The sequence below is a fragment of the Ambystoma mexicanum genome, chromosome 2q (assembly GCF_040938575.1).
Source record: "Ambystoma mexicanum isolate Mex_15411 chromosome 2q, UKY_AmexF1_1, whole genome shotgun sequence".
In the NCBI taxonomy this organism is placed as follows: Eukaryota; Metazoa; Chordata; class Amphibia; order Caudata; family Ambystomatidae; genus Ambystoma; species Ambystoma mexicanum.
In genome coordinates, this window is record NC_090924.1 from 1,146,079,225 (window position 1) to 1,146,655,940 (window position 576,716).

At 46.4% G+C, this 576,716-nt stretch overlaps 2 protein-coding genes and 1 long non-coding RNA gene across 5 annotated transcripts in view; 2 read left to right on the top strand and 1 right to left on the bottom strand.

Moving 5' to 3' along the window:
• Positions 1 to 202: 202 nt before the first annotated feature.
• Positions 203 to 222,239, top strand: LOC138570007 (uncharacterized). Its single transcript, XR_011303376.1, has 3 exons — positions 203 to 282; positions 9,038 to 9,113; positions 218,705 to 222,239. It is a non-coding gene; the product is annotated as an uncharacterized lncRNA (long non-coding RNA).
• A 17,102-nt stretch (positions 222,240 to 239,341) lies between these two features.
• On the bottom strand, positions 239,342 to 241,033 carry LOC138568840 (putative leucine-rich repeat-containing protein DDB_G0290503). The gene has a single exon (XM_069646612.1). It carries the CDS (start codon positions 241,031 to 241,033, stop codon positions 239,342 to 239,344), a length of 1,692 nt encoding a protein of 563 aa, XP_069502713.1.
• A 63,909-nt stretch (positions 241,034 to 304,942) lies between these two features.
• The window catches only part of COL28A1 (collagen type XXVIII alpha 1 chain), a 1,696,952-nt gene continuing 1,425,178 nt past the window's right edge, over positions 304,943 to 576,716 (top strand). For 2 of the 3 annotated variants that reach the window (XM_069648530.1, XM_069648529.1), the window contains exons 1-9: positions 304,943 to 305,194; positions 305,777 to 305,931; positions 346,344 to 346,912; positions 352,297 to 352,317; positions 364,925 to 364,981; positions 481,544 to 481,597; positions 485,325 to 485,366; positions 567,951 to 567,977; positions 570,590 to 570,634. In XM_069648530.1, the coding sequence (XP_069504631.1) occupies positions 305,805 to 305,931; positions 346,344 to 346,912; positions 352,297 to 352,317; positions 364,925 to 364,981; positions 481,544 to 481,597; positions 485,325 to 485,366; positions 567,951 to 567,977; positions 570,590 to 570,634 (942 nt within the window). In that variant the 5' untranslated portion in view covers positions 304,943 to 305,194; positions 305,777 to 305,804. The remainder of the gene's footprint in view (positions 305,195 to 305,776; positions 305,932 to 346,343; positions 346,913 to 352,296; positions 352,318 to 364,924; positions 364,982 to 481,543; positions 481,598 to 485,324; positions 485,367 to 567,950; positions 567,978 to 570,589; positions 570,635 to 576,716) is intronic. The other variant, XM_069648528.1, reaches the window with a different exon arrangement.

Consider the following 576,716-nt stretch of genomic DNA (forward strand, 5'->3'; position numbering starts at 1 on the left):
ATGTTAGCAATTTTGAAGGACTTGCAAGTAACATATTCCAAATACCATACAAAGCCTGCACAGAGTGAAGTGAAATGCGCACATGCACTGGGTTCAAATATGAAAGGAGAATGCTCTGACAAACGATGCACAATGAATGTGTGCAGTATCAGCACTGCTATCAACACACAAAGTAATTCATTTTGTTTTTTTGAATCGCAGTGAAGACTACTCTCCTAAGAATCAACAGCATCTACACTGCAGACGACATATCCGAAGAAACCTGCTCATTTTGCAAAAAAAGTAAGTGCAGTACTACCTTTATATTGTAACTACTCCTCAAAGAGGCTGCATGGGCTATTTGTTTAATTTGGGCACCAAAGCAAACATTGATTTCTGAACCATTCTACCTACAAATATCCATTTATTGAACAAAGAATAACAGGCAGAATGGCTCACAAATCCCTGTGTGTTTGGAACTCAAATAACGTACGTAATCCTTAGAAGTTTAGATTTAGAAAAGTAGTTTGCGTTGCAAGTTTATGGCATTTTGTTTATTAATAATGCTTCTCATCACCACTAGCCCACTTTGTACTCTCATCTGAAGAACATTGTACTAGTATACAAACAGTAAAATAGCCTTCCCAAATCATTGCAAGAGTTAAATGCACATTCACACACCATAACAAAGAGCTTCCCCATCAGACTCGTGCACGCATGCACACAGCACACATACATTATACAACAGACCAAAGTATGCCTTCTTTTTTTGAACAGACGCTAAAGAATGCCTACCAAAAAGCAACTCCGTATAAAGGAACGCAGAAGTGGAGCAAATAAAAAGAAAAGTGCCCAATCTAAGCATCCATCTGTTGTACAGTTTGTAGAGAATGTTGGAAGAAACCAGCTAATGCAGTCGGTTAGCAAAACAAAAGAAGCTTCCACTACCGAAACTTTACATCCTCCATCAAAATGTGTCACAAAGCACACAAATGTTGGCAAGAAATCTGCTACCAGTGCAGCTAACAATGTTCCTACTAATCCTGATAGTATAACAAGAACCCATAGTAAAAAAAAAAGTATTTTATCAAAAATGTTTCGGCACAGAGTCCTTCAGAATCTACTAAGAAGAGGACCTTGGTCATCCTCACCCCTTAAAACCTACCGTAGAAAGTTAATCCTACAAGCTCTCGTGGACAGTGCAATCCTTCTGAAAAGGAAGTTGTTTATATTAGTGTTAAATAGGATGAAAGCACTAACAAAACTAAGTACCAAACTACAAAAGAAACTCAGCAATAAACGGAATATGAACAAAAATATTTAATTTAATGTTTGTGGTGATGAATAGAGTCACACAACAACCACAGAATCATATTTTAATGAAGAAGCATACATACAAAATCAAACCAACATAATTGCCATCCATAGCAGTGGACGAGGGTATGAGAAAATCAATACTACCATCATGGAACAAGAAACACTGCTTACAAAAGTATCCTCTGTAAACTCGGAATTACCTCTCAGTTCAGCAGAACTACACCCTCCAGTATACAAATGGCCGTGCACATCAATGTGTGCCATTCCAAACAAAGCTTTCAAATCTTTACGTCAGTTCCTCAATCAGTATGTAAAAGGTAAAGACAAAAGTAAAATGAAAGTGTTGCAAAATATGGATAGTTGTCCAGTGCGCAAATACACAGGACTACAAGGACATTCATTAGCCTGCATTTCTGGGCCTATTTGCAAAAGCACCTTCCATGATATCAAAAGGATATCAATACATCATTCAAGTGTAAGAAATCTAGCGTATAAAATATACTATGCAAAAACTCCAGCTTCAGAATTAAGCTATTTAAATAACACTCTTCTGCATGGTATACCCAACACTTACAAGAAGAAATTGACCGTTTTCAGAGAAAGTATTTTGGAAGTGAAAGCCACTTACAAAATGCAATAGTTTTAGAACATAGTAGTAACAATTCTGCACATAGCAACCTTCTATTACACACATACATAAAAGAAATAGTTACATTTAAAAGGTCATCGGCTGAAGTACCAAACTATGTGTGTGTTGCCGCAGAACGTTTTACAAAAGGAACACAAAAAATGTAGACACAGCATATAAAATAGAAGACAATGACGACTCTAAATGTTTTGAATTAGCTCTCTACCTTTAAGCAGAAAACAAATATGAACTAACTGAATGCCTAATATGTTGCAGTTACTGTACTACAAAATTAGACAACCACACTGCTTCACGTGCTATTACAAATAATTTGGAATTGTTCCCACTACCAAAAAATCCTGCAACAACTCAATTTGTATGAGAGCATAATCATTCAAACAGTTCACCCATTTCAAGCAATTGTACGCCTTCATCCAAAAACAGCAAAATTCCTCTGAATTGGTGAAAGGCATTCATGGCAAAGTAGTTTATTTGCCATTAGATCTAACGGAAACTGTACACACTCTAGGAGTGCAACGTTCAATAGAGCATTCTTTAATAGTCTTGGTAAATGGTGTACCAAAAAAAAATTCGGCAACAACTTGTGGACTTGCATAAAGTTAGACAAGCATTGCAATATCTAAAAGACAGTAACGAGTACTACAAGGAAATAAATATTGATGAAAGCTTGAGGGAAACAACTGAAATAATTCAAGAGCCATCAGAAACTGGACAATTCGAACTTCTGGATCCTGCTACAGTATCCACTCGTTTGGACCATTACACAATTCATCCATTGCATTCCAATGAAAGCATAGATGATGCATTAGAAATTTACCAAATTCGACAAACCAAAGGTCACCAATGAGTATATGGGAATAAAGTATAGAAGCACATGCTTTTCCACTGCTATTTCCTACTGGCAAAGGTGGAAGATACGATGATAGACCCACTCAGATTGGGGCATCAGAATACCGCTCTTTACGAATGTATTCGCAAGATCACAGATTTAGACAAAATGTTGAATACATATTCCACCTACTCTATGAAAGTGAATTGGCATACTATGTTACGGAGTTGCACACATTTTGAAATCTGGAACCCACTTTCAAAATATGTCCGCTACGCAGTTAATACAAAAAGTACAGGAAAAAGATGAGGTTTTACAATCAAGTATAACAAATTTGTTTACAAACGTGCGTGGTACAAAGGAATACTGGTTCCGACGGCACAGAGACGTGCGTTGTATGATCAGAAACCTTGGACCACCGACTTGATTTGTTACGCTAAGTTGTGCAGAATATGCATGTGAAGATTTACATGAGTTCCTACGCATAGCAAACAGCAACAAAAACAACATAGATATATTAACACCTGGGGAACTTTGCTCTCTAGAGCCAGTTAATGTGTCAAGATATTTCCATCATCGTTTCAACACTTCTTTTGGAAAAAAGAATATCGAGCGAGAGGAGCACCACATATTCACATGCTGTTATGGATCAAAGGTGCACCGAAATTTGGTCACGACAGTGATAGCACTGTTTTGCAGTTTATCCAAAAATATGTCACTTGTGGAAATCCCTTCACAACAGACACATAGTGAGCTCCAGGGGCAGATTTTACAATTTCAAAGACACGAATGTGGCAAATATTGTCGCCGCAAATACAAAAACAAAGGTAAATACTATACCAAATGCAGCTTTGGTTTCCCTAGACCAGTTACAGAAACAGGTGAAGTAAACAACTTCATGTCATCAAAATATATCAATGATTACAATGCAATCATTGCCCTCTTATGGAATGCAAACATAGATGTGCAGTACATTGCAGACAATTCAACTGCTGTTGCACGATTGTCATGATGCCTACCCCCGGAGCACCAGGCCAGGCCCAGCACCCCCGGGAGCAGGCATCACGCCCCCGGGTAAAAGCCCAGCGGCCCTTTATAGGGGCTCTTTGGGCTCTGTCCTGGCGCCATTGGCGCCAGGCTCATGTTGGACATCAGTCCTGGCGCCATAGGCGCCAGGCTCATAAGGGGAAGTGTTTGGTGCACTTACCTGAAGCAGACCATGCTGCACACTCACCTGATGCAGACCATGCTGCATGAAGAACCAAGCCAAATGAGGCTTAGGAGGGACTATTTTTCTGAAGGAACTATTTTGTTACTTGGGTGGGGCTGTGGAAGAATACTCACCTGGAACTTCTTCCAAAGCTATTTAAGCCACGCCCGGACAGCCACACGTGCTTCGCGTTGTTCTGCATCCCAGCAGCTAAACGCTCACCGTGTCTGCTCCTGCACCTGGACTCCAGCCACGCCCGCCTCAAACCTGTAACACCTGTAAGGAAATAAGAGAAGAGAAAGGTGAAAATCCAAGAACTTATTCAACCTTCTTACCTGCATCCGGAATCTTCACGCCAGCATTCCTGAAGGAAGACTTCCATTTAAAAGCACTGCGTTGCTCGCTGCAGCGCCATGCTTCACTCACCTGTTACCGAGACGCCGCCCGGCTCCATCGTGGCTCTCATCACCGGTCGCTACATCTCTGCACCCAGGGGAGAGAAGAATAGACAAAAGGTGAGCAAGGGAACACAAGAGGAAAGCCGAATTTTCAGCCATATTACTTACCAGCTTTTCTTGGTGAACAATTCCACATCTCGGGTCGGGGCGGCATCTTTGGCAGGTACCGCACCCCGGCCCCTATGGGGAAAGGACAAAAGACATTACTGGGGAATTATAAAGACATTTAGAGGGGTCGCCCTCATCACTAACTCACCTGATTTTACCACCAGCAATTTAACCCCTCAACACATCGCCTTGTTCTGCACCTGAAATAAAGGACAGAAAAAACAACATAAAAGGAGGCTCACACTTGAACTTTTGCATCTTCATACTTAGGGCGTATCGCTCAGAAAAGTCAAGTGGATGTGCCAGCGCCATTCTGAAAACCAGTGAAGTAACTGGACGAACGCGCGCCCCTGCACCAGAAGCAGGATGGAGAGTTCATCCTTCCAAACCATAAGGTGAGCTTAAAACCGGGGGTTTTGGAGGAAGTCGGAGAAGAACGAAGGGGTAAAAGGGGGGAGCAAACACACTATTCAGCAGACAGTTAATCCCCTTTCTCATCTGCAGAAGGATATTCCTACGGGCCAGACAAGCAAGATTTGGAGGTCGTGTTCGATTGGTGGTCCGAATCCTGCGCATCACGCTTGAAGAGGCCACAGCAACCCAGACCAGACCAGCGCCTCCGTGGCAGCCAGGTGAGCGTTACAACGATATGTTACAGCCTACTTAACAAAAGCAGAAAAAAACAGAGCTTCAAGACCTCTGGGATGACCTAGCATCAGACAAAACATTATCACAGAAATTGTACAGCTTAGGCTTAAAAATGCTCTCTCATAGAGAATGTAGTGCCTACGAAGCAGCAGATCGTTTAACCGGTACTGCTTTGTATGGTAACTCAGACAACATAGTATGGCTAAGTCTAGGTCCTGCAAAATCTAGAAAAAGAGTGCTGAAATCATATGAGGACATGGGAACATTTCTGGCAATTGTTTCTAACAGCCAAGACATTCTAAAAAACAATTTACTGGACACATACTATCCTAACAGGAGTAGCACTTTGGAAAGCATGTGTCTATTCCACATAGCTCAAAACTTTGCATACAAAAATAATGTAAAACCTGATGAAAGCAAACGTACATATAGAGTGACCGATTGTGAAGGGAGCTTAGTGAAACTTACCAAACAAAGCTTAATTGATCATGTAAAATTGTCATTAAAAACTCCTCAACAGAAAGAACTATATTACATGTCTCTGTTACAACTTTTCAAACCATGGAGAAAAGAGGAAGACATACTAGAAAACTATGACTGCTATGAAGATGCTTTCAAAGCAATTGAAAGCGCTACCACCAATGTGAACTTTACGCAGTACAAAATAATGTTACACAATGAGCAGCAACAGGAAGAAGAACTTCATGCCCAACTAGATAAGGACTCTTCCGACAGTAGTCAACCTTCTGTAACAGGAAGTCAAGAACAACTAGGACAACCACTAATAGCAAATGAGGCAGAAGTAGCTATGGCAGAAGTAGAAAACACCATGTATCAGTATCAAGAAGATACAGAAGACTTAAATGTACAACAAGCAAAACTTAACAAAGATCAGCGCACCATTTTTGAAGACGTAACAAAACAAATTGTACATGGTGTACAACATGAAAATAAAGAATGTACCTGCCAAAATTACAAACCTATACTGCTGTACGTGAGTGGTGAAACTGGATCAGGGGAAACATTCTTAATCAAAATCATCGGCAAGTTCCTTCAACAATTGACAAACAACAAACTGTCAGCTGTTGAAACGGCCCCCACAGGTTTAGCTGCCTATAACATAGGCAATGTCACTTTACAAGGATTACTACTGCTTGCAGTAGAGCATCAAAATAAATTAAGACTATTACAAACTATCTGCAGAAGCTGCAATGGAATTACGCAGAGTATTAAAACAAATGAAAATGCTACTAATAGATGAAGTAAGCATGGTCTCCAACCTAATGTTGGCTTTGATTCACCTCAGATTGCAAGAAGTACTTAAAAGTAACAACGAAGAACTCTTTGCAGCGAAACACATTATCTTCTACAATTAACACCAGTGAAAGGTGAACCTATTTTTAAAACCTTAGTCCACAAACTCTGCCTGAGAACTGTTGGTAGCATAGGTAATGTCAACCGTTGGCAACATTTCCAATACAGAGAATTAACTGAGAACATGCGGCAATCTGCAGATCTCACTTATGCCAACATCTTAAAAAGTATTAGAGTTGGTGTACTATCGCAAGAAGCACAAGTTGTACTGTAAAACCGGCACATTCATGCACTTTATGGCGATAATGCTTGTGCAACTGACGTTATTGAACAAATAGGGCACAAAAATGTCAATTGTATGGCCTTAATGCCAACTCTTGCAAGCTGTTTCAAATCCAATGAAGCAATGTTAAAGAAATGCAACCAATAATGGAAATTAGCGCCACAGACAAACTAGACGTACATAGTTTGACAGTACCCATGTGTGAACAAGCCACAACAAGACTAAATAGTTTAGAAAATGCAATCTCCAACTTAGCTGGGTTGGAAAAAATATTGAAATTATCCTTAAATTGTAGAGTAATGCTTAAACGTAACCTTGACGTTGAGCAAGGGCTAGTTAATGGAGCACTAGGTACAGTTGTTGGCTTTCAATCATACCCACGTGACAGCAACATTCAGTTTGTCAATATTCGCTTTGATAAAGTTTCAGAAGTGAAAAGGATAGGGCGCTCAATTCCTTCTCTTCAAAGACATGTATGTATGTATGTAGAGAACAATTTTCTTTAACTCTTGCATATGCAGTTACCATTCTTAAATCCCAAGGTCTTACCCTAGACAAAGCATTGATAGATATAGGAAACACAGGGTTTAAGGAAGGCATGAGCTATGTAGCATTATCACGGGTACGTACACTTGACGGTCTATTGCTAATGAACTTTGATGCAAGTAAAGTGAAAGCTGATATTCCTTGCTTTCTAGAATACAATAGACTGCGTTCACTGTACACCCCTCATCTGAAACAATATCCTGTTCCTGATAAAGTAAAACGTGGTAAAAGAAAACTAAATGAAACAAATGCAACAGAATCCAACAGCAAATTCCTAAAAGAAAAGAAGCTAAAGTTTCAGCAATTACCACAAACAAAGAAGAACCTATTAGGGAATGTAAACCAGGGCCGTCGGCAAAGAAGGAACAGAAATTCCGAAAAATGCACTCAGATACAGAACTAGCTGGTCCATTCAAATTTGCAAATGAACGTGGGATAAATTGCTATGCAAATGTAGCAATGGATATTCTATTTCAATTGCCACCAATTGTTAACAATATTTACTTGCACAGTACAGACCAATTGTGTTTGCAAATGTTAGTGCTTCATAGAAATGCAACAAGCAATCCTGACAACACATACAGTGTTCATGGAATACGGCAAGAATTGGACGACTATGCTGGAATGGTGAGATTCACTCTGAACTCACAAGAAGATCCACAAGAATTTCTAATGTACTTACTATTAGTATTTGAAAACAAAAGCATACCTGTAAATGAAATCTTCCAGATTTCGTACATGTGGAAACATACATGCACTCTCTGTAGCAATGTGATACAAGAAGAAATCCCAAATGAGCGATGTGTGTATGTTTAAATACCAAATTGTGAAAGCATTCCATTTTAGCAACTTGTACAGAATGCAAACCATGGCAGATTATGTACTATTTGCATTTCAGACAATTGTTCCACCTTAATGATACTATCACAAAGTGCCTACATAATACTTATGCTTCTACGTTATAATGCAGATGGTACCAAAAACGCCTGCAAACTGACTGGATTCACACACAGTCAAGTGTCACTTGGAAGAAAACCTTTACAACAATAGGTATAATCTACCATGCAGGAACTACAACCAATGCAGGTCACTACTCTGCATACATTAAAAAGAAATGTTGATGGTTCGAATGTAAGGATAGCACCATTACTCTAAAGCAAAGATTGCCACCTAATCTTACAAATGTGTATTTAATCTTCTTAAAGCCAAAATTTTACAAATAATCTTTACTTCAAGATTGCTAAAAAATTATGCGAAAACGACAAATAGTTAGAATACGCCAATAGGTATCTAACAGCCGAAGAGGATATAACAAAGGCACAAATAAATGGATATCACAGACTTGTAGGAACAAATGCACAGTTAGAATACGCCTACAGGTATGTAACTGTTGTTAAAAATCGGCAGGAAGGCACCAAACATAACATTAATCAGAAAGATGAAGGAAACACTTGAAGGAAACAAGGAAGTAGTTAGTACCATAGGAAAAGAAGGGTTTATTTTAATCCGACAAGGATTTTTTTTTCCCCAGACCCAAGGATTAGAAAAGTAAACACAGAAACTGAGCACGATGCACAGTACACTGGTTTGTAAACTAAATATGAGGGTAAAAAAAAAAAGGTAAACTGTCTATTATGCAATGTAGTAAGTTTTCATAAAATGCAAAGACTAAAATACCCTTTTTCTTTTATCACAGAAATTAAAAAAGGGATACTTCCGCCAAGTACGGAAAGCATTTAAAAAATATAAGTGGATTCTGAACAAAGTAAGGAGTAAGTATATTGGCAGTCATTTTCTACACATGCAAATGTACACGTCTAATATATGCTATTAGTATGCTGCAGTGGCTATAGTCTGGCCCTTGCATCTTCAGTGTCTAACGTATGACCTACGCCTTACGACCAAAGTACAAAGAGTATACTTCCTAGCCACAACCATTGCTGCATATCCAAACCATGTTCCTTGTTAATTAGCTACTTATAAATGTACTGTTGGGACCATCGTCTGCAGCCATGCAACCAAGACATTAGTGCGTGCACACAACTAACGCATTATACCACTCCCATATTCACTTATAACTCCACTGCTCATGACTTCAGTCTTGGGTGCATGGCCTTTGGTCATGCAACCAAAAGTGCAGTGTCTCCCCACAACCACCTCCAGTGATGTGTGGTAGTGGGTTTTTTTCTAGAAGTGTGGTATCCTTCACTGCTTTTGGCCAGAGGCTTCACTCCTAGCTGTATGTCCATAGATATTACATGGGATGGGTGTGTGGTGCCTTGCACGTCCAGTACGGACAACTTTGTTGTTGAGTGCATGGCCTCTGGCCATGCACCCAAGACTGCACACACTCCCCACAACTTAGCAATCGATACACAATACTATGGGTGTATCCATGGGTGTGACATGCTGCGGTGGTTGTGGCCATGTGGCCAGGGCCTATAGTCTTGGCAGTAAGGCCTTCGGCCGACGGCCATACATCCAAGACTCTAGGCCCTGGCCACAACCACAGTAGCATGTCGCACCCATGGCGGTGTACTAATTAATATAATAATACCCATAGGAAAAAATATTGCAATTATGGCATGTTGTCAATTTCAATGTTCGCTACCACTACGCGTCTCCTTACAACAGTAAAAAGTTTCATGTGCACTGCATGGACTGAAATCCTACCGTTATTACACCCCTCATTTTCTGTGCGTACAAGATGGCCATAGAAAATACATGGTGAAGACCGACCCCCAGAACAAATGCTTTGATCACCCATGTCTTACTGGCTGAACCTGTCCCAACGCTCTGTGACACAGCAAAAAAGTTTTATGAATATAGCATGTGTACGCTGGTTGGTGCTCCGCTGTCGGCGGCCCCAAGATGTTGGGCGGAGCCAAACAATCTGACGAAGAACACGTCTGGAGGCAGCCAATCGGCAGAGACGTTGCATGTCCGCGGTCATGACACAAGCCCATTAGCCAATCGTTATCTAGTCTGCGGAGCGGACATAGATATCACACATTTTTTGAGACATACTTTTTGGTCATTTTAAAAACAAATACTGCACGGATTGTCACCAAATTTACAAAAGCACCCTTTCTGGACCAAGCCGCTATACCTGCCGCAAATTTCATGAAAACCCGTCCAGCGGTTTTATCTGTAGCCGTGCGCAAAGTTTTTCCCCATTCAGTCTATGGGAAAAAAAGACGTTTTGGGACCCCCCCTATAACTTCCCGCCCCCCCGGACCAAACATCAACGAACTTTGGGCCGTGGCCGTGTAATTAATATATATATATATATATTAATACTATATATAGTATATAAAAAGGCCTTTGAGGAACTAAATGCCGGAAGGGGGGAGAATTACCGTATTCCTCTCACCTCTCTTCCTGGACAACTGCAGAACTTTGACTGGAAGGAAATTCCCGTTGAGGGGACTGCAGACTTGGACATTATATATACACACACACACCCCCAACTTTCCCATACTTCGGACTTCAGTCTCTCTAAGGCCTTTGAACCGACAGCATGTTGGGAACATACCCATGGTGAACGGCGCTCTACAAATAATGAAATTAACTTTTCATAGATGTTGTCCTGTAATGTTGGCGCCCTACAGTGTGCACAAATATCGCAGTCCAATCTCGAATCACAGCCTCTTATATTAATAGGTTAATGCAGAGAAGAAAAAAATGTACTAACTCCCATTTTGTACTATTTTGTACTGTCAAAGTAAGATGGACACAAGTGATCACAGTTCAAGGGTGTTTGTTAAACTGTAAAATGGGTGAGATAAGCGCATAATCTAAATCTAATATGGGAGAAAGCTATGACCATCAAATAATAATAATAGAGTACTAGTGGAGTCTAGTCAAATTAAAGGGCCTATACTAAAAAAAACGATTGCCAATCCTTACCGCTATACTACAAAAGAGTGTGGGATAATGTTCACAAAGAAAGAATTGTCACAAAATGATAAGTTGGTATGGCATGGTTGGGGTCTCCCTTCCCTAAGTTTGAAACATGGGACACAGCGGGACTCTCGAGCATGGCGCACTTCAGGGCTTCTCCGGCCCAAACTCAGTTCCTTTTCCAGTATCTGGGCCTTCTGTACCCAAGTCCCTTTGATACGAAGTCTCTTCCTTCTTTACGGTGGGCAATTTCTCTTCGCCCCCTGGATCCCCCTCAACCGGGCTCTGATCCCTTTCACAACGTCAGCCTCCCTCCATCAGGCTCAGACCAACATCACACTGCGGACATCCCTCAGTCGGGTTCATGTTTGTCATCACAATGCAGTTCACTTAGCTTTTAAATATTCAGGAATCTCAATATCTTTTTAAACAATTCTGCAGATGTGTCATGGTTACGGGCCAAAGGCATGCCTGCAGGCCCTCTTTCTGTGTAGTTCATAAGGATAGGTGGGGAAGACAGTCAGGAGTGGCCCGGGTTAAGGCTTTGAGAACCCAGAGCATGTCATCAGGGAAACCCTATCATCCAATCACAGCCAAGAGAACTTCTGCTTCCCCCCAACATAGACAAATGTTCCCAGCACAAAGCAAGCAGCGCAGTCTAGTCTCTGGGCGTGGTTGCCTATATAAGCCGCGCCCAGAGACCAACACGCGTTTTGTGTAAATTCTGTATCACACGCTTACCCGGACTTCTCCGCTTACCTGAATTCCCGTGTGGACATCTCCACTTACCTGAATTCCCGTGTGGACATCTCCACTTACCTGAATTCCCGTGTGGACATCTCCGCTTACCTGAATACCCGTGTGGACTTCTTGGCCGTCGGCTTGAGGTGGAATGAAGAACTGATAGCAAGTAGGTCTCCGGTGTCGCTCGCCTTCGTTCCACAGCTCTCAAAGCATACCAATACCTGAAAAGGAAAGCATGAACAGGTGATTTAATAACCAGCTTGCATCGGAGCTTGCTTTGCTTTCTTCAAAGCGTAAGACATCGCTCTGAGACCTCTTACAAATACTCACCTCCGGTGTGCGGTCTTCCTCTGGAACTGCTCCTTCTTCCGTCCAGCACCTCCCGGAGCGGACCTGGGAAGAGAAAGTGAAGACAAGGTTAGAGTCGGAAAACATCGCTCAGCACGCTCGCCGCATTTAGGCTGAAAATCACGCAGCGCAAGTAACCCGGTGTTACCCAGTGAGGCAACTGGGGAATCAAACTTACCTGGTACCAGAACTTACCTCCTAGACCAACTCCGAATCCAGTGAGTTAACTGGGTTCCTGAACTTACCATTGGCACAAGGAAACTTACCAGTTGGGCAACTGGTCCTGAACTTTACTTGAACTAATACATACCTGAACATTAGCCGTTACTAGCGGCCATCTCGAGCTACGCCCTCCGGGCCCCAGACATAGTGCCCCTGCAAGAGCAGGATGGAGAGCTCACCAAATTGAACTGAAAGGTGAGTCATACCCTAGGTGAGAGGGAAAACAACACTGCTGGTTTAGAGGGTACTGGGAAGAGGGGTGGGGTTAGGGCAACTCTCCCCTCCTCTAAAATGTTACCTTTCTTGGCAGATTGTCCTTCCAGCAGTAGTGGGCAAGCAGGAAATAAGAGAAGAGCCAGTGGACACCATCGCTCCCGCAGAGGCTCAGGTAAGCGTGATGGGGGTTATTGTCTCCCCTTTACTTAGGTCCCTCTCATCCGGGCTCAGACCTCCTTTACCTGCTTTCCAAAACACTTGTCACTTTACACAGAGACTTCAGAAGGGCGGGCACATCTCGCTGGGTCACTCCATGTTTCTATGACAAGTGTAGGTTTCACTTTATCATAATTTATGCAGTGTTCCCCACAATACTACAGTTCACTTCACGTGTCATTCTTTTGACTGTACAAGGGGTTTAGGCTTGACGCTTGTATGACCACTTTGACATTTCACACCGGCCTACCCTAGTGCCTCTTGGTTCTTATAGCTTTCTCAATTCACCATATCCTCCTTGTTCAGGAACGGGGCCTTTGTTGGAGTCTTTCGAAGGAGCGCCCATTTGGCACCGGACCACTCTAATGTTGATACCTCATTTGTTCACAAAATACTTTTGTTTATTATCTTCTTTTCTTTGCCACTGCAACCTGGAGTATTAACAAAGTCTGGTCCCCGATCAGTTTCTTCTGACTTACCGACTGTGCTGAACTTGCTGGCCTTTCTCCCACTGGAGTCAGGGACGGTACCACAGCTGCAAGCTCTTTTCCTCGCCCTGGCTATCAGTGCGGGGAGGGCTCTGTGTACCATTGACATCTGTCACACCAATCACCAGCTGCGTTGCCCGGTCTTATGGTTCTTAAATTGAAGGCTTTGCGGGTCTGCATTGAAAAGGGCAGGGGCAATTCCCTCTGAGTCGTCCTTTTGGTTTCCACTGCCCTTCTCATTCGTTTGAACTGCTGTCCCGGATATTGCTGCTTCCTTGTTCAAAGTGTGCTCTCGTACTCTTTTATCCCTGTGGGCAAGGGAAAGGGCCATCGGAAAGGGGGTAGAGATTCTAAGTTTTGCGGTAGGATGGGGAAAAGGTGTCATAAGAAAGGGGGTACCGCATCTCATCCTTCGGTATCCCACTTCCACTCCCCAAAGACCCCCATCCAGGTGATACTCCCGCACTGGTTGACCCCCCCCCCCGAACTGGATCCAATAGTGATGGTCGTGTCCTGGCACCTGGATGGCAGATCCCCGAGGACTAGCAAGTGAGACACCTTCAGGTTTCTCACACACTGTTCCAACTCAACTGCTCGTTTTGCCTTGCAAATACCCTGTTAGATTTTTGTGTTACTCTAGTATAAGATCTTTCCCCAGCTAACGGTAGCTGCAGTTTACCAAAATAACATAATCCTTTTTTTAAAAAAAGAGAGAGAAATGCAAAGAGAAATCGTAGGATCATCCAAAAATAAGGGGGCTTGTTTAGAGTCCTTCTCTGGGTCTTCTTTCTTTTCTGGGCTGGCTGCCAAAGGTGAAGGCAACAGTGTTGGGTAAAAGGGGCTATCCAAATTGAAGAAGAGGCCCATTGGGCACTTTCAGTGTTTTGGGGGCTTTCCCCTTCTTGGTGAAACAGAGGGGACCCATACTGTAGATGACCGTATAGGATGCCTTGGCCTTTATCACGCAGTTGCTAGCAGGTGCCAGTTGGCCTACTGCCGGTGTCTTTTATGATGGTGATGGATGCAGCGGTTTATTTCTCTGTGCGATGTTCCTTTATATATGTGAAAGTAAAATACCAGAGATCGGACAGTGTCCTAAACAATTCTGGCAGCATCTCTGAGAGGAAACACACTTCCTTATTAGTGGTGAGCTACTGGTTTAGCTCTGGCTTACAATGTGTTCTCTTGAGGCAAACCCATACACACTGTAGACTTAATTCAATGAATAACAGACTCACACTTTTAAGGCTACAGTCATTTGACTTTAATACGATAGTTTTTTTGCTGCTTTTCCCTAGTACGATGGAAACTTGGAAATCACTTTCACTCACATGCAAGTGCTTCTTCTACTGCTCTGCAATAGTTCGGTATTCAAAAGGAACTTGTGAATTATTTTCATTGACACACAAGTGTTGCTTCTACGGATTAGCATTTCTTTGGTATTCAAAGCTGTCCTCTGCACTACTTTTGCTTCTACGCAAGCGTTGCTCACTCGCTTAATGCCTGCTTTTAACACACAAGTGGAGACAGAGTGCTTCGCGGTCACTGACAGATTTTGAACTCACCGGGTAAACTGTGCACCTCTGTTCCCCTTGCCACTCACAGGACTTCTGCTGCTGTGGCTCCTCATGACCCGGAAAACTACTTTGTTTAGTCTGCCTTTGCTCACGCCACTTACAATTGGACCTCCTCTTGCTCTTGACGCCCTCTGGTGCACTCCAGCCTCTAGAGACAGCCTCAAGGCTCTCAGGTGCATAGCCTCCTGGATGCTTCCCGCTGCGCAGCCTCTGTAGAACAGGTCACACGGGGGGAAGCTTTCCTCCTGGATGCTTCTCACTGCGCAACCTCTGCATTTCAGATTTCAGGTGGCACAGACCCTCTCAGGACCGGTAGCTTATATCTGCCAAGCAGTGGTCCTGGCGACCATTCTCTCCTCCAGCTTCTGCATGGGCTGCAAGCACGAACCACGCTTCTTTTGCTTCTTACTTCCTCTGCTTTTCACCAACAGTGCCAACTCTATGGCCTGTAAACGATATTCAATCAACACTACAGCCAAGTCAATGCCTAGTCTGGGATGCTGAGGAAAACCCTTATTAATGTATTTTTATGTCTAGTTCAGTACTCTGGATGACCACCCTTGTATAACACCCCCCTTTTACAATCCCCCTGACCGAAGAAGTAGGTTTGTTTTGCAAATTAAAAGGTTTATTTGAGAATTTAAACATATATATACATATATATATATATATATATATATCACACGTTATAATAAATTAATATCTGATAGTACACTTAGACATATGCTGTTGATCAACAATGGGTAATCTGGCACTAGCACACTTCTTTACAATCAATGAGGAGTTAGTATAGGATGGATAAAGTAGCAAAAATACTTTTATGATTTCAAGGGAAAAGCAATGAGGAATAAAATGCAGTACAGAAATACTTGATATGATTTTAGCAAAAGATAAGATAATCACTTTTTCTCTGGCAATTCACCCCCCCTCCCCTATGCAATGTAAGAAATGGAAGAAGATGGAAAGAGGAGCACACAGTTCTCAGGAATTCAATCAAATGCAATACGAAATTCAGTCCCCCCCCCCCAGCAAGCTTAGAGGAAACAGGTAGGAGTTTGAAACACAGGCCCAAAATGCTTTTTAAATGTGGTGGCAATGGATGGAAAAATGTGCCAACTGATTTTAATTCCCTCTAGAGATTCAGGGTGAGTGGGAGATGCGTGTTGGTATTAGTTCAGGCTCACTTTAGCAATGCTCTGAGTTATTACCAGGTTGCAAACGGATTTTAACAAAGGAAAGAATGGAGCTGCTATTTTGACAAGTGGAGAAATTGAGCCAAAATCGCAAATCGCGGTAAATTTCGCGAGTGCGTAAATCGTGATTGCGGAAAAAGTATAAGGAGGAATACTTCAGAGGAAAGTTAAATCTCGTGCCTAGCCCAAACGGTTCCAGAGATACGGACGATTAAATAAGGGTAGATTTTCGGATTTAAAGTAAAACTCAATATGACAGGTGACCGCTTGCAGCTGCAGAATTGACAGGTGACGGTTGTGCAGCTTTAAAAATGACAGATGACACGATTTCTAGGAGGCAGTTCTACTTAGGTTAAAATAGTTTTGATTAGATTATTTTAACGAAGAGATTGGTTCTGCACAGTTCTGCTAGGTACTCACAATATAAATTTGAACTAGGCTTCGTCACGGATCTGGTCAACACGTCCGGCTGCGGTTCTGTCTGCTCGGCGGGTCAATCAGGCACCGGTTCTGCTCACAGCGATCTGGGTCAGCTCTGCTCTGCTGGTCTAGCCTCTCTGGATTCTGGATGTAACGCTGCTTTCTGGGTACTGCTACAGGTTCTTGCAAATATTCTCGGCAAAACTTCAAACAGCTCGCCCGGCTGTTGAATAGTTTGGTTAGTTTTGAGGCCTGCTGAAGAGGATTCAGCTGGTGGATTCAGGCCACAAATCTATTTCTGACCCAAATACATATTTATCTATGCACCATTTTTCTAATATTATAGGTCCAGTTAACATATTTTCTGTAGCACCAAACCATCCGATCCCTGTCTTTGTACGATGTCGTGTCCACTGATTACAGAATTCTCCCCTTTTCATCCAGATAACGACCTCTAAACCTTTCCAGATTTTACACAAATGTGCACCAGGGATATGGGTTACAGATGATAAAGTGTCAGATTTTTAACATGCATACATTTGGAGTGAGACCCTATTTTCCGCTAGCAACCCCCCAGAATACACCACAGGGTCCTAACGCCTCTCAAAATGTTCACAGAAAAATCACAAAAATAATATTATGTAACGCTCACCTGATTCCCACGGAGGCGCAGGTCTGGCTTCGAGTGCTGATGCTTCTTCAATGGTGAAGCGCAGGACTCTGAAGATGGACAGGAAGGGCCCTCTACTCTGGCTTCTCCGGCTTGCAGGAATATTCCCCTGTGCGTGAAAAGGAAGTATTACCTACTGACTGAGTTATGCTCAAGCCTCCCACTCTCTTCCAACCCTCCACGATACCCTTCCACGATTCCCCATGAAGTCTCACCTTAGGGTCAGGAAGGATGAGCTCTCCATCCTGCTTCTGATGCAGGGGCGCGTTGAAACCCAGTTTCTTCACTGGATTGAGGATTGATGGGAGTTCAGGTAAGCTTGACTATTCAGGTAAGGCTCTGTAAAAGTTCAGTTGCAAGTTCAAAAGTCAAAGCTTAATAATAATGTTCATTGTCTTTTTGCAGCAAGCGCTAATGCTTGTCTTTTTTCCCCTTAGGGGCCAGGGTTCGGAATGCCGGAGATATGGCGCCGACCCGAAGTGAAACGTGCAGTTCCAGTTCCAGTAAATGGCAGGTTAGTTCTGGATGAGCGCTCGGGAACTGTCTTTGCATATACTCATTCAATGTCTTTGTCTTTTTTCCCCATAGGGGCCGGGGTCCGGAAAATGCCTGGAAGCGGCAAGACCCGAAATGAAATGTGGTAAGTCTTATTCCCTTCCTTCTCTCACCTCTTATTCTTGTCTTTTTCTCTAGGCTCTGGGAAGTGGCTGTGTATCCGGATGATCGCTGCTGAAGATGGAGGAACCCAGGAAAGGTGAGTGAAATGCAGCGCTGCAGCGATCGTAACAAAATGCTTTTAAAAATGTCTTCCCTTTCAGGATTGTCGGTGATGTCTCCGTGGTGCCGATTTAGCTGGTAAGGTCTCTTGTCTCCCTTTGCAGGTGACCCAGGATGCTGGCTGGCGTGGCTGAAGTCCAGATGCAGGAGCTGACACGGTGAGTGTCCAGCTGCGAGGAGCAGAACAACGCGAAGCGTGAGTTGCTGATCGGGTGTGGTTTAAATAGCTTTGGAAGAAGTTCCAAAAGTGTATCCTTCCTCCGAACAGGTATGTATCCTTCCCCGACCACACCCGGGTGGAAAGTAATCCCACAGGTAAAGTAGTTCCATTCAGGCCTCAAGAGGGCCTGGATGTGGCAGCATGGTCTGCATCAGGTAAGTGCACATTAAAACACTTGAACACATGTCTAGCTTTATGAGCCTGGCGCCAGGACAGGGGTCCAACATGAGCCTGGCGCCAAAGGCACCAGGACTGCGTCCAAAGGGCCCCAGCTTGGGCCCGCTGGCACTCCCCTGGGGGAAATGATGCCTGCCTCTGGGGTTGCTGGGTCGGACCTGGCTCCTTGGAGGAAGGCATCATGACATATTACTTATATAATTCTGACAAGTCCGCACTATGAGTTATCTATCTTTCTAAAATTATGCCCTGGTCAAAAAGGGGCGTGGCTTCCCCCATCACAAGGTGGAATAACTGGTTTATCCACTTCCCCCAAGCCAGCTTGTTCACAGAGGCACAGCTGCCCCCCAGTTTCTCCCAAGAGGAGGCTATTTTACGACGCCCCCCATATAACATTTGCCTGAGTCCAGGACAGGCCTTTGTTCAACTCCCTGTAGTCCCCAGCTGCTCCACCCCCTAATCTAATCAGAGAGGTGACTACTCCTTTTGGCAAGGGGAAGAGTGGCTGAGCAGGTTTCAACTCCTGTCGGGGGTAGTTGTCAGGCAGAATCCAGTTTCATTAAGCCAGGTTTCAGCTAAATGTCACTTTTTGTTCCCAGTTTAAATCACTTACAATTTTTACATAAACATTAAATAATTACTTCCTTCAAGTCATTTCAGAATATAGTTTTACATTGCATCCACCTCTTAGCAAGTCTTTCCTTGGTCTGGTTTTGTTTCATTTGTTCAGTTTTACACAAAAGTCTGGTGGTTTTAAAACGCTGGCTTTCTGATAGTGGTGAGTACTGGTAATGCAACCATTTTTGGGATTAAGAAAATGAATTCCCCACAGTTCTGAGTTGCTTTTTTTGGCAATCAGCATTGCCATTCCCAATGGTTTCAGGCTACTGTGTGTGTAGCCCAATGGTGGTTTTAGGCAGTGCCCTCCTGTGCTCACAACATAGGCAAAAATGGGTGGCAGCCTATTCTTCATGTTTTTCCTGTGCACTCTCTGGGGAGTTCTGGCCATCATGATGTTTTCCATGCCAGTACTTCACAGTTTTATGGTAGGGCTTGTATGCATGGGTAAAAACATCCCACAGGCCTGCACCTGCTGGGACCTTTTAAGCCTCTCTGTCTCCCTCAGGTGTGGGTCATCTGCATTAATGAACTGACCACTCCTACAACACTGTACCTCTTCATCCCCAGAAAGCGTCTGCCTTTCCCATGCCACATGAGAGGGGTCCCAGGCCAGGTTTTCTGGGGGAATCATTGCTGATTCATCACAGTACAAACAAATTGGTGTGGGCCGAGTAGTGGGGAAAATGTAAATACCTGCTCAGCATTTTCTTCTTCCATTGTTCTGTGGTTCCACCTCGAGCTTTTCATTCTTTGCCTTAAGGGGGAAGGTGTGTAGTTGCTGAGGATTAAGCCGTGGTGTGTGTAGTGGCTAGGGATTGAGCAGTGATGCAATGCTGATGTCACTGATGGAATGATACCGTGCATCTTGTGAGTGAGGGTTCCAGGTGTGACAGTTACTGGAAGAAGCTGAGCTGTGAGCAGCCGGGGTGCTGATTACCAGTATCCTTTGGTATCCCTTGGTAGTAACTTGCTATCTCTTGCTAACCTGTACCTTTGTCATGTCCTAATCCGTACTTGAGATTAAACTACCACAAGCAACATCACAACAGAGAGGCCACCTTCTTGATTCATGACTACATTCCTTGCAACAAGGACTAGACGTAACAAAACCCTTGGACCATCCCTGAGAATTGGAGTATTTCTTGAGCCATTTGTGACAATACTCTAACAAGGATAATTATCACATTTATGCAGCCTCCTCGTTCAGTTTTTTTGACTCTAGTGAAATCTTGAAGACAAGAATAAAGCTCTCAGTCTTGTCAGGGGTACAATATTTACAGCACCAAAGAATGGAAAAGTGCAGTAGCCAGTGCTAAATAAATACAAAGAATCTGGTGCCCAGTTAGTGTTGATGCATGTCTCTTAAACTACCACTCATTTAATATTTTCTTTTTAACTATTCCTAACCCCCTTCCCCAGGCCCACTTACCTGATTGTTGCAGCGGCTGCTCCCGCTGCAGCAGCTACACTGCCTCCCTCTTTTCCGGCCATCGTGGTAATGGAAGAGGGGCTCCATATGGAGCCCCCGCTTCTACAACCATGGTGGCCATTTTAGCAAAGGATTTTCATTCATTGAACGTGACACGTGCTGAGTCAATTAATGAAAATCCATTTTTCTTTTAGCACCCTGGGTTACCGCTTTGGTAACCTACGGTGCTAATGGCATTATTTACCCGTTCCACGGGCAACGCTCGGGGCCGTTGCCTGTGGAACGGGTGCATAACTCCACATTCAATGGCTGACCCTTCTAACCTTCAACTGACCTGCTCAGAACACTCATCACTGCTAACATTCCTCTCACCAGGACACACCGAGAACATCACATAAATTGTTGCTTCAGCAGCATCTTTTAGATGCTACTCGTTGTGAGAAACCAGAAGGTGTTTCACACGCTAGTCCCTGCAGGTCTCTCTCAGGTGGCCAGGGCATGGCCATCACCTTTGGATCCAGACCCTGGGGGTGGACCAGTGCAGGAGGATCACCTGTGTGAGGGGTTTTGGGGAGTGAGAGTGGGACACCAGATGGCAAGATGCAGTATCCCCTTCTTTGTAACACCTTTACCCCATCCTACCAGGTAGGATACTTTGAAACCCAACACCCACCCCTTTTACAACACTAACACTTTCTCACAGACAGCCTGCTATGAGAGAAAACACCTGAACAGTATATTGTATTTGTATTGTATTTATTGTGTTTATATAGCACTTTACTCCAAAACACTGTACATTTTAACAACTGGATACATATAACATTATAACAGTGGAAGCAATTTACAATTATGAATCAGGCCATCAAAACAGTAAGTAGAGCAATTAAACTGAAAGGGAAGAGGGAGAGTAGTGCAGTAGGACTGAGAGGGAAGAGGGAGGGGTGAGGAGGAGACGGAGGAGGGAACCAGAAGGGGGTATAAGGGCGAGAATGGGGTGGGGGGAAAGGGAGAGAGATGATCATGGGGAAAAGACAAGAAAGGAGGGGGAGTAAGCAGGGGGAGGGCTTCATGGCGGGAGGGCTTCATGGCGGGGAATGGAGAAGGAGAGATTTAAGCGAGGTGCGGAAGGAGGAGAAGTTAAGTATAGAGCGGATTGAGAGGGGTAAGGAGTTCCAGTGCAGGGGGGCTATGAGCTGGAAGGAGCGGAAACGGGAGGGGGCACAAGGGGATGGAGGAACAGTGAGAAGGAAGGGGTCAGCTGAATGAAGAGAGTGGGAGGGAGTGTAGAAAGAGAGGGGGAGGAGAGATAAGGTGGAGCAAGACCATGGAGAGATTTAAAGACCAAGCAGAGGAAATGAAATTTAAGTTGAGAGTGAAAGGAAAGCCAGCCAAGGGAAGAAACGGAAGCAGCAAGTAAACCTGTCGTGTCCCAATGCAATGGTCAGGCAATTACTGACCATCACACACCTGACTTCCATTACACTTCGCCACACGGATAAAAGGCAGAGCATGGGAGAACACTCCGAGCGAGGGAAAGCACATGAGGAAACAGTAGTTCCAAGATGACAGTTTAACTAGAGAAGAAAAACGGCAAAACAGAAGGGTATCGCAAGGAGGGAAGTTCCCTTGACCTTTCTGACAAGGAACTGTTACTTTCATGAAACCTCAAGAATAGAAAGTGTAAAACCAGGAAACCAGGCTAAAGAATCCTGCATTGTGTTGGAGGTACCTGGGGCCTCCCGTGTCAATAATCAAGGCGGGAACAAGCGCCAGCTGCTGTGGTACTGTGCTTGGCTCCAAGAACAAAGCATTGTCAGTGAAATCAACACAGGCGATGAGTTGGGGAGACCGATACAAGACCAGTCTGTGTTGAAGCCAAGGTTGCAAGCAGCGAATTGTATGGTGAGTGCTGGAACAAACATTGTTAAACGCCTGTGATAAAGGGCGCAAGTAAAGTTGAACTACTGATAAGTAATTGAACTTTAAAAGCAAGGTACACTACCCCTGACAGTGGTCTGGCATCGCATGGGTGCTCAGTTGAAAGTCTCTGTAAGGTATCCAGCACGGAATTGGCAAAGTGAACGTGGGAAGCGAGCATATCAAGAAAAGAGCAAGTAATTGTGAATCGAAGTGGTGCTGCAACGGGTTGAGCAAAATCACACCCACAGGTGAAAGTCTTAGATTTCTGAAGTAAGGAGAACTTGTAAGTAGAGAAAGTTGGTCCGAGCCTGACAAAGGGAGATCAGTTGAAAGCTTTGTGTTAAAGAGGGTCTGAGCCCGGCAGAGGGGAACCCGGGGTGAATCGAAAATTATCCAAGAATTTGTACATGAGAATCCTGAGGAGAAAGGACATTTTGAATGTTTGTTTGTTGCATCAGGCCCTCTGAAGTAAGGGACTTTTACACAGAAGACCCTGATACTGAGATTTGAACTACATCCTCGTGCTAGAGAAGCCAGAGACTGGGCTAAGATCGAGTGTGCTGCCTTGTCGTGGGGAAGGGAAGCCAACGGCTTGAATATTCTAACATATAATTTCTTGAACAGTTTTCTTTTGCATAACATTGTTTCCCACACTATTTGTATTTAGAATTAAGGATTGGCAATAGGTTTATTAGTATAGTACCTTTTTATTTTGACAGACTCGACTAGGACTGCAGTATTATTATTTGATGTTCGTAGCTTTCTCCTATCTTTAGATTTAGGATTTAATATGCGTTATTCAAACCCAATTTAATTTCTATAAACACCCTTGAACTGTGATCGCGTGTGTCTGTTTTACTGTTTGCAGAAACAAGGGGGGTCCTGGGAGTCCCTCTGCCGGCCAATAAGTTCCGGTTTTGAGAGTCTTAACCAGATTCTTTTGCTCACTATCTCTTTCACAGAGAAATATCCATAACAGATCAGTCTTTGTTCTGCCCTGGGGCAGTCCAGCACCGAAATGATAGGCAATTCTCCTCTGAACAAGAATACCAACAGAAACCCCAGACACGTGTTTTGCCTGTACTATTTGATAGCATGCCTTCCTTACAGCAGACATTGCAGAACACTGGCGGGCCTGCATTTGTAAAAGGAACGGGGCTTAAGGGCTGGTTTATGGTTTCCCATCTCGATAACAAGGGTCCACAAGTGGAGAGCAACAAAAGGGATTGGCCTCGGAACCAGCCAAAGCATATTTACACTGACAGGGAAAAGGGGGTGATCAAGGAGGGAAGGTCAGACCATGTGGGATGTTCGGGTGAGGTCAAGGGAGGAGAAGGTGGACTGAGAGACTAGGCGAAGAAAGGACAGTGCAGCAGAGTGTGGACAATAACTACAGGGAATGTGAGTTATTTGTTGATAAGAAAAAGTGGTACTTGGGTGTGAGTGAAGGGAGTGACTGAGGTTAAGTACAAACGTAGGGGGAGTATGTAAGAAGGGTGATTCAGAGAATAAAAGGAGGGTGACTGACAGAAGGAGGATTGGAATGGAGTGGAAAGAGGAGCAGTGGGGGAAAGTATTGACAATTAGGAGGAGAGCCTAGTGGAAAGCAGTGAGCAGGAGAGTGTAGTGGAGAGTAGTAGAGAGAAGGGGAGTAGAGTCTAGTGGAGAGTAGCGGAAGTAGAGGAGAGGGAAGGGAGAATAGTAGAGAGGGTTAGTTGAGAAAAGTAGAGAGTGGGAGAGTTACAGTAGGTGGAAGAACACTGGAGGGACAGAGAGGAAAAGAAAGGGAGACAAAGATGAAAGTGAAAGAACGCAAAGGGAAGGGAGTAGAGAAGGAAGAAGAGAAAGAAAAGACAGAACATCAGGGGGAGAAGCACAAGAGCTGGAAGGAAGATCAAGCGCAACCTTGGTGATCAAGACACACCTTCTTAAAATAATTATACTTGTTGGACCCCATGTTAGGATTCACCTAGAAGACCGTGGAGGAAGTAAGAGAGATAAGGAGGTTGACTTTAGGATTTCCCCAATAGCCAGCCAGATGTATGGCATAAGGATGTGTTTTTGCCTGATAAATTGACCTGGGACTACACTTCCAAGCATGCGTCAGAATGTCCAAAATCTAATCAGCAGATGGTAAATGTGAAAGCTTTCTAAAATGTAAGACTGTAACAATATTAAGAGCCATGATTGCAGAGAACAATTGTGAAGAGAAATCAAACTGCACCCCTTCAACACAACGGAATGTCACAAGCAAAGCAAACCTTGAAAGTTCACAGAACACTGAGGGCGGAAATTAATTAATCTGTGAGAACATTAGGAACACACTGTACCTTTCAAGGCTGGAGCAGACAGTGCATGGGTAGGTGGATCAGCAAGCCCCACTTGGCCCGGTAGGATATCTCAGGGGCAACGTGCTTGTCTTAGGAGAAAGACAACACCGAGCAGCATGTGGTCAATACTGAGATCTGCACTTAGAGGCTGGCCTCTGCCATAAAGCATGGTATAAAAACCCCATTTTATATCCCAGAATGCCAAACACAACAGAGTCACGTCCACACGCATTTGCAGAGCAAAAATGGCACTGATGGACCAGGCCCCGTTTAAAGACTACGAGTTGATTGTTAAACAATCTGTATTGCAATTAAGATTTAACCAATACCAAAGTGGAAATAATAAGTTATTTTGCTTCAAATGAACATCATAGAAGGCAAAACAAATCAGGAAATGCAAAACAAGCCATTCCATGGGAGGACCGATCATGGGATGGATTAGAAAACCAGCCACCGGCCCAGCACAATAAAGGGGGCTGGACAACGTCAATGAAAGGCAAAGACCTTTGAGAAAGCAGTGTGACGATTCACTAGATGTCATCACTTCTCCCCAGAGGGGAGCCCCTTCTCATGAAGCTAGGAAGGTGCGGCTGCTACCCTAGGGGTGGTTTAATGTGGCAGCACCTCATGGGGGAATAAGGACGACTACCTAGGTGTTAGGTGGCACAACACCCGAAATTGCTTGAAACCTCTATTAGCCTTTCACCCCTCCTCTGACTGATACATCCATGTACTATTGTGAAATCATGTCAGTTTCCCTAACTGAGATGATCAGCACCAACGCAAGTACTGAGAAGAGATGGCCCCAAGGAGCCACGAAGAGTCACCCATGGAATGGGATGAAACATTCTAGTTCTCTGTGGGTGCTCACCTGAGAAACAAACATAGCCGAAGGACTCGGTTAAGGGGAGAATAGTCATCCGCTGGAGACGGGAAACAGACAGCGAGAATCTGTTGCCCTGTAATATGGAGCTGGTTGGGAACGTGTCAGAAGTCTGAGAAGCGGTGGTACGACCTTGGAAAGGTGAACCATGCGGTCCTGCAACAGGGCCTATACCATCGTCCTGGAGGACAGGAACGAGACACGTGGAACAAGAGTTGCAGAGATATGGAACACCCATCCGACGCTCCCAAAGGAAGCAAGACCCCAGGAAGAACCGTCAGAATGTCCCGAAGCTAGTGAAGGCAACTGGTGTAATGTGGGAACCGTTAGGGGTATAAAGTTGGAAAAGGAATGCAAGTTGATTGAAAATAATTATATAAGTAATCTTCCTTGTGCCAGAACTTGGCAGGAGAGTGAACCAAGTGGGCCTAGCATAAAAGGGATAAAGGCAAGGGTTTGGAACCCAAGCAAAGGTCGTGATAAAGGCGCCAGGGGAATTTAGTCATTCCCCCTGGCTTTGTAATTGAGATGTGCCAAAGCAGAACAAGAGAAGGGAGGCATTCTCCTGGCCCTGAACTATTGTTTCAAAATATACCAGGGGAAGGCAGCCATTACCCCTGGTTTTATTGGAAGTTGCGCAGAACCACACAGGAAAAGGGAGCCATTCTCCTGGAGAGAACATTGTGTAAAGACTGTTGTGAAGCCTGCAAACTAGGGCAAGGGAGTCATCCCCCTGGGTATTTTTGTTTTTGAAGAAACATTTTGTTAAACACCATTGAAGAATCAATAGAAATGAGCCACCCTCCTTAAAAAAGGAACTTTATGTTTGTTTCCTTTTAGCTCTATAGTGTGAGGGATAGAAGTAGATTTTGACAAAGGATCGTGGATTTTATGTTGACGGACATTCTAACAGACCCGTTGAGTATAAGGTTTGAGGCAGGGAAATCCCTCTTAGAAGTTAGGGATAGCGAATACTGTAACGAAGGCATGGGATCAAACAGAGAAGACAGACACAAGTGATCACAGTTCAAGGGTGTTTATTGAACTTCAATGGGTTGGTTAAACACCTATCTAAACCTAAATCTAAGGATGGGAGCAAGCTACGACCATGAAATAATAATAATGCAGCCCTAGAAAAGTCTCTGTCAAAATAAAAGGGCCTATACTAATAAACCTATTGCCAATCATTACTTCTAAATACAAATGGTGTGGGACAACAATGCAGGCAAAATGAAAAGTGTTCAAGAAATAATATGTCAGGATAGTGGAGCAGTTGACTTCCCAACCCCATGTTTTCAGCACGGGGCAAGGTGGCACGTTTGAGATTCACAAAGAGTCTGGCTTCTCGGCCACGAGGTAACAGTTCAAAGCATAGGTATCAGAGCCTTCTGGCAACGTCTCTCTCCCAATGACAGTCTCTTATTGCAGAGGGCCTGTTAGGCTTTCCCAGGATGTGACCTAGTAATACAGAAGGTGAATCCGTCTGGAACTAGTAGCTGACAAATTCTTCCCACAAATGTACCCTTCTATTTGATATAAAAAACAAGCACAAGGATCTATTAGTTGAAAGATGGAACACGGGTACCCCCGACGCACTGGCTGCAAGGAAAAAAAAAAAACCACTTCGTACATGGAACAGCTGGATACAATACCAACTATAGTAAAGGCAGACTGAACCAACCTCCAATAGCTGGAAGAAGAACCAGGAAAGACAGTGCAGGTGTCATAGCCAGAGGCCCCAGAACACAAAAACCAAAAAACCACATCATCTAGTGATGGGGCAATGGGTCACTTGACTCACTTATGTCCCTTTAGGACACATAAACACAGTGGCCCTGGCTGGACTCAGTCCTGGCGCCTTTGGCACCAGACTCATATAGAGATGTGAGCAGGAACACTTTATTTCAGTGCAGGAGTGCTTTTATTTTACAAGAACTTTCCAGGTGCTGAAAGCCTTTATTCCAGAGAACATCCCCATGTGCTGACTCATCAGACGTGGCTCCCTAAGCCTGGTCTTCAGTTGCTGACTCATCGGGTGTGGCAGGCAGGCTGAACCTGGTGGGCGTGGCTTCAGAACTCAGCTATATAAGCTGCTCCATCCTTAAGGCCGGTGCTTCGCGGTACTGTACACTCTAGTGAAACACTCACCTGACTTCCACGGAGGCGCTGGCCTGGTTCGCGCTGCTGTGACCTCTTCTAAGGTGATGCGCAGGGTTCGGAAGACTGACTGGACCGGGCCCCCAAATCTGGCTTGTCTGGCTCGCATAAGTATCCTTCTGTAGGCGAAAATAGGGGATTAACTGTCTGTGGGGCAATGCAATCGGCCTCTCACTTTCCCCTCTCACCCTCCTTGAAACCCTTCTGTGTTTCCTCGTAGCGTCTCACCTTATGGTCTGGAAGGACGAGCTCTCCATCCTGCTTCTGATGCAGGGGCGCGTTGGTATCCAGTTACTTCACTGGATTGTCGGATTGGTGAGAAACAAACTTGCTTGGCTTCCAGGTAAGTTTTTTGATAAGAGGTTCCCCTTGTGTCCATGCATTATTGTACTAATGCTAGTGTCTTTTTCCCCATAGGTGCCGGGGTACGGAATGCCGGGGAACAGGCACCGACCCGAGATGAGAGGTGAAATCCTTTCAGAAATCAGTTAAGTCTTTAATGAGCGTTTTTTGGTAATGTCTTTTCATTCGCTCATTAACGCTGATGTCTCTTTTTTCCCCTTAGGGGCCGGGGTCCGGAAATGCCAGGATGCGGCGCGGACCCGAAATGAAGAGGGAATGAATCAACAGGTAAGTCTTAACATGGAGGTTTAGCTTTCCTTATTCCCTTCTCTCTCTCACCTTTTGTTCTGGTCTTTTTCTCCCTAGGCGCTGGGGCGTGACTGCGAATCCGGATGATCGCTGCTGAACATGGAGGCGCCCTATAAAGGTGAGTGGAATGCGGTGCTGCAGCGATCGACGCGATGAGCTTTTAAATAAAAGTCTTCCTTTTCAGGATTGTCGGCGAGATGTCTCCGGGATGCGGATTTAGCAGGTAAGGACTTTTCCTTCTTCTGTTCTCTTCTTCTCTTCCTTTGCAGGTGATCCAGGATGCTGGCAGGCGTGGCAGAAGTCAGGATGCAGGAGCAGACACGGTGAGCGTCCAGCTGATAGATGCAGAACAACGCAAAGCACGTGTGGCTGTTCGGGTGGGGTTTAATTAGCCTTGAAAGAAGTTCCAGGTATGTATCCTTCCCCGACCATGGCCGGATGGTAAATTAGTCCCACAGGTAAAGTAGTTCCTTTCAGGCCTCAAGGAGGCCGGGGTTCTGCAGCATGGTCTGCATCAGGTAAGTGCACCCAAGCACTCCCATAATGGGCCTGGCGCCTATGGCGCCAGAACTGATGTCTTTTATGAGCCTGGCGCCATAGGCGCCAGGACACTGTCCAAAAGGGCCCCTATATGGGGTTGCTGGGTCCTTCCTTGGGGACTGGATCTCCGCTTTCGGGGACGCAGGGCTTGAACCGGCTCCCCGGGAGCGGGCATCATGACAGCACTCCCCCTCCCCCCCCCCCCCCGAAGGCCCCTCCCAAGGTTGTTCCCTCCGGGGGTTTTGGTTTGTCTGGGAAGAGTCGGTGGAATTTCCTGACTAATCGAGGTGCATGCACATGGTCGCTGGGTTCCCACGACCTCTCCTGAGGTCCGTATCCCTTCCAATCAATTAGGTAGAACAGTTTTGACCTAAACATTTTTGAGTCTAAAATGTTCTTCACTTCGAATTCGGGCTCCCCATCTATGAGAATAGGTTCTGGAGGTTTGAGTAGTCGGGTTCCGGGTACCACTGGTTTCAGAAGTGACACATGAAAAACAGGATGAATTTGCATACTAGCTGGTAAATCAAGTTTAACAGCCACTGGGTTAATTATTGCCGTAATAGAATAAGGTGCCAGATATTTTGGGTTAAAAGTTCGAGGCCCTTTGAGTGGTAAATGTCTGGTAGCTAACCACACTTGATCCCCAATCTGATACGGAGGTGCTTCACTCCGATTGTCAGGATTAGTCAGGCGAGTACAAAGGCAGTGAATATGGCAAGGGAAATGTGCACACAGGAACAACGACTCATATATGCTAGAACCCAGGAGTGCAAATAGAGTGTGACATCAAAACCAATATATGAAAAGGGATGTGGGGTAAGCACCTGACCGCAAGGAAAGTCGGCAAGCGCCTTACCCCCAATTGCTGTTACAGGTACTGACAGCGCTAAACCCACGTGGAGGGCAAGCAATGACAGGATCTGTGAACTAACACTCTTGATGGTATTAAATAAGGGAACTAAAGAACTGTACTCACGAGGACGAGATAAACCTCTTGAATGTCAGCTAGCCCACGAATCCTGTTGATGAAACTGGGACCCAGAAAGGCTAGAACAGCAATGGGAGGAAAACTAAATACCTAAGTTGGAATAGTGATTACAAATTAGTGAGGAAAACATAAGCATTCACACAGGAGCTAGCTACAACCGCACACCACACCTAATAATCAAATGGGAAATAAATGCAGAAGTGCAATGGAAAACATGGAATGGATCCCAATAGAAAGTAAGGATCAGGAGCAGGGAAAAACGAAATAACCAATGCAAACTTCTCCCTACCCCTCCAAGGAAAAGACAGGAAGCTAATCTAAGAGGAAGGCTAAAGCATATGGGTTTACAGCAGCAAAGGACAGAGTCAAAGAAATATAGAACACAGACAAACTGGGCTGCATCTAAAAGGGGAAAGCACTGAGAAATGCTGCCTGCAAACAGAGGAAGGCAAAAAGGGAATCAAGGGAGCAGAAATCAATTAGCGCATGAATCCGAGATTCAGGGCGGAGGAACAAGAAAACAGGAACTAGGAACTAGGTACAAAGGCAAGGAACAAGGGACTAGTCACAACAGGAACACTGCAAACGATGACCAGCGCTGGACTGAAGTAAGACTGAGGCTTTTAAAGCTGCTTAACGAGCACACGCCTCAGGTGTGCTGATTGCTGCACCTGCAGCCACAGCTGTTGCCTATCCTCCACCCAACCTTGTCCTGCAAGGGTGGAGGTGGAGCAGTGGGCCAGGCATTCTGGGAAGCATAGTCATTTGGTTAAAGAAGCATGCTGGCTGCCAAAAACCTGGAATGGATCCGGAAGGGAAGTAGCTTGGAAAATAGGGATTTAGTGCTCCCAATTCATCACAGCACTGTAGCATAAGGTTCGGAGGAAAGGTCCAGTAGGGAATAAACCCCAAATCATGCCCCCAAGTGGTGGGAACGGGAGCGAAGGGAGCGAGTCGTGACACCGATGTAGATCAGAATTCTCCTTGTATTTTCTCTTGGCTTGTTGTAAATGCGTAGTTGCCTCTTTGAAGGCTTGGGTAATTGTAGAATGCAGATGTTCTACTGCAGGCATTCCGAGGTTCTGAGGTGAGTCAAGGTTTGAGGTTCGAGGGTGATGCCCAAACAAAGTATAAAAAGGACTGTGGCCAGTTCCAGAGTGTACCGAATTATTATATGCGTATTCGGCTATCCAAAGAATGTCTTTCCAGTTGCTTTCAGATTGCTGTAACATACACCGTAAGTACTGCTCAAGGGTCTGATTTGTCCTCTCGGTCTGACCATCGGTCTGAGGGTGGTGACTGGTCGATAATCTTACGTCGATCTGCGCCATTTGACAACATTTGCGCCAGAAGTGGGAAATGAATTGGCTTCCCCGGTCAAAGATTAGTATAGATGGGAATCCATGTAGCCGAACAATATTTTCGAGGAATTCTTTGGCTAGGACAGAAGCTGAAGGTAAACCTTTCAAAGGAATAAAGTGGGCCATTTTGGAAAACAAATCCACAATTACCAGAATAGTATTGTACCCCGAACAAGGAGGCAGGTCCGTAATAAAATCCATTGATAGGGTGTGCCAGGGTGCTGGCGGTATGTCTAGAGGTTGAAGGAGACCGGCTGGTCTTTTCTTTTGACTTTTATTTTGGGCGCAAACACCACAGGACATCACAAAAGATTTAACATCTTTTCGCCAAGAGGGCCACCAAAATTGTCGTTTCACCTTTTCCTCTGTCTTGGCAATACCGGGGTGTCCCTCTATTAATGTATCATGAAAACCGGAAATAACTAGTTCGTGTAATTCCTTATGTGGCAGGAATAAGCGTCCTTGGAAATAAGGTAAACCGTTATCTATGGTAAAGTCTGATCCCTTTTGTATCCAATCCTGTAAGGTTGTAGGGTCCAGGAGTTGTTTCACTCTGGCTTGAATGTCTTCAAGCGTCTGTAACGAAGTCATGCCTAGAATCCTCTGTTCGGGAATTATTGGTACTGGTTCTGAGTTTGTATCAGATCCTCCCATTCCAATTCGGGATAAGGCGTCTGCTTTGGCATTCTTGCAGCCAGGTCGATAGGTAATCACGAAATCAAATTCAGCGAAAAACAAAGCCCATCGGAGCTGCCGTGATGACTGAGCCTTGGCGGTTTTCAAATACTGTAAATTCTGGTGATCAGTGATCACTGTGATGGTATGTCGAGCGCCAAGCAGATAATGCCGCCAGGCTTTAACAGCGGACTTAATGGCTAACAGTTCTTTGTCCGTGATTGCATAATTAACCTCGGGTGCCGAGAATTTTCTGGACCAAAAAGCTACGGGATGCAGTTGGTTGGTTTCGGGATCTCTTTGGGACAGGACAGCTCCCATGGCTAAGCTGGATGCGTCAGTCTCGACGACATAAGGGAGATCTGGACGCAGGTGTTTCAATATAGGTGCGGAGGTAAACTTAGCTTTTAAATCCTTAAAGGCCTGCTCGGCTTCTTCAGACCATTCAAAACGTTTATTTTTCCTCAAGAGTGCAGTAATGGGTTGTACCACGCGTGAAAATTCCGGGATAAACCTGCGATAGAAATTGGCAAAGCCGAGCATGCTTTGAACCCCTTTTACAGAGCAAGGTGATTGCCATTTGAGGATGGCATCCACTTTTCTTGAGTCCATTCGGACTCCTTTGGGTGTCAGGATGAAACCTAGAAACTCGACTTCTGGGGTATGGAAAACACATTTCTCCAATTTAGCAAATAGTTTGTGTTGACTCAGTTTTTCAAGTACTGCCCTGACGTGTTTTCTGTGATCAGATTCCGAAGAGGAGTACACCAGAATGTCATCAATATACGACAACACAAACATTGATGAGTTCCCGAAGGACATCATTCATGAAGTATTGGAAAGCAGCCGGCGCGATACACAATCCGAAAGGCATCACCTGGTACTCGAATAATCCGTATTTAGTACGGAAGGCAGTTTTCCATTCGTCGCCTTCTTTAACTCGTACCAGATGATAAGCCCCCCCCCGGAGATCTAACTTGGTGTATATGCAAGCGTCCTTCACCTGGTCAAGGAGTTCAGGGATCAGATGCAGAGGATAACGGTTTTTAACCGTTATCTGGTTCAATGCACGGTAATCGATACAAGTTCTAAGGTCGCCTTCTTTTTTGGGCACGAAGAACAAAGCCGAGGATGCCGGGGACTTTGACGGGCGAATAAAACCATTAGCTAGGTATTGATCCAAATATTGTCTCAAATGCAGGTTCTCAGGTTCGGTAAGGGCATAAATCCTGCTACAAGGGGGTTGTGCACCGGGCACCAGATCGATTTGGCAATCGTACGATCTGTGAGGAGGTAACGTGTTGGCCTGTTCCTTTTGGAAGATGTCCTGAAAGTCTTGGTATTCCGGAGGTAGTTGCATGGAGGCAGAGGTTACAGATGCTAGATTAATCTTCAGGTTTTCTGGGTAGCAGGTTTGTGTACAATCCGGAAAGGTTATTCTCTTAGCTCGCCAATCAATTTGAGGATTATGTGTCTCTAACCAAGGGATTCCAAGAATAACCTGAAACTGTGGAGCCTTGACTACATCAAACACAACACCCTCCCAATGGCCATCGGGACCAATAAGAGTCACCTCAGTAGTGGAATGTGTTACAGGTCCAGAGGCAATCTCAGTTCCATCGACTGTCATGATGACATCTTTGCTGGTTTTAGGACAGAGAGGGAGGGTAATCCTAGAGACCAATTCACGATCCACATAGTTTCCAATAGCCCCACTATCGATGTATGCCTTTATTGCATGCAACCGCTTAGGCTGTTCTGGATCTACGAGAACCATTGGCACAATGAAATGCGAGGTCTGAGAGTTAGTTTTCAAGCTCGGCAAGCGGACCCCTACACTTGTCGGGCAGAGTCGTTTCCCGAAACAGAGTCTTCATGGTTTTTATCAGCAGCTCCTACCGCCTTTCGGGGCGGTTTTGCCGGGCAATCCCGTAGAAAGTGTCCAGAATTCCCACAATAAAGACATAATTTTAACTGCCGCCTCCTTTCACGTTCCTTTTGAGTTAACCCCTCCAATTTGCATAGGCTCAGAGACATCAACTCCCTTGGGATTAGCATGAGTCTTGACCAACACCCGGGTCTCAAACCTGGACCGATCTGCTTTTCTGTTTTGAATTCTGTGATCCAATTGGACCACTAAGTCTATATACTCTGTGCATTCTTGGGGCGGATTTACAACTTGGGCCAAGATATCTTTAAGTTCTCCGCGTAGGCCTCGATAAAACAACGTGACTCTTTTATCCTCTGGCCATCCCGTTTCCACAATTAGTCTATTAAAGGTTGCAATATAGGATAGGAGGTCCTGATTGCCCTGTCGCAGGGATAGAAGTTCGTCATCCAGAGCCTGCCCCTGAGAGTGTCGAGCAAATAACCTTTCCATGCTTGCTTGAAACCTTTGAAAATCACAGAGAATCGGGTCATCTTGAGTAACCAGTGGAACTGACCAATCGGCAGCGCAGCCGCTGAGATATGACAATACAAAGGCTACCTTGGTCTGATCATTAGGGAAGGCCCCAGGTCTGCATAGGAAGTGCAAACGACACTGATTCATGAATACGGCGAATCGTTTGGGGTCCCCAGCAAAGCGTTCGGGTGGGGCCAGCGGCATGTTTCCAGGTAGATTAATCTGCACAGGGTTACTGGAAACCACAGGAGCGGGGTTCCCTCCGGAACCGGGTAGAGGAGTTTGCCCAGCTTGACCTTGCAAAAGCTGTCTGGCCAAGTCATCAGTTCTTTCCTTTGATATTATTAATTCCCTCCTGAGGGCATTAGTCTCTTGACGAGCGGCATGTACTTCGGCCCGTAATTCCCCCAGTAATTGGGCCAACTGATCAGTCTCAGAACTTTCCATAGCGCCTGGGTGGAAATTTGTAGGAAGGCTTTGCATTCTGTAACACTCACCTGACTCCCACGGAGGCGCTGGCCTGGTTCGCGCTGCTGTGACCTCTTCTAAGGTGATGCGCAGGGTTCGGAAGACGGACTGGACCGGGCCCCAAATCTGGCTTGTCTGGCTCGCAGAAGTATCCTTCTGTAGGCAAAAATAGGGGATTAACTGTCTGCGGGGTAATGCAATCGGCCTCCCACTTTCCCCTCTCACCCTCCTCGAAACACTTCTGTGATTCCTCGTAGCGTCTCACCTTATGGTCTGGAAGGACGAGCTCTCCATCCTGCTTCTGATGCAGGGGCGCGTTGGTATCCAGTTGCTTCACTGGATTTTCGGATTGGTGAGAAACAAACTTGCTTGGCTTCCAGGTAAGTTTTTTGATAAGAGGTTCCCCTTGTGTCCATGCATTATTGTACTAATGCTAGTGTCTTTTTCCCCACAGGGGCCGGGGTACGGAATGCCGGGGAACAGGCACCAACCCGAGATGAGAGGTGAAATCCTTTTAGAAATCAGGTAAATCTTTAATGAGTGTTTTTTGGTAATGTCTTTTCATTCGCTCATTAACGCTGATGTCTCTTTTTCCCCTTAGGGGCCGGGGTCCGGAAATGCCAGGATGCGGCGCGGACCCGAAATGAAGAGGGAATGAATCAACAGGTAAGTCTTAACATGGAGGTTTAGCTTTCCTTATTCCCTTCTCTCTCTCACCTTTTGTTCTGGTCTTTTTCTCCCTAGGCGCTGGGGCGTGACTGCGAATCTGGATGATCGCTGCTGAACATGGAGGCGCCCTATAAAGGTGAGTGGAATGCGGCGCTGCAGCGATCGACGCGATGAGCTTTTAAATAAAAGTCTTCCATTTCAGGATTGTCGGCGAGATGTCTCCGGGATGCGGATTTAGCAGGTAATGACTTTTCCTTCTTCTGTTCTCTTCTTCTCTTCCTTTGCAGGGGATCCAGGATGCTGGCAGGCGTGGCAGAAGTCAGGATGCAGGAGCAGACACGGTGAGCGTCCAGCTGCTAGATGCAGAACAACGCGAAGCACGTGTAGCTGTTCGGGTGGGGTTTAAATAGCCTTGGAAGAAGTTCCAGGTATGTATCCTTCCTCCAGTCAGGTATGTATCCTTCCCCGACCACGCCCGGATGGTAAATTAGTCCCACAGGTAAAGTAGTTCCTTTCAGGCCTCAAGGAGGCCGGGATCCTGCAGCATGGTCTGCATCAGGTAAGTGCACCCAAGCACTCCCATAATGAGCCTGGCACCTGTGGCGCCAGGACTGATGTCTTTTATGAGCCTGGCGCCATAGGCGCCAGGACACTGTCCATAAGGCCCCTATATGGGGTTGCTGGGTCCTTCCTTGGGGACTGGATGTCCGCTTTCGGGGACGCAGGGCTTGAACCGGCTCTCCGGGAGCGGGCATCATGACATCTAGTGCAACGTGACGCTCACCGCCGCTTGGACCAGTTTACTTACTTTTGAAACCAGGGTGCTTCATCGCTTCATCTGCAGACTCATCTCCTGACATCCAGTGATCTTGATCCCGACGCCACAGCACTGCGCTCCGCATCCACAAACTCGGACCCTGTGATGAAGAAGAAAGACAAGGTTAGAACATCCGTACTAGGGCCGCGCCACATTCAAACCCGCGTGCCCCCTAGTTAACAATTTACCAGCTACTGTACCGCTGCAGCTTCGTTCCTCGTTCCCTCCAGCTTCCGCCTCGAGCTCCGCAGCTTCTGCCGGGCCAGCAACATCACCTGCAAGGGAAGAAAGCAAAAGAGCAAACATCAAAAGTGGAACGGACAGCAATACAAGACAACAAACTTTACAATTCAACAAAAACAGACAAGGAAAGACAATGGCAAACAGGAACACTTACCTGAAGTAGAGTGGCATAGTCGCAGCTGGACAGGACTACCATGTGCAAGGGACCAGTGAAGGAACTCGGTCCAGATCATACAAGCACCCCTGCCATAAGCAGCAGGACGGAGTGCTCGCCAAAGCTAATCAACAGGTGAGCTTTCCAGGGGCAGCGCATCCCACGGGTACCACGGTTTAGGAGAAGGGGTCTGGGAGAGGATCAGGCTCACAAGCTGGCATACTCACGCCCCCTATTCTCCACGCAGAAGCAGTCCCGAGCAGCATCACCTATTTTCACCAGTAACCACATAAGCGCAGAAGGCGAAGTCGGACCCGAGCGACCTCACCCCGGGAGGGCTGCAACCGTGCCCCAACGCCTCCGCAGAGACCAGGTGAGCGTAACAGCAGGGGAAGATGGCATGCATGTTCCTGAGAACTCTGCAACAAGTTGAAAGCTGCAATACGAAGATAGGGTATGTAATGAATCCAAGGAAGACAAGTCAGTTTCTGAGCAGAAAAGAATATAACAGATATGGGCTTACTAGTAGGAATGAGTCTCGTAGTTCAAGAGAGCAGTCCAATGCAGAAGCGCTGTCCCGACGCCACAAGGACACCTAATAGTGTCCTGCAATAGTTCCACAAAGTCTAGCCCGATGGCACGTGGACGCCTAATAGAGTCCTGCAATAGTCCCACAAGGCGTACCCCGACGGCACGAGGACACCTAATCAGTGGCGGTTTAATTGTCTCTAGTCCAGATGGCAACATTCATTAGGCAAACATAACACTTTGTTGTAACTGGTGTTCATCCTAGCGTTGTTGTAGACCAAAGACACTCTGTGGATGGGACGTCGGTAAGAAGGCAAGTGGGAGCTGAGGAATTATATGAACAGCAACACCCTTGTGGACAATTATCAACAAGGGTGCGGGCGATGTCCAAGACAAAAGTGCTTTACACATGCAGTCTGCTCGGGAGGCTGAGACAAGAAGCGTGCAGGCGGTAACCAGGGACAAAATCACATTGCAGAAGCAGCCTGTTAGGCAGATTGGGTCGTTTAGGGTGCTGGCAGTAAACATGGACACAATCACGTGGCTGATGCAATCCATTAAGCAGACCGGGTCGTTTAGGGTGCGGGCAGTGAACAGAAGTAAAGACGAGCTCCAGGAGAAGTTTGCTCAAACAATTCAGGTCAAAGGGACAAGAACACACAGGAGAGAGCAAGAACAAGACTGTTACATAAACCAAGGTCAGGAAAACCATGAAACAGAACACTGGACCAAAGAGCGTGACAGTTGTAACTTCAATTAGAAGCACCAAAACAGAAATGAGGCGTTCTTTTTACATGTAACACATCCCGGGATACACATCACGTGAGGGTTTGTCCAACGCTCCTTCCTACGCTGTAGCGTGTGAGGCTGGACTTCCACCGTCTCCATGGTAACTGCCAGTGTGATTGAAACGGTGCATGGCGTGTTCACCAGAACCCATCCGTTTTCTCCATTTTCCTGTGGCAAGTGGCAAACGTGGAGAACGTTCATGTGCGCCCTGAGGGCAGGGGTGTGTTGATTCCTGACAAAGCCTGACCTAACAAACACCAAGGTTCCTTTCTCATCAGGATTTTGACATTCACAGGTTCACAATTGGTCTCCCTTGTTCGGGTTCAGACCACAGGTCTCCCTCGTTTGGGCTCAGACCCCTTTAACACAATGTTCACAATTGGTCTTCCTCATTCGGGCTCGGACCATGGATCTCCCTTGTTTGGGCTCGGAACCATTTAACACAATGTTCACAATTTGGTCTCCCTCGTTCGGGCTCAGACACAAGATCTTCCTCGTTCTCCCTCAGCCTCATTTGTACCAAAAACCTAAGACTTTCGATTGTGCGATGGGTATGGCTTAAACAGTTGCAGGACCATTTCGATTCATTTCAATTCACTCCATTTCTTATTATTATCTTTCACTTTCGTTTCTATCACTTCTTGGCTGAATACCTCACAGAGACCTTCGATTGAGCATGCTTGCGGTGCTGGACCACTCTGTCACTTTCTTTGTTAAGTTCAAACATCCATTAACAATTAGGCTTTTCTCGCGTCTTTCATCACACGCGTTACCAATCTTCGTACTTGCGCTCTTTACACAATGTTGCTGCTTGCAACCTTGACTTTAACACTGACCGGTCTTGAATCGGTCTCCCCAACTCACCAGCTGTGTTGATCTTTCTGGCGCTGCTTTGATCTTTGAGCCAAGGACAGTACCACAGCGGCTGCTGCTCCTCTCCAACTCGGTTAGCCGTGCAGGAGGGCCCTGGGTATCTCTGACACACAGGATGCTTCAGTCTATTTTCCTAGCCTTATGCTCTTTAATCTGAAGTATTCTACAAAGCCACGTTTTTCTGCTGTAAAGGTCAAAGGTATCTTCCTCCTTGTGCACCCTTCTTGGTTTGCCGTCTTTCTTCTCTCGTTCAGCTGCCATCTCGAAAAGGCAGTTCCTTTGTGTGCTTTGCCTCGCTCAGAGTGTGCTCTTGTGCTTCGCCTTTTGTCCGTGTGGGGAAGCTTAATGGAAGTCAGGTGTGAATGGTCACCAGTAATTGCCTGACATTGCCTGACGATAGTAGTGGAACATGTCAAGTACACTACTCGGGTATGAGTCTGTTTTACCCAAGAGCGGGCTGTCCATGTTGCCATACAGTTTCATATGGATAGAATGAAGGATCCTATCTTGAGAGATAGAATAGGAGCCCTGCTTATGGCTATAGAGAGGGAGCCAGAGAAATCTGTGTGTCTCCCTGCCCTATGCCAAAGCAGCCCTTTGTATGGCTTCAGTGAGGATGACCTATTGTCCCCTCACCTGACCCCACATCAGCAAGGTGAGCTGGAGATTTTGCTGAGGCAAACTCCCTCCTTGTTGTCACTGCAACCCTTTATAGCAGGTTGGTGTAAACCATACTGTATTCTGGGAGTTGGTGAACCCTCCAGGTTTGGGTGTTGTAGTCGTTCAGAACCAACCAAAAGTTCTGACAGTGGGTGTGAGATCCACCCTGTGTTGCAACAAGGGGTGTTTAAGCACTCTAGCTGTCTAGAGTCCAGTTCTGAAGATCTGGAGGGAGAGCCAGTTGTGGATTCTGTATGGACACTAGAGCTCTGTATTCTGTCCCCAAGACAGATACACACTCTTCACTAAGAGGAAACAACTTAGTGGTTCAGCTCTGTACTGAGAGGTACAATAGCAGTTTTGATCTCTCTGCAAGGTATGGAAACAAATCCCTGTCAGTTTATGCACAGGGGAGACAGCAGTGACGGCCTTTTCAGATCCTTACTTCAGTGTATAGACTTCTGGATTGGTGGCTGCAACTGACACCTGTCAAATGAGCTTAGCCACTGTTCCGAATGGGAAAATGGATTTCAGTAAAGCATGTCTGAGTGACATGGCAGATTCAATCCCCACTTGGAAGGAACTGGGTATGACTCAAGAGACTGGGTGTTAGGACCTTCATCGGGCCAACCTGTTTCAGGGAAATATCCAAGTGTCAAACTGAATAGGAGCCATTGGCCTTCCTCAAGCATGAGGTTGGTGTATGTGGATACAAGATGCAACCTCTTGTCAGTGAAGTACTTCATGTACAGAACTGGGCAACCCCCACTACCCAAGCCAGGAGTTTCCTGGGCCTCATTGGGAAACACAGGAGCAAAGTGGCAGCCTACAGCAATATAGCTGTCCCTCTGACTACGCTCCCTACATCAAATGGACCTAAGGAGTTCTTATGGATCCTGGAGTGTGAGAAGGCCTTCACTGGCCTGAAAGAATCCTTAGGGCAGGCCCCTTGGTTAAGTGAACCCGATAGGAAGGAGACCTTTCTTAGTGCAGACAGATGCCTGCGACACTGGGATAGTTGGTAAACTTTCACAGTTTGATGACAAAGGTGTGGAACAATCTATATGTCTAATCAGCTACCAGTTTAGGAGTGGAGAACTCAGTTGACCCCAGGTGGAGAAGAGCTGCTTTTCCATTGTATGGTGCCTTAGGAAGTTGCGGTCCTACCTCCATGGGACTCACTTCACTGTGTATGCTCACCCTAAGTCTTAAAGTGGTTGATGGATATTAAGGGAGATAATCCAAAGTGGCTCAGGTGGTCCATGAGTCTGCAGGACCTGAACTTCACTATTGAGCATAGGCCAGATCCCAAATGTAGTAATTTTGATGGGTTGTCCAACAGGGATAACCAACTGGAACAGAGGACCCATCCAGAGGTGGATTAGTTCCCCCCTGTCCCTTAGTCTGAGTGGGGCGTGTGTTAGGAAAGATTCCTCTTTTTTATTTTGATTGTGTTTTGATTCCTACAAAGAAAAGCAAATAAGAACCTTTTCACAAATTTGAAGTACACATGAAAAGGTAAAAAAAAACAGTAAAAAGAAAACTATGTACAAGAAAAATTACATAGTAAAATTCATCAAATTAATTACATGGTAAAAAGTCCATTTTAGTCTATTTTAGTTGCAATACATCTTTGCCAAATGTTAACATTTTTAACCTTTTCAGTATTATAGAAAGGAAACCACATAATTCCAAAATCAAACCCTGCAATTGACCACCCATCAAACTGCACCAAAAGGCTTCATTACCTATAGCAATGTCTAGATTTTTCCGCCGATCTTCCTTCAGGTGCGTACAACCCATCACCAGCTGTTTCGTGGTGTCTCTCATTTTTACCATTTCACAAAGCCTACAACGCATGTTCCTCTCCGGCTTCTTTCCAGTATCGGTAGCTTGTTTAGTCGAAAGCGTTGATATAAAATCTGCTTTTTTGGACATGGAAAGATTCCTTGTAAAGGGTGTATTTTGCCACCTCATGAATGGTTTTTGCCCAATCGTGTTGGAATAGTTTTTCACCCCATTGAAGGATCTACGACAAGCTCTTCTTTAGAAAAGCCTTCCTCACTCAACAGACACTTCATGTGGTCCTTTAATTTGGTGATTGATAAGCCTGAGGTACGCGTTTGGTCTTCATCCCATTTTTCATATAGTGAGTGCAGGGGCGGATTTATCAACTTAGCATATTCAGTCATCCTCCTCCATTTGGCTCTGGTGGCCAAAGAAACAAGCCTAAACTTGTGTTTTACCACCGAGTTTGGTACTGAATTTGCTAGCCTTAATGTATTTTTCCAAAGCATACCCTGATTCATATTCACTTTGTCACCAAAATCATTTGAACTGATATCTATTCCATAGAGTATAGTGGGTTCCACTTCCATCATATATAATTGGATCAAAGGTTTCAGGGAGAAGAAGCACAACTGTGCATATCCCTGTTTAATTTTTTCTAATAACGGGCTATATTTTGTGTTAATATGCTGTATCGCACATTGTTTCGATGTGGTATTTAAGACCTCATAGCCCAAGTAGGTCAAGAAGTTTACCCGCTCAAGTACATCATCCCAACCCTCCAGGTCAGAGTTATCGGGCTTCTCTTTGTTAGAGAACATTAGCACTCTCGATTGCTGGCCACTTACTTCTAGGTTGTTTTCTACCTAGTATGAATAGAACATTGTGAGTTTCCATTGCAGTCAAATTGGGGGAAGATCAAAAAGAAATATATCATCCGCAAACGCTATCCAATCAAGGGACCCTGAGCCCAACCTAACTGGATTTGTGACACGCCCTCCCATATATTTCCTATATCAGCGGTGTAAAGGTTGTACAGGGTAGGGGCCACCACGCAACCCTGCCTCAACCCAACAAATGTCATAATTGGAGCGGTCATGGCCCCCTATCTGTCCAATCGCACTCTCACCGCTGAATCAGTATGCAGCAGTGCCAGCAGCTGTACCAAATTGGCAAGAGCACCTAGCGCCAAAAGCTTAGTCCAATGCCGTCCTCTACTAACTGTATCAAATGCGTTTAACATACGATAGATGCCATGTAGACAGTGCCTACCATTTCTTTTTTAACTGATTCCCACGTATACGTCATAGCAAAGGTGTTTAGAGGAGTACCCATCCCCGCGCTGTAACCAATTTGAATTCAGACAGCAATTTCCATTTCCATTGTAATCTGAGATTTTAGTTATTTTAACAGCAGGGTTCCAAAAACTTTACTAGATAAAATCCAAGAGTGCAATTGGTCTGAAGTTTCTAGGATTTAATGTATCACCCTTCTTAAAGATGGGCATAATAAGGGATTGTTTCCATCTGTCTGAGACCTTATGAGTGAGGCAAACATGTTTAAATAAGTTCCATAGTGGGGAGCCCAAATCTCCAAATTGTTTTCTATAATTATCGGCTGAATGTTATCCGGGCATGGAGCTCTTGAGGGTTTTTCTTTACTAATTGCCCATAGGACATCCTCGAAGTCCCAGGGGCATACTTTGTCTATTTGGAAACAGCTTCCCTCTAGGTCATATACAACTTCATAACCGGGTAAAGAATACTTTTCCTGGAGATGTTATTCCCAGGCCTGCGCCTTAATCTTACAATCCCCTGATGCGTGGAATTTTGTTTTCGTGGCACCCCCATCAATGACCAAAAATTAACTGCATCATCTCCAATCAATGACCCCACCATCTCCTGGTTTCTCTCAATAAGCATTTCACGTCTCAGTCGCTTCAATGACCGTTTGTGATCTATTATGGTTTTTCTCTTTTCTTCAAGAAACCCTATTTGGGTGGTAGCCATTCTACGGCATGCTCTAATTGCAGATCTCTTACTGGCTTTTGCCTTCTGGACTCTTATATCATAACTATTGGGATGGAAGGTACTCCCCTGTACTTGGCCCTTAGCAGAGAGTAACTTCATGCAGATTTACAGCTTGCTGTTCTAATTACTAGCATTTAGTTTTACCCCTGCTTCTGACATGAATTCCAGTTCTTTTTCCCATATAGTCATGAAAGATCTGCCTGCCTTCATATTCCATTTTATGGCAATCCTCCCCCACCCTCCGGCTACAGTAGTGTAGGCTAAAGAAGGTTCAAGATAGTAAGTGCCCAAAGAAATATGTATAGTGAGATTATTGGGGAAGTGATCACTCCCTAGGGACTCTCCCCTAGTTAAAGAGTCACATATTTTGCCCAAGTCTGCAGATAGGGACATATGATCGATCCAGGAGTTTTTCTCTCCTCTATTCCAGGTAAAGCACCCCTCAATGTTTTCTTCAGCAGGGGTGCAGGGGCGCAGATCCCCCGCCTGCTAAGAAATTGTTCCAAGTCGAGCTAGATTGTACAGTCTTAGATCTGATTTTCCCCCCTAGGGCAGTTCTTTGTTCCATGTAAGTTCTTACGCAGGCTGCATGTAAATCTCCTGCCACGATTATATGTGAATTCTCATGTCTGCCCGACCAATCTGTAAGCAGAGCGTCCAGGAGATCATGTAGGGCCTTGAAGTTTTTTCTGTTGGTTTACAGTAGGTTGAAAATCCTACCAGGTCAAATTTATAAATGCCCATGGTTTCTTGTAATACTATCATGTTTGCCAGTCTAAGAGCAGTCATGGTATTTCCTGTAAGTTTATGAAAACCACACATATTCTATGACATTACTCTTATGTTTGGTCTCTCAAAGTTGCTGCGATTGGACTTCACTCTCTTGAACATTTCAATGGCTCCCTCTAGCGAAGCCCATTCGTCCCAGCTACTATATACCTCCCCTTTTCCTCCTACCACTTCCTGTGATCGTTGTGATGTCTTTTTCATTGGTTGGATAGGATTTAGGAAAGTCTCAATTTCTTCTTTATATGGTAATTCCTCCATGTGAAAGCCCAAGGTCTTTAAAGCCTCTTGGTTATTGCAAACCATTTGGGCAATCAAGTTTGAGGCAAAATAGCAGACCGACCTCTCAGCACCATTTTTCAGGAAGTCCACTCTTAAGATGTGATCTGAACGTAATGCTCTGAGCTGAGGGAAGGCCTGGAAACCCTTAATTATTTGCCCCCGGTTCATGTGTGGAGTTTCACTTTCAGTTGGTTCAGTTTTCCAACCCAGTTCCGTTCCTTGCAAGATATTTTTGTCCATTTTATTTGGGTTTGTACCATTTCCAATTCTTGGGCAGTTTTGGTTTCTCCTTTCATGCTTATGATAGCTGGCAATTGGTCACGGGCACTATTATTTTCTCTCTCCATATTCAAGAAAGATGGCGATTGGTGATTGCAATCTTCCAGGGCCCCTTGCTCCAATTGAGAATTTTCTTCTAGGCATATCACCTCCATGGAAAGCTTGTTGACCACATTTCCCAGAGGTTGAGCCTCTGCCATAAGGGCTTCTGGGTTCCCAAGAAAAGTAGTACTTTATTATTGCTTTTTCTTGGGTTTGCCTTTTGTTGAATTTCCCTTGGCACATACCTTGTTTTTCGGTGCTTTTTTGGGAGGCACCTTAGTTTCATGTTCCCCCAAGGTAAGAGCATCCAGAAACTGTCTTCAGTTATTCCGCTTGTTAACGTTTAGTGGCGGTAGATTTTTCTTTTTCTTTTCTTTTGAGCTTTAGATTTCCTCTTTTGTCTACTGACTTGCACCCAACCTTCTTGGGCCAGATTTTGGTTTGATGTGTCTGTTGGCAAATGAGTTGTAGTTTCCCCTTTCCCCGTTTCCTATATGTGTTGGCTGCGTTTAGCTGGTCACATAGGTCGACAAGTTGCGAAGGTGAATCAGGCGGGTCGGGAGCTTATACAGAGACCCGCACATCTGTGTCACGTTCATACCATCCATTACTAGTCTCTACCCATAAACTTGCCTGGGTGTGAGTTAATCCTGGCTCAAGGAGTTTTTCCTGGGTTTCTCCCCACCTCTGTGTCTCCAGTTTCCCCTTTTTACAAGGGGATACCTTGTTCGGTGTCAAGTCCGGCGGATGTGGCAGCAGCTTTTTCAAGCCCTGCTCCAAGATGTTAAGTTTGTGCACAATACCCTGGACATTATCATATAATCGCAATAGTGATTCCAGCATCGGATGCAGAGCTGATATGGAAGCTGGACCCAGTGTGTCAATTTGCTGCATAATGTTGGAATCCCTTCTCGGGGTGATATTTGTGGGTGTAAAATAGTTATTTATTGTTTGTCTCTGTACCTCGGGTAGCGTACATGCTATATTATGAGATTGCACTGAGCTATTTAGAGGACTCAATTGAAGCTCTAGGTCATTCAGAGGCCATACAGGTATGTGTACCGATGCATTCCTCTCTTTATTTGTTGCGCGATAGGGACGTTCCAAAATCCCCTCCATGTCATATTACCCAGAGGGTCCAGGGTTTCATCCCTCTACCCTCCACATTCTTTGTGGGCTTTTAACACTGCCTTTCCCTTTTCGGTCGCCACACACATGACTTAGAGAAGAGCGGTCTACACTGGTAAAGAGCAAACAAAAGTCAAAGTATAACATGTCAAAGTGTAACAGACCTGTTTTGCCGCAGATTGTTCCAAAGGTCCTGGGCTCCGCCCCTTCTCACCAATCTCCAAGTCTCAGTGAGGATCAAACGTATGCTTTTTTTCTGCAGTACACAATGATACCACAAGCTTCAACAGAGCTTCTTGCGATGGCCAAAGGGAGCCTCTTACGTCAAACAAGGGAACAGAAGGAACAAAAGTAGCTACCGCCGGCGCCCGCTTCTTGCCGCAGACTGCCACATACTGTCCTTTTCTGGTAATTTGCGCCGGCGCTTCGCGCCACCAGTGATTTAAGTATGCATGTCTTCTTTTAATTAAAAACGCAGGAGAGTGCTTCAGACTCGTACACGCTGCAATAAGAAAAGCGACTCCTCCACTCTCCACAAAGACTGCCACAGACTGTCGTTTGCCGTTCCTTCGCGCCGGCGCTTCATGCAACCGACGGTTTAAGTATACACACCTTCTTTTACTTAAAGGCACAGGAGAGTGCTTCAGACTCGCACACGCTGCAATAAGAAAAGCTGCTATTCCACTCTCCACAAAGACTGCCAATGACTCTCCTTTGCAGGTCCTTCGTGCCGGTTTAATTATACACATCTTCTTTTACTTAAAGGCACAGGAGAGTGTTTCAGATTCGCACACGCTGCAATAAGAAAAGCAGCCCCTCCACTCTCTACACGTCTTCTTTTACTTAAAGGCACAGGAGAGTGCTTCAGACTCTCACATGCTGCAGTAAGAAAATCAGCTCCTCCACTCTCCACAAAGACTGCCACAGACTGTCCTTTGCCGGTCCTTCATGCTGGCGCTTCGCGCAACCAGCGTTTTAAGTATACACGCCTTTGAACCTGTGTACCCAAAACTAGGCCCTTTAAGACGAGGTAGAAATACTTTGAGATGGATGGAGATGCAGAATATACTCAAACATCAATAATCAGACTGAGTCAGGAAGTTGGCAAAGTATGTCTGTTTTAATATTAATTGTCTAAAACAGGGAGTATAACGAACATCAACAAACATCTGCACGATCTTCTCACTCTGCGAGTTTCATAAAAAATGCAGGTTATATAACAAAAACTCGTCATTGATGTCATTCTACGTGGCAAACTACAAAAACCTATTTGGGAAAGTGATAGGCTTAAAGAGAACATCTAGGTATACGTTCCATACTTGTTCGGGAAAGTGATTTGGTTTCTAACATCAGGTGGGCAACTAAGCCCTCCTCTAGTGCAAGTCACTACGAACGTCATCAAATACACAAAATCCCATTGGTTACATAAACTATAGGGCTTCTAATACGTGGCCCTCTACAATTGATTGGCACCCTTGTACCCCTCTGTAATATTCCACACATGCTAGCAGCACGCAGGCTGGCACCCAGGTGCTGGTGGGCTGGTCATGACCATAGCTTCCCACCTAATTAGCCTGCCATCTTTCATCACTCTTGCTGTCTGCCCGTCAATTAGCCTTTGAACATGGCATTGGAAATGTTCTCTGTGCCTGAGAATAAAAGGTAGTATAGGCATGCTCTGTCGCTTGGTTTCGATACAGCTAAACTCAGTATCTATTTTCATTCGACCATGTTACTGGAAACCATGTTTTAGAGCTTTTCTGTATTTGAAATACTATTAAATGATGAACCTCTGGCATCTTCAATGTTCTTGCTCCTCACCTCAGCCCAGAGTTTGTTCTTTTCACACGTTTTGTAGCTACTGCATGAACGTCCAAGCTCACAGTGGCCTTGGCTGCCTGGCGCTGGGCCAGCCAAACCTTTCTTGAATCCACATCCGTCAATAAGTCGTTTTCCAACTGGGCCACACAGAAAAAGCCTTTCTATTCAAGGGTCCAAACTCTGCCAAAGTGTGATGTAGAAAAGCCATAGTCTAATTGCTATGAATATACGTTGGCGCATCGCCGCAATCTATTCAGTATGTAGCCAGCCTTAAGAATACTTTGTCTGCTTGCGTTACTGTGTCTGTACACTTGGCAAATGAGTTTGCATTTTCTTCATCATTTCTGTAGCATGATCATCTTCATTTTGAGCCCGAAATGCTGCTCACCTTAAACACCTCCTCCTTAAATCTTGTAGAATGTTTATGGTCTTCAGCATATTTTCTGGATGCGTCAGCTCTGCTGCGCATGACCTCATTAGGCTTCCTTCTTGTTTATTTTCATACTTCCTCTGGGATTTCATTCAAATTACCATCATATTCTCGTGAGTGTATATATGGCTTTCTCAATGGGTACCTTACTTCCAGGATTATTTTCGGTATAGGTATTTTCACTGGTAGTGCACGTGTCTCTCACTCTGGCTCCCAGCATATAGGCATAATGGGGGCAGAGCTTTGAGTGGGGGTACTTGGCTCCACCTCTACACTCCCCCCTCTGGGCAATTCATCAACCACTCACCCATCATCCTTCACATCTAGACATCCTTGTCTGAAGAAATGCTTTTTCGGGACCCATATCCTTTTCACTCCTTTCAGGCATCCTGCTACCTTCACATGCTCATCTTTATTCCAGGACATAAGCATGCATTGTCCATTGGGACTGCAGTAGATCCATTTCCCCACATACTTCTTGTGATTATTTGGGTACAGGAACTTCGTTCGCTCAGGTGCATGAATGCTGGCTTTCACGTAGTCTCATCTCTTCATCTGTCATTTCTTTAGTTTTTGATCCCGATTCGACATCAATCATGATTTAATTCCTACTGCCTTCTTTGCAGTCTTCTTACATTGTGAGATTATTATCCTGATCACACAAAATCCAAGCAAAACCATCACTATCAGGGCTCCAAGGAACTTGAACATGTCTGCCATCCATTGTGGAACCCATGAGAAGATTGATCCAAACCAACTGTCATCAGCAATGTCTTCCACTTCATCTATCATCCCGGGTGTGTAATTTCATCAGCGGCGTTATGGCTCTGTCAAGGTACCATTCTCGTCATCATGAGAAGGTGTGAATGTGCAACATGATTCTCCATTTTTGGCACAAACACGTCCATCCATAGCTGTAATCATGTCCAGGACATATCTATTCTGAACAGTCATCAGTCGTATGGTTCTCAGCTCTTCCTTGATAGCATTACATCCCTTTATGGTAGTGTTAATTGTCTGTAACAATTCCCTCCTGGTTATCTGTAACCACTTGGTATTTGCTGCTGTCTGGATCCTGGGCATGAAGATTATCGTGAATATCAATGAGGTCTGACTGAATAATCTGTGTTCATATGAATGGAATCAAAAGCTTCTATTGACTTAGCTGAAAAATATTCTCTCTTCATTCGATTTATCAATTCGGCAGATCTCCTCTTCCTCAGGTGAGCATCTGCTTTTGGAAATTCACCAATGTTCAAGTCACTTTTAGGAAACACCAATGCTGGAACATGGACGGTCACTATAGAACACCGTCCTCCCCAATCTCTGGGTAGTGAGCCATTATCACTGCTGTTCCAATGCTCATTCCTGGTACATCAAAGACTCAACCACAATTTTAATTCTCTCCAACTTTTCTTGTGCCATTGTTTCTAAAACACAGCTTTGTATTGTCCAGAGGCACTATCTGTAAAGGGCCTCCTTTGTCTTCGACCCATTTCAGTAGTTTTGCAAGTCTTGGCCATAAAGGTTTGCATCCGTTTTCCACAATGTCAATGGATGATTTGCGGTGTCCCATTACCACCCAGGCTCTGCAGATAACCACACCTTCCGCCCAGTGTCTGGAGAAAGTACTGATCCCCAGATCTGCATCTGGCCTCTTTTCTTGAAACTTTTAATTTCTTCTGCAGTCTTTCCTGGGCTCTCAATTCTTCTGTTTACTTCCTATCTGATTCCAGCTCCTTTCACTCTAGGTTGTTCATATCTTACCACATGATTGCTGGTGTGTGCTCTTGCTCTTGTCTTTGTGTCTTGGACTTATTCATCTTCATCTGGAGCTGTCAATTCTGTTGCCCATACCAGAGATGCTGTTCGGCCCCTGAACTGACCTTTTGCTCGGCATAGTGCTATGTGAGATAGGCAGTGTGCTGTCTGAACATCTACTTCAACAGTTATGAATATCAAAGACTTTCCCATACTATAAGGCAGGAGTGCACACACATAGCATTCCTCCTCTGAGGTTCTTTTTCCTACCTCTTTCATGTGCTGATACCACATGTGATTCCCCAAATGTGCTGTGCTATCTAAGTAGTCATTGAAATCATGATCATCCTCCATTGCACTTCTCTTAGGTCTCTTTCTCGCCTCATGAGCTCTTATAATCATCTCATGAAGTATATCAGCATAGCTCCTTCTTACTGGAGGAATCATAGGGACATTTGTTAGTGATATTGATGTTTCTTCATGAGCTACTGGTGTAGGAACAATCACATAGGGCCTTGGCTGTCGTACAACTTCTATATCTGTAACTTCCTTCTGCGTAGGAAGATATATAGGAACTACTGCTCTCTTTGGACCAATGTAATAAACAGTATATATCGTGAGAAACAGAAGAATAATGATCAATATAATACATGTATATATTATGTACCAATACATCCAACTCCAGCGACAGTGGCTTCTTGCACGTCGCTGTAACATCTCGTTGTTTGCCACATTATTATTATTGCTATCAATATTTCCCATCTTTCCTGTGATTACTTTTAAGGAAGGAAAAACTAATTTTAATCCGGCAATCTCATGAAATATTCAGGCAGTTGTTGAATCTGTTCCATCAGTTCCATGAGTAGCTGGCTGATTGCAGGACGATTGATAGGATTCCGAATGAACACAAAAGTGTTATCCTTACGCCAAACTAGATGAGAATGAGCTTCAAGCAAGTAGTAAAAGATCAAGGCCTGTCAATTGTGAATGTCATAACTTGATAGAATCATTCATTCAAAGAGATGTTCAGGCAGTAGACAAATCTGCTTGATGATCTCATGTATAAGGCAATTAATTACAGGTCGATTCCTGGAATCCCTCAAAAATAAATGAGTACTGGTCTGTCGTCCAACAAGATAAGGATGCTCTCGAAGCAGAAAATAAAGGATCATGCCAAGCAGGTTGTGGGCATCTTTAGATGATAGGACCATCTGTACTTTCCGTACAGAACTCAGGTAGCTGGAGGATCTGATCAATAATGGCTGCGAGCAGTCTCCTCACAATAGGACCATCTTTAGGATCTTTCAGAAACAGGTGAATGTCACAAGTTCTCCCAACCAGCATAGGATATGCATGAAGAAAGAAGAGGAAAACAGGAAATATGGTCTGATGGTTGCCTCGAAAGAGAAATTCTGTACGAAAGGAGTCAGGGAAACTGTTCCCTTTTCCATTTGTCAAAAAGGAATTCGAGATTTGGCATTTTTCTTCAGGATTTTAATGCCTCACAGTCCAAGGTTAGCAAACTCCTGTGGCTCAAGAACAATAACATTTTCACTCCTTGCTTAGCAGCTACAAAGAGTAACTCGGCAGAACCACAGTTCAATGTACTCTTATCTGTCTACTTGACAGTCTCTGCGTCCTTCTTCCTCATCATCGATCTAATCTGGACTTTTTGAACATCTTCTCCGTGGCTTACTTCCGAATGGGGTGGGGGTGCGGCGGTCTCTCCAGCCTAGACTTTTACGTCCCCTAGGTGCCTCCATGCACGTCTCCCTAGTACCTTCACTCCCGATGGAGAAACGTCCTCTACTATGAAAGGGTCTTTTAATGTGGGCTAGTTTTTGTCACCTGGGAATAGTCTAGTTATAGGTAATTATTGAACTCTTGTTGCTGTATGGTCTTCATTTGTGTTTTGAGACCGGTACCCCGTCCGTTTGATTTGATCTGAAATGGCAGAGATACTTGCAGTCAGACATGTTAAATACACACGTAGCTCATTTCCTAACAATTGTGCTGTTGCCTGAGCATCACTTCTAGTCCTCAATGGAGGAGTGAGAGGCTTTCTCATTTGCCGCCCCATAACTAGTTCATGAGGTGTGACGTGGTGGTCAGACCCTGGTTGGTTCCTCAATGCATATAATGCAAGGGGCAGGCAATGCAGCCATCCCTTTTTCAATGTTAACTTTAGTTTGGCTATCCGCTCTTTGAGCAGACCGTTGAGCCTCTCACATAATCTGTTTGCTTGCGGGTGATAAGCCAAAGAAAACGTATGCTTAGTGCTCAATAATAAACGTATTTGCTCAAAAACCTAATTTCACAAAATGTGGGCCATTATCTGATCTCAAAACCACACATATTCCCTATCTAGGAAATACACCTCGGACTAGGGGTGTGTGTATGGACCGGCCTTGATCCACCTAGAGAAGGGGAACGCCACCACTATCATATACCTATATCCATTACAGACCTGCAGCATAGCAACATAGTCGATATGTAAATGCTGAAAAGGACCATTTGGTCGTGGAATAACTCCTCTGACTGTTTGGAGCGTGTGCCCAGCAGTAAACATTTGACATACAATGCAGTTTTTCTACATAAAAAGCAACGTGTTCTAATATGTTCAGTACGGACCAGTCCACTGCACTGGTTGCTGCGTAGCTTTCTCTAATGACATGCGCTGGGTAGTGTAGCTGTTCCAATGCCACCGTTAATAGGGCTACAGGTATCACCAGTTTTCCAGTGCTTTCCTGTCAGCACAGTGTCTCGGAAGGGGATAAAGAACACCTCCTACGTGTCCATAGATCTTTCTCATCCTGTGGGGCTCCACCTTGAACTTCCATCAGTAGTGTTTTCGACAAATGGTTAAAGCTTTCATTGACAATCATCATCACCACCAATCTTTCTTTCACATCAGGCGTATCAAAGCTCATTATATCAGGTGAATATGCAACTCTTTTGCCTTCTTCATCTGCTATTTGTTTTCCACTTGAAATAAAATCTGCTCTCTTAGTGTGCACTGCGCACTTAACCACTGCGATGGCTACTGGGAATTGTAGTGCTTCAATAAGTCTGTCCAATAAGGCGGCGTGCTGCATTAGAGTGCCATCAGCTCTGAGGTAGCCCCTCCTTTTCCAACGTGCTAGCCCTGTGTGTACAGTTGACGTCATATAGGCAGGGTCCCTGTACACTGTTACTTCCTGGTCTGTGTGTTTCTCGAGCGCGACAATCAGCACTGCTTATTCTGCAGCCTGCGCTGAAATGTGAGACGGTAGTTGTACACTTGTCATGACTTCAAATTCCCATTAGCCCTGTGTTTTACCACAGCAGCACCTGAATATCTTTGACCATCAGTTTGATCTATCTTCGAGGAACATTCAATAAAGAGAATTTCCCCCAGTGCTAGAGCATTTTCCTTCACCCTCAGGATCCCATCATAAAAATCCTCATAATTCGAGCAGTCATGTACCTGCTCGTCCTCTGCCAGTGGTTCAGCTACAAATGTGGCAGGGTTCACTATTTTACATCTGACTATTTTGATTGCTGGATTCGATATAACCACCTCATAAGCAGAAGCTCTTTGAGATGTCAGTGTACCTTCAGGTTTCTCCAAAACAGCAAATAAAGCATGTTCAACAAATAACGTCATGAAACACCCCATTACTGTACTGGTAGGTTTCTCAATAGCGAACACGGCGGCTGCCAACGATTGTTTGCAACGGAAGTGACCCCTCCTAATTGGATCCAAAATCCCACTGTAATATGCTAGAGGTTTGTACCCCAACGAAGTTCTCTGCATGAGCACTGCTGTCATGACTGTTCCATTTGTGTGCGAAAATAAAAATAATTCCGCAAGAATAATTGGGAATCCCTAAAACTGGACCTGTGCAAATTGCCTTTTTTAACTCATTAAACCCTTCCTCCATTTCCTCAGTCCATACAATCTTTTCCTGATTCTGCTGTGCCTTTTTCAGGGCTTGCAGCAATGATCTCGTATGTGAACTATAATCAAAGACCCATGCTCTGACATCATTGCACAGTCCTAAAAACATTTGCATTTGCTTTATCGTGTGTGATTTTGCTGTTTTCAAAACTGCCTCATCCCGTTCAGGTGTAACTTTCTTTCCTTCATGCGAGATTAACTGTCCTATGTATAACACCTCTTCTTGGCAATACTGCAATTTCTCTTTGTCCACTTTATAACCCTTCTCTGCTAGTATAATCATTTGCTGAACTGAGTCACGTCTGCACTCTTCTTCTGATGTGCTGCAGCCCAAAATATATATGTATTGCAGCACAACACTTGGCAAATCAATATTGCTTAAGTCCATCTGCAGGACTCTATTGAAATCGATGGAGGCTCACAATACCCTTGGGGCAACCTTGTGCTTTTCAACATAGTCTGACGAAACGTAAATGGCGTCAGATCCTGAGGATCTTTATACAACGGGATTGAAAAAACCAAATATTTCAAGTCAATCACCGCAAAACATCGTGCCTCAACAGGGATACTACATAGGATCATCGTCGGGTTTGGAACTAGAGTAAACTTGGTCAGCCGCCTGTAGAAATCGGGAGGGGAATTCCGTGAAACGAGGGACCTGTCCCACCTGTTTTCACTGGCTTGCAAGTTTTTTACTAATGGCCGCTATCTACATGGAGTTTCACTTTCCTCTAGCTAAATGGCAGAGGACAGTCGATATTTCGAGACCCTTAAAAGCCTACTTGGTGAATGGGTCTTTAACCATCCGTTTTCTGCTCCCACGTGAACCTGTGTACCTAACACTAGGCCCTTTAAGATTAGGTAGCGATACTTTGAGATGGATCGGATTGCAGAATATACTCAAACATCAATAATCAGACTGACTCAGGAAGTTGGCAAAGTACGTCTGTTTTAATATCAATTGTCTAAAACAGGGAGTATAACGAACATCAACGAACATCCGCTCGATCTTCTCACTTAGCGAGTTTCATAAAAAATGCAGGTTATATAACAAAAACTCGTCATCATTGAGGTCAATCTATGTAGCAAACTACAAAAAAACTATTTGGGAAAGGGATAGGCTTAAAGGGAACATCTAGGTATACGTTCCATACTTGTTCGGAAAAGTCATTGGATTTCTAACATCAGATGGTCAACTAAGCCCTCCTCAAGTCAAGTTACTACGAACGTCATCAAATACATGGCGTCCCATTGGTTACATAAACTATAGGGCTTTCTCTTACATGGCCCTCTACAATTGGTTGGCACCCTTGTACCCCTCTGTAATATTTCATGCACATGCTAGCAGCACGCAGGCTGGCACACAGGTGATGTTGGGCTGGTCATGACCATAGCTTCCCAACTAATTAGCCTGCCATTTACCTTCACTCTTGCTGTCTGCCAGTCAATTAGCTTTGAACACGCCCTCGAAAATGTTCTATGTGCCTGAGAATAAAAGTGAGCATAGGCCTACTCTGTCTCTTGGTTTCGAAACAGCTCAACTCAGTATCTATTTTCATCCGACCATGTGACAGGAGACCACGTTTCAGAGCTTTTCTGTATTTGAAATACTATTGAATGATGAACCTTTGACGTCTTCAATGTTCTTGCTCCTCATCCTCTGACAGGAGTTTGTTCTTTTCACATGTTTTGTAGCTACTGCATGAGCACCCAAGCTCACGGTGGCCTTGACTTCCTGGTGCTGGACCAGCCAAGCCTTTCTTGAATTCACCTCCATCAGTAAGTGGTTTTCCAACTGTGCCACACTGAAAAAGCCTTTCTATTCAAGGGTCCAGACCCTGCTGAAGAGCGTTGTGGAACATCCATAGTCTATACATTCCTATGCATATACGTTAGCTCATCGCCGCAATCTATTCACTATGTAGCCGGCCTTCAGAATACTTTGTCTGCCTGCGTTACTGCTTTTGCACACTTGTAAAATGAGTTTGCATTTTCTTCATTGTTTCTGTAGCAGGGGCATCTTCATTTCAGGCCCAAAATGTTGCTCATCGTTAACACCTCCTCCTTAAATCTAATAGAATGTTTATGGTCTTCAGCATCTTTTCTGGATGCGTCAGCTCTGCTTCGCATGACATCATTAGTCTTCCTTCTCGTTTATTTTCACACTTGCTCTGGGAGTTTATTCAAATGACCTCAATGGGTACCTTACTTCCAGGATTCTTTTCGGTATAGGTATTTCCACTGGTACTGCACGTGGCTCCCAGCACATAGGCATCATGGGGGAGGAGCTTTGAGTAGGGGCACTTGCCTCCACCTCTACACCTTCTTTTACTTAAAGGCACAGGCGAGTGCTTCAGACTCACACACACTACACTAAGAAATTCAGCTCCTCCACTCCCCACAAAGACTGCCACAGACTGTCCTTTGCAGGTCCTTCGCGCCTGTTTTTCACGCCACTGGTGGTTTAAGTATACACGCCTTCTTTAACTTAAACGCACCGGAGAGTGCTTCAGACTCGTACATGCTGCAATAAGAAAAGCAGCTAGCTCCTCCACGCTCCACAAAGACTACCACAGACTGTCCTTTGCCGGTCTTTACTGCACCTTTCCTTCCATCTTTCATGGAACCCCCAAATATTTTGCTTTCATTTTTTAATCTGACCTGTTCTTTTCACAGTGCCTTAAGCTTCACTGCACTGGCTTTTGCTCATATGTTATGGAGAAACTGACATGTCCTTCAGGCTGTCGGTACTTGGAAACTTTGTTTCTCTTAGTCGTGTTACTTTGCTACTACTTTTGGTTACTTTTATATCACTTGTGGTAACTTGTTATCATTGTATAAAGCAGCTTACACTGCAGTACAATGGGTTACATTTTTGTTTTGCACTAGACTAACACTCGGAGGATGTTTGGTTACTCTAGGTGTGCTAAAAGGATAAGCTGGTGGCAGCAGTGACTTCCCCCACTTTTCGTTTTAGCCTTACCACGAATACCGCATTTGGCTACTAACTGTGGCGTGTATCCAAACATGGCTGTGCCGATTGTTTGTCGACTGTCCGTTTGCCATCTTGTTCTGTAGCCTTCTTCCTGGCATGAGAGGCCTGGAAAATCCTTATAAGGACTTCCAGTGCCCGGGAAAGAAGGAGCTTTTGGCAGGATACTCGAGGGCTGTGTGTGTTTGCTGGCAAGATGTGATCTGGGACTGTCTGGTCCCAATACACAAGCTGGTTTCAGTGTGTCTAAGTGGTATGCATGAATGCTCCCACCAGTGGTCCTGATGGGACCACTGCTGGGCTATGTTTTTGGGCTAGTTCTGCTATTGGCTAGTGAGGGCAGCTGCTCTTATCTTGCTTTTAGGATACGAAGAGGACCACTGCACACATTTATCAGAGATACTGGAGAAATCTGAAGGAGCCAAGAATCCTATCCAGCTGCAAGACCCTGCGAAGAAACCGGAGACTGCTCCGGTGCCCTGCAATGAAGAGCCTTTGAAAGTGCCCCGTCCCGTCATGTGGCTGACCAGCTCTGAATTTGGGCTACCGTGCTGTCGGTGTGCGTTCCGAGTTTTCACCTGGAACTTGGGGGATCCTCAGCTGGCCCTAAGAGACTGACCTCTACAAGATTTCGCCATCCTAGCACCAAGGGGGCCCGAGATAGGAGGGAAAGTCTGACCATGGCTGTTGAGTCCCTTTGCGTCACTGTGCTACAGTGACACTGTGTTAAATCGCTTACCTGACCCCAGCCCAGTCCTTGGACGGGTCCTGCATCGAGTTCTGCTGCATTCTTCCATTGAGAGTCCTTGCAACAGTGAAATACACCAACCAGAGATCAGCAAGAACCTGCACCCCTGCAAAACGAGGACTGTGACGTTTGGTGGGAAAAGCAACCTCAGATTCTCTTCCTTTGTCCTGCCAAGTCTGGGGAAGAATCGGAGTACGAGCTTTTTACCTACCCTTATTCTCCCATTATGTTAATGTTAATGTTAAAGGACATTTGTACTGCACACTATCACCACCAGAGCGGTCCCCTGGCGCAGTGGCGGCTCTGAAAGAGGAAGTGAGGGTGAGTTAATGGGAGGAAGCAGGAAAAGTGCAAGAGAGCAGTGATGTGCTGTTGGCGGCAACAGCCCGTTGGGTCCATTGGCTGGGCCTGGGGTGTTTACAGCCGGCAGTTGTTGTGTACTGTTGTGGAAGTCTATGTGTGTTTCTTGTTTTGTTGTTGCAATGTAGTGAAGTTTGTGCGGTTTGCTGTGCTGTAGGTTTGGGGTTGTGTTTGGTCTGGAGTTTGAGAGGTGTGTGCAGAGGTGGAAATTGTTAGTGGAATTGGTTAGTTGGCATCTCTATCCTGAATTGATGTGCTGGGCTTGCGTAGTCTCTCCTGATGCTCATCTGTCCTGATCTGGGCCCAACTTGCACTAAGGTCCCTTTCACATCTGGCCCCCACCTCATCCCTACCTGCATTTATTCTTGCTTCATAGATTCTGTGGAACATTTACCTGAATTATTGGGCAAAAGACCCCAGACAATTTAGGGCTGGACAATTTTGTTATGGATCATTCTCAGTGGACCTTGAGTGCATAATACTAATCTAAACTTTCCTTTTCAATGAGTTTCTGATATGTATTAAGCACTATAACAAGTTCATTTATATATGTATCTATTTTATGATTGTTGTGTGATAACCCTACTTGCAAGTGGTCATTTTTCTATAGCGTGTTTTGGCCTTAAATAAATAACTGTTTTTTTTTGCATCCTGTCTAAGTGCAATTTGTGATACCCATCGTGTGAACTCATTGTGGGCTCTTTACAAGCTCACCACCTCCGAATATCTTAGCCTATTCCGCTTGTCACTGCTACCCGAATTGGTTTGGCTATAGCTCCCCCAGATTTGTCCCTGTCACAATATAGGTTGGCCTTCTATACATCAGTCCTAACATCGATGAAGGAGATCCAACGCTTCCTTGGATTGGATAATTTTACCACAAATTCATGAAGCATTTCTCCAAGATCATTCTTCCCATCACCACCTTATTGAAGAAGGATTTGCCTTTTCTTTGGAGTACAGAGGCCGAAGACACATTCTTGTGATTGAAAGCTATGTTTTGTTCAGTTCCCATATTAAGATAACCCGACCAGGCATTGCCTTTCATTATATAGGCTGACGCTTTGGCTGCAGCCATTGAGGCGGTGCTCAAACAAACGATCAATGTGCTGGAACACTCGTTGGCGTACATATCAAAGACTTTGAGCCCAAGCGAAGCACACTACTTTGTGATAGAAAAGAAGTTGCTAGCTATAAGTTAGTATGCACTGAATGGTGCCATCTATTGTAAGGAGCAGCACATCCCTTCACGGTTTGTACCGACCCTCACAATCTTAAAGTGCTGCAACAAATGGACTGCCCCAATGGATTCATCGTGGTGCAGTGTTCAAAAGCCGCAGAAGCTGCATAGGTGAGCCCCACTGTTCAAACAAAGGCATGCTGCGACCAGCGTTCACCTATTGTGAGCAGCCCACACTCCGCCTGTGTGGAAAGCGAGGCTGCACAAGATGGCTGCCAGAACGAAACTGGAACGCTTACTCCAGTAACCATAGCAACCAAGTCGCATTGCCCCTGATTGGGTGGGCACACCCTCATATTGGCCAATAGGGAGCCAGAAGGCGAGGAAGCCGGCCCCTGATCCAAGGCCCATATCTGGCCCCTGTCTGAACCTATACGGGCATGATTGGCTCGAATGGGCCCCAACCTTGTTGCTGTCCCACAAGCAATGCTGCAACCTCCTGCACACATCTTGCTCCTGCATGAAATTGGACCACAGCACCCCAGGACCCTTTTCTGCACAAACGTGAGGGATGGCTGAACTGTCTTATCCTTGTACCGTGACTGTGCCATTTCTATTCTGCCTTCTCCCGTGACCTCCTCTTTACGTCACTGCACTCTGTGTTCTACAATCAGTAAATTAATTTCACATTGTGTTTCTCCTTTCCTCTCGCATCCCTGTGTGAACTGCATTGTATTCCTTTTCTAAAAATGTAATCTAGGTGGGTGTGCTTTTACATCTTGTATTCTTGTATTCTTGTTTTGCACTACATTGTATTCCTTTTTGAAAAATCGAATCTAGGTGGGCGTGCTTTTACATCTTGCATTCTTGTTGTGCAATGCATTGTGATACTTTAAAAAAAAGAATCTTGCACCCCACCTATTCCTTTTCATTTGTATTTCTGCACTCTTTAACTACTAGGCCGCCTGTGCGTAAGGGTCAGGACTGTGCATTGCAGCCCCCCTTTCTTTTTCCTTCTCTCATCCATCCTCTGCCACTGAAATGGCACTCACCATCTCTCCTATCTTTTCTAACTGCTACACTATCACGTATCCTCCCTCTCTCACGAAATCTGGATGGAAAAAGCACACAAAAGACATCCTGGGTGCCAATCCTGGCCTTCCCATCATAGACACCTGTACCAGTGCATTCTCCAGAGAGATCTTCACTGGTATCCTCTTCTCTGTCCCCTCTCCAGACCTATTGACTTCTCATCTCATCTCTACTCTCTTCCCTTTCACTTCCACTCCCATTAATGGTGGCACCAAGTGGGAAGTCCTCTTGGCGGGCTTCTTCTCATCATGCTGCATCATTAATGTCTACCACACTGGCACTATCCTGGTTTAGGGTCCTCAGGCTGACCTACTTTTTGACCGGATTCTGCCATCCCTCATTATCTTTCTTCCTTCTCCTGCCTCTCCCTCTAGTTCCCCCTCTGCCCCCCCCTCTGACTGAAGTACAGCGCCCCTGTTCTCCACCTCAAGAAACCATCAAAGGCAGAGACCGTCTCCACCTGGTGACTCTTAACGCCCTCTCAGCCAACAAACACTTTGCTGACATCTGCCTCCTTCTTGATGACACTGACCTTGACATTCTCACTCTTACTGAGGCATGGTTCAATGCCTGCTCAGTCACCACTTTTGACGCCCTACTACCTGACAGCTTTAAGATCATTTCCAAGCCACAACCTCTCCATGCTGGCGGTGGGGTTGCCTTAATCTTCTCTGAGTGTGTTCCCTCTACCATCTTACCCACTCAGCTCTACTCCTCCTTCGAGAGCCTGGTATGCAAGTTGGTTATCTCGCCCTCCTCCACCCTGACCATTGCTACCAGTTACCGCATTCCAGGTGCTACATCCCTGTTCCTCTCTGAACGGGCAGATTTCTGTGTAGATCCCAAATATGGTACTGTAAACAAAGTAGGACCATCAGTCACACATTCTATATCAACAACAGTTCATTCACTTCAAGCGGACCTAGGTTCATCTAAGACTGAGAACAGCCATAGAGAAATTGAGCAATTTACATTGTGGTTTGCTTGTCTTAAATACAGTTCTGATTTGCTTAGGTTGTCAATTTACAGACAGTTTATGATATTTTTCTGTGAAAAACATACATCTCATCAGCGTCATGTTTGCCTAAATTAATCGTTCACAAAGTTCAAACTGTTCCCAGTGCAAGGAGACATTCTTGTGTACCTAATCCATGTTTTGGCTTGACCAAAGGTCGGTGTGCATCTGTGGCTCAGCAGTTTGCTTAGACTCCCCCTTCCTGGAATGTACAGAGCATGCCATGCTTTTGTTAATAATTGGTCTATATATTTGCAGGCTTGAGCAATTAGCTTTGGGAGACAGAAAGGCATATAGTATCTCTTATCTTACTCGTGCAGGGCTGTTCGAGGTTTGGGGCCTGTACAAATACTGAGCTAATAATTCCTTGCAGAAACATGTTTTTCCAAAGAGCTCAGCAGCTTTCAGGCTTTGATCATATTAAGCTGAAAATGGAAAACATAAAATGGGGTTGAACGCACAAGATCGAGTCGGAAGGTGAGCAACAATGTGAGAGCTTAGACTAACAAAAAATGGATGCCGTTTCACAAACCCTACTTTTAGCCTAAGCTAACACATTTAGGTCAAACATCATCATAATCCTCTACATCAATGGCAATAAATAGTTTGATCTCCATATCCTGCATAATCAGTGCATTAATCACATTAACAGGAGGACAATGTTCAGGTTGTAATTCTTTCAGAGCCCTAGAACAGCAGCTACACAGCATAGAACCTAAAACTGGTAGAAACTGTATGCAGTAGCAACAAAATAAAATAACCTCAACAAATATTGCAAGCGCAGAGAATATTTTTCAGCCCCAAGCTGTAAACAGATTCCAATCCCAGGTCTCAATGTCCCAACTACCCTCACCAATGTGAATTTCGGATCTTAGTGTGTGTAACCTTTTGATAGCCTGAAACACAGTAGGGGAGGAGTCAGCTATGTACGCGCAGCAAGCTGACCTGACCATTTTGCAGACTCCTGCTCTCTCAGCTAGCATGGTGTCTAGCACCATTCTATATTGAAGCACGACCAGTCCAATAGCCCTTGGTTGTAACGTCATATTGTATAATATGTCAGTGGTCTCATTAATTGTTTTCTCCAATATTTGGGCCAACCTTCTAATATCTTGGGAGTTTATTGCTGGTCCCCAGAAGGCCACTATTGTTTTTGAAAAATCCTCTAATATTTGGCCCAGTGTGTCATCATCGATACCCCTCCCAGAGCGGTGTTTTAATATTTGCACAGTTGATATTAGGTAAAGCCCTGGAAACAGTATTCCTAAGTAACAGGTTCCTCTCCAATCTTTGGGTAATCATGGATATGCTTGTTTCTCACAAACAAAGTAAATGGATCCTCCAATGAACAAGGGCCTGGTCTCATTCACCAAAACTGCAGTGTGCATACAGTTGTCATATGCACCCATATACCTAGAACTTTCTTTACTTAAACAAAATGGTACTGTGTCAGGATTATTGTTGATGGTGTAAGCTTGGGGGGTTGCTTTCCTATTTCCTTCTGGTGACATTCGAAATTATATCATTGATTGGTATGTCCTAGAATTTCTGTTTGTATGTTTGGTAGAAGCAGTGTTGGTAGTGCTCTTATTAGCAAAGACAGAGGATCCCAGTGGCAGTAACACCTGTTGATCAAACACATTGATATTTGTCCCATCAAAGTTAACAGTGGTGCTATCATTCCATTTACCAAAAAACAGAGCCCTAAAGGAAGCATAGCAAGCAGTTGATAAAGGGAGAGGATATATGTACCAACCTAAACCTTTCTCACTGTGTTGTGGGAGGGGAGAACATACCCAACAATTTGTCCTGTTTAGGATCGCATGAGTATCATTCATTATTTTTATGAGGGTGTTATTGAGATAACTCTCTCTGTGCTCAAGCTCAAATGGGCAAAGTGTATGGGAGTATACATGAAAAGAAGACAGGGTAGTCGAGCTGACCGTGGGCAACAGTGAGCTAAGGGGGTGAGAGCTTTCCAAAAACCATCACACTGGTATCAATATGATTACAATACACACTACAATAGTTATAATTACACATTTGTCCCTAGTTGACCATAATCCTTTAGACCTAGTCTCTCTAGTGGCAATACTTTCCATGTCCTCGTTCCTGTGTGCGCCAAACAGAGACATTGGGCCTCATTATGACCCAGGCAGCCACGGAATGAACGGTGCCGGTAAGGGACCGGCACCGTTCATCCCGGGCTGCCCTATTAGGAGGTCTGCAGCGGGTCCTGCTAAGGAACGCCTGGTCAGGCCAGGCGTCCTTATCGGGACCCGCTAGCAGACCAGGATGCTAACAACAGGCCCGTCATTAACGGGCCCGTTGTTAGCATCCTCCCCATTCCCATTGAGCCCTAGGGGGCTGAAATGGGAATGGGGATGTACCGGGTCCCGCAAAAGGGATTTACCGGGCCCTGCAAGGTCAGAATGACCTGGTAAGTCCCCATTTGCGGGACCCAGTCCTGGTACCCGGTATGGGGTTAGCCATGCCGCTTTTCACGGCATGGCTACCTCCATACTCGTAATGAGGCCCATAGTCCTTCAGTGTCCCCTAAGAAGCCTCACTGAAACAGGCTCTATAAGTTCATACGTGGGTGGCACCTGACCATGTGACCAATCTTGCTTGTAGTCTTCCTTTCCCTGCCCCTCTTCTACCTCCGGCATCTTTGGGGATATGGAGGGAATATAGTTGGTTTCTTGTGGGTGCAGTATTTTACCACACGTTCCTACTTGAAAAAAGGTCCTTCCCTAGCTATTTTCGTGGTCAAAGGTTATATTTGGACACTCTGGGCACAGAGTGATCTGTGAACAGGGTGTCAGTATCTGGTGAAGGAGGTGAACAATCTGGCTGCTCGAACTCAGGATCAGTGTATTTGCCGTCACTGAAAGTCATGTACTTTGGGAGGTACTCGTGTTCAGAATCTCCTACCCTCTCCTTTACCAATTTTTCATATGGCAAAGGCAAGGGCACTTGTTTTATGTGTGCTGCATGGATCCAGTGCTTCTTCCTGTCCACTCGAACAGCCGTCTGAGTGGCCAGTAGCACCAGATAAGGTCCTTTCCAGCGAGCTGCAAGGGCAAGGCTGGATTTTCACTCAAAGTCTTTTACAAATATGTAATTCCCCCGGTTAAATGCTGTGACCAGGACCCCCGTATTTATTGGGTAGTGCTGCATTAACCTGTTGCTGAATCAAACACACATTTTGAGTCAACTGGTCACAATAATCAACCAATAATGGATATTCAATGGCAGACAGTTTCTTGGGTCTGGGTGCATTCCATACATTAGCAGGTGTCCCCATCACCATCTAATAGGGAGAAAGACCTGTTTTTTACCTGAGCTGAGTTTCTCATGGACAATAGAGCTAGAGCTAGGGCATTGGGCCTTTTCAGTATACTGTGGGCACTGATTTTCACTAGCTTGTTCTTAAGTATGTGAGTATGTCTGGAGGAATGGAGTTTCCTTTTGATCTGTAACCCATCACACACCTGTTGTATTATGGCGGCAATAAAATGAGGTCCGTTGTCGGACCATATTACTCTAGGTAACCCAAATCTAGGGAAGTACTCTTTGATCATGGCTTTTGCGGTTGACATAGCAGTATTATCCTTCAAGGGGAAGGGCTCAACCCATTTGCTAAATGCACATATTACTACTAACACATATTTGTAATTTTGGCATCGCTCCATTTCAATGAAATTAAAATGTATTACTTTGAATGGCATGGAAGGTGGTCCAAAACTACCCTCGGGTGCTAGTGTTCCCTTCCCAATGTTATGCTGCAGACAGATCATACAGTTCTGAACTAGTTGTTCCGCAATTTTGGGGATATTGTCATTTCTGCATACTTGGTCTAAATGTTTACAAATGCCCTTCGCACTAATGTGAGCCGGCCCATGTGCCATAGTAACTACAGCTGCTACATAAGCATTGGGTAACATCCATCTTTGTTTGTCATGATCAACCCAGCATCCTTTATCATCCAACCCCTCTGGTCCAGAATCCCATTGTTCAATTTCTTCTGATGTGGCTTCAGCCTGAATTTCTTTCACACTGCTAATGACCTCTTCCATCATCCTACTCTCAGCGACCCACCTGGCAGGTCCCAATACATGCATTCCCGATTGTGGATCTGTGGCAGTTTGCTTAGCTATTTCTTCAAATGCATTCCTTCTCCCAATATCATCAGTGATTCTCTGGTGTGCTGCGCATTTCATTATGGCCAGTTATTTAGGAAGAGCCAATGCTGACAATAGTTTCACTATTAAGGGACCGTGTTGAATCTTAGTGCCATGGGATGTTAAAAATCCCCTCTCGGTCCATAGTCTCCCGAATGTTATGAGCTACTCCAAAGGCGTACTGACGGTCGGTATAAATATTTACTATGTGCCCCCAGGATATCTCACAAGCTCTAGTCAAAGCGATTATTTCTGCAGCCTCGGCAGAATTATGAGGAATTCTCCTGCTTTCAACAATAGTGTCAAAGGTGATGATTTCATAGGCAGCGGTAGAAGTGCCGTCTGGAAGTTTAAAACAAGAACTGTCACAAAACATGTCTGCATCTGTTGACGGCAAGGGTGTGTCACTCAAATCAATCCTCCCTTTTGTGTCTTGATGAGTGACATAGAGACAATCATGATTGGAGTCATTAGTACTGTTCTCGTTTAGAGGAGGTAAAAGTTTGGCCGGATTCTAAGAACTACATATCTTAATTTTGATGTGGGGTGCAAATAGAATGAGCTCATATCTCGTGAGCCGAACAGATGTGAGATGCTGGGTTTGTGTTCCATTCAGGAGTACATCTACCTAGTGATGTACCATCATGGTTAAAGAATGACCCAAAACCATGCCTTCACTTTGTTTTACTGAGGCAGCGGCAGCAGCTGCAGCTTTGAGACATTTCGGCAAAGTGCATGCAACAGGGTCTAACGTGGAGGAAAAATAGCTACATGGCCTGTTCTTTGCTCCATGTTCCTGTGTCAAAACAGCCAAAGCACAACCATCTTTTCTCATGCACAAATAACAAATTCTTTAGCATAATTTGGTGTGCACAATACTGGCACGGAATATAAAGCAGTTTTAAGCAGATCAAAAGCGTCCTGACAAACTGTATCCCAAGGTACAGGTAGAGCTACATCTTTTCTTGCAAGTGCTAACAAAGGCTTAATTAAAAGGGACAAATTAGGAATCCATTGCCTACAATGGGAAGCCATCCCGATAAAAGCCCTAACCTCTTTCTGAGTATTTGGTACCGCCATGTCAGAGATAGTTTGTATCCTTTCAGGTACAAGGTGCCTACCCTCCTTCGACAGGAGGTAACCTGAATAGGCGATGACCTGTTGACAATACTCGCATTTATTTGAGGTGCCTTATGTCCGTTGTCAGATGAAGTTTCAGTTTTAAAATGGTAGCCTCCTTATAAGCACTCTCTGAATCTGCAGCGACAAGTAGGTCATCCATGTATTGTATCAGCGTACAAGAGGAAGGTAGTTCAAAGGTATCTAATTGTTCCTTGAGGACCCTACTGTAAATGCTAGGAGTTACATTTTACCCCTTTGGTATTCAGGTGAAAGTAAAAAAACTTCCCCCAAGAGTAAAGGCAAACAAATATCTGCTATCCAGGTGTATGGGTATGCTTAAAAATGCATTTTTCGGGGACGTGGCTTGGAGCCGCTGTGAGAAGCATGGCTCCATAGAAGCTCCTGGTAAACTCCAGACTACGAGCAGAATAACGCTGGCTCCTCGGTCCGGTTTTGCACAGAATTGAACATTTGGCATGCCTAAGCAACGGGACACAAATTGCCTGGAAAATCCAGTGACAAATCACTGTGACTTCGGTGGAAATCACAGCGGGGACTACCCACTCGGTGCGGAATCAGCATAGAAAATGGCGCCCACAGCTACCCCTTGCTGGATCACTGACACCGTAATGGAGGAGGAGCCCTCTGGGCAAAGCATCACCCATGGCCTGGCTTAGCCTTCCGGGGAGCAGCCGCGATGACCTAGCTGCACCCGCTCCGTTTCCCTTCTGAAGCCTATCTGGCTCCTGTCTCGACGAGCCGGGGCTGGCTAGCGTCCCTCCGGCCGCCTCTGCTAGGGGTGCAGCCGCGGCCCCTCGGTAGGCAGGCCCGCATCACACTTCATCATAGCAGGAACCCTGTTGCCGCAGCGGTGTAGGCGCTTGTGGTGCAATATAACTACTGTGGACTGGCCTGATCGACGAGGGACCACTCGCAACAACTTGACTGCAGGTGTCATCTCTTCTGCGAAACACCATTTGCTGCCTGCCTCAGCGCCCCAGAACTAACTCGCGCTCCCTCCCGCCTTCTCTGCCGGGGATGCGGCAGCTGCCCTTTGTTGCGCAGTCTTGCTGTGTACGCTGACAATGCCCCCCTCCGGAATCCTACCAGGTGCAGGATTCAGCACGACTCACCATTGGTTGGGGCCCTCCGCACGTTGCTACTGCACGGGGCCTCTCCCCTCCCGTGGGGCGTCCTCCATCTTTTCTCCCTTGGGACCAGTGGGTACCATCCTGCATCTGGCTGGCGGGAGGAGGAGCGAGCAGCGGCGCCCGGTGTTGGGTTTGGAGCCCCTGGATCCCCTGAGGTGCAGAACTGGAAGCAGAACATTCTCCATCTGAGGGCCCCTGCAGTGTGGAGAGAAGTCAGCTCTGCAGGGCCACTGGGGAGCACTGCAGCACCACCCACATGCCCACTTGATGTAGGTGAGCTCCATGGGCTAGCAGGGAAGGGAAAGGTCCCGCGGCGCTCCTCCGAAACACCAGTCACACTGCACTGCATCAATCCCGGGGGGGCGTCCGGGCAGATTGGGGGACATCGTAAGAGCGCCTGCCCCAGAGTCCACGCCCTCCAGAAGGAAAGCCAGATCCTCCAATTGCTGCCGTACAACATTGCACCGACCGGCATGACCTGGTGAGCTTGGTAGAGAAATGGTGTGAAGCTCCTTACCAAAACGACAGAGGGTGTACTCCTTTACCTTTGGAAGCGGTCTCGGATGACTTTCATCCCACACGATCATATTCGCTCATCAGGAGTATCTCCTTGGCTCCCATCTGCGTCCTGGTAAGGGAGAAGGAGTGGAAGAAGCACAGGCGGACGTATTATAACCCTATTCATCATCATCCAGCAGGCCGCAATGGGGAAAAGTGGCAAAACCTCCAAACAGGCGGACATCGCAGTGCTCATGAGTGGCACCACCCTGGAAAAGTCGAATAAGGGAGACATGCTGAGTGAGCCATCCCAGGGAATCGGTCTGAACCAGTTCGCCACAGACACAGAACAACCCGCCACAAACCCGGACCTAAAAGACCTGCTCGCGGCCCTGACCAAGGAGATCCAAAAGGACACTGAGGAAGTCTCGAAAAAGATCAACCTACCGGACAAAAGAGTGACAGAGGTAGAATCTCGCACGGCGAAGTTGGAGAATGAGTGGTGTGACTAGAAATTCGAATAGGAGCGAGGGCAGGACAGGGTAGCCGCCCTGGAACCAAGGTGCGAGCTGCTGGATGCGAAACAGGAAGACGCAGAAAATAGAGCCAGGCGCAATAACATTCGCCTCAGGGGCATTCCAAGAACTGTCCTGGACTCAGACCTTGAGGGATATTGTCAGATATATTTAGATTTATTATAACCCTCCCAGCCAGTCCCCCGCTTGAGTTAGACCGCGTCCACAGAACGGTCCTGAGACAATCTACGTCATATCCGCCGGACGTCCTAGCAAGGATCCACTTTTACAAAGTGAAGGAGGAGATCATGAAAGAAGCTAGATCGATGCAAAAATTCACCTTCAGAGGCTCTCATATCATGGTCTACCAAGATCTAGTGGACTCAAGGGACTAACGCAATGGCTGCGGGAAAAATGTGTCCCGTATCGCTGGGGGTTTCCACCATCAGTAAAATTTACTTGGGAGGAAGCTCAGCAGCAGATCCACTCGTTGAGAGAAGCTGAAAAGTTTGTGGGTGCCCATGGAGGAAGTGGAGCTTCTGAGGATGCCTCTCAAGGTCCCTCCAAGAAGCAGGCTGGAACATCATGGACTGGGGTCGGCAGGAAACACAGGATCCTTGGTCCCCATCGAAATACGCCTAAACCAGATTGAGCGTTTCATTCGCATTACGCGCATCCGAGGCTGGAGAATTCACCATGGGAGACTTTGGTGGTCGCCTATCCACTCTGCCAATGCTGACATTCCAGGTGATCTAGTGATTGTATAAGTCCTGGGGGGGCGGGCAAGGCATGGGGAGCAGGGGAATTAGAGGTCCAAATGAGTGTGGCCAGCCTACTCGGGATGCACTTATAGCCAGCTGCCCCCCTCCCACTGAATTAGGGTTGCCGCGGCTCCTCTTTGTGTTGGGTTGGGCCCGGTTGGCCTCAGTTGCCCTGTTAGGTGGGATGTGTTCAATCCTACCGGTTTGAAGGTTGGGGTGTGTGGGGGGAGGGGTAGGGGTAGGGAAGCGGTTAGATTGGTGAGGGTTGGTTTTGGTTTACCTCTCCTCCCGCAGTTAGCTAAGAAGCGCAACACATTGACATTGATTGCCATCCTAGAAACACATTGTCAGAATAATTACAAGGTAGCAGCATACATGATCTCCAGCAGGGCAGTACCCATAGCTGAACCTACTTATGAACCTAATGGGGACGGATGAGGAAAGGGAAATTAAAATACTCACATGGAACGTCCAAGGCTTCAACTACCCAAGGAAGCGTAGGTTTGTGGAGCATAAGCTTGGGCTATTGGAGGGAGATGTGGTCTGTCTCCAGGAGACTCATCTATTGCATGCCAATGAAAAGCGCATTAAATTTAGGAGATCTAAAAAGGTGTTTTTTGTGACATTGGGGGAGAAAAAACGAGGTGTAGCAATTTTACTAAGTGAGAGGGTCCCACTAACAAACATCACAGTTAAAAGAGACCCCGGTGGGAGATTCCTCCTGGTGAAGGGACATCTCATTGAGCGTCCCATTACCATGATCTCTGTTTACTGCCCCAACACTGCCCAGGACAAGTTTATTTCCGACCTGATCCCAACGATCTTGGCTTTCGAGGAGGGTGACCTTATTATAGGCGGGGCCTTTAACTTGGTTCCGGATCCCCTGGTTGACAAAACTCTTCCCCCTACCAGAGCAGATTACATACAGGCCCTTTCCTTTGCTAGCCTTCTTAGAGAAACGGAGACTGTAGATGCATGGAGACTGCACAATAGTGGAACGAGGGACCACTCATTATTCTCACGCACATAGGGGCTTCTCGCGAATAGACCTTCTACTCGTCTCGGGTGCCATCTTCCCATGCCTGGACAAAATAGACGTACACACTTGGACGATCTTAGACCATGCCCCAGTAACTGCAGATCTTAGTATAAAAGGTTCCACTCATCCCACTCAGAGATTCTGGAAGCTGTATGACACCATCCTTCTGGATAAGAGCATAAAAAGGGAAACAGGTGATACACTCACTCACTAACTACTTCACTGAAAATACAACCCCGACACAGCCTTAGATATTATCTGAGACGCCATGAAAGCAGTGATTAGGGGTTCTCTCATTAGTGTAGGGGCAGAGCAGAAGCGAATCTCGAATATAGCCGCAGCCAAATTAGAGGGCGAGTTAGTGTTGCTGGAAAAGGAGTTGCCGTCCCATAGATCGCGGAAAACTGAGCGAGTGTGGAAGAACGCTTAGACTGCACTTGAAATGCACTGGGCTGATTGCACTGCCAAGTCGTTAGCCTACACTAAACAATGTTATTACAGTAAAGGAAATAAAGCGAACAGAGTGCTTGCATAAACTGAGAAGAGTTCACAGTAGGAATAACATCCTGAGTCATTAGGGGCCAATGGTAGAACTCTCTATACCGAGAAGGACAAAATGGAAGAGCTGGTGAATCACCATAGAGCAATAATGTCCAGCCCGCCAGTTCTGTGCGAGAACCTGACCACCTACTTATCCGCCCATAATCCCCGAATTGCTACCTACCTGTTAGCCCTAGAAAATCCGATTACACTGGAGGAAGTCACGGAAGCCATCACGTCTCTAAAAAACACTGCAACAGGCCCTGACAGGCTGAGTGCAAAATTCTGTAAAACCTACGCCTATATCCTTGCCCCTCAATTAACCACCCTGTTTAACTCCTTTCTGTCCACGGGCTCAGTTACTTAGTGGAGACTAAGTGGGAGTGGGAGACTCAAGAAATATCCTGGTTCGGGCGCATCACCGCAGTAAAAATGAATCTGGTTCCCAAATTATTATACAAATGCATGGTGCTCCCGGTAAATATCCCAGCAGGTGAACTAACCACTTTGCAGAGAAATATACAAAAATTCATCTGGGGAGGGGAGAAAACCCAGAATGGCAAAAAGGATTATGCTCTGTGGGAGGGTTTTAGGAGGACTGGGGGTCCCAGATATGATTAGATATGCACATGCTGCCCAACTTTCCCATGCATACACATGGTCCCAGTCCGCTGACCAACCCTTATGGAAGCAGCGGGAAGAAGCCTGGTGCCCGGTCCCGGTCAATGGCGGAGTCACTAATGATTCTTGTCCACAAACTGGGAAAAGATTCAAATCAGGCTTCCTCTTACAGACCTATAACCCTCATGAATAATGACGGGAAAATATTTTCGGAAATATTAGCGATAAGGCTGAACGCACATCTCCCAGAAATAATAGCCCGCGATCAAACAGGGTTCATCCCGGAAAGGGGAACGCATGACAACATCAGACGGACTATAGATCTTATAGAGAGTGCATCCAGGACGGGGGAGGGGATGGCAGTATTATCATTAGATGCACACAAAGCGTTTGATCTGGTGGACTCGGGGTATATCAGTAAGGTATTAGCGCGCTTTGGGTTTGGCGCGAACTTTCTTGAGATGGGTAATGGCTAATTATCATAACCTTACTACGCAGCTCCGGGTTAACGATACTACATCTGAGACGATCAAAATTACTAGAAGCACCAGGCAACGTTGCCCCCTGTCACCGCTGGTTTTTGCCTTATTATGGAGCCATTCGCGAACAGGATCCGGCAGAACCCTAGAATCAAAGGACTCACGGTGGGGACACATGAGTATAAGATTGCGTTATATGCAAATGATGTGCTTTTAACAGCGACTGCGCTGAACTCATCCCTGGGGCCCCTATGGGAGGAGATTGAGGAATTTGGCCGGGTCTCCGGGTTCACGGTAAATCTAGGCAAGTCCACAGCATTGGCAATTAATCTCACCAAAAAGCAAAAGTCAGCACTCATTCCCACATTGCCGATTCCGTGGGCTGAATCCACGATTGATTACCTTGGAGTGCAGATCCCCAGGGATATCTCCCGCCTGTATTTGTGTAACTTCCCCCAACTATTGGAAGAATTCCGGCGAGACCTGAAGCAGTGGGAGACTCAAGAAATATCCTGGTTTGGGCGCATCACTGCAGTAAAAATGAATCTGGTTCCCAAATTATTATACTAATGCATGGTGCTCCCGGTAAATGTCCCAGCAGGTGAACTAACCACTTTGCAGAGAAATATACAAAAATTCATCTGGGGAGGGGAGAAAACCCAGAATGGCAAAAAGGATTCTGCTCTGTGGGAGGGTTTTAGGAGGACTGGGGGTCCCAGATATGATTAGATACGCACATGCTGACCAACTCCCATGCATACACATGGTCCCAGTCCGCTGACCAACCCTTATGGAAGCAGCTGGAAGAAGCCTGGTGCCCGGTCCCCCCCTCAGAGCTCCCTCACCTACCACCATTAAGAACCCGCCCAAATCAGGGACCCCTCTCGGCAACAAATGTGACCGTTCACAGTTGGAAGACGGCAGCGTGACAATTGTGGGGTAGGAGTACCAGGCGGCCACTCACCCCTGTCTGGAATAACCCTGATTTCTCCCTGGGTAATCCCCTGCAGGGCTTTGTAGCATGGAAGGAGGGAGGGCTGGGAAAGCTGCCAGACATGTTAGAGAGTGGTTCCTCCATCTCATTCGAACGGTGTAAACAAAAGTTTGGGGTAGGGGAGAAGAGATTCCACTATGCCCAGCTTCGAACACTGGGATTCCCATAGAATGGTCAGTGGGAGCGGGGCCAGAGAGCTAACTGCACTTGAGAGTTCTCTACTGTCTACCGCCCCTAGGGGCAGGGTCTCAACACTCTATCATTTGTTGGATAGGACAGACCCTGTAAAAATGGAAATGTACATGTTAGACTGGGAGAGAGACCTGGGCCGAGAGATAGAGATGGAGGAATGGGGTAAGATCTGGACCAGGCTGCACAAGAGCATACAATGCATTTCAAACAGGGAAGGAGGCTATACATTCTGTTATAGATATTACGTAACCCCAGCTCAGCTAAACAAAGCCAATCCCGAAATTCCCCTAAGCTGCTGGAGAGGGTGTGCAGCTAATGGCTCCCTGTTCCACCTGGTGTGGTCCTGCCCGAAAGCCGAGGCATACTGGAGGGATGTGACTAGCCACAAAAAAAGGCAATCACCGGTCTGACAATACCGTAGGATCCCGTAATTTTGCTCCTGGGGGACACAGCGGGAGGAGAATTCCCATTAAGGGGGCAGGTATCACAGCTCTGCACTCATCTCCTACTAGCTGCCAAAATTTGCAATGGTAAGGCTTTGGAAAAACATTGGATGGCCCTTCTGTCCCTCTATGGTGGACAAAGTGTTGGGAAATTGTGGTGGCTGAAAAGGTAACGGCTGTTCCGTCAGGAAACCTGAACCTTTTCTTGAACACATAGACGCCATTCATGGACTACGCCGAAAAATTCCCATGCCTCACCAGAAGGCCCCCATTAACGCGTTGGCTCCAATGAGGACTGAAACAACAGCACGGGGGCTCAGGGAACATTGAATCATGGCAGGGGGGCCCTGTGGAAATGGGTGTATTACTAGTGACTGGGTCAGCCTGCAGCCGCCTGGATATTCTGTGTGCTATCTCTGTCAGATTGTGTTGTTGTGTAATACTATGCCAATGTCGATGTGTTTTCCATGAATACATTTAATAACATTTTTGATTGAAAAACAAAATGCATTTTTCAAGTAAATCACTGATGGGGATCATGGTTAGAATGGTAGTGATGTCAAGAACAATGGGAAACTGGGGTGAAACAACCTTATTAATAGCTCTCAAATCAATAACGAATCGGTAAGGTAATGCGTTGTCACCTTTCCTGTAAACAGGCAAAATTGGGCTATTGCATGTGCGACCAGAAATGTCTTCTATCACACCTTGATGTACAAGGTCAGAGACAATACTTTTAAGTGCTTGTTCACCATCAACTGAAACTTTATATTGGTGAATGCGAGGCAAAGTGACACTGGTTTTTAAAATTATGCGCACTGGCTCGACCTCTAAAATTCCAATATCATGGTCATTAAGTGCCCACAGATATGTAGGTACTTGGTGCAGCTCACTGGGTAAAGGCAAAGCCATGAATTGTGAGGTGGAATTCCGCTGGGGAGAAATGGTTAAGTAAAATCCATCCAGAGATCAGTAAATGACTGTGTGTAATTTTTTCAGTAAGTTTAGCCCCAGCAGATTTTCACTGCAGTTGGTTGTTAACAAAAAGGGACACAGGTCAGTGAAAAGTCCTAGAGAAATGGGCACCGTTTGGGAGACTGGGCTTACCACCTGAGTACCAAAGAACCCTATGGATACATTTTGTTGCCCTGACAGGGGGATATCTGGAACCTTTAAGTGGTCAATAGAGCATTTTTGAGCTTCTGTGTCCACCGGAAAAGTGTACGCCCTATCCCCAACTTTAATTTTTTATGTAGGGTCCTTTCTTGTCTACGGGGGTAGGGGTGGGTTCCAGATCCTGCTTCAGGTTGTCATAGTGAAATAAAATACAGTCTGATGTATAATCCTCAGAAAAATAAGTGTGGGTAGTGTTGTTGAAAATGTTTGCAGCCCTAGTGTTCTGTTGCCCATCTTGATTACCCGCATTATTGTCATACTGCTGGTTCTGGGAGAACTGATTTCTGTTTGGCCCCTGCATGTCAGTGCTACATGCTCTTGGACTTCTACCAGACATCCCATTTGCTTTCTGCTGGAGGATCGGACACTGTGCCGTCCAATGGCCCTCTTGCTTACAATAGGCACAGTGGTACACATTCACAGTTCCCGTGTGTGGGGTGAACTGTCCTCTAGGTTGGGTATTCCCTCGCCTTGGTCCCCTTGCAATTTGTAGCAAGAGCACCGTATATTTTAAATCAACCTTTTTCTTTTCAGTCTTCTCCTGCTCGCTGTTTACTTTATTCTCATAATACTGTGCTATATGTAGGATTTCGGATTTTGATTTAGTATGCCAGGCACTTTCAGAGGCAGTGATCTGAGACTGAATGTCAGACAATAGTCCACGTACAAATTTACCAACAGTCTCTTCCCTGGTTCAGTACTCAAATCCTGGCAACTGAAATCGGAAAAAACTTGCTTGAACCTATATAAAGTATTCTGTGGCCTCCTCTGTCTTCCCTTGCAAGCAGGTGGTCAACTTATCCCAAATAATCCTTTTCTCCGGCACCAAGGACTTAAGTTTGTTCACAATTTGGTTAGGTAATGTCAGTATGCATTGTGGAGGTTTCTCTCCTACCTTCCTTGTCCTGTCTGCAAGCACAAAGTCAGCCCATGTATAGCCAAATGCAGTTGCATCTTCTACAGTTCTGACCTGTTACCATGAATCTGACGGTAATATGACAGGGAATAACAAGTCTATGGGCCTCATTACAAGTCCAGCGGTAGCTGTGCCGGTAAAACCAGCAGGCTGCTGCCGGACTTGTGGATTTTTCCAGCACCTGGCTTCACGGAAACACCGGGGGATTATGACCCCGGTGTTCCTGGAAGTCAGGTGCTGGAAAATCGTTAATCCACATTCCCATTTGAGTCCCATGGGACTCAATGAGAATGGGGATGACGGAAGCACCGGCACTGTTAATAAAGGTGTTGTTGCTTCCGCGAAAGTCTGCAAGCGGCTGCCGTTTTGCCCGCCAGGTCACACCTGGCAGGCGGGACAACAGCCGCCCGCAGACTCGGTGTGTGCCGGTCCGGTAAGAATAGTGCCGGTAGGCTTACCGGCTCTGTTGTTACCGGACCGGCACACTCGTAATGAGGCCCTATGTCCCCTACAGTGAAAACCGAGGAGTTTAAAATGGACTCGATTCCTTTATAGAACCCTGTGGGATTCTTTCTGATGCCAGGGATGGATTGTTTAAGGGTATTAACTTCCTGCCTTGAGAAGGGGACATGTACAAATTGAGAGATATAATGTGCAGCGATAATCCTTGCAGGTCCCTCGCCCCGTTCCTCTTTCTGAGGTACAAGAGTAGGAGGCACTTCCCTCATTGGTAATTGTGCAGTGGGATTCTCAAACCTATTAATTAAGGTCGAGGGACAGTGAAGTAGGCGGGTGTCATCAGCAAACGTGTGTTTCTATATTTTCATATCATCAGCTGGACAGCATGATTTTTTTCTTAAGGCATTCATCATGCAAACATTCAGCCATAACTTGCAACACTTTCCTTTTGAATGGATGGGGAATATTGGATGAAAGTGTTGTGGATCTCAGATAGAGGCATCTGAAATCCATCTATGAGCATCTTTAGTGATGATGTGTATTTCCTTAGTGGTGAGGGTACTCTTTTGAACATATAGTGCATCTATGTGCGGGACGAGATCTGTCTAGGTACAATTCATCCAATTTATTCCTCAGAGAGAATAAGCTGAACACGTGCTGACATGTATTTTCCAATGAAGTGAGGGTGCAAATCGAATAGTCACTGGGTACCGTGGTATCAGTGAGTTTCCTCCATAGCTGGGCAAGTATGTCCCCCATGTGTCCTAATAAATGTCTCTGCTCATCTTCAGAGAAGTTGGGCAAAGAGCTGAGAAGAGCTGCTTCATCCCCTTTTAACATATAGTCTTCCACTTTTATTTCTAAGTCTCCCTTTTCTCTCCTTGTTAGTGCGCTACGAAGCCCTGGCCTCTGGGTGCTGAGGGAGCGTGTATATTGATTAAGAGGAGTATTGGAAGTGGCAGGAGAAGCCAGGTTTGAGCTTTTAGGCAACTCCAATGCAGAAGGGGGTGCAGACCAAGACTCAGGGCATTTGCCGGGAGCTGGTAGCTGTGGCTGCATCGGCACAGGCAGTGGTGGAACATAGGGAGCGGGTGGTGGTGCTGAAGGAGGTGCTCGCCTCTCACTCAGCAGTTTATCCATTAGCTCATCAGATGCGTGCAAATATTTTGATGGGTATATTTTTGGTACTTCTAATTGGAAGTTCCTATCCATAGCCCTTAGAGCCTCATCCTGTTTTTGCTGGTCATGTGCTAAAGCCTTTTTCTGCTTGGGTAATGTGTCTGCACATTTCCCCCTACTTTTGAGGTGCTGGGTGACTTCTTTGCGCCAGTTCTGAACCACATCAAAAGCAGCAGGTCTAGGTTTTTTGTATTGTATTCTAGTCAGTTCCAAAGACCCATCCCTCAGCCACTGAAGTTCAGCCACATGTCTGGTGTGGCGGTGCCTTATACTATTAAACACTATCACTCCTAACCCGTACTTCATGTACATATCATACACTGGGGAACCTTCAAGTGGGGAAGTCTGACCATATTCTAAACAATAGGGCTGTTTTCTATTGCAGCAAAGTGCTGCCCAACGTGTCTGCATCTTACTAAAACCAGGCATTTTATTTTACTCCAAAAACGGTTTTACCTGGCAAAATATTTTGCAAAATATCTTTATATCCAAACAGTTTGAAACAAACTTACCTGATTCAAAATGAACAATAATCCCCCATCAAGCGGACCCTGTCGGGGCTGGTGGTCTTCTAATAAAGCGAAAACTCAGTCGCAGATTACGGTTCGGGACTCTCACTGTGATGACCTCTGGGCGAAGAGACCGATGTGGATCCATGAGTAGCAGTCTGTGAGAAACTCTGTCTCCAATTAGCAGGGGCTCCCGGTACTCCTTGGTCCCAGCGTTAGTTTACTCCGTTCTCGAAAAGCAATAAATCAGCATTAGGAGAGCAGCACGTTCCGGGCACCAATTGTAGATCCCAAATCTGGTACTGTAAACAAAGTAAGACCGTCAGTCACAAGTTATATATTAACAACAGTTTATACGCTTCAAGCGGACCCAGGTTCATCTAGGACTGAGAACAGCCATAGAGAAATTGAGCAATTTACATTGTGGTTTGCTTGTCTTATATACAGTTCTGGTTTGCTTAGTTTGTCAATTTCCAGACAGTTTATGGCTTCCTGCAATGTATACATTTTCTTGTGACAAACATACTTCTCATCAGTGTCATGTTTGCACAAATTAATCGTTCACAAAGTTCAAACAGTTCCCAGTGAAAGGAGACATTATTGCGTACCTAATCTATGTTTTGGCTCGACCAAAGGTTGCTGTGCATCTGTGGGTCGGCACTTTGTTTAGACTCCCTCTTCCTGGAATTTACAGAGCATGTCATGCTTTCGTTAATAATTTGTATATATATTTGCAGGGTTGTGCAATTAGCTTTGGGAAACGGGAAGGCATATATTATCTCTTATCTTACTCATGCCGGGCTGTTCAATGTTTGGTGCCTGCACAAATACTGAGCTAAATATTCCTTGCCAAAACATGTTTTTCTGAAGAGCTCAGCAGCTTTCAGGCTATGATCCATATTAAGCTGAAAATGGAAAACACAAAATGGGGTCGAATGCACAAGATGGAGTCAGAAGGTGAGCAACAATGTGAGAGCTTAGACTAACAAAACATGGATGCCGTTTCACATCTGTTCCTCCTTACTTTCAACCTCCTCCAACCTGCTCCTCCTGGGAGACTTTAACATCCAATTGGACACCCCTGTCACAGCATCCACTCTTTTCATTGGACTCTGCGCCTCTATCCCTCTCCATTTTCCTGGTCCAACCCACTCTGCTGGACTCACTCTGGATGCCCTCATCCACTCTGACCTCCTTCTCACATCTCCCCTGGTCATCCCTCTCTCTTGGTCAGACTACTCTCTTCTAGCCTCCCACCTGGGTCCCTATGCTCTTGTGACCACACCTCCAAGAGCCCTGCCAACCTCATTCATGAACATCTGCCCGATGAAGCAAGTGTCAGCTGCTGCCTTCGCTTTCCCCTTTGTCCCACCTTGCCCTCCCAGCTCAGGCTCTACCACTGACACTGCTCTCAGCAACTTCCACCTGGTAAGTCTCTGCACCTTGTATGACTCTGAACTTGCAGCCCTGAAATGAAAGTGCACAGCTGTGGAATGCAAGTGGCAAACCTCAGGCTCACCCTCTGAAAAACTGGCCTGCCGCCCACTTCACAGGCAATACAGACTCTCTATCTGTGCCAAGAAAAGGGCCCACATTCAGGTATGGGTATCTGGTGCATCCAACAACATGGCTGAACTTTTAGAAATCTGCAGGGAACTAGCCAACCTTTTTTCAGTATCCTCCTCACCTATTACTTCCCAGGCCCTCTGCAAAGCACTCACCACTCACTTCACCCCCAAAACTCAGAACATCCTCAACAGCCTTGTCACTCACTCTCCTAACCCATCCCTCACCCCCTTGTTCCCCTTGGCCACTCATGCTCCTCCTCCCTGCTTCTCTTCCTTTGCCCTTGTCTCACCGGAAGAAGTCAGCAGAGTTGGTCGCTCCATGAAGGTCTCTTTCAAACAGGTTTCCCCTTGCTCATCCAGAACCATCAAGGACAACATTGGCTCTCTTGCCCCTGCACTCGATGATCTCTGTAACCACTCCTTTGCTACTGGTTCTTTCCCCTCCTCCCTCAAGCACTCCCTTGTGCAGCCCCTTCTTAAGAAACTGTCAGCATACCCCACCTGTTCAGCCAACTAACACCCTATCTCCATCACCCCCTTCCTAGGGAAACTGCTGGAGAAGTTGGTCCTGTCCCAACTGAACTCCCACACTGAACTTGTTGGTGGTCTCCATGACCATCAATCTGGATTCTGAGCATCCAGAGGCACAGAACCTGCTCTTCTGAACACCCGTGAAGAACAAGTCGCATCCCTGGATTCCAACTGCCATGCTGTCCTCATCCTTCTTGATCTCTCCTCTGCATTTGACACACTCCATCACCATACGAAGGCTCCATGACAGCGGGCATTGGACTGGCTGACCTCCTTTCTAACTGACTGCTCCTCCAAAGTCATCCTGGGCACCTTCTGCTTTCCTACTTCATTCTCCACCTGTGGTGTCCCCCAAGGCACTATCCTCTCGTCTTGGCTCTTTAACATCTACCATACTCAGCTAGCACTCCTCATATCTTCCTTCTCCCCCAACTTCCAGTGTTATGCTGATGACACACAACTCTTCTTCAAACATCCTGCTTGCCCTTTTGCACCTTTCATCATTCCTGACTGCCTTTCTGCCATCCAGGCCTGGGGCACTTCCAGTGATCTCAGCCTCAATGCCAGCAAAATGGAGATCCTTCCTATTGGGACCCCTCCTCCCGACTTCTTCCTTTCTCTCTGGCCTTCTTCCATGGGCTCTTACCCCTGCTCCCTCTTCTAAAGCCAGAGACCTTGGAGCCATCTTCGACTCCTCCCTCACACTCATGATATTGCCAAGAAGTCCCACTTTCAGCTCTTCCTTCTCAAAGGAATTCTACTTTTTCTCACCTTCCCCCAGAAACTCAATGTTATCCGAGCCCTGGTTCTCTCTAGGTTTGACTACTGCAATAGCCCCCTCCTGAATCTACCTCTTTCCACTCTGCGACCCCTGCAGCTAATCGAGAATAGGGTAGCAAGACTTATCATTGGCCTCAAGCCCAGGGACTGCATCTCTCCTGCCCTAAAATGTATTCACTGGCTCCCGGTTGCTTCGCGGATTAAGTTCAAATCGCCCTGTATCAGCCACAAAGCTGTCTGTACCCGGGGACCACACTATCTGCAACTCTCTCTTTCTAAATATTCCCCCTCTAGAGCTCTGCGCTCCTGTCACCAACTCTTTGTGTGTAAAGCATTTCACTAAACAGAGGGCACAAGGTCGATCGCTTTCCTCAGCTGGCTCCCTTCTTTGGAACCACCTCTCCCTCCCTCTTTGTCTTGAGCAGGACATTCATACATTCTGCAAGCTCCTCAAGACTTTCCTCTTTACCTCCTCCTTCCCTCCCTCTCTCCTCTGCTAATCTAACATTTGCTTGTTTGGTTTTCATGTGTATCCTCAGGGTCCTGACCTCCCACACTGAATCGCTCCCAGCTTCTGTCTATCCACAGCACTTGCCTTGGCTCGTCCTCCACCCTGGAGGTTCACACTTACCTTACATTGCACTTCAACTGTTGCTCACCCATGAGCACCCCAGCACATATCCCATTCCCCCTCCCTTCTGTATTGGGCGTTCTATAGACTCACAAGGCATAGTAGGTTCACCCCCTTACGGTATTTAAAATTTTTTAATGTATTTTAAGTGTTTTTCATCCCCTTGTCTCCTTCCTGTTGCCTGTGGATGCTTTGAAATAGTATTTACTTCCTGTATAAGCACCTAACAAGCAAACAATCATTAAAATAAATAATAAAATAAATAAATAAACGTGAATCAAGCCTGTTGGGCATATTTCTTTGTTTTTGCACAGTACGACTTCTCCATTAAATACATTGTAGGAAGTTAGAGCATCATATGGCATATGGATGGCACACCATGGACTCTGTCTCAATGACGAAAAAACCGAGCTGATCATCCTTGGCACTCACGCCAAACTCAATAATCTCAATCCCGCATTTAAATCCTTCACCATAGATGGCAATCTCATCCCCGTGTCAAATAACACCAAAACCCTTGGGGTTTACATCAATGCCACCTTATCCTTCTCCAAACAAACTAATGCAGTAGCATCATCAGCCGCTTACACCTGCAAGCTGATCACTGCATGTAGGCCGTTCATCTCCTCACCCAATTGCATTACTCTTGCTAGAGCATTAGTCCTATCCAAGATAGACTATTGTAATGCCCTTTACTTAGGCACTAGCTACAAAAATATCAACAAACTGCAAGTAATACAAAATAATGCCATCAGAGCTGCCCTCAACATCCCCAAAAAAATGCACATCTCGGAGACCAGATGCAAACTACGTTGGCTTCCAGTCAAGCACAGAATATCCCTTACAACTCTGGCCCTTACACATAAAGCCAGGGCCAACCTTGCACCAGCCTACCTCACCAACCAACTTACACCTCACACTTCTTCAAGACCACTTAGAGCAGCACAAGCTAACACTATGTCCATACCAAGATTTAAACTTCATAACTCGGGTGGTGCTAGCTTCCCTGTACAAGCCTCCAAATTATGGAACACAATACCTGCGCTTTTGCGAGCAGAACCTTCATTTAACCTATTTAAACATAACACGAAGTGTTGGCTTCACAACATGGACTCTATGACAGCCTAACTGCCTGATCCCAGCATGATCGACTGTCACTGGTACACTTTTGTAATTAATGTACTTATACTAGACTATGTATATATGCATTTGCATGACTAAGTTTGTACCCACCTGTAACTGCAATGTAACGGAACCCTTATTGACTGCTTTCAATTGCAACTGTAACCAGATCTAACTTATGCGCCCGTATGCCCCTGGGCCTGGCCGCGCTTTATAAATAAAATAAATACAAATACATAGCTTACTGCCATTCAAAGTATCCGGGTGAAAAAGTTGAAACCTTTCTGACCTCAGAACAGGTCATTCCAGAAGATCTATTTGTGTACGTGGTCTCTCCTTTTCTTCAGGCTGTTAAGGAAGGATTCCTCCCAAAGCTGGTAGAAGAAGCAGACACTGGAACATCAAGTAGGGGCTTATTTTCTTTGGAAACCAGTTATTGGTTCCCATTCGGTCTCAGATTAAGGTAATGGCATGGTGTCATGATAGCAAGGTTTTTGGTCAAAAGGGGTTTGCAGAGACTAAATCACACCATGGAAAAGTATCTCTGATCCTTTACCAACTTCAAACAAGACAACTGGGTGGATCTCCTTCCAACTGCCGAATGTGCATACAACAATACTGTCCACAATGCCATAAAGATAATCCCTTTTATTTGTTCATATGGGATGCATCCATATGCATTGCCCGACACAGCCTTTCCATCTACTCCTTTGCCATTTATTGATTCCCTGATAACAGACATTGCTCAGGCTCATAAGACTTCCCAGGAAAGCTTTAAGAGCGGCAAATCAAGATACAAGAAGCAATCTGATAAACACCCGAGGGAAGTACTTGAATGGAATGTGGGTTCCCTGGACTGGTTGTCAACTAAGTTTCTACCTCGATGGGTGCGCCCCTCCAAGTTATCACCAAGGTACATAGGCCCATTCAAGTTAGCAGCAAGATCAATCCAGTGGCATTTAAGCTGCGACTTCACTCTCCTCTTTGCAGAATACATCCCGTATTCCATTCATCCCTGTTACGCACTTATGTACCAGATCCATATGTCTGAGGAAAGCTGCCCTACAAGCTTCAATCCCCAGAAGAACCTGAGCAGTACGAGGTTTCTAGGATTTGCGATTCCAGATACTTCCGGGGCAAACTACAATATCTGGTGAAATGGAAGGGGTACCCGGAATCAGAGAATTCAGGGGAGCCATCTTCATACATCAAAGACCCCATGTTGATTTGACGATTTGACCGTCTTCACCCAGGCAAACCCGGAATGACCTGAAATAAGAGAGGGTATACTGTCACGATCGGCTCTCCCTGGAAGCTACGGCATACATGGATCCTGCGTCATTAGCGTTGGTTACATTTGCACCGAAGAACTAGTGTCAGTCTAGTCGTTTCCAACATGGCGCCCACTACATAGAATATATTCAGCTCGGAGCCGATCTTTCCCACGTTGCAACCTTACTGCTTTGCTCCGGGGTAAGACGCTAGTGCCCTTTTTTCTTTGCTTCTTTATCTTGCTTCTGGATCCTCCTTTCCGCTGTAATCCCTCTGCTGCTCCCAGTTGCCCTGACCGCTCCTTCCCTTTTGGATCGCTGCCTTCCGTCCTTGTTTCACTCTGCTCCGATTACGGTTGACTCCAGTGGATTCTTTTGGCTCCACTTCACCAAGTCTGCTATTTGAAGCCTCCTGGCTTATCGTCTCCACCCAGCTTCATACCTGCATTTCTTTTGCTGCACAATGCCTTATCTATCTTTGGCTATACCTGAGGGGGGGGACCTCTTGCTCTCTCTGTTTTTTTCAGACAAGCATAGTGGCTACCTCTCAGGATGGACCCTTTCTCTGCGAAGGCCAGAAGTCTACGCTAAGGAAGACGGGAGGGGCCAACTCACAAAGGCGCTCCTCTACATCACTTGCAATCATCTCAGGTGAGGAGGAGGTATTAGAGTTTGAGATCCTCTCTCAAAGTTAGAACAGAGCCCATTAACATTCATAGCATTCGGCCCTGAAAAATTTTCTGCCAAACATCTCTCTATCAAACTAGGGGTCTCTGTCAAAATGTGTCCACTTTGAGAGAAAGTGTGGGTTTGCTAAGCAACCTTGTAAGCATTACAATTTTTAAAGTTTTTGTGAGTAATAACTAATACAAATTGTATAAAATAAAGGTGATTACCAGACGCACAATTTGTGTCTGAAATAAAGCAAAACTTTTCATGTGTATGTACATTGAATAAGAATTAAATTAGAGCAGATCCTCATAGCAATCCCAAATGGGTATTGCTTTAAATTCTGCTAAAGTCCTCTTCGAGGATCATTTGTTCATATGATGACAATTTCAACGTAAGATCCGTCCATTCTTGAAACAAAGCCGGTTTCATGTCTTTCCAATGGCTCACAATTATCCTTCTGGCATTCGCTAATGCCAACTGTCTCCATTTCTCCCACTGATGTTGTAGCATAACTGGGAAGTTAGGAAATGCTAATAACCCCAAGCCTATGGAATCGTCTCATGGTATCTCCAAGACAGAGAAGACTATCCCTAACCCTTTCCTTTAAAAGCCAGCTGTCAAAGGACATTGATGTAACATGTGGAGGAGTGTGCCCTCCTGGAAGCAGCCTCAACAGCATTGGGCCAGTACAGCAATGTTGCCTTTATGCAAACAAGCTGGGTATCAGTAAGCCGTGTATAATATTTTGTAGGAGATCAGTCTAGTGTTAGAGTCTCTCAGACCCTTTGATCATTCCCTCCAGAAACTCTTTTCATTCTTCATCATGGATCACAGTATTTAGATCAGCTTGCCATTTTTCTTGAAGAGATAGCATATTATCACTTCCCCTGCGAAAAGAAATATGCCATTACAACAGCTTTTTTTGCTCCTGCGAAATTAGCTAAATGTAGCATTTATGGTGGGCAAGGGATAGAGATATTAGTGTTTTGTCCTACTTGGGATTGTAAACGTTTATGGAGTTTGTAGTAGGTCCGAATCAGGAGATGGACAACTCATTGGAGTTTGGCTCCATAATCACTTTTTTGTATTTCCAAAACCCTATACCAAACCTCACCACTCGGATCCCTATACTATGAAAAGGAAAGGTATAAGGGTACATGTCAGAATGTCATTAACACAAAGGCTGTCTACTCGCTAAAAGAAAACCTACTGTTGCCTTATCCTAACCCTACCACTTATAAAGAAAAAATAACCTAATCAAAACCCAAAAGCCACTTGTGGCCTCTTGCCCAAGTGGTATGTCTCTGGCTGGTTTCTGTTCTGCCCTCAGGTTTCTGAGGAGTAAAGAAGACTTCTTGCCCTGAGTGGACTTCAGGTTTGTTATCAGCCAAGGTCTCTGGGCTTCTTTCCTCAATCCGTGGTTACAATGAAATAGATAAAAATATTTGTTTGGGCTTCCGGCCTGGTTGTGATAAAAATGATTTATGTCTCTAGGCCTGCTATTCAATGTCTCTGTTCTTTGAGGAAATGTTCTTACAAATGTTCTTGACTAGCTGGGCCTTGTCCGGTCTTGTGCAGAACCCTTTTGGCTTCCACTCCTCCCTCGGGTCTCGGTTGGTCAACCCCTCCTGGGTTTGATCTCTGGGTGCCCCCTTCTGGTTGATCTGGATACTCGCAGTGTCCTGGGCTCTCTGGTTTCACACTCCCTTGTGGTTATTGATTCCCTCAGCCCTATTTGGGCCTTTTTGGCTCTCTGTCTCCCTGTCTCTCTTGACTTGTCACCCCATCTTGGGATGTCTGGGGCCTCGCCCCGATTCAGATTGTCTATTGCTTCAGCCCATCGTGGGATGTTCACATTTTTACCCCTGCGTGGGGTATGTGAGGCCTCGCTCTGGTTCCTTCTACGCATTGCTTCACTCACTGTAGGCTTGCTAGTATTCTCACCCTGGGTTGGGGTATTCGTGCTCTCACCCCAGCATGGAGTATTTAAAATCTCACCCAGTCATGGGGTATTTGTGGGCCTGTGTGCTCTCCACCCTTTCCCTGAATGTACCGTGTACCAGTAGTCTTGCGTTTGCGTTCCTCGGGAAGGGCTATAGCATGGCTTTGGTTCATTTGCTCTCTCCTGCATTGCTGCCTGCTTTCCAGTCCTTCATGTCAGTATGTTGTGGGACTTCGGAAGTGGCTCCTGCCAGTGCCGGTTGACCGCAGTGTGTACAGTCGCCTTACTTCTGTAGTCGGCGACGCCAAGCTACTCCAGCTCCATGTCTGACCGTAAGAAGCAGCACTCGCAAGCTGTTTGGCTCCTCTGCGCTGCCTGCTGTCTAAGTGTATCTTCTTGACACTGCCTAGAAGGGGACTGTTCCCTCCTCTGCATCGTGGCGCTGTAGGCGGGCATGCCTCTCTCCTGCTCACTCTCTTGCTCCCACCGTTGCTCTCTCTTTGAGCGTTCTCATTGGTCCTTTATTTCTGGGAAAGAAGTTGAACTTCTTTTACAGAAATATATTTAGGAGTCTAGAGACCCTTCTGGAAAGCATTATACTAAGTATCTTAGACCTAGTCATGAAACGATAGAGACAACAGATTTTAGAAAATCCAGGAACAAAAGGGATCTGCAGAAGCTAATGGAAAATAGGGACACTTTGATCTGTTGACGAAAGGAGCAGAACACTTGCTATCAAAATGTAAGCAGTATATCTGGGAGTATGGTGAGAAAGCAAGTAAACTGCTTGCTCAGAGTCTAAATTGACTGAAGACTCAGCACTTGTTACAGCTTTGATGGATAACTTTAGTAAAACCTGCACAAGTAATTCAGACATTTCAGAGAAATCTAGGGAATTTTATGAGTCCCACTGCAAGGAAGTCAGATGATCAAATAGATCTCTTCCTAGCTGGGGTGGAATTGGAGAGATTGTCAGAGAGCGAAGGCTGCAGATTAGAAAACCTGATTACTGAACAGGAGATAAGAGAATTCAGTCCTACTTCATTGCCATTCCTATACTTGTCTGATGCAGCTCCCATATAGCCATTAAAAACTTTGGCTATCTGTAAACATATATCCCTGTTAAGGATGCTGTGTCCACTAAGGGGGACTGCCTTACGGCCAGCAAGAAATATGGGGAGTTTGGCCCAGATTTGGAGTTTCGAGTATATGGATTGTAGAGTGGCCTCGTAGTTGTCTATATACAGGGAGGTGCTATCACGAGAGACTAGGATTCCTAAATATCTGATGTAATCAGGAGCCCATGCGAGACCATGCGTGTTTGTGGGGCGAGTGGTGGCACTAGTCAATGGGAACATTTCGGACTTGGCCGTGTTGATCTTGTAACCTGAATGTAAAGTGAAGTCGCTTATCACGGCCAGTATGGGGGGAAGGTTCTTCTCTGGTTCACGAACGTATAACAGTGCATCGTCTGCGTATAATGAGATGGCTTGGTATGCCCCTGACATATATATGCCTCTCAGCACTTGTTCGGCCCTGACTGCGGCCGCTACCGGTTCAATAGTTAGAGCGAAAAGTATGGGAGAAAAGGGGCACCCCTGTCTGGTCCCTCTGTGTAAAGTGAATTGGTCAGACAGAGTTCGATTGGTTAGTACCCTGGCTTTGGGTGACGAGTACAACAGCCTGACGCATCCCGTCAAATAGGGGCCGAATCTGAATTTGTGGAGGACCTCAAACATATATAGACATGAAACTGAGTCGAACGCTTTTTCTGCATCTAATGATATGGCTACGGCTTGCGCCCCTGGTTTGATCTGTGCCAGTATGCAGAATAATCTGCGCAAGTTTAGGGCCGTGGATCTAGTGGGTATAAATCCACACTGGTCAGGGTGAATCAGGGTGGTCATTTTGGGGAGCAATCTGGTGGCGAGTACTTTTGCATACATTTTGGCATCCGTATTAATCAAGGACAGGGGGCGATATGAAGAGCATTCGTGTGCTGGGCGTCTAGGTTTCAGAAGCACTGTAATAACCGCATCCGTCATTGATTCTGGGAGTGAGCCTGCATCAATGGCCTCCTCCCATACAAGAGTTAGTATTGGGGCGAGGATTGTGGAGAAAGATTTGTATAATTCAGCATTCAGACCGTCCGGTCCTGGGGTTTTACCTGACAACAGCGATTTGATTGCCTCAGCTATTTCATCGCTTGTTATGGGTTGCTCGAGGGTCCAGTTGTTGTCATCCGCAACCGCTACCGCGGATGGCGGCTCCTTCCACGTTGGAGGCTCTCCGGCAGGTAGAGCCATTTAGTCCTTTCTTTGTATCTAGTACCTACCACCACCAATCACAGCACTGCCGGCAGTTTATCTGTCATCCAAGCCCGACAGTCGCTGCGTTTCAACCGTTGCTGGCGCTCTCTCCAGCGGCTCGTGTTTTTGCGCTCTCCAGCGTTGCCCTCTGCTAGCCTCGACTTGCAGCGGGTCTCCTTTGCTTGCTCACTCCTCATTTTTGGTATAGGAGTTCTTTTCCTCTTACCTATTTCGCTGTTTGATTACAGCGGCAGTTTTTTGCTTTTTGCAGCATTTTGTACTTGCCGATCCTTCGGCTCTTCTTCGTTTTTTCTCTTTCTAGACTCGCCGCTCCGGCGGCGGGCGTGCTATTTTTATCCTTTCGCTTTGCCGCTCTTTTCTCTCGCGGCTCTCCAGTTTTCCTTTTTTCTCTGTACTTCAGTTTTCTTTTCTCTTTCTCTCACCGCTCCCAACTTATCCGTGGCCTGGTTCCTTCCACCATTCTTTGGAGCATTGGATATCCCTCCTGAGTTCTAACCAGTGGATCACGCATCAGCTTCCAGTTCGATTCGTCCCACTCCTCTTTACCAGAACTTCCTAAGGGTTTTTTCCCACTTGTGGGTTTTTCCCTTTCTTGTCCGGCCTGTTCCCGGTCAAGGGGTCCCAGGACGGCTGTCCAGTCAGCGGTCACTGTGGCTTCTCACCGAGACAGGCAAGTGCTACCTAAAAAACAACGGGATTACCTGAGCCGGCGAAACCTACAGAACACCGGTGACTCTGAGGACTCAGGTGAGGAGAGTGTGGAGGGAAGAAAAGAGAAAGGGGAGACACAGCTTTCACAGCCACGTAAATCACAGATTGAAACGCCCTCTAGGACCAAGATGTCTGCCGAAGAACAAGTCCAAGAATTATGGAAGGCTTTTCAGGCCATGTCACTGGAATTACAGGGGGTAAAGTCGGAGAATGCCCTTCTAAAGCAAATGGTAGCGGTCCGGGAACCCTCACATCCTCCGGAATTGCCTCCTATGACTCTTTCGTCAGGAAGATTTGATGGCTCACCTAAAAGGGTGAAGGAATTCCTGGAAGCCTGCAATGTATATTTTACCTTCAGACCACACACCTTCTCTACAGATCAAGCCAGAGTAGGTTTCATGATCTCCAATATGACAGGGAATGCTTTAGCCTGGGCTACTCCGCTAGTTACGAGCAGCAATGCTATTCTACAGGATTGCTCAGGTTTCCAGAACCTATTGAAACAGACTTTCGAGCGACCTGAACTATCTTTTACTGCAGGTGAGGACCTGCTGGATGCACGACAGGGTGCACTGGATGTGCTGTCATATATTTCCTCTTTTAAGACACTGGCGGCAGGAGCAGGATGGTCCGAACAAGCACAATACGCTGTATTCCGAAGAGGGTTGAGAGAGGAGATCAAAGATGAGTTAGCCAGATCTCCACGCTCTCCCACATTTCCAGACTTACTTGCTGCCGCGCTCCACATTGAATACCGTCTCCAAGAGAGAAGGACAGAACGCAGGAAACAAAGAGGACCAGGAAATCTCATGAACCCTCCTTCACACTCTCCTTCTGGACGATTCACCTCTACTCCAAGCGAAGAACCGATGCAGATCGGAGCTACCAGAGCACCTCTATCGTCAGCGGAGAGAAGGCGAAGAAGAGAAAATGGGTTGTGCGCCTATTGTGGTTCCGATCAACATGTACTGAAGGACTGCTCTGAAGTACCGGAGAAGAAGGTGGGAAACGATTACCCTCGGCGCCAATAGGGACGGGCAGCCGGGGGTATTCAGATCTTTTTCAGCGTCCCTATGTCACACTTTCGGTATCAGCGTCAGAATCCCAAGAGGATTCCAGACTGATGGTACTATCTGTTACCTTGAATTTGAATGGAAGACTGGTAGAAACATTAGCCTTATTGGATTGTGGAGCGGCCGGAAACTTCGTGGACACTCTGTGGGCAGACAAGATGGGGCTCACACGGATAGTACGGAAGGTGGGTCAGAAGGTAGAAGGAGTGGACGGTACACCTTTGTCATCCGGATTAATCACTCATACCACTGAACAACTCTCCATGGTCATCAACCAACACACAGAAAACCTGCAGTTCGACATCATTAGAGCCGCACATTTCCCCATAATCTTAGGCATTCCCTGGCTGCGCAGGCATAATCCGTATATCGACTGGACGGAAAATCGACTAAGCTTTTGCTCTACTTACTGTTCGGTACACTGTTTTCCTCCCGATACCAGGGCGGATCAACAGTCTATCAGAGTTCTCTCCAAGGATCATATAGGTATTCACGCGCTTCCTAGTTTCTGTGCAAGATATTTCGGGGTATTTCAAGAGAACCTTCACGCTCAGCTACCTCCCCATAGACCAGAAGACTGTGCAATCGATCTCGAACCTAATGCACTGGTACCATTTGGGCGCATGTTCTCTCTCTCTCAGGCCGAGAAGAAGGCATTAAGAGTCTATCTAGATACCAACTTGGAGAACGGTCTTATTAGACCTTCGAAGTCGCCTGCTGGCGCCTCCCTGTTCTTCATTAAGAAAAAAGACTCGACTGATCTTCGACCCTGTATCGATTACCGGGGCCTCAATAAGGTTACAATCCGTGACCGGTATCCCATGCCACTCATAACCGACATTATTGAGGCAGTACAAGGGGCTCGAATATTTACAAAATTGGATCTCCGAAATGCGTATCATTTGCTTCGCATCACCGAGGGGGACGAATGGAAGACGGCTTTTCGAACTCCATTCGGTTTGTTTGAGTACAGAGTAATGCCGTTCGGCCTAGTGAATGCACCGGCTATATTCCAAAGGTTCATGGACAGGCTATTCTCTGATCTGCTGTCAGTCTCAGTCATCATCTACCTCGATGACATTCTGGTTTTCTCCCCTACCCAGGAGGAACACGTTCAACATGTCACACAAGTACTGTCTCGCCTTCAGAAAAATCAGTTGCTAGTCAAGAGCGGGAAGTGTAAATTTGCAGTATCCTCAGTTCACTATCTCGGATTCATTCTTTCAGAGGAAGGGGTGGCCATGGACCAAACCAAGGTGGATGCGATTCTGGATTGGCCAGCTCCTACTTCAGTCCGAGAAGTCCAGAGATTCCTAGGACTAGCCAACTACTACCGCAGATTCATTTCAGACTTTTCAGAGGTAGTATACCCGATTACGCGCTTACTCAAGAAGGAGGCTATTCCTTTTTTTTGGTCTGAGGAAGCAGAGAAAAGCTTCAACTTTCTCAAAAGATTGTTCTGTACTGCTCCCATTCTCCAGCATCCGGATCAATCAAAACCTTTTGTTCTGGAAACGGACGCGTCTGCGGTAGCTGTAGGAGCGGTGCTTCTCCAGTTTATCCAAGGAGCGGAACACCCCGTAGCCTACATGTCAAAGACCCTTTCTCCCAGCCAGCTCAACTATTCGGTACTGGAGAAAGAACTTCTGGCCATGAAACTAGCCTGCGAAGAGTGGCGCCATCTCCTGCTAGGAGCCAGACATCCTTTTCTGATTAGGACCGATCACAAGAACCTCAAGGTATTACAAGAATTGGAATGTTCAAATTCCAGACAGGCCAGGTGGGCACATCACTTCGCACAGTTTGAATTCCAAGTCTCGTATATCCCGGGATCCCAGAACAGTCTGGCGGATGCCTTATCCCGCAAAGACTCTACCAAGGAACACTTGGAAGTAAAGAGGGAATCCATGTTCAAACGCAACCAAATTCTGGCCTTGGTTGGTTCTTTCCTCAAAGAAGTGAAGACTGCCCTCACTCAGGAAAGACTTCAAATACCCCTACGTAACACCTCTCCTTTTCAACAAAGAGGTGACTGGTTATTCTACAAACAGAAATTTTACATCCCCACGGGTCCTCTTCGTTCGAGAATTCTAAAGTGGAGTCACGACTCTCGCTCGGCCGGCCATAGAGGACCTGAGAGTACTTTGGAACTTCTCTCTAGAACATTTCTTTGGCCAAATGCTAGAAAGGAGACATACGAGTATGTCAACACTTGTCCAATTTGTGCCAGAGCCAAGTACCGCCTAGGAAAACCATTGGGTCTGCTCACTCAGGTCAAACTTCCAACGCGCCCTTGGGGTCTTATATCGACCGATTTCATAGTTGATTTGCCTGTTTCGGAATCCTGTACCTGCATCATGGTCACAGTAGACGCTTTTTCAAAGTTGGCTCATTTTTCTCCCCTTCCTGGTCTGCCCACTGCTGCTAAGATGGCGGAGGTTTTCTCTCGAGATATATTCAAGCTACATGGTCTTCCCGATAAGATAATCTCGGATCGGGGAAGTCAGTATATCTCAAAGTTTTGGACCGCCTTCTGCCACCGTTTGGGCATTGAAAGAGCTCTGTCTTCAGGTTTTCACCCAGAGACCAATGGTCAGACGGAACGCCTTAATGCAACACTGGAACAATACTTAAGGTGTTATATTTCTCAACATCAGGACAACTGGGTATCGCTGCTTCCCACAGCGGAATTCTCATACAACAATACTAGACATTCCTCGACAGAACTCTCTCCTTTCTACTGCACTTACGGGGTTCACCCTCGTGCAGTATTTCCGGAGGTTCCCAGTTATACTAACTCCCCTACAGTGGAAGAGGTATTAGGAAATATCAAGGAGGCCCAAACCTCTGCTATGCGGAGTTTAGAGATTAGCAGAAGACGGACGAAATCCAGTGCCGATCAACATCGGAAAGAATGTCCTGTTTGGAAGCCAGGGGATCAGGTGTGGTTATCCACCAAGTTTCTACCTAGATGGACAAGGCCTTCTAAACTGTCTCCTCGTTTTCTGGGACCTTTCACTATTCTCTCTAAAGTGAATCCTGTAGCTTTCCGCCTTCGGCTTCCTTCCTCTCTTCACCGCATTCACCCGGTCTTTCATTCCTCTCTTCTCAAACCTTACCATCCCGATCTTCACCAGAGAACTATCCCCAGATCTATACTAGCAAAGTCCTCGGAGCCTGAGGAATATGAGGTATCTAAGATCCGTGATTCCAGGTATTATCGTGGACGTCTTGAGTACCTTCTGTCCTGGAAGGGATACCCGGAGTCGGAGGACTCATGGGAACCGGCTTCTCAGGTTCATGCACCAAGGTTATTGGCTACTTTTCACCGCCGCTATCCGGGGAAGCCTGGGGCGGTTAGGTGGGGAGGGGGTCATACTGTCATCCGCAACCGCTACCGCGGATGGCGGCTCCTTCCACGTTGGAGGCTCTCCGGCAGGTAGAGCCATTTAGTCCTTTCTTTGTATCTAGTACCTACCACCACCAATCACAGCACTGCCGGCAGTTTATCTGTCATCCAAGCCCGACAGTCGCTGCGTTTCAACCGTTGCTGGCGCTCTCTCCAGCGGCTCGTGTTTTTGCGCTCTCCAGCGTTGCCCTCTGCTAGCCTCGACTTGCAGCGGGTCTCCTTTGCTTGCTCACTCCTCATTTTTGGTATAGGAGTTCTTTTCCTCTTACCTATTTCGCTGTTTGATTACAGCGGCAGTTTTTTGCTTTTTGCAGCATTTTGTACTTGCCGATCCTTCGGCTCTTCTTCGTTTTTTCTCTTTCTAGACTCGCCGCTCCGGCGGCGGGCGTGCTATTTTTATCCTTTCGCTTTGCCGCTCTTTTCTCTCGCGGCTCTCCAGTTTTCCTTTTTTCTCTGTACTTCAGTTTTCTTTTCTCTTTCTCTCACCGCTCCCAACTTATCCGTGGCCTGGTTCCTTCCACCATTCTTTGGAGCATTGGATATCCCTCCTGAGTTCTAACCAGTGGATCACGCATCAGCTTCCAGTTCGATTCGTCCCACTCCTCTTTACCAGAACTTCCTAAGGGTTTTTTCCCACTTGTGGGTTTTTCCCTTTCTTGTCCGGCCTGTTCCCGGTCAAGGGGTCCCAGGACGGCTGTCCAGTCAGCGGTCACTGTGGCTTCTCACCGAGACAGGCAAGTGCTACCTAAAAAACAACGGGATTACCTGAGCCGGCGAAACCTACAGAACACCGGTGACTCTGAGGACTCAGGTGAGGAGAGTGTGGAGGGAAGAAAAGAGAAAGGGGAGACACAGCTTTCACAGCCACGTAAATCACAGTTGTCCTCCAAGGTCAATTTAGGGAGGTCAATCTTACTCAGGTATGTCCGTATATTATTTTGTGTACAACTGTCATGATTGGCATATAGATCAGTATAGTAATGTGAAAATTCAAGGTTTATTTCGTTTTCTCCATTAGCGACAGTTCCACCCTCCGTTAGGATGCTCATGATAGGAGTATGGTTGCGTTCGTTACAGCGTATGCGGGCAAGATGGTGAGCTGCCAATTACCCAACTCGGTGTTCTGACAGCTTTAAGGAGGCCGGTCGTTTTGGAGATCAGGTTTCCCCGTACCCATACCTTAAACGTCTCCCATATAGTCGCCCAACTGTCTACGGAGCCCTTGTTCAGTGTCATGATGCCTACCCCCGGAGCACAAGGCCAGGCCCAGCACCCCCGGGAGCAGGCATCATGCCCCCGGGTATAAGCCCAGCGGCCCCTCATAGGGGCTCTTTGCACTCTGTCCTGGCGCTGTTGGCGCCAGGCTCATGTTGGACATCAGTCCTGGCGCCATAGGCGCCAGGCTCATAAAGGAAGGTGTTTTGTGCACTTACCTGATGCAGACCATGCTGCAAGATTCAGGCCTTCCTGAGACCTGAAAGGGACTCATAAAGGAAGGTGTTTTGTGCACTTACCTGATGCAGACCATGCTGCAGGATTCAGGCCTCCCTGAGACCTGAAAGGGACTATTTTTTCTTTGGGACTATTTTTCCACTCGGGCGTGGCCAGGGAAGGATACTTACCTGGAACTACTTTGGGGGCTATTTAAGCCACGCCCAGACAGTAGCTCACGCTTCGCGTTGTTCTGCATCCAAGCAGCTGAACGCTCACCGTGTCTGCTCCTGCATCTGGTCTCCAGCCACGACCGCCTCGATCCTGGAAAACCTGTAAGGAAAGAAGAGAAGAGAAAGGTGAAAACCAAGAATTTTATCAAACTTCTTACCTGCATCCGGAACCTTCACGCCAGCGTTCCTGAGAAAAGACTTTCATTTAAAAGCACCGCGTTGCTCGCTGCAGCACCGTGCTTCACTCACCTATCCTCGGGAGTACTTCTGGCTCCACCGCGACTGTCTGCACTGGTCACCACATCTCTGCGCCTAGGGGAGAGAAGAAGAGACAAAAGGTGAGCAGAAGGAACATATGAGGAAAGCCTAATTTTCCGCCATAACACTTACCGGTCTTATGTTGGTGGATCATTCCTCATTTCGGGTCGGCGCCGCTTCGTTGGCAGGTACCGCACCCCGGCCCCTATGGGGAAAGGACAAAAGACATTACTGGAGGAATATAAAGACATTAAGAGGGATCACCCCCATCGCTAACTCACCTGAGTTTGCCATCGGCAATTCAATCCCTCAATGCATCGCCTTCATTCTGCACCTGAAATAAAGGACAGATCACAGGTTAGGAAGGCAACAGAAAAGGAGGCTCAACACTTGAACTTTTGTAATCCTCATACTTACGGTGTTCCGCTCGGAAAAGTCAAGTGGATTTTGCCAGCGCCATTCTGAAAACCAGTGAAGTAACTGGACAAACACGCACCCCTGCACCAGAAGCAGGATGGAGAGTTCATCCTTTCAAACCATAAGGTGAGCTTCAACCGGGGATTTCGGAGGAAGTTAGAGAAGAACGAAGGGGGAAGGGGGGAGCAAGCACACTATTCTGCAGATTGTTAATCCCCTTTCTCATCTGCAGAAGGATATTCCTACGGGCCAGACAAGCAAGATTTGAGGGTCCAGTTCACTCGGTGTTCCGAGTTCTATGCATCACGCTCGAAGAGGCCACAGCCACCCAGACTAGACCAGCACCTCCGTTGGAGTCAGGTGAGCGTTACAGAACGCGAAGCCTTCCTACAAATTCCCACCCAGGCGCTATGGAAACTTCTGAGACTGATCAGTTGGCCCAACTACTGGGGGAATTACGGGCCGAAGTACACGCCGCTCGTCAAGAGACTAATGCTCTCAGGAGGGAAGTGATTGTATCAAAGGAAAGAACTGATGACCTGGCTAGACAGTTTTTGCAAGGTCAAGCTGGACACACTCCTCTACCTGGTTCCGGGGGGAACCCCGCTCCTGTGGTTCCCAGTAACCCTGTGCAGATTAATCTACCTGGAAACATGCCGCTGGCCCCACCCGAACGCTTTGCTGGGGACCCCAAACGATTTGCCGTATTCATGAATCAGTGTCGTTTGCACTTCCCATGCAGACCTGGGGCCTTCCCTAATGACCAGACCAAGGTAGCCTTTGTATTGTATAGCCGGTCAAGTGGCACAGCGAGTAGAGCGCTCGCTTTGACATCAGTGCAGAGCCTGTGAACGCAGGTTCGAATCCCGGCAGCGCCAAACTCAGCGTTTCATCCTTCCGAGGTCGATAAATGAGCACCACACACCGTGGGTAATAATAAGCAGCGCTCAGATACCTGAGGGTTCGTAGCGCTATATAAATGCCAAATTATTATTATTATTATTATTATTGTCATATCTCAGCGGCTGTGCTGCCGATTGGCCAGTTCCACTGGTTACTCAAGATGACCCGATTCTTCGTGATTTTCAAGGATTTCAAGCAAGCATGGAAAGGTTATTTGCTCGACACTCTCAGGGGCAGGCTCTGGATGACGAACTCCTATCCCTGCGACAGGGCAATCAGGACCTCCTATCCTACGTTGCAACCTTTTAATAGACTAATTGTGGAAACTGGGTGGCCAGAGGATAAAAGAATCACGTTATTTTATCGAGGTCTACGCGGAGAACTTAAAGATGTCCTGGCCCAAGTTGTAAATCCGCCCCAAGAATGCACAGAATATATAGACTTAGTGGTCCAATTGGATCACAGACTTCAAAACAGAAAAGCAGATCGGTCCAAGTTTGAGACCTGGGTGTTGGTAGAGACCCACGCTAACCCCAAGGGTGCTGATGTCTCTGAGCCTATGCAAATCGGAAGGGTTAAAGGACCTTTAACTCAAAAAGAATGTGAAAGAAGACGGCAGATGCAATTATGTCTTTATTGTGGATCCTCTGGACACTTTCTACGAGATAGCCCGGCAAAACCACCCAAGAAGGTGGTAGGACCCGCTGATAAAAACCATGAAGACTCTGTTTCGGGAAACGACCACGCCCGACAAGCGTAGGGGTCCGCTTGCGGAGCTTGAGAACTAACTCTCAGACCTCGCATTTCATTGTGCCAATGGTCCTCGTAGATCCGGAACAGCCTAAGCGGTTGCATGCAATAAAGGCATACATCGATAGTGGGGCTATAGGAAATTATGTGGATCGTGAATTGGTCTCTAGGATTAACCTCCCTCTGCGTCCTAAAACCAGCAAAGATGTCATCACCACAGTCGATGGAACCGAAATTGCCTCTGGACCGGTAACACATTCCACTGCTGAGGTGACACCTATAGGTCCGGACGGCCATCGGGAGGCTGTTGTGTTTGATGTAATCAAGGCTCCACAGTTTCAGGTTTTTCTCGGAATCCCTTGGTTAGAGACACATAATCCTCAAATTGATTGGCGAGCGAAGAGAATAACCTTCCCGGATTGTGCACAAACCTGCTACCCAGAAAATCTGAAGATTAGTCTAGCGTCTGTAACCTCTGTCTCCATGCAACTACCTCTGGAATACCAAGACTTTCAGGACGTATTCCAAAAGGAACAGGCCAACACGTTACCGCCCCACAGATCGTACGATTGCCAAATCGATCTGGTACCCGGTGCACAACCCCCTTGTAGCAGGATTTATGCCCTTACTGAACCTGAGAATGTGCATTTGAGACAATATTTAGATCAATACCTAGCCAATGGTTTCATTCGCCCGTCAAAGTCTCCGGCATCCTCGGCTTTGTTCTTCGTGCCCAAAAAAGAAGGCGACCTTAGAACTTGTATCGACTACCGCGCATTGAACCAGATAACTGTTAAAAACCGTTACCCTCTGCCTCTGATCCCTGAACTCCTTGACCAGGTGAAGGACGCTTGCGTATACACCAAGTTAGATCTCCGGGGGGCTTATCATCTGGTGCGAGTAAAAGAAGGCGACGAATGGAAAACGGCCTTCCGTACAAAATATGGATTATTCGAATACCAGGTGATGCCTTTCGGGTTGTGCAACGCGCCTGCTGCCTTCCAATTCTTCATGAACAATGTCCTTCGGGAACTCATCGATGTTTGTGTTGTCGTATATATCGATGACATTCTTGTGTACTCCTCTTCGGAATCTGATCACAGAAAGCATGTCAGGGCCGTCCTTGAGAAATTGCGCCAGCACGAAGTGTTTGCAAAGTTGGAAAAGTGCGTTTTGCATACCACGAGGTTGAGTTTCTTGGATTCATCCTGACACCTAACGGGGTCCGAATGGACTCACGAAAAGTGGATGCCATCCTCAAATGGCCATCACCTAGTTCGGTGAAAGGTGTCCAAAGCATGCTTGGTTTTGCCAATTTTTATCGCAGATTTGTCCCGGAATTTTCACGTGTGGTACAACCCATCACTGCACTCTTGCGGAAAAATAAACGCTTCGAATGGGCCGATGAAGCCGAACAGGCCTTTCAGGAATTGAAAGCTAAATTCACGTCCGCACCTATTTTGAAGCACCCACGTCCCGATCTCCCATATATAGGTGAAACCGACGCGTCCAGCTTAGCCATGGGAGCTGTCCTGTCTCAGAGAGACCCTGAAACCAACCAACTGCACCCCGTAGCATTTTGGTCCAGAAAGTTCTCGCCGCCTGAGGTAAATTATACAATCACCGACAAGGAATTATTAGCCATTAAGTCCGCCTTTAAGGCTTGGCAGCATTATCTTCTTGGCGCCAGGCATACCATCACCGTGATCACTGATCACCGAAACTTACAATATTTAAAAACTGCCAAGGCTCAATCGTCACGTCAGTCCGATGGGCTTTGTTCTTTGCTGAGTTCGATTTTTGTAATCACTTACCGCCCCGGCTGTAAGAATGGCAAAGCGGATGCGCTATCTCGAATAGGAATGGGAGAAATAGACACAAACTCAGAACCTGTGCCGATAATTCATGAACAAAGAATTTTGGGGATAACCTCTTTACAAACCCTTGAAGACATTCAAGCACGGGTAAAACAACTCCTGGACTTTACAGCCTTGCAAGATTGGATCCAAAGGGGGTCTTACTTTTCGGTCAACAATGGCCTACCTTACTTCCAAGAACGCTTATTTCTGCCAGAAAAGGAATTGCAAGAACTGGTTATTTTCCATCATCATGATACCCTGATGGAAGGACATCCTGGCATTGCCAAAACTGAGGAAAAAATTAGACGACAATTCTGGTGGCCTTCCTGGCGAAAGGATATTAAATCTTTCGTGATGTCCTGTGGAGTTTGTGCCCAAAACAAAGGCCAAAAGACAAAACCCGCCGGTCTTCTTCAGCCTTTAGACATTCCACCAGCACCTTGGCACACCTTGTCACTAGATTTTATCACGGACCTGCCCCCTTGTAATGGATACAATACTATTCTGGTTGTGGTGGATTTATTTTCCAAGATGGCCCATTTTATTCCGTTGAAAGGATTACCTTCAGCTTCTGTCCTAGCCAAGGAATTCCTCGAAAATATCATCCGTTTGCATGGATTCCCGTCCATACTAGTCTCCGACCGGGGAAGTCAGTTTATTTCTCATTTTTGGAGAAAGTGTTGTCAACTGGCACAAATCGACGTAAGACTCTCAACCAGCCACCACCCACAGACCGATGGTCAGACGGAGAGAACGAACCAGACCCTTGAACAATACCTACGATGTATGTTGCACCAATCGGAGGATAATTGGAAGGAACTCGAGGTGAAGAACATTTTGGATACTAAGATCTCAAAATCAAAACTTTTCTATCTAATTGATTGGAAAGGGTACTGGCCTCAGGAAAGGTCTTGGGAACCCAGCGACCACGTACATGCACCTCGGCTGGTAAAAAGGTTCCATCAGAATTTCCCAAACAAACCGAAACCTTCAGAGGTAACGACCTTGGGAGGGGCCTTGGGGGGAGTGCTGTCATGATGCCAACCCCCGGAGCACCAGGCCAGACCCAGCACCCCTGGGAGCAGGCATCATGCCCCTGGGTAAAAGCCCAGCGGCCCCTTATAGGGGCTCTTTGGACTCTGTCCTGTCGCCATTGGCGCCAGGCTCATGTTGGACATCAGTCCTGGCGCCATAGGCGCCAGGCTCATAAAGGAAGGTGTTTTGTGCACTTACCTGATGCAGACCATGCTGCAAGATTCAGGCCTCCCTGAGACCTGAAAGGGACTATTTTTTCATTGGGACTATTTTTCCACTCGGGCGTGGCCAGGGATGGATACTTACCTGGAACTACTTTGGGGGCTATTTAAGCCACGCCCAGACAGTAGCTCACGCTTCGCGTTGTTCTGCATCCAAGCAGCTGAACGCTCACCGTGTCTGCTCCTGCATCTGGTCTCCAGCCACGCCCGCCTCGATCCTGGAAAACCTGTAAGGAAAGAAGAGAAGAGAAAGGTGAAAACCAAGAATTTTATCAAACTTCTTACCTGCATCCGGAACATTCACGCCTGCGTTCCTGAGAAAAGACTTTCATTTAAAAGCACCGTGTTGCTCGCTGCAGCGCCGCGCTTCGCTCACCTATCCTCGGGAGTTCTTCTGGCTCCACCGCGACTGTCTGCACCGGTCGCCACATCTCTGCGTCTAGGGGAGAGAAGAAGAGACAAAAGGTGAGCAGAAGGAACATATGAGGAAAGCCTAATTTTCCGCCATAACACTTACCGGTCTTCTGTTGGTGGATCATTCCTCATTTCGGGTCGGCGCCGCTTCGTTGGCAGGTACCGCACCCCGGCCCCTATGGCGAAAGGACAAAAGACTTTACTGGAGGAATATAAAGACATTAAGAGGGATCGCCCCCATCGCTAACTCACCTGAGTTTACCATCGGTAATTCAATCCCTCAACGCATCGCCTTCATTCTGCACCTGAAATAAAGGACAGATCACAGGTTAGGAAGGCAACAGAAAAGGAGGCTCAACACTTGAACTTTTGTAATCCTCATACTTACGGTGTTCCGCTCGGAAAAGTCAAGTGGATTTTGCCAGCGCCATTCTGAAAACCAGTGAAGTAACTGGACAAACACGCACCCCTGCACCAGAAGAAGGATGGAGAGTTCATCCTTTCAAACCATAAGGTGAGCTTCAACCGGGGATTTCGGAGGAAGTTGGAGAAGAACGAAGGGGGGAAGGGGGGAGCAAGCACACTATTCTGCAGACTGTTAATCCCCTTTCTCATCTGCAGAAGGATATTCCTACGGGCCAGACAAGCAAGATTTGAGGGTCCTGTTCAGTCGGTGTTCCGAGTTCTGCGCATCACGCTCGAAGAGGCCAAAGCCACCCAGACTAGACCAGTGCCTCCGTGGGAGTCAGGTGAGCGTTACATTCAGCTGGAAGAATTATTCCATGTCGGTGTGAAGGGCTTCAACGACACTCGGGTCTTTTAATATGTTGGGGGACATCTTCCATCGCTGTACTGGGCGATTTATGCCGGGGAACAGTATGTCTAGGGTGACTGGGGAATGGTCCGAGAGCGTGCGAGGGAGGATCTCGCAACGTTCGATACAGTTAACCAGGGGGGACGAGATGAGCCAGTAATCTATTCTGGATTCGTTGTCATGGCCTGAGGAGTAAAACGTGTATTTTCTGTTGGTAGGCTGGGTCACCCTCCAAGCATCAGAAAGGGTAAGTTCCTCTTGGGCATGCCGAATAATGTTTGCCGCTTTGGTGAGATGCCTAGGCCTGCTGGAAGACCTATCCAGTGTGGTGTCGAGAATAGTGTTGAGGTCTCCTCCCCAAAGGACGCAGACATTTGTCGTCAAACCTATCACTGCGAGAAGCTGTATATAGAATTCTGGGTCGTCCAGGTTCGGACCATATGTATTGACCAATATGAGTTTTACGCCAGCCAACGTGCCCCAGACCAACCTTCACCTCTTCGATAGACGCTTGCCACGCCTCATCAACTTCCTTTCCTCTCCTGCTGTGCCCCCTCCTCTGTCCTCAACTAACTTGCCTCTTCCCTCCCTCCCCACCCCCTCTCGTGCTCCTTCTTCACCTCCGCAGGGCGTACCTCTGATCTGTACCCCCCCCGGAAGTCCTTCAAATATGGCAAACTTCTCCACATTGCCACTCTTAACTCTCGCTCTGCCGCCAAACATTCCTCTGATATCGTACTCGGTCTCACTGAGACATGGTTCACGGTCAGCTCTGTCACCAGCTTTGACACTCTCCTACCCGACGGTTACAAGATCCTCTCTGTGCCCAGGCCCAACCGTGCGGGGGGAGGTGTGGCCCTTATCTTCCCTGAGTGGATTCCTGCCACTGTTACTCCCACGCAGACCTACTCCTCTTTTGAATGTTTTGTCTGCCGACTCTCTCTCTCTCCTAGCCATTCCCTTACCGTGGCCACTATCTATCGCCCACCTGGTCAAATTTCCTCCTTCCTCTCCCAGTGGGCGGACCTCTCCTCCTCACTCCTGTCCTCAACCACTCAACTCCTCTTTCTTGGAGACTTCAACATCCACCTGGATGCCTCCTGTCCCCCTCTGGACTCTTTCGCAACCTCTGCGACTCTCTCTCACTCTCTATTCTCCCGTCTGGGCCGACTCATTCTGCAGGGCACACTCTTGATGCCCTGATCTCCTCTGACCTTCCCCTCTCTGTCCCTCTCTCCACTCCTCTCTCCTGGAGTGATCACTTTCTCCTCTCCTCCCACCTCACCCTCCCTACCCCACAGGCAAAGCCACCCCCATCACTGCCACCTTCCTTCTCGGTCATCCGACCCATGAAGCGCGTGTCAGTTGAGGCTTTCGCTGCCACCTTCTTGCCCCCTCCTCCCCCTTCGGCTGACTCCCACCCTGACACAGCCCTCTCCACTCTCCACTCTACTATATCTGATACTCTTGATATCCTTGCCCCTGTCATGAGAATCCGCCTGAAGCCCAAAGCCAAATGTAACTCCTGGTATGACTCAGATCTCGTCACCCTTAAACGCAACTGCAGGGTGGCAGAGAGGAAATGGCGTGCTTCATGTTCATCCTCTGACAAACTGGCCTGTCGCCTGCTCCAAAGGCAATACCGGCTCTCCGTTCTCACCAAGAAGAGAGCCCTTATCCAAGCCCGCATCTCTGCGGCATCTAACAATTCGGCCGAACTCTTTAAAATCTGCAAGGAGCTGGCCAACCCTGCTGCAGTCTCTACCTCTCCTGTCCCCTCCCAGGCCCTCTGCACGGCACTGGCCTCTCACTTCATTTCAAAAACTCAGGACATCCTGTCCTCACTCTCCTCCTATAACCTCCCCCCCTCTATTCCCTGCCCTTCCTCTGGCTCTTCTGCAGCCCCCCCTCCTCTCTCCTTCTCTTCCTTTCCCCTTTTTTCTGCTGACAAGGTTTCAAGACAAGTCCGATCTATGAAAGTCTCGTCAAAACAGGTCCACCCCTGTTCCTCCAAAACTATCAAGGACCACATTGACTCCTTGGCTCCTGCCCTTGCTGACTTCTGCAATCACTCCTTCGCCTCTGGAGTCTTCCCATCCCCTCTCAAGCACTCCCTTGTGCACCCCCTTCTTAAGAAACCCTCTTCCGACTCTTCCTGCCTAGCTAACTATCGCCCTATCTCTATCACTCCCTTCCTGGGCAAGCTCCTGGAGAAACTGGCCATCTCCCAGCTTATTCTCCATGCTGAATGTGTTGGTAGTCTTCATGACCATCAGTCTGGCTTCAGAGCTGCCAGAAGCACGGAAACTGCTCTCCTGAACATCCGTGAGGACCTGCTCTCGAACCTTGACTCTAACATTCCATGTGTTCTCATTTTGCTTGATCTCTCTTCTGCCTTTGATACTGTCAACCATACCATCCTGCTCAACCGTCTCCGTGATAACCTCGGTATCACTGGTCAGGCTCTGGCGTGGCTAACCTCTTTCCTCTCAAATCGACCCTCCCAGGTCCAACTGGGGTCTTTCCTCTCTGACATCTTCTTCTCTACCTGTGGTATCCCCCAGGGATCTAACCTCTCTCCCTGGCTGTTCAACCAGTATCTGGCACTTCTCGCCCACCACATCGCCACTCTCTGCCCTACTTTCAGTGCTATGCGGATGATACCGAGCTAATTTTCAGGCTACCCTCGGCCTCCTCTTCTCCTTCCCTCATCTCTGACTGTCTTTCTGCTATCCAGGAATGGTGTGCCGCCAACGACCTCTGCCTTAATGCCAGTAAGACTGAGATTCTACTCATCGGCACTCCCACTCCCTCCTTCCCTGCTGCTCTCTGGCCGGCCTCTCTGGGCCCTCTTCCTGCTCCTACCTGCAAGGCAAAAAACCTCCACACTCTCCTTCTCTCCTCACATATCCGACGTATCTAAGAAGTCACACTACCAGCTACACCTCCTCAGAGGTATCCTTCCTTTCCTCTCCTTCCCCCAGAAGCTCACTGTCTCTAGAGCCCTGGTTCTCTCTAAGCTGGACTACTGTAACAGCCTCTATCTAAATCTGCCCGCCTCTACTCTCCGCCCTTTGCAACTCATCCAGAACAGGACTGCAAGACTTGTCCTTGGCCTCAAGCCCAGGGACCGTATCTCTCCAGGACTGAAATCACTACACTGGCTCCCAGTGACTGCGAGGATCAAGTTCAAAACCCTCTGCATTGTCCACAAGGCCGTCTGGGGCCTTGGGCCAAAATACCTTCAACTCTCTCTTCCTAAATATCTTCCTTCTCGAGCTCTTCGCTCATCCGCCTCCAACTCCCTCAGGGTCAGCCGCTTCTCCAAACAACGAGTTGGGGGCAGATCTCTTTCCACTGCAGGGGCCTCCCTCTGGAACAGCCTTCCTGCTTGAGGAGAACCACCTCTGGTTCCGGAAGCACCTCAAAACCTTCCTCTTTGCCTCCACTTTCTCTCCCCCTCTCCCCTGCTAATACTACTGAAACTGCACTGAATCTGCAACTGGGCCATTCACCGTTCTCGGCCCAGCCACTCTCCCCTGCACTGCCACCACGGCAACCCCTGCACTACGGGACTGTGTCTGTATCCATACAGCCCCCCTTCCCAGCACTTGTCTGCACTTACCTCGCACTTGCCACCAGCTGGCCCTTGTTATTTATCCTGTATGATGTATGCTAATAACCCTGTACTGCACTTTCCCCTCTCCCTTTCCCCCATGCACTTTTCCCTTCCCCTCTACCCTTGCACTTGCGTGATCTGAATGACACCTGGCCTAGTAAGATCGTTGTCTGTCTCCCCTTGTTCCCCCCCTGCCTCGTCGCGCCTTGAAACACTTGTGTATAGGCGCTTTACAAATGCCTTATCATATCATATCATATACCACAACATATCTGCCCTGTGGGTCTATCTTGCATTTTTCAGTGGAGAACCCCAGTGACGGGTGTATCAGTGTGATGACCCCCCTGTTCTGAGAGGAATATTCCATGTAATGTCTGTTGTTACCCCATTGCCGAAGGATACTCTTGTGTGTGGATTTCAATGCATGGGTCTCTTGGAGCATCGCAATGTGTGGGTGGTGCCTATTGATGTATGCCCCCACCTTACTGGCTTTCGCTCTATTATTTAACCCCTGAACGTTCCAAGTATTAGTTTCAGTTGTAGCCCTCTGGGTGTTCTAGTGTTTTGCGCCATTTTCGTGCATCGTGATGACATTCGAGAAAGTGGGTATGCTTGCAAAGAAGGCCTGCGAGTGAGTCAGTGAGTGCAATTTTAACAGTGAACAACCAGCAACAAAAAAAATGAAACTTTGCCTTGTGCCCAACCGGGGCATCCTGAGGTCTTAACATTGTTCTCCAAAATAGAGAAACGTCCCGAATTACCTGAACCCACCCCCCCCACATCATCGTGCCCAACTTGATGATGATCCCCTTTTTTACTAACGTGTGGGTGAACCCAGAGAAGGGGTCGAGTGCAGCAACTCATCGGGCGACATTCAAGGATAGGGAGCAGAGGTGCATCTCTGCCTGTCCTTGCTTCAAACTTTTCGGGTGGCCCAAGGAGACCACCTACAGATAAGGCTAATTCCTAAGAGTGACGGTTCAGGCTACACTGGCTGCTGCAGGTCATTCTGGTCGAGTTCCTGCCTCCCTGGTGGGATGGGTATCGGGCTTCCATGTAAGACAAGGCTGCTGCAGGGGATTCAAAGAAATGCGCTCTCCCGCCGTGCTGTATACGAAGTTTAGCCGGATACAAAAGGGCGTAGGGGACCTGTCGCAGTCGCAGCTGGCGTTTAATGGTTTTGTAGGATTGTCTTTGAGTTTGGACCCCTGCAGAGAAATCCAGGTAGATATGGATGTGATCATTGCCGATTCTCAGGGGTCCTTTCTCCCTTGCTAGCCTGAGGACGGCGTCCCTGTCCCTGTAGTTCAGTAGTTTGGCTATAACCGTACTGGGAGGAGCCCCGGGCCTGGTCGGTGGAGCGAGGGAACGACGAGCCCTCTCAACTAGGAACTGAGGTGAAAAGGCCTCTTCCCCGAGGAGGGATTCAGAAGATCTTCGATTCGGAGCTCCATTGGACCCTTGCAGAAAGACTCCGAAAGGTCGACTATGCGGATGTTGTTTCGCCTGGAGCGAGATTCCAAATCATTGCATTTGCCACAGAGTTTATCCATTTCCCCTCTCAGGAGAGATATGTCCTGGGTGTTTTGCCAGGTCGAATCCTCATTCGCACCAATCCTGCCTTCCGCCTCTGTGATTCTGGCACTTTTTCTGTCCAAACGGGTCTTTAGTGAACCAATTGTGGAGACAATGTCATCGAGTTTGACATTTATAGCCAAGACCCGCTCTGTACAGTGGTGAGTAGGCGGTCGAATTTTGAATCTTCCGATGGCAAGGGAGAGGAAGGAGGTTGTATGGCCGGGCTTTCGGGAGGAGACTGTCAGCTGGTAAATGAATCCATGGGGCCAGTTCTTTTGTTCTTGCCCACGTTCTTGCTAGGCATTATGGAGACAGTAGAGTAGCCTCTGCCAGTTAGGATGGTGAGGTCATGCCCCAATGCGCCACAGCAGGAGACTCGAGTAGTTCAGGGTGTGCGTGAGGGTCTCGGCGTGTCTGCCCCACCACACGTCATGATACGCCAGGGTTGTGCTGATGGTGTTGGGACAACTGGGTTGTGTCCCCAGCGTTTAGGCGTAGTGCGAGCAGTGCCCGGGCCCCGCCACGCATCCAGCGGTCTGCCGCACTCAGTGGTGTACTCCTCCCTCCGTCCTCCTTTGCGCGGCTACGGGTCCGTCCCGCTCGGTTCACTGAGGCACCAGGACCAGGACTGATGAACTGTGGTCCGCTGAGGGCGCGCAGGCACGGCGTAGTGTCTCCCGATTCTCCAGACCCTCCCGGGCTCAGCGTTGGCACCGGCAGCTCCTTGCCGCGGGGTATGCAGGTCCGGGTCTGGGAGACAGTGGGGAAGCACATCCAGCGCGGCGTCCCGCGCGCGATACAGGTCCAAGGCCGGATACTACGGGGCACCCGCTCCACGGCGCTCCACGCCTGCAGTCCTCCAGCTCCGCCCAACCCACCGCGAGGCCCGTGCGGGTCTGGGAGCAGCGGCTCCCTCATAGGATTCCGTGGAGCCGTGTGGCGGCCCGGGTACGTAGGCTTGGGCCTGCCCCCGTCCGAGGGCTTAGGATGTCCGATTTCGGTCGAAATTTCTCCTGCAGGAACCGGAGTGTAGCGGGAAGCAGCCCAGCTATTTTTGAGGCTCGATGCACCCTGGAACCGGGGGAAAATTTCACACAGGATTCATGCCGGAGAGGAGCTCCTCACCTAAGCGGCCATCTTGTTGCGCAACAGCCGGAAATGACTGAGCATAAAATAGTGTTTAATATGAGATGCTGGAATTTTAAATACGTGGTGTCACAGATCGCTTCAAGAAGGTATCAACTCTTGAAGATGGTTATTTTTGTTAAAATGTTCGAACATGGAGGGGTTATGGGGTTTGCCTTAAACTTTTATTCAAGTGAAAAAATGAAAAGAAAACCCTATCTTGCCCTACCTCTAAGAGGAGTTCCCTACCTCAAATAAAATAATTAATGCCACAGTCACAATGTCAAAAGCAAAAGTGCCAATGTCAGAATCTTACCTCTGTCCCTCACACCCTAAGTTTAAATCAAAGGAGTGATTCCCTTCACCTGGACAAAAGACAGTTCTGGGATTTTCAGTTCCACAAGTGCTGGGGGATTTCTCCCTTCCCCAGCATTCTTCAGGCTTGTCACACAATTGGTGGGGAAATATCTATGTTCCCCAATTGGCCTTCTTCAGGTTTCTTTTCTGTCTCTGGGTCTCCGACCCTGATTGTCAGACCTGGGTCTCTTCCACCAGGCACTGTAGCAAAGAAGAGGAGTTTGGAACATCTCCAAACTGTAGTGGGTCCCTGACCCTGGTTGGCAGACCTGGTTGACTCTGCATACCATCCTTTTGTCAACAGTAATTCTTTCAACGGATTTTTTGCTAAAAATAATTGATCGGAAAAACTCATCGAAAATGTATATGGGGCGGAGATGGATACAGGTATAAAAGCAGTGGGGAGGGGGTTTGGAAGGGACCCCCCAAATAAAAAAAAATCATTTCAATTAGTTTTTTCAATGGATTGTCAGCAAAAAATCTATCGAAAAAACAAATGTCTGTAAAATGACATAGAACCGTTTGCTCCTACTATGGACTGCGACAAAGAAGAGTGGCTTGGATTCTCTTCCAAGCTGTGGTGGGTCCCTGACCCTCGTTGGCAGACCTGGCTTCCTCCTAACAGGCACTGCAACGAAGAAGAGTGGCTTGGACGCTCCTCCAATCTTTGTTGGATCCCTGACCCTGATTGGCAGATCTGGTTTCCTTCTCTGTCAGGTCACTTAGTGCCGAACACAGACTTGGTGTACACGCCTGCCAGGCTCTGTGTTCCTCTGTGTTATTCTCACAGTTCTCTTTATGGCCTCTTGATGTTACATGCAGACTTTGTTTACTTCCCTGACAAATACTGTCTTCATATGCATCTCTTCCACAGCTTTCTTCTTGGTATGTCCTTTTCTTGTAAGGGTCCCAGACCCTATTCCTCTTGTCATCATATGTTGGTAAAGTTTCATTCACTAATCTTCCCAGGGTTTCCTGCACCCTCTCGGGAGCCCAATCATAGGCTCAGCCACCCTGGCTGCAGCCCTCCAGTCATTTGTGGGCTTCCCAGTGTCCTTCACTGCTTGGCCGGTGCTCTGGGGCTCTGCATGGCTTGCTGCAGCAGCTCTGCGGCTTCAGTCCCACTTCGGCGTCTTCCTTCTCTCCAGACTGTGTGTTCTTGCAGTGATGCACTGCTGGAGCTTTCCCGCAGCCAGCCTCCCGGTTTTCTAAGCGGGTCTGGTGGAGACTGCCTCTTCAGTGTCTTTGCCTCTGGGTCTGCTCCTGCTGCCTCTGTCTGTGAGCCTCGGTCCCTCTCGTGGTTCTTCTTCAGGTAAGTTCCTTGGAGTTATCCCCACAGATCCATGCCTCTTCCTCATCTCAGTCCTTTCTTGTTTTGGATCTTGATGTTCATCCCTATTCTTCCTCTTCAGTCCTTTCTACTTCTTGTCTACTACAGAAGTATATACAATAGGAGGGTAGAGGTGAAGTGAGTGGGGGTGAAGGAGAGGTGGGAGTGTTATAAAAATACTGCATTCTCCCAGAATAGTAATCACTGGCCCATAGGGTGTTTCCCCTCCCATGAGATCCACCCAACTAGTACCACCCCCAGGGGGACTATCGGGTAGTTGCCTCACCTCCATAGCTTCATGGGAACGGGCTCCCCTATGGAAGCAGTGATGATATCCTGTGATTCCTCACAGATCTCACTTAGCGCCACCCCACTCCCTCGTCTCCCGTGGCCTTTCCCCTCTCTAGCTTAGGCGTCCCTAAATCCCAGGGTGGTAACTGGAGGTCAGTACCCTACTATCTATGATCCAGCTGTCTAATATTGAGGGCATAATGGCAATCACCTTGTCTCTTTTGCTCCTGCTGGGAAATTCTAGGTAATTCCTAACCTGGAGTCTCACAAGAGAAACAGATCTTATGAAGTTGTGCCTTTCAATCACTGTCCTTCCCCCTTGACTATTTCTGTCCCCCTCTCCTTCTCTCTCTCTGGTGTTCTTCCATCTGCTGCTATTCTTCCTCGCTCTTTACTACTCTGCCCCCTACTACTCTCCACTCTCATCTCGACTACTCTCCCCTCTTCCACTCTGTGCTTTTCTACTCTCTCCTCTACACGCTACTATTATTATTATTATTTAATTTGTATAACGCACCGCATGCCCATTGGCCTCAGGCCGTACATGAAACAAGAAGGCAAGAGACTGACAAAACATGACACTTACAATTTTAAAAAACAGTTTTCAGAGCCGGAGGCGGAAAATGTAGAAACATGGCTCTTCAGCCTTGGATGAGATGAAAGAGGTGGTGCTTCACCATCGTTTTGAAAAGACCAATCGGGCCTGCAGCTCTGATAGAGGCTCGTAATGCATTCCAGGCAAGGGAAGCCTGGACATCAAAGATTTTACCACAACATCTGACAAGCTTATGCCTGCATTGAACCATTTTAAGGTTGTCCTGGAAACGCAGGAGGCGGCCTGGTATTTTTACTTTTGTCCAGTCTTTCAGGTATTGTGGGGCTGTATCTGTACAGCACTTATAGGAAAATGTCAGAATCTTGTGGGTGATCCTATGTCTAATGGGAAGCCAATGTAGTTCCCTTCTGGCATCAGATATATATTTTTGTTTTGCAAGGCCACAAATATCACGTGCTGTGCCATTTTGAGAGACCTGGAGGGAGGGCAGATTGGTTGGCATAGTGCCAGCCAGCAAGCTGTTGCAGTAATCTAGCCTTGAGTTCACTAAGGTAGTGGCTAGAACAGAACAGTTACTGGCTGAGATGAAAGGCTGAATGTGGCATAGGCACTTTGTTGTAAATGCACAAGAGGAAAGGGTGTGTGTAAATAGTCTTTTCATAGTAAGTTGTGCGTCAAGGAACACACCTCGGGTCTTTGCGCTCTTGGCTACACTGCTGGGATTGCTGGCAATGCTGACACTACTGTAGACCAGACTCAGTTTCTTGAGCCGTTGGGCAGAGGCCATAATCAGGAGCTCTGTTTTTCCTTTGTTAAGTGCCAGAGAGTTTGTGGCCATCCAGGACTGTATAGCGTTGTACACTGTGCAAATAGCGACGGAGTCCTGTGTGCAGTCCCTAGTGAGCTCAAGGGTGACCTGGGTGTCATCAGCATAGTTGGTATAATGGACACCCAGGTGGTCCAAGAGGCTAAGGTAAGGCCTTATGTATAAATTAAAGAGCTTGGGAGCAATACACAAGGTCTTGGGAACACCTCATGTTTGGGCAGTAGGAGTGGAACCTGCAGAACCAACCGCTACTCTGTAGGTGCATGGCCAAAGAAAGGAAGCAATCCATTGAGCCGCTGAGTCTGATTAGCGAGCCTGATCCCTTAATCTAGACACTAAAAGGGAGTGATCGACCAAATCGAAGGCTGCAGAGAGATCTAACAGTCTAAGCAGGGTAGGGTGTCCTTGATTGACTATGCTGGCCAAGGTTGATTTGAGATCCAGCCTTGCAGTTTCTGTCCCGTGCTTAGCTCTGAAGCCTGACTGTTGTACCCCCAGGATAGCGTGATCTTCACTGAAGCCCTGGATCTGTAAATGGGCTATCTTGTCCATGATTTTAAGAAGAAAGGGTACATTCATGATGGGTCAGTGGTTTTTGGCAACTGCTGGATCCAAGTTATTTTTCTTGAGCAATGGCGTGATCTAGGCCTCTTTCAAGGATGCTGGAGTAGATTGATAAGTCTTGTCATCCAGAGAACCAATGACTCAAGGGTGCCTTCTAAGATGATAGCTCAAACAGGATGTTGGTTTCATCACATGGATGATTTGATAGATTTCATTCTCGGAGCAAGAAGTAAAGCTAAAGGTGTTGTAATTGGTTTGAGCACATTTGACGTCTGAGAAGGGTGGAGGGATAGCTCTGAGCCCGCCCATGTTCCCCTGTAGATTTCGTCTGTATGTGGCTAAAAATGTTGGAGGAGAATTAATTATGGACTGTCTGGCGCAATACAGAATCTTTAACAAGATTGTGATTGGTGTTTGGTTTATCCTCAAATTCATTGAGGATTTTGAACAGTTCATTGAAACTTGTACGAGCAGTCACAATTCTATTGTTCAGGTAGGCTGATTTGGCTTCTACAATAGTGGGCTTAATGTCTTTTACTGAGCCAAGGGGGGCTGAGGGGACACACCATATCATTGTTCAAAGTTTGTAAATAACTAATGCCGTTCCGTTTCAATTATTTGGTCCTGTTGCCAGACTTGACCCCATTCGCACTATAGGGTGATTCGATATATTTGCCAACATTCTTTCTGGGTTGAGTATCCCAGACATCTGGAAGGACCTGTGTGGAAATCCATTCAATTGATGCTTGGCTGGGTAATGTATTGGTTATCATACGTATATATATAAATTATAATATATCAAGTAGTTCATAGGTTTTCACAAAAAGTGGTCTTTATTCTTGAGACAATTAGACGATAGGTGTGAGTGATCAGACGACAATCAAAATGTTTTTTACACACGAGAGCAACTCCACCGCCTTTCTGGCCTTTGTGGTTTGCATGATAAATGGAATAATCAGAGGGAAGGGAGAGCGTGGTATCGATGAGGATTGACTCATTGAGCCAGGTTTCAATGAGTGCCATCAGATCGGGGTGGATTCCGAGAGGTAATCAGCAATTTCCACGCTATGTTTCAGAACAGACTGGGTATTTAGGAGAGAAAAAGACATCAGGGAGTCTGAAAGGGAATTATTGCCTGCCTCATTTGAGCCCATAACTGTGTGAGGTGCAGCCAAATGTGCGTTAACAAAGGGGGACTGCGCAGTGTTTACTGGTGTCTGTGTGACACCAATAGGAACCCCAGGGTCACCATTGTGCAATACGATTCCCCTAGATGCAGGGGTTGTGGGTGAGTCCTCTAAATAAACCAACTGAACAGAACTTATTTTGCAATGATCAGGCGGTAGTGCCTCCCGAGCAGAGGGAGCCAACACCAACCTATCGTGGGTAAGTGAGTACTTCTCCTGAGAAAGGATATCCTCAGTACTATATAGCGCAGGGGTGATGCTAGAAGACTCATATACACCCGTGTCAGCATGAGGAAGATGAGGTGTTTGGAAAGCAGCCATTGTGGTACAAGGCAGGGGTGGCGCAAAAGCTACCTTAGGGCTAAGATAGTGCTGCAGAATACTCTCCGTTTTGGTATGAAATGAGGAGAGGTTGTGAGCTGGAATACACAACGATCTGTTACAGAGCTCTTGTATAAGCTCAGTGATTACGGACATCCTGAGAAGAGGGAGTAAGTGCACAGACTTACCGTGTGGAGTATCCGGAGTCCAGCACACAACGCACACTTTGTGCCAACCGGCGACAACCGGCCTTTCCAAATGCCCCCGCGCTAACAAACCGCCAAAGCCTTTCTACTCTCCACTCCACCCCACCTTCTTCCACAACTACCCTCCTTTCACTGTCTCATTCACCTTTTCTTCTCAGTCTCATTTACTCCCCCACACTCTTTGGCAAACCAGAAGGAGTCGGACGCACTGAGGACATTTCAAAGAGTTCTTCATTAAACGAAAAGGCCTAGCAATCTCTATCGCTAAGGGAATTGTCCTTGCCCAAGAAACTAAAATAAGGGTGCTAATAAATCATTCAGAAAACAAAAATATGTCCTCATCCAAAACCTAATTCTATCTGGCCCTGTAAGTGATTTCAATCCGGCACTTCACCTAAGTCAACGGTTAGCGTGTAATGCACAACTGAAATCCTTATTTAATTTGTGTCTAAAAGTTCTTTAATTCTGAACGATGTACCACTCATATCACAACCCTCTCTTGGAACCCCCCTGGTCACACTGAACCAGGAATCAGGCTGGTTTGCAAAGTTAAAATATTTATTTATGTATTCACAATATAATCACACTATGTTTAATGGGTATACAATGATCACCAATGGGTTGATGTCACACTAAGCAATCTCTTTAATCAGAAGGAGTACTAGTGAGCAAAACAATTCAGCACAGAGATAATACTTTGGTGTGTGTTCAGATCAGATAACAGTATGATTACTATTTCCCCCTGCACACCCCTCAACCCCTAACAGGCAATGTAAAGAGATAGGAGGAGAGAGAGCAGGTATTCAGGAATGACAAAATTCAAACCATATATCAATGCCAATTTACCCCAGCAAAAACAAGAGGAAAACGGAATTGATTGGCAAGCTGTCAAAATGGTTTCAAAGTTATCTTGAGAATGGAATGGGTAAAAACACTAAATCTGGTTTAAATTGCTGAAATTGTTTAGATTCTTATGGGAGCCGCTTTAGATAATTGCAGACAAACACTAGCAATGATTTGATACTAATAAGCAATGTGAAAACTTAAAACTGAGGTCGGGTGCAATCAAAAGCTGTTTTACACGTGACAGAAATTTCCTAAAACAAAATTTGCGGCAAACTTTTCCGTGCGTAGTAATCACGGTTGCGGAAGAACTATATGGAGGTTTTAGGTTCTGTGGGAAGCTGTGGATGTTAGCTACAAGCAGAAGTTGAAATTCCGTTTCTAGCATAACATTTGAAGATGTTATGGACGTTTTAGTAGAGGTTGATTTTTCGAGATAGGCGCAAGAATGGGAAAACAAGATGCACTTTTAAAAGACAAATGGGATTTCTTATACTAGATTATGACTATAAAAAAAGAGAATGCCACTGTCATGATGCCTGCTCCCGAGGAGCCAGGTCAGGCACAGCGTCCCCGGAAGCAGACTTCATACTCACCAAGCAGGACCCAGCAAACCCCTAAAGGGGCTCTTTAGAGCTTGTCCTGGCGCCTTTGGCGCCAGGCTCATAAAAGGCATCTGTCCTGGCGCCATAGGCGCCAGGCTCATCATGGCAGAACATATGGTAATGCTTGGGTGAACTCACCTGAGGCAGACCATGCTGCATACTCACCCGAGGCAGACCATGCTGTCTGAAGCTCCAAGCCAACTAAGGCTGGGGAGGAACTATTTTCTTTCAGGAACTCTTTTCTTACTCGGGTGGGGCCAGTGGAAGAACACTCACCTGAACCTCTTCCAAGGCTATTTAAACCATGCCCGGATGGCCACACGTGCTTCGCGTTATTCTGCATCTGCAGCAGGACGCTCACCGAGTCAGCTCCTGCATCCTGGCTCCTGCCACGCCCGCCAGCACCTGGAACACCTGCAAGGAGAGAAAGGCAAGCATTAGGACATTACCTACCTTCATCCAGCATCCGGATTCTTCACTCCGTCGATCCTGCAAAAGAAAGTCAACGGTTAGAAACGCATCTCATCGCTCGCTGCAGCGCCGCTTCCACTTACCTTCAAGTGGCGCTGTCTGGCTCTTCAGCGGTCATAGGCGACATCGGCCGCATCCCAGCACCTATGGAAAAGAAAGGCAATAGTTAGAAGCGCTCCGCTTCTCACTCTGCCGCGCCGCTTCCACTTACCTTCACGTGGCGCCGGCAACCTCTTCAGCGCCCATAGGCGACATCGGTCGCATTCAAGACCTACGGAGAAAAAGGACAAAACAAGGTGAGCAACGAACTAATTGCAAAAGGACAGATTACTCACCTTAAGTCTTACCTGAATTTTGTTGGGACCTCAGTTCCCTTTTCGGGTCGGAGCGGCTTTTCTGGCTTTTCCGTACCCCGACCCCTATGGGGAAATAAGACACACTCATTAAGGTGTCGGAGCAAACCGCTACGGCACACATTCATTAAAAGTACTCACCTGAGCTTACTTCGTCGAATCCATTCCTCCACACGGATTACTCACCTAGTCCCTGAAAATTAAACAAAGGCCAAGGGACAAATAAGACTTGATCTTTTGAACTATATACTTACGGCAGCATTTTGGTAAAGGCAAGCAGACATCGAATCCTCGCCAAATCCGAGATCCAGTGAAGTAACTGGAAATCTACGCGCCCCTGCGTCAGAAGCAGGATGGAGAGCTCGTCCAAACAAAAATTAAGGTGAGAGTCTGCGGAAGGCACAGCTAGGGTTCGAGGAGGGCGAGAAGGGGGAAAAAGGGGGGAATCTCACACACAAGCTAGCAGATAGTTAACTCCCTTTTCCCATCTACAGAAGGATTATTCTACGGGCCAGACAGACGAGGTTTGGGGGTCCAGTCCAGTCCACCTTCCAAGCACTACGCTTTACCGTGGAAGAAGTTGTAGCAGTCCAGAACGGGTCGGCGCCTCCGTGGGAATCAGGTGAGCGTTACAGCCACACATGAATCTCCACAGTCCTGGCCAGAGACCCTTCATGTAGTGGATACTCCCTTTCTTTCTGGGATTCAATTTATTTATTCATAATACTAATGATTTATGATTTTAAAAAACAAATGAGAGAAACTTAGTGCAAGAAACGCTCTGACAATTCAAAAATACTCATAACACTACCAGTTCTGAATACAAGAGAGGATAGGTTTAAGACAGGGATTACTATGGACAGTACATATGCTAGTGGGACTGTTCTATCTATAGATACTCACTATATGGGTTTCAAACAGAACCGTCAGGGATTCTGGTCAGGGATTCTGGTTCTGAGACAGACTGGTGGACACATTGGATTGGACTGGGTCTGCAATGGTTCTGGTCACAGCTCGGCACAGGACTGGATCAGATATGCAATGGTTCTCTGGTCACAGCACAGCACAACTTAGGTTTCTGGGGTGGGTTCTGGAATCTTAAAGCCTAGCTGAAAATGGTTCAGCTATGCAATGAGCCTTTCTGCTTGCCAAGTTTCTGGAGTCTGGAGCAAGGAAGATGGATGGTTCTCTCGCAGGGTGCTCCGCCAGCAATTGGTTAGTGGGTGAATCTGTGTGTCTCTTTTCAGTCTGAGCTGTCTCTATTTATGCTCATGATAAAGGGTGTGTGTGCTGGTTTATCCTAAGCGCGCCCCTAGGCAGGCGATTGCTGGAGTCTCTTGTCACCATGATGATGTGGGTTTATGAGTCAGAGAATCCTCCCCTGGTCCCTTTGAACATAAAATCTACTTTTGGTACAATAAATATTTACATGTGTGCAATCTTTATAACATCAACATATATAGATTACATATTGTGTGTAGCAGATACTCCTCCAAGCCTTGTCGCTGTAGGATCTTGTGTCTGCTTTTGACTGAATTTTGCCATTTTTGTCTGGAACACAATATCCAGTTTATCAGAAAATGTGTAAAATGTGCGCATTGAATATGGGCATAAGAGTATGAAGTTTCATGCTTTTGGCATAAATACATTTGGTGTACAACCATATTTTCTGCTGTTACTTCCCAGAACATCCCAGGGTTCTGGTGCTTCTTAAAACGTGTCACCAAAATTTAGATTCACAAATCTGTTGTTGACATATTTTTCACAATTTTACACAGTAATTTATCAGTCTTTTTTTAAAATGGGCTTTTGGCCTTTGTTAAGCAGCAAATGGTGGTTGGTCTCCGCCTCCTTCTTCTCCTGGCAGCTCAGAAGCAGTCTCTTCCCAGTTCCTTCTGGGAGAGGCCATTTATGACTCTTCACACTTTGCATGTCCTTTCAGCCAGAGGATGTCCATTGTCCCCTTCCCCTGCAGCCCCAAATTCTCCTCCCCTAATCTAATCATCACAGAGGTGTGATTTCCTGGTGGAGTGAAGCAGAAGGGAGATGCCTGGGCTCCATGGGGGAAGCTGTTGGACTGGTTTGATTGCTTTTAGGCAGTCTTAAATTCAATGGCATTCTGTTACATTTTTTTCTTGGTTTAAAACAAACTTGTAATTTCAAAACAAGCAGCTAGAACACTTATTACAGCTTCTAAACCATGGGATTGAACAGTTACAACCTAGGTTACTCTCAATAACAGGTCACTTAGTTTTCAGACATTAGATTTCAGTTGTACAAGTTTAAATTCTATCATGCCATCTACTGACAGCTGTCATACAGGCAGCCATGGGTACTGCGCCCAGATTTTGACAGATTTCACAGGTAGGCACATTTTTGCTGTGAATGTTTTGATGACAAATTTAGCTTTTCTGGACATTGTATGTTCATAATGATTTCTTGAACTAAGTGAATTGTAGCACCCAGCAAGAATATTGGATGTTTGAGGGTGTTTTGTACTGGCATTCTGCAGTTTCAGCAACCAAGAAAAAGATTTACAAGCAAGATTTTGGGTTCCTTTCAGCAAAGTTCTGCTTTTTCCCTATGTGCTCCATTTTTACTTGTTGTGCAGCCCAGTGACATATTTCAGGAGTGCTCTCTCTGTTCCACCACTGACAACATGCATGGTAGATTTGGCAGCCATCCTTTCGTGTTGTAAAGCACGATTTCCATAGGTATTGGCGTGCACAAGGGTTTTGCGGCGATTTTGATAATTCGGGCACCACCAGAACACAGCGTTGCCGCAGGGCAGAGCATAAGTGGGTTAATACATCCCACAAAGCCCCCCCTCATGACTTGAATTTGACCGCCCGTCAAGGGGAAGTCGGGAGATTGGGATGTCATTCTTTCTTTTTGGTCCAAGTGGAAAATTCGTCTGCTTCTCCCATCAGTGCTGGATCGACAGGTTCTCCTCGCCGGTTCCGGATGGGAGTACGGAGCGATACTCCGGGCCCCTTGGATCTTTCCTCCCCGTCCCCGAGTGGTCCTCCTTGGTGCTTAGAATACTTGGTGCCAGTGCTATGATGACAGAACAGAGCACGGTTACGGACATTTCCCCACCACTATTCACGTAGTGGGGCAGATGCATACATTTGACATACAATTGACAATCTTTCCCGCCTGTAATTACTACTGATTTTAACAGGTGGAATGGTTTTACAGTTGGAATTTTCTAGAGATCCGGAATGTCTCCCTCTGGGTTTCCAGATGGCTCCTCTAGTTTCTGCAGAGTATGCCTAGGATGGCAACACTTCAGTTGATTGATGTGGACCCAATTATCTTCCCCTTCTGCCAAACTGCCCTTGGGGATACAGATTTTGTAGGCGACTGGTGAGATTCTGTCTACAATTTCAAAAGGACCCCGCTAGCTAGGAAGAAATTTGCACTGTTTGGCCTGGTTCCTTTGGAAATTGTACAAGTAGACCCGGTCTCCTACTTGGTATTCTTTTTTAGTCGTCTTAAGGTCATAGTGGGTCTTCATACTGTCTGCAGATCTTTCTAGATTCTGCTGAGCATAGGTAAAAGCATGTTGAAGGTGTTTTCTCAGATTCTCAACATACTCATGAGTTGTGGAGGCATTTATCAAGGTCTGCTCTTGGCTTCTGTAGAGCAGATGCTGGGGAAGCACCATCCTTTGTCCAGTCATCAGCTCAAATGGCAACATTTTAGTTGCAGAAGAAGGGGTAGATCTGATGGCCATCAGGACGACAAGAGGTAATAGAATGTCCCAACTTGGCCCAGAATCTGCCACAAACTTTTTTAACATGCTCTCTATTGTCTTGTTGTATCTCTCAACTCCACCACTAGAGGCTGCCGGTAGGCAATGTGTAGTTTCCTTTTGACCCCAAGTATCTCCCACATCTTTTGTCATCACTTCGCTAATGAAGTGGCTACATCGGTCTGACTCAATCCTTTGGGGTAGTCCAAAACGCGAGAAGATGTGGTTGATCATCAGGGCAGCTGCTGTTTCTGCCTTGCAATTTGGGGCCAGGAGACATTCCACCCATTTAGTGAACAAGCATGTCACGGTCAACATGTACTTGTTCCCCCTAGAGGAGCGAATCACGGGCCCGATAAAATTGACTTGTAAATCTGACCAAGGCAGTGTCATCCCCCTCTTTCGGAGGGGAGCCCGGTGTGTGAGTGATGTTGGCTGAAATTGTGCACACACAAGATACCCCTTCAAGTATTGGTCGAGGTCCTGCCCCATGAGTGGCCAGTATGCAACCTCTCTCAAGATTTCTAGTATCGTATGAAACCCCTGATGACTGGCTGTGGCCGCATCATGGGCGTGACTTAGCATCAGGCTTCGGAATGAGGTAGGGACCATCACTGGTCATGGCTAGCTATGGATCTCCTCACCAACAAACCATCTTGGATTCGGAACATTTTTGGACATTTCATCAACACTCTGAGGTCCTCTTTCCCTATGCAATCGGTATCAGTCACAGGAAAGTTCTCAGGGTCCTCAATGTGTTGATAAAACGTACCAATTATTGGATCCCCTTTTTGAGCCGTAATCAAATCGGCATCTGTGGTCTCCTTACTCCATTGTGCAGTTGAGAGTTCATTGTGAGCAATTGTCTGGGACCTAGTGATAGCAGTGACCTGGATTTCCCCCAACAGGGACTCAATCTCAAGTAGATCCCCTTGGATGGCTCCAGTTTTGACCAGCTGATCAGCTAGGTCATTTCCAGTGTTGTCTGGTCCATCTACTTTAGATTGACCCTTGATCATTTTCCAGTAGATGGTCATCCCATTCAAGGTGACCAGATCATCAATATTTTGGATTAGTTTCCCATGTTTCAATGGTTTGTTATTAGCACATAGCATGCCTCTGGTTTTCCAGTTAACCAGGTGCTCCACAAACCCGTTCTGTACATAATCCAAATCTGTGATTATGACCAGTTTGTGGAGTTGGTGTTGGACAGAAGTGAGGATGGCTTGATGCACAGCCATCAACTCTGCTCCTTGACTACTTCGGGGATCGATTTTGTACCCAGCGGAGGGTTCTAGGGTATCATTCACCCATGCATTCCCTACGCCGGCCACAAGTTCTTTTTCCCCGTTGTTGTCAACATGGTAGGAGCACCCATCCACATAAACAGTGGGCATTCTCTCACACTTGTCTTCTTCATAGATTTTGTGTGGGGAATTAAGGTATGCCTCCATGTTGTCCTGATTTTAAGACTTTTGTCCTTGAGACAGTTTTCTCTGGCACAATCATGCAAGTCAGCCAGACCTTGCGCGAGGCGACTCTTGGTCATATCGGACCTCCACAGGAAAGCCTTGCATTTCCAGCCCGGATTCTGTCACTCCGGAGATATTGCAGAGGCTGGTGTGGAGTCTCCACTATGATGTGTTCCCCCTGGAAAAACGGGCGGTAATTCTTCAATGCCCACACCATTGCCAGGAGTGCCTTCTCACAATCGTTGAATTTTTCCTCCACAAAGGATAAAGTCTTACTCGCATAGGAGATTACTTTATTGACCTTGTCATGCTTTTGATATAATACTGCAGTCAAGCATGTATTTGAGAACCTTGTCTCCAAGAAAAACTCCTTGCTTTTTACCAGGGTAAGCTATGCAAGGCGCTTGTGAGAGGCTTCTTTTGAGTTGCCTTAGTGCCTCAGCTTGTTCTGGACCCCACTCCCACTTGACCCCCACCTTCAAAAGATGGATCAGGGGTCTTGTGATCCCTGCGTAATCCTCAATGAACTTTCTGCTGTAATTGGTTAGTCCAAGGAGGCTCCTTAGTTCCTGCAGAGTTGTGGGGTCTTTTATTTTCTGAAGTGATTCCACTTTCTTTTCCTGGGGACAGAGACCCTGAAGAGTTATCTCATGCCCCAAGAAAATGACACGGGTTCTGCACCACTGTGCCTTTTTGAAAGGAGAGTTTTGCTCCGGCAGCCCTCAACTGTGACAGAACATAACGGATCTCCACTATATGTTCCTCCACAGTTGAGCTTTTGACTAGAACATCATCTACATAGGCCAGGTTACCCAGATCGGGCATGGCCTTGTGTAGAAAGATGTTAAATTCATTGCCGGAGTTGATGTATCCGAAGGGAGTCCGGGTCTGTCCAGTACCCATTAGTCAGGTCAATGGCAGTGAATACCTTTGACCCCTGTGTGATGCTGGAAATGCATCGGAGGGACAGGGCCTCCGTATCCTTGTCCTTTACTGCTTTTTATCGTGTGTTCTGTTGTATTTTCCGTGCAGGAGTTCATGTGGGACTCCTGGTGGTGCAGCTCTCTCTCTTTTGGTTTGGTGAACTGACCCGTGGGATACCCTTATGGCACCCATGGGTGGGGGTACAACCCTGTGCCCCTAGTGTATGTTTTTGGGCACCTGTGGGTGGCCCGCAGAGCAGGGTATGGGCTGGTGGCAGCTCCATGCTGAATTTGCCAGGTGCGCGGAGTATCCTCCATTTTGGGGATACCCCGGCCCTGCCATTGGGATCAGTTGATTCCTGATGGAAAACAAGATGGCCCCTGTGGCCTCTTGCTTTCTATTACCTATTACCTTGTTTTCCCAAAGTCCTGCGAAGCCCTGACTGTTCCTTCCCACTGACTGGCTGTTGGATGGAAGTGCCATATGTGGTGTTGTTGTGAAGGCCCGGACAGACTAGCTGGAGCCTTCCCGGTGATGTATGTTGTGGGTACCTCCTTTGGGTGGGACCTGGGTGAATAGAGACGAATATGCATTCTGTGTTGTGGATGTTTTGTATCTGGTGGTTGACACAATGACTGAGACAGCCCTGCCCGAAACCGGTATGAATGCAGCTTGGATTGTTGAATGGCTCGGTACTTGTCCCAATATACATAACTTGTTGTGAGTGTCTGGAGAGAAGTGAATGGCCTGACTACCTCGTGTGCCTGATTGGCTGCCTGCATGAATGCCCTTAGTCGTGATTGGATGCTTGAGTGTGACCCAGCGGAATGAATGGGAGATCAACAGTATATCTGGGGACCTCTCACTGCTAGGAATCGTGTTCAGAAGCTGAAGTCCACTACGACGAGTAACTGGAGTAACTGAAGCTTGACCTTGAGGTCCCGCTGGACGAGAAGAAGTGCTGTTGCTCTCCTTCACAATCTGAAAGCTGCTGTGTCCCCAAGGACTGACCCATAGAAGACCTGGTAAGGCGCCCTCTTCCCGAGCTACGAGGGACCATCGTGCACAGCTGATCTTTGCCAAAGCTCCCTGGTAGACAGACCTTCGACAAGCTGCTGACCTGATACGGGGACTGCTGCGGAACTCCAAGGAGAAGCGCCCGGACTGTTGTCCGCCACTGTCGACGAATGCCGTCGCCAACCGGAGGTGCCGTGCTCCCGTTTGCCTAAGAACTTCAATTGATCATCGGACGCTCTCGTCTGCATTGTCTCCCGCTGGAGAAAGGCCTGACCATCGACGTGCCGAGGAGCCTCCACCGGTGGGTTTCCCGCCACCTAAAGACCACAGAGACGCCGACGACTTGACGCCCTTGCTGGGCCACAGTTCTTCATCATCTCTTTGCGGTCCAGAACTATCGTCACCGAGGTGCCCCGCACGCCTCTTCCTGGCAGGACACCAACGCTCTGTCGTCGACAAGCACCGCTAGGAACGAAGCTGCCACTTCAATGCCGTAGTTCAACCTGTTCACCGTCGGACGTTCGACGACCCATGACTCCTGTCTTAAAGGGAGGGCACTCAAGAAGGGCCGTCGATTCCCCGACACCCAACGCCGAGTTCCTCGACACCTTTCGATGATCGTGGCTCCTGCCTTAAAGGGAGTCACTCAAGAAGGATCGGTCGACGCATCGTCTGAGAACTCTACTCCACTAGGTACATTGGGGGGGGGGGTAAAACCTTAATAGGAGGAAGTAAGACTATTGGACAATATCTGGACTGGGCTTGTGCTATATATCTTTATTTACAGGTTGCCCAGGTGGGGGGATCTCCACACAGAACTGTGCCTAGGGGTAGGGCTCAGTATTCTGCCTATTGTTTCAACCATCTTGTGTTCCTTCCTATCTCTATTGCTGGTTTCCTCGTTATTGATCTGTGTGACATTTTAACCGTACAGTTGATGCACTTTAATGAGATTCGATAACATTGGTGGTACCACTTTAGAATTGTATATATTTATCATTATTGACTTCCGAGTACAAAGTGCGTTATTGTGATCGTGTACATACCTTTGAATATTCATTATATAAAGACTGTGTTTTCAGTAATACAGTGTGTGGACATTCCTTTGTGGTGGTTCGGGGACTACACTGTACTTACGAACCAGCCTGCATCACCTCCTGAGAAGCTGGGCCTTGATTGCTCGACCACGTACCAATAATAGAGAATATTGGCTGGGGTCCTCTGTGCCTCTCCTCTACCATATAGAGAGCGGAAGTACAGACACCCCCTACCTGTCTTTACACTGGTGGCAGCGGTGGGATGCTTATGGTTTTAAGACTCAGTGTTTAACCGTGCCACTTACAAAATATATGCAATTTATTAGATTATGGTTTGGGTGTGTACAAAATAACTGCATTACAAGCAATGGAGTCTATTGCGAATGGTAAATTGACTCAGATGAACTTGGAGGCTCTCCAGAGTGCTTGTGAAGCCAGGGAGTTAGACTTTGTGGATAAGTCTAGGGCTGAGCTGATAGCTGCCCTGGTGGGCTACCAGACCAATGGTGAAACTCTTGATGAGGTGGGGAATGCAAGCAATGAGGACTCTGCCCCTGGGGTTTCTACTGAATTTGTTTCTGGGAATGCCGCCATTCCTGCTGCCTCTGTTCCGAACCCCAGCGATACCTTGGAGCTTGAGTTATTAAGGATGAAATTGGCCTTTGAATATCGCAAGTTGGAAATAGATGCTGATCTTAGGAAGGACTAGTTGGCTCAACAAGTGTAACTCAAGAATAGGGATCTTGAACTCAAAGACAAGGACACTGAATGTCAGATAATCCAGCTAGAGAAAGCTCGAGTGGAGACTTCAGCAAAACCCAGTGAGAGTATCAGGTCCCCAGCAACTAAATTTATGAAGGATTTGGTTGGTGTGTTTGTGGAGGGTTCTGATATCCTCCAATGGATTGAAGCGTTTGAAATGGCTTGTGCAATTCATGACGTGGACAAAAGAGATTGGGCTAAGTGTTTGCTAAGCAGAGTGCCTCAAACTGGATATGACTGAATTCTGAAGCTGAGTGTGGAAGAAAGGGCGTCAGTATGAGTGTATGAAATCTGCTTTGATTGCCAGGTTTGGCAAGACACCTACCCAATACCTTAAAAGGTTCAGGGATTTTAAGAAAAGAGAGAATGTGTCTTGGGTTGACTGGGTGAGTGCTGCGCACATGAATATGATGGGGTGGATTGATGGTTACAAGGTGAAAACCTTTGTTGAATTGTCCCACCTGTTTTTTTTTAGCATTTTTCTGAAGCCTGTTCACCGGAGCTGCGTCAGTATGATGCTGACCAGAACATTTTGGATCCCTTTAAGCTGGCTAGGTTGGCTGACAAGTGGGTCTCCCACCGGGTGTCCCCTAAGGACTCCAGTGGGAAGGACAAGGACAAAGAAAAGGGGGCCTCTCAGAAAGCTGAGGAGTCTCAAAAGCAGTCACAGTCGAATAAACCTAAACCCTCCTCTCCTAAGACCCAAAAACCTAGTGGGGATAAGTCATCTGTGGGTGGGAATAAGAGTTTCCCGGTGGTTCTAGTACCGTACCCCGCACTCCCGGCACTTGGTGGGACTGTGGGGCTCTGGATCACAAAAGGGGTGACTTCAAGTGTAAAGGTAAGGCACTCGGAGTACAGGCTGTCAGCCTGACCTATCCTTACCCCATGTCTGAGGTGGAGGCCACTGTCCTCCCCTCCTCTACAGGAATCACATTTGGTGCTCCCGTAGAGATTTCCTGAGTGTCCCTTGGGGCCTGGGACCAGTACGCGGAAGTACTGGCGACTATCCCACAGAACACCCGTCGGTTTTTGGGAAGTGTCCTCTTGAATGGCCAGCCTTTTACTGGTTTGAGAGACACTGGGGCAAGCATGACAGTGGTGGACAGGACCCTGCTCAAGCCAGAGGACTATGTAGATGCTCCTCTGGGAACCACCAGGTTAGCTGGTAGGCCTCCCAAATGATCGCCTGTAGCCCGAGTCACACTCGAAATTGGAGACAAGACAGCAAAGCTGTAACGCTCACCTGATTCCCACGGAGGCGCAGGTCTGGCTTCGAGTGCTGATGCTTCTTCAATGGTGAAGCGCAGGACTCTCAAGATGGACAGGAAGGGCCCTCTACTCTGGCTTCTCCGGCTCGCAGGGATATTCCCCTGTGCGTGAAAAGGGAGTATTACCTACTGACTGAGTTATGCTCAAGCCTCCCACTTTCTTCCAACCCTCCACGATACCCTTCCACGATTCCCCGTGAAGTCTCACCATAGGGTCTGAAAGGACAAGCTCTCCATCCTGCTTCTGACGCAGGGGCGCGTTGAACCCAGTTACTTCACTGGATTGAGGTTGGATGGGAGTTCAGGTAAGCTTGATTATACTGGTAAGGCGCTGTAAAAGTTCTGTTGCAAGTTCATAAGTTCAAGCTTTAAATAATAATGTTCATTGTCTTTTTTCAGGTGATGAATGAAGATTCCTTTGGAGACTTCTTGCAACAAAGCGCTGATGTTGATGTCTTTTCCCCATAGGGGCCGGGGTTCGGAATGCCAAAAATATGGCGCCGACCCGAAGTGAAACGTGCAGTTTCAGTAAAGATCTGGTAAGTCCTAGATGAGCGCTCAGGTGATGTTTTTGCATTCGCTCATCTGATGTCTTTGTCTTTTTTCCCCATAGGGGCCGGGGTCCTGCTTGGAAGCAGCAAGACCCGAAATGAAATGGGAATGACCCAACAGGTAAGTCTTAGAAGGAAACTGGGCTTTTCCTATTCCCTTCCTTCTCTCACCTCCAATTCTTGTCTTTCTCTCTAGGCTCTGGGAAGTGGCTGTGTATCCGGATGATCGCTGCTGAAGATGGAGGAACCCAGGAAAGGTGAGTGAAATGCAGCGCTGCAGCGATCGTAACAAAATGCTTTTAAAAATGATGTCTTCCCTTTCAGGATCGTCAGTGATGTCTCCGTGGTGCAGATTAGCTGGTAGGTCTCTTGTCTCCCTTTGCAGGTGACCCAGGATGCTGACAGGCGTGGCTGAAGTCCAGATGCAGGAGCTGACACGGTGAGCGTCCAGCTGCAAGGAGCAGAACAACGCGAAGCGTGAGTTGCTGATCGGGTGTGGTTTAAATAGCTTTGGAAGGAGTTCCAAGTGTGTATCCTTCCTCCAATCAGGTATGTATCCTTCCCCGACCACACCCGAGTGGAAAGTAGTCCCACAGGTAAAGTAGTTCCTATTCAGGCCTCAAGAGGGCCTGGATGTGGCAGCATGGTCTGCATCAGGTAAGTGCACATTAAAACACTTGAACACATGTCTAGCTTTATGAGCCTGGCGCCTAAGGCGCCAGGACAGAGGTCCAACATGAGCCTGGCGCCTAAGGCGCCAGGACTGCGTCCAAAGGGCCCTAGCTTGGGCCCGCTGGAACTCCCCTGGGGGAAATGATGCCTGCCTCTGGGGTTGCTGGGTTGGACCTGGCTCCTTGGAGGTAGGCATCATGACAAAAGCTTCCTGTCCTGGTTCAGGACAATGTCCCTGCTAACATTCTGTTAGGTAACGATCTAGTAGAGTTGGGATTGATCGCGGATGGTCTTCCCCTGACTGCTGCTGCGGTCACTAGGTCACAGGTGACGCCGGGTCTGGCTGTGAGTCAGGTACCCGAGCCGAAGGCGTGGCCTAAGGCAAGACGAAGGAAGAGTAAGAAGGCCACCTCTGTGGAGGGAGCTCCTTCTCTTCCTGCTGTTCCTACAGCACCCATTGGCATCCATGCTCCGGACGGGCTGGGTCCAGTGGTAAACCCCGTCTCAACTCCTGTGGGAGAAGAGCCAGAAGACTCTCCTGTGGGAGAGGTTCTCAACCCCGAGGATCATCCCGATCTTCAATGCTTGTTAGCTGAAGGGGGACCCTCCCGGGCAGACTTCTGTAAAGGACAGAGAGAGTGTCACTCTCTCGAGGGTCTGAGGAAACAGGCCCTGTCCCAGGCACAAGGAGAAGTGCCTCGGACATTCTGGATTTATTGGGAGGGGGAGCTCCTTGTTAGTGAGCCCACTAAGCCTGAACCTGGTGCCCTCAAGAGGTTGGTGGTACCCCAGGTTTACAGGCCCTTCCTACTGCAGTTGGCGCACGAGGTGCCCTTGGCTGGTCATCTTGGTACCAAGAAGACTAAGCAGAGGCTCTCTGCCCATTTCTACTGGCCTCGGATGGGAGTAGAAGTGGAGTCCCACTGCAGGACCTGCCCAACTTGTCAGTTGTCTGGCAAGACTGGAGGCAGTGTCATTGCCCCACTGCAGCCATTGCCAGTGGTTGGCACACCGTTTGAGAGGGTGGGCATCGACATTGTCGGTCCTCTTGACCCTCCCACGTCAGGTGGACATCGGTTCATCCTGGTTTTGGTAGATAATGCCAACAGGTACCTTGATGCTATACCCCTTCGGACTGTTACTGCCAAGGTGGTTGCCAGAGCTCTCCTGGGCATTTTCACCCGTGTTGGATTCCCCAAGGAGGTTGTCTCTGACAGAGGATCCAACTTCATGTCTAGTTACATGAAAACCATGTGGAAAGAGTGCAGGGTAACCTACAAGTTCTCCACCTCTTACCACCTCCAGACCAATGGTCTGGTTGAGATATTTAATAAAACTCTCAGGGGCATGCTAGGTGCTTTGGAAGAGCCCCTAACGAGGAAATGGGATCTCCTCCTGCCATGCCTGCTGTTTGCTTACAGAGAGGTACCTCAAGAGGGTGTTGGTTTCAGCCCCTTTGAGTTACTCTTTGGACATCCCGTGAGGGGGCCCCTTGCCTTGATCAGAGAAGGTTTGGAAGCCACCCCTCACGGTCCCGCCAAGCAAGTGGGGGACTATGTGTTAGGCCTCAGGCGGAGGATGACACAGATGATGGGTCAAGCAACAGCGAATCTCAAGGCCAGCCAGGAATTGAACAAATACTGGCATGACCTTAAAGCATCGCAAGTGGATTGGACTCCGGGACAGGAGGTCCTTGTGATGGAGCCTACCAAGCCTCGGCCATTGGCAGATAAATGGACTGGACCCTTCAGGATAATCTCCAAGATGGGCGAGGTCAATTATCTGGTTGACATGGGAATCCCAAGGGTAGCCCCTCAGGTATTCCATGTTAATAGGCTCAAGCCTTTCCACAGGCGAGCCGAAGTCTCATGTCTCTTGCGGGCGTCAGAGCAAGAAGAGGATGAGAGTGAGCCCCTTCCTGATTTGCTGCATAGCAATCCTCAAGATGGCTCAGTTGAGGGAGTGCATCTCTCTCCAGGTTTGACAACCGACCAGCAGAGGGCCTGCAGGACTTTGCTGCAGCAGTATGCCTCTCTGTTTTCGCTGACGCCAGGCCTTACACCGTGGTGTAAGCACGAGATTGACACTGGTGACAGCGTGCCTGTCAAGAGCAGGAGCTACCGAATGTCAGATACGGTTACGAACCACATCCAGGCTGAGGTCGCCAAGATGTTGGATCTGGGTGTTATTGAACCCTCAACCAGTCCCTGGTCCAGTCCCGTGGTCCTTGTCTCCAAGGCAAGTTCCCAGGCTGGTACCAAGGATTGGAGGTTCTGTGTGGACTACCGAGGAGTCAATCCCGTCACCAAAACTGATGCACACCCATTGTCCAGGGCTGATGAGCTCGTGGACACCATAGGTGCTGCCAAATTTGTGAGCACCTTTGACCTCACCTCAGGCTATTGGCAAATAGCTCTGACGGACCATGCCAAGGAAAAGACGGCGTTCTCAACACCAGAGGGACTCTACCAGTTTAGGCTCATGCCTTTTGGGTTTAAGAATGCCCCTGCCACCTTCCAGAGATTGGTCAATCATGCTCTCAGTGGGCTGGAAGCCTTTTGTGTGGCTTATTTAGACGACATTGCCGTCTACAGTTCCACTTGGGAAGAGCACTTGACACATCTGGGTAGAGTGTTGCAGGCCTTAAAAAGGGCTAACCTCACTATCAAGGCCACCAAGTGCCAGATAGCTCAGGGGAAAGTCACGTATCTTGGTCATGAGGTAGGAGGGGGTCAAATCCAACCTCTCCCCAGTAAGGTAACGGATGTACAGGACTGGGAGACTCCCACTACTCAAACCCAGGTGAGAGCCTTTTTGGGCCTCACTGGGTATTATCGCAATTTCATGGTGTACTATGGAACCATAGCTGCACCACTGACAGCTCTGACTTCCCCCAAACAGCCTAGGAAGGTTAATTGGACTGATGACTGTCAGAGGGCCTTTGATGGCTTGAAAGAAAGTCTGTGTAGGGCACCCGTGTTGTGTGCGCCTGACTACAGTCGACCCTTTATCGTCCAGACGGATGCCTGCAACAGCGGAATTGGAGCTGTCTTGTCCCAGTTAGATGACAAAGGGAGAGAACATCCTATCATATTCATCAGTAGGCAACTCAAGGGTAGAGAATTTAGGTGGGTTACTGTTGAAAGGGAATGTTTTAGTATAGTTTGGAGCCTTAGGCGTTTTAGGCCCTACCTTACGGGGTCTACCTTCAAGGTCCAAACAGATCATAAGCCCCTGAAGTGGCTTATGCAGATGAAGGGTGAGAACCCGAAACTGCTCAGGTGGTCCATTAGCCTGCAAGGGCTAGACTTCACCATAGAGCACAGACCAGGGAAGAGTCACGATAATGCAGATGGCCTTTCCAGAAGGTATGTTGACCGTCTGGATGAGGGTGTCTATCCTGTGGGAGATTAGGCACCTTCCACCTCAGTCTGGGGGGGGCCTCCGTATCCTTGTCCTTTACTGCTTTTTATCGTGTGTTCTGTCATATTTTTTGCGCAGGAGTTCATGTGGGACTCCTGGCGGTGCAGCTCTCTCTCTTTTGGTTTGGTGAACGGACCCGTGGGATACCCTTATGGCACCCATGGGTGGGGGTACAACCCTGTGCCCCTAGTGTATTTGGGCACCTGTGGGTGGCCCACAGAGCAGGGTATGGGCTGGTGGCAGCTCCATGCTGAATTTGTCAGGTGCACGGAGTATCCTCCATTTTGGGGATACCCCGGCCCTGCCATTGGGATCAGTTGATTCCTGATGGAAAACAAGATGGCCCCTGTGGCCTCTTGCTTTCTATTACCTTGTTTTCCCAAAGTCCTGGGAAGCCCTGACTCTGTCCCTTCCCTCTGACTGGCTGTTGGATGGAAATGCCATATATGGTGTTGTTGTGAAGGCCCGGACAGACTAGCTAGAGCCTTCCCGGTGATGTATGTTGTGGGTACCTCCTGTGGGTGGGACCTGGGTGAATAGAGTGTGTGACGAATATGCATTCTGTGTTGTGGATGTCTAGTATCTAGTGGTTGACACAATGACTGAGACAGCCCTGCCCGAAACCGGTATAAATGCAGCTTGGAGTGTTGAATGGCTCGGTACTTGTCCCAATACACATAACTTGTTGTGAGTGTCTGGAGAGAAGTGAATGGCCTGACTACCTCGTGTGCCTGATTGGCTGCCTGCCTGCATGAATCCCTTAGTCGTGATTGGATGCTTGAGTGTGTCCCAGCGGAATGAATGGGAGATCAACAGTATATCTGGGGACCTCTCACTGCTAGGAATTGTGTTCAGAAGCTGAGGTCCACTACGACGAGTAACTGGAGTAACTGAAGCTTGACCTTGAGGAGGTCCCGCTGGACGAGAAGAAGTGCTGTTGCTCTCCTTCACAATCTGAAAGTTGCTGTGTCCCCAAGGACTGACCCAGAGAGGACCTGGTAAGGCGCCATCTTCCCAAGCTACGAGGGACCATCGTGCACAGCTGATCTTTGCTAAAGCTCCCTGGTAGACAGACCTTCGACAGGCTGCTGTCCCGATACGGGGACTGCTGCGGAACTCCAAGGAGAAGCGCCCGGACTGTTGTCCACCACTGTCGACGAACGCCATCGCCGACCGGAGCCGCCGTGCTCCCGTTTGCCTAAGAACTTCAATTGATCATCGGACGCTCTCGTCTGCATTGTCTCCCGCTGGAGAAAGGCCTGACCATCGACGTGCCGAGGAGCCTCCACCGGTGGGTTTCCCGCCACCTAAAGACCACAGAGACGCCGACGACTCGACGCCCTTGCTGGGCCACAGTTCTTCATCATCGCTTTGTGTGTGGACATTCCTTTGTGGTGGTTCGGGGACTACACTGTACTTAAGAACCAGCCTGCATCACCTCCTGAGAAGCTAGGCCTTGATTGCTCGACCACGTACCAATAATAGAGAATCTTGGCTGGGATCCTCTGTGCCTCTCCTATACCATATAGAGAGCGGAAGTACAGACACCCCCTACCAGTCTTTACACCCTGGATCTGGGCCAGCCCTTGGTCAATGTAGGGAAGAGGCCATCGGGAAGGGTGGACCCGTTTGTGAGCTCCCTCAGGTCAGCACAGAGTCTCCACTGGCCGTTTGGTTTCAAAATCCCCAGCACCGGATTATTGAAGGTGCTGTGGACTGGACAAATTATCCCACGAGACTGAAGGTTCTTAATTATTTCAGTAAGGGACTCCATTGATGCGAGAGGCAAGCAATATTGCTTCACAAACACTGGAGGCATGCCAGGGTCCGTGGGAATTGTTGTTGTGTCGATGTCGTTGCGACCACAGTCCTATGATTCCACCGCTAAGAAAACTTGTTTCAATTTTTGCTTTTTCGCCAGTGTCTCGCAGGCATCAGCTAGGTTGACTCTCTCTTCAACCATCTGCCTGAAGCCTGGAAAGACTTCCGGTTTGGCTATCTCAGCGGCCTCCTCCAGCTGGGTGGAGAAGTCCCTGGTCAAAGTGCTGATTTGGACCGATGGCTTCAGGTGGGGAAGGCAGTCCTCGTCGACTTGAAAGATCACCTCATCCCTCCTGAAGTCACAGGTCACATCTTCCTTACCATAAGGGCAGGAAGAGTACACCAGGAAATTCCCCCCAGACCGGGTGAAGATCCTGTCTGGTGTTTTGTCATCGTCGCTATGACTGTCAAAACAGTCCTTGGGGATTGGTCCTAACAGTTCATTACCTAAATCTATGGAAAAGTGTCAGTCATCAACCGTCATCCCAATAATGGTACCTGCGGCCAGAGTGATACTTTTTATGTCGCTGTTATCCACTTCTATTGGAATGGTGTCATGTTCTATGTTGACTAGTGGTGTTGGGTTTACCCCCAACCCTTGCTGTTGGAAATGAGCATTCAGATGAATATAGGCATCAGGGATTTTCAGTTTCTGTCCTCTTTTAATTTTTACTTCCAGTGAGAATTGTCGGGTAAATTTTGGGGTGGTGACTTCCTCTCCAATCTGAATTTCAACTGCATAAGGCAGCAGTAGAGCTGCCCTAAATGTTTTCTCTGGGTCATCAAAGTTCATGGGATTACCCACTAATCGGGACCAGGTTTTGAAGTTTATTAGGTCCAAACTAATGGCAAAGCGATTGAGAATGTCACTGCCTAAATAAAATGCGGCTGGGACATCTCGCACGACCCAACAATTATGGACTATGCTTTTGTTGCCTATGGAAATTATGAGTATACACGTGCTAGGCAGGATGATGTTTGGAATTGGGTGTTTCCAGGTCCATTTCTCATTTGTCTAACAACTTAAATGTGGGAATGGCTGGATCTTTTGGGAGTTTGCGGAACATGGCCTCGCTGATGAAGTTCTTACCGTTGGTCACACATACTCGGGCGAGAACAGAGTCCTTCCCTTCATTTAACTGAATAGGGATGAACAACTGCTCTCCAATTTTCTGAACATCAGCCAGGCTTTGAGCTGATTTCTCATCTTTGACTATAGGAATGGGATTTTCTGATTGTGAATTGGTATAGAATTTCAGAGTGTTTCCTTCCAGTGTGGAATGCCCCCTTAGACTGGAAGGAAGGTTGATTTTCAGAAATAGAGGACTCCCCATCACCAGTTTGTTGTCCTACTGCAATTACTGTCACATATGGGATTTCATTATTCTGGAAGTGAAATTTTATTTGGTCAGGTTTTTGTTCAACCATGTGGCATGTGCCGTTTAAACTAACATGGTTGACACTCTGTTTCAATTTTATTGGTCGGTTAGTCTGGGTCCAGAGGACCTTGTTTACACAATGTATGAGGGTAGACAACCTACGCAGGATGTCATTCCCTAGTAAACAAGGTGTGTCCTCTGGAGTCACAACTATGACCGGGTGCTTCATCTTGTGTCGCCCAATTTTAATGTCCAAATTCGCAGTCCCCTCAACAGGAATTTCCTTCCCGTCAAAGTTCTGAAGTTGTCCAGGTAGAGGGGTGAGGGGAATTTGGTATTTCTCCCCCCTTCCCAAATTGAGTTGATCAAAGGCCCTTTTTGACAGAAGGGTAGATTGGGATCCAGTGTCCACCAGTGCCAACATTGTACATTGCCCCTGTATTTGGACCAGGGCATAGAATCTTCCCTCCTTTTCCTCAAGGGGGCAGAGGTAATGCACATTTTTTGGCCAACTGGTGAGTCAGTTTCTTTGCTTTGTACACTGATAGAGAGGTGATTTGGGCAGGATTCTGTTTGGGATATTGGGAATCTGCAAGAATAAGGTGATAGCTAGATATGTGGGACGTTTTGGGTTCTCCTGGTTCTGATTCTGGGCAGCCCCCGCCTTTTTGGAGGCAGTCACCAGGATGGGTTTGAACCAGGGCATTTTCGTGCTGGTCATTCTGGGTACTGATGATGGCCGGTTCTAACTCGGTCCCCACATCTACCCAGTCTGGATTTGGATCCTTTGGGATCCATTTTTCTTTGGGAAGAGTTCCCCCATCCCTGAAGGAGAAGATCCTTTTCCCAGAATCCTCTGAGGACCCCTCTCCTTCAAACTAGAAGGTTTGTACCTCCTCCTCAAAATGGGTCTTTTTAGGGTCTTTATTTCTCCTACCCACCCTCTGCTCCTTGGGTTACAGACTTTCGGGGGTAGGAGATTTTGGTTCTGGTTCCTGGGTTTCCAGGGGCTTTTCACAAGTGGTGAAGGAACCTTCCTCCAAGGCTTTACACCCTTCTTCACCTTGTGCCTCCTCCCTGGGAACGGTGGGTTGTCGGGGTTCTTCCCCCGTCGTTGTTCTGGAGCATCAGATCCTGGATTTGAGGCGCTCTGAGCAGCCATGCTCATCTGGGGGTTCTGTTGAGCCCACAGCATGCGACCCAGATCCTGTGCCATGTTCTAGACTTGGCGCTCTAGTTGGGACACCCGCTCAGGCTGGTACGGGGTCCTCATGTCTCCCCTGGGTTGGTCCCGGGAAGGGTAGCTATCCCTTATCCCAAACTACTTTGGTTTAGGAACGTTTGGGTACCCCTCCACCCTTGGCCTCCCCTCTCCTGGATTGGGCTGCCTGGGCTCAGGAAAGTGGGAAAGAAGGATGGATTGTTTTGGGGGTTAAAGTTTGGCGGGTACCTAGGAAAGACATTTTGTCCGGTGTTTGGGGGATTAATGCCCTCCTGGGGTAGTGAGGAGGGAAGTTCCCTGGGTTTCCTGCTGTCTGGTTGGATTCCCCCGCCTCCTTGGGCTGGAGGAGTCCACACATAATCCAGGATGGGTCTATTTCCCTTGTAGCCTGGGCTGATGTACCTCATAGATGTGCGTTGCTTGTTTAATGACCCAGTCTAGTGATCTTTTGTCATGAAAGTCCCTCGCTAGCTCGGTCATAATATACTTAGGGAGAGCATGAAAGAAGCTGTTTACAAATTATTTGCTGTCAGTGCACACCCTTCTAGTGGTCTGCGCAAAGGCACGCTTTAATTCCTGAACAAATTCTTGCGGGCCTGGTCTTCCCCACATTGTAAGTTGTAGGCTGCCTTGCGAACCTCTTGAGGGTTCCTGTGAATGGAAAAATGTTTCAGGATGGCCACCCTATAGGTGAACCATCTGGAATGGTTTTGATCCTCCAGCCCCGCAAAGAAGATGGAGTACTCAGGAGAAAATGTCCACTTTACAAACTGAATACAGCTTTGGCTGTCCTTCAGATGGAAAGTTTCCATCATCTGTTCGGATAGCTCATGGTGCTCCCAAACCTAATATTTTGCATTCTTGTGGTAGGGCGTAATGACGCTCCTAATGGCTTTTATTTGTTTCAGGGGATCTTTGAGCAAGGCTCTTTTGACTTTGTTGGCTTTTTTAGTTCGGGTCACTCTGGTCCACTCATCCTCTGACTCAGAGGCACTGCTACCAGAGGTGGCTGTCTGGTCTTCTACGCTCTCCCGGATTCTGCGAGCTTGGGAATGGCTGGCAGAATGTGGGGGCCTAGTTTCATGGGTCCTGTGGTGCTCAGAAGTGTCTTCTGACTCTTCCTTGCTCCCAGGATTGGCTGAGTACCCCCTGTCCCCTCTGTCCTAGTTGGGAAGAGGTTTTTATTAATATACTCTTAGTGGGTCTACCCTCATGGAATTCTCCACCCAATTTTACCATCTGATCTCTGGATAATTGATATTTCTGAGGATCCATTTCTCTGATTCTCCCCTAATTGGAGTCTCCCTGATCAGAGGATGGCCCTAGCACTTGGGAACCTAGACAATGATGCCCCCCATCCATTTCTGGGAGGTGCTGACCTATTGGCCCCATATTTCCCCTTGGGTTTAAGTCTACCATCCCCATGGTCCTTGGCTCGTGTGCTCAGGGGTTTCCCTCTCCCAGCGGACCTTATCTCTCTCAGCCCCTACACCCTGTTGATATGCAAGAACCTGACCCTTTTGTTCTTCTATCAAGGCCTTACTGGTCTCTATTAGTTGTTCCTGCATAGCTACCTGTCTATGGAGCCTGGCATTTTTCTCACAGAGAGCCCCATTGTCTCTCTGTGCTTCCTACCTGATTTGAGAATATTGGGCCAATTTTTGCTGCAGGAGGGTCACCTCCTGAGTCCTGTCCTTATTGGCCTGGTCATTCTTTGCTAGAGCATCTTCCACCCTCCTGGCGTGCTCTAACAGTTTTTCGTTGTCCCTTTTCAGCTCATCCAGTCCCTGAAGGGCCAGGTGATTTTCTTCCATCTTGGTTTTTAAATAACTGACTGTCATGATGCCCGCTCCCGGGGAGCCGGTTCAAGCCCGGCGTCCCCGAAAGCGAACATCCAGTCCCCAAGGAAGGACCCAGCAACCCCATATAGGGGCCCTTTGGACAGTGTTGTGGCGCCTATGGCGCCAGGCTCATAAAAGACATCAGTCCTGGCACCATAGGCGCCAGGCTCATTATGGGAATGCTTGGGTGCACTTACCTGATGCAGACCATGCTGCAGGATCCCGGCCTCCTTGAGGCCTGAAAGGAACTACTTTACCTGTGGGACTAATTTACCATCCGGGCTTGGTCGGGGAAGGATACATACCTGATTGGAGGAAGGATACATACCTGGAACTTCTTCCAAGGCTATTTAAACCCCACCCGAACAGCCACACGTGCTTCGCGTTGTTCTGCATCTAGCAGCTGGACGCTCACCGTGTCTGCTCCTGCATCCTGACTTCTGCCACGCCTGCCAGCATCCTGGATCACCTGCAAAGGAAGTGAAGAAGAGAACAGAAGAAGGAAAAGTCCTTACCTGCTAAAATCCGCATCCCGGAGACATCTCGCCGACAATCCTGAAAAGGAAGACTTTAATTTAAAAGCTCATTGCGTCGATCGCTGCAGCGCCGCATTCCACTCACCTTTACAGGGCGCCTCCATGTTCAGCAGCGATCATCCGGATTCGCAGTCACGCCCCAGCGCCTAGGGAGAAAAAGACCAGAACAAAAGGTGAGAGAGAGAAGGGAATAAGGAAAGCTAAATCTCCATGTTAAGACTTACCTGTTGATTCATTCCCTCTTCATTTCGGGTCCGCGCCGCATACTGGCATTTCCGGACCCCGGCCCCTAAGGGGAAAAAAAGACATCAGCGTTAATGAGCGAATGAAAAGACATTACCAAAAAAACGCTCATTAAAGACTTACCTGATTTCTACAAGGATTTCACCTCTCATCTCGGGTCGGTGCCTGTTCCCCCGGCATTCCGTACCCCGGCCGCTATGGGGAAAAAGACACTAGCAATAGTACATTAATGCATGGACACAAGGGGAACCTCTTATAAAAAAAACTTACCTGGAAGCCAAGCAAGTTTGGTTCTCACCAATCCGAAAATCCAGTGAAGTAACTGGATACCAACGCGTCCCTTCATCAGAAGCAGGATGGAGAGCTTGTCCTTCCAAACCCTAAGGTGAGACGCTACGAGAAATCACAGAAGGGTTTTAAGGAGGGTGAGAGGGGAAAGTGGGAGGCTGATTGCATTAACCCGCAGACAGTTAATCCCCTATTTTCACCTACAGAAGGATACTTCTGCGAGCCAGACAAGCCAGATTTGGGGGCCCGGTCCAGTCCGTCTTCCGAACCCTGCGCATCACCTTAGAAGAGGTCACAGCAGCGCAAACCAGGCCAGCGCCTCCGTGAGAGTCAGGTGAGCGTAACACTGACTTCCTGGCCTAAGGTTTACATTTCCTGAATTAGAGTACCCCTCTGTGCAGCCAGGTCATCTCTTTGTTTTTTGAGTGCACCAGCTTTCTAGCGCTCTTCATCAAATTCAGTTTGGGATTCAAGGTCCTTGATAATTTATTATTTTCCTCTTTTAATTTGTCTATGCGGTTCTCTAAAGTGACCATCTGTTCTGCGCATGCTCTGTTAAAGGTTAATTGCTGTTCTAGCTTTTGTTGGCTCTGTAGTAGAGAGTACACTCTTTCCTGACGCTCTTTTTGCAGTGTCAGTACTTTGGTATCCTGATCTACCTTCTCTTGCTGCAGGATATCCAGATCTCCTTTTACTTTTATCAGGTACTGTCTTGTTTCATTCTCTAATTCTTGGCTCTTTTGTAGTCTTTGCTCTGCAGAGTCCAAATCAGTTTGGATTTTTTCTAGTGATTTTACTTGCCTTTTTGCCAGATCTAGGTTTTCGGCACATTTTTCCTGTATTTCTCCAATGTGGAGGTACAGGTATGCCGCTATTCTGGCAATTTTACATTGCTCTTCTTTTGCCCTTGGGGCCATGTACAATTCACTAAGTGCCATGTGTAATGGACCCTGATCATGCCATATATCTAATTCTGTGGCAGTGGCTTGTTGCTTGATTTCCTGCAGCCAGACATTCTCATCCTGCTCTGTCCATTCACCCCTGCCAAATAATTTGTGCAGTAGGTTTTCTTTTGCCATATTAATTCTCCTGGGGTCGCCATTCCGGAAATATTAATTTCCTTCTGACTTACAGGAGTAATTTTATTTTTGCAAAACAGGCCAAACTCCTTAGAGTGTTTCTATTGAAGGGTGTTTTTACAGTGTAGCACAATATGGTAGCCCAACAGGGGTTATGTACCCCGTCAGTTAGCACGCTGTATTAGACTGTCACAAGTGGTATGTCTAATTCAGAAATCTCGTGACAAGCCCCCAAACTGTAAGTGATTTCAATCCGGCACTTCACCTAAGTCAACGCCTAGCGTGTAATGCACAACTGAAATCCTTATTTATTTTGTGTCTAAAAGTTATTTTATTCTGAAAGATATACCACTCATATCACGCCCCTCTCTTGGAACCCCCGGGTCACACTGAACCAGGAATCAGGCTGGTTTGCAAAGTTAAAATATTTATTTCTGTATTCACAATATAATCACACTATGTTTAATGGGTATACAATGATCACCAATGGGGTGATGTCACACTAAGCAATCTCTTTAATCTGAAGGAGCATTAGTGAGCAAAACAATTCAGCACAGAAATAAAACTTTGGTGTGTTTTCAGATCAGATAACAGTATGGTTACTATTTCCCCCTGGACACCCCACAACCCCTAACAGGCAATGTAAAGAGATAGGAGGAGAGAGAGCAGGTATTCAGGAATGGCAAAATTCAAACCATATATCAATGCCAATTTCCCCCCAGCAAAAACAAGAGGAAAACGGAATTGATTGGCAAGCTGTCAAAATGGTTTCAAAGTTATCTTAGAATGGAATGGTTAAAAATATTAAACCTGGTTTAAATTGCTGCAATTGTTTAAATTCCTATGGGAGCCACTTTAGATAGTTGCAGACAAACACTAGCATTGATTTGATACTAATAAGCAATGTGAAAACTTAAAACTGAGGTTGGGTGCAATCAAGAGCTGTTTTACACGTGACAGAAATTTCCTAAAACAAAATTTGCGGCAAACTTTTCTGCATGCAGTAATCACGATTGCGGAAGAACTATATGGATTTGGAATGCGAGTTTGAAGAAGTTATGGACGTTTTAGTGGAGGTCGTTTTTTCGAGATAGGCGCAAGAATGGGAAAACAAGATGCACTTTTAAAAGACAAATGGGATTTCTTATACTAGATTATGACTATAGAAAAAGAGAATGCCACACAAGAATCTCCACAGTCCTGGCCAGAGACCCTTGATGTGGTTGATACTGCCTTTCTTTCTGGGATTCAATTTATTTATTCACAATACTAATGATTTATGATTTTAGAAAACAAATAAGAGAAACTTAGCGCAAGAAACGCTCTGACAATTCAAAAATACTCAAAACACTACCGGTTCTGAATACAAGAGAGGATGGGTTTAAGACAGGGATTGCTATGGACAGTACATATGCTAGGGACACAGTTCTATCTATAGATACTCACTATATGGGTTTCAAACGGAACCGTCAGGGATTCTGGTCAGGGATTCTGGTTCTGGGACAGACTGCTGGGCACACCTGATTGGACTGGGTCTGCAATGGTTCTGGTCACAGCTCGGCACAGGACTGGATCGGGTCTGAAATGGTTCTCTGGTCACAGCACAGCACAGCATAATGGGATTAGATCTTTTGGTTCTGATGAGAATTCTTCTATCAGGAAAGCATTTACATCACAGCCCCGCTGTTTCTTTGTTCCCCTTAGGTGTCTGGGGTGGGTTCTGGAATCTTAAAGCCTAGCTGAAAATGGTTCAGCTTTGCGATGAGCCTTTCTGCTTGCCAAGTTTCTGGAGTCTGGAGCAAGGAAGATGGATGGTTCTCTCACAGGGTACTCTGCCAGCAATCGGTTAATGGGTGAATCTGGGTGTCTCTTTTCAGTCTGAGCTGTCTCTATTTATGCTTATGATAAAGCGGGTGTGTGCTGGTTTATCCTAAGCACGCCCCCTAGGCAGGCGATTGGCTGGAGTCTCTTCTCTCCCTTGATTGGAGAAGAAAACTGGGTGTCACCATGATGATGTGGGTTAATGAGTCAGAGAATCCTCCCCTGGTCCCTTTGAACATAAAATCTACTTTTGGTACAATACATATTTACATGTGTGCAATCTTTATAACAAAAACATATATAGATTACATATTTTGTGTAGCAGATATTCCTCCAAACTTCGTCGCTGTAGGATCTTGTGTTTGCTTTTGACGGAATTTTGCTCTTTTTGTCCGGAACACAATATCCAGTTCATCAGAAAATTTGTACAAATGTGCGCATTGAATATGGGCATAAGAGTATGAAGTTTCGTGCTTTTGGCATAAATACATTTGGTGTAAAACCATATTTTCCGCTGTTACTTCCCAGAACATCCCACAGAGTTCTGCTGCCTCTTAAAACATGCCACCAAAATTTAATTTCACAAATCTGTTGTTGACATCTTTTTCACAATTTTACACAGTAATTTATCATTCTTTTTTTAAAAAATGTGCTTTTGGCCTTTGTTAAGCAGCAAAAGGTGGTTTGTCTCCGCCTCCTTCTCCTGGCAGCTCAGAAGCAGTCTCCTCCAAGTTCCTTCTGGAGAGGCTATTTATGACTCTTCACACTTCGCATGTCCTTTCAGCCAGAGGATGTCCATTGTCCCCTTATCCTGCAGCCCCAAATTCTCCTCCCCTAATCTGATCATCACAGAGGTGTGATTTCCTGGTGGAGTGAAGCAGAGGGAGATGCTTGGCCTCCGTGGGGGAAGCTGTTGGACTGGTTGAATTGCTTTTAGGCAGTCTTAAATTCAATGTCATTCTGTTACATTTTTTTCTTTGGTTTAAAACAAACTTGTAATTTCAAAACATGCAGCTAGAACACTTATTCCAGCTTATAAACCATGGGATTTAACAGTTACAACCTAGGTTACTCTCAATAACAGGTCACTTAGTTTTCAGACATTAGATTTCAGTTGTACAAGTTTAAATTCTCTCATGCAATCTACTGACAGCTGTCATACATGCGGCCAGGGGTACTGCGCCCAGATTTTGACAGATTTCACAGGCAGGCACATTTCTTCTGTGAATGTTTTGATGACAAATTTAGCTTTTCTGGACATTGTATGTTCATAATGATTTCTTGAACTAAGAGAATTGTAGCACCCAGCAAAGATATTGGATGTTTGAGGGTGTTACCGGCATTCTGTAGTTTCAGCAACCAAGAAAAAGATTTTAAGCAAGATTTTGGGTTTCTTTCAGCAAAGCTCTGTTTTTTCCCTATGTGCTCCATTTTTACTTGTTGGGCAGCCCAGTGTCATGTTTCAGGAGTGTGCTCTCTGTTCCACCACTGACAACATGCATGGTAGGTTTGGCAGCCATCCTTTCGTGTTGTAAAACGCGATTTCCATAGGTATTGGCGCACACAAGGGTTTTGCAGCCATTTTGATCATTCTGGCACCACCAGAACACAGCGATGCCGCAGGGCAGAGCATAAGTGGGTTAATACATCCCACAGCCCTACCACTATAGAAAACAAACCTAATGACTAGAGCACTGTGCTTCTGGTTAAAACATCCTTTAGCCGAACTCAGTTGGCTTCCTCTCAGGGTAATGTTCATAGTTCACATGAAAAAATGGTTTTATTTAAATCAATAAAGAAAGTTTCTTTTTTCTCATTGTACACTCCTTAAGAGTTTTCCATAACTTCTGGTATAGATTTAAAGTCTTAACATCTTTACACATATGGATCCTTCTCGTATCCTTTCCCCAATTACTGATATGCTTTCTCCTTTAATGGTTTGTATCCTCATCTTTAGATAATATTAAATATTTTTCTGTGTCTCTTGTAGGGCCCTCCAGGCCTTCGTGATTCCCTCTGCTTGACAACACTTGTGGCTCTCACCAATGTTCACACTTTGGGATTCTCAGGCTCCCATAACCCACATCCACCGTGACTTCACTTGTTTTCAATTGCTTCCTGTGGTGAATCCTGTGGAGTCATCACTGATTCCGTGACAAAGATCTCCTTATATGTGGCACAGGGATGTTAGTCGCTACCTGATCCTGACCCTGGGGGTGGTCTATTGAGGGAGGATCACATGGGAGGAGACAGCTGTCAGGGAAAGATGGTGACCCCATCAGGAGAGATGCAGTATTTTTCCCTTTCTCGAGAAGAAGAGCTTATAATTCCTAAGTTCTCGATGGCTTGTCATCACCATGTAAATCCCTCTAATTGTGAAACTCAGAAAATCCTTCCTTTAAATCATTCTGGACAACATTCCTTCATCCCTCAAATACACACACCACATACATAACATCTCTAAGAGAAACTCCTAACCAACATCATGTTAGAAATCCCACGATTTCTAAGGACCTCAACTACCATAAAGCCTCAAGTACTGAGACGAGGTAGAGGAGGAAGGAGTTAATGCAAAGTCAAAATTACTCAAAGTTGAATGGGCGGACTCGTTTTTGTAAAGCATGAGTACGTGGGACATTTAAAAATGCTGTGCACATTCAAGAAAGAGAGATAGCCAGCGAACGTGGTAGCAGAGTCTGAGAAAGAGGCAGAATGACAACGGACCGTGCCAGAGATGATTAGAGGCACATCCAGACAGTAGCTTGCAACTGCAAGAGATACATACCTGCTTGGCGCGAAGGTAAGAGAAATGCAGCGGGCACCTGTGGACCTCTGTAGGACTGTCGGGGCTCCGGCAGTAGCAGCAGGGTTGCCAGGAATACAGTTGTCCCGAAAAGCAGTGTTCCTCTGCCCGGATCACAGAGAGACGCCGGCGAACATGCACAGGATTTTAGGAGACGCTGATGGAAGATCCTTAGTGTGAAGGAGGCCTTCACAGCGAATAAACTTCCTTGCAGAGATGTGCCACGGGTCAGTATGCTATGAACAACCGGCGAGTCTCCCCACAGCCATTGGGGTCCCCCGGGCGTAAATGAAAATTTAAAGTAAATGAAACAAGAGTGTTTGAATACCCGACCATATAAAGCACCAAAGCAACATTTAAATAAGCCCCCTTATATGAAATGTCAACGTGGGGAAAATTGGAACAAGATGTCAATGTGGAAAAGTTGGAACAAGCATTACCCCCAAGCCAATAACTAGAAATACAGTGAAGTTATATAACTGTGTTGTGTTAAAAAAAAAGTCTTGGTGAAAGGAATACATCAGGCAGTGGATATTTGGGGAGGAGAGATACCTGGCAGAGGAGTGTACCAGAGGATCTGCAAAACACCATAAAAGGATTCCTGGCAGGAGAGTATACCAGGCAATCCAACTGAGCACTTACAGCTATAAGACATTGAATTGGAAGGGTATCCCCCTTTGAATCCAAGGATCTCTCCTTGGAAAAGACTGTTCCTGTTTTATTTATTTATTTATTTTGATTATGAGCAAGTTTTGCCGAACATAGATCGGAACATTTCCATGTCCCCCTTTTGTTGTCTCTTTCTAGTGTGAGGGTCAGATTAGACTATTTTGGACACAAGGACAGTTTATAAGTTTAACGACTTCACACAAATCGATCTTTAGTTTTAGTTTCCTAGGTAGGGGAACTTTCCTTAGGTCAGGGATAGAGCGGCTTTTATTTATTTATTTTGTCATTTATATAGTGCACATAACCCAGAGGCATCTGTGCGCTTTTTCTTAAGAAGTTAGTTACAATGGTTACTTGCGGCAGTTACCGGTTACAGTCGTCATTACATGTTTAGGAATAGCTTGCAGAATATGGTGGCAACTTAAGTAAGTTACAAATTGTTAGCAGAGGTAATGGTTTACAGACATAGCATGAGTAGATTGCATAGAGTGGAGACAGGATTACACACATATCGGTTTTTAGCTGCCTGCGATAAACCCTGCCTTTATTTAGTTGTGATCTTGGGCAAAGAGCCAGGTTTTGAGGCCTTTGCGGAAGGACCATAGTGATGGGTCGGTTCACGGCCAGGGGCATTGAGTTCAAATGTTTGTCTCCAATCACCGGGAAGCTGGATGCACCCGCTTTTTGTAGTTTGAACCTGGGGATATTGTGGTGACCAGTATAGGTTGAGCGGGTGGGTCTGATGGACTGGGTTTTCCAAATTTGATTTGCAATGTATTTTGGGGCGCTCTTGGATAGGCATTTGTGCGTGAGTGAGAGGGTTTTGAATTTGATCCGATCTCGGACCGGGAGCCAGTGGATGTTGCGTCTGCCTGAGGAGATGTGTTCATGTTTGGGGATGTTGAGGGCTGCTCTGATAGCAGCGTTTTGTAATATTTGTAATTTGTTGCATTTGTAAAATGTCTAATTTGTGACCATTCACACTCCCTCTTTCCTGGACCACCCTGCTACCTTCATCAGCATTGGGATGGTTCCCAGGATTTGGCGTTTCATCAGGGCGTCTTCCCCCTAGTTTCACTCTCTGGTGTCTCAGCATCTCTGTCTCTCAACCTGCCCTCCTTGGCAGTCTTCGTGTGGAACCAGCTGAGCCCAATAGCAGGAGAAGGGGAGGATAAAAAGGGGCACAGGAAACAGGAAGGTGTGTGTTTTTTGGGTGAGGTCATGGGAGGAGAAGGAGGCCCAAAAGACAAAGCAGAGAAAGGATAGTGCATACGAGCATAGAGAAGGTTGCTAAAGGAGTGGGAAAGAATAGGTAGTGGTTGGTGGGAGAATGTGGTACTTCAGTGTAAGTATGCATGCGAGGTGAGTGAGTAGGGGTAATAGAGGGAGAGTAGAGGGTAACAGAGTGATTGTAAGGTGAGTGAGAGTGACAAAGGAGGGAGACTGAGGGAGAAGGTGTGTGTGGAGTGGAGTGTAGAAGTAGTGTGGAAAGGGGGAAGTTGTTTTAGCATGGAGAGGAGAGAGTAGTATGGAGAGGGGAGACTCTTAGTGGTGTGGAGAGGAGCGAAGAGTAGCAGAGGAGATTAGTGTTAGAGAAAAGAGGGTAGTAGGAGTAGAAAGAGAACATCAGAGGGACAGGAGGGATGAGTGAGAGGGGGAGGAGCAAAAGGAAGTATGAGGAGGAAGGATGGAACATCAGGTAAAGGAATCAAAGGGCATGAAAGGAAAGGTCCAAGTAGGACCACAGTGTCTGGAATGCACCTATCCCTGTACCAGTTGTATTGTGGGACCTAGGTTTGTAAACACTTAGATTGTTCCTCGTGGGGGACAGATAGAAAGAGCTTTTGCCATTAGGCCATCACAAATAGCCAGGCAGAACTTTAGAAAGCAGGGGTTATTGATCGCAGGAGATCATCCTGTAGTTGAAGGATACCTGGGCTAGAGTGGGAACTTCCCACACTAGAGGAAATAGGGAAGGATGGCCCTTAGTGAGCCCCTATTTATCTAATTAAAACCACTGTCTTCAAGAGTTGGTTTATTATTGAGACAATTTGTGACATTGCCTCCTTCATGGCAGATACACCTGTTTTCCATATCTCATTCCTGAAACAGGTTTTGAAAGCTACACAAGAAAGTTGCCACCTCTGCCACTTATTGTAGATGGAGAGTAAGAATTTGAGGTACATGCATTCAAACCAAAGATATTTATTAACTTAAATATCAGGATGGTAGAAGGCCTAACTTGCTCTATGCTAAGGTGGGATTTCCCTACCTGAACAAAACTAAGGAAAGTCTGAGTCCAAGAGTTCAACTTAAAAGTGTGTCTGTGTCCAAAACCTATGCTTGCCCTCACAACTAAAGCTAAACAGTGTGTAGGGATGTCAATAATCAAAGAAATGGTGATCAACACACACAACATTATGAGCTTCTTCCAGCTCTTAGATTCCTTTTCAGCTCCCCTTCCCCAAGTTCAAGAAAGTCCCACAAAAGTCTCAGAATTGCCTTTCTCACGTTCCATGTAATACAAGCAACACAGTTCAAAAGAAAAGGGCCTTGAGGCTTCATTATCAAGAAAATATGTGCAGTTCCTCAAGTCTAAGGGTTCCCTTGCCCAGTCTTTAGCTCAGCCACTTGTACTTGTTTCAGCCTTTCAAAACGTTTAACACAACTAAAGGTCAGCCTGACCCTCTTCCTGGATTGCCTCACCAGTTCATTTGCAGTGTTTCTCTTTGGTTTATTTCACAATGTCTTTTATTCTCACAGTTCAGGGCTCACTAGTCTGGGCGCAGTTGTCAGACAGGTTGCGCAACCAGGCTCCCTAGGCTCCTGAACCCACATTGGTTCCTCTAGACCTGTCCCTGGGTACAGAGTAACGTTCACTTAGTTTCTCTTTGTTGACCTCTTGGCTTCATGTGCAGTATTTATAGTCTTATGGCTTCTCCTGCTTAGTCTATTGGCTCTGCCATAACATGTCACACATCTCATGCACGTCTTTTACCTTGCTGCACTTTATTTACTCATAAAGTTCACTTTGTGGTGGTCTTCTTCATGTCCCACTTTTCTATGGCACTCTTTCGCACTTGCACTCTTTTCCACAATTGTGTTTTCATGTGGGCACTTTCTCTTTGGCTGTCCTCTGTTATTTACTTTGGCCATAATGTTTTACTCAATTCCATATTCAATAAGTCTAATTGCATGGTTTCAGTCAGTTCGGTATTCAATAAACATTCAATATGCTTAACTTCAAGTTTCCTATCAGTTCGGTATTCAATATGCATCCAAAATGCTTAATTTCAAGTTTACCTTTAGTTTGTTATTCAATATCCTGTCAATATGTTTGGTTTCAAATTTACGTTCCGTTTGGTATTGAATATGCATTCAATATGCTTAATTTCAAGTTTCTATTCAATTCGGCATTCAATATGCATCAAATGTACTTAATTTCAAGTTTCCCTTCAGTTCGGTAACTCATTACCTATTTGCAGCCCGCTAGAAATGCCCCAGCTGTACAGTGCATCTCCCCGGCACTCACCGATCCTCAACTTTGTTCCTCTGCCGCTTTGGCTGCTTCTTTCCTGCTTCGTAGGTTGGGGGGCCAGCTCTGGCACGTCCCGCTCGCACATCAGGGCCAGTCTTGCCCACGCTGGTTGCTCTGCTGCCTCTGTGTGGACGCAGGCGGCATCCTGCTTTCTCCTGCACTTTCACATCTCTGGCAGCTGCTTCCTCGACACAGAGGCTGCCACTCCTGTGAAAGCCCAATGGCCTAACGCAGCTTGGGCTTTACAGGCTTTCTGGGCTGCTGGCCAGCATCCTGGCTCCTCCACAGGTCCCACGATGGCCGCCTCCTTCGAAAACAGGCCCCCTGCTGGTCTCCTCCCCATAGGCCTCCCTGTTTCTCTCTCTGGTGTTCTCTGCCTCTCTCTTTATACACCTGCAACCCCTTAACAGGTTGCAGGTGTGGACTCTTCATTAAGTTTGCCTGACCATGACTGAGGGGACATGCCTGTCTCGCGCTATACTCTGCAGGCATCTTCCTTGTCCCATTACCAAAGGGGTAGTGTTAATTACTCTCCGTCTGATCTTCCTCGTCCCAGTACTTTCAAAGGTTGAATCTGGGAAAATGAGAGAAGAGGTCTTGCAGTAGCCCATAAAGGTCGGGGGAGGGTAAGGCTGGTCATCATTAAGAAAAACGTGATACCATGTCTTTTATGTGGGTATCCCACTCTGATCTCTGAGGACCCTCTACCCAGCCGATCCTTCCTCACTTCTCCACCCCTAGGGTCAGGATCCCAAAGTGATGGCCTTTCCCTGGTAACCTGAGAAGAGGATTCTGGGGGTTTAGGAGTGAGGATACCCTCAGGTTTCTCACAGTATATAAGTATGACAGGTTTTTCCTCACGAGGGGTGAGTTTTTTCCCCTGTTGGTCCATTTCCCATGACACTATGAGGGACCCAGTGGATTTGTAGGTGATTACCAGCAGAGTTTGGTAGCCATTCATTCTCTCTTGGGTTTGTTTGTACTTATGTTTGGCATATAAATTGGGGGAATCACTTAATGAAAGATGCCCACTTCTATAACAGAATTGTTTATTGTTACAGGGAAACCATGACAAATCTGCATATTCCACCATCCCTTGTTTGTCTCCCTGACATCCTGTGGCTCCCCGGAGATGCTCTGCCTATTGACATTCGGGGTAAACGCCAGGAGGCTCAGGCGATGGCCGTAAATAGGTCCGCTGAATTCTTCTAATTACTAGCTCTTGGTAGAGAACACTTTAAATCTGTCCAGCTGCTCCCGAATCCCTATCAGGTAATCAGGTTCTGTATTAGGAAAGGCGTCTGCATTCAGCCCCATTTGGAAAATACCATTTTAAGGACTTTTTCATCATCTACTGCCGGCTGGAATCCCAATCAGCTTTTCTCTTGTCAGACTTGCTCACTTGCCCTTCTGCTTTTCCAGAATTCTGGCATCTTCCTATATGCACCTATTCCGCATCCTTTGAAACAGAAATTTTTGATTGGACAGAGTCTGTGACAGGTTCCTTTCACAAGCGCACACCCCAACCCGGCCCCCCTCCTTGCTTTCAATGGCCCATTTAATTCTCATTGTCACAACGGAATTTTCAGCTGTTGGATATCCCCCTCAGCGACGAAGAATCAAATTTTGTCTAGAATAATCATTTGTTCTTCTAATTCATAGTATGAACTTGTGTTATTGTTGAGAAGTGTATATTCAGTTTCAAAACACTATTCTCAATAGGCTTACATTTATATGATTCTCCCTTTTCTGCTGAATTCAGGTCTCTTCAATTCTTTCAAATCGCGCAAATGGTTCTGAAGTTACTAAAATGCTTTCTCTACTTGTCCTTATGAATGCCCATTTTGTAAATGTCCTTTTACTATATATATTAACTAATTTGTATTTTAGTTGTATTTGGCCTGACTGTATCGACAATGACCATCTGCTGAGGATGAAATTCTGTGGAACAAAAGGATAGTTTATTGGGCGGTTCAAAGGAACATACATATTCTTCATAAGGCCTTAATGTTCTGTCAAGGTGGAAGGTTGGGGTCTGTGTAACCCTTTTCTCCCTTTTGAAGTTGTATCTAATGGTCAGCCAGACACATATCAATGTATTCCCTATGTGTGTCCTTCCAAATAAGCTTAACATATAAAGCCATTAAAACCCTGATCCTGGAATTTATTTTTACTTGTTTTTTATATTTTGAAAATAGGCTTAGTCTCTGAAGTAAACAAAGATGGGCACATTAACCCGACTAAGCATTGTGACAAATCCAACGAGTTAATCCCCTTTCTCTAAGCGGGAGCCACCCTGTTTGGGACTAGGGAGGTGAGCTTCTATGCTTAACACTCCTAAGGACAGGGCAAGTGGGACCCCACAGGGGCAACCTCCCCTTAGGGGACAGGATAGCCTCAGAAAGGGATATAAGTTATCATCCCTCCTCCAACCCTAATTGGCCACGTAGGAGCTGAAATATATAATAATCTAGAACATCCTGTTATAATGGCTGGTTTGGTTTCTGTCCTCAGTTACCCACAATCTTCACCTAAAAGGACAGAACAGTGTCTGGTCCAGCTCCCTAGAGAGGCATAAGATAAAGAGCCAATCAGAACTGACAAAAGAAAGGGAAGCCAGCAGAGCCTGAGAGAGCTTGGAGCCTCCTTGTGGGAGGGGTGACAAGGCAGAGCGAGAATACGCCAGGTGTAGTGTTCCCACAGGTGTTTGGTGCTGCAGAAAGGTTGCAGCGCCTGCTGAGCAAGGAGCTGGAAGGGCGGTGGGTAAAGAAGGCAAGATGAGCTCTAGCATGGGGAACAAGAGACTAAGTCAAGGCATGGCGTGGGGCAGAAATCAAAACCCCTATCTGGGAAAAGAACAGAGGCAGAAAAGACTCAAAGAATCCCAGTCTAGTAGGGAGCAAGACCTTTAAAAAAAGAGTTGGAAAGGAAAGAGACTGAAAAGACACCCAGTGTATGTTTGGGACTGTGCACCAAGATTAGGAGCCTTATGGTAAAGAGAAACCAGGGTGGGGATCAGAAACCAACCACCATTCCTCTTTCTTGGCAATGGCCCAAAGTATGTCTTTGGTGGATTTGTGTTGTGCCTTTGTAGTGGCAGAGCTCAGGTTAGAATATGATCCTGGAGCACCCTTTTATGTTTTTTCTCTGTAGAATAGGGCACAGAATCTTAGGCTTAGGGTTAGTTTAGGGCTTCTTTTCATTAAAGAATAAAGAACCATTTAGATAATATATCGCTGTGTCCGTCTCCTGATTTTGATCAATTGGTATCAAAAGTTGGATGCAAGCAACATGAAACAAGGTTGTAGCATATGTTAGTGATACGCCTGACCCCGAAGGCTAAGCCCTCTGAAATGGCTGACCCCAGTGTATTGTGTTTGACCTATTTAGCCTAAGTGGAGTAGAGATCCCCCACCAAGAAAGGAGACTGATCTCTACTGACCTAGCCCTCTCCCTGCCTCAAGGCAGCTATGTTAGGTCAGCCATTAAGTCTGTATTGGTGTTGAAACACTCCTGTAGCCGCTAGTGTTATTGACCAAGACTATAGGGGAGAAGCTAAGGTTCTATTACACAATACTGCCCCCAGAACTATAAAATGAAAGCCGGAGATCCCATCACCTAGGGAATCATTTATCGAGCTCTGACATCTTACGTACAAGAGGTTGACGATCTTTCTATTACAGAGATGGGTAACCTGGGCCTTGGACAGGCAGATAAGAATCTAGTTCCGGTTCCCTAGACAGACCGGGATGATACCACCGATCTACCAGATCTGGCCTTTGCACAGAGGAAATCTGGAAGAAGCATTTGAAAGGGCTATATCTGAAGAAAATGGTCTTGAGCAAAACCGACCCTCCACCAAAAATGGTGTATTATACCAAGGATATGTGGGAAATGATGAAACCCAGAGGAATCAAATGGTCATCCCTCTGAGTCACCGAAAGATAGTCACAAACCTGGCCCATTCCCATTTAACAGCAGATCATCGAGGAATAGGTAAGGCACAGGACCAGGTTCTTGGAACGGTTTACAGGCTTGGTGTCTATGCCAATTTCAAAGCCTATGAGCCTCTTTATAACAAAATGCTAGAAAAAATTCTGGTAATTGTGGCTCTGGCATTTTTTCCAGACCAGCACACTTCAAGTTTGATGGTGCGGGCCACGGATTTCCCGGCAGCTCTAATCTGCCAGGATTTCAGGCCCCTACCAGCAAATAAATGCCTGAATCACCGGTACTGTTACTAACGGTGCCAGTGATTCAGGCATTCCCATCCCATGGAGTCCCATCGGACTCCATGGGAATGGGAATTTACCAGCTCTCCGCCGCCCGTTATATCCCGGTAATACCCCTATATCGGGCAGCAGAGACGGTAAGGCAGGTTTGCCAGTATCCTGCCAGAATTATCGTCCGGATACCAGCAAACCTATAATGTGGGCCTATGTATCCACTTGTGAAATTTGTCAGAAGACCTCCACTGCCCTGGTACCCCGGACCTCCCTTGTCCTAGTGGAACGCTTTAATCAAACCTTAAAGCGCATATTGAGGAGACTAGTTGCGACAGATGAGAAGAACTGCCCTATTCACAGTAAGGACCCCTCAATCCTCATTGCGATATTCACCCAGTAAGTTATATGGCAGTGAACCCCAGGATGCCCTCGATACGCTTAGGGAAACTTGGGAACAGAGAGAGAAGGCCCGGTTACCCATATCTCAAGCCATTGCTAAGCTATGATCCAACATGAAAGCAGTGAGAGATATTGTTAACACCCACATGTTGTGGTGAACCAGAAGAAGGAGTCGGACTCGGATTTAGCATGTTCAAAAGGTTTTATTTAAATAAAGATAAAAATGCCCACCCAACCCTATTGCTATAAGGGTATTTGCCTACCTAACAAACTAAACTATAGAGTGCTTCTCAAATGCCCAAATTAATATAGTCCTCCATTCAAAACCTACTTGCTATCTGGCCCTACCACAAGGTAACAAAATTTGACCAGAGCAATAACCTCTCCAGCCAGGCTCTGCTTCTCCAAACTACTTGGGTCTTCTCCCAAATAAAGGTTTTCTAAATGATCAAAATTCACAATACATTTTTCCAGCCTCTTTACAGGTTTCTCATGGCAAGTTGTAAGCCTGCCGACATATCCAATTCTTTCTGTTCTTTGAAGGGAAAAAAGATTTTCTTAGTGCGATTCCATCATTTTTTATCTTTTATTTGATAATATTCTTTTTTAGGGTTTGGGCAATGGAATGCACCAGGTTCTCTTTGGTCCAAGTCTTTTCCCCTATTGTTTGTATTTCTAAGGCACCCCAAAGCCCTCTTGCCCTTTTATGTGTTTACTTCGGCAGGGTCTTGATTGGGCATCTACCGGTTTCCAGCATTCAGGTTTTCTCGGGCTCCCATAATCCTTCTGGCTTCTCTAGCCTTGTATGTTAATGCCACTTAGTTTTCTGTGGCTCCCCAATGCACTCTGGCTCTCTGATATGTTTAATGTAGCGGGGCCACAGTTCAGTGCCTGCGCATATTCAGTGTTTGGGTTTTTCGGGGACCTGTAATGCTTTTGGCCTCTACAACACTCGGGGACACAGTCGCTCGCCCCTCACTGCAGTGTTACCTCCTCAAGAGTGTCCGCTTCCCATTTCCTCCCCGCCTCAGCAGTCGGCACCCTTCTCATGTGGAGGACGGTGATCCGATCTCTGCGGGGTGGTCTGGTTTTGACATCGGTTAACAGGGCCCATGCCCAGTGTAGTCACGTCACCAGTCATCGGCCTCATTGCAGCTTAGGACGCCAGTCTTCCAGCATCTTGCTAGCAATCCACTCGCTCTCCACTCTACCGCTGGCTCTGCTGTCTTGCATGGCTATGCCTTTCCATGATGTCCTTCGGTCAGAGTCTCACCTCTGCGTAGGATTCTCTCCCTTCCATTCAAGATTCTTTGTCTTTTTATGTTTGTTACCCACAAAGAGTGGGGTGTGTTGTTCTTCTTTGACTGTTGGGTTCAGGGGGAATCCAGCATAACGTGAAGCCAAAGAGATTGAAGTAATGCCGTGGCTATTTGAATACAAAACAGAAGTCACATCAGTCCTTTTGATTCCCATGTATGCAGACAATGTATTCTTAGTATGGAGTTCCACATAGGAATGGGAGACCTAGAAGGGAGTCACTTCCAGTGAGGTCCCACTTTCCCAGACCCCTAAAGAGCGTCTCGTTTAGTGGGCTCACCTCCCTAGCCTCAAAGGGGGTGTTCTCCTCTGGAACGAACACCAAAAAGAAAACTGTGACCATTGGGCAGTTGCTAGATCATTTTTGCTAGGCGACCTGGTGTTAGCATTACTACCCACTTCAGAGAATAAGATGACCGCAAGGTGGTATGGACCCTATAAAAACCTGGAAGGCAAAGGTCCTTTAACTATCTGATCCCGCAGCCCAATCAAAGACAAAACATTCAGATCTACCATATAAACTTATTAAAATCTTGGCGAACCGATGGCTATGCTCCTGGTGGAGGATGGGAAAAGGGCCTGTCTAATTCCTGAAACTCAGTATAAACTCAGTAGGAAGCAACCGATGGACCTCCAGGATTTACTGCTGTAATTCCCTGAGGTCTTTTCAGAAGAACTAGGGAGGGTTAAACATTTCTTCGATCCAATCAGAGCAACTCCTGGGCAATCGGCCAAACTAAAGCCCATCGAATTCCCGAGGTTTGAAGGAAAAGTATAGCATAAAAAATAGAGAACATTTTAAAACTACATGTAGTATAGCCATTAGAAAGCCCCTGGTCCTGCCCTATTGTTCTCCAAGAATCGTCTGGTTTTGTGACAAGATTCTGCATAGACTTTCAAAGACTAAACCCCATCTCAGTCTTCGATAATTACCCTATATCAAGAATCGAAGAGTTGATAGAATGCTTGGTGAACGCCAAGTTCATCACCACCTTGGACTTGACGAAAAGGCTATTGGCAGGTCCCTTTAACTCCAGCTGATGAAGAAAAAAATGCCTTTAGCACATCTCAGGTTCACAGTTCTTCCATTCGTACCTTATGGAGCCCCTGCCCCATTCCAAAGACTCCTAGATGAAATCGTACAGCCCTATTCATCCTTTGATGGGGGCCTATTTAGATGATATAGTGATCCATAGTGCCAGTTGGGAAGAACATCTACGCCATCTGTATGAGGTCACTAGGGCCTTGGGGAGGGCAGGACTCAGGACCAACCTAACAAAATGTCGCCTGGTACAGTAAAATACATTGGATTCTTTGTTGGTAATGGACTAATAGAATCCGAAAGTGAGGAAATGAAAGCAGTGGCCTTAGCTACCACCAAAAAAGCAAACGGGCCCTTAGAGCCTTCCTGTGGTTTTCTGGCTGTTATCAGAAGTTTTTCCCGAACTTTTCCACCATTGCTACTAATCAGACAAACTTTAAAAATGCACAGTCCAGCAAATTTGTCTGGACTCAGGAAAACCAAAATAGCTTGGATGCCCTGAAAAAGGGCCTTTGTGATGAAGCCATCTTTAAGATACCATATTTTAGTAAGGAGGTCATACTTCAAACCGATGCATCCAAAGTAGGCATAGGGGCTGTCCTATCCCAGTAGCATGAAGACCAAGAATACCCAGTTTTGTGTTCCAGTTGAAAATTATTTCCACAACACCAAAATATGGAACTGTAGAATCGGAGGCCAGGCTATCAAGAGGGTAATTATCAATTTGAAATACTATCTAACTGGAAGGAAATTCAGGGTTATTACAGACCACTCACCTGTAACATGGATGTATCTGCAAACAGACATCAGTGCTAGGGTAATAAGGTGCTTTTTAGAACTAAAACCCCAGCAACGACTAAAAGAACGATCCCATAAGTCAACTGGAGGAAGGCTTAAAGCCAAAAGAGGGGTATGTAACGATTCCAATGCGGTCGTCCCCTCTGTCCAAGGGGGAGCCAACCCCCTTTAGGACTAGGGAGGTGAGCCTGCTACTCTTACCACCCTGTAAGCGACAGGGCAAGTGGGAACCCAATCGGGGTAACTCCCACTTAGGGGACAAGAAATCCACAAAAAGGGACATATGTTATCCTTCCTTCCCCCAACATTAATTCCAAACAATCAAATGTTTATTTCATTGCAGAAAATAGCAATCATCAAACAATCCTGAAATGAACTATTCATAAAAAAAACAGACAATATACCTACATTTAAAACTGTTTGATAAGAATCCAAAGAGAACAAAATATTAGTTAATATATGCAAACAATTAAACATTCATAAAAATATGATTATCGTGGTCATAATATTGATATGGACATCACAGGGGTGATACCTATGACATACAATCACCCAGCAATACCTTCAAACTATGCTCATACTTAAAAATGAACAGAGACAGCAAAGAACATAGTTTTACAGTGTCAGTTATTTCATAAAGGACTTTCTTATTTTTAGGGCAATGCGCATATAGGATAGTAAAGCCCATCCAATACGTGGAGTCTCCACCATTAACAAAAAACATAATATGGGTCTACATTGACAGAGGCCACATTTTCTTTAAATTGTTTTCAAAGTCTTCCTCCTAACGCAAGTGTAAGCTGGACAAAGCAATACAAAGTTCAGTAGGTCTTCCCTTGGCGCCTGCCAGATGGGGCAACCGTCTGACCATTGTTTCCTGACCAGGCAGCAGTTATAGCTCTTAGCAGGAGGCAGTTTAGTTTTGCTCTGGTAATGTGGTAATGGGAGACTGGGCCCTGCTATGATAGCTCCAGGTTAAATTGACCTGCACCGTGTTGGCTGATGGCATTATGTAGGCTTGTGTGGATGCCTTCTTTAATTCGTTGGTTTCTCTCCCAGCTGAAGAAAATACATGAAGCGAGATTTTAGATTGGCAAAATTAATGTCCTCCAGCGAGGTAGGATTACTGAAGTGGCTGTGTGAATTTTTTCTGTGCGGAAAGTTACTTATGTGCCGAATCCACGGGACCTTGAGGTAATGTGATTATGTGAAAAATAAAATGTGGAGAAATGGTTTCAGGGATGCGTCACCCTCTAACATATCTAAATTCAGTTCAAAGTGCGTTGCGAAATTGGATGTTGAACGAGGTAGCCCTAAAAGGTTCTTTAAAGAGTTGTTTTCAGGGATCTGTAGTTTGATCCGCCATAGCCCATACATTCAAGCCATATCTTGCAACTGCCACCAATTTGGTTCTATACACCTCAAGTGCCATCCCAACAGGTTGGGCTCTACATGCCTTCATGAAACAATGCACTCCACCTATGAACTGTGTGACACGGCCTGTCAGGGGGGAGGGAAGGAGCCCACCCCCACCGCACCCCGCCCACCCCTGACAGCCCGTGGTGCCCTCACAAGTGCAGGAAGGCCCCCTCACCTCCTTACCTGGATTGCTGGCGACATGGATGCGGCAAGGAAGCTTGGAGCCAGATCTGTGGCGCTGCAGTAGCAGCATTTTACAGGACACTGGGCGGGGAGACAGCATACGCGTCTCCAGCCGGATAAGGCCTTGCCACAGAATGTGGCAGCCTGTATGTCACCGGCTGCCAGGAAGGGGCCAAGGGGTCAGCCCCAAATAAACCACTGCAGCAGTGAAAGAACTTAGGAGGGAGACAGGGAGAGCCGCTCCGGCAGAAGGAGCCTGCTGCCTGGAGCCCACACTCATGAAAATCACCATTAATGCATGAGCGAATGGATGCACTGAAACACCCACTAAACCACCAGGTATTCGGTTATGCAAAAAAAGGCCCGTAGAGAGGCCAAAGTCATAGGGCACTGCAGTCCCTAGGGGCTATTGCACTGTCAAGGCCAGAAAACCCCTAATACTGTGTACGAAAGGGGTGGGGCTTGCAGGCCATTTTAAGCCTCCCCAGCCACTCTCCCTGGAGTAATGTAAGTGGTTTGGATATGGTAAGTAGCCAGTCCAGGAAGAGGGTTGGGTATTTAAGAAGATATGTGAAAATGGTTGAGTGTGGGTGAGTTGTGTGAGGACAGGAGGTAGTGGAGGACACCCGAGAGACCAGAGTAGGCGAGAGCAAAAGGAGTGCATAGGTTATTATAAAGAGGGGGGTCTGTGAAATGATAGTGTGTGAGAGGAGCGAGTGTGAGTAGTAGAGGTAGAGTAGGAGTAGCATAGTGGTAATAGTGGTAGAGGTAGTAGTAGTTGGGAGTAGAGACAGTCGGTAGCAGGAGTAGTGGAGTAGCGAGTGAGAGAAACAGGGAGTAGAGTGGAATTGGTAGTAAAGGGCGATAGTGTACACTAGTGAGCAGAAACATACTGTGACGGGTCAGAAGAAGGACGCAGACTCTGATCACTCATTTCACTGAATATTTTATTTAAAGAAAAATATAAGTCTATCTGTCCCTATGCTATGAGGCATCCCTACCTAACAAACTAACTAAGGTGCCCGTCAGTCGTCAGTGAAAGTCTAAAGTAATCAGTTCACTGTCCAAACCAACCTTATTTGACCTTACCTGTAACCTAATAACAAAAGCCAGGCGAATCACTCCCTTCTCCAGGTATGTACACTTCTTGTAAACTTCAGTTAAATAGAGTATTTACAAATAGTCTTTGATGACTGCTTCTATCACTCATAGAGTTTATTCAGAACTTTCTTGGGCTTTCCTTTCTTTTCTCTTGTATTATACTTATCGCCTTCTTGCTTCTTTTCCTTGTAACTTCCTTTATTAATAGGGTTTTCGCTCCCTTCCCCTGGTAAGGTTGTTAGGGATTTACAAATCTATCCTTTGATGCTTTCCCTGGTTTTTGATATCTCTTCTTGACTTAGTCTCTCTTGATTAAGCTGAGCATGAGCATTCCCTTTTCTGGGTACTAGTGTGATGCTTTTCTTTCTCTCACTGGGACGAGTCTGAGCATTATAGTTATGATTCTCATTCACTCTTCTAACCATCCATTTGATATATTCTTCTTTACTGGGAAGAGTATGAGTATTCCAATAATGATTCTTATTGGCTTCACTGGTTCTTAAAAATTATAGCATCTTTATTTAAACAGTGACAAGTGCATTCCTAAAAGGCTACTCATTTGCTTCATTATCTTTTAGTATTATAGTTCCTTTTTCTGTACTGGGATAAGTATGAGCATTCCCATAAGGCTTCTCTGTACCCCTCACGGGTATCCTGTATTCCTGTTACAGGCAACCTGTATGGAAAACGAAAACGTCACCAGTGTTTCCGTTCTCCTCTGTGCTTCTCTTTGCTTCATCAGGTTGGCCTTGGAGATTTCTTCACATCGCTTCCTCCATGCCTCCGGCCTTCCAGGTTCGCCGATCTCTCAGTTACAGTTTGTTCTGTTCTGCTTGAGTGGTAGCCGTGTCATTTAAAGGACAACAGGTTCCCCACAGGTTTCCTGCAGTCACGCCACCACTTTCCTTCTCGTTTGTTTTCTCTCTTCTGGGATGCCGCACGTCCAGCTTCAGTTCTCTTCTTCGTGTCAGTGGGAGACACGGAAATGCCTCAGTCAGGTGCCTGTTCACTTGCTCATTCAGGATATCGAGCGACCAGCCTCTGCTCTGTGCTGGTAGTTGAGCAATTTTGTAACTCACAGGTTTCCCTCCAAGTGCTCTAGGCTCCTCCCCTTCCATACACTACGTAGCGGTGTGATTTCCCCGGTGTAGGCTTTTCTCTCTGTCTGTATGGCTTCTCTTCTTCTCCGCAGGTCTTCTTCTTCGTCTCAGTCAATGGGAATTCCTTAGTTAAAGGAATAGTCACAGTTTCCAGTTGACAATAACATATATTGATATTTTCCTCACATAACTATTTATAAGATACATCTGAAGCCTCACGGGGGGGCTCCCCCTCGGGGAGAAGGGGCTGTTAGGGAGATTTATCATGTTTATGCTTCATCCCCTCTCCTAGTGAGACCTCCATCACTCTCTGCTGAACTTCTGGACCTTTTTCTTTCAATCCTGAATAAGTGGATCCTTTTTCCACGTATTCATTCTTGTGGACTCTGTCTTTTGGAACTCTATTCTTTGTATTCTACCTGTACAATGGAGTCTGTCTGACCCATAGCTCTTAAAGGCATCTGTATTTTTTCTACTGCAGCACAAACCTCCTTATGGGCAGTGTTGCTGGGGACCCTTAGGGTCCTCCTTTAAGATCATTTTTCTATATCCTCGAGTAACTACCGTTCTCAAGGATAGAGAGATACTCAGTACCTCTCCAACAACTCTATAGTCTGAGAGATTGGCACACACCACCATCAGTGGAGTGCCAAAGGGATACCTAGTGTCCCCCTTCTCTCTGCTCCTGTGACAATGTAGTCACATAGACAATCTCCTAGCTATAGCTGGTGGCAGTGGATGTGTTCTACCAACTATTGTGTAGTTTTCATACCGCAGGCTAAGTCCATAGCCTCGGTAGTGCACAATAGGGGCACCCAAGTACCAACTTGCGGCCTCCCTTCTTTTTTCGCCAATTCAAGTGTGCTTGTTCTTTGTTAGCCCTTCTTCTACCACTGTGGGAGGGGGAGGTCAGTGTGTGTGCTTTGCCTTTGGCCGGAATCCTTACGTAACCCCGCCTAGGCTCAGTGTCTGGGCAGACAGGAAGTGGGGGAGGAGTCTTCCACCCCCCTGTCCTTTGTCTGCCAGAGTGCCTGAAGAGAACCAGCTCTCACAGGGGGTCTGGATGTCCTGATTGGACAGCCAAATGCCCCTTTCTGTAAAATGCTGAGAGAGATTGCAGAGGAGTGTGTGCTGGAACTGCATAAAAAGTGAGGCTGCTGGAGTGAAAAGCAAGTTGACCACTGAAAGCTGAAGCAACCAATAAAGAAGTCGACCAGAGACACCTGCAGACCCTTTGCAACACTGTGAAGCAACCACTGCTGTCCTGACCCTGTTTTCTGTGCGACTGAGTAGCTCCAAAGAGGATAACTCCTTCTGTTTGGCTGGTGAGAACAACCAGTCTCAAGATGAACTTTGAAGTGAGCCATCTCCCGAGGCCTAAGGAGTAGAGCTGCAGAACCCCAATACTACGAGACTGCTGCCCATTTTGAGTGCATCATTTTGGAAAGGCTGAATCCGTCCAACTCTTTGCCGAGCCTGTAAGGATACTCCAGAGATCCGATCCAACTCGCCCAGACCCCCTCATCAGAGTGTGGGACTGCAAGAAGCAAAGATGATTGACCTAGCGATCCGAGTCCTTTGTTGGTACTTCAGAAAAGGTGCCAAAACCGCAGAGTGAAACAAGAAGTTGCTGAAAGTCGTGCCACAGGTCCACCCTCAAGACTGCTGCAGAGAGAGCCCGTCCAACGTCCTGCCTTCACTCATCAAACCAAGGAATCCGGAGGTCCAGAGCTGCAACACTGCAGACCATCCAGCATTAACATTTTCTTCTAACCTAAGGTACTGCGAGCAAAAAAGGTATTGCGTATCTGATTCCAAGAAGTTTCTCCAGAGCGTTGGAGTGCACCTAAAGGTGTCCAGGGTCACCCTTCTTACCTCCAACTCAAGCCACTGCATGTGTCCCTTCATTGAGTCCTTAACAGGACTCCCTTGTAAGTTGTTAAGTAGCTACTTCTATAACACTAGAGACTGAAAGAAACACTCAGGAACTTTTCCTATTCTACTGCTTTCAAGACTGTGTGCTCTCTCTGAACTGCCGTTAGCTAGGGATGCGTTTTTGGACTTAAAAGACTTGCTGTGCGAAGAAACCCTCTCTAGAACCTTGAATCAGGCTGATGTTACACTAACTAACCATTTTCCCCCCTTTAAGTGACTTTACTATATGTGTTTGCAGAGTAAATGCATTACCGTATGAACTGTTAAAAACCGCAGGTGCGCATAATAACCGATAATACGATAACATTATCTTTTCTCTTTCTAACGTTGCTACAAATGTAACCGCGAACAAACACTAAAGTGAAGTGCATTCTCAAGTGTTCCGAAGTGTTCTAGTGTAAACGTCTAAAGTATTTAAAGTGATTCTGGTGTGTGTATATATAATAAATATATAATTTTATATAAATTATACATGTAAGAGTTTCTTTGGTGTTTATGTCTAACTAAGGTTCAGTGTACTTACCTACAGCTCATATCTTCATCTTAAGATAAGCCTGACTGCTCTGCAACTCTACCAAGGTCCTGAGTTAGTACAGACTGACACTAAGAGTTGGAGATCTACAAACCACTGGGAAAGCTTACTAAAGTCTTACTACCAGTAGGACTTTAGGAAAACTCCCCTAATAGGGGCATCTTCCCTCGATGCGTCACCATACATTGATTGACAGTAGTGGTAGGAAGTAAGGGATAGTGTTAGTAATGGAGTAAGAACAGTAGTAGAGGAAGTAGAGGAAGTGTAGTAGGAGTGACAGGGAGTGGGAGAATAGAAGTATCTAGTGCTAAGAGTAGAGAGCGACAGAGTGAATAACTAGAAGAACATTGAGAAGGAAGGAAGTAGAGTGATAGGAAGGAGGGAAGAGTCGATCATAGTGGGGGTAGACATAGAGGGTTAGCCTGAGGTAAGATCGATAGTAAGAATCGCAGTAAGAAGAGAAGTAAGATCAAAGGATGGAGGGGAAAAGGTGGGGTGAAAGATCAGAATGATATTGACGTGGTGGGAGGAGAACATTGTGGTATCCAGTATAGTGAAGGGGTAGGTAAGAACATGGAGTGTGACACTGAGCGGATGAAGGCACCATCCATAACTCCCTAGAACACTAAGTGGGGTAGGTCAGGGAAAGTTAGAAACCCCCTAGAGAGTGAGACAGCCATTGAATCAGGCAAACCCACTATTATCCCAAGTCAGAAAGAAACAAGACAGGTGTTACTGTTGACTAGTACTAACATCCCAGTAAGCAAGCCTGGGCTAGGGAGGTGGGCAAGACCGGGGAAGTCGAGATAGACAGGGACGTCCCTAGCACCAATTCCCCAAGGACCCGGTTAGGCTTGAGAATTACCCAAAGGTCCCTAGCCTAAGTTAATTGTAAAGATCCAATAAACACCCTTGGACTTGACATTCGAGTCAGCGTACTTCTTTCTAGCGGGCCGCCCCATTGCAACTGTTGCATTTTTGCCTCTTGTTTAGCCAGGTGAGGTCTTCCACTAAGTCTAGTACTAAACTGCATATCCAGATAGTCATACTCAGAGATCCACAGAATTGCATCAATGTCTGTGTTCAAAGTGGGGCGCTTGATTATTCTTCTTTTCCCTTGGCAAATCATTACTGCTGATTCTGCTGCATTCACTTTCAGGTTTAAGGAGCTCATGAAGTTGGTGTATGCTGTGACAAGAGTTTGATGAGCACTTTTTTTTTTTTTACCAGTATTAATGTGTTATCAGCATATACCTATGCAGGCATGAAACTATTACTCTTCTCTGGTGCGTCTACACCACAGTCCAGCAAGGTGATCAGACCATTGATGTATGATTAGAGCAGGCGTGGGGCAAGAACACAGCCTTGTCACACTCCTAGGTCAACTGGAAAATTGTCAGTACAATGAAAATGTGTCCCAGTGTTGACACACGCAGCGTGTTCAGATGGATCTGGACCACTATGTTCAAGAGGCTTTCTGGGCAATTCATGGAGAAGAGCACCCGCCATAGGTTGGTCCTGTTGACTTTGCCAAAGGCAGTGCTGAGATGCATGAATGCCAGGTAATTCGGCTCTTGCCTAATGTACACTGAGTTGGATATTAATAGATAAAGATTAACAGTCTGTTCGTTAGTACCTAGGTCCTGCTGGAAGCCCAGCTGAATGTCTGTCAATATGTTATTTTCTTTAACCCATTTCTCTAGTTTAGCTAGGATCACTCTTCCGAAATGTTTAAAATGTGGGTCCAGGAGGGGGATTGGCCTGTAGGCCAAGGGATTATGTCTCCTCCCTTTTTTAAAAACCGGGTAGATAATCACCTTTTTCTAGGAATCGGGAAATACCCGACCCGTATCATAGCACCGTAAGGCGGGGTAAGCCCGAAAAGACCCCATGGCAGGATGAGAACCGAGAAGCCCCAAGGTGGGGAGAATACCTAGAGACCCAAAGGCGTGGAGAATACCGAGAAACCCCAAGGCGGGGTGAGCCCAAAGAGAACCCAAAGTGTGATGAGAACCAAGAAGCCTCAAGGCGTGGAGAAATCAAAAAAAACCCCAGGCAGGGTGAGAACAGAGAGACTCGGAGGTGGGGAGTGCAAGGGGAAACCCTAGAATTGGGTAAGATACGAAAAACCCACAGAGTGGGTAGCAAGATGGAGTAAAGTGCCAGACTAGGGATATGATCAGGAGGACCCTGAGTGGCAATTGAGGACAAGAAGAACCCCAGTGTGGGGAACACAAGACTGAGACAAACCATGGTGTGGGGGAGAAAAATAAACCCTGTCTGAGGAAAGACCCAAGGCAAGAGAGACGGAAAGAATCACACCCTAGAAGGGAGAAAGACATTTGATAAAACCTGAGTGAAAGGAAAGAGACTGGAAAGACAATCAATGTACTATTGGGATTGTGCACCAAGGCGAGGAGCCTATGATAAAGACAAACCAGCTTGGGGGTCAGAAACCAGCCACTATCCCTTTATTCAGGAAATGGCTCAAAGTATGTATTTGTTGGATTTTTGTTTTGCCTTTGTATTGGTAGGGACAGAACTCAGGTTTGAATCGGATTCTGGACAGAGGACTTCATTTATCTAAGACATCCTGACAAGCATTCGATGATCAAGAAAAATCTGACATACACCTTATATGATGTTATATCAAAAAATAGATATACTGTAACGCTCACCTGATTCCCGTAGAGGCGCCGGTCTTGACTGGGCGTATACCGTATCTGCAAAGGTGATGTGTAACACACGGCTGGCTCTTTGGGCTGGACCTCTGTGCACTGTATGTCTGACTTGAAGGGTAAGATGTCTTAGGTAAGTGAACGCCGTGCTCTCCATCTGCCTCGGGGCAGGGTGCTGTAACCAGTTTCTTCACTGGATAAGGGGAGCAGGCCTCTTGACTTCAGAGGACTGCTGTCCGTCGTTTACTGCACGAACGGTAAGTTTCGAGTAATTCTAATGTCTTTAAAGTCTTTAGTAATGAGGGTTCCGGCGATGGCGGATGACGGCTGAAGTGAGTTGAAGATGGAGCCCGTGTGATGAATAGAAGCGCCTGGAAGCACGTGAGTAAGCGCTTGTTGCCTGCTTCACAATGCGCTCTAACTGTCTTTTTATTTTGCAGGTAAAAGTTCGAAGCGGCTGCAGGGTGCCGGAATACCCACTGGGTTAGATGTGGAAAGGAGTAATGGCACGTGAGTATTAAAGTTCCCCAATGTCTTTAAACGCACCTTGTTTTGTCTTTCAGATGCGGGATGCAGCGCCGAAGGCCTCCGGAGCGCACGAAGAGTAGGTAAGCCTTTGTCTTTCAGATGCCGGAATGCAGCGCGAGGCGTTGGTGACAGCCGATGGACCAGGTAAGTGAAGAGCTGTCACTGAAGACCGTAATGCTAACCTGTTCTTTCTTGTCTTTATAGGTGTTGCTGAAGACTGGATTCAGGATGGTAAGCCTTTTTCCTTAGGCCCAGGATCAGATGCAGAAGACACGATGAGCGTTCTGCTGCAGAGGATGCAGAATAACGCAAAGCAAGATTCATCCATCGGGTGTGGTTTAAATAGCCTCCTGTAGTGCTTAGGTGTCTCCTTCCACAGCCACGCCTAGGTAAGAAAAGAGTTCCTGCTTTCCAGAAGAGTTCCAGTGTTCTGAATCTAGGGAGTGGCTCCTGCCCCACCCAACAGGAAAAGTAGTTCCAAACAGAAGAGGATCAGAGGCTCAACTGGCAGGCATGTAAGCAGCATGGTCTGCTGCAGGTAAGTCCACCCAAGCATTATGAGCCCGGCGTTTCCAGCGCTGGGACTGGGCATATTTATGAGCCTGGTGCCACTGGCGCCAGGACTGGGTCCAAAAGGTCCCAATTGGAACTGGTTGGCACTCGGAACCTGGGTTATGGATCTGCTTCCAAGGGAGTTGGGAAAACCCTGACCTTTTGGAAGCAGAGATCATGACAGTACCCCCCCCTCAAGGCCCCTCCCAAACCGGACTTCTCCGGGGGTTTTGGCTTGTCAGGAAATGTTCGGTGAAATCTTTTGATTAGGCGAGGAGCGTGGACATATTCAGCAGGTTCCCAGGATCTCTCTTGGGGGCCGTAGCCTTTCCAGTCAATTAGGTAAAATAGTTTAGATTTGGAGATCTTGGAGTCCAGAATGCTTTTGACTTCAAACTCGAGTTCTCCATCAACTAGGATAGGTTTTGGAGATTTAGTTAGTCGGGTTTGAGGTTGCACGGGTTTTAATAGAGAGACGTGGAAGACCGGATGTATCTTCATGTGCGGGGGCAAGTCCAACTTGACCGCTACTGGGTTTACTATGGTAGTGATGGAATAGGGACCAAGGTATCTTGGGTTGAATGTGCGTGGCCCTTTTAGAGGTAGATATTTGGTGGATAACCAGACTTGATCCCCTACTTGATATTGAGGGGCTTCCTTCCGATGTTGATCTGCTCCTTTCTTGTATTGTTCTTTAGCCCTTTGAAGGTGAGAAACAGCTTCCTTAAAGGCTTGGGTGATTGTAGAATGCAGGTAGTCTACTGCTGGTGTTTCAAGATCTTGGAGGGGATCCAACTCCGAGGTTCGAGGGTGACTGCCGTACAAAAGAAAAAACAGGGTTTTCCCAGTTCCCGAATGGACAGAGTTATTGTAGGCATATTCGGCTATCCAAAGGATGTCTTTCCAAGTTTTTTCAGTTTGTTGCAGCATGCAGCGTAAATACTGTTCCAGAGTTTGATTGGTCCTCTCGGTTTGTCCGTCGGTCTGAGGGTGGTGACTGGTCGATAGTGTCACATCAATTTGAGCCGACCGACAGCAACTTCGCCAAAAATGAGAAATAAATTGACTACCTCGATCCGAAATTAGAACCGAAGGAAAACCGTGCAGTCGGACGATGTTTTCGAGAAATTCTCGGGCCAGAGTTGCTGCTGTTGGCAAGCCTTTGAGCGGAATGAAATGCGCCATCTTGGAGAATAAGTCCACGATTACTAGAATCGTATTGTATCCGGAGCATGGAGGTAGATCGGTGATGAAGTCCATAGAAAGCGTATGCCAAGGGCGAGGTGGGATGTCAATAGGGCGTAAGAGGCCTGCTGGTCTTTCCTTTTGACTCTTGTTTTGGGCGCATACTCCACAGGACATTATAAAGTCTCTGATATCTTTTTTCCAAGACGGCCACCAGAAGTAGCGCTTGATCTTTTCTGAGGTCTTGGCCATACCGGGATGTCCTTCCATTAAAGAATCGTGATAACAAGAGATTACTTTTTTCTGTAAATCTGTGCTGGGTAGGTATAATCGTTCTTGGAAATACAATAAGTTGTCTTTTACTGCAAAGTCCTTTCCCTGCAGATGCCAATTCTGTATGTCTGCTGGAGTTACAAGTTGCCTGGCCTTATCCTTAACTTCCTCTATGGATTCTGTGGCGATTACACCCAGAATTCTTTGTTCGGGAATGATTGGTACAGGTTTAGGGTTGATCAAGTGTTCTTCCACTCCCATCCGAGAAAGGGCATCAGCTTTACCGTTCTTTGTACCAGGTCGATAGGTAATTATGAAGTCAAACTCGGCAAAGAATAATGCCCAACGGAGTTGTCTAGAGGATTGGGCTTTTGCGGTTTTCAAATATTGCAGGTTTCGGTGATCCGTAATCACAGTAACGGTGTGTCGGGCCCCCAGCAGATAATGCCGCCAAGCCTTAAAGGCAGACTTGATAGCCAGAAGTTCCTTGTCAGTAATCGTGTAATTGATTTCAGGAGGCGAGAATTTGCGGGACCAAAATGCCACGGGATGCAACTGATTGGTTACCGGGTCCTTTTGTGATAGAACTGCCCCCATGGCAAGGCTTGAAGCATCAGTTTCCACGATGTAGGGGAGTTCGGGGCGAGGGTGTTTTAAGATTGGTGCAGAGATAAATTTAGTCTTCAAATCCTGGAAAGCTTGTTCCGCCTCGGTAGACCATTCAAAACGTTTGTTTTTCTTTAACAAGGCAGTGATGGGCTGGACTATTCGAGAGAATTCGGGGATAAACCTGCGGTAAAAGTTAGCGAAGCCTAACATGCTTTGCACACCTTTTACGGAGGATGGTGATGGCCATTTGAGAACTGCATCGACCTCCTTTGAATCCATACGCACTCCGCCAGGTGATAATATGAATCCCAAGAATTCAACTTCAGTCACGTTGAAAACACATTTTTCCAACTTAGCGAAAAGTTTGTGTTGACGCAATCTTTCGAGGACCATTTTCACGTGTTTCCGATGTTCAGATTCCGATGAAGAATAAACGAGGATGTCGTCAATGTAAACAACATTACACACATCTATGAGCTCTCTGAGGACATCGTTCATAAAATATTGAAAGGCGGCCGGGGCATTGCAAAGTCCGAAGGGCATGACCTGATATTCAAATAGTCCATACTTGGTGCGGAAGGCCGTCTTCCATTCATCGCCCTCTTTTACTTGTACCAAGTGGTAAGCTCCTCTAAGATCCAGCTTTGTATATATGCATGCTTTTCTGACTTGGTCCAGGAGTTCAGGGATCAAAGGTAACGGTTATCTATTCTTAACGGTGATCTGGTTCAGGGAGCGATAATCTATACAAGTTCTAAGGTCTCCTTCCTTTTTTGGAACGAAGAACAAAGCTGAAGAAGCAGGGGACTTGGAAGGACGAATAAACCCATTTGCCAGGTATTGATCCAGGTATTGTCGAAGGTGAAGGTTCTCAGGCTCGGTGAGGGCATAAATTCTACTACAAGGAGGAGTAGATCCAGGTATCAGGTCTATCTGGCAGTCATAAGACCTATGAGGAGGTAGAGAGTTAGCCTGATCCTTCCGGAAAACATCTTGGTATTCTAGGTATTCGGGAGGTAACTGGGGAGTCTCTGAAGAAATTGCTGCCAGTGCAACACCAGGTGGAGGGTGACAAGTAGAGACACATTCTGGAAACTGGACCGTTCTTGCTCGCCAATCGATCAGAGGATTGTGTTTCTCTAACCAAGGTATTCCTAGAATAATCTGAAACTGAGGGGCCTTGATCACATCGAACACGATCTTCTCATGGTGTCCATCTTGACTTACTAGCGTCACCTCTTGAGTGGTATGCGTTACTGGCCCGGAGGCTATCTCCGTACCATCCACCGTAGTAATGACGTCCTTTACAGCCTTGGGACAAAGAGTTAGATTCATCCTCAAAACCATTTCATGATCCACATAATTGGCGATGGCACCGCTGTCGACGTAAGCTTCAATTGCATGTAATCGATCCGGATTATCAGGGCTAATGAGGACCATAGGTATCACGCAATGCGAGGTCACGGAACTGGTTTTCACGCTCGGCAAGAGGACCTCTATTGTTGTCGGGCGAGGTCGTTTCCCTGCTCAGAGTTTGTAACTTTGGTAACTGCAGCTCCTACTGCCTTCTTGGCAGGTTTCACCGGACAGTCTCAAAGAAAGTGCCCTGAGTTTCCGCAATAGAGGCATAATTGCAACTGTTTTCTCCTTTCCCGCTCCTTTTGTGTTAGAGGACCTTTCAGACCCCCTATTTGCATGGGTTCCCCGGAGTCTACTCCTTTGGAAGGAGTTGGCGGTTTGGAAAATACTCGAGCATCAAACTTGGAACGATCGGCCTTCCTGTTCTGCAGTCTGTGATCTATTTGAACGACTAAGTCTATATAGTCCGAACAATCTTGTGGGGGATTCACTACTTGGGCTAACACATCTTTGAGCTCTCCACGTAGACCTCTATAAAACAGCGTAATCCTTTTGTCCTCAGGCCATTGAGTTTCCACTATCAGTCTGTTGAAAGACGCAATATAAGCCAAAAGGTCTTGATTACCTTGTCGCAACAAAAGAAGCTCATTGTCCAAGGCCTGCCCCTGTGAATGTCTTGCGAACAGTTTTTCCATACTGAGATGAAAAGCTTGAAAATCATGGAGGACCGGATCATCTTGATTTACTAGAGGGATCGACCAGTCTGCCGCATTGCCACTAAGGTACGAAAGCACGAAAGCTACTTTAGCTTGATCAGTTGGAAAGGCTGCTGGCCGGCATAAGAAATGCAACCGGCACTGATTGATAAATACTGCAAACCTCTTTGGGTCACCAGAAAATCGTTCGGGCGGAGCCAGAGGTACATTCCCAGGTAGGTTGATCTGCACTGGATTCATAGAGGATGTAGAAGGAAGATTTCCCCCAGATGCGGGTAACGGGGTCTGTCCGGCTTGTGACTGTAGCAATTGTCTAGCGAGATCATCTGTTCGCTCCTTGGAAATAATCAGTTCCCTTCTTAGAGCGTTTGTTTCCTGACGGGCTGCATGCACTTCTGCCCTTAGTTCCCCAAGTAACTGGGCTAGCTGGTCGGTATCCGAGGTTTCCATAGCGCCTGGACGGGAGTTTTGTAGTAGGCTTTGCGTTCTGTAACGCTCACCTGATTCCCGTAGAGGCGCCGGTCTTGACTGGGCGTATACCGTATCTGCAAAGGTGATGTGTAACACACGGCTGGCTCTTTGGGCTGGACCTCTGTGCACTGTATGTCTGACTTGAAGGGTAAGATGTCTTAGGTAAGTGAACGCCGTGCTCTCCATCTGCCTCGGGGCAGGGTGCTGTAACCAGTTTCTTCACTGGATAAGGGGAGCAGGCCTCTTGATTTCAGAGGACTGCTGTCCGTCGTTTACTGCACGAACGGTAAGTTTCGAGTAATTCTAATGTCTTTAAAGTCTTTAGTAATGAGGGTTCTGGCGATGGCGGATGACGGCTGAAGTGAGTTGAAGATGGAGCCCGTGTGATGAATAGAAGCGCCTGGAAGCACGTAAGTAAGCACTTGTTGCCTGCTTCACGATGCGCTCTAACTGTCTTTTTATTTTGCAGGTACAAGTTCGGAGCGGCTGCAGGGAGCCGGAATACCCACTGGGTTAGATGTGGAAAGGAGTAATGGCACGTGAGTATTAAAGTTCCCCAATGTCTTTAAACGCACCTTGTTTTGTCTTTCAGATGCGGGATGCAGCGCCGAAGGCCTCCGGAGCGTGCAAAGAGTTGGTAAGCTTTTGTCTTTCAGATGCCGGAATGCAGTGTGAAGACCTCCGGAGCACACGAAGAGTAGGTAAGCCTTTGTCTTTCAGATGCCGGAATGCAGCGCGAGGCGTTGGTGACAGCCGATGGACCAGGTAAGTGAAGAGCTGTCACTGAAGAACGTAATGCTAACCTGTTCTTTCTTGTCTTTATAGGTGTTGCTGAAGACTGGATTCAGGATGGTAAGCCTTTTTCCTTAAGCCCAGGATCAGATGCAGAAGACACGATGAGCGTTCTGCTGCAGAGGATGCAGAATAACGCAAAGCAAGATTCATCCATCGGGTGTGGTTTAAATAGCCTCCTGTAGTGCTTAGGTGTCTCCTTCCACAGCCACGCCTAGGTAAGAAAAGAGTTCCTGCTTTCCAGAAGAGTTCCAGTGTTCTGAATCTAGGGAGTGGCTCCTGCCCCACCCAACAGGAAAAGTAGTTCCAAACAGAAGAGGATCAGAGGCTCAACTGGCAGGCAAGTAAGCAGCATGGTCTGCTGCAGGTAAGTCCACCCAAGCATTATGAGCCCGGCGCTTCCAGCGCTGGGACTGGGCATATTTATGAGCCTGGTGCCACTGGCGCCAGGACTGGGTCCAAAAGGTCCCAATTGGGACTGGTTGGCACTCGGAACCTGGGTTATGGATCTGCTTCCAAGGGAGTTGGGAAAACCCTGACCTTTTGGAAGCAGAGATCATGACATATACATTGATGTCAACGAAATGAAAATAACGAATAACTTTTAGAACGAATAATACATTTAAAAAAACAATAATTGGTTAATAGTATATATGGGGTGGGGCAAGGGATTAAAACAGGTGGGAGTTTGGGGGGTGTAATTAAGCTACAGAAACAGGCTTGGGAGGAGGGTGGGCACATATAAAAAGAGAAAAAATAGTTTTTTTACATATTTATAATTAGTTAAAAAATGTTTGTTATTATTTCATTCGTTATAATCACATGGAATCAGAAAATATACGTAATATGCTTTATTATATGGTCTCCTGACACTGTTGCAAAACACTTCCCTTTGACTTAATAACACCAGACCTCGTTGATCTCAACAAATCACCACTCTGTGAGGTTAGTATATGTGTGGAACACATATCATAACACTAATTTACACACAATTACATACTTGTTAAAATCATGGAAGGGTATTCCCCCCTATAATGTCGAGCTGTAGAATCTGGTCCATAGTGATCTATATGCCCCTTTTATTTCGACCATCTAATGCTCTTGCGTGTATCACAAGCTTTGTGTGGTCTGTGATTGTACGGTGTATCCCTTCTTGATGTCAGCAACACATCTATCACTATTAAAAAAACAATGTGAATACTTTATTTTCCACATATTGTCTCAAATGTCACTAACATTTTTCATATAGTTTCACAGCATCCCTGCTTTACTGCATCTTCCATTCATGTTGTCTGGACTTCTAATCTGTTGTATCTGTGTATGTAATTTTCCTAATGTTCAGTATTTCATTGTTACTTCCCATATTAAATAGATAGTTCTGTTTCCTCATGTCATATCTGTAAGAAACCTGAGGGTATCCTCACATCTACTTCCCTTAGATCCTCTCCACAGGTGGCCAGGGAAAGACCATCGTTATGGATCCCGACCCTGTGGGGACGGAGAAGCGAGGCAGGACATCATGGGTGGAAGGTTCTTGTGGAAAGGGAATGATATATCCTCAGGTAACACACAGTATTTCCCTTTGCCAGACCATGAGAAACCGCTAGCCCGAGAAGCCTTTGTGGGATATTGTTATCCCATTTCTTTGGGTCAGAATAACATCAGGAGCAAAGACAAGGCCCGAAGATCCAGAAGGAGGGGGGGAAAGAGTAGGGTACCCTTGGGAAAGACATGGTATCCCCCTTTTCCTAGTGACAACCGGCCCAACACTGTCCCAACCTTTATGGGCTATTATAAGTCAGTTCCCCTAATTTCTCCACAGTTGACCCATGACAGTCCTGGGATGAAGAAGAGACAACTAAGAGCAATGAACACTATGCTCTTTTACCACTCTAGTACTGGGAAGAGGAAGATGCCTTGTAAGAGTAGTAAAGGTCAGGCATGTGTCTAAATGGAGCCCAACCCAGTGGCAGAGGGGATAGACATGAGCAGGACCAGGAAGTTGGTACAGGCTGCTGGGGATCGGACCGCATGGCGTGGGATTGGGCATTCCCTAGAGCAGACTAGGAAAGTTGAAGGGAGCCATGCAGGAAGGCTGCCCCGTTTCTTTCCATGCAACTTGCTTGTTCCCCTCTAGTGGAGGATCACCCCAGAAGTGTCTGAAAGGCAGGAACTGGAGCCCTGACAAGAAGGCTGTGTGATCAGTGCTGCAGCACAATTATTCAAAGCGACCAAGGAGTTTGTAATGCTTGAAAAACCCGGTGCACATCTGTGAACAGAAGCGTTTCCTGAAATACATTGTATTGGAGTGGTCGTGTGTACCCTGAAACACATTTTCGAAGGTCCCCGATCAGTGAGTTGCTTAATTAAAGGGAAATGAACAACTATATCTGTTAACAATACAACAAAAGGAAATACTTTGTATCGGAGTGGTCGTGTGTGGCAAAGAACACGTTTTTTGAAAGTCTCTGAACACCAAACTATTCAATTAAAGTATAAAGAACAGTTACATTTGCTCAATACGAAATAAAAGGGAATATCTTTCATCGGAGTGGTTGTGTGGCAAGAAATACGTTTTCAAAGGTCTCCACACATTGAACTATGCACTTAAAAGATAAAGGATCAATTAATTAACACCAAATTGAATTAAGGTTTTTCTGGTAAACAGATCTAAAACTTTACCACTAACCAGAATTAAACAGATGAAATCTAAAGGAGGAAAGAAAGTGTAAATCAATGTAAACCGTCATACATTGAAGTGCCAAAATTAGTATAATTATGAACCAATCATTGTATGCTGCAATATAAAAGGCTGCGAAAAGAACAGACGAACAAGGCATACTGAATCCTGATGTACAGTGTCATTTTCAACGTGTAGGAAAGCGACTAAATTATCTGACCTGTACATTTGAAAACAAGTAATATAGAAGTCAAGGACCTTTTTGTGTTTCTTTTGGAATTGTGAAATTTGGAACTTGGGGAAGGGAACCCTGAGCTATGAATAGAAGTCTTTCATTTCAAAGCCATTTAAATTGTGTGATTTGGAACTTGAGGAAGGGAAACCTGAGTCCTAACTTGGAGAAGGAAACCCTAAGACCTGAAGAGACTATTACATTCTATTTTTCAGAAAGGGAACATTTTGAGACTTTACCTTGTTGAACTATTTTATACTTGGGGAAGGGAGTTGAAAGAGAGATGCAAGCTAGAAAAAGCTCAAGACTTTGGGCCTCATCATGAGTTCGGCTGTATTCCCGGCTGCAATACTGGATTTGCAGCTAAAATTGCACGGTTCCTGTGGCCTATACGATCCATCGACGCCAGCTATGTGGATCGGAACCGATGGGGCACTAGCGGCTCAGAGATGAAAGCTGGGAGAGGGGGCACTATGTCCGTACTCGTCGCCTGAATCCCGGTCCCCCCCTCTGTGGCTCGGAGAATCCAAGATGGCGGCCGCACGTATGATGGCGGCAACAGTCAGGAGTCGGAGGCGATCCTCCCCGTAGCACTCGAGCCAGAGGGGACGGACGGACGGACATCCGGATATCCAGACAAATGGGGACTATTTCCATCGGCCGGCGAGGCCCCCCCCTGGAACCGGTAGGGAGCCCCGCATACATCGCCCCGTTTTGTGCACCCTCTCCCTTTTCCTCCTGGGGCGTCCCGGCCCACACCGCCCTACAGCTACACATCCAGCGGACGGAGATCTACGCGGCTGCGTTAGTGGCTCACCTGGGTGCTCGGTGGGGCCTTCCTTCCGGCTCATGGACACAAGTAACGGCCCTAGAGGTGATTCAATTCCTGGAGCGAAGATGAGAGACCCTCCTCCCAATGGTTGGCGGCGGGAGTCTTTAGCGGGAGCCCCTTGAGAGATTTGAGGTAGGCCTAGCTCGCATGCTCTTCTCCCTGAGCTCTTCCTGGGGCTCCCCGGCCCACGGTCCTACTCCTCTTCACCACTACATCGCTCCCGGCGGCCATTGTCCTGCCTCTAACAACTAGCGCGATGTCCAAGCAACAAAAGACCACCAAGTCTTCGGACATAGCAACTCTGCTGACTGCTTCCGACAAAGCTAAAAAACAACATTCCGGCTCCTCTATCTCACGGGAATCCCTAGATAACAAGGGACCTTTGGCGACCAAAGAAGATATTCGTGAATTCATGGCGGATATCAAATCAGAATTCCGCTCTTGTATGGCGGAACTCACAACTAAACTGGAAAGCACATACAAAAAGGTCTCGGAGGTTGAACAAAGAGTAGGAGTTGTTGAGGATCATATCCAAGACCATGCCTCCGCGCTAACGGAGGTCCAACGCTCAATCGGACTATTGCAAGACAGGTGCGACATCCTGGAATACAAGCAAGAAGACCTCGAAAATAGGGCCCGGCGCAACAACCTCTGCATTCGGGGGGTTCCCACCTCAATCCCAGACAAGGGGTTAGCTGAATATGTGGGCCTCTTTTTCCAATCTCTTCTCCCCGACCTCGAAGATTCACTGCTTCTCCTAGATCGCACCCACAGGCTGAACCCCCGACGCAGAGTGGAATCGGATGGCCCCCCCGACGTCATTACTAGGGTGCACTTCTTTACTACGAAGGAAGCCATCTCGGCAATAAGCCGCTCCAAAGACGAAATTACATTCCAAGGTTTCTCTCCAGATCTTCCAGGACCTTTCTCCGCTTACTCTTCAAAAGAGGCGAGCCCTTCGCCCTTTAACCGCCCGTCTTCAGGCTCAAAAAATCCGCTACACATGGCTCTTTGCCACAGCTTTGCAATTTTCCTACAAGGGCTCGCTCAGGAAAATTAGCCACCTGGAAGATGCTACCGACATCCTACGTCCAGATGCTTCCAAACCCTCGTCTCTCCTGCCCTCCGAAGCAGCGGCTGATTCAAACCTGGTGGCCTCCCCTAATCCCACACAAGACTCTTGGTCGAGGGTTCCCAGATTCCGGAAGAGGAAATAGCCAAATGCGACCCCATGATGGAGCTTCCACCTCGATCCCGGCTCGCTGTCCGGCACCATGAGCCGATATGCGCCATCAGGAACACAGATAAGCTTTATTCTTTAAGCAGCGGACATTATTCCACGGCCCATGCCCAGTTCCAAGGCACAATCCATCTACGAGTCCTTGGAACAAACCACTAAGATTACTCATAAGGTTAGCCATGTTGGCTACACACTGTTCGATGGCCCTGTTGGCCAAGGGAGGCATTAGACCCGCAAAAGTTCAGCCACCCTCAGTTAAAACTTGGTCCTCCCATTGGCGGCCCGAGAAAAAACCCCACAGGCAGGTTGGGGAATGGCTGCACACTCCGTGACATGATGGCTGATTCCTCTACATCTCCCCCTCTCCCCCAGGACTCGTCAACCTCCCCGGACCTGGCCCCGGAACATCGAACTCTAAAGTTCGTCTCCCTGAATGTCAAGGGACTAAACTCACCCGCCAAATGCAAGTCTATCCTACAGAAGCTTCAGAATGACGGTGCAGCTGTGGCTATGCTACAAGAAACCCATCTGCTGCTGGCAGACCACAGCCGCCTGCGCTCCCTGGACTTTCCGAAGCAACTTTTCGCGTCTGGGAACTCCAAGAGGGGTGGCACAGCTATCCTATTCGGGAGGGGCCTGAACCCTCAGATTCTGGACTCTGTAAGCTGCCCGGAGGGGCGGTACATGGCAGTGAAATGCCTATTACTAGGACAACTCTATTCTATAATCTCTGTATACGCACCCAACTCAGGCCAGGCGCTGTTCTATGAATCCCTGAGTACAACCCTCTCCCCGTTTTTGGAAGGCCAGATAGTGATTGGAGGGGACTTCAATGGGGTCCCGGACCCCTGGAAAGACAAGTCACACCCGCCCAGTGCGGGAGATCTCACAATAGCCCTGGCTCTCCTACAACTATTTAGCACCTTGGGGGTGGTGGATTCATGGAGCGTACTCCACCCATCCGAAAGAGACTTTTCCTTTTATTCTTATGTCCACCGAACCTTCTCCAGGATTGATCTTCTCCTAGTGTCCCCACAAATCTTTACGTTTACTAACAATGTGACAATTGGCTCCACAATCTTGTCTGATCATGCTCCGGTGACCCTGGAAATCCGAGTGCAGGAACCAGCTAACCCCAACAGCGCAGATGGACTCTATATGATCCGATTCTCAACGAGATGCCACTCAGGGACGCAATCGCAACCACGATCACCAACTTCTTTAAGGAGAACCCCAGTGAGGACACCGCTACCGCCAACACTTGGGACACAATGAAAGCAGTAGTGCGGGGTGAACTGATTGCGCAAGGAGCGGCCTATCATAGACACAAGCGTCAAACTCGCCAGAGCCTTGAGGAAGATCTTAAAAATGCAGAAAGGACCCATAAGGAGAAGGGCTGGACCCCTAAAACCCAGCGGGCCATCCGGATAGCACAGAAAAAGATTGAGGCTCACTATGCTGAACACACTGCCCACCAAATGGCAAAAGCAAAACAGTTTAATTATGCTAAAAACAACAAAGCAAATAAGCTACTAGTGGCCAAACTTGCCAAGGCAAAGAGGAACAATACAATTGTGGGCCTGCGGGACCAACGAGGCAAGGTCCATTACGCTGACCAGGACAAACTGCAGCTCGCTTCGGCCCACCTGACTCAGGTGATGACCGCTCCAGCGTGGGACATGGAGGAACAGAAGGAATACTTACGGGGTGCAGCGCTTCCCCGGCTAAAAAGAACATCCCGTGACTCTCTGGAGGTGCCAATCACTGACGAAGAAGTGGACGAGGCAATAGAAGCTCTTAAATCCCGAGTCCCTGGCCCTGATGGCTATACAACTAGGTTCTACAAGATTTTCAAACCCAACTATTAGCACCTTTGGTACAGTTGTTTAACTCGTTCAGGACCACGGGCACTGTAACCCCGTCCATGCAGGAGTCAATTACGGTCCTACTACCTAAACCTGGGGGCGATCCGAAGAACCCTGCATCATATAGACCCATTGCCCTGCTCAACATAGATGCCAATATTTACTCTATAATCCTAGCGTCTCGTCTGTCTCGATTTTTGCCGGAGATAATCAGTGCGGATCAGAGTGGCTTCCTCAGACATCGCTCCACGGCCGACAACATTCGAAGAGCCTTGGATCTGGTGGAGATCGCCTCCAGAGATTCCCAGGAGTTGGTGCTCTTGGCCCTGGACGCGACCAAGGCGTTTGACAAAGTGGATTGGACGTTCATGAGGCTCACCCTGGAGGCCTTTGGATTTGGCCTGGAGTTCTGCACCATGACGCTGGCAAATTACAAAGCCCCCAAAACCCTTCTTAGAGTTAACGGCACCCTATCCTCCCCCATCAACCTAACTTGCGGAACCCGACAGGGATGCCCGCTGTCGCCACTTCTCTTCGCTTTAATTATGGAACCGTTTGCCCAGCGGATCAGGTTGAATCCTGCAGTCGAAGGCTTTCAATCAGGCCCGGCGCACCACAAGTTGGCCCTCTATGCAGATGATGTCCTCCTGACTATCACGAAACCCTGCTCCTCCCTCCCTCAAGCCCTGGTTGAGATAACGAGCTATGGCAGGGTCACAGGCTTCACAGTCAACTACCGGAAATCAGTCGCCATGGGAGTGGGCTTGACCCGAGAAGCCCGAGAAGCCCTGGCTCCGCTGTGCCCAATACAATGGTCGACCAAAGGAATTAGCTACTTGGGAGTTCAGATCCCGGCCAGTCCAAGCAAGACTTATCAGGCTAATTTTCACCCATTATTTACAAACTTGGAGGCAGATTTGAGACGCTGGGCGACACAGGAGATATCGCTGATGGGCCGTATTACAGCCTGTAAGATGAACTTACTACCGAGATTTCTGTATGCATGCTCCACACTCCCGGTGTCGGTCCCGGCGCCAGCTCTTCAACGCTTACAGAAGAAAATGCTGCAGTTTATTTGGAGAGGGAAAAAGCCCAGGATCCCTAAATCCACGATGCTGGGCAATGCGAAATTGGGTGGACTCGGGGTCCCTGACTTGCAGAAATACCAATGGCGGCTCACCTGTCTTGTATCCAATCATGGCAAATCCTCACCAACCGCCCTAGATGGGTAGACCTCGAACAAGCGCAGTTGCCCCTCCCGCTATGCTTTCTCCCACATGTCCCCCCTCCGGAACGGCGACAGTGGCGGAATCTCCTGGCATCCACCAAACACACCATTTTGGTGTGGGACAAGGCGTTGAAACAGAAGAGGATCCCGACGGGGCTCAGCCCCCTCTCCCCTGTGTTCATGAACCCGACCTTCTCTCCTGGTCTGTCTCCCTGGGAATTTTAAGGCCTGGATTGCAGGAGGCCTAGAGACCCTGGGTCAACTTTTTGAAGGGGGCCAACCCTGCACCTTTGAGTGATGCAAAGAACTCTTTGGGATCCAGAAACGAGATAGGTTCACATATACCCATCTACGCCACTGGTGCACTCATCCACAGACTCGCCAGGCGGCTACTCGTCCCCCCACAGCCATCGAATTGACCCTTAAGGAACTCCCGCCCCGAGGAAGAATCTCCACTCTATACAAGCGCCTCCAAACGGACTTCTTAACCTCCAAGACCCGGTATATGGCCCTATGGGAGGTGGACCTATGCCATCCGATTGAAGACCAACAGTGGGTTCCGGGCTCACACCTCCTCATCATGCATCACGAATAGAGGGTGCACCTACAAGATCCTCCTCCGGTGGTAAAACCCTCCTCCCCTAAGACTCCACCACATAAACTCCACGATCAACCCTCAATGCTGGAGGCAGTGCGGCCAAATAGGCTCCTTCTTCCACATGTGGTGGTCCTGCCCCAAGGCCCAAGCCTTTTGGAAACAATGCCTGGCGACGATAGCAGACATCACTCAGGTGCGACTGCCCTTGGCCCCCGAACCTATCCTCCTTGGAGCACCGATCCCTGGGATCTACCCCAGGTCTGGCCCCAAGGCCAAACTATTGTCACAATGCCTATTTGCGGGTAGGAACGTGATAGCCCGTACCTGGAAAACGACAGAAGGCCCTCTCATGCCTCTCTGGTGGATGAAAGTCTGGGACATCCTGATCGCTGAGAAGGTGACGGCTGCCGGAGCAGGCACCTTGCATCGCTTTCGCAACATCTGGGGTCCGGTATTGGAGTTTGACCAAAGGTTCCCAGCCCTGACTTTCAAGCCCCAACTGGCCAGGAGAACTATTCAGGATGGAGACCCCCTACAGGGAAGTGAAACCGAAGGGTGGGGTGGGAGGAGCGTCAAATGGTATTACTGTATGCTACATATCGCAAGTGATTAAGCTTTGTATTGCCATAACCTGCCTGTTTAAAATAAACACGTTTAAAAAAAAAAACTTCAGAAACAAAATAGGGACGTGACACTAAAGAAGGATATTGTCTCACAGTTACAACTCCTGGTTAAGTGTCAAGACTTGTTCTATCAATCGCAGGTCCTCCTTGATACCCTTCCTTTGACCACATATTACTTGAAGCACAGGGATAGGTTAGACTGGTAGTTAGAAAATCCAAATCCCTTATTCGACCTGGGTCTTTAAATGCAGAAGAGGAACATTCTACTATCTCTCTCCCTTCCTCCCATATAGAACCAGGAAAATAGGACCTGGAAGTAGAATCTGGTACCACTTCAGACCTAGAATTTCTTTCTGGATCTGACTCTGAAAAGATTTCTAGTGACACCATATCCTCTCCCGATACAATGGCATCTATACACGAGGTATTAGCACAACTAGCCAAACATCACATCGAGGCTGAACAAAGATTACAAACAGGGCGGAAAGACTCATAGCCACTCAAGAAAAACCTAACATTCCCCAGGGAATCCTACAGCCGTATAAAGAGTGAGATGATGTGGGAAATTTATATTTGAATTTTGAAAGGTTAGCTCGCCAATTCAACTAGGGAAATGAGTTACAAATCTGTTATTTGGGTCCCCTTTTGAAAGGAGAGTTACAGACATTTTACCAATTATTAAATCTCCTGGAAACCGTGTCTTTCACTAATATTAAAAAAGGACTCTTAAAATGGGTAGGTTAAGCTGGTAATTTCTACTGCCAAAAATTTAGAAACTTACAATTGGGTCCCAGATAAACACCAGTTGAGGTTGGAGAACGGCCCAAAAATACCTTGTCACTATGGTAAGAAGGAAAAACTTTTCCCGTGGTATTAGAAGCTTTGAACTTGTAACAGTTTATTAATTCTTTACTTCCCTCACTCCAATGTGCTATTTTCAAGTAAGTAGACCTACTCTCTCTAGCTATTGAGACTGCCCAAAGTTTCTCTGACACCAACAAATATTTCCACTCTTTGCATAGACCCGAGGAGAGAAGAGAAAATAAAGGACCCCCTAAACCCTCTTTTGGTCCTAAAGAGAGTGTAAAGCCACCACACTGGCTATGAGATCTATATAACGGGGAGAAAACCAGAATAGACAAAATACCCAAACCCAAACTTAGAGAAGAATTCAAAGAGAGAAGAGATTAGGACAACAAAACCCTAAATCTTGACATGCGTTTCCTGTTGAGAACAAGGACATTTAGATAGAAATTGTCCCCTAAATAGAAAAGAAGAACCCATGGAAATTGGGTGTATGGTGGGGGAAGAATGAAAATAATGAGGAAATAAAAGTCCAAAGTAATTTCTTTTGTTGTTTTTTTTAAAACGTTTTTTTTTATTATTCAACGTGGCAGCAAAAAACACAGGCGAACAGCGCCAGGCAAGTACAATATGAATACAAATTCACACAATTCGGGCATACAGAGGTGGCTTCACATGAAAACCTAATCAATGTGCACAATTGTACCATGGGCAGGATGTCAGAGAGCTATGATAGGGGTGAGGACCCGGGCTGGTGGGGGGTGGCGGCTGGGGGAGATGCATCCGGTGTCGTTTCAAGGTTGGACATATACGACCGGAATCTGAGCCAAATGTTCCTGGGCCTGGAGTGGGTGGGCTGTAGATGAGACCAGGCTTCCTCGGAGTCCGAAGCCCACGTAACCGCTCTTAGCCATTGGGCGTGTGTGGGAGATGAGGGGTGAAGCCAGCAGAGCAGGATGGATCGCACCCCGAGGAGCATGCAGAGGCCAGCCAGTTTTTTGGAGTTCCGGGAGAGGCCTGGGAGGTCGTGGAAGAGGCATACCACTGGGGAGGGATCGATGGGGTGGTCAAGCATGGCGGACACCATCGAGAAAACTGCCTCCCAAAACTGTGAGAGGCGGGGGCAGGAGCAAATCATGTGAATGTAATCGGCAGCATCCTGACCACATCTAGGGCAGCTAGAGGGGTGATCCCTGGACATGCGGTGCAATCTGATCGGGGTGTAGTGGAACCTATGTAGTACTTTGAACTGAATAAGTTTAAAACGGGAGTTGAAAGACACCCGATGTGTGCATTCACATAAGTGTGCCCAGCGCTCATCCGACATTTCAACACACAGGTCTACCTCCCACACTTGCTTCAGTTTAGTGAAATCTGGGACAGTTCTGGATTGCAGCATAGTGTATAGTCTAGATATTTTGCCTCTCGTAGGTGAGGGGGAGGTGAGTTCCTCGACGGCAGGGTCGTCCGGTGGTAATGCGGGGAACATTTGGTAATTACGCTTAAGGGTCCTACGGAGGGACGAATATTGGAGCCATACACACTTGCCCCTCCTTAAGGACAATGGGAGGTCAGGCCATTCAACAAATCTACCCTGATCAAACACATCACGCAGAAACTCGTAACCCGCCTCAGCCCAGCGACAAACCACGGCTGGTGGTACCCATGGGACCCCCGGAAGGAAGTTCCAAAGAGGGAGTTTGCCGTGAAAGGCGTAAGCAGTTCCGGTTAGCCTCCAAGTTTTCGCCAATGCCAGGGATGTGCAGGCGACCGGGTTCTGTGAGTCCAGCGCCAGGGAGGCGGGTTGTATAACCAGGGAGCGAATGTCGCGGTCGCAGACCGAAAGTTTCTCGAGTCTAACAAGTGGGGGAGGGTCCGTCGTGTTAAACCAGTAGGATGTATATTGGATTTGGGATACCAGCCAGTATTTGAGGAAATTGGGGGCACCAAAGCCCCCGTAAGTCATAGGGGTAGACAAGGTATCCAGTTTGAGACGGACCGCGCCCGAGTGCCAAAGAAAGGAGTTGACTGTGCGGGTCAGTTCGCGGAAGAAGCCCCCTCCTGGCCACACGGGAATGTTGGTAAACCTGTAAAGTAGCTGGGGCAACACCACCATTTTCAGTAAACCTATTCTGCCTGCGAGGGATATCGGGAGTTTGTCCCAGACTACAACTTTAGACGACAGGTGTGCAAGATACTTCTGGTAGTTCTCCTTGAAAGTCAGCGCTTGATGGCGCGTTACCTCTATCCCCAGGTAGGTAATCGTGGACTGAGCCCAAGTGAACCCCTGGGTGTCGGGAGGAGGGAGAGTGCACTCCGTAAGTGGGAAGAGAGTGGATTTTGAGCAATTCCCCTTGAGGCCCGAGATTCGGCCAAAATGAATAACGTCCTCCAGAATTGGGGGTAAATTGATGGAGGGGGAGCGTATAAACAACAGTGCGTCATCAGCATATAGGGACACTATGTCCACCTGGCCCGCAGTACGGAGCCCTCTGTGTGCATGGAATTGGCGGAGCATATCGGCGAAAGGCTCTATTGCTATGGCAAAGATCAGGGGAGAGAAGGAGCAACCCTGTCTCGTCCCCCTGGCAATATCGAAGAGAGGGGAGCAACGATCTTCTGTGCGGACCCTAGCCACAGGGGCTGAGTAAAGCAGTCTGACCCAGGATAGAAAGGAGGGCCCAAATTTACAGCTCTCGAGAACTCGCCACAGATACCTCCAAGAAACTGAATCGAGCGCTTTGTGCATGTCCAGTGTGGCAGCCACCGCATGTGTCTCGGGGTTTATTCTGTTAATTATATTAAAGAGACGCCTTAGGTTCAGGGAGGTAGAGCGACCTGGGATGAAGCCCCCCTGATCCGGGTGGATGATACATGGTAAAACGGGTGCCAAGCGGAGCGCCAGAGCCTTGGCGTATATTTTGACATCGCAATTTATAATTGAGAGCGGGAGATATGAACCACATTGCGAGGGGGATTTGCCAGATTTAAGTAATACTGTGATTGTGGCCTCACGGAGAGAGGGGGGAAATACACCAGCCTCCACTGACTCCTCCCAGAGAGCAAGCAAGTGAGGGAGCAGTAGTGACTTACAGCGCTTGTAAAATTCGACTGGGTTACCATCCGAGCCGGGGGATCTCCCCGAAGACAGGGAATCCATAGCATCTGAAAGCTCCTCAAGCGTAAGTGGAGAATCAAGGGAGCCTGCGGTCTCTGGGGATAGGGTCGACAACGGGAGGGCATCAAGAAAGGAGTCGATCTCCTCCACTGACACCTCATCCGAGTTGGAGTATAGGGTTTCATAGAATGAAAAAAATACTGTGTTGATGTCCTGCGAGGAGACAGCCATAGAACCGTCAGGACTCTCAATCCCCAGAATATGCGGGGATCCCGTCTCGTGGCTAATCAGTCTCGCCAGAAATCGGCCAGGGCGCTCGCCTTCCCCGTATTTTCTCGCCATGCCAGGGTTATCCAAAAATCTTTGTTCGCGCTCCGCAAGGGAACGGAACGTATCCAACTCCACCCCGATGTCCGCCAGGGTATCCGGGGTGGAGTGGAGTGAGCATTTAGCTTCCAGGGTCGATAATTTGGATTCACACACGGCAAGATCTCTCTGGATTGACCTAAGGACACCATTCTCCTTTGACAACGCCATCCCTCTGATATAAGCCTTAAAAGACTCCCATAGAGTGGCCTGTGATGTTACCGAACCCGTGTTCATTACGAAGAACTCCTCAATAGACTCCTCGAGCTCGGAGCAGAACTCCGGGTCCAGCAGGGAGAGGGGTTTCAACCTCCAGCGTCGAGCATGGCCGGGATCAGGGCCCCAACTTATGGTGACAGTTACAGGAGAGTGGTCAGACAGGGTTCTGGGAAGGATCATTAACTGTATAACGCTCTTAACCAATTCGTTGGAGATCACCCATCTGTCAATACGGTAATAGGAACCGTGGACTGAGGAGTAGAAAGAGTACACACGGGAGTCCGGGTAGAAGAACCTCCAGGCGTCTACCATGGCGAGACGGGGCAGGGATGATAGTGCAGCGTAGGCTGCCCTGGAAAGTTGACAGGGCCTGGATCCAGATCTATCGAGGGCTACATCGAAAATCGTGTTGAAGTCACCCCCCCAAAGGATGGGGAGAAGGGGGAAGCCATCAAGGAGGGACGTGACATGTACATAAAAATCCGGGTCATCTAAATTATGTCCGTAAATGTTCAGCAGGACCACCTCCCTGTGTTGGAGCGTGGCATGAAGCAACACATATCTACCTTGAGGGTCTATTTGTGAGGAAATAAGAGTAAACTTGAGACTCTTGTGAATGAGGGTCATGACCCCGTGGCTTTGGGTAGAGAAATCGGTAAAAAATCTATGGGGACCCCAAGTTTTGGCAAAACACATACACTGTTCCGTGCGAGCATGTGTCTCTTGTAGAAACAGAATCTTGGACCCATGACGCTCGGCCTGTAACTGGAGCTGCCTCATCATTTTATAATTGCCCAACCCACGTACGTTCCAGCTCATGAAGGTCAGGTCACTCTCGGTCACAGATGCAGTGGTGGTTGAGTAAGAAAAAATGTCAATACCCAGCGGGCCAATTTCACAGCCTTGCGGCACCAAGTCCTGAGTACCACCTCGTGTCCGCCTTTGCTGCCAACCTCAACTTTTTAATAACATAACCCCCAACATGACCCACCCCTCCCACACCCCCCAAACAGAGGGATGACAATCCCAACCCCCCTCAACCAAAACCAAACCAGAGGCATCAGCGCCTGGGGGCCTGAAGGCCGGACTGGCCGCCGCACTCCGGGCTGCGGCAGATCAAAATAAGACAAAAGGTGCCCACAGTAGAAATTTGCATGTAACTTGAACGGGGTTTTTGCACATGTTGGTGTGGCACATATTTGTAAGATGAACAAAACAAGCAGATTCCGGAATAGAGGATCGAAGTGGCCCTGATGCAGAAAGGAGGCCGGGCCTGGCCTCTCCCCGTCGGGACAGAAGGGTAACTGCAAAACCGTGATCAGAGGAGAGGGGTCAGCCAGGGGAATGTTTGTCGATAAACCTGGAGGCCTCCTCCGGGATCGTGAAGAAAAACACCTGGTTGGCGTGTTCTATGCGGAGTTTGGCAGGATAGAGCATGGCGTATTTGATTGAGTGGTCTCCCAGCCTACGTTTCACAGCTTGGAAAGTCTTGCGTTCACGTTGGACGGCCGTTGAAAAGTCCGGATAAAGATGAATCCTTGCGCCGTCCAGTAGTAGCTCACGCTTAAGTCTGGCGGCCCTGAGGAGGGCATCACGGTCACGGAAGTTCAGCACCCGGGCTATGATGGGCCAAGATGGAGCACCAGGCTTAGGCTTAGCCGTCAGGGCTCGGTATGCCCGCTCAATGGCGAAGTGCGGGGAAAGCTTGGGAGAATCCAGGAGCGAGACCAATGTATGATCAACAAAGACCTCCATTGGTTCATGAACTTCATTCTCGGGAACCCCGATAATGCGGAGGTTGTTACGCCTTGATCGGGATTCCAAGTCCTTGTTCTTCTTCTCCACCTCGAGGACTCGGCTGGAGAGAGCGACGACCTCGGAGCGCAGGGCGCCCAGTGCATCCTCTGCGGAACCGACCCGTGTCTCGACCTCTGACACTCGACTATCGGTCCTCTCGATGTGGGCCTTAATAGAGGATATAGTGCCGTTCATGTAATCCAATTTTGAGTGAAGTGCAGTGAAGCCCTCACGGATGAAGTCCATCACATTTTGGGATTCCGGTGCTGTGGCGGATGATGATGCAACAGGGGCCTGCTCAGTGGTCTCCTCTGACGATCTCACCGCAGCCTTCGCAAACATGTTGATGGAGCTCTGTTTCCTCACGACCCCCTTGGTCATCTTGACGAAGTTGGAAGTCGAGTGGGGGTGAGGGAGGAACCCCAGCAGCCCTAGGAGAGAGGCGGGGGGAGCTCGGACCCTGTACCACGTGAGGGAGTATGCGAGGTATGGTATGAAACAGGGAGTAATGCAGAGGGAGCCGTGGCTGTGAATCCGTATAGATGAGATATTGCGGCTACCAGTGCAGGCCGCGGGGTCTCAGCCAACCCAGGGAGACGTGGGGGACAACGCCAGGAGACCTCGGGGGTAGGAGACCCCTGGGATGGGGGTGATGATGCCCAGCGGACACTGTGAGAGCAGGAATCCAAATATGAGTGACCAAGTGCGGTAAATGGAGAGGAGCACCTCACAGCACAATGCTCCGCAGGGTAGACAGGCCGCAGCCTCGAGCGCAGCGATGTAGGATAGCGCAGGCACCCGGTAAGCAAAAGGTCCCGCGTAGAATAATGGCACTGAGATCACTGTGGCCCCCTCAGAAGGTAGGAGTCCCCCAAGAATGAAGATATGTGTGGCCCGCGAGGCCTAAGGCTTCCCCAGTAGGGCGAATGGGTGAAGGCAAGTCCTCGAGGCAGGGGGGGCGCTCAGATAAATGCAGGCCAGGGAAAGTTCGAGTGCGCCAAGCTCGGGGTGACACCAGTTGTTAATGGGCCTTGAGGCTGGGGGCCGCCGGTGGACAATCCGTGAGGTACTGCAGGGAGGGGGTGAGGCAGTGCTACCACCCAGGGGCGTCCGCGGGGCCTCCCCGCTTCACGTACCTGATGGCTGCAAGGATCCGGCAGCACAGCGTGTGTCGACAGGGGGAGCGCAGTACCTGGTTCCCACTTGTGTACTGCAGCTCCACCCCGAGCGTTAAGGTCTCACTGTCAGCGGAAGGCTCCCGCCGAGTAGGTTCCACGGCGAAGCCCAGCAATCGAGGAAAAGGGCCCGGGCAGCCCCGATGCAGGGCAGACATCCCTCCAAGTGCGCCGGGGCAGCCCGCCCCGGGCCGCCCAGCACCAGCAGTCGCGGCCGCCCAAGCCGGCGGTGCGCGGCCTCAGGATGCGCCCAGGCTGCCTCCAGATCTCACTGCCAGCCAGGGCAGAGGCGGACCGCCGCCCGCCGGCGCACACCCGCTGGGGCAAGGATACGCCGCAGGCCCCCAGGCGAGTCTGTCCGCCACTCCGCCGGGGCCAGGTTTTTGCGCGTAGGAGCGCTGCAGGCGGGGGGATGGTCACAGCGGCGCCCAGAGATAGTGTTCCACGGCTCCGTTTTCCGTCGGGATTCGGTCTGCAGGGTCCCTGGGGTAGCGGCTCAAAAAGCGTGTAAGCCGGGATCGGCTGCCTGGTGGTGGAAGTGCCGAATTAGGAACTTGCGATCTGCCTGCCACGGAGCTCGAGCTTCAGGCAGCCATCTTGTTCGGCGCTCAACAGCACCCCCCAAAGTAATTTCTTTTGTGGCACATCTGCTCAATCCACATATAAACTAGCTTTAGGTAACAGACTCCCAGTACAGGTTCAGGGGGTAACTTGATGGTAAACAGATTTCGGTAGTAAACAAACCACAGTAAGGGCTGATCTAGTAACCTGTGAATAGTTGGAAGGAGCGGCCTTTAGTGAAAATGATATTTGTACATGGGTGATCAGGAAATGTACCCTAAAACTAATATTCCCATTCAAGTAAAAGGGGTAACTACCAATTTTCCATCTGCCATTATTCCTGGGTTACCGGAAGTAACCATTATCGAAACTAACTTCCCTGATTTTTCATCATTATTGCATGAAGTTAGTCCTTCCCAGACCCCCTTTTTTTCATCTAACACTTGGTGAAAAGATACTTTAGAATCGTATAACGCTGAGTTACACTCACCTGGCTCCCACAGAGGCGTCAATCTGAACTGGACAGCTGCGGTCTCCACCGATGTGACGCGTAGGGCCAAGATGAAGGACTGGACTGGCCCACCTAGCTTTGTTTGCTTGGCCCGTAGGAATATTCTTCTGCAAATGGAGAAAGGGAATTAACCACCCATGGAGTTGAGCGTAAATCCCCCCACCCCCGCTGTTCTCCCCACAGATCACCTTTGATGTCCCCTCTTATAGTCTCACCTGATAGTTTGAAAAGATGAGCTCTCCATCCTGCATTGAGCGCAGGGGTGCGTTGATAACCAGTTGATTCACTGGCTCGAAGGAATTGGTGAGTTCCAGAACAATATTGACTCTGAAAAATATGTAGTCCGTAAGAGTTCACATGTCTGACTTTCACTCTTGTCCGATTCCTTGCAGTTTGCAGCTTGACCCCAGCGAAGAGCTCCTCGTGGTAGCTGACGAAGTTCAAGTAAGGATTTGGCTTATCCTACACAGTTCAATAAAATAAGGCCAGAATGTAACCTGTTGCTTGCTCCCTTATTCAGGTGTGGAGAGAAAATATGAAGTTCGGGGAATTATGCCTCTGGCAGTAAAATTAGGTAAGTCTATTGCGGTGAGAAGAGTTCCCCTTATTTGTCCCTTTGTCTCACCTTGTTGTCCTTTTGTTCCCCTTAGGGGCCGGGGTATGGCGAGGATGATGTGGAGACTGCGCCGACCCGTGAAGAGGAATAGTACCCCCGGCGGTAATCAGGTAAGTCTATGGGGGTAGTTACTATTGCCTCTGTTTATTTTCCTTGGCTCACCTTTGCTGTTCTTGTGTTCCCCTTAGGTGCCAGAATGCGGCGGGAACGTGCAGAAGGATGCAGTGGATCGTGAGGATGCTGCGAAGGCCGGTGAGTTCAGCGCGGCGCTGCAGCAGGCGAGGCGGCGCACGTAAAATGCTTCTTTCTTCCAGCTTGAAGGCGCGGTGGATCTGGAATTCAGGTAAGGATCGAAGGTTTTGCTCTTATTCTAACCTTTTCTCCTTCTGTTCCTCCCTTTTTCTAGGAGCTGCAGACTCGAGGCGGGCGTGGCAGAAGACTGGATGCAGGCTTGCAGACACAGTGAGCGTTACGCTGCTGGATGCAGAATAACGCGAAGTGTGTGCTGCTCTTCGGGCGTGGTTTAAATAGCCTCCAAAGTAGTCCCAGGTAAGTATTCCTCCCCAGCCCCACCTGAGTAAAAAATAGTCCCTAGGTAAAATAGTCCCTTCCAAGCCTCATTTGGCTTGGAGCTCTGCAGCATGGTCTGCATCAGGTAAATTCTATTCTATGAGCCTGGTGCCTATGGCGCCAGGACTGACTCTCCATATGAGCCTGGCGCCATAGCTGCCAGGACCGCACCCAAACAGCCCCTAGCAGGGGTTTTTGGGCTTGCTCAAAATAACTTGATGCCTGCTTCCGGGGTTGCTGCACCTGGTCTGGTTCCCCAGGGGTAGGCATCATGACACGCTGTTTGGGACTGGACCGAAATCCAGAAAAAGTTATAGCACAAACCAGCCCCTCAAAATCCTATAACACCAGTCCCTTGTGCGGTAGGCCATTTGTATAGGTGAATGGTATGTGAGAAACCTGAGGGCATCCTCACATCTACTTCCCTTAGATCCTCTGCAAAGGTGGCCAGGGAAAGGCCATTGCTATTGGATCCCGACCCTGGGGGCGGAGAAGCGAGGGAGTATCACCTGGGTGGAAGGTTTGTGGGGAAAGGGAATGACATATCCTCAGTTGACACACAGTATTTCATTTTACTAGACCATGATAAACCCCTAGTCCCAGCAGCCTTTATGGGCTATTGTTACCCCATTTCTTTTGGTCAGAATAACATCAGGAGAAACAACAAGCCTCAAAGATCCAGAATTAGGGGTTGTCACGACCCTCACTCCAGGCCCCCACTGGCAAGCCCATTTGCCAGGTGGGATCAGGGCCCGGGTCTCTATTAAGGTCTTGAAGGCCTGGCATCCACTTCCAAGGCTCTCTTGGGGCCAGTCCTGGCGCCTATGGCACCAGGCTCATACACCTTGAAGAACATATGTGCAGGGGACTAAGTTTTTCATTTGGGGCCTTCAGCCAACATGGAGGCACCCACATAGCTTGGCTACTAGGAACCAAGCTATGCGGTATAGTGTTTTGGGTGTGGTGGCCTAGGGAGAACTTTACCTGGACTACTTTGTTGAGGCTATTTAAACCACACCCGAACAAGAACACACGCTTCGCATTACTTTGCAGTCTGCAACGTGACGCTCACCGTGTCCTGCGATACCCACGAGCCTCGGAGAAGCAAACCTGCAAGGAGACAAAAGGATAATTGTTAGCAGCATCTTACCTGCAATCTCCATCTTATTATCCGCTCGCAGCTCCAGTGAACAACTTCCTCTGGATCCGCATGCCTCCCGGACCGAAAGACCTGAAAGAGGAAGGGAAAGGACAATATTAAAGAAGGCATATTAGACATTGCAAAACCACGAACTGCACAAGAAGCTTACTTGGCTGGTCGCCTCCCGGCCGGCATCGCTCCAGAATTCCACACACGCTGGAGAAACACTGCGACCTGCAATGAAGGAAGAAAACAGGTTAGCAAAGGCAAGACAATGCAGCCCTGAGCATAACACTTACCGCATCGTAGCGTACATCATGCGCCATCATTTACCGGCGAGGCCCAACTCAGCCAGTTGGCCACGCTGAAGCTCTGCACACCTAAGGGAGAAAAAAGTCATTATTAAACAAAGAAAGGCATGCAAGAATAATGTTATACAAAAGCTGCAATAAGACTACCTGAGAGACACTAAACGGGCCTGTGCCAGTGAAGTAACTTGGACGCACACGCCCAGAAAAGACAACGCGCCCCCCCAGCCAAGAAGGCAGGACGGAGAGCATGCCTAATTCCACAACAAGGTGAGGAGAGGGCTCAGAGGGGCTGAAGTCACATGGGGTGGTGGGAGGATATTTACCTCAGTCGGCCAGTCTTGAACACAGCCCTCCTGTATTTTCAGGCGGAACATTCCCCACAGGCCACATCTGGGAAAAAACTGGGAAGAAGATACCAGCAACCAACCCGGCTGAGTGGCATCCCCGTGGATACCAGGTGAGCGTAACAGGGGTAGAAAGTTTGCGGTACCCTTAGGCAAGACATGTTATCCCCCTTTTCCTAGTGACAACCAACCCAACCCTGCCCAACCTTTATGGGCTGTTGTAAGTCAGTTCCCCTTATTTCTCCACAATTAGCCCTTGACAGTACGGGGACAGAGAAGAGGTAACTAAGAGCAATTAAGACTATGCTCTTTTGCCACTCTAGTACTGGGAAGAGGAGGATGCCTGCTAAGAGTAGTAAAGGTCAGTCATGCCCCTCAAATGAGTGTTAGGCAGGGCTGAATAATCCTCCACACCTGAAGCCTGTCATGGGGCTGCAGGTGTATAAATGTTGCCCCGGCACAGAAGGAAGAAGGCTGTTTAGCCTGAAACACATTTTTAAGGTCTCTGATCAGCGAGTTGCTCAATTAAAGGGAAACAAACAACTATGATGCCAATTCATGGAATAATTAGCGCGGCGCAAGTGGGCAAAAACGTGCGAATCGCAGTGGAATAGCGAAAATCGCAGTGCAAGTGCGAAAATCGCACGAAAAGCAGCGCACATCGATTCATGGAAGTCCGTGCGCGAGAAAACCAGCGGATGTGCGATAAAAAAGTGCGCGGCGCACGTTGGCGCACAGGCCATCTAACAGCGTGCGCCAGGTCACAGCGAAAATCGCACAGGCCACAGCGAAATTCGCACATAGCGCGGCGCACGCAACAAAAGTAGGCGGAACACGGGCGGAACACTCGGAATGGGGAACAACTTGCCAAAACGTGGGCGTCACGGGGGAAAGTACAGGGCACAAGTGCGCGGAACGCCCACACGCTCGCCTACAACACGTATTCATGGAATAGAATAGGGGAAAAAAGCGCACGCTCAAACCAGCGAACAGGCACAAACACGACCGCCACAAGAAAGCAGGCGGTAGCGTCTCTGCGGCTGTAAGAAATGTGCGCCAAAAGGTGCGCCAACAAATAGCACCTATATACTGCCATGATGAATGTCCTATACTGTGGCCCTCCAGGACAAATGACGTGCAAAGGGGTACCCACAAACACGGACACCCGCTGACAAAAAATACGTGTGCGTGTACACCGGGGTGCGCGGGAAGTCTCACACGCGATTTCAGCAGGGTACGTGTATTACAGGGGTTCGCGTGAAGTTTTTCACGCGATCGGGCCTGGGGGAGCGGGCTACGTGTATTTCAGGGGTTCGCGTGAAGTTTTTCACGCGATCGGGCCTGGGGGAGCGGGCTACGTGTATTACAGGGGTTCGCGTGAAGTTTTTCACGCGATCGGGCCTGGGGGAGCGGGCTACATGTATCACAGGGGTTCGCGTGAAGTTTTTCACGCGATCGGGCCTGGGGGAGCGGGCTACGTGTATCTCAGGGGTTCGCGTGAAGTTTCTCACGCGATCGGGCCTGGGGGAGCGGGCTACGTGTATTACAGGGGTTCGCGTGAAGTTTTTCACGCGATCGGGCCTGGGGGAGCGGGCTACGTGTATTTCAGGTGTTCGCGTGAAGTTTCTCACGCTATCGGGCCTGGGGGAGCGGGCTATGTGTATTTCAGGGGTTCGCGTGAAGTTTTTCACGCGATCGGGCCTGGGGGAGCGGGGTACCACTCACCGTCTGCCTTGCGTGTAGAAGAACGCGTAGCCAACACCCGCTGTGAAGTAATAGCGTGTGAACCCCAACGATGGAAAACACACGCACCGCACGAAAAGCAGGTACAGAACATAAAGGCACGCGGGATCACCAAGCCCTGCCAGGGCAACGCCCGTGTGCAAAACGTCACAGACGCGCTTACGCTGTAAGGGCCTTTGGTCCAATGAAATCGCGTACGCGTGCTGACGCGCTTATGCGCTAAGGGCCTTTCCTCGATTTTCACGCTGACGTGCAGGATTTTCACGTGCCAAATCACTCCGTATCAAGCTGGCCACGCGAAAACACACGGAAGACCACGCTCCTGCCCAGAAGGCCGAATTACTGCCCCCCAGTGCCCCGAGCAGCCTCCCACGTGCCATCTGCTGCTGCCTGCCTGCCTGCCTGCTGCCACCGTGCCCTGCCATTTGGTGCCTGCACATCAGCCATCTGCAGGTGTCCAGTTGCTGTGTCCACCCCTGCTGGAACAGAAGACTCCCGACTCGGATAACATCGCTCCACAGCCCAGCCCCAGGACCCAGTTGGCCACCCACTCCTGCCCCTGGGGTTGCCATGTCGGGCACATCAACATCTGGCACCAGTGGCAACCCCCAGCCAGAGGGGCAGAGGGGCACCAGCTTCACTGCCACCGAAGTTGGTGTCCTGGTGGAGCAAGTCCTGGGGCAGTATGATGCCCTCTTCGGATCGTCCCGCGCCAACAAGGAAGGACGGGACAGGATCTGGGCCGACTGTGTGGTTGCCATCAACGCGGAGGGGGTGGCAACCCGCACCATCCAGAAGGTCAAGAAGCGCTGGGAAGACTTGAGGTCCAGGACCCTCATGAAGGCCCGGCGCCTCGTGGAGGGGGGCCGGGGCCGCATGAGTTCCATCCAGTTGAGGCTCCTGGAACGCGCACACCCAGCGCTCCACGCCCAGGTCCTTGAGAGGGAGACCCGTCTGGAGTTGAGCGGTAAGTGGCCAAGCATTGCTGTGTGAGACAGGGCATGTTGCAGTGTGCTGGTTGTCTGATACTTGCCTGCATGTGTGACATAGGCCATGTACGCATGTATGTGTGCAGGGACATCATGGGAATGCATGTGCGACCTGTAATGTGTGAACCGCACGGTTGTTGCATGTGTTTGAATGCGACATGGGGAGCCCTGTGCAGATTGCACACATGAGAGCATGGCAGTCTCTGTTCCTGGACATGGGTGGGGGCGAGGGATGGGTGCTGATGCCAGATACATATGTGGTATCCATGTCTGTGTGCCTGACCTGCGTGTCTGTGACTTGTGAGTGCCATGGATGCATGACACATGTCTGTGACAATGTACAGATTCACTGATGCAGCCTAGTCATCCTTGTATGCACTGTGATTGGGGTGTACGGGGCCAGATGGATGTGACTGAGGTGAAGTGTGTGCATGTGATAGGCATGACCCATGATGCATGTGAGTCCCATTACATTGTATGATTCGAGAGTCCATTGGACATGCATTGAAATGTCCATGGCACGCACCATGACTGTCACTGTGTGTGTTTTGCCTGGACTGACACGTGTGTTGTGGTGTGACATGATGGAAGTGTACTTTGACAGTGGCACTCATCTGCTATTGCTTCCTGTCTAGGGGACCATTGTACAGTACCCTGATGCTCGTGTTCTATGTCTCCCTCTACGCAGCGGCTAGTGAAGGAGAGGGCGGAGACGGCGCTGTGGAGCAAGGCGGCGGGGATGCCCCCACGGCTGCAGCGGAAGGGGTGGGTGAGCCCCCACAGGGGCCTGCTACGGCGGTAGACGGCGAGGAGCCATCCAGGTTGGTGGTTTCCACAGAGGAGGAGGAGGCCGCCACTGAGGCGCACATGGGGCCTGGTGGGGGCATCCCTGCTGGTGCAAGTGGTGCAGTCCAGGGGCAGGGGCAGGAGGCAGCACAGGTCACCGTGGAGGGGCCTGTGCATGTCGCTGTCCCTGAACCTGTGGGTGCACCACCTTGCACCAGCAGGGATGCCCCATCCCAGGCCCGTCCGCAGGTAGAGGGGATGTCCATGTCATCTGACTCCCCTCCACCTGCAGACGAGGGAACCCCTGGCCGTGTGGAGAAGGTCCTGATTGGGGTCGCGATGCGCACGGCTGTGATTCGTGATGCCGTGCGTGCTTCCCAGGAGGAGCACGCACGTCATCACGAAGAGCACCGTGCCGACGTGGCCCAATTGGGATCGGCCATGTTCGGGGGTTTCCTGCATGTGTCGGCCAATCTGGCGGCCCTCTCCTCCTCTGTGGAGACTATACGCCAGTCGTTCTCCTTGCCGTCTTCCGGCCCAGATGCCACCAGGGCCCCCTGTGGACCTGCCCTGACCAATGCAGCCAGCTCGGTGGGGATCCCATCCCTGCCACAGTCGGGAGTCAGAGGTCCAGCAGGGGTGGACAACACAGCAACTGGACCCCAGCAGATGGAGGATGTGACGGCATCACCGGGCAGGGCACGTGCACGACGGCGTCGGTGGTTTCCATCATCCTGGATGCCGTCGTGCTGGCAGAGGCAGTGGCGTCGGAGGCAGCAGCAGGCTCGACGTGGGAGGCATCATGGCTCGGGGCCATCAAGATCAGAGGGGCAGGCATCGGCCGGAGGGCAGGAGAACCCTGGGATGGTAGTGTCTTCCGTGTGGGAGCAGTTGGTCCAGCGGATAGGTGCGGAGCGGCAGCGGGCGGAAGAGGAGCGGCTCACCATGGTCAGGGCGGAGTTCTCCATGTGTCGGGCGTTGAGGCGGGCTGAGTGCCTCGAGGAAGCTCGCAGGGAGTTTGAGGTGAACATGGGGTTATCCCTGCGAGACCTCGGGGCCAGGACAGAGTCCCGCCTCCAGGACATCGACATGGAGTTCGATGATGCCCTGGCCGGCAACAACACAGAGTGAGCCGCAGGACTTGCCCGCTGCCATTGTATATAGTTATATAGTTAGTGGTAGGTTTCCTTTAAATTATTATTTTTTTATTTGGTTGCGATTGGACAATGCGCCACTTTTTTGTATATAGTTCAGTTTTTAGTTAGTTGACATAGTTAGGTTTCATTTGGTTGGGCTCATGGACCCGGGATTGTCTTGTAAATAGTTCTTCTATGGATTTTTTGATTTCTTGGATTTTTTTCATGGACATTCATCTTCTTTTTGTTGTTTTGCTTTGTGGTTTTTCTAATTTCATTTCCATTCAAGTTGATTTTCAATACATTTTTATTTTCATCCTTCAATGTGTCGTATCATCTCATTGCTTTCATGCATGTCATGTTGGGTGTTTTAACATTCACTTGCAGCCATTGTGTGTGACAGACATGTGTTCATTTGCATTATTTACATTGGGTGTGTAACATGTAATTGCCTTTGATATGTGGGTGGATGTGATAGTTGGTTGGGCCTTTTGGCAGGGGAGGATGGCCATTACGGACATGATTGGGGATTGTTGGGACCCAGGTGCAGGGGGAGCATGGATGGGACATGGGCGAGGGCCTGCTGGCAGGTGCCCCACACTGCTGGGGGGTGGGGGTGGTGGGGGACATGAGTTGGACATGGGTGGGGGCCTGCTGGCAGGTGCCCCACAGTGCTGGGGGGTGGGGGTGGTGGGGGACATGAGTTGGACATGGGTGGGGGCCTGCTGGCAGGTGCCCCACAGTGCTGGGGTGTGGGGGTGGTGGGGGACATGAGTTGGTGTTCATTAGTTCAAGGAGACATGTGCCTTTGCTGGGGGGCATGCCCATGTTGGGTGGGCTGCCTGCGGGACATGACCAGGGATGCAGGGTAGTCCCCTGTGGTGTGGGCTGCCTGCAGGGGCCGTGGAGGGTGTACAGGGAACACCTGGGAGGACCCACACTGTCAAATCACATGTAGGACTCCCCGGCACCCCTGAAATACACGTACCCTGCTGAAATTGCGTGTAAAACTTCCCGCGCACCCCTGAAATACACGCGCCCAGGCTATTCGCGTGTGGAACTTCCCGCGCACCCCTGAAATACACGCGCCCAGGCTATTCGCGTGTGGAACTTCCCGCGCACCCCTGAAATACACGTACCCTGCTGAAATCGCGTGTAAAACTTCCCGCGCACCCCTGAAATACACGCGCCCAGGCTATTCGCGTGTGGAACTTCCCGCGCACCCCTGAAATACACGTACCCTGCTGAAATCGCGTGTAAAACTTCCCGCGCACCCCTGAAATACACGCGCCCAGGCTATTCACGTGTGGAACTTCCCGCGCACCCCTGAAATACACGTACCCTGCTGAAATCGCGTGTAAAACTTCCCGCGCACCCCTGAAATACACGCGCCTAGGCTATTTGCGTGTGGAACTTCCCGCGCACCCCTGAAATACACGTAGCCCGCTCCCCCAGGCCCGATCGCGTGAGAAACTTCACGCGAACCCCTGAAATACACGTAGCACGCTGGGAGACATGAGTGGGGGCCTGGTGGAGGGTGCCCCTGGTGACTGGGGGGGTGGGGGTGGTGGGAGACATGAGTGGGGGCCTGGTGGAGGGTGCCCCTGGATGGTGGGGGGTGAGGGTGGTGGGAGACATGAGTGGGGGCCTGGTGGAGGGTGCCCCTGGTGGCTGGGGGGTGGGGGTGGTGGGAGACATGAGTGGGGGCCTGGTGGAGGGTACCCCTGCACTGCTGGGGGGTGGGGGTGGTGGTAGACATGAGTGGGGGCCTGGTGGAGGCTGCCCCTGCACTGCTGGGGGGTGGGGGTGGTGGGAGACATGAGTGGGGGGCCTGGTGGAGGGTGCCCCTGGTGGCTGGGGGGTGGGGGTGGTGGGAGACATGGGTGGGGGCCTGGTGGAGGGTGCCCCTGGTGGCTGGGGGGTGGGGGGTGTGGGAGACATGGGTGGGGGCCTGGTGGAGGGTGCCCCTGGTGGCTGGGGGGTGGGGGTGGTGGGAGACATGGGTGGGGGCCTGGTGGAGGCTGCCCCTGGTGGCGGGGGGGTGGGGGTGATAGGGGACATGAGTGGGGGCCTGGTGGAGGCTGCCCCTGCACTGCTGGGGGGTGGGGGTGGTGGGAGACATGAGTGGGGGCCTGGTGGAGAGTGCCCCTGGATGCTGGGGGGTGGGGGTGGTGGGAGACATGAGTGGGGGCCTGGTGGAGGGTGCCCCTGCACTGCTGGGGGGTGGGGGTGGTGGGAGACATGGGTGGGGGCCTGGTGGAGGCTGCCCCTGCACTGCTGGGGGGTGGGGGTGCAGGGGGACATGAGCAGGTGTGCAGGGTAGTCCCCTGTTTTGTGGGCTGCCTGCAGGGGCCGTCGAGGGTGTACAGGGAACACCTGTGAGGACCCACCCAGCCTAATCGCGTGTGTAACTTCCCACGCACCCCTGTAATACACGTACCAAGCCAAATCGCGTGTGATAATTCCTGCGCACCCCTGTAATACACGTACCTGGCCAAATCGCATGTGAGAATTCCCGCGCACCCCTGTAATACACGTACCCAGCCGAATTGCGTGTAAAACTTCCCGTGTACCCCTGTAATACACGTACCCAGCCAAATCGCGTGTGATAATTCCCGCGTACCCCTGTGATACACGTGCCCTGGCTAATCGCGTGTAAAACTTCACGCGTACCCCTGTGATACACGTGCCCTGGCTAATCGCGTGTAGAACTTCCCGCGTACCCCTGTAATACACGTACCCTGGCTAATCGCGTGTATAACTTCACGCATACCCCTGATATGCACGTTACCCGCTTTGCGTTCCTTGTTTGGCAGCCCTGTAAACTGGTCCAGGGTTAGCGCAGCCCTTTGCGATGATTTAGCGATTTTGATGGCTTTTCCTTGCGCAAGGGCGTTCTTGGGGGCGTTACTGGCGCTGCTGCAGGGTCGCTGCGATACTCTGCGCCACGGCTGGTTTGGGAGCCTAAAATCCATGAATACGCTGTGCGCGGAAATCGGTTTTAGCGCACGTGCCTGGCGCAGACAATCGCACGCGGACACTCTGCGCCAGCCGCTTGCGACACTTTTCTGCGAAATTCTATGAATTACCCTCATAATCTGTTAACAATACAACAAAGGGAAATACTTTGGGCCTCATTACGACCCTGGCGCTAAGTGAAAAACGATGGCGGTAAATGGTTACCGCCATCGTTTTCCGCCAGGTCCGATCATGACTCGTGACCGTAAACTACGATGCCAATAGCGGCATCGTAGTTAACGCTGCCGCTAACTGCGCTAAGGGTGCGCGCACGCGACCGCCCACACCGTACTTAGCGCCATGGTGGAAAGGTACGCAAATGCCGACCCAAGCGGACATGCACCTAACGCCATCACCGAGGCCGCTAAGTACCTTACCGCCATGGTGCAAATAACGCCATCGCGAACCAACCGTAAAGGGCCATGTCAAGTGAATGCAGCTGCCACAGGTGCACAGAAACAGCACAGGTGAAGGCAATACAGACTCAGGGGAGTACAAAAAGAGCACACCCCACCCCTACCCACACCCAGTCACACTCCACAATGATGCCAATACGACTAGCAATGTTGGGGCTGGAGGACCTGATAGCAATGCATGTGCTACTACAACAGCAACAACAACAACAGGCAGCACAGAGGAGACACAGGAGGAGAAGGAGGGCAAGGCAGGCCCAGCAAGCCCCACCAGCACAGCCAGTGCCACCACGCAGGCAGCCCCCAATCCCACGCATCAGAGCCAATCCAAACAACCTCACTGCTGAGCAGATCCACACCCTGTACCGTTTGGACCGGGACACCATCACCGCCATCGTAGACATGACACACAACGACATCGTCAGCATGATAGAAAGTCCAACCGCCATCCCCCCCCTACTGAAGGTAGTGGCTGTACTCCACTTCCTGGCCACAGGCACCTACCAGCACACAGTGGGGCACCTGCATGGCATTTCACAACCATTATTCTCACGAACACTCATCCAAGTGCTCGATGCCCTCCTCAAGCACACAGACGACCACATCTCATTACCACGGACTGCCCAGGAGATTGCAAACACCAAAGTGGGTTTCCATGCACTAGCCAGCATACCCGGTTGCATTGGTGCCATCGACTGCACCCATGTGGAATTGGTGGTTCCACGTGCCATGGAGGTACCGTACCGCAACCGGAAACAGTTCCACTATATCAACGTGCAAATGGTCTGTGACTCCAACAAGATCATCACACATTGTTGTGCCCGATTCCCCGGATCAACCCATGATTCACTGGTCCTGAGGAACTCCACAATACCACGCTACATGGAGCGACATGCAGGCCCAAGATCCTGGCTACTCGGTGAGTGCAATGTCATGGAAGTGGGCATGGGAATGACGTACCAGTGCATACTCCACCTGGCAGAAAGGGGGGGGGGTGATGCATACTCCACCTGGCAGAAAGGGTGGGGGGATGATGCATACTCCACCTGGCTGTGAGTAACACAGAGAACGGAGACAGAGGAAGGGCACTCACAATGCACACAACCCCTCTGCATACATAGGGTGATGGCATGCAAAACAGGCCATGGCAGCAATGAGCATATACTGGTTGCATTGTGTGAATCAATTAGTGCATGTAGAAGTGAGCCAAGGTAACAGTTCCATGCCAGCCATGGTGGAACATCATGTTCCTGATCAGACAACATGACTGACACATACATTCTCGCCTACATACAGGTGATGCAGCCTATCCCCTGAAGAGGTGGCTCCTCACACCAGTCCGGAACCCGCAGAACCAGCACGAGGAGGACTTCAACCGTGCACATACACGTACTCGTGTGGTCATAGAGCAGACATTCGGCCTCCTGAAGGCACGGTTCCGAAGCCTCAGCAGGTCTGGTGGGGCACTCCTGTATGGCCATGAGAAGGTGGCAAAGATCGTCATGGCATGTGTCATGCTGCACAATATGTGCGTCAGACGGAATGTGCCCCTGCCCCCTGACGCAGAACTGCAACCACCTGACGATAAGGATGAGGAGGGTGCAGATGGGGCGCCACCACATGGAGGAGGCGATGCACAGGAGGGGCGTGCCATGCGCCAAAGTATCATCGACCACTGCTTCTAGCACACACGGCTGGTGTTTATCGCATGGAGACTGCACTTGGGGCACTGTGTGTCTCTGGGACATGCACACTGTGGACTGTACACCAATAAAGCACACATACGCAATGAAAATGTCCACACATTTCTTTTTTTGAAAGAAAAAAGTGTATTGGAACTATGAACTGTCGTGTCACACCCCCTCCCACCTCCCCCCTGCACACCCCAACACACCCCCTCCCACCTCCCACCTCCCCCCTGCACACCCCAACACACCCCCTCCCACCTCCCCCCTGCACACCCCAACACACCCCCTCCCACCTCCCACCTCCCCCCTGCACACCCCAACACACCCCATGTAGGTGTCAACAGATGCCTGTGACAGTGTCCACAGGCCGTCACAAGCCCCCTCTCCCGGCCCCCGGGGCACCCCTGGCTGTGGAGCGCAGGTTGCGTCCGGAACGTCGCACGGGGCTGCTCTGCGCAGAACTGGCAGTGGAGGATGTCCCTGGCTGCCCCTGTGCATGCAGCTCCTGTACTGTGTGGGTGAGGCCAGTGACCGCACGACGCAAGCCCGCAAGTTCGGCACAGATGTCCCTGGACATGGCCTGCATGGCATCCCTCAGGGTGGCAGTGCTCTGCGCCACTTCGGCCCTTAGTGTCTCCGTGGCCTGTTCAATGCTAAACCTAGCCCCCACACATTCCGCGGCATGCTCATCCAGCATTGCGGACAGTTGATGCTGCCGTTGAGTGATGTCCTCGAGGGACTGCTGGCCGTGCTGGCCCATGGCCAGTGCAGGTGGAGTGATGGAGGGGCTGCTCCCCTCCTGTGGAGTGTGGACAGGGCATGGGGTGGAAGGCCACTCCTCTGCCTCAGTGTGCCCCTGTGTGTCACCCTCATGGGGGCTGGCGTCTGAGAAACAGGGGGAATGTAGTTGGTCAGTGGGGCTTCTGACCTCCTGCTCCATGTCCGAGTCAGAACATGCAGCTGTTGCAGCTGTCTCCCCGATGTTGCTGCTGGCCGCTGACCCCCTGCCTTCTGTGGCAGGCAATGTCGGTGGAGGTGGAGCAGCTGCTGCTGGCCTGCTGCCAACAGGGGTGCTTGCCGGTGGGACCTCCGGTATGCCTGCAGTGGGACCTGCTTGTCGTGGGGTCTGCCTCACTGCAGCTGAGGTTGAGGGTGCAGGGACGTTGTTGTTGGACTTCGCTCTCTTCGGCGCAGGGGTGTCCTGGTCCTCTGGGTGTGATTCTGTGCCTGTGGTGGAGCAAAGGTGGGAGGGCGTTATTGATGGGTCTACGGACTTTGGAATGACAATGGTTGACATTATTTTGGCCAGTGGATGAGGCAGATTTCAGGCAGTGCCATGCAGGTTGTCTCCTTTAAGTGTGGTATGTGGATGCAGGTATGCGGGTGCCAGCAGTGTATGCAGGGTGGTGCTCGCATGTGGCTATGGGCAGTATTGATTTGTGTTGCATTTACACTCTAGGGCAACCTTGTGCTACACATGATTGGACTGCTGTGACTATGGCATGTCTTGTATGAGGCACCTACCTTCATCGCCTGATGTCGGGGCTCCCCTTTCCATCCCTCCAACGCCTTCGATGGATTCCATGCCGATGGTGGTTGCACAGATCTCCTCCCACGGTTGGAGTTTCAGGGGGGATTCCGACCCTCCACCGGTTCCCTGGGCAAGGTTGCGGTTTGCTGAGATGACGGCTCTGACCCGTATGCGCAGGTCATCCCAGCGCTTCCGGCACTGCTGTGGGGTGCGGGGTACGGTCCCCACCGCGCTGACGCGCTCAGCCACCAGGGCCCAGATGGCCTTCTTCTTCCCGATTGCTGTCCTGGTCATTTCAGGGGAGAAAACAACACCTGCGTTGTCCTGCAGGGTCTCCGCTAGCATGCAGAGTTCCTCCCGGCTGAATCGCTCCTGGCGCTGGCGGTCACATGCCTTTTTCACGGATTTTGGCATTTTCGGGAACTTGGATGGGTGGGTGTTTGGTTGGGACAGGTGTCAGGGTTGGGTCTGGTGTTGTTTGGTAGGATGGCGATGGATTGTGTTTTTAAAGATGGCCGACGGGCTGCTTCCCGTTCCGGCGCGATGACGCTATTTCCGGTTTGGCCTTTTACGGCCGCGGCTAATTACGGTGGCCGTAAATTACGGTGGCCGCTACTTACGCTGGCGGAAGGGCACCTTGCTCGCTTAGCGATGCCGGTAGGGGCCTTTTCCGCCATGGCGTTAATTGCATTACCGCCATGGCGTAATGCTCGTGCGCGATGGGTCGTGATGTGGCGCTCTTTACGCCATCGTCCCACGGCGTAAACGCTCATTACGCCATGGCGGTAATGACGGGCGATTACCGCCAGGGTCGTAATGAGGCCCTTTGTATCAGAGTGGTCACGTGTGTCAAAGAACAAGGTTTCAAAAGTCTCTAAACACTGATAACGAACATGTACATTTGCTCAATATTAAATAAAAGGGAATATCTTGCGTCGGAGTGTTTGCGTGTGGCAAGAAACATTTTTTTGAATGCCTCAGCACATGAACTTTGCATTTAAAGTGAAATTAACAATTATTGCACACTGAATTGAATTAAGACTTTCCGGACAAACAGAACTATAACTTTACTTATAAACAGAATTAAACAGATGAAATCTAAAGGAGGAAAGAAAGTTTAAATCAATAACCCATCATACATGGAATTGCTAAAATGCTAAAAAGGAATGTAATTATAAACCAATCACAGTATGCTGCAATATAAAAGTATCTGAAAAGAACAGACAAACAAAAGATACAGAATCTTGATTCACAGTTACATTTTCAACATGTGGGAAAGCTACAAAATTATATGAAATGTACATTTGAAAACAATATCCAACAGTACTATAGAAGTGAAGGACCTTTTGTGTTTCTTTTGGAATTGTGATATTTTGAATTTGGGGAACGAAACCATGAGTCCTGACTAGAAGTCTTTCATTTCAAGGTCATTTCAATGTGTGATTTGGAACTTGGGGAAGGGAAACCCTAGCCCTAACTTGGGGAAGGAAACCCAGAGACCTGAAGAGATATTTCGTTCTATTTCTCAGAAAGGGAATTTTGAGACTTTACTTCGTTGTGTTAAACCATATTCGCGTTAATATTGTCTGATTATGAATCTTGTCCTAGGCCATTTCGTATTTGTATTAAAACCTGCATTTAATTAGAATTGACTTCAAGCGCCATTTTGGAAAATATCCGCCATCTTGATTTTAACTTCTGCTCTCTGTTCAGTAATGGTTAACCATGTTTTCAGCTGCCAGAGCAGAAATGACATTTGACCCTATGTCAACACTGGGGCTGGCAAAGCAGACTATTTGTCCTGTGCAAACAGACCTTGTAGTCAGAATGAACTCTCATTCAAAGTGTAATCTATGTCTACAAAACTCATTCCCCATCAAACAGTGATATACAATGCATGTAAACTAATGCTGTGTGCTTCTGAAGGAATCCTTTGTACATTTTTTGAAACAGGACTTACTCTAAAAATTAAAGATCCACACAGCTGACTACAACAAAGTTTGTCAGTATGTTTAAGGAACCTTGGAGCCAAAGTGAACTTCAATTTAATGTTTTGTCTGCATCAATAGCCTCAGCCATATTCAAACACAATAACTGAATAGTAGACAAACTAGAACTATGTGCCTTAGCAATAAGCTATTGAATTTGTTTCTTAAAACTAGAATCAACCTAAGCTGGAGAACCAACAAACACCATTGAATCTTCAAGGATGGGACAACATGTCAAAAGTACAAACCAATATTGTATATTTGTTATGTGAACTGGGCACAAACCCAAATTTGTAACCTGTTAGTTTGGAGAGGGGCTGGGCTATGACCAGGACTGTGTATAAATACTGCATGTTTTGTGATGACAAGTACTCACTCCCCTCACAGCGTTTTCTGGTACCCACTGCGAGGTGTTGGGAGCCAGATAGCTATCTGCTTTGATATTTAAATCTGTACAGAATACATTTTTGACTTTGTGACTGCCGGATCCAATTTTTGGTGGTACTAAGCCTCGATATTCCTTGTTTGATCCTACAAGATGGCAACCGAATAGGCACCCTCAAGATTGATGTCACCTTGCTGATTAAGGACGCGGCTACCGGACTGGGATCACAGCGTGAGAAAAGGGGACCCTTTTTGTATGAGACGCGACACCTCGACAGTACTGCACAATCTGATCCCTGAACAGTGAGCAAGCGTTTCGAGAGGACATCTTGAAGAGGGTCCCCATATTGAGGCAGGTATTTTTGCTCGAATCGCCAGCTACGTTCATCCTTTGTAATCCGATCGGACCTCCTTTGTCCTTTGTAATCAGGTGAGTCGTGCCCCGATTCCTAAGTATCCTGATATTTGTTTGCAGTTTTGCACTCGCGAGTTCAAACGACGCCAGTTAACACCAGTGATCTGACATGCCTGGGAAATTGTCTGCCTGTTCCAGGGCATTATTCTGCAGAGACAGACAATCTTTTATATTTGGCCGACCGACGCCACAGGAGGGGTTGCCGGCATGTCTATGTACTATAAGAACTGCATTTGGTATTATAGTATTCAACGATATTTGGCACAGACAAACTAGACATGCTTCTGAATTTCAGTGGCCAGTAAATGGTAGTTTTGAGATTGCCCGAATAGAGTATTTAGAAACTATATTGTTAAAGGAAAAAAAAGCTTGACCTACAGCATTTGATGTGATTCAGAATTGGAAAAGAGAAGCTATGTAGCAATTTAAGATTAAATGGAAGCATACACGACGTCATATGCCAAAATTCAGAAAAAGCATCATTGTATGATCAACAAAAACAGTCAGAGTCTGTTAGAAACATGGATAGGGCTTTTTAACTTAATGTACAGAAAATATATCCGTCTAAAGATGTTCATGTCTCAGATTAACTAATTGATAAACTCTTAAATGAACATAGGCCTGGTGTCACTGCACTACCTCCTTATGTACCTATTCCTGTTGTCTTACCTCTTCCCGCTGTCGCACCTCCTCCGATAGCAATTCCTGTTCTTCCTGTTGCTCCTCCGCTGCCAGTTATTGCTCCTCTTCCTATTGTTGTTCCTCTGCCTGTACCTGCACCTTTTCCGATTGTTACTATTCCAGTAATTCTGTCTTTGTTACCAGCGGTAGTGTCTCCACTACCTGTTGTACAGAATCTGTCTACTCTCTCTTTCCCAAACGGTTCTGCTCCACTTGTAGCTGATGAAGGGGCGAGTGCTGAATCAAATGTAGTGACTCAAAGTACAGTTTTCTAAAGATAAGAAGAGAGAATTGTATGCACGGGCTAAGCAATGTATAGAGAAATGTGAAAATAAAACTACTGTCTTAGCTACACACCTTAATTTAGAAAGTGTTCCAAAACAGAATGTCTTTATTGAGGGGATGGGAATACATTTGGTTGTAATGTGGAATAAATTGACGGACATAGATGTCCCACAAGGGTTGAGGGATTTGAATGTTTTAGCCTATTCAAGGGATTCTGCGGAGAAAGGAAAAGAGCATGTCGAGAGGACTTTTGAGTTAAGAAGGGAGTTAGAACGGTTACAGAACGATGAAATAGATGGTGATAGTGTGGACGCTTTGTATGCGCAGAAACGGTTCCTTCCTCCTTGTAAGTCAATGAGTGTAGGAACGCGAATTTGCACAAGGGATGTGCTTAGATGGATTTTGCATGTGTTGATAACTCCCATAGAAGTATATGCTACATATAGTCAGTATACTCCAGAAATGCCGAAGAAAGTGTTACAGGTAATGGCAGAATACCTGAAGGATGAGTGTATAAAGAAAAAAAAGATTTGTTGTCCCTCAGAATTGATGATTGTTTATAAGAGATCCTTTTGCACCCAATACTGTTCCTACCACTTTAGCGCTCAATCTGGCTTTATTGCTCAACAAATGTTCGGAGTTGCCTACTTCTCAGTTGCCTATGAGGGAGGTTCCTCCTACATTTGTTCTTAAAGTTGAGATTTAGATGGTTAGAGGGACTAGAGGTGGGTGTCATGATTCCTGCCCCCATGTCCCCAGCCCTCCAAAATGTCAGGCTGGCACCAGGCCACGATCATCTACATGGCCCTTAAGGGCCTCTCCATCCCTCCAAAGACCCACTTGGAGTCAAACTTGGTGCCTGTGGCTCCAGACTCACACACTCCCATAGGATGGCAGTGAGCATTGGACTTGTAATGCATGGGTGGGACAAGATGGATGCCCCCACATATTTCGGTTCCTAGAACTGCATATGCAGTGTAGACTTTTGGGTGTGGTTCAGCCCACCAGAGACACCTCGGATACCCTGAGACTATTTAAGTCATGTCCAGGCCAAGAAACACGCTTTGCGTTTCTCTGCACCTGCAGCGTGACACTCACCGTGGTCGGATCGGTCTCCAGAAGCTCTGCACCTTTCATCTGTGCACAGCACCTGCAAGAACAAGAACACCATTAGGAATTCCCTTACCTTGCGGGGCATCCGCCCATCATTCATCGCTCCTTCAGTTCTGCGGGCATCTTCGGCAGTGTCATTTTCTTCTCGGCACACCACTTCCTAAGAAAAGGGGAAAAGAACAGAAAGAAGACATTAGTAAGCATTCTGCAAATCTTCGCTCACTTTAAAGACTGTACTAGATTCAAACGCTTATCTGAATCCAAACCGCTCTGGGGATCTTCATCTCCGGAGCTTCTCATCCATCTGCAAGTGGGAAAAGACAATCCAGGTTAGCGTGGAAAACATTCAGAGGCGCCGCATATCACGCTTACTCACTGCGTTTCTTCTTCTTTGGCATCCACGCTGAAAACATTGTGGCACCTAAAAGACACAGAAAAATGAACTCTGTTCAATACAAGTACTAAGAGGCCGCATTGCGCATCGCGCTCTCACTCACCTCCAGTGTTACTCACCTCAAGCAGCATGCCGTCATCCCCGGACGCCGGCCATCCTCTAAGGAAAGAAAGGAACAAGAATTAGAGAACTGTTTATAGTGACTCTTTATACTTACCCGTCGGACTCTTGCCAGTGAAGTAACTAGGCAGCAGCGAGCCCGCATCAACCAACGCACCCCTGCGCTGAAAGCAGGATGGAGAGCACACTGCACAAGAAAACAAGGCCCAGTCTCCGGTCGAGTAGACTCCAGGGAAGGGTTCGAGGTCGTAGAAGGTCAGAACAGGCTAAGTGACGTCCCCGTGGATACCAGCTGAGCATTACAGAATGCAAAGCCTCACACCAAAATCCACCTGGGTGTCATGGAAATGTCAGAAACCGATCAGTTAGCCCACATGTTGGGGCAGCTACGTTCCGAAGTACATGCAGCCAGGCAAGAGACCAACACCCTGAGGAGAGAGTTGATAGTAGCCAAAGAACGCACTGATGATTTAAGCCAGCAACTTCTCCAGTCACAAGTGGGGCATGCACCATTACCGGGAAAAGTGCCCTCAATGCCAGCACCATCAGCCAACCCCGTTCAGATAACCCTTCCTGGGGCAGTTCCCTTGGCCCCGCCCAAACGATTCACGGGGGATCCCAAGAGGTTTGCAACGTTCATGAATCAGTGCCGCTTGCACTTCCTTTGTAGACCAGGGGCCTTTCCAAATGACCAATCACGGGTCGCTTTTGTGCTATCCTACCTGAGCGGAAGCACAGCGGACTGGTCTGCACCCTTTGTGGGCCAAGACGATCCTTTGCTGCATGATTTCAGAGGCTTTCAGCAGGAGATGGAAAAGATGTTCGCCCGTCGTACTCATGGGCAGGAATTAGACAACGAACTTCTGTCCCTACGTCAAGGGAATCAAGACCTATTAACATACCTAAGCACGTTCAGTAGACTCGTAGTTGAAGCAGAATGGCCTGAGGAGAAGAGAACCACGTTATTTCATCAGGGGTTGGGGGGAGCTCAAGGATGTTCTTGCACAAGTAGTGAACCCCCCGAAAGACTGCTCAGAATTCATTGAGCTTGTTGTTCAACTGGATCATAGGTTGCAAGATCGAAGAGCAGATCGAACCAGACCGGACCCTTGCCCTATGTATGTGCGTTCAAAAGACAATGTTACCCGAGAAACAGAAGGCTCAGGAGAACCAATGCAACTGGGGGGTCAGTTTCCCCTTGACTAAAGCGGAAAGGGATAAAAGGAGACAGCAGCAGTTATGTCTATACTGTGGAAGGTCAGGTCATTTCCTTAAAGAGTGCCCTGTGAAGCTGCCGAGGAGGACGGTAGGGGCCACGGACAAGGAAGACACCATCAAGGAATCGGAAAACTCCCAAGCCGGCAAGTGTAGGGGTCCACTTGTCGAGCAAGGAAAGTGAACTACAGACCTCCCATTTTGCACTATCTGTGGTCTTGATCAACCACCAACAACCATCTCGGATGCACGCGGTAAGAGCGTACATAGACAGTGGAGCTGTTGGGAATTACATCGACCAGGATCTTGCGGCAAGGATGGGGCTTCCGTTATGCCCTAAGTCAACCACAGACACTGTTACCACTGTTGATGGCACAGAAATAGCTTCTGGTCCGATATCCCAATGCACTTCAGCTTTAACCCTTGTGTGCCACCAAGAATCTATCGTTTTTGACCTCATTAAGGCACCACAGTTCCAGTTGATTTTAGGAATGCCATGGTTGGTAGCTCACAATCCTCGAATCGATTGGCAAGCAAAAGAATTGGCCTTTTCTGAGAATTGAGCCCACACATGTTATCGCCAAGGGAAACAACCTATAGACACCAGAACCTCCACGCTTGCGACAGTGGCAATCAGCACCCTACCAAGCGAATGCCAGGACTTTCAAGATGTCTTTCAGAAAGAACAGGCTAATACCCTACCACCGCACAGACCATACGATTGCCAAATCAACCTGATACCAGGCGCACAAATCCCTTGTGGATGAATCTACGCACTCACGGATCAAGAAAACCAGCACTTGAAGGCCTTTCTCGACCAATACCTGGCCAACGGGTTCATCCGTCCCTCGAAGTCTCCAGCAGCTAGTCCTCTATTCTTCGTACTGAAGAAGGAGGGGGACTTGAGAACGTGCATCGATTATCGCGCACTGAACCAGATCACCGTGAAAAATCGTTAGCCTCTGCCGCTAATCCCTGAATTGCTTGATCAAGTCAAAGATGCCCAAAACTAGACCTGAGAGGTGCTTATCACCTTGTTCGCGTGAAAAAGGGGGACGAATGGAAAACTGCATTTCGCACCAAATATGGCTTGTATGAATATCAAGTAATGCCCTTTGCCCTTTGCAATGCGCCTGCTGTCAAAATACGAGAATTGATTGATGCCTGTGCTCTAGTGTACATTGACGATATCCTAGTATATTCCGCATCAAAGCAGGACCATGTTAAACACGTCTGTTCCGTGTTGGAGAAACTCTGTCAACATCAGCTCTACGCCAAGCTTGAAAAGTGCTCATTTCACGTCTCCAAGGTGGAATTCCTGGGCTTCACCCTCAGTCCGAATGGATGTACACAAGATAGATGCTATCCTGAACTGGCCATCCCCAACTTCGTTCAAGGGAGTCCAAAACATGTTAGTTTTCGCAAACTTCTACCACTGGTTCATCCCAGGATTTTCACAAATTGTGCATCCCATCACATCATTGCTAAGGAAATGCAATAAAAAGTTGCAGTGGACAACAGAAGCCGAAGAAGCTTTCCAGGAACTCAAAGCAAGATTTGCTTCTGCCCCAATTCTACGCCACCCTCACCCTGATCTCCCATACCTGGTGGAAACGGACACCTCGAGTATGGCTATGGGAGCCGTCCTCTCACAAAAGGACCCCAATAGGGCTAGTTACACCCTGTTGCCTTCTGGTCGCGTAAATTCACACCCCCCGAACTCAATTACGCTGTCACGGACAAAGAACTCCTGGCCATTAAGTCAGTCTTTAAGGCCTGGCGGCACTACCTCCTGGGCGCCAGACATACAATCACCGTAATTACTGACCAAGGGAACCTCCAGTACCTAAAAACGGCAAAGGCGCAATCCTCACAGCAACTACAGTGGGCTCTTTTTTTTGCCGAGTATGACTACGTGATCGCATTTCGACCAGGGATAAAAAACGGGAAAGCCGATGCCCTTTCCCATATGGGTGTGGAAGAGCAAGGATATCAGACCCCTGACCCAATAGCAATCATCCCGAGTGACAAACTCCTAGGAATCACAGCAACCATAACTCAGAAGGAATTACATGAAGAAATGCAAAACTTGATGAGTCTGGAGCAATTACAAGTGTGGAGTGCACAAGGAGAACATTACATGATAAAAGACCAGTTGCCCTACTTCAGGAACCGTTTATTCTTGCCAAACCAAGAACTACGAGAACAAGTCATGTCCGGTTATCATGATTCCTTGATCAAAGGACATCCCGGAATCGCTAAAACCCTGGGCAAGGTGAAACAAAATTATTGGTGGCCCATGTGGCGTAAAGACATTATCCAGTTTATTCTATCTTGTGGAGTGTGTGTTCAAAACAAGTCCTCCAAGCAGAAACCAGCTGGGCTCTTACAACCATTGGAAATCCCACCAGCACCCTGGCACATGTTGTCCCTCAATTTTATTACTGACTTACCACCCAGTCAAGGATTTAACACTATTCTAGTGGTCGTGGACCTGTTTTCTAAAATGGCACATTTTATTCCTCTAAAGGGACTCCCAAACGCTTCCACTCTGGCAAAGGTATTTCTTGAAGGCATCGTACGGCTCCATGGGTTTCCTCAATATTGGTCTCAGACCGAGGCACTCAATTTGTATCTAACTTCTGGAGGAAGTGCTGCTCTATGGCCCAGATGGTCAAACTGAGAGGACAAATTAAACGCTCGAGCAGTATCTGCGCTGCATGTTACACCAAGCTGAAGAAAGCTGGTCAGACCTATCATGGATAGCTGAATATACTTATAATAATTCCCTACACACCAGCCCTGGGCAGACACCCTTTTATACCATGTATGGCAGGCATCCACGTACTTCTAAGTTAGACGTTCCTACAGCCTTAGAAATGCCTAGAAATGCCAGCAAGGAAAACCTTACATACGACCATTTCTCAAACCTTTAAAAGAGCAGCTGAACACCTACTTCAAGCTAAGGATTGCCAAAAGAAGTTTGCTGATCAACACAGAGTAAAAGCCCCAAATTACCAAGTTGGACACAAAGTCTGGCTGGCATCTAAACATGTGCCAATCAAAGGAACTTGAACCTTCCGTCCAAGATACCTGGGTCCATTCACTGTCACCTCTGTGATAAATCCTGTGGCGTTCAGACTAGCCTTACCGTCAAACATGCAGATTCATCCTGTGTTCCACGTGTCTCTCCTTAAACCTGTTCAACCTGGGACCCGAGTAGCAACGCCACCAAAGCCAGTAGTGGTCGCCGGGGAGCCAGAATTCAAAGTCAAGGACATCCTGGATTCTAAGTACGTCAAATCCAATCTATACTACTTAGTAGACTGGAAGGGGTATGGTCCACAAGACAGAACATGGGAACCACCTTTTGAGTACATCCATGCACCTCACTTACTTAGAAAATTTCATCAAAACCATCCAACAAAACCAGGACCCGACAGAAGAGCCACCTTGAGAGGGTCCTTGGGGGGGAGTGCTGTCATGATTCCTGCCCCTCATGTCCCCAGCCCTCCAAAATGTCAGGCTGGAACCAGGCCACGATCATCTACATGGCCCTTAAGGGCCTCTCCATCCCTCCAAAGACCCACTTGGAGTCAAACTTGGCGCCTGTGGCACCAGACTCACACATTCCCATAGGATGGCAGTGAGCTTTAGACTTGTAATGCATAGGTGGGACAAGATGGATGCCCCCACATATTCCGGTTCCTAGAATTGCATATACAGTCTAGTCTTTTGGGTGTGGTTTAGCCCAGAGACACCTGGGATACCCTGAGACTATTTAAGCCACGCCCAGGCCGAGAAACACGCTTTGCATTTCTCTGCACCTGCAGCGTGACACTCACCGTGTTCGGATCGGTCTCCAGAAACCCTGCACCTTTCATCTGCGCTCAGCACCTGCAAGAACAAGAACACCATTAGGAATTCCCTTACCTTGCGGGGCATCTGCCCATTATTCATCGCTCCTTCAGTTCTGCGGGCATCTTCGGCGGTGTCATTTTCTTCTCGGCACGCCGCTTCCTAAGAAAAGGGGAAAAGAGTAGAAAGAAGACATTAGAAAGCATTCTGCAAATCTTTGCTTACTTTAAAGACTGTACTAGATTCAAACGCTTACCTGAATCCAAACCGCTCTGGGGGATCTTCATCTCATCCATCTGCAAGTGGGAAAAGACACTCGAGGATAGCGTTGTAAACATTCAGAGGCGCCGCATATCGCGCTTACTCACTGCGTTTCTTCTTTGGCATCCATGCTGAAAACATTGCGGCACCTAAAAGACACAGAAAAACGAACTCTGTTCAATACAAGTACGAAGAGGTTGCATTGCGCATCGCGCTCTCACTCACCTCCAGTGTTACTCACCTCAAGCAGCACGCCGTCATCCCTGGATGCCGGCCATCATCTCACCCTAAGTTACTAGGAGAATCCAGACGTGAACCCCTTGCTCACTATTCTTAGAGAGGCACAGCTCCTCCCTACTGATGAGGTCCAACCAGACCGAAACACGTGTCTGGGGATGCTGTTGGTACTCTTGTTCAGAGGAGAATTGCCTTGCATTTCGGTGCTGGACTGCCCCTGGGCAGGACAAACACTGATATGTTTGGGATATTTCTTCTCTGTGAAAGATAGTGAGCTAAAGACTCTGGGTACGTCTCTTGCAACCAGGACTAATGTCTGGCAGAGGGACTCCCAGGACCCCCCTTGTTAATTTGTTTGATTCCTCTTCCGCAAGATATTGCTTGCAGTGATGAAATGTCACATGACTGCCTTTATACCACAGAGTGTTAGGGAGAATTCTCTGTAAAGGCTAATTTCCCAAACCTAGTGAGTCCCCCAGCAACTTTGCTGGATTTTTGGGGTTTATTTTTTTCTCCTGCTAAGAGTGAGACTCTTTTCCTCCCACTCTTAGACATGATTTGAAGTGTTCCTTTGACTTTGTATGTGTTCTATGGGCTATGGGGTCATGTGTTTTTGATATGTGGGTTGCACGGCACCCTCCGTGCCATAACCCAGGGGTATCGTAGCGACCCCCAAATATAGACTCCATACCCTGGGACTGACTACTGTCTCCCAGGGCATGTAAAGTCACCATTGGCTTTACTAGTCTCAAATTGTGAACAGAACCAGTACAAACCATCATATTGTGGACGTACTGGTCTGGGCAATTCGATTCCCCCGGGGTCTGTTGTTCGAGGGGGCACTGTCCGGTCCCCCCGACCTGTTCTGGCTGGTGACAGTAGATACTACTTTTTATATTCGATCGTAAATATATTCCTATGGGATTTTCCCATTGTTCGAGGCTATCACTTTTTAAAATAGCCTCGAACATACCGCTGGTTTATTAAATTAATATAAATTCACTGGTTGGTATTTTTTGCCGAAACTTGGTTCCAAAATGGCGTTTGTGTTCGCTTCTGTGACTCCAACCCAAGTCGAGCACTTTGTTCCACTTTTTGGCAGGCTTCTCCACAGAAGCCTCCAAAAGTGGTGCCACTCTGTCTGGGTACCACAGGGGGTGTGGGAGAGGGTTTAGGCACCCTGGACTGAGTTGCCTTGGCAACTCAAGTCGCACTCTTGTGTGATTGGCCCAAGTGGTGAGTCGCCCGGCTCACCACTTAGCATGTTTGATTGACAGCTAGGCTGAATGAATGGGGGTTTTCTGCATAAAAGCAGGGCTTTGAGGACTGGAACTTCAGAAGTCGCCACAGGACCTAAAGAATCCGAGGAGGGAGAAGCCGAGCCGACCTGCAACGACGACACCACCGGTGGAGCCCTGCTGAACCGCCTCACCACTTTTCCCGACGACAAAGGAGATCTCCAGCCCGGAGAGTCTTCTTCCTTTGACTGGTGGGGATAACCAGTTTGCCCGTCTTTTCGCCTTCCTGGACCATCTCGTGGCCGCCTTGCCCGTGCCAAGCACCCCAGCAACCGGAATACCACGGTTTACCACTACCGCGAAGAAAAGGGTGGTACCTTGTAGCTGGGAAACTCTGCGGCTGGTTTCTTCCCTGGCAGCGCAACGACCTCCAGCTTTCCTCCATGTCGAGGCCTCCTCTTCCTCTGGACAAAACACTGACTTGCACCCGCTGCCAGGAACAACTGCCCCCGCTGAAGCGATCTTCCCACTTTCAGGTACTGTGTCCCGCCTGGCTTTCCTTGCGACAGATTGTTCGGGGTGACAGTAAATCCTCGACTTTCTAACCTGGGTTAGCCTGGGACCTGTTAACTAACTTTTCCTGACTTGATCTCAATCTTTTTGTGAACTATTTACAAAGACTCTTTGGGCATAACCCCACTGTGTGATCCTGGACACATTTCACCTGCTCTCTATAAGAGTGGGCCTGGCATTTGAACTTCCTTGCTCTCCAGTTGACGTTGCCTAATCTGCCTCACTGTGGTTCTTTGAAAAGTATTGAAATTTGTGTGCTTTCATAACTCTGCCTTTTCCCTCCCTTTTTAATAACTTATTAGAATGCCATCTTATGTTAAGCGCTCACCTCTGTCTGAAAATAAGTGGTGTTTCTCATTAAGACTTGTCTAATAAGTAATCAGGGTTGTATATATAATAGTGACTGTGTGTTGAATTTATTTACCTCTCTTTGTGCTTGTGTAATTTGTAATTTACAAGCGTGTCTTTAAATAAATAATCATATACTTTTGCAACAAAGCTCTGGTCAGTGTTTGCTTGTGCTACTGTATCTCTGCACCTATTGTGTATGTCTATATACTGCCTAACTCATCTTGAGAGAAGTCTGACTGCTCAGCCACAGCTACCAGGTAAATCTGGGTAGTACAGACTGCTACCAATTGGGTTTACTGCCAACCACCTGTAGTCCTAAATCTTTTGCAGCGGTCCCTAAGGGAACTGCACAGGTTTCTGCCTAACACAGGGTAAGAAATTAAAGGCAGGATTGATTTAAATGATGCACCTTTGAATGATCCACAAGGGGAGTTGTCTTTTGATGGCTCCTGCTTCAAACTTCCGGATGGTACATCCACCGCTGCTTGTGCCATCACTACACTAAGCACGATTGTGGAAATCAGGAGAATTTCGCATAACTGCGCATGCCGCAGAGATTATTGCACTGATTTAGGCTTGTGAACTTTCAGAAAAGGTTAGAGTGAATATATTTATAGATAACCGGTATACCTTTGGGGTGGTTCATAACTTGGGTTGACTATGGGCGGAGCGAGGTTCCTTGACCTTGCACGGGAAAAAATATTTTAACATGGTACCTTGATAGTTTGTCTACTCTCTGCACTTGTGCTTCCTACTCAACTAGCAATCATGAAGTGCACCGCACATCAGAAAGTAACAGATGATATGGGGAAAGGAAATGCTTTTGCTGACAGAATAGCCAAACAAACTGCTACTGATTTACATTCTAAGATGTATGTACTGGACCCTACAAAAGGGGTCTCTAACACTTGTGTGATAGATGAAGGGATTGGTTGCATAAATGAAATTCAGGCTGACGCTACCCCAGACGAAATCAAACAGTGGGCTGAGGGTCCAGCAAGTTTAGATGATGAGGGTTGTTGGGTACACTGAACAATATAAATGGATGCTGCCCAATGCTTATGTTACCGCTATGGTGACAATGGCTCATGGTCCAACTCATATATGTGCCAAAAAGATTTGTAAATTGTTAGAACCTGTCTGGGTAAACGCAAAACATCTCAGTAAATTTGAATAACTAGGCACTTATGTATAGCTCTACTGTCCATATGGGCGATCCCACAGACTAGAACTGGAATCCCCCCCGGATGAAATAATGGAGGGGAGGCCAGCTGATGTTTGAAGTCTGACAAAAACCTAGGGTGTTAAAATATGTGGAATATTGCTTCTTACTGAATGCTGTGACCAGTTAACTCAAAACTTGTATTTGATTTATCAATAGGTGCAAGAAGCCCTCCCAGTAAAATATGAGTGGCCAGGTCATCAACTTCGACCCAGCGACTGGGTGCTAACTAAAGCATTTGAGAGAGCATCCAGTCTAGCACCAAGCTGAAGAGGACCGCTCCAGGTCCCGTTGGCCACACAGACTGCTGTATGAGTAATGGGAAAAGACACTGGACCGACACACATCAAGAAAATACCTTTCCCTTTACCACACGACGAAGAAGATAAGAAGAAACCTACTTGCTCTGTTCCCAACAATCAATCAGCCTTGAACAGCACCAAGGGTGTTCTGGAGACACTTCCTGGGCCTGCAGGGCCTGGGGAGATTGCTGCTTTGTCTCCAAAAGCTTCTGCAGATCCTTCTGCACCCTTGCACAGTTTTGTTGTCATTTCATCACTTCCATCAGGAAGCAACGACACACTGTTCGCAGATCACACGGTACCAGGAGTCACAAGGTACAATCTGCATCCACGGCACTAGTCTCACTGCACAAATACGACTGTGCCCACGGGGGAGCGATCATAGAGCTTGTCCTTTGCCACCTTTTTGCACTGAAGAAGAAGTAAGGTGGCTGGGGACTGGGAAAGACTATCTACAATCAGGAAACCACGTGATCAGGAGATCACCAGCAAACAGACTACAGAGTTTTTTGCAGGAACTTTTTGGAAAAGAGCTTCACGGAACAATGCCTGACATCGTCCCTACTCGTGCGGAACAATCGATCAATCATGTGGCCAACAAAGACATTGGACGATCAAATACATGGTCTTTAAAGACGTTTTGTCTTCTTGTAATTGCGTTAACCAGTCTTACAGTATTGATTGCCTTTGGGTTCTGGTATATAGAAGAAGTGCACCCACATGAAACATTCTTGCTTACTGAGAGTGTTCCTAATATGTCTACACCTTTTGTGCACCTGCGCACTCTATCTCCTAGGGACTCCCAACATAGACATATCATAACAATACACTGCTGTTAATAATGAATGCAACTCATGCAATTTTGAATAGAACAAACTGTTCTATCTGTTCACACTTGCCTCAGCATGGGTAAAAGGGGTGGGCTGGCATATTCATCCTTTGCCTTTAACTACTGCATGTTATGCCTCTCTAAGGGCTCAATTCTTTGGTCGTTGGAATGATAGCATCTCATGGAACTTTGATGGGACTAATTTGAATGAGTTTGAAAGGTGAGTCCTGACGCCTCTGGGATGCTCATTTTTCGCAAATAGGAGCAAGCTTAACGTTGCTTCTATTAGGCCTTCTGATAGACTATCCCGACCTTTCCAATCACTTATCTCTTTCAAGATGGCTCCTATAGGTAACAGGGATGCCACACCACCTTCCTACATTATCAATCATAGCCCCAAATCTGTCTCCTTCTGCATACAAAGGAATGGTTCTCAGTCAATGGGTACTTTTGAGGATTGCAACAATGTCGCAAACTTGACCAGTGAGGACAGACCTTTGTATGTAGGCGAGCCTGTTTATTTCGTTTGCAGGAATCAAGCTTATCCGTGGCTACCTAGGGATTGGCAGGGAACTTGTATTTTGGGTATCGAGTTAACAGGGGTATATGTAGCTAGTAACACTGAGATTTCTAGGGCTCGTCCAAAGCGGGACGAGAACAGTGATACTCCTTCACAAGTCTTGGGTGATGTAGCAAAATACTTTGTACCATTTTGGGACTGGCAAGAGTACTGGAGAGAACCATCAACTGGACCACTGACATACTCTACAACATGACTTTAGAACAAAAAGCAATTAGATTAGTGGCTCTACAGAACCGGATGGTGTTCAACGTCATCCTGGCTGAGCATGGTGGATTATGTAAATTGGTGGGATCTGCTTGTTGTGTTTTCGTACCTGACTCCTCCCCTACCATATCCAAGGCAATTCAAAATCTACATACCTTGAGTACTGAAGTACATGTCCCAGAGGGAAACTGTAATCTTAGTACTTGGTTCTGGGATCTTTGCAGTCTTAATGGTGATTCTTGGTATTCTCCTGTTCTGTTGTTGTTGTGTACAATGCCTCCCTGTCATATGGTCCATGATAGGGGGATGTTGTACACAAGCAGTAGGTACACTAGGACCTAGGATCCAAATGCCTGAAAAAGCAACCAATGCCTTAGTAATGCAGGAAATAACTATTAAAGAGTTAATGGCAATTGATGTTTTTGAATCCAACAACTCAGAGTGTTCTGATTATGACACATGGTCATCGTATGGCCAGAATGTTTGAGTTATGCTCTTGGCTTAGGCCAAAAGGAGGGTTTGTTAAACCATATTCGCATAAATATTGTGTGATTATGAATATTGTCCTAAGCCATTTCGCATTTGTATTAATACCCGCAGTTAATTAGAATTGACTTCAAACGCCATTTTGGAAAATAGCCTCCACTTGATTCTAACTTCTGCTCTCTGTTCAGTAATGATTAACCATATTTTCAGCTGCCAGAGCAGAAACGACCTTTGAGCCTATGTCAACACTGGGGCTGGCAGAGCAGACTATTTGTCCTGTGCAAACAGACCTTGTAGTCAGAATGAACTCTCATTCAAAGTGTAATCTATGTCTACAAAACTCATCCTCCCTCAAACAGTGATATACAATGCATGTAAACTAATGCTGTGTGCTTCTGAAGGAATCCTTTGTACATTTCTTGAAACAGGACTTACTCTAAAAACTAAAGATCCACACAGCTGACTACAAAAAAGTGTGTCAGTATGTTTAAGGAACCATGGAGCCAAAGTCAATTTAAAGTGTTGCCTGCATCAATAGCCTCAGCCATAGTCAAACATAACAACTGAATGGTAGACAAACTAGAACTATGTGCCTTAGCAATAAGCTATTGAATTTGTTTCTTGAAACTAGGATCAACCTAAGCTGGAGAACCAACAAATATCATTGAATCTTCAAGGATGGGACAACATGTCAAAAGTACAAACCAATATTATATATTTGTTATGTGAACTGGGCACAAACCCACATTTGTAACCTATTAGTTTGGAGATGGACTGGGCTATGACCAGGACTGTGTATAAATACTGCATGTTTTGTGATGACCAGTACTCACTCCCCTCACAGTGTTTTCTGGTAAACACTGTGAAGTGTTGGGAGCCAGATAGCTATCTGCTTTGATATTTGAATCTGTACAGAATACATTTTTGACTTCTTGACTGGCGGATCCAATTTTTGGTGCTATTAAGACTTGATATTCCTTGTTTCATCCTACAGTTGAACTATTTTATGCTTGGGGAAGGGAGTTAAAAGAGAGCTGCGAGCTGGGAGAAGCTCAAGACTTGTGTTGAACACTGTTTTCTTTTGATTGCTGACATCCCTACACATTGTATGGTTATCGTTGTGAGGACAGCATAGGGTTTGGACACAGACAGATTCCTAAATTGAACTATTTGACTCATACCTTCCTTTGTTTTATTTAGGTAGTGAAATCCCACCTTATTATCGGGCAAGTTAGGCCTTTTTCCATCCTGATATTTAAGTTAATACACTTGGTTATTTTGAATTTGGAATATGTTGTCTGTGTCCTTCTTCATGTTGCCTTCAAATACCTTATATATTGCTTTGCTTTTTGCCTGTAAATGATAATGGTATATGTTGCAGTGTCTTGCTCCGTAAGCCAACCTATCAACCTACCTCTTTTGAATGCGAAATGTGGTATTTCCAGCTTGAAACCCGGCTTCTTAATGGTATGGCAGTATTTTTTAATCGCCTTACTTATTGGACTGTATGCTGTGATACAAGTGATCTTTTCTTGGGTGCTTTGATATGTTTTGCCAATGTAGGATCCCGGTGAGTGTGACATGCCTGCCTTCTAGAGCGTGTTATGATCCTTTTTGGGTACCCTTGTATCTCACTTCGTGTTTGTAAATCTCTCACATAGAAATCAAAGTCCCTTCTTGCTGCACAATTGCGTTGCATTCCCAAAAATTGCCCATAAGGTAGATTTTCTTTCAGACCTCAGGATGAAAACTCTCGAAGTGTAGTAGTGACTTCTTATCAGTGGCTTTCTGATATAATATTGTCTAAAGTGTGAGGGGTCAGAAATGCGAGACAGACACAAAGGTATAGATTTTGCAATTTTGCCATTTATTAAAATCAAAAGGGGTGAGGTAAATGCCCATCTTTCCCTATCCTTTCAAGGATGTCCCTATCTAGCAAACCAAAACTCAATAAAGATGACGTAGTGTCCAAAAAGTCTCTGACCCTCACACTAAGACATACAACAGAAGTATACAAAGGAATGTTTGGCTTTCTTCAGGACAACAAACAGTGTAAAACATGGGTGCACAACTTACGGCCCGCGGGCCAGTTGCAGCCAGCCATGCTGTTTTGTACAGCCCGCCAGCAACAAAGACTTGCCTAATGGAGGGCGGCCCGCAAGCATCATTGGCCACACTCCATTAGGAAAAGTCTTTGTTGTCTTACGCCCGGACAAAACACTGGCCCTCATTGGCTCAGGGCACACGAACCACGTAGATCCTACGAGCCATGTAGTGCGTGTGTGCTGCACCAATGGAGTGACAGCAATACGGCTGGCGTGGTCAATAAGTCTTGCTGCCGGGAGGCATTTCATTTCAGCCTTGCCACGCCAATCGTAGTACCAGACCTTGCCAGCATTCCAGCACGTCCGGTAAGTACAGAATTTTTTGAGGGGGGATGTTTGTTTGTGTGTGTGCCGGTTCTTTGCCCTGCTTTTATGTTGAGATGCGGGTGTGGAGTGTGTGTCGGGTCTGCCTGAATGTGTTTGTGTGCAAGTGCAGTGTATGTTGAGATGCTGGGGGGGCCTAGGGGTTGTTTCGGGTCTGCCTGAATGTGTTTGTGTGAAAGTGCAGTGTATCTTGAGATGCTGGGGGGCAGGGAGGTGTTGGGTCTGCCTGAATGTTTGTTGTTGTGTGCACGTTCAGTGTATGTTGAGATGCGGGCGTGGGGTGAGTGTCGGGTCTGCCTGAATGTTTGTTGTTGTGTGCATGTTCAGTGTATGTTGAGATGCGGGGTGGGGTGTGTGTCGGGTCTGCCTAATTGTGTTTGTGTGCAAGTGCAGTGTATGTTGAGATGTGGAGGGGGGGTGTGTGTTGGGTCTGCCTGAATGTGTTTGTGTGCAAGTGCAGTGTATGTTGAGATGCTGGCGTGTTGAGGGGGGTGTCGGGTCTGCCTGAATGTTTGTTCTTGGGTGCACGTTCAGTGTATGTTGAGATGCGGGTGTGGGGTGTGTGTCGGGTCTGCCTGAATGTTTGCTTTTGTGTGCAAGTTCAGTGTATGTTGAGATGTGGGGTGGGGTGAGTGTCGTGGTCTGCCTGAATGTTTGTTGTTGTGTGCACGTTCAGTGTATGTTGAGATGCGGGGGTGAGGTGTGTGTCGGTTCTGCCTGAATGTGTTTGTGTGCAAGTGCAGTGTATATTGAGATGCGGAGGGGGGTTGTGTGTCGGGTCTGCCTTAATGTGTTTGTGTGCAAGTGCAGTGTATGTTGAGATAATGAGGGGCAGGGGGGTGTCGGGTCTGCCTGAATGTTTGTTGTTGTGTGCACGTTCAGTGTATGTTGAGATGCAGCGGTGGGGGTTCAGGTCTGTATGGGTGCATGCTTGTGAGTTTGTCTGTAGAGTTGGGGGATGGGGGGTCTGGGTCTGTATGGGTGCATGCTTGTGAGTTTGTTTGGTGAGTTGGGGGGTGGGGATTTCGGCTCTGTATGGGTGCATGCTGTATGCTTGTGAGTTTGTATGGTGAGTTGGGGGTGGGGTTCTGTATGGGTGCATGGTGTATGCGTGTGAGTTTGTGTGCTGAGTTGTGGTGGGGATTCGGCTCTGTATGGGTGCATAGTGTATTGGTGTATGCTTGTGAGTTTGTGTGCTGGGTTGGGGGGTGGGGGGTTCGGGTCTGTATGGGTGCATAGTGTATTGGTGTATGCTTGTGAGTTTGTGTGCTGAGTTGGGGGTGGCGGTTCGGGTCTGTACGGGTGCATGGTGTATTGGTATATGCTTGTTAGTTTGTGTGCTGAGTTGGGGGTGGGGGGTTCGGGTCTGTATGGGTGCATGGCGTATGCTTGTGAGTTTGTGTGCTGAGTTGGGGGTTGTGGGGCTCAGGTTTGTATGGGTGCATGATGTATGCTTGCGAGTTTCTATGCTGAGTTGGGGGTGGGGTTCGTATCTGTATGGGTACATGGTGTCTGCTTGTTAGTCTGTATGCACGGGTGGGGGTGGTGGGGTTGGGGTCTGTATGAGTATGTATGCATGGTGCATGCTTGGTGCATAGTATTTGGTTGAGGGGTGGGGGCCATGGGTAATAGTGTTTGGTTGGGGTGGGAGCCATGGGGCATAGTGTTTGCTTGAGGGGTGGGTGTCATGGGGCGTAGTGTTTGGTTGAGGGGTGGGTGCCATGGGGCATAGTGTCTGGTTGGGGTGGGGGTCATAGTGTTTGGTTGGGGGGTTGGGGGCCATGGGCATAGTGTTTTGTTGGGGGGTGGGGCCGTGGGGCATATTGTTTTGTTGGGGGGTGGGGGTCATGGGGCATAGGGTTTGGGAGTGGGGGTCATAGTGTTTGGTTGGGGGGTGGGGGCCATGGGGCATAGTATTTTGTTGGGGGGTGGGGCCATGGGGCATAGTTTTTGGGGAGTGGGGGCCATGGGGCATAGTGTTTGGGGAGTCGGGGCCATGGGGCATAGTGTTTGGTTGGGGGCTGGGTGCCATGGGGCATGGTGTTTAGTTGAGGGTGGGGACCATTGGGCATAATGTTTGGTTGGGGGTGGGGGCCATGGGGCATAGTGTTTATTTGAGGGGTGGGTGTCATGGGTAATAGTGTTTGGTTGAGGGGTGGGGGCCATAGGGCATAGTTTTTGCTTGAGGGGTGGATGTTATGGGGCATAGTGTTTGGTTGGGGGCCATGGGGCATAGTGTTTGGTTGAGGGGTGGGGGCCATGGGTCACAGTGTTTGGTTGGGGGGTGAGGGCCATGGGCGTAGTGTTGCACTCCAAGAGTGAACCCAATAATAAAGCTAAAACAGGCACAGTTAGGAGATGTACATCCTTAGCTTTTTGTGGAAACCTGACTCAACAAAGGCCATACTCCTCTTGGTCAACCCAAACAGCAAAGTATAGCAGTCCAAAATAACGGAATGTCCAATCAAGGGTCAATAAAATATATGTAATTTAATTAAACAGACGATATCCAATAACTAAATAGAAATAAATGATAACAATATAAAATGTGTAGTACAAAATGTAAGTTTGAAATACAAATAAAAAACGTATTCTTTTTCCATGTGTTTAATAAAAATTGGGGGTTGAAAAAGCCTCCTGCCATGCCATGTCCAGCCGTGCCTACCGCCCCACCCACATTTACTTTTCGGCCCACTATAGCCATCATCTAAGGTTCTTTCAGCCCTCTGTCAAAATCAGTTGTGCACCCCTGGTGTAAAAGTTCAAACCTAGAGGTTTTAGACAAGTACTCCTTGTGACCAGTGTTGGTCTCCCTTGCGCTGGATTAATTCAGGCATACCCTTGAAAAGGTTCTGATTCAACAAAGTTCTGTTCAGTTCAACACAACATTTGTTTTTCCTCCACTGCATCCTTCCACTTGGTAAAGTAAACGTCTCTTTCACAAGCACTTGCTAAAAATTCCCAGCAATTGTTTTCCTCCACAGAATCTTTTTAGGTAAGGCAACTGTCTCTGTCACAAAAAGCAAGTTCACAAACCAAGGAAATTGTTTTCCTCGGGATGCAAAGCAATTATTATCATATCACATTTATTCTTCAAATGGAATACTTTTGTCAGGATACCACAGCAACTACCTTTGGTGATGCAACATTTTGTCAAAATAATAATAGAGTTAATAAGTTCTTTCCACCACACCTTTTTGCCACAAGCACACGTCTTTAAAACATTTTCTTCTTTCCTGGTATATTTGCCTGCCAGGACTAACTAATACTGATCCTTTTCATGGTTTACTCGCCTGCCAGGAAGAAAACCCCTACAACTACAATTGGTCTTAGTGGCAATATTTGTTCCAAGGTTCTCCAAAACAGTATCCCATGTGAGGAGGGCTGTACAATGCGTGCCTCTTTTCATAGTCTCTTGACTCTCGGCAACGTGGGTATCAGGTTTCCCCAAACTGGAAACTCAAGAAAGGGGAATTGCACACAAGATGCCTCTTGACTGCTTCTTGATAGCCCCTTGGCTGTTGGCAATGTGCGTAACAGGTTTCCTCAAGCTGGTATACCATGAAAGGGGAATTGCACCCTTGTTGCCTTTGTATTGCTTCTTTACAGCCTCTTGGCTGTTGGCAATGTGGGTTACAGGTTTCCCCACATTGGTATCCCATGAAAGGGGAATTGCGCCCTTGACGCCTCTTTAATTTACTTGCTCTGTATTCAAAATTATTGGCCACTGCCAAATGTCACGCTCTGAGAGCCCTCGGGTCACCTTTAACTTCAGGCCAACTGACTTTGGTGTCTCTGATTCACTTTCTTCTGCTACAGTGAACTTTATACGTTCTACCCACTCCGTTGCCAGCTCCTGCATAACTTCAGCAGTCAGCGCGGTTCTTCTCTGGATCTCTGCCAGGTCAGTTGTGTCTCTGCATCCTCCCGCACACCGAAGCAACTCACGTCGGGTTGGGAGCACGTCTCCCATATGGCTGGGCTTCTCTTTATGTTGCTGTCCCCACCACTGCTTCCTTCTGCACGTGATCTGCAATACTGCATGGCTTCTCTTCCTTCATCAGCTTCAGCTGGTGCTCTTCTTTCTGCTTCTGTGGCAATCCCAGAACTCCAGACTGCTTCTGCTCCTACTGCTCCTTCCACACCTCTTCCAAGCTGTAGCTTATTATTGCGTTTAAATGTCCGGCTCAGGTGCCTTGCTCTACAACAATTAGACTGCACATTCTATTCAATAACACCTCTGATCCTTACTAACTATGAGTACCTCTTCCTCATCCCAGTACCACATGCATTATGGATCCTGAAGTCCATAGTGGTGTTGGTCCTTTGACATTTAGTTTGTTTTGAGTGCTTTGTGAACTGAGAGTTGTCAGAGTTAGGGGATGTTATGTTAAGGTTTGTGATTTAACATTGGGGTTAGGACCTCTACCTGAGATAATTGGAGGATGCCATATTTAATTCCTGAACTCCCAAGGTACAACCTTACTCTGTTTAGATTGCCTTTCATATCACCTTATTTGAGTAGTTTCATGGAAGGGACAGCATGCCATTAGAAATTCAGGAATGATGAGACTCTTATCCTCACAAGAAGATGAATACTGTGTCGCTCCCAAAGGATCCTCCACTTCCCCACTTCCCCTGATCGCCATCTCCTCCCATGTGATCCTCCCTCATGATACTAACCCCAGGGTTAGGATCAGGTAGTGGCTGCCTTCTCCTGGCCACATGGCCGGAGAGCCCAGGATAACACAAGTATGGCGTTTGCACATGTCAGTGGAACAACAGACAACAAGGGGGACAACAGACATGGTAGCACCTATTTTCAATTAATCTAAACATGCACTGTCACTAGATGAGTAGAGTCTGCTTAATAAGGGACAGAGCTTTATTCCAATTAAAAGAGCAGACCCTTTTCAAATTGAGATCAAATTCAGGAGGTTCTTTAGAAGGTTGCGATAAAAATATTATTTTAAGGATACACAATACGAAAAAGCAACAAGTATCACAGGATTAAAAGTCCAGTATAGATTCATTCCCCACTCGCTCGCATGCCCTGAAATGGCCACCTTTGAAAATAAAATTCTGTTGGAGATGAATACTCTGTATAATGATCATAACAACGTCAGAGATAATCTAACAAAGGCAGAAAGAGCTGGTGTTGTGGGATGTTTTTACCCATGCATCCGAGCCCTACCAAAATAAAAAACTTGTGCATTACTGTCATTGAAAACATCATGATGGCCAGAGCTTCCCAGAAAATGCCCAGGGAAATGCAAGAAGAATAGGCTGCCACCCATTTTTGCCGATGTTATGGGAACAGAAGGGCAATGCCTAAAACCACCATTGGACTACCCACACAGTAGCCTGAAACCATTGGGAATGGCAATGCTGATTGCCAAAAGCAACCTAGAACTGTGGGGAATTCATTTTCTTAAATCCCAAAAATGGTTGCATTACCAGTACTCACCACTATCAGAAAGCCGGCGTTTTAAAACAACACCAGACATTTGTGTAAAACTGAATAAATGAACCCAAAGCAGGCCAAAGAAAGACTTACTGAGAGGTGGATACAATGTAAAGTTATATTCTGAAGTGACTTGAAGGTTTATAACAAGACTGGCTGAGCTCTGCAGGTCTGCAGCGGCTTAAACTGAAACTGGATTTAAAATTACCAAAAATCGAAATGTGTAAATAAACTGAGGGACAGACTTGTGACTGCCACATAGTTTGTCACTGTTAAAATGTCATAGTTTTGAACTTAGAATCAGCATTTCAGCTGCATGTGTAAAAATTGTTAGTTTTATTTGAATGCAGAAAACTGGGTAACTAAAAGTGAAGTGACAGTAGCTGGGGCCTGGCTTAAGGAACTGGATTCTGCCCGACAACTTCCCCCCAATTGGAGTGAAACTGGATCCACAGCAGTTCTCAGGCCTGGCTGCATTCTGAGGGGAGGTTACCCCTCTCTGATTGAATTACCAAGGGACTGCTAGAGACTAAACAAAGGACCCAGGCAGAGGGATTATTGGGGGGAGGCCATAAATGGCTTCCTCTTGAACAATGGGCCTTCCAGGGCCCAGGCAGATGGTTTATTAGGGGGACCGTAAAATAGCTTCCTCTTGGCAGAAGCTGGGAGGGGCAGAGCCTGGCTGATATTCAGCAAATTGGAGAGCAGTTGTTCATCCCTGTTCAGTTAAATGATGGGAAGGACTCTGTTCTCGCTCGAGTGTGCGTGAACAACGGTACGAGCTTCATCAGCGAAGCCATGTTCCGCCAACTCCCAAAAGATCCAGCCATTCCCACATTCAAACTGATAGACAAATGGGAAATGGACCTGGAAGTACCTAATTCCAAACAGCTCCTGCCAAGCAGGTGTATGCTCAAAATCTCCATTGGCAACAAGAGCATAGACCATAATTGTTGGGTCGTGCGAGATGTCACTGCCGCCTTTTACTTAGGCAGTGACATTCTCAATCGCTTTGCCATTAGTTTGGACCTAATAAACTTCAAAGCTTGGTCCCGATTAGCGGATAATCCCATGGGCTTTGATGATCCAGAAAAAGCATTTAGGTCAGCTCAATTGCTACCTTATGCAGTTGAAATTCAGATCAAAGAAGAAGTCACCATCCCAGAAAGGACCCGACAATTCTCCCTGGAAGTGAAAGTTAAAAGAGGACAATATTTGCAAAACCCTGATGCTTATATACATCTAAATGCTTCTCTCCAACAGCAAGGGTTGGGGGTAAACCCAACTCCATTAGTCAACATAGAACATGACACCATTCCAATAGAGGTGGATAACAGCGACTTAAAGAGTATTACTCTAGCCGCAGGCACCATTATTGGAATGGCAGTTGATGACCGACATTTTTCCATTGATTTAGGAAATGAACTGTTAGGACCAATCCCCAAGGACTGTTTTGACAGTGACAGTGATGACAATACAACACCAGACAGGATTTTTACCCGGCATGGCGGGAACTTCCTGGTGTACACTTCTTGCCCCTATGGTAAGGAAGATGTGACTTGTGACTTCAGGAGGGATGAGGTGATTTTCCAGGTCCATGAGGGTTGCCTTTCCCACCTGAGGCCTCCAGTCCAAAACAGCACTCTGACCAGGGACTTCTCCACCCAGCTGGAGGAGGCCGCTGAGATAGCCAAACGATAAGACTTTCCAGTCTTCAGGCAGATGGTGGAAGAGAGAGTCAACCTGGCTGATGCCTGTGTGACTCTGGAACAAAAGCAAAAGTTGAAACAAGTTTTCTTGGATTTCCAAGATCTCTTTGCGGTAGACTCATATGACTGTGGTCGCACCGACATCCACACAACAACAATTCCCACGGACCCTGGAATGACTCCAGTGTTTGTGAAGCAATATCGCTTGCCTCTCGCATCAATGGAGTCCCTTACTGAAATAATTAAGAACCTGGAGTCCCGGGGAATAATCCGTCCAGTTCACAGCACCTTCAATAATCCGGTGCTGGGAATACTGAAGCCAAACGGCCAGTGGAGACTCTGCGCCAACCTTAGGGAGCTCAACAAACGGGTCCATACTTCCCGATGGCCTCTGCCCTACATTGACCAAGGGCTGACCCAGATCCAGGTGTCACAGGTATTCACTGCAATAGACCTGACCAATGGATACTGGACTGTGCCTGTCAGTAGGGAGGACCAATACAAGCTGGCTTTTACCTTTGGGGGCCAGCAGTACACATGGACCCGGACTCCCTTCGGATACCTCAACTCCGGCAATGAATTCAACATTTTCCTACACAAGGCCATGCCCGACCTGGGTGCAAGGGGTAACCTGGCTTATGTAGATGATGTCCTCATCAAAAGTTCATCTGTGGAGGAACACATAGCGGAGATCCGTTATGTTCTGACCCAGTTGAGGGCCACCGGAGCAAAACTTTCCTTTCAGAAAGCACAGTGGTGTAGAACCCGTGTTAATTTCTTGGGGCATGAGATTACTCCTCAGGGTCTCTGTCCACAGGAAAAGAAAGTGGAAGCACTTCAGAAACTGAAAGACCCCACAACTCTGCGGGAACTAAGGAGCCTCCTTGGACTGACTAATTACAGCAGAAAGTTCATTGAGGGCTACGCAGAGATCACCAGACCCCTGATTCATCTCCTGAAGGGGGGGGGGTCAAGTGGGAATGGGGTCCAGAACAAGCCGAGGCAGTAAGACAACTCAAAAGAAGCCTCTCACAAGCGCCCTGCCTAGCTTACCCTGTCAGAAACAAGGAGTTCTTCCTGGAGACAGGGTTCTCTAATACGTGCTTGACGGCAGTATTATACCAAAAGCATGACAAGGTCAATAAAGTAATCTCCTATGCGAGCAAAACTTTATCCTCTGTGGAGGAAAAATTCAACGATTGTGAGAAGGCACTCCTGGCAACGGTGTGGGCATTGAAGAATTACCGCCCGTTTATCCAGGGGGAACACATCATAGTGGAGACTCCACACCAGCCTCTGCAATATCTCCAAAGTGATAGAATCCGGGCCGGAAATGTGAGTAATTCCCGAATTACTTCCTGGATTCTGTCAATGCAAGGCTTTCCTGTGGAGGTCAGATATGGCCAAAACAAGAAGAGTCCCCTCGCGTAAGGTCTGGCTGACTTGCATGATTGTGCCAGAGAAAACTGTCTCGAGGACGAAAGTCTAAAAATCAAGGACAACACGGAAGCATACCTTAATTCCCCACACAAAGTCTTTGAAGAGGACAAGTGTGAGGGAATGCCCACTGTCTATGTGGATGGATGCTCTTACCATGTTGACAACAACGGGGAGAAAGAACTGGTGGCCGGCGTAGGGAATGCATGGGTGAATGAGTCCCCAGAACCCTCCGCTGGATACAAAATTGGTCCCCGAAGTAGTCAGGTGGCAGAATTGATGGCTGTGCATCAGGCCATCCTCCCTGCTGTCCAGCATCAACTCCACGAACTGGTCATAATCACAGATTCGGATTATGTACGGAACGGGTTCGTGGAGCACCTGGTTAATTGGAAAACCTGAGGCATGTTATGTGCTAACAACAAACCCTTGAAACATGGGAAGTTGATCCAAAACATTGATGATCTGGTCACATCGAATGGGATGACCATCTACTGGAAAAAGATCAAGGGTCATTCCAAAGTAGAGGGACCAGACAAAACTGGAAATGACTTAGCTGACCAGCTGGCCAAAACCAGGGCCATCCAAGGGGATCTAATTGAGATAGATTCCCTGTTGGGGGAAATCCAGGTCACTGCTATCACTAGGTCCCAGACAAATGCTCACAATGATCTTTCAACTGCCCAATGGAGCAAGGAGACCCCTGATGCTGATTTGATTACAGCTCAGAAGGGGGATCCAATTATTGGTAAGTTTTACCAACACCTTGAGGACCCCGAGAACTTTCCCCTGACGGATACCGAGTACATTGGGAAAGAGGACCTAAGAGTGTTGATGAAATGTCCAAAAATGTTCCGGACCCAACACGGTTTGTTGGTAAGGAAATCCAAAGCTGGCCATGATCAGTGGGTGGTTCCTACCTCCTTCCGAAGCCTGATGTTAAGTCACGCCCATGATGCGGCTACCGCCGGTCATAGGGGGTTTCATACAACACTTGAGATCTTAAGAGAGGTTGCCTACTGGCCACACATGGGCCAGGACCTCAACCAATATTTGAAGGGTTGTCTTGTGTGTGCACAATTTCAGCCAACATCCCTCACACACGGGGCGCCTCTCCAAAAGAGGGGAATGACACTTCCATGGTCAGATTTACAAATCGACTTTGTAGGCCCCGTGATTCGCTCCGCTAGGGGGAATAAGTACATGTTGACTGTGACATGCTTGTTTACCAAGTGGGTGGAATGTCTCCCAGCCCCAAACTGCAAGGCAGAAACGGCAGCTGCCTTGATGATTAACCACATCTTTTCCCGTTTTGGTCTACCTCAAAGGATTGAGTCAGACAGAGGTAGCCACTTCACCAGTGAAGTAATGACAAAGATGTGGGAGATACTGGGGGTCAAAAGAAAGCTACATATTGCTTACAGGCCAGCTTCTTCTGGGGCAGTAGAGCGATATAACCAAACCATTGTGAGCATACTAAAGAAGTTTGTGGCAGATTCTGGGCCAAGTTGGGATATCCGATTACCTCTGGTCCTAATGGCCATCAGATCTACCCCTTCATCTGCAACCAAAATGTCACCATTTGAGTTGATGACTGGACGCAAGATGGTGCTTCCTCAGCATTTGCTCTACAGAACCCAAGAGCAAACGTTGATAAATGCCTCCACAACTCATGAGTATGTGGAGAATTTAAGGAAACACCTTCAACATGCTTTTGCCTATGCTCAGCGGAATCTAGAAAGATCAGCCGAGAGTATGAAGACCCACTATGACCTGAAAACTTCCAGGAAGGAATATCAGGTGAGGGACCGGGTCTATCTATACAATTTCCAAAGGAACCAGGCCAAACAGCGAAAATTTTTGCCTACATGGAAGGGACCCTTTGAGATTATAGACAAGATCTCCCCTGTGGCCTACAAGATCCGCATCCCCAAAGGCGGTTTGGCAGAGGGGGAAGACAAGTGGGTACATATAAATCAGCTAAAGTGTTGCCATCCCAGGCACACTCTGCAACAACTGGAGGAATCCTCTGGAATCCTAGAGGGTACTGTCCCAGTTTAATTCAGTTCTTACTTAAAATATCCTACATATCGCCTATCAAATTCTGAGTTTCTCAATGTGGGTGTTTTGGTTTTTGAATGCAAAAATAAATGTGCATGTATATATGTTTTGACTATAAATTTATATGCCACCCCACAATATCAATGGTGGGGGAAAAATGTCTATGAATAGGTATTGCCGCTCTTCCTTTGTCGTCCTAGGAGAAAGAAAACCTTGAGACTGGCCAGGGAGGACGATCCGGAGACCGGGAGCAGAGACGCAAGGGGCCCGGGGTACCGCCCAACCCTCCCATCAGGACCGGTGAGGAGGACCGATCGATCCGACCGGATGGAGAAAAAGATGCTGAACTGTGCCATCTATTGGAAGAAGATGAGGAGAACATCCCAGATCTTGCGAGTTCCATCAGTAAAACAGAATGGCCATCGCAAGAGGGGGGCTTGTGGGATGTTTTTACCCATGCATCCAAGCCCTACCAAAAAAAAAAAAGACTTGTGCATTACTGGCATTGAAAACATCATGATGGCCAGAGCTTCCCAGAAAATGCCCAGGGAAATGCATGAAGAATAGGCTGCCACCCATTTTTGCCGATGTTATGGGCACAGAAGGGCAATGCCTAAAACCACCATTGGACTACCCACACAGTAGCCTGAAACCATTGGGAATGGCAATGCTGATTGCCAAAAGCAATCTAGAACTGTGGGGAATTCATTTTCTTAAATCCCAAAAATGGTTGCATTACCAGTACTCACCACTATCAGAAAGCCGGCGTTTTAAAACAACACCAGACATTTGTGTAAAACTGAATAAATGAACCCAAAGCAGGCCAAAGAAAGACTTACTGAGAGGTGGATACAATGTAAAGTTATATTCTGAAGTGACTTGAAGGTTTATAACAAGACTGGCTGAGCTCTGCAGGTCTGCAGCGGCTTAAACTGAAACTGGATTTAAAATTACCAAAAATCGAAATGTGTAAATAAACTGAGGGACAGACCTGTGACTGCCACATAGTTTGTCACTGTTAAAATGTCATAGTTTTGAACTTAGAATCAGCATTCCAGCTGCATGTGTAAAAATTGTTAGTTTTATTTGAATGCAGAAAACTGGGTAACTAAAAGTGACAGTAGCTGGGGCTTGGCTTAAGGAACAGGATTCTGCCCGACAACTTCCCCCCAATTGGAGTGAAACTGGATCCACAGCAGTTCTCAGGCCTGGCTGCATTCTGAGGGGAGGGTTACCCCTCTCTGATTGAATTACCAAGGGACTGCTAGAGACTAAACAAAGGACCCAGGCAGAGGGTTTATTGGGGGGAGGCCATAAATGGCTTCCTCTTGAACAATGGGCCTTCCAGGGCCCAGGCAGATGGTTTATTAGGGGGACCGTAAAATAGCTTCCTCTTGGCAGAAGCTGGGAGGGGCAGGGTCTCTGAGCTTGGCAGAAACTGGATAAACTGGTTTCTACACCATGTGACCTGAAAAGACACACCCCTGTTGGCCAGAATATGATTCTAAGAAAGATGTATAACTCACAGTGCGGACTTGTCAAAATTATTTAAATGATACCATAATTCTTGTGAATTTTCTGTGCACGTTTTAAGACGCGTTGGGAATTTGTGTAATGTTCTGGGGCAAAACCCTGCTATTTATGGATACTACAGACTCTGTGTTTAAGCTAGAGACATGGGAATTTACTGGAGTATGTAAGGACAGGCCGTGTATATGTGTATAATTTTTAATGAAGAACCAAGGTTGCATAACCCACTAAAATCGAAAATAAGTTGCCATTTTTTTTTTATTTTTTTATTTTCATTTAGTTTATACAAACTTTTGAAAAACGTTATCTTTAGCATAAGATCAACATTCCATCTATAGTCTTTAACTATTTTTCACTAAACACCTTATTGGTCTTCTTCTCTTGACTTTTTCTATCCCTAATTCCTCTGCCTTTGCACCAACAGATATTCTGTCTTTATCAGTCTTTTCAGAGAGGTTGGTCTCTTGAACTATAACTGTGCGGGCCGCTGTTTTAGGCGACCACCGGATTCATTTTTAGGCGCTTCTGCAGGAGCTCCAAGAATCGGATTACTGCGATCAACAGTGGCTTGCTTTCAGTCAAGTGTAGTTGTCTCCACCATTCTTCTTCAGATAGCGTCTGGTACTTTGTCATCATCTTTCCCATGCAACTGTCACGTTGGTCGTTTAGTTCAGTACAGCTTAGAATGAGGTGTTTTAAATTTTCATCTTTCTCCCCACAGAATCGGCATAGAGTATTTTCCCTTGATATCACACGCCTGATTCCCAGGATTTCTTTTGTTTCTAGAATGTTTAGACGAAACATCAAATAATGCTTTCTGAGGTGTTTGCATGGAGCCAGTGCCAGATATTTCTGAAGAGTATTCCGTTTTTTTGCTTCTTTTGGTTGATTTATCATGGCCTTTTGACAATCTCTTCTTTCCCCAATTGTGATCCAGTCGAGATCCAGCAATTTTCTTTTTACAAAATCTGGATTATTCCATAACGTTGACTCATCCGTCCCTAGCAGTTTGAGGATTTCTCCACATTGGTGTTTCCAGTCTCTTAGGGCCGACTTTTTTCCACCTATTTCGTTTCCCAGTAGGATTTTGAACGGTGGTAGGTTTGCTTCGTCATGCATTTTCCTAAAGAGCAATAGCTTATTCCATGTAATCCTTGCGTTCAGAGTGGATATTCCTACTTCGTATAGAACACACGCAGTCGGTGTGCTTTGTGGTATTTGGAGAACTTTTTTCCAGAAGAAACCTTCACACCTAGACCATATCTTGTGGTTACAGCCAAACATGTTCTCTGCCCCATAGATCAAAATCGGTGCAATTTTATTTTGGTAAAATTTTCTCACTGGCTCACACGTGAATTTCCCGAATTTCTTCTGCATTACGATCCCTTGTGAGGTTAATTGTTTGCAGCTATTTAAAATTTTTTTTACCATTGGTTCGTCATTTATGCTTGAGTTGATTATTGTGCCCAAATATTTTGTAAAATGCACTTTCTCTAGCTTCTTTGATCCCACGAACCAACTTGATCTATACTTGCCAGATTTCCTTCCTCTTTTATTCTCTAGGACTAGGATTTCTGACTTGGCTGCATTTATCTCTAGCCCGAATTCTTCTGCATAGATCTTCAATGAGGACAATTTCCTTTGTAGGCCGATTGGTGTTCGGTCCAAGATCACCATATCATCTGCGTATAAGATGTGATGCAGTTGGAATCCATTGATGGTTGGCGGAAATGAAATCACGTTTGTCAGTGTTTTCCCTACTTCCGAGATGTAGAAGTTAAACAGGGTGGCCCCTAATGGGCAGCCCTGTTTCACTCCTCTTTCTGTAGGAATTGGATTTGACAGATTTCCTTCTTTGTCTAGCCTTATTTGAATGTAGGTGTCGGAGTAAAGTTCTTTGATGGCTGCAATCAAACTCTCATCACAGCCTCTCTTCTTTAAATTACACCACAGGATTTCCCTGTTTACTCCATCAAACGCGTTTGCCATATCAATAAATGCCAGATAGATTTTCTGGCCCGATCGAATGGCATCTATTTTTAGTAGGTTTAATATTAGAAGGTTTGTGCTGCAACCCACTCCCTTTACAAACCCAGACTGTCGGTCATCATAGATTTTTTCGTGATTAATCCACAGTGTGAGTTGTTTGAGGAGCTGAGTTGCAAACACTTTACCTATAACGTCGAGGAGGGCGATGGGGCGGTAATTTGCTGGCTCAGACCGTAAGCCTTTCTTGAATATCGGAACAATGATTCCTAATTTCCAGGTTACAGGGATCCTTCCTTCTTTTATTATCGCTTTGAACAGGATATCACAAAATTCCGACCATTCATCGATGTTTTCTTTTAAATCAGCATTCGAGAGGCCGTCAGGTCCAGCGGCTCTAGATGTACTGCTATTTGCAATTGAGGTTCGAATGTCCTCTCTGTCCATTTGTAAGTCCCATAGTACTTTTGTGTGGATCTCCACTGTACTTGGACCTTCCCTTCTTTTAAACAGATTTTTGTAGTGACACTCCCAGTCCGTTTCCGTTACCATATTTGTTATAATCGCTTTTTCTGAGTTAGATGATTCATTTATTAAGGCCCAAAAACCCCTGGAGTTTCTTTGGTTCAGCGCTTTCAATATTATCTCTGCGTCGTTTTTCTCCATTTTAGCTCTGTGTAACTTGTGCCAGTTGTTATATTGGTTTCTCACTTTTTTGGACTGGTTTTGATTTGCTACTCCTTTAGTGGCATTAATCGATCTTAATGCTTTCCTCAATTCCCTCTTTTTTTTTGCCACTTCCGGGTCATACTTATGTTTGCAGAAATTTTGGTTCTTTAGAGCCTTTGTTTTTTTGGATTTGTAAATTTCTAGTAAATGCTGGTATTCAATTGCCTCAGTCAGGCCTTGCTCCTGGGATCTTTGCAATTGTTCAGATATCACCTTAATATTCGATTTATTTATCCTTAGTCTGTTACGCCCAGGTTCCACTGAGATGTCACATCTCCATTGTTCCTTTTTTTCTACTTTTCTCCATTTCCATTCCATTGATGTAATATTATGATCACTTTGGATGTTTTTAGTGACTGTGAAGGAAACTATTTCGTGTAGTATGTTCTCCGAGACAAAGATATAGTCTAAAATAGATTGCTGAGTTCCTCTTTCCCAGGTCGGGTTTGCTGGAATGTCCCCTCTTGTTGCTCCATTAAGCATTGATAGATTTCTATTTGCCATTTCTTCTAGCCAACAGTCATTTTTAAATCTCATCCCGTTGATCTTCGTTGCTTTTCGTTGGTCTAGATCAATAAATTTCCTATTGAAATCTCCACATAGGATAATTATTGCCTTTGAATCTTCCATTTTAATTGTGTCTATGGCTTCAATGATATCATCTTCCAGCTTTTGGTTAAACTTTGGCGTTCTGTTCCAATATATATTTAGTATATATAATTGGTTCGTCAGCTTCTCTGCGGGTTCTGATTGTTCTACACAAACCTCCTGAAGGAAAGGTGACGAGTTACGGGCCGATTTTATTCTTAGTCCACATGTTCTTTTGATTAAAGTCAGTTGTCCTGACATAGGCCGCCCTTTTTTTTGTTTTATAGCTGGATTTATTGCTACTTCGTAACCGTCCACACATGGTAGATTAGAGACCCATGTCTCTTGCAAACATATCAAGTCTGCCTTTTGTATTGTTTCCGGTGGAGATCCTAGGAGATGTGAAAATCCTCTGGTATTCCACGAGGCTATCATCAGTGTCCCTATCTCGCCATAGCATTAGCTCTTCGTTGTTGGGTTCAGTGATTTCGCCAACCAAGACCACTTTTTTCCTTCATCTTCATCAGAGTTTACTTCCGGGGATTTAGAGTTCACTGGACCTAACTTTTCACGATTGTCCACTGTTATTTTGATTTTCTTCGTCTTTATGTCATCGGGAAGACCTGCTACTTCAGTCTCCATTTCAGTGTCTTTAAACTTGACATTAGACACGTATTCCTTTATTACGCTTTTTTCAGTTGTTTTGATTGTCACTAGATCTTTCTCGTTTATTTTTTGTACTTTGGGTTCTTTTGTTTTTGCATCATCACTTCCCTTTAAGGTGTTGTCTACTTCGTATACTTGGTATCCAACTTCCAGGAGTTGTCTCTCACTCATCATGATCAATTCTGCATCTTTTTTGTCGTTGATGTGTAAGAGTACAAATTTCTGGTTCATCTCAGCCATGATTTCCACACGATCAATCCGAGCACTGTTTATTACCCTTAACACAGGAATTTTTTGGAATATCTGTAGAATGGTGTACCGATTTAGTGGGGTACCACCTTTTCTTCCGTCAATTTTCTCAACCAGTAATCTATACTGGTGATTTTTCCGTGTTGTTTTGTTTCCGACAATCAAGTTAGGGTTTCTTGACTTAGCGGACTCTTCGACATTCCCTCTAGATGCTTGTACTTCTCTTGTGGATTGTTGTAGATTTTCTTTCGGGAGCTCAGTACCGTGCATATTGTTCTTCTGCTCATCTAATATGGGGTTTTTTGTAACTTCCCTGATCTTAGATGAGTTTCCCTGCTTCAACATACTCTTCAGCCTTTTCTCTTCTAAGGTGAAAAAGATTTGTGGATCTTCCACCTTTTTTGTAATTTTCTTTGCTGTAAATTGAAGTTTTTTAGGTGTTTCTGGCCACGAAATCACTCTTTTACTTGACGTTCTATCATCTTTCTCTTTCTCGTATCCTTCAGTGGACGGTTTCTGCGGGCTTGTCTCTGACTCACGATTATCTTGTCCAATATTACTTCCGTTTTCGATTGTTTTCACTACCCTATTATTATCCTTGTTTTCTTCAGCATCAGACACACTGTAAGTTGACATGTTCAACAATTCCTCCTCATCACCTTCTATGTCTTCCACATCCAGCTCAATTTTTCTCCCTGTCAGTGTCATATTGTCTTCAGTCAGGTTTACTGGCTGTACTTTTTCATCCACGATTTGGATCTCATCGTCTTTTTTTTTTTTTTCTCCCTTCAATGTCGATAGTTCAGAATTATTTACATTTATGTTCAATGCTTTAATGTTTCTGAAGAAGTTGGCTGAACTGCGAGCTTTCCTGTTCTTTTTTACTTGTTGGTTCTTAGATTTTTTATTACAATCATTTGAGTTTAACTTAGCTATTTTTGATCTCTTCTCGTTACTCACTCCTGAACAGATTTTCGGGTTTTCGAATATATCATACCACTCCCTCTCATTCTTTTTTCCATCTTCAGTTATAGGCTTACTTCCCAGATTCTTTGTATTTGTGTCAATGGATTTTGACGTTTCAGGTGGATTGGGTGGTGGAAGAGCTTGCTCTTTATCTACTTCTTTTTCGTTTTGCTGTTTACTTTTCTCAACCTCTTTTTCTATAGGTTTCGTGGACACAGTCGAGGAGCAAGACCTTGTTTTCTGTGCAATCTCCGCACTATTAAACTCCATCCTTCCACAATCACTGTCATCATGCCTAATTACGAGTTCCTTATCATAACAGCAATTCTGTTGAGATACCCTTATCTCTGCTTCTTTCTTTTTTTTTTTAGACGGTTGCTTAGTTACACCAGATTTCTCGGGTAACTCTAATGTTTCTAGATTGATCACTGAGGTCTGGCTCGTTTGCACTGTTTTTGGGACCTGTGTTGTATTTGAGTCTCTCCTTCTTTCTCGTTCATTTTGTAGTAGCGTAAGGGCTTGCCTTGTCACTTCTGCTAGGAGTTTCTTATCTTCAGAGTTATTTCTTAGGGATTATTTTAAAGCCGTTAGTGAAATATCATTCCCTCGTTTGGCTACCACAATCTCAGAGGTCATTTCCTTAAGGTCTGTCTCTAGTTTGATCATTTTAGAGTTTAGTAGAGCAATCAAAGTTGTTTGGTCTCTATAGTTCTCATTTAAGTTCTCGTATAGCTTCATCAGAGGCGCAACAGCTATTGTTGCGGCAGACATCAGAATTGGACTTAGCTTCGATATTATTTTTTCAACACAGGTCGATGTTTCATCTGTATTGTTTATTCCCGTCAGGGGTATCTCCGTGGATCTCCGCCAGTTTTCATTTCTCAAAGTTTTTGTACCGTCTTCATCTTCCGAGTCCATAGATGGGATTAAGGTGGCACGTCGTTTGGACCTTTTTGGTGATTGAGTCTCACCAGATGTATTTCTTCCCATGCTTTCCTCTTCTCTTTGACCTTTGAGTCTTTTCCTCCGACTTCTGTCCTCATTTTCGGAACTTTCTCTTCTTCGACTTCTCTTTTGAGACACTATAATCTCCTCATTTCTAGATTTGAATGCTGGCGAGTTTGTTTCTAGGGTCATTACTTTGTGTATACTCCTATGCTTAGGATAGTATAGCTCTGCAGATAGTGGATTTTCCACGTTGGCGCTTATTTGAGATGACCTTCGAGTTTGCAGCAGTTTTGCATTCATTTTTGCTAGATCTTTTATTACTTGATCCACAATCCCTACTGAATTTCTTCTTTCTCCTGAATTTGGATTATTTTGTGGTAGCGTCGTTGGTGGTGTAGAGCTTTCTATCCATTCATTTGGTGGTAACCACAACTCTCTAGTGCCCTCCATTTTCTCTAGCGCAGTGAGGTGCTCTTTTGTGTTTAGTTTGGCATGGAGACCCCTTGTATCTTGTAGTGATTTGATCAATTGCTCATCTCCTTTGCCCGTGGTTGCTGTTATTTCTATTTTGTCTGACTCTGGTTTATGCATCTCAGCTACCTTTGTCCAAGCCAATAGTTTTAGCGATGAACTCGATTTTAAATGCTCAACCTTGGCTGCCGCTCTTTGTATCATCATTAGGCTTATGTTCTTGTCTTGAATGTTATGGGCTGGGTCTCGTATTGGGTCCTCAGGCTTATGCCCGAAGTAAGGGGTATTAGGAGATGGTTAGTCACTCAGCACATGGTGTATCATAGCAGTGCAGACTTCAACATTCTTTGTTCCTGATTGGATTCCCTCAGATTCGCTGTTTCTTCTCTGTGCCTCGACCACCTGCATCTCTTTTTCCATTTCCGTGGTTGCTCTGGGTTTTTTCCCCTGCAATTCAGGTGAACCAATGTCTTTTGTCCCTTGCCTCTCTCTGTAATTCTCTGATTGAACTTCTTTTTCAGTCTCAGGCTCATCTTTGGTTTCCTTCTAGATAGCCTCGTCCCGTTCTTGGTCTTCGTTACTTTCAGAGTCACTTCCTAGATCGAAAGTATCCATCGAGTCATTAGTGGTTCCTTCCCTTCTCAGCCACACCATACCCATATGTTCGTGAGAACCGGTAGACCTGGGTGCCTCGGTGTTAGAGTACTGCTGCTGTCTAGTATTGACATTAATGGCTGCCATCCTGGGGCCGTTAACTTGGGGAGTGACGCTCTTACTAACCATAGTAGCAGCTACATGGGCATTAGAAGAGGCGGAGGACTGATTAAGAGCTCTCTCCATGTCAGTAGGATTTCCTATGGTAATGGACATGGTATTCAGCCCTCGCTTAGCTTGAGCTTGTGTGTTAGCTTTATTCGTCATCCCCCTCATTACTGCTGACATTATCGGACAGTTTTATTCTTAAAACGACCAGCAAGCACCAGCTAAGACTTACAGTACTTAATTTTTTACCGCGCTGCACAAGTTTTTATCTAGGACCTTTGGGCAGTGTTGATTGGACTTACCTTTTGCTCTAGGTCGGGATCAAAGAGGGTATACCTCCGCAGTCTCCCGTTCCCTAGTCTCTAGTCGCGCTGTCAGCGCCAAACAGCCGCACAACAGCCAACGCCCTCCACCCCTACCGGGCTCAACGCCGCGAGGGTGAAAGCGGATGCTTTTTCAGTGTGTTTTGGGTCACGTGACTCCTTACGTGAGCAGCAACAAGGCTCCGCCCCCTCCTGGGAACGAAGCGACATGCTGCCGATATCCAAAACAGCTGATGGATTAAATTTCTCCGTGCACCCTCGATTTCCTGGGTCTCTGTTGGACAAGCAAGGTCCTCAGCACAGGCAGCACAGACAACACACCGCTCGCCTGAAAGCGGATGCTTTTTCAGTGTGTTTTGGGTCACGTGACTCCTCACGTGAGCAGCAACAAGGCTCCGCCCCCTCCTGGGAATGAAGCGACACGCTGCCGATATCCAAAACAGCTGATGGATTAAATTTCTCCGTGCACCCTCGATTTCCTGGGTCTCTGTTGGACAAGCAAGGTCCTCAGCACAGGCAGCACAGACAACGCACCGCTCGCCTGAAAGCGGATGCTTTTTCAGTGTGTTTTGGGTCACGTGACTCCTCACGTGAGCAGCAACAAGGCTCCGCCCCCTCCTGGGAACGAAGCAACACGCTGCCGATATCCAAAACAGCTGATGGATTAAATTTCTCCGTGCACCCTCGATTTCCTGGGTCTCTGTTGGACAAGCAAGGTCCTCAGCACAGGCAGCACAGACAACGCACCGCTCGCCTGAAAGCGGATACTTTTTCAGTGTGTTTTGGGTCACGTGACTCCTCATGTGAGCAGCAACAAGGCTCCGCCCCCTCCTGGGAATGAAGCGACACGCTGCCGATATCCAAAACAGCTGATGGATTAAATTTCTCCGTGCACCCTCGATTTCCTGGGTCTCTGTTGGACAAGCAAGGTCCTCAGCACAGGTAGCACAGACAATGCCATTTTTGAATGCAAGCCCTCAGGAAGAGCAGAGTTTGAACAGAGTATACCTCATGTGATAGGTAATATGTACATGCAATGACAAACCACTATGTATTTCAGAAATGTGTATTTTGATCAAATATAGATTTGTGTGCAATTTGACAGGGGAGTGTCCTTTCTGCAGGCCATATAATGACATCGCTCTGACACTCCACTTCTTTTCCCCAATCAAGAGAGAAAGGAAAGCTTGACCAATGGGCAGTTGAGAGAGGGGCTGGCTAGTGATGCTGCACACACACCCACTTTCAAAAGACATAAAAAGAGCCACTGGAAGCTAGAGAGGACACTCAATTCCATTTGCTGCGGAGCATGCTGACCGACGACTTCACATCCAGAGATCCTACACTTAGACTTCCAAGCTAAACAGAGACTACAGAACTTTGAACCAAGAAGGCCCACTGCAAGCAAAAGTATTTGTCAGCAGGCCCAAAAATCATTTGCAGACTATTCACAGCCGGACCCAGGTGTTGATTCTGGCCTGAAACCCTGTGCCAGAAAGATGCAGAAGCAGTGCTGTACCCAGAGAAAGCAGAGCAGTATCCAGAACCAGAGGCCAGAGATCCAGAGTGACCCAGACCGCTGTTAGCAGAACCAGAGAGCTGACCCAGATCACTGTGAAGTGCCAAGACCAGAACCGGAGTCCAGTCCAAAACCTGACCAGATCCGTGGGGAGGCCTATTTCAAAATATATTGTGAGTACCTAGCAGAACTGTGCAGAACCAATCTCTTAGTTAAAATAATCTAATCCAAACTATTTTAATCTAACCAGAACTGCCTCCTAACTGTCACCTTTCATTTGCAAAGCTGTCACCTGTCATTTTCTAGCTGCAAGCTGTAACCTGTCGCTTTGAACTTTTACAATTTCAAATCCGAAAAACTACCTTTATTTAATCGTCCGTATCTCTGGAACCGTTTGTGCTAGGAACTTGGTTTAACTTTCCTCTGAAAGCTTAGAATTCCTCTGAATAGCTTAGATTCACGCATTCGCGATTTGGTTAAAAATCCAGCCACGTGTGAAAACAGCAGCTTCCTTGCTTTCCTTTGCCAAAAATTCGTTTAACCTGCTAGTTACTCCTAGATCCTTGCTAAAGTGAGCCTGAACTCATCCCAAGTATATTTCACTCACCCTGAACCTCCTAAAGGGAATTAAAACCATTTTCAGCACATTCCTCACTTCATTGCCAGCACATATGAAAGCATTTTGGGCTTGTGTTTCAAACTTCTGTAGTCTAAGCTTGCTGGGGTGAACTGAATTACATTTGATTGCATTTCTGAGAACTGTGTGCTTTCCTTCCATTTCCTTGCATTGCATAAAGGGGGGGGGAGTGGATTGCCAGAGGAAAGTGATTACATTGTTTTGTTGAAATCATATTGAGTATTTTCTGTATTGCATTTTCATTCAACATTGCATCCATCTGAAACTAGATAAAGCATTCTCTACCACCTTATTCTTCTGTTCCTATTCCCAAGCGTGCTACCTCATCCTTTATACTACTCCTGGGTAATCAAATCAGTTTATTAGTAGAACATTACCCATTGTTGTTAACTGCTCATGTTCTGAAGTGTGAAACTAATTATTAATTTATTATAACGTGTGATATATATATATTGTTTACATTCTCAAATAAACCGTTTAAACTTGCAGAACAGAACTACTTCTTGGCTCAGTGGGGTCAGGGGGGTTCCAAGAGAGGGGTGTTATATAGGGGTAGTCATCCAGAACTCATGAACTGGACATAAAGATATATCAATAAGGGTTTCCATTCAGTATCCCAGACTAGGCATTGACTTAGCTGTAGTGCTGGATTGAATCCTCTTACAGTGTATAAAAAAAAAATGATCAGACCATAGTGACAAACACAGTAGGCAAGGGGAGTGGCATCGTCATAATGGATGTAACACAATAGGAGAGAGAATGACTTAGACTGCTGGGTAATGAAGAACACTGCACCAAACTCAATACAAACCCTATGAAACGCCCTGAAGAAGAAAAGGGAGGCCCTGTAAAAAAAACTTTGAATAGGAGTGGATTAATGAGGTGTATCAGGTGTGCCTCTGCAAAAAACCACCTGCTAATCCCGGCCTTTTACATTTTACCAAAAATTCATAAGGACGCTGAGGTCCCTCTGGGTAGACCCATTGTCTCTGCCATCGGGTCCATATTAGAACCTTTATCCATGTATGTGGATTTCTTTCTAAAACTGTTCGTCCTAAAAATGACATCATATGTCAAGGACACTTCTGGCATGATTTTGATTTTAAACGAAATCAATACACAAGAGAAAGATGTGTTGATCTACACAAACTTTCTCCGGTCGGCCAGCCTAAAAGTATTAAAAAGATACCTTGATGCACACACAAATGAGACTTCTAGAGTGCCTACACAATTCATATTGGAATGTACATGAATAGCCCGGACAGAGAATTTTTTCTTGTTTAAAGATCAACTTTTGAAACAAGTTAAGGGGATTGGCATAGGCCCCACGTTCGCCCCTGTCATAGGAAATGTATATGTAGTCGGTTTTGAAATGAAACACACTTGAAACCTAGCAATTTCTTTGCCCATAAGATACCAGTGTGGCGACGCTACAAGTACGATGTGTTCTTGATATGGCATGGAGGATCAAAACAACTCGAGAGTTTCCATGCGTGGTTAAATAGCAAAGACAAAAACCTGAAATTTACGATGGTATTTGACAGCAATGAGAAACTTTTTTTAGACATCAGGATACCTAAACAAGATATGTGCCTTAAGTCAAAATTATATCAGAAACCCACCGAAAAGAACTCACTACAACACTTTGTGAGAAACCTGACAGTGTTCTCCTAACCACTCCCTCAGGATCTTCCATTCAGGCGGCCAGGGAAGGGCCATCACTTTTGGATTCCGCCCCTGGGTGTGGACAAGCGAGGAAGGATCACTTGGGTGGAGGGTCACAGGGGATTGGGCGAGACATGGGGCCTCATTATAGGTCCGGCGGTAACTGTGCCGTGCTGCCGGCAGGTTGCTGCCGGACCTGTAATGATTTACCAGCGCCTGACTTCCCGGTAACACCAGGGATTACAACCCCAGCGATCTGGGAAGTCAGGCGCCGGCAAATTGTAGGTCCCTATTCCCATAGAGTCCTATAGGAATGGGGACCACGGAAGCACTGGCACCGTTTTTAACGGTGCCAGTGCTTCCGTGATGGCTTGCCTACTGTGGCCGATGTGCCCAGAAGGGTCAGACCTGTTGGGCAGATCGGCTCCGGCAGGCGATCCCGTAATGTGCTGGTCTGGAAACAACAGTACCGGTAAGCTTACCGGCACCACTGTTTCCGGACTGGCACACTTATAATGAGGCCCATGATATTTTTTCCAGTTCAAAAGACACCTTAACCTACTCTCCCTCAGCCTTTGTGGGGTGTTTGCAGTCACACCTCATCTCCCCCTCCCCAATCTCGAGAAATACTGAGACGAGGAGGAGGCCACCAAGATCCACAAAGATTACCCATAGGAATAACATTGGGAAAGCAAGGGTAACTGACTGTAGAAAATACTGATACTGTCCTGTTGATGGAGTCAGGAATCCAATATTGACTGTTTCCATCTGACTCCACTTAACACGCTGGTTCCCTATATAAGATGCAGTCATGATCAGGTGAATGAGCGAGCTGGGGAAGCACAGAGGACCCGAGAACCTGGGAGTTGCAGGAAGAAGGATCCAGAGTAGCGCGAAGTGCTGGAATGCTGACTCGGTGTGCAGAGAGGGCTGCCGTGTGTGGAAGGAGCTAAGCCACCTGCAAGCCGGAGGAAGGCAGCTGAGACCCTGCTGGCACAGTCTGTGTGAGTGCTCGTTCCTCTGGGATGCTTGCCCATCCCAGTGGTGTCTGAGGGGCAGGTGGTAAGACACTGACCTCAGCCGCATCCCTGACAAAGGTCCTGCCAGCCCTGCTCTACATGGGGTAAGAACAGAGACCCAGTGGAATGCGTGTGGCTGAAGCGGGATAACAATATTGTGAAAGTGCCAGGCAGCACGGAGAGAAAAACAAGTAAAGAAAGAAAGGAAAGATGCAGTGAAAAGCGGAAGATATTAGATATCTAGGTATTTTTTTCCATAAATCAATAATAGAATGGCAGTGGATGGAAGATCTAAAAATTAAACTGAAGAACCTAAAGCTGCAAGGCGCAAAACTACATTCAGATTTTGGAAAATTCACTCTCATACCAGTGATTATGTTCTACCATCAAAAGGTAGTGGTGACAATAAAATTTGGAAGCGGGGCTGGTTTCAATATCAACAAAGTGACCTGGGATGTGCTAGAAGGGTATTTATGGCGCATGGTCTTATGCCTTCCAAATAATGTCTCAATCGCTGCCATATGGTATATACTTGGATTACAGTCGCTATTCGCTACAGTCTTATGGAAATCATTGTCAATGATGAGAAAAATATCAATGAGTTCATCAGCAATCGCATATAAAATACTAAATGGGACAGCAGGAAAGCCTACCCAAAGTCTGTTGGAAGTGTGGACGCAAAGAATATTTGCCTATCTGGAGGAAATCGGAACGAATATAGAGACTCTTCAGGCCAATCCATGCACTGTAAAAAAGAAACTCTTAAATTATGACTGGGTCAATACCATGAACACCAGAGCAAAACTTCTATCCCGGCTAGACCTAAGTGGAGTGGCACCAGGAGTAAACCAAATTCAAAAATACTTGGAAAAATGTCCATCCCGATATCATTGTGATCAGTTTTTACGGTTGCGTCTAAATCTGCTCACTAGTAAGGAAATGATATTCTTAAAACATGACAAATCGACCTTCAAGAACAATTGTCGGTTTTGTAATATCACAGTCGAGTCTTCAAAACATTTGGTCATTGAATGTTTATCTATAAAGGCTCAAAGAAGGTTTTTTTGGGAAACGTTTGCCCCATCGAATGGAAACATGGAGGAGGGGTGGCTAGCTCTGCTAGCTGAAACGAACTTCAAGTTGACCTGTGCAGTAATTAATTACCTGGACAAACATCTGCTGGATAAGACCTGATGCACTCTGTGAGGGAAATCTATCACATGATGGAATGAAGTGAAAGTATTGCTGCTATGTCAGTAGAGGTGATTTGATATCGATGGGATGCCCAATCAGTAACTAAGTGGACTATTTGTTCTGATTCCTTGGCCTTATGGTTTATATGTTTTTTGGACTCGATTGACCTGGAACGATCACTGACAAAGTGCAATAAGGAAATAATGTTTTGAGCTGTAAAAGAAAGTTTGTAATAAACAAAAATTTTTCAATAAATTCTATTTTTTTTAAAGCGGAAAACAGAAATCATAATTAAAAAAGTCAAAGGAAGAAAGCAATGCAAAAGTAAAGATGTGCTGTAAATCTCAAAATGAATTACTGCAAATAAATGAAGAACACCAGTCAAGAAAACAAATATATAACAAGAGTTTATTTTCGCTTCAAGCGGTCTTAGGTTCAGCTATGTCTGTGAGAAGTCATAGAGAAATTGAGTAACTTACATGGTGACCAGTTAACCTCTTTATACAGTTCAGAGCGGCATCAGTTGTTGCAATTACAAATGGTTTACAACCTTCGTAACGTGGGCATTATCCATGATAATACATGCATTCTCACTCTATGTCACGTCTGTACAATTTACTGTCTCAGAGCAGTGAGGTTCATCCTGTTCCCAGGGCAGGCATAGATTCCTGGCAGTGTATCTTGTATTTGTATTTGTATTTTATTTATTTGTATAGCGCACAAGGCCTGAGGGCAACCGGGCGCATATCTTAAAAAGCAGGTACATAAGTGTCAGGTTGCAATAATAAATTACAATTGTTCATTTGACTTACATAATCAAAAACAGAGTTACAGCAGGGTTCAGTTACAATTACAGTCATTCACTTGACTTACATAAGCAGAAGCAATCAAAGGACAATGCAGCTGAAGGTCTTTAGGAGTGAGGGCGATCAGTTGGCCACGGGTGAAGTAGCTAGCCAAAGCTTGGCATTGTGTTTGAATAGGTTAAGTGAGGGCAGTGTTCTGATGGTGAGAGGCAGATTCTTCCAAAGTTTGGCTGCCAGGACTGGGAAGCTGGCGCCTCCAGCTGTCTGCAGTTTTTATCTGGGGACCAAGAGGCATTGTGCTTGGGCAGAATGGAGTGACCGTGTTGGGATGTGCTGAGAGAAGCGTGAAGCTAGGTAAGTGGGGGCTAGGTTATTTATACATTTATAGGTGAGGACCAAGGATTTCAGTGATATCCTTTGGGCGACTGAGAGCCAGTGTAGGCTCTTCCTAGTATCAGAGATGTGAGCAGATCTGGGTATGTTAAGGGCAGCTCTAATAGCATTGTTAAGTGGGGGCTAGGTCATTTATACATTTATAGGTGAGGACCAAGGATTTCAGTGATATCCTTTGGGCGACTGAGAGCCAGTGTAGGCTTTTCCTAGTATCAGAGATGTGAGCAGATCTGGGTATGTTGAGGGCAGCTCTAATAGCATTGTTTTGGGTAATCTGTAGTTTATTGAGATTACGTTGGTTCATGCCTTGGTAGAATACGTTGCAGTAATCAAGTTTGGACATAACCAATGTCCTGGCAAGGATTATGCAGTTCTGAGTGGTGAGGAATAGGCGGCAGGCTTTGATCAGCTTGCATGTGTAAGCTGAGGCTACAATGACTGCATTAGTTTGCCTGTTTAGTGAGAGTGTGGAATCAAGGTAGATTCCCAAGGTTTTAGTGTCTTTGGAGACTTTGATGGTGTTGCCATCGATATTAAACGAGCTGAACAAAGGGTTCAATGTATTAAGTCTTTGTTGTGTGCCCAAGATGAGGAGCTCTGTCTTGTCGTCATTGAGACAGAACTCATGTTGAGCCATCCAAGCTTGGATGACTTGGTAGATGTCATTCAAAGCTTTGGAATCTGCAATGTAATCACCAGTGATAGGGATGAGTATCTGGGTGTCATCCGCGTAGTTGGTATAGGTGACACCCAGCTAGTCAAGCACATCAAACAGAGGTTTGGTGAAAACATTGTACAGAGTGGGGGATACACCCGACCCTTGTGGGACACCGCAGGTAACAGGGGTGGTGTTAGCCGATTAAGTAGGAGAGAATACTCTCATGTGTCTATTGTCGAGGAAGAAGCTGATCCAATTGGTGGCATTGTCGGAAAAATGGGCAGCTGATTTGAGATGATGGCAGAGGATTTGGTGATTGACCAGATCGAAAGCAGCAGAAAGGTCCAAGAGAAGTAGAAGGGCCAGTTTGCCATTGTCTTTTAAATCCTCAATTTGGGTTTTGAGATCTAGGAGGGCAGTTTCAGTCCTGTGCTTAGGTCTAAAGCCGCATTGTCTAGTGCCAAGGAGATTATTAGTTTCCAGATAGTTCTGTATCTGTAAGTAGGCTGCTCTATCTAATATTTTCAGCAGGAACGGGACCGTGGTGATGGGTTTATTATTTGGAATGTATCTCTGGATCTAGTGACTTTTTTTAGCAAAGGTATAACCCACGTGTCCTTCAGATTATTAGGGACAATTCCGGATTGAAACGAGGAATTAATGAAGGCGGTTATGAAGGGAGCAAGATCATGGGCCGAGTCCTTGATGATAGGTGCAGGACAGGAGTCGCCTTGGCAATTAGAGGGTTTAAGGTAGCTGATGATTTTTCCGACCTCAGGGATGGTAAGAGGTACAACATTAAATGGGGTTGGGGGAAGTGTGGTAGTCATTTTAGGCACAGGTCGCTTAGTTAGGGGGGATGTGGGGAGGGAGTTTTGCTTGGCATTGATTTTAGTTTGTAGGGTAGCTATTTTGGTGAGGAGTGCATTTTGGATGTTGTTGCACCACATGCTGTCTTTGCTACAGGTATCAAGGATAGGCACAGGCGATTCTAATTCTTTGAGAATTTTAAATAGCTCCTTCGTGTTTGATTCAGCTTGTGATATACGGTGGTTGTAGGTCTCTTTTTTAGCTAGTAGGATTGCTTCCTTGTAGTTGAGGGATGTAATGAGAAGGAGGTCTTTGTGGGCCTCACAGTGATGGCTTTTCCATAATGCTTCAGCCTTACGTTTTTCTTTGCGCAGGACTTTAAGTTGCGGGGTAAACCATGAGTTCAGATGTGCTTGTTTGGCTTTCTGTAGTTTGAACTGTGCTATGGTGTCAATAGCTTTGAGGAGGGTTTGGTTAAAGGTGTCTACTAAGACAGTAGGGTCATTGTGATGTGAGGCACAGATGTGTAGAATGGGTAGGATGAGTGGGAGTAATTTGTCCCTAGTAATGTCCTTTTTGTTTCTGGTAAGTATAGCTGGGGCTATACTCGGTTTAGGGTGGGGGTTGGTGGCTGGTAAGTGGAAGATAATGATGTGGTGGTTCGACCAGACGCATGCAGAGTTGGAATTTATCAATGTATTACAATTTAAGTCTGCAATCCAATCGAGTGTCCTCCCCTCCTCTTATCTATGTTTTCCTTCTACCAAAAGGGCACTTCACATTTTGTCTCGGTAGGTTCATTATTCCTACCCAGAATGTGCTTGGTACATCATGTTTCCTAAACATTGGTGGCGCAATTAGCTCCGAAAAGCAAGAGACAGAAAGACATATAGACTACCCTTTATCTCCATTCGTGCCGGCATGCTCAAGGCTTAAAGCTTGTAAATTCCATTAGCTAAGGATTCCTTGCAGGAACGCGTTCATCAGCCCTTCAGGCTGCAATCATTTTCTGCATTCGACATGAAAACCCAGCAAGTGAGCAAAGAAACCAAAATTGAGTCTGAAAGGTGCACTTCAATGTACACGCTTAGGCTAACACAGAATAACACAAAATGGATGCATTTTCACAGCGCAACAGTGGCACGTAAACAAAAGGACAGAAAGCAAGCAGAATTAAAGTGGGCAAGCGACGGAAATAAAAGTGAAAGCAAATTGAGAGTAAAACCAGGCAGTTGGCTGAAAAGGAGAAAAGCAGATAGAACGAAGCAAATTGAAAGAAAGGAAAGCGCTGTGCTCTAGCACCTAGAAGAATCTGTGTGCTAGATGGAATTACCAATACAATATCTCAGACCAAATAACTGGACAGACTCAAAGGAGATGGTAAGATACTGCTTTAATCTCAAAGAAGTAAAGCAGAGTGAATAAACACTAATCAAATCGATTCATGCAGGATCACAATGTCTTTTCGATTATACTCAGTTTATATAATGCTAGATTCGTCTTCTATGGCATCATCCTACATGGAATACAGTAAAAACTATCGAGGGGTGGGATTGGATTGGGGCAAAATATGCATGTTAATCCCTCACAGGCGGTGACACACACCCTGAGCTACTTCTATACACGTGGTGTAATATACTCATCACAGCAGAGAATATGGGAGCAGAATATTATTTTGCAACATTGTATGTAAAAGTGCATGGCTGGCTGTTCAGATTGGTTGGCAACCCAAATCTAACCTGGACATTCGGCCCGCTAGCAGCACATACATAGAAACGAAACCCAAGTGCTTGGAGATACTTCAGCTCTCCCTTTGTTTACCAATAAGTCTACTCACTCTCATCGGTAGGCCTCATGCCAGTGTCTTCTGTTTGAAGGCTGACCTTGCCAGTCTGCACTATCTTCGAGGGAGTGCAGGCACACCATTGTCTTAGCTTCAGACTTAATGAATAGCCCTTGTTTGCAAGCTCTTCATCACGTGTTACAAGACCACAAATTTGTCCATTTCAACAGTGTTTTCAACACTAGTTGATTCAATTATGCTGTATGCAGTTGCTCCTCTCTGCCTTTACAGACTTGTTCAATCTATCCCATATAAACTTCATGCCCTTTTAATTGTCCAATATTTGGCATCCATAAATGTTACTGTTCCTCCTAATATTTGGGAAATATGTTCTTGCACTTGGTCTGCTTGCTAGATTCCCTTTGTGCTTTTCCTTCATCTCTCAAAATAGCATACTTGGTTCCAAGCCAATGTACTTTTCTATTTCACAAGGGAAAACAACTTCTTCATCATCTTTCCACTTTCAGATCCTAGACTTGAATTTTGCGGTTGCTGGGTTGATTGATATAAGCCGTCGTCCATCTTCTTCTAATGGTCGTCCTAAACATTGAATATATACCTCTCATAAGCAAGCTTCTAAGTATTCATTCTATCTTGCGTTTCAGTGTATTTAGTTATTTACCAGAAAGTCACTTCATGGTCATATGTACTGCATCTTGGAGTACATGTTTCTTTACGTGCTTCAGTTACATCGTCATTCGCAAGTATTTTCCTATCGTTTCAGCATAGGTTCTTATATCTTCTTTATGACATACTTTTGCTGTTGTCAGACTTTGTTTTAATGCTCATATGTGCTGTTCATGGCTGCATTTCGACAGCTTGGCAAAGTACATCCTTCTTGGTAACTTTACTCCTCTATGTCAGCTTGCGGGTACACTCTGAAGGGTTGTCTGAGTGCATATCGTCTCTCGTATATTCGATGGGGTGCAGGATAATTGCAATGATTCGTCTGTCATCGCAAAATGATGGTGGCAAGGGCGAAGGGACCAGGGAGAAGACAGGTACCTCCTCATCTAAAGTGCGAGAGTGCATGAGAGAGTCACGAGAGGACAAGTGTCTCGGAAAGAGAGGAGTGAATGAAACAAGAGGTGCAAGCGCACAAGCAAAGCAAGAAGATGCAAGAGGCACAAAGATAAAGAGAGAGAGAAAAAAAGCCATTAGCGTGGCAACAGGGTTGGAGTGGTCACGCCTAGGAAAAGTCAAAAGCTTGGCATTCTCGAAAGCCTCTGGTCCTACCCCAAAATAAACAGTGTATGAAAGAACTGTTGAGTAAACCATATTTCAAGAGTGATCTATGTTGAACAATTGGAACTTTAAGAAATCAAGGTGCAACTCAATAAAGAGTGACTTTGTTTTCAAAAGGAAAAGGAGCCTGAACTTGGGGAAGGGAACCTCAAGTGCCTGAAGACTTGACATTCTTTTGTGTTGTTGAGAGACTTGAAGCTTGGGGAAGGGAACCCCAAGAAGATTACAGAAGGAACTATGATATATTTTCTGTTATGGTACTTAGGAGTTTGGCCAAACTGAAACGTGGGGAAGGGACCCCCAGAGAACCTAATAACTTTGTTAACTACAAGGGCCCTAAGAACAGCTCCATTGTTTGAAATTGACCAAGCAGCACCTGGTAAGAGGACCACCTGGAACCAACACTAGCTCCTATTTTTGTTGAACCACTATTTCCTTATTTTTTAAAGACTCCCTATCACATTTTTGCATAGAGTGAGGGTAAGCACAAGTTCAGACACAGACAGACCTTTTATTTGGACTGCTAGACAGAAACAGCCATTAGAAACATCAGTTAAGGGACTGACCCTTTAGTGTTAGGGCCAGTTAGGCATTACATCAAACCAAAAGCATCAGTAAATAAAGGTTTTCAAACGCAACCCTTTTGAGTCTGTGTCTCTCTTGATACCACGCCTGTCTCACAACTACCAGAGTTTCCATCTCAGAGGCCTGAAAGAATTTCTACCTTATGGGAAAATTTTGCGAATACGATGCAATTGCCCAGAAATAAGTGACTTTGATTTGCATGAAAGAGATTTACAAACATAAATTGAGATATGAGGGTACCCAAAAAGGACCACAACACGCTCAAGAAGGCGGGCATTTCACACTCTCTGGGATACCACATTTGCAAAACCTTCATAAGAACCCCACGAAAAGATCCTGTGTGTCACAACATACAGTCCACTAAGTAATGTGTTACAAAAGGCTATTAAAAATACTGCCATATCCTCCAGAAGCCAGGTTTTAAGCCGGAAATGACACGTTTGGTATACAAAGGAGCGGAAAATAGCACAGTCCCATACATATGACAGTAATAGACAAGAATCCGCACAGAATACCCTGTGGAGCCTTTCATGAGTGAAAGGTCATTTTAAGTGCGGCAGCTCTTCGGTCTGTCCATTCACGAAAAACCTACAAAACTCTTCAACTCAAAGAGACAAGGTGGAATAACTGTAGAAGTAAGTCTGTAATCTATGGAATAAATGCCCATTTAAAAATCTATATATTGGTAAAACCCCAAAAGAGGTGCGCCAGCGTATCTGTGAACACAGATCATGTATCAGAAACAAAGTTCCTGACAAACCACCAGTGGACCATTATTCAAGAATGGGGCATACAACAAATTAAATATTATGGTTTGTAATCCAAACCATAACTCCCAACCCCAGAGAGGGGGATATAGATCACAAACTGTGCACAATAGAGCTGAGATGGGTCCAGCATCTTAATACAGTTGAGGACGGCTTAAACCTCAGGGTTCAATGCAACTCCTTTATTTTACATAAATAGTTTCTTTCAGTGTCCTGCAGAATGTTCATGGGACAACGAAGAGAAAATATATCATGTGCATATAGACCATTTCAGTATATTTTGAATTAAGGTTGTACATTGGCCACTAGGTGTATCCCTGTGAATTAGTACACAAGGGATATCAGTTATAAGAAGAATGGGTTGAAAATTCAAGTGAACACAATTTATGTACATTATTTGTAAGGAACATCTCTGCATTGCACTGGAGAAAAAGAGTAAAGCAAGATGGCACCCATGGTTTGTGCCTTCACACAAAAGTAACGGTGCAGTTCTCACATCAATGTGCAATACACGTAGACGTATGGGTCACATGTTGACCTTTAGTATGTGGTTCTATGTGAAAATACCTCATTTTAAAGGTCTCAAGAAAAAAAGACTGATTTACAATGCCCGATTCTCTTTTGATCGTATTTACAGCATTGTGAAGGTCTTTTCTCATGAGAAATGTGTTTAAAAGGGGGGCGTGGCTTGGAGCCATGGCGGTCAGAGCGGCTCTGTGAGCGCTCTCGGCTGGTGCCACGCTGCCAACCGCAATGTCATGGTGAAAACTGAGTTTCAACATTCATATGCGACGTGGCCTGAAGCTTAAGCGTGGCGGCATGTTTTTATCGGCTCTCGACCCTCCTATGGCACCTAGAACTGCGAATTCGTCTGGTCCAAAGCTGAGGGGAACACAGCATAAGACCCAGCAACAAAATGGAAGACTCCTCCCCGGCCCAAAACCGTCTTCGGTGCTGGCTGCCCAAGCATAGCCAGTCTCTTGGTGCAACGCCGTGGAGGACCCTCACATTTCCACCCCTTCCTGAGGCGGACTACCATTCCCTTTCTCCAGCGTGAAGGAGACTCAGTGAGCAAAGGAACCAGCGCTCATATTCCACTCTCACATAATCTTCTCTTCCCGCTTCGGCAACCCGACGGCACCGGCAAAAGCAGCAAAGGCATAACGCACGACTGAGGCCCACTAGGCTGCGTGGGGCATCAGCCCGCAACGTGAGAACCCTGGAATTCCATACCAGCAGATCCTAAGGCTCAGCAGTGCGGGCAGCAGGTCCACAGTGAAGTGAGCGACCCTCCGCCTCCACCGGAGCAATGCCTGACGCCCTCTCTGCGCCTGATCCTCCGATCCAACCAAGCATCGGCGAGACTGAGGGGTTCCGAGCCCAGCCACCTAAGCGCTCTTCCCTACACTCTGCAGAACTTGGAGCGCTACCTAATCTCAGGAATTTTAACGCACCCAGGCGGACATTATACCCACGGGCTGTGTCAGGCCAATCGCTGGATACAAGAGCGGCCCGACTTGCGCAGCACTCCCTCATCAGCTCCCCCACCATCCGGTGGCAGGGCCAGCCACATCAGTGTGGCAATCGGCCTAAGGAACATTAACCCCGGCTTGGGGGCCTTGAAGGTAACCACATCGGCAGCCAGGCGGCCAAAGCCTTTATTCATCACCCAGCAGTATAGCCCGTGAAGAACTGCGCAGTGCCTCGGACTAACCTGCGGCGAGGGGCCAGCCCTGTCGGGAGGACTGCGGCTGAGAGCAGGCTTCTTCCACGCCTGGATGAACTGGAGCCTCCTTCCCTTTATCCAGAGTACTCCTGATTCCTCCTAGCAGCGGCCAACTCAACGGATCGGTCGGTGCCCAACATAAGGTAAGGCGGCACATGCCGCACCTCTTGGTGGGCCACCTCAGGTGGCGAGCATCCCTCAGGCCTCTGCACCTCCAGCTCACTCTGGCCCTGGAGACACTCTCAAACGAAGCCCTGGACACTTAGAGGAACCAAGCAGCCACACGTACTGGGTGCCTACGGCTACAAACTGCATCCAGCCACTTACTCAGGTCCCGCGACACATCCGGCAGCCCTGCCTTTCAGTGAACCCTGATCGATCCAAGTGGGCCACGAAACTACATATTACACCGGAGGTTCTGCGGACCATGAAGCCTGGCTGCCCCCCCATCCCATCTCACAACTAAGACTTCAGCGGTTGGGAGGGTCTGTGGTGCCTCGGTGGGACACAATCGCTGTTCCCTCCCCCATACTGACTATCAGGTGCTCCAGACTCGACACCCTAGAACACAGGAGCTGGGAGGGGACCCAACCGGGCATAAGAGGTGCTTCACACAGGGGGAATCTCATACTACCAGATCTGTGTGTCCAAGCTGCACCATCATCTGAATAAGAAAAACAGCTGGACAATGTGACCAGAGAGTACACCACAACCAGAAATATGTTAAACATCGGGCCCAAGAGTATTGAGGGAAACAGCTGGGCTCCACCTCAAAGGACAGACCATACTCCATAACACTGACTCTGGCAAAAACTGGATTATTGGAGCTGACTGAACTAAGAACTCTCCCCGAGCATTGGTGTGTCAACAACCTGTGGGGTTCACAGTGCCCCCCATCCCTGGTGGGTGCTAGGTTCTGCATTACACAAGCAGAGGTGAGGGTACCAACTGCATGATCTCACCCTCCACCCGAAACTGGGAAGAATATACCATGAAATTGTGTCTAAGACCCTCAAATCAACCAAGCAAACAGACATTGCAGCATTATTTACAACACCCATGGGGGGAAAGCAAAAAGAGGCGAGTGCAAAGACAGCGGGACAATAAGTAACCTGCCTGAAAACAGCTCCGACATGACGACTCAATCAGTCACGAAATCAGACTTACAAGAACTCTTATCAGCTCTCACCAAGGAATTTCAAAAAGGAATCGAAGAGGTGAAGAGCAAGATCTCAACGCTTGACAAGCGGGTGGGGGAAATTGAAACTCGAACGGAAGAAATCAAGACCACACTGCACGAGCAGAACTTCGAGATCGGAGAGGGGACAGACAGACTCAGAGCACTTGAATCCAAATGTGAGGCGTTAGAAGCCAAAAAGGAAGATGCAGAAAACCGATCCAGGCGCAACAACATACGCCTGCGGGGAATCCTGGTGTCGGTCTCCGACGGACAACTGGGAGCCTACCTTAATGACCTGTTCCGCTTTATCATAACTCTCCCAGATGATTCCCTACTAGAACTCGATCGAGTGCATATGACAAGATCCAGACAAAGTTCTGCCTCAACAGCAGATGTGCTAATGAGATTTCATTTCTATAGGCTCAAAGAAGATATAATGCGGGAAGCCAGAACTACAGACCGCATCCACTTTCGAGATGCAACAATCTCCCTATTCCAGGACTTGGCGGCGTCCACACTGGCAAAGAGAAAGGCTCTCAGGCCTATGACCAATGGCTCAGAGAGAGGAAAGTCATATAGCGATGGAATTTCCCGGCAGCCCTCGCTTTCACATGGGAGGGAAAACCTTGACAGATCCTCTCTCCAAAAGAAGCTGAAATCTTCATGAACCCTGAGGCAGAAGGGGGGGATTCTGATAAGTCAAAGTCCAATACAGAGATAGCAGAGCGTGAACTCCTGCAATCCTGGTCTCGGGTGGAGGGCCGCCGCATAATGCGCAGCTCCCCTTCTAGGAGCAAAAAGTAAAATAATCGTTAATAACACCCCTCTGTAAAGCCATATTCTCACAGCATGCTACACTTGTCGGCCTGGTTGACCTGGAATCATTCACAACTGAGTCCCCTGGAATCCAAACAAAAGCCAAAGGACCTCCTTCTAGAGACAATCGTCCCAACTCTAAAAGCTAACTCTGGAGAGCCAGGGGTTAGACCACTTGCAACAATACAGGTCGCCAAAGGAACCAGCGGCAAACTCACTGACATAACAAGAGGCACTACTGCCTCTAACCGAATTGGTGGCATTGGCCTAGCCAGTTGCCCCGTTGGTAGAAGGCTGGACCAGAATACCTGTTCTTGTTCTTTTTCCTTTTCTTTTTCGTTCATTGTTTGGGGGATGGGTGGGAGGGGGCTGAGGGGGACAACACGGAGGGGCAGGGAGGCATTTTGCAAGAGGAACAACTTACGGGAAGATGAAACTCGAAGCAAAACAAACTCAGCAATAGAAAACTTTTCAACCGTGGAAGGGGCGCCAAATGGCCTACAAAACACCAGGGGCATACCAAGCACAATAACTAACCAGAATACAAATTACCCTGCTGGACAATTAACTCTCTGTTACAACCTGGAACATACAGTGTCTAAACGCCCCACGTAAGAGGAAATCCGTTAAACACAGGCTCTCCCAGCTGGCGACGGACATCGTCTGCTTACAAGAAACTCACCTCATAGCAGCAGATGAAAAGCGAATCTCCTTCCAACGCTACCCAAGACGTTACTTCGCCTCCTCAGAACAGAAGAAAAAAGGGGTGGCCTTACTACTAAGCCGAGACCTGCCACTAACAGAAATCACAGTCAAAAGAGACCCAGAGGGGCACTACATTCTACTGAAAGGCCTCCTGGTTGAGCTGCCCATTACCCTAGCAGCAATCTACTGCCCAAATAGCACGCAAGGCCCCTTCCTCCGTAATTTCTCCTACCTATCATTACAGTCTTCGCCGAGGCCCACCTGATAATTGGAGATGATTCCAACCTAACACCGGACCCGAATCTGGACAAAACGCTGCCTCCAACGAAGGAAGACTTCAGCAAAGCAATAGCCATGGCTGAATTTCTCAGGGAAACTGAAACCATCGACTTGTGGAGACTATCCAACATGGGAACGAAGGATTACACATTCTTCTCACATGCCCTTCTAGGGCACTCGAGGATTGACCTACTGCTACTCACCAATGCACTCATCCCGTGTGTGGAAAACATCCAAATAGGACACAGAGCTTTATCAGACCATGCCCCAGTCACTATGAGCCTAAGAGTACAGGGCTTGCCAGAGCCCTCTTAGCGATACTGGAAGTTGCAGGACGAGATCCTGACAGACCTATCCATCAGAACGGAAATGGCAGAAGCCCTCAAGAATTACTTCAAGGAGATTACAACCCACGACACTCCAAAGGCGATCATCTGAGACGCGATGAAACCAGTCATCCGAGGGGTCGCGAGTGACTGCACAGCGAGGCACAGATGACTGAATAAACTGCAGCAGGACAAACAGGAGCGAGGGTCACAGAAGCAGAGAGAAACCTCAAAGGAGGCCAAACTAAGAAAGCAAGCCGTAAACTCAAGAAAGCAAAAGCAATATTGGAAATGCACCTAGCAGATAGATCAGCCAGGGCGTTAGCCTACACCAAACAATTCTACTACATAAACAATAACAAAGCAAACCACCTACTGGTCTACAAACTTAAGAGGTTGCACTTGAGAAACAACATCCAATGCCTGACTGACAACCACGGTACCCGTCGTTACACAAACGCAGAGAAATTGGAGACCATGACAGCACACCACAAAGGAATCATGACATGGCCTCCAACTGTCAAATCTGCATAACTCCAATACCTAGCAGGGGGCCGCAAGAGTCCTCCGCATCCTCAGTTGGAATTCCTAGAAGATCCAATCTCTGCTGAGGAGGTGAACAACACCATCCTAACACTAAAAAACACAGCCCGAGGCCTGGAGGGGCTCATGGCCCAATTCTACAAAAAATGTGCCTACATCCTCGCAACTCATTTGGCGAACCTGTTCAACTCGTTCCTCTCAACGGGATCCACCACTCTTTCCATGGAGGAATCGTTAACTGTACTCATACTGAAGCCCGGGAGAGCTCGTGATCAATGCGCTTCTTACAGACCCATCACCCTTCTAAACAACTATGCCAAAGTGTTTGCGAAAATCCTAGCGAGTAGACTGGTGCGCCTACTCCCAGATATAATCCACCCGGAACAAACCAGATTCATCCCAGGTCATGGCACTAAAGACAATATCAGAAGAACCATGAATAATCGAATCCGCCAACAGGATGGGCCTGGAAATGATGATCCTAATGCTCGACGCACACAAAGCCTTTGACATGCTAGATTGGGGCTATATCCAAGAAACACTGCGGCACTACGGGTTTGGCCCAAATTTTATAAAATGGACACTCGCCAATTACCAACATCCTTCCACCAGGCTCAGAATGAACGGAGCGAGATCGGACAAAATCAATATAATGAGAGGCACCAGGCAAGGATGTCCCCTATCCCCTCTTATATTTGCACTCTCGAGGAGCCATTTGCCAGCAGAATCTGCCACAACCCAGCAATTCATGGCCTGGAAATTAAAGAGCAATCCTACAAAGCACCTTATACGCCGACAACGTCCTATTAACAATCATCCAACCGGAGGAGTCCATGAAAGCATTGTGGTCAGAACTGAAAGCATTTGGGGCGGCATTAGGATTCCAAGTAAATCTCTCCAAGTCAACAGCGATGTCAACCTACCGGGAAAACTCACAAGAGCACTGGAAAGCGACTATCCGATTCCGTGGGCGAAATCGCAACTGAGTTATCTAGGGGTCCAGCTACCAAATAAACCAGAGAGATTATACAGAACAAACTTCCCCCCACTATTCAAAGAATTCAGGAGCGATTTGAAACGCTGGCAGAAACAAGAAATTTCATGGTCCGGAAGGATTACAGCCCTGAAAATGAACTTAATCCCCAGACTGCTTTACCACTGTTCAGCCTTACCAGTAGCTATCCAGAAAAGAGCCGTACAGGATCTGCAAAGGAACATCATGAAATATATATGGGAAGGAAAGAAGTCACGAATAGCGAGGCGGATCATGCTTCTAAGACGGGCGGTGGGCGGCCTGGGGGTCCCAGACGTAGTGAGATATATCCTAGCATCACAAATCTCGCAGGCTTTCGCTTGGAACATAGTCACTCACAAACCCTGATGGTTGGAGCTGGAGGAAGCCTGGAGTACAAGCTCAATAGACTCACTTCCACATATGAAGAGGCCAAGCAAACCACTAACCACGAAACACCTGCCGGCAACGGAAAGCACAGTAATGAACTGGAGCAGAGTGGCTCGCCAATGGAAGTGCGGAAGCACGATAGGCCCACTAACCCCCATCTGAAATAACCCGGACATCCCTCCGGGTACTAGCCCAAATAATTTTCACAGATGGAAAGAAGGAGGACTGGAGAAGCTCAAAGACTTCTTCGAGAACAGAAACCCACTGAACTTCGAAGCCTGCAAAGCAAAATTAAAAATTCCAGAGACAGAAAGGTTTAGATACGCACAGTTTAAGCACTGGCTCTCAAGCAATGCAATGAAGAAACACGGAAGCCAAGAACTCACAGCCCTAGAGCGGACTCTCACAGCGAACCACCCCAAAGGGAAATTATCAACCCTATACAAGCTGCTTGACAGAACAGATGCAAGCAACAAAGAGGCCTACATGTTAAAATGGGAAAAAGACATAGGGAGAGTTACTGAACCAGAGGAGTGGGGCCACACTGGGCCAGAGCGCACAGAAGCACCAAATGCATAACCAACCAAGAAGGGGCATTCAAGGTATAATACAGGTGGTATCAGACCCCGGAGACCCTCAACAAATGCAATCCCACGATTCCCCTACTCTGTTGGAGGGGATGCCTGGATAATGGCACGCTGTACCACCTACTGTGGACATACCCCAAAGCCACCCAATTTTGGAAATCTGTTCTAGAACAGGTCAAAGCGATCACCGGCCTCACAATCCCATGGGACCCATGAATTGTCCTGCTGGGAGCGAGGGGTGAAGGCCAATTTCCACTGACCGGCCGAAGAGCAGACCTATGCTCACATTTACTGACAGCTGCAAAAATCAGAATAGCCAGGCTCTGGAAAAATCCTGAAGGTCCGGCAATCCAGATGTGGTGGTCCAAGTGTTGGGACATAATAGCAGCTGAGAAAATGACAGCCCTGCGGTTTGGGAACAGAGACAAATTCTACCAAATCTGGCCCCATTCCTGGACTACACACACCAATACCCAGGGCTGGCTAGACAACCTCCCACCCTGCGATGGATGGAGAAGCAAGACTAGAGACGACGTCGGATGAGCAGGGCACAACCTAGAGCTAGGCAAGCCTTACGCAAATCACACAAGAAGAAGGCTCTGGACAATTGGCCGATTTCCCCCCAATCCCTCTGAAAGACCCAACACAGGCGAATAAAGGACCATGGTTGCAGAGAAACAACACCTCCCCAATCCGCAGACAAACTGAAAACGCCATCTTCATTCTCCTTCCCCCGTCCTCATTAAGACTATAAAGGTTAATTGTTTCTGTTATTTAACTCTTCTGTTACCAAGCAACCAAGCTCTTGCTATAAAATGCCATGCTGTAAGCTTGTTTGTACACAACCAATAAAAAAAAGTTTTGAAAAAGAAAGAAAAAATGTGTTTAAAAAAATATTTGGTGGTTTCACCCAATCGAGCTGACCATTCTTCCTCCCTGCCCCCCCCACGATCACGGCCTGGTCTTTCAAAATCGATCTTTTAGTGAAAAGATCTTTGTAAAAATATCTTTTAGCTTAGAATGTAGTACTTATGTATATTGATACAAAGAGAACGGCAACTTCAAGTTCCCTTATTTGTCTTGATAGATTGGCTTCGAAGCAATATATGGCCAAATATACCATTGTCATTGACAGGAGAAAAGCAAATAAATATGTTAATGTTAATGTTAAAGGGTACCTGTACTGCGCACTAATGCCACCAGAGTGGACCCCATGCGCTCTGGCAGATATGAAAATTTATATATGAAAAGGAGGTTGTGAGAAAGTGTGAGGGGTTTAGTAGGGTATAGTGGGAATAGGTAAAGTAAGACTTGTGATGTCCTGTTGACAGCTTCATATTGGTTTGCACCGTTCGCTGAGCTTAGGTTTGATTTTTGCATTGGTGTGATTCCCATGTTCTGTTGTGCACGGTTATGTGTTGTTTGTATGTTGTTGTAGTGTGGGGAAGTGTGTGCAGATTGCTGTGCAGAGATGTGGTTGTGTGAGTTTCTGCAGGAGAATTGTGTGCAGAAAATTGAGGTTTTAGGGTTGGTTTAGCAGGCTTTTTTCCTTACCTCTTTGCTTTGGGCTTCTGTGCTCGACATCTCTGACTATCCTGTGTGTTGGATATTGTGTTGCAGCATATTCGGCAGGCACTTCGCGGGTTGGTGGTTTTCCTATGCAGAATTCTGGTGGTATGTGGACATGCTTGGTAGGGGTGGGCTCCCCCGCCCTTGGGTAGAGACGATAAAGTTTAGGCAGTATGTGTCCCCCCACAGGCCTTCTTGTGGGTAGCCCCTACCTACTGTGATTTCCTTCTGTAGATTTCTAGCGGTATGCAGACCTGAGAGGTAGAATTCTAGCGGTATGTGGATGTGTGGTCGGGTCAACTGCCTCGCCCACTGGTTAAGGACCATTAAGTTAGGGATTTGTGGGTCCCTCCCTGGGCTTCGTGTTTCCAGCTGACTCTATGTTTCCTAGTAGTTCCCTTCTGATTATGATGTGAAGAGCCACGTTTTAAGTAGTTTTCTGAATTTCAGGTGATACTTTGTATTACTTATGTTTTTTGGTAGGCAATTCCAGGTTTTTGCTGCCTTGAGACAAAGATGATCCTCTGAATGTTCTTTTATTGTATGTTTTTGGTTCTAGGCGGATGTCGTTGCTTGATCGCAGTGGTCTTGCTGGGCGGTAAATGGTTATTTTCTTTTTTAGGAACTCTGCTCCTGGGCTGTGAATTGCTATGTGTGTTATGAACATTGGTCTGTCTTATCTATATGTGTTTTAATGGAGTCAATGGTGCTGGTCATGTCATCAAGCTTGATGTGCACTTTTCAAATCCCTCTTACATGCATGCCATCATGCAGTGAGTTTCATTGGTACAGATTCTGATTCCATATCTGCAGTCGCCCGACAGTGGTCGATGGTTTAGGAGCAGATTTGGTTTATTGGCTCATGGTCCGCTGGTTTTTTGCACTCCCTTTTGTCATCCTCTGTGAGAATGGGGATCACTGCCGGGGGATGAGGGTGCTCCAAGGGTATTGAATATCCCAATCAGACAGTTCACTGTGTATTGGTAATGCGGGGCCGAAGTTCTCTCTCGCGGTTGAGGGACAGTTGATAGAGGATGGTCTCAGCTCCTCAGGTGGTAGTCCGGACCAATGCGACCATAATAGGTCACAAAAGAGTTTCCCCGCTGGACAAAATAAGCAGATTGTACCAGATTGTACCAGAACTGCATGAGGCCCCGTTAAGCAGCGGCGAGATGGTGCCCCTATATCTTAACAGTTAGCTGGAAACATGCTATCTCATGCGCTAGGTTTCCACTCACGCTGCAGGCTCTGATGGTCTGGCAGTCCTGGGTGGCCACCACACTGTCCCCAAAATGGCCATCAAGGTTCCCCCAAGAAAGCTGTTGCGGGTAGTCCATAATGGTAGATAGGGGGGTATGTTGCACTGGTCTTCAAGTCATGCCCACTTAGGATGCAGAGCTCCCAGCCATTGCACCAAGACTGTAGCAACAAGGGAGAACACCAATACCTCTTCCGCTAGTGGAGCAGCCCCTGAATGGAGGTGGGTAAAGGGTCCCATGGAGAATCGTGCTGGGAGACTCCCGCTGCCGGCACGCCGGAGGCCCCCCCGCAGCCCAGGCCTGCCTCAGCCTTGGTGTCGATGTTGCGGCTTCAGCAGTCCAGCGCAGTAGCTCTGTGGGTGTGCCCCGGGTGGGCCGAGGATTAGTAAAGCCTTGCACCCCCGCAGCAGGATTCATTCCAGCCCTCAGCATGTTTGGATCAGCCGGTCCCTGTAGTGTGGCGATGGCACTGGTCACACTCCACCTTTGGTCCTCCTCCATTGCGGCAGATCAAGTCGCTCATCCCTCACGCCACAGGTTACTGATCGGGACCGGGGGGAGGATTAGTGTGTAGTCAGGGCTGTCATGAGTCTGCTGATTGCCCCAAGGTGTTTCACAATCGAACAAGGAAGTCGGTTGCCGTCCTTAGTTGGCCCCAGGTGCGGGAGCGCTAGACTAGAGCCGCCATCTTGGACGTTGCACAACTGCACCCTCGGAAGAAGCATTTCTTGATTATTGCGTTTACTTGTGGCTCTAGTGTTAGTTTGTTGTCCATCAAGACTCCAAGGTTTTTTACTGTTGCTGACAGTGTCGCTGCTGTTCCTAGTTCTGTCGGACATGGGATGTAGTGGCTGTTTTCCCCATTTTTGGATGGAACCATTATTTCTGTTTTGCCTGATGAGGATGTCATGGCTGACTGTCAAATGCTGTGGAGAGATCCAGGAGTATTAGAACTGCGCTTGTGTCTGAGTCTGCATTAGTCTTTAGATCACCCCAGATTGAGAGCAGTGCCATTTCCGTTCCTCTCATACGTCTGAAGCCGACTTGTGCCTGGTCCAGCAGTAGGTTTTATTCTTGTGTTATTCTATAGATGTAGGTTTCAAGTAGTTTAGCTGGGTAGGGGATGTTAGAGATGGGTCTGTAGTTGGAGAGGTCTTCCACGTTGCCTGCTTTGTCCTTGAGGAGTGGCTTGATGTACACCGATTTGAATGATCACAGTACTTTCCCTATTGAAAGTGATAGGTTGATAAGGGTTCTGTAGTATTCCACAGTCCTTGTGTGAGGACTGACTTGTATATGTCTGGGGGGCAGCGGTCCATGGGGAAGCCTGCATTGTTTCTATTTCTTACCAGCTTGATGAATGTCTCCTGATATTTGTGGGAAGCTTTGAGGTTTGTACTGACGATCCTCGGCTGGCAGGGTGGGTTGCGTGTTGTGGTTGATCAGTCTGCTTTGTATTATTTGGTGGATGGCGCTGATTTTGTTTTTGAAGTGGTCTGCAAGGTCGTTGCATAGTTTAAGTGAGGGTATCGGTGTGTTGTTGCCACCTAGGGGGTTTCTCATTTTGTTTATGACGATGAACAGTTCTTTTTGGGTGTTTGGCAGTTTCAGTGATTCGGTTGTGGTAGTATTTCTTTTTGGCCTTATGGATTTCTTTTATGTACAAACAGATTTGTCTTTGGAACTGTCATTTTTTTGCGTGGTTGTATTTTTTCCTTCCATTCTAGTTCCAGCTTCTTGTTTTTTTCTTTTCATGGCGCTGAGTAGCGGGGTAAACCATTTTGCTGTTGCTCTTTTGCGCGATGGGGTCAATGTTTTTTCCTTGGAGGTGTTGTTGATTGTTCCGGTGATCCATTCATGAAGTAGTTCTGTTTTTCTGTTGAGGTCAGCTTCTTTCAGGGTCGTGGTTGGTGGTTTGTTGAGTTCCAGTTGTTCTACTAAGTTGCTAGCTTTGATGGTCCTCCAGTTTCTATTCTTGATAGTTGGTAGTTTGTTCGGTTGTTTGGCTGTTTTCTTGGGTAGCGTAATCACGAAAGTAATGATGAGGTGGTCGCTCCAGAGGATCTGTATTGGTGGCGCTGTGGTGATTAGGCTTTTGTTGGCGAAGATTGCGTCTAGTGTATGTCCCACCATGTGCGTTGCTCTTTTGACTAGCTGGTGTAGTTTTATTGTCCTTAGTTGTTTGGCTAGTGATTTTTGTGAGTTAGCGGTTTCTTTTTCAAACTATATGTTGAAGTCTCTGAGTATTATAAGGTGTTACTTGTATGCTATTGCAAGTCCTCCTCCTCTTTTGTTTTTCCTGTTTGCATGTGAGAACTTGAAGTTGAAGTTGTCAAGGAGGCAGTTATGCAGTGTGATTTTGTAGTTATATAAGGTATGACATGATGGAAACAGAACTATCGATTTAATACAGGAGGTAACAATGAAATACTGAACATTAGGAAAATGACATGCACAATTTTTATAGATTAGATGTCCACACAACATGAAAGGAAGATGCAGAAAAGTGGTGATGCTATGAATCTATATGAAAGAGGTTAGTGACTTTAGTGACAATGGCCCTCATTCCGAGTTTCCCGAGATAGGAAAAATGCCAGTATAATTGCTGGTAATTCCAGTGGTAGCATTTTTTCCATACCGGGAAAACACGAGTTTGCCGGTGCGAGCCACGGCTCTACCTCCTGGCCTGACCTGGCAGTAAATCAGGCCCCCACCGGCAAATAAATGCTGCAATTACCGGCAACAGTGCCAGTAATTGCAGCAATCCCCTCGATGGAGTCCTTTGGAACTCAATGGAATGGGGATGTATTGGCGTTTCTGCCACCTGGAATATCCCGGTAATACCAGGATATCAGCCAGTGTTTTGGGTCCGGTGGTTTTGCGCCGACTCGTTATCCGCTGAAGCAGTATTGGCAGCGCTAATTCCGTTATCGCCGGGTTTAAGGTCTACTGCCCAACTCGTGATGAGGCCCAAAGTGTCAACATTGTTTTTATTTGTAATAGATGTTTTACTGACATAGGAAGGGATACACCATATAATCACAGAACACAAGAGGCTTGTGATATATATGTAACAGCATTGGACGGCCAAAATAAAGGGATCATATAGATCAGTTTGGTCTATGTTGTAGCTATGAATTAAATGGGGGAATACCTTTCCATTATTTTAACAAGGGCCGAATTGTGTATAAATTAGCATTACGATGTGTGTTCCACGCATATACTACCCTCATGGAGTGGTTATTTGTTGAGATCAAGGAGTTTTGTTATTATTAAGTCAAAGGGAATTGTTTTTCTTGATCATCAATTACCAGCTATTGTCCATGGCAGACTACTTCTGAAATGTTCCAGCTATGTGAATGTGGCTCTGTCCTTTATATTTGATGATTATGATATAGAAGGCCTGGCTTGACAGGGTCTGAATTCACACAGGCCTGCCATATCTTTTGTTTCACTTTGTAGAATAGGATACAGAAAATACAGTTTCTGGTTAACTGAAGTCAACGCTGCGTTGCATATATTCTGTCTGATGCAACAAAACAACAACAATAATGTCACTTTAAATTGTTTGTAACCTAACCTTTGTATTGTCATTTTCTTTATGAAACAGCGAAATTCATATTGAGAACTCACCATGTTCCCCGTGCAACATGACAGAAAACATGCAGAAGCACATTTTAAATTACATTTTCCTGTGTTAATTAAAGCCTACAACATAACACTTCTTTCCTTTGATTTTCCTTTGATTTTGTATTATCTGTTTAATATTAATTACTTCATTTTTCAGTGCAAGATAACATTCGGAGTTGGCATTATTTGATGGAGAGCATTCCATTAAATCCCAAAATAATCTACAACCCTCACCCTTTTGTGTTTAAGTTTCTGGATGGGTTGAGATGCGGGACATGGGATTCTATGTGATCTGTGTAAGAGCCTTAAGTGACAAGAACTGGATTTATACATTAATAGTTTTTTTTTAATAACAATCTCTTCAACTCGTTGAATCGCTTAAAAAGGGCGTCTTTCTGGACAAGGTTTCTTCATATGATCCTCTTAATTACTTTTTCTTGGATTGTAACATCTTCTTTTAGCTCAGTCCTGGGTTTCCTTTTAGCGAAGGAATCACCTATTCCACTGGCATTGGTCTTCCATCTGGACACAATTTCAGGTTATTTAACTTTGAGAGACGCGTGGAAAGGCTTGTTTAGTACAAGTCATGAATGCTGAGGATCTATTTACTTCCTACTCCCCATTTTAATTATTTATTCATTTATATATTTAACCACTATCATTTTAAAAATACAATCCAAGCATTCATCCTTATATTGAAACATCCTCAGTCACCCTTCTAACACATATATAAGTTTACTGTTCCAACTGGTCGGTGTCCGGTCAAAGGGTCAACTTCAAAAGGATTGAATGCAATAGGGTTGACGCAATAGGGCTGAAAACAAAAGGACCTGATTTTTTTTTAAATTATATATCTTTTTTTGTGGTTTTCGTATAGGTAAAAAAAGTGGTTTTGACAATAAAAACAGGAGTTGGGGGACCCCCCCAAAAAAATGTAATTTTTTTTTTTTCGATCCTTTTCTTTTAGGTCCTTTTGAATCGATCCTTTGACCATTCGATCCTTTTGAATCGATCCTTTGACCTATAACCATCTGGTCCTATTCAACTCTTATTCGCAGGCCACCTCAACTATGGATTCAGATGATTCCTCTATTTGTCTGTAAAAAGGGATGACAGGTTTGAGCTGGTTAATATCCACCCAGTATTCTTCTTTCAGATCCTGTCTATAACATCAAAGGCTCTATTCCAGGATGACAGAAATTTCCCCTCTTTAGATAAGTTAATTTAGAAGTTATAGAGGTAGACTCGACTCAGTAGCCTATTTCATATTCCCTTTTTAAGGTTTTCAACTCATAGAACATCTTCATACTGATCGCGATTTCGCCAGTTTTTTTTGGGATTAGATGAATTTGTGTTGAAGGCATTTACAAACAGTTTCAACATATTCCTAAGTAGTAGAGGCATTAATCAGCATCTGTTCCTGTGTTCCTTATCACAGATGTTGTGGTAACACCATTTTTCTACCAGTCATGAGTTCAAAAGGGGACATTCGGGTGGCAAAATTATTGTAAGAGCGCAGCGCCATCAAAACCAGTTGTAATCGTAAGTCCCAATTTGAATCCACCCAAAACCTCGTTAGCATTACCACAATTGTGTTCTTATATTGAGCTACTCTCTACTAGATGCTGGGTGGTAGGTGATATGTACTTTCTTCTTCACTCCTAGAATTTCCTCCATCTTAGTAGTAAAGTGACTGCCCGGTCAGACTCAATCCTTTGAGGATGGCCACAATGAGAAAATATGTATTTGATTAATAAAGAGGCAGCAGTCAACGCCTTACAATTTGGGGTCAGAAGACATTCAATCCACTTAGTAAATAGGTAAGTAATGGTCAACATATATTTTTTGCACGGGCAGAACAAATCACTGGTTGATTGAAATCTATCCTCTTTTCTGCAGAGGAGCTCACTGAGTGGGAGAACTTGCTTGGAACTCCGGACACCTCTTTAAATATACATATAGTTCTTGGCCCATGTTTGGCAAGGAGGTGACCTTGTGTAGAATCTCCATAGTCTTTTGAAAACTCCTGTGGTTGGCTGTAGCCACATCATGGCTGTGGTTTAACATTATGCTTTGGAATGAGGTAGGTACCACCCACTGATCATAACCAGATTGGGGTTTCCTCACTAACAGTCCATTCTGAATTTAGAATATATTCTACAATTTCATTAATACTCTCCATTCTTCCTTCCTTTGATACTCTTGTTCTAAAGAGTGAGAGTGATCTATATCTTGTAAAAATTGAGAACATTTTCTAATTGAGCAATAGTCAAATTGATGTATAGAGCATCTCTACACTGAAGTGTAGAAAGTTCACTTTCAACACACGATTGTGATTCCAGTTAGAGAGCTCTGGTTTTGTCTAATTGATCGGCCAAATCATTTCCTATTTTCTCACAACTTAAAATTCTTAGATTCTAAATTCTTAGAATTCTGAACCTAGCCTCCGTCGCATCTAGATAGAAATGTGACTGTTAGCATGTACCACACTAGTACAGAATTCTGAACTTTAGCAGGTGTCGCATCTAGATAGAAATGTGACTGTTAGCATGCACCACACGTAGAATTATGAACTTTAGCTCGCGTCGCATCTAGATAGAAATGTGACTGTTAGCATGTGCCACACCAGTACGGAATTCTGAACTTTAGCAGGTGTCGCATCTAGATAGAAATGTGACTGTTAGCATGTACCACACTTAGAATTCTGAACTTTAGCTTGCGTCGAATCTAGATAGAAATGTGACTGCTAGCATGTACCGCACCTAGATAGAATCCCACAATTGCAAGGACAGCCATGCTAACTAACCAACCAACTAACAATTCCATCCCTCTGCATACACCTCTCAAACTATAACCAAACACAACCACAAGCCTAAAACGCAGCAATCCGCACAAACTTCACAACAATGCAACAACAAAACAAACCACACATAGACTTGCACAACAGCACACGACGACTACGGACCATAAAACACCCAAAGCCCATCCAACGGACCCACCGGGCTGAGGCTGCCAACAGCACATCACTGCTCTCTTGCACTTTTCCTATGCCAACAAAGAAAAAGTTGTCCCCTTTCCCAGTTTATAAATTCTATGTGGCCCTCCTTAGATTGATGGGGGCATAAACTTGTCCCTGCCTTGTTTTTGTCTGAATCGTCACTGAATGTTAGACAAGGGGACTACTGAGGAGCTCTTCACATTTCTCTGCATTGGTCGCGGTCTATGTCTGTTTCTATAGTTTGTACAAATGCCTCTATTGATTTGGGCCCTGTGGCTGCCAATCTAAAGAAGAATGACCATATGCAACCAAGTGTATTGAGAAAACAATTTATATAGTAAAAGAACAATTTATATGCTACAAGTGTGTAGCGACCAATTTACAGTGACTCATATATACAGTGTATAACCAAAACAAAACAAAATATAACAGTGTTGCACTTTAAATTCTTAGTGCCAAACAATCAATGTACAAAGAAGGAATAAGCATAAATTCAGCTTAAATATTTCCTACAACATATTTTTCGTGACATACAATCAAACAGAACAATTATAGAACATGTATGGAGTGTCACATGAGTTCTGAGGCGCGGTTTCCTCAAGGGTTGGTTATTTGAGCAGAGTATTATTAACAGTTCTCTCAACTTCAATGCTCAAGGTTGACTTTTTAAAGTCTAGGTTTTTGGGCTTTTCGGGATATCTCTAGATTTAGCCAGCGTGTTCAAAAACATTTGTTTAACACAATAATGGGTGAAGAAAAGGTAGATATTCTGTCCATGGTCTTCATCTATGCGCTGATTAGTGTGTGCACGTTTCGGTGCTTTAAAGTACTTGCAAAGTACAGGGCACCTTCTTCAGGGCGTCCAATTGGTAGACCCTGTGTCAAGATCAGAAAAACAAGGGGGGGAGAAGAAAAGTGTGGGATTACCTCAGGTTTATAGAGCTGATAGTGCAGCTTGTATTTAGTGATTTAAAAGCTCTAGGTACCGGCTGTGCTCGTGGCGTCGTCGGTATCAAGATCCCAAGTCTCCTGGGAAATCCGGGTAGGGTGGGGCACTCGCAAAGGACCCGTGGCAGATGGCTGCTGGTGCAGACTGTAGAGAGCTTTTTTTTTCAGTTCCTCTGGAGATACGATGTGGAAGAAGGGGACAAAAAGTAGAGAAAGGAGAGGGGGGGTCAACTCTTATCAGAAACCTAGTTTAGATAAGGGTAGTGAATTTGGAGTATCGGGCTAGTGATGCCTGATTACCTTAATCCTGGTCTCTGTGTGTAGACCTCTGCTTCCGTGGTGGCCGGTGTGTCATCTTACAGTCGCTGAGGCGAAATCTGGACTTTGCGAGGGAGAGACCACTTCTCTGCAGCGCTTGCTTCTGGACAGGTTTAAGCGTCTGTCTGTGGGAGGAAAGCGTATTACTGGTGTGTCATCTGACCCGCGATGGCCGGGGGACTGGGAGCGGTAATGTGGTACTGTTCGTATCTCTCTCCCCTTATCCCGTGACTCGTGCGTGAAGAAAGAGGAACTCAGGCTGTCTAGCCGTCTCTCACCTGTTGGGAGGGGCTCCTACGCTCCCTGTTCGCTGCCCGTGCCCGTGTCACCTGTTGCAGCTAGTTGTACGCCGTACAATAGTCTTGTGTGTGCGAACGCCGTCAGGTAGTTATGGCGACCGCTACAGGGAGCTAGATTCTAATTGGCGCAACGTCAGGAGCCGTGGGGCTCTTTGCCTGGTGTGCTTCATGATTGGTGGCTCTGTATTTCCTGGGTAACGGACGACGCCTGACCTGTGACGGCTCAGGACGTGTCACTGTGCGTGATAATGCCGCGAGTGGTATCACTGGATAATGGGCCAGGGATATGTGCGGAGGTATGTGCCCGTGTGAGACTTGCGAGCATTAAGGCTGTATGTCTGGTTGTGCGGGTCGTGCAGGCACGTCACTGCAGGACGCCAGTAGAGCCAGAAGGTGGGGAATACTGGGGATCCTGCTTGTGTATCTGAGTGTAAGAATGATAGAAGGTCTGTCTGTGTGGGTATAAATGGCCCGGCATACATCACAGGAAATAGTGCAGACTGCAGCCCGTGCCCATGTATCTTATTTAGTCCTGGGAGAGGGAAGCAAGGGCATTGCTGTGGTGCACTCCCCTCTGGTCATGGGTGGGGTATGTATGTGTCCCTTGCACTTTTCCAGCTTATTCCCACTAACCCACCCCTCTCCTCCCCTTTTCAGAGCCACCAGAGCGCCAGGGGACCACTTTGGTGGTGATAGTGTGCGGTACAAATGTCCTTTAACATTAACATTTACAACCTTTGATGTTAGAATGTTATGTTATGTTATGTTACTTTGCATTTATATAGCGCCTTATGTACCATTGGTATGGTCTGAAGGCGCTGGTAGGTTGAGCGCCCTTGGGAACCGAAGTTCAAGTCAGTAGAGAGAGAAGAACGAGTCAAAGGTGCGTGTGAGCACCGGATATGTGTGCAGCTGGTGTGGCATTCGTGTAATAGCTGCTTCTAAGAGTATGTGTTCGTTCTGGCAGGATTTATCCAGATCGATTGTGGCTGTGTTAGGCCTGAGGAGAACACCTGGCTGGGGGTGTGTAACCAGCAGTGTTTAGTTAGAGTGATGGGGAGTATGAGGCAGATGTTGGTATGAGAACAGTTATACCGAATGGTGTCATAGTATCTCTGTGTACTAGTTGAATGTTGTTGTAAAGAAGAGAGTAAGCGTGGTGATGTGATGGGTTACATGCTCTTTCAAACGTTCCATGCATTCCACACCATTCCATGAAAGTCGTGTAATTCTATGCACTCCAGTCTGCTCCATGCACTCCAGTCCGCTCCATGCACTCCAGTCCGCTCCATGCACTGCAGTCCGCTCTATGCACTCCAGTCCGCTCCATGCACTCCAGTCTGCTCCATGCACTCCAGTCCGCTCTACATTACCCATTGCATCCACAAACGTCACCGTTCCATCAACATACGTCATCCGTTCCATTCACGTACATCACTCGTTCTATCCAAATACTTCAGCCGTTCCGTCCGCTCTGCATACTCATTCGCTCTACGCACTCATCCGCTCTATGCACACATCCGCTCTACGCACACATCCGCTCTACGCACATATCCGCTCTACGCACTCATCCGCTCTACGCATTCATCCGCTCTACACACTCATCCGCTCTACGCATTCATCCGCTGTACGCACTCATCCGCTCTACGCACTCATCCGCTCTACGCACTCGTCCGCTCTAGGTGCTCGTCCGATTAAGGCACTCGTCCGCTTTATGCCCTCTCACGCTCTACGCATTCATCCCCTCTCTGCACTCACCTGCTCTATGCACTCACCCGCTCTACGCACTCACCTGCTCATTCGCGCCACTCCGCTCTCATGCACCCCTCCGCTCCTGTGCACTCATTCGCTCTTACGCACTCATCTGCTCCATACACTCATTCGCTCGTTATGCTCTTGTCTGCTCCATACACTCGTCCACTCTACCCACTAGTCTGTTCTGCGCACTCTTCCACTCTGCGCCCTCTTCTGCTCTGCGCACTCTTCCGCTCTGTGCACTCTTCCGCTCTGCGCACTCCTCTGCTCTGCGCACTCTTCCGCTCTGCCCACTATTCCGCTCTGTGCACCAATCACGCTCCGTGCACCCATCCGCTCTGCGCACCCATCTGCTCCACGCGCTCATCTGTTCCCTGGACTCATTTGCTCTATGCGCTTGTTCTTTCTTCGAAAACATCTGCTATATGCCCTCATCTGCTCTACAAAGTTGTTCGATCATACGCACTCATCGGCTCTATACACTCATCGGCTCTATACACTCATCGGCTCTATACACTCATCCGCTCTATACACTCCTCCGCTCAGCACATTCGTCTGCTCTATACACTCCTGCGTTCTACACACTCCTCAGCATTTACGCACTCGTCCGCTCTACACACTCGTCCACTCTACAAACTCGTCCGCTCTACACACTCGTCTGCTCTCTACACATTCATCTGCTCTGAGTACTCCTGCATTCGACACACTCCTCCGCACTTACGCACTCATCTGCCCTACACACTCATCCGTTCTACACACTCAACCGCTCTACACCCCATCCACTCAACACATTCATCCGCTCAACATACTCATCTGTTCTATACACTCATCCGGTCTATAGACTCATCTGCTCAACGTATTCATTCACTCAGCGCACTCATCCGTTCCACGTGCTTCATCCATTCTAATGATTTCATCCGCTCCATTCACTTCGTTCATTCATCATGCATTATCGATTCAGGCCATGTCAATTGTCATACACACTGGATCCGTTCCGTGCTCTCTATTTGTTTCATGTACTACACCCGTCTCATGTACTTGAATCGTCTATTCTGTACTTTCCATTTATGCCATGCACTCATACAGTCAGTGTCATCTGTCTGTGTACTCTTTAGTTTCTTGTATTAATTTTTCAATCCTTTTATATTTATTCATTTTGCACATTTTTGTCATTTTGTCCATTGCATTCATTACATCCTTTTCATTAATTTAAACCTCATTACTGTTTTCGTACAATTTATTCTTTTTATCCACTTCACTGCTTTGATCTACTTTACTCGTTCTATTCTGTTTGTCTTTTTAGTTTACATTAGCGGTTATTAGTTGTTGATTTCTCGCATGCATCTTGATGTTGTATTGTTATTTGTCATATTGTTATTCAAGATCAAGTAATCTGTTGGGTTGGTGTCATTGAGATGGTGTTATTCAGTTTGTGTTAGTTTGCGTACAGGTTGGTTTCAGGGGAAGAGCCAAGTTTTCAGTAGTTTTCGGAATAACCTTTATTAATTGTTTCCAGCATAGTGTCATATTTTTTAACATCACCAAATCATCTATCAGCTTTCCAGGTTTTAAGCGTTTGTTGTTAGCACACAGCATTCCCCTGACTCCAATTGATCAAGTGTTCGACAAATCTGTAATTATCACCAGTTCCTGGAGTTTATGATTTACGGCAGTAAACAGGGGTGTTGCTAGGTCTGGAAAATATCCGGGGCTACGCTAATGTTGGGACTGTCGGGGCTCGGGGCTAGCTAGACTTTTGGTTGTAGCTCCTGAGCTTCAATCCGGGCTACAACCAAAAGACCCGGGGCTATAGCCCCCTCAGGCACCCTCTAGCAACACCTCTGGCAGTAAGAACCACCTGAAACATGGCTATCAGACATGCCACCTGACTACTCCATGTCTCAATTTGTATAATCGGCGAGGGTTCAGGGATGTAATTTACGGAACCATTTTCGATATAAGTACTAATTCCTTTTTGTTATTTCCTGCAATATGGTAAGGACATCCAGCCACATAATCTATTGGCTTTCACTGTGAGTGTTTTGTTCATTAACCTTGTGAGAATCTAGCTATGCCTCCATATTTGTATATGTTTTAGCTCATCTTCTAAACAATGAACCTCTGCCCAGTTATGTAGATCTACTAATCGTCGAGCCATAAGCCATATCTGATCTCTGGAAGGCAGTGTTGCATAGAAATAATCCAGTAAAAATTCCTTGAATTAGAGACATTCCTAATTCATATTCGGTTACTCAGTACATACTGCAGAGGCTGGTGGAAGGTTTCAGATCTGTATGTTCCGCATGGTTCAATGGATTGTAGTTTTTCAATGCCCATACCATGGTCAGGAGTGATTTGTGACATTCATCAGATTTAAATTCGACAGTTGATAATGCCTTATTCACATATGAAATAATTTTATAAACCATGTGACACTTCTGATATAAGGCCAAAGTTAAATATGTCTCAGAAAAAAATTCTGTTCCCAGGGAATACTCCTTATTTTGAATATGGCGCGCCTCAGCAAGTGGCCTCTCAAGTGGCCTGTTTCGCCTGGGATCTCTACTCAACTCTCTGCATGATTGTTTCTTCGTTTTCAGGAAGATAGAATACTACGTTTGTGCAATCACGTGACAAGAACTTGGCCACGCCCACAGAAGGGGAGGACACCATAAAAATACGAGGCCGCGCGCCATCAGCGCGCGCGCCTCAGCAAATGGCCTCTCAAGTGGCCTTTTTCGCCTGGGATCTCTACTCAACTCTCTGCATGATTGTTTCTTCGTTTTCCGGAAGATAGAATACTACGTTTGTGCAATCACGTGACAAGAACTTGGCCACACCCACAGAAGGGGAGGACACCATAAAAATACGAGGCCGCGCGCCATCAGCGCACGTGCCTCAGTAAGTGGCCTCTCAAGTGGCCTGTTTAGCCTGTGGGGCTGTGGGTTAGGTAAGAAACTTTGGAGTTTTGAATGCTAGTTCTCTATTTAAGTTCAAACATAGTGATAGCCACTGCCTAGCTGAATGTAAGAAGTGGCTTAAGAAGTGGTGTCGAGACAAAAATGAGTGTATGTATGTATGTATGTATTTAGTTTTTGTAGAGCGCCGGTAGCCCACGGGCATCAGGGCGCTTAAACATACGCAACAGATACTATGTGACATACGACATCCAAAAGGGTCTGCTGACCACCAGAAGGCCTCTGAGAGGCATCGTCACCCGATTTCTCATCTGAAAAGGTGAGTCTTGAGCACCTTCCTAAAGGTGGAGTGATTAGTTTCCATCCTCAGGGGTTCAGGGATGCTGTTCCACAATTTGGGAGCCAGTACAAGAAAAGATCTGCCCAGCCCGGTTTTCAGCTTAAACTTGGGCACGATCAATAGGCATTTGCCCCCTGATCGTAGATTTCTCCTGGGATTGTAGGGTACTACACTCGTTTTCAGGTAGGCGGGCGCTGTGCCATAGAGGCACTTGTGAACCAGCCTTGAACTTTATACTTTCTTCTACTCTCAGCCAGTGTAAAGAGAGCCTCTCTTCCGTAACATGGTCTTTCCTCTTCAAATTTTTTACTAACCTGACCGCCTTGTTTTGGATCACCTGACAGCTGGAGAGAATCTTGGAAGAGGCCCCCAACAGCAGGGCATTCCCGTAGTCGAGTCTAGAGAGGATGATGGCTCTGGCTATCGTTGCCCTATTTCCCTCGTTCAGCAATGGTTTGATGGCTTTCATCAGCCTTAGATAGTAAGCTGTGTTTTTCTGGAGGAAACTGGTTTGGGCATGCGAGTCGACCACAGCATCGACCATCGTCCCTAGTGTCTTCACCTCAGAGACCACCTGAATTGTGGCGTTCTTGATTTGGAATGTGTTATACTCTGCCCCCAATTTTTCCAGCTGACGACTGGAGCCAAAAAACATCAGTTCAGTTTTGGAGTCGTTCAAGCACATCCAGTTTACCTGCATCCAGTCGTCAATGATCTTATAAACCCTGGTGATCACTTCACTGTCTGTGGTGTGATTCCTACCCCCTAACTCCAGTATGAGTTGGGTGTAAAAAAAGCGGTGATAAGTAAGCAACATCTAACAATAGCGCCGCCTACAAAGCAAATGACCACTAGGATGAGTGTAGCCCGTGCTGCTGCTGCGAGTCACTTAGGCTCACCGTACTTAACTGACAAGCTTATTGAATGCGCAATTCAGTGTTTTTTAGAACAAAGAATGGATAGACCAGCCCAAGAGCTGGGAACTAACACTGAACTAATTGAAAGTTCGCAATCATTGTTTGTAGAAGATAGTGATACAACTAGCTTCCAACTGAACGTTGACCCGGGAAATAATATTGAAAAAATGGCTAATGGAAATAGGGAGTATGTTGATACACCCCAAGTTTTTCACACTATTGATAATTCCTTGTTGGAGATGTCACAACACATAGATAAAAATATGTTGGATGAATTAGAGAAAGCGAACCATACTGACACAATACAGACCACAAGTAACGAAACTATTAATACTAGCTGAATTGAAATCCCAAACAAATCTCTTAAAAGAAATGGTAATGGCATTTATAGCATTATCGGACTTCATCAACGAATTAATGAACAAGGAACGACGTGTGGTAACAGATAAAACGCAAAACTCAATATCTATCAATAAAGAAGTATATACTGGAATTGAAAGCATAGACAGAGAACTCAATAATGGTAATGAAACAAATTGTAAGAGGACAAAATCTAATGTATCGACTATTAAGATAGCCTTACAAAATGAAGACAATGGCAAGACATCAGAGCCCAACATGGAGGTAATTGTGATAGAAACCAGCGAATCGAAAGAAGCGGTTAGTAACAATCCTACCACTGTAACTGAAATAAGTGATGATGACAACTCTATGTTTGTAGAAAAAACTTCAAAAAGGAAAGAAAAAAAGCAAAGGAAAAAACAGGCCAAAGCTGTGAAAGCAAACAACACATCCTCAAGAAAATTCTTGAGAAATATGGACATACGTAAGGCATGGCCTGATTGCCAGGTAACAGACAAAAGTAAGAAAGATCAGGAAAAAAATACACCTAGTGACAAAACAAAGACTAAGATAGTCAAAGAAATAGAGATTGTCAGCAATACTGGAAATGATGGTATTGCTGAATCTAGTTACAGTGAAGGATCTTCCTTGCTCTCAGAGGTTCTGAAAAATAAAGTAACATCGGAAAGGATTGATAGTAATCTTAGAGCCGTAGAGAGAGGACTCCAAGATTTCTTTGACATATTTAAAAACCCTGATGCTCCATCGAGGCCTAATACACCTGTGTTAATGAATAATCCTGAGTTGTTAGCCAGCAAGCCATTGTTGAACTCCAATACACTGCAAGAATCAAAAGAGATATTAGCCTCATTAGCTCATCCGAAGGAGTCACAAGAAATTAAACAACTAAAGGTACCATTTGATGACCCCAAGGAGCATACGTTGAAAGATACGCAACTAAGCAGCGATGCAATAAGTTTAATCATAGAAAACTTATTGAAACAAAAATATTAAGATCCAAATAGCTCGCTGCATGTCTCAAACACTTTGCCAAAGGCAAATACTCAAAAAAGGAATGGAAGTAATTTACCCCCCAAAGATGGAGCAATAGGTGAGAATAATTCAATCACTCAAGAACAAGCGAGATCGATAAAATTGCAGAAAAAGATAGACACTGACTCAGCGAAGGCTACCCTAGATACAAATAAAGCCATCCAATTAAATAAAACAGACTTAAGTACATTGGTGGAGGAATTAATACATCAAAAATTTTATGAATCTAATCGCCAATTACCAAAAATTGATGATCTAATGCAAGGTAAAGATCCACAGCTTAATAATATGAATCATCAGTATCTAGACTATACAAAGGAGGGGTTGTTATCAGGAGTCACACATGACTCGAATCATTGGAATAAAGAGTATAAGGTATCATCCATACCAAATTTAAAAAGACCGGCTTTTTCAAATGAACCGAGTATAATAATTTACTATGTGTTTGACGAGGGTGGCCCACGATCTCTCAATAGATCTTACCTGCTATCTTTATTTGGGGAGATACCAGAATTAAGTCTAATAACAACTTCAGATATCCAGCTTGTGGATTTCATACACAACGAAAGGTATGATTATGTCAGATTAATTGTAACATCTCCATTAGTGAGAGCTCTAATACTGAAGGAGGCAGGTGCTCTACAGAAAAGGGGTTTTGATGTACAAAAGTATCAAGAATGTACACAAGGGGATGATGGTTTAAGAAAACAAGAGTTTAGCAGACAAGAAGCAGCAGGATACGGCACCGACAGACTGGGAATACAATAATTATCGACAAAAATGCAAGATAGCATAGTAACAGACATTGCTAGGTCTCCGTTGATTGACATGCAGGAATGGAGGTCACTTGCCATATCGCTGCGAGACTCCATAGAGAATCTGAAATCGGCAAAAATATCGCTTTGACAAAAGGACCCCATTTAGTTTAGTTTCCTGGAACACAAGGGGTTACTCACATATTGTGGCAAATAAAAATATTGTGAGTCAACTGGAAGAATTTGACTTTGTGTTATTACAGGAAATATGGGCAACTAACAACTTGCTGTGGGATGGGTACGGAATTATCAACTGTAAAGCGATCAAAGGAACAATAGGTCGACCTAGTGGGGGATTGATCTTGGCGTACAAATCGGATACTAATATTACTATGATAACTAATCAACAAATATCAGAAAGCATAATAATTGGCACATTTAAAATACGAGCAATTCAAATGGAAATAGATATTTTGATAGTAAACATATATTGGAATGTAGCCAGCCACTCAAATGATCCGCTGATTGAGGTCTTGGAGTTGTTAAATGATAGAATCACAGCCTGGTTAGAGCTCTACCCTATGGGTGCGCTTGTATTGGCAGGTGATTTGAATGCAGATTGTGATTTAGGAAATTCAGATACCACATGGACACTTACATCTATAAACCCCAACTCGGTAGTAGCCCTCAGTAAACGATATAGAGGCAGTCTCTGGATTGATTTTGCATCAAGTTGGGGCTTGCAACTTATACATAACGCACAGCCAACCTGGAAAGCCAGAGGACTGAGCTCTATTTTAGATTACATAATAGCAAGTAATCACTTTTTTGTAAATAACTGTGAAATGAAAGTGCAAAGCTGTAAGGAAAGTGATCATGCAATGATATCAATACAGATGCCTTGGAACAAAAAAAAATGTGAATGGAGAAGATTGGGATATGCATATAGACATAAATACAGCAGGTAACAGAGTAAAATGGACACCAAATAACCTCGAAAAGGTACACTTTTTGCTAATACAGGATTATATGTCTTTCCCGATGGAATGGAAAATGTCTACTTACTCTGGTGAGGTTTTTAAGGATTATATACAAGAAACACTGGAGAAATGTAATGTAAAGAAAACATATGAACAAATACCTGTAACCAAAAATGCTCATGTCTTTGACATTGATATCAAAAAAAGAAAGGCGCAATTGCGTAAAGAGATGCGTAGCCTAAAAAAATTAAAGGATAACACAGATGAAATCACCCAAAAAATTAAGCAATGCAAACAGAAATACAAAAATTGGATAATATCATATCGCTCACACATGGCACAAAAAGACGGTGAAGCCATGTTGGCAGCCATGAAGGATTGCAATACAAGGAAAACTTGGGCATTGATTAATGGCACTGAAATTACGCAAATGCAACTTTCTTTAAACCCGATTGCAGGAGATGTATGGGTAACCTATTTTGAAGACTTATATATGAGCTCAGAGGTTCAAATGATGGATAACTATAAGTGTAATCAGACATGGTATTTGGATATCTCTGTAAAGAAGATTGCGATGTATATAAAAAAAGTTAAATCCTCAACCACTCCGGGCCCAAATAATTTATCCAATATTACCTTAAAATATAATATTGATTTATGGGCTAACATTCTACATTGCTTGTTTAAAGAGATTATAGAAACCAAACAAATCCCAACCTCCTGGAAGATGGCATATGTAATCTTAATTTTTAAGAAGGGAAATCGTTTAAGCCCTCTAAACTATCGACCCATAATGATATCAGATGTGGAATCAAAGATTTTCACAGCTATGGTATTGGAAGAAATCAATATCTGGATCGAGAATAACAATATACTAGATCCGAGACAAATAGGCTTCAGACAAGCCATGGGAACTGAAATAGGAGGTTTGATAGTAGCCAGTCTACAAGCTAAGGCCAAAGTAAAATATAATCATGCACTGTACATAGCATCAATGGACCTTTCCATGGCGTTTGATAAAGTAGATAGAGGAATGTTATGGAGAACCCTGGATAGCCTGGGAATGGAAAAAGGTCTATTAGAAGTAATAATTATGCTATATTCCGATACGGTATTGAAAGTGCGCTTAAATAATAGAGGCAAATTATTAGAACAAATAAAAGCAAATAATGGCTTAAGACAGGGTTGTAGACTATCAGCGACTTTATTCAATCTCTATGTCTCTCAGATAGGAAAATAATGGATGTGAGTGGCCTGGTCTCACCAAAGATAGGCAAGCTCACCATAAAATGGATAGCATATGCAGACGACTTCTTGTTATTTGATGGCACGAAAGTAGGTCTACAGAGGATGATGAACACATTTGTAAATTTTATACAAGAAAGGAAACTGATGGTAAACCCAAACAAAACTGTGATTTTTCATACTGGTGTGAAATCTTTAAAACAAGATTCTTTGGTAATGTTTTGTGATGGTGTAAAAATAAAAAATCAAGCTGTCCTCAGATATCTAGGATATACCAATACGAGTAAATACACACTTAGCTATATGATAAAGGAGCTTAAAAGGAAGGCTGTGGGTATTGCTAATCAAATGATGGTAATTGAAAAGAAATATGGCAAGTTCACATTAAGCGCATGTATTCTTTTTTATCGCACTAAAGCCATTCCAAGACTGACTTATGGTCTTGAACTTTGTTCAAATAATCTGATACCACATTTGTAAACAGTTGAAGCTTGTATATGGCGTAAAGTTTTGAGACATCTACCAAAATGTCTACCAATCGAAGCAATAAGATATGAATTGGGCCTAACGTCACTGAAAAGTATTGTATATCGGAAAAAGATGCTATTATTGCAAAAATGTATCCTTGGTAAAAATAATACAATGTATCAATGTTTAGGAAATGACCTAGAGGGTGTTTTCATGAAAGAACTAAAAGAAATATGTGATTCGAAACTACGGGATCTAGGCCTTACAAACGAGACCCTACTGAAAAATCCCCAGAAGGTAAAAGAATTAATAAAAGCTTATGATTGGCTAGAGAACAACGAGGTGATATTAAATTCAACACTATATCATCAAGTGATATCCTTTTGGAAATGGTATGCAGTTCCGGAAAAATACTTAATGAAATATCCCTCTAGATCTTTCCGCAATTTTACGATGAGATTTAGATTCAATGTACTGAATACCTATGAAATACAGAGTATCAGAACGAATAATGATGTGACTTTTAAAACCTGTAGACACTGTGAAATATCAGGAACGAAAGAAATGCTAAAACATCTATTACTGATATGCCCTAGTTTATTGAAACCACGAATAGAATACTTTTCCAAGTTTGTAAATGATACTTCGAATGTTAATAGGGAAAATTTATGGTATGAGATTATGCATGGAAACTCAACGATACTGAAAATACGCATCAGTGAATTTCTGAGAATAGTATGGGATGTTTCCTGAAACCTGAGTTCAATCTAGATTATCGTAATAATTTCATAAATAGCTGAGTACACCTAGATATCATGACAAATGTTGCCATCTAAAAAGCTTTTAAAAGTATAAAAAGAAAAAATGAAATGATTAGATGTTTAAGGTTTTAAATGTGGTATAGTTTCTAGTATACTATTATGTTCTAAAAAATAGATTGAAGGTTGGTATTGTATTGATTTGAAAGTTGTGTTTTAGTAAGTTGTAAATGATTGCTTTTAAGGAGACGGATATTTAATGTTGATTTTGTATTGATTTGAAAGTTGTGTTTTAGTAACTTGTAAATGATTGATTCTTAAGGAAAAATGTATTTAATGTTGGTTTTGAATTGTTTAGAAAATTGCGTTTTAGAAAATCAAAAATGACCAACAGGAAAAAGTGTATTTTATACTAGTATTGAATTGATTGAAAATTTGTGTTTTAGAAACTTGTAAATGATTGATTCTTATGAAAAAGAAAAAAGATTTTGTAAAGGTTTGTAAAAAAAACAAAAACAATAAAGATAATAATAATAATAATAATAATAATAATAATAATAATAATAATAATAATATGATAAGCCAGTAAATGGGATTGGGGAAGACATTTTCCACTGCCTTGGTTTGTAAATCCCCTCACTCCAACTTCACCCCTGCCTTCAATAGATGTACTAAAGGCTCATTTATCTTTATGTAATTCTCTATGAATTGTTGCATGTGGTTAGCCAAACCTAAAAGACTTTGTACCTCACATATATTTGTGGAGTTATTAAATTTAGGTAAAACCTCAATCACCTTTTTTTGAGGATTAAGACCCTCGCCCGCAATCTCATGTCCTAAAGAGTTTACTTTGCTTCTGCACCACTGTGCTTTCTGAAAGGATAACTTTTTACCTGCGTTCCTTATTTATGTCAGCACCTGGCTGATCTCCACCAGGTGTTCTTCCATAGTTTTACCTTTTAATATTAGATTATCTACATAGGCTGAGTTCCCTCTTTCTACAAGGCCAGGCATAGCTTTACATAAGAATATATTGAATTCTTGCCTACTGTGAGTCCACACATACTGCTGCCCTCAAAGGTAAAGGCATGTTTATATTGTTCACAGAGTTTCAAGACAGGCGAACATCAATTTGTCAAATCGAGAGCAGAGTAGTACCTTGGATCTATGTGAGTCCCTGATCAATGTAAGAGAAGGTGGCACTGTGATAAGTCATAATCAGGAGATGGACAAGTAGGCATGATTATGACAAGTTTTATTTTTCTCTTTATAGAAAGAAGACCATGTCTGTCCCTAAGCCGGTGCTACTAATCCATACATTGTACCAAATAAAAATAAAAAAGATGTGCTTGTCAGGATGTCAAGGTAACTAAACAGAAATGCAGTCCTCTGTCCCATATCCTAGTCTAAACTAGTTTAATTCCCTATTTCTTAAGAAAACATAAACTAACCAAGACAGACTTTGGGCAACTGCACAAACAAAGGGCTGCTGCAGGTTTCTGACCCCCACCCTTGTGTTTCTTTACCATCGGTCTTTGTCTATGTGCACAATATCAAGCATGCAGTACTTGTACGCCCGGAAGTTGCCGTAGGACTAAAGTCAGATCTATCTGTCTTTCTCTGAAATCAGTCTCTTTCTCCCCACTCCGGGCTCTTCACCTTTTCACTCCTTATCCTGGGGCATTCATCCTTCTTTTCCCACTCTACGCTTGAACTCTTTCCTTCTCTCCACTAAGGAGTTTCTTGGTGGTTTCCCCACTCTGGGACTTCTCTGTATTCTTCCCTTTATGGGGCTTTTCTCACTCCCTCTCTCTACTCTGGGGCTACTCAGTATTCTCCCATCTGCGTAGGGCATCTCTCTATCTTTCTCCCTGCCCTGGGGCTTCTTGACTCTTTCACCACCTCAGGGCTTCTCTGTCTCTTTCATTCCTTGCTGCATGCCTCCTGTTCCTCTGGAGCCACCATGCACCATATATGTGACCAGCAATGCTCCCTTGGGAGGGTTGTGTAGCCCGCATGAGCCGACTCTTGGAGCAGAGCTGCTTATTCTAGTCATGCACTCGACTTAAGGAGTCTTCTCTCTGTTTCCACATGCTGGGTGCTGGAATTTGTTGTCAGCACTTCCGGGCTCTACCTCTGTTCTCCGAAGTACTATGTGCTCATTCTGGCTGCCTCGCTACACAGCGCTGGTGGTTCGCCTGCCAGGCCTCCTCATACTCGCCCATTGTGGACCTCCAGGTGCGAAGCCAAGTCTGCGCTCTCTTCTCTCCAGTCATCCCCATGCTCAATGTGTGCAGCGGCACTATTGAGCTCTGTGGGCTTCATGGATACTCCATTCTGAGGAGGATTGGATAAAGTTGGAGTCAGAAGCTAAGCTCACCATTAAAGGAGCCATAGTATTATCATATCCCTTTCCTCCTATATACCCCACAAAGGTGTTAGTGTCTGGGGGGAGGAATGCTAATTCAAGTCCCTCTCTGGGGATTTCCTGTCCCATAAGGGGGGAGTCATCTCCAGAGGGATTCTGCTTACCCTGTCCACCAGGGGGTGTTAAGTGTAGCAGGCTTACCTCCTTCGTCCCAAGGCAAGTGGCTCCCCACTGGGGAGTGGTGGCAAATTACTTTGATTCATCACACCACCTTGACATGTGTATCCTCTTTTTCAGGTCACATAGATCTGCATGGTGTCTCCATTGCTCACTGGGGTTTTGTATTTCTTGTACTGCATTTTTCAAGGTAATTTGGATTGAACAAATGATCCTATGACTTTCCAAAGTTTTGATAATCTCACTGAGTGATTCCATGTACATGAGAGGTAACCTATACTGTCTTACCAAAACCGGTGCCACATCAGCGTCCTCACATACTGTTGTGTAATGTAGAGACATGTGTCCAAAGTCATATGAATCAACAGAGAAAATGTTCTGGACTTCGAGAATTACTTGTCTCAATTGTTGGTTTTGTTCATCTGTCTCATAGGCATCAGCCGGACTGAACTGTTGTTCGACCATATGATGGAAGCATGGGAAAATTTCTGGAGTAGGAATTTCAAAAGTATCTTAACGTTGGGTGGGGAAATCTCAGAGTTCAATAGTCAATCTTCAAGTTGGGTGGATTGATGAATCTTTACTATCAAGGCAGGTACTAGTAACTCAGAACTCTATCCTGTCTTCCAAAATGTCATAGGTTACATCCTCCACCCCGTAAGGACACTGGTAGTATTCCATGAAATTCCCCCTCCTGTCGAGAATAGAGATACCATCAATATTGTTCTAAATATTTTCAGCTATTTGAACGATAATAGGATTTGAAAGGCATTGAAAAATGTTTGAAATGGACCACATTCTAATAGTGGTGTCTTGAGACAAAAGGACCAATCTTCAAGAGGTATCACGTTTGAAATCTAGTAATGGAGTCATCTGTGGGAAATGTCCTTGTTGCTGAAGAATATTATTTAAATTAAAAAAAGATTCTTCATTAAACAAGGTTTATTCTTTTCTAATCTTTGTTGGCAAAGTATATTGTTGAGTATTTAAAGTAATACTACATTCTTATATTTAGACTTCAGCAGTATGAGGAAGTGAGGAAGTAATTGAGCTGACAAAAATGCCTTCTCTGTATCATTGAAATCCATTGCTTTTTTCCAGACGCTCGACCAGATGTTTGCCCTCATTGCAAGTTTGCTGGTAAAAAAAAAGTGCTAGTAACAACGGTTACTGCCACCTTTTCTGGACCTTTTCTGGACCGGCAAACAACAAGTCTGCCGTTAGGGGCTGTGAACTACCTGCAGGCCCGACCTGCTGGTAGTTCTGGCCCCTACCGGCAGATTTTTCACTTAAGCACCGGAACCGTTACTAATGGTGCTGGTGCTTCAGTGTTCCCATTGCTGTGGAGCCCTTTGCCTTTCCTCCGCTGTCTGTAATATCCCAGTAACACCGGGATATCAGGTGGCCGAAACGGTAAGCGAGTCTGCCGGTAACCCACCGGTAGCATGAGGGCCTTTGTGTTAAATAAAATCTGACTTAATTGCTAATTGATGCAGTATGTCATTACCAATATCAGAATCAGAAACAACAATTCTTACCACTCAGAAATTATGATTTATTGTTTTGGGTCCATTTGTCATCATCAACATACACCAGCTAGTAATTAGGTGTTTTCAGTCCATAATTTGAAGTATAGATTTCCATTTATAAAGCAGATTAAATGTGGAAATCTTCACATTTCCCTGCAATTGTCTAAGCAGTTTTTCATTAATCAAACTTCTTTCTTGGGTTAAATAGACTTCTCAGAGAACCACATCCTTACCACCATTGATTTATATGTGGAAGTATGTGAGCTCTTTTTGAAATAGTAGCTTTGCTACTTAATCTATAATCTGACATATCTGCCAGTTGACTTGGACCCTCACTGGAGGTCCACCTTGGATAGAGATTCTAAAGGAGGGGGATGGCAAAAGGAAATAACCCTGGAAGTGTAACGACGACCCTGAGGTCTTTCTACTGAAACCCCTATAACATAATAACTGGGAATAAAGCAGGAAGAACAAAGACAGAGGGTACCTATGTTTGTTACTGCATCAATATATAATAGTAGCCTATTACCCTAAGGGGTCTGGGGCGCTGCCTCAATTGACGGAGTTAAAAAACATCATCTGAAAATGAAGTAGACTCTGTGGCACTACTGTAAGACAGGCGGCATCTGTTACTGCAGCACCAAAGCACTGAAATGAGTACATCGAGCAGAATGTTGATCCAAGTTTCCCAAGAGTGGTGACTAGAGTACCACCCAAAGCCCCTCCCATGCCCCGAACAGAGAGCCCTCAGCCTCACGATTGAGGCCAAACAGTTCCAGGCATCAGTGCCATCTGGAAGCCATATTGTGCAAGGCTGCACAACCATTGAGAATCAGGGAAATAAAAACCGAGAAAAGACTACAGAGGCTCACACCAGTCTGTACATGCAGCCATTTCTATTTCGGCAACAACATTTCATAAAGCATATTCGAAGCTAGACAGCACTTACCGGTATGTGGACAGTACTCTGTGTTTAACGACATACAAAAAGTATGCATTGATCACACAAGGATAAAACAATGGTAAATGGTTTGAGCACAACAAGAATTGCATGTCGATGTAAGTGAAACATAGAAATTCTATCGCTTTAATCAAGTAAGTACTCTCCACAAAAAAACTTGTGAAAATGAGCAGCCTTCCACTGCAGTTTCTGCCACCACCTTGTGGACCATCGATTAAATGGGATACATGAAGAGAAGACTTTAGGGACTCACTCCTGGCAATCAACGGTTCCATATACAATATAGAAATTAAAAAGCATTGTTGATGCACTGTATATTGAAGAGTTTACCAGATTACAGACGTGGTGTCATTGATCAAGTAGAGGAAGTGGTGTAGGTGAGACACTGAATGCTTACGAGGTGGGTCCTCAAGAAAATGCATACACATTACGAAAGGAGAGTTATCATTATATTGTTGAGATATTATTTTGGGATGTAGGAATGAAGGGCAATAGAATATTTTGTTACTGGCTTGAGACTTAGTAAAGAAATGCAACTTCTGAGACTCAAATGGTGAGCACATACGTGACCAGTTCATGTTGAGAATCAAGTCTGCTCACGGGACTGAAACTGCTATGCTAGACTTACAAACAGAAATGCTGCATATAGTGGATGACGGCAAAGCCAGCTTGCTTATGCTTTTAGATCTCTCAGCGGCATTCGATCTAGTCGACCACTCTAAACTATTAAAATGTATCCAGAATAGTGGAAACCGCTCCTCTAACTCTGTAAAATGGTTCTGATAGTTCTTAAGTAATAGGAAAACCAAAATTACTTGGCAAAACGCATCTTCTGAATCAGAACTGATTACCTGCGGATTTCCGCAGGACGCCTGCTTATCGCCCGTTCTTCTTAATGTATTCTGCAGATCCCTGTGTGACCTACTTGAGTCCTTCAGACTTTTCTTCACTAATTATGCTGATGATACTCAGCTTCTGTTCGGATTAAGTAGAGATTATGAAAAGGACACAGAATTGATCACGTCTACTTACCAAAATATTAATATTTGGATGATGGACAACGGCCTTTGATTGAATAGCTAAAAGACAGAGCTCCTGATTTTTGGCTCTAATAAAGCAAGAGACAAATTAGGAGGAGCCTATGAAAAACTGTATATTGATTAACATGTAATCTACATAGTTAACAAAGTAAAAACACTGGGGGTTACCATCGAGGCATCATTTAAAGCAGATGCTCAAGTTACAAATGTAACAACGAACATACACTATTATCTTAGGCTAATACGCCAAATAAAACCTTTTGTCTCAACAGCGGACTGCACCACATTAGTAAGAGCTCTAGTCTCATCAAGAATAGATTATTGTGATGCGTTGTTAGGTGGAGCAAGCAAACACTGTACTGAGAGACTACAGAGCCTCCAAAATTATGCTGTGCGAATGGTAAAAGGTGTGGCCAAGCATGAGCATATCTCACAACATAGGAGAGACCTGCATTGGCTCCCTGTGGAAGCAAGAATTGAATTTAAAATCATTGTCTTGACCTACAAATGTTTGTTTGGTGATGCACCAAGTTACCTTATCACGGTCCAATCCTCAGCTAGAAATACTAGGTTTAAAATTACTATGCGCCTGCAACGCCCAAGAGCTCGTTGTGTGAAGGGGGAAAGAGAGCTCCTATCCAGTTAAAGCAGCAATAGCATGGAATAAATTGCCTACAGACTTATCATGTGAGAGAAATGTACCTGTTTTTTAAAAAAACTTCGAAACCCATTATTTTCTTTTAAATTTAGATTTCCATGTCCCCTTATTGGATCACATTGTTGCACTACTCCAAACACTGTTTCTCCGTGCCTTGATACCTACGGGCTTTGGCGCATTACAAACAAACAAATAAATAATAATAAATAAGGAGCAGAAAATCAGAGAAGAGATTTGGAGCAAGTGCAACCCGATCATGAAATAGGTTATAGACATAGCAAAGACAATGGAACTCGTTATGCACTGCGTCTAATAACTGGGCAAGAAGGAAGAGAAAGATGAATGGAAGGAATGTACTGCAGTCAGAGTGAAAATGTGCAGAAGTAGAGGGATGGAGGGTACAAGAAAGATGAACAGAAGAATGTTACGACCATCCACCCTGGGGAGTCCTGTAAGGGAGAAGGAGCAGTCAATGGATGAAATGAATGAAGGGCAGAAGGCGGAAAGGGATGCTTCCTTTGTGGGAGCATCTTCCACTTTGCTAGCTCGCCAATGTGCCCTGAGAAAGTGGTAGAATGTAATGAGTGCATAAGGAAGGGGTACTTTTCATGATTCTGCAATAGTTTCTCTGGTCCTACAAAAGGAGCGCTTCGAGAGATTGCAGCTGCTGAGGAAGGAAATTATGTAAGTGATGAGAATGAAGGAGTGGTGTTTTCAGTAAGTCAAGCACAGCACACGCATAAGAGAGGGAAAAAATCTCATGCTGGGGTGGTAGTAAATGGAATTCTGTTCTCGATGATAATTGATTCTGGCTTGGGTTACACTATTATTGATGTGAAAGCATGGAAGGATGGATTCCAGTACTCTGGCATTAGACTAGAGAAACTGAATATTAAGGCAATTGCTTATGGAGTGATACACATTGAAATATGGGATGTTTCCAGGTGAACCAAGTGGATAACGGAAATAAAATGCCAAAACACTGGTCTGCATGTGCAAATATGGAGAGTCTCTCCGAAGTTGATATGAACAAAGCAACATGCGCATCATTCTTGCCGCAATGTTTCCTGTAAATGAAGCTGCACTGGAAGGAGATGGTGCAAGGAAAATTGATGGTAAGTATGCAGAGGTTTTTTCAGCTAGCTTACAGTGTTTTTAAGGCTACCATCACAGGATGAAAACGAAAGATAACTTATTACCATTGGCCTTCGCAAGTCAGGAGTCCCCATTAGTTTAAATGAGGTGCTGGCTAATTAATTGAAAAGTTTAGAAGAGTAAGGAATACAGGAGTTAGTAGAGGCCCTGGAGTTGGTGTCACCCATTGTCTTGGTACACAGGGAGCATTCAAATGGGTATTGGTCTCAGGACAGTAAAAAGATTGCGTAATAGAAAATAGATTTCCACAACCAATTATTGGGGAGTTGGTGAACATTTCGGGTGATGTGAACATTTTTAGCACACCACCAAGTACAACTTCTATCAAGATCAAGAGCACTCACCACATTCATCACACCTGAGGTCATTTTTCAATTTGAAAGAAATGTCATGTCGACTACATTCTGTGGCTGCGGTCTTCCAGAGAATGATGACACTTTGTTTGGGAATTATAAAGGAGCATTGGACCTCATTCTAAGTCGGCCGGTCAGGTAAAAAAGTGCTGGTATTCATGGATACCAATCTTTACCAGACCAGCCAACTATATGTATGCTGGTGGGGCACCTGAGGTAACCTCCAGCTGGAGGAAAACCAGGCGCTGTACCGGCAGAAAAAAAACTCATTACCAGCACTGGCATTGCCAGTGCCGGAAATGATGGCAAATCCCCTCATGGAGTCCAGTGGGACTCCATGAGTGGGGATATACACCGTCACTCCGGCACCCATAATCTGGCACCATTTCTGCTGGACCGGGTGCCAGAAAAGGTAACATGTGCCAATATCCTGGTGGCTCTACTGCCAGGATACCGGCAAAGTCAGAATCAGACCGATTGTGTTTTCAAGATTATATTCTGACTAGCGTTTGTCCGCGGCTACGCTCACGTGGATTTTCTGATTTGGTACAATTGTTGTCAAAAGGCACGTGAGCTTTTTGTTCAAACTGTATGAAATATAATGTACAGGTTGATGCCTTAACGTAATAAGCAATGTTTATTGCAGACGTTAGTCGGGGCATATTGGCTACAAAGCAAAGATAGGTGTTCTATTGATGTGCGTCTAGAAATGTTTTCTTGTTGCAATTACAAGCAAACAATGAAACAGACAGAAAAAATATATACTTATATGGCATCTACAGCCTACATAAAAAACGATTAGTGTCCTTCTTTGTAAACTACATTAGTGGTTCTCCCTTCAGGTGCCAGGATTACTCTAAAGTTAGGTGAGCTCACGCATGAACAGGCCATGTAAAACTGCCCATGCGAGAAGCAGTCTTACCTTAGGTCAATCCCTGCTACCTTCAAAGTCTGCCCCTGAGATTTGTTGATGGTCATGGCAAAATAAACCTTTAAGGGGAACTGAAGTCTTTTTAACTCAAACAGATATTCTGATGGTATAAGAGGTATTTGTGGCTTGAACACAGACTCCCCCTGGCCAGAACCGGTTAGCACCGTAGCATCAATCAGATTTCTGTGGTGAGCTTTCACCCGTAATCTGGTGCCATTACAGAGCTTAGGTGGGTTGAAGTTCTGCAATGATATCACAGGTGCTCCCACTTCCAGAAGAATTTTGTGTTCGGGAACACCAGAAGGATTTAAAGTGTTCAAGAACTCAACAGGGTTGTGGACTTCATCATCACTGAGTTTACAGATTTGTACTCCATGTGGACACCTCTGAAACAATTAATAAATATCTTACTGATTACGGCAGCCATGCTGTTCTCTGGCGTTAAAATGGCATGCTCAGATAACCATTCTGTGGATTTCTCCATTCGATTTTTTATTTCAGGGTACATTTAGGATGTGAATTGGCTAGGGAATTGACGACTATGCCTAGGTCGGTAGGGATGACCATTTTGCTTTGAAATACGAGATACTCTCTGTTAACAATTTTAAGAAGCAATTCGGAAACGTACTTTATAAGGAATATTTAAAATGTGAATGTTTACTTTTCTAATATCTTCTGTTTGAGAGATATGGGTATCCTTTAAAAAAATATTCACCCCCATTTTCCATCTCTCTTCACTGGATTTTCAGAAAATGGTAAAACACGTGTTTCTCTATTTTTGAAGAAGACTCTTAATACCAATTTTCACGTCTGTAACAGCTTCGGTTCGGTTGATATATAGGTACTGTCATAAAATAATTCACCCATCCTTTATTTCCAAGAATCCTTCCTTAGTGGGTGCCTACGTCATGAAAACAATGTAGCTTCCAAATGTCACATTCCTAGGTGAAACAGTTTAAACAGTCAGTCAGTCAGGACTTCTTCTTTTGTATATATATATATATAGAGAGTGTAGGCAAAATGGAAAAAGAACATAATGAAAGATTGGAGCGTGTACTGGGAACTCATAAGGAGTCGAGTCTCAATTTGAAAAAAAGGAAAATGCATGTTTCAGTTGGACTCCATCGATTACCTAGGACATAGATTGAGTGGGGTGGGAAAAGTTTTTAACCATGAAAGTGTTTGCTCATTGCAATTGAGGACCTACATATCACTAGGAATAGATGAGAGGCGATGTTGTTCCTGAGTTTAGTGGAGTAATATTTAAAGTTTGTGCCACATGTGTCCAGCTGAGATAGGAATGCTTGACGACTTTCTAAAAGAGATGAAACATATAGCTGAACAGAGGAGTACATCAAGTAAGCCATTGGGGAGCCACCTGCTTTGGCTTGCTTAGATACAGGATGTGAGTGTGTTATGAATGATGCCAGTGTGATGGGTTTGGGAGTGGCGTTTCAGGTACAGTGTGAAGTGGAAAGAGTCATTGCATTTGCTTCCCGCATGGTAAGTGGGACAGAAGTAAAATACTCTAATATATTTACACAGTGTGGTGTGGGCAGTGAACACATTTAGATACTTTCTTTGGGGCAGGAAGTGTATTGTCTGCACAGATCATAAACCTTTGGTGGATATTTGCTCCAATAAGGGACTTTAAGGTAATTCACGCATAATATTGGGATGGGTTATCTCCCTGAAAGGGCACGAAATGCTAGTTAAACATTTTGGGGGAAGGAAAACACGATAGTTAATAGTACGGGCCAGTGTCAGTTTAGAAGTGGATGAGCTGGAGGGTGTGGTGATAACGCTGCCAGTTATACCGAACTCTTCTCTCTTCTTCGAGCACACATTTAAGGAGTGGTCAATAGCGCACAGCTTAACTTTATCAAATCCACGGTTTTCTAAATCTCTAATCAGTTTAGAATAGGTTGAATTTGTATATAGGCTGAGAGGGGCAGACCGTAAAGAGGTGGACCATGAGGCAGATGGAATTGGAGGTGGGGAAGAACAAGTGTTTTTGGCAGGTGGTAGATTAGTGAGGATGAGTGGAACATAGCTTTGCATGGGGAGGAGATGTTAAAAAAGTGAAATACTTGATCGAAAGGAGATGGAGAGGAGTTGATCTCAAGGAGACTTTGAAATGAGCTGTCCATAGATGCAGGTTTTGTCATCAAAGGAAGCAAGGTGAAAGTGCCTTCAGGGGCCAGATATAGAATAATGGATGCCAGCCATGAAGGTCATCTAGGGATGGTGAAGATGAAAGGAAGGGTTCAAGAAGGCTATTGATGGCCAGGTGTGGAGACTGATGCAGTGAAATTAGTCTAGGAGTGTGAAAGTTGTCAGGAGAGTGACCGTTTTGAAGACACAGTGGGCCTCATTACGGGTCCGGCTGTCACCCTGCCGGTGCTACCGGCGGGTTGCCACCGGACCCATAAATATTTACTGGTGCATGACTTCCCAGTGCCACCTTAAGAAAGTCAGGTGCTGGTAAAATGTAATTGCACATTCCATGGGAGTGGGGACACGGAAGCACCAGCACCGTTGCTAATGGTGGTGGTGCTTCGGTGACCCCGGTCTGCCTGCCATGGCCGCTGTGCCCGGCAGGGTCAGACCTGTTGGGCCCAGCGACTCCAGCAGGCAGACCTATAATATGCCGGTCCGGGTTCAGCCCCTAAAACCTATTGACTTATCTAGTATGCTGCTGGAGCTTGTAGGCCTAGATGTGCTGGGAGCATTGTTTGGATTGCATGGCAGGGTGACATTTTTTTTGGTATTAATGCATCTCTACTCTAAGTGGGTTGAGACAATGGTAGTCAATGAAGTTGACAACAGAGCTGTTGTGAAGGTTATGGATGGAGTAGTTCAATGAGCGGGGGCTCCCAATGAAGTTGCCCACAGACAATGGGGTACAGCTAACCGCTCACATCATGGTGAACCTTTTACAGCAAATCAGTGTCCATCATGTTAAGACAAGCTTGTGCTCTCTAGAAACCAATAGGGCAGCAGAGCAGTTCAATAGGAATTTTATGGAGACCTTGAGGAAAACTGTCAGTGTGAAAACCAATGGGAGGTAGAAGAAGAGAGGAAGGTAATGGCCTCCATGCAACTAAATGTAAATGAGAAAACTTGGAAGATGAAGGATAGGTTTGATCACTGGCTTAGCGAGGGCCCACGTGGTGTGGGGGGCCTCACCACATCAGGTCTGGGGGGCCCACTGGCATAGCAGGGGCCCCCATGGTGCAGCAAGCCCCACCACACCAGGTCTGGGGGGGCCTGGCCCAGTTCTGATGACAGGGCCGCAGCTTGCAGCGCGAGAAGGAGGGGCTCAGTACGGGTTGGAGCTGGCCGTCACATGTGGAACATGTCACATGCCACGCTCAGCTCCAACCTCTTCTCCACCGGCTTCAACACAGCTCATATACAGTAACCAGGAAGCACTTTGTGAGCTCTTTGTGAGCAGCTTCGAGGAGTCGAAGGCGGCCTGGAGTGACGGACCGAAACTGGAAACTGGAAAAACAGGTAAGAAGGATTTTTTCTTTTTATATGATGTGTATTTTGAATCTGTGAAATGCATGTCAGATGTATGCATGTGCTATGGGTCAGTGAGTGGTGTGTGAATGAGAAGAAATGTGATAGTGTGTGTGTGAATGTTCTGGGTGGGTGAGTGTGTGCCTGTGTGGAGAATGCAGTGAGAGTGGATGTAAGAGAAGGTGTACGAGTGAGTGAATAGTTGGTGAATGAGTAAGAATGTGACAGTGTGTTTCGAATGTTCTGGATGGGTGGGTGGCTGGTTTTTGTGCCTGTGTGGAGAATGCAGTGTGAGTGGACATGAGAGAAGGTATATGAGTGATTGACTGGTGAATCAATGAGTAGGAATCTGATAGTGTGTGTTTCAATGTTCTGGGTGCGTGCCTGTGTGGAGGATGCAGTGTGAGTGGACGCGAGAGAAGGGGTATGAGTGAGTGTGAATGGTGGGTGAATGAGAAGAAATGTGATAGTGTGTGTTTGAATGTTCTGGGTGGGTGCGTGCCTGTGTGGAGGATGCAGTCTGAGTGGACATGTGAGAAGGATTATGGGTGACAAGTCAATGAATGAGTAGGAATGTGGTAGTGTGTGTTTGAATGTTCTGGATGGGTATGTGCCTGTGTGGAGAATGCAGTGTGAGTGGATGTGAGAGGTATATGGGTCAGTGAGTGGTGGTTGAATGAGTATGAATGTGATAGTATGTTTGAATGTTCTGGGTGGGTGTGTGCGTTCCAATGTGGAGAATACAGTGCAAGTGGATGTGAGAGGTTTATGGGTGAGTGAATGGTGGGTGAGTGAGTAGGTGTGTGAGTGTGTGTGTGGGGTGTCTGTGTGTGTGTGAATGTGAATGTTCTGGGTGGGTGGGTGCCAGTGTGAGTGTTTATGAGAGAAGGTATATGGGTGAGTGGAATCGTACAAAAATGTCGACCTGGGAATTGCAACGGCCGAAAATGCTGACTTTTTTTAAAACCCCTCCTTACACCACATATATATGTGGGTGTTTAGAGTATTACATTAATATGGGGGGGCTGCAGGAGGTCTCCCCCGCATATGTATGTGGTGTAAAGGGTTAAAAAAAAAACTGCATTTTCGGCCGTCGCAATAATCACATAGATCCTGGGTTAGTGAATGGTGGGTGAATGGGTATGCAGACTGTTGGGTGAATGGATATGCATGTGATAGTGTGTGTGAATGTTCTGGGTGGGTGCATGCCTCAGTGGTGAATACATTGTGAATTAATGTGAGAGGAGATGTATAGGTGAGTGACCGGTGGGTCAAAGGGGATGTCTGCGTGTGTGTTGTGTGTGTAAGGCCCTGGGAGACTGGGGATCACTAGAGCATTTTTGACATGTCCTTTATTGACTTTGCATGTTTTACTGTTATTTTTCGGGTAAAGCCAAGTTCATGTGTACCATTACCTGGCTGGACTGGCATTTTGGTGCAGCCCATCTAGCCATTGTTTACTGTGGCCTGACATTTATTACTTGGCATCTTTGATAAAGCAAGCACGATAAGTAGTATTACCTCGCTAGACTGACGTTTTGGTATAGTGGCCTGTACATTTCTTACTGTAGCATGACTTTTAATTAACTGACCATCTATTATGACGCAAGCATGAAAGCTGTTCTTATGGGTCTAGACTGGCTTACATTGGAACCAGTTTGGACATGCTTTCTTATTATGACATGTCACTTTTAATGGCCAAACCAACAGAAGTATGTTCTTACATAGTATTACTCATATATATTGGCAGAGCCAGTTTTGTAACTAGTGCCAGTAATGATACTATAAAGAAAATCTCAAAGCGAACATGAGTATGTACTTATATGGGAATACTAGCATATGTTGGTGGAGCCAGCATGGAAATGTATGGGCACAACCAGCAGGAAAATGTTTTTTATACTAGCATATATTGCAGGAACCGGCATGACAATGCATTGGGAAATGCGCCTGTACACTTTTGGTGACTTGCATCTATTGTACTTTTTTTCATGAGTTATCCTACACTGTACAAACCCGATTACAAACTGTCTTGCCTTTTGCCCAAATGTTCACAGAAAGTGTGCTGTGTAATGCACCATGTTAACCCATTATTCAAAACATTTTCTCTGAGGAGGGAGAAGAATCCCCCCAACCCTCCCAAACTAGTTGTTGCTAGTTTGGGCCCCTTCGCCACGCTCAGTCGCAATCACATATTTATTTATTGTGCATTTGTAAGGCGCTTATACAACAGGTAAATTGTGTTTCAATTGTAGGAAATATTTACACCCTCCAATAATACAACTCACCAGCCATGTCTGGGGACCAGGCACCGCCCCCTTCTTTATATGCTAGGTCAAACATTTAAGCTTGGATTAAAAGACATATTTACATCTTTCAATTGCAGTAGTGCATGCACCAGCAGCAGCATAATCCTCATAGACATTGCGCACCCGTGGTGGTCCGGGCCATCCCCGAGTGTGGCGTGCTCTGTGCCTTGGTTAAGGAGCTTGAGGGGCCCACTGCATGGCCTGCAGGGGGGCCCCCAAATGATGTGCTACACCACTGGCATAGCAGGAGCTCCAGTAGTCCCTGCGGTGTGGGGAGCCCCACCACACCAGGTCTCGGTGGATTTGCCAGGCTGACTTTGCCACTCGATGTAACGTCCATAAACTACCCGCCGGTGGTGCTGCATGCTTCGGAGGTCACAGACTGCCGACTGCGCTGTCCATGCGCAAGCTGTGCAGTACTTTGAGAGTTTTTATAGTGCACAGCTGATTGCGTTCAGGAGCTCCACCAAAGACAACGGTGAAAGCAAAACCACAGCAGCACACCTCTTGCTGACTGCACTTTAGGTGCACTTGTCTGCACACACGCTCTGCGCGCCTTGAGAGCTTTTAAAGGGCACAGCTGGTTGCGCTCAGGGGGAGCTCCACCAAAGAGAACGGCAAAACAAAACTGCAGCTTCACACCTCCTGACGACTGCAGTTTACGTCCACTTATACCACTTGAAAGTTTAATTTCACAATAGAAACCCTTCAGGAGATATTTCCACAGTTGCATTCAGGATAGTTCATGACTTTGCGAGATCTACAGAACATGTAGCACCATGTGCCGATTCTCAGTTGTCACGAGAATTGTTTCCACTTCATTATGCTAATTCGGCATTTTCACTAAATTGCCTTGCCATTTAGTTTCCAAGAAATTTTAGCAAGTAAGTGTCCCAAGTGCATGGATTATACATCTGGAAGGAGTTTGTCTTCATCCATATCCAGACGTCTGGTTGATTCTAGTCCCAAATCTAGAAAAGGCGGCAAAGAACTATGTCTGAGAGTGGTGACAGGCCCATCAGTTGTGGTTTCTCATAAGCCTTAATGTGCTGAACCATCACGTGGTCTAGAGGTTGGATTTCCTTGGGGTCCGCTTGCCACATATATCAGTGTAGTGTCTCTTCCTCTGATGTGGTGGTAGAGGCTTTGAGACTGGTTTCATATCATGTTCACACCACCGGGCATCAGGGAGGCATTGGCTCAGAGTTCGGGGAGACATGGCAGTGACCTTTTCTTCCTGTACCATGGGCTTGTTTCTACTTAGAACCCTTACTGAAACAGGTTCTCCTTGGAGCTTTGTCTACTGAAGGCTGGATTTTGGCCAAATGTGCAAGACGTTCAGAGTTCCTGAAATGACCTTTTTGAATTTCACAGCAACTCTGTGATTGCAAAGTTTTGTTCCAAGCACCAGAATCCCCGTAACTCGGGGAGTGCATGTTCTCTCCCTTCCTTGGCCTAGTCTGGTTCCCATACTTTTCTTTCTGGTATTCAAGGTGTTGTCCACAATGAGCAGCGCTATTTTCGTGGCTCTCTTGTTTCACAAGAGGTCATGTTTTCCGGTCTCTCTGAGAAGAGTGCCTCTGATTTTGGTTCTAGGCTTGAATCCTCATCCTATCAGATTTCCGCCACTATGATTTCTTAGGCTGGTCCAGCTCAGTATACTAGGCTGGTTATTGGAATACAGACCTTTTAAAACGTAGGCTGCCTCTTGAGGCAGCTGACACAGTCGAGGCTAGAATTAGAGGACCATTTACTAGTAAGGTTTACTTTCCCCATTGAATTCTTCCCAGTGGTGAAATTTGTAAAGCTTTATATTGTCATTGTCCAAACATTTTGGATTTTCTTTTGGTGGGTTTTGGAAAAGGTTTGAATGTTGCAACCTTAAAAGTGCAATGCAGCGCTATCCGGAATTTAGACCTGGTTATGGTGCCCTTCCGCTGCTAGAGAATTTAATTGCAAGGTTGATGAAGGTCTCGATTCTTCTCAATCCTCCGTGTAACACACAAGTCCCCCTCTAAGACCTTCCATTAGTGTTGAAGGTGTTTCAGGTTAATTCATTGACACCTCTGCAGGAGGTAGGCGTGGCTCGGCTGACTTACAAGGCATTGTTCCTCGCGGAAGCTTTCTGAATCTGCAGGCTGGGAGGTCTGAGGCAGTCTCTTGCATGGTTGCTTTTTCCAGTTTTTTTGCTGCATTCTCTTGTCTTAAGGCCTGCTGCTGGATTGATCCCCAAGTTTGATAAGCTTTCCACCTACATCAGGATGTCATTTTCTATTCCTTCTTCCAAATCCTGTTTAAGAGGCAAATATTAGCCTGAAAGTCTTGGATGTAAACTGTGCTGTCCTTATTTATTTAAAAGGGTCAAGTCATTTGGAAACTGGGACAATCTGTTTCCTTTGCTAAATGGAGGAAGAGGCGAAAGCCATCAGTAGCGATTCTTCACTTACTTCTGGCTTGATCTACTGGGGGTGAGGCTTGCCAAGGCATTCAGGGTACCCCGTGTTGATGTCTGGAGAGCAGCCGTCTTGGGCTGGCCCCTCGAACTTTTTGTGCCATTGTAAGGTTCAGGTTGACTTGATCATTGAATTCTGGCTGGGTTCTGCTTTGGTGTTGCCGGAGCAGTTGGGTTGAATCAGTCAGTGCCACATAAACACGGGCCCCTCATCTATTTTGGGGTCGTCAGTCTCGTGTGCTGCATGTCTGCTTGTTCTGTCTATGGATCTCTTGATGTCCTCATTATTGTAAGAAAGTTGAGAGGGTGGGCGAGGAGGTAATGCCAGATTACACAAGGTAATAATCCCTGCCTGACTCTCCTTTCTCGTCACTTCACTCACAACCTGCCCTCCCTTCCTGGGATGGTGCGGTAGGCACGTGGGTATACACTATTCAGGAGGTTCACTGTGCCCCTCCCCCAGTTATTGATGCGGGAAAAAGGGGGACAAACCAACGGGCAGAGGCTGCAGGTCAGAGAAGGTGAGTTGTACATCTCTGAGACTGAGTTAGAGAATACGTACCTCATTAGTGTGATAAGGGTGATAGGGGGCGTACCATAACAATGGGGATTGCCTGATACAATCTGGGAATTATAGATGTTTGGGGAAAACAGAAGCATTGAAAATTGTCACTCGGAGGCATTTGTGGATCTTCAATGGCCAGCGTCCTCTTGTAGACAGCACTTTGTGCAGGGAGACTTTCAGAATGACCTTTGTGCCGTGTTTTGAGCTGGTCGCAGACAGGCGTGGGCGCGCTCAATGGCGAGATTGTCGTGCCCTAGTACTGTGTATATTTCTACGAACTCTAGTTCGTGCTCCCCTCCGTGCACGTTCCCTCGGTTTGCCCCGCAGGCTTCGTGGCACGTCTTTGTCAAAAGAGCACGGAGTTAAACTATTTAAGCAGAAAGCATCCGGGCCCAAATGGCTCAGCCTTTGACTTTCCAGACAATGCCCCTTTAACGTGCTACCTCCCAGACTTCGGAAACTGGCTCCAGGCCCGGCCCACTGGGTCCAACGAATGCACAAAACATGGTCCCAGGCTGACGGTCCTACCAGACGCGGGCTCGCATTGTTCGCAGAAGGAACCAGCAAAGCACGCACAAGTTTGCAATTTCCCTGCCTGTTTTTTTGAACAAAAACCTAAAGAAATGAATAGGATCTGAACATATTTTAAGGTAAGGGGGCAATCTCCCTTTTTTTCAAGTAATTAAGATACATCATTCGCGCCCATATTTTAGGGGATTGGGAGTTGTAAAATGATGGATATTAGCTCATAAAGTTGTTTTTTTGGCTTTAATTTTTTGAATAGCGTATTCCTATTTGGTTACAATGTTATTCAATATAGAAATTTGTGAAATGGATTGAGTTTTTTAAAATGCATATACAACTTTGCTATTATTATCAGTGCAATTTAAGATAAATTTTAAAAATGCTTTAAGCGCACACTTAGACCAAACCATAAAAACGTGCGGCTTTTACTCACCTACTTTTAGTATTTTTGCTGAAATGACTAATTTAATCAATCACAAGTCATCTAAATGCTGTCAGAAAGCCAACGTGGAATGTCATTATTCGATCATTTGATGTCTGTGCCTTTCTCTTGCTTCCACTATCCCCCACTAATGCTGGACTTATGGCTGTTATCATATGCAGGCAGACATATGAAAATGAGTGCTCAAGTGAAAAGGAGTCTACTTCATTCATGGAGAGCTGTCGGAGGATGCGTCTTAATGTAAGCTGTTTTTTCCATCTCACAGGCAGGGCGAGATCCGACCGGCGCTCGCGATGTGGAAATCCCATTACGTCCTTTGCGTTTGGCTCTGGGCTCTGGCTGCAAATCATGCGAGCTATGGACAAAGCAGAAGGAAGGGGCTGAAGCCGGGTGTTCCAGCCAAGCAGGAGGATGCGCCCGGTAAGGCCAGAGGGGTGCATGAACTTATATTGAGCCTGCTGAAAACAAAGGTCTTCTCTGTACCAAGGTGGCAAAAACAAGCTGCACTTGGGCAACCCTACTAGAAAACTCATCTTTCTGCGTGCACCTCTCAAACCCTGAACTAACCACAACCGTATCTCTACAACGCAACAAACCAAACGAACTTCACTACACCACAACAACGAAACAAACCACAAGTAGCCTCGCCCAACAGCACATGGCGAAACAAAGCACACGTAGCCTTGCCCAACAGCACATGGCGAAACAAACCACACACAGCCACGCCCAACAGCACATCACATGACGAAACAAACCCCACACAGCCTCGCCCAGAGCCCAACAGTACATGGAGAGACAAACCACACATAGCCTCGCCCAACAGCACATGGCGAAACAAACCACACAGAGCCACGCCCAACCGCACATCACATGACGAAACAAACCCCACACAGCCTCGCCCAGAGCCCAACAGTACATGGAGAGACAAACCACACATATCCTCGCCCAACAGCACATGACGAAACACACCACACCTAGTCTCGCTCAACAGCACATGGCGAGCCCAACAGCACATGGCGAGACAAACCACACATAGCCTCGCCCAACAGCACATGGCGAAACAAACCACACATAGCTTCGCCCAACAGTACATGTAGCCTACCAACTGAAAAACACACCTATGCTCAGCGAACGGTGTAGACCGAACTGAAGCTGCCAACAGCACATCACAGCTCTCTTGTTCTTTTCTCCTACTCGTTCCTAACTAACCCCCCTTTACTTTACAGACATGTCAGAGCACCAAGAAAACATGCAGGTGGTGACAGTACGCGGTATAAGAACCTTTAACAGAACAGTAGTAGGTTTCAACATCCTAAAGCGAAAATACCCCCTGCGCATAGTTCACAATTTCCTCGCATGTTTGTCCAAATGTGCCTGCAAATAGCTGTGCTTATCCGGTGTTAGACGGAGTGCAACGACTGGGAACCGAGGTAAATCTTATCTCTCTTCAGTGTTTCAAGAAAAAAAAAAGAATTCAAACATAGTACACCGATGGGTTTTTCAGACCTGGGGAGGGAGCTGTTTGCCTCGTCTCTTAAATAGAACACGCCCACGCCCCATTCCGGCAGCCAAGATAGTGCAGCTTTCAGAGTACTGGAAGACAAAACAAGCATTGACAAGGCCAATAGAATTGGTTAAGGTACAGTGGTAAATGTACAGTAGAGGGCAAAAGGAGAGGGGCATGGTTGTACAATAGACAACTGGACAAGCACCGATAAATGCAATAGTTTGTTTCTTTTATGAGCGAAAATCAATTATCCAAATGAGTTAAACAACCACACACACAAAGCATGAATAACAGGTCACATGCACACACAAATAATACTTATGGGCACCTTACACTTGGTATTGCCGTCGTATGCCCGTGCATTTGGCAGATATTACAGAGTGGTGCACAACAGGTGCAGAGTACATGTTTTCCTGGAATTGGCGCAAACACAAGCGCACATCGAGTCAGTACGAATCCTTACTAAGGAGTTTTGGGTGGTGTGGGGGAGGGTGTGGGGAGTCAGGCAGAGTTTCTCCCTCTAAGACAGATCTAAAAAAAATGTTAATATGGTACAAACCGGCGGGATAGCTCAGCGGGTTGAGTCTCACTGCCGAGAGCTGTGTGTAATTCTTATCCTGGGTTGGCCCAATCAGCTTTTCATCCTTCTAAGGTGTTTAAATGGTACGAGCTTCCTTTATAAATATGCTCTATGTAAAACCCTTTGGCAAAGGCGCTATATAAGTATCTCTTATTATTTTTAGCAAATTGGATACAGTATTATAGGATTCACAGACTATTATTTAGAGGAACAGATTACATATTACTGTATTTCAGAAATCAAGTCACCAGCCATACACTGGGAACATTTGGTTCCAGCAAATCTTATGTGCCAGTCACAAAATAGTGCACCAGATAGACACAATGAATGTACGGTAAACAAATCCATATCTGTAACCACATTGATAACCAGTGTCTCATACAGTGTGCTATTACATTACTGGAAAAAAGTATATGCCAGTTGAAATAACGCCGGTTTTTAATATTGTGCTATGACACTAATTATTAAATGCATGTCATTGTTCACATGGTTAAGGAAGGCATGGTATCAACAGTAAGACAGACACAAGTGACCACAGTTCAAGGGTGTTTATTCAACTTCGGTAAGAGGTGTGATAAAGGCCTATCTAATCCTAAATCTACAGATGAGAGCAAGCTACGACCATCAAATAATAATAATGCAGTCCTAGTGGAGTCTCGTCAAACTAAAAGAGCCTAAACAAAAAAAAGTATTGCCATTCCTTACCACTAAATACAAATAGTGTGGGGTAGTGTTCATGAAAAATAAAGAAGTGTTCACAAAATGACATGTCAGGATGTTCATGCCGTTGGCCTCCCTTCCCCACGTTTTCGGCACCGGAAAAGGTGGTTCACTCGAGCAAAGCAAACACTTTAACTTCTTCGGCACGAGGATACAGCCTTCTGTGCCCAAGTCTCTTTATTTGCCAAAGTCTCTTGAGTCAGAGGGCTTGATGTACCAAAACAAAACACAAAGTTCCTTTCCTCTTATAAGTACTCAATTCAGCTGATTCACCCTGGATCCCCCTCAACCGGCTCAGATCCCTTTTATATCATGATCGTTACTGTGGATCCCCCTCTTCTGGGCTCATATCTCCCTTTTACAATGTTCAGAGAATATTCTTTCTCAGGTGACTCACGGTTCACACCGGATCCCCCTCAGCCGGGCTCCGATCCTTCCTTTTACACAATTATTCTCCCTCAGCCGGGCTCATACCCATTTCACTATGCATTAAACTATTGAAGACTTTGAATGTACACAGGGTTTAGCTTGACCCATTGCAGGACCACTTTGATCTCAAAATTCCCTTTTCACAGTTGCCAATCAGTTGGATATCTAACAGAGACCTTTGAATGAGCACCCATGTGGCGCTGGACCACTCTGTCTACGATATCTAACTTGGCCTCCAAAGTTCAGTCACTCCTCTGGTTTCCAATTATATTTGTGTCACTCATCACATGCGTTTCACACACTGTTCTCTTTAGATTTCTTCATACATTGTTTCTGCTTGCAACCTTGGTTCTACCACAGGCTGGTCTCAGCAGCTGTGCTGTCTTTACTGGCGCTCCTTTCCAAGGCAGCAACCGCTCCTTCCCGACCTTGGGTATCGACACAGGAGAGCCTCAGGTACCTCCGACACACAATGCAGGCTTCTTCAGCTTTAGTCCTAGTTCTTAGGTTTCTTATTTTCCAAGGTTCACTGAAGTAATGGTCTGAAAAGTTCATAGGCACTTTCTGGTCTCGCCATCTTTCTCCTCGTATTAAACTGCCATTTTGGAACTGCTGCTTCCTTGTGTGCTTTGCCTTGATCAGAGTGTGCTTTTGTGCGCCGCCTTTTATGTGTGTGGGGAAGTGTGATGGAAGTCAGGTGTGTGTAATGATCAGTAAGTGCCTGACCTTGAATGACCATTGTATTGGGACATGACAGTATACAGCTCTGGTGTTAGTCCGTTTTCGCTCACGTTGAGCTGTCCATGAGAACGTTTTCATGTTGGGAAAGGGGCTGGGGCTGAGTTCCTAAGTATCGTACCTGGTAGGATGGGCGAAAGGTGTTGCAGGGAAAGAAATACCTCGTCTCACCATCCGATGTCTGACTCCCACTCCCACCATCCAGGTGATCCTCCCGCACTGGTCCACCCCCTGGAACTGGATCCAAAAGCGATGGCCATGTCCTGGCCACCTGGATGACAGATCCCCGGGGACTAGCGGGTGAGATACCTCCAGGTTTTTCCACGCATGCCTTTTATTAAAATACAGTCAGAATGACAGAAAATGACATTCATTTAGAATAAGCGGCAATGGGTTTTTCATCAAAATCTGGGTTACTAAATATGCCGAAGTCCAGCTTGTTGTTCCAGCTTATCAGCATGAGTATTTCCATGTCATTGCCGTCATTACCAGCCCTCTTTAAAACCGCCTAATTTGATCACATATTAATGTTATGCCTGCTTCCACATTTCAATGTGTACCAGTTTTGCAGAAGGAAAGCACATTATCATACTGAATTGGTATTGCCTCCAGAAAATAGTGATGCCAATCTTGTCCAAGCAATACCAGTGCTAGCCCATTAAAATGACTTATTGTGCCAGCTTGATAATGTGTTTTACTGAGGCAACACTGGCATGAGACTTTTAAACTGGCATAACAATTTACTAGTGGCAAATGGCATGGCGGTGCTATCCCAATAAAATATTATCTCATTCTGGTATCTAATTTGCCCTAAGAATATAATGAAGACAATCTCAGCATTGTCATGGCATTGTGACTCCTGTAAAATACATTCTTATGCTGGTTTTTACATTGCACAAAGAAAATGACAAGTCCAATCGCTATAAAACTGTGGCAGTGTTACCTCTTTAATACAGATGGTCATCCTGTACCAAAGTCCCTGGTCCGCCAGATGGTGACGCCGGCATCATCCCAAGGCACTAATCTAAGGCAGGCATAGCTGTCCTCTGCTGCGCTGCATCCAGAGTTCATGCAGGGACCTTTGATCCCCGTGCATAACAAGTCCCCACCGACCCTGGCCGCACCTGAAAACAACCGGCCCACCTCTCCCCCTCAAAATGCAGCATTCCTTAGCCTCATGGATCAGATAAATGCATACCTTGCTGTGCAGACCACGAGAAGCTGCCTCCCACCCACATGCCAGCACCAACTGTCTACAGAAATATCCATCTTGGACTACGGTCCTGCACTTGGTCCCACAACCTCAATCCACACTCCCCATGCTGCCAGTCGATACCCAGTCTACCTGTCCCAGTAGCCAAACACCACTATTCACAGACCACGCCCCACCCTCTCGCCACTCTCTGCTTGACCACCAGTACTAACCCCAAGACCACAGCAGGTCCATTGCACAGAGCCAGCCCTTCCCCATGTCCCAAGGGAGACGCTACAGACAACACCCCCATGGTAGCCATACCTCCCATGCAGATCCATGGAGCCCTCATAAATACTAGGTCACTACCGGCCCACGCGTTGGACATTAATGACCTGATAACCAAACAGAAATTGGACTTCTTGCCATCAAAAAACATGGCTCCCCCAGGCATCTGGCCCACACTGTCCTTAGCCTTACCTGAAGGGTTCGCTACACTTAGATGCGACCGTCCCATTGCCCGAGGGGGTGGTGTTGCCATCATCTGCAGGGATTCTCTCTAAATTAGACTCTAACACTCTTCCACAGACGAACACCGCAAACACCTTGTCCTCAAACTGACCAACTCCCCCACAGACTCCATCACCTTGCATATACACCGCAAACACCTTGTCCTCAAACTGACTTAACTCCCCCACAGACTCCATCACCTTGCATATCATCTACTGCCAGCCAGGACCCATCTATGCCTTTGATGATTATTTTACCCACACGCTATGCAACATCAAATCAACCTTCAAAATCATGTTACTAGGTGACCTCAACCTAGGATATCTAGAATATCTAGATACCTCAGACCCCTCCTCCTCTGCTATAGCCGCTGCCCTAACTGAACTCGGCTTCGAGTAGTACACCTCCTCCCCCACCCACGACAAGGGCAGAACACTCGACTGGATAGCAGCCCTCAACAGTCAGATCAACATCATCTCCAACACCACCTGCCCCTGGTCTGACCAACTCATCATAGAAATCTCACTCCCCTTGTTCAAGCAACCACCAGCACCCCAGCCTTTATTATGACCCACCTGTACATGTAGCGCCCTCAAAATGTCCAAAGAATCCATTTCCCCTACCACAAACCGATTAGCTCAGAATCCTGTCACCTAACTGACCCTGAAGAATTAAGGGACCTATATGCTACTACCTCACCAACTCCATCAATCTTGTAGCACCTCTTCTCCCTAGAAAAGCCAAACCTATTGGCCACATCAACCCCTGGTTCACCACTGACCTACAAGCCTGGCGCGCTAAAAAGAGCCAAGTGGAATTAGCCTGGAAAAAAGTCCCGGCTGACCTCGCAAAAGCAGCCGTCCTGAGAATCACCAAAGAATACAAACAAGTGATCATAGGATCCAAAGCCCTAGTCTACAACTCAAGAATACAGCATGCAAGCTCAAACTCTAAAGTGCTCTTTAAAATCCTCATGGAGCTGGAAACACCCACTTCACTCCCCTGACACCATTGACAAAGACGAAACATGGTGCCCCAACATCCAGAATGCCATGAAAGACAAAATACACCTACTCCACAGGAAAAAATCTAACTCCAGAAACCTAAAACATCAGTCACCAAACTGCCACCCCCTGACAAAATACACTCAACCCCCGCCCCCTTCCATTTCAGGAATATCTCTGAATCTGAAACCAAGAAAATCATCAGCAAGCAAACCCTCTAAATGCAAAGCTGTCATATGCCCAGCATCAATCATCAAGAACTGTGCAGAACCCCTGACACCCTTCATCACATCTTTCACTAACTCTTCCTTTGCGACAAACCAAGTCTCAGCCAGCCTCAAGGAATCCTGGGTCCTTCCTCTCCTCAAAAAACAGACACTTGACCCTACTCTACCTAACAACTACCGACCCATCACTACTATTCCATTCCTGCTAAAGATTTTAGACAGAGCAGCCTACAATCAGATTCAAGCCTACCTGGAAACTCACATTTTAGGCATGCGCCAATCAGGCTTCCGGCCTGGGCACGGCACTGAATCAGCCCTACTTGAACTGAAAATCCAACTAGATGCACTCAGTGACAAGGGCAAACCAGCCATACTCCCCCTCCTCGACCTCTCCACCGCCTTTGATTTGGTGTACTACCCTACCCTATGCCACCATCTTAGCACCTCAGACAATTTCGCTGCAAATGCCATTGCCTGGATAATGTTCTGCCTCAATGGAAGAACCATGAGAGTCTTCTCCGATTCAGAGAATGCACCTCCAATCTCCACCCCCCGCGGCGTCCCCTAGGGCTCCTGTGTCTCTGCATTGATCTACAACATTTTCAACAAACAGCTATTCGACATCTTGGACGGCATCGACATATCATACACTTAATATGCCGATGACACCCAAATACTCATCCCTTTGTCTAGCTCCTACGAAGATGACACCTGCACGCTAAACAACACCTACTCCACCAGCCAAACATGGATGGCTGCAAACTATCTCTGTCTCAATGACGAAAAGACATAGATCGTCCTCACAGGCGTACCCACCAGGCTACAGAAGCTCAGCCCACAATGTTCTTCCTTCACCATAGACGGAATACAGATCCCAGTTTCAGACTCTGAAAAAGCGCTGGGTGTCCACCTAGACGCTGCTCTCTCCCTTACCAAACAAGTAAGCCCAGTAGCATCATCAGCAGCCTACACCGCCAAACTCCTCACCTCCGCCAGACAAATCCTTACCCCAGAGAGCTGCTTGACCATTGCTAGAGCCATCACAGGCGCTAAATTGGATCATTTCAATGTCCTGAAGCAGGTACCTCTACACAAAACATAAACAAACTACAGACAATTCAAAATAACTCTGTTTGGGAGGCTCTGAACATCCCAATAAGAAACCAAATCCCAGCTGCCAGGAGAAATACGCACTGGCTCCTAATCAAAAAAAGGATCACCTTCAAGACACTTTCAATTACACACAAAGGCCTGAGTAACACCGCCCCACCTTACCTGGCCCAGAAAATACAAAGAACAAACTCCTCTAGACCAGTCAGGTCAGCATACGTGCATAGACTCACATGCCCTAAAGTCAAGATAGCCAAGGGTGTTGGGGTGAGCTTTCCATCAGTAGCAGCGCACCAATGAAACTCACTACCCACATCATTTAGAACTAAAACCTCTTACTGGGCTTTCAGCAGGGCACTAAAAACCTGGCTCTGTGCCTAAAAAGTCTGCACTCCCCAAAATGTATCACACCTAGCCATTTATGACTCCAATGTATCCATTTGCTCTGTACCTGTTTTTGACATGTCTGCCCCCTATGATTATGTATGCATTTCACGAGTCACTATGTACACTGCAATTAAGATTGTCTCATGTAACTGGTTGCAACAGCGCCCTGGTGCCTCAGGGTTTGGGCATGTTACAAATATAAATAAATAAATACATTCTTGTGCCTGCAACTCCCCTTGAAAAAAGTGTACCGCCAGTCTCGAAAAACAATCCCAGCTTAGGCAAGACAAACTCGGGTTCACACCCCTTAAGATAATGTGTTTTACTGAAGCAACACTGCTGTTGCATTTTCTTAACTGGCATCACAATTTTATGAGAGGAATGAAGAATCATCCATTTGCTCCCAGAAAATGGCATGGCCAACCTCAGCGATATCTTTCCAGTGTTGCCCTACTTGAGCACATTGTCACACGGTGTCTACATTGTCAGCAGAACTGTTCTAAGCTGTGTGTCATTCCTACCGAATTGTCTTATCTCACTTTCATTGTCCCCAGAACTGCCAGGTGCCCTTTTCTATTGCCTCCTCATTTTCCCAGTACATCTCACCTTGCTCTGCCTTTCTCTCTGATCCCCTCCACAGTCGCTGGTGGGGCACCGTCTGCATCCATTGCAGTTGTGCTAGAAAGGCTCTCAAGGGCCACAGAACTGCCCTAGGCCACATCCCCTTGAGCTCTGATTTGCCCCATGCCACTCTCATTGGCCCTGAACAGTCCCATTTCACATCGCATTCCTCAACTAAGTTGCATCATGCCACATAGCAGTGCCCCTGATTTTCTTCTTGTAACTCTCCCTTCCCCCAGAACTGCCCCATGGTGCATCCATGGCCTCTGGGGTGCCACATACCATGTCACATTGCACCCTAATGTGTCCCATTGCTCACTCACTGGATCCAATGCTATGCCATGCAGCATCACATCACACTGTGATTTGCCCATTTTACTCACGTGGCCCCAGAACTGCACCATTCAACATCCCAGTGCCCTCTAATTAGCCTAACTTTACTGTCTCTTAACGCATCCCAATTCCCACTAATTTCTATGGATGCCATGATAATTATTCCAGACATTCTCCATTAAACATCTAATTCACCCATGCCACTTGTGTTGCACTTCCACATGCCATTCCCTCGCCGCCCCTTAATTTGCCCATTCCTACTCTCATTGTCCACTGACCTGCCCATGACATTCTCATCGCCTTCAGAAACGTCCGCTGGTACATCTCATTGAACTCTGATATGCCCAGTGGCTCTCTCTTTGCCTTCAAAAATTCCTTATGCCGCAACCCATTGCCTCTACATTTACCCTGTCTTACTCACGTTGCCCTACAACTGCCCCAAGCCACATCATAGTAGATACCTCATGGGTTAAGTGTTTGCTTCTGACATGGCTTTAGCCTCCACTTCGCGAAGTGCTGTACCGAAGAAGACGACTCAGCATCTTATCCATCTGAAATAGATATATTCACTGCCATTAAATTGGGTGATAATGGCCCTTTTACATCACTTAGAGGTGGGAGGAATCCGGCATGAAGTGTCGGACGGATGGCATATTATTGCTGTTATTAATAACCAATTCCCCTAAATTGCCCCTTGCCACTCTAATTTCCAAGAGACATGCTCCATACCATGCAACCCTACCCCCTGATCTGCCGATGCACCCTTCACATAGATGCATAAGCCCCCAACCCCCAACTCCCCCCCCCCACGTTGAAATGCTTTACATGGTATGTGGCCATTTACTCTCAAACCAGATACCACCCCCATGTGCATTTGTCCTCACAAACACACACACACGGTTTTAATATTGCCTCATATGTGTCACTTTAATGACACATAGTGGAGCAAATGCGATCTGTATGACTAGTGCTTAAGTAAAATCTTAAGTAAGTAAGTAACAATCTGCATAACTACAAGCCTGCCTTTGTGACATGGCATTAGACTCTTTCTTTGTCTGTGTCTTCTTTGTGATATGCTGAAAGGTGAATATTATGTGTGTGCTTTATTTGTGATTGGTTGCCTCTGTTATAAATGTCATGGAAAGAAGGTTGTCATTTTACGAAAGCTTCTCAAAACAGTGCCGGTGTTGCTTTTGTTTGTTCTGTGTCACCTGGATACCTACTTTTGGGTAAGAGCTTTAATAATTGTTAAAAGTGTGAACCTTTTTGCTGTAAGTCATGCCATGAAGTAGTGCATGGGGGTATTTGTAGCTGCAATGGACATTAATGCAGCTAAAACCTATTGGCTTTGGTGTGCTCGTTTGAATGTATCTTGGGGCCAGGCCCCCTGCTCTTCCCCCTTCCCACGGAGAATCATGAGACAGAGAGCGCAGAGAGCGGTGTCCATGATTGTTCTCCAGTTGCCTCACTCTTGGTGGGTCCTGGAAGGCCTCACAGAAGCTGACTCACAGCCCCCGAAATGCTGTTCTGCGCATCCCCGGGACTTTGCAGGTCTTCTGCTCCTAAAGTCCCATTGCATGGGTAGACCAATACCAGCTAGTGTCTGCAGGGACACCAGCATGCAGGGTCCAGTGTGTGGATTGGTGAGCTTTGTGCTTCGTCACACATGGGCTAATTGGCAATCACTCTGCCCAAAGGCCACAGACTGGCTGCTGACCTCAAAGGTGGACTGCCCTCTAGGGAACTCTGGAGATTTCTCAGTAGGCCTCTGCACGCTGGGCCTCTTTTATGTTGTATGACCACATTTCCATATTTTCCCATAGGAAAAGAATTGGGCTTGGTGTAGATGTGTAGTATGGGGCCACATTATTTCCAGGTTCTCTTTTGGTTTCCATTCCATCCCTGGCTGACCTGCTCAATTCAATAGTTATTATGCTGGTATAGTAAGGCACCCAGCCTTTGGCTCTCCGCTCTTCATAATGTTTAGTTGGGCATGTCCCCACTGCCCAATATGGACGTACCACCACTGTATGATGGAGTGCTCACATAATATGGCAGATATTGCCATCATGTATCAGGCCTTTCTATCAGACTGTATGCACAGGTATGCTTATCATTGATAGATACTGGTACCATGCGTTCAGGTACTCACCCCATTTGCCACCCTTTTGCAGGTATTTCGTCATATTGCTAGTTACTCACACCATTCACATATGCCCAGATACTCACAGAGTTGCTAGATTATGGCGTCATATATGCCCAGGTACTGCACCTTTACCATATGCCAAGCATTAGCATTATACCCCCAGTTGCTTACATTATTTGCCAGGTTTCGCCATTAAATGTCCAGACACTTACAACATTGTCCAGACACTTACAGCATATGCCAGCTAATCTCATCCCATTGCCAGCCAGGTATTCACACAATTGCCAAACTAGTGTTTTTATCCAGCCATGCACTTTCACAATTTACAAGTGCTCAGCAGCCGGTGCCCCAGCAAGATACTGGTTGCTGCTGCGCAGAAGTGAAAGCAGGGATGCTATGCTCAAGTATTGTGTCCTGTTAGTTGGCTCTCCAGATTTGCTGTAAAGGCATAGGGACAGGGAAAGCGGATAGGGTGCAATTAGAGTAGGTACGCTGCATTCCTCTAATGCTCCTCTTTGCATTCATTGGATAGAAAGGAATCTGGAATACCAGCCCCACTCATCACTAGTATGCTGACTCCCAGTTCTTGAACGCCTTTCTGCAGTGGCGGAGTTAGCTTTTGGTGCCAGGTGTGGTGGATAGCTCCTGAGGGGCCACCAAGATTCTTAACGATGCATGGGCGAGTCCTCACCGGGTGTGGTGAATGTTTTCAGTGAAGGGTGCCAAATGTTTCCTCAAATTAGCTCTGACGACCGAGTGTAGCGAGGAAGCCATACATAATTAAGGGGGGGATCAGAGGTCTTTTCCCCCTGAGAATTTGTGTTTAAATAATGTGATGAAATTATGCATTTTGCAGCAGAATTTTAAAGAAAATGGGGATCAAAAGTCACGCAATTTAAAATTGTTTCTAAACAGAAGCAACAAAAATATCCAGTACATTTCAGGATTCATAGGTAGGCATGCCTGGTGAATATTTTGAGTGAAGGGCCCTAAATATTTCTATAAATTAGTGCAAGCACAGAGAGTAGACAGAATAATTAAGTGGGGAAAGTTTTTTTTATCATGGCATGCACATATCCATACAATGCATTACATTCAAACACATTCATACATACATCCCTAAAATATAGACTGCCACCTTATAGTTAAGGTGAGTATACATATTATAGGGAGTCAGACTCTCATAGGAACCTATTGTTAATAACCTTTGATTTGAGTAACGGATTTGGACAAAATCTTGAAGTTGTTTAGGGAAGCATTCTAACCCCCCCCCCGGACAGGAATGTTTCGTAAAGATTTCTTAGAAAATAAAAAAGTTATTAAGAGGACAAAAAAAAAGTTCTAAAGTTGTGGCCTACTTCTCATTCATTTTCCCATCGACAAACAAGGTAAATTTTTGCTGGGCCGCACAGCCCAAACTACTGGTTGGATTTGGAGCAGGTCTGAAACAACTTGGGCATGAAACATTTGAAAGAGGCCTTTTTGTGGTTTAGGGTTATTCCATGCAGTAGTTTTTTAAATATTTGATGGTGAAGGGGGGCCACCTTCTCGAAACTAGATAGCTATATCTTGGGTAAATTACCAAAACCAGGGTTTTTTAGAAATGAAACAGCCGCCATCTTTGTTTTTGCTCAACACGAGAAATGACCGAGGTTATCAGAAATGAAATGTCAGAAAAAGCCATTTGCACGTCAAAAAACATGCAACTGCCATCAATCTAGAGGTGGGGAGGAGCGGTGGCATGAGGGCACCAAGTGAAATTTGGAAGTTGGAAGGGGTCTAGGGACTGAGTTTGCAACACAAAGCTTTTCTGTAACCTCGGCTATATCTGCGAATAGTCGACATCTCAAAGCAAACTGCGTCACAGAAACAGTGTGTGTTGTGGGGGGAAAGGGAGAGGGCAGGTGAGGAGGCCTTCTGGGGGTTGGGGGGAGCTGGTACAGAATATGGATGTACTTGGGGGGGGGCAAGAAAGCATTTTTTCCCGGCTGGTCTTCCTATATTCACGGCTATAATAAACTACAGATAACTGTGGCTATCTTTAGTTCATATATAAAATGACTACATATAGCCAAGGTTATCTGTAGTTCTGTAACCACGACTATAGAAAAAAAGGTTACAAAAGTTAATTTTGACAGGTACAGTGACGTTGGGGTTGAACACTCACTGACATTGGGACTGACCCTGCTTAGCCTCAAAGCAAGGGGGCAGCTGGCACCCTCAGGCCATGTTGCCTAACAAGTGAGTACAAGTGAAACGGCCACTTAGAGCAACAATGCCTGATGGGGCAGGCACATTCCACGCTTTGAAGCAAAGCAGGGTTGGTCCCGGTTACTGCATGGATGGGAGACAGTGCACAGTTCCAGATGTTATACGTTTTCTTAGTTTTAAATATCTCAAAACACACAGCATTCACATTATCATTTTTTTTAAACATGCTAATGCCAGTCCTTGAAAGTATTGCACTTAGAGACCATTCTTTTGCCTTTGGCTGAATTGCATTCTGGTGTTTGTAGTTTCCCAGTCAGTGGTGGTGGGAATTATGCCACAACTGTACACTTTTTGCATATCATAGTTTGATAATGATTTACATATTTGAGTGACAATATGGTATCTGTACTTTTCAAGTTGTTTTTTATAAGGCAGAGTATTGTTGAAAGCCAGACATGTGGGTGAGGGGAAATGAGAGGGCAAGGAAGTCATGAGTACTTGCCCACGAAGTGGCAAGAGAGTTTGCAAACCTGGATACTGGTGCAGTTATTTGCCCCCGATTCTGGCTTATTTTCAGGGCAGATGTAAAGGACACATGTAGGTGGACAGTGAAACTTTTCTTCAGAGGGCAGACGCAACCCCTTGTTTTTTTTTTAGGTTGGCAAGCTTGCTCAAGTAATTGGCTACAAGGATTGTACTCAGGTTGTCACGTTCCAGTGCAGAAACATTAGTTTCATGTAGGGATTTTGTTTTCCAGGAAACATTTTACGACTGAGTGCTGGGTTTAAAGGGTGAGCACCTTTAATACTTAGAGAATAGAATAGACTTAGGGTAATCAGCCTTCGGTGTGGGGTGCACACCATATTTCCCATGCTGGTGTGCCTAAAATGATTTAGAGGTTGAAAGTTTGTTTTGTGAGATCCTTCTTGGGTTTTATTTCTCATAAGAAAAAATCTTTAGTTCTTGATGGTTTTCAAATTCAAATATTTTATTCAACCACGTCAAAGTGCAGATGCGAAAAAATGCCAATGCATTTCAGACTAAATAACGTCCTTCATCAGGGCCTGTATTTCGTGCCTGTTCCATAGTCAATCAATCATGATTTACATTGCAGAACAAAAGCCCATTGTGTGCAGTATCATAATTCATTAAGTACAACAATGTTCACCGGTTGGTCAGCAGTACTGGTCATTCAATATAACAATAGCGTGCAATGAGACATTATACAACAGGGTTATGTATTTGATTCATCAAGAACATAAACATTTATGAGTGTAAGGCCACAAGACAGAAAGACATGTACGACAAGTAACAACAAATGAGAGAACATAAAGAGAAGAATGTGGGTCACTTAAGTCACAGCCCTGTTACATTCTATCTTTTAATCATTTAACCGCAGCGTATTCTCTGCAATCTTAACTGTAGTTTTTCGTCCTCATTAATGTGCTATCTATCTCATCGTTGTGCCCATAACCATACTGCTAATCAGATTAATATGCATGCTGTCCGTCACTCTAACTGCGTTGATGCCAGCATGTGGGTGTGTCAGTCTATGGAGTGTCCTGTGTGGGCGGAAGTTCCCATTCATATACAATCCATTCCTTATGCTCTATCTGTGCTATGTTCAATTATCTTCCACTGTAGAGTGTCCCCTTTGACCAAACGTCTGATTTATATGGAGGGTGAGCCTGAAATGTGATCGTTTCAAAACTCTATGTACCGCCTGCTCCTAGTGTCTGTGTAACAACCTAATCTTACAGACCTGTCTTTTATTATCGATCCTCGAACAGCCAGCGGAATGCACTGTCAGAAGATCAGAAGAGTCCATTACAGTCAGCTGTGCTATGAATCAACTAGATTTTGCCTACAGTGGTGTCTTAATTTCTAGTGCGTTCTGCCGGGTCTTAATGTTTGAATGGAGTCACGGTGGGGTGGAACCTGTTGTGAAGCTCTTGTGTAGCGACTGTTCATATGGTAACCTGTGCATGGTCTGCCAAACAAAATGGCTGACCATGCAGTATACCTCTGGCCATCTTGGAGAGGGTAACCTGCACTGAATTTACATGTTCGAGGGGCAGTGTGTTAAGGATTTCATTCAGGCGATACACACCTTGGTCTCAGCCTAGGATGTAGCGCTCAATTGAGACGCCTTGCTCTTTATTTTATGCGGATTCAATTTTAGATGGTACACAACTCATCTCACACCCCCTTTTTCAAATACCCCGGGTCACAATGGACCATGAACCAGGCTGGTTGGTGAAAATGCAGTATTTTATTTATATTTAAAATTCAAAGGAAATCATACAATTTCAATAGGGGGCAGCAATCACCAATGGGGTGATCATTACAATGAAAATGGAGGCAATGCACTTGGTTAACTTTCTCCTAGAATATATACAAAGCACAAGAGAATAGGATCACTTTTTGAATTAGGATAAATAGCACCCAAGGTAAGGTTCCCCCTGCACTGTTCCCTCAACCCGCAATTAATCAGATTCAGGCCTAAAATGACATTCGGATTTTAACAAATAATTAATGAATGTGCGGTTAAATGTAGGAAGCAAATATGATTTCTCACAATGGCAACAATGCATAAACACAAGCAATCACAAGGCAATGAATCAACAGAAGGCATACAATTCGAAAACAAGGGGAAAGTCAAAACATGCTGCAGCTGAATGGCACGTAGGAAAATTGCATTTCTTTTCAATTGCCATTTAAAATGACCCAAACGTTTTTTTATAAAAACGGGTGAAATACTGAAAATCGCAATGCGGTATTTGGTTTGGGGGACAGATGTTTATCACAGGGACAATATCAAAGTGAAAGGATGATAGTAGCTGAAGATTTGGATGAGATTTTCGGGGTGGAATGGGCTTCAGTTTTAGGAAAATGAAGCAGTTAAAAACAAGTAAGTCTGTTTTGAGAGAATGGCACATTTTTACTTAAACTAAATTATCTAGACTATATTGTTAAAGAGGAATGCAGTAAGCTCCAAGGTTGATTTGCGAGGTCAACCGTGTCACCCCAGCGCTCAACTTTAACTGGAAATTATTATGATTACTCAAAATATGACTAAGGGTTTAGGATTAACACAAGCCAAAATTAATAAAGAGATGGCGCTAACACTTAGAAATCAAGGACAGGGTGCACAGGGAATTCTAAAAGTTTTAACAAGTTACCAGGGTATGAATATGACTGCTTAGAGAGTGGGATAAAGACAGAGGCCAGAAAAGGTAGGCTATGTGTTTCTATGGGGTTTGGATTATACTCACGGTCCACGCTTGAGTTTTGGGATTTTGGACAGTCAACAGGTTCTGGTCACAACAAGGCGGGCGCGCTTTACAGAAAAGAGCAGGGCAATTCTGGTCACCGGATGGCAAGGACAGCTGGATGGCAGGGTTGCAGCGTGCATGCAATTAGTGGGCAGCAAGCCGGTCTGATTTCAGGATGCAAAAGGTACCACAGCTTTTCTCCTTTTTTAATGGGATTTTAGTGGAAATTCAGGAGAGAGTGTGTCTGGAGCTTTGTCAACCACTCTTATTTATAGAGCATGGTGACATCACAGAATTATTGGTGGGCAGAACTGAGCTAGGCCTACCTCCAAGAAGCGGATAGGACAATCACTGTTGGTTGCCTCCTGGAGAAAGAGTCCCAGTTTATGAGGTTGCATTTTATGAGGTAAAAAGCCATCCCACATTCCTTTTTGCCAAAAATCTGTCATAACCTAATTTACAGATTTATACATTTGTGGCACTTTAAACAAATCACATGGGCAGATTATATATTGTATGTAGAGCATAGCAGTCCAATCCTCACCGTTGTGGGACCTTGTTTCGCTCTTCTACTAGTTTTTTGCGCTTTTCAGTGAGAATTATATTACTTAAAATTCTATAACTTTACACATGTGCATAGATTATTATTAGGCATATTAGTGTTACATTTGACAGTGGCATCCTATACACTTTCTGTGGAATACCCAATTCTCTGCCATCTCTATTCCCCATGTGTCAGTGAAGTCTGACATCTTAAAGTAAAGCCCATAAAATCTCATTTAAACAGTTAACTTTTCACATTTTTGCAAAGTCCTGCTGCAGAGATAAAAGTCTTTAACATTTTTATTAATAAATAGTCATTGGTGGCAAATGTTAGTATTGTTCCCCATATATGGCCATGCCTTTTCAAGGCTATACCCTCAATCCAGGGTTGTTACAGAGATTTCCTTTGAAGCTCCCTGTAGAAGTCACTAATAGGTGTGATTTTTCATTTCACACATCCGTGTCCTAGAAGTTCCATCGTAAGATGGCTCAGCCCAGACCAAAGTCTGATGACTATGTGATGTTTCTTTGTCTTGGTCAGTCAAAGTTTTCCAACCTAGTAATTGTCACCCAGGTGTCCTGGAAGTTTATGGTGGTTCCCTTTTGGGGGAAGCCTTAGCTCTCACCAACTGGAATAACCTGTTTAGGGAGCTTGCAAAATCCAGCCAATGCAGTTTAACAGTTTTATTTTTCTTTGATTTTGTCCTGAATCAAAACAAGCCTGTTGAATAAAACATCCCATATATGTTTCCCCAACAACAAACCCCTTTACATTGCTAGGCACGGACAAGCGTTCATTCAACATTGTACTTTTTAAAACAGGCATTTTTTTTCCTCTGGTTTGTAAAAGCCCATTTTGTCACGTGGTCAATGTTGCTGGGATTTATCATCCATCTACTTCCCAATATTGATCTGTAGCTGTAGTCAGCTTGTTTTACACAACAATCCGTAGAATGCAAAGTCTTCATGATATTGACATGTGCACAGAAAGCTATGATTTTCTTTTCAAGCAGTGATTTTTGACATTTTGTAGCAAAATGTAAGTGTTTCCCGTGTAGCTGAAGGGAAGCTTTTGCTGATTTTCCCAGATTTGGCTGGCACAGCCTGTCATTCAGGATGAAGGCTCTTTTCTGATGGAGCACAATGTGAATATGGCTGGGCATGACAGGGTCTTTTTGATAAAGGTAGTGTGATGATGAACAGGGTCAAATAGCATCAGAGCGGCATCATTTTAACAGTGAAATATTCCCTTTTTAAATGGGAATTTGGGCTTGCAGCAAAACAGTGCTGCTTTTGCACTCCATTTCTTTAAGACAAACAAGAACACACCCTAGTAGCCTTTCTCGAGGTGCTTCCTGGTCCATCTTGCCCAATGGCGCTTGGCAAAACAGTGCATCCGTCCTTTTGTCACTGAAAAACGCAGTTTTGGTGTGAGGCAGTGGTGCTCACAGGAGCCAGCGCAGCCATTTTGCTGGTTCTGTTGAAGTGCAGCTTGGTGATGTGGGGAAGTACTGCTGAGTGGGTACATATATCCCACACGTGTTGTCAAACTTATACTTACTTATGTGTTTCCAATAATGGATATAGATCCAATGTTATTAATCTTAATGTGTTGAACTACAATATTCCCAATATATGCTCAGCTAACATGGAAAGAACAGTGTTATCGCTCAGGAATAATTTGCATGGTAGTGGATAGCACTGCTAGCGGTGTAGTGCTGACACCTGTCTAAACTAGAGTGTTTCTGCATTACTGACATCCTTGCACATATTTGTGACAAACCTGACCCTTACACATTCTTACCACGCTGTTCTTCCTCTGTTGTGTCTCACACGTATCTACCTAATCTCGATTAGTGGTGCATCACTGTGCATTGCTGACCTCCTGTGGAAATCTATCACTTGACAGATTTAAGGAACACTGCGATCCTTATGCAAAATTGATGGTCCTTCTTTGCAAAAAAAAGTAAGTGAAATAAAATAATAAAGTAAAAAAATAAATTAAATAAAATAAAAGTGCAATAAAGAATGTCCCTGTAGCATTCACTAATCTTATCTTTTGTTGGACATTTTGTTCTTCATGACCAGTGTATGTTTAACCTGTAGACCTTATTGTGTCGAATTTAAAAAAACAGAGGTGTTATCTTAATTAGCATACAGACAAGATCCCTTCACTCTAGGACTGGTTTATAGTACGCCACAAGGTGGGCTTGTCAAACATATTGCCCATACACAATTGGAGAGCTGTTATCATGATTGTTACACTAGTGAATGGTCTACACTCGCTAATCTTAAAAAAAGCAATCCCATTCTTCGTTCATGCTATTATGTGCTAAAGCGTCTAGTCAATCTGTCCAATACACTTCACGCTGTCCTCTTCGTTTTTCATTTCTTGTTGTGTCTCTATAACCTCCAGAACTTGGAAATTTAGCTGCGCAGCACTGTGGCCCTTGTCAAGAAAGTGTCTTGCAACGTCTGATGACATGTTCTTATTTCTGATACATGATTTATGTTAATTTATACAAATTCTGATTTTCTTCCCTGTTTCTCCTACATAGTACATGCCACACAGGCATTTAATGCAGTATATTGTGTTTTCAGTGAGGCATGTGGCAAAATGTCTTAATCTGATCTTTTCTCTAGTCCTAGGATAAAAAAACACGGTTCCTTTGATGATATTCAGACTCAGGAAAGTTCCCTGTTGTTTTGCTTTCCATTCTTTCTTCTTCACACCTTTGGTGCTGACTAGCAAATTCCTCATGTTGTTGCTCCCTAGGTAAGCAAAGACTGCAAGGTTAGTAAAGAGGTCTTTTGTCCTTGTATCACTCTTGAGTATATTCCAATGTTTGGAGATGCACCTTTTAAATTGCTGACTTTGGGTGGAATATTTTGAAACAAAAACCATAGCAGGTGATTCTCATTTAGTCTTTCTCGTGTATGTGTCATCACTTTTGACAAGGCTGCAGGAAGATCCTCTTCTGGGTAACCTCTTTCCTTTAATTTCAGCCACAGTTTAGATATTGCAGCTTCACATTCTTCAGGGTCACTAACAATTTGTTTGATTTTTAACATCTGGCCGTAGGGCAGGTTTTTCAGTGTGTTGTGTGGGTGAATTCTTTTGGTGTTCCTATTTCTTCTTCCAGAAGTAAAAGCCATTCTACTGCTTCTTGGCCTTGACCGTGAGGCATACTTGTATATAGGCTGTTAACATCTATACATCTATTGTAAACAGGATGTCTTCTCCCATCAACTCGATAATGTCTAATATCTGCAGGAAGAGTGTACTGTCCTTAACATAAGTAGGTGTTTTCTGTATCAACGGTTGTAAAAAGTAATCAATGTAAGTGCCTAATGGTTGGAGGATTCCCCCTGGTGTGGCCACAATTGGTCGGCTTGGGGGTTTCTGCATGTTTTTGTGAATCTTGGGAAGCAGGTAAAATTGTGGGATCTGAGGGTATATTGTGTATTAAAAGGGCTTTGTCTTGTGCAAAATCCATTCAATTTCTTCAGCCCTAGCCAGGATTTTGTTAGTAGGATCATGGTCAATTTTTGTGTAAGTAGTTCTGTCGTCCAGTTGGCGTGTGCATTCTGTCATATAATCTGTGGTGTTGAGAAGTACTAAGGCTCCTCCTTTGTCTGCTGGTGGAATCGTGATAGTCTCATCTGTGTAGAATGTTCTGATCTGTGATAATTCACCCCGACTGAGGTTGCCTGGGTTTCCCAAGTGCAGTATTTAAGGTCCGACAGTACCATTTTTTCAAAGACTTTAATGGTTGGTACACTGATGGGAGCGGTGAATGTGCTTTTAGGTTTAATACTTTGCCATCATATATATTGGAGCATTTCCTCTCTGAGGTTATTTTTCTGGTGTCCAATACTGTTTTGTCTTGCGCACTTTCTTCTAAGGGGAAGGTCAATTGAACTACATTTGTATATTTCACTTTAAGATATATGTTCACTTACTAAGGGTACATTCATGGGTGCCAGCTTTTGATTTTCATATGGGGACAAAAGTACCTGGCCATATTTTATTCAAGCAGCCGGTCATGTTTTTCCCTTTTACATGCTGCTTAAATGTGGTTAGTTGGGGTTGGGAAATGTAGCACAACATTCACCAAGAGACTGGCCATAAAACAGGGGGCTTGTAGCACATTGCTTAACCAAAGTGTGTGTTCCTTGGCAAATAATTTAATTGCACAGCGCATTAGCTAAAAACATTCTCAGTACTCAAAGCCTGCAATCTTTTAAACATCACTTTAAAAAATAGATATTTTGACAGCGATAGTGACATCGGGGGTGAAAAATCACTGGTGACCCGAGTCTTCCATCCATGCAGTACCCAGGACTGACCCTGCTTAGCTTCAAAGTAATGAAAAAAAGCCCGCCCCCTAAGGCCATGTTGGCTAATAAGTGAGCCTAACTTACAAGACCACTTTGAGCAACATTGCCTGAGGGGGTCCCTCCCCTTCCTCACTTTAAAGCTAAGCAGGGCTGGTCCCAGTTACTGCATTGATGGGAGACAGTCCACAGTGCTGTGTTTTCCTAATTTTAAATATCTCATAACACACTAATAAAACACATGGCATCCTCATTATTTATTTGTAGCTGTGCTACTGTCAGTCCTTGAAAGTATTGCACTCACAGAACATGTTTTTGCCTTTTTGCTGAATTGCATTCCGATATTTGTAGTCTTCCAGTCAAGATGGGAGGAATAATGCCACAATTTTACATGTTTTACCTAACATAGTTCAATAAAATAAGAGATGATTGGTAGGGTAATAAACCGTGTGGGTGTGCGCTTGGATCATCACATCGGTTTTGGACAAGCTGCATCTCTAGTACAAAGAGGTTTTACCCTAAACCTCTTATATTATCTACAGATTGGTTAATTGTGCCGGTAATGGCGCTATGCCTGTATCAGTTGAAATGCAAAGCATTCCTTGCTAGTATGTCACACAATACATTGGCCTTGAGAGTCATGAAATGTTGTGGTGTACAATTCATTATCTAGCTACAGCTGACAAGTGTTTCAACATTTGGTTGTTTTCAATGCAAGATCATCTTGTGGTGTCCTCCTTGTTGCAAGTTAAATCTTGTCCTATTTGTCAGATTTCCAGTGAAGTAGTGTAAGTCAATGGCATTATCTTGCTGCTTGATTATGTTCTTAATCAAAGTCTTCTTTTAATGAAGGGATCTATCCCCGGGCTCAAAAAGGATTTATATATTTGAGTGACACTTCACCCCTAATCTTAAAACACTACGGAACAAAAAAAGATGTGCAGAATCTTCATGGAAAAACAGCCCACATTAAAGAACAAGGAAACACTTTCCAAAATCTCCACTAGATATTAATCCGAGATCATTCAAACTAAAAGAGATACCTATAACTTTAAAAACGCTCCAAATTTCTGTAACAGCCAAGTGCGATGGGGCGAGATATCTGAAACAACTGTATAGAAACTGGTTGAGGGGCCATAGAGGTAAGATGTATCAGGCAGATAATTAGGAAATGCTGCAATCATTGACTCACAATTCAGCACGCCAATTTTGGCGATTGGTCAACAGAACACCTGCCGCTAACATAGATCTTGGTCTCAATCCAATTAGTGAACACGTGTGGGCAGATCATATTTCTAATCTTTATTCCAAAAGTGCATTAGGTCCATCCCCATCAAAATCATTTGGCCGTGTTAAATGGAATTGTGATTTCTCTTTCGCAGAAATAAGGGAGAGAATTGTACTCACTAGTTCTTCAAGGGCAGCGGGACCCAATGGCCATCGAACATTTTAATGAAAGGGGTTCCGGATACGTGGGCCAAAGCACTAGCAATCTTATTTAAAGATATTGATCATACAAAATCGATCCCTCAGACCTGGAACTTGTGCTTTATTGTACCCATATGTAAGAAGGGCGATCAAACTCTCCCATCCAATTATAGGCCGATCGCGCTTTTAGATTCTGATTCTAAAATTTTTGCGAGTCTTGTTCTCCTTCAAATTGAAAAATGGTCCTCTGAAAATTCCATCTTGTCTTCCGCACAGTTTGGTTTCAGAAAAAAAGTTGGCACAATGGCGGGTGGTCAGCTGATAACTCTTTTACATGAGATTGGCTGGAAAAGGGTGCGGTACCGGTTTATCTTGCAAGAATATATCTCTTTCTGGCGTTCGATCTTGTTATTCGTGAGAATCTTTGGGCGAAATTAGCCAGATTGGGTATGCCATTAGAGTTGTTGGCGGTTCTTATACATCTACAAGAAGGTTCTAGTGTACAGATTCGCCTAAATAATGATGGTTTGCTTTCTTCACCGATTAAAACCTATAATGGTCTAAGACAGGGTTGCATTATTGCTCCAACCCTTTACAATCGGTATACGGTAGACATTGACCTATCCTTGCAAAATGCCGCTTTTGTTCAGCCTTCAGTAGATGGAAAAAAAATGAGTTGGTGCTCGTATGCCGACGATTATCTTCTATTTGATCGAACACCATTGGGGCTACAGCGCTTGTTAAATGCTTTTCTGGTGTACATGACAGATAACGGTCTAGCTGTCAATGTCCTTAAATCAAATGTTCTTTGCTTTACAAAGAAGAAAAAGCAGTGCAAGAAAAATTGGTTTATGGACAAAACGAAACATGACATTAGACATAGCATGATCTATCTTGGTATGCTTGTTAATGATACTCCAAACTGTAGTTTAACAATCAACCATTATAGGATAAAAATCAAAACTTGCATTACCCAAATGCGAATAGTGGATCGTAAGTATGGGGCCTTTTCTTGTCTTCCGTTGTTGAGATACTATAAGTTAAAAATTATTCCCAAAATCGCTTATGGCATGGAATTTTCTGTCATTCATGGCAAAATTGGAAGCGCAGATTCTGAGGAAAATGTTTTATTGTTTACCAAAATGTATTCCTTTAGTGGACATTCGCTACGAACTAGGCTTGCAGTCACTAAATAGCATTATTGAATGGAAATGTCTGTTGCTTTTGCGGAACATTGTAAGTAATAGTGGAAATACATTGTACAATGATTTGTCTACTTTGCTTTCTCTAGTTACCTCTAAATCAGTATTTATGAGAAAACTGGTGGATATATGTAAAAATGCACTGAACAGCATAGGGGCACAACTCAGTACTCTCATACTCAATCCCAAAAAAGTAAAGTTATTGTTACAGAACTGGGATTGGGACAGAACAATGCAGAAACTTACACAATACAAGTTGTATGGTCATATGGTCTCCAATTATAAGTGTTTGGGTACTCCAGAACCATACCTTAATTCATTTCCTCAGAAAGGCTAGAGGAATTCATTTATGCGATTTCGCTTTAATGTACTTCTTACTGGAGAGATACTGTCAGCCAGAGATATTTTGAATGAAGTAGCACCAACGTGCAGACATTGTAAGAGTAGTCAGACCATTGAGAATGTAAGACACCTATTAATTGATTGTCCTGCATTGGTCCAGGGGAGATATTGTAGTTTTAAACGTTTTGTGCCCGACTCTTCAAATGTAGATTTGGAACTATTGTGGAAACGTATGCTTTTTGACAACAAAATTCCACTGCAATTGGCGGTGATTCGTTTCTTGAAATTCAATTGTAATGACCTGATGAATTGATGAATTGATAAAAGATTTTGTTCTTAAAAAAATATTTTAAATCACACCTGTATATGAACTTACGTAAAATACATTTTAATGCGTGCTGTTATTGTTATCATATGTTTTTATCTTTGTAAAAATGCATTAATTGCAATGTTTTATTAAATACTTGGTATCGCTGTATGAATTTTGTAAAGGTTTCTTTGAAACCATACACAAATAAATAAAATTTTAAAAAAAAGATTCTTATAACAATAGAATCAATAAAGCCAACTCCAACACAAGAGAACTCTTCGTCATTCTAAGAGAATTAGAATCCCCTTGTCAGACACTTGCAACAAAAACAAGTCTTGGTGTACACATATTCAAGCAGCGCTCTTGAACAAAATGGAGCTCCTAAAAAAGAAAATTGAAAATAAAAAACTTAGTCCCTCTGGGAACCCATCCCTTCTGAAGTCACAAACGACCTCTACAAAACCTTGTCACTGTTTCTAATTCACTCCACTCACTACTCCTGAAGTTCTGCACCAATAATCAAAGAGACAGCTAGGGAACTAACACCATTTTTGACGACACTAATACATTCTTCTTTCAATACACGCACTGTGCCAACTAACCTAAAAGACTCCTGGGCCCTCCCACTATTAAAAAACCCAAACCTCGATCCATCCATTCCAACTGACTATAGACCTATAACGACTGTTCCGTTTCTGCTGAAGATACTAGACAGGGCGGCCTACTTACAAATACAAGCTTACCTTGAAGCCAACAACCTTCTTGGCTGGCAACAGTCAGGTTTTAGACCTAAACATGTAACAGAAACAGCATTAATAGATCTGAAAAACCAAATGGACGACATTAGGGCCAAAGGTAAACTTGCCCTCTTTCTCCTCTTGGATCTCTCGGCAACATTCGACTTAGTGGATCGCAAGGTTTTTTGTGACCACTTAAAATCAGCTGCCTACTTTTTCGATGAAGCTACCGCCTACATACAATCCTTTCTGGATAACCGAACAACTAGGCTCTTCTCCCCAAACGCATCAGCGGAGCCCGTACCCATCACTTGCGGAGTACCGCAGGGGTCATGTGTCTCCCCTATGGTGTACAACATTTTCACCAAGCCCCTATTTGACGACCTTGACAATCTGGGTGTCACTTACACCAACTATGCCGATGACACTCAGATTCTCATCCCTATTACTGGTGACCACAAGACTGACACAATCAAGCTCAATAAAATGTACCTCATCATTCAGGCAGCGATGACCTCTCATGGCCTATGTCTTAATGATGAGAAGGCAGAGCTCCTGTTCATTGACTTCTAAGTATGACTAAATAAATTAAGTAACCTATTCAAATCATTTAACGTTGACGGTAACATCATCGAAGTATCCAAGGAGGTAAAAACCCTGGGTTTTTATCTCGATTCAGCCTTAAACCTGAAAAGACAAGTCAATGCCACAGCTTCGGCCACGGCATACACTTGCAAGCTAATCAATGTGTGTAAACCATTCCTCTTCACATCAAGCTGCATCACCTTGGCCAGGGCATTAATCCTGTCTAAAATAAATTACTGTAACGCCCTATACCTAGAGTCGAGTAAACATAATATCAACAAATTGAAAGTCCTGCAAAACAATGCATTAAGAACTGTGTTAAATATTCCCAGAACGCAGCACATCTCTGATGTCAGATGCAACACTAAATGGCTATCTGTGAAGGACAGAATCAACCTAAAGTCATTAACCCTTACCCACAAATGCTTCGCCATATCAACCCCAAAAAACTTAGTGGACAATTTCTCCAAAAACATTTCGGTACGACCCACCAGAACCTTACACTTTCATTGCCTCAAGGTTCCCAGATACACGCTCAAGAAATCAGGGGGAAGTAGCTTCCCTGTACTAGCCTCCAATTGATGGAACTCTCTGCCTGTAGTTTTGAGGTCAGAACTTTCCTTCCACTGTTTCAGAAAAAATGCCAAAAATTGGCTTATCTCTCTTGATGTCTATCTTGGCAGTTTCATACTAAAACTGCACATAGCTGTAATGTAATTCTGTAATACATGCTTTTCTCTCTTGATGTCTATCTTGGCAGTTTCATACTACAACTGCACATAGCTGTACTGTAATTCTGTAATACATAGTGTCTGCTGCCTAGTTCAACAATTTTATGTAACTAATTGCCTGTATCTTGTCATCCTGTATACTTTTGCCTTGTTTTACTTGTAACCTCTGTACATGCAACCAGATACCCACTGGTTAGGTGCGCTATATAAATAGATAAACAAACAAACTATGGAATGTGTACTTTTCAAACTATCTTTATAAAGCAGAGAATTGTTGAAAGCCTGGTGTTGAGGAGGGGAAATTATGAGAGGGCAAGTACATCCTGAGTATTTGTCCACGATGTGGCAAGAGAGTTTGTAATCTAGGACACTGGTGCAATTATTCTCCATTGACTGTGGTTGCTTTTCAAGGTACAAGTAAAGGACACATGGGTGAAGAGCACAACTTTCTTTCAGAGGGTGTATGCAACCCCTTGTTTTTTTTTAGGTTGCTCAAGTATTGGCCACCAGGATTTTACTTAGGTTGTCATGCTCCCAGTGCAGACCCTTACCCAGAAGACCACAAGCACTTTTTTCGTATTGGGATTTTGTTTACCAGGGAATATTTCACAAATGATGGCTGGATTTAAAAGGTGAGCACCTTTAATGCTTAGCCAGCATATTTATTGGAACATTTCCTCTCTCAGGTTATTTTTCTGGTGTTCATTACTTTTTTTTTTAAAGTCCAATGCTATTTTGTCTTGTGGACTTTCTTCTAAGGGCAAGGTCAAATTAACTACATTTCTATATTTCACTTAAACATATATGTTCACTTACTGTGCGTATATTCATGGTTGCCAGCTTTTGATTTTTGCTATGGGGTAAAAAGTATCTGGGCATATGTTATTCTGCAGCCGGTCATTTGTTACCCTTTTCCGTGCTGCTTAAGTGCGGTTCGTTGGGGTTGTGTGATGTATCACAATAGTCAAGAGACCGGCCATAAAACAAGGGGCTTGTAGGATGCTGCTTAACCAAAGTGGGTGATCCACGGTAAATAATGTAATATCACTGTGCATTGTCTAAAAACATTGTGAGTTCTCAAAGCCTGTAATCTTTTATGCCTAAGAATACCACTGACAAAACAGGGCAAAATCAGTTTGTAATTGATGAATATCCTTTGAGCGATGGGTTGCAAGAGTTTTCAAATATAGAGCGGCCGTGGCCACCGGCTACGGCCGAATGGCCATGGCAAGTGGTTTGGTAGTGTTTGGCCATGCCCACTGTTAGGCAGAATCCCGTGCAGTTCCCTCAGGGAGCACTACCCAGGATTAGAACTGCAGGTGAGAGCAATAAAAATCCCCTTTGGTAAAAGTCTGTACCACAAAGACTTAGTTGGTAGCTGTGGCTAAGCAGTCACACTTATCTAAAGAGGGAGATGAGCAGTATTCGGGGTTTACACAATAGGTATCACAGTACTATGGAACAAGGAAACACTGACCAAAGCTTTGTATCAAAAAGAGAATATATATTTATTTTATACACATCTAGTTCAACACATGAATCAGAGTTGATAAAGCAAGTTAAGTTCAGTCAAGGAAAATATATACAACTCCCTATTCAATTGTAGACACGTTTGCGGTAGAGTGAAAACTGAGCAAAACGGCACAGTGAAAACCAACTACAAATGGCATGCTATCAATTTACCGAAAGGGAGGGAAATCACAAGTTAAACTGAAATATCTTCAGACACCCCCTAGCAACACTTCCCTGAGGTTTTGTGAACAAGTAATGCACAGGAACACTTTAGCAGAAAGATACGTGAATGAAAACCGAGCAAAATGGCACTCCACAAGTTAAAACAGTAGGAAGGAAGAGGGGTTTAGAAGATTCAGGTGCATCAACACATTTCTCATTGAAAATCAATCTAGTGAGAGCAGATCTAACAAATCAGCCAGAGCCAATAGGCCTGCCCCCCCCCCCCCATTCCCCTGACTAAGGAATAGGAGGATCCAATCCATTCCTGGATGAGTCTCATACCTCTAGTCGGTTATTAACATCCTAGAGAGACCATCAGCTTTTTGGTGGTGACATCCTGACCTGTGCTCAATGGTAGAATCTAACCCTTGGAGGCAGATTGACCATTTTAGCAGTTTTGGGTTTTCCCCTTTCATTTGCATCAACCATCTCAAGGATTGGTGGTCTGTTTGAATGGTGAAAGTAGATCCATGCAAGTATGGTCTAAACTTCTTCAAAGCCCACACAATGGCAAAACATTCTCTCTCAATAGTTGCCCACCTTGTCTCAGGTTCCTTCAGTTTCCTACTGATGAAGCAAATGGGGTGCTCCCAACCTTTCTCATCCAGTTGACTGAGTACTGCACCCCTACCTATATTGGAAGCATCTGTTTGTACAATGAAGGGTTGGTGGTAGTCAGGAGCTTTGAGAACTGGAGCTTGACAAAGGGCTTTCAAAGGCTTTCAAAGGCCTGATTGCACTCCTAATTCCATTTGATCTTTTTAGGGAATTTAGGAAGGCTCTCACCTGGGTTTGAGTAGAAGGGGTTGTCCAATTTTGCACAGCTTCAATCTTGCTGAGCAAAGGCCTTATTTCACCACCTCCTACCTCATGCCCAAGGTAGACCACTTTACTCTGACCAATCTGGCATTTGCTTGCCTTTATGGTCAGATGGGCCTGTTCAAGAGTCTGCAAAACATATCCTAGGTGGTCAACATGTTCTTTCCAAGTAGGGCTGAACACTGCATGTCATCCAAGTATGCCATGCAGAAGTCCTCCATCCCATTCAGAACCTGATTAGCCATCCTTTGGAATGTAGCAGGTGCATTCATTAGTCCAAAAGGCATTACCTTAAATTGGTATAAGCCAACTGGGGTGGAGAATGCAGTTTTCTCCTTGGCATGGTCAGTCAGGGCTATTTGCCAATAGCCTGACGTGAGATCAAATGTGCTGAGGAACTTGGCTGAACCAAGTCTATCCACCAGCTCATCTATCCTTGGCAAAGGATGGGCATCAGTCTTAGTGACTGCTTTTAGAGCTCTATAGTCCACGCAGAATCTCAACTCTTTGGATCCTGCCTTTGGTACTAACACAACTGGGCTAGACCATGTACTAGTAGAGGGCTCTATTACCCCGAGATCAAGCATCTTGCTGACCTCTCCTTTGATGTGGGTTCTTACATTTTCTGACATCCAGTAGCCCCTGATTTTGACAGGTAAACTGTCACCAGTTTGGATATCATGTTGGCCCCAAGGGGTCAAACCTGGTGTCTGAGAGAACAGAGGGGCAAATTGATTTAACAAAACTTTGCACTCCTCCTGTTGCTCAGGTGTCTGATTAGAAGAGAGATTGACTCCTTCTATTTTCTCATCTAAAGGTTTGCCTCTGAGGAGGTCAGGTAGAGGTTCGCTCTCCTCCTCCTCTTGAGCTGAAGCTAGAAGCAAAGCTCCCAGTTCTGTTCTCGAGACATAAGCTTTTAGACGGTTGATGTGAAAGACTCTAGGAACCTCCTTAGGATTGCCTAAGTCCACCAGATAGTTCACCTCTCCAAGTTTTCCCACAACCTTGAAGTGTCCGATCCATTTGTCCTGCAAGGCCCTCTGCCTTGTGGGGACCATAACACGAACTAGCTGGTCTGGAGCGAACTCAACCATGTTGGCCTTCTGGTCATGCAAATGCTTGACCAGAGCCTGACCCGCTTTCAAGTTATCACTTGCCTCAGCCATCATTTGTGACATTCTCCTCCGGAGTCCTATCTCATAGTCAGTGACTCTGACTGGTGTGGGGGAAGGAGCACTCTCCAACCCCTCCTTGATCAGGGCCAATGCGCCTCTAACCGGATGGCCATAGAGAAGTTCAAAGGGACTGTAACCCACTCCCTCCTGAGGGACTTCTCTATATGCAAAGAGAAGGCATGGCAGTAGAAGATCCCACTTTCTCTTAAGGGGGTCTTCTAAGGCACCTATCATGCTCTTCATGGTTCTGTTGAACCTTTCTACCAATCCATTTGTCTGAGGGTGGTATGCTGTTGAGAACTTGTAGGTAACTCCACAGTTTTTCCACATGGCCTTCATGTAGTGGGACATAAAATGTCACCCCCTGTCAGATAATACCTCCTTAGGAAACCCAACCCTAGTAAAAATACCAAGGAGGGCCTTAGCCACAGCCAGAGCTGTAAAATTCCTCATAGGAATTGCTTCAGGGAACCTAGTAGCATGGTCTACTACAACAAGGATAAACCTGTTGTCTGAAGAAGTTGGAGGATCAAGGGGACCAACAATGTCGATTCCTACCCTCTCAAATGGTACTCCCACCACTGGGAGAGGCACTAAGGGTGCCACGTTCTTCGAGTCTGGCAAGTGTGGCAACTCTTGCAATACTTTTCTACCTCAGCCCCCATTTTAGGCCAATAAAAGTAGAGAGAGACCCTTTCCTTGGTCTTCTTGAAGCTCAAGTGACCAGCCAAAGGTATCTCATGGGTTAGTTGCAAGAATTGGAGTCTGTTCGCTTGGGGCACTACAAGTCTCTTTTAGTCTCCAGGGGTTGACTCTGTCGGTTCACTATAGAAGAGGCCATCTTCCCAGTGTAACCTATAGTTCCCAGGCTCTTGCTCTTCAAGCTGAGAAGCTGCCTGGTGGCGAAGACCTTCCAGAGTTGGACATTCTCTTTGTCCCTTACTGAAGTCTGCCCTTTGGGGTCCACCTTCTACCAGTAAAGACTGCAGCTCAGGATGAGCCACAGGGTCAAGATCTCCAATGCGTTCCTGGCCTCCTACTAGATCTGAGTCCTCAGGCTCTAGTTCAACCACACAGGGTTATACCTCACTCTCAGCCTCAGCTGGAGGAGGAATCACAGGTGTGATTGTTGCTAACCTAGGACATTTCCTGGTTGGCAGCACTGGAGTGCTTTCTGCTGTTTTCTTTCTTGAAGTCTTGGGTTTCCCCTTTGCTTCTGGTTGCTTGGAAATAGCAGTTAGTAACTCCAGTGGTGTAGGAGTGATTTATTTTTCTATCGTCTCCTCAGGAGAGCCTCTCAAGGTCCTCTCCCTTGCAGGTCTGGTAAGCTCCTGTAATATTTTACTAGGAGGTCTGTGGGTACTTGACACTACTCCCAGGTCTTTCAGATCATTACCCAACAGCACCCTTCCTGGTACTTCAGATTGTACACTTACAGGTATCCTGACAGTCATTTAATTGCACTGGATGAGAGCTAGTAATTGGGGAAGCATCTGCACAGGCCCTCCAGCTAACTTGGTGAGGCGTTTGGGTGCCTTAGAACATCCTCCACCTTGAAAAAAGATTTGTCCACCACAGTTATGCTGGCCCCAGTGTCTCTAATGGCAGGGGTCTCCTGACCATTGACTAGGACACTGTCTTTATAATACTCTTTAGTATTAGGAGGGATACAATCATACACCTCTTAATTCTGTTGTTCCCACAATCCAAGAGATACTAAAGATACACTGGCTGAGACTCCAATGGGATCTTTAGCCAGTAGTTGAACGTTTCCACTGACCATGTGTACTTCCTCCTCTGGAGCGAAGGCTAAGGAGACAGTGTGGACCCCTCAAGGTTTACCCTTTCACATAATCAGTAGAGCCACAAACATAACATTTCCCAAATGTCTTTATGAATGGTGGCGTGTTCTGACCTCCTTCTGGTCTGGGACCAGAAGGTACACTAGCCTGATTTATTTTCCCTTGTGGCTTACCGTTAAAGTGTTGTTTGGGGCCCTCTTTGGAATTGGAATTATTTTAATTCTCTTTGGTGTCTTTCTTAGGCTGCTTTCCCTCATCCTTTTTCTGAGTTACCCCTGAATCCTTGTGAGTAGCCCTGTTTTCAACCCACAAGTCAGCAGTCTTAGCTAGCTTCTTAGAATCTAATTCTTTTGAATCAGCCAAGTGGTGTCTGAGCTCAGGAGAGCAGGCATCATAGATAGACTCCATCATAACAAGATTTCCCAGTCCTTCATAAGTGTTAACTCTGTAACCCTTAATCCATCCCTCTAAATTCTTCAAACATTCATTCACCCAAGTAGCCCAAGGGGTACAATCATGCTTTTTGAGGGTCCTAAACCTCTTAAGGTACTGGGAAGGAGTCTTCCCAAATCTAGCTATCAAAGCTAGCTTTACACATTCATATTCCATCCTATCCACCTCCCCCAACTCCATTACCACATCAGATGCAACAGGGGGGAGCCTAGAGAATAACCAGGGGATCAACTGATTCCCTGTGATATCCTGGAGCCCATGATTATATTCAAACATAGCAAGCCAATCTAATACATCCATCTTCGGTTCATACATACCCACAATCTCTTTAGGCATCCAGGGTCTTTTTGGACTGGAAGATCTAGAGGATTCGGGGAGAGAAGCATTTTCCAAAGACAATTTCTTCATCTCAAGCTCCATTTCTTTGAGCCTTGAGTCCTGATGTCTCTGTTCAGTTTGGGCACTAATTCGTTTGAATTCAAGTTCAAGTCTCATTTTTTCTAGAGATATAAATTCAGGACTTAATGTGGGATCTGATAAGGGTCCAGTAGCTACAGGTTGAGCCCCTTAAGCAGGCAAAGGACCAGAGGCGGTGACATTGTTATCCTCCTCTTCCTCATCTGACTCAATTACATCTTCAACATTATCCTCCTTACTGTTTGCCACATTTGCTGCAATAGTAGGGCCTACAGCACCACTATCCAGAGTTTGTTTCTCTAACAGTCTATCAATCATTTCTGTTTTCTTGCCTTTGACAGGAAGGCCTTTAAATCGTTAAGATAATCAGCAGTTTTTGCACGGAGGGTCTCCTGACTATAACTTTCCATACTTGACTTTGTTAAAATAAGCTTTTTTGCCATTGTTAACCTTGTGGTTAATTGAACCAAGGTACTAGTAGCACACTAAAATGTAAATCCAGTACTTTGATCCTCACCGCTGTACACCAGTGTTAGGCAGAATCCCATGCAGTTCCCTCAGGGAGCACTACCCAGGATTAGGACTACAGGTGAGAGCAATAAAAATCCCCTTTGGTATCAGTCTGTACCACAAAGATTTAGTTGGTAGCTGTGGCTAAGCAGTCAGACTTATCTCAAGAAGGAGATGAGCAGTATTCAGGGTTTACACAATAGGTAGCACAGTACAATGGAACAAGGAAACACTGACCAAAGCTTTGTATCAAAAAGAGAATATATATTTATTTTATACACATCTAGTTCAACACATGAATCACAGTTGGTAAAGCAAGTTAAGTTCAGTCAAGGAAAAGTATATCCAACTCCCTATTCAATTGTAGACAAGTTTGCAGTAGAGTGAAAACTGAGCAAAATGGCACAGTGCAAACCAACTACAAATGGCACTCTATCAATTTAACAAAAGGGAGGGAAAGCACAGGTTAAACCGAAATACCTTCAGACACCCCCTAGCAACACTTCCCTGAAGTTTTGTGAACAAGTAATGCACAGTAACACTTTAGCAGAAAGATATGTGAATGAAAACTGAGCAAAATGGCACTCCACAAGTTAAAACAGTAGGAAGGAAGAGGGGCATAGAAGATTCAGGTGCATCAACACATTTCTCATTGAAAATCAATCTAGTGAGAGCAGATCTAACAAATCAGCCGGAGTCAATAGGCCTGAGCCAGAGTCAGTGGTACAGGACCAAGAGTTTAGGAGCAAAAATGTTCTTGTAGCTGCAGTCAAGTCTTTGGTAAACGAATATTGAAAAGGTAGATGCGAGGCGAAAGACAATGTTAAGAGAGAGGGCGGCCAACCCAACAAATAGATAAAGTATTTAAAACACCTTTAGGGCTACCACGGGGAAAGGGAGGCCTGGCGGAACAATGTACCTTAGATGTGCAGAAGTGGCTCCTGCAGTGGCGGTTGTTCCTGGTAGTTCCTGCACTTCGAGGGGTCCAGCAGAGGAAGAGGGGCTCTCGTCGTGGAGGAAGGTTCGAGTCACTGCACTACCCAGGGATGAAACCAGCCGCGGTGCTGCCAAACGAAGTTTAAAAGGTACGCTCCTTTTAATCATGGTCCGGGTCGATAGCTGCCTGGCTATCCGGTCTCCAAGTGCTGGGCACTGTCGATTCGACCAAGGCAGTTCCGCGGAAGCGATGGATGAACTGGTTGGTCCAAGGGAAGAAGGCTCTTTCGTTGAAGATCTCCTCTCGTCGTGTGGAAGAAAAGTGGTGAGATGATCCAGCAGGGCTTCACCGGTGGTGTAGATGCTGAAGATGTCTGTGGCTTATGTCCCCTTCGGTTCCGTAGTTCCAGTGGCGACGTCTTGCTCTTCCAGTCCTCAGGACCCTGCTTTTATGCAGAAAGAGATCCATTCATACAGCCTAGCTGTCACTCACACAGTGGAGTGGTCTTCTTGGCGGGAGACCCCCCAGCCTATCTGGTTGGAGTGTGACCTGAGTTGCTGGGGCAACTCTGTCCAGGGGTTCTACTCCACCTCCCAAACAACAGACCCACCCCAGACTCAGAGATGGCGAAAGGAGGGCTTCTTGGCAGAAGCCCGCCAAAAGAGCGAACAAAGGATCCCCGACCTGGGTTAGGAGTTTAGAGTAAGACACGAGAAAGAATTTATATTAAAGTTCTGGCAAATAAAACCTACCGAAGTAAAGTTAATAATAAAATAAACCGGCGGTATGTTAGAGGCTGTCTGTAAAAATGGTAGCCTCGAACAATGGGAAAATCCCATAGGAAAATATTTGCGGTTGAATATTTATGGTAGTAACCACTGCCACCAGCCAGAAACTTTAGAGAGCGGGACTTTAGCATACCCCCTCGAAAATGAACCCAAGGGAAAAACTACTAACCCTTTCCAGTACCTCCATAGTAAAATGGGTTGGACTGGTTCATAAGATTTGACTAGTAAAGTCAATGGGGACTTTACATGCCCTGGGAGACAGTAGTCAGTCCCAGAATATGGAGTCTATGTTTGTGGGTCGCTAAGACACCCCTGTGTCACTGCACTGAGGGTGTTGTGTAACACATGTGGATAAAGATGGTTCCTATGGTGAGAGAAAATCCCATAGGCATTAAACACAAAAATAGCCTAGAATACACATAGCAAAAATGCCTAAGAGTGGCAAAAAGAGTCTCACTCTTAGCAGGTAAAAAGAAACAAACCCTTCAAATCCAGCAAAGCTGCTGGGGGACTCTATAGGTAAGGGAAATTAGCCATAGAATGAGAATTCTCCCTAACACCCACCAGCCAATATCGACTGCACCCCCCCCCCAAAGCTTGCCTTAGAGGAGTCATTTGTCTTCTTTGGCCAAATTATCCCCATGCTAGCACACAAAAATCCCATTTTGGACTCTGAAGCCACAGAAGCACGGTCTTTTGGCAGATTGTTTTGGTGCTATATGTGTAATGCTGCAATAGGATTAAAAGATAATGAACACAAACAGTGCATTTTTTTGGGCGTATTTAAGGATTGCCACCCAATGCCTACCAGTGATATCCTTAATCATGCTGGATTAGTTTACTGACATGGTTGTAATCCTCAGCTACGACCTAGAGGGTCGTATTCCCAAATGAACCTACTTATATCATACTGAAAAAGCGTGATACAAAAAAGTGTGTGCGCTTGTGCTACTCAAGGAAAACACTTATGAGAAAAGGCACTCAAACATCCTTTGGAAAACACCTCCCTGGTGTGCTCTTCAAGCAGCGGTTTCTGGTAGAAGCCTGAAACATGACTCCAGGTGCGTGGCAAACTTGGGGAGCTTTTCTGGCTGCACTCTTGAACCTCCGCGACTTTATACAAAAGTGATAACTTAATCGTGTCGCAATGATGCGTATAGAGAACGAAGACAGAGAGTTCCCCCACTTCGTTTGTCAAAAGTGAAACTATAGAAATCCACACACATCCATTACTGCGCCACACCAATATATTGTTCAAGATCAGTTTTGTTTGTTCATTTTCAGCCTTATTTATTTGTCATTGCGGAAGAGATTCCTTTTATTCTGCGAAAGCACATACATGATCTAGAATGTACAACCTGCTTTGCTGTGTACATGCCAGACAGGCCTCCTATGATTCGAGAGACGCGAAGAGATAACAATCTCTCTGATCCTAGTTTTATAGCCCAGCATCCCTGAAATGCTTTGAACTGACACTGAAACGGGTCCATGAAGACGCCACAAGAATTTGAGGCAAACTTGTTGGCCATATTAGTTGATCGGTTGGAAATGCATTCTAATGGATTCTGTTGAAGCGTATCGAGTTTTGACATTGGGTAAGGCAAAAAACAAGAAGATTCTACTTATTAAATAATACAAACTGAAACACCTGAACACATCTATGAGCAAAGGTTTATATCCGCATAACAGACCATGATGTTTTTGCCTTCATACGCTGTATTTTATATTAAAAAAAACACGTGCAAGAAGTAACTTAATTGAGCATGCAAGCCAGAAATAGTTATTAAAGCAGGAAGAAAAGTGCAAAGATGTTCACAAAGTGCATATTGGTAAAATGCTATGCCTTTCATAAAATGCATTTTGACGGTGCATGAAAATTGAAAGTGTTCTTATTTATTAATCATAGGCATAGTAAAGCCTTTTATTGTGGAAGTGCATTTAAGGATATGACCTAATGTGTGCTTCGTATTAAACAGAGTGTGAATGTTACATATTGTGAAAAAAAAAATGTGTGATGGTGCACAAAAATGTGTCAATTTTTGCCATTTATAATAATATTTATTATGTGTATAGCTCCGAAGAGCTTTAACATACTTTAAATAACAGAACAATTCTTATAATACAATAATTGCTTAAAACATAAAAACCCAATTATTACATTTCATTCCCTATATTCACAGAAAAACAGAGAAAGCAGTATCAGCGGCAACATCAATATGATGATAGGTTATTTATAACAAACCTGTGGGGCTCCGGGTCGTCTTGCTTCCAAGGCGAGCACTTTGCCCCTGAGCTATCCTCCCGAAACAATACTTGACAGGGTATAGATTGGCACTAATTTACTCTTATTCGTAAGTTTTCCCAGTATCCCAAACTCCCCTCCATACATTATACAGTGCAACGTGCATAGATCCAAGTTCAGAGTTCAGAGAGTAAATCCCAAATGAATATGCCATTTATATGGGACATCTGATCGTCCCATAAATTATATGTCAGTAAGTGGATCCAGGAGAAGCAAACTGGCATATCTTGCTATGAATAGACTCTGCTGTCTCGTGGCCTGGAAGCCTGGTGTATGGTATACCTTCTAGTTTACTATTTCTACATGGTTTCTTATTAATCCAGTTGCTCACAGATGGGTGTCTGCATATCTCTTGAACGGCTATCCAGAAATGTCCTGGGGTGTTTTTATTTCATCTGGTTAATTTCCATTATTAAAAACCATATGCCTCAACTGGATACAGTAGAAATCATTTCATAGATGCCAATTGGATGTTTACTAGCATCTGACATGGAACCACTTGCAATATTCCACCCCTGCCTTAACCAGCCTCTGCTGTTTCATGTGTTTTGCTTGAATGTAGGGTGTCCTGTTGGAAAAAGCCCACTATTTCTTAATAGTTTCTACTGGATTCAGTTGCTGACAAATGAGTTTTTGCAAACCTGAGCTGTTTTGAAGAAAGTTTTAATGGTGATTTGTGCCCCTCCCACTGTACTGCACCACTCTTCCTCTCCCTGACCATACACCTGTAGACAGCACCATGAAAGCTCCACTCACCAACCACCTCTCTTTCCCTCACGCATCGTCACCCAGATTCCCCTCGCCCTCCTCTTTGCCTAACTGTTCACAGAATCAATTTGCAATACGTATGCCAAAGCAACAACTAGGGGCTGTGCCAATGCTAGTGTTCTTTTCATATTGTACATTTTAAGGGGGGACTCTTTTATGCATTCCCAGTTTTGACACTTTAGTGAAGTGAGGAACAGAAAATAACAATGATTTATACCGGACCACACCATGTTTGCAATGGTGGACTCCTGCTTTCTTGGTTCAAAATTATACACCTGTGCCAAAAACAGCCTATCGCAAATTTGAATTGCTTAGCACGCACACTTACCAAGTCTCACACCCAACTATGTGATGTTCATTGGGCAGAAATTGTTGACAAACATTTGAATGTTTAACCTCTGGGCAGGACGTAACCTATCTTTAAATTTGTGTCGTCTTTCTGCGACCCACCCACCAAAAGTTACAGTTTATCATTTGCTTGACTTGTCTGTGCTACAACTGGGGCTGCTCAGTGAACCTAACAGTACATAAGGTGATAGACATACGTTAGGTGAAACAAGCATGAGTCACGTTTAGAAGCTTAATGACCACAAATAAAGTTAATGCAGTAAAATGATAAGATAGATTATTTATAACCCGCTTAATACCCAGAGGTTTCTAAGCGCGGACCCGGGGATCGAACCCATGTTGCTTCGTGTCGTCTTGCTTCCAAGGCGAGCACGTTGCCGCTGAACTATCCTCCCGAGAAATAAACGAAAACATTAGAAATGCATGTGTGTGTTTCTTCAAAGTAGAATGCCAAATACAATGAAATGAAGGACATATGCTATGAATTAACATGTTAGAAGTTGACAAACTTAATGAAACAATACATGCTTCCATACGCCAGTGAAGATAATGGACTGAAACATTTTGAAAGACAAGTAGACCGCTCATGTAAATGCCTGCTCCCTGGGTGCATGGCAAGAGACAGCTGCTGGCACTTGTAGAGTTACTCCATTAAGCTGTGCTCCCCGAGTGATAATGACAGATGAGAATGGCCCTGCAGGAGGGTCCATAATGCCATCACAGGCCTTGAAAGAGTAAATGGAAGACAGCGGGAAAGCCCTAGCCAGTCCAAGCACCCTGTCAGATTTTTCACCTGGCCACCAAATCGAAACAAGCAATAAATGCCACCTACACACTGCCTGCACAGCCAGTTTTACAGAGCGATGCCCCAGGCAAACAGCCCCTGCTGTCCTCCGTGCCCTGTGACACCCCGTTGACTGTTGCTTAGGTCTCGTACTTTGAATGCACTAGTCATGGACCTTTCCCGGTGGCACTAAACCACCACTTAGGATCCAAAACGAATGAAAAGTGGACATGATATTTGAAGTGAAATTGGTTTTTTGGGTTTTTTAATGAATTAATCTTTTGTAACACTCTTAATACCAGAGACAAGTCTCTAAGAACCCAAAAACCAGCCTCTAAGTGCGGGACCGGAATTCGAACCTGTGTTACTCTGCGCTGTTTTTCTTCCAAGCCCTGAACTATCCTCCTTACATGCATTTTAGGAAAAGTCGTTTTTTGAATCCCCGTTATTAGCAGCGCTGGTGCTTCTGTGGTCCCCATTCCCATTGACTCCTATGGAACTCAAATGGAAATGGGAATTTACAATTACCGGTGCCTGATTTTCCAGAACGCTGGGGTTGTAATCCCCCGGTGTTACCGGCAAGCCAGGCACCGGTAAATCTTTCAAGTCCAGCGGCAACCCGCCGGTATCACCGGCAGGGTTACCGCCGGACTTGTAATGAGGCATATTGTTAGGAGATTGTATTAAATGTTTATGGGTGGCACAAAGGTCGAAAACGTATGTGCCTATATGGGTGATTAATGCACACATTGATCACGATGTTCCTGTTATTGTCTTATTCCTTCACAGATGCAGCGTGTCTGCTTGATGTAATCTTTATCTTAGACAGCTCTGAGAGTGCCAAAAACATTCTATTTGAACAGCAGAAAAACGCAATCATTGGTTTTGCTGAGCTGATCTTCCAGATGAAGCGGGAAATGGCCGGCAGATACATCCCAAAGCTGGCAGTCATGCAGTTCAGCAGTTCAGTTAAAACAGACCACTCCTTCAGAGACTGGACGGGGCTGGAGAACTTCAGGCAGACAGTCAAATCTATGAGCTACATTGGACAAGGCACCTACACCTTCTATGCAATATCCAATGCCACCCAGATTTTCAAAAATGAAGGCCGCGCCAAAAGTGTCAGGGTGGCCTTGTTGATGACAGACGGCATAGACCACCCAAAGAGCCCGGATGTCAGGAGTGCGTCGGAAGCGGCCCGGGCACTGGGAATCACCTTTTTCACCATTGGCCTTTCTAAGAGTGCCCAGGAAGCGGCCAATGCAGCCAAACTCCGGTCAATATCTGGAGACCCAGCCTCAGAGCCCATCCTAATTTTGAGTGACCCTACTCTTATGGACAGAGTAATTAATAAATTGGTAAGCGTGACAGATTTTGTTGTATATAATTTACATTGCTTTCATTTATCATTTGAATCCATTTATTGCTTTGACTCATTTTGTTTAACAATAAAAACAATACATTTGTGTCATTTGCGCAGTGCTGCACATGTATTTGACACTGCAATGGGCATAAGTGAAATGGAATTTTGTAATGCTTAAGTATTACAGGTATGTCTTGGTTCTGCTCCCCTTTACACTCTACACCTCTGCTCTTTGGGCACTAATCTCCTCCTTTAGGTTTTCGTACCAACTCTTCGCAGACTCTTTTCCTGAACTCTCCTTCAATCTCCCTATCAAAATTTCAAACTGTTTCTCCGCCATGAAATATTGGATGGCTTTGCACCCTCTGATGATAACCTCTACCAAAACAGATTTGCTCTTCTTCCCTGCCAAAAGCTCTCTCTCATCTCTTGCTCTGCCTACCCAGTTTCTACCTGACACTCTCCCCTTCTCTTCTTCAGCTAGAAACCTCAGTGTCATCTTTGACCCTTAGCACACCGTCTGTTCTTTCATCTCCAAAAATGGAACAGCAGCTCGCCTCAACCTCCTCTATATTAGGAATATCAGGCACCGCCTCCCTTTCAACACTGTCAAGCGTCTCTTTACTACTCTTGACTTCTCTAAACTGGACTACTGCGCGAGCATCCTCTTTTGTCTCCCCAACTATGCGTTCTGTCCTCTCGACAAGATCAATAACTTTGCCACCAGGACTCTCTTTGAACTCCCTCACTTCACACCTACTTTCTCTTACTGTCTCCAGGCTGGATGTGTGATGATGTAAAACAGGACCAGATTTACATTTCTTCTTGTTCGCAAATCTATCTACGGTAAAGCATCACTATATCTTTCCTCTATTCAACTCTACAAGTCTTCTTCTAATCTCTGCTTTGCCTCCTCGACTACCCTTGTGGCTCTTCACCCTCCCTGTTCTTCCTCCCGCTTCTGCGCTTTATCTCTACTTGCTCCACTTGCATGGAATTCTCTTCCATGGACATCTGAGAAACAGTCCACATGGATATGTTCAAAACCAAACTAAAAGCCTACCCCCACCTCTGAGTTACCCTCTTAACCTATATCTCTTCTGCCTGCTAGCAAACATGTTTCCCTCACTTCTAACCTGCCTCTGTCCCTGACTTTCTCTGCCTCCACTCTAGCACGTCACCCATCATGGTCACATCCCGAGCACAGCTGGCCGTACCACCTACCTGCACTTACAAATGTCCAATGTTCATTGTCCTTAATCTATGTATGTCCACTTATGTATTGTCCCTGGTAACTGTTCCATTAACTCCCCTACACAACTTGGTCAGAATGTCCCTCACACTCACCCCATTGTAAGAAGCTCACTGCTTCCCGTCAAATCTTATTTCTTATCTCTTGTACACAAATTTTGTGATCAAAAGAGCACTGTTCCTCCTGTATATAAATAAATAAATTATATATATATATATATATATATATATATATATATATATATATATATATATATATATATATATATATGTTGAAAAAAAGAGGAGAGGGGCGCACTCCAGTTCCCTGCACAGTAAACCTTCCCAGCCACAGGTGTTCTCCTCCGACCGGTTTCTGTGCCAATACACGTCATCAGGGAGGCTGTCTTAACTTGCAGCTCACAGCAAGTGCAGGTGTTACCACTTAGTGAGGATTCTGCTGCAAGGACTTCTGGTAGCTGTAGTCATCAGGTTAGCAAGGAACAGACTCACACCCAATCCCACAGTGGGGAAAGGGGGGGAGTAGCCTACAGTGAGGCACTCCAAAGTTGGGCATAAATTACCCCGGTGCAGCACCCTATTAGATTTCTGAAGATTCCACCCTTCAGAAAACTTACATGTGTTGAAAAAAAGAGGAGAGGGGCGCACTCCAGTTCCCTGCACAGTAAACCTTCCCAGCCACAGGTGTTCTCCTCCGACCGGTTTCTGTGCCAATACACGTCATCAGGGAGGCTGTCTTAACTTGCAGCTCACAGCAAGTGCAGGTGTTACCACTTAGTGAGGATTCTGCTGCAAGGACTTCTGGTAGCTGTAGTCATCAGGTTAGCAAGGAACAGACTCACACCCAATCCCACAGTGGGGAAAGGGGGGGAGTAGCCTACAGTGAGGCACTCCAAAGTTGGGCATAAATTACCCCGGTGCAGCACCCTATTAGATTTCTGAAGATTCCACCCTTCAGAAAACTTACATGTGTTGAAAAAAAGAGGAGAGGGGCGCACTCCAGTTCCCTGCACAGTAAACCTTCCCAGCCACAGGTGTTCTCCTCCGACCGGTTTCTGTGCCAATACACGTCATCAGGGAGGCTGTCTTAACTTGCAGCTCACAGCAAGTGCAGGTGTTACCACTTAGTGAGGATTCTGCTGCAAGGACTTCTGGTAGCTGTAGTCATCAGGTTAGCAAGGAACAGACTCACACCCAATCCCACAGTGGGGAAAGGGGGGGAGTAGCCTACAGTGAGGCACTCCAAAGTTGGGCATAAATTACCCCGGTGCAGCACCCTATTAGATTTCTGAAGATTCCACCCTTCAGAAAACTTACATGTGTTGAAAAAAAGAGGAGAGGGGCGCACTCCAGTTCCCTGCACAGTAAACCTTCCCAGCCACAGGTGTTCTCCTCCGACCGGTTTCTGTGCCAATACACGTCATCAGGGAGGCTGTCTTAACTTGCAGCTCACAGCAAGTGCAGGTGTTACCACTTAGTGAGGATTCTGCTGCAAGGACTTCTGGTAGCTGTAGTCATCAGGTTAGCAAGGAACAGACTCACACCCAATCCCACAGTGGGGAAAGGGGGGGAGTAGCCTACAGTGAGGCACTCCAAAGTTGGGCATAAATTACCCCGGTGCAGCACCCTATTAGATTTCTGAAGATTCCACCCTTCAGAAAACTTACATGTGTTGAAAAAAAGAGGAGAGGGGCGCACTCCAGTTCCCTGCACAGTAAACCTTCCCAGCCACAGGTGTTCTCCTCCGACCGGTTTCTGTGCCAATACACGTCATCAGGGAGGCTGTCTTAACTTGCAGCTCACAGCAAGTGCAGGTGTTACCACTTAGTGAGGATTCTGCTGCAAGGACTTCTGGTAGCTGTAGTCATCAGGTTAGCAAGGAACAGACTCACACCCAATCCCACAGTGGGGAAAGGGGGGGAGTAGCCTACAGTGAGGCACTCCAAAGTTGGGCATAAATTACCCCGGTGCAGCACCCTATTAGATTTCTGAAGATTCCACCCTTCAGAAAACTTACATGTGTTGAAAAAAAGAGGAGAGGGGCGCACTCCAGTTCCCTGCACAGTAAACCTTCCCAGCCACAGGTGTTCTCCTCCGACCGGTTTCTGTGCCAATACACGTCATCAGGGAGGCTGTCTTAACTTGCAGCTCACAGCAAGTGCAGGTGTTACCACTTAGTGAGGATTCTGCTGCAAGGACTTCTGGTAGCTGTAGTCATCAGGTTAGCAAGGAACAGACTCACACCCAATCCCACAGTGGGGAAAGGGGGGGAGTAGCCTACAGTGAGGCACTCCAAAGTTGGGCATAAATTACCCCGGTGCAGCACCCTATTAGATTTCTGAAGATTCCACCCTTCAGAAAACTTACATGTGTTGAAAAAAAGAGGAGAGGGGCGCACTCCAGTTCCCTGCACAGTAAACCTTCCCAGCCACAGGTGTTCTCCTCCGACCGGTTTCTGTGCCAATACACGTCATCAGGGAGGCTGTCTTAACTTGCAGCTCACAGCAAGTGCAGGTGTTACCACTTAGTGAGGATTCTGCTGCAAGGACTTCTGGTAGCTGTAGTCATCAGGTTAGCAAGGAACAGACTCACACCCAATCCCACAGTGGGGAAAGGGGGGGAGTAGCCTACAGTGAGGCACTCCAAAGTTGGGCATAAATTACCCCGGTGCAGCACCCTATTAGATTTCTGAAGATTCCACCCTTCAGAAAACTTACATGTGTTGAAAAAAAGAGGAGAGGGGCGCACTCCAGTTCCCTGCACAGTAAACCTTCCCAGCCACAGGTGTTCTCCTCCGACCGGTTTCTGTGCCAATACACGTCATCAGGGAGGCTGTCTTAACTTGCAGCTCACAGCAAGTGCAGGTGTTACCACTTAGTGAGGATTCTGCTGCAAGGACTTCTGGTATATATATATCAGGTTCATTTAATTTAGACAGCATAGTCAATGGATCACAGGAGTTGAAGTCCAAAACATTTGGAGAGTCACTGGTTGAAGAGCCCTCTACGCATTGTCTTCTAGAAATGTATTTACTGAATTAATTGTGTTCTAACATTCTGGCAAATTCTCCTAAAGTAATGTAACTTCCCCTTGCTCAAACTTCTTTGGCTACAAAACAATTTAATTGTGAGCAGCTTGTTGGAGAGGGCCAGATTTCAGAAACTTTGGACCGGGTCAAGGGCAATTTTTCACCCTCTTAGTACTAGGGCAAACATTGCCAAAGTACAAAAAACATATCCTTTCATTATATTTTTGCACCGGGGTAAAGATTGCTCTAGTGCTGATACCATTCCGTATTGGTACAATACAAAGAATTCATTTTTGTACGAGGGTACTCTGCAAAGTTTCTCTAATGCTACCCCTGGAGGTCAGTTGCCAGGTCTTCAAATGGAGATTACGTCTGAAGGTGTTTAAGTGGTTCCTTTCCTTAGTGAAGTATCAGGAAAGTCATACAGTATGACTTGTTGTGCCCTTACCTAAATCCTTACATACACTGCACTGTGGTACTGCACTGGCTGCCAGAAATACCAATATTGGATGTGTTCTGCCATCCACAGAAGCCCTTGGGGAATTGAGTTCATTGTAACGTGGTCAGATGATGTGCCCATCTCCAACTGAGTCAATTAACTAAACTCTCTGCCTGCATTGCGAAATGCTGTATGTGAGAGTTTTAGTCGGGTGAGATCCCATTCGCTGTTTACAACTGCCAGGCTATTATGCAAGTCTATGCCAAAAGGATGAGCATTCCCGTCCTTGGCACTTAAGGGGTTAAGGAGCACAGAGCGTGTTAGATGGAGAGCCACTCAAGAAGCGGTAGCTTCCTGTGTTCCTGAGAACCACTCATCTCTGCTCCCTCCAACCCCACGTCCCTTGGCGCACGCTGTCACATAATTCATCTCTCAGCATGGCCATGAAGTTGCTGTGGGTGGCCATGGGGCAATCTGCAAACACCATGCATTTGGCACAATCTATACATGTAAGCGTCTCTGGGTGGTTTCTTATACCGTACTCTGGGATATTCATTACACTGTGTATTGTATTTCCAATTTCAAAGTGATATTTTTGACCACACGATGCACATTACCACCAAGTGATGCTAACTTGTGTCTTTGATTTTTGTCTCCACAGGGCATCATTGCTAAAGAACAGGTGAGATATCTTCACAAATGTTGTTGTTATTCAGTCATGTAATTATAGTTTTATGAGTTCAAGTATGAAAGTTGAAGAACATGATTTGTCTAAATGGCAAAGCGCTTTTCCATCTTTCAAAACCATGTCAAAAATATTGGCAGCCATTACCAAAGTCCTGGCTAATGGTAAAATCATCTGTAATTCACTGATGGCAGATGCTAAGGGAGTACTTATGGGGAAATTAAAGCAAAATTTAAGGCAACCACTCCTGTATCCGGTATTTGCATGTGAGAGAGCCAGTAGGACACAGGTGGATGTGAGATGTGTCATTTTCACATGGGTCTAAAGGCCAATTAAATACTCTGACCAATGGGAATCAGTTGCAGTTACCCTTCCCTTGTGGGGGGAGTTTGCTGTGTGTTTTAGTTAAAACACATAGGAAAGGGGAGAGCTTTGCAAAATGAAGCATCAAGAGAGCAAGAGAGCCTGTCTGATAAGAGAGATGCAGATTTGGATTCCAACTGGATGCAGCTTATGGGCATAACTCTTTAAAGAGGCTTTATCCAGACTGAATTTAATATTTTTCCCAAAGTGGGCATAGGTTACCTGGGAGGGATTTTGAAGTATGTGCACTGACTGAAGGGGAAACGTCGCAAGTGGAACTGCCTCAGGCCAGTCCATTTACCTACCTGTCCTGAGACTTTAAAAACAAACAAAAAGTGAGCACCTATGACCCCATATTATTTAGATATTTTTTTCTCTGAATCAGTGATATCCTAGGTAACATTAAAAAGTATTTTGGAAGCTCTGTTTCAATGTTATATCACTGAAAAAAGGAATATAGTGCACAGCGTATGTGCTAATTGAAACTGAAATCCTGAGTAGCATCAGAATATTGTGATTTTCTCATGCAATCTAGTATCTTTGGAAGCATTATACATCTCAAATTGAAATGTGGAACAACACAGCCTATGCTGTCTAATACGTCAATAAAGGAATTGCATTCTAGCCCTCAATGAGCACATTTTACTGGAGTGTTTTCAGGGTAAACTTGGTTCCTTGAAAACAGTGAGTGAGGTAGGCACCAATGACTCAGGAGTCCAAAAGTAACAGGAATACTGAGAAACCCAAGCTTTTACTATTATTTGGAACCAACCAACATCATGCAAAATAAATTGTTGTAGTCAAGTAGTACATATGCCTAAACTAGGAAGAACCAATAATTTGTCCTAGATAGTGCCCACCAGCTTTTGATTTCAAGGTGAATGTGCATTTAAAAGTAAGCATTTTCCTCTGCTTGTAAAAAAAAAAATCAGCCTCAGGTTTTCGGCTGACATATACAATGAGCTGTGAGGAGACAGGAATGAGACGGGGAAACAGAGGAGACATTCCTGTGGTTACAAACATTTATTAACATAAAAAGGGGTTGGAAAATGCCTCAATGTCCCAAATCTCGAGGAATTTCCCTACTTCAACAAAACGAATGAGCCTGTCCAGTGTCAAGATGTTCAAATGAAAAGATCTGTCCTGTGCCCTATTCTGGCCCTAACACTAAACGCCAATGTGTAAGGGAATTGTCTCTTGAGGTTTCCAAGTGTTTAAATGATCAAGTTCAACACAAAAGTTCAAATCCAACAAAAAGGTTTCCAATGAACAATATTTACAATTCCAGGGATCAACATCCTTCCCCATATTCTTTGTCTTAAGTTACATCACTTCAAAATGAATAATTAAGTTCCAAGAGGATCAACCTCTCCCCTTAGTATGCTTTGCTTCCCTTAGGCTATCAGCTCCTTTCCCCAAGATTTTGCTTCCCTATTATACGTTTGCAAATCCAAAGGGACTATGTCGCTTTCTAAAGGCTCTCTTTTTCTTTATACAGTTCCACAACAGTTCATTAATTTAAGGGCATGGCCTTCCTTGAAGTTCTTTACAATAGGTATTTGGTCTTCACCTGAGACACTCTCCCACCAGGTCATCTCACACAAATGTCTAACTTTCACTTCATCTGGTGCACCTACCTAGTTTACTCTCCTGCCACGGTTTAATTGTACACACAACCTTAGCTTCACCTGGTACACTCTCCTGCCAGGACTTTGTTACACAACTACTAAACTTCACCTGGCATACTTCTTTCCCAGGACTTTATTATGCAAGTCACTCTTTCTTTCAACTTAGGGTTTAATAACCCATGAACAACTTGCTTTACAAATGCTCTCAATTCTTTAGCAACAGTGCTGTTTCCCTTGCGGTGTGTTTTTTCGAGAAGTGATTCAGTTTGTTTGGTCACCCGGTAACCCAATTGCTTCCTTTAGGTTCACACATTGTTTCTGTGGCTCCAGTGGAATTAAATATGTTAGCTGGCAACCCAGTAACCCGTCAACCTTCCAAGGGCTTACCGGTTCTCTCCAGCATTTCTCTGCTCTCCTATACTGTGGCATACTTACTTTGCGTGTGCCCTGTTAAGCACTGCACTCCTTGTGTTGGTTTTCGCTGTGCGCAGTCCACGCTGCCTTCTCTCTTGCTACAGCGGACTGCCCGCACCCTGGTTTCTAAATCTCATGCCAATTTTACCTCTCACTCGCCTATCACAGCTTGCTTGCCTTCAATGTAGTGCTCAGCAGTCCTTCGGGCTGCGAGTCAGCTCTGTGTATGCAACTCCCTACTCTCCTTCCTCTCATCAACTGCAGCCGGTCCGATTTTGAACTTCCCAGCTTGCTTACTCATTTGCCAACAACTAGACTATTGCGTTGGTCGCTGTTAGGCAAAGTTTGAATACAGTACCCTCTGGGAACACTACAAACAACTATGACTACAGGTATAGGCAACCCAACCTTTGGTATAAGCCTGTACTACACAGTTTTGGTAGCGTGTTGAGCAGCCAGGCTTATCTCAAGAGGGGGAATGTGAGCTTTAGTGGAGTTACACAAAGTTTCACAGTTACAGGTATTCAAATAAACTCTTACACTCAAGGTTTCTTGCATAAACAATTAATAATGTATGTACCATTCAGTTATAAAGACTTCTTCAGAAGGAAGCAATAAAAACAAGACCCTTTTGGGATGGCTCACAGACACAACCTACACCCACAAGTGACGTCAGTAACAAGGGTGCTGGGGTCATTACTATCTTACTGTTGGCATTCAGAATACTCTTAAAAAGTAAGTAAAAGGCAAAGGTTATTAGAACACAAGAAGTTACAAATATTTATAAGCAGGGCAAATACTTTCAGATAGCACTTAAAAGAGTCATTCAATTCAATAGGCTAAGCCAAAGTCAATATGCCAAAGTCTTTGTATAAGATGCAGCACTTCAGGTAAGTAAATGGAAAAGTATTTGAACAGGTTCTTAGGAGTCTTTGATAAAAAGAAGAATCAAATGTAGGGTCACAAGCTGATTGGACTTGTGAGTTGCAGAAGTTACAAGCACTTCCACAGTAAGAGGTATGTTCTCTTAGACTTGTTTTACAGTACCTTGGTAAAAAAGAAAAGATGCATCTGAAGACTTCTGCTCCGAGATGGGTGTCCAGGTGGCTTACTTGGGAGTTGATTGGTCCCACCAACTCAAAGGGAGAAGTCGTCCTTGCAGGGGCTTCTCTGTCGATGCGAACTTGGCGATTCGGACCTGCAGCAGGGCTTCACCGGGCAAACCAACGGTCCAGGAGTTGCAGCAGCCGTCCACTTCAAGTTCTTCTTCGGTTCCTTCGTCCATTGGTCGACTCTGCCTTCCAAGCCAAGAGACATGCCTTTAATTCAGTTATCTCCCATTCATTCCAGCCTAGCTGTCATGCATGCAGCAGGGTGGCTATCTTTGCCGGACAGTCAGCAACCCAATCACCACAGAGTGCATTTGGGTCTCCTAGGAGACTAAGCACAGGGCGTTTCGGGCACCTCCCTCACTTCCTGCCTACCCCAGACACTCTGGAGCCAGAGGCGGGTTAAACTCCTGAAGCCCGCCAAAGGCGAATGAACAAAGAGACCAAACCTGGTTTGGTACGCAGAGACAAACTCTAGAAGGACCTTTCCACAAAGACATGGCAAAAAACAAAGACTGGGGACCATTTTAACAAGGATGGCTGGACGCCATTTTGAAAAAGATGGCTCCCACTGTTAACGTTATACCGGGTCCCTGAACGGTCGTGGTAAATGATAACCTTGGTAGTTCAAAACGAAACCACTGCCACCAGCCAGTCAATTGAGGAAAGAGTAACATAAAAAATGTTACATGAGCATTTAGACACATGGGATACTAAGTAACCCCTCCAGCACTCTATTGTTAGATAGTCAATTTCACTTTACTGCTCTGGGAAACAGTAGTTTATCCCAGAGAAGGTATCTAAACCTTGGGAAATCTAAAAGACTTCCCTGTGCCACTGCACTGAATGTGCTGTATGACACAATATGTAAAAGATGATGCCTATGGAGTTTGTTAGACTCCATAACCAAAAGAAACACAGAGGTAAAATTCACACAAGAATACATGAGAGAGTGGGAAAAAGGGTCACACTCTCTCCAGGTTAAAAAAATCAAGTCCTCAAAATCCAGCAAAGTTGCTGCGGGTCTATAAGGTGGAGGGAATTAGTCGCCCAGTGTTCGTAATCCTCATTACTCTGTTGCTCTTCCTCGTGTCAGTCAATATGGAGTTATTTTCTGAATGGCTTAAAGGACTTGAATACTGAGTCTCCTGGGAACTGATCATCACTATTCCCTGCCTCTTCCTCATCATAGTTGCCAGCATATTCTCCCTAATGGGAGTTTGGGGATTAATCATAATAGATCTATTAGGAGTTGGGGGATGAGTATACCAATATGCCATTAAGCCATGGGGACTGAGGAAACATCCCTCAAAAAGGGGGGTATGTGCTTTCCTCTGACAATCTCCTGTCACACTCCCAAGGTGTACCTCCCCCGGATTGTCCTCCATCATATTAACGCCCCCAGGGTCAAAATCAGGTAGCAGCTGCCACCCCCTGGCCATATTGGGGCGGGTGGAGGGTCACTTCAGGGAAAGAAGTGAGGACATCGTCAGATTCATCACAGAGCTCAAACCTTCGATTCGGGTTGGACTCCAAATGTAAGGTGCGGGTACAGTGCCATTGTAATTCAAGTGGGGATCACATGATTTTGATGCATCTTTATTTAAACAAATAATTGTTATTGCAATCCAAATTGTTTATTGTCTCAAACTGTGAGTGTGGGATTGTTATATGCTAAATCAGTAGACTGAGGATTGTCCAAGACTAGAAAGTGAAGCTCAAACTAGAAAAGTGAATTGTGCACATTTTGTTCTTGGGCAGGGTGTTAAGCTTCATTGATAGGGTCTCACCCCAATTGATACAACTAGAAGTATACTGGGTTCTGCAAACTCGGAGCACACTGTAATTACCAAACAAATAATATAGTGGTATTGTCAAAAGGGAAATATACTGGCATTGGCCAACTGCAATTTTGCAGACTCCAATCGGCTGTAGAGGGGGATTGGACAACTGTGCATAAACTGGGATGTTGTAAACATGAATATAGTAGGGTTATCAAACTGAATCTAGTGACTTAACACAACTAGGAGAGCACTGGGATGTTCAAATTTGGATTACACTGGGCCTTTGTTGGATAGCAGGCAATCATAGATGTTTGTGGCAACAGCACAATAAACAGATATGCTCAGGTCTTAGCAGTGGCGCAATAAAAGGATTTGCACATGTGTTAGCCATAGCACAATGACCACACGTGTGCTGGTGTTAGTTCCATTGCTAACAATTTGGAAAATGTTAGAATTGTAATAGGGCCAAAGCCAACCATACTCCTCAAAGGGTTACAACTAGTAATAAAGTTACACTGTACCAATATGGGTTGGCTCAGTGGTGTCATGAAGACAAAAATGATGTAGGTGTTAGGGCTGGCACAATGCCCACATCTGATGACTGTTAGTGTCAGTGCTTCTATCAAGGTGTCAGCGGCGAATGGGCCAGTGCTTCTATCCATGCAAACATTGCGATTTCACTCGGGCAAACATGAATCAAAGTTACTAATTTCCCTGGATCTATACCCAGCACTAATTCTATCAATTGCTCCATCAGGCCAGCTTAAATTGTGGCATTGCCCAGGCATATGACATGTACGTTTGCCAAACCTAAGTTCCCAGAGAGAAATGCCGTCAGTAGCCTCAACCAGACCATTTTGCTGTTGACTTGCAGGCTGGATGGGGATCACCAGGTTTGGCTCTAGAGCATTCCTCAGCTTTCCTGCAAGCCGATAGCAGAGACTGAATTAAAGAGTTGATAAGCTGGAGCTAGAAGTAGCTGTGAGGTATAGGACATCAACAGTGAGAAGAAGCTACTTCTGGAGATCAATGTGATAATAGTCATATAGTAAAGCGCACAGCAAATCTTACTTCAACAGGAGATTCCCACAAAGCGACTTCTCCCATCAAGAAAACTAACAAAGAAATTGACCATTGCGGTTCTTCTTTTGAAAAAAGGTTAAAAACACCTTTTACTGATAGAAGGACACTACATAAGGCAACATATGGCCACAGATAGAAAATTGCCACTTTCTAAATCCCCAGATGTTCTAGAACTCTCATAAACAGTGCATATGTTATCAACTTGTGGGGGAGAACTGATCGAGATATAGGGAGCAGGGTAGAGCATAGTGGGGGGATAGGCAATAGGGACAATGAAGGTCGGTGTGGGGCACGACGGTGGGTTGCTGACCATAATTAGCATTTAGACATTCAACCGAATGCACAGATAACGAGTTGGTTTACAGATCCATGAAGCTTCACCAGATATTCTTGTGTCTTTCTTGGATCTCTGCTCATAGGACAGTGCTTTTTTTCCAGGGTGCAGGTTTATCTAGATCTAGCAGCCATGTTTATAATTGTGAAGTATGCTAAATTTTCCTTGGCTCCAGTAATTACCTACTATTTGCAAAAGGTTTCGCCAATCCTGTTATATGCAGCCGAAACCCAACCAATGCTATTAGAGAATGCTTGGGCAAAAATCGAAAGTAAATACTGGCGGAGCATTTTACGTTTGCCAAATTGTGTCCCTATGGTTTGGATTCGCAATGGACTAGGGCTGATTTCTTTATACACTCATTATGTATGGCAGATAATGGCTTATTTAGAAAATGTATTCTGGCACGACAGTCATCCATGGTGATTGGTATTTTTTCCAATTATATTCTGTTTTCCAAAGATGTAGGTATCTCCAAGTGGCGTGGTATAGCCATTCAAGCTCTAATACACACTGAGGTATCTCTGATGGACTTGAACAAAACCCTACGAGGGTTAAAATAAAAATATTTCAGATCGATTGGATTGCTACTAGGAACAAGTGTGAATTGTATAGAGATTTCAAGGAAACCCCCTTCCAGGCGAAAAGATATTCCAATCTTGAGAGCTATACAATTAAATATCTTTCGATCTCTCATAGGGGGGAATTTCTGCGAGTTCGCTTTAAACTCTGGTTAACCAGGGATGTGCTAGGCAAGAATATCGGGATTTGACTTGTGATATTGTGACTTGTGATATTATGTGGCAAATGATTCATTCAGGTTTCCTGACTAAATTGAGAATTGGGACAATTGGGTTTCTTCAGGAATTGAAGCTGAGTGAAAATTAGATTGAATTTATTTTACTTGGTTGGACCCTTTGTTTTTTAAGATTATTGTTATATCTAGTGTGATGATTGTCAAAGTTGAAGAGGACAGGGTCTGGGCCAGTCGCAACTGTATACATATGTTATCTGTAAAGTTTTAATTTGAGATTGATGGTTTATTATTAGGTAATGCATTGTTTTACCTTTAACAAATAATGAATCTTATGTATAATGTATTGTAAAGTTGACTTGTTTCAGTTAATTCAATAAAAATAAAAAAAAATAAAAAATGTATTATGGCCTTGTTCTCACATTCCATATCCTTAATATCACTCTTTTTGCCCACGTGCTAGCTTGCAGGACCCACATTATCCACATTGTCTGGGTGGCCTTGCAAGCATGTTGATCTTAGGACTACTAGTTTTTGTCATGGCTAATGTGAGTTCCCAATACGAAAGCCATCCTCTCCTCCACTTTAGCCCCAAAATCACTCACTTTACAACACATTCAAAGCGGACTAAGTCTGCTTCTAAGGAGATGCAGAACGAGCACAGTTCCTTATCTTTGATCCCCAATTTTTGGGTCCAATGAATGTTGCTTTATGATTTCTATGTTATCAGCCAGAGGTCTTCCTCACCCAGCCTGGCCAGACTCTTGTACATGTGTGAGAATCTTAGCCCTTATGTCACTGTCTTGTTCATCAATTCCCCAAGTACATATATCAGCTCCACATGTTGTTTCCCATGGCTCTATTCCAGAAACTCTTCAAACCACTTTCCACTACCTATCGGAGCATCATAAAGGCAAACTATTTCATTCCGGTCTATCAGTTCCCACCCCCAAGGCGATCTTTTATATGCCTAGACGACCCCAGACGCAGTAAGTGGCACACCCTGGTAATCTGTTTGCCCAGCTTCATTGCAGAGTTTTCTAAAATTGGAGAATCAGCATGCATGTAGGGATATTCCCTGAGACTTTTGTGCAGGCGTCTCCGGGCCTCCTTTGCATAGGATGCCTTTCACTGTCTTACTAGTTCTTTTTTACCATGGCCCATTTATTGCATTTCTCTCTGATCAAGGCCATTCGCTGTTTTTGTCTCCAACTTATACCAGCCTGTGATCCCAAAATCTTCATCCACCCCCATTGACTTGTTTAATGCAGAACTAAAGCTTCATGGTAAAGTCACAGGTCTGGGAACTTGCAGCCTCCCCTTTCTACAGGCAGGAGCATCTTCGATGAGACAATTAGACATTCTTTTTCTCTACCATTAGAAGCTTTATTGTCATAGTGTGGGCAACCTTCTCCAGTATTGGGTATCCACAGAGGGAGTGCCCTCCATTTCTTAAAAATAAATATTTCGTAATAGTACCATTTTAAAGCAATTGACCCTTTCCCAGAGAGATAAGCCTGCATCCTTCAGCAGGGGATCAGATTTTCCTTGATCAGACCCTTTCAAACATGGCATCTACGTACAGCACACCTTTACATTCTAGTCCCTCATTTTGATGGATAGATTCTGCCAGAGTCTCCAGGGCTAGATCAGAGAACAATGGGGAGAGTAGATAACCCTCTCTGGTCCCCTTGTGAAGTTGAAAGAATGTCGATCTTGCCCCATTTGCCTGCACACATTTCCAATGCCAACAGTTTGGTATTTTGCGAAGGCATGGAAAATGCACTACCGTAGTTGTAATAAATGGCTATTGATGGTAGCAGTGCACAATGTTGTGAGTACCTGGGCATATAATAGCAGTGCCTGGCAAATAGCTAATACTTGTGCACAAGTCAAAACTGTTGACCTTGCCAATGCTTGGTTTTAACCAGACTTTGGTGAATGTCACACAGAGAGCTTATAAATTGAGTGGCTGACACCAGCAGCATGTTTACAACTTCAGTTTATTAATTAACTCATTGGGCCGCATTATCAGTTCGGTGGTATCTGGGTGGCATATCCACCCAGATACCACCAAATGTTATTACTGTTACCGCCACATGGTCTGAGGTAATCCCGCCGCATCACAAGTGGCGGTAGGCAGTGTTACACCCCATTTATTTGAGTCCATTGGACCCGATGGGACGTATGAACGGAATTGGGTGCTACATTGGTGGATTTACCTCCATCTCACAGCTGGAGGTGAATCCTCAAAGTTTCCACCCAACTCATAGTTGGGTGGTGCGGTAATGCAGTGGTATATGGTAATAGCGCCACATTTAACCCACAGCACCCAACTTGAATGATGCCCATAAACTCTCAGAAGACTGCTTTGGAAAAACACTGGCAGGCACTTTAAGTGCACAGTTTGATGGTAAGGCTTAATTAAAGTGACCTCAAAGAGTTCCCATGAGACGGTGTTTTGTGCGAAGAGGGGCAGGACCTGGTTGGCAATGGCTATAGGGATAAGCATGGTCATGGGTAGTCAGTGGGTGGGCAAATAACTAAACAACACTTAGTAGCTGTGTGTCCCTCCTCATATGCCTTTTCTCCCAATCTGTTCTGTAATGCAATAGTTTGGATTATAGGTGCTGCAAGTGACACCTAATAGACCAAAGTAAAAATGCAAAGAGGAGGCACCAGTACACCCTATCAAAGGCCTTCTCAGCATCTAAGAAAATCGGTTGGCAGGGCATGGGAGGGTAGCGTCCCTAAAAACAGTCTGCATATCCAAGAGAAGACTGATGTTGTCAGTCCCTTTTCTGCCCCTTACAAATCCCACCTGATCCCTATTGATGAAGAGATGGGTCACGATGGTGAGACTATTCTCTATCACATTTGCATAGATCTTGGCAACTACATTTATCAGGGCGATTGACCGTTAGTTTGAACAGCAGGATGCTGGCATTCCCTCTTTATGAATCACTGTCACCATTGCGTGCCACTGCGTCGACGTCATTTCACCTCTTTATATATTTTCTCAAAATACCTCTGTAAGGAGTCCTAGCAGGTGGGTCCTGAATTGTTTGAAGAACTCACCTGTGAAGCCATACAAGCCCAGAGATTTACCGTGCGCATGTCTTTAAGTTCTTCACCCAGTTCCGGTAGGTTATTGGGTTTTCAAGCTCTCATGTTCCAAGAGTTGTACTCAATTTTATCTTTGTGTTTCCAAGTACATTCTAGAGCACTCTGAATGTAGTTAGGAAATTCAATTTGTAAAAATGTGTGCTGAAACAGCAAAGTTAATAGGCTCATTGTTAAGTTAATGATTAACACCTGATTGTTAAAGTATCAGAAATTAGTTAATAATATTCCATAGTTTTGAAAAGTTTCAAAAGAAATCATAATTATACATTTCAATACAATGGAGGTTTATGGGAAGCTTAAATGCCCAACACAGGTATAAAGTCACATTGCATATGTGTGTGGTAACAGGTGGTTTGGGGTCATAGGTGGCACCAGGTAGCAATCTGTGGTAAGCAAACAAGGCATGTCTAAACTGCAAGTGGGAACCTAATAGCATATCTCCCAGCTAGCAGCTACTTTGATGCCTTTTTAGCAGACACCGGCTGGAGAGCAGAGCCTTTCCCGTGGTCTCAGCTACTGGGTGCAGCTCTGCTGCCTATCCAGATCCTAGACCACTGTTGGAAACATTGACTGCTGTTCTGTTCAGCCCCAGTACTAGAGAGGAAGATCTACTAGAAGAGTGATATCAAGACACTTTAATGATGGGTTAATTGACCACAATTGAAATGTGTCATGATGTGCTAATTAAACACTATCTCCTAGAGCTCTTGGCAATACTGGTGGCAATGAGCGAGGAAGCACAATTTATGGGCCTGAAAGAAGCCAATGTGCATGCAGAGTGCTATGTGCTTGTACCTGTTCATATTGCCCAGTTGTCTGGGTAACATTGCTATTAGCAAGTGGCACAAAGATCATCTCAACATGGCTGCTGAGGATGGGACGTGTGCAAGACCCGGCAGTGGGAAACTTTGTAACTTTCAAAGCCATGGGGCTGGTGGGGAGGTGTGAGGCATGCTAAAGGCAGCCCTTGACAGCCAATGTGGGGTTAGAAGGCAAGTGAGTTGGGCAGCCAGACATGGTAGGGCAGTAGGAGGGAAGAGGCCTTGTTATAAGTTTGCCGGTCTGGAAAAAAGGGCCGGGAATGATGTTCACCAGGACTTTTCTGGACCGGCAAACTACAAGTTTGCCAGTGGGGGTTACCAGGATATCAGGCGGCGGAAACGGTAATACTGTTTGGTGGTATCCCGTCGGAATACCATTGAACTTGGAATGACCCCCATTGAGTGGAAAGAGAATGAAGAACGGCAGCAGCCAGTACGGTAGATGAAATCCTGTGAGTCAAGATGATGAACGGCTAACGGCTATTATTGCCTGAAAGGCCTGGTTCCCGATTAGCTGCAAAGATTCCGTCATTCCGTTCTAAGTGGTAATGGGACATAACAGAAACCGTCAATTATCTGTAAAGTGGGCATTACGTAAGCAAGCAATGATGTTCGAAGTGGTGGGTATAACGGCAAACGGCCATATCACGTGCCATCCAGACATAATGTAAACTGCCAATTATCTACTAAGAAAGCATGATGTCATTTGATAACTGTATATAATGTAGACTGGTAAGGAAAACCTACACAGGTAAACTAGAAACTGAAATGATTTGTATACTAGCAGTGATGGGCTACATCTGCTCTCAAATATATAAACATACAAAAATGGAGAGAATAATATTTATTCAACAAAATATATGGCACCCTTTCGTTGGATTATCGCATTGAATTTTTCATGCATACTATTGCCAATAATTTGTCCTTAAACTCATTTTTAAACATTTTGGCTTTAGAATCTCAAAGGAAATAAGCAAGCATGGTTTCATGATTGTTTGGTCTTTTGATAATGTATTCACCATTGGTGTCTCACTTTCCAAGTATGCTTTCTGGAATTTCAAAACAATGCATTTGATTGTTTGCTTGGTATGATTATTGTTGCTTTTGGCTTTTATACTGCAATTTCCTTCAGCAGCGGAAATGTTACACTGAATGTAAGACTTCCTTATGTGTTCTTTTACTGTGCAGTGTGCTCCTAAAACGTGCGAGTGTGAGAAAGGGTCGCCAGGAATTCCAGGCTCCCCCGTAAGTACATTTTGTTTTCAATTCCAAACCTAACGGGTATAGCACAGCAAGATTCGCCTGCATCTCAAAGTATGTGAGGTTATGTGTTCAAGTCTGTTACAACAGCCTTGAACACATTGAAACCTTAAAACATTTGATTTTCTAATGTCCAAAGTGTAGAGAGTTCAAGAACATTTTTAATGAGAAGGTATGGGAACTAATTTGTTCTGGTAACTATGTACCATTTATCTTGGATACTGTACTTTTTTTTTTTTTACAAGAAATTCATATCAAATGTGAATGAAGATTTTGTTTTAAATTGATTTAATCTAAGTCGACAATTCGGCTGGGCTATATTCAATGGAATGTTTAAATAAGTAAATTCCTGTTTTATTCTGTATTTTATGAATTGTACATGTATTTTAGATATGTTTCTGTCTTGTTGAAAGGCTGTGAATTCAACCAAACAACTAATAAAACATTTTTTTTTTTTAAAGAAGTTATGTGTTCAAGTCTGTTTCAGCTGCAATGGAACTTCCAAGCAGCGGTGCAAATGCTCGCTTACCGTCTTTTTCCAGCTTCCTTTCGAAGTCGCTCCTTGCATGTGCCCTGCGTGGGCGAGAGGAATTTGCATTTATTGTGTGCCAGGAAGCAGTCCAATGCCAATTATGTAAGGGAGTCAGTCCAGCATGATAGCCTAGTAAAGGCAACATCTTGCTCTTTGCGTGGCACTTTCATGGAGACAGTGTTAAACTATGAAATATGTAAATGCCCCTCACCGAGAAGCCTGGGGCAATAATCCTGAATTCAGTGAGGGGAAATGAACCCAGACGCTTATAAATGAAGTCAATGTAGAACATCTGGAAGACATAAAGGGAATGATCACAGCAGGATTTCAAGAGACATTGCTACTGACAGATTTAGGGGATCTTCTATCTAGACCTAATGACAGAGGATGTCAGTACAGGAGCATAATGCACTAGGCCTACTTGAATTTCACTGTTCCTACACCGAAGACATTCTAAGCATGATGGAAGGTCGCATATGGTGATGAAGGGATTAATGACCTAGCAAAGAGATAACAAATTGTGTGGTTGAAGGATGTTATCTCTTAGGTGCTGGAGGCGATGAGTGATATTTTCAAGGTACTAGTTAGTCGCAGTGCCCATGGTTACTAACGTCTCTCAGTGGCATCACAGTGTGTCAAGACAAGGTCTCTTTCTTTGTAGATGTCACGAGGCCCATACCCTGGGGGATGGAGGGAAAGAGGAGGAGTCAAATAAAATTAGATGAAATTAGGAATGATATACGACAAACTTTAATTGCGGTCCAGGAGTTATCAACTAAGGTTCAATGCAGTCAGGGTTGCTGCTGTGCGACATGGAAGGCAGATTACTGGAGTAGTTTAAGATAAAATAGAGCTTCACTTTCAGTTTATTGTTATCATTTCGAAGTTCAGTCACAGGTAAATATACACATGAAAAACACAATTCCTTAACAGTATACATTAGTCATCACAATAAAAAAAACTCTCTCACTTTCAATTCATTTTAAAAAAAAATACAATGTGTAAAATACAGCACGTAACACACAAGTCTGGCTAAAAACATGAATATTAATGCCAACTGAGAGTCAAGACTGTAATAGGCGATCCACGGCTTTTGTGATCATGTTCTTATAATCCGATACTCAGTTCTACCATGTCAGCATTATATTATAAATTAAATTTTCCATTCAAGCATTACACCAACATCTGTTTCTCTTCCCTATCGTACTTTTGCAACAAACCTTATCAGCAACTAGCAAACGCACCACTAAGGTATACTTGAAGTCACCAGATTTAGTAAGAGCAAGCTCTATGTAAAAACGTTGCTACTGTATTGGCAGTTCTGATGAATAAAACCAATACCTCTGCTGTGGTGTGCACCTCAGAGGTGATGGAATACTGTGTCAGGTACATTCTTCTCAATTGTATGTATGCTGGACAGATTAGGAAAAAAATATGTTATCCTCTGCTGTATCCTTACAATAATAGCATTTATCCGAAATTGCAGCTATCGGTAGTATCCCAATCATAAATATACCATGGAGATCTTGAATCTCGTTTTTTACGCAATCCAGATAATTTTCATTACCCACACCTATTTTATTTGTCATTAGGGTCTCAAATACCTAGAGAACTGTATCTTAGAAAGTAGCTTTGCATCTTCAATATCAAATATTGCTTTTTTGATTGAGTTTTTGGATGCGGCGTTCATCGAGTTAGATGTATCCCAAAATTCCATATGATTAATCTCACTGCGTAGCTTTTTCACATGTTGGCACCGTAGTAGGTCCCCTCCTGCGCTACTACAGCTTCCACAGCATGTCTGTAGTTCCCCAGCTCTTGGGAGCTCCAGATCCTTGCCCAATACAGCCGCGGTCTCATGTAAGCAATAGTGATGATACTATGCACATTTTGCTACTTGAACAAGGGTGCTTGATGGGAGCCCATGTATGTTTTTTAGAAATCCACTTTCCACTGATAGCAACAGTTTGGTTTTCATGGAGCCTCAAAGTTCACCACCCTACAATGCCGCCTGTCATGCTTGCAATGTATAGGCTTCCAGGGAAACTCTGACCTCCCCATCCCCTTAAATTCTTGCAAACCTAGCTATTGCACCACTGTATTAAGTCAATACCATCCCACCATTTCTATTCCTTTCGCCCCAATGCCGCACAAGGTAACCCTCAACACCAGGTAGTGTTAGGCAGCTAACTGTTCAATTTGTTCAACCTCTATGCTTATTACTAGTTTAGTAGATTGGCTGCTCTTTTTACTTACGACCATCGTTTTAGATGTTGTGTACTTATTTGCCAGACAATTATCATCTACAAATTGTTTAATCATCTGCAAACATTAGTACATTTCACATTGCCTAAGACTGGTGCGTCTATATTATTGACAAGATGTTACTTGATAACCTGGTTGATAACAATGCAAAAAGGTTTGAGCATAAGTACGCAGCCCTAGCGTACCCCTGTTTGAATCTCAAAGGATCATATTAATTCATCTGTAATCCCCACCTAATTGTTTCCGTATTACCACTGTATAAAGCTAGTAGCGCTGACAGAAGGTTAGGGGGAATTTCAAAGGTTTTTAGATGCAGCCATATTTTTTGTCAAGATACACAGTCGAAGGCCGTCCTTAAATCTACAAACATTAGGTACAGGTTCATTTTCCAAAGAGAATTATATTTTTCTTTTAGTAGACACAATCTAAAACATTGGTCTAGTGCACTAATGGTGTATGATGTTCTGTTGCCCAAGCCACATGGATGGTCTCTGCCCCCTTTTTATAAAATGGGACGATTTCTGCACTAGTCCCTGGTGTGGGGCCAGGTTGAATGCCAGAATGGCATTAAATACCTTTGTGCAAGATACGGTGCCCAGGCACTGGTCCCATTTATAAAGATATCCACAGGGATTTCCTCCCGGCCTGGAGCCTTGTTAGCTTTTTGTGTTTCTATAGCTTTCATTACCTCATGACTGAGAAACCCGGGGGGATATCATCCAACTCTCTCTGATGTACTTGTAGAGAGGAGTAGCTACTACCTTATCAGCTACACCAACTGCATGGAGGTTTTTAAAACCATCTGTCCTCTATGATGTTTCCATGTAGGATCCTCTTCTGGGCCTCTTGCCCTTGGTTAATCAGTTGCCAGAATTTGGCATTATCTGTGCTTCCATCAGATCGTCCCATACCTTATTGGTTTCATCTTTTATTGTAGCAGCAATAGCTGCTTTATGATGCCAGCAGGATTCTCTTAAGGTCTCTTGCCTAGCCCCGCCCCCCCCAAGCCTACATTTCTGGCACAACAGATGAGGTTCGCTTTGGCTTGCCTACAGTGTCTATCGTGCCATCTGTTTTTTTGTGATGACTGATGCTCTATCTGTTTCAGTGTTTTGTCACTAAGGATCATATCTTCCCCATATTGGTATTAAACAAACTTATGGTATCAGCCGGAGATAGCTCTCATTCACCTCATATTCTTTCAATAAATGATAGTCCTATCTGGTATATATTTAAAGCGAACCCTCTTTTGTCAACTACATCCCATTTAACTACTCTTATTGATGTTCCCCAATATCTATTGGGATCCCTGCGTTAGGCAACCTGTGTTTTTTTAGTTGATGGCATGTATCTGTAGTGAGAGTGCGAGTGGACAATGGTCGTTTTCCACTCATTGCTGCACTTTAAATCAGGTAATCAGCCTCTAGCTTTTTACACCTGAAAATTATAATCAATGTGACTGCCTCGTGTGCCATTGAGAAAAATGCGCTTGGCTAGTTTATAATCTGCATATCTCCCATTGCACGTTCTCATATTAAGCAGACCAAGGATTGGCCGCTACCCATCTAATGTGTAACATTTTACTACAAACAACAAGGTTTTGCTCCATTTCCAACAAACAACTAGGTTGATGCTCTCTTTGGACAATAGACTCGAAGTACTTCTCATGTCCAGCAAAGTGACATGTTCAAGTTAGCAACTATGTTTCTCAGCAAAATCATATTAACCCGTTGTTGTTACTTTACTTGTTTTATCTCATCACAACGAGTTGTGCAATACTGAATGTATTGAGGTTTACCAATGCTCTAAGAAAAATATAGAAACAATGAATTGCTCTTTGTTTTTGGTTTGAATGTCAGGATCTGATTGTCTCATGTCAAGAGTATTGTCCTGCCAAATCCAATGCTGTTAGCCACTCTTATTATAGGACTCATGCTTAGTTATGGTGTGGCCACACAAGGATATGAGTAAGGTCTCCACTTTTTGTTTGCATATTCAAAATGACAATGTTTATCTCAGTTGTTTCTACATCATGTTGACTTGATTCTTACTTATAATACATGTAAATAAACACATGTCCCCGGATTTATGGGGCATATAACAGTTTTGAGATCCATTCCAAAGTCCTGTTATCTTTCCGCATTTGAGCACTACTTAAAATATGTGCATGCTGGGTCTCTGGTGATTATCATTAACACCAATACAGTTTCTCTAAAATAGTACAACATTCTACACTTCAGTAATGTTCTAACTATATCGGCGGCTACCACACCCCTAGTTATACTCATATTAAGCAGGCCAGATTTGTGATACCTCCAGGGCATGCTTGTGCTGTTTTTCTTTGGTTTACAAGCTGCAATGTCTGGGATATCCCATACCTGGTCCTCATCCTCAAAGACCCCCTCAGTTATCTCTAGAGGTTCATATTGGAGATTGAGATCGCCTGCTATTATGACATCGCCTGAGCGACAGGTTATAGTTCCCCACAATTCTACTCGTACTTTCATTAGATTGAAAATACCTAACCCAGTCCCAGGGTTCTGCTGTTATATACATTAAATAGCAGGATCTTTGCTCCACCTCCCAGTTTTTAGTGCAGTTCTTGTAGGTCCGTATTATTATTATCAACCTGCTTCAGGACAGCCCCTAGAGAATATTTCACCCATGTAACTAATCCCCTACTTGCCCCTCAACCCTACCCTGCTGTGCGGCATTATGGTATGTTGAATATTCCAAGAGATTAATTGGCTCCACTGCCCAGGTTTCCTTTAGGCAGATAATATGATGGCCACTGCTAAAATCCAGACAGCCAGGGCCACTTAGATTTTTAGAAAGTCCTGCTATATTCCAGGATACAATGTGCACCTCGTGTGCTTTGAGGTCCCCACACTCGATAGGGATGGTGGGGAGTAAATGCACTCAACGTGCGTGTCTGGTCAATCGGATACTTCCTGACCTGGCATATGTTGCTGGAGGTTTCCTCTGTCATCAGCTTCCGATGAGCTGCCCCTGTCATTTTGCAGGGACACTGTTTCCGCAAGGGTGTTATCCTTCTGGGGTTGGTAAGATTTTAGGCTCATCGAGCCACTCTTTGGTCTGACGGTATCCTCCACCAACAATAGGGCAGTATTCAAGCTGCTCCTGCGGGCAGCGCATTTGCAGGGTTGTTCTATCCTTGGCTGGAGCTCTCACTGCCATAATGAGCCCGATGCTGATGGTTTTTGCTATTGGCTCAGCTTGCTTTTCTCTCCTTAGAGAATCATTATTTGTAAGCAGCGGCTTTCTTTTAATTGTGGTATTGACATCTACCGGAGGTTCTACTCGAAGTTGATGGGTTAGTAGACCCACCGCCAGGACATGATTCATCCGATCTATACCAATGAAATCAAGACATGTGTCATCCTGTGTCTGACATCATATGTAGTCTGAAATGTCCCCACTGATGATAGAGAAGCAGCTTCCTATTGCCCTGATCCAATGGGTATCCTTATTTATTAGCAAATCTCTAGGCTCTCTAGTCTTAGTGCTTAACTTTGGTACAAAGACCAAGTAAAGCTGATGCTGCTTATGATGTTTGAGTGCCTGGTAATTAGGCTGCCTTATCTCTGTACTCGATGGATTAGGGTATATGCCAGGGTCTTTATTTGGGCGAGATTCTCTAGTGGATGAAGTTTGGCCTTTTAGAATTTGTTTGTCCTTCATCTTGCCTGGGGGCTGTTAGCTCTGAAGGCGCCAACTGCTTTATAACTTCATTTCCTGTGGGTTTGGTCGATCTATGATTGGTTAACACAGGCTGCCCTTCTGCCATTCTTGATCTTCGGTGTTAGTTGTTGGGGGGATTCGCTTGTCGACACCTTTCTGCTTTCAGGAAGGTGGTATCTAATTGCGTGATTCTCATAAACGCTCTTCCTTAGCGCAGGACATGGTTGGCAGGTTTGTAGACTGCCATCCATAGCTGCACCTTCTGTGGCTCGGTTTATCACGGATATATTCTCTCTTCCTTCCTACCCTCTGACTCTACAGAGAGATGCAATTGATTTTGCTTCAACTATGACTAGACTCGTCAAAGGCGATGGCAAATGTATGGTCTCACTTCAATGTTCTCAGCCAGAGCCTCAAATCAGTTGCTGACCACGATTTCAGCGGGGAAAGAGAATGCTGCACCTCCATCAGGGGTTGTACTGCTGGCACCCTGTGTGGAATTCCTATGTCATCTCCCTGCTGTTCAGCCGTTGCATGGAATTCTGCAGAGATGCTATAGTTGGGTCTACGTTATAATAACGAAAAAAAGGCTGAAAACACCACATTTCTTTAATTAAATTTAAAAAACATTTTTTGTTTTTTGCACTTTTTTAATGTGTAGATGCGGGGGGGGGGGCTGTAGCACACCATACAACCTCCCACCTTAATTCAGTCCCTAACCCAGCCCCCATCTATTTATTTCGATAAAAGTGCAAACATTTCGCACACATTTGATAAAGAAAATTCGGTGTTTTCGGCCTCGTTGTTTTGGCATTCGTTTCCTTGACGCAATACCCTATAGGAGCACCCACCACCACCCCGCCCCCATATATGAATAGTATTTTTCCTCTGTATCAGGGACGTGCTCCTCGCTTTTTTGCCTTTACCTTTTGCGTTATTAGGTTCACCAGCCCCAGAATTTTTATTTGGTATGTCTGGCCCCTTAGCTTGTATATTTGTATCCTGTGTTAGAGGGTTCCACTGGCGTTCCCCCAGCTGCATCTCGCTCACGATGTGGCTTCTACCATCTGTGATGCAGTTAAACGCACTGTGCTCGGGGAGGAGTCAAGATTCAATCCCATGGATACGTATATTCGCTTCTTCTGTCTGTTTGGTGAGCAATGTGGGCTGCTTCTCTGCCTTTGGTGGAGTGTATTTAGTCGCCTTCCTTTCTGCCGTCGTTTATGGCCAGTGTGTAAGAGGCACTGGAAGCCTATGCCTCTGAGGGCTTCTGGTGTCAGTTTTACCCTCTATATGAAGTGCAATGTGCAAATAACAAATGCAGTACTGTGATAAAAGTGCAAGTGAAAAGTGTGCAGTGCAATAAAGTGCACCTGATCTTGGGTAATATATAATGTATATACTCTATCGATTTCGGACAGTTTAGGGCGCGTTCCTAATCCGACCTCCTACCTAAGCAACAAAGTATGGTAAAAAAATAAAAATCTGTTCAGCCAAGTGGTAGGCTGGGTGGTGTGCTTCGGCACTACAAGTCCTAACAGGCTTAATAGAACCGCACTGCGCGCAAAGGATGTAGGATTACAGCCCAGGTCTATCTAGCACGTGAGACGCCCCATAGTTTGTGGGGTTGCCTTAGTCCGTCTCCCCACCCCTGTGCCAAACCTGCACTCAGGGCCCGATTCATGGAATTATTTGCACATCCTATTATTGCTTTGAAACTGACAAAGTTTCGACTAAAAAATAAAGGGCCCGATTCATGGAGTTTTTTTGCATGGTTCAAAGTGACTTTGCACTGCTGAAAAGTGCCTTTGCATTGCCGACACAAACCCTGATTGATAGAACTGTGCAAACTGTATTTTTGAAGTGCAAGGCCAGTGCAAAGTCATTTTTGCAGTACGAAATGAATTTTGCACTGACTTTCCACTGCAAAAACACACTTTGCACAGTTCCATGTATCAGGGTTTGTGTCAGCAGTGCAAAGTCTTTGAAAGGTGCAAAAAACTCCATGAATCAGGGCCTTTATGTGTTAGTCGAAACTTTATCAGAGTCAAAGCAGTAAAAGGATGTCTCCCTCCTGAGAGCAAAGCCACCCTCAGCAGCAATGCCCTTTCCCTCTGTTGGTCTCTCAGGTTCTAGTAATCCGCATGGGTGAGTTACTTTGATGGCCTAGTTTCTTTTTATTTTTTATTTTATTGTTTAAAGCACGGACCTAGTTCGAGAGCAGCGGAGCGCTGTACAGAGTGTGGCTAGCCAGCACTTGGACTGGCATCTTTGTACAGTACGCAGTACTGTGATGTACATGTGTCGGTATGTGCATTCATTGTAATTTGTCGTTGTCCAGTGGTTAAATTCCCACCTTATACACTTTAGAAATTGCCAGCTGTCGAGGGTGCCCCTCCCTTGCCCCAAATAGCAGCAGCGCCCTTTGCATCGTGCTTTGCTGCAAGGGCATCGGCTTGGAGCTTTCTGGAGCTTCCCCGCTCTCCTCCAGCGATGGCATTGGACAGGGTGTGACATGGTGCCTGCGAACGCTCTGGGCTGGGGAGCAGCAGCACCATGGGCGTAGGACATGGGGGGTGCATGTGGGGGACAAAACCCCCACAATTGTAAGAGTGGGGGATATAATAGCTTTTATCCACCCCAGATTATTTGTGTCACTGCTGTAAAATACGACTGCAGCCTGCATGGCAGGCTTCAGTTGTCATGTAAGCACTGGCGTAACTGGGGCCCCCACATCCCCTATGGCGCGCGGGGCCCTGTCTATGTCCTGGTAGGAGCCCCTCAGACAAAAACTTTTTTTTAAAGACTTTTTTTTTTACACAAAAAAATGAAAAACAGAAAAACAGAACAAATAAAGTTTCTTTTTGAAGTCACGCTTCCTTTATAAAGATTTTTTTTACAAATAATTTCTTTATGAAGACAGAGTGACTTAAAAAAAAGATTCTATTTCTTTATGAAGTCCGAAGGCTCCTCCACCTCATGAAGTGGAAGCCTAAAGGCTAGTGGTCTCCAAGGCATAGGGCAGGGAGCCCTATGACTTCAAAAGAAATAGGGCCTCATTACGAGGTCGGCGGTAAACCGCCGGTGTGACCAGCGGGTTGCTGCCAACCTCGTAATACCATTTCCGACACCTAGTTTCCCGGTGCTACGGAACATTACAAGTCATGGCGGACTGGGAAGTTAGGTGCTGGAAAATGTTAGTCCCCATGGGTTCAAGGAAGCACCGGCACTGCCACTAATGGTGCCTGTGCTTCTGTGATGAGTCCTTCCACTGCGGTCGCTGCGCCACGCCAGGGTCAGACCTGTCGGGTGCAGCAGTCCCAGCAGGAATAATCTGAGTGTGGCAGTCCAGAAACAAGGGTGCCAGAAAGCTTACCAGCACCCTTGGTTCCGGACCGCCACACTTAGAATGAGGCCCATAGTTCATGTTTGCAGTAACTCTGCCTTCATAACAAAATTATTTCTGTTCCGGTTTGGTCCTTTAATGGAAATAATTTCTTTATGAAGTCAGAGTGACTTCAAAAAGAAACCATTTCTTTTTGAAATAATGGGACTTCCCTCCACCCCATGACACGGGGGCCTCCCAATCCTCTGCAGATGACAGGAACAAGCATTCCTGGCTACTGCAGGGAGCTGAAGGTCTTGTTCCCTGGACCAACGGGTTAAAGATAAGAAAATGTATTTTCTTTAAATGTGTGTGCTTGCATGTAAGTGTGTGTATATGTATGTATATAATGTAATGTGCATTAATAAGTGACTGCATGATGTGGCCTGGATATGCCTGTGTGAGTGTATGGCGAAAGTGTGCACACTCAAACGTATGGGTGGCTCGGAGTGCATGTGTGAGTGTACGGTGAAAAAGTACACACTTAAATATATGGGTGGCTGCCTGGGAGTGACTGTCTGGTCAAAGGGTGCACACTTAAATGTACGGGTGGCTGCCTGGGTGTGCCTGTATGGTGGAAGGGTACACACTTAGATGTATGGGTGGCTGGGTGTGCGTGTGTGTTTGTGTATGTGTATGGTGAATGGTGTGTGTGCTTGTGTTCAGGGGCTCAACAAAACCTACATTTCGGGAGACCGCTAACCCTTCAAATGTTGGGAGAGGCGCTAACTTCACGAGGGGTGGGGGAGTGGCACATTTATTTGTGTGGGGGCATCTAACTTCTTTACGCATTCTAATGAGACTATTCTAGAGCAGCTTCAATGCTACAAGCAGTTACCTCTCTCCTTTAAGTCTGAAAGCACCCACTTACGGATTGCCATGAGAAGGAGCGGTCTCCTGTCCCATCTCTACCCTTCCAATCACTAAGCCCATATTATGATTTCAACTACCTACAAACGACCAGTGAAATACGTAAGTATTTGCTGGGCCTTTAGGAACAAACACAGGTGCCGTTTAACATCTGTGTCCTGTGCTGTCCGGCAACAGATTTGTAGGTCAGCCAGGTCGAGTCAACATAGCCCAAAATTTCAGGGGGAAGAGGACTAAAGCCCAGTCAGATCAATGCTGTTGTGCCACTGCTTGTGTTTAATGTCATGATTAGTTATTGATAATCTTCATTACTCGTATCCCCATTCTTCCTCATCCCAGTACTTGTGTATGAGGCACTTTGCCTCATACACAAGTACTGGGATGAGGTAGCATGACATGGAGGTAATGCCTGGCTTAGTTACCTGTAATCTTCATTACTTCTAGCCCCACTCTTCCTCGTCCTTGTACTTATCTATGAGGGAAGGGGCCTCATACATCAGCACTGGGACAAGGAAGAGGGATGTGGAGGTAATTCTGGGCTGATGTGCTGATTTTGGGGGTTGGAGCAGCTGGTTGGAGGGAGGGGGATGTGTGGGGGCAGGTATTGTGGGATAAATCGTAATGGAAATTCATCGCCAGGCTAAGCAGGCATGATATGTGGTATTAGTGGCAAGAGAGGCATTTTGGTGCAGCCAGTCTAGTCATTTCTTAGTTTGGCTTGACTTTCTTTAACTGGGCATCGCTCATTAAGCAGTTCTGCTAAATGTAATTACCTGGCTAGACTGGCTTTTGGTTGCTGCCAGTCTAGCCGTTTCTTACTGTGACATTGCATATTTTTCTGGCCATCTGTGATAAAATAACCGTGATAAGTGTTATTGCTTTGACTGCCATTTTGGTGCAACCCATCTAGGTATGTCTAAATGTTGCCTGTCATGCTTTACTGTTATATGTTATCACATGTCTAGACTGGTCTGCATTGTACAGCCAGTTGGATATGTTTTCATTGTGGCATGTCATTTTTAATAGCAAAACATTCCATTAATGAAAGCATTAATGTTCCTGTGCACTGTTGGTGACATGCATGTATTGGATTTTTGGACTGGTGTTACCCTACAAAACAATTGCAAACGCTCTGGCTTTTTAGCCAACTTTTCTCAGTAAAAGTGTGCTGTTTAATGCATTAAAACACACGTCTGCATGCTGCTCCAAGCACAGTGTGCAGCGTACCCTTGAAGCAGCACGCTTGTGCATATTGCGCAAGCGTGGTAATCTAGGCCAGCCCAGAATGTGGCACGACCCATGATTTGTTGCCGAACTGGAGGGGGCACCCTCAGCATGGCTTGTAGGAGGGCCCCCAAAGGTAGTGTTACGCCTCTGCATGTAAGCTTGCAAAAGTTAAAGTAGAGACTACTTTTACTTTTGAAAGCTTACAGTAGACTGTCTGCAACTTCTGCTGCTTCCCGTATATTGAACTTGCCCAGGCTGGGGAAAAAACAAACTGCACGTACCCTACCTGCGCAGTGCACGGCTGCGCAGCCTCATCCTTCGTTTTTCAGAATGAAGGAGAAGCCAGGCAGTGACACATGATGCAGTGACTCTGTGCTCATGACAGCATGTGTGTTCTCGAGGGAGACAGAGTGAGAACAGGCTGAGCAGGCAGCAGCTACCGTAAGGTAAGTCAGTCAAGTGCCCCCCCTCTCCGAGGTGCAGGGCGGCATGGGGAGGATTTATTGGAGGGAATGTGTGGCCATGTCAATGTCAGATATAGTTTCTAAACACACGCAGTGCATTGCAAAACTGATCAGGAAATCCTGACCTCTTAATGTTTCAGAGAAACATTAAGAGGTCAGGATTTCCTGATCAGTTTGCAACGTGCCACGCGTGTGTATAAACTGCATATCTGACGTTGGCAGTGGCACACTTTCATGAATTGAAAAACCTGAGGCCCTGCCAGTGCCGCCCTCATGTTTTTCAATTCATTAAAGTGTGCCAAAGCCCATACCAAAGAGGAACATCATTGCTCTTTGTTCATTCCTTATTGATGGGCAGCCAGGGCCCACGTTTAAGCTCCAAGCATTGGCCAACACGAACTTGCAAGGCTGCACCTTCACCTATACAGCAGAGGATCAAGGGTGCACAATAGGAGCCGATATATATTGATATGTACATGCAGTTTCTATACAAATGCCATGTAAGCGATATTCAATCAACACTACAGCTAAGTCAATGCCTAGTCTGGGATGCTGAGGAAAACCCTTATTGATGTATTTTTATATCCAGTTCAGTACTCTGGATGACAACCCTTGTATAACACCCCCCTCTTAGAATCCCCCTAACCCCACTGAGCCAAGAAGTAGGTTTGTTTTGCAAATTAAAAGGTTTATTTGAAAATGTAAACAATATATATATATCACACTTCTATAAATAAATTGATAATGGATATTACACTTGTGAATATGAGCAGTAATCAGCAAGAGGTAACTATGAATAGGAACAGAAGAACAAGGTGGGAAAGAATGCTTTGTATGGTTCAAGGAAACGCAACGTGGAATAAAATGCAGTACAGAAATAACTTGTTATGATTTTAGCAAAAGGTAATATGATCACTTTTTCTTTTGACAATTCACTCCCCCCTATGCAATACCAGAAATGGAAGGAGAGCACACAGTCTTCAAGAATCCCAACAAATCACACTTTATAATGCAATACACAGTTCCAGTTCTCCGAGCAAGCTTAGGGAAAACAGGGATGAGTTTTAAACACAGGAGAATTACTTTAATGTGGTTTGCAAGGAAGTGAAAAGGTGCTAAAATTGCTTTTAATTCCCTCTAGAGGTTCAAGGTAGGTGATGGCTACTTTATATTAGTTCAGGCTCACTTTAACAATACTCTATGAATGATTAGCAGATTGCAAACGAATTTTAGCAAAGAGAAGCAAAAAGCTTCTGATTTCTACAGATGAAGAAATCGGGCCAAATCGCAAATCGCGGTAAATTTCGCAAGTGCGTGTCTCGCGATTACGGGAAAAGTATAGGGATTAGGAAGTAGGTTCTAGGTTCGTTGGAAAGCCTAGATTCTAAGCTTTCAGATGAAAGTTCAATTTCGTTCCCAAACGGTTCCAGAGATACGGGGGATTAAATAAAGGTAGTTTTTCGGATTTAAGGTAAACTCAAAATGACAGGTGACAGCTTGCAGCTGCAGAATTGACAGGCGACAGTTGTGCAGCTTTAAAAATGACAGATGAAGACGATTTCTAGGAGGCAGTTCTACTTAGGTTAAAATAGTTTGGATTAGATTATTTTAACTAAGAGATTGGTTCTGCACAGTTCTGCTAGGTACTCACAATATAAATTTGAACTAAGCCTCATCACGGATCTGGTCAACACGTCCGGCTGCGGTTCTGTCTGCTTGGCGGGTCAATCAGGCACCGGTTCTGCTCACACCGATCTGGGTCAGCTCTGCTCTGCTGGTCTAGCCTCTCTGGATTCTGGATGTAACACTGCTTTCTGGGTGCTGCTACAGGTTCTTGCAAAAATGGGTACTGCTACAGGTTCTTGCAAAAATTCTCGGCAAGAATTCAAACAGCTCGCCCGGCTGTTGAATAGTTTGGTTAGTTTTGAGGACTGCTGAAGAGGATTCAGCTGGTGGATTCAGGTCTCTCTGCTACAAATTATGGAGTTAATTTCTGCTACAGGTTCTGAAGATTGATGGATTTGAAGTCTGGATCTCTGGATGTGAAGTCGTTGGTCAGCATGCTCCACAGCAAATGGAATTGAATGTCTCTACCTGTCCCAGCAGTCTCTTTTTATGTGTTTTGGAAAGTGGGTGTGTGTGTTGGGCATAACTAAACCTGCCCCTCTCACTTATCATTGGCCAATTCCTCCTCTCTCCCTTGATTGGGGGGAGGAAATGTGAGTCAGAGTGATGCTGTAGGTTTTATGGTCAGAGGAACCTCCCCTTGTCAGATTGCACACAAATCTATTTCCGACCCAAATACATATTTATCTAGGTACCATTTTTCTAATATTATAGGTCCAGTTAACATATTTTCTGTAGCACCAAACCATCCGATCCCTGTCTTTGTACGATGTCGTGTCCACTGATGACAGAATTCTCCCCTTTTCATCCAGATAACGACCTCTAAACCTTTCCAGATTTTACACAAATGTGCACCAGGGATATGGGTTACAGATGATAAAGTGTCAGATTTTTAACATGCATACATTTGGAGTGAGACCCTATTTTCCGCTAGCAACCCCCCAGAATACACCGCAGGGTCCTAACGCCTCTTAAAATGTGCACCGAAAAATCACAAGAATAATGGTATTACTTCTATAATTCTGACAAGTCCGTACTATGAATTATCCATCTTTTTTTAAATTATGCCCTGGTCAAAAAGGGGTGTGGCTTCCCACATCACATGGTGGAATAACTGGTTTATCCACTTCCCCCAAGCCAGCTTGTTCACAGAGGCACAGCTGCCCCCCAGTTTCTCCCAAGAGGAAGCTATTTTACGATGCCCCCAATATAACATTTGCCTGAGTCAAGGAAGTTGCATTGTTCGGTCCCTTCCAGTTCCCAGGTGCTCCACCCCTAATCTAATCAGAGAGGTGTCAACTCCTTTTGGTAAGGTGCAGCAGGATGCAGCTAGGCCTAGGAAGAGTGGCTGTTGATCCAGTTTCAACTCCTGTCGGGGGTAGTTGTCAGGCAGAATTCAGTTTCATTAAGCCAGGTTTCAGCTAAATGTCACTTTTTGTTCCCAGTTTTCTACATTCAAATCAAATTGACAATTTGTACCTATACATTAAATAATTTAAATAATTACTTCCTTCAAGTCATTTCAGAATATAGTTTTACATTGTCTCCACCTCTTAGCAAGTCTTTCCTTGGTCTGGTTTTATTTCATTTGTTCAGTTTTACACAAAAGTCTGGTGGTTTTAAAACGCTGGCTTTCTGATAGTGGTGAGTACTGGTAATGCAACCATTTTTGGGATTAAGAAAATGAATTCCCCACAGTTCTGAGTTGCTTTTTGGCAATCAGCATTGCCATTCCCAATGCTTTCAGGCTACTGTGTGTGTAGCCCAATGTTGGTTTTAGGCAGTGCCCTCCTGTGCTCACAACATAGGCAGAAATGGGTGGCAGCCTATGCTTCACGTTTTCCCTGTGCACTCTCTGGGGAGTTCTGGCCATCATGAAGTTTTCCATGCCAGTACTGCACAGTTTTATGGTAGGGCTTGGATGCATGGGTAAAAACATCCCACAAGCCATAGCACTGTTTAATATATGATGTATTGCCTTTTTTAAGGAGAAGGGCGTGACGATTATTTTTGCTGCTTACACTATACTAGTGCCCGTAAACTGTCAGGTTACTTTGAGATTATTTCTAGTTTATATCTTTAGAGTTGGATCACGCTGACTGCACCGGATACGTTTCTCTGCAAAAAAACATTACAAATTCTATGTGTCTATAACTGATTTCCAAAATGAGACATGGTTCCCCAGCTGGCAGTGACATCTATTGCTGTGACATTTTGTCCTTCTTCACACTCACTCAACATGCTTAGCATACATGGAGCAACAAAAAACTCTGTTAGAACATTTACGATTGAGGCATTTCGTTATAGTGTACACTGCTTCTAGGTGATCCCATGTAAACATATAGAAAATAATCCACAGTCGGGGGGTCACACTGTTCGCCCAGGATCACACACACACACACAATCTGGCGAAGACTGAACGTTCTCCCAGATGTCCCTGTACCCCAGGCCTGGCTTGCAAAGTGAAGACACTGCCTGAGATATCAGAGTGACATTGTATACGAAATCCTCATGAAACCATATAAAGTAAAATGAGGATGAGCCAATCTCAAGAAGGGCCGCTACATGGGATGTGTGCTGTTTTCCATAGTAATGTCTAAGGTAGGCAAGGGAAAACACTTGATGTATACTCTAATATCAGTAGGCCTCACTTAAGGCTCACCCCTCCACATCTTCCCACCAACTCACACCTGCTTGAAGTTTGGATGGTAGACACCTAAAGCTTGGTCTCTGACATGAGGGCTACCTGCATTTTGCTAGTTCAAATCCAGCAGCAGGTTCCACTTAACCTTTCATAAATTCAGCATTGTTCAAATGAGGGTAATAATACCTGTTATTACATTGCCTAGAAGCTGAAAGCATCTAGCATGAAGTGCTATGACCAAGTGTTATTATATTCCATAAAGCAAACTATTACCAGCACAGACCTAAACTCTGTTGCTGCCCAAACGAAACCATTTGTTGGTGCATATCCCGTGCATCTCTTAAAAGAAATCAAGCGCTAATCTTCTGTAGGTCTTGGCTAAGCTTTGCCCTGTTTTATTCAGCCTGGCTGTTTCTGTAAGCATACTTGAGTGGTCACAGTGCAATCAGATTTTGGGGGTAGAGCCTCGGCAGTACGTATGATTTAGTGATTTATGTGTCTGTCCCCCTTTCCAAATATCCATGCTCCTGACTATTTCTTAAGAGTTAATGCTTGCAGTTATCAATGGGCCATTTTAAGGTCATGCATCGGTCATGCCGGTTTCAGCTTATTCTGAGAAGCCATATGGAGTGGTTGGTTATGCAAGGCGTGAAAGAGAAAACCTGTGAAATGTAAGCCAGGATCTCGAGGGTGCTCTGAAGACTGAGGAGGAAGTGCAGAGTAAGTGTCGATAAGAGTTGTGGGTTGCTGGCCATCGGGGAATGGGAAGCGAGGGACTGGGGTGCAGTAGAGTGTGGGATTGCAAAGTGAAAAAGGGTAGAAAGGGTGCAGAGGACAGAAAAAGAGAGGAGCAAGGGAGGATGGGGAAAAGAACGGAGTGCAGATGAAAGATAGGGATGGTTTGCAGCACATGGTGACCAGTGTGTGCACGGGAGAGAGGGGTGCAGGAAAGAACAGAACAAGGTAGAGTGGTGTAGGGCAGAAATGGCATAGGAGGTGCTTCGGGTTTTGCAAATGTGAGAGAAGTACAGACATGTGAGAAAGGGCAAAGGCTAGTGTGTCAGAGGAGTGATTGGTGTGGGGTGCAGGGAAGGGACTTGGAAGAAAAGGGTGTACAGCAGACGAGAATGTGGAGTAGAGAAGGGTACAGAGGGGAGATTTGTACAAGGAAGAATGGTGCCTCGCCTCATGTTCCCAGATAAAGGATGCAGTCACGAATGCGTCTTCTTCTAACGCTTGATCCATGCTCACGAGGCCTGCACGAGGACGATTAGAAGTCGTTTGTTGAAATAATTGCAGATATATACACAGAGGACTTTTCGACACGGAACACACTGACACAAGGATTTAACCCATGACCAATAAACTTAAACCACTAACTATGAAAACTGAATCAACAATATTAGCCCTGATTTGAAAAAGACGATGTAGATGTCGAAACACGTGTTATCACAAAGGGCACCTCAGAAACTATGTTCAATTAAAAGTCAAATGCCTACAAATTGGAGAAAAAGGGTCATTTGTCTGCTTTTTCTCTCTAACGACAAGGGCGCATGACAATATTTCAAGTACCCAAGTTTCTTGCAGATATATACACTACACCATATATGTCTGCACATTGATTGGGCCTGATAATACACAAAGTGGCCCCCCTCTCCCAGGTGCAGGCTGGCATGGGGAGGATATATTAGAGGGAACATGGGAGCTTGGGCTTGGCGCTCTCCCACTGCCCCAGTGCCAACTGCGCTGCTGTCTGTTTCCTCTCCAGGAAGAGACAGTCACAGCAGGCTGTTCCTGCATCAACTCCCTTTTCACTCAGTCCTACCTGCAGCCTAAGTCTGAAGTCAGGACTACCTTAAATGAGGTATATATTCACCTCTGACCTGCCCTGTAGTGCGAGCTGGTGTCCGGGTGCGTGGCATCTTGCCTTGCAACGTAGCATCATGTTATTTGGGCTAGCTTAGCAACTTTCATGGGTTTTTGGTGGATAGATGCCACGCGGGCCGCAGACTAATTTTACGCGATAACCTATTCCTTTAAAAAACACTAGAATGGTCTATATAGGGCACGTAAAGTGCCAGTTGTGGTTTAGATAAACCCACTGATTTAGGGATGTTTACTAAAAAACACTGTGTAGTTAATAACTTAATTGGAGCTGGGAACATACTTATGTGTAATACAAATGTCTTATCCAGGGATGCCTTAATCCACTATTTTTCTCCTTAATTGTTCATTGCACTTGCACTATCTGAAATGTCGTCAGGCTGATTATGATAGTTATTCTTCGCATTCTTAATTGTTTCAAAAACCTTTAGGAATGTAACTGTATTTCTCCCATGCTCCCTCCCCCTCTTGAAGCGCTTTGAAACACATTGTGTATAGGCGCTATACAAATAAACAATCAATCAATCAAAAATCAATCAATCAATCACTCGATTAGCACTATGCATTTGCTTCACTGAAGTCCTGCTAAAAACCAGCAATGGCAAGTGTTGGCTTGTCTATAAATATTGGGCATTTGCCAGGCACTTCTATTAAATGTAGGTACTTGCACCATTTTGCAGCTGCTACCATCAGTGGGTACCTAATACCACTATGGCGGTGCTTCGTAAGGGCCTTTTCCATGCCTACATTAAAGCTCAAATGGTTGGCGTTGCAAACGCTGGCTTTAAAATGGGGATGCAACTGCATTTTTGGTACCCACCGCCAGCTGAATAATGAGTTTAGGACAAGTTTTAATAGATGCCGCCATAAGCCATCTGGGTGACCCAGAAAAAAATAAAGCAGAGCCTCGAGATTCTAAACAGCACTTGCCGCTATCCATGTAAATCCAGTGAATACCCTGGTGCTGAGGTATGATTGCAGCCCATACACTGCTGTAAAGGGGCACACTCATGTTCCATCATTTAGGGTTCAAGTGGAATAGGATAGGAAGGGTTGGCCAAACTCCATAAAGCATCTGCACTTAAAGCGCAGGTGAGAGTATTATAAAAGATCTCTCTAAATGTCAATCGCTGGGAGGGTTTTATACTCTGAACTGCTTTTCTTTTTCTTAGTTTTCTTTGGTTTTCTTTCCTTCTTTTCTCTTGTTTTATACAGTGATGATATATGTAATTTAATACGTACTGCTGTTTTAATTGTGTGAAGAGTCAAGTTCTTTGACTAAAACACAACAAACAAATAAATAAAAAAAACAGTCCCCAAGGTGTCCCCTGCCCCCCCCCCCAGATTTTATGGTTCTCCTACGCCACTGAGTAGCACCCTTTGTAGCAACAACGATATAGGGCCTGATTCATGGAACGTTTTCCTATGGGATTGCGCCATTATAAAATACTTCCATGAATCAGGCCCTTAAAGTGTTGTAGGTCAACAGAGAAGTGAAAGATCCGGGAGTACTTTATTTTAGTATCCCAAAGGTGGCAAGATGTCGCACAATGTAGTAGAGAAAATGATTTTTAAGTTGGAAGCAAAACCCCATCAGTACAAAGACCCTTTGCACACAACAGAGAGGAGAGCACTTTGAGTTGAGTATTTTGTCTGATTCTGGATGACATCCTTTAAGATGGTCAAGAGGAAAGCAACTTAAAAGCATTTCAGTGGCCGGATTACAGAACACGCAACCCCAGCTCAAACTACCCATTCTGCTGCTTGCTAGGAGAGCCACCCTTCTTGCAATACCTATTGCAGGACTTAATGTGCACCCACTATTTTTGTGGCGGCGCTTTCAATTGCGGCCGTTCTCTCATTTGTATTTGTGCATACCCCATATAATCAAGGGAATCCCAGTGGCCAGGGTTTGTGTTTGTATCAGGCATGAACATGAGCAAACAGGCCATTAGGGGAAGTGCTGAATGTGCACCTCCTATGAGGGGGCACACACTGAGTGTGCAGCCCCAGTGCTCTCCTTCGGAGGAGGAAGGGAGGATCCCCAAATGTATTTACAGAACTCTGGCCTTAGCACAGCTTGTGTGCTCTGGAACAACAGGCCCACACAGGGAATGTGCACCATGTTAGTAAAACTGGCCCCAGAAGTGGTTATGAGTGTAAAAACAATGATGATATTGTGCTTGATGCTTCTCTGCTATGTGTAGCATGTCGAGTGCATCTTTCTGCACCAAATTGCTGTCCCTGCTGCCGCTCTCCTTCAGTGCTGTACACTATGTTCTCTTCATGGCTTGCTATTATTCTATGCTTCAGAACATGGGCGCCTGCACTTTGGTGCCACAAGGGTCTGGTCAGTGTGCTATAATTCCTCAGATAAGTTGACATAGTCATAGAGCTACTCTTATAGAGGGATATCCAGATAGAGGTAAGTTTCAATACTTTGGTTAGGAATTTGTTATATGTATGGGTAAAGTCAGTGCTATTTATAAAAAAAGTCTGATGTCTGTTGGTAGATGATTCATTATTCATGAATGGTTAGAATGAGGGTCAACTACAATGTGCCTCTGGCTTAGACTCTGTATAGTTCATACACAATGGTGTCTGGTGGGTCTCAGAGGCTTCTGCTACATTGGCCTGCGGGTAAACATCCCTATATTGGCTCACCCGCTCCCTCCTTCCCTGTAGCTCTCTGGCCGCCTCTCTTGGCACTCCCCTGCTCCCACCTGCAAGGCTAAAATCCTTGGGGTCATCTGCGATTCCACACTCTCCTTCTCTATTCACATCTCTGACGTCTCTAAGAAGTCACACTATCAGCTGCACCTCCTCAGAGGTATTCTTCATTTCCTCTCCTCTCCTTCCCCCAGAAGCTCACTGTCTCCAGAGCTCTGGTTCTCTCTAGGCTGGACTATTGTAACAGCCTCTTTCTAAATCGGCCTGCATCTACTCTCCGGCCTCTGCAACTTATCCAGAACAGGACTGCGAGACTTGTCCTTTGCCCCAACCGCAGGGATCGTATCTCTCCAGGACTGAAATCTCTGCACTGGCTCCCAGTGGCTGCGAGAATTAAGTACAAAACCCTCTGCATCGTTCACAAGGCCTTCTGAGGTCTGGGCGACATTCCTAAATATCTTCCTTCTCGAGCTCTTCGCTCATCAGCCTCCAACTCCCTCAGGGTCAGTCGCTTCTCCAAGCAACAAGTTGGTGGTAGATTTCTTTCTTCGGGTGGTGCCTCCCGCTGGAACAGCCTCCCTTAAACTTGAGGAGAGCCATCTCTGGTTCCGGAAGCACCTCAAAACCTTTCTCTTTGCTTCTGCTTTTTCTCCTCCTCTCCTCTCCTCTCCTCTCCTGACCTCCTGGCTGTAACCGGAACTGCACTGGCTACCTGGATACCCTCTGACCTCAGGCCCAGGCCTTCACCTGCCAACATCACACACCTGCACTGCCCACCTGGCAATCCCTGCACTTAGGGACTGTTCTGTATCCCTACAGTCCCCCTACCAGCCCTTGACACCTGATGATGGCCGCACTTACCCATGCACTTTCGCTGTCCGTCCTCCCTTTGTTCCCCTCCCTTGCCTCGTCGCGCCTTGAAACAATTGTGTATAGGCGCGTTATAAATGCCTTATCATATCATATATAATATCATATTTCATGTTGAAGTAGCAGAGGGGTCAAGTAGGACTGCATGGCATTGAATGGAATATGGAATGGTGGTGTGTGTGATGCGAGCAGAGAGAACAAGAGTTGCAGACGATTGTAATCGTATAGCGGCGCAGCTGGAACAAAAAATCGAATCAAATCAGGATATAAACCAAAAATAAGGTCAGAATCAGAAGTAACAGCCATGGTATGGCATTGTGTTTTATCTAAACAGAAAAGTTTTGAGTGCTTTACGGAATTGATACAGTGTCTCAAGGGTCCTGATCTCTCTGGGGATATTATCTTAAAGTTTTGGAGCAAACAGCAAATCTTCTGTCACCCCTTGAAACACATACAGAAGTGGGAACAGTCAAAAACAAGCAATCTCTAGATTGAAGGCAATTAGATGGTTGATAGCAACAGATCTTTTCTCTTAGGTAGGTTGGAGCCAGTCCATTCAGGCATATAAAAGTAAGGCACTCACCCTTAAGTTTTGTGCGCTCTTCATATGCCAACCAATGTAGTGCGCACCAAGATGGAGATACATGGGCTGATTTACTCAGTTGGCAAACAAATCTGATGGCTGCATTCTGGGCTTTTTTGGAGTCTCTGAAGTTGTTTTGCTGGAATGCCCATCAGCTGACTATTACAGTAATCAAAACAGGCATTGGCTAAGGTGCCCACCACCGTGGCATGGTTTTCATTTGGAATATATGGTAGGACCTGGCGTAAGAGTTTCAGTGAACAAAAGACTGCCTGTACTTTAGCTCCTACCTGCACCTCACTGCCGAGGTTGTCCTGCCAGATACAGCCCCGGTTTTTAACCTTGGAGGCAAAACCCAATTTAGCACCTAGAATGATAGTGAGTAGATGTCTGGGTCCAAACAATATAAGGTCCATTTTGGACGCATTCAATTGAATCTGGTTAGTGGACATCCACTGACTGACCTCTTCCAAACAAAGTTTAATCTTGGTAAAAGTTACTTCAAAATGTACAATTTTGATGAAGATTTGGTTACCGTCAGCGTACGAATGATAATTCATCCCATGATACCTCAAAATCTCCATCAAAGGGCGAAGATAAAGATTGAAAAGAAGGAGTGAGAGTGAAGATCCCTGTGGTACTGTGCATCCAGTCATAATGGGGTCTGAGATGTAGTCTCCAAGCCTGACCTGTTGTTGACAGTCAGTCAGAAATGCAGCAAACCATTTAATGGCAGGATTGAACACTCTGCCCACCACTCTCAATTGGTCGAGTAAAGTATGGTGGTTGACTGTGTCAAAGGCTGGGGATAGGTCCAGCATCACCAACAGTGACAGCTCACCTCGGTCTGCGGCCTCTAAAAGATCATCCTGAACAATCAGTAGAGTTGTCTCAGTACCAAACTTAGGACAAAACCCGATTGGAAAGTATCCAGCGAAATTGCGTGCAAGTTCCCATTCGTCGATTCATGGAAAGAAATGCACAGGGCTTACCCGGGACTTGCGAGGAATCCACGCTGCACCACCATGTCACTGCGACCTGAAGAACGCATTGCACAAGACTCCAGGAGAAAGGCCGCCGGGCCTGCGCAGACAGATAAAAAGGGGACAGAACACATTGAATGAGAAAGAAGAAGCGAAAATGTTGGCATTTATGAGAGATGTTCCACCGTCAAACAATCGCATCGCTCATACGCACACAAAACAAATGTATTCATGGAATTGAAAAGGGAACGCCGGGTCACAAAAAAGCAAACGCAAATCCAGAAACACCTATGCCATGCGATAGCAGGCGTAAACGTCGACATGCACACTAATAAATGCATAAAAAGCATGCACGCTCAACAAATGCATGGATACAGCCACAATTAATGCCCCATTTGTTGCAATAATCATCCAGGGACACCACAGGAGGAGGAGGATGGCCAGGGCCTGGATCTTCCACCCAAGGACCAGCCTTTTTGGGATACCTGATGACCAGGTCTATGGCAGGTATAGGTCGCCCCCATATCATCCTAGATGTGGTCACAGAGTGGGAAGATTACCTCACACCACTCACCATGTGCTCCCAAGCACTGAGCCCCAACACACCTGCCGAGGTAAGGTACAACACTGCCCATATTGCGACTCGGGGCATAGTGGAGCGCACATTTGGAGTGCTCAAGTCACCTTTCCACTCCCTTGACCGCTCTGGTAGTGTGTTGCCAAATGCGCCGCCAGTAGTCTGCAGGATCATTGTGGCAGCATGTGGCCTGCACAATGTTGCAACACAGCGCGGTGTCCCGGTGGACATGGTGGTGGCACACCATCCACACCCACAGGCACATCACTTGCGAATTGCTGGGCAAAGGGCACCTCGAGAGGCTGCACATACCCCGCTTGTGCAATCTTTTTTCACCTAAAATCCTTACTCTGTGGAGTGCACACGAGCCTATCAAATTCCAGGCGCCATTCAATGATGATAATGTCCCAATTCACTGTACCCACAAAACCACCCTGAGAAAGTACCCTTGGAAGTGCAAATTTGTGTGCATCCCTTAGAACTAAAAAGAGATTTAATTTTGTGTTTCCAAAAGAAACACATTGAAGAGGGAGGACGTCACTACCACCATCCCAACCATTTAATAAAATCATCCCTTTGGCACCAAAAACATCCCATATGACTAACTAACATACCTGTCAAATGTGTAAGCAGAGATAAATCCTGAAACATCATGTCTGAGCTGCACGCCATACTTGACCTAAAAAAAAATAACATGGACACAAAATACAACAAGTACAATGGCATATTGCTGTACACATGTCCTAGAATGTGCATGCTGCCCAGAGGTATGTCCCTATTGTGGGGTGTAGAAAAGCAGTGCAGTAACGATACACATGTGACACAATCTGGCAGCATGACCACAATAAACCCCATCCCAAAAACACAAATTACCAAGAGGTAATTTACAATTGTGACAAAGAGGGCGACACACCAGAATAGCCACATCCAGACATGCAGCAACTAATGTAGCCATTACATAACGATAAAGATAAATGCACATCTTACCTGTCCCCTTGGCATGCAGTCGACAGTCAAATTGCATCCCATGAAATAGCCTTAATTTCCTGACAGAAGGATCTCCATACATTGAATAAAATGAAACAGAGTGCAGCCAACACATCCATGCACTCAAAACTCAGGACCCATGGGTCCTCCTAAGTGTCATACAACACATGCAAACAATAACTCACAAGACAACCATCAACATGTGTCCCAGCACACATGCAGCAACACCTCCACAATGCATGCAAATCAAACACACAAAACACACACACTGACAAACAACAATCCCCACACTGCCTGTCTCCCTGAATGACAAGCAGCAAATGTGCACGTCACATATCCCCATTCCCAAGACAATGGCACATACACAATGCACGCATCAGTCAACACGCTGCATGAAAATGAGAAGACATCACATATGCAGATAATTGAGCACCCAAAAAAGCAGAGACACCGCTGGAAGACTATCAATGACATGACAAGGCATGGCATCACCTGCATAGTATTGGGGCAGTGCAGTAAACACAGTCATGGGAGCCCATGATGCAAAGCACAAGAAGGCCAATTCACAAATACTCACCTCTTGCACTCCAGGCAGGATCATACTTAAGTCATCAATTCACAGAGGCCGATGTCAGACTGGAAGACTGGCCACCAAGGCAACTGCGTGGAAGGCATAAGCAGACAAGACAAAGCTATGTGATATAGCAATCAAGGATAAATGCATAATAAATGTAGGATGCCAAATAAAAGTGCAAGGTCATTGCAGACCTCATTGTGACAGCATACAATTGGTTCAATTGTGCATTAATTTGAATCAAGTAGTACCATGCACCCAGCTGTGGTCAACTTGAAGCTGCAAACACCATGGTGCAGCATGCATGAGACATGCATGTGAAAACACCAACACAGCACAACGTAATGTGCCAGTTCACAACATAGCATCCCAAAATGTGCATCAATGGTTCCATGGTTGTGGCCCGTAACTGGGCTGTGCACCATCATTGTGGAACCCTAACCAAGAGAGCCCAAATGTGCCCTTGAACCATTACCCCACAAACATTGCAAGGGATGTCAATTGTCACTCAGTATACATGGTCAAAGTGCAATGAGACACACATCAGCACAACAATCAACACCTGTCAGAGGCCACAAACAGCCGGGCCGGCCATCTGCTCCCAACCACCCAAGAAAGGCCCACACAGTTGGAACTTCCACAATCTTGAATATGAAACCAGTGGCTCCACTAATCCATACAAACAAAACCGTGCCCAGACCTATCACCAGAACCACACCCTGTGAAACATGCACCCATAAAGTAGTACTGGTGCCCCACAAGACAAGCCAATCCAAAGTGATCACACACAGTGAAAGACTCCCAGCCAAACACCACACAAGCATCTACAAATGCCCTTCACTTACCAGCACGGACACCCACCTGCCCTGCATAAGTTACAACCTACCGGGAGACACATCCCCTAAATGCAATGACATGCATAGTAACAACAGAAAGAACATGCACACCCATGACAACACATTAATGGATCCTGAAAATATGCAGAGAGCACCCAGTGCAGAAGCACCACAGGGTGCAAGAGGGTGACAGGACATAGATTGTGATCTGCCCATGAGTGCAGCGTAGCACAACAGAGAGAGGGAGAGAGAGTGACGTGATAGGGAAGGCCAAGTTAAACACACATCAAGGAGTACACTACCTGGATTGGAGATTGCCAATGACATGCACTACACCACAGGAGGTGCAGGCATAAATGAGTTGACTGAGGGAGGTAACATAGTGACATGAGTACCACTTAAAAAACCATCCTGGCATGGTAGCATGCAAAGCACATATAAGTAAAGTTACACATGCAGCAAACATGGGGAACAATGTCTCATTGCCAACGTTCAAGAAAGTGCTCATGCTTAACTGCTGACTGCGCCGGCATGGTGTGAATCCCGCATCAGCTGCAGCAGGAACTGTGTCTCCGAATTAGTGACAGGGGGGCCAGTGCCTTTTGGAGGGCATGGGGAGCATGGATGTCAAAGGGTGCAGGGTGTCTCCCGCGAGACAGAAGTCACCGCCACATTCTGGATTATTGAAACAACATGGCAGAAGACATTACAACAGGTATAGTGAAGTATCATTCACACAACACACATGTGCGAGGATACACTGAATCCATGGTTACCGACAAATGCCATTCTGTGCACCACCATGCAAACACACAAGTTGACCTCACTATGCATGCCTGCATGCCCACCACTGCAAATGTCATGGCCTTGAGAGGGCAACTGCACAACTCAAGGTAAAAAGAAAAAAAGAAAACCTGGAAAGGGAAACTCAAAATAACATGCCAACATCCGGGTCTGGGATCTACAAAAGTATCAATAAATAAAAAAATGTCCATCATGGACTGGAGGGTGGGGGGGGTTCCACCCAGGCGGGGGAGGTCAGGGGCAGGGTTCATGTCAATGTCCCCCCCAAAAAAGAAAAGAAAGATTCACCTCCATGGGCTCACGGACCGCATGGCTACGGTGGACCGGGAGGCATGTATGTGCTGGCACCCCCATCCTGCATTGAATCTGAAGGTGGAAGTGGTGCTGTAGGCTCACCATGCAGTGCCCTGGCCTGGTCCTCAGTGGCAGCCACCATGCGTGACACTGAAGAATGCACCAGCAGATTGAGGGCTTGGAGGTCACTATGCACAACCTTGTGGTTGGCACGGATTTCATCTGAGATTGTCTGCCTCAATGTTAAGGTCTCCTGGTGGAACAGTCTTCTGCTGGCTGCATGTTCCTCATAGATTGCAGCTCTGTGGGCCAACAACTCACGCCTCAGGGCACCTCTGTGTGCATGAGCCTCTGCCAGCAGGGATGCCTGTAGAAACTGCAGATCTACCCATCGGCCCCTGATGTTGGCCTGCATGTACAGCCTGTGGGAGCGGCATGTGGACTGCATGACCTGCAGCTGTTGCTCCACCTGTGTTGCTAGGGGGATCATGGAAGTGGCCACCCTATCCATGCCCTCAGCCAAACTTTCAAAGGCAGCACCCTGTTGGTGTGCGTACCTCAACATCTGCTGCTCCCACTCTGTCTGCCCAGCCTGCACACATCCCCCATTTGTGCGGGGCCTATGCGTGCCTGATTAAAGGGAGCATGGTCCTTGCTGTGATGTCCCTGTCTTTGGCTGCAGGACTGCAACACTTCCTTGGACATCTGTACCAGGACCAGAAACGAATACATGATAGTGTGGCCTTGCAGTGGTAATAACCACAGACGGGCGTGCCACCACTGACTGGCCTTGTGAAGGCACCTGACCCCCTGCAGACTCACAGGCCCCAACTGCTCCACCCATTGATGCACTCACCTTGGCCAGCATTGAGGACTGCACATCCGGTTCAGAATCAGAGCCATTTGAGTCCAAAGAGTCAGTAGTGTCTGCAGCACGGCTCAGGATGCTCTGTAACACCAGTGGGTTCTCACGGCCTGCCATGCCATGTCGTCAACTGGTGGTCTGAAGCACCACAGACTCTTCTTCATCCTCTTACTCCTGCTCTGGTTCCTCCTCACCTGCAAACAGACAGAAAAAGACACGTGGAGTCATGTGCAACGTGTCCACAGTATCACATTGCTGTCATGCAACAAAATGGAGGGCATGTCGCCATAAGCAATACAGCATCCACATACTATGGACAACAAGCTACCTGAGCATGGCCTATGCAGACTGGCAACAAAATTCCCTGATCAGGGCCATGCTCCCAGTGGACACATTGCCAACCAACAGGATCGTTAAGAAGCACATTATGGCCCATGACACCGCAAACTGTTGACTAATACCAGTGAAATGGGCATTGACATGTGGCTCTGTGACGTGCATACTCAAGGCACGGCGTAAGGCGTGTTGGGTATCATCTTGGATGTTCTATGTAGGATGGAAGCACATACATACATGTGTGAAAAGAGATTCTATACCCTAAAGGGCATGAAGTCTAACTCGGATTTCAGACACATGCACATTTCTAGCAGAGCAGAGTCAGTCACATCAAGGATGCAGCAAACAATTGTGCAAATTGTGGTATCATGTTGCAGATGTTGGGGGTATGCTAGTGGGGGATGAGTACTGTCATGGACATGTTCAACTGATGTACAACGCATGGTTTGTATCCACTCTTGTGTACACTGGACAGGAGTCAGTGCACCACATGACATGGTTCACCCGGGCCAGTCATTCCAATGCAGCCAGATGTGCACTACAATTATACTTCTTGGTGATGCTTTACTTCACGTACTCAGGATGCACAATGTTGGGCACTCACCAGACGTGTCCTCATAATTTTCCAGGCCACCCATGCCTTACACCTGCTCCGGTAGAATGAATTGGCTCATGGCCTCTTCATGCTCGGTCAGCTCCTCCTCTTCTGGTGACCCCCCTCCAGTTGTCAGAGCAGAGGCTAGCTTGACACCCAGCTTGGACAAGTGACCTGGGACATGGCATTACCCCCTGGGGCTGGGGCATCTGCAACCACAGCACGTCCCTTAGCCTTTCAGGCTGGGACGGCTGCTTCCACAGCACGTCCCGGAATCCCTGCGGCTGGGACAGCTGCTTCCACAGCATGTCTTGGAACCCTTGGGCCTGGGACAGCTGCTTCCACAGCACATCCCTGACCCCGTCCCTATCTGTACCCTCTTTCCCTCTTGGGGCCTTTCCACTCATGTTCTAGGTGTAACGGAAATATGGAAGGCACACCAAGTAATTGTCCTGGGCAATTTGATGGAGGGGGTGTGATGCTGGAAATGCATCGGAGGGACAGGGCCTCCGTATCCTTGTCCTTTACTGCTTTTTATCGTGTGTTCTGTTGTGTTTTCCGCACAGGAGTTCATGTGGGACTCCTGGTGGTGCAGCTCTCTCTCTTTTGGTTTGGTGAACGGACCCTTGGGATACCCTTATGGCACCCATGGGCAGGGGTACAACCCTGTGCCCTAGTGTATGTGTTTGGGCACCTGTGGGTGGCCCGCAGAGCAGGGTATGGGCTGGTGGCAGCTCCATGCTGAAATTGACAGGTGTGCGGAGTATCCTCCATTTTGGGATACCCCGGCCCTGCCATTGGGATCCGTTGATTCCTGATGGAAAACAAGATGGCCCCTGTGGCCTCTTGCTTTCTATTCCCCATTACCTTGTTTTACCAAAGTCCTGGGAAGCCCTGACTCTGTCCCTTCCCCCTGACTGACTGTTGGTTGGAAGTGCCATATATGTTGTTGTTGTGAAGGCCCGGCCAGACTGGCGGGAGCCTTCCCGGTGATGTATGTTGTGGGTACCTCCTGTGGGTGGGACCTGGGTGAATAGAGTGTGTGACGAATATGCATTCTGTGTTGTGGGTGTCTAGTATCTGGTGGTTGACACAATGACTGAGACAACCCTGCCGAAACCGGTATGAATGCAGCTTGGAGTGTTGAATAGCTCGGTACTTGTCCCAATACACATAACCTGTTGTGAGTGTCTGGAGAGAAGTGAATGGCCTGAATACCTTGTGTGACTGATTGGCTGCCTGCCTGCATGAATGCCCGTAGTCGTGATTGGATGCTTGAGTGTGACCCAGCGGAATGGATGGGAGATCAACAGTATATCTGGGGACCTCTCACTGCTAGGAATCGTGTTCAGAAGCTGAAGTCCACTACGACGAGTAACTGGAGTAACTGACGCTTGACCTTGAAGCCCTGCTGGATGAGAAGAATTGCTGTTGCTCTCCTTCACAATCTGAAAGCTGCTGTGCCTCCAAGGACTGACCCAGAGAGGACCTGGTAAGGCGCCCTCTTCCCGAGCTACGAGAGACCATCGTGCACAGCTGATCTTTGCCAACGCTCCCTGGTAGACAGACCTTCGACAGGCTGCCGCCCCGAAACGGGGACTGCTGCGGAACTCCAAGGAGAAGCACTCAGACTTTTGTCCGCCACTGTCGACGGCCGCTGTCGCCGACCGGAGCCGCCGTGCTCCGGTTTGCCTAAGAACTTCAATTGATCATTGGACGCCCTCGTCTGCATCGTCACCCGCTTGTCTCCCGATGGAGAAGGCCTGACCGTCGACGCGCCGAGGAGCATCCACTGGTGGGTTTCCCGCCACCTAAGGACCACAGAGACGCCGACGACTCGACGCCCTTGCTGGGCCACAGTTCTTCATCATCACTTTGCGGTCCAGAACTATCGTCACCGAGGTGCCCCGCACGCCGCTTCCTTGCAGGACGCCAACGCTCTGTCATCAGCGAGAACCGCTAGGAACGAAGCTGCCACTTCCCTGCCGTAGTTCACCTTGTTCACCGTCGGATGTTCGACGACCCGTGACTCCTGCCTTAAAGGGAGGGCACTCAAGAAGGGCCGTCGATTCCCCGACACCGAACGCCAAGTTCCCCGACACCTCTCGACGATCCGTGGCTCCCGCCTGAAAGGGAGGCACTCAAGAAGGATCGGTCGACGTATCGTCGGAGAACTCTACTCCACCAGGTACATTGGGGGGGGTAAAACCTTAATAGGAAGAAGTGAGACTATTGAACATATGGACTAGGCTTGTGCGATATATCCTGATTTTACAGGTTGCCCAGGTGGGGGGATCTCCACACAGAACTGTGTCTAGGTAACGGGGCCAGCATTCTGCCTATTGTTTCAACCATCTTACGTTCCTGCCTATCTCTATTGCTGGTTTCCTCGTTATTAATCTGTGTGACATTTTAACCATACAGTTGATGCACTTTAATGAGATTTGATAACATTAGTGGTACCACTTTAGAATTGTATATATTTATCATTATTGACTTCCGAGTACAAAGTGCGTTATTGTGATTGTGTACATACCTTTGAATATTAATTATATAAAGACTGTGTTTTTAGTAATACAGTGTGTGGACATTCCTTTGTGGGGGTTCGGGGACTACACTGTACTTAAGAACCAGCCCACATCACCTCCTGAGAAGCTAGGCCTTGATTGCTCGTCCATTGGTACCTTATAGAGAATCTTGGCTGGGGTCCTCTGTGCCTGCCCTCTACCATATAGAGAGCGGAGGTACAGACACCCCCTACCAGTCTTTACACTGGTGGCAGCAGTGGGATGCTTATGGTTTTAAGAATCAGTGTATAACCATGCCACTTAAAAAATATCTGCACTTTATTAGATTAAGGTTATATAACTGCATTACAAGCAATGGAGTCTATTGCGAATGGTAAATTGACTTGGATGAGCTTAGAGGCTCTCCAGAGTGCTTGTGAATCCAGGGAGTTAGACTTTGTGGATAAGTCTGGGGCTGAGCTGATAGCTGCCCTGGTGGACTACCAGACCGATGGTGAAACTCTTGAAGAGGGGGGGGAATGCAACCAATGAGGACTCTGCCCCTGGGGTTTCTACTGAATCTGTTTCTGGGAATGCCGCCATTCCTGCTGCCTCCGTTCCGAACCCCAGCAATTCCTTGGAACTTGAGCTATTAAGGATGAAATTGGCCTTTGAATATCGCAAGTCGAAAATAGATGCTGAGCTTAAGAAAGAGGAGCTGGCGCAACAAGTGGAACTCAAGAATAGGGATCTTGAACTCAAAGACAAGGACACTGAATGTCAGAGAATCCAGCTAGAGAAAGCTTGAGTGGAGACTTCAGCGAAACCCAGTGAGAGTGTCAGGTCCCCAGCCACTAAATTTATGAAGGATTTGGTTGGTGTGTTTTCGGAGGGTTCTGATATCCTCCAATGGATTGAAGCGTTTGAAATGACTTGTGCAATTCATGATGTTGACAAAAGAGATTGGGCCAAGTGTTTGCTGAACAGAGTGCCTCAAACTGGATATGACTGTATTCTAAAGCTGAGTGTGGAAGAAAGGGGTCAGTATGAGTGTATGAAATCTGCTTTGATTGCCAAGTTTGGCAAGACGCCTACCCAATACCTTAAAAGGTTCAGGGATTTTAAGAAAAGAGAGAATGTGTCTTGGGTTGACTGCGTGAGTGCTGCGCACATGAATATGATGGGGTGGATTGATGGTTACAAGGTGAAAACTTTTGTTGAATTGTCCCACCTGTTGTTTTTTAAGCATTTTTCGGAAGCCTGTTCACCAGAGCTGCGTCAGTATGTTGCTGACCAGAACATTTTGGATCCCTTTAAGCTGGCTAGGCTGGCTGACAAGTGGGCCTCCCACCAGGTGTCCCCTAAGGACTCCAGTGGGAAGGACAAGGACAAAGAAAAGGGGGCCTCTCAGAAAGCTGAGGAGTCCCAAAAGCAGTCACAGTCAAATAAACCCTCCTCTCCTAAGACCCAAAAATCTAGTGGGGGTAAGTCATCTGTGGGTGAGAATAAGAGTAGCGGTCCACCTGCTGCAAAGCAGGCTCCCGGTGGTTCCAGTACCGTACCCCACACTCCCGGCACTTGTTGGGACTGTGGGGCTCTGGATCACAAAAGGGGTGACTCCAAGTGTGAAGGTAAGGCACTCGGAGTACAGGCTGTCAGCCTGACCTACCCTTACGCCATGTCTGAGGTGGAGGCCACTGTCCTCCCCTCCTCTACCGGAATCACTTTTGGTGCTCCCGTAGAGATTTCCTTAGTGTCCCTTGGGACCTGGGACCAGTACCCGGAAGTACTGGCGACTATCCCACAGAACACCCGTAGATTTTTGAGAAGTGTCCTCATGAATGGCCAGCCTTCTACTGGTTTGAGAGACACTGGGGCAAGCATGACAGTGGTGGACAGGACCCTGTTCAAGCCAGAGGACTATGTAGATGCTCCTCTGAGAACCACCAGATTAGCTGGTGGGTCTCCCAAATTATCGCCTGTAGCCTGAGTCACACTCGTAATTGGAGACAAGACAGCAAAGCTTCCTGTGCTGGTTCAGGACAACGTCCCTGCTAACATTCTGTTAGGTAACGATGTCAAGTTGGGATTGATCGCGGATGGTCTTCCCATGACTGCTGCTGCGGTCACTAGGTCACAGGTGACACCGGGTCTGGCTGTGAGTCAGGTACCCGAGCCGAAGGCGCGGCCTAAGGCACGACGAAGGAAGAGCAAGAAGGCCACCTCTGTGGAGGGAGCCCCTTCTCTTCCTGCTGTTCCTACAGCACCCATTGGGATCCATGCTCCGGACGGGCTGGGTCCAGTGGTAAACCCCATCTCAACTCCTGTGGGAGAAGAGCCAGAAGACTCTCCTGTGGGAGAGGTTCTCAACCCGGAGGATCATCCCGATCTTCAATGCTTGTTAGCTGAAGGGGGACCCTCCCGAGCAGACTTCTGTAAAGGACAGAGAGAGTGTCACTCTCTCGAGGGTCTGAGGAAACAGGCCCTGTCCCAGGCACAAGGAGAAGTGCCTAGGACTTTCCGGATTTATTGGGAGGGTGAGCTCCTTGTTAGTGATCCCACTAAGCCTGAACCTGGTGCCCTCAAGAGGTTGGTGGTACCCCAGGTTTACAGGCCCTACCTACTGCAGTTGGCGCATGAGGTGCCCTTGGCTGGTCATCTTGGTACCAAGAAGACTAAGCAGAGGCTCTCTGCCCATTTCTACTGGCCTCGGATGGGAGTAGAAGTGGAGTCCCACTGCAGGACCTGCCCAACTTGTCAGTTGTCCGGAGGCATTGCCCCACTGCAGCCATTGCCAGTGCCAGTGGTTGGCACACCGTTTGAGAGGGTGGGAATCGACATCGTCGGTCCCCTTGACCCTACCACGTCAGGTGGACATCGGTTCATCCTGGTTTTGGTAGATCATGCCACCAGGTGCCCAGAGGCTGCACCCCTTTGGACTGTTACTGCCAAGGTGGTTGCCCGGGCCCTCCTGGGCATTTTCACCCATGTTTGATTCCCCAAGGATGTTGTCTCTGACCGAGGATCCAACTTCATGTCTAGCTACATGAAAACCATGTGGAAAGAGTGCGGGTTAACCTACAAGTTCTCCACTTCTTACCACCCCCAGACCAATCGTCTGGTTGAGAGATTTAATAAAACTCTCAAGGGCGTGCTAGGTGCTTTGGAAGAGCCCCTAATGAGGAAATGGGATCTCCTCCTGCCATGCCTGCTGTTTGCTTACAGAGAGGTACCTCAAGAGGGTGTTGGTTTCAGCCCCTTTGAGCTACCCTTTGGACATCCCGTGAGGGGGCCCCTTGCCTTGATCAGAGAAGGTTTGGAAGCCACCCACTCCTCCCGGTCCCACCAAGCAAGTGGGGGACTATGTGTTAGGCCTCAGACGGAGGATGACACAGATGATGGGTCAAGCAACAGCGAATCTCAAGGCCAGCCAGGAATTGAACAAATAATGGAATGACCTTAAAGCATCGCAAGTGGATTGGACTCCGGGACAGGAGATCCTCGTGATGGAGCCTACCAAGCCTCGGGCATTGGCAGATAAATGGACTGGACCCTTCAGGATAATCTCCAAGATGGGCGAGGTCAACTATCTGGTTGACATGGAAATCCCAGGGGTAGCCCCTCAGGTATTCCATGTCAATAGGCTCAAGCCTTTCCACGGGCGAGCAGAAGTCTCATGTCTCTTGCTGGCTTCAGAGCAAGAAGAGGATGAGAGTGAGCCCCTTCCTGATCTGCTGCATAGCAACCCACAAGGTTGGCTCAGTGGAGGGAGTGCAGCTCTCTCCAGATTTGACAACCGAGCAGCAGAGGGCCTGCAGGACTTTGCTCCAGCAGTATGCCTCTCTGTTTCCGCTGAAGCCAGGCCTTACACCGTGGTGTAAGCACGAGATTGACACTGGTGACAGTGTGCCTGTCAAGAGCAGGAGCTACCGAATGTCAGATATATATTTTTTTTCTTTTATTGTTTTATTGGTTAATCATAGGTAAACCTTTAACAAACCTCAAATAACCTCAAATAAGAGTCCGAGAAACAAGAGTCCAAAGTTCCTCTACTAAAGTATTATGTGAGTTCCAATCGGTTTAATTATCCCTCCAATGGAAGCCTTTTACCGTAACAGCTGCACTCAGTAGTCTTTAGGGCTCCTATCTATCCTCCATTTCTATTTCTTCCTGGTCCAGATTTAGGGATTCGACAAACTTTAGTGCGTCAATAGTTCGACCCACCTTATCCACTGTTAGAAGGCGTTCCCAGTATTCTTCTTCTGTTTCCATCGTGATGTTATTTATATAGTTGCCCAAAAACGCTAATCGCTTTGGTACCAGAACCGGACATGTTAGCATCACGTGTCGCACTGATTCAAGTTGGTCCTTCATTTTGCAGAACCTGCAGAACGCTGATGCTTTTTCAATGAACCGTCTTCTCAGCTTAACCTCTCGGGAATGCCAGATATTTAATCTACATCGTAATAGCAGATCTCTATAATGTTTAGATGGGAATTTCTGAAGATATGGTGGGAGAATATTTAATGCTTTGCGTTCCCAGACGATGTTGTGGGCCCAGTTTCCTGCCAATTTAATGGCCTGGGTTTCCTCCCAGTCTTTTTCCCGCAGGATTCTTTTGGCCTTGTCGGGATTACACTTTAGAATTTCCAGTGAGATACCTAGATGTTCTAAGGTATCCTCACATCTCTTCTTCCATTCTTGAAAAATTATATCTTCATTGGGCATACCTGGTCTTGCTAAAACATTAAATGGCTGCGCAGGTTTGTCCAAAATACACTTCCGAAATAATGAAAGAGATTTCCACACCGTGATTGAAACCATAGATTGAAGTCTAAGTTCCGATCTTATCAGAACTAAGGGCAGTGAATTCGGAAGATGTAAGATCCTTCGCCAAAAGTAGGCCTCGCACAGATTCCAGCTTTCCCATCTCAAAGACAGAAGTGCCTCTGCTCCATATGTTAACACTGCAACCACCTTTTGCTTATAAAATGTGATGATTGGCTGTAGTGAAAATTTTCCATATCTATAGTGCAGTAGGATTCCTTGATTAGTTAGCGCTGCGAGTTTCTCGCGAATAAGGGTGTATTGTGCTTGTTCATTGCAATTTTTATTTATCCTAATACCCAGGTAGATGGAAGTATCCACTTCTTCAAGTTTCTCTTGATGCAGCATCCATATCTGTCGTTTCCCTGCAGGTTTTTTTCCACGACTCGATTTCATGCACAGTATCATTGATTTCTTTACATTGATTTGCATGTCATTTTCTTTCAGGTATTTGTTGAAAGCTTCAATTCTACGTTGCAGACCAATAGGGGTCTGATCTGCAAATACCGCATCATCTGCGTATAACATCCACGGGACTTCCATACCGTTCACTTTTGGAGGGAACGCACGGATCCTTTCTTGGGATGTCTTCATATCCGCCATATAGAGAACAAATAGAAAGGGAGCCAGAGCACATCCTTGTTTGATTCCCCGAGTGGTATAGATTTTTCTAGATAACCCTCCATTAGCAGTAATTTGGACCTGGATTGAGGTATTAGTATACAGCGCTTGGATTGCTGCCAACAGGGCGTTCGGGCATCCCCAGTTTCTCAATTTCGTCCATAGTCGCTCTCTGTTGATACTATCAAACGCCTGTTGAAGATCAATAAAAGCCAGATAAGTTGTTGCATTGTCTTTCAAAGCCTTAGCTTTCAAAAGGTTTAACAAGAACAGGTTTAGAGATGTCCCCACCCCGCTTATAAAGGCGGTTTGTCTTTCATCTAGGATGTTGATTCTTATGGCCCATTTTTTTAAGTTCATTAGTAGAATGGCCGCAAAGAGTTTCCCAATAGAGTCTTACAAGGCCATTGGCCTATAATTTTTGGGGTTAGATCGATCCCCCTTTTTGAAGATCGGAACTATATACGCCTCCGTCCATGTTGTTGGAATTTGCCTTTTTTTTGCTATTTTTTTTAAAAGGGCATAGATCAAATCAGTCCAATCTCCGCAGTTCTCTTTTAGCTTTTTGTTGGAGATGCCATCCGGACCAGTTGCCCTGGAACTGCTGAGCTTTTTAATAAGCATCCGTATATCTTCTTTGTCGAATTCAAAATCCCATACTGGACTCGTATTTCTTTTTTCTGGAGGTGTACCCATGGTTTTCCCCTTAAACAATGCATTATAGTGCCGATACCAGTCCTCCTCTGAGACTTGATTTACACCAATTGCCGACTGATTTAGATCTCTATTATTAATTAAGTCCCAGGTACTTCTTGAATTGTTGGTAGATAGTGCCGCCAGCATTCTTTCCGCGTCTCTTTGAGTTCTTAAGAAGCGGGTCGAGCGCAGCCAGTTTTTATAAGTTTGCCGGCATTTCCGCAGGAGGATCTCTTTCACCGGGGAATTTTCTTTTTTAATATGTTTAAGTTCTGCTCTATATTGCTTCCTTTTAGTGACCACAGAATCATCGTACGCATGCTTTCTTTCAATTTTATTCACTTTTGCTGGATCATACTTAATTACAAATGCTTCCAGGAGCCATTTATATTCTACTGTCTCATTGCCTTTCTTACCCGCTTCTTTAAAGTCTTTAACCAGCTTCGGTATAACTTGATTTTTAAGTCTCAGTCGGTTTCTTCCCCAGGATACTTCTGTTTCCTTCCATTTTTCCATCGATGATGGTAATGTGATATTTCATGGTAGTTCAGTTCTCAAGAGGCTGTGATCGCTATTTGCTTGTTTGATTATTGTAAATGTTTTGATCCAGGGTAGCGTGTTGTTTCCGACAAAGCAGTAGTCTAAACAGGCCCCTGTTTTACCGCTATGCCATGTATTCGCACCCATTAGATCACCTTGGGTCTGACTATTTAACATTCTCATATCACGAGTACACATTTCCTTTGTCCAGAGACTTTCTTTACCTCGTAGATTTTCTATATCTCTTATTTTACCTTTCTTGTCAAGGAGTTTGATATTCAGATCCCCATTTAGTAAAATTAGCCGTTCTTTGTCTTCAATCATAGATTTATCTATTGCATTCATGATGGTTTTTAGATAATTTTTCTGGTTCGGCATATTTTCACTCCAATAGGTATTGATTAGAGTCATCGTCGTCTTTTTTTTTTTATGTTGATTATTTATAATATTCTCAGAATTCTCCTTAGTGTCTTCTTTAAGGTTGATTGTTAATATCTGCACATAGGGATTTGGGATCACATGTTCCAAAACTTGTAGTGACGAGTCCAATTTCTTTAATACCATGAGGCCTGCATAAGGTCTACCTCTAGGGCCTTTCTTAGCCGGATTAAAGTAGACTTCATAGCCTTCACACGTAGGTGCTTCACGCAACCACGACTCCTGGATCGAAATTAGGTCGTAGTCAGCCAGGAAATCACTTTCCTTAGAGAATAGGTGTTGAAAGCCTCGTGTATTCCATGAGGCACAGGAGACCGATCTTTGCTGGGCCTCCTCACTCTATTGCTTCTTCTTAGTGGTACTCGTATTCTTTGGTTAAGGCCGCTCATTCGCTTTCAGGCCTTTTTTATTCAATGTAGAATTACCCTTCTTTGGGTTATCCGAGTTGTCCACCGTAAATCTCAGATTTTTCAAATTCTCATCTGAGAACTTCAGCGAGGTGGCATTTGCTTTCTGAGATTTAGTATCACTCTTTATTTCCACCTCCTTCACTTTGTCACTTAGTTTTCTGGGCCTTTTCCCCAATTCCTCCATATCTCGTCCTTTATTATTATAATCCTTCACCATATATTTTTTATTATTGCCGTCCTCCCTCCCCACTTCCATGGGTCTCCCTTTGCCCCTTGTTGTTTCTTTTGAATTCTTCAGTTGACTACTGCAATCTACGTCCTCCAGTCGATAGCCCTTTTGTTTAAGGCAATCTTCCGCCTTTAGGAATTTTTGTTTGACTTCCTCTGAAACGAGATGTAATATTACTTGATCCATCCTTCCTTCTTTTGGGAATTCCACAATTCTTATATCGTCAGCTGAAATCGCTCTGAGCGCTGGAGTTTGTCTGCATAGAGACATCACGTAGCATCTATTCAAAAGGACCTTCCTCGGCCCCTTCGATGTAGTTCCCAGTTTCACAAAGTGGTCTTTGGAGGAGGGTGTTTGCTTATCAGTTAACGACTTTCTATTGTTCTTACTGCCCATACGATCTTTTTCTCTACTGTGACTTCTTTGTTTTAGAATATGCTTCCTTGGTTCAAAGTGGACGGTTTTTCCCTTATAAGCCAACTCCCTCCTTTTTTCTTCTAGTGTTTTAAACCTCGAATATTCTATTTCCATGTCATAATCATTCCAAGGCGAAATCGTACTTTTTTCTGTTTCTTCCCTAGGTTTACTAGATCGATCCTTTTTCTCAGTCTGCTTGTCCTTCAGATGGCAATTCAGCTCGTCCCTATCCCAGTTGTCAATTGTTTTCCATTCGGACGGCGTGATGTTTCCCCACCCCTCTTCATCGCTGTTATTTGAGAGAAGTTCAATTAAATCACTCAAAACGGCTGATTGTTCCAAGTCCTCCATTTTTTCATCTGCTGATGCCACAGATGTTTTAGACGCAGTTACCCCCTCGGCTTCTATGCAATCCATGACACCCATCACAAGTTCTCTTCTTGGCTTCTTGGTACACTGTGGGTTTTCCCTTCTCGGTGGTGTTCTTAGATTCCTCAGGAATGCTCTTGATCCATTCACCTTTCGTTTAAGTATTTCGTTTTTGGTTTTTTTCCCCTTTTCTTTAAAATTATTTGCAGGCAAGGTTTCAGGTTGATGTTCCTTGGATTTATTACCCGTACCTGCAAAGATAGCAAAGCTCAATTGCTCTTTTATGGGTGAATTGTCTTGTTTTTGGCCCTCCTTACTGCTCGGGGAGATAAGAATTACATCTCCACATCGCTGTTCTGGTTCGATGGGCTTAGTGACTTTTCCTCGTTTCAATTTCATTGGCCCGTTACCTCGGTTAGGCTGTTCTACAACTTGCAGGTCCAATTTACTCTGTTTGTGCTGGGATCTCATCCATTTACAGTCTTCTAATACTGCTTCCATAAGGAGTGATTTATCACTAGCATCCCTTCTGGCCAAGTCACCCAAACGATTTTGCCAAGACTGAGTTTGTTCTGCTTCTTTATCTACTCTTGAGTTTAAATTCTGTAGAGAGAGACCCGTTTGCCGATTTGATTCCTTAATTTGCAGAATCGTCGTGGTTACCTCTTGGACTGAATCTTTAATGACTTCATATAGTTTCAGAAAAGGAGCCAGCGAAATATTCAATGAGGTCATCACCACTTTTTGAATATGTTCACTGTCCTTAGCTCTCTCAATTGCACAGGCCTCACTGATAAATTGTATTATTTGATCTTTTTGAAGGAAAGCTGGCGGTGTCATTATCTCATCCATTATCGAGGTCTGTGTCATTTCCGATGCCCTATTGTGATCGTTGATTATTGATTGTCCCTTAGGGTCTTGATGTCTCTTATCTGAAATGGATTTGGTTTTCTCGAAGCTGGTCCTTTGCAGTTGATTGATGGGTGACTGGGAGTTCAAAGTAGTCTCCATGTCATCCATCATACCGGGTCCCCCTTTGGTTTGATCCCTGTCCAGAGCGGCCATCCTCTCATTTATTAGGGAAAAGCTTCTCCTTTTTTCGCTTTCAATTTTCCCCGTCAGTATCATGATATCATACTTGATTTTATTTGCCAGGCTTAAGTTAGTCAATTTTATAGGTGATTGCATCAAGTTACTGCTAGTCCCCGGAGTACCTGGGAGGGTCATCCCTTCCGTTTCCATTGGACCTCACTTATCTAGGCAATTCTGTGGAGGGTAGTTCTCATTATAAACGGGCACTTCAATTGATAACTTTTCAAAGTGCCCGTATGTACAACCCCTCTCGGTAACTTCTTTTCGTTTTGAGTCTTGGTGGGCTACCTGGTTTCCATCTTGTGTTCTCTGAATACTTTTGGCCTTAGTTAAGGGAACACAGTTATCTTCTCTATAAGGTTGAAAAATGTCAGAAGTTTCTAAATTTGACCCCCTTGGGTTCAATTGTGATTTTTCCCCCTCCTTGACAGTTATAGGATCGACGTGGGCTTTTTCCCATTGGGCCATTTCATGGTCTTCCCAGTGACCTCCAAAGTCCTCAAACACTTGAGGATCCTTGCTCATGTAATTCGGTGTTTCCCTCTCCACCTCCAGGTTATTTGCTGATTCTCTTGGTAATTTAGGGGAGGTACTTATAGCTGGCTTTTCCCCAACCTCTTGTGAGCCTTCCATACTTACCTCAAATTCAATGCCTGTTTGATTAGATCTTTGTATCGGGTCAACACCTAGTTCGCCCGAAAAGGGGGTCTCTTCGCTAGGAGGTCCCGGTAACGCCTCTCTCACCTCTAGGTTGCTTTCAGGAACCTGTCCTTCGATTATATCCTCAAGTCCCATATTGTCTAGGTTATCCAAGGTCTCCCCTGGTATATCTTCCAGTGGGAGATGGGGCTCAGCTGGATTCATAGTATAATCATTAGGAGGAGTGCCCCTCTCACATTGGTGGTTTCCATCTGGCTTCCCACTAAGGTGCGAACATCCTTTTACATGATCTAATGACCTTTTGAGTGTTGTAGGTTGAGCTTGACTTCCGATTGTCTGTGGTGTTGGCTCCCCAAGTGAAGGAACCATACAGGCCATTGGTTGAGTCGGCGTATTTGGTACTAATAAGAGAGTGTCTAATTTTGATCTTATAGGGGGGCTAATACTCCCCATGTCTGTGATATCCCCCACAGAACCGCTTTTTCGCTTTTTACAGAAAGGTAGGCGAGTCTGTTTCATCATTTGCGATTTTTGGGGATACTCATTACTCTCAGTCACCCCTGGGAGTGACGCCAGTCTTTGCCTTACCTGCAGCCTTGTTCTCAACCCCGTCTCCGGTTTATTTGAAGCTGCAAGGAATGATTTCATCCCAGCGACTATTTTGAGTGGGGGTCAGGTGTAGGGGTATGCGCAGTCACCGTGCCACCAAACAGCCACACAACAGCCGACGCCCTCTACTCCTATCGGGCTCAACGCCGCAAGGGTGCGCTGTCTCTGCTTTTGTGGCAGAGGATGTCACGTGAGCGGTCACGTGAGCCACAAAGCTCCGCCTCCTCCAGGAAGCGAGTAGTTGTCTGTGGCTGCCTGTGGGTGCGCGATTGATGACAACTCCCAGCGCTTACTCCAGGCACAGGCGCAGCGTCCTGCAGCTCCCAATGGTCGGGAAATGCGCGATTCAAAGGTTCGTTTTCAAGAATGAGAAATGCGCCGCTCGGCAGCGCTGTCTCTGCTTTTGTGGCAGAGGATGTCACGTGAGCGGTCACGTGAGCCACAAAGCTCCGCCTCCTCCAGGAAGCGAGTAGTTGTCTGTGGCTGCCTGTGGGTGCGCGATTGATGACAACTCCCAGCGCTTACTCCAGGCACAGGCGCAGCGTCCTGCAGCTCCCAATGGTCGGGAAATGCGCGATTCAAAGGTTTGTTTTCAAGAATGAGAAATGCGCCGCTCGGCAGCGCTGTCTCTGCTTTTGTGGCAGAGGATGTCACGTGAGCGGTCACGTGAGCCACAAAGCTCCGCCTCCTCCAGGAAGCGAGTAGTTGTCTGTGGCTGCCTGTGGGTGCGCGAGTGATGACAACTCCCAGCGCTTACTCCAGGCACAGGCGCAGCGTCCTGCAGCTCCCAATGGTCGGGAAATGCGCGATTCAAAGGTTCGTTTTCAAGAATGAGAAATGCCAGATATGGTTAAGAACCACATCCAGGCTGAGGTCGCCAAGATGTTGGATCTGGGTGTTATTGAACCCTCACCCAGTCCCTGGTCCAGTCCTGTGGTCCCCAAGGCAAGTTCCCAGGCAGGTACCAAGGATTGGAGGTTCTGTGTGGACTACCGAGGAGTTAATGCCGTCACCAAAACTGACGCGTACCCATTGCCCAGGGCTGATGAGCTCGTGGACACCATAGGTGCTGCCAAATTTGTGAGCACCTTTGACCTCACCTCAGGCTATTGGCAGATAGCTCTGACGGTCCATGCCAAGGAAAAGACAGCATTCTCAACTCCAGAGGGACTCTACCAGTTTAGGGTCATGCCTTTTGGATTTAAGAATGCCCCTGCCACCTTCCAGAGATTGGTCAATCATGCTCTCAGTGGGCTGGAAGCCTTTTGTGTGGCTTATTTAGACGACATTGCCGTCTACAGTTCCACTTGGGAAGAGCACTTGACACATCTAGGTAGAGTGTTGCAGGCCTTAAAAAGGGCTAACCTCACTATCAAGGCCACCAAGTGCCAGATAGCTCAGGGGAAAGTCACGTATCTTGGTCACGAGGTAGGAGGGGGTTAAATCCAACCTCTCCCCAGTAAGGTACAGGATGTACAGGACTGGGAGACTCCCACTACTCAAACCCAGGTGAGAGCCTTTTTGGGCCTCACCGGGTATTATCGCAATTTCATGGTGGACTATGGAACCATAGCTGCACCGCTGACAGCTCTGACTTCACCCAAACAGCCTAGGAAGGTTAATTGGACTGAAGACTGTCAGAGGGCCTTTGATGGCTTGAAAGAAAGTCTCTGTCGGGCACCCGTGTGGTGTGCGCCTGACTACAGCCGACCCTTTATCGTCCAGACGGATGCCTGCGACACCGGAATTGGAGCTGTCTTGTCCCAGTTAGATGACAAAGGGAGAGAAAATCCTATCATATTCATCAGTAGACAACTCAAGGGTACTTAGGTGGGCTACTGTTGAAAAGGAATGTTTTAGTATAGTTTGGAGCCTTAGGCGTTTTAGGCCCTACCTTACAGGCTCAACCTTAAAGGTCCAAACAGATCATAAGCCCCTGAAGTAGCTTATGCAGATGAAGGGTGAGAACCCGAAACTGCTCAGGTGGTCCATTAGCCTACAAGGGCTAGACTTCACCATAGAGCACAGACCAGGGAAGAGTCACAATAATGCAGATGGCCCAAACGCCAAGTTCCCCGACACCTCTCGACGATCCGTGGCTCCCGCCTGAAAGGGAGGCACTCAAGAAGGATTGGTCGACGCATCATCGGAGAACTCTACTCCACCAGGTACATTGGGGGGGTAAAACCTTAATAGGAAGAAGTGAGACTATTGAACATATGGACTGGGCTTGTGCGATATATCCTTATTTTACAGGTTGCCCAGGTGGGGGGATCTCCACACAGAACTGTGTCTAGGTAACAGGGCCAGCATTCTGCCTATTGTTTCAACCATCTTACGTTCCTGCCTATCTCTATTGCTGGTTTCCTCGTTATTAATCTGTGTGACATTTTAACCATACAGTTGATGCACTTTAATGAGATTCGATAACATTAGTGGTACCACTTTAGAATTGTATATATTTATCATTATTGACTTCCGAGTACAAAGTGCGTTATTGTGATCGTGTACATACCTTTGAATATTAATTATATAAAGACTGTGATTTCAGTAATACATTCCTTTGTGGAAGTTCGGGGACTACACTGTACTTAAGAACCAGCCCGCATCACCTCCTGAGAAGCTAGGCCTTGATTGCTCGTCCATTGCTACCTTATAGAGAATCTTGGCTGTGGTCCTGTGTGCCTCTACTCTACCATATAGAGAGCGGAAGTACAGACACCCCCTACCAGTCTTTACCGGGGGCAGTCTACGTGATGGGAGAAGTAGTTCTGTCATCCAGCAAGGCTCAATTGTACCTGAGGTGTGGAAAATACTATATGCGTAGAGCACTCCAAAATTAAAATAAATGCATACACGATACAAGGATAGCTTCCGAAATAAGAAAAAGCGGTACGCTATATGCAGTGGCACCCAGAAACACAAAAAATGTGTCACAAACCCTGGAAAGCTACCAGAATGGTAAGAATAGTGGTACGTGATACACAGGGGCATCCAGAGTTGAAATAAATGTGTACGCGACTCACCGTTAGCCTCGCAAAAATCAAAAGTAAATGCGCGTATGTGCGTAGGCAAAAATAAGAAGTTCGTACGGTCCCTGAAGTGAACGGATTGCGCGGCACCTCAAAATACGCAGTACTCCACTTGTCCGTCTACTACCCTTTGCACGCACGTTCGGGGTTGCTTCTATTTGCACTAATGTATCCACGATTATAGCATGCTCAACGCCTGCGTACAGCGCGTGTCACGTAAGGGATGCGCTGAGGGCCTTTCCCCTAATTTCACTTGCCCGTGCTTTTTTTGATTTTGTACACGCTGTTCATGGCTGTCATCATTGCTAGACACGGAAGACCCACGCTCCTGCCTCCATGCTATTTTACCTGCCTCCAGCTGCCCTGTGCTGTCTCCAACTTTGCCATCTGCTGCTGCCTGTACAGTGTGTGTGCCTGCTTCCCACCTGCACTGTGCTTTGAGTGCCTGCTGCCCAGCCATTGCCTGTGCTTCTGTCTCCGGCCCTGTGACCACCTCAGCTGCTTCGTTGGACTTGCACTGTGCCATTCCACCACCAATGCTCCACAGCCCAGCTCCAGGACCACTTTGCCCACCCACACCTTCCTCGGGGGTTGCCATGTCTGCACCATCATCCTCAGACCAGAGCAGCAACCCCTTGGCAGTGAGGCAGAGGGCTTTCAATTTCAGTGCCAGGGAAGTTGACATCCTGGTGGTGAAAGTCCTGGACCATAATGAGGCCCTCTTCAACCCTGCGATACAATGCGTCAATGAATGACGTCAGCAGATCTGGGACGGGATCATGGATGCCATCAACGCGGAGGGGTTGGCAGTTCACTCCTTCAAGACAGTGCACAAGCACTGGGAGGATCTTAAATCCAGGACCCAAAGCAAGGCCATGCGATTCATCCAGGCCAGTGCAACCGTGGAGGGGATCGTGCAGGCTGGTGCCAAAAATTGGGGAACAAAATGTGGGTACTGGAGAGGTTTAAACCGGCACTGCACACCCAGGTCTGAGAATTATGGCAATGTCTGGAGTCGACTGGTGAGTAGCCAATTGGTGCACTGCTGCACCGTGCATGTGTGTGTGTTGTGCATGTGCCAAGTATGCATCTGAGACGGATGTCTGCATCCATGCTCTCCATGCATTGAGACATCTTTGGATTTTAAATGTGCTCTTACTTGCATTGTGTGTTGTAGTGCCATCTTGCAGACCATACGCATGCAATGTTACGTGTGTCTGCAACGTTTCAGGATGGCAAGTGTGCCAGTTGAGGTAGTGTTGCCCATGTCATGTGCATGCATGATGCCCATGTATATGTGCCCAAAATGGAAATGTGTGACTGGGCATCACTCACGCCTGAATGCAACACGTGCATTTGGATGTCTGGCTGGAAGTCACATTGAGGCATTGCAGTTCACAGGACTCTGATGTGATTGGTCATGGCACTGCTTGGGCCCTCTGAATTGATGTGTGTGCATGACATGTGTATTTGCTTGTTGCTATGGCATGCTCACATGTGCTTGTGCAATTGATGCATGTGTGATGCATGTGTGAATTGCATATGCAATAGATTGGTTGTGACAGTGGCATGTAGTTTGATGTGATTGTGTGGAGTGATGGCCAGGCAGGTGTCTGCATGGATGTGGATTGCATGTCCATGTGTGTGGGTATGGAGCTTTATGGTTGTTCCCTTGACAAGTCATGTTCCTGTGAATGTTGGTGATGGCACGCTGGCTTTGGTGCAGTACACTGATGCTGCTGTTCTGTGTCTCCTTTTCCACAGTTGCACCTGATGAAGAGGGCGGAAGCAGTGCTGTGGAGCAGGGATGCAGGGATGCCTCCACCAGGCAGAGGCACAGGCCACAACCACTCACCCGTGACAGCTCATCTTCGGGGAGCGATGTGGGTGGGGCAGCGCAGGTGACATTAGGCATGGCTGATGGGGGTAAGTCCAAGAAGGTGAAGGTGGGAGTGGCTCCTCAGCAGCAGTGGGGAAGGTCATGTCACACAGGGGCCATCCATGGCGGAAGACGCCCCAGAGTCATCCAGGTTGATGGAGGGGGAGGTGGAGGAGGTGGCCGTTGAAGCCCAGCCCATGGCGTCAGGTGGAGGTGTTGACGTGGGCATGCATGCTGCAGTCCTGCCCCAGGGGCATGAGGCTGTGATGCCCACTGTGAGGTTCCTATGTAAATTCCTGTCTCTGGGCCATCTAATGCAGCAGCGTGTGCCTGCCGGGATACCTCCACCCAGACCCATCCCCTGATGTCGGCTGGAGTGTCCGCCCAGACCGACACCCCCTTACCATGTGATGTGTACATCTGGGATTATGTGCGGCCCCTGCTGGCTGGGTTGACAAGGCAGACAGGTGTCATTCATGATGATCTGCAGGCTGCTCAGAGTCTGCTTGCACATCATTACAGTGAGCTATATCGCCTTGTATCCTGGCTTGCAACATGCCTGTTCCATGGGATGTTCCCTGTTGCGACCACCTCCTCGTCTTCCTCCTCTGTGCGCCAGTCGTCCTCTAGGGTACCTTCCGGCCCCGATACCAGCAAGGCCCCCTGTGCACCAGTCCCACCCAAAACACCCCTTTTGGTGGACATCACATCCCTGCCCACGTTGGGAGTCCAAGGCACAGCAGCTGAAGTGGCCACCAAGCCTACCCAGGCACCGTCAGGGTCACAGCAATGGTGGGACAGCAGGCACCTATCAGCAGTGCAGATGCCGTACGCCCCTGGAAATCATCATCAGCTCGGAGGGCATACCAACGGGCACTGGGCTAGCAGGTGGGAATGAGGAGGAGACGATTTTTCACATGGCAGACCACCCAAAGGAGGTAGGTGGTAAGAGGGGGTGTCCAGTCTAGAGGGGGCCTCCTGGGGGATGTCACAGGTGAAGGGGGCTGAGGGGTGGTGTCCAGTCTGGAGGTGGCTGCCTGGGGGGGTCCAGTCTGGCGTGGGCTGCCTGGGGGGATGTTCAGTCTGGATGGGGCTGTCTGGGGGGGTCACAGGTGAGGGGGACTTGGTGGGTGGTGTCCAGTCTGAAGGGGGCTGCCTGGGGGGTGCCCAGTCTGGAGTGGGCTGCCTGGGGGGCAGAGGGGGTGTCACAGGTGAGGAGGGCTGGGGCGTGGTGTCCAGTCTGGGGGGGCTGCCGTGGGGGCAGTCTGGAGTGGGCAGTCTGGGGGAGTGTCCAGTCTGGATGGGGCTGCCGGGGGGGGGGTTCCAGTCTGGAGTGGGCTGCCTGAGGGTGTGTCCATGCTGGAGGGGCATGCCTGGGGAGGGTCACTGGGGGGCTCTGGGGGTTGGTGTGCAGTCTGGAGGGGGCTGCCTGGGGTGTGTGTCCAGTCTGGAGTGGACTGCCTGGGGGGTGTCCAGTCTAAAGGGGGCTGCCTGTGGGGTTGTCACAGGTGAGGGGGGTTGGAGGGTGTACTGTCTGGAGTGGGCTGCCTGGGGGGTGTCCAGTCTGGAGGGGGCTGCCTGGGTGGGTGTCACAGGTGAGGAGGGCTGATTGGTGGTGTCCAGTCTGGAGGGGGCTGGCAGCATGGGGCGTCCCGTCTGGAGCGGGATGCCTGTGGGGGGTGTCCAGTCTGGAGGGGGCTGCCTGGGGGTGTCACAGGTGAGTGGGGCTGGGGTGTTCTGTCCAGTGTTGAGTGGGCTGCCTGGGGGGGTGTCCAGTCTGAAGGGGGCTGCCTGGGGGGTGTCACAGGTGAGGAGGGCTGGAGGGTGGTGTCCAGTCTGGAGGGGGATGCCTGTGGGGGTGTCCAGTCAGGAGTGGGTTGCCTGGGGGGGTCCAGTCTGGAGGGGGCTGCCTGTGGGTGTGTCCAGGCTGAAATGGGCTGCCTGGGGGGTGTCCAGTCTGGAGGGGGCTGCCTGGGGGGGGATCACAGGTGAGGGGGGTTACAGGGTGGTGTCCAGTCTGAAGGGGCTGCCTGGAGGGTGTCACAGGTGAGGAGGGCTGGAGGGTGGTGTCCAGTCTGGAGGGGGATGCCTGCGGGGGTGTCCAGTCAGGAGTGGGTTGCCTGAGGGTGTCCAGTTTGGAGGGGGCTGCCTGGGGGGTGTCACAGGTGAGGGGATCTGGGGGGATGTGTCCAGTCTGGAGTGGGCTGCCTGGGGGGGTGTCAATTCTGGAGGAGGCTGCCTAGGGAGTGTCCAGTCTGGAGGGGGCTGCCTGGGGGAGTGTCACAGGTGAGGGGGACCCCTGGGGTGGTGTCCAGTCTGGAGTGGGCTGCCTGGGGTGGTGTCACAGGTGAGGAGGGCTGGAGGGTGGTGTCCAGTCTGGAGGGGGCTTCCTGGGGGGTGTCCAGTCTGGAGTGGGCAGCCTGGGGGGTCCAGTCTGGAGGTGGCTGCCTTGGGGGGGGTTCCAGACTGGAGGGGGCTGCCTGGGGGGTTGTCACAGGTGAGGGGGGTTGGGGTGTGGTGTCCAGTCTGGAGTGGGCTGCCTGGGGGGTGTCCAGTCTAGAGGGGGCTGTCTGGGGGGGTGACAGGTGAGGGGGGCTGGTGGGTGGTGTCCAATCTGGAGGGGGCTGGCAGCGAGGGGTCTCAAGTCTGGAGTGGGATCCTTGTGAGCGGGTGTCCAGTCTGGAGGGGACTGACTGGGGGGTGTCACAGGTTAGGGGGCAGGAGGTTGTGTCCAGACTGCAGTGGGATGCCTGGGCGGGATGTCCAGCCTAGAGGAGGCTGCCTGGGGGTTGTCACAAGTGAGAGGGGCTAGGTGGTGGTGTCCAGTCTGGAGGGGGTTGCCTGGGGTTGTGTCACAGGTGAGGGGGGCTAGGGAGTGGTGTCCAGTCTAGAGGGTACAGCCTAGGCTTGTGAGGGAGGGTCCGCATTTCCGCGGGGTGCAGCCTGGGCTTGTGAGATGAGGTGTGCAATTTTGCTGGGGTGCTGTCTGGCTTTGCGAGGGAGGGCCCATATTTTTGCTGGGGTGCAGCCTGGGCTTGTGAGGTGAGGCGGGTAATTTTGCAGGGGTGCAGCCTGGGCTTGCGAGGTGAGGTGCGCGATTTTGCTGGGTTGCAGTCTGGCTTTGCGAGGAAGGGCCTGTGTTTTCGTAGGGGTGCAGCCTGGGCTTGCGAGGGAGGACACGCATTTTCACTGGGCTGCAGCCTGTGCTTGCGAGGAGAGGTGCGCACATTTTGCTGGGGTACAGTCTGACTTTGCGAGGGAGGGTACGCATTTTCGCAGGGGTGCCGCCTGGGCTTGTGAGGTGAGGCGCGTAATTTTGCAGGGGTGCAGCCTGGGCTTGCAAGGGAGGGCCTGTGTTTTTGCTGGGGTGCAGCCTGGGCTTGCGAGGTGAGGTGAGCGATATTGCTGGGTTGCAGTCTGGCTTTGCGAGGAAGGGCCTGTGTTTTCGTAGGGGTGCAGCCTGGGCTTGCGAGGGAGGACACGCATTTTCACTCGGGTGCAGCCTGTGCTTGCTAGGAGAGGCACGCAAATTTTGCTGGGGTACAGTCTGACTTTGCGAGGGAGGGTACGCATTTTCGCAGGGGTGCCGCCTGGCCTTGCGAGGGACGACACGCATTTTCACTGGGCTGCAGCCTGTGCTTGCGAGGAGAGGTGCGCACATTTTGCTGGGGTACAGTCTGACTTTGCGAGGGAGGGTACGCATTTTCGCAGGGGTGCCGCCTGGGCTTGTGAGGTGAGGCGCATAATTTTGCAGGGGTGCAGCCTGGGCTTGCAAGGGAGGGCCTGTGTTTTTGCTGGGGTGCAGCCTGGGCTTGCGAGGTGAGGTGAGCGATTTTGCTGGGTTGCAGTCTGGCTTTGCGAGGAAGGGCCTGTGTTTTCGTAGGGGTGCAGCCTGGGCTTGCGAGGGAGGACACGCATTTTCACTCGGGTGCAGCCTGTGCTTGCTAGGAGAGGCACGCAAATTTTGCTGGGGTACAGTCTGACTTTGCGAGGGAGGGTACGCATTTTCGCAGGGGTGCCGCCTGGCCTTGCGAGGGACGACCCGTGTTTTCGCTCAGGTGCAGCCTGGGCACAACAAATTGAGGCACACGATTACGCTGGGATGCAGTCTGGCTTTGCGAGGGAGGGTCTGCGTTTTTATTGGGGTGCAGCCTTGGCTTGCAAGGTGAGGGAAGCGATTTTGCTGGGATCCAGCCTGGGCTTGCAGGGGAGGGTGCGCGCCTTCTCACAGGGGTACTTGATGGTGTTTCAGGGGTGGATGCAGAGGCCTACACCTGGTTTGGCCTTTAGCTTGCTTTTTGGTGTGCGTGAGGCCTTGTTGTGGACGTTCCTCGCGCAGCTTGTTTTGACTTGCGCGACGGCTAGTAATGCGCCTTTGAATCCATGAATGCGTGGGGAGTGCATTTTTTTTCTGTTCCACTGCTCGTGCAGGGTCCTCAGCAGGCGACCCGTGTGCCATTTCTGCACCCGATTCCATGAATCTGCGCCTGTGTTAGGCCCACTGAAGACTGGTCTGTTAACTGTCCCTGTAAATTAGATGCTATGGTCTGGACTTAAGCTGCAATATCTATTTTAATTAGTTACATTTTCCCGTCAAAACATCTGCTAAAAAGGTTGGCCTGTGCCAGGGAAGGTTCGAATCTTACAACTAGGTTAACAAAACCTTGATACAATGGAAAATAGTTCTCTTGGTTTATTACTTGCTGCCGTTATTTTCTTTTGGCTTTAAAAATGGTTTGTTTATAGCAAGCTAGGGCCCTTCTTGCCCTGCAAGCTCTCTCTGGAGTATTACTCTCTTGCCATTTCCGACCTATTACACCAGCCATTTTACGTAAAGATGTCAAGTTCTACCTACTTGCTCATGATATTTCATTGAAGGATGAGACATGGCACAACAGGAGCTGTCATGAGGGGGTACATGCTCAATTCAACACCCATCAGTCCTGAAAGACTGGTAAACCATCCTAAATTCTATATGACAATCATAGGGGAGATCACTTTATCTCAGACCTTAAGCATATGTGTAGTGAGGAGAAATGAGGGTCATGGCTCCAAAGTGCAGGGGCAGACATGATGTCCCTCCCCTAGTGTGTAGTCCATGTGCTCAGCAGTGGCGACTGTATTAAGGGAGGAGGCCCATCTTCTGTATCCCGTTACTTTCTCGACAGTATTTACTTCATGGTAATTTATTACAAAGTAATTACGTCAAAATTGCTTCAAAAAATATGGGTATGGGGGAACCCCCCAGAATAAAAAATAAAACATGGTAAATTGCCACAAAGTAATTACTGTCGATGAAATGACATGGAGCCCCCTCTTCTACTCCACGCATTCGTTTGTTCATGATAGAGGAACAAAGGGGCAATCCTTCCTATTTGGAGGGCCCTCGGGGTCCCGAAAAGTATCTTGGCTGGAAAATAATCCCAACCCCCTTTTTTCATTTGTATTATGGAGCGAGTGCTCACTCCATAATGCAGATGTTCTCTTTGCAAATACAAAGAATGGTGGCATTCGTAATGCCATTTACAACATTTTGCATGAGCCAGGGTTGAGGGTTAGTACAAGGGGACCATCCCACTTATTTTCGGCACCCTATGTGTTTCGAGATGTATATTGATTGGAAAAGAATCCCAAACCATTTGCATTATGTAGCGAATGCTCACTCCATATTGCAGACGTAGTCTTCACAAACACAAAGAATGGTGGTGTTCCTCATCTCATTCACAACACCAGGGCTGGGGGATATCAGGGCCCAGACCTGATTCATACACAGTGCTATGAAAGGCATTAAAGAAAATTGCCCAACATCAAAGCCTTTGTTCTCCTCCATGGGTGCAGGAAATCTAGCCCTTGGAATAAACAAAGGCCTCTTCACCCTTCTCTCTGCCTGTCTGCCTCAGGGTAGGGGTGGGGTCAGAATAATGCCCCCACCCACCTGATTCCAGAGCAGGAAAGGGGAGGGGTGAATGGGGAGCTACTAGCTGCTGACCTGCTGACTGTATGTGTTGTTTGCATCTGGAGGGAGAAGATGTCATCTCTGTGGCCCCAGTAAGTGTTTAATAGGTATGTATGTATGCATCTTCAAACATGTTTGTGTGAAACGGTGTGCATGTGTGTTTGAGGTGCTAGCGAGGGTGTGAATGTGCGCTGTGTGTGAATGAATACTGTGTTTCTTGGAGTCAATATAATAGGGTTGTATTTGAGATATTGTGGAGGAGGACTTCTTAAGGATGCTGATGGAGAAGCACCTGTGCTGTGAAGGGAGGGGACCAATGGAGCAGCACCTAACAATGACTTTTTACAGTGCCATATGGCATTACTAGACATAGCCAACTGCAGTGTGTTCTTAAAGTGGAAATGTTAACATATTTCTGCAAAGCCAGTCTGACAATATCTTCTTGCAAGGGTAATATTGGCATCACTGAGCACAGCCAGCGGGTGGACTCTTGAATTGTCAATATTCTCATGAATCAGCACAATTAGCAAGACAATCTCATCTTTCGGTGGCAGTATCAAGTTTTAGGCACAGTGAACATGATTGTTCTCTTACAGTGGCAATACTGGCTTTTTTAGCACAGTCAAAGTGAGTGTGTTCCTACAGTGCCAATACTGTCATAAATTGGAGCATTCTGCTGTCTTCTTACAGTGGCAATATTGGCTTTATTGGGCACAGCAAAGATTCATTGTTAAAGAAATGAAATTTAGATAGTTCTTGTCTGGTTAATGTTCACCCAATATCTCTACTCCCATATCTATCCAAATAATTTGAAAACATTTTTATTTCCCAGATATCTAACTACTTGTCTAATGGGTTACTTTCTCGACTTCAATCAGGTTTTTGGGCAGGCCCTTCTAATGAAACAGCACTATTGGCAGTATCTAATTCTATGCTGAAGGATCAGCATTCCATGCTATCATCTTTTTTTGCACTTTTCGACCTCTCAACTGCCTTTGATATTGTGGACCACCCTACACTTATTTCTTCTTTCTTCACTTGGGGTAACTGGCAGTGCTCTTTCTTGGTTTTCTTCATATCTTTCTCATTGATCTTGTTCTGTCTCTTGGAAAGGTACATACTCCTCATCTCGGTCTGTAGCCTATGGTATTCCACAAAGTTCAGTACCTTGCCCTTTACTATTCACCCTCTATACTATGGCACTTGCATCTCTTATGCAGTCATTTGGTTTTCACACACACCTGTATGCTGATGATACACACATTTTCTGTGAATTCCCAGTGTTTTCTGATTCTTTACATCAGTAACTCTCTGTATGTCTTTCTGCTGTTTACTTGGATGGCATCTCATTTTTACGATGAAACCCTAAAAAACGGAGATCTTACTTTTTCCATATACTACAAATATTGTACACACAAGCTCCATTTGATTCACACCTGTTACTTTGGATTTTTTTTTACTGTTCATAATTTAGTATTTGTATTTGAATCAGCATTTCATTTACAGAATCTAATTTTACTAGTGACCAAAGACTGTTATTTCCAATTTTTAATATTGAGAAAATATGTAACCTTTTAACTTTCTCTGCCACAAACTCCTTGCTACTTACTTTGGTATTATCCCCAATAAATGATTGTTGTTCCTGATATGTTGGGTGCCTAAATATACTCTTCTACCTTTCCTATCTATTCTTCATTCAGCAGTTATGATCTTATTTAATCTGAACTATACTTTGCATATTTCACCCTACTTGGCCGAACTCTAATGGTTGACCATCCAGTGTCGATTTGAGTTTCATTTTCTTTGTATTATATTTAAATGTAATCATGAGTTTGCTTCAATCTGTCTTAAACATCTTATTTCTTTGTTTCAACAATCGTGTTCATTATGATCTGTTTCTCTGTATCTTCTTTTGTTCTGCGTCCACGTTTTGCAAATTCTCATTTTTATTCATCCCAATTGTGAGCCCACAAACTATGGAATGCTCGCCCACTTCATGTATGTCTTTCCACTATTCTTACACTGTTCAAAATACGTTTGAAGGTATGTTTTGGTCCATTGTCTTTTCAGCTTAATTGTCATTGAATTATGTGTATGTTGGTTTTCGACGATTGCTGATTATTAAAGATTTTTAATGCATTAAAATTCTGTTAAAATAATTTTGTACCAATACTGCATTACAATTGTTCAGCACTTCGGATAAAAGGGCTCTACAAATACAAATAAATAAATAAACATAAATGTGTTCTTACCATGCCAACACTGCCATATAATGGTACAGCTGGTATAGAAATGTCTTCTTTCAGTGAAATATTGGCATTATTGGGCAAAGCCAACTTTAATGTGTTCTTACAGTGTCAGTATTGGCATTTATTATGGACAGAGGAATCATTAAAATGCATTGGCTAATGCGACTGTGTACTGTTGTAGGCTTGGTTTTTGTTTTGTTGTACCACAGAACTAATTATGATTTCTAGGGCTTTTTTTTTACCCTAAAAGGGCACTGTACAATTATTTTAACCCATTACTTTAAAAATGTTCTCTGGGAGAATCCGCCCCAACCCACATTGACTCGTTTGTGCAATATTTAAACCTCCCTATTTAAAGCAACCCTTGACTCATGGCTCATGTGCTGGGCCCAGTGATGGTATGGCAGAGAACTGTTTGTGGTGCAGGAGGTGAGGTGTTGTGGCAGGGAAACAAACTCCAGTAATTTTTGGGATGCACAGCAGAAAAGGTGGCAGGACCACTGGGTCAAATGATTCCTTCTGCTGGCAGTGCTTCAGAGGTATTTGGGGACGCAAGTGAGTGACCGCAGCATTACCGGGATCTGGAAGTGGGGCATGGCCGTGTGGGGTTGTTGAGGCCTAGTGGTGGGGCTGGGGCTTGAACTAGGATGCAGCTGCAGTCCAGTATTAAAGTTACTGGAATGTTGCACGTAGCCACCTTATTCAGTATCCTATTTGCAGGAAGTGATTCAGATGTGTGACATCAATGCCACAAGAATTGGGCATAAAAAACATGGGAGTTTAGCGCTCTATGTTATTGCGTTCAATTGAGTTCTCTGTAGGGCATGGCAGAATACTCAGGATGGCTCTACAGAGAATAATTATCTCTAGTAGAACATGCGTGCGAGGATGCCACTATGTTTGGTAAATTCTGTCGGGTGTGAAGGCATTATGAAGCAAGACACAGACAACAGATTTATACACGTCAGGATGGATTAAGGCCTAACTTGCCCTATGTTAAGGTGGGATTTCTCTACCTAAAGAAACTAAGGATAGTCTGTGTCAGTAAGTTCAACTTAAAGGTCTGTCTGTGTCCAAAACCTCACAACAAAAGCTATACAATGTGTAGCGATGGCAGAACCAAAAGAAACAGCGTTCAAATTAAATTTCCAGCTCATGCTTGTTAAAGCTTCCCCTTCACCAAGTTTAAATTATTCCACAAAGCAAAAATGACTCAGTGTTTCCTTCCCCAAGAGTAAAACAATTCCAGGATATCTCAGGGTTCCCTTCTCCAACTTCAACACCCGTGCAGGATATCTCAGGGGTCTCTTCCCCAAGTTCAGCACAGTTCCAGGATATCTGAGGGGTTCCTCCCCAAGCTCAACACAGTCACACACGGTTCAAGTCTCCTGATTTTCATCAGTGTTGTCAGCTTCCCTTTACACTCCGTTTGGTTCGTATCAAACAGATGCTTCATCACTTGTAGCACACAGCTTTTATCTATGGGCTTTTCTTGGCTCTTTCTCAAGTTTGGAAACTCGGTCTAGGCGCAGTTATTGGACCACATGGTCCACCCATCACAGGTCACGCAACCGATAACTCTTGGCACTTTGTGATGCTCTGAGTTCTTCTTGATTAATGCCGATTTTCCACCTAGGACCAGGGTCAGCACTTAACATCTGTTGTGGTTTCTATTTGGTAGTTTTGGGGCTTAATCACCATTGGGATATTGGCAGTCTTTTGGCTTTGCCAGAGCTTGCATTCACCTTCTGTGGTGTATGTCTTCTTCCAACACCTTGCGTTCACCTTGCCCCTCTGAGTTTTTCTTTTACACTTGCTTTTCATTTAGTTCATAAATATTCATGACAGCTTTCACCTTGTTTCTCAATGCTTTTAGCAAATTCCACTCCTTTCAACATGGCACGTTTTTCGCTTTTCACTTGTGCTACAATCTCATATGATTTCAATATCTTTTCTTTAGTTTGGTATTCAATGGATGTTATTGTATTTCCCAAAATACTTGGCACCTTTTTCATGATTCATTATTCCTTCATTCTATTTCCCAAAACACCTGGCAATGTATTCATGATTCATTATTTCTTCATTTGGGTTCCAAACCCTGTTCTTATAAGCTTTTCACTTGTTCGAAAACATGAAATGTCCGAGATTTGCCCCAGAGCACCCCAGTATGAGCATTCCCTGTCGCACTCTCCAGAGCTGCCCTGCTTCACCAGGTGTCTTTGTGACATTCTCCGTCCTGCTCTCTACTCCTGGATATGCGTCGGGAGCTCCAGTGAGCACGGCTTGCTGTCGGAAAACCTTCATGCAGCAACCTGCAGCGGTTAGGAGGTCTCTGTGTTCCCTAGCTCCAGCTGGGAACATGTGGCGCAGGCAACTGCTGGGGCTTTGGTCCTCTTGAGGTCTGCTCGGGTTGTGGCACCTCTCTCCTCCCCTGGCAACACACAGCATCATCTCTACAAGTCCTGCTCTAGCCTGCTCCATGCCACATGGCTGCCACCTTCTCTCCTGGAAGGTTTTCCCTGCTCTGCTGCGTGGGCCTCCTTTTAAGCACCTGTAGCCTTCCAATAGGTTACAGGTGCAAGTAGTTTACCTGACCCTCATTACACTAATTAACTGGACATGCCTGATCCTTCACAGGCATCTTCCTTGTCTGAGTCCACAGTGGTGAAACTGATTAGAAGTGTGCATTACTCCGAGTCGCCTCTTCCTCTTCCCAGTCTTAAAGGTATATGATTTAGGGTCATAGTGTGTGTGCGGAAGAGATGGGGACTGACAAAACCCTATGAAGGAAGGGGGAGGGTAGGATTCAATCTCATAGGGAAAAGGGTGATACCATGTCTCACCTGCAGATATCCTCTCCCGACTCCCCAAGGTCCCTCCACCCAGGTGATCCTCCCTTGCATATCCACCCCCAGGGTCAGGATCCAAAAGCGATGATCTTTCCCTGGCCACCAGAGAGGAAGCTCCAAGGGGAGTAGATGGGAAAATGCCCTTAGGTTCCTCACAAGGGGTTTTTTGAAAATCAAACTTTATTAACATTTTAGGTTATAACATCATGGATCATATCTCAACATTTTAAACCTTGGTACAGTTATATCAGTGGCCCTCACTCCACCCATACCCCTGCCCCCACCCACAGCCATAGATCGAGCAACGATCTCTAGTTCGCCTGATGAGCTCACGAGGCACAGTTCAAGGTGTGTTACAATACTTTTTTCTTTGCACGCTGGAGTTTTGATCTCGGTTCTGTTTTCCCTATGGGTCATGTCTCTTATAGCACATCCTCTATGCATACTGCCATTCCACGTGACCGTTCATGTGTGGGGCAATCTCCTAGCGTGATACTGTAAGTTCAGGCCAGGTGACCATATTTTTCAAAAAAGGGGAGCCATAGTTCTTCAATGTTCGATTTAAATTAATCAATGACATGCGTTAAGAACTCCATATCATAGATAGACCAGACTTTTGTGATCCATTCTTCTTCTCCTGGCATGTGTGGATTTTTCCATTTCTGGGCCAGGCAACACCTGGCTGCCACCAGCATGACCTGCAACATGTGACCCTGGGTTTCCTCTTGGTCGTTCCCCACATCAATTCCAAAGAGGAGAAGCCAAGTGCACAAGGTCCTTCCCACTCCATCGACCCCTTTAATCCAGGATAAAACCTCACCCCAATATGTCTGCACCACCGGGCACCTCCACCATATGTGTATATAGTCACTTTTCACCAACCGACACGTCCAACAACGTGGGTCATATCCCTCCCTCATTTTAGCAATCCTTCGTGGGGGATAATGCCACCTGTGCAGTACCTTCAGAGCCTGATGGCGGAATTGGAGCGAGGCCTTTGAGCGATTGGCTCATCTGCACATTTTAGACTATCTTATGTCATCAATTGCCCCCTCTAGGCCTTTTTCCCATTGCGTCCGTGCTGATGATAGGGGACCTTTTGGGGCCGAAAGAAGGAGGAGTTTATAGAGGCGGGATATCACTCCCTTGTAGCCCCAGAATGTGATGATGAGTTTCTTGAAGTCCGTCAAGTCTCTCCTGAGGGTGTCACCCCATGAGAGTTCGGTGAGGACCCCCTTGATCTGGAGACAGCAAAACAGCGAAAGGCACCCCAAACCTAGAGCCTCCTCAAGATCTTTCAGGGGTATGAAGGAGCCCTCCACCCAGAGTTGCCCTGCCCTGATGAGACCGGCTTCGTACCATTGTTGGAATGCGGCTGGCTCAGCTACCTTGTCTATGAACGGAGGCGCACATATACAACTCAGGGGGGACGGCCAGGTTGTGAGCCACCTGTAGTAGCCCCCTTCCCTCCACACTGACTACAGGAACCCCAGCACCGGATGGTGAAGTACGCCTCTCTGGATTCGTGCTCTGGGGACCCATAGCCACTCATCTAGTGTCACCGGGGCAAGGACCTTATTATCCATCGCTACCCACTGCTTTTCTGTCCCCGGGGTGAAGTGATCTATCAGCACCCTTAGCTGGGAGGCCTTATAGTATGTCTCCAGGTCTGGGAACCCCCGCCCCTCCGTCCTCCTTCGGCCTAGTTAGGCCCTCATAGGAGATCCTATGTCCTCACAAGGGGTTTAAGGCTCAGCACCATGATATGGACGGTGTTATGCTTCTGAGTTTCAGATTTTGATGCACTTAACAGGCACTGTGTCCTTAGGTCATGTAGGGTTGAAGTCCACGTTTTTATCCCACTGCAGTTGCTAAATTGGTTGAAATGGATTGTGGGAGCATTTCTCGCATTCATGCTAGCATCAAGTACACTGCATGGCTTAGGTGCTGTTTATTGCAGAGTGACTAGTGAATTGGCGGCATTGCTAGTTTCTTGTACAGATAATACTCAGCTCTCTGTTTTAGTAATTCCTTCCAGGGTCCTGCGCTGCTCTAACTGTGGTTGCTTGTATGCAGGCTTTCTGATGTTTTGCTTCATTCTTGGCCTAATGTTTTTTTGATCCCTAGGTACTTGAGAATAATTTTCCAATGGCACATTTCGTGTGCAAAATTGAAGTGAGATTGCTGTTCGTGCACATTTCTTTGCATATCAGCGCAGCTTTTCCCTTGTTTCCTTTTTAAGGTCAGGCAACACTGACGATTTCTACTAGATGAATGTTATGCTATTGTGAGCTGATAGGTTTTAAGTTACTCGGTTCTTCTCCATATGTTTTACATATGAATGTATTGTGCGTATGGCTTTCCCACAGTGAGTGTTTGGTTAATGCAGTGCTATCTTACTATTTCAGGTTCTTGCGTGCTTTCTTGGTTTTTATGCACTGCTATTGAATGCTTTTCTTGTAGTTCTGTTTCCTCACAATGCAGTTTATTGTCTGGTTCTGGGAAGGTCACCAAATGTACGCAAGCAACAGAATTTTTTTAATGCATTTGGCTTTCCACAGTAATTTTTCATTGTGGTTTATTCATGGACTATTCTATGCTCATTAGTTCTAAGACGTGCGTACCTGAATTGTTAATACTTAATTCTCATTAGCTGATTATTCGGAGGCATTGTACATTTCTCATTTCCTTATGCGTGTTGCCTTCCTGATTAAAGCATTAATCAGGAATTCTTTCTTCTGTATCAGCGTTGGTAGCGAGCAATGTTTTTGGTAGCTTGTTGGCTGCGAATAGGACGAAATCCCAAGTGTTTGAAGCAAGTGGACATGAATCCCAGATGTTGGAAGTGAGTGGGCTTGGATTCCAGATGTTTGGAGTAAGTGGGCATCGATCCCAGATGTTTGAAATATGTGGCCGTGGATCTCAGATGTTACGTTTATGGCCTGAATCCCATGTTTGGTTAAGTTGTGATCGTTTTCAATTTGTGGTATGCATATCAGTAGTTTAGATGCCACACATTCAGTTTATTTCTATTTAATACTAATTTCCATTGTAGCTGTGGAAGTATTGTAACATACTTTCATGCTTTTCTAGATTACTGCTCCCTTGTTTTGAGTGTTATCTTCTGTCGTGCCAGACACCTTTTTGTCGTTTCCTTCTTTTCAATGTTCTGTAGAGCGAGGGTGTGTGGTAGGTGACTGTGGTGGGGGCATGACTGGGTTAATTGATGCTCTGAATGGTGATTGGTGTTAACTGGATGACTGGGGAATGTGAGATCGGATTGACAGTGATGGATCAAGTGAATGCTCTCTTATGTGTAGCTGGTGTGCAATGTTCTTGTGGTGATGGAAGTATTGATCTGTGGGATTGTCTGTATATGGATTCTGTAAGGAAGGCATAGGGCCTCATTATAAGGTTGCCAGTCCAGTAACAACGGTACCGGTAAGATTGCTGGTACCGTTGTTACCGGACCAGCAAACTACGTTGTGTGCGCGCAGGTGCCTTTTCGCCTGACAGGCCCAACCTGGCAGGTGGAACGGCTCTTGCGAGCAGACCATGTCGGATGCACCGGCACCATTCACGAATTCATGCTAGCGTCAAGTACACTGTATGGCTTAGGTGCTCTTTATTGCAGAGTTAGTAGTGAATTGGTGGCATTGCTAGTTTCTTGTACAGATAATACTCCTCTCTCTGTTTTAGTAATTCCTTCCAGGGTCCTGCACTGCTCTAAGTGTCGTTGCTCGTATGCAGGCTTTCTACTGTTTTGCTTCATACATGGCCTGATGTTTTTTTTTATCCCTAGGTACTTGAGAATATTTTTTCAATGGCACATTTTGTGTGCAAAATGAGGTGAGATTGCTGTTCGTGCACATTTCTTTGCATATCAACACAGCTTTTCCCTTGTTTCCCTTTTAAGATCAGGGAACACTAACGATTTCTGTTAGATTAATTGTATGATATTGCGAGCTGATAGGTTTTAAGTTACTCAGGTGTTCTCCATATGTTTTACATAGGAATATATTGGCCCTCATTACGACCCTGGCGGAAATCAACCGACCGGACCGCCATAGCGTAAATAGCGTTTCCGCCATTGCACGACGGAGCAAAGTGCGGCTCATTCCGACCCATCGGGCACGAGCACCACACCATGGCGGAAGTGCAAAGACCGCGATGGTGGAAATGACCCCAAAACGGCCCACACCGCCGCCGTACGGCGCCCTAGGTGCAATTCCGCCACCCATCTTAGCGGTCACCGCAATGAGCGGCAACCGGAAAGTACGGTGACCGGAAATATACGGAAACGGAAGTAAAAGCATGGTCCCGGAACGGGAAACATCACGCCGTACACCTATAAAACCACTATTTCCACACAACCATTAAAAATACTACCCTGAGACACATCCCAACCCGTCATCCACCCTAGTGAAACCAAGAAAAATGGGAAAAGTAGCGAAGAAAGCGTGCGACCGCAAGCGGCAGGTCCACTTCTCCCGTGAGGAACTCACCGTGCTCACAGAGACCCTCCAGGAGAATGCTGCCGCCGTCTTCTCCACGCAAATGACCAGGACGGCACTTGCGAACAAGAAGGCCATATGGGCCCTGGTGGCACAGCGGGTAAGTGCGGTGGGGACCGCACCCCGCAACCCACAGCAATGCAGAAAGCGATGGGACGACCTGCGGATCCGCGTCCGTAGCATACTTTCTGCCAACCGCAACATTGCCACAGCTACCGGGGGAGGATCGGAATCACCCATCAAGTTGACCCCCTGGGAAGAAATCTGTGCCTCCACCATTGGAATGGAGAGTATAGAGGGAGTCGGAGGGATGGAGAAAGGAGTGCAGACATCCGAAGAATCAGGTAGGTGTCCCAAATAAAACAATGCCAAAACCACAATGTCCAATCATGTGAAGTACCACGTGTCCACATAGTGCAACAGTAACACATGTCCAGGAGAACGTCCACATACATAGGCCTGATAGCACACTTTAAAACTCACATCAAATACATAAATAATTAAAAATCCTAAAAACACCCTCTACACGTGCAGCAGGCACACCCTAACTGCAGGCTGCAAAACAACTGCACCCTCACTCCACACACAAATGAAACCACCTCCAAGGCCCCAACCCAAATCACCCTCAGGTACCACCCCAATGCATGTGATACATTGCCATTCCAATTTCCACAGACCCATTTATAACGCTCGCCCTCCTTTACTCCACCACAGGGTCCGATTCAAACGACGAGCTCCAGGACACCCCTACCAGCACACCTGCAAAGAGGGCCAAGACCAACGGCCAAAGACCCTCCACCTCAGCTGCACGCATCAAGACACGGCAGCAGCACAAATCAAGTGGCAGCACACAGGAGGGAACTCCGACAGGCACCCCAGCAGCCAGCATGCCCACAACAGCACCACCACAGGTCCCCCCAATGGATGCCACAGTAGGCACTGCTTCTGGTGGCAGCAGCAACATAGGTGACACTGCATTAATGGCAGCATGCTCCGACACAGAAAACGGGGATGTCGAAGTTAGATCCATCCATGACCTGTCTCAATCCCCCTGTCTGTTCCATCCCGTACACCATGAGGATACCACGCAGGGGCACCCACAAGACGACGGCTCGCCATCCCCCACAAGCCCTGTGGCAAGGCAACATGAGGTGACCAGCCCCTCTGTGACACCACCGCAAATGGCCATGGCCCAGCAGAGGCAACAGTCCCTCGACCAGGTAATCGTGCAACAGCAGCAACTGGCCACGCTCCTCAAGGACCATGCCGATCAATGTGGGGGCACTAAGGCAGACATAGAAACATCAACTGAGACACTTAGGGCAGAAATGGAGAGAAGTACAGAGACACTAAGGGCACAAATGGAGAGTAGCACCGAGAGCCTGAGATTAGAAATGGAGAGAAGCACCGAGAGCCTGAGAGTACAAATGGAGAGAAACACCGAGAGCCTGAGGGGGGAACTGCATGTGACGTCCAAAGACGTATGTGCCAAACTTGCCGCTGTGCGCCGTGTGCTCACTGAGCTCTCACAAACCCTTAGGGACATGCATGGACGTGAGCAGGCAGAGACATCATCCGTTGCAAGTTCCGTCCAGGGCAGCCCCCAACGTAGATCTGGGAGGAACCTGCGCTCCACAGGCAGGGGTGCCCCTGATACCCGGAGAGGGGGCTTGCAATAGCGACTGCCCACTGACAATGAGCATCTTTGGACACTGGTGTTCGGGGGGGAGGTAGGAGGGTGGAGGGGGTGTGTTGGGCTCACTTGGGTGGCGGGTCGATAGGGTGTTTAACATGATATCACATATGCCATAAACAATGCACGATCATACAATGAGATGTGTGGACATTGATCTTTGTGTACGAGGCCATTATAGGCGTACAGTCCATATTGTGCATGTTCCAGACACACACAGTGCCACGAGTCCCGTGTCCATGTATCAGCCACCAGGCGTGAGTGCTAGAAGCATGCATCTATGATATGCTGACGAATGTCACGGCCCTCCTGTGCCTCGCAGACTCCTTGAGGTGCTGCCACATCCCCACCCTCATCATGACCATCTTCAGGTGCTTGCAGTTCTGCGTCAGGGGGCATGGGCACATTTCTACATACGCACATGTTGTGTAGCATGACACATGCCATGACCATCTTTGCAACCTTCTCATGGCGGTACAGGAGTGCCCCGCCAGACCTGCTGAGGCAGCGGAAACGAGTCTTCAGTAGGCCGAATGCCTGTTCTATGACTACACGGGTACGTGAGTGGGCATGGTTGTAGTCCTCCTCATGCTGGTCCCGTGGGTTGCGGACTGGTGTAAGGAGCCATCTCTTCAGTGGATACCCGGCATCACCTGTATGTGGACAATAAAGGTATTTTGAGGAATGCCATTGCTACGTACGCACCCCCCCCTTCCTGCCAGGTCATTGCCGCATCACATACCCCACATTATCGTGCTTGAAATGAGACTCACCGAGTAGCCAGGATCTGTTCCCTGCTTGTCGCTCCATGTAGCGTGGTATTGTAGAGTTCCTCAAGACCATAGAATCATGGGTTGATCCTGGGAATCGGGCACAACAATGTGTAATGATCCTGTTGGAGTCACACACCATTTGTACATTCAGAGAATGATATTGTTTTCGGTTGCGGTACTGGGCCTCCATGGCATGTGGGACGACCAATTCCACATGGGTGCAGTCGATGGCACCAATGCAACCCGGTATGCCGGCAAGTGCATGGAATCCCACTTTGGTGTTGGTAATTTCCTGCTCCGAGCGTGGTAGAGAGATGTAGTCGTCTGCGTGCTGCAGGAGGGCATCGAGCACTTGCAATAGTGTCCGTGAGAACAGTGGCTGTGAAATGCCATGCAGCTGTCCGACTGTGTGCTGGTAGGTGCCTGTGGCCAGGAAGTGTAGTACAGACACCACCTTCAGTAGGGGTGGGATGGCGGTTGGGCTATCTATCATGCTGACAAGGTCAGCCTGTGTCATGTCCACAATGGCGGTTATGGTGTCCCGGTCCAAACGGTAGAGGGTGTGGATCTGCTCATCAGTGAGGTTGAACGGATGTGCTCGGAGGCGTGGGATTGCGGGCTGCCTGCGTGGTGGTAGTGGCTGTGCTGGCGGCCCTTGCTGGCCCTGCCTTGCCCTCCTCCTCCTCCTCCTGCGTCTCCTCCGTGCGGCCGGTTGTAGTTGGTGTTCGTCTTCTTCTTGAAGTTGGAGTACTTGCAGTGCTATCAGGTCCCCCAGGGCCAACATGGCTAGTCCTGCCGGTAGCATTTCGGAGTGGGTGTGGTTGTGGGAGGGGGTTGGGTGTGCAATTTATGTGTTTTCAGGCTGTATGGCCTCCACCTGTGGTGATTCATTCCACCTGTGCAAGCTGCTCTCCCCTTTGGGCGAGCACGTCCCGCACACAACGCTGCAATTCGACGAATGGCATCTTGCCATTACAATCATGTATTTGTACCCGATGGCAGTGTAACATTGGTTGATATGTTCATTCTGCTATGGTCCCATTGTTTCACATACTATCCTTGCAGTCGCGAACAGACTTGTGAAGGGTCAGTGGAACGTAGTACTCGAGTAACGGTGGACCCTCATGCGACACTGTACCGAGGTTCACCGACGGGCGGGGCGTCCCATTTGTGAGTGAAGGCAGTTGCCATTTTCACACACAGCCGCACTAGATGGATTAATTTGTGATTTCAAGCGGCCACAGATGCCTTTTCGACGTGATGTTGCAAATGAGGAATTCGAAGGACGGCGCTTTCGGTTTTCAGCTAGCGGCGAGGAGATGCCCACAGGTCTGACTGCAAATATAACGTTCTATTGTTCAATGTCCTTGGGACAGGGGCCATGGCGAGGATGCAATGATTGATATGAATAGTATGGGATGCGCAATAGCGAAGTGGGCGATAAGGCCGGACGTTCCCAATTACATGTTACTTCACAACACTGGAATTACGGGCTGTGGCACAGTGGATTTTGCAGGCTGCATAACGCACAGACTCAATGGAAGTTTCACATGTCATGTGAGTATGGAAACAGGCGTTTGTGATAGTGTTTTCACCTCGATATAGATAGTTATGATTCGCTAGTGGTTTTTGGTTGGTGATGATCCTTTGGAGTGGGCTAGCATGCATATGGCTGTGGATTTGGTGTGATCATTGAAGTGAGTAATTCAAATGTAGTTCTGATGGCCATACTATTCTTTTTCATTTCGTTTGGGTGACAGGTATCTCCTCCCCTTTTGCCACTGCCATCTGTATGCCACTCCTGCAGATGGATTTTACTCCCGACACCTGCTGCTTCGTGTTAATCAGTGGAGCAGCATTACGATCTTATGGGACGATCGCCAATGGGCCACATGCCCTTATGCAGTACTAGTGGCTAGGAGCAACATTTCGGCCTTTCAGCTGGACGAGTGCCTCCCTATTGGGACGGCCCTGCGGTTCGAGGCGCTTCCATGTTGCCTTTTCGTACGAGAATGTAGCCCCTGTGCACCATGAGGGTACAGGGCGTCACACAAGAAGTAGCTGGTCATTTATTGCGGATGCAGCCCACAATGGTGAAATGTATTTTGGAGTTCATGGCCTAATGGCTGTATGGGCTTGGTGAATTTGTTGTGCATTAAATTTCTATTCTGATATGAACCGTGTAGCGTTCTTCTTTGCAGGTGATGTGGCATATTCCTATTTGGGGAGCGATGTATTGTGAGGAGATCTGCATTGGGTTCCAGCTTCGGGGTATAGTTGCGTGGTACTGTGCTGGGCGCGTTTGCCTACGAAGCCCAGTGAGGTCAGGGATGAGGGCTGCCAATATGACTGTTTTAATGATGTCATGCTCAGGGGCGGGGGATTGGCTTTTGTGTAACAGATGCCGGTCAGCCAGTTGGATTGGTGGAATGATGTGATTATCAGAATATGGCTGGTCACAGGTGCCTGTGTTTGCGTGCGTTTCTTGGAGGGAGACTGAGGTCATGTCCATTTGTATGGCTTCTGTATTCGTGCCATCTGTGCCCTGCAGCTCCCATTGGCCCCTCTTGAGATTCATTTGTTCGTTGGCAGGCATGGATGACTTGTACATTTCACTGGTTGCATTGTGTGACTTCATTGCACCTACGGGGAGTTGTACAATGTGGCCAGGGAGCGGTGTACAGGCACTCAGTAGGGCCGTTTACGGTTGGTTCGCGATGCCGTACTTCTCGCCATGGCGGAATGGTACTTTCCGCCGTGCTTGATGGCGTTAGGTGCATGTCCGCTAGGGTCAGAATTCGCGTACCGTTGCGCCATGGTGGTAATTACGGTTTGGCATGGCGCGCGCGCGCGCGTACTTGGTGCAGTTAGCGTTGGCGTTCACTGCGGTGTCGCTAATGGCATCGTACTTTGCGGTGACGGGTCATAATCGCACCGAGCGCTATTCGATGGCGGTATTGCATTTCCGCCATCGTTTTTCGATTTCCGCCAGGGTCGTAATGAGGGCCATTGTGTTTTTGGCTTTCCCCCAGTGAGTGTTTGGTTAATGCAGTGCTATGTTACTATTTCAGGTTCTTGCGTGCTTTCTTGTTTTTCATGCACTGCTATTGAATGCTTTTCTTGTAGTTCTGTTTCCTGTGTCTATCTAATCCTAAATCTAAAGATGGGAGCAAGCTAGGATCATCAAATAATGATAACACCGTCCTAGTCAAGTCTGTCAATAGAAAAGGGCCTATCTATTGCCAATCCTTACATCTAAATACAAATAGTTAGGGAAACAATGTTATGCAAAAGAAAGGTGTTCAAGAAATGAAATGTCAGGATGTTCAAGCCGCTGGCTTCCCTTCCCCACATTTTCAGCACGAGACAAGGCGGTACACTCGAGCTTGACACAGTCTCTGGCTTCTCTAGAATGAGGATGCAGTTCAAAACTTCAGCATCAGGGCCTTCTGTGCCAAAGTTTCTTTGCCATTCAAAGTGCTTATTTCAGAGGGCCTGATGCAACACAAAAAACATCAAAGTTCCTTTCTTCTTAGGATTTCACATGTACAAACTCCCTGGGGATTTTCTGTTCACCCTGGTTCCCCTCCGCCGGGGTCAGACTCCCTTTAACAAAAAGCTTTCAATTGATCTACCTTTGCCGGGCACGGACCAACTTTGTTTACTTTGCCAAGCTTTTTTTATTTAAAAAATGGAAGACTTTTGACTGTGTGTGGGATTTATCTCAACCCGTTGCAGGACCACTTCGATTCACAATTACTCGCTCTCTTCTCGATATAACCTCTTTCTCACTTTCACTTTTGCCTCTTCTCATCTGAATACCTTACAGAGACCTTTGATTGAGCACCCACGTGGTGCCGGACCATTCTGTTAAAGGTATTGTATCTTGCTTTGAAAGTTCAATCACTCATCAGCAGTTCAATTTTACTTGTGTCTTTTATTTGTGTCTGGCCCTTCTTCAGCCACCTCTCCTCTCTCCTTCTCTGCCTTTTCACTGTTTTCCGCAGACAAGGTTTCTAGACAAGTCCGATCTATGAAAATCTCATGGAAACAGGTTCACCCCTGTTCCTCCAAAACTATCAAGGACCACATCAACTCCCTGACTCCTGCCCTGGCTGATTTCTACAATCACTCCTTTGACACTGGAGTCTTCTCATACCCCCTGAAGCACTCCCTTGTGCACCCTCTTCTTAAGAAACCCTCTGCCGACCCCTCCTGCCCGGCTAACTATTGCCCAATCTCCACCTATCCCTTCCTGGGCAAGCTCCTGGAGACACTGGCCATCTCCCAGCTTAATCTCTATACTGAATCTGTTGGTTGTCTTCATGATCATCAGTCTGGCTTCAGAGCTACCAGAAGCACGGAAACTGCTCTCCTGAACATCCGTGAAGACCTGCTCTGCAACCTTGACGCCCACACCCCTTGCGTCCTCATCCTGCTTGATCTCTCTTCTGCCTTTGACACTGTCAACCATGCCATCCTGCTCAACCATCTCCGTGAGAACCTGGGTATCACTGGTCAGGCTCTGGCGTGGCTGACTTCTTTCCTTTCTGATTGACCCTCCCAGGTCCAACTTGGGTCCTTCCTCTCTGCTATCTTTTTCTCTACCTGTGGTGTCCCCCAGTGGTCTAACCTCTCTCCCTGGCTGTTCAACCAATACCTGGCACTCCTTACCCACCGCTTCGCTGCTCTCTGCCCCAATTTACAGTGCTATGCGGATGACATCCAGCTCATCTTCAGGCTACCCTCGGCCTCCTCCTCATCTCTGACTGATTGTCTGCTAGCCAAGAGTGGTGTGCCGCCAATGACCTCTGTCTTAATGCCAGTAAGACTGAGATTCTCCTCATCGGCACACCCGCTCCCTCCTTTCCTGCAGCTCTCTAGCCAACCTCTGTTGGCCTTCTTTCTGCTCCCACCTGAAAGGAAAAAAACCTTGGGGTCATCTTCGACTCCACACTCTCCTTCTCCCCTCACATCTCTGACGTTTCTAAGAAGTCACACTACCAGCTGCACCTCCTCAGAGGTATTCTTCCTTTGCTCTCCTTCCCCCAGAAGCTCACTGTCCCCAGAGCTCTGGTTCTCTCTAGGCTGGACTATTACAACAGCCTCTTTCTAAATCTGCCTGCTTCTACTCTCCGTCCTCTTCAACTTATCCAGAACAGGACTGCGAGAATTGTCCTTGGCCTCAAGCCCAGGGATCGTATCTCTCCAGGACTGAAATCTCTGCACTGGCTCTCAGTGGCTTTGATGATTAATTTCAAAATCCTGTGCATCGTTCAAAAAGCCTTCTGGGGCTGGGGCCTCAATACCTTCAACTCTCTCTCCCTAAATATCTTCCTTCTCAAGCTCTCCACTCATCCGCCTCCAACTCCCTCAAGGTCAGTCGCTTCTCCAAGCAGCAAGTTGGTGGTAGATCTCATTCTTCGGCTGGTGCCTCACTCTGGAAAATCCTCCCTGCCTCCCTCAAACTTGAAGAGAACCATCTCTGGTTCCGGAAGCACCTCAAAACCTTTCTCTTTGCTTCTGCTTTTTCTCCTCCTCTCCTCTGCTGACCTCCTGGCTGTAACTGGAACTGCACTGGCTACCTGCACACCCTCTGATCTCAGGCCGAGGCCCCCCCTGCCAGTGTCACACACCTGCACTGCCCTCCCGGCAACCCACGCACTTGGGGACTGTTTCTGTATCCCTACAGTCCCCCTACCAGCCCTTGACACCTGATGTCTGTACTTACCCATGCACTTGCCACATGCTGGCCATTACTTACTTACTGTTATCTTTTGCCATGTACTGCACTGTCCCTGCCCCCTTCCCACGCACTTGCGCGATCTGAGTGACACCTGGCCTAGTAGGATCGTTGCCTGTCCTCCCTCTGTTCCCCTCCCTCGCTGCATCGCGCCTTGAAACACTTGTGTATAGGCGTGTTATAAATGCCATATCATATCATATCATATCACACATGTTTAACAATGTTCGTTCCAGCGCTCGCCATACATTGTTGCTGCTTGCAAGCTTGGCTTCAACACAGACCGGTCTTGTCTCGGTCTCCCCAACTCACCAGATGTGTTGATTTCACTGATGGTGCTTTGTTCCTGGAGCCAAGGTCGGTACCACAGTGGCTCATGCTTCTCCCCGCCTTGATTATTGACGCAGGAGGGCCCCGGGTATCTCTGAAACACAATGCAGGATTCTTCAGCCTGGTTTCCTGGTCTTACACTTTCTATTCTCGAGGTTTCCAGAAAGTAATGGTTTCTTGTCGAAAAGGTCAATGGAACTTCCCCCATTGCAATCCCCTTCGCTGTTGCCGTCTTTCTTCTCTTGTTCAGCTGCCACTTCGAAACTGCTGTTTCATTGTGTGCTTTGCCTCACTCAGAGTGTTCTCTCATGCTCTGCCATTTATCCATGTTCAGAAGGTTAATGGAAGCCAGGTTTGTGTGATGGTCAGTAATTGCCTGACCTCACCTGACCATTGTATTGGGACATGTCAGGTATATGGCTCGGGTGTAAGTCTGTTTTCTCTCATAGCGGGCTGTCTGTGAGAAAGTGCTTGTGTTGTAAAAGGAGGGGTTAGAGTTCCTAAATATCCTACCTGGTAGGATGGGGTAAAGGTTTTATAGGGAAGGGGATGCCGCTTCTCAGCATTCGGTGTCCCACTCCCACTCCCCAAAGACCCCTCACCCAGGTGATCCTCCCGTACTGGTCCACCCCCAGGAACTGGATCCAAAAGCGATGGCCGTGTCCTGGCCACCTGGATGAAAGATCCCTGGGGACTAGTGGTTGAGACACCTTCTGGTTTCTCACAATTCTTGGATGCAGTTACGTAGTTGTGGTGGTTAGTTCTTTTGTGGCATAGCTAACATGTTTGATCACTCATATAGGAAGGAAGGTGTGTGCTATCCTGGCTGACATGGAATGTGAAACTATGCTGTGTGTGTGTGATGCTAGCAGAGTGAATGGGTGCACCCGGTTTGGCAGCTGGTGAGTCAGTAAGTGAGACATGAATGATCCAGTGGGTGTATTTAGACGCAGGTTTCACCTGTGTGGCATTTGTATTGCTGTCAGTGCAATAAGGGCACTGAGCATTGTGCTTGAATGGATTAGTGATGGCTGTCGGGGTGGCATTACATCTGTATTCTGAAAGTCTTCATTTGAAGTCCTTTAATGTGTTGTCAAAGAAGTTGGTATTCATGCATCAGCTGTCAAAAGATGTCACAGTGATCTCCGAGTTTGAGTTTTGACTGTAGCAAGGTGGTTTCTGACAAGTCAGTAGCAAGAGGGTGTTGATGTGTGAACAAAGCTGGGCATGCATTGTGATGGGTTTAGGCTTCATGTGATGGGCGGAGCCAGAAGTCCTGTGCGATATGGGGTATCCAAGTACAGGGTGTCCTAGGTGTAGCAAATTGCACCAGAAATTTGTGGACCATGTGCCACTGCAAACATGGCATCAGATGCAACACAGCAGCAAGAAAGAGCAAGGTGACATTTTTGGAGTTGTCCCACATTTTGCCATATTATTTTGGACAAAAGCCTATTGCACCCCCAACAGTGTAAAGAATAGCATTAGGGATAACATTGTCCTGCAGATCAACAGTGTATCAGCTACCAAGTGCACCACGCTTGATGCAAAGAAACACTAGTTGGATCCAAGGGTAACATTCTGTGAAAGGATATGTGAAGAGGTTCCAAAAGAAGACCCGGGAGGTCCACCTCGTAAGTTAGACCACCTGACCCAGAGATGGAAGTGCTCAAGAAAAAGGATGCTGATAGTCTTGATGCATTGGATGGCATGGATGATAAAACCTGGGATGCATCAGGTCATGGAGCACTGACCGTGATTAGTGTGTGTAGCGTTCTATATATATATCCCTAGGGCAGTGGCATCTTGAGTAAAATTATTGCTTATGGGCTCCATTCCACCTCGGAGTTGCCCCCCGCCCTCAACCTAGGGGTTGTCCCCCATAGCAGGCCAGAAGGATGTTCATGTGTGGCGGGGGAATGATCTTTAAAAAACGATTAAGGTGACTGCTTTTAATAGAAAGTATAAGCAGTAGAATATCTGCTTATTGTTTATATTAAACACAGTCATCGTAATCCCTTTTTAAAGAGTCTATCCCCTCCCCCATCATCCATCGGGTCCCCAGTTTGAAGACCACTTCCCTAGGGCAAAGGTGCGGGCTAGGTCAGAGTTTTAGGGGGAGGGGGAGAAATGGATCAATCTGGCTTCAACACCTGTCGAAGCTTTAGTTAACTTTTGAACAACACACTGTTCTTACAACTGTAACTCCCTAGAGAGGTGGGTGTTGCCTCTGTCTACATCCCACCTCCCTGGGGCCCGTGGCATAGGCCCAGTATCCACAACACCAACACACGGAGACAAAGAACTCTATAACCTCCTTTGTTGCCCTCAACATTGTTCTGTCCTCCCGGGCTCTATCAGCCCCTCCTCTTCCTCTCCTGTCCCTGGTGTCGAGTCCCTCCTCCTCCTCTTAAGGTGGCCCCTCATTTAAGGTGGCTGACCCTTTTCCTCTGCAACACCACCCCCTGCTTTACATCTTTGTGAGGTCGGCAGTTCATGCTGTTTTCTAATGGTCGCCCCTGCCTGCATCTTGGTCTTGTTGGTTGCTGCTCTTGGGCCCTCTTCCTTTAGTCTCTTTGTTCTTGTAGATTGCTCCTTTCCAATCGTTGCCTGCAGTACTCCTTGCTGATGTCGTTCTCTCCCTGCAGGATACTCCTTTGTCTGATGCTGATGTGATTGCTGTGCAATAGTCGCGTGTTCGAGCGACTCTTTGTGACGTTCAGCATGCAGTCTTGTTCTTTTCGGTGGCTCCCCTTTCTGGGCTTCCTTTTGTTGTGGGTGTCCTACTCCGTCCTGTTCTGTCCTGTGGCCCTTCCATCTGGGCTCCCTTTTCTGCTGCCCTTCCTTTCTCGGCTCCCTTTTCTGCTGCCCTCCTTTCTGGCCTCCCTTTTCTGCTGCCCTCCTTTGTGGGCTCCTTTTTCTGCTGCCCTCCTTTCTGGGCTCCTTTTTCTGCTGCCCTCCTTTCTGGGCTTCCATTTCCTGTGGGTCTCTTGACCTTTCCTGGCACTCGCGTGTAATCGAGGACCTAATGACCTCTGACGGGCCCATGGGATCAGGGCTGGCCCTCGAATACCTTAAGACAAAGTATCTGCACCTCAAGGAGGTTGGGGTGCAGGATTCATATACTCCAACACAATTCAATAAGGACCACTCAAATGGATCAGCCCAGAGACTGTTAAGTTCATAAGGGTTTGTTCACCATAGCTTGACACAGTACAGCCCTAACACAGTGACCAAGTTCCCTGCCTCCAAGAGAGCTCACCCCCCAGCATTACACAGGCACATTTATAGCAAAATGGGAGGGAGCAAAGTGCCCCCACCTTTCCCTGCACCGTTTTAGACAGCTATATTGTCAAACATTAGCCCATTGGCAATTAAATTTAATTGGACGAAACCCTTCAAAAATGAAATACACTCTGGCATGCATATCTGTCTTTTCCTCCGGTGTTCTGCTCAATTTATCGTTGTGCAGCTGGATTCCTTCAGATAAGGGTTTCGACCAGGCTCCCTCTAATCTGGTTGCTGTCCATTTGTCAAGTTTTGAAGCCATGATTGTCCCTGAATGTCTCAACTTTTAAAAAGATCTCATCACTGCATACTTTGAGCACTCCTTAGTTCCCTCTGTTCAAGCCACATTTAGTTGCATGCATTTTCATTAAAGGCAATGTTAGCCTGAATGAATTTATGTCTGTCTACAGAATATCTCATTGTCCATTCTGTGCTTTGCCACCTTTCTACAACATGGTAATGCCATTTTCCACATTATATTATTGTTGATTCGCGCCTTGAAACACTTGTGTATAGGCGCATTACAAATGCCATATCATATCATATAACACAATGCCTTTGAACTCTAGTATGTTGCATCATTATAGAAACCCATTTTCACATAATTGTCACCATATAAGTCCCTTTGAATTTCTCCGATTAGGTTTTAGTGGGGGGGTCTCCACTTCATTCAGCTGTTGATTCAACCTATACATATAGGTTTGGACCTTCATTACACGCGCGGCAGGTGTGCGGATTGCCTTCCTCTCATGTCTTGCTGTTGGACGGAGTGCCCTGTTTCCCTTACCGTTGGGCAGACTTCCCCCTTTTCGCTGTGGGCAGACTGCCCCTTCTCCCTCCCACCTTTCCTTGCCCCCCCCATGGGCAATCTTCTCTTGTGGCCGTCTCATTTGCTGTCGCCTCAGGGTCATCAAGCTCTCGCCCCTCACCTTCTCTCTTCAGTCGTCTGCTTTCTTCGCTGTCAGTGCGTTCGCTTCCTGCCATGCCACTCTGTGACTTGGCTTCTCCTCTCCCTTAGTGGTTCTCCGGCGTCATGCTCCTGGTTCGAAGCAGTCAATTTGGTGTCATGGTCCTGATACCGTTCCGTGGTCTGTCACCTGCTATGTGCAGCATGGGTCTCACGTGGCAGTTGATCCTGTGTCACCCCTGTCTTGTTGCTTCTCCGTGTTGTCCTTCCTTTATTGTCTCGTGGGTCCGGGTGCTCGTGCTTCAGAGAGTTCAGCAGCTTGAGGCTGGATTGCACGTGTTGTGGTGTATCCAGCAGCTTTGTGGAATCCTGTGAGACGTTGCAGTCATGCCCTATTGTTCCCTTTGCGAGGCCGGGCGTGCGTGCTTCAGTGCGTTCCCATGAGGTCTGGTGGGTTGGCCTTTCCGCGTTGCTAATTGATTTTGGGAGCTTTTGTAGCCGTAGTATGTGCGGTGGGCGTAGTGTCTGTTTCTTCACCCACTTCCTGGTCCTCGCGTTCTAGTGGGGTCCTCTCGCTGCACCCCGGTGGTGAGTCAGCTTGGCACAGATGTCCTCCCGTGGTGTTCTTGTGGCTGCGTTCTGCGCTACCAGCAGCGTATGTGAGTGCCGCTCATGGGTTTGCAACCTTGTGAGTGTGTCTGGACTTGGGTCTGTCCTGTGGTGTGCCGCTTGTAGTGGTGGCAGGTAGTGCTGATCTTAGGCTGCTGGGTGGTTGGTATTGTTAAAATGTCTAGGAAAGATATCCTGGTGAACCTCCATGAAAGCATTTATGGGTGAGGCACAATATCTTCAAATTGACCGTTTGTTCAGTGAGAAGCCGAAGTAAGGTCTTTAGCACTGGCGTGATGCAGTCCTGCTATTCAGACTGTTGAATAGGCAAACCGCTTGATTTGGAATTCTTGTACTTCGATGGGGACTTTTCTGGGATTCCCGAATAAAAGGTAGTAATTTAAACGAGAGGTAACCACAGCAAGGACCTTTGCCAGATGATCCTAAGAAGCGAAAGGCCATTTTGAGAAAATTGCAGTGCTAGAATCTATTTTCAGTAGCCATGTTTACTTGTTGAGCAACCACGAGGCTTCTGTTAAAACAGTGCCAAGGCTTGCCCAGTAGAAGGTGAGATGGGAGGGGCCCACTGCGTCTGTGACCAAGAGCTCTATTTTGTCTGCTTTAAGGCAGACTCCGTTTCTCTGAATGCAAGAGGGATGTGGCAGTCAGTATCAGCATGTTGTGGTTGGCGAATCCCTGATCCTACCTGGAGTAGATCTGGATGTCATCAGCCTACGTGTGAAGCCAATCCGTGTTTCAAGCCGCCAGAGGTCATGTGAATTTAGTTCCTGCAGAGTTCTCAGTTTGAAAAGTCATGCGATGGCCGCGCCGTCTCTGCTAGCTTTGCGGGTTTGGTGAAATGACACCTCAGGTTATTTGCATGATAACTAACTTGTTGCTTCATACGCGTTGCTGGCTGCTGGTGCATATCAAGTGTGGGTGGCACTATGGTGAGCAGTGTTTAACTGCACGAGGCGTGCGGTGCTGCTCGTGTCTATTTGCTGGTCAACCCTGCTGTGTGGTGGGGGGGACCCCGACCCTCCTTGCCATTTTTGTATGGAGAACTCGGCAGACGCACACGTGGTTCGTGCTCCGCTTGCACTGTGATTCCTCTCTTTCCAGTGGCAGGCGCAAGGGCCGTTTCCCAGCCCACTTCTGCTGGGCCGCCTCAGTTGGGTCTTCCCGGGCTCACTGCTTCCCCTTTCTCTCTCTGCCAGGCACCGTCTTGGTGTGTGTGCTGTTCCTCCTCTGCAGTCTGCACAACAGCAGGGCTCACTTCGTCTGTTGGTTTGCTGGGCTTCTTTCCAGTGGAGATAGTTTCGCCCGTCACACTGCTGGGCATCTCTCACCTGTCGAACTGCTGCACAGCGTGGGCGCTCGTCTCTCCTCATCACCAGTTGTTGCCTCTGTCTACATCTCGCCTCCCAGGGGCCCGTGGCCTAGGCCCAATATCCCCAACACCAACACACGGAGACAAAGAACTCTATAACCTCCTTTATTGCCCTCTACATTGCTCTGTCCTCCCAGGCTCTAGTAGCCCCTCTTCTCCCTCCCCTGTCCCTGGTGTCCAGTCCCTCCTCCTCCTCTTAAGGTGACCCCTCATTTAAGGTGGCTGGCCCTTTTCCTCTGCAACAGTGCGGTTATGTGGCTCTGATAATGTTTCTATTCTTTGTGTGCACATCACTTTAGTCAAAGTTTGTGATGCCTTTCCTTTGTTTGCCTGCAGACTTCAGTGACACAGACGATGAATCAGGATGCAATGTGTAGCCCAATGTACTGAAATACAACACGTCCGTTTCCGTCAGTGGAAATGATGAGACATTAGAGCTCACCAACGGTCAACTTAACAGTTATGTCATGCTATCAGAGTAGAGAGAAGAGGATGACGATGTACTATTGACCAGCAGGGTGGTAGTTCTTGCCTCGGACGTGGTAGAATATCGTCATTAAGTTACCAATGCCCTTTAAAATGCTCTTAGTGAAGATACATCTACCCATAGTGGCAATGTGCAGTATCGTGGAAAGTTACAAGTCAGACTTCAAGGTGCTATGAAGGGGCCGCAGCAATTACTGCAAAACACCATCAAACTGCGTGACCTCATGAAACAGCTAAACCAACTGGTCCACTGTCACACCATGGCTACCAAAACAAATACTATGGGGGTCATTACGACCTCGGAGGTAACCATGCCGCAATCTGCGGCATGGTTACCTCCTTACCGGGTACCGGGTCCGGGTTCCTTGAATGAGGAATTACCAGGCCATTCCAACCTTGGAGGACCCGGTAATTCCTCATTCAAGGAACCCGGACCCAGTACATCCCTATTCCCATTCGAGCCTCAATAGGGCTCGATGGGAATGGGGAGGGAGCTAACAACGGGCCCATTAATAACGGGCCCGTTGTTAGCTCTGTGGTCTGCTAGCGGGAACTGCTAAGGTACCTGGTTTTACCAAGCGCCCTTTGCGGGTCCCGCGAGCAGACTCGTAATGTGGCGGTAAGAGGTTGACGGCTCTGGCACCATTACCGGCGCCGTTAGCCCCTTACCGCCAAGGTCGTAATGACCTCCTATGTCTATGAACATTGGCAACCTTTTGTGTATGCATAAGCCAATACAGCCTGGCACCAAGGGTATGTGTCAAACGTGTGCACTGCAGAGTAAGATTGTGAAATTTGCCACTGACCTACCGAAATGCATTGACAGCAATTCACACTGCACCCAACCCCTACTAAGCACCATCTGACAGCATGCTAATGGCACTGTTGTTGCAAAGACATTTGTCATGGACTCGGCAATCCCAACTAGTGCAGATGATAGTTCATCCCCTAATACACCACTCAAATGTAGAGGAAGGCACTGCAACTTCTTCCAATGGATCACTCCGTGCAATAAGCATACATAGGTGTGTGCTCCGAGATTTCCCCTCCTCAAGAAAGAAATTCCAAATGAGTTGTTCTGTCTTCTGTTTTGGCTTGTCATTGTTGCTTTTTTTTCATAGCTAATGGCCCAATCTACAATTGTTTGAGCATGTAAGTGGGTTGTGAAGTGGGGCAGTCTGGGCTCCTGGAGAGGCTGTGGCAGCAAATGCCTTCCCTAGGACCCAGAGTAATTGTTTCTACTTGAGGAAATGCCCTCTCGCCTTATAGCCTCTCTACCACTCATAAACTACTTTGTGAAACAGGGAGAAGTTGAGTCAAGTGGGGCAGCATGGGAAGCTGGAGCCACTTCAGGAGCAAATGCCGGCTCTAGGACCCCGAGCCATTCACCCCCGCACTGAGGACTGCCTGTGTGCTTTGCAGAATTGCTACCACTCATAAGCTCCATTCGTAGCGAAGCAGGACAAAATGGAGTCAAGTAGTGAACTGTAGCCAGCTTGAGATGCTGTGGAGAAACCATTTGATCTAGGGCCCGTCTTGCTTGAGGGACTACATGCATAACTCACAAGTCTGCCACCACTCATGAGTTACTTTGGTGGGGAAGTTGGGTGAAGTGGAGTCAAGTGGTGCAGTTTGGGCCGTTTTTTGGGAGTAGAGGCGAAGGGCTCTTCCAAATGAAGCTTAGAGGGACATCAGCTTGCATCAGGTGTGACTCATTTTCCTTTTATACTTTTCACATTTCTGGATTATTGTAGCATTACGTCCAAACACAAAGCCATACGTCTTCCATCTCCTGTATAACATGCTAAAATATACTGTAATCATGGAACCAATTAAGGAATCCCATTCCCTTATAAATGACTTTGAACCATTTCATATGACTTGAATGACAATCCAGGCTGCACCAATGGCTCTAAGGGCTTTTTAAAAAATCTCATTTGAAGTTTATTATGAGGCCGAACCCTGGAGATCCCACAGAAGATACTGTGGTGGATGGACTTCTAGAAATTGCTTTCAGATGTTGCCCATGGACAGCACCTGGATCCAGGTATGGGGGGCTGCTGCAAACTGAGATGCCATGTAACAATCAATGGCAGCAGGTGGTATTTGGTGAAAAGCCCCCTGTTTTCTAATACCAGTAGTTGACATCACAAGAACCCTCCCAGAACTTCCGCTGAGGTTAAAGGGGGGCATAAGAAATGGCCCGACCTTCGGGGTCTAAAGATTCTTTGCTGGGATAATGAATACAACTGGCATCATTTTATTCATGTGGTCCACATAATTTATACTTGATCAGTGTTGCAGTTTTCAAACAAAGATATTTAACTTTTCATACATCTGCTGTGAAAGAGGTCAAGGGGCGCCCAAAGGGGGTCTCATGATTTGGGTGGATGTTTATTTGAATGCGAAGGACCAAGTTTTAGCCAATCGATCGCCAGAACGTTTAGCACTAAAACTTTGTTTTTTGGATTAGCTGAGTTTATGTATTACCAACGTTTATATAAGACCCCACTAAATATGATGGTGGGGTCTTTCTTTTAAAATTAGAACAGGTCCTATATGACCAGGGTTGTTGCTTTTAGGTTGTGCGGGAAACTAGAAGGGTGGTAGATGGTTATTTTAACATGTAGATTGAAGCCCTACAACATATGTTTCGTATCATGATTGATGAAGATTCATTCTTCATTATCCTTGTTCCTATGATAAAGTGCTCTTGCTGCTCTTGCTCCTCGTTTTCTGTCTTGAATTTTGTTTATAGTTAATATTGTCTCCCAGATATTTCTCTGAAGGTTTCTTATTGTTCTTGTGATGTAATTCCTTTGTCCAGAGTTTGGTTGCTGAATTGTCTAGCTCGCAATCCCTGTCCCGCACCTTTGTTGTGTCGCTGCAGTGTCCATTTTGTCAATAATGAGCTGGTTCCTGTTTTAGGAGCTAGTCACTGTTCTGTTCCTGCTGGGCTCATAGAGGCCACTGTCTTGTGAGTATTGTTTTCTTGTTTGTGCTTTGCGGTCCAGGCATAGAGGTCCCCTCATACTGCTCCTTTCTATGAGCATTCAGAGTGGCACTGTAATAGCAACTTGCTCGGAAGGCTAGAGCTTCCCTTGGCATTGTGGGAAGTCCTGCACCCATTCTGTGGGGACTGAACATGTTATTCTTAGTTGTATTCCGTGCCCTTTCCTGTGCACTACCTGTGTTATTTGTTTATACTTTCATCCTATCCTCTCATACACATGCAGACCTCCCTTTTGTTTTTTATACACAATCTTCTTTTCACCTTTGGGGTACCAGTCCACTTCGAGATCCTGAAACTAAGTGAAATTAGGAACAACATTGAATGTATGCCTTATGCACTGTTGTAGGCAGAAACCTCCAGAATATTTGGAAACTGGTTAGTCATGTCTCCGTTCAGAGTCAACCTCTGGATTCTATGATAACCGTGAGGCCAGACATGAGCATTTGAGTGGGCTATACCCGGGGAAAGAGACTTCATCAATATCTATTGACTACTCAAGAGAGGGGGCATCTCTCCCTTTAGGGACTTCTGATGATGAAGTAAGACATGCCCTGGAGTAGCAGAGAAGGGGCAAAGCCCAGGACCCAAACAGATGCCCTGCGTTCTCTTTAAGAACAAACTGTTAACTTAGCAATCCTTATTTCTGTTTAATGAGATCCTAGCCCATCATGTTATACCACGTACAGGGCAAATGTCCAGGATTGTCCCTTTTCGTAAGAAGCAGGCGTGTGAAGACCCGGAGAACTACTGCCCTACTTCATTCATTGATAGTTCAGACCAAGCTGATGAAACTGGGTAACTAGTGTATTGAGGGTAATGGGCCTCATTAGGACCCAGGCGGTAAGGGGTTTACGGCGGCGTAAACAGCGCCGACCCTTACCGCCTGATTCCGAGGTCCCTTAGCCCCATGGAGGATTAACACCTGCTTTTAGCAGGTGTTAAAATCCATGGCGCTAAGGGACCATGGTGCTAATTACGCCACCGTAATTTACGGTGGCGTAATTAACGCCTTCCCCACTCCCATTATGCCCTATGGGGCAAAAATGGGAATGGGGAAGGGTAAATGGGGATTGGGGACTTACCGCCCCGCCAACCTCGGAATGGGGCGGTAAGTCCGCCAACCCCCATGGCGTAAACATAGTTTACGCCATGGTGGTAAAGGTACGACCCAGGCGGTAACTTACCGCCTGGGTCGTAATGAGGCCCAATGTCTTCCCTCACCTGCAGCTGGATACTTGGTCAAAGTACCAGGACTTTAGGCTGCACCTAATCATTAAAAAATGGATGCTCTTCGAAAAGCAGACATGGGCCCTCACTGCAAGTTTTCCGGTGCCAGAATAATGCCCGTAAAATGCTGGTAAAAGTGATGGTAATTCTGGCACCAGCACTTTCACTGCACTGGGAAACTACAAGTTTGCTGGTGGGGGTTCACTGATATACTTCCAGCAAAGAGCTGGTGGTAAATCAGGCCCTCACTGGCAAATAAATGCTGGTATTTCAGAAATACCAGCATTCTCCTCCATGGAGTCGTATGTGACTCCATGTAATGGGGATTACCAGTGTTTCTGCTGCTTGTAATACCACGATATCCAGTGGTGGAAATGGTAGGTGACCTTGCCGGTATCCCACCAGAATTACAGGCAAACTCATAATAAGGGCCATTGTATGCATCTTTCAAGTCTGGCCCCCTTGCAACTATCCTCTGAAAAGATCCAGCTGCACGGGAAGGTAAAACAGCCGCTAATTTAACAAGTGGGGGCATGCATGTCCGAATGATGCTGTTCAGTTCTAGGCCCCTCTCACCATATCCAGTGCAAAAAGGATTTTAGCAGCGTGCATGCATTATCTATGCTTTCCAGACCTGTTCATGGTTTATCCCAAACAAATTCACCACCTCCCTGTATATCTGCTCCTCATAGGGCCTCCTTGCCAGGCGACCTGGAACGAAATGCCCACTAGACTGCATAGGGCAGACCAGAGGCCATGTAAAGTCACTCTGGATTTGAGGCACTTTACTGATATGCTCGAATTATGCTGCCCAGAGCAAGGCTCTAGCAACAGCCATTTCCCAAGTGGCAGAGTCACTTTTCTGGTCTCGACAAACTCTATTCCAGCACAAGCCTTAACAAATGACCGGACATGTAAGTAAAAAACATCAAAATACAGTTGGAAATACCACACCAACAACACATGCCGGCTTCACAGGCAACGAGGGAAGCATCCTTTGCAATGGTAAGGAAAGCGGGATGAAAACTGTCTGGGATGGTGGGAAAAAGGACAAATCTGAAAATTGATGAAATTGAACCCCTCCAACACTTTCGTACCATTACAAAATCAGTGGCCAATACCAATAACATTTGCACAAATAAATCACATAATGACACCGTAACAACACCATCATAATCAGCCATCTGATGTACTGAGGGAGTTGATGGAAGGGTTTTCTTTGGTATTTCTAAAGTCTTCACTATTATATATATCTGAGTCCTGCCTCATTCATGATTCGACCTGCTCCTTCAGGTTATTTGCAAGCACACTATCACTGGTTCAGCAGAGCCCTGTCTCCAGTAGTGGAGGTAAAGGACACAGCACGGCCGAGAGGCAACAATAGAGAAAGGGTGAGGTCCGTTCCCAGAGGTGCAGGCAACATGACATGGTAGTGCCAACAACAAGCTTCATTTAGTTATGGACAGATGCAAGTCTCTGGCAGCTGCTGCTCGCCTCAGTTCTCCAGTTCTGTCTCCCAAAGCCAGGGTCACGTCTTGTGTCAGATTGTCATCCTAGTTGGTCCCGTCAAGACAATTAAAATGAGCACCAGTCTTGACCCAACTCTCCTAGAAGGATGTCTCATACCTTAAAGTACAGGGCAGTGCTTCAACAATTGCAGGGTTTTGGAGAGTCTATTACAGTGGTTCCTCACTGTGGAACTGGGCTGACTGCAGCCTCTTTTTGGCTTTGGTGCTTTCAGGTGGCATAAACCACCAAATATCACCAAAACAATTGCTACAAGAAGAAAGAGGTTTCAAGAAGCAGTCTTCGTGGTTGGCATGACAACTGGAAATGCTGTTGCATACAATCCCCAATGCACTAAGTGTTCATTACAGTAGTACTACGCAGATCTAATCCAATAGTGGCTTGGTTAGCGTATTTTTGACCAGTCAGGTGTACTGCACATGTCATGTGTCTATTTGACTTTCAACGCACCGCAGCGGGATCTTCTCCAAACGGACTCACAATGATCGCCTAATTAAACGCCTAGATACCTCTGGGTTTTGTGTGCTATACAAGTGTCAAATAAAATTAAAATACAAAGATCCCGCCAAGCTTTCTTTTTTTTAATGGAACCAGCACTTCAATTGTTCTCTGTCTTCCTGACCCCACGGCCACTGTGCCCCCATCCTCAGGAAAGCTCAATGGTGTATTACGGAGGGATATGAAATGGCGGCGTGACACCTATTACATGCCTGGCCCCTTCAGGCACCGGCACTCCTAGTGGTAGCTGGGCGGCGGGAGACAGTGAGCATGCCACAGGGATTGTGGTGACTGGGCAAGCTGACTGCTCCGCCCTCTAATGTGAGCGGTCGGTGACTGCTCCTGAGTTGATCCACCGTCACAGCAGCCCACTGATCTTTGAGTTCACCCGCTGCGTGCACCTTCCATTGCACTGTGGATCATAGCCGCCATGACCAAGAGACAGCCTCAATTAACATGGTCATTGTCTTCAAGATAAAATAAGGCAGGTGAATGGCAGTGCATACATGTGCTACATAACCTAGCCATTTGGTCCTTTTTACTGTGATCAATATATACACCTATAATCTCCTAAACCTGACTGCTTTTCTGTCTTGGGCCATTACTTGACTTAATTTAACAGAGCATTGTAAACTTGCTTTTTCTTGAATTGCCTGTAAATTGCTCAGCGAGTTGTGCGCTTGCTTTTGCAATATGTCCGATCTGCTGGTGATGAGTTTGAATCCCGGCAAGGAAAGGAGTACCAACTTAAGGTGGGTGATATCGTATGTAAACATGTTCTACTAAAAGCACTTTGGGAAAAGCGCTATATAAATAACACATCATTATCATTAAATTGCCATTAACGCCACCCCTTGCATTCTGGTACTTGTAGACTGTATTGAGAATAGGGTGTCAAACTATTCAAAGCATAATAGTAGACTGACAGGTTTTGCGTGAAATCTATAAAGTGGAGCTGCGGACAGATGTGTATCTGTGTTATTGTGCACATGAAACAGTCTAGTACTCCGCCCTGGGGTAGTGTTTGCAAGAAGGTCACACCAAGCATTGTACCCTGTTGGAGACACTCACATGTCACATTTTAGAGGCACCTTCTATTCCCTCTGCTCCAACTCTCACCTTTGTCTCTCAGCCCATACTTTTCTCTCATCCTTCCTTCCACACTCACTTGTTCGCTTACTCTTTCACCCTTTCTCGCTCATGTTTCCTCTTGCTCATCATCGGCCCCCTCTATCAATGGCGTCCTCCGTTGCTCTATTCCCCTCCACATTCCATTGCTCACCTGCACACCTTATCGCATCTTCCTTTAAAACTTTGCACACTCCAGCTTTGACCCTGGTGCCTATAAATGCAAAATGCAAAGAACAGTAAACTCCAAAATGATTCGCATCGCCAATGCTTGTTTCTTTTCTTTTGGTTTGGTACAGAACAAAGGTACTCTTCATTGAACAGGAGAGTGTAAGCACAAAGCTACCGCACGCTTTTGCCTTTTGCCATCATCCCCATCGCAACTATGCCTAAATGCACTTTGCTAATATTTGACTATTAAGTTAATTCTCTAGATGCATTTATATAGTACTTCCATTAGTGCTCTTTAGGCCAGGAAAGGCAGGACATGCCTTGGAGCAGCCTACTGCAAACTGCATTGATCTCTGTTATCTAGGCTGTAGTCGGGAACTCTATATATCTTGAGTGCAGTAGCTCTATATCTACCACATTCCAAGCGATTAAACCCTGTTTCTTCATAGAGGCTTACGTTTAAATAGTCTTCAGGCTAAAGCTAGGATCCATTTGCTTCAGGGCAGGAGTCTGCAACCTGCAGGTGTCCTGATGTTTAGGATGACAGCTCATGTTCTGTCCTTCGTGTGAGAAATGGCATGAAGCTGTTCTACAAGCACTGGCGGGGACTGGGAGGTTAACTCCAGTGCAGAGGGAATATGCACACATAGCCAGAGAATGTTCTAACTTTTCTTTAATGTTTGTGCAGGCAACTGCCTGAGCGCGGGATACTCTAATGCGCATGCGCGAACCTCGCGCATCTCCATTGGCTGGCACGTCTTGTGATGGAGATCGGATGCTCCGTTAACTGTGTCCTTGCCAGAACACAATAACTCGCATGATCCGTCACCTTTGACAGTATTGTCTGGGTCTGCTGGGAGATGCAGTTAAAAACATCTGGATAGCCAAAGTGCACAGACACTTGTTATAGGGCCTATTGACCCATAGTTAATGGCCTGAAAGGGCTCGGTGACTCGTGACCAGTAAGAAGGGTATTTTAAAATCCTCCTATGTGGCTTTGGTATGGATCCTGTGGTTGGTACCATTTATGCCCCTCTTCTATGCACACAGCTTACTTAAACCACTGAGACCAGTTTGGAGCGAATAATTCATTGTTCACAGCTGTAGTTGCATGCAAACACTGTGCTATGGTTATTGAGCCAATCCTGACCTACGGGGTCAGTCTGCAAGTTGTGTGGCATATCTGGAGTGAGTAACTCTGCTGGTGCTATCACTTGTTGTCAGCGAAATTCACTGCATATAAACAACCAATGGTGGGGCCTGTCCTGAGTGCTGAACTCCCACAGTCTTTACATTGCCCTTCTGGAATATTCATAATAGCACACCTCTGCTTTTTCCCACACATGTAACTGTCTTTAAGTCCTTCCCTCAAGCCCTGGCAGACTTTAATGCACCATTTTAGCATTGCAACCGGGCACCTATTTATCTCTATGGTAGACCGAGCCTCATTATGAGTATGGTGGTATTTGGATGGTAAATTCATCCAAATACCACCAAACTGTATTACAGTTTCCGCCAATTGGTCTGACGGGATTACCACCAGATTACAAGTGGCAGTGGCAATGTAAATTTCCATTTGTTTTAGTCCATAGGACTCAGTAGGTTATTTTCGGCGGAATTACTGTGGCAGTAATTCCACCGTGGTTATTCTGCTGAGATTTGGAGGAAAGCTGGCGGATTTACCTCCAGCTCACGGCTGGAGGTGAATCCTCCAACTTTCGGCCAAACCTATAGTTGGGCGGTGCAGTAATGCAGCTGTATAGGGTAATACCGCTGCATTTAACCTGCACCGCACAACTTCTAATGAGCCACTTAAGTGCTTCTTTGGTGGATATTTTCTCAATTTATGCACCCAAATGTGTTGCCATTCGAACTAAGTGGCCATGATTAGAAGTGCGGAAAACTGGAGAGGAAGATTAAAGGATGTCAGCATGGCTTGTCTGACACCAATAAACATTGGCATAGGAAAAGGTGGGAATACTTTGTCCGGGTCTGGGGTCATCCCAGACTCTGAGAAGACGTGGCCAAAGAATTTTAGGGTGGTTTTCCGGAACTCACATTTTTCCCTATTTAGCGTGAGGTTGGCATCATGTAGGGCTTTGCACACTTTCATGAGGGTCTCGTCATGTTTGTTTATGTCCGTCCCGAACACTAGAATGTCAACAGAATAGTTGAGACAGTTCGGGATGTGTTTTATTATGTTGTGAACCTCTCCTTGAAATGTTTCCGCTGCTGAGGACACCGCGAAGCTCAGCCTTTTGTACCTGAAGAGGCCAACGTGAGTGACAAAAGTTGTTATGTTGCGGCTCTCGGGATGCAACACTAGCTGGTGGTAACCCTTTTGCAGGTCCAGTTTAGAGAAGACCTTTGCCCCGTTCAGCAGGTGGATCATGTCGGTGATCCGTGGTGCCGGGTATCTCTCCCTTTTGATGGCCTGATTCGGGCGCCGCATATCGACGCATAGTCTGATGGCCTCGGATCCTTTCTTCGGGACTGGGAAAATTGGGGATATCCACGTGGTGGGTCCGGTGGCTTTCTCGATAATGTCTTATTCCAGCAGTTTTTTTAGCTCATCCTCCACCTTCTTTTGAATATTAACGGGGATTCCGCTGTATGGCTCGGCTACGGGGCGTATGGAGTCGTCCACATGGAGTTTGATTTGTCTGTTTCTGAGTCTTCCTATTCCTTTGAATATCTTGGGATATAAGTTGTTTATCATTTCCACGGGGTCTATGTACTTGTGGACCATTATGTTGTAGAGTATATGTATCAAGCCCATGTCAGCGGCGGCCTTGAAGCTCAGAACACACCCACTGTCTGTCTCTGTGGCCAGCACATGTATCGGAACTTTCATTTCTTGTCCCTTATAGCGGCAGAGTCCAGTGAATTGTCCCACACAGTTCAGAGGGGTTTTGGCTCCATAAGTGTATATGTCAACTGTAGCCGGCTGGAGTTTGGGTTTTGGAGTTAGTTCAGAGTATATTTGTTCACTCACCACATTGACGGCGGCGCTGGTGTCTATGAGGAATTCAGTTGGTCGTTCTTGTAGTTTGATGATAAGCGTCGGGCTATGAGCCGTCACCGTGGGGTTTCCCAGGGCGTAGACGTATGCCTTCTTTTTCTGGTCACATCCTGATGAGCTGGGATTTGATTCGGTAGGGGATTGTTCCACCAAGTAGCGTACGTGTTGTCTCGATCTTCTCTCCGGTCGGGCGCGCATCACAAACCATCTCCTCTCCCTCTGTCTCTGTCAGTCTTCACCAGAGTCTTTGTCCCTCTGATCAAACTGAGGCTGATTCTGAGTGTTGGAAGTGCTTGGGGCCGGGTTGGTGTTGGACGGCCCTCCATATCGACTTCTTGTGCGAGCAGTGTTGTCCTTGGGCTGTTTCCTTCCCCGACCTCGGAATAGCCTACACACCGCTTTGAAATGACCTTCTTCGCCACAAGACGTGCAGCGCTGTCCGACACCGGGGCACGTCCCTTCGTGTGGATATTCAAATCCGCATTTGTAACAGAAGAGTTCTACCAACCTTTTTTCTAGTCGTAGTCTGTTTAGGTTCTCTCCAGCATTGGTGGTCCCAAAACTTTCGACTTGAGAGTCAATGGCCCTTTCCACCCTGGCCAGCGCCAGGATTTCTTCAAGAGTGCGGGATTTCTGGAGCAGTTTCCTACGGAAAGCTTGGGACTCGCACCCTGATATAATTTGTGACCTTAGGGCCTCGGTGTTCGAGTAGTTTGCGTAATCGCAGTGTTTCAATTTGGTGTGTAGTCGCATCACGTAGGCATCCATAGTCTCCCCTTTTGCCTGTTTTGTGCTGTGAAACAAGTGCCTCTCATTGCCAACATTGGTATGCGGTGCAAAATAGGCTGCCAGTGCGTCTTTCAGATCTTGTATTGAATCTATAGAGTCTTGGGGCATTTCATCAATGATGTCACGGGTGGCAGAGCCTACAGCCAGCTTTAGTAGGCACACTTGCCTTGCGTCGGTGACTGGTCCCGTGGCTCCCATGTAGAGATCAAAGTCCCTGATCCATTTGGTCCATCTTGGACCCATGTTGCTGGTGTTGGTCACATCAAAGGCACCCGGCATCTGGGCTGCTAGGGTGTCTGGTATTTGATAAGGCACATGATCCGGTGTCGGGGCCACTGGTGCTGGGGGCCCATTCCCTTGACCATGTGCTCCTTGTCCGTCATTTTGACCTGACATTCTGATGGACGGGCCCCCGCTTGCTGTGTTCGACTCGTAGGTGGTGACCTCTTTCCCTGGTGTTGGATGGCCGCCTGGTAGGGCACGAGCACCATCCGCTTGTCCTCCCCTTTTCTGGGGTTTTTACAGCACCACCTGCTGTGTTCTTTTGTCCCGGGCACCTCTATGTGCCCCTTCCTGGTATATGCTGCTTCCCTTGTCTTGTGTGAGCCTGGGGTGCCACGTGGGATCACTTCTCCAGGGCTATTTGCTCTGGGTGCTCCTGATCCCCTTCAGCAGGCCCATCGCGGTGCAGGAGCCTTTCCCGTGATGCTACGTGTTCTGTGGGCTGGCTGTACCTTGGTTTTGTCTGCTGGACGCGGGCGGGGCTCTCAGCTCCTCCGCGCACGTTCAACGCCGTGGCCCGGGCTTTGTGTGGAGAGCGGGCGAGCTCCGACTCCCTCGCGTGTGTTTCTCCCCACGGTCTGCGGCTGCTCTAGGGGCGAGGCGGGGCTCCGGCTCCTCCGTGAACGTCCGCGCCTTCGAGCGCTCGGCTTCTTGTTGTGGGTGCGCGTCGGGCGGACTGTGTCTCTCTCGCCGGGGAGGACACGCCGCTCCTCATCCCATCCTCGTCGCCATTGTTCTGGCCTCGCTCGAGGCACGGCGCGCTGTGCAGCACAGAATGGACAGACACGGAGCGATGCTGTATATGTGCTTCTTTATTAACTTCCGAACTTCAACGGAACTATCCCCGCCCTCCCGCGTCACTTCCCTTTCCTTCCCGCTCCCTGTGTTTGTCCCACCCTCGTTGCCCCGGACATGTCAACGTGACACCTTTGCTTCCTCTCTCATATCAAAACAAAGCAATCAGTGTCATCGCAGATTCAGAGACTTACCAGTGTAGTGAAGAGTAGATCACTGGAAACGTAGGGAAACATAGCTTCAACTAGTGTAGACTTACATTAACACAGTAGGACCACTATGTACTCTAAGACAACAGCTCCCGCTAGCGGTGACAACAGGCGAAGCTACTGCATCGGACAAACATACAGGGACAGACATACATCTGACCTTTTATTATTTTGTTAGATTAGATTAGATAGGAGCACATCTGCAGACCCTTCCCAACCCAGGTTTGGCCTTTCACTTCCTAACCCGTCTCCTCTGCCAGTAACCTTTGTATCATACTAGCATATCCATATGATCGTATGCTATGACTGTACTGCCTCATTGTGCAGCGCTCCGTTGTTTCCCAGCTAGGTTTGCGACATATGAAACTCAATAGAAACAAACATACATGCCTGCAAGTTCCCTGTCCTCTACGTGCAGCATACATGTGATGGTGCCACGTTAGTCTTCTCACACCCCACCACCTAAATGGAACTTTAGTTCACCTGCAGATTTTTTCATCACAACTTTCTAGACTCACTGCATGTGAAACAGTGCTCGATGCAGAAAATAAATTCCAACAGCATTTTCAACGTTGCTTTGCTTATCCACACAGTACAGCGTGGTCCTTTCAGCGTGCACCCCCTGCCTGTAAAAGCACGTCCTCGTCAACCTAACCCCTAGCATCTTGTTCTACCATTCCAATGCTGTTGCTTGACTCTTTCTTACAGATTCATCCATTATGACATTGGGCCTCATTACGAACCTGGTGGACAGCCGTGCCTGTAATACAGGCATGGCTGCCACCAGAGTTGTTTTTCTTCCGGCGCCCTGGAATGGGCAATTACCAGGGTTTTACAACCCCGTCAGGCCCAGTAATTGCCCTTTCTAGGGCGCCGGGAAAAATGTGTCCCCATTGGGAATGGGGAAGCTGCATGCACCGGCACCATTCGTGAATGGTGACAGTGCATGCGGCATGCTGTGCTCGCAGGTGCCGCTCTGCCCATCAGGTCAGACCCGGTGGCCAGAAAGGCACCCGGGAGCACAACTCGTAGTTTACCAGTCCGGGAACTATGGTTCCAGCAATCTTACCGGTACCGTAGATCCCGGACCAGCGAACTTGTAATGAGGCCCATTGTGTGCCACACTTGCAGCATTCACTCCTCAAGGCTGACCATTCTCTACCTTTGGCTGTTTGTACCATCTGGCCACACCAGAAAAATACATTTTTACTCTTCAATTCACTTTTCTTCTAGTCACATTTACAGCTCAAACTTAAAAATTGACCTCCTTGATTATTACTTTTGTTGCTGGATAACTCCACTGCACTGACCATCATTACTGCCCCCTATAACTTAGGATGTTTAGCTGACTTTAGCATTTTAAATATTCATCATCTGCGAATCTCATTATTTATTTATAATTCTTCAAAAGCGTGAACCTGGCACTGGTGTATCTGAGCACTTCACAAAAATACGAATATAATCGCATTTAAGCTACGAAACAACCAATACAACCTAACGATGAATAACCAGAGATCAGTTCCCCAGTTTCTGGGACACAGACACAAGAACCATCCACAAAAATAATCAGGTCATGAATCAGAAAAGGTACATCGGATAAATCAACACATTGTGACACAAGTGTCTCCACAACAAACTGACAGTCATGCAGCTCGCCATCCTCCGGGGTTGGTAGCAAAGAGGCAGGATTCAGGACTGAACATCGATTCGAAGTTACATTGGTGGCAGAAATAAGCAAATTTTCATATTGGGTGAGACGGGAATTTAATGCATGCTGTGTCTTCCCTTTCAGCAATAATGACAACACAGTATGGGAAACCGCAATCGAGGCAGGTTGCCCCTACACTAGGGAGTCAGTCTTTTCTATCAACTGAGCAGCAGCAGCTACAGCTCGCAGACAATCTGATAGTCCTGCGGCTGCTACATCTAAAGCTACACTGCGGTAGGATACAGGCCAGTGTTTATCACAGTGTAACTGAGACAATCGGGTATTGTCTTCTCCGGCATCAGCAACTCTAACTATTCCACCAATTTCCCTTTTAATGCTTCTAATGAAGGCACTGTAAGCAATAGTCACCCCTCAACTCAGAGAGTTTCTAGAACACTCTGATTTTTGATGTCTTTCAATCGGTATTCTGACCTACAATGGGAATAGAATCAGTGTTAGTCTCTGTCATCGATAATTTGACTCTGATCCTTGAGCAGGGCGGAGTAGGCCTGCTTATAAATTGTTAGATCTCTCTGCAGCATTCAACATGATCGATCACTCTATTCTTCGTCATCGCTTAGAAACGATGGGTATTGGTGGGTCTGCTTTCTGCTGGTTCAGTTCTTTTCTTGCTTTACAGATACACATGCTTTCTCTTCCCGCTTTTCTTTCTGCTCTCTCCTTGTTCACTTGTGAGGTACCACAAGGGACAACTATTTCACCTTTACTCTTTAATATTTATGTTCTTCCTCTTGCTAAACATATCCACTTTCATGAATGTCTTGTCTATGCTTACGCAGACAACACACAGCTGATCCTTAGAATTGATTGTGAACAGGACCTGGCTTCTCGTCTTAGAAATTATTTGGCTGACATAAGCAGTTTGATGAATGCCAACTGGCTAAAGTTAAATGCTGAGAAAACTGAGGTTATGGTCCTTGGTCAATCTCCAGCTGCCCAATTTATTTGGACGAGTTAATTCTGGCCCGCATCTTTAGGTCCTTTACCTAACCCGGCCTTTTTAGTTAAGAATTTAGGATTAAAGATTGTTACATCTCTTTCGATATCTCCACAGATCAGTATTAAATGTAGCTCTGGTCATCGTAAACATAGCACTTTGAGGAAACGTAGCCCATATATTCCAGAAAACTTGGGAAGTCTGGTAGCCTCTGACTACTTTTTCAGGGGCACCAGACTATTGCAACGCTGCGCTGCTTTCTCAACCTAAATTCTTGATCAAATGTTTATATGTACTAAAAACCTCTGCAGCTCATTTGGCTGTGAACCTTCTTAAGTTTGCCCATACATAATTGGTGCTCCGGAACCTCCACTAGCTCCCATTTGAGGCCAGAATTAAGTGCAAGTCACTCTGCTTGGTTCACCTGGCCTGTTATGGCTCAGGAGCTCGCTTACTTTGTGAGAAAGTTTTAAATATGTCCCCTCAGGGAATCTTTGTTCAGTTAACCTACTGCCTATTTGTGTACCTTTTGTCTCAAGAACTATTGTGGGTGGTCGGGCTTGTTCAGTGGCAGCCTCAGCTTTATGGAATTTACTCCCTTTTTCCTTCTGTGAAATTTCTGATCGCTTTGCTTTTAGGAAAACGTTAAAACCGTTCCTTTTTTTACTAGGAAGTCTAGGATCTGTAATGTTTTTTTCTTACTATGATTGACTCCTTCGGGATTTCGAATCCTTCAGCGCCAAGATACCCCTGGGTCGTAGTTGCGCTCAACAAATTCTTTTTTTTCTTTTTAATTTCTTCTTTATAAATGTTAAAGAAAGAACACAGTTACTTTCAAATACAGTGAGTCGGCACATCGCGGAAACTAAACATATTCTCAAATACAGTGTGATATGTGTCTTCTGTCTACCCCCAGTCAGCCCCGTGTGTCTACACCCGCCACCCTCCCACTCAATAACAACAACTGCATGATACTTACACATTTTATCATTCTAATCTGCCTCCCTTTTCCAGTGGGCCGCCAGACTTGCCTTTCCCCCCTGGGGTAAACCATGTACCATTCTTGGAAGTCTGATATATTCCCCTTCATATTCCTGTAGCCCAAACAAAACCAGCATCGGGGTCCTCAACCTGGTAATCCCATCCAGGTCTCTGATTCAGCGTAAACCCTCATCCCAGTAAGCCTGAACCACATCACATCCCCACCACATGTGCCAATAGTCTGCCCTTGAACCACATTCATGCAAGCATATCGGGCTCACACTATGATACATTCTGGAGAGCTGAACTCGATTGTACTGCCATCTGTGCAAAAGCTTACTGGTATGCAATTTGAACTGGCACGCAATTCGATGACTGGGAGGCCCCCTTGCATAATCTCTGCCATTTTGGTGACGCCAGCTCCACTCCCAGGTCATCCTCTCACCTCTCCCTCAGCATGTCCGTAGATCCCTTTCTCGTTTCAACCAAGGCCCTGTATAGTGTTCCAATCAGCCCCTTTGAGTCGGATGCAATGTCTAAGAGCTTCTGAAAAGGTGTGAGGTCCCTCTGTAGACTCTCTCTCCACGCCTCACATGTTAGTACCCCCTTCAATTGTAGGAATGAGATAATAGAGTGTTAACCTATACCCAATGCTTCCTCTAATTCCATTACTGTGATGAACCTACTGTCTCTCCACATCTGTCCAACCCTCTCTAGTCCCACTTCAAACCAGGTTTGTAACCTTTCTGGATTCGGAATTGCATCCCTAACCCCTAGGTACCCAAAGGTGCCCCAACAGTGAAGGCCATGTCGTTACGCCTCTCAAACCCGCTCCTTGTTGCCAAATGCACCATATGGTTCCCAGAATAGGGTGCTCTCGTATCGTACATGGTCACTTTCTCCTAGGAACCCATAGCCATTCCCCTACGGTGGCTGGTCGAAGATAGTAGTTGTCCAGTCCCATCCACGGTTGGTCTCCCTGGGCTCTAAGGTGCGGAATCAACATTCTAAGCTGAGTGGCCTTATAGTATAGTGTATGTCTGGTAGGCCCACACCCCCATGTTCTTTGGGGAGGCTCAGGAACTCATTCAAAATACTGGGCTTCTTCTCCTGCCACAGGAACCATAGGAGGGTCCCACGTGTTACCTTAAAATAGGAGTCAGGGATCTGTATGGGCAGTATCTGAAATAGGTATAAGATTTTAGGGAGAAACACCATCTTCAGAGGATTCAGATGTCCCAACCACAATATCGTCATCTTATCCCATTTCTCCAACTTTTTGTCTAATATGGCCATCAAGGGTTGGATGTTTGCTTCATAAAGCCCCCCGAGGTCTCTTGTGACATTAACTCCCAGGTAACGTAGTGTTCCCAGGTTAATCTTCATTTCCAGGGGTAAAAAGCGAGCTCCGTCATCATCTCTGTTTCTGTCCAAGGGAAAGAGGACCAACTTGCCTGTGTTATTTTTAAACCCTGCCATTTGGCTGTATTGTTCAATCAGGGAAACCGCTGCTGGGACCGATGTCAATGGGTTCACTGTATGCAGGAGCATGTCATCCGCATAAAGTCCAATTTTGTACTCTCCCCCCCACCACAAAACCCTCAACTCAACGGTCCTCTCTCAATCTGTGTACCAGAGATACCAGCAAAAGAACAAAGAGAGCTGGGGAAAGGGGGCATCCCTGTCTCGTCCCCCTGCCCAGGTCGAACCAACCTGAGTATCCTCCATTCACCACCACACAGACCCTTTGGGATGAGTAGATTGAAAATACGCCCGTAAAAATCTCCCATCTATGCCCACCATAGTAAGCACTGCTTCCAGGAAGCCCCACTCTACCCTATCAAAAGCCTTTTCTGCATCAACAGAAAGAAGGGTGGGATCGGCTGCCCAACCTTGAGCCTCGTTAATCAAGTGCAAAGATTTCTGCATTTTGTCTGCCCCTGCTGCCATTTAATAAAAACCACTTGATCAGAATGGACTAACCTCGGGAGATGTCCCTCTATCCTGGCCACCAGGACCCTAGCATGTCAGAGTTGAGGGTCCCTCCCATTCTTCGGTATTACTGTGATGAGGGCCGGACGAATGAGTACGTAGCTCTCCCCATTTCCATAATGTCATTAAACAATGTCGTCAGGACAGGGAGGACACGTCAGCTTTAACTTCACTCCTATATAGGACCTCGTAAAATGATGAAAATGCATCCTGGATCCTATCTACAGAATCCTCTGTGGTCCCAACCCATCCCTCTATCTCAGAAACCCATCTCTCTGCTCATTGTCCCCTTAGCCTTGTAGCAAGAAGAACGTCCGCTTTATCTCCCTTTTCGTAATAGTTCTTTTTCAAAAACTGTAAGTTACGGACTAGTTTCCCTTCCCCCAACAGACTCAGCTCTTCCCTCAGGCCTCTCGCCTCTTGGATGTGGACCACCCTACTACTATTGGATGACTGCACTAGCTTTTCCAGAGCTCCTATTTTAACCCGCAATCTATTGTTGATTAGGTTACATTCTCTCTTTTTATGGGCCCCTTCTTTGATCAAGGTGCCTCTCCAGGTGGCCTTTGCAGCGTCCCAAACAGTTCCCTTTCGCACCTCCCATGTGTCATGTGGCAAAGCAGACCAAGCAACAGAAAACCACCTATATTGTCCCCAGGAGATGGATGCACTGGTGCACAACGTATTGAATCTGCTAGAAAATTCTCATGTACCAACAACCAAGAAAGACTTACAATCACTACTGGGAGAAATTTAAGAAGTCAATGCCGTGCAGTATTGCAGACCTAGCCACCAAGATCATGGCTCTATATAAATGCCTAGGCAAGGCTGAACACTGTATTGAAGAAACCGAAACCAGAGCATACAAGCAAGCATATGAAATGGAACAACTAATGAGATGTATTGAGACACTTCAAACATGCTGCAAGTGTCTGCAATTACAACTGGTAGATACAGAGAATCGCTCCCATAGAAATAAAATAAAAACAACGGGGTTCCCAAGATACATCTCGGATGCCGAATTAAAGTCATACATGCAAAACCTGTTATGCTGGATACTAGAACTCCCAGGTAATACGGAACAAGAATTTTATCAAACCCACAGACTGAGATGTAACCTTGTGAAGCCTGACTTCCCCCTGATGTGTTTATTCGGATACATTTTTTCATAACTAAAGAGAAGATTATGATGGCCTCCAGGGTGAGAAAAGAGATCACATTCAAGGGGTCCTCCATCCAACTGTACCAGGTCTTCGCACTTGCAACATTAGCTAGAAGTGCTACCCTCAAACCGGTAACGATCTGGCTCGGAAACAGGAAAGCTCCTTATTGTTGAAGGGAGTATAGGAGATATTGGGTCCTGAAGATATGAGAGAAGCCACAGATTTCCCCGCTAATATGGACACTGCGACGAACACTGGCATCCTAAAAACAAAGTGACTTATCCGATGTAAAATAGGGAAATCACACAGAAATAATATAAACGGAGGGCTACTCAGAGTTGAGCTCAAGCACACACATGTGATGCTCCGCACAAACTCGCACCTCTCCCCGCAAATTGAATTTGCAATTAACTCACCATTTCATTGTATAGGCTAAGTTCAAGAACACGGACGTGTGTGATGAGCAAGTGCCTGTTTGAATCTTTGACAATACACCCTCAATGCTCAGACACTAAACATATATCAGCAAATAAGTTGACATTTCTACCCCACTTCGCGGGATATCATCTAATTGCAAGCCACGTTGATTTCATATGGTAATATCTTTAGCGCCACCCCGCGAGGCAAACGACTGTTTCAGCTCAATACATCAGACAATACTCCAACAACTCCTGGGTGCCACTTCCCTATACCATAAGAATAACCCCGAGGATTAGTGATTAATGCTGTTTATGATAGTGATTAGGATTTATGTTGGGGGGGGGTGGTCAGAAATGAAGGAGGGACATTTGTTGAAAATGTGGCAACCCCAGGTCAAGTCCTGACAAGATACATTAGCGTAATATGTGGAGAAAACAGCACATAACACAGCAATACCTTTCCACCCTACCGATATGTCTCAGCCCCTGAAAGACCCTCACATGGAATTATGATTTGCATATCTTAAGACTCAGGGGTTAAATTCACCTGCCAAAAGAAAGTCGGTGATTCAGAGATTGAAGGAGAAGGAAAAATCCATCACAATGTTGCAGAAAACCCACCTATGCCCGCATGATGAAAAAGGCTACATAATATAAACCTTTCCTTGCAGCTTTTCGCCTCTTCGGGGACAGAAAACGGTCGTACAGCAATCATTATAGCATTATAGCTATATCATTATACCCCAAGGGGAACCCCATTCCAGATACACAGCTCCACAGGAAGACATACATGTGCAAAGCGTACCTTACCGGATCACTTATTTTCCTTGATATCATACTACGGCCCTAAGAAAGAGCAAGGCGAATTCCTGACACAAACCATTAGGGAACCTCAGACCCTTCCAATGTCAAGACGCTGCCACCCACATCCACTGGCTTCAAAAATTCATTAGGCTTCACAAAAGCTTTGTCTACTTTGATCCAATGCATCACAAACATTCAAATTGATATTTGTTTTCTATCAGACCATGCACCTGTAATAATGAGATTGACGACCAGAAGACTTAAGCCCCCAACTAGGCCCTCATGAAGACTGAATGTTTTCATCCTAAATAACTCCAATATTAAGAAAGAGATAGCGGAGGCCATAAACAATTACTTCCCAGCAATTGAAAGGGAAGATAGCTTACCTTTCCTAACATGGGACGTGATGAAAGTTGTAGTTGGGGGACAATTAATTGTGCGTGTACAGCTGGATATGAAACATCTAAAAATATACCCACTCAAGCGAATGTACATGTGCAACTGAAATAAATATGTTTTGTGGCATTGCAGTCTAATTTTATTTTACAGAAAATGGAGCTGTTAGGATGTGCATTTGGTGGGATCTTGTGGAAGTGACTGTTGCTGGAAATAAAATGGTCACTGCACACAATGTCTACTGTTCCAATATTCCTTAAAGAAAAGAAAAACACAATTGCCTTATTTGGCATTTATTTCTCGTTACAAACAAACAAAGAAACACTGTCCACTCTTTGGCTATCACACATGGAAAGACATTAAATCCTGCTGTTGCCCTAGAAACCGTCAGAGACCCTTGGATCGGAAAGACACTACTCTGCATAATCATAACTGAGATTAGCATCAACATATTTTGAGTTTTGTTGATGACGAGCTTTTAGACACTACCTCATTTATTTTCAAGAATTTGACAAGTGTTGGCAGCAGATAATATTAAATAGAAATAGCAATGACCACAATATGCCTGGGGAAATAAGTCTTGGAGTTTACTATATAATCATGATTTAGGACATTATGAGAGTTGAGTATTCTGAATAATAGCAGGAGCATGTGGAAACTCTATATTTTTACCATTCGCTGTAAATTCCCTTTTGAGCTGCAAGAATCAGAAGCAATCATTGCTATTATAATGGAATGCCATCATCTGCATGATGCAAAGCTTTCATAGTATGTGACATGCAGGTTAATACGTTAGACTATACCAACAACACATATAGACATATGGGATAGGACATTAGCTTGGGTGCCATTTGTCAAAACTGTGTGAACCCAACTCCCTAGTGTGAACTATGCCAAATAACCTCTTCTGTGGAATGGTAATCACTCAAGGGGTCTACAGTCATGTTTTAGCTCTCTGTGCCGCACTCTCACAGTCCACCAAGGATGCGACCTGCCTGGGAGCTGCTGCCTCTATGCCTGTTGGTGTGGTGGTTTTGTAGAACATTCTCAACAGCACCAATTAGATCACGCCACCGGGTTTGTGCCTGCATGGCAAGGAGTGCAGGTTTCAGTGTCCTTGCTCCGGGACGCCAGCAAGACACCACTGGGGGTCTTCATGTCCTTCTGGGCTTGCACATTGGACCGTACTCTGAATTTGGTGCCAGTGCAGTGTCCAGCGTCCTTTTTGCTTCAACGGCAAATGCACTGCTGAATCGAGGCACGACTGCTTCCTCATTACTAAGTGGCAGCTATTCAGCCCCACTGGACACTCAGCTGATCTGATTGTGCTCGGATCCTGAGATAACTCTGCTCACTTTGAACATTGCCTTGCCATCTGGTTTCCTTCCCTTCTTACCCCTTTCTGTTGCTCGCTGACACCTTGCCTGCCTCCTCTTTGCTGTTTGGCATGGGTAGTCTTTATATGCGTTCTCAGTTCTCCGCCTTATTTTTGTTCCCAGCCTTTTTATTCTGTGCTAGCCCTCCCCATTCTCAGATCCATTTATGTCCTGACCCTATTTTGGTATTATTCTCTCTCTGGGCAGGTCGACTGCCACCCCTGTGCACAGAATAGTGTTACCACTATATCTACTTAAGCAATATGACCCGAGCGGCTGGGGCATTACCGACTCATGTAATGTCCCGGGGCCCATAGTTATAGGCCCGAGCGAAGCCAGGGCCTTAACGAAGGTCGGTAATGCCCCCGCCGCTCGGGTCATATTGCGTTACCGGGGCACTAAAAGCTGCAGTGTTTCGCGACAGAAAAAAAAAAAGAAACAACCAAGAAAATGGCCGCCGCGATGGAAAGGGAAAACGGAGTCTGTTTTCCCTTTCCATGGCGGCCATCGGGAGTGGACGCGCTGGGAACACTTGTTTCCAGCGCATCCGCTCCTGAAAAAGGATCAAAAAGAAAGTAAGTGTGGTTGGGAGGGCGGGGGAAGAAAATGGATGGCCCTGCTCCGAGTTTCCACACGGCTGGAGGCTTCCCTCGTACCCCGCCGGGGATGCAGGAACAAGAAGGTAAGTTGGGGGGGCGGGTGGAGTTGGAGGGAGGGCGAAGGGAATTTAAAAAAATGACTTACCCAAGTCCCCGGCGAGGGGTGAAGGCAGCCTTTCAGCCGCGTGGAGGCTCTGAGCGGGGATTGCCCCGCTTCGAGCATCTTCATTGGCTGAGGGGCTGCGACGCCCCCAACCGGGGAGGGATTTCCGGCCTGGTAATGACTCGGCGAGGGCCAATCAGAATGGCTCTTTCATTCTGATTGCGCCCTCGCCGGGTACTAATTTACATTAATCGTGGCTGATTGGAGACAACGGGACAACGGCTAAACCCCTCTTCAATACTGCTAGAGGGGGGGCAGGGGCTAAATCTCTCACATCACTCAGTCCTTTGGAAACCTGAAGCTGGACCCGCATACACAAGTCCCTCAAAGGGAATCATGGATGTCACTACACGTGGCACACTGCTTGACACACACCAGAGGAGAAATGTACCTATTCATTTCTGCCTGATCCCGCCCGCAAGGGCAGTTCACATCTGAAGGCCGTGCAGGTCGCTTCTTCAGATACCAAAGACGAGAATTTTGCGAAATCAAAAAGTAGCTCTTTAGCATCCTTCCCTGTACTTTTTTGCCGATCCCAAAAAGGTACTACAACCTACACCATAAGTAATTATAACTTGCATAGGCATAAATACTATTTTTGCCATAAGCATGACGTACATAATTTTAATTTTGGCCAACCAAATTGATATTATGAATGCAGCTCTAAACGTTTAGTATGCAGAATGTCAAGGCAACAGTATCGGGGCTATGCCCCGACCTCGGACGAAAACACACAATTCAACACATCTGAGTAACTAGGAAGCCTTTCCATGTAGTCTTTGTGGAGGGGTATTAAATACTCAGAGCCTATCCATTATGACCTCCATTCTCAGGGCCTTTCCATTTCACAGATCCTTGTAAAATCGGGAACTGTTGATCTTTTATGGCCTTGCATAGTCAGGGCCTAGGCCTTTTGCAATAGCTTGCATGTTTTCGGTCTATTCATCTTATTTCAAGCTTGCACAAAAGGGCTATCCATTTCTAATGACCTTGCATACCCGGGGGTTATCCATTGTGTAGGACCTTACATGTTCAGTTCTTATGTATTTTATGGAGACTTGCTTAATCTGGGCCTACCAGGACCTGGGCACCAAGACCTATCCAATTTATTTAACCTTGCAGAGCCAGGCCCATCCATTCTTGCATCCTCTGGGCCCATCAATTCATCAACCCTTCTATAGCCAGGGTCTATCCATTTTTTCTAAACTTATTTATTCTGGGCCTATCCTTTTCATAGACACTCGAATACTCTGGCTCTATCCATTTTATCACTACCTTGCATACTCAGGGCCTATCCATTTTATATGACCTTGCCTTTCCATTTCATAGAGACCTAATTCCTCGAGGCATGTCCTACTGTTTACTAGTGCATGTTTTTGGTGCTCATGAGGATTTCAAGTAGTTTGTGTATCCTGCAGCACTAACCCAGGTACTTGACATTGTGATATTACTTGTGCTGGGCCAGGACTTTGGTGTCCCGTATGTGCTCATATGTGCAGTTGCCAGGATATATGTGCTAAGGAATGTGCAATGGTGACTAATTAGAATGAAACAAGCATAGCATGCTTCGTGCATGTGCCAAAAATTGCACTCACCTTAAATTGTCTTTCTACTCTGAAGGAGTGTGAAGTCAGTATGTGCACAATGTTATGGGGTAAGTCCCTGGGTCCTAAAAATAAAGTTCAAAACATTTGGCAAATGTCCAAGGGTGAGCCTGCCTCATTTGAGAATATGTCTGAACATATGTGTGCTCGTCAGGGTCACGTGATTTATTCCCCTTTTATTTAAAAAAGATACCATGCTGACTACTGGAGTCTTTGCATCGTAACTTCTGCATAGAGTGGATTCTGCTGCCTGTGAATATGATGGCGCGGCAGGCATTTAGCAACATGCAGGCATTTAGCAAGTATGAAGCTCCCTTCGAAAATGATGGGCGTGCACTTGCATGATCATTTTTCATGCGGTTCTACATGATGAAAAATAGAACATGCTCGGTGTTTTCATAGCATCCTTTTCCTGTCATTATTCTGTACCAGTACACGTATTTCAAAAGTCTCTTTCTATATTCCAACAGCATGGGTTTTCTTCACATGCCAACAAGTATTTCTTTTTCTCTGCATGCTGGTACTTGTAGTTTTGCTTTTCCCACTGTACATTCAGGACTACAAATTCTAGAATGCATAGAAAAAAAAGGACTGGGTGAAAATCTCATGAATCACATGGCATGTTGGCGTGTGTACAATATGCATTGTTGCAGGAGTTTTTAAACTAGGCGCCGGGTGGAAGAATGTATGATGTAGGTAGTAGTTCCGAAAGAACAGTCCAAGAATGAATGAAGACCAGCTATCCAAGATGCTTTTTTTTAAATCCTGATGCAAGCATCTACTATTGGGATACAGGTTTATTTTGAACTATTTATTCCTTCAAAATCAAAGAAACATTTGTATAGACAATCCCGTCATGTCACCCAACAAGCCCCCCATTTTGCCCTCTGGCCCGACACACTCTGCTGGACATACTTTGGTGTGTTCTCATCACCTCAAACATCCCCCTCTCTAACCCTCTCACTACTCCTCTCTCTTGAACTGACCAGTTTCTTCTCTCCTCCCATCTGAAACTCTCTATCCCTCAGGCAAAGGCCCCATACCCCAGCACTGGCACCTACCTTCTTGGTTATTCGGCCCATGAAGCGTGTGTCAGTGGATGCCTTTGCCTCTACTTTCTCTGCTCCTCCTACTCCTGCGGCTGACTCACACCCTGACACATCCCTTTATAATCTGCATCTTTTTATTTCCAACACCCTGGACGTCCTTGTCCCTGTCATGAGAATCCGGCTGAAGACTACCTCCAAGTGCAACTCTTGGTATGATTCTAACCTTGCCGTCCTGAAACAAAAGTGCAGGGTGACTGACAGGAAGTGGAGGGCTTTGGGCGCATCCTCTGACAAAATGGCCTGCCTCCTGCTCCAAAGGCAATACAGACTCGTTGTCCTGTCCAATAAGAGAGCACACATTCAATCCGGCGTCTCTGCGGCCTCTAACAACACGGCCAAACTCTTTAAGATCTGCAAAGAACTGGCAAATCCTGTTGCAGTGTCTACCTCTCCTGTTCCCTCCCAGGCACTCTGTACGGCTCTGGCCTCACACTTCACTGCTAAAACTCAGGACATCCTGTCCTCTATCTCCTCTTCCTCTCTCAGCCCTCCTTTGGCCATCTCTCCCTCTCCTTCTCCTTTCTCCTCTTTCTCTCTGACAACACCTGGAAAGGTTTCTAGACAAGTCCGATCCATGAAAGTGTCATCCTAACAGGTGCTCCCCTGCTCCTTCCGAACCATCAAGGACCATATTGATCCCCTTGCTCCAGCCTTGGCCGATTTCTGTAATCACTTGATCCAACCTGTCTGGCAAACTATCGCCCAATCTCCCAATCTCCATCACCCCTTTCCTGGGCAAACACTTGGAAAAGCTGGCCATCTCCCAGCTTACTGGCCACATTGAATCTGCTGGTGGTCTCCATGACCATCAGTCTGGCTTCAGAGCTGCCAGAGGCATGGAAACTTCTCTCCTGAAAACCCGTGAAGATCTGCTCACTTACCTTGATTCCAGCATTCCTTCTGTCCTCATCCTCCTTGATCCTTCCTCTGCTTTTGCCATGGTCAACCACGCTATCCTGATCAATCAGCTCTGTGAGAACGTGGGCATTATGGATCAGGCCCTGGGGTGGCTGACCTCCTTCCTCTTGAACTGCCCCTCCCACATCCAACTTGTTCCCTTTCTCTCTGCCACCTCTCTCTCTACCTGTGGCATTCCCCAGGGCGCTATCCACTCACCCTGGTTTCTCAACCTCTTCTTGGCCCCTTTGGCCCACCTGATCTCTACCTTCTCCTCTTACTTTCAGTGTTATGCAGATAAAACTCAGCTTTCCTTCAGGCTCCCCTCAGCCTGCTCTCCTCTTTCGCTCATTTCTGGCTGTCTATCTGCGATTCAGGATTGGTGCGCCTCCAACGATCTCTGCCTTAATGCCAGTAAGACAGAGATCCTTGTCATTGCGACCCCTGCCCCTGCTTTCCTTCTCTCACTCTGGCCGCCGGCCTTGGGCCCTCTTCCTTCGCCTTCCCGCGAGGCAGAAAACCTACATTTTCGACTCCACTCTCTCGCCTCACATCTCATACGTCGCCCAGAAGTCCCACTAACAGAAGCATCTCCTCAAAGCGACTCGTCCATTTTTCACTTTCCCCCAGAAGCTCACTGTCTCCAGAGGCTGGACTACTGCAACAGCCTCTTTCTCAGTCTGCCTTCCGCTACTCTCCACCCTCTGCAACTAATCCAGAACAGGACTGTGAGACTTATACTTGGCCTCAAGCCCAAGGACCGTATCTCTCCAGCCCTGAAATCTCTCCACTGGCTCACGGTGGCTGTTCAAGACCCTTTGCATTGTCCGCAAGGCTTCCTGGGGCCGGGACCCGCACTACATTCAACGTTCTCTTCCAAAAGACCTTCCTTCTCGAGCCCTTTGCTCAGCTACCCCCAAGCTCTCTAAGGGTTAGGCGCTTCTTCAAGCAGAGAGTGGGGGTAGATCTCTCTCCTCTGCAGGTGCCTCCCTCTGGAATGGCTTCCCTGCCCCTCTCACACTTGAGCCGGACCACCTGAAGTTCCGGAAGCAGGTCAAAACATTCATCTTCTCCTCTGCTTTCTCTTTCCCCTCCTGCTGACCTACCTAACCTACCTGTCAGCTGTACTGACTGGTTGCTTGGCTACCCTCAGAGTCTCACTGGGTACCAGGCCCTTTCTTGATCAGTCACCCTTGCACTGCCTCTGGGCCTACCACACACTTCGGGGCTGTAACTGTTCCCCTACAGTCCCTTGTTCTCCTTGCACTACCCAGAGCCGCACTGCCCTGGCTGCACTTCCTCAGAAAATTGCTGCCCTGTTTTCCCTTCCCCTCTCCCTTACACATCCACCCCTCCCTTTCCCCTTGCACTTCTCATCCTCGTACTTGCACAATCGGAATGACACAAGGCCTAGTAAGATTGTTTGTCTTGTCCTCCCTCTGTCTTCCCTCCCTTGTCTTGTCGTGCCTAGAAATACATGTGTACAGGCATGTTATGAATGACTTATCATATCATATCAAGCCTCTTTCCACATGTAATGGGAAAATGTCCCTCTACAATTGCACAGGGGTCATAGTGAGCTGGGATCTGGCAATACTCTTTCAAATCCAGGCGTTTACAAAAAAGAAAAAATCCTTTTGATATCATTGAGAAAATTGCGGTCTTCCTTTGGTTTTCCTCATAGGGTAGCCATTGCAAAAGTGTTACTGGCTTCACATGATGACAAAAATCTTCGATATGCATCTTCGTACTTTCTCCAAACACCCAAAATAAGTGTCCAACGGATAGGGGAAAGAGCATTCGCAATACACATGGCCCTTCTGTTGTATACCTTGCCAGTAGATATTAGCACTATTGAGGACCACCTGATGTTTCGAAAATGGTTGGGGACACAGATTTTTCCAATAGTATAGAAAGCATGGCGTAATCCTTAGATTTGGAAATCTGACCAATAGCTCATGCGTAACACACTCGTCTCAGGAAGGGGACTGTGCCCTTACATGAGTTTGAAACTCTGAGTAGGCTGACTCATCGCTTGATTCTTCCAAGGTTGATAAATTGAGTAGCACACATGTGTATTTAATGGCACTGATATTGAGGTGCTTAGAAGCAGATTTCCATAAATCGCTCTCTAAGCCACCATATAATTATTATTACTTCATGACCCATCAGTGCCAAAATACATTCTCGAAAATAAAAGGTACACATTAAAAGGATGAATTTTAAATTGAAATTAATTTTTATTAAAGGTAAGGATGTTACACTGTTGAGCAGAGACTCACAGAAACTAATATTTGACCCAGACACTATTTTGAACTAGACCCTGTTCTTTACTGCACACGATTAAAGATACTTAATCATTTCACTGTTCAAGATTATCACTTCACACCCAAATTATCACAACACTTACATCCTCCCTTCCCGTGCATAACCATGGCCACCTAATAGGGCTGACATGCATCCATGCATTCTTCCCCCACTGCCCCCATCCCACCTTTTGTTTGTAGCACTTATTTCCTGGTTTTCCATCCTCTTGTCTTCCGCCTGATCATTTTGTTTTCTACAGCAGACTAAGGTTTGGCCTAATGGATAATCCAATGAAAGTTAAAAAAAAAAAAAGCAATAGGCCTTAACGATTGGATTGAAACAAGAAAACGATTTGTGAATATGAAATGTTTTGAGAACTTTAAAGTCACTGATAAACCATCGGGATATTTACTGCATTATCTTAAAAGGTTTCCCAATCCAATACGGAGGGCAACATTCCTAAGATTTCGAATGAATTTGTACATCAATCGTGACCTTTTGAGAGTGAGGAACAAGGGCCCATTGACTGATAGTAGATGCAATTTGTGTGACGAGAATATCAGACAAAATGTGAAACATCTTCTAGTGTCATGCACTGGCACAAACCAACAAAGGATAGTCCATTTGTCTTGCTTTATTCATAACATCGACTGGCTAAATTCAGAGGAATTTTGGAACCGACTTTCAGAGGGACATGAGACATTCGTGTCTCTGGAAGTCCTAAGATTCCTGAAGTTAATTGAACCTCATAAAAAACTAAGGGGACATAATAAAAATGTGTTATATCTTTTCTGAACTGAAGGATGAAAGGTTTTTGTAAAATTTTAGCTTGGATATATCGTTTTTCTTTTATTTCTTTTTGAATCTTTTGTGGGGGTTTTTTCTTTAATTAAGGAAGTAATGGCTGATTCTTTTGATAAATTGTATACCAATTGTTTTTAGTCACAAATGAATTGTTCATAATTCTTGTATTTCTATTGTGAAACGTCAAATTATGACTAAATCACAAATAAAAAACTAATGTTTGCCCACCCCTGCTGGGGGCACAGTGCACCACTCCAAGGACAAGCCCAGGTGATCCGAAAATACTACAGTGGTGATTTTGGGTGGTGCAAAAGCCAATGAGCATAACATAACATTACATCATTTCAAGAGAAGCATCTTCATGATTAACACCCAGGAAGTGACATAATGGCACCTCTGTGACAATCGGGAAGCTAGGAAAGCTGGTTTTACCTTATGGTATTGCCTCCTGAGAAGCGGGAGGCCCCCATCTTTCCTCTTGAGCTGAAAGCCTTTGCTCCTCTAAAACCTCCTTCCCCCGCCCTTCAAAACTTCCACCTCCTTTACCATCCCAAACCAGGCTCCACTTACATGCTGCCTCCTCACCAATTGCTGGTTCTGGAAACAACCACTGTCCCACCCATTTCCCCCTACGGCAATGGATGCCATGAAAAGGGAGAAGGGGCTATATGTAGTTCCATTCGCCCAACACTAATGGTGGCCATTTTTCTGTAGGTTATTTTTAGTTGTGAAATGCTAAATGTGCCGTTTCACAGCTTTAAAAGAATTGCTATTAGCACCTGAGCGGTCAGGCATTACCGGTCAGCTAATGGCACTGGGGGCCATGTTAAGGCACTCACTTTTTTCGGGCCTGTAACTCGGGCACCGGGCCATTAACCTGACCGTTTAGGCCTGCCCACCTTATGGTTATTACTTAAATAAACACCATTCAAATACACTCGTTATGGGGTCTTCATAAAGTGCCAACCTCTGGAACCACGGGAACCACATAGAAACATTGGCTTTTTAGAGAATATGGTGTTAGGAGTCATATGCACGACTTGAGGGACGTTTGTAGCTGACAGCAATACAGTGAGACACTGTATTAAAAATGAATTAAGATCCATTTGATTACATTGACACACGGTCTAAAAATTCTTAAGAAAGAGATGAGGGCTTCGTCCCATTTTCTTGAAGCTCAGTCTGGACATCTGGACAGAAGCTAGAAATGTTCCTATGTCTGCAATGTGCTTTCCATCGCAGCTTAAATCAAAGTAAATCTGGATAAAACACATGAATAATTCCCAAGGAGCCACGCAGCAAAAATATACAATCTGTTAAATAATTCAAATCCTGAGCTCCAATAAACCATTTTTTGACCTGGAACTGGAAACAACTACTTATAAATCATGCTGGCAGTAGTCAATGCAAGTGAATCATAATCGAAAGTGGGTGTTCTCTCCCTTGCCCTGGAACATATGGCGAGCATATGCTTGAATGCTCTCTCTGGCCCTGGGGACCGATGGAAAAAAGTTCTTTGTCAAAGTACAGAGAGCAATCGAGAAGAACTAAGAGCAAGCACCCCTGTAGTTTCCCCTGGAAGGGAAACAAAATCAGTATTGCCAAAGTAACAGAAATGCTGGTGCAGTTAATAGGAACTGTCTTAAATACAGACTGTATCCAGTCTGGAATTATTACCCCAAAGAACTGTCAACAGTACAATCTAATTGTCTGGAAAATAAAAGATTTCTTGCAAATTAGTGATTATTGCAAACTTTAAACTACATTAGAGTTATGTGTTTCACTGGGAACATTAAGGGTGCTCCAAGGTTCCAGAAAGTGTTCGATTACTGACATCAGGCATTGCCGATCGGCAACAAGTAACCATCACTGACCATCAATCTACAATGTCCATAAGAATTCTCTTTCCATCACCTTGTGGGTATCTGTGTTTATTATCCAGTGCTTAACCGAAGGCGCTTCAAGTCACCAAAATGCCAGGGATAGCAGAGGTGACATCAGGTCCCCGATGACATGTCAGGATGTGGCATCACCTGACCTTTGACCCTGATAACATCGCCAGGAGCAATGCCACAAATGTAAAAAAAAAATACCTATGAAATAACACACGGCAAATGGCACTGGAGGGGGGGGGAGTTATATTTCCGTTGTCAATCATATATTCACTACAGTGCAACCGCAATATGTAATGTGTGCAGTCATGATACATCAGGGACACACACTAGCAGAACCTTCACAGGCAAGGAACATTGCTTTCTAATGCCAGTACGGTCTCATATGGGCAGTTACTGTAATCTTATATATGTTAAAGCCACCACCAATCCCAGGTGTAGCCATAATAAGACAAACAGTGCCTTGCATGCCAGGCACTACTATTACAAGCTCAATGCAGCCTCATATGCCCAAGCAGCGCCATCTCATGCTCCTCGGATAAAACTCATATGCTATGATTAGCCATCACACACAAACTACAGCACCACAAGCTCAAGTGCTCTCCACATGCCAAGTGCAGACAGAATCGCCCAAGTGCTATCACCTCATGACCAGATTCATGACTTAGCGTGTTGGTTCTTTTACAGGGAAAACTGAACCGAGCCTTTGCTAGGTGAGCTCATTTTCAGAATTTAAGAGAAATTAGGTCCTACCAGGTAAAATTATTTGCTCAAGATCTCACATGTTGATTAAGTGTAGTAGCCGGGTTTTGTGCTCAAAGAACCCCAATGTACCCAGACGACAACTCCTACCGTTCCATCATTAGTTGTACACCAACACACAAGGGTTTCTGAATTGTGTTCTTTCGCTACCCAATACAGTTGTTTGTGTCTAATAATACTGACACGTGAAGCATCAAACCATATTCTAAATCAATCTGTAAATAGGACAAAAATCATGATCGAAACCAGTTGGGTAAAACAAATGCATGATTTATTATGATGGTTTGCACGGTATACAGTGTTTATAACGAAATCAAAATAACGACAAGCTTTTTCAGTGAAACCTAAATAACGAAAACAATTGTCAAGTATATATGGGGGTGGGGGTAAGGGATTAAAACGGGTGGGGGGATTTGGGGGCTACAGTTAAAAACAGCAAGCACTTAGTTCACTTAGCTATCTCCATCCCTTTCTATATAATTTCCAAAATGAGGAAACGCCCAGTGAAGTGACATCCCACCACACCATAATAATTCTGGCAAGCACTATCGTTTCACCATGTTTAGCTTTGTTAAGTCAAAGGGCAAAGCACACACTCTTTCAGCAATTCCTTGTGGAGGTGGTGGCTTCCACTGTACAAGCAGCCATACATATATAAGGGGTGATAGGATCAAACATAAGTCGAAACCAGTGTGATATACGCAGTCAACAGTGGTTTTCTTTTCATGGAGCAATAAATCACTCTTTCATTATGAGGGCTTGCAGGCCCGAGGTCATGGACGCGGTGCTGGGGGTGTCAAGGAGAATGTCTGGGCTAGCAGATGGTACCCCCATATACCACTAAATGCCGTCCATGCTTAAGAGTGTCCAAGGAAAGGCCAGCATTTAGTATCATGTGCTTTTTGTGTCCTAGGACACGTATCATACAGTAACAATAGACACAAAAGCATGATCACTACCCAGCGTGTACTTAACTTATCAGTGCTCATGACCGTTCAGTGTCCAGAGAATTAATCAACATTATTGTATGGCCTTATTTAAAGAATGCAGTAAAAAAGTGCAGATGTGTTATTTCCCTAAAACAGAGGCGTTGCCTAGGGGTCGGGGGGCTGGACGGGGGATAGCCCTGGGGCTTTTGGTTGTAGCCCAGCTAGAAGCTCAGTGTCTACAACCAAAAGGCTAGCTAGCCCTGAGTCCTGACAGTCCCAACCTTATCATAGCTTCAGATCTTTTCCAGACCTTGCAACACTGCTGGCCTGAAACATTCACCAGTACCAGAAATAAATGCATCAGCTTGCAGTGCCATAGGCACTGACTGTTAGTAAGCACCCAGTCATAAGTGTTCTGTCACTGTCACCATTAGTATTCTAATATATTTAGTGTTCAGTGATAATCAATATTCACAGACCATCAGTATGACCTTATCACATTTGTGTGACTCTTGTTTTCAGTGCTCATCACTATGAACTCCCAGTGGCCCGTCAATTTTAGTGAATGTCATCATTATATATCTATCTCCATTAGTAACCCTTGGCAGACAGTGACTGCCTGCATTCCATGGGCACCGGTATTTAGGCAATTTCAGTACTTAGCGTCTAACAGTGGTAAGGTCTCGAGAAATCAGCAGCCACTGGAGTTTAGTGTAGTTCATTTCCAGTGACTATCATTTATGGGAGTACCGAATAGTTAATTTACTATTTGGCCGAATACCGAATAGTTTATCCAGCTATTGGGCCAGAGCCAAATAGTGAGCCAAATCGTTTTTTATTTCAGGAAAACATGTTCTAGAACATAATAAACAACATTTCACTGAATAAAATGAGGCAATCTATTGCATGAGTATTCATGTTTATTCATTGGACATATATATCTCTATAAGCTTATTAAAAAGATACAAAGAAATAAAAAAACAGATCTGAAAGAAGCCCAAGTTCACTTTACTTATAAGGCGCAGGCACCAGGGAGCAAACTATTTTAATTAGACTATTCTGGTAGGCTTTAATTACAAGCAGCAAGCAGTTGACTCTCTTCTTCACGTCTGAAAACACACACTTAGGGAATTCTGTGATAATTAGCTGTCTACTGCCCCCCACCCTGCCAATGACTTGACTCTGGCATGCAAGTACTAACGCCCCCTGGCTTCTCCAATATTGGAGCAAAGCCGTTTGTCACAGATACAGGCTTGGAGTGGGCAATAGGGCAATGCCCGAACCAAAAATGCAAAATGCTAGCATGCGCATGTTTTTTTGGGTTAAAGTGGGCCACTTTTTTAACCAATGTGGCCAGATTGATGATTTACTCCAGTATGATGCTAGTAATTATGGCTATCGTTGCTGAATAAATATTCATTAATTTGCACAATTTGCATCACATTTTATCAAAATCCTCCATGCACTATTTAAAAAGTCAAAAGGAATGAATTGCCATTCGCACCGAATTGTGCGAATGGCACAATTCGCACAATTGTGAGCCTCTTTTTCATCAGTGCCCGAGACAATGTTTAGCCTCAGTCCGACCAGATCAAATATGTGGGAGGGGAGCAGAGTAGAGCAACGGTTACATTGCCAGGGTACAGAATGCCCCAGAGGCCTCACCATTTGTTGGAGGGGAGTGAGGGGGGCTTTTGTATTTTTGAGCCCGTCAGGGAGCAAAGTCCCCCGGCAGCCTGGTGTGGCTGTTAGGGAGTGGCCCCTTTGATGCAGACATGTTGGGCCACCAGTGGAAAGCCAGTGGCCCTGTTGAAACAGTGGGGGGTTCATTTTGATGAATGGTGAGGTTGCCAGGGTGCAGAACACCCCAGTGGCCTCACCGTGTGTTGGAGGAGGGTGGGGGGGACTTTCTGTATTTTTGTGTCCGCCAGGGGGCAAAGCCCCCAGCAGTCTTGTGTGGCTGGGGGCCGCTCCCAGACAGTGGAGCAGCCCCCTTGATGTAGTCATGTTGGGCCACAGGTGCAAAGCCAGTAGCCCCTGTTGAAATGGAGGGTGGAAAGTTTGAGGAATGGTGAGGCCGCCGAAATGCAGAACACTGTTGCGGCCTCATCATGTTTCAGAGGGGAATGGGGGGAACTTTGTATTTTTGAGGCCGCCGGGGAGCAAACTCCCCCAGTGGCCTCATGTGGCTGGGGGCAGCTCCCGGACAGTGGAGCTGCCCCCTTGATGCATATATTTTGGCTCCAGATGAAACAGGGGGAGACGGGAATGTGGCTTACCTCGGGAGAGCTGGGTCCTATTTCAAACAGGCATGGGCGGCTTCATTTGTGGTCAGGCTGCAGCAGCCAATAAGCAAACAGCTTATTTGGCTTCTGCAGCCTACAGCCTCTGCTACACTTTCTGTGATTGGCTGTTATCTACCTAACAGGGAGAAGACACCTAGTCATAGAAAGTGGACTTTGGCTTTCAGTCACTACTGCAGAAAGTATTCATCCAAAGCCAAATTGCTGTTTTTCAGCTGAAATGCATCCAAATAGTGACTCAAAACCAAAGTTCAATACACCCCTACTATCAATGTTGACCTTTGTAAGCTTGCAGCATCCTAAGATGGCTACTAGGTGGTTCTGTGCTGTCTGTTTCTCATTAGCTGAAATGCCCTATTCTGCTCTCGTATTGCAGGTAGAGGCACTTTTTTTCTTGCTTTTATTTAAACCAGCCATAATATTAATGGTGTTACACACAATAATAACAGAACAATGCAATTGAAAAGAAATACATTAGTAGTTGGGTGGGTTATCTTTCATCAAGAGTTTCAGTTGACAGATGGTCCCGCCCCTTTTCCATGCTCCAGAACCTCAATAAATTTGATTGCACCCCAATAATTCTAATGCTCCCCAAAATGTTTTATATAAAGTTGATATACATTCATGAGACCCTCGTGGTAGGGCATAGAAATGTATAAGCCCCCAATACATTTAATTGATTCCCAATCATTTTTATATAAAGTGTATACACTTTTTATATACATTTTATAGAGATGTATCTGAACCCTATTAAGTGGTATATACATTTGATAAGAACTTGAATCAATTTAATCGCACCCCAAATTTTGGATATAATTTTTATATAATTGTTCTTAATGTTATATAAATTTGATAAGAACCCCACTAATGTTTTATATCAATTTGATAAGAACCCCCGACAGTTTGAAGGGGGCTAGGTGTTAAATAGGGAAGGGTCTGACAACACAGATATATAGCTGTTAATGTAGGCCTCGAAACACGTGCGCTCTTCAGACTTTTCTGGGCTATCCAGTTTGTTGTCAAGGAAACTGTAATTATGAACAGCTACAGTTCCGGCAAGGGGAAAACAGCCCCTGGCTGTTCCAGCGATTCCAATGATAGTTATACACTTTACTATCTCATGTGAGGATGCAACAGTCTTGGTGCAATGGAGGACTCTGAGGATTTGATGGCGGATCGTGAAGCTGTGGAGCTCAGTGAGAACATGGCTACACTTTCGGTCAGTAGTGAGCCGCTGCTCATCGCTGCTGTCATGGGTTGGTCTGTTGGAGATTTTATTCAAAACATTCAGGCAGATACATCCATAGTAACAACTAACACAACTAATTTGGAAATGGCTACCTGGGGTGATGACGCAGCTCTGGAGCAGCCCCTCAGGGGAAGAGCCTGTTCGATCATGTTCATGCAAAATGGAGCCTGAAGACAATGGCTATGAGTCCATGTTCATGCAGGTTTGGTGACAGAGAGGGACCCCAACCCTTGGGCCTTTGGGAAAAACGACGGGTCATTGAGCCTGCAAATGAAATCAAACAAAGAGTAAATGATCTTCACAGAACCAAACTTGGCCGAGTTGGTTTGCTCTTTTAAGTAAAAAAAAAAAAAAAACAACAGTACTTTGACACTAACTGTTAACTGCGACAAAGCAGAAAATCTGAAATTGTATTTCTGTGCTTATTACCTTTTAGTTGTTCTGATTGCATTGCAATGAATTATTATCCTGATGAATAACGTTGTTGACAAAATTGTGGTTATTTATAAAATAAATAAAGTGGTAAAAAAAAAGAAAATCCGAAATTGTGGCGTTTAAAGACAAAACATGTTTCAAAGCAGCTCTGTTTTGTCTCGTCACAACTTTTCAGAGGAATGACGCCCTTCTGACTTCTGTCGATTCGTCCTTTAGGTGAGATTTTCAACCTGGCCAGCTGGATCATTTGAAATTCATTGTATATTTTTGTGATACCCTATTGTGTCTCACGTACCTATTGCGCAGTGCTAAACGTATGTCAGTAATTAATGATATATGTTTTTTTTTAGGGTCGGCAAGGTGCCCCAGGTGACCAAGGGGAGCCCGGGCCAAAAGGAGAAATGGTACGTTTCATCACAGTCGTCTATTTATACAATATGTGGCATTTAAAGTTTAGAACAGTGTCAGTTTGACAATTATAGAACATGATGTCATCATAAATGATACACAATGCATCACCTGACAGAAGTGTATGTTGAAAGGTTGTCTAAGGAAGGTGCGTGTCTGTGTTTACTGATGATGGATGCTGATGGCACGCTGATTTTGCACCACGCCCTATCATCTTTGGTGTCTGCTAGGAGCAGTGTTAACTTGTGCCATTGCCAGTGAGTGACATCGCTTGCACATAAAGCGGAGCTTAAGTATTTTTCCTACTAAGTTAAATCGTGCTGTGTAGGCCCCAGCAGAGAGGGCTCGTCATTGCGATATTTCAGTCCCATCTGTTAACGGACCCCAGGACAACTCACGAAACCTTAAAGCAGGGGGGTTAGACGGCAGCTGCTTCCCGCCTCGAGATGTATATTCCCACGGGAAATACTGCAGGGACAACTCCAACCTTAGTGTTCTGATCCCAACTCGTTCCCTTACATTCCCCCTTCCTTGCCTTAACTTTCCCCTTACCTTTTTGTTTTCCTTCCTCCGCTCATTCCCACATTGTGCCTCCTTTTCCTCCTGTCTTTCTCCCCTCTCTCTTTCCTTCCCCGTTGCTTACTTGTTTCTCCCCTTCACCCCTTCTTTTCTCACTGCCTTCTACACTTACCGTTCTCATCTCACTGATCTCTTTCACCATCCCCTCACTCCTTCCTTTCTCTTTCCTCTCTTCCCTATCTCCTTAATTCATTTAGTTCCCCGTCACTTCTTCCTCAACACCCATGTTCCGTCCTTTCTCCCACACTCTTATTTCTTCCTCATCTCACTCACACCACCATTTCACCCTCTCGTCACTTCTTCCTTTCTTCCTCCCCTGACTCAGTCTCCCTTCATCGCGGACTTCTTCCTTCCTCCTACACTTCTTCCTATCTCCCGCCCTTGTCCACCCTCGTCAGTCCCTTAGTCTTCCGTTCCCCCCTCCTAACTCTTTCCTTTCTCCCTCTCCTCACTCTTTCTTTCTTCCTCTCCTCAGCCCTTCCTTTCTCAATCCTTCCTTTCTCTCTATCCTCACTTCACCATTTCCCCCTCTCCCCTTTCCTTCCTTTCTCCCTCTCCTCTCGCCTTTCTTTCTCCCTTTCCTCAATCGTTCCTTTCTCCCTCTCACTCTTCCCTTCTCCTTCTCCTTGCTCTTTCCTTTTCCTCTCCCGCTCCTTCTTTCTCCCTCTCATCATTCCTTCCTTTGCCCACCCCTACTTCTTCCTTTCCCTCACTTTACTTTCTCCGTTTCCTCACACCTTCCTTTTCCTCTCTCCCTCTCCTCACTCCTTCCTTTCTCTTTCTCCTAACTCCTTCCTCTCTCCCTCTCCTTACTCCTTCCTTTCTCGCTCCCCTCACGGCTTCCTTTCTCCTTCACTTTTCGTTTCTGCCTCTCCTTGCACCCTCCGCTCTACCTATCCCCACTCTTCCCTTTCTCCCTCTTCTCACTCCTTCCTTTCTTCCTCTCCTCACTCCTTCCTTTCTCCCTCTTCCCATTCCTTCCTTTCTCCCTATACTCACTCCTCCCTTTCTCCCTCTTTACACTCCTTCCTTTCTCCCTCTTCCCACTCCTTCCTTTCTCCCTCTCCTCCCTCCGTCCATTCTCCACCCCACTCACTCCTCCCTTCCTCCCTCTCCTCACTCCTCCATCTCCTTTCCTTCTTTTTTCCCTCCCCACTGCTTCCTTTTCTCTCACTCGTACGTTCTGTTTCCTCACGCCTTCCTTTCCCCTTCTCCTCACTCCTTCCTTTCTCCCTCTCCTCATGCCTCTCTTCCTCTCCTCACTCCTTCCTTTCTCCCTCCCCTGACTGCTGCCTTTCTCTCTCACTTTTCCTTTCTCTCTCTCCTGGCCCCTTCCGTTCTCCCTCTCCTCACTCTTCCCTTCTCCCTCTCCTCAGTCCTCCCTTTCTCTCTCACCCCACTCCTTCCTTTCTCCCTCCCCTCACTCTTCTTTTCCCCGTCTCCTACCTTTCACCTTCCTCTGCTCCTTCCTTTTCCGTCACGAATATTTTCTCCCTTTCCTGACTCCTTCCTTTTCCTCTCTCCTCACTCTTCCCTTCTCCCTCTCCACACCCATTCCTTTCTCTCCTCACTCGTCCTTTCTCTCTCTCGTCCCTTTCTCCCTCCCCTCGCTCCTTCCTTTCTCCCATTCTCTTCCTTTCTCCCTCTCTGCACTCTTTCTTTCTCCCTGTGCTCTTTCTTCCATGACCCTCCCCACACGTCTTCCCCTTTCTCTCACTCCTTCCTGTTTCATATTTGAATCACAGCTAAATGTACATTGCACCTTTGACAATGTATTTCTTTCTTAAATTTCAGCTCACCAAATATACATCGCATACATTTCCAAGCTACAAAAGAACACGTGCCAATTGTGAACTGTAATATTAAGTATTGCGAGCCGCAATTACTTGTACACACTTCAAAGGTGCAAGTTAGGAATACGAGCTCTTAACTCGTAAGCAAATGTTATTTGCGACACAATATCAGTGGCGGGATGTTCTTGCTGCATGGTGGTTGTTGTTAGAACACGTAGGGCTACCATGCAGTTCCCACTTTCCTCGGAAATGTTTCTTTGGGTTGCAGAGGGCCAGTGTGAAACCCGTGTATTGCTTCATCAGTGTTATTCGGCTCCGAAACTGTGGGCTTTTTTTTAACCATTGTCATCCGCTATCTTTATTCTGGTCGTTGTCATATCTGTCTGCGGATGCGCAGAGTTGTACTAGCTTGGGAAATGGACCTATGCCATGTCGAGTAGCCTGGAAAAAGGGTATGGTCACTGTTGGGCCATTTTTGTTTTTGGTGGATAATTAATACCCAATTAAGTCATATATAAGAGACTCAGCCTCCGAACTGTTCCCTGGTTCACCAAAGGGCAGCAGTGGGCAAACGATCAAGGCTCAGCTCTGCGGGGGGGGGGGGGCAGTGTGGGGTGGAGGGAGCGCATAAAGCGCCGAGCAATACAGGAAAGAGATATATCAATCATGTCCAGTCAGGTCTTTTTTCAAAGTGGCGCTCATAAATAAATCTAGCAATACACTCACGAAATAGCGAAGAAGAGTGAACATGGGCAGTGACATGTAAACTGCCTGTGCAAGACTTCTCCGCCTTCAAGACGTTTGGATATGATTGGGTCAAATGTAGAATCTTCAAGCTTTCAGTTGCAAAGCAGGTTCGGTTGTAACTCTCACTCACCCAATCAGTCTCCAGCCTTGCTTAAGATTTGAAAGAAGGTGCAAATCAAGGGCAACTGCACTCAAGTTCCCAAAGACGACGTTACCGTACCCAATTGCCATGCCATTCACCTGCATAGCTGAGGACATTATGTAGGTCAGGCCTGTTTCTCAAAATTGTAGTTAGCACACAGTGTTTAAAAATATGATACATGTTGTGATTTTATGGTGAGACGACCGTCTGGCAAGTCCACTTTCATTTGTTATACTTATGCCATTTATTTTATTTAAACATTTGAGATGTGACTAAGAGGTAAATTGGTTGAAAAGACACGTTTTTGACATATGCTATGCCCCTAGGCGTTACATTTTGTTGCAGTTAGTGCTATATGCTCCACTCCTACTGTATGGTTGTATGCAGGGCCTGTCTGTCTAAGCTGATATACTGTGTGGGAGAACTGTACATTGCATGACCGAGGTCTGTCTGTTTTAAAAGGGTGACGCTGTGAACGGGGAGCCAGGAGAAAAGGGTGCAGAGGTATGTACAGTGCACGGCACACTTCTTTATTACCATTCATTGAATCATTTAGTGAAATTCATTTTAGTTGCACATAATAGTGTTCTGAATTCACATCATGTAAATGATAGGCTCGTGCCACGAGCTACTTTTCACTCTTTCCTGCTGTAAATAACATGTTTCCATGTTCTTATTCAGTGGCATATGTGAATATAGCACGTACAAATAGGCTAACAGTGGGCATCATGACGAGCCTGGCCGTACGGAAATAAGGGTGCCGGTAGCAACGTCCCGGCACATTTTCCCGACCGCCAGACTACGAGTATGCCTGCGGGGGCCGTTACTCCCGTTAGTTCTGTCCAGCCGGGGGCACCGGCCCCTTCAGGCATGGCTTTTACGGAAGCACCAGCACCGTTAGCAACAGTGCCGGTGCTTCTGTGTCCCCTTTCTGCCACCTGATATCCCGGGCCGCCAGTGGCATCGGGATATCACGAGGTGGAACAGTGTTACGAGTTCAGTGGCAACCCACCAAACTCGTAATGAGGCCCAGTGTCTTTATTACGAAGACACTGGGCCTTTATAGTTTTGCTTCCCAGCTCAGCTATTTGGGTGGTTGTCTTATATTTTCAAAGTAATTTGGTAGAGGTTTGGCCACTTAGAAGCAAATTCTTGCTGTATTGGTTATTATGACCTATGACCTTTATAAAAACACTAGCCATTCACGGTGTGACATACGCCGTTTTAGCATATCTTAAAGGTCAATATCGGTCAGTAATTCATGGGCTCACTTTCGTCTCCCTTCTTAAATATCAGAATTACCACTGATCGCTTCCATGCCTTCATGGAAGGTCCCTGTGACTTTTTTATGGTCATTGAAAGGATACACCTATAGGAAACTGTCTTCTTTTGAATTTGAAAGTCATATTTGTATCAACTGGAATGAGAGGTATGCGCGGTATAAGAACAGTATCTATGTTTAATTCATCTATTACACAGGCCTCTATGATGTGTTTTTGTAGACGCCTAATTGTCAACCTTGTTCCATTGCAGAGTGTCCATTGCAGAGTCCCTGTGAGGGCATAACATTGCGCAGTAGCAAAATTACAGCACATAATTACAGCACCTGCTTTCAGTTTTAGCTTGTGCGGAGGCATTTGTCCTACAGCGTTTCACTCTTTAGAGACTGAAACGTTGAGCCGGCAATTAACTGTTCATTCACACTGGAACCGCCGTGCCCTGTGTGAAGAGAAGTTGTGTTGGAAAGAAGTAACTTGAAATGATACCTAAAGTTTGCACACTGGTGCAGTTTGCCATTTAGACAGCAGAGGGTAGCCTAACACTGATGAATTGCATCAGCTGAGTGCGGAAACATACCTAAGCATTTTATATAGAGAGATATTACCGAGTTTATATTGCACAGCATCATTGGCTAACTCACACAAGTATTCTTAATCCAGGGTTAATCCACAAACATTGGACCCTACATAAACATTGCATGATCTCCACTGTGCAGACGTGCATTTGCACCGCCCAATGCACAAGTCCTAGAGGGTTGTGCTGCATACTGTATTTATGCTCTGCATGCCCTCTTGTTAATATGTCCCCAACTTTAATGGTGCTTCGACAAATGGGATTACACATTTGAACCATAGGTTGTTTGGCGCTTTATAATTTAAATAAATAAATACATACGTTTGATCGCCCTCCACTCTTGTTAAATTACAGTTAATGCAGTACAACACAAAGTACTGTCTTTGCTTTGTGTGATATATTGTTATACCAATGGCTCACTGCTCCCATGACGACCATGGGACCCATTGCCCAGCAACACTTTTCTATTGCACCTTGATTTTGATGTGGAGCAACACAGCGGAAAAAGTTGTAAAACCAGCACATCTTCCCTGTACATGCGATGCTAATTTGCCGTCAGGTCGTGGAGAATATTGCTATAGTGGTGCATGTGATGTGGAGCTGGTGCCACTGCTATAGGGGTTTTGCTAGCTTGGTGAGGCATCGTGGACTCTACTGCAGGGTTAATGCATTCTTTGGAGGTGAGGAGTGCTGAGTGGCAGACCTTGTGTGTGCTGTGGGGTGTCACTATGACAGGGGTGCATTAAGAGGAGGGAGACACTGCTGCAGAAATTATGTATGCTGTGGTATGAGGATTGACTCCTGCAGGGATTGTGTGCTTTAGGTGAGGGACCCTGACCTACGGGGGCACTGTAGTGACAGGTGTTCTTATTTTCAGTAATGCCCCAGAGGCAGGAACTGGTATTGCTATAATAAGTGAGATTCACACTGGATGCTTATTAACTGGGAATCCTGCCCTCACTATCATTTGACCTTGCGGAATTGTGTCTCTGGAACCCCTTGAAGCAAGGTACATTTCAGGCGACTGTCACCTCCCTTCCTATGCCATTACTATTGTCACCTGACATTTGATGACTGCCTGAGAACTTGGTTTGTATGTCATTCAAACTTTCCTGCAGGACATCTCTCTGACCCCCACTTCTGCGTAACCCTGGCATGCCCCACAGCACTCATCTGTCTGATGTGTGGTTGCCTCTCCCATCTCAGTGTCTGCTAGAGCACATGTGGGTTCTGCTAGAATGGGGCCAGATAATGCTTGGCAAAGCAACAGAGTCACACGTGCACAACCTATGAAACATGTAGGGTTGTGCAGCACTCTCTTAGGAACTGTTATAACTCCAGGTCTATGTCTTTTGCTAGCCTGCTGTCTCTTTGATGGGTTGTCATAAAGCATTCCACCCCTGCGTTGCCTTGCAGCCATTTTGGGGCTGTGCGGTGGTGTTGAACATCCAGAGTCTCATTAGATATGAGAGCATTCATCGCCATGATATGGATGACCATTGTGTTTTCTTATCTCCAGGGAAAGACCGCAAGGGGCAATGACTTTTCCAGTTTCGGCAACCTGACCACCACAGCTGTGGAGGCCACTACCTTCACCTTCGAGTACTCTGAAAAATCAACCAATGTTATCCGCAGATCAGTGCTATTTGGAAGGCTGCAGAAGTCTGCAACTACTTTTTCTCAAGGCTCCCGGATGAGATTTGGTTTCAAAATTGGTGCAGTCATGTGTTTGCTGGCCAGCTTCGTTACTTGAGGGTGTAGGAGTGACAAACCACCCCAGTCCCCACATATGCAGTGGCCTTGCGGGAGGTCCTATTGTCATCCCCTTGCTGGCGTTCTACGTGATCCTAGACCAAGTCAAACAATTTATCATGTAGAGGTGGGATCGTATACAACAAAGGCAGAGCATTCATGAACACCTACCTCTGAATGTGTGATATCCCGCCTCTACGGGGGCACACACGAACTAACAACAATGACACCCACCCTGGTTAACATCACAGCATATTCTGCCTTTTATTTAAGCATCCTGTTACCTCGTTAACTCTGGGCAAGTGATCAGCCATAGCCCCGCATGGGCTGGCCGGCACGTGCAGCCTTTGGTACGAAGTTACACCCCCCCAAAAATAACAATGTTCTACCACATTTCTTCTATCCATCTCCTCAGCCGTTTTATGATCCTGTCGGGTCGTCCTTCAGTTCTTGGGTGTTTTTCTCCCTGTTCTCCTTCTTGATTGCTGTTGTCCTCATTTCCTGATTCTTCATGCCTCTCTTTCACATACTCACTTCCCTCTTATTCTGTGTGTCCTTCTTCATTTTCCTAAAGAAGGAGACATTCTGCGTTATTCTTTTGTCTGCACTTGTAGCAGTGACCATGGTTCCCTTTTTGCTTGTCATGATCAGTGGTAGCGGGTCAAACAGCGATATGCCTTCATGAGTGATGGTTTGTTTTACTAGAACACTTTCTCCTACTTGAATGTCTGACACTTGGGCTCTGCCATTGTGGTACGCGCACACCATCATCTTCTCTTTTGCTTCTCCATCATTTCTCCAGATGTCCTGATCGCTGGATTGCTCTCATCGGTCATTGCCCTATGTGTGTTGTGGGGGAGCCATGTGCGCACAGAATGACCAAACATTAATTCGGGCCGGGCTCGCCCCTGTGAAGCTGTGCGGTGTGCTGCGGTTTTTGCATAGAAGCTGGTAAATTGTCTGCTCTAAGGGCATGTGTGTAATGTTGAATACTCTCACTGCTCTCTTAATGTTGGCCATAAATCGTTCAACAGCTCCATTTGCCCGTGGCCACAGCGGGGAGACCTTCCTGTGGTGGAATCCCATGTACTGTTTAAAGCCATGACTTGTCAATGGGGGTCCATTATCTGACTTCACTATTTTCAGGATACCATAAATTGAGAAGATCCGGGCTAGAGTGGGAATCACTGCTGTGGCAGTGGTGAACTGCAGAATATCAACCTCCGGGTACCTGCAGTGCTCGTCCAGGGCTACCAAGATATAGCTGTCCGATTGAAGGTGGCCGAAAAAGTCTATGGCCCCTTCCTCACAGACCAGGTCTGGTAGAGGTGTCATTTGCAGGGGTTCTGGGAACATGTGTGGCTGTAGGCTGAGGCAGATATGACAGGACTTGAGCATGCTCTCGATCATGCTGTCCATGCCAGGGAACCAGACCTTCCGTTTTGGCTGTCTTTTGGTCAAAATGATTCCTCAGTGACTTTTGTGTCCTGAATCAACTGCTCACTGTTGTAGGAGTGGTGGCACTACTATTCTGTCCCCCTTGAGGATTAGGTTGGATGGGGAGATGGAGAGCTCTTCTTTCACTCATGCTAACATGCTCAGGAGTCTCACATTGATCGCTCGGTTTGAACATGCTGTGCTCTCCATTATTTCCGATCTGCTGCTCTGATTGCAGGATGCAACTAGTTCCAGTGTGGGATCCTCTGATGTTCTCTGTTTCAGTTCTTCCAGTGTAATCATCAGTGACCTAGCATGATGAATAACATAGTTGACATAGCCTTTGGCATGATCAATGGACAATTTTGGACTCGTCAGGGGGTGGCGGGACAAGAAGTCCACCGGCTTGGCTTCCTTACCTGGTTTGTGGATGATATTGAAACCGTATTCCTGCAGCCATAGTCCTCACCGGGGGATGCAAGGTAGCATCTGAGCTGTCGGCTTGCCATATATCTTGACAAGGACTTGATGGTCTGTAGTAATGGTGAAAGGCTTGCCATACACTGACAAATGAAAAGGCTTCCAAGCCCATACAATACCAAGGATTTCCTATGCAGCCTGGGAATAGCGTTGTTCAGCATTGGTTAGGCTTTTGCTGGCAAGCGATACAATCTTTTTTGGGGCTTGGTCACCTCCTGAGTGTTGTGCTAGGATGCTGCCTAGCCCAACAGTACTTGCATCTACGGTCACTTCGGTGCACAGATTAGGGTCGAAGTATGAGATGCATACCTGTGACGCAATTTCCCTCCGGATCTTATCAAAGGCTTCCTGGAATTCAGGTCCCCATGTGAACTTGCAGTCCTTTTTTGTTAAGGCCCTCAGTGGGGCACTGGTGGAAGCGAAGTCAGGGAGGTATAATGTACAATAGCTCTCTTGCCCTAGGAGTGAGCAGGCCTGCACCACATCGGAAAAGCATGGGGCAGACAGCGCTCAGAACAAACAGTTTGGAAAACACATTTGGGGTTATTTGGTGGCTGAAAGAGGGCCTGGAAAGGGTGGGGCAGTGGAATAACGTTGATATGGAGCTGATTTTCTAGGTGAAAAAAGGTTTGCAGATGACGCCAAGTCTGCAGTAAATTTGAGTGCCCGTGGACATCATTTGAATGGCAGGAGAGTGTGGGTGAGTTGTTATTTGAAGGTGTTTTGCACGTACTTGTTATATGGTTTAATTATATTGTGATGGTTGTGGCCAGTGGCCAGATTCTTCACATATAGTGTATGTGGCCACAGGCCACATACACTATATGTGTATAGTAATTGTATTGTAGGGGGAGTATACAGTATTTGTAATATGGTGGAATTATATAATTGAAGTGTATATGGTATTTATGATTGTAGTACAATTGAGAATCATGCTCCTTGATGTTTCCTCCGCTTTTGGCATGGTTAACCATTGTATCCTCATTAAAAGATTACATGATACCTTTAGCATCATGGACCAGGCACTGGACAGGCTGACCTGTTTTCCTCACTAACCTCCCTTCCCAGCTGCAACTGGGCTGTTTATACTCCACCACCTCACTGTCTACTTGCAGAGTACCCTAGTGTTCTATCTTATGATTGTGGCTCTTCGTCCTTCTGGCTCGCCTGATGTCCTTCTTCTTTTCTCATTTCCAGTGTTTTGTTAATGACACACAGCTTTCCTTAAACTTCCCTCAACTAATTTCTTCCCCTTGGTTTTTATCTCTGATTGTTTGACCGCCATTGAGGCGTTGTGTGCTGCTATCAATCTCTGTTTCAATGGCAGTAAGACGGAGATCTTTCTTATTGTGACACTTGTGCCCTGTTATTCTACCCTCTGAACGCCCTCTTTGGACCCTTTACTCTCACCATCATGTGAGGCCAAAACCTTGGGGTCAATTCTTTCGCTCCTTTAGTCCTTACATTTTGGAGCTTGTAATGAAAAACCACTTTCAGCCTCACCTACATATAGGCATTCTACTGTTCCTCACCTTCCCCCAAAAGCTCAATGTCTCTAGACCTCTGGTCCTCTGTAGGCTTGACTACTGCAACAGCCTCTTCCTTAACCTCTCCCTTTGTTGTCTACGCCCCCTTGGGCTAATCTAAAATATGGCTGCAAGACTTATCCTTGGCCTCAAGCCCAGGGGTCGTATTTCTGCAGTCCTAAAATGTGTACATTGGTTCCTGGTGGTTCCTGTGTATCATTGATAAGGCTTTCTGGGTCCTGGGACTACAATATCTCCTAGTTTGTCTCCCTAAATACTGCCCTGATAGAGCCCCCCGCTCCTGTAACTCCATTTTCTGCTTATCAAACACTTTTTGAAACAGAGAGCGGGAGGCATGTGTCTTTCTTTAGCTGGTGCCTCTCTTAGGAACAGCCTTTCTGCTCCTCTTATACTTCAGCTGGACATCCTTAAGTTTTGGAAACTTTTAAAAACTTGGCTTTCCTTTTCTTGTTTTACTTAATCCCTTCCCTGCTAACTCATACCACTATTACTGAGACTGGTGACCTGGTCCCTCATAAAAGTCCTCTGTATATACTGCAACACACCACTCTGCAGGGTGGAGCTATTCCGAAGTGCTTTTGAAGCTTTAATCAAGGAGCATGAGAAACACTGCCCCCTACCTTAGATGAAACACATGTGCAACATCTTCCAATGTCCACATGCCCCTCCATATTAGTGCTTGGTGCCTCTTCCCTCATTTCCCTCCACACCTTACGTTAAAACCTCTCCTGCAAAAATGTAGTCGAAAAACAAACAAAAAAAGGTTCCTTTAGGAACCACCTTTCACAGTTAAAAAATAGAACAAAAAAAATCTTATACACTCCATCTACTTTACATTTCTCAGTAAAGGACATAGACTCAATAAGATTTTCCAACATTTCCATTAGCATTTTGTGTTATGCTAATGGAAATAATGTGCCGTTTCATCCCCTGTTCCAGGGATTGGAACGGGGGATAACGGCCCACCAGCCCGAGTTATCGGCCCAAGTGAAGCGAGGGCAGATAACAAAGGCTCAGGACTGTTATCCCCCGTTCGAACCCCTGCAATGGGGGATGTAAGCCATTAGCACCCCGGGTTGCCAAAGCGGTATCCCAGGGTGCTAAAAAAAAGGATTTGTTTTCCTACACCAGGACGCGCGCAGCATCCTACTGTAGGAAGGAAAATCCTTTTCCAAGATGGCCACCACGGAAAGGGAAGGGGGGGCTCCCTATATAGCCCCTCTTCTCTTTCCAAGGACGGACCGCAGAAGGCAAAGAGAGAACCCTATGACCATATTACCACAGGTACATTTCTTTTTCCCTTTCTAACCTATCCCAATTTCAAAAAACTTGACCACATAGCCGGTTCCTGGTGGACATGGCCACTTTATCCCCATTGGTCATCTCTCGTGGTCATGGCCAGTAGCCAGATTGTCTGGGTCATGACATTATGCTATAACCCTGCCAGTCTGGCCACAGTCCATGGCCACAGGCTATACCTCAGTCACCAAAGGTATATCACTATTTTTGTACCTACATTATGACACTTGTCTAAAAATAAAACACAGACACATTTGCAAAACGATGCTTTCAGCTCCTTACCAATGCTCCTTACATGAGTTTGGTGCAAATCCGCCCATATCAGAATGTACGTAAGTACAATAGTTATATATCTTAACTCCCACTTGACAAAATCCATTCAGACTTTGCACAACATTCAAGGTGGGTCCCCAATCATTCTGAAAACCTTTGTCCACATTCGTAAAACGGCAACACAGTTATAAGCTATCTAAAAATGTTGAGACCTCCACTCTAATTTAGCCCCCTCTTGACAAAATGCCACCAAACTTTGCAAAACATTTATATTTAGATCTAAAATATTTTTGCAAACTTTTGTGCATATTCGTCAAATGGCACCACATTTATAAGCCTTTACAATATTTTGAGACCGCCCTCCAATTTTGTTCTTTCTTGACAAAATAGCATCCCACTTTCCTAAACCATTCCGAATCAGGTCTAGAATGAAATTCCAAAATTTCATCCAGTTTCATTGAGTGGGGCCAAAGTTATAAGCCATCTAAAAGCTGCTTTTCACCAACCCTTTAATGCACAAATAACCATAGATGTCCCCCAACATTTCAGATGTTCGCAGACATCACAGAACTGCCCCGGACTGTTTGCGGACATCAGAGAAGACAAACAGCCATTTCTTGGCTTTTTAAGGACATATCCCATCCCATCCTCAATCCCCCCTCACTTCCCCAGAGATTGTTTCATTAGTTTGTCTCATGCATTGTTGTGTTTTTTAATATGATTTTACTGTGATGATCGCGGACACTGGCACCTGTCCGTGAATCCAACATGGTGGGTGTTTCCAAAAATATGACGTACCTCACACTTTTCACCATACAATCAGTGGGCGTGTCCGATGTGCGCAGACATCATGTCACCCTCAAGACCAATCAGGGGCCTGTTCGTGGACCGAATAGGGAAGTGACTCTGCTGACCGAAATCAGATAGCCGTACTTTTTGGTTGTTTTAAAAAAACGACTGTACAGATTTACATAAAATTGACAAAAGCATGCTTTCGGGACTCAGACGGTGTTCCTGCCGCAAATTTGGGGAAAATCCATTCAGCGGTTTGGGCTGTAGGCATGAGCAACATTTTTTTTCCATTGAGTCTATGGGAAAAAACACAAACTTTGAGACCCCCCTATAACTTTGCCCCCCTTTGATCTGAAGGGGCTTGTACCCTTCAGATTTTTTGCAACGCTTGTCCGGGGGGGGCAAAGTTATAAGCCGCCCGAAGAGTGCTCTCCCGTTGAATTGAGCAACTTAACGATAACTATAGGGCTGCTACTTCAGACCCTGTAATATTACAGGGCCTGCGGTAGCGGCCCTGTAGTTATGGTTAAGTTCCTCAACTCATAGGAAGATACATTTTTGATGCATTTCTGCATTAAGGTAGAGTTTCTCCTAGTGCTAATGCCATTCCGTATTAGCACTAGGGCAAACTTTGCCCTGGTGCAAAACTGTAGTTAAAATGCATATTTAATATGCCAAACTGCACTTGGTGAGGTGCAGTGGTTTTTTAATGTGTCCCTGGGGGTCATTACAAGTTAGGCGGTAAGGGGTTAACGGCGCCGGTAAAGTTGCCGGAGCCGTCAACCACTTACCACCTAATTACGAGTTCTGCTCGCGGGACCCGCTAAGGCTGCCTGGTAAAACCAGGCGTCCTTAGTGGGTCCCGCGAACAGTCCAGGGTGCTAACAATGGGCCCGTTATTAACGAGCCCGTTGTTAGCACCCTCCCTATTCCCATTGAGCCCTATGGGGGCTCGAATGGGAATGGGGATGTACCGGGTCCGGGTTCCTTTATGAGCAATTACCGGGCCCTCCAAGGTCAGAATGGCCCGGTAATTCCTCATTCAAGGAACCCAGACTCGTTACCCGGTAAGGGGGTAGCCATGCCGCTAACAGCGGCATGGCTACCTCCTAACTCATAAGGATCCCCCCAGTGTTTTTAAAAATAGGACAAAGTTTGCCCTAGTGCTAATACAGTGCAAACCACACTTGCACTGGTGCACAGTTTCTGTAATCTAGCCCCTGGTTGGCTGGTAATCAGGGACCTGTTTAGAAACGTAGTCTGTAGCGAGTCCTGTAGACAAGGCTCAGTAATTTACAAACTGTGCGTTATTTCATTAGGAGCCAATGCCATTCCGTTGCCATATTGGCAGCCAATGCCATATTGGCTCACCACATATTGTCACATCCACCACTTCTTTTACCACCACTGTTTCCATCCACCACTTTTGGTTAGAGGGACCCCTTGCCCTAAACAAAATGAGGATTTATGATGTAATAGTCTATCAATGTGTATCCTTCTGCCGCTGTATTGGTTTTGACGAATGACCAGCCACGATTAAATACTGGCCTCGTCTTCCTCAGTACAAGCATAAATCCACGATGGACAACTTCACTCTGCCAGATTGCACAGTCCATCTGATCATTCTCTTGGTTACTATTTTCACGAGAAGGATCAACTTGGTCCACCATTCACACGGCCTCGAGTTCAAAACTTCCAGATTCATTATCCATCTTTTGTTGCAAAGCACTGTTGGGGTGCCTTCATTATCCATCCATGCTGCAGAAAAGTCTGCTGGCTTGTTGCCAGCCTCTGTTGAAAGCCGTGTTATCTCCCACCCGTTTCATAAAACAATGCCAGCACATGGGATACATTTAATAGTTTCTGATTCTGGCCGTTGCTGTCAATAGTGCTGCTGTGTAATATGCATTCCAAACATGCATCTGCTGTAATTCTTGGAAGAATTAAGAATAGGGAACTGTGCAAAATGTTATGGAGCGTGACAATGGTCCATTCATGCTCTGTGTGGGTGGGAGACCAAAACCAATTAGTTTGAAACGATGCAATCCATTTGGGGATAAGAGTAGGATTTATTCTGTTGCTCTTTGCAACTCCTTGTTTAAATGTAACTCTGAAAGCAAGAGGAGCATTTCAAATCTTTAATGGCTCTGTCTGTAAATTCACGTACCGCTGACCCTACAAGTACAAGTTACACAGGAACTCCCAAAGCATCCATTCCCACGCGGAAAAGAAACGTTTAGAAAAAAATGAAATATATACAATACTTATTTCCAAAGCAACTTTAACAGATGTAATTTCACTTTTCTACTTTAATACTTTAAGTAATAACATGATTTACATATAAATTCGCTCAGAAAGTACAATGTTTATTTAGTATATTTATCACAATGAGTGGGGAAAAAAGTGCAATTTATGGGTATTTTGCAAATATTGATATATATATATATATATATATATATATATATATATATAATTTATTTATATATTTATAACGCGCCAAAAGCTCGCAAGCATCAGGGCGCGACAGAGACACAAAGGCAGAGAATTCACAGGACAATTCAATTAGAAAAGTGAAGTAGGCTCAACGGGAGTGCAGTGGTGGCAGGTGTGTCAAATTATTTAAAGAGCATGGTTTTCAGCTGCTTTCTAAATGATTGGGTGTTGTTTTCAAGCCTGAGATTAAGAGTTAGCTCATTCCAAAGGGAGATGGCCTTTGTGGGAAACGCTCTACCTAGGCTTGTGGCTTTTATTCTGGAGTGGCCAGACTCACGTAGTCCCTGCTTTTGAGATCTTAGGCTTCGGCTTGGCTCGTACCAGTTAAATTCAGTGGTCGAAGTGGGCGAGAGCGGTCGGGAGCGGTGCTCCTATACTTCTTTTAATGAAGTTTTACCGTTCCTATACTTTTATTTTAAAAAGAAACTGTTCCGGAATGGTTTGTTTTAAAATAAAAGTGTAGGAAGCAGTTGAAACTTGCACTTTCAGTGCAGTGCACTGAACATTCCATTAAATTCCAGGCCCATGCGTTTGGGGATTTATTTTGGTCATGGGAGGGGGTGTGGCGATGGGGTTTGCGGGAGCGGTGCAGACCAGTAGGCAATATACCTCCACTACTTTTTTTCGTACACTTCGACCACTGGTTAAATTCCTTCTTTAGATATGCTGGGCTGCTCCATGTAGGCAGCGGTGAACCAGTGCCAGGGATTTAAAGATGATACGCTCCTTTATTGCTAGCCAGTGAAGGTCATTTCTGTCTTTTGTTATATGGTCGCGTTTGGACTTTCCTGCAATGGATCGGACTGCGTTATTTTGAATTATTTGGCATTGCTTTATGCAATTACTGCTGGAACCTAAGAGTAGGGCATTTCCGTAGTCCAGTCGTGACAGAATGGTGGCTCTGGCTATTGTGGTGCTGTTTTTGGTATTTAGGAATGGCCTAATACGGCATAGAAGTCTCTGATAGTATTGGCAATTCCGTTTTAGGTATGAGGTTTGTGCCTCAGCTCCTAGTGAAGATTGCAAGTAAATGCCAAGTGTTTCAACTTTGTTTGATACTATGACGTTGGAGTCCTTTATGGGAAAGGAGGAGTAGGCTGGGCCTAGACTTTTTAGAATTTTGGTTGGGCCAAATGTCATAAGCTCTGTTTTGGAGCTATTCAAACACATCCAATGTGATTTCATCCAATTTACGATAGTATTATAGATGGCTGATAGTCTGTTGTTGTCGAGGATATGGTCTCCACACAGTTCTAATATCAGCTGCGTGTCGTCTGCAAAGTTGGTGAAATAGATCCCAAGCTGTGAGAGAAGGGTGTAGAGACAGCGAATATATAGATCAAAGAGCAATGGGGAAAAACTATCTCCCTGCAGAACGCTGCATTCCACAGGTTTGGATGTGGTGGAGTGTCCTCCCCAGGTGATTTTAGAGTTTCTATACTCTAAGAAAGATGCCACCCAGTCAATGGCTTCCTCAGAGCAATTGCCTGCTGTATCTAGGGCCTCTCGGAGCTTCCTATGATCTAGTAAATCGAAAGCTGCCGAGAGGTCCAAGAGGATTATCAATCCTGCTTTTCCTTTGTCCAAAATACCCAGCATTTTGGTTTGGAGATCTAATAAGGCAGATTCGGTGCTGTGAGCACTTCAGAAACCTGACTGTTGTGGGTGCAGGAGGTTATGCTCATCAACGTATTCTTGTAGTTGATGTGTAGCTATTTTGTCAAGGATCTTTAGTAAGAAGTTGCAGTTTGTGATTGGTCTGAGATTGGCATGGTCCTGTTGGTCTAGACCTGGTTTTTTCACTAGCGGAGTAACCGTGACTGTCATTTTTCCGACATGGATTTTCCGATCTCTGAATGAAGAATTTGTCATACGACATAGATAAGGAGTGAAGATTTCTGCATTATCTAGTATGAATTTAGGGGGTAAAATGTTTTCAGGACAAGCGGTGCAGTTTATGGATGAGAGGGTATCTAACATGTCTTCTATAGAGACCGGCGAGAAGAGGAACTTAGGTGCATTAGGTTCTGAGTTTTCTTCGTTGGTGTAGTACCGTGGTGGTGATTCTGTTACTTTACAGTTTGTTATGGTATCTCTAGCTTGTTTAATCTTATTTAGGAAGGCTTGTTTGGACTATGTACCTATCTATATATATATATATATATATATATATATATATATATATATATATATATATATATATATATATATATATATATACATATATATATATATATACATATATATATGTAAACAACGTGGTTAGCCAGTAAATGCACAGCCTACTCGTAGCTGGTGCTTAAGGGTATGAAAACTGGCTCACACTATTCATGGGTTGTAGCACTACAAAAAAACCATAAATGTGTACAAAAAATTACCCAAGCACACACAACCTTACTACTTAAGGATAAAAACAAATAGTCTTTATTTTAACATCTTAGTGCAACGCACATCTTTTTAGGTAAGCACAAAATATTGCTCCAAAATATTGCACTAAGATGTTAAAATAAATACTATTTGTTTTTATCCTTAAGCAGTAAGGTTGTGTGTGCTTGGGTAATTTTTTGTAAACATTTATGGGTTTTTGTAGTGCTACAACCCATGAATAGTGTGTGTTTTGATAATATTTATATACATATGTATATATAAATTATTTATTTATTTAGTGCATTTATTATACGCCCAAATTTGGAGGTGTCACAGCGTTGAATCTTTGGTTACAGTAAGAGATAAGGTTACGTTTCATCCAGACGATAGCAATGGATATGAGACCAAGGCAGGTTACAATAGGCTTGAATCTCTGGTTACAGTGAGAAGAATAGTCACAGTTCATACTGATTTGTTAACGTGCATGTAAAACCACCTGTTGGTTTGCAGATAAGGTCAAAGTAGAAAATGGAAGAAGGTCTTGCATGGCCAGAGGTTGTGCGGATGGGCAGACAAGGAGGTCAGCTAATGTTTTAGAATTTGTTGAACAGCTATGTTTTTAATGTCTTCTTGAAACGCTAGTGGGATGGCTCATTTTTAGTATGGGAGGGGAGAGGGTTCCAGATTTTGGGAGCTAGAACTGGGAAGCTGCTTCCCCCTGCCCTAGTACTTTTGAAACGTGGGACAGATTTGAGTACTATTGTTGGATCTCAGTATTCTTGTGGCCTTGTTTGGGGTGATGGCATTGTTGAGGTAGGAGGAAGCCTTCTTGGAAATGCATTTGTGGGTGTCACATAGGGCCTCATCACGACTTTGGCGGTAATTCGGCGGATCATCCGCCGGACGTAATTAGCGCTAACGCCAAGGCCCCCGGCGGATAATCTGTCAGAGCACGAGTTATCGTGCACGCACCCTGGTCCATGGCGAATAGCGCAAACCTTTAAATCCGACGCACCGTGCGCTACCGCCATGTCGCGCTCATAGTCTCGCTTTTAGCGTGCGGGAAACGTGCCACTGCAGGAACGGGAAATAAAGCGGCGGCCATCTTGGAAATCACAATCCGTCGGATATCACAGCCCCTGGAAGCCATCCACGCGATCCAAGCCCAAAACATGTCTCAGGAGCGCAGTAGGGGCAGGTCCGCCCTGGACAGGATGAGAAAGCCCAAATTCAGTGACCAGGAGCTAGCAGTACTGGTCGAGGAGGCTGAGATACACCACGAGGAGCTGCAGCAGTGCAAAACAAGTGGCCAGCGCAGAGCCCAAATATGGCGAACCATCAGCCAAAGGGTCAGTGCTGTGGGGCGTGTGCCCCGGGATGGGGAGGATTGCCGCAAGTGCCTGAACAACCTGCGCGTGCAAGTCCGTGACATCCTGTCACAGCACAGGAGTGCAAGCAGGGCCACTGGAGGAGGCCCACCCCCACCTGAGCTCACACCTTGGGAGGAGAAAATGACAGCCCTGCTAGATGTTGGCACCATCGAGGGCATTGGTGGAGCGGAGGCAGGCACTAGAATCGACACAATGGCAGGTGAGTCCCATCCCCAAATACATGCAGCTGAAAGTACCACACATGCAGACCCTGAGTGAATGAATGCGAAGACATGTGTCTGAGGTACTGCATACACCCATAAGTGAGGCCTACATCCATAGAACGGTAGTGCTGCCTAGACACCCCTGTACCTGCAGTGCATGAATGACAGGGGCAGGGATTGACTTCCATAGCCATATGACAGCTACGTAGAGTTGGAGTGTGCATGAATACACCCCCAAAACCCAGAGCGCAGTGCACCCCAACCACACATGCAATCTTGTCACTCCGACATTCCCATGCAGTGTACCTCCATACACATTCACAACAAGCACCACATGGCGACTGAACAGAATGCAAGTAGAATGCTTGATTGTTACTGTCTTCAATCACATTTGTTGGCATGACCTGCATCACACAAATATATGTAGCATTGAATTCAACCCACACCCTATGTACCCCACAGGCACACGTCGATCCCAATGGGACGAAGATGATGGGGATGAGGCCACCCCAACGCAGCCCCACCAGACAGCAGCAGCAGCCAAATGGCTGCAGGGAGGCGACCGCCAGCTTGCCCCAAGCCACCAGCCACAGCCCCGATGCTGAGGGAGAGAGGTCTGCATCGGAGCCCGACGTGGGAGCAACACCTCCACGTGGCCATCATGCTGTAGGACAACACTCTCCCGGAAGCAGTGAGGCTGAAGGGATGATCACACCCCAGGGAAGCCCAAGCCCAGGCACACAGCATGCAGGAAGTCGACATGTGCCTGTGCGTCGTGTCCGCACACCGCAGCTGGACGTGGACACGCCATCATATGGGAGCCCAGAAGACCGGCACTCTGAGCCAGGCAGCCCAGTCCAGACTGGCGCCATGTCGCCATGCAGCCCCCCCCCCCGACAGCACACAAGTCGCAGGCCACCACTTGATACACCAGGGGAGCCCTTCGTCACTGGGGCAGAAGTGATGGGCCGACTCAACATCATTGAGGCCAAACAGGCCAGGGTGGAATCGATGGCCAAGGTGCAGAGCCGGCACATCAAGGCTGTCAGTGCATCAATAAGGCATGGGTGCAAGTACATAGCGCGGGACGATGCACGTACACGCCGAGTCGTCGAACAATGTACTGCTGCCCCGACAGGCTTTGGCCAACGAGTGAGGGAATTCATGCGACTGCACATGATGGCCACCGCTTCAGTCCCTTCGACATCGACCACACCCATGGAGGGTTCCCTAGAGCCATCTCCTAGGCACCGGTCTATGCGCCACCTAAGGGCATGCACACCAGAGGGGCCCGGAAAAGGGAAGAGCCCGCGACCGTCCTAGTGGTGCATGGCATAGTTGTTGGTGCCCTGATGCGACACATGTGCCTATCTGCACAGTTGGGGGCAGTTTACTGGGGGGAGGGGGGTTAGTGTGCTGGGTGTTTACTGGGGGGAGGGGGGTAAGTGTGCTGGGTGTTTACTGGGAGGAGGGGGGTTAGTGTGCTGGGTGTTTACTGGGGGGATGGGGGTTAGTGTGCTGGGTGTTTACTGGGGGAGGGGGGCTAGTGTGCTGGGTGTTTACTGGGGGAGGGGGGTTAGTATGCTGGGTGTTTACTGGGGGAGGGGGGTTAGTGTGCTGGGTGTTCACTGGGGGAGGGGAGTTTGTTGCATGGTAAATAAATCACGTTAGAAAATTCACAATGCATGGACAGTAGTGATTGTTACTGATGCAATTCAATGTTGAAGTGACATATTTCCAATTTACCCATTGCCCATTTCTAAAAGAATCCATCAATCAATCCCTGTCTGGCCAACCTACCCTCCCTCAGCCCAATCCTCTGTGCATGTGCAACACCTTCTGGCACTTCATCGCCCTCACTCCCATCCTCAGGTGGCTGCACATGAGCATCAGGGGGCAGTGTCACATTTCTGCGACAGCAGATGTTGTGCAGCATGGCACATGTCAGTACAATTTTGCCAACTTTTTCTGGTGCATACATCAATGCCCCTCCCGTGCGGTCGAGGCACCGGAAGCGTGCCTTCAGCAGTCCAAATTCCCTCTCCACGCAGATCCGTGTACGGGCATGGGCAAGGTTGTATGCCCGCTCCGCTGCCGTGTGTGAGTGACAAACAGGGGTCATGAGCCACGTGTACTGGGGATATCCAGAATCACCTGCAGGGGACAGAAAGCCAGTGTAGGGACAAGGTAAGTCCAGTGGGTGTACAGAGCTCTGTAATCAGTGTCATTTTGCCATTTTTAGCATTTGGCCGATAACATTGTGGAGTGTGTTGTCCTACGGGCACGATTGAATCAATGGGGTACTCTCCACTTGGTACGCCTATGTTTCTGTATGTAACAGTACTCATTCAAAGTCGCAGGATAAGGGGGCCCTTCCATCTACTTCTGCATGACAGAAGTGGCTGCCTCATGTGTCATTGCAAATCCATTTGGCTAATGTTGCATTTTAACGTCACTATTCTGTACTGTTCTCCATGCATTTCCCTGGCCCTTTAGGGGACAGTGTTCGTGGGATGTACATTGTCATTACTCGGCCTACTTATGTGTGGTGCATTTATGGATGTGCCAGCTTATGGTTTGGAATTCCATACTGTAGGGTGGACAGGGTAGGATTTCTGTACTGTGTCAGTGTTGGGAGCCATGGTGCCACTCACACAGGAGGCTTAATTGTGGTGGGGCTTCCATATGTCACTGTGCTGCCACATGTCTTACATCCTGCATGGGTGTGTTCTGCTGTGTTGGACATGTCCAAGGTTTCTCATGCAAGGTGCTTGAATGTGAATGCTGCAGTAAAGCTGCTGCCTATTGGGAATAATGGATTCTGTGACAGGCACCATATGTTGTGGATTGACATGCTTTGTGGTATACATTTGTACTCACCCAGTAGCCATGTGTTTTGGCCTCGATGCCTTTCCATGTACGCCGGCAGGGTACTGTTGCGCAGGACCATGGAGTCGTGGATGGATCCTGGGTAGCGGGCACAGCAGTGGCTGAAGGTGAGGTCAGGGCCACATGTCATCTGCACGTTGAGGGAATGGTACTGTTTCCGGTTTCTGTAGGCAGACTCATGTGCCTAGGGTGGTACGAGTGCCACATGTGTGCAGTCCAGGGCTGATATTACATTCGGGACTTGGGCAATGGCATTGAATTGACCCTTCAGCTGGTGCACCTGTGCCTGTGTGGCTGGCAATGCAATGTGTTCGTTCACATAATTCAACAGTGCATCAAGCACCTGTCCCAGCATGGCACTGAATGTGGACTGGGCCATTCCATGCATCATGGCAACGGTATGTTGGTAGCTGCCAGTCCCAAGAAATTGAAGCACAGACACAAGCTTCTCTAGGGGAGGTACTGCCGTGCTGGTGGCTATGCAGCTGCCTCACCCTGGATTGTGTCCAGCAACTGGGTGATGGTTGCCCTGTCCAGCCGATATTCTGTCACCAACTGACCATCAGTCAGGGCCCAGGGTTTTGGCCTGACCCTGGGGATGGCTGGCCGCCTTGCTGGTGCTACTCTCCTCCTCCTTCTCCTCAGCCCCACTGCCCCTGCACTCCCAGGGCCCTGGCCTGGTTGGCTGGCCTCTGTAGCTCCAGGCGCAGCAGGTAGAAGTCAACATCAAGGCTCCCGGCTCCAAATGGCAGCATGGTGTTGGGGAGAGTGTGTTGTGCATGGGTGGCTTCTTTGTAGGCCTCTGATTTGCAGTGGTTCCACATGGGGCCTTGTTGCTGTCTCCTCCCTGCTCCTGCTGGTGTAATGGTGTTGGGGAGGGTGTGTTGTGCATGGGTGGCTCCTTTGTAGGCCTCGGATTGGCAGTGGTTCCACCTGGGCCCTTATTGCTGTCTCCTCCCTGCTCCTGCTGGTCTAATGGTGTTGGGGAGGGTGTGTTGTGCATGGTTGGCTCCTTTGTAGGCCTCTGATTTGCAGTGGTTCCACCTGGACCCTTATTGCTGTCTCCTCCCTGCTCCTGCTGGTGTAATGGTGTTGGGGAGGGTGTGTTGTGCATGGGTGGCTCCTTTGTAGGCCTCTGATTTGCAGTGGTTCCACCTGGGCCCTTATTGCTGTGGCCTGTGTTCTGTTACCTCCAGCTTTTTAGCTAATAGCGTCTACGCCGGACTCGTGATTGCTGATGTTTTAGCGCAAATGATTCCTGGCACTGTTATGGCCGGCGCTTGTACAGCGGTATCTGGACTTGTGATACGACGGACCCTTAAAATCGGCGCTAATAGCGTTACCGCCGATTTTAAGGGTTACCACCGAAGTCGTGATGAGGCTCATAGGGCCTCATCACGAGTTGGGCGGTAACTTTGGCGCTATTATTAACGCCGGCGTTAATAGCCCGTTCCGCCAAACCCCCTGGCGCTAATAGCGCGGGATCACAGGTTTGGCGGAACGGGTATTGGCCATTCCCCACTGAGCCCATTCGGGAATTACCCATTCCCCATTGGGCTCAATGGGGAATTTTCGCGCTCTTAACGCCGGTGGATTTCCCGCCGGCGGTAATAGCGCAAATTTTTGGCGTATTTCCCCCCAGCTCAGAGCTGGGGAGAAATCCGCCGAAGCCCTGATTTGGCGGACCCATAAATCCAGCGGTAATAGCGCTACCGCCGGATTTAAGGGTTACCGCCAAACTCGTGATGAGTGTTTTAAACACCATAGTGTTTTAAAGATAATTCTGGCTTTAACAGGAAGCCAATGAGCTTCTCTCCTCGTATTTGATATGTGGTCCGATTTTATTTAAGCGAAGGGCTGCTCACAGACCTTTATTTTGCAACAGTTGGAGTTTAGCCAGATTTGCATTTGAAGAGCCTAGCAGTAGAACCTTGCAATAGTCTAATTTAGAATAAGAGCACGGGCAAGTGTTATACAGTTATGTGGGGCCAAAAATTGACGACTTAAGGCAATACGTTTAGAAGTATAAGAAGTGGCTGATGATAGAGCGTTGACATGTTTAGTCATTGTTAGATCAGAGGCGTAGCCAGGATTGTCTAACAAGTGGGGCCTGAAGCTAATGTAGGTGGACCCAACGCAGTGACATTAACATCTGTAAATGCCCACACAGCACTGCTGAGTGGGCAGTCATAGATCTTGGGTGGCCTTGCCCGCTCAGACCCTACCCCTCTACGCCTCTGTGTTAGATTGGCATCTAGGTGGACGCCCAGTGTTTTGACCTGCTTAAGGACTGGGATGGGTGTTCCATCAATGGTAATAGATGCATAGTCAGATTGGAGAGATTTAATTTTGGCAGGAGAGCCTATGATGAGGATCTCTGTCTTTTCATCGTTTAGGCACAAGCTGTTCGTGGCCACCCAATTTTGGATTATGGCGTAGATCTTGTTAATAGTAATAGTGTCTTGCTCATGGTTACCGGTGATGGCGATGAGGATCTGGGTGTCATCCACGAAGTTTATGTAGATGACACCCATAGCGTTAAGGGCTGCAAATAGCAGTTTGGTGTAAGCGTTATAGAGGGTGGGCGAAAGGCATGAACCAGTACCCCTATAGGGACTGGTATGGGGTCTGCGGCTTCCTTACCAATGGTTACTCTTGAGTTGTGTTCTGCAAGGAAGGATTTAACCCAGAGGGTAGCATCATGCTAGAATTGGAGGTTTTCTTCTGACAAAGTGGTACATAGTTTGTCGTGGTGTACCAGATTGAATGCGGCAAACAGGTCTAATAGGAGAAGGAGACAGAGGTTGCCAGAGTCTCTTCTGGAGTCAATCTGGATTTTGAGGTCCAATAATGCCGTTTCAGTACTGTGGTTGGGCCGGAAGCCAGATTGTCTGGCTCCAAGGAGTTGGTTTTGTTCAAGATGGTTTTGTATTTGAGAGTAAGTTCTTTTATCTATTATTTTTAGCAGAAAAGGCACTGTAGTTAAGGGGTGGTAGTTTGTTGGTACTGTCGGGTCCAACAAAGGTTTTTTTATGAGTGGGGTAACGCATGCTTCTTTAATACTGGTAGGGACGACGTTGGTGCTGAAAGAGGCATTAACAAATTTGGTAATGTTGGAAGTTAGCGTGGGTGCGCAAAGTTTAACTAGGTGTGATGGGAAGCAGTCTCCTTTGCAGTTAGATGGTTTTAAGGTGGAAATAGTGTCCAGAAACCTGGTCTTGGCTGACCAAAGTGAATCTGAATTGCCTACTTATGTTTTCACAGTCTCTATCCACAATTGGGGGAGGTGCGCTTTTGCTGGCCAAAAGCTTTATTTTGGCTAATATTTTGTCTTAGAGCAAGCCTATTTTTGGAGAAAGTGCTTTCTGTATAGTAGTACACCAGGCTTTACTCGAGTTGACAGGGGTAATGGAAGGGAAGGGGTTTTCCAATTAGTAAAACGTTCCTTAGAGTTTGATGCAGCATTATTTATCTTTATGAGCTATGATTACAGATTTATAGAGTTATTAGCTTCATGGAAGGACTTGGCTGAATCAGCAGAGGGGGACTTTTTGTGGATATGCTCCAGAGATCTCCTGTTACGCCGATGTGCCACCAGTTCCTCATTGAACCAGACGTTAGTGCACTTGGCCGAACGTGATGTTTTCATTATGAGTGGGGCTAAAGCATCATTGGTAGTTTTAAGACATTTGTGATAAGTAGCAGCAAGGCAGTTGGGGTTGGTATTAGTAGACATATGGGCTGAGAGGGCATCCAGCAGGACAGGGGTGAGGTTTTCAACTGTAAGATTACGGGTATTTCTTATTTCAATAGGATCAAATGTAGTAGGTACAGTGATGAGTTTTTTTGTTTCATTAAGTTGAAGCAAAAAAGGTAGTGGTAGGTACAATTAATTGATGTGATGGAATCAATAGATAGGCAGACATTTAGTGTTAATATCCAGTCTAGTGTTCTCCCCTTAGCATGTGTGGGTGAATTTACTAGTTGGGTGAAGTTCATGTCGGTGAGGGCTGAGTGGAGAGCATTGGCTTTCTAGTCATGTTTGCCATTAAAGCCTAAGTTGATGTCACCTAGAATAATGAATTTGGTGTTGGGCTTGAGGTAGAGCGTGATGATAAGTGGGATGTCAGATTCTGGGTGGTTAGCATTGTTAGTGCTCTATAAATGATAATAATGTTAGTTGTGGTTTTAGGGTCTGTTGTAAGTTTGAGAAAGAGTAATTCGTAGCCTTCTAATATGACTAGCGGGCCTAGTCTTAGTTGAAGACTAGATTTGGCAATAATATTGACACCTTCTCCCGGGGAATTTAGTCGGTCAGCCCTGAGTATATTAAAATCAGGGGGGATGGCCAGTGCACGAAGGGGGCCCGAAGCTTGGTGTAGCCAAGTTTCGGTAACAACTAGAAAGTCTAGTTGATAGTCAATAATGAGGTCATGTGTCTCAATGGCATGGGCTCATAAAGATCGCACATTGAGGAGGGCACCTTTGAGGATAGGAGAGGGTTCTGGCAAAGGAGGTGAGGGGGATGAAGCCTGGGACCCTAGGAGTCTGGGCCGTTTAGTAACTTGAGTTGTAGTTGTGCCGTGTTGTGGTGTGGGCATAGCAGAGGTTTGACTTTTGGAGAGTGGGGTTGTGTGCAAGTTCAACGCATGTGAGTGGTAAGTTTGCTTGTAGCTAACGCTGCGGTGGCGGCAGTAGCTGGTTAGAGAGGCTAGTCTAGTTAGCCTAGCAGTACCTGTGATAGAACGCATGGTGAATGTGGGTGGTATGGACAATCTAGAACTAGTGCGCGTACGGCCGGGTGATCCAGGGTTAGAGGTGGTGTTGTCGTGTGGGAGTTTGGGGCTTTCAATGAACGCAATCTCGTTGGGTTTAGTTATGACTTTGGAAATTTAGTTTTTTGGGATTTCCCATGGGTGCCTTTGTAAAGCTTAGTAGGTGGACATGGACAAGGGGGAGTTTTGTGTAGGGACGTTATAGGGCCGGGGAGCAGGCGCTGACGAAGGCAACCAAGTTTGGCAAGGCCATTACACACAGGGGTGAAGGGACCTCCTGTACAACAAATTGTAACATCCTTAATAGGGTAAGGCTTCATACTGGCCAGTAATTAGAGTGGGGACATGATGGAAATATGGCGATGGGGGTGTCCGGTTGTGGTACGCAGGAGCAAGTGCAATAATCAGCCATGGGATACAGTCAGGGTGCAATTAGCAGCTAAGGTGCACAGGCTAATATACAATTATTAGCTAAGGTACACTGGCTAAGATACAGTTATCCGCTAAAGCACACAGGCAGGGTGCAGTTATGAACTTGAGACATGGGCAAATGCAAGTATCAACTTTGGGACACAGAGAGGGTGCAATCAGCAGCTAGGGTGCACAGGCTAAATACAGTTATTGGCTAGGGACCACTGTCTAGAATGCGAGTATCAACTTATTGGCTAGTTATTGGCTAGGGTACACTAGGCCTCATTCCGAGTTTGGCCTCCAAAATCGGTCCGGGTCTGGTCTGGTGGAGGGGGGACTTACCGGGACATTCCGCCCTAGGCGGACCCGGTAAGTCCCCATTCCAAAAGCCATTGCCTATTCCCATTTGAGCCCCCATAGCGGTTTGGAGAACGGTGCCGGTAATCCCTTACCGCCCAATTCCGAGGTCCCTTGGAGGGAACCGTAAAGGACGTGTGGTCGGACCACACTTTCTTTACGAAACCCGTTGAGGGACCTTGGAGCTAATAATGGTACCGCAATTTGCGCTACCGTTATTAGAGCCTTCCCCCTTCCCATTGATCCCTATGGGGGCTCAAATGGGAATAGGCAATGGCTTTTGGAATGGGGACAGAGTGTGGGCCTTTGGTGGGGGGCCGGCGTTCGCCTGCCGGCTCTCGATTGGTTACCTTTAGAGTAAGGGTGACCAATCACACCAGCACTGGGACGCAGAAGAAGGGGTTTGTAGACTACAGGGCTAAATTATGCCTTTGCGCTAGCACAAGGCATAGTTAAGGTTAAGATGAAGTCTGTATGACTTTTTTCAGAAAATGGCTTTTATTAATAACTTTTGAATGCTTGCAGGAACAAATATGAAAATATTCCACAGTAATATTGCAAGCACAATTTCGAATTTCTACATTAACGGCTTCATAGTTTAAAAAATGTTTACTTTCATTACATTTTGAACAGCTTTTAACATTTGGTATTTGCATAGGTGAAAAACATATTTTGGCCCAAATATCTCCTAATTGGGCGCTTCAATTTTCCTACTTTTTTGTAGATTCCTAGAATTGGTACACTGAAAATAAAATTGCAAATGGACTTAGCCAATTTTCAGATGTTAATGATTGAAAATGTATCTTTATATGATGCATGTGCAATAACAACCATGTTTTTCACTGAAATAAATACGAAATAAAATACACGCCAACCATTTGCTCAGCAACCATGCCACCCATACGCACAACAGCTATAACCACACCAAGCATATGCACTCACCGCCATTGCATACACATTACAAATATGCACTCAAGCAAGGAAATACACAATTGAACAGCAATATGCAGTCAACATTATCATGACCACATACAACACACGCACTCACCCCCACTGTGCGCGCATTCCAAATATACACTCAAGCAAAAAACAATCATTATTCCAGCAACAATATGCATCGAACATTATCATGACCACACAACCACATACAATATACACACAACATATGCACTCACCCCACTGCGTACTGTGAGAAACCTGACGGCACTCTCACAACTACTCCCCAGGGATCTTCTGTTCAGGTGGCCAGGGAAAGGCCATCGCTTTTGGATCAAGACCCAGGGGTGGACTAGCGAGGGAGGATCACCTGAGCAGAGGGTCCTTGGGGATTGCGGAGAGAGAGTGCCAGAGGGCGAGACACGGTATCCCCCCTTTCCTGACATTCACTTATCCAACCCTCCCTCATTCTCTGTAGGATATTGTTGTTCATATCCTAATGCTCCTCCTTAAGTTACCCAAAGTACTGCAAAGAAGAAGATGACCCAAAGAGCAGTACAGACTTCCTATAGGAAACACCACTATAGTACTGGAACACAGAAGAAGGGGTTTGTAGACTACAGGGCTAAAGGTCAGATATGTCTGGTTATTTGGATTGATTGTTTCCAGGCAATTGAGTCTGAGACCGTAAGCCTGCAGCTTGTTAATGGCCCACAGGTGTATAAAAGGTGGAGTTCACAGGCACCAAGGAGAGCGAGAAGCCTGTGCAATGAGAGAGCAGCAGGAGGGCCAAACCAGCCCACAGGAAGCCAGAGGAGAATGGGATGCCGAGATGCTGAAGGATGGCACAGTGAGATAAACTGTAATTGCGGGGCGAGGGAGCCGTGTCTCCAAGGAGCCGGAGAAGGTGGGAGAAGGGTAACATGGAAAGTACTGGTCCCTTTGAAGCTTCGGGTAGGGAACCCCTGAGGTCCTTTGGAACATTGTTGTTTTGGAAGTCAATGCTTGAAGCTAGGGCAAGAGAACCCCATAGCTCCTGTCGAAATTTGTTGTTTTGTGAAACAGTGCTTAAGATTGGGGAATGGAATCCTAAACATCTTTTTGACCTTTCTAGCTGGAATTGTATCCTGAACTTACAAAGGGGCCTACAGACTGCTCCAGACTTTATGTTGAACACTATTTAAGTTAGAACACCCCTACACTACATTTCTATATAAGACGTGAGGGCACGTATAGGTTTTGACACAGGCAAACCTTTGAGTTGGACTTACTGACTTATACTTTTCCTTTGTTTCTTTAGGTAGAGCTATTCCCACCATAGCTAAAGGGCAAGTTAGGCATTACACAAATCCTGACATTTAGATAAAAGTTTTCAAAACTGTTACATCTGTTGTCTGTGTCATCTCTTGATACCATGCCTGTCTCACAGTACACATTCCAAACTACACTCAAGCTAAAAAATACATTATTCAAGCAACAATCTGCATTGAACATTATCTTCACCACACACAGCGTACACATTACAAACATACACTCAAGCAAGGAAATACATAATTCAAGCAAGAACATACAGACAACATTATCATGAGCACACACATCATATGCACTCACCTCCACTGCATACACATTCCAACATAAACTCAAGCAAACAAATTCATGATTCCAGCAACACTATGTAGCCAACATTATCCGCACTCACCCCTAAAGCGTATATATCACAAACATAAACTCAAGCAAGGGAATACATAATTCAAGCAACAATATACAGCCATCGTTATCATGACCGCACAAAGCATATGCTCTTATCTCCACTGCATACACATTACAAACAAACACTAAAGCAAGGAAATACATAATTCAAGCAACAATATGCAGCCAACATAACATGTGGACATACGATACATCCTCCCACATGAACTTTCAACTCATGCACCTTCGACACAGGCTCCTACCACATGCGCTCCTACTACACACACTCTTACCACACACACACTCTCACCACACACACTTACTGCACACGGCTCAGTCTAAAGACACATGGCACACATTCCTACAACACATGATCCTATGACACGCGCTGTCATTAGATGTGCTCCTTCAACACACACTCCTACATGCACACCTACTTAAAATATGCCTACTACACCCATATGTGTATGTATAACACATGCTCTTATGACATACCCCAACCACACACACTTTTGCGACACACACTCTTACAACACACACGAGTATGAAGCACATACTTTAATTATACACTTATAATTCACACCCCTAGAACCCATGCTCCTATGACACAGGCAGCTACTGTACGTGCTCCTACTACACGCACATATTCCTACGACGAATGCTCCTACGACACATGCTTCTATGATATGTGCTTATACAACATATTGTTCTACAACACACACTCTTACAACAAATACTCCTATCACACAGGCACCTAAAACATGCGCTGCAATAACATACGCATAGCGTATGAGTTTTGCAGTCATAGACGCTTCTCATACATATTAAAACACACACATTAAAGTTAAATATGGCTTTAATGCAAGCTTTCATTCGGATAGGAGACATACAATGCATGAGCAGAATGGAGGTACATTTTACATTAAAACCCTACATTTGCATGTGTGAGGTTAATATTTTGTATATGACACTTATATCACACATTTTTACTATGCACCCTATTAGGACACATACTCCTACAACACACGCTTAAATCACAAGCACTCCTTCAACTTGTGCTCCTATGACATGTGCTCCTATGATACATGCTTCTTCAAAACACAGTCATACAACACACGCTCCAAAAACACGTGCTCCTTCAACATATGCACATACAAAACACACATAACACAATCTTACAACAGACAATCTTACAGCACAGAAATTTACAACACGGGCACTTACAACATATAGGGCCTCATTACGACCCTGCCGGTCCAGAAAGAACGGTGGTGGTAAAACCGCTGCCACTGTTCTTTCTGGACCGGCTGATTAAGAATCCTGCAGGCGGGAGGTGTCACTCCCGCCAGTTCTGACCTGGCGGGTTTAACACCACCCGCCTGCAGGCGGACATGGAAACACCGGCTCTGTCATAGATGGAACCGGTGTTTCCATTTTCCCCATCCCCATGACGTCCTCTGGTGCTCCATGGGAATAGGGACTTACACAATTCTGCCTCCGGAATTCCCGAGTCACTGGGGTTGTAATGCCCCGGTGATTCTGGGAATCACGGAGAGGGAATGGTAATATGAGTCCGGTGGTACCTGCCGGTTTTTCATGCACAGTTACTGCCGGACTCGTAATGAGGCCCATACACTTCTGTCGCATGACAAACATGCTCTTACAACACATGCTAGTATTACAACAAATACTATAACCACGTAACCATAAAGAAAGTTGCAGTTATTTGAATCTCGTTTTTATAAAAGAGTTAAGGTTTAAACCAACAAAATCATAAAGTCAACAAACGCCAGTAATAATAAAGTTAAGATAACAGCATAATCAACTTTATTAATACATTAAAACAGTCTTGCTCGCTCTGTCAGATGGGTGGAGCATGATGTATTTGTGATAGTACCTGAAATATGGTGAACTGTGCATGGGAAAGGCGAAGCCAGAGGAATCTCTTTTGGAAGTCCGTAGTGGTCCTGACTTGCAAATCGGTCACCCGACATGGGATAAGGATGAAAGACTAATTGAACCATCTAGTAACTGGTTCCCTCCGAAGTCTCCCTCAGGATAGCTGGCACTCGGAAACCCCAGTTTTATCTGGTAAAGCAAATGATTAGAGGTCTTGGGGCAAAAATAATCTCAACCTATTCTCAAACTTTATATGGCCGAAGTGGAGAAGGGTTCCATGTGAACAGCAGTTGAACATGGGTGAGTCGGTCCTAGGAGAAGTGGACAAGCACTGTTCGGAGGGAACGGGCGATGGCCTATGTTGACCCCAGCCGATTTTAAAGGGAGTCAGGTACAGATCCCCGAACCTGGAGTGGCGGGGACGGGTACCTCGCGGCATCCATTGCAGTAACTCAAACAATGCTGGAGAAACCGGTTGGAGCCCCGAGGAGAGTTTTCATTTCTTTGTGAAGGGCAGGGCACCCTGGAATGGGTTTGCCCTGAGAGAGGGACCAAGATTTGAAAAGCGTTGCGGTTTCGGCATCATCCAGTGAGCTCTCGCTGGTCCATGAAAATCCAGGGGAGATGGTGTAAATTTTGTGCCGGGCCATACCATATGCGAAGCAGGTCTCCAAGGTGAACAGCCTCTGGCATGTTGGAACAATGTAGGTAAGGGAAGTCAGATCTGTAACTTTGGGATAAGAATTGTCTCTAAGGGCTGGGTCGCTCAGCTGGGGTGCGAAGCAGGGCTGGGCACGTGCCGTATCTGGACGAGGCACATCCCCGTGAACGGTGCCGACTCTCCTCACGAGCCCAAGCAGGGCCCTTCCTGTGAATTGCCCCAGCTGCGGTGGTCACCTCTCCTTATTCCCCTCCAGGGGCTCGGGCCAGTGTTCTGCGTCAGCCGAGGCCTAGCAGCTGACTTAGAACTGGTGCGGACTAGGAGAATCAGACTGTTTAATTAAAACAAAGCATTGCAAAGGCTTGCAGCGGGTGTTAACACAATGTGGTTTCTGCCCAGTGCACTGAATGTCAAAGTGAAGAAATTCAATGAAGCAAGGGTAAGCGGTGGGAGTAGCTATGACTCTCTTAAGATTGCCAAATACCTTGTCATCTAAGTAGTGATGTGCATGAATGGATGAACGATATTCTCACTGTCCCTAACTACTATTTCGTTAAACCACAGCCAAGGGAACGGGCATGACTGAATCAGCGGGCAAAGAAGACTATGGTGTGCATGAATCTAGTCTGGCACTGTGAAGAGACATGAGAGGTCTAGGATAAGAGGGAGGTCCTCAGGCCTCCAATGCAATACCACTACTCTTATTGTTTCTTCACTTACCTGGTGAGGTGGAGGGTGAGCCCTATGGGGCTCTTGCTTCTGGATCTAAGTGCCCAGCTCTGAGGAAAGTGGTAGGTGGAGAGCTTGACTGGGGCGGTAGACCTGCCAATCAATAATGCAGGTGTCCTAAGGTGAGCTCAGGAGGACAGAAACCTCCTATGGAGCAGAAGTGCAAAATCCCAAGTGATCCTGATTTCCAGTATGAATACAGACCGTGAAAGTGGGGCTTCATGAACCTTTGGACTTTTTGGGTTTCAAGCAGGAGCTGTCAGAACGGTTACCACAGGGATAACTGGCTTGTGGCAGCTAAGTGTTCATAGCAAAGCAGCTTTTTGATCATTCAATGTCGACTCTTTCTATCATTGTGAATCAGAATTCACCAAGCTTTGGACTATTCACCCACTAATAGGGAACGTGAGCTGGATTTAAACCCTTGTGAGACAGGTTAGTTTTACCCTACTGATGATGTGTTGTTGCAATAGTAATCCTGATCAGTATGAGAGAAACCACAGGTTCAGACATTTGGTGCATGTGCTTGGTTGAGAGGCCAATGGGCGATTATGACTGAATGCCTCTAAGTCAGAATCCCTCTTAAACTGCAACAATACCCCGGCGCTGTGGAGCCTCAGTTGACCTAGGAAGGTCTGCTTCTGGGCCAGTACTTGGAGCCACTCACATCGGGACTTGAGCATGGACAGAAGGGAGACACCTCTCTCACCCATAGTGCACCACATGCTGGTGGGGAACCTGGTGCTAAGTAATTCATAGACTACCTGATTTTGGGTCAGGGTGTCGTAAGTAGCAGAGCAGCTACCTCGCTGCGATCTATTGAAAGTCATCCTCTGAGCCAAGCTTCTGTCAAAGACACCACTGTGCTGAGGTGGCGGCTTAAGCCCCAGACCCTGGACAGTTGCCTTAAGGCAGACACAACCTTATGGCATGACTGTAGGAGTCGGCCATGGCAGCAGCAACTTGGGCCACCTGGTCCGAATGCCCTGGTGAGGTGGCCGGTCGGGCCAAGCCGATGGACTAGATAGTCCGGGATGGCTCAGGACAGTCCGCCCCAACCATATGGCTAAGGGCCATGAGGTCATGCCTGCCTAAAGGCCACCATCAATGGTCCGGCGCTTACACCACCATCTCAGTGCCCAGGGCTTAAGCCATTCTGGGTGACCGAGCTGCCCGCCATGTTGAATCCTCCGCTGGTCTGCACGGACCCCACCCATTTACCTCTCAACGGTTTCCTCTTTGGGGAGGAAGGATAGTTTAGGGGCAATGCGTTTGTCTTGGAAGCAAGACAGCGCAGTGCAACACAGGTTCGGATCCCGATCCCGTGCTTAGAAACCACTCGCTGGTATTAAGCGCGTTATAAAAGAACAATTATAATTATAAAAATGGCATGCCCTCTTGCACTTTCTCTTCAAAGTTCTTTTCAACTTTCCCTTATGGTACTCTCAATGGTCTCATGCCCATATTTTGCCTTAGATGGAGTTTACCACCCGCTTTGGGCTGCATGATCAAGGAACCCGACTCCGGTTTCACACAATCCCGGCGTGCTGTGGGCCGCTCCTGGCCTAACACCATCCGCGGGTTGAGCCTCGGCCAGAAGGACTTGGGCCCTTGAGCGAAGCCGGGAAGTCGGTCTAATGTACTCCACATTTCCCGCACCCACCGCCGGATGGGAATTTGGTGCTAGGCTCTTCCCACTTCACTCGCCGTTACTGAAGGAATCCTGGTTAGTTTCTTTTCCTCTGCTTAGTAATATAATTAAATTCAATGGGTCACCATGTCTGATCTGAGGTCATAGTCGGCATCTGAAGCTCGGGTGGCCGGCCTCAGGTGCGGGCTGAGTGGAAGCTAATTGCTAGAAACAACAGATGAAGCCGGCCAACCAATGCAACCCTAGATGGACCAAGGCAGCCATGCCGTCCGAGTGCAAGTCAGCTAAGGTTCTTTTGCTCACCAGGTACCCTGCTGCCAGACAAAAAGTCATCTCGGAAAATCCCAAAAGGGTTTCTTTTTCCCCTGCCGTGAGGCGGCAGTGCACCCCCAACACTCCTATCTTCAATTAAAGGCCAGCCATTCAAATAAGACTAATACAAACAGCGTGAGCCCTTCCAAGAAGACAGGAGTGCTACTTGATTCACACCCTACCTTAAGACAATCAATAAAGGGTACAGGAGCTGCAGAGGAACAGAACATAGATCCTTCAGATGTCACAGAAGAGGTTATATAAGTAACCTGCTGGTGGACTGTGCCCAGCCTAGAACCTATTGGAGGTGATATTAACTGGTGGTCTTTAAAGTAAATGAAGAAACTACTGTTTGTCTAATGTTTGACTAGAACATAAAAGATAAGGTAACAGAGTACTTGGAGCTTTAGGGTACATTAACGGCCATAAGTGTGCACTGTTGAGAGAAAAGTGACTGTCTGCGTTGTCTCTCACATTATCCTGTTTCTGCCATTGGATGCAACGCAACACACAACGGTGGTTAGAGGAAATTACCTCAATGCATCAGTGCGTGCCACGCCGCACCCGGAAATGGTGCATGACAAAGACAGAGAACCGCAGCTCACCAGAAGCCTCCAGCTCACCGGAACTCCAGAGTAACAGGTGAGTTCAGCATGAAATCCCACTCCTCGCTGCCGATTCTAACAGTCGGATTTGGGGGGGGGGTGCAGTGGTTTCACCACAGAGACCGGGTTGAGCAGGAGAGAACCAAGTGGAGTGCAGACAGGACACATACACACTGTCTACAGTAATCTAGGGGAAGTTGACTAAGCTTCTTGTAATCTGTGTACCTTGGGTTACAGAGGGTCTGGGCAAAAGTGTCCACCCTCTTTATAGACCCAACTGGAGAAATATGGACTTCCAGAGCAGGCTGGCCACCTGGTCCTTCAATTAATTCCTATGGCCTGCCATCTGGTCGTGCGATGCATTCCAATCGGCCCAGGAGGGAAGGGCCCATGGTACCCTGGCAAAGGAATTGCAGGTTGGCCATGGGGCAGTCAACCCACGTGGAAGGCAGGCACCCAGGGGAGAGGCAGCCCCCCCGACATCCTACAGCTCTGGTTAGGGACCGATAGAGTTGTCTCCAGTTAAGGAAAGCATCTTTAATGTCTAGCAACTCTTTTTCAAATATGCTCTTTTTCTCAGCTGCATAGAGAAGTGCGTGACTAATAAGCTAAAGGGTGAGTTAACTTGCAAGTGTAGTCCTTTTGTAATAAGAGGGCGCCAAGAGAGCGCAGTTTGATGCATCTTTAGCCAATAAGTACGGAAGATCGGGATCATGTAGTCGTAGAATAGGTGCAGATGTAAACTTCTCTTTGAGCGATACAAAGGCATGTTCAGTCTCTTGATCTGATGGAAAAGGGCTACTTTTTTTCAACAACCGAGTGAAAGGGAGTAGGATCTGGAAGTAGTTGGGGATGAACCATCTATACAAATTTGAATATTTTACAAACTAGGACAAGGCCATTCCAGCACGGCTGACATTTTATGAGGGTCCATTTCTACACCTTCTGGGGTTATGATGTAACCTAAGTAGGAAATGCGCTCTTGGGGGAACTTGCACTTCAAGAGTTTAGTATACAATCGATGGGCATGTAATCATTCTACAACTGCCTTGACATGACTGGCATGTTCTTGATAGTTATTTGAGAATATAAGAATGTTGTCTAGGTTAATTATCCAAAACATCTCTGAAGACGTCATTTAAAAAGTACTGGAAAACTGCAGGGATATTGCAGAGTCCAAAAGGCTTTACGAGATACTCGTAATGACGATATCCAAATGCAGGTTTCTATTCTTCACCGGTATCCATTCAAACTTAATTGTAGGCCCCCTCGAGATCCAGTTTCGTGTACAGGGCACGTGTACAGGGCACTGTTACGGACCTGGTCCAGTAGTACTTGGATAAGAGTTAAGGGATAATGATTCTTAATTGTAATGGCATTAAGCTGGTGGTAATCCACACAGTTCCGCCTCATCCTTTTTGGAATAAAAATGATAGGACCTGAGCCGGGGAAGTCGAATGACGAATAATGCCCTTGTGTAGGTTGTCGTCTATGTAGTTTTTTAGAATCGTATTCTCCTTCTCAGACAGAGCATAGGTGCGCTCAAAAGCTCAATACAACAGTCCTATTCTCTATGTGGGGATAATTTATCTGCCTCTTTTGGTTTAAACACATCTAGATATTTAATGTATTTGGAGGGAAGCCCTGCAGGAATCACTGAAAACATTGGCTAAGACCAGATCTGGTGTAGTCTTGGTATAGTGTAGATGCGAGCGAAGGAGTTGGAGGGGTACAAACGAACATCCTGAAGGACGTATGATTTCTTGATACGTAAGTCTGGCTTTTCCGGTTAATGGATGGAATGTGATGTCGCAACCAAGGGTTACCCAAGATTACCTGAAAATAAGGGGCTGCAATTGCGTAAAAACATAGGATTTCATGATGGTACCGCGCACAGACCATGGACAAGGCTTGAGTTTCCAAAGAAATAAGACTGGTTATAAGGGGTGATCCGTCCACTGACTTGATGGGTACAGACTTGGTTTTTGGTCACATGGGAATGTTGGGTTTATGAGCAAAATCTAAATCAGTGAAATTCCATTTAGCCCCGCTATCTATAAGAGCTAACACGTCTTCCCATATTTGATCTTTTACAGGGAGATGCACTAGAACAAAGAAATGGGGGGATTGTGTAGGCATAATTAAGCATGACATCATAGGGGAACCTAGAAGAGATTGACTCACCAACAGGTTCCCTATTGAGAGAGAGTTCTGGCGTTTCCCGAAGGAATACATGTTTTGTTTTAGGACAGACTCTTACTGAATTACCTGGATCCCCACAATAGAAACAAAGGTGCACATGTAGTCTCCATTCTCCTTCAGACTCAATAGGTCTGCGAGTGCACCCTAACTGCATTGGTTCTGGTTCATTGGGGGAAGAAGTCTCTTTCTCCCACCGGAGAAATGTTCTCCGAGGATCTAGTCTCCTTCGTTCACCCCATCTTTCATTTACTCTCTGATCTACCCTAAAGTGGAGGGCTATGAATTCCATTAAGGTGTCAGGAGGAGCAACAATCTCATTTCAGGCTTCCTTAAGGTCTTCCTTTAACCCTTTGTAAAAGATAGTCAGCTGAGCATCATCAGGCTAATTGGTTTGGGATACTATCCCCTTAAAATGAGCTATATAGGTGATGAGATATCGACTTTCTTGCATAATGGTGGTCAAACATGGTAGTAAATGCTACTAAGAACCCTGCATAATCTTGTAGCAAAGGACTATTACCATCTACAAACGGGGTAGCCCAAGCCAAAGTGTTTTTTTCGAGGTTAAACAAGAGGAAGGGCACCTTGGCCTGATGCGCTGCATCGGTCTGAGGTCCATTTAAAATGTTTATTCTGCACTGGGTCATAAAGGACCTGAACTCCCTTGGGTCTCCCCCATATTTGGAGGCATGGGAGGGGATGGAGCGCCTCCTATGGCATTAGGTGGTGGTAAGGTGGCTGGAACTAGAATGGGACAGAATTAAACCAGTTTGGAGTAACTAGTGGCAGGACTAGCATTCCCAAAACTCCTAGGATTACTGGGGGAGGCTTGGCCTTTACCATTTGTTGGACCGCTCCCTGTAGGGCAGACTTGCACTGGTATGGCACAGCATTTTCTAGCCAGGAAGTCGCCATCTCTTCCTGGAGTTTATGTACTGAAGCAGCCAAGTCATTGAGGAGTATCTCCATAGCTCAGGAGGTGAAAATGCTCTCTCAATTGGTCAGCCAAAGGTCAGATGAACTGGAGATCCTCAGGAGCCATGGATGAATAGGCACTCCTATTCTTAAGGAAAGGCCAGCTGTTCAAAAAAGACTAATACAAGCAGCGTGAGCCTTTCCAAGAAGACAGGAGTGCTACTTGACACACCTCCTTCCTTAAGACTATCAATAAAGGGTACAGGGGCTGCAGGGGAACAGAACATAGATCCTTTAGATGTCACAGAAGAGGTTACATAAGTACCCCAAGAAATACCCTGAAACAGGGGTTTACCTGCTTGTGAACAGTACCCAGTCTTGAACCTATTGGAGGTGATACGAACTGGTGGTCTTTAAAGTAAATGAAGAAACTACTGTTTGACTAAAGTTTGACTAGAATATTAAAGATAAGGTAACAGAGAACTTGGAGCTTTATTGTCCATTAACGGCTATCGGTGTAGACCGTTGGGAGAACATTGTCTGTCTACACTGTTTCTCAATTTATCCTGTTTCTGCTGTCAGATGCAATGCAACGTGCAACAGGAGTTAGAAGAAAGAACCAAAATGCATTGGTGTGCACCACATCGCACCCAGAAATGGTGCTTGACAAAGGTAGAAAACCGCAGCGAGCCGGAAGCTTCCAGCTCACCGGGCCCCCAGCCTCCAGGGCAACAGGTGAGTTTAGCGGCCGGCGAGCGGGAATCCTGCACGCCACTGTTGATTGGGAAGCCTGCTCGCTGCCACCGCTGATTCCCACCAGTTGGATTGGGGGGGGGGGGTGCAGTGGTTTCACCACAGAGCTCGGGTTGGGCAGCGAGAACCACGTGGAGCACAGACAAGACCCATACACACTGTCTACAGTAATCCGAGGGAAGGCGACTAAGCTTTCTTGTAATCTGTGTACCCTGGGTTACAGAGGGGGAGGTCTGGGCAAAAGTGTCCAGCCTCCTTATATACCCAACTGGAGGAAGATTTCAAATTGTCGCCTATTTGGACTTCCAGACCCGGCTTCCCATCTGGTCCTTGAATTCATTCCTATGTCCCACCACCAGAAGTCCGGATTCGGAGAGCCGCCATCTGGTAGTGCAATGTTTTCAATGGCAAAGGAATGGCAGACTGGGCATGAGGGCAGTCAACCAATGAGTAAGGCAGGCACCCAAGGGGGGACAGCACCCCCAGCCATCTTGGAGCTCTGCCCAGGGAGCGATCTAAATTTTCCTTCCAGGAAGGGACCGGGTCTCCACCGGGGCACCCGGGTCTGCCGCTGGCTGGCTGGCGGGCGGTTGAACCACATGCAAGGCAGGTGCCCAAGGGAGGAGCAGCACCGCAACTGCCCTGGAGCTCTGGCCGGAGCATGTTAGATCTTTTCCCACCAGGGAGGGATCAGGAAGCTCTGGGTCTGCCGCTGGTGGATGTTCAACACACATGTGAGGAAAGCACCCAAGTGAGGGGGACTGCACACCAGGCCATCCTGGAGCTCTGGCCGGGGCACATTAGAGCTTTTCCCTACAGCGATGGATGGGGACCTCACTGGGATGCCCTGGGTCCACTGCTGGGCACGCAGACGGTCAACCTATGTATGAGGCAGGCACCCATGGGCGGGGCAGCAATCCCGGCTGTGTTGGAGCTTAGGTTGGGGTGAGATATAGCTTTTCCATTGGCTTGCTTGATAGGCAAGGCCCCTGGCCTCTGGTGAGGACCCCCCACCCCATCTGCCTGGCCTTGGGTGGCAACACCCATAGGGAGGGGGAGGTTGCGGGTCCATTGGCAGGGAGGGCAACCGCTAAATGCATTAGAGATTTGCAGAACCGGGGGCCGACCCGGGGAGTACAGAGGGCGCTGCTTGGTAGACCATAGCTGTCAGGTTTCCCAGCTCCATGCAGGACTCCTCGAGCCAGTACTTATTTTATTCCACACTGCATGCTTTTGGGAGCGGACAAGGAGGTTTTATGAGCCATGAACCCAGATAAAGTGAGAAACAGAAGAGGGGCCGAGGGACATTTTCTTTTCAGAAACATCCTCTGAAGGATTGTCTTACTTCCCTCCCCTGTGATATCATACCATGTTCCTGTCCTTATTTTATTATTGTTCTTTTACTTTTAGGAGTCTTTCCTAGGCTACCTCTTTCCACTGTTGGCTGTGGACAATAGTTGTGCATAAAGAACGGAACAACACATGTGCAACAGAACCTTTTGACTTTGAGCCATTTTATCAATCTGAATGCGGATAATGAGCTGTTCAGAGAAGCATATGTTGTCATGGGGGTGGAGGCCCGATGCCCCTCACCCAAGAAGTGAGACCGGAAGTACATCTAATAAGTTATGGTGAGCCTGACATTAACTGCCAAACATCATTTCGTAACATAAATAGGCAACATAGACTGAGATTACTGCATGAATAAAGTCACTCTTTAAAGCAGCAAGCAAGATAAGTATGCTGGAAGGCTTAGTCTAGATGTTGTAGATGTTTCAATGGTCATGTGGTTAATTCCCTATAAAGGGGACAGGTCTGGAGAGTGGGTTGGTTCAGTTTGGAAGGAATGGGTTAGTGAACAGGATGATATCTGTTTGACATCAAAGCAAGTATTAAAGCACCTTTGTTTATTTCATCATCAAAAATGAGAATGTGAGTTTGATTACTCTGACAGATGGTGCCACGAGTTGGACCTGTCGCGCATCACCCTACCCGGGGACAACCTCCTTTCAAAACCCCCTTGTGCACCAGTAAAACAGTTAACGAGTCCTAGTCAGTGCACTAATGCGAGCCGGTTGGGGGAGCCAAGGGTTTTATCTTGATGGATAAACAGGAGTATTGGTGTTAGGGTTATGTGAACATGGGGTGGCAGTTTTGGGTTCGATATCTATTTAATTGATTTATTAATTTATTTTATTGTTGGCTTGTTAGGCGCTTATACAATAAGAAAATACTGTTTCAAAGTGCCCACAGGGCAACGGAGGGAGCAGGAGTGGGAAATGCATTAAAATACATTAAAAACACAATATATAAGAGCAGTGGGGGGAAGAGGAAAACAGGAGGAACCTACTATAACTTGAGAGTATTGAGAGCATGCAAGTGCTTCTTTTTGTCTTTTCATCATAGTGCATATTTTTGCCTGTCCAATCACTGTGGTATTGACAGCCACATGTTTTTTCTACCCTGAGATGGATTTGGCAAAATATTGGCAGTGTTAACATAGTTAGAGCTGTTAGGTTTGCTGATATATTCCGGTTTCCGATCTGGTTAAGGGCTCTATACGAAAAGGGCCCATATCTGAATAAGTACATCCCTTTTCGGGACCACTCTAGAGAGTTTCAGTAAAACGTCAATCTGCCTTACTCCTCCCTTCACCCCCTTCAACTAATCCAGAATAGGACTGCAAGTCTTATCCCTGGCCTCAAGAACAGGGACTGCATCTTTCCAGCCCTTAAATCTCTCCACTGGTGAACGGTTGCTGTAAGGATCAAGTTCAAGACCCTCTGCATCATCCACAAGGCTTTCTGGGGACTGGGACCCCGCTAAATCCAACTCTCCATCACTAAATACCTACATGCTAGAGCCCTTTGGTCTTCTAGCTCCAACTCTCTGCAGATCAGATGCTTTTCTCCACAGAAAGTGGGGGGTAGATCTCTCTCCTCCGCAGGTGCCTCCCTTTGGAATGGCCTCCCTTCCCCTTTCAGACTTCAGCCAGATGTTCCTTAAGTTCCAGAAGCTTCTCATGACATTACTTTTCTCTTCATCTCCCACTCCCCTGCTAATGTCCCTGTCTGCCTCTTGACTTGCTGCCTGGTTCTTTCATATTCGTACAGGGCACCAGGCCTTCCTCCCCCAGTCTACCCCAGCACTTGGTTATCCCCGACGCCCCCCACCCACCCCTCAACCTGCACTTTCCCTTCTAGGCCACCTCCCTTGCACCAGCCTGGCTGGGCCTGCACCCCTTGAGCTATTCAGGCCCCTTTCGTCTCACTTAGCATGTGGCCCTTCTTTCCCCTGCATTCTCTGCACTCCCCTGGCTTTGCCCAAATGGCCTTCTCTGGCACTCGCTTATCCAATGGGCCCTTCCACCGTGACTGGCACTTCCCCCCGTCACCACTCACACTTTTGTTACTGCACTTGCGCAATCGGAATGACTGAAGACCTAATAGGACAGTTTTTTTGTGTCATCTCTCTCCCCTCTGTCTTGTCTTGTTGCGCCTTGAAACACTTGTGTATAGATGCATTCTAAATACCCAATACATTTTAAAAAACAAACTTCTCAGCATTGCAAAGGAGTGAGGTCAAAGATCATGTGGTACATGAGCAACTGTCTCCTGGGTGGCCGGTGATAGGACAAGGGATAGAAATAGACAAGGAACAGTTAAAACAGGTGGAGACCTCTTCTTAGGGCACACTTGCCCATTTTATGTATACCAATTTTAACAGTGCTATGTTTGGGTTTCTGGAACCGGGGCACTAGCTGACACAGTGTGACAGACACATTCAGTTTCCAGTAGAAGGCACTTTTAATATAGACAGATTAGGGGGCAGTGAGACCGGTCTTGGACAGACAAAAGGGATAAGTAAGCCCTAGTCAGTGGGGAGCATACACCACCTTGCTGAAAGAGGTGACAACTAGACAGAATGTGCCCAAGATATGGTGACTGAAAGATACAAATGACAGATCGCGAGGACAGATTAAGTTCCTTCAGAGCAAGGGAGCTGTAGGGTTACTAGCACTATTATGCCTCCAGATAGTACACGGAAAGACAGACGCTGGACAGGATGAGTGAGATGATCAAACTGTGGATGATATCATAGATTTCTTTACTAGTGTACGCACAATAGTGCTGGTGGAACAGCCGACAAGACACAGCGCACTGGTGCCGGTTGCTGCCCAGCTACCTCCAATTGTGCAGCACCAATTTCTGATGCTACCTGCACTTGTGCACCCTAGGCCTACTGCTCTGGGTATTCCACGGAACTCACATATTCCAGGCATACCTTAAGTTTACACTCCATCAGCGACAAGGGGAGCGACGCCATACATGAGGGATGCAACAATCCTTCAGGTGCTACTCAGACAGATGCCAAGAGGCATGCCGGAAAAGGGGGAATAGCCCCACCTGCTTACTGTCCATGTTCGCTGGATTTACACAGCTTGGCCAAAGGGTTCCACAGTATTAGGGAGGAACTGCAACAGTTCATTGAGGAGAGGCTCACTGCTATACAGTGCTACAATCCTGCTTGGGCTGACATGAACCTGCTCATGAGAGTGATCATTTCACCTGAGGTTAGACAGCAGCTCACTCAGCATGCTACTTTTCCGGCTATAAATCCTAGTATGGAAGGCGCCCCCAACCAAGCAAGAGATAAACTGATTGCAGCAATCCCAGCAATCTGCCCTAGGAAAACTGAATGGACAAAGATAGGGAACTGCAAGTAGAATAAAGGAGAGTCACTACGTAGACCAACTGCAAGTAGTCTGCAGGTGAAGTGTTCTCTTAGTGCTCAGGCATCACTAACCCTGAAGAGATTGCTCAGGGAACCATAGTACATTAATATGTATCTGATCTGCTATCTAAGATTCAGGTGCAATTGAAAACAGTGCGCATCGGGTGGCAGAATAAGCCCTTATCGGAGGTAGGGACCAATACGAATAATTTTTCTGCATGTTAGAAACAGAAGAAGCAGAGCAATGAGAGTAATTTACAAATACAGAACCTACAGGGACAGGTGCACAACTCTGTCTAAAAGGAGGATTCAGGGGATACTTTGGCAGTAGGGTTCGAGGCAGGGCAATACGAGTACAACATCCAAGGCAAGCTGGGCAATAAAGGCAGGAACCAGGGTATTGGATCCATTAGCATGTAACAAATGCAAACAGCTTGGTCATTGGATGAACGAGTGACCTTACAGACCTCAGCTGCCCTTTGTACAATGTCCAAGGGCAGAATTCTGCCCTGATATCTCCGGTCTCCTGTAGGGGGATCAGCCCCCTTCCCAACACAAATGTGAAGGCATTCCCCACCATCTCAAACCCTAGTGCACCTGCCTATGTTCCTGGTCCTACTTTGATCCCTCAAGTTGACCAGGACCCGTTCTGACTAAGTTCTGGGGAAGACGTCCTGATGGAGGCTCTGGTGCCAGTTGACCAGGAGGATCAGTATGTTCAGTGTGAAGTAGAAGAAACATCCATACCTTGCTTACTGAATACTGGTGCCAGTGAGTTGACTCTATGGGTATGTTGTTTCCCTAATGTGCCCTTATCTACAGATACCAAGAGTGTTAGGAATCCCAACCACTCAAAATCACTAGAGGTTCATAACAGGTACACATGCCCTCCTCCCCAGTCCTTCAGCTCTGGTCAGCCTGTTGGGTAGGCATGTATTGTTTAAGCTCTGGTTCACCATGTATTATTCTGGAGCATTCCCACAACAATGCTGAGGGTGTTTTAGCCACCCTTCCAGTCAACCCAAGGAAGAATGATCAGAAGAGACAAAGTGGGCAGAGGATTTGGAGGAATTGATACATTCTATACCATAATCCTTATGGTCAGTGCATGACAATGAGGTGAGTTATGTTCACAATCCTGAACCTGAAAAATAGGGTAACTCAGTAAACACGGATTAGGCTGCCCCAAAGGTACACTGAGTCTCCTACCCTATTTTCACAGCAGCTGAAAAAAGATTTAGACATTCATTTCCCTGGCGCATCAGTGTTAATAACATTACAATAGGACACTAGGTGATAGCCTCTTCGTAGAAAGAGGTGGTGCATAAAATTAATAAGCCACAGACTGTTACACAGGTGAAAGCCTTTTTAGGCATCATGGGGTACTGTCGTCGGTGAATCTTAGGTTATGGCAAGATTGTCAAGCCTGTACAACCTGTGAAGGCATCATGAATCAGATACAAACAGCTGGATAAAGTTTGGGCTACAATCTTTTATTGAAGAAAAAAGAGGGTTGGATAAAAGTCCTAAGTTGCCCTATGCTAAGGTGGGATGTCCCTACCTAACTGAAACTAATGATAGCCTGTGTCAGGAAGTCCAAAGCAAATATCTGTCTGTGTCCAAAACCTATACTTACCCTCACCTCTAATTGAATACAATGTGTAAGGATGTCAGCCTCAAAATGAGATGTTTTCCAGTAAAAGGTCAGAGCTTCTTCCGGCTCTTGGTTGGAAAAGGGGTTTCCCTTCCACAAACTTTCAAGTCTCTCAATGTTTCAAAACAACACAACTCCTTGGGATACTTTCCAGCTCTTCTGGCTTGGTTGCCTTTCACCAATTTCACCAATATCATAGAGTTCAGCTCTTACTTTCAGTTCATTCAAGTTTTCCTTTATATTTAATCACAATCTTATGGGCAAGTTTAAGAGGCTTTTACGTTGATGGGGTGTACTCAGTCTAGGCACAGTTGTCGGACCACACTGTCCCCCCATTACAGTTCACGCAAACAACACACCTTACTTGCTTCTTCTTTACAAGCACTCCGCCACTGTTTCAGCTTCACAGTGGTGCTGGCCTTATTCTCCTCTCACATCTTCTGGGTGCTTTACTACTTGTTTTGCCACCATTCACTTATAACTGTCACCTGAAAAGTTGCCAATAATAAATCGTAGAATTATTTTTAGGTGAGAGAGTACATTGAATGGTTGTTAATAATTATTGTCATTTTCTAACCTGGCCAATTGCTAGTTGCAGAAGAAAAATCTTATAACTCTTGGATTTGCAGGAGGAGATTAAATTCACTGATTGTAACTAAGTGCATTATCATCTTTTTGTCGCCAGATAAAATACTGGTTGCAAACAAAACGTTTTATAATTCTTATCTCCTACCTAGTTCGTAGGTAGGAGGTGATTGTATTCTATGTCTGTAAGTGAGTTTGTTGTGTTTTTGTAGCCAGAACATGCATTTGGTAGCTGAGCACACATGTGCCACTATCTCTTTGCTACAGAGAAGTGGCTTTTTTGAGTGTCATCATGCTTGGATCTCCTAAAATTGCCAAGGGAAACAGGAGGAAGGTGGTTCATCTTGCTGTCAGAAAGAGAGGGTCTTAAAGAAGGGAGGGTGTTACAGATTCTATCTCCTGATGAGTTTCGAGAAACAAGTGCAGAGGTGCAGCAGGTTGTTGGATGTGTCTGTTGTCCTCCAGCCACCCCCCATCCGTTTATGATGATGACGTTGTGCAAAAAAGGTGATGGTCTATTTGAGATTAAGCCTCAACACGTGAATTTGGAAACCTGTGATGAAGAGAAGGAGGAACAATATGCCACAGTTACAGAGATAGAAAGGAAAGACAAATCTATTCTTCCAACTTAATAAAAGGTGTTTCAAGACACCCTGTATGATCTGGAAATGCAAATTGTCAGTGTGTGCTAGCCAATGCAGAATCTGTGCCATTGCAACCACAGTTGTCATGGCCAGAAAAGCCCAAAAGGGTATCTATTCTAGCTCCAGAGAAATATTAGTGTTCCACCACATGAGTGCGCTGCTAGCATCAAAAATAGGGTCCAAGACTTTCAATGATAGTATTCAAGGTTGCCAGTGAAGCAAAGTCCTCAAAGATGCAACTCATAGAGATCTCAAGGTTGTATTTTCAATATTTAATAATGTCCATAATCAAGGGTCCATATTCAGAAGTCAGAGTAGTATGCCAACACGTGTTTTGACCTCCAGAGGTCTTTTTCAAGGCAAAGCTCTGCTCACAATAGGTAATAACAAATCATATTAAACATGAAATTAAATACAATGCAAATTGCAAAACCCCAAACGAGGACAAAGTACTCATTCTATTCTAGCTCCAGCAAGGAGTCCAAAGTGGTCAAGTTTTTATACTAAAGGACAAGGAACAAAAGCATTTCCCCACCTTTGTAATAAAGCTGCGTGCCTTGAAAAGTATAGGGTCAAGTTGAGTACTCAATTTTTGCACTGCCATATGACGTGACACCATGAACAGGAATCAAAGGAACCCAGAAAACAGCAACTTCATCCCTCTTACCAGTGGCCACCTTCTAACAGGGCACACTGTAGTTCCCTTGCCATTATTTCAGTCCTCCCTATGAAGCGAGAGCTCCAAAAATCAGCATTTCTTGGATACTCCAGGTCCTGCTACTTGAGAGTACTACACCCAAAAACACAACAATTTCAACTGCATTGACTAGCTCTGGTCCATTATAATGCCATATCATGATCTATAACTGTTTTTGTGCCTTTCCAAATTTGAAACAGTTGCTTTAGATGCACCATCAACACCTGGCCATCAATGACAAGACGATGACAAATTCAAAGCACTAACCAAGCAGTCAAAACAGTCATGTAATGTCACCTCACATTCTTATCAATGTCTTACATTTTTGGTTTCTACTTAATTCATGCCTGGTAATATTTATATTGAATCTAGTGGTGGTTTGATGCATTTTCCATATGCCTCAACATGCCAAATGCACAGTTTTATTTCTTCCACCAATGACACAAGAGTGAATAAAGCAAGGGTCCCATTTCTATCTGGTAGCATTTTGCAAGCTGTAGATGAACACTCAAAATGTGTACTGTTAGAACAGGTGAAATGCAATTATTTTCTTTCTGCTATTTGATGATTTTGTGACACTGTGGTGAGTTTGCAAAGGACAACCATTTGTCATCATGGGTTCTTTTATTTGATCTTGGTCTGGATTAGCATCTTTAAATCCTATTAATTAACTCCTCTCTCAACATTTTTTCACTACCTTGTTAATTATGTGTAGCTAAGTGGCTTCTGCAACAAATTGTAACCCTCTTGCTCAATTGGATAGTGTCTCTTTCAATATTTGGGGACTTTCCTTCAGGGAGTGAGGCTGAGGGAAGACATGGCACTTGCCATTTCCCTACCATCCCGTCAATGCCATTTAGTCACATAGAAGAGGGGAAGATAGTGTCAGAGCATGTGCCCTATCACAGCACCCTTTACTGCTGTGGCATTCAGCTCCCCCAACTGTTAACCATCCAGCAATACTTGCTCTTCATGCCAGCATGATGACTCATTCGGTCATTCTGTGCCCACTTAGAAAGTGTCACACATACCGAGCTACCACAACCAACAACAATCTGTGGTGTTGGTGATGCTGTTAATGGGGCGAAGGGTGGAACTACCTAGAGGGCACTGTGGGCTCCTTGTGCTAGTGTGTCCCAGACCGTTGATTGGCAGGTGTGTTCTTCTGTGAGGCCACTCCCTCCTTTCCATCCCCACCACTCTGCTTTGGAAGAGGGGTCCTTGGAGCACAACATGCATGAATTAGGAATAAACGAGGGGGGTTCTGGGAGTTTCTCTACTACCAGCCTATGTCCCGGGTTAGAGTCCCAACCAGAGTTTTAGCTCACCACCCTTTCAGAGAAGAGACATTTCCACTACATATCAGTCTTTGTCCTGCCCAAGGGCAGTCCAGCACTGAAATGCCTGGCAATTCTCTTCTGAACAAGAGTACCAACAGCAACCCCAGACACGTATTTTGGCCTGGTTGGGCCTCGTCAGTGAGGTGGAGCTGTGCCTCTCTAAGAACAGTGAGCAAGGGTTCCACGTCTGGATTACCCTAGTAACTTAGGGTAAAAACCCAAAGTAACTTAATATGCAAAAACAAGGAGGGTTCTGGGAGTTTCTCTACTACCGGCCTATGTCCCGGGTTAGAGTCACAACCAGAGTTTTAGCTCACCATCCATTCACAGAAGAGACATTTCCACTACATATCAGTCTTTGTCCTGCCCAAGTGCAGTCCAACACCGAAATGCCTGACAATTCTCTTCTGAACAAGAGTACCAACAGCAACCCCAGACACGTGCTTTGGCCTGGTTGGGCCTCGTCAGTGAGGTAGACCTGTGCCTCTCTAAGAACAGTGAGCAAGGGTTCCACGTCTGGATTACCCTAGTAACTTAGGGTAAAAACCCAAACCAACTTAATATGCAAAAACAAGGGGGGGTTCTGGGAGTTTCTCTACTACCGGCCTATTTCCCGGGTTAGAGTCTCAACCAGAGTTTTAGCTCACCATCCTTTCACAGAAGAGAAATTTCCACTACATATCAGTCTTTGTCCTGCCCAAGGGCAGTCCAGCACCGAAATGCCTGGCAATTCTCTTCTGAACAAGAGTACCAACAGCAACCCCAGACAAGTGTTTTGGCCTGGTTGGGCCTCATCAGTGAGGTGGTGCTGTGCCTCTCTAAGAACAGTGAGCAATGGTTCCTCATCTGGATTACCCTAGTAACTTAGAGTGAAAACCCAAAGCTATTTAATATGCAAAAACAAGGGGGTTCTGGGAGTTTCTTTACTACCTGCCTATGTCCCGGGTTAGAGTCTCAACCAGAGTTTTAGCTCAGCATCCTTTCACAGAAGAGACATTTCCAATTCCTTTGCCAGTGGTAGAACCTTTATTGTCAGCTGTGCCTTCTCCTTGGCTTCCTCTCCCTGTGGTAGTAGCAAACATCCATTGTCAGCCCTGTCACATATCTTCCTGAGTAGTCTCCCAACAACTACTCCACATATGGCAGCACCTACTGTAGCTGTGGATGACCGGTGTCTACCGCCATGAGCAGAAGAGACGCACCATTGTCTACAACGACCTAGACCCTTATACACTTTTTGTTTGGAGGGTTCTTTAGAACCACTTCTGGTGAAGGTTTTTGGGAAGCCAACCTCAATGGATCTGCAGGGTTTAACACAAACGTTTAACCAAACTCTCACTTGGTAGAATGACCATGCGATCATGCTTAGTCTAAGGAGCTTAGTGTAAAGTACAGTTCACATACACAAGAGATTGTCAAGCAATAGATAGTCCACCCAGGTATGTATCAAAAAGATACATTTTTAACAACACATATGCGTTAAGCTATAATACTACAAGTAAGTACAAACCTTATACAAACTAAGTTAAGGCATCCAATTGGGACACATGCCACACTTTAGAATTAATACAGTCCAATTGAATATTGTTACAAGAGTTAAAGGGAAACAATGTTAGGATAGTCAATTCAAGTTTTATAAAATTATAAGGCAACACCAGAACCCGATAACTAAAGACAAAGAGCTCAATACTACTCTAGAAACAGGTTTTCAACAGCATTTTAGGCAAGTACCATGTTTTGGGTATTTTAGGGGAGTTTTAAAAGTCACTGTCACAAAGCAACCTGCCAAGTGGCCGCTGCACCATAGGGTTATGCAGGAATGACAGTGGCATACAATGAACCTACTGCTTCAAGGTCTGATGGAAGAACAACTCAAATGTGATGCCTGGAAGATTGTGAATTAATTATAAACACTGTCTGGAAGTTGCTCTGTGCAACCCTCCAGACCATTGTTTTTCAGCCTCCCATGCCATTACAGAAGTGGAAGGCCAAATGCAAAACATGCCTGGTCCCACCTCAAAAGGGAAAGTCCTGCCCGAACTACTAGGTCATATCACCTCTGCACGAGACCACTATCAGCCCCAGATATATTTCGGCCTCACCTCACTGGTGTTTAAGAATAATTCTAAACATTCTAGCCATCGCTTTGTTACCCCGATTGGATTGGGACAGGCATGCCCAGACATAGGTGCCGAGCCTGCTGGGCCCTAGATACCCAAGCTACACCTTACTGATGATGCCAAATAAGGCCAACATGTAATGCTCCTGGTCTTATACAGAAGGGATGTGACCTAGCAGTTCGGGATGGACTGCTCTTTTTGGGATGGGCACAGGCCTGATTTGCATGTGGTCTTTCTTTCTGTAATGGCTTGGAAGGCTGACGAACAATGGTTTGGGGGTTTGCCCAGAGTAATTGCCAGTGGTTTAAGAGTAATTCTAAACACGCCAGCCATCACCTCTTTTGTTTTTCAAGGGCAGGTGGAGCAGAGGCTGGGTGAGGTAAGGTATCCTCTGATGCCACCAAGGAAGAAGGTTCCTTGGGCACTGATAGAAGGTGCACTTGCAGATGACCCGCCACAGAACTCCCAGGCCCCATGTACACTCTGCTACAGTGGCATCATATCAAACAACCCTAGGAGAGAAAAGGCCAGTTGGCCGAGTTAGCAACCGGCCCCTACCAAATTCACAACTCCCAGACTCGACCCAGAGGGGAATTACACTAGCATGGCACCGAGAGCACCGTAAGCCTTCACATGGGACCCCACGTCCGAGACCCCAATAAAGGAAAAACAACTCTAATAATTGACCTTATTCATAGTTTTTCATCAAACGATTTCCACAAGAGGCTAATAGACAACATTAAGACCAGTTTAGCAAGGGGCAAGCATACACCACCAAGAAACCTATGATATTTCCTCTATCCAAAAATTCACCTGTCACGCTGACCTGGCACAAATGGGGTTCACCGTGTGAAGCGGAGCAGTAATGTTTTCTGTAGTGAAAGTATGAGACAGTATGAGTTGATTGTGGTATAGTGATTGCCTGCATATGGGAGGTCTGCAGTTGAGTTCTACACACATTGCTGCATCATATGTGGTTGCAAAGATGTGGTAGCCAGGGTAGTTGATACAGGCCTCCCCAGCACGCAATTTTGCCACAGAGTGCAGGTGACAAGATGTTCTCGCTCTTTGTCCTGGATAAAAAATGGCCCCATTTTATTATTGTGGTGGGTTCTGTTCTACTCTTCTGACTGACAATGTGATGGAAGCGGCTTTAATGGTCTGCCTGCCACATGCTCAGTTTACGGTCAATAGGCTGTGCCCCATAAAAGTCTGCGAACGAAAGGGCTGACTGAAGTACATAGGTCTGTGGGTGGCGCAACGTAGATGGAGTCAGAAGCGTGCGGCGGAGCACAGCAATTGCAGGTTGGGAGGCGCGCGCCGCGCAGTCAGCAGAGGGAAGCTTGGTGGGGCCCCCGCAGAACTGAACCGGAAGAGGGCCAGTAACAAAAGGCCGACCTGGTGGGTGGAGCCTTTTCAGCCTGGAATTTGTGAGGTCGAACTTTTGTTAGCAGACTTCAGTCCCCAACTTACATGCTTATGTTCTTCTCTTTCAGATCATGCAGCCTGTGCTTGAGAGACAGTTTGCACAGTTGGAAGAGTAACTTTGTATGTTTCTCCCGTCTCCTTAGTGTGAGGTTTCCAGAAATGTTTCAGCCTGGTGTTGAATTGATCATAATTTTTTAACCTTTTTCTAGCTTTTCATCATTAATATTCTCACACTCATTAGATGTGAGTGGTGGTGGAGACCAAGAACTTCCCATACGCTGCTCTTCTTGTGTTGCTTCTCCCAGCTCATTGGTGGATGCAATCTGCAACTCTCTCCCTTCTGCCCCAGGGACAGTGGACTGAACCAGCTACAATGGCCCTCATTACAACCCCGGCGTTAACCATGGCGCTGTTAGCGCCATGGTTAACGCCGGTAACTTACCGAATCGCCATGGTGAAATGGGGAATTACCACCCCATTCCAAGGTTGGCGGGGCAGTAATTCCCCATTTACCATTGGCCCTTCCCCATTCCCATTTTTGCCCCATAGGGCTCAATGGGAATGGGGAAGGCGGTAATTACGGTACCGCAAATTGCGGTACCGTAATTACCTTCAAGGTCCCTTTGCGAGTCCCTACTTTAACGGCTGGTACAGACCAGCCGTTAAGGTCGAGAGCCGCAAAGGGACCTCGTAGTAAGGCGTTAAGGGGTTGACGGCGCCGCAACCTTTTACGGCGCCGTTAACCCCTTAACGCCAGGGTCGTAATGAGGCCCAATATGTGTGCATGTATTAATCCCCCTTGCAAAGAAGGTGCTGCTGATTCCATCAAAATACCACACATAATTCTGATGTCCTAAGTGCACCCAACAGCAGTCTTGACTGATATAAATACCCTCTATTTTCATTCTCAACACCGGATCATGCAGGTGCTTTAGGCATGTTGGCCATCAAGATGATTATTTCTTTACCCATTGCCACAAAATGTTACACAGGCTTGTCCGAGGGAGTCCCTCCTCCCTAGTACCAGTAGCCACTGGTCACAATCATTTAGTCACTCACGGCCATTTTGTCAAAAGATTCCTTTTCACAGTGGGAGGTGGTGGCCACTCTTGCAGTTACATGCACTTTGATCCTCTCCGTACAACTTTTGTCCTCCAACATGAAGTCGGAGAAAAAGAGTTGAACTTGGTAGCACACATATATGTTCTCTCTCTTAGTACGAAAGCAGTCTAATCCTACCATTCTTTATCGTGTGGGAGGACTTTACAATGGAAAACTATCGTTTTTTTATAGTCGGAGCAAAAAAGGGAGACATAAATGGCTTTTCCACTCCATGTCCCCACGCTGCCTGAAAAAACAGACGCAATCTGAGAGAGTAGAAACTGTTAAATCAGGCAAAGTGATTCTGCGCATGGTTTAAACACTCAAGGGATTTGGAAATTATCCCCTGAGCGTAATCTCCTGCCTCCTAACAATTGCTTGGTTTTCTCATTGCTTTGTAGCATTCTGTCTCATCACAACACGATGGCACACTCAGTTACAGCCAATAAAGTGTAATCCACGCCTTCAAATACTGCTGTGATTTTATCAGCATTCTGCCTCATCACAAAAGGTTGCACACTCAGTTACAGTCACTGGATGTTATCTCGTGTAGCCAAACAATTGTATCATTTTCTCCTTGCTGCTAGTATTTGCCTTGCCACAAACAGGTGGCACACTGAGTTACAGCTATTGAATGTAATATCGTACCTCAAAACAATCCCAGGAATTTCAATTTGCTACTACTTTTAAGCCTTAGTGCACACTATAGTATAGCCTGGCATGTAATTCCCTGTCACCAAACAATTGAGTGATTTTCTCTTTACTACTGATATTCCATCCTATCACCAAAAATATCACATTTAGTCACTGAATATAATCTCAAACCACCAATTTTATAATTTTCTCTTTGCTGCCAGTCTGCTGTTTCATCACAAATGATCCATGATGCCATTTATAATGTCATATGTGCTCTCATGTGTGTCGGTATGATCAGTGCATGGTGGGGACACAGGTCATGGTTGTGTAGTTTACGATAACTTGTGAATTTTTATGGGCCTATTTACATGTTTGGTGGTATTTCAGTGGTAAATCTGCTGAAATGCTGCCAAGCAGATTTAGTGTTACTGCCACTTTGTCCTGCAGACTTATCACAGGATTACAAGTGGAAGTAGCCAGTTTAAGCCCCTAATATTTGGAGTCCATAAGACTCCATGGGGATTTCAGCAACATTACCGCTGGTGGTAAATCTGTTGATTTTGCTGATTTTTTTAAGGTGGAGGATTTACTTCCAGTATTTTGCTAGAGAAATATTCTCCACCTTACCATCAAAGTTGTTGTGCGGCAGTGCGGTTGTAACACAGTGGTAATGGAGTTATCACTGCATCACCGCAGTTTACTCTGGCACCACCAAATTCATAATGATGAGCTATGTTTTCTTAGATTTTGCGCTGAAACCCTCATTCTTCGTCATCTAAAGGTAACCATGCATCACAATTAAAGCAAAGATACGTGTTATTACGTGTGCAGACTGGCCTATATTCAATGTAGTAATAATACTTGTCATGTTTGCTTTACCCCAGGGATGTGCTGCCTGCCACTCAGGGGAGGAGGCAGCATTTCCTCCTCCCACAGTGGCAAGCTGTTACTGCATATGTGTGCTGTTGAATTGCAGATTTAGGGCCTCATTACACGGTAGGCGGTGAGCCATGGCGCTTTTAGCGCCATGGCTCATGCCGGTAAAATACCGGCACCGCCTTGGCGGAAAGGGGATTTACCGCCCCATTCCAAGGTTGGAGGGGCGGTAAATCCCCTTTCCGCCATTGCCCTTCCCCATTCCCATTTCTGCCCCATAGGGCTCTATGGAAATGGGGAAGGCGCTAATTACGCCACCGCAATTTTGCGGTGCCGTAATTAGCTCCGAGGTCCCTTAGCGGGTTGGATTTTAACGCCTGCAAGAAGCAGGCGTTAAATCCTCCAACCCGCAAAGGGACCTCGTAGTACGGCGGTAAGGGTTAACGGTCACCGTTGCCATTAACGGTGACCGTTAACCCTTACCGCCGTCCGTGTAATGAGGCCCTTAATCTCATATGTACAGCAAGTTGAATGCCTGTATCAATGACCAACAGCTGGCTCTTTCACATAGGATCCTCTACAGTATGTCTTCAAGTCTTTACCAGACACGTTTACAGGGATCTCAAAGTATTCTTTGTCAGATGTAAGCTCTACACCTAGCCATAGTTATAAAGCTCAGCTCAAATCACTTGAATTCTGGAACTTTAAGTCCTACATTTCGAAAGGGAAAATAACATTACACATACATTACATGAATTGAAAAGTACATGCATTAAAAGCCAAGGCTTCCTGAATACCAGTTGCAGGATCTAAAGTAGGATGAATGATCAAGGGGTTACTTAAAATCAGAAAAGAGATCACTAGTTTGTCAAATTTACTAGGTTAAGGTAATTCAGCATGTCCTTCTCAATAGTTACTTTGCATGCAGAGTACTGCAGTTTGGCAGAAAGAAAACATATTGTAATGCCAATCAACTGAATGTATCATAAGAGGCCGTGCACACACTCATTTATTGAAAGGGAGAGGCATTGTCTTCACTCCAACACACAAACACTTCCACTTTAGTCTGATATTCAATCAGGAATGCTGTCAAAGATTCCAAAATGGCCGCCAACACGGAGTAGACGTGCTGACAGCTGCTCCTCTACCCCTCCAAGACCAAAGGAGGCATCCACCACCCCAACGGCTACAAACTGTGGGAGAATGCAGCAGAGGTCCCCCGCAGCACAGAGGAACTAGTGTGAAGGCGGCATCCAGAATGGGACATACTCGGCAGTGTGGGAGGCCGAGATAGCAACAGCGGTGCAGTGCGGCAGACCCCGCTCCCCATAACAAGAAGGGAGGAGGAGCTGGCATCAGGCGAGAAGGGAGTCAACCCGTGGGAGAGACCAATGCAAAAGAAAAGACCAGGAAGGACCCTGGTGGAGAACCGGGGTCCTGCTGCCTCCGGCCCAAGGCGGCAACCAGCTCAGAAAGGACAGTCCCCCGCCGTAGGAGCAGAGCGAAGGAGGGAGTAGAGGAGCGATGACCTGAGGCTGTGGGAGAGTGTGGGGGGGTGGCATGCAGGACCCCAAAGGTGTTTGTCCCCTTGTGCGGCAGAACAGGGAAAGGAGCGGCTTATCCCAGGTGTTAAGACGGATTTCTGAACTCTTTCCTGGTGGCGCAGAAGTTCAGAAGGCCAACCTAATTACTTGGAACAGGGTAACCTCTGGACAAGCCAGACCAATCAAGGTAGCGATCGCGGCGGTCAAGACTAGGTCTCAAGAGGGGTGAGGGTGACTGAAAGCCCGCAGTGAGCACACAAAGCAAGAGCGCTTACAAACTACTCCAAACAGTTGTTATATCAAAAATATATACACATTTATTTTAAGGCCTTTAACATAATGACCGTAGCGAGAAAATCACAATATCACAATACTAAACCAACACATACCATATCAACACAATATATATACAAATACACAGTCGCAAGCGTTTAAAGCACGAAATATGTAGTCCACCTGAAAGGAAAGGAAAACAGGCAGTGCGATAACGCTTTAGACTCAGTTCGCCTTCAGAGGCACCTAACTAGATGGAAGTCCGAGTCCTGCGAAGAGTGGAGCCTTGTGCTCAAAGTACCTGCCATGCCGGTGCCAACGGGCAAAAGGGGAAGCTCTTCGGAGGAAGTCAGGCAGTTCGGGTTAGTGCACAGCAGAAGGAGAACAGGTTCCGCAACTCAAGCGCAGCCTCCACAGCGGGCAGAAGCAGAGCGCGAGTACGGCAAAAGGGTGCTGTTTTTACACAGCAGGGAAAAGCAATGGGATACTGCAGGAGGGCGACCAGATCCTAGCTAAACTACTCACCGGTCCCCGAAGCAAGCAGACCCAGGCTTCTCCACGTTATTTTCAGCAGCTGGCAGGTTCAGAAGAGCAGGGAACGCCTCGTAGTCGTGTAGAGCAAAAAGACGTCCCAATCGACGAAACCAGCACAGTTTGTTGCCGCAGCAGGACAACGGAGCGGCCGTGTGTATTCAAGCCAAATGTACACTCCTCCCTTCAGACTTGGGAACGCCAAGCGTACGAAGCGTGGGAGAGGGACAAGGACTCGAAATACAACACAACCTGGCGGCAGTTACAGAGCAGGACTCCCTTGTAAGCTGGTCAGTCAACTGGATGGCCCAGAGACACTTCCGAAGGCTTACTTGGCAGGAGATGATGAAGTCGCCGGGAATAGCTGTTCCTGCTATTCCAAAGGTCGAAGCACCAGTACAGGCCTTCTGGTTCGATCCAAGGAGGAAAGGGCTTCACAGGATGACAGCAGTGCAAAGGAGGATTCCTTCAGCGGGTCACCAGCGATTCCTCGGTCCAGCCTCTTGGTTGCAGGATACTTGGCTCCTGTATTCCTTCGTTCGTGAGAACTCAGGAGATCGACATGGTAGTGGTGTTTCCAGCCCCCTCTTATCCACGGTTCCCTTCGCGCCAAAACGGAGGGGAGCCAATAGAAGATCCGCTCATCAACACACATACCATACGTGGACCAATCACGGACCACGGTGGTCCCAGGCATTCACACCACCCTAGTCTCTCTGGCACCCAGGATGTGTATTGGGACCAGACATCCCAGCCCACACCCTGGAGGCACACAAACAACATGTAGAAGCCCGCGAAAGCAACCACGTTTCGCGGGAAAGTACATGCCCAAATAAGGAAGGCCCCGGGTCGCCCGACCTGGGGAAGGTGAAGGGAGCAAGACGGTCAGTGGACAGGACAAAGGAGCCTCGTGGTCTGGCCATTTTGGGAGCCAGGCCACCATTTTGGGTTCAGTGCGAAAAACGTGCTCAGAACGCCAAAAGGAGCTCAAAATAAACAAAACGATCGCTGCCACCATTCCAGTCCCTGAATGACTTGCACCGATCAAATACCATCCTAAAAGAGTATCTAGGGCCTGTAAAAGGCTAGAGACCCAAGAGAGCTGTAACTTAGCTTACAGTGCCCTCTTGTGTCATGTTGCACTAAAGCCGCAACACGATAAAAGAAACTACGGGAAACAGCGTTCCCCGGTACTGACTGTCTTAAGGGCATGTCAGTTTCCCCGTAAGAAAGGAGCGAAAGCCCAGAGGAGTGCGGCAGAAGGCTGCACTTCTCTGGCAAAGTCAGGAATAAGGTGAAAACAACAGCAAAAAGTTTAGGGGTTGCCACATGGAAGGAAAATTGCCTACAATTACGAAATCTTTCCTAACACTCGCCCCTCCCAGACTATGGACAGGGGGAACTAATCCACCCCTGGATGAGTCTCTTGTTCAGGTCGGTTAAACATTCTGGACAACCCATCAGCATTGCTATGTTGGACACCTGGCCTATGCTCAATAGTGAAGTCGAAGCCTTGTAGACTTATGGACCACCTAAGCAACTTTGGATTCTCCCCCTTCATGTTCATTAGCCACTTTAACGGCTTATGGTCAGTTTGCACAGTGAAGTGGGTCCCATAGAGGTAGGGCCTCAGCTTCCTTAGGGCCCACACAACAGAGAAACATTCTTTCTCTACCGTGGACCATCTGAGCTCTCTGTCCTTAAGCTGGCGACTAATAAAACCGATAGGGTGTTCCTTACCCTTCTCATCTACTTGTGATAGTACAGCTCCTATCCCAGTGTCAGAGGCATCCGTCTGCACGATAAAAGGTCTTTGATAATCCGGGGCCCTAAGGACAGGGGCGTGGCACAAGGAGTCTTTTAAGCCATTGAAGGCCTTCTCACACTCGTCGGTCCAAGTTACCTTCTTGGGTTTCTTCGGAGTTGTGAGGGCAGTCAGAGGAGCAGCTATGGTGCCATAGTCTGCCACAAAATTGCGATAATACCACGTGAGTCCTAAGAAGGCTCTCACTTGGGTTTGCGTAGTGGGGGTAGGCCAGTCTTGTACTGCTTGTACTTTACTATCCTCCCTCCACCTACTTCATGTCCAAGGTAAACCACTGAGCCTTGTCCAATCTGGCATTTACTAGCCTTTATGGTCAAGTGGGCTTTCTGAAGAGCCTGGAGCACAATCCTGAGGTGTTTCACATGGTCTTCCCAGGTGGCACTGAAAACTGCTATATCGTCTAGATATGCAAGACAGAATTCGTCCAACCCATTCAACACATGATTCACAAGCCTCTGGAAAGTGGCAGGTGCATTCTTCAACCCGAACAGCATTACCCGGAATTGGTAAAGGCCGTCTGGAGTAGAAAATGCCGTCTTCTCCTTCGCATGTTCTGCTAAAGCTATTTGCCAATAGCCAGCAGTGAGGTCAAACGTGCTGAGGTACTTGGAGGCACCCAAAGTATCCACCAGCTCATCTGTTCGAGGCAAGGGGTGTGCATCTGTCTTGGTGACAGCATTCAGAGCCCTGTAATCCACGCAGAACCTCAATTCAGAAGTGCCTGCCTTTGGAACCAAGACCACAGGACTGGACCAAGGACTACTAGAGGGTTCAATCACCCCAAGATCTAACATCTTGTTGACCTCGGTCTTAATATAAGACCGTACTTTATCTGACATCCTGTATCCCCTACTTTTGGTAGGTACACTGTCTCCTGTGTCAATGTTATGTTTGCACCAAGGTGTCAAACCAGGCGACTGTGAAAACAGGGGGGAAAACTGCCTAAGCAAACTTTTCACCTCAGCCTGCTGATCAGAAGTCAGGTGAGGGGCCACTCGGACACCCTCAACGGAGCTATCTGAAGGACCGCTTTGGAACAGGTCGGGGAGAGGTTCTGACTCCTCTTCCTCAACGTCTGACGCCAGCAGCAGTGCTGCGATTTCGACTCTTGGGACGAAAGCCTTCAGCCTATTCACGTGAAACACTTTTGGAGCCTGTCCAGGCCTTCCAAGGTCCACTAAATAGTTGACCTCACCCAGGGGCTCCACCACTGTGTAAGGGCCTGACCATTTGTCCTGTAAAGCTCGAGGCCTTATGGGATTCATGATCAGGACTTGCTGACCAGGTGTAAAGTTGATGAGGGAAGCTTTCTGGTCATACCAATGTTTCACCAGCGCTTGCCCTGCCTTCAATTTATCACTAGCCAAGCCCATCAGAAGTACCATCCGTTTTCTGAGCCTTAGCACATAATCAACTACGTTGGTAGTAACAGGGGGAGTGGGCATCTCCCATCCCTCTTTGACGATGGCTAAGGGTCCCCGTACGGGATGACCGAACAGAAGTTCGAAGGGGCTGAAGCCAACACCCTCCTGTGGTACCTCTCGGTAGGCAAACAGCAAGCATGGTAAAAGAAGATCCCATTTTCTTCTCTGAGGCTCCTCCAGAGCCCCAATCATGCTCTTTAACGTTCTGTTGAAACGTTCCACCAGACCATTGGTCTGGGGGTGGTATGCAGAAGAGAACTTGTAGGTGACCCCACATTCTTTCCACATAGCCTGCATATACTTCGACATAAAGTTGCTGCCACGATCTGACACAACTTCTTTAGGGAAGCCAACCCTAGTAAATATGCCGAGTAAAGCTTTTGCAACTGACTTGGCAGTTACAGTTTTCAATGGGATGGCCTCAGGATACCTGGTTGCATGGTCGACCAGCACCAGGATAAACCTATTGCCCGAGGATGTTTGCGGGTCAAGGGGACCAACGATGTCGATCCCTACCCTTTCAAATGGTACCCCCACAACTGGGAGCGGTACCAACGGAGCTTGGATTGTCGCGCCAACCTTACCAGACAACTGGCAGGAGGCACAACTCCTGCAGTGACTTTCTACTTGCACCCCCATCTTGGGCCAGTAGAAGTGCATGGATAACCTTTGCTTGGTCCTCTTCATACCAAGGTGACCAGCAAGGGGAACTTCATGCGCCAACTGCAGGAGGAAGGGCCTAACAGCAAGGGGAACCACCAACCTCCTATGGTCTCCTTCTGTAGACTCTGTGGGCTCACTATACAGGAGTCCACCTTCCCAATAAATCCTATGCTTCCCAGGAGGTTCACCCTCAAGCTGGGAGCAGGCCTGTCTCCTTAGGCCTTCCAGAGATGGGCACTCACGTTGGCCTTTACTGAATTTGTCCCTATCAGGACCTCCTTCAACTAACAAGTCTTTTAGTTCAGGATGATCGTTGGGGTCGAATACTTCAGGCATCGCCACCTCCTCGTCAGGCCCGGGCGATTGACCAACTTCCTCCACCGCAGTGGTAGGCGAGCTCGGGGGAATATTCTCTTTCCCTCGTCTTGACTTGTAGACTCCTTTCGCCTTGGGTTTCCCCTTCGGCTGGGGCGGCGTATTGGACTTGGCCAATGCTGCCCGTGCTTGAGACCGTGTGTAGGGTCTTTCGGCAGTGTCTCCTACGAGCCCTAAAGCTCTGAGATCATTACCCAACAAGACCTTTCCCGGGACGTTTCTCTGAATGCTCACTGGAATCCTGACTGCTGTACCATTTAAAGTAAGATTTACAGGGATCACGGGAAACATACGGAGGGGGCTGTCAGCCAACTTAGTGGGCATCAGAGTAGCTCTGGCAACTTCCTCTGAGTCTACCAAGGTAGAATCCACTACAGTGCGACTGCACCCACTATCCCTAAGAGCTGGAGTATCCACTCCATTGATCAGCACACTGTCTTTAAAGTAGTGCTTGGTATTATCCGGAATCCTAGCATAAGCCTCTGCGACTTTAGGCTCCCAGGAACCCAGGGACACTAAAACTACCTCAGCCTCTATTCCGCTGGGAAATGAGTCTGAGGAGAAGGATGCTCCTGTAATCTCTTCTTCCTCGTAGGAGGAGAAGGCCAGATTAGCGGAGTGGACCCCCAAAGGTCTAACCTTACAACGGGGATCCCCCTTCACATGGTCAGTTGCTCCACAAGAAAAACAAGCCCCAGTGGGTCTGTTTACGTAGGGAGGCTTATTGTATCCAGAGTTCTGTTTCGGAGGCTGACCTCCACTACCCTGTGAGTTCCCTTGTGTCTTACCCTTGTTTTTCTTTTTGTGGCCCTTATGGGAAGAAGATTTAGCAGATTCCCCACCCTCCATATCTTTGGACTTTTTCCCTTCCTCCTGCTTACCAGGATGAGTTTTGTCCTTATGGGACACTCGATGTGACACCCATAAGTCTGCTGCAATGGCCAGCTTCTTAGGATCTATCTCCTTCGAATCAGCCAAATGCTGCTTAAGCTCTGTGGGAAGAAGAAGCAAAAATGTGTTCCAGCATGACAAGATTTATCATGCCTTCGAAGGTAGAAACCTTATAACCTTCAACCCAGCCAGTTAAGTTTTTCAAAGATTCAGCGACATAAGATACCCAAGTACCACCTTCCTTTTTCTTATACTCTCGAAAACGCTTTAAATATTGGGCCGGAGTCTTCCCAAACTTTAAAATGAGAGTTTGCTTTAACATTGCGAAATCAGCCCGCTCAGCCTTCGACATTTCCATAATGGCACTACAGCCAGAATGGGGCAGTCTACTGAGCAACCACGCAATCTTATCAGCATTGTCAACTTCTTGAACCTCGCATGCATACTCAAACGCATTCAGCCAGTCCATAATGTCATTCCTTTCTTCATACACACTGAGCAGATCTTTCGGAAACCGTGGATGAGAGGAAGCCCCAGACCCATGTCTAGGACCCTTGGATCCATTTGCAACCTGAAGCTTGGCCAGTTCCAACTGGTGATCCCTGTCTTTTTGTTTTTCTGCCTGTTCGATTTTTAGTTTGGCTATGCTGAATTCAAGCTCCTGCTGCCTAAACCGCAGCTCTTGCTTCTTGAATTCAAGCATAGCCTCCCCATCAGCACTGGCAGAGGAAACATTAGACATCACATCCTCCCTGTCCTCGTGGTCGCGATGGATCAGTGCAGCGGCAGAACCGTCGGTTCTACCAGTGAGAGCAGCCCCACCACCTTCTGCACTGTCCTCAGAAGTTATAGCGTCAAGCTGCGCTTCTTGCCACGCCACAATTCTTTGGATCATTTCCAATTTCGTGCCTTGAGAGGAAACACCTCTCTCCGCACACATCTTTTTCAGCGTTTCTGATTTGGAAGCATTTAAAGTTAACAAGGTATTTGTTTCCATACTGTTTGATAGGACTATGGCCTTTTTAAAGTTATACTACAACAATTCACTACGTGTACTGGTTGGAATAACCTGAAATGCCTTAGTTCGTGCGCAACACTGGATACCTTCAGTCGTATCCCACCGCTGTACACCAATTTGTTAAGACGGATTTCTGAACTCTGTCCTGGTGGCGCAGAAGTTCAGAAGGCCAACCTAATTACTTGGAACAGGGTAACCTCTGGACAAGCCAGACCAATCAAGGTAGCGATCGCGGCGGTCAAGACTAGGTCTCAAGAGGGGTGAGGGTGACTGAAAGCCCGCAGTGAGCACACAAAGCAAGAGCGCTTACACACTACTCCAAACAGTTGTTATATCAAAAATATATACACATTTATTTTAAGGCCTTTAACATAATGACCGTAGCGAGAAAATCACAATATCACAATACTAAACCAACACATACCATATCAACACAATATATATACAAATACACAGTCGCAAGCGTTTAAAGCACGAAATATGTAGTCCATCTGTAAGGAAAAGAAAACAGGCAGTGCGATAACGCTTTAGACTCAGTTCGCCTTCAGAGGCACCTAACTAGATGGAAGTCCGAGCCCTGCGAAGAGTGGAGCCTTGTGCTCAAAGTACCTGCCACGCCGGTGCCAACGGGCAAAAGGGGAAGCTCTTCGGAGGAAGTCAGGCAGTTCGGGTTAGTGCACAGCAGAAGGAGAACAGGTTCCGCAACTCAAGTGCAGCCTCCACAGCGGGCAGAAGCAGAGCGCGAGTACGGCAAAAGGGTGCTGTTTTTACACAGCAGGGAAAAGCAATGGGATACTGCAGGAGGGCGACCAGATCCTAGCTAAACTACTCACCGGTCCCCGAAGCAAGCAGACCCAGGCTTCTCCACGTTAGTTTCAGCAGCTGGCAGGTTCAGAAGAGCAGGGAACGCCTCGTAGTCGTGTAGAGCAAAAAGACGTCCCAATCGACGAAACCAGCACAGTTTGTTGCCGCAGCAGGACAACGGAGCGGCCGTGTGTATTCAAGCCAAATGTACACTCCTCCCTTCAGACTTGGGAACGCCAAGCGTACGAAGCGTGGGAGAGGGACAAGGACTCGAAATACAACACAACCTGGCGGCAGTCACAGAGCAGGACTCCCTTGTAAGCTGGTCAGTCAACTGGATGGCCCAGAGACACTTCCGAAGGCTTACTTGGCAGGAGATGATGAAGTCGCCGGGAATAGCTGTTCCTGCTATTCCAAAGGTCGAAGCACCAGTACAGGCCTTCTGGTTCGATCCAAGGAGGAAAGGGCTTCACAGGATGACAGCAGTGCAAAGGAGGATTCCTTCAGCGGGTCACCAGCGATTCCTCGGTCCAGCCTCTTGGTTGCAGGATACTTGGCTCCTGTATTCCTTCGTTCGTGAGAACTCAGGAGATCGACATGGTAGTGGTGTTTCCAGCCCCCTCTTATCCACGGTTCCCTTCGCGCCAAAACGGAGGGGAGCCAATGGGAGATCCGCTCATCAACACACATACCATACGTGGACCAATCACGGACCACGGTGGTCCCAGGCATTCACACCACCCTAGACTCTCTGGCACCCAGGATGTGTATTGGGACCAGACATCCCAGCCCACACCCTGGAGGCACACAAACGACATGTAGAAGCCCGCGAAAGCAACCACGTTTCGCGGGAAAGTAAATGCCCAAATAAGGAAGGGCCCGGGTCGCTCGACCTGGGGAAGGTGAAGGGAGCAAGACGGTCAGTGGACAGGACAAAGGAGCCTCGTGGTCTGGCCATTTTGGGAGCCAGGCCACCATTTTGGGTTCAGTGCGAAAAACGTGCTCAGAACGCCAAAAGGAGCTCAAAATAAACAAAACGATCGCTGCCACCATTCCAGTCCCTGAATGACTTGCACCGATCAAATACCATCCTAAAAGAGTATCTAGGGCCTGTAAAAGGCTAGAGACCCAAGAGAGCTGTAACTTAGCTTACAGTGCCCTCTTGTGTCATGTTGCACTAAAGCCGCAACACGATAAAAGAAACTACGGGAAACAGCGTTCCCCGGTACTGACTGTCTTAAGGGCATGTCAGTTTCCCCGTAAGAAAGGAGCGAAAGCCCAGAGGAGTGCGGCAGAAGGCTGCACTTCTCTGGCAAAGTCAGGAATAAGGTGAAAACAACAGCAAAAAGTTTAGGGGTTGCCACATGGAAGGAAAATTGCCTACAATTACGAAATCTTTCCTAACACCAGGACCGAAGCGGGGGGGGCTCCATGCGAGTCAGACACTTGGTCCCCCACTGAGGCACACAAACAAGACAGCAATTAGTGGCCCATGCTAGGGACCTGAAGGGACACTGCCCCTCAGACACAAGAGGAGCAGGCCCAGTGATGCAGAGGACCTGCCGCCCAGCTTGGCAGCAGGAGAGCACACCGGCACCATATGCCAGGCTTGCCACCAGAGGGGCGTGCAGGTGCTGAAAGAAGCCTAGACGCACATGAAGCAAAACAAGTAAGGAGAAGGGCATTGGAACGGGAGGAGCAGGTGCCCTACAAGGAGTGGCCTGGCCCGCAAGAAGAAGGGAGGATCGGATAATGATATGATATGGCATTTGTAACGCGCCTATACACAGGTGTTTCAAGGCGCGACGAGGCAGGGAGGGGAGGAAACAAGGGGAAACAGACAGCGATCCTACTAGGCCAGGTGTCATTCAGATCGCGCAAGTGCAAGGGTGGGGGAGGGGGAAAAGTGCAAGGGGAAGGGGAGGGGGGGAAGTGCAGTACAAGGTAAGTGGCGTAAAGTAATAAATAAATAGGGCCAACTGGTGGCAAGTGCAAGGTAAGTGCAGAACAACTGCTGGAAAAGGGGGGGGCTGTAGGGATACAGAGACAGTCCCGCAGTGCAGAGGGGTTCCAGGGCATCAGTGCAAGTGGAGAGTGGCTGGGCCCAGGACCGAGGCCGTTAAGAGTGGTCCAGTTGCAGAATCAGTGCAGTATCAGTGAGGAATAATTAGCTGTTCAGCAGGGGAGAGGGAGAGAGAAAGCAGAGGCAAAGAGGAAGGTTTTGAGGTGCTTCCGGAACCAGAGATGGTTCTCCTCAAGTTTCAGGGAGGCAGGAAGGCTGGTCCAGAGGGAGGCCCCTGCCGCAGAGAGAGATCTACCCCCAGCTCGTTGCTTCGAGAAGCGGCTGACCCTGAGGGAGTTGGAGGCGGATGAGCGAAGGGCTCGGGAAGGAAGATATTTGGGAAGAGAGAGTTGAAGGTATATAGGACCAAGGCCCCAGAAGGCCTTGTGGACAATGCAGAGGGTTTTGAACTTTATCCTCGCAGCCACTGGGAGCCAGTGTAGAGATTTCAGTCCTGGAGAGATACGGTCCCTGGGCTTGAGGCCAAGGACAAGTCTCGCAGTTCTGTTCTGTATGAGTTGCAGAGGGCGGAGAGTGGAGGCAGGCAGATTAAGGTAGAGGCTGTTACAGTAATCCAGCTTCGAGAGAACCAGGGCTCGGGAGACAGTGAGCTTCTGGGGGAAGGAGAGGTAGGGAAGAATACCTCTGAGGAGGTGCAGCTAATAGTGTGACTTCTTAGCGACGTCAGAAATATGAGGAGAGAAGGAGAGTGTGGAGTCGAAGATGACCCCAAGGTTTTTTGCATTGCAGGTAGGAGCAGGGAGGGGGCCAAGGGAGGCAGGCCAGAGAGCTGCAGGGAAGGAGGGAGTGGGTGTACCGATGAGTAGGATCTCAGTCTTACTGGCATTAAGGCAGAGGTCATTTGCGGCACACCATTCCTGGATAGCAGACAGACAGTCAGAGATGAGGGAAGGAGAGGGGGAGGCTGAGGGTAGCCTGAAAATGAGCTGGGTATCGTCCGCATAGCACTGGAAATTAGGGCAGAGAGCGGCGATGCGGTGGGCAAGGAGTGCCATATACTGGTTGAACAGCCAGGGAGAGAGATTAGATCCCTGGGGGACACCACAGGTGGAGAAAAAGATGTCGGAGAGGAAGGACCCCAGTTGGACCTGGGAGGGTCGATTTGAAAGGAAAGAGGTCAGCCACGCCAGAGCCTGACCAGTGATACCCAGGTTTTCACGGAGACGGTTGAGCAGGATGGCATGGTTGACAGTGTCAAAGGCAGAGGAGAGATCGAGCAGAATGAGAACACACAGAGTGTTGGAATCGAGGTTCAAGAGCAGGTCTTCACGGATGTTCAGGAGAGCAGTTTCCGTGCTTCTGGCAGCTCTGAATCCAGATTGATGGTCATGAAGACTACCAACAGATTCAGCATGGAGGTTTAGCTGGGAGATGGCCAGTTTCTCCAGGAGCTTGCCCAGGAAGGGAGTAATGGAGATAGGGCGATAGTTAGCCGGGCAGGAGGGGTCGGAAGAGGGTTTCTTGAGAAGAGGGTGCACAAGGGAGTGCTTGAGGGGGGAAGGGAAGACTCCAGAGGCGAAGGAGTGGTTGCAAAAGTCAGCCAGGGCAGGAGCCAGGGAGTCGATGTAGTCCTTGATAGTTTTGGAGGAACAGGGGTGAACCTGTTTAGACGAGACTTTCATAGATTGGACTTGTCTGGAAACCTCGTCAACAGAGAAAAGTGGAAAGGGAGAGAAAGAGGGAGGAGGGGTGACTGCAGAAGGGCCAGAGGAAGAGCCGGGAAGGGAGGGAGGGAGGTGAAAGGAGGAGAGTGAGGACAGGGTGTCCTGAGTTTTAGAGATGAAGTGAGAGGCCAATGCAGTGCAGAGGGCCTGGGAGGGGACAGGAGAGGTAGAGACTGCAACAGGGTTGGCCAGCTCCTTGCAGATTTTAAAGAGTTCGGCGGAGTTGTTAGATGCCGCAGAGATGCGGGCTTGGATAAGGGCTCTCTTCTTGGTGAGAACGGAGAGCCGATACTGCCTTTGGAGCAGGCGGCAGGCCAGTTTGTCAGAGGATGAACATGAAGCACGCCATTTCCTCTCTGCAACCCGGCACTTGCGTTTTAGGGTGGCGAGATCGGAGTCATACCAGGAGTTACATTTGGCTTTGGGCTTCAGGCAGATTCTCATGACGGGGGCAAGGATATCAAGAGTAGCAGATATAGCAGAGTGGAGCATGGAGAGGGCTGTGTCAGGGTGGGAGTCAGCCGAAGGGGCGGGGGGGCGAGAAGGTAGCAGCGAAAGCCTCAACTGACACACGCTTCATGGGTCGGATGACCGAGAAGGTGGGTGGCAGTGAAGAGGGTGGCTTTGCCTGTGGGGTAGGGAGGGTGAGGTGGGAGGATAGGAGAAAGTGATCACTCCAGGAGAGAGGAGTGGAGAGAGGGACGGAGAGGGGAAGGTCAGAAGAGATCAGAGCATCAAGACTGTGCCCAGCAGAGTGAGTAGGCCCAGACGGGAGAATAGAGAGTGAAAGAGAGTCGCAGAGGTCACGAAAGAGAGCAGTGGGGGGACTGGAGGCATCAAAGTGGATGTTGACGTCGCCAAGAAAGAGGAGTTGAGTGGTTGAGGACAGGAGTGAGGAGGAGAGGTCAGCCCACTCAGAGAGGAAGGAGGAAATTTGACCAGGTGGCCGATAGATAGTAGCCACGGTAAGGGAATGGCTAGGAGAGAGAGAGAGTCGGCAGACAAGACATTCAAAAGAGGAGTAGGTCTGCGTAGGAGTGACAGTGGCAGGAATCCACTCAGGGAAGATAAGGGAAACACCACCCCCTGCACGGTTAGGCCTGGGCATGGAGAGGATCTTGTAACCGTCAGGTAGGAGTGTGTCAAAGCTGGTGGCAGAGCTGGCTGTGAACCATGTCTCAGTGAGACAGAGGACGTCGAGGTCCAGTTCCTCAAGAAGGTGACAGATATCAGAGGAGTGTTTGATAGCAGAGCGAGAATTTAGAGTGGCAATGTGGAGAAGGTTGCCCTCCTTGAAGAGCTTCCGGGGAGGGGTACAGATCAGAGGTACGCCCTGCGGAGGTGTTGAAGAAGGAGGTGAAGAAGGAGCACGAGAGGGGGCAGGGAGGGAGGGTAGAGGCAAGGTAGCCAAGGATCGAGGAGGGGGGACAGCAGGAGAGGAGAGGAAGTTGATGAGGTGTGGGAAGCGTCTATCAAAGAGGAGAAGGTTGGCCTGAGGGCCTTGGACCAAGATGGTCCCATTAGCGTAGACATTAATGATGGCCTTAGAGGAGCGGAAGGGGGCCAAGAGGACATCCCAACGGGTGCCACCATTAATGGGAGAGGAGGAGAAAGGAGAGAGCACAGAGACCATATGAAGGGTCCATAGGTCAGGCGAAGGCACGAAAAAGAGGATGTCAGTGAGAGTTTCCTTAGAGCAGGCACTAGTGTAGGTGTCAGCGATAGGGAGGCCTGGGTTGGAGACCAGGATGTCCTTTTTAAACGTTTTCCTACCAGATTTAGTGAGGAGAGCAGGATAGTCAATGGAGAAGCAGTTAGAGAAGATAGGCGAGACAGAGAGCACCATGGAGTAGGAGGGAGGGGGGGGGAGACAGATGAAACGAGAGCACGCAGACAGGAAGTGAGCGGCAAGCACAAGTTACCACAATTAGAGCAAACAAACAGTAGAGCGTATTAGGTACCGGGCCACCTAAGTTTGAGAATCCTGCGAGGGGAGAAAAACACCCTAGTTTACCACAGTTCAGAGCAAAAACAGTAAAGCGTATTAGGTACCGGGCCACCTAAGTTTGAGAATCCTGCGAGGGGAGAAAAACACCCTAGTTTACCACAGTTCAGAGCAAACAGTAAAGCGTATTAGGTACCGGGCCACCTAAGTTTGAGAATCCTGCGAGGGGAGAAAAACACCCTAGTTTACCACAGTTCAGAGCAAAAACAGTAAAGCGTATTAGGTACCGGGCCACCTAAGTTTGAGAATCCTGCGAGGGGAGAAAAAAAAACACACTAGTTTACCACAGTTCAGAGCAAACAGTAAAGCGTGTTAGGTACCGGGCCACCTAAGTTTGAGAATCCTGCGAGGGGAGAAAAAAACACACTAGTTTACCTCAACTGTGAATACAGTGAGGCAAGGCCCCATGCGGATGTAACCAGGAGTAGGAGGGGTGGGCCGGGGAACGGAGAACAGGTGGAACTGGCACCTGGCGTCCCCTGCGGACACCTGCAGACACACAGGGAGCCGCACTGTAGGAGTCGCCCTTGGCCTGGGGCCCTTAGCCGCGGGGGCTGCCGGGCAGAGGGCTGCCCAGGAGGGGGGAGGTTATAGGCAGAGGGAGAGGAAGGGGGGGTGTGGGCGGGCAGGGAGGAGGGGAGGGAGAGGAGGACCAGGAAGTGGGAGGGAGGAGCAGGAGCAGGCCAAACACCGCGCTCAGAGCGCGAAAAGCAAATAATTCTAAAATAATTTGGAAAGCACTCACGGAGGCCCAAGCAGGGCTTCCCAGGCCTGCTGTTCCCCTAGGGCCACCGGCGACCGCTCTCCACGGGACAGGGAGCTTACAGTACAGAGAGGGCATGGAAGCGGAGGCCTAAAAGGCGGGGACAGGGTCAATAAACTGCATACACAGGCCCCAATAAAGGAGGGGGGCATAGCTAAAAGGCCCCACAGTATCACGCAAGAATTTAGGGAAAATGGGGACGAACTGAAGAGGGGGGCGAGCAGGAACGTCCCAGAAGGAGGAGGGGGGAAGAAGCCCCCCCAGCAAAGGATTGAGAAATGACAAGAGAATTCGGGGTGGTACAAGCAGTCCTGTGCCCAGCAACACACAGACACACAGGGCAGTCAACCCCCTGGAGCCCAAGAGGGGGGTGGCAGCAACCACAACAGGTGTGGTAGAACTGGACATCCAAGCACAGTGCCGGGAGAAAGCACGGAGGGAACCCCACAGAGAGGAGATATTCCGCTCCAAATCTGGCAAGCGGGAGAAAGCAGATCTCTACGGCCCGGAGGGAACACAAGGATTTACACAGGTCAAGGCACTGGAGCCCCCAGGCGAGAGGTGAACAGTGTAGAACGGGCCATGGAGGTTGGCATCATTCAAGAGAAAAGGAAGAAGGGGAACACCAAAGGACGGAGGAGGGAGCCCTAAGGACAGAAAGAAGTGCAGTAACCCACCGAACCTGACCCTCGCTCACACACCAGCCCCAAACCCGCATAGACTGAGCTTGCCCCTGGTATACTACCTGCAACTCCCAATGTCAAACAAGGTGAAAGGCAGAACTGTGAAGGGAGGCCCACCGGCAGGAGACACTCCGGGCACATTCACAACCATGTGGCCGGTGTTGGAACCAAGGGACCAGGTCGAAGGGGGAATGGATCGTGCAAAGGACAGGAGAGACACAGAGGAGGAGGAAGGCAGCACCCCGATAACGAAACAGCACTTCCGAGGCGAGATGCTCTCGCTCCAGGCCACGCTGGCCAAGAACAGTTTTAGCTGATGGGAACAGATCTCAAATCAGCACTAGTGGAAATGAGACAGGAGCTGGGTCATTTAGGAGAATTAACTGATATCCTTGAAAGGGGCCTACAGGAAGTGGAGAAGGAGACTACGGACAAATGCGAGGCGATAGAGCGCCTGAACACACAACCACAAAATCTGGAGATACAACTGGAGGACCTAGAGAATAGGCCAAGGAGAGTCAACATAAGGATAAAACGACTGCCTGAATCAATACAGGACAAGGAGCTGTGAGGAGAAGCGCACAAAATATTTTCAGACCTCTTGGGGAGGGGCAGAACCCTGAATCAGTGGAGCTGGATTGGATCCACAGAGTAGGGTGGCTCAACAGGGGCCCCAATGCCAGACCGAGAGATGTTCTAGCAGCATTTGCTAGATAAGGGCAAAAGGAGGCAGTGCTGAGGGCGGCTAGGCATCAGGAGCTGGTGTTTTACAAAAATGAATATCAAATACAGATGGACCTTTCCATTTGGACTGCTGTTTGAGTACGAGTGAACCCAGAAACGGGTCAACTCCCCACAAGAAGCGGCAGACATACACCATGTGGACTTGGAAGAGGGCCCATCGAGAGAGGAACACCCACGGCTGGAGAGCAGACCTAAGCCCCGTTTTTGGGAGTGGTCCCTAGCACGGGAGCACTGCAGAAGGAGAGCCAGCATCAGAGGAACGGGCCTGAGAGGAGAATGGGGGGGAAACAAGGAACACTGAGGGATAGAGACACTACCGGAAAACCCACACGAAGACAAGGAAGGGGGTGGTGGACCTGCGCATAACATACATGGCAGGGGAACAGGGAGTACAAAACATACTGGAACCAGTAAGGGTGAGCGCACCTGAGGGAGAGGGGGAGGTGGGAGGGGGAGGGAAAGTTAGGCTAATTCCAAAGTTGGGGGTGAATGAGGGGGAAGAGGGGAGGGGGAGAGAAAAGGGGGGTGGGCAGCAGGAGGTATGGGGAGGGGAAGAAGAGCGGGCATGTAGGACAAAGGAGCTGAAAACGGAGTACATATAGGACGGGAGAGGTGGGAGGGAGGATTCCCGAAGAGAGAGAGGAACAGGGATACAAGGGGACATTGGAGAGCTCAGGAGGGGACCTAACAAGTTCAAATGCATGAGTCATAATGTGAGAGGGCTCAACACCCCTCTCAAAAGAAAAAAAACTTGAGAGGTTCACTAAAGCAACGGGGCCAGAAGTGCTAGCCCTACAAGAAATCCATCTCCTGAAGCAAGACCAAGGCCGCCTTAAACTTAGAGGGTTTACGCCGGTGTTCATCGCTTCGGGCCCCACCAAAGCAGGGGGGGTAGCACTGGCATTTCGGAACAGCCTAGACTTCAAGGCAAGGTAGATCATTAGGGATGCAGTGGGGGGATCCATAATAGTCAAAGGGGACCACGAGGGAGCAGATTACACTATAGTATTAGCATACGCACCAAACACCGGCCAGGAACAATTCCTGGGGGACCTTCTCCGAAATGTGGAGGAATCCGCCAAAGGATACATAATCTTGATGGGGGACCTCAACCTTACAGGAGGGTAGACAGAACCACGAGAGAGGGTCGATGGGGGGAGCAGTAGCCTCCCCACAGCTAAGGGAGAAGTTTGAGAGACTGGGTTTGAGGGATGCCTGGAGGACGCAAGAAGAGGAACAGGAGGGACATACCTTCCTATCGGGGGTACTTGGTACCCAATCCTTGATTGACTATATCTGGGTCTCAGCATGCCTGGTGGGGAGAATAGAGGGAGTTGAAGTGGGACCCCTGGGGATTGCGGACCACAAGGTGTTATCAATGAAGGTGAACATGCCAAACAATAAGTCGGTATTTGGAAATGGAAGCTCTCGGGGGAAATACTTAGAGACCCAGTGTGGAGGGAGGAAATAGGGGATAAGATTGGGGGCTTTTTCAAGGAGATCAAAAGCTGGGAGATCAGCGCTAATACAAGGTAGGATGCCTTTAAGGCTACTATAAGAGGGGAATTCATAGCACAAAAGGCCCAAAGGGAGAAAAATGTTAGGGTACTGGAGGACCAAATCATAGGGGAGGAGGAGGAAGCACGGCAAAAGGTAGCGGACTCCCCAACAAAAAAAGCGCACAGGGAATATAGGGGGGCGGTGGGACAACTGGAGCTTCTGAGGACCAAAAAGGCAGAAAGCGCTATGATATTCATGAGGCAGAAATATTACGCCAAAGCGAACAAAGCTGATGCTCTCCTGGTCAGGTTACTGAGGGAAACCGTGGGGGCAAAATACCATACTGGCGGTAAGGGACGAAAGGGAACAGAGACCCACCCGAACAGAGAAAATACAGGAACGTCTGGCCAGATACTATAAGCTCCTGTATAAATAACAGAACCCGCAAACCCAGAAGCAGGCAGAATTCCTGGAGGCCGTACAGCTACCCACAGTCCCCATAGTGGAACAGGAGCGCCTAGGGCAGGAAATTACGGTACACGAAGTACATAGGATGATTGCGGACCTTCCCAGGAACAAGGCTCCGGGCCCGACGGTTTTACAGCCACCTTTTATAATTTATTTATTTATTTATTTATTTAATATTTGTAGTGTGCCGGTAGCTCGCGAGCCTCGGGGCGCAGAGATAGGAACACGATAGACAGACTGACAGTGAGACGGACATATGAAGACGGGACGGAAAATACAAGGAATACTCCGGCTGAGGTTTGAACATGTGGAGTATTATTTGAAGATGTGGGTTTTTAGAGATTTGCGGAAATGGATGTAGTTAGGCTCTAATCTTAGGTGGTCCGGGAGATTGTTCCAAAGGTTGGCAGCAAGGGTTGGAAAGTATAAGACTTATACTCGGATATTAAGCCCTGACCTAGCGCAGTTGTTCAATACATTTAAAACCTCTGGATCCATCAGTGCAACAATGGAAGAAGCCAAAACCACGCTCATCCCAAAGCCCCAAAAAGACCCCTTAGAGTGTTCCTCAGACAAGCCCATCACGCTCATAAACATAGACGTGTAAATCTACTTGAAAATCCTAGCGAAGAGACTAGAAACACTGCTTCCCACACAGTGGCGTAACACATGGTCTGGGGGCCCCCCTGCAAGCCATGCTGAAGGCCCCCCCCCAACTCGGCAACAAATCACGGGTCGCGCCACACGCTGGGCCGGCCTAGATTACCACGCTTGCGCAATACGCACAAACGTGTTGATGAAGGGATATACCACACACTGCACTAGAAGAAAGATATACATATGTGTTTTAATGCTATATACAGCACACTTTCCGAGAAAAATTGGCTAAAAAGCCACAGTGTTTGGTATTGTTGTGTAGGGTAACAGCAATCCAATACATGCAAGTCACCAACAGTGTACATGAACATTAATGCTTTGCTACGCCTTGCCGCACCCTCCTCTTAAGTTGTCAGCACCCCTCCTCCCCCTCCTCGAACCATTTCAAAATGTATGCTGTAATACCCGACTGTACTAATGTGAATGTGTGTATTTCTGTGCAAATTATGCTATTCCTGTCTTGACTTTCCGTTTTGCCAATAAACAAAAGTTACAAAAAAAAATGCCATGCCACAATGAAAACATGTCCAACTGGCTGCACAATGTAGACCAGTGTAGACACATAATAACATTACAGTAAAGCATGCCAGGCCACATTAAGACATGCCTAGACTGGTTGCACCAAAATGCCAGTCGAAGCAATAAGACTCATAAAGAAGAGAGCACACATTCAAGCCTGCGTCTCTGCGGCCTCTAACAACACAGCCAAACTCTTTAAAATCTGCAAGGAACTGGCCAATCCTGTTGCGGTTTCTACCTCTCCTGTTCCCTCAACAGGTCCTCTGTACAGCTTTGGCCTCTCGCTTCTCCGCTAAAACTCAGAACATCCTGTCCACTATCTCCTCTTCCTCTCCCTCTTCCTCTCTCGGCCCCCTTTGGCCATCTCTCCCTCTCCTCCTTTCTCCTCTTTCTCTCTAACACCTGACTAGGTTTCTAGACAAGTCCCACCTATGGAAGTGTCGGCGAAACAGGTGCTCGCCTGCTCCTCCAGAACCATTAAGGACCACATTGACACCCTTGATCCATTTCTGTAATCATACTTTTGCCACCGGAACTTTCCCCTCTCCCAAACTCTTAGAAAAGCTGGCCAACTGCCAGCTTACACTCCAAACTGAATCTGTGGGTTGTCTCCATGACCATCAGTCTGGCTTAAGAGCTGCCAGAGAACTGCTGCTGCTCTCCTGAACACCTGTGAAGATCTGATCTCTAACCTTGATTTCAGCATTCCTTCTTTCCTCATTATCCTGGAACTTTCCTCTGCTTTCGACACGGTCAACCATGCCATCCTGATCAATTGACTCTGTGAGAACCTGGGCATCATGGATCAGACCCTGGAGTGGCTGACCTCCTTCCTCTTGGACCGCCCCTCCCAGATCCAACTTGGTCCCTTTCACTCGGTCACCTCTCTCTACATGTAGCCTTCTCCAGGGCTTTATCCTCTCACCCTGGTTTTTAAACCTCTACTTGGCCCCTTTGACCCACCTAATCACTACCTTGTCCTCTAATTTACAGTGTTATGCGGATGATACTCAGCTTTCCTTCAGGCTCCCCTCAGCCTCTCCTCTCTCGCTCATTCCTGGTGTCATCTTCAACTCCACTTTCTCTCTCTCTCCTCACATCTCGGACGTAGCCATGAAATCCCACTACCAGCTGCACCTCCTCAACGGGACTCTTACATTTTTCACTTTCCCCCAGAAGCTCACTGTCTCCAGAGCTCTGGGTCTCTCTAGGGTGGACTACTGCAACAGCCACTTTCTCAATCTGCCTTCCTCTACTCTCCGCTCTCTGCAACTAATCCAGAACAGGACTGCGAGACTTATCCTTGGCCTCAAGCCCAGGGACTGTATCTCTCCAGCCATGAAATCTCTCCACTGGCTCTCGGTGGCTGCAAGGATCAAGTTCAAGACCCTTTTCATTGTCCACAAGGCTTTCTGGGGCTGGGATACGCACTACATCCAAAGCTATCTGCCAAAATACCTTCCTTCTCGATCCCTAAGGGTTAGATGCTTCTCCAGGCAGAGAGTGGTGGGGGGGGGGTAGATCCTTCTCCCCTGCAGGTGTCTCCCTCTGAAATGGCCTCCCTGACCCTCCCAAACTTGAGCCGGACCACCTGACGCTCTGGAAGCAGCTCAAAACGTTCCTCTTCTCCTCTGCTTTCTCTCTCTGCCTCTCCTGCTGACCTACCTGTCCGCTGTACCAACTGGTTGCTTGGCTACCCTCTGTCTCACTGAGTCCAGGCTCTTTCTTGATCAGTCACCCTTGCACTGCCTCCAGGCCTACCACGCATTTAGGGGCTGTAACTGTAACCCTACAGTCCCTTGTTCTCCTTGCACTACCCAGAGCCACGCTGCCCTGGCGGCACTTACTCAGAGCATTGCTGCTGTGTTTTCCCCTCCCCTCTCCCTTGCACTTCCCCCCTTGCACTTCTCGTTCTCACACTTGCACGATCTGAATGACACAAGGCTTAGTAAGATCATTGGTCTTGTCCTCCCTCAGTTTTCCTTCCCTTGTCTTGTCCTGCCTAAAACACTTGTGTACAGGTGTGTTATATATGACTTATCATATCATAACATATCATTTTATCACAGATGCCCAGAAAAATATACAGTGCCGCAGTAAGAAACGGCTAGACTGGCAGAACCCAAATGTCAGTCTAGCCAGGAATTACACTTAGCAGGACTGCTCTATCAGAAATGCCCAGTTAAAAAAAAGTCATACCAAACTGAGGAATGACTAGACTGGCTGCACCAAAATGCCTCTGTAGCCACTAATGCCACATATCATGCCTGCATAGCATGGACATGCGCGACCATTATGATTTATTGCACAACTCCACGCCCCACACAGCCCTTCTCCCTCCCATCCCCTACCCCAACCTTCAAAATCAGCTCATTGGCCCAGAATTACCTGCATGTCCCTCTTCCTTGTCCCAGTGCTTATGTATGAGGCTCCTTGCCTCACTGGTAAGTACTGGGATGGGGCAGAGTGGGACTAGGAGTAATGAAGATTACAGGTAGCTAAGTCAGGCATTACCTTCATGTACCTCTACCTTATCCCAGTACTTGTGCATGAGGCATAGTGCCTCATACACAAGTACTGGAATGAGGAAGAATAGGCATAGGTGAAAGATGATTACCAATAATTAATTAATTAATCAAGGCATTAAACACAAGTAGTGGTGCAACACCATTGAGCTGACTGGGTTTCAGCACTCCCTCCCCCCACTGAAATTGTGGGCTATGTTGACTTGACCTGGCTGACCTACAGAGCAGTTGCCGGACAGAAAAGGACACAGATGTTAAACGGCACCTGGGTTTTGCCGTTAACAAGGGTCCGGCCCAGCAATTACCAATGTACAGCATTTCACTGTTAGTACCTGCATTCAAATACCAAATTTTTTAAGCAATTGAAATTGCGATGTGGGTTTAGTACTTGCTTGCCAGGGAGTGATTGGAAGGGTAGAGAGGAAACAGGAGACCAGTCATTCTCACAGCAGCCCATAAGTGGGTGCTTTCAGACCTAAAGGAGAGATTTAACTGCTTGTAACATTGAAGCTGCACTAGAATAGTCTCATTAAAATGCGTAAAGAAGTTAGATGCCGCCACATAAATACGTTTTCTCCTCCCCACCACACGTGAAGTTAGCGCCTCTCCCAACATTTGAAGGGATAGCCTCCCTGAAATGTAGGTTTTGTTGTGCCCCTGAACACAAACACACACACCATTCACCATATCTACAAACACACACACCCAGCCATCCATATATTTAAGAGTGCACTCTTTCACCATACAAGCACACCGAGGCAGCCACCCGTACATTTAAGTGTTCTCCCTTTCACCACACAGCCACACACACCCAGCCACCTGCCCATACATTTAAGTGAGCACCCTTTCACCATACAGGCACACCCAGGCAGCCACCCATACATTTAAGTGTAAGTGTGCATCCTTTCACCATACATGCACACCCAGCCACCCATTCATTTGTGTGCACCCTTTCACCATACACTCACACAGGCAGCTACCTATACATTTAAGTGTGCACCCTTTCAGCATACCCTCACACAGTCAACTATACATTTAAGTGTGGACACTTTCACCATACAGGCACACCCAGGCAGCCACCCATACATTTAAGTGTACATACTTTCACTGTACACACACACACACACACACGCATAACCAGCCACCCATACATTTGTGTGCACTCTTTCACCATACACTCACACAAGCACACGCCATGGGTTGAGGGGAGCCATAATGCTTCAAAAATTCATTTGGCCTCATTAGGACCCTGGCGGTGACGGTATGAACGGTGGCGGTAGGGCACCGGCACCGTTCATACTGTCCCGCCGCATTATGAGTTCTGCTCGCAGGTTCCCGACCTGTGTGGCACCAGCGAGCATAACTCGTAATTGCGCCGTCACCGTTAACAACGGTGCCGCCACAACCATGCTCCCCACCCCCATTCTGCGCTGTAGGGGGATCGCGAGCCCGGCAATACCGCCACCCGCGAATGGGAAATTACCGGCCCATTCAGCTTGTAATGGGCCGGTTATTGCCTATTCGCAGGAGGTGGTGCCATGCTCGTAATGAGGCCGATTGTTTCTTTTTGAAGTCACTCTGACTTCATAAAGACATTATTTCTGTTAAGGACTAAACCATAATGGAAATAATTTCTTTATGAAGGCCGAGTGACTTCAAAAATAAACTATTTATTTTTGAAGTCATAGGCTTCCCCCACCCCATGACATGGAGGCCTCCAACCTAGGGTCTTCATGTCATGGGGTGGGGGTAGCCACCAGAATTTTTGCCCTTCATGCAGAGTGAATTAAAAAGAAAATGTAAAAAAAAAAAGGTACTTTTTTTTTTTTTACATAAGTGGGGCCCCCTTCCAGAACATGTGGTCACGGGGCCCCCCGCACCGCAGGGGGTGCGGGGGCCCCTGTTACGCCAGTGTTCCCACACTGGTACACCCAGACCAGGCGGGTTTTGTGCTAGGCAGACCAACAGCGGACAATAGAAGGAGAGTGGCGCACTTAGTGGAGAAAGCTCTGAAAACGGCCACTCCAGTGGTTTTATTAGCATTAGACGCTGTGAAAGCATTCAACCGGGTGGAGTGGCCGTTTTAATTCAGGGGGATGGAGAAAATGGGCCTTGAGGGCAAGTTTCTTAAAATGGTCCAAGCAAGTTACAGAAACCCTAAGGTGCGTTTGGCAGTGAATGGCTCCATGTCTCGGCTAGTTGACCTGGGTAGAGGCACCAAGCAGGGGTGCCCACTTTCTCCCCTCCTCTATGCACTATATCTCAAACCCTTACTTCAAGCAATAAGGGAGGAGGAGAAGAAACAGGGGATCCCATTCAGAGGGGTGCAGCACAAATAAGCGTCATTCGCTGACGATATGCTACTATCCCTCACAAACCCCAAGGACTCGATAGAAGCATGTGGGACCCTACTGGTCAGATTCGGGGAAGTATTGGGCCTTAAAATAAATCTGGGCTAATCAGAATTGATGAACATAATGGTGGGGAAAGAGAGGGGCAGGGAGCTGAAAACAGCATCCCCATTCCTGTGGAGCCCGACCGAGATCAAGTGTTTGGGGGTCAAAATCACCCTGCCCCTACCAGAGTGGTATGCAGCAAACTATCCTCCCACACTAAGAGCAATCAGACAGGATTACCAGAGACAGAAAAGTCGTAGGGTCTCATGGAGGGGCAGGATGGCAGCAGTAAAAATGATCTCGCTACCAAGGGTGCTCTACCTGTTTCAGGCGATCCCCTTGCGAGTGCCACAGGAGTTTTTCAGGGAACTAGGGAATTTGTTTGGGAGGGAAAGAGAGCAAGGATAAGCCGTAAGCTTTTGTGTACACCGAGAGGGAGAGGATGTTTGGCATTTCCCAACTTCCAACAGTACCACGAGGCAGCTTTACTGCAGGTGATAAGGGAATGGTCCTCCCAGGGGGAAGCCAAACAATGGACGCAAATGGATAGTGTGCTGGCACAGCACGATTTGGGGGAGGTCCTATGGCTCCCACGTCAGAGCAGGCCCAAACATTTATATACGAGCGCAATCACCAAAGCACTAGCAGATACTTGGTACAAAGTAGTGCAGAAGAAGGGGATCATGACCTTTCCATCCCCATTCACCCCGATCTTCAACAACAAGGAGTTCACACCAGTGTTCAAAGGGGGTGCATTTATGGGCTGGAGCAAAGGAGGCTGTAGGGAAATTAGAGACATATTGACGGGGAACAGAGTGAAATCGTTCCAGGATTGCAAACAGGACTTTGGAGTGGGGGAACAGGGGAAGAGACATAGGTATTTTCAAATAAGGCCCTGGGTTGTGAGCGGGGCCGTCAAACAAGCTGCCACTCGTCAGCTTACTACATTCGAGAAGTATCTGGTGACGAACAACGGGGCCAAGGGTCTTATATCAGGGCTATACAGACTAGTAGACGAGGCCTCCCCCATGCAGAAATGGCCTTTTATGACCTGCTGGGAGAGGATGCTGGGTAAAGAGATTGCGAGAGAGGACTGGGAAAGGTTATGAAGGAGAATCCCGAAAGTGACGAGGGCAGCACAACTCCAGGAGGCCTGGTACAAATATCTGTACAGGAGGCACTACATGCTGGCACACCTCTATAGCATGTACCCAGACGTCGCTAAGGACTGCTGGAGGGGCTGCGGGAAGAGGGTACGGCAGCACATATATGGTGGGAGTGTCCAAAGATTCAGCCATTTTGGACGGAGGTTCTCTGAGCACAGGCCCAAGCTTTAAGGGAGGGGCATGAAGGGGACCCCAAACACATCCTATTAGGACTGAAGGAAACAGTGATAGATGGGAGATCCGGGGGAAGGGATAAGGCAAGGGTAGTTCTAACACTGGCGGCAATGACCCTCACAGCTCAGAAGTGGAAGAGCCCGACAATCCCAACAGAACAAGAAGGGCTCCGAAAGATATGGGAACTGATCGCCCTGGAATGGGCCACGTACGCCATGAACAATAACCTCCTGAAATGTGCATCGTAATGGGGGGAAATGCTGACCTTTCTGAAAGGAGACTTTAGAGCGCAATGTTGTCCTCAAAGATTGAAACTTTTAGACTTGAACTAAGGAACACAGAGAGGCTCAAACAATGAGGAAAAGGCGACCTCCAAGCTGTTAAAGGGGGGTGGAGGTGGGCAAGAGGGAGGGAAGGGCGAGGGCAGAGGGGGGAAATGTTTAACCTGTTGTAAAATCAATAAAGAGAAGTTTTTAAAAAAAGAATGCTGTCAAAGTTTAATTGCATTGAATTTTGCAATTTGCACTGTGTCTTTGTCTCTATGATTTGTTTTATTTGCTTCAATTGAGAATACAAGGCATTTAGCGACAGCAAAATATTGAGAACCTATTTGGCTGGGGCCAAATAGCTTTTTTAATCCGGAATTCAGCTGCACACCTACTCAAAATGGAAGTTCAAAGCACCCCTGTTGTAATCCTTACCCGAAGAGGTGTACCTCGATATGCAGAAAGTGGGGAATAAACATTGAGCAGCTGAAGAAGGGTATAATTAATAAACAACAGCTCAAAACAAAAGCTAAAGTTCTAGCTCTTGACCTGGCTTTAAATATTATTATGAACTTGTGCTCATTGTGGTACTTAGCAGCTGTTCGCAGTTTGTCTTCTGAATACATGTCAATCTGCACAATTCAATCACCGCCCTATAGGCTTATAATGGCAATGGTATGGTTAAATATTTTACCACTGAAAGCTTGTATGTCCTGGCACTTTAAGGAGAAGCACTGTTCTTGTGATGTTGGGGTAGTCGAGGATGTACCTCACTTTCTGTTAATATGTAGTTGTTGTTACTTCTAAGGAGGAGGTATTTGCACCACAATTTTATCTGTAAGAACATTAGAACAATCCTGGAGGCCATGGAGTATATTTTGTCAAGTACAGAGAGTAGCTTTTTGATCTTAGTGAATATATCAATGCCTCATGTAAGCGTTTAGGCAGGACATTTTAAATTTTAAGCCTGGTATAATTGAAGTTTAGCTATCTATATATTTTAATTCTGTCTAACCTTTTCAACATTTTTACTCAACCTTTCCATTTTCAGTTTTCCATTGGTGGGCCAACTCATGGCATATGTATGTGACTCCCAAGGTGCACTTTTAAGACTGAATGATTTTGAATGGAATAAGGACTTCCTAATTTTTAAGCCATAGAGAATGTCCTAGGCACATTGCTCAAACCAGAAATGCCAACTGAAAAGCTTGTGGCAAGGCCAGTGATCACAGTCCATGGGGAAGGAAGACCTTTGTCCCAGGCACAGTGAACATAGCAAGAGTGACATCTGGGCATACCCTATGACCATGCCCATTGCTACTGTTGGTAGGTTTACTGTTCCCAGGTCAGACAACATACCTATACTGCCCACTGGACACAGCCTGCATCCATGTCATGAGGACACTGCTCCTGGGGCATGGACATCGTCCACAGTGCTCATATTCTCAGTGCTCGCTGGGCATGGCTTGTTGCCATGCCATTTTGACACTGTGTCCATGGCATATCCTTTGGCCATCCCCCATCACAATACACAATGCCAAGAGTACCCACTGGGTACGAGCTATGAGGAGGCACAGTGGGCAGTCCTGGTATATTCACTGCGCTTGGATCAGTAAACATACTCTGGGTGAATATTGGATATGGCCATTGGACAAGGAAACTGTGCAAATACGAATGATGCCCACTGGTCATGGCTAAAGGCTGATGCACTGGTAACTGTGCTGGGGAATTATAGGTTAATCAGTAGACGCATAAATGGGCGTGGCTCCACCCCTTGGGACCACAGGCTTGTTTCTAGTTCTGCAACATTTCACTATTAACATTCTTGAAAATGGCATATTCTAGCCTTCTGGGGAGCGACCTTGCCCTCCCCAGGGTTAGGATATACCCACCGGGGTGCTTATGCCCATTTCAAATGTTTTTTAGTGCAATTTCTGAATCAAGATGGTGGCCAGGAACACATTTTTAGCTGAGTTTAAGCAAATCAAATATCTTTATTCTTATAGCTTGGGTACATGGTTAATTTTCAGACATAAAAAATCCTTTTGTCCCATCTTTCTTTTTATTAATACAATAAATACTGGACAGATCCCTCCCCCACTCTGGAAAATACATGAATGGGTGAAATGCCAGCTTCTCCTCCTGCTGGTTTGGTTCAACCCGATTCAGTGATTACCGCTGTAAGAAAGAGGAAACATTACCTAAGGATGTTTGATTGGGAAATACAGCTTTTGAAACCCCCCATCATTTTATCTCCCGGAAGATCTTCAACAATACTTTCCTTAAAGATTCATAGTTGTATGTATATATATTTTTGGGAAAGTTATGTGTAGTTTTGTCAAATGATTCCAAAGTTATTAGTATTCAACTTCAACCTGAGTGGCCTTCACTGTAATATATAACTTGTAGAAAACTCGGAATCGGGCAAAGCACATTGTTACTTTTGGAACATCTATGCCTAATTTTTACAAGAATACTTGACTCTTGGAAGCCAATTTGGGAGTGGGGTCTTTAGGAATCGCTGGTTTAATCTGTTGCTTTTGCGCTCCATAATACAGCATCAACAATAGTGACATTGCAGTTATGGTTAATTTGGACTCCCCATAGGAAAAAAGACTTTCTAATATACTTCTAACATTGGTGCCCCACAAAAAAAATACATGAAATTTGCAGACATTAATACACATCTGGTTTTAACTTTGTTTGGAATATTTTTCCAAGTTCTGTCAATGGATTAAATACATGGACCATGGTGGAGTTCAGCTTAAAAATGATCTGCCCATCACTAACCAATGAGTGAAAAGGGTAAGAACCTGGGTCACACATGCGCTGGGTCGTTTCGCTAAAAACTACAGTGGAGTCTTGGCAGTTAGTGTTGTAGTGTTTTAAGTAATATCTGTAGGGCTATCTATCCAGAGCTCGCCATCCATATAGATGTGTATTATTACCCAACACACGCCTTAAAAAAGACCCAAGAGGGTCAGAAATCGTATCGGCTGAACTGTGTAATAAAAAACACCACGTTACTAACCGCCAAGACTCCACTGAAACGTTTCCAGAAACGGATGACCCTATCCCTTAGATATACTCTCTGACCACGTGCCTCTGTGACCCAGGTTCTTACCCTTTTCTGCCTATCCCAATTTCGACACGGAAGACCGCCGTCTCAGAAGAACCCTATCACCGGCTGCAGGATTTCTACAATCACTAATGACCAGCGCAGTGATCCATTTATTCTAGTGCCTTGCCTCACCTAGTACTAACCAATGAGTGTTGTTATCTCTCAATTTGATTTTGGCATGCCAGACCATTACCAAATGTAACAATCACATTTACACTTCACCAAAGTGCATGTAAAGCTTAATTAAAGGCGTCACAGATATTGCAACCCTAAAGTCTCATAGAAATTGGGGGCTCTGTGATTCATTGATAGGATGTTGTTTCAAAAGCTCTTTTACTTCTGATCTTCATTTTTCCCTTTACATTGCATTCCAGAAAAGTGTTTATTTGCCTTATTTCCTCCATTTGGTGGTGACAAATTATGGACAAAAACACTTCAATTTTTTATTAGTTTTATCACTTTTACTGCTGCCTAATGCAGTTGACTTTCAATATCCTATTTCTTTGTTTTTTAATGTAGGGGACTCCAGGATACAGAGGAGACAAGGTAAGGAATGTTGCTAAACACACTCTTGGGGTAAAAAATTAGTAGATAACATACGTAACATAAAAAAGAGCAGAGTGTATTGTGCACGTATCCATGACATTATTTCCACTACAATGCCTGTGTGTAATTGCACTGGTGCATTACATGTTGTTGGTAGGCATCCTTTCTATTGTGTGTATCAGAATGAACTATGTTTCACACCAAGTTGAATATATTTAGCACAGTGTGTGTGTGCTAAAACCTGCAGCTCAAGACGGATCAAATTTGCATGACATATTCCTGACTGCTTTAAAGCCTTCACCGCCTCTGCCACCTGATGGGCTTCTTTTGATTAAGCGATGGAAAATAAATAACACTTTGTTTGGCTGTTTGTTTCACTAGCTATGTTTAAGATAACACATTTCAATAGTTTGTTTTTTCGAAATTCTTGATATGAATTCAGTACTGAGTGACAAGTAGTTTGCACGTCTGTGCTTTATCAAGGCCAAACGAGATATCATAAGGAATATCGTGCATCTATGTATCTACGTTTCTTTGTATTAATACTAATTTTTAGCTGCAATAGTATCCTAAATTGCTTAATCATGTTTTAATGCAATTTGAAGACACACCTGTTTTCATAAAGATCAACTTTATTTATTCCCCTATGACTTCCGGACATGCTTCCAGTGGTTAGTGATTAATTGTTTTTTGTTATGTGTTGCATTTCTTAGGGAGCACTGTGATGACTTTCGGGCTTGCTCGTCTTGGCGCTATATAAATAAATAAATCAAAATAAACTAGAAAAATGCAAAGCAGCTTTTTACCTAATGAAATATGGAAAAAATCTGGGAAAGGGTCTTCCAATTCAGTTAACAAGTGTCATTCAGATGAAATATGGGCTTTTTCTCATGTGGCCACCATTGTACAGTAAACATTGAAAACAGGCTAATTTAAGTACTCTCAAGTTGATCAGTGAGAACCCACTCGTCATTCTTATGAAAGACTATATAATATCTTTTTAATTTAAAGAGCAAGCAGTCTACTGTTAGGCTTGTTTGCTGAAATAAATAAATAAAAGACTATGGGCCTCCTTGCGTGTATTTGGGTTCACTAAAACATGGCGGCAATACATTTACTGCAATATTATAAATATGGACTTCTTCGCTAGAGGCCAGCGCAATTACCGGCCACAGCAAACGCTTCGAACCTTAATGGAGTTAAATGGAAGTCCACAATAGGGATTAACACTGACTCAGAAACTAGGAGATTTACCTTCAATTCTGAGGCTGTAATCCCATTAGCAAGGAGGAGACGATCATTCTATTGGAGTTGGGTGGGTTTACCACTGGTAAATCCGACTAAATCGTAAGTAATGAGGCCCAATGTTTGGACTGCGTTCTTAACATGGGAAACAGTTCTTTCACTGCTTCGTGGAGGCAGTACTATGTGTTGTAAAAGTATTACATGTTAGTACCATTCTCTCGAAAGCAAAACAGAAAAATATACTATTGGTGAACTGAAAGTGGAAACATGCTAAATGTACCCAAAGGACATGTTCCTGCTCTATAGAATTGTCACCCAAAAATTAAGAATGGGCGTATCTAATGCTACCGTAGAGAGAGGGGGGAGAGAGATAGAGAGACAAACGAACGAAGAGCGTGATACATTTAATACGCTTCACAGTCTTAATTTCACCAATTATGCGCATCGTTTGAGGTTTCTCTTAGTCCTGTTTTAATGCTCAGTTGCCTCCCACGATTCGTTTTGGCCTGACCAATCCCAGCAAAGCTTACATCGCGTGGGCATTAGCATGCCCAATCCCAGCAAAGTTTACATCGCGTGGGCTTTAGCATGCCCAATCCCAGCAAAATTTACATCGCGTGGGCTTTACCATGCCCAATGCCAGCAAAGATTATACCGCGTGGGTTTAAGATCTGGCAACATTCTTGCCAATCTATCGGGTCCACTTGAGCAATCACTCTATTACAAAATACGCCGATTCAGCCTCCTTATTCTGCCGCTAAAATATATATTTCGGCGGATACATTCAATTAAGTGCAAAATGTCCTGCAATGGGCAAAGGAAAGCATATGGTGCTTTTTGGTAAAATTGCACTGCAACTTTAACAAATAACAGCACACTATGTTTTCGTTTTCAAAGTTGTTAATACGGAAAGTAGTGTATTTCAGAAAGGAAAATCCATGTGACCCCCTGAACTAAGGGGCGAGGACGACAGAACCAGAAACATGTATAAAAAAACACAGAAACGAGGCTACTGCTCAGTTTTAAAACAAACAGAGCTGAAGCAAGGGTGATAAGGTTACACCATTTGTATTTTTTTTAAACCGTGTAATTTTCTTTAGTGCCAAAAGCTCGGTACTGTTCCTTTCAGAGAATTCAAGTTCCCTGTATTCCACAATTTCTGGCGCTCTTGCCATCACTAATCGGAACATGTTAGGTATTTGCACTGCTAACCAGCATAGGTGGCCTGCACGTGTGGGCATGGTTGATCATGCAATGCAACACCTGCAGCTAAGCAGGACGCAGGGCGTGCAGATGAATGCCTATTGCAGTTAGGCTGGGGACGAAACCTATTTTCCATTGATACATCTTATGTCATCTGTTTATAGGGCGACCGAGGCGAATGTGGAAAACAAGGGATACAAGGGGACAAGGTAAGTACATAAAACTACAACTTTACAATGTTATTGCTAGATTGTAATTGCTAATACATGAGACATGCAAATTGTGCAATTACTGGTTTACATTCTGTAACTACTAGACATGATTGTGCAGATGGATCAGGTAATTCTATTGCATAGCACAATCAGGTGATATCTGAAGTACATGGAACTCCTTTGCAATCATTATTTTCTTGCTAAAACCTCAGGGTCATCTTTGACTCTATCCTTCTCTCCTCACATCTCTGACGTCTCTAAGAAGTCACACTATAAGCTGCACCTCCTCAGAGGTAGTCTTCCTTTCCTCTCCCTCCCCCAGAAGCTCACTGTCTCCAGAGCTCTGGTTCTCTCTAGGCTGGCCTATTGCAACAGCTTATTTCCAAATCTGCCTGCTTCTACTCTCTGCCCTCTGCAATTTATCCAGAACAGGACTGCGAGACTTGTCCTTGGCCTCAAGCCCAGGGATCGTATCTCTCGAGGACTGAAATCACTGCACTGGCTCCCAGTGGCTGCGAGGATTAATTTCAAAACCCTCTGCATCGTCCACAAGGCCTTCTGGGGCCTGGGGCCTCAATACCTTCAACTCTCTCTTCCCAAATACCTCCCTTCTCGAGCTCTTCGTTCATCTGCCTCAAACTCCCTCAGGGTCAGTCGCTTCTCCAAGCAACAAGTTGGTGGTAGATCTATTCCTTCGGCCGGGGCCTCCTTCTGGAACAGCCTGCCTGCCTCCCTGAAACTTGAGGAGAATCATCTTCGGTTCCGGAAGCACCTCAAAACCTTTCTCTTTGTATCTGCTTTTTATCCTCCTCTCCCTTGCTGACTTCCTGGCTGACACTGAAACACCACTGGTTCATCCTTTCTAGTCCCTCGCCCAACTCGCACTCCTAAAAGTCCAGATTCATTCCAAAAATTGGAAAGGTCCCCCTCCAAAACCAATGTCTGCATTCCTTCTATTGTGTGTCGAGGCACGGCTATCCTAGAAACTAGTAAATGCATGGGGACCCAGTGGTGCCAGATAATTAAATGTGCCAGATAGCCGAATGCTGTTTGCCGAGATTGTAGAAATCCGGAAAGCAGAGCAATAAGGCTGGAAGGCAAAGCTCCTTACCCTGCTCTGGTTATGTGACATTATAATCTGGAGCACCAGTGAACTGGTCTCTAAAATGTTTCTAACAGGCTCTCTCTTAAAGGCAACGCTACTTCTATCGCAATGGCAGGTGCTAGTTAACAGAGCCTTCTAGTTAATGCAGTGCCGGATAATACACTTTCTTCTATTTTTCTTGATGATAACAAATAAACACAAGTGGAAGATCAGCGCACCCTGACCCAAATGTAATACAGAGAGTTATGAGGCACACTGTGTCACCCAGCCACTTCCTTTCAATCAATCACTACTGTATGTGGATTGATCATGAAAGCTGTTTCCTTAGTTTACTAATGGGGGTGAGCAGGAGCTGAGAGCTATGCCCCAGGGACATTGCTAGAACAATGACTTGTCCATTTTTTATCAATGATACGTCGAGCATCTAAGACCTCACGTAAGAGAAAAATGTGAGCGTTGCGTCTGAAATGCCAGAAGCGGCATAGGAGTGGAGGGCTCTGTCATATCTAGCAGAGCAACTGCATGAGCCTCTAGAATATAGTAGGAACACCAGAGGAGTTGCCAGGTCTGGAAAGATCCTTGTCGGGACTGTTGGGATTTGTAGCTATCTAGCCCTTTGGTTGTAGCCCCTGAGCTTCTCTCCGGGGCTACAACCAAAAGACCCAGGGCTATAGCCTCTGGCAACAGCTGAGGAGAGGGTCCAGGCTCCCGCAAAAACTACATCACAGGGTTTCTCCTATCCACCTTTCCATCTTCCTTGCCACACACAATGGTCTGGGGAGAATCTTTGGATCCACCCAGCAACTTACCCACCCCCATTGAGTAGGCCTGTATATTTCCCACTCCCATTCCTGCCAACATGCATGGTGCTGACACCTAATGTGGGCTGCATAGGCCATACAAGTCCTAAGAGAAATCACACAGAGACCAATACCTAAAAAACAACCTGTTGGGCCACATTGCTTCATAAAAATAAATGTATTTATTTATTTAATAGACGTTCAGCCAAATGGCTTTGCATATACAACATTAAAATTACAATAACATTGACAACGAATAAGATACACGAGGACTAATATAAAAGGTCATCGCAGAATAAAGCAGCAACAGAAGAAACTTAGCACTAATGACATGGCTAACTTCGACATTTAATGTAACGTTGGTCAGAATAAGACATGACCTGATTGAAAAAACTGTTTGCTAAAACCGATTCTTTAAAATTATACAAATAGCATCAAGTCCTTCACTAGTTTATAATGGAAACAGAGAGATTGATTTAAAACGATAATACATTAATTATCTCTGCCCATTTCCAGTAAAATTTGACCAGATTAAAAATGAAATTATGATCACCTCCCTTGATAAAAGCAGACCATAATAAAAAGGTCTTGTCATAATTAAATCCGCCATGGTAGGAGTTTAAAAAACGACGTCATAACGTATGAAGACTGTCGCAAGTTGTTAGTATGCGTTCAATCAGAGGCGTTGCTATGGGGGGGCTGAGGGGGCTATAGCCCTAGGTCTTTTGGTTGTAGCCCCGGATAGAAGCTCAGGGACTACAACCAAAAGGTTATAGCTAGCCCCGAATCCTGCCAGTCCTGACATTAGCTTAGCCCCTGATCTTTTCCAGACCTAGCAACACCCCTGCGTTCAATGGTTTTTACAGCATCTGTGTCACACAAACGACACAGTTTATGATTTCGTGGAGTGCCATTTCTTGCTCTTTGAGTGATCAATGCGTCACTTTTATCACATTTTAATCTCATATATTACCTAGCAACAGCACTATTGGGGTACGCAGTTAAGTACGTAGGCTTAGATAATCGAAGAGGAAATATATTCACAAAATGCTGTAGCATTACTCCCAGAGTATAAATTGTGTGGGGATAAAGGGTGTAGGGTGGGTGAGGCTAGAGAGATGGGGTAGTGTGTGTCGCGGGGTAAAGAGCAAGGAGGTACAGTTGAGTAGAGAAAGAGGGGGTAGAATGGGGGACAGAAAGAGAGGGAGTAGGGTGGGTGGATGGAGTAGAGTGCATAGGGGTAGAGAGGGAGTCGTGTGGGTGGGTGTGAGTAGAGAGAGTGAGGGTGTGTGGGTGGATGGGGTAGAGAGAGTGGGGGTAGGGTGGGTGGGGATAGAGAGAATGGTGCTAGGGGTTGAGAGTGGGGGGCATGTGGGGGTAGAAAGAGTGGGGTTAGGTGGGTGGGGGCAGAGTGGGGGTATGGCTAGGGTGGGTGGGGGTAGCGAGAGTGGAGGTAGGTTTGGTGGGGGTAGAGAGAGTGGGGTGGGGTAGTTTGGGTGGGTGGGGTAGAGTGAGTGGGAGTCGGGTGTGCGTGGGTAGAGAAGCTAGATTACAGAGAGTGCGGTAAAATGGGTGGGGGTAGAGAGAGTGTATGGGGTAGAGAGAATGTACATAGGCTTGTAGAGAGAGTGTGGGTAGCGAAAGTGGGGGCATGGTTGGTGGGGTAGAGAGAGTGGAGTTGGGTGGAGGTAGGGTGGGTAGGTAATTGTTGACACTTTGAGGGTAGTGTGGGTAGGGTGAGTGGTGGTAGAGAGGGAGTAAGGGTGGATGGGGATAGAGAGGGGGTTGAGTGGCTGGATAGGGGTAGAGAGAGAGGGGGTGGGGTGGGTTGGCAGGTTAGAGAGAGTAGAGTAGATAGAGTTGATAAGGTGGGCAGGTGGGGGTAGAGAAAGTTGGTAGGGTGGTTGGGGGTACAGAGAGTGATGGTAGGGTGGGCAGGGGAGAGGGTGGGGGTAGGGTGCATGGGGGTAGGGTGGGCAGAGGTAGAAAGAGTGGGTTAGAGTGGGTGGGGGCGGTAGAGAGATTGGCTGTTGGGAGGGTGGGTGTGGGTGGAGAGAGTGGGGGTAGGTTTGGTGGGGGTAGAGAGTGCACTGTTAGGGTGGGCTGGTGTAGATAGAGTGGTTGTCAGGTGGGAGTAGAGAGGGTGGAGGTAGGGTGGGTGGATGGTGGTTGGCAGTTTCGGGGTAGTGTACTAGTGTGGGTATTATGGCTGGCAGTAGAGATGGGGTATGGTGGATGGGGATAGAGAGTAGTGGTAGAGTGGGTGGATAGGGGAGAGAGAGGGGTGGGTCGGTGGCGGTAGAGAGAGTTGGTAGGGTGGGTGTAGATATTGAGGGTAGGGTGGGGGAGAAAAAGTGGAGGTAGGGTGCGTGGGGGTGGGGTGGCCAGGGGTAGAGAGAGTGGGGGAAGGGCGGTGGGGATGAAGAGAGTGGGGATAGTGTGGGTGAGTGTTAGGAAATATTTTCTTCACTGCACCTTTCTTCCGATTTTTATGGACCCCAAAACTTTTTTCTTTTATTTGCGGTCATGACCTTTACTTTTTACAGTGCCTTGAAGACTTAGGCTTTACTACACTGTCTTTTGCTCATCTGTTAGTGGGAAACTGACATGTCCTTCAGGCTGTCAGTACTGGGAAACATTGTTTCCCTTAGTCTTGTGACTTTGTTACTACTTTTAGTAACTTGTTATCACTTGTGGTAACTTTTTACCATTGTACAATGCATCTTACAATGCAGTACAATGGGGTACACTTTTTGTTTTGCCCTTGACACACATACATTTTTGGTTACTCTAGGTGTGCTAAATGGACAAGCTGGTGGTAGCAGTTACCTTTTACCATTTGGTGCTTTTCATTTGAGCCTTACTGCGTTTATCACATTTGGCTACTAACTGTGCCTAGTGTCCAAACATGGTTGTGCCACATGGTTTTTCGCTTGTCCTTAGGCCATTTTGTTCTTTAGCCTTCTTTCTGGCCTGTGAGGCCACGGAAATCCTTATATGGACTTCTCCAGCATTGGATCTTTCATAGATTCAGATGCTTGAATATTCCCCGTCGTCAGACTGGGAATCCTCTGTAATAAAAATAATTATTAAAATGTTTTTAATATACACACATTGCTACATAGAAATGCATGTACGTAGTCCATTATGACCTATGTGCCATTCTGTTGTGTAGTCCCTCCACCTCACTTTGGTCCTTTATTACCCTAACCAATGAGGTGGCAGGGTTTAAGCTTCGCCCCAGGCAGCCATCTTTAGATTTTTCACTGCAGTCTAATTGACACAGGGAATCCTCAAGCTCTCTGAGCTTTTTCGAATATTCTTCTATTTTCACAGTAGTTTATATTTTTATATACTCTACCACATTCCCCTGGGTAGGGGCTATCTCTACTGGTTTTTGGGGTTTCCAAAAACTTTATTTTGACCCAGAATTCGTCGAGTGAACCTTCTTTTCAGATGGCTGAACTTCAGGCTTCCAAGAAACCTTCCCTGTTCAGAGATTGCACGAGGTGCAGGAGAAAGGTGGTTTTCATGAAAGACCCCCATGATCACTGCATATACTGTCTATATCCTCATGACATCCAGAAATGTCACATTTGCAAGTCTTTTTAAACTAAAACCCTACAAGACAGACATAGAAGACTTCTTCTGCATTTGGAAGCCAAGAAACTTTCTTTAGACGAGGAATCTGCGAAGACAGTCCCTGTTCAATCCAGTAAATCATCTGAGAAGCAAACGTCTAAAAGAAGGGCTTCTTCATTAGGAAGGGGTTCCTCTCCCACTCCCAAGAGTAAAAGGAAGCTGGAAATTATACCTTTTTACCTCCCCTGGACTCTACAAGCCATAAAATGAAGCATTCTATGGCAAAAACTACCTCCAAAGGTAAGGAGAAGTTTGCAAAAAACGGGGGGGGGGGGGCGGCAGTCGTCCATGGAGAAGCTGTCTACGAGCAGCAGTAAAGATAGAGGCCCGTAGTCCACCAAGCCGTCGATGAAACCCTCATCGACGACCACCATGCAACAAACCGCATCGTCCACGACTAAGTCCTCATCGGCGAGTTTATCATCCACGAAGCAATCGTCGCCGAAGGAAGCTCATCATTCGTCCACGAAGCACTCATCGATGGATAAGCTACCGTCCACAAAATCTTCATCCACGCACTCGTCGACGGATA

What these genes read in the sequence shown, in the direction of transcription:
- LOC138568840 (XM_069646612.1), bottom strand. Translation starts at nt 241,033, where the DNA reads ATGGAGTTTAATAGTGCGGAGATTGCACAGAAAACAAGGTCTTGCTCC.